The sequence below is a fragment of the Anomalospiza imberbis genome, chromosome Z (assembly GCF_031753505.1).
Source record: "Anomalospiza imberbis isolate Cuckoo-Finch-1a 21T00152 chromosome Z, ASM3175350v1, whole genome shotgun sequence".
In the NCBI taxonomy this organism is placed as follows: Eukaryota; Metazoa; Chordata; class Aves; order Passeriformes; family Viduidae; genus Anomalospiza; species Anomalospiza imberbis.
The window spans coordinates 15,710,340-16,287,055 of record NC_089721.1 but is presented as its reverse complement, the minus strand read 5'-3'; the positions used below and the strand labels follow the sequence as shown (position 1 = coordinate 16,287,055).

At 38.2% G+C, this 576,716-nt stretch overlaps 5 protein-coding genes, 2 long non-coding RNA genes and 1 pseudogene across 22 annotated transcripts in view; 3 read left to right on the top strand and 5 right to left on the bottom strand.

The window, feature by feature from the left end:
• The first annotated feature begins 7,529 nt into the window (after window positions 1-7,529).
• Window positions 7,530-37,029, top strand: LOC137465520 (chondroitin sulfate proteoglycan 4-like; annotated as a pseudogene).
• A 79,735-nt stretch (window positions 37,030-116,764) lies between these two features.
• Window positions 116,765-137,423, bottom strand: SNX18 (sorting nexin 18). The gene is made up of 2 exons (XM_068177285.1): window positions 135,723-137,423; window positions 116,765-119,179 (listed from the first exon to the last, which is right to left on the bottom strand). The coding sequence occupies exons 1-2, from the start codon at window positions 137,266-137,268 to the stop codon at window positions 118,926-118,928; spliced, it is 1,800 nt and encodes a 599-aa protein (XP_068033386.1). The 5' UTR covers window positions 137,269-137,423; the 3' UTR covers window positions 116,765-118,925.
• ARL15 (ADP ribosylation factor like GTPase 15) lies at window positions 136,781-399,298 on the top strand. 15 transcript variants are annotated; one of them, XM_068177299.1, is made up of 8 exons: window positions 173,249-173,380; window positions 182,257-182,272; window positions 184,120-184,209; window positions 184,802-184,858; window positions 254,208-254,352; window positions 257,173-257,232; window positions 268,879-269,087; window positions 395,457-399,298. In XM_068177299.1, exons 4-8 carry the CDS (start codon window positions 184,805-184,807, stop codon window positions 395,607-395,609), a joined length of 621 nt encoding a protein of 206 aa, XP_068033400.1. In that variant the 5' UTR covers window positions 173,249-173,380; window positions 182,257-182,272; window positions 184,120-184,209; window positions 184,802-184,804; the 3' UTR covers window positions 395,610-399,298. The 15 variants fall into 15 exon arrangements, with proteins under 15 accessions (XP_068033409.1, XP_068033398.1, XP_068033408.1 ...); XM_068177300.1 differs by lacking the exon at window positions 173,249-173,380 and adding an exon at window positions 179,624-179,727; XM_068177301.1 differs by lacking the exons at window positions 173,249-173,380; window positions 182,257-182,272 and adding an exon at window positions 136,899-136,917.
• Window positions 148,849-150,556, bottom strand: HSPB3 (heat shock protein family B (small) member 3). Its single transcript, XM_068177312.1, has one exon. It carries the CDS (start codon window positions 150,238-150,240, stop codon window positions 149,791-149,793), a length of 450 nt encoding a protein of 149 aa, XP_068033413.1. The 5' UTR covers window positions 150,241-150,556; the 3' UTR covers window positions 148,849-149,790.
• A 46,451-nt stretch (window positions 399,299-445,749) lies between the features above and the next one.
• On the bottom strand, window positions 445,750-493,597 carry NDUFS4 (NADH:ubiquinone oxidoreductase subunit S4). Its single transcript, XM_068177172.1, has 5 exons — window positions 493,212-493,597; window positions 472,288-472,366; window positions 453,821-453,993; window positions 450,221-450,294; window positions 445,750-445,958 (listed from the first exon to the last, which is right to left on the bottom strand). Exons 1-5 carry the CDS (start codon window positions 493,580-493,582, stop codon window positions 445,855-445,857), a joined length of 801 nt encoding a protein of 266 aa, XP_068033273.1. The 5' UTR covers window positions 493,583-493,597; the 3' UTR covers window positions 445,750-445,854.
• Window positions 493,598-518,273: 24,676 nt separating this feature from the next.
• FST (follistatin) lies at window positions 518,274-524,952 on the bottom strand. The gene is made up of 6 exons (XM_068177584.1): window positions 524,743-524,952; window positions 522,562-522,753; window positions 521,948-522,166; window positions 521,378-521,602; window positions 520,109-520,339; window positions 518,274-519,390 (listed from the first exon to the last, which is right to left on the bottom strand). Exons 1-6 carry the CDS (start codon window positions 524,822-524,824, stop codon window positions 519,308-519,310), a joined length of 1,032 nt encoding a protein of 343 aa, XP_068033685.1. The 5' UTR covers window positions 524,825-524,952; the 3' UTR covers window positions 518,274-519,307.
• A 44,012-nt stretch (window positions 524,953-568,964) lies between these two features.
• On the bottom strand, window positions 568,965-569,288 carry LOC137464877 (uncharacterized). Its single transcript, XR_010994459.1, has 2 exons — window positions 569,102-569,288; window positions 568,965-569,028 (listed from the first exon to the last, which is right to left on the bottom strand). It is a non-coding gene; the product is annotated as an uncharacterized lncRNA (long non-coding RNA).
• Window positions 569,289-569,330: 42 nt separating this feature from the next.
• LOC137464876 (uncharacterized) overlaps window positions 569,331-576,716 on the top strand; it is an 11,387-nt gene continuing 4,001 nt past the window's right edge. The window contains exon 1 of one of the 2 annotated variants that reach the window (XR_010994457.1): window positions 569,331-569,711. This is a non-coding gene — a long non-coding RNA (uncharacterized lncRNA). Of the gene's footprint in view, window positions 569,712-573,443; window positions 573,532-576,716 lie in introns of those variants that run through there. The other variant, XR_010994458.1, reaches the window with a different exon arrangement.

Below are 576,716 nucleotides of genomic sequence, written 5' to 3'. Positions count from 1 at the left end.
ATTGATAAAATAATTGATTAGATTCCCCTGAACCTCTCCTCTTCTCTGGGCTGAACAATTTGAGCTGTCAGCCCCTTCAATTGGCCTCAGAGTCAATTGCCTTTCTTTGGACAAAAGGCGAATTTTAAATGAGCATATATATATACATATATATAAAAATTTGTTCTGCATCTTATTCCCAAAGTTCATCCTATACCATGAATCATGAGGTATTTTTAAAAATATGAGTCGTTCATATTTTTTTATATTCACAAAGTTTTTGTAGCTCTGTATCCAGTGTGATACCTCCAGTGACACTGCTTATTTATTTTCCCTTCTCTGAACTCAGACCTCCAGTGGTGCTCTGGTCCAGCACAGATGTGCTCTCTGTTTGCACAGTGTCCTCCTGCATGTGCCTCACCGGGTTTGCACCAGGGCCTTCATGCTCCCTATCTCGCTGTCTTTGCATTTGGCCCCAAAACCCCTCTCATGTATGGGATACTCCTTTACCTACCTTGTGCCCCTCATTTGAGCACCTTGCTGCAGTATTTTTTGACTACTACTTCTCAAGGCCCACAGAGCAAGTGATGAGGTACCCTTCTGAGGTATAATCCAATGACTTTCCCTGCAATTTTCTCTGCACAGGGTAGGGATAAGTTAAGTGAGACCTGTGTAACTCAGGTGAAGCAAAGGCAAAACTTTTCCCCAGGATTCCTTGCTGCAGCACAGGGGTTTGTTGATACACATCTGGAGACCTGCTTTTCCAGTATTAGTCATGCTATAAATTGTTATCCCACATTAAATCCTCTTTTTTACCTTCTTGTTCACATTTTAAATAGATGCTTTTCTCAGTACCTTCTCCAGGTTTTCACAAATCTTCTTTGAGTGCCAGTCTGAAGTGAATGAAGTTTATCAGGCCTCTGCCTTTAAGAACTTTAATAAAGTTTTTAAGTGATATTTAAGGGAAGATCCCTCTCCATGATTTCCATCTGGGCACAGATTCTCCCTGCTGTCACATACATTATTCTAAAACTTTAAAGATAGCAAAGCCTGCCAAAAATTTCTAAGGAAAATATAGACTAAATGCTGATTGCAAACCTCAAAGGAAGAGAAGAACCAGACAGCTGACCCAGAAAAGATATTCATGCCATCACAAAATTTTCTTCTTTTTTTTTCAGTTTTGGTATCTCAGTTACTTACTCTGCTTGCTTAGTGTCATATTTCAGGTCACAGATTCCAGTCCTATGTGTAAGGGAGTAACAAGTTAAAAAAACAACCGACCTGTTGAGACACATTGCAACGCACCCAGCTAGCTGATAAAATCACAGAAAATTTTATGACTGCAAGGCGGTTCCTGGCACGGATTATTTATGTATCTCAAGGCATGTCTGCATATTTGAATTAAGTGTGATAAAGGGTTATAAATGACTGGCTGAAATGTGCTCTTTAAAAACATTTTCTAAGCTGACACTTTGTGCTTTTAATTATAGGACTGCAGTGAGGAGGTGTGAACTGCATATTTTTTTCCAATTTAGGACCTGTATGTTTTATAATCAGACCTTACCACTACAATGAGCTTGGAGGATGTTGTAGACAGTTGGTGATTAGCCTCTTCTACCAGGAAACAGGATGAGAAGACATGGTCTTAAGCTGGGCCAGGGGGGATACAGGATGGACATTAGGAGGAATTTCTTCACAGAAAGGGTGGTTAGACACAGGAATGGGGTGCCCAGAGAGATAGTGGAGTCACCTTCACTTGAAGGTGTTGAAGGAAAGGCCAGATGTGGCTCTCAGTAGCATGGTAGAGCTGAAATGGTGGTGTTCAGTCATAGGTTGGCCTAATTGATTCTGTGATCGTCTCAAATTCTGAAACCATTGTTTGGTCTACGTGTAACATGTTTCTTCACTAAAGCAGTGTGGTGTGTTTCTTTATGGACAGCATGCAAACACTCTGAGGGATGGAGATGCTCCAGCCAGGAAAGGGGAAGGTTTCGGGCTCCTCAGAGCAGCCTCCACTGCGACGGGCAGGCAATGGAGACAGAGAGTGTGCAGTGGGTGAACCACTGACAACAGCTGTGATCCACATGTGGGCAAGTCCCACCCGAAGCACGCACTAACCCACAGCCGTGGAGGGCGCTGGAGGCTATGCGTCCCAGGCCGGCACTCCTGGAGCGGGAGCCAGCGGGCGCAGAGGCTGCGCTGTGAGTAGGGCGGGAAAGAGGAGAGGAGGGCGGAGGCCGTCCCGGGCGACGGGCGGGGAGCACGGGACGGGGCGGTGACACTCCCCGCCGCTGCCCTGCGGTGCTCCGCTGCCCTGCGGTGCTCCGCAGCCCCACGGCCACCCGAGCTGGGGGAAACCGGGCGGGCCTCGGCTCCGGCATGGCCGGCGCTGCTGGTGCTGCTGGTGCTGCTGCTGGCCTCCGGCCGGCCCGCTTTCGCAGGTAGGGCCGCGGCGGGGGCCGGAAGGCACCTGCGTCCGCGGGGAAGGGGCGGCCTGGTTGCAGCCCGGGCGCCGGGACTGCTCGGAGCGCTGGAGCGACTTGCCGCCGGTGTTCTCGCGAAAGCAGCAGTCCGATGGGGAGTGCCTCTGCCCCGGCCCGGTGGGGGCCGCGTGGGCCCCTTGCTCGGGCCAGCTGCCGCCGCAGCCCCTTGGCCGAGAGCGGGGCAGGGCGGGCGGCGCAGGCGGCCGCACAGGTGGTGGGACGGCGGGCATTTTGTGAAGGCTTGGTGCCCTCTTGCCTTAGCGTGAAGGCCGAGCTATCCGCTGGCGTGCGAGCCCGTGTTGTGCCTGCTTCCCCTCCTGCTGCAGAGACGCCGAGACTTGACATAGCTAGACTTCCTAATAAAAGCATGGATGCTTTACAAGCAGCGTAGATGTAAACCTTTTTCCTCCACCTCTTACCATAATTGTAGTATGTCAAGAGGAAAAGTGCTGAGGTAGAAACAGGAATATTCCCTGCAATTCCTCCCTTGCTCCATGCGTGTGAACTGGTAGTCCCGATGGTAAGTATCAGCCAGCAACTGCAGGTGTCTGGGTTTTAGCATACAGGTTCAGCTGTCTTGTGCCTGGCTTTTCAAGACAGGCCAGTTACCACACCAGTAGTGATGCGAATTAAGGTGCAGGTCTTGGGCAGTCATCAAAACCATTGAAACAGCCAAAAACTTAATCTGCAAATTCTGTTTCTTGAGATGTAACTTGAAGTACATTGCAATTTGAGCTAAAAAGACTGGTAATAAAGTTTATTACTTACATGTATTAAAAAAACTATTGGATGAGCATGCACTTGAAGAAGTGTGGTTTTTCATCTACCTTCTCCCACCTCCTGTTCGTCACTGCAATCCCATGTCAGACAAACCAATCACGATAACATTCTTTAGAAATGTCTAGTGGTCAATTTCTGTGGTTTTGTGGCATCTGTTTCACTAGCTGAGAAGACTGGTTAGAAATGAACTTAAATTTAATTGTAACTTTAAAAAATAGTTTTTACCTCAGAAGTTAATGAAGAGATTAATGAAAAGATTAAATTCACATACTATAAATGAAATACACCAATCTTTTCTTTTCATGAGAGAATTTGAGTGCATGGAGCTCTAAGTGATGTTTTCATCAGTTTTATGAGTGAAGACCCTGCAGCCATAGTGGTTGGAGGAATTTTTTTAGTCCTCATAGAGATGTCTTGGACACATCAAGGATGTCAGAAGATCTGAGAGCCACTGAAATGGCAATCTTTAGTAATAGTAGCATTGTCTTAAATGACATGGCAAAGGGTTTTGTGGATATTAGGTGTGATAGTGGTGTAAGGCCAACCAGTGCTTTATGGCTTGCTGTTAGTGTCCGCTGTCCCTGGCACTGCAGGCAGTGCAAGGCAAAGCCAGATAATACATTTCCAAATCACCTGGTTGGGACACTAGCCTGCTGTTTCTACGTGTACCAATCTGTGATGCTCTGCTTGAGCTGCCTTCAAGCTGAGATTTGCTAGGCCTTGTGGACTGACTTCACCACCAGAAGAGCTTGTTAAAATCCAGCTCTCTTCATTTACTCCAGGTGCTGTTACAGCTATAACCTCACCCAGAGGTAATTTAGCAAGAGGGAAGAAAACAGTTGAAAGCTGGGAAGGAAAAAAACCCATAAGCTTCTTATAGGCAGTGCACTGAAATTAGGTTTTAAGTGGCTTTCTCAACTCCAGTTTTCAGTGAGTTTCTGTAATTGAACCAGAAAATAACATCAGCACTGTTCATTTCACATTCAGTGCTTTAACTACAGGACTGTCTTTTATTTGGAAGTCATAGAATGCTTTGGTTTGGAAGGGACCTTTAATCATTGTTTCTGGTGTGTAAAGCATATGTAGATGCAGCATGGGGATATTCTTAATTGTGTATGTTTTAGGTGAGTGTAAGAGCCTTACAGACTCTGGTAGTGTTTGATTTACTGTCAAAATCTCACTAAATTTTACACTGAGAAAGTGGGAATCAACCCTGAGAATTCCCTTTTGAATAGTTGTTATATTTAGCCTTAAAGGGCATTCCCGATGAATCTGGCAGCTTCCTTTTCCACTTTCATTTTTCATCTGCTACCAGCTTAGATAAGCTGACAAAAGTGGAGGAATGTTTTTCATTATGAAGTGTCCTATTTTGATTCTTTGGAAGTTTTTTTCACCTCTCATTTTGCGGCATTGCTTTTCCTATTTGTCCTTGTAATAAAGATCATTAACCCAACTTCTGTTTTTGAAATAGCAGCACCGTGTTTTGGAGAGCGTAAGATTTGTAAGCAAACCATATTATGTATTGTGTGGTAGTGGTGATGTTTTTCAATCTCAACAGTGGAATTTGATCTTATCTGTGATAAAGCAAGTAACGTGTCAAAAAAAAAAGAAAAATATGGTTCTGCTAGCGGTAAATGAAATCATGCCAAGGCAGTATAGGTGGTTCAAAATATCGTTTACTGGTAGATCAGTGCGTACCTGCCCCACCTTCAGTGACAGATTTTGACTCTGAAGAGTTTTATGGAAGGCAGAACGTTTAACTTATGTTTATTTTTTTCTTTCCAGAAAATTAATATATAGTATGAATGTATATATATTGTGTATTATGTATATATATTTATATTCATATAAATATCAAACTGTAACCTAGTGGTACTCTGCAAAATACTGACTTTACAGCTTCGTTCTTGTTATTCTGAATTGGACTGAGTAATCCATAATCTCTGCTTAATTTCTTTCCCCAAAATCTAATGTATGAATTTAGAATAATATAAAAAATTATAATTATTTAACCTATTTCCTATCTTAATAGTTAGTCCTTGCTTATACAGGGGATTTGTCTCTAGTTCTGTTATACTAATACTTGCTTTAAAGAGGAGGTCTTTCTTTATTTACCCCACAGAAAAACATTTTTAAGTACAGCAAAGGGCATAGGTCCTCTCAGTGTATAAATTTAATCTAAAACTTGCAAGGTCTATTTGAGCTATTTCATGAAAACTTCTTTTGAACTAGAAGCAAACTGCTGGGGAAGAGCTCCTTTTTGTTCCACTTGGAATAAATTTTTCTAGGCACAGTAGTGACTCTTTGTTTGGAAGAAATATGTGTATTTCAGTAATGTAAAGGTCTTTCCTGTGTTTCTCTAGGTACTTAATATAACTTGATATTACATTGTTGTTGGCTGTGGGTTTTGCTGAAATCTTACTCTTGGGAAAGCTACCTAGAATTCTTATACATCCTATAGCAAATTTTTAGATACTATTATTGATTGTTTTTCCTGAATGAGTTACTAAATTAGGTCTTTGATTTAGTACTCTGCACAGAATCCAGTTCAGAGTCAAAGTCACACTTTGTAGGAGTTGTCAGAGTGTATTAGATTATGCAAGGGGACAGTTAATGTAGGAGCTGTAACATTTAAACCTCAAAAGTCCTCTGCAGTTGTGCTTGATTTTAAAATGAGAAAATTTGTTCAGAATGAAGCTAAAAACTGCAAAATAAATATTTAACTGGTGGGGTTCTTACAAGCTGTATCCAAACACAGCTGAAAGCATCATAAACTTTGGCAGATGGAATTTGAAAATAGACACGTCTGGGAAAAAAAAAAAAAGGTCAAGGATCAGCATGAAGGAATCAAAGCTTTTACTAAATCCTCCTTAAGTACATCAAGAACAAAAACCCTGCAGAGGGTCTGTGCAGCCAGTTGATTAAGTTACTAGTATAAAAGAAGCACTCAGAAAGGGCATGGCTGCTGCAGAGAGGCTGAGCTAAATAGCATTTACTGCTAATTGGGACGATTCCCAAATTGAAATTCCTTTTTTGGGGTGGTGGAAGGGGAGGAGAGCGTTTGACCTAAAAAAAAACTTGGTGATGAAATACCTTCCTTGCTAAGGGTAATATCTGATCTCATGCTTAAACTCCCTTGTACCTGAAGCCTGGATGGTGGCAGATTTTATGCCAGTATTTAAAACAAAAATTACCAGGGGACTGTAAGCCTGACATCCTCAAATTTGTAGGTACTGTAACAAAGGATAAAAGATGCACAAGTGAGAAGGAATGTATAAGATTTCTTTAAATTTTGAAGGAGTCTATAAGATTTCTTTAAAGACTTCTTTACAAACCCCTTGGAGTTTTCTTGCTGGGGGTGGGCAGGGTGTCTAGGATTTGGAATTTCAGAAGACTTCTTAAAAAGTTTGCTACCAAAGGCTTTTTAGCATTCATTGGAGTGCAGGGCTTTGTATATTAAGTAATTGATTAAATAGGAGGTGTGGTAGATGATTGATACCTTTTTTTTATGTGTCAGAGGGAAGTTACCAGCAGAATTTTGGAGGATTTGGTCTTAGGATCTGTGCTGTTCAAAATAGTAATAATGGGTATGGTAAAGACAGCGAGCAGTCAAATGAAAACTCTTACTGGTGTTACTGTTCCTCAGAGCAGAGAAGAGAGGAGAAGACAAAGAAGGAAGGCTTGTACAGATCTGAGTGACTGGCCAGCAGGATGGCGGGGTGGTTGGAGGTTGTATACAGGAGACAAGAGGGCAGTTATGCCTGGAAGAGAGGGATGAAAACTTCTGAAAATGACGCTAATGGCAGGAGACTAGGTAGGTCTTCATTGCAGAGATGACATAGATTGTCTCTGATGGAGATGTAAGAGCATGTTGTAGATGAAAATGTTTCCAAAGAGAAACTAGAGGAATACTTCAGAGAGAAAATCAAATGGCAACTATGAAATAGACAGGGTGTGACAAGCTGAGGAAAACACCTGAAACAAACAAACAAAAATGAAGGAGTATTTGAAATAAATTATTCAATATAAGTGCATGGTTCTTGCCATTCCACTCATCACTGTTGGAGATAAGAAAACTGGACTGTATTCATCCCTTATCCATTCTGGTATGGCCATTGGGCTCCTATTAAATTGCTTGGACTGGTGAAGTTGATATCTGAGATTTATTTTCATTTGTATGTGAAGAAGCATATAGAAAAGAATATAAATTGTTTACATATATATAGCTATGAATAAGAAAGATAAATTTTTTTTTGTATGTGTGTAATTGAATTTCCTATTTATTTCCCTTTATTTCTTTCAGTATCATTTTATGGTGGTAGCTTTGTGGAGCTGAACATGGCAGAAGCATCCCCTCAGACATCCTTACAGCTGCAGTTTCGAGCAAGCAAACCACAGGGACTGCTTTTTCTTGCAGCTGGGAAGACCGATTATTGTTTAATGGAGCTGTGCTCAGGATATGTACAGGTATGCTTTATAACTGTAGCTAAAAAATATGTGTAGCCTGTATTTATCAAAGTTTTTCTTAAGGCTGTTGTCTATAACAAGATATCTAAACAAGTTGCTGTTTGGAGAAGTTGAAAAGTCACTTAATATAATTGATAATTTCAAAGTATGGCTTTTATTTTTTACAATTATATCTCTATAGCCTTTGAGATCTCTAGATCTTAAGATCATTGTGTTCAATCCATGAGATTCAGCAAAGACAAAATTTCAGATTTGATGATGTTAGCATTACAGAAAATGCTTGGATCTGAGTAATTGTTTTTCTGCAAGGTAAGTCAATGAGAGATCACTTTCAGTTGGGCTCTCAGGAGTTGTTGTTTCTAGCAGAACTGCATAGGAGTCCATTCCTGCTTCTGCAGTTAATCAAACATCTGTGATGACGAGTAAACCTACACAGAATTTTATTAGGATTTTATTTTTTCAAATCTATTTTGTAAATTATATGATTAGTGTGAAAAGATATGAAAATTAATGTAATAACTATATATTAATGTATGATTGTGAAAAAGATAATTTTGGATTTTATAGTTAAAATTCTATCTCTTGCAGTTGAGAATTAACTTTGGTGTGGGAGAACGAGTACTGTATTCTCAGCAAAGATCTCAGCTGAATGATTTGGCTTGGCACCTGGTTGAACTACACCATGAACAAGATAATGTCACATTGGTGATTGATAAACATGATAGAAGTAGTGCAAAAATGCCTGGAATTCTTTATGAATTAAACATTGATTATGGATTCTTCATAGGTTGTACTGGTAAACTTGATGTCCCCTACCTTGCTGGAGCACTACCTAGTTTCCAAGGATGTATTGATGGTGTGTCATTCAATCAGTTAGACATTCTGATGCCTCTGAGACCTTCTCCTGGCTTCAAAAACATCCATAAAGTTTCAGTGGGGTGCAGTGATAAATTTTTTGCAGGTGAAGAAGAACCCATTAGTTTCTTCAGTTCCAGGTCCTATATTTCTTTCTCATCATGGAATGTGGACGACATTCATGTGAAGGGAATCTTTGAGTATGTTTTACAAACCTCAGCTGTACGTGGCTTGCTGCTTTACCAGCCTGGGCAAGCAGGAGATTTCATTGCAATGGAAATGGAAGAGGGTTTAATTAAAGCTTATGTAGGAAAACGTGAAAGTAGAACCCATCTTTCTTCTCGTAGGTCAGTCAATGATAGTCGTTGGCACTACATCAGAGTGAAATTTACTGCAGAATATTTGCAGCTAACATTGGATGAAGAAACTGTGAAAAAGTCGTTACCTCCCCAGAGTAAGTTGCCCCTTCTGAAGGGATCTTTCTTTGTAGGTGGTGTAGATGATAGCATACGATCAGAAGTGATGAAGTTAATCTCAGTATCTGGGAAGTATGCCAGAGGAGGATCCTTCAAAGGCTGCTTAAGGAACCTGAAAACCAACTCAGAAAAGAAATCACTGAAGAATGTTCTAGTCACTAAGGACATTTCAGCTGGATGTGAAATGCCAAGTTCTTCTAAAACAAATCTTTCTGTAGAGATGGCTGAAAAGAACCGTCCTGCGAAAGCAGCTCCTGTATTTGCCATTTCCCATGAAAGCTCGATTTCTCTGGGCAAGGAAGACAGAAGCCACCTTTTAGTTCTGAGTAGCTTGATTGTGCTAGAGGGTGAACAAACTTCACTTGAATCTAAGCATATTAAAGTTAACTTGGACTTTCAGAAATTAGGAATTAATCAGTCACAAATTCTTTTTGATATAAAGAAACCACCCTCTCATGGACACTTGAAACTGAATGTTGAACCGTTACAGGAGGTAAATACATTTACTATGCAGGATGTGTGGCAAGGGAAGATTCTGTATGTCCATGATGGCTCTGAGGACACTTAAGATTATTTTAATTTCTCCATTTCTACCAGCAGTGAGAAGATTGTGTCTCCATATTTGCAAGGAAATGAGCAGCATGTGTTTAGCATTACTGTTACTCCAGTAAATGATGCACCTGAGATCATACTTCCTGAGGGAAAATTGCTTCTTCTCTTAGAGAACTCAAAGAAATGTTTGACTAATGACCTGATAAAAGTTCTAGACGAAGATACAGATTCTGTGGGTCTCAGACTTTCAGTGCTTGGAAATCTGAATGCAGATGCAGGAGTTTTGGAAAATTCAAGGCATCCTGGAAAAGCTATCACTACTTTTTCTAATGAGGATTTAAACAAAGGCACTGGTTTCTTTGTCCACACAGGTGTCAGGAAGTCAAGGATTGTTCTCAGGGCAAGTGATGGTGAGAAGGTGAGCAACACTGTTGTGTTACGTGTCATGGCAGTTCCTTTGGATTACAGAGTTGTCAACAACTCAGGAATAAATCTCCTCCAAGGTGTTACAGCTCTTATAAGACCTAGGCATCTGGCAGTTGAAACAAATGCTGTCCTCCAGGAACTGGAGATATGGTATGAGATCACAGAGCCACCTCACTTTGGTCAGGTTCAAAGGCAGCATTCAAGGGGGGTATGGAAGCAAGTCAGCTCTTTTTCTCAACACTCTCTTCAGCAGAACTGGGTGCACTTTTAAAGGCATTCAGCTGGAAAACATTTCTGACCAATTTAAGTTCAAAGTTAGCATAGGAAACAGAATCAGTGAAGAGCACTGGTTTCCAATCAGAGTGAAATGGTTAAGGTACAGTTTTTTGAAACATGCTCCTCTAGAAATTGAAAAGACAAGAAAGTACTTGAATTCTGATAATCAGTTGGCTGTGATTGCAGATCTAGAAATACTTGAGCGTGAGCTTCATTTCAAACTTCTGTCCCTACCAAAGAATGGAGAGATACTGCTTAATGACCAGCCTTTGAAAAAAGATTCAGTCTTTAGCCAAAAAGATATTACTGATCGAAAAGTGGCATATGAATTAATCAGCCAGTACTATGAAGACTATGATTCATTTAGATTTCTAATTTCTACAAAGTATCTGGATTCAAATTTCTATGACTTTGAAGTCTGCATAAAATCAGATTTCAGAAACTATATTTTGACTAACAATGGCTTTAGTGTTATTGAAGGGGAAAGAGAATTAATAACAAGCACAAAACTATTTGTGCAAACACCAGGTAATAAAACCTTCCAATATGAAGTTAGAGAGTTTCCCAAGCATGGGAAATTAAAACTTACTAATTTTTCTGGTTCATTTGAGAATAATGACAATCTTACAACTTTCACTAAGAAAGATATAATGGATAAGTGCCTTCTGTATGTGCATGATGATTCTGAGACCATGTTTGACAAATTTCTTGTCAGAGCTTCCAGCAAAGAGTCAGGAAAGGGGAGTAACTTTGATTCAGAAGCAGGACCTTTGTCAGTGGAAATCAGATTCTGTATTGCTGTCCAGTTGAAGAATGATGAGAAGCCAATTCGCGTAATTGATAAGATATTTGACATTGTGAGAAACGGGCAGCGATTATTAACTTTGGCAGATCTTTGCTATCATGATCCTGATTCTGATTTTGCTATATACAGTTGCTATATACTAGACGTGGTATTTCCAATGGGGACTTAGTACTTAAAAATGATACTTTGCATAGACTCTACCAATTCAAACATGTGGACCTGGAGCAAAAGCAAGTCCTGTTTATACACCATGGTGCAGATTTTGGGCGTTTTGTACTTTTTGTGACAGATGGCAAGCACTATACTACCTTGCTTCTGGAAGTTAATGCCCCTGATCCTTTTATTAAGGTGGCAAATAATACAGGATTGTTGGTTCTAAAAGGGAAAGAAGAAACTGTTTCAACAGCTAACCTAAGTGCTACTACAAACCAAGACATAAGAAATGATAATGAGCTTACATACAAGATACTCTCTTTCCCAAAATATGGAAGAATATATGTGAATAATGGATTATTCACATATATTATTAATATGGAGTATTAATGGATTCCTTTACTCAGCTTGATCTGATAAAGGCACATGTGACCTACAGACATGATGACAGCAACAACCTTACTGACACATTTAACTTTACAGTCCGTGCTGGAAATGTCCATCTGGATGCTGGACTACAGGTTCGTGTGTATTTGGAAAGTCATCAGCAGCCACCAAGGATTGTGAACAAAAACAATCTCTTGGTTGAAGAAGGAAAACCAGTTAAAATCAGTAAAGGAAAACTGTAAGTAGGTTAACCATGTTGTCCATTCCTCCAATCTTGTAGTAAGTTGTCCTCAGTTTTTTTAGCCATTGCAGTGTCTTTAGTTTGTGTCTTCTCTTCTTTAACTTCTTTTGATTACCACTAATATGACTGCATTCTGGTGCTTAGTTCAGGAGAGGTGCTTAGTTTCCTTCCATTTTTAGGAAGGAAAACTGATCATGTTCAAGAAAATACTGCCCATAGTCATTGACTCTTACTACATATTGGTGCATAAGAAAATTATCATTTGGAGATTCTGCATGTATATATTTGTTTTAGGTATAACAATTATTTGTACTCCATGTAATGATCTTAATTGTGCTGGTGGGAAATGCCAAGGAAGAAGGGGTTTTGTTTGGTTTAATTTGGAGCTAGCCGGTTGAAATTGTTTGAGAGTTACATCCAAAATTAAAAAAAAAAGTCACAAACCTGAGGCCATTTCTTGATTAATTCTTCCCTGCCCAGTTTTTGTGTGTAGTCTTCCAGTAACCACCTGGAAGGTGGTTAAATTAAACCATTTGGTTTAATTTTGGAGCTAGCCGGTTGAAATTGTTTGAGAGTTACATCCAAAATTAAAAAAAAATAAGTCACAAACCTGAGGCCATTTCTTGATTAATTCTTCCCTGCCCAGTTTTTGTGTGTAGCCTTCCAGTAACCACCTTAAGAGGGCTCCGGCTGCACATTGCTGAAATCCTGAATTCCTTTTTTCAGGCAGAGATCTGTAGCTGTGAGGCCAGTAGTTAATTATGCAGTAGGTTTCTTTTAAAACCTTTTAAAACATATCTGGGGTTACGAAATTACTCCCATGCCATTTATTTAACCATTATGCCATTTATTTATTTAACATATGTCTGCTTAAAGTATTGTATTGTTTTAGGAACTGTGTAACCCAACTAAGAAGTGCTAGTTTAGTTAGGTAGACAATCCCAAAATTAAAAGTGAAAAATTCAGAAGAGAATTACAGAATTTCTCCCACTTAATTTGAATAATTTTGGGATATGTTCTTAAATTTAAGGTTGTTCATGAAAATAGTCCTCTGTCTGAGATTGTTTTCATAGTGAGACAGCTTCCAGTATACGGATACATTCGGAAGTTTTCCTCAGAAGAAAGTTATCTCAGTTCTGACCAAAGCCCAGCTTTGAGCTTCACACAGCAAGATGTCGATGAGGGCAAAGTTCAGTATGTGCAGACAGTTTCTGACCAACTAGATGACCATTTTTTTCTGGATGTGATCAATGGTGTCAGAACAGTGAGTGGAATAGAGATCTCTGTAGACATCATCCCCAGAATGATTCCGCTGGAAGTACAGAATTTTACAGTATTTGAAGGGGGCTCAAAAGCTCAGGTGGAAGACTATCTAAAAATTTCTAGTAGACATTTTGCAGGACTCAGCTGTGAATTCATTTTAACTGAGCAGCCAAAATATGGGTATGTTGAAAACTCTCGTGTTCCTGGAATAAAGTTAGCTACGTTTACCAGAAAACAGGTAATGCCTTTAGATCTTCTTAGATGAAGTCTTGATTAATTATTTGCTTTGCTGAAAGCTGTGGGATTTTGTGAGAGGTAGTGAGATACAGGAGTTTGAGCTTTATTCTGGCCTTGAGTTAAAGATCTTTCTGTTTTTTCTAGCTGGTCATTTGGAGTGGGGAGGGAGGCTGACTTGTTGTGGTGGACCACATCACTTTCTTGATGACACTGTTGAAACAGACTTAATGTACTACAGCCACAGTAGACTGAAGAGCCACTCACATTCAGTCAGAGTTGTAGATACTCTGGAAATGTGAGACTGTGGGTGCATTTTTAAAAGACCAGAGGAAGTGCTATGTAGATTGAACAAGTAGAAAAGTGGAAAAAGAAGTACATTTTTAGGTAATTTCTTTGCTCACAGATAGCCACTATATGCACAATGTGCTAATTTTCAGTCATTTAGCTCCAAGAATCAAGATGGTGTCACAGGTCACCATCTACTACGAGTGCTCTGTTCAGTTTATAGATTCCAGGAAACATTTTTAAATATAGTGGGGTTGGATTTCCATTTTTCCTTCAGGAGGAAGGAAAGAATGCCAAGACTGGCAAGTTATTCTGACTAGAGGAATGGACAGATGAGCCATAAAATTTACTGTTGTGAATGGAGCAAAGATAGAGGTACAATCTGATATTACATCATAAATAAAATGTTCCTACAATAAATGAACAGAGAGCCGTGACTAGGATATTTTTCAATGTGACGTTTATTTTCTTCTAGCCTCTTTAGTTTTTCAGCTTGTTATATTTTTCAGGTGGAACAAGAATTAATCTACTATGTTCATGATGACAGTGAAGAACTGATGGACAGTTTTACTGTGATAGCAAATAACACAGAGTTGTGGAAATAAAGTTTACCCCAAACTGTGTTTGTAACTGTTTCTGCAGTAAATGATGAAGCTCCTGTTACAAAAGTAAACAGAATACTTCAGATATGTTTGTCAACATTTTGAAGTGTTAAAATTAATTCATTAATTCTGATGCCATTTAATGTACCTTCATTAACAGACTATAAGGTTTGTATCTGGTAGGATAGTCGGTATAATATGTAGTAGTGCTTGGGTTTAGAGAATTTAATGCTAATTAACATAGGCAGTACATAGATTATTTGTATTTTGGAAAATTTTGGACATGGAGAACTCTTTTGGCTGTTGTAAAGTTTATCTAGAAGGCTGAATGAGCATTCTTTTAATCTTAAAGTTACACAAAGTCTCTTGGACTGATGTAGGGCTTGTGAGGGTGGATGGTTTGCACCTGGATGTTTGTTATGTTTTCATGTTGTTTACTGTGGTATCTTGAGGGCTGTTAATGAACATGCAACTTAGAAAAGCACCAAGAATAGTGATGATAAGAATGCCAACTTTTCACTCTTGTATTTGCGCAGACTTGCACAAGTCTATGCTTCTTACCATGAAGTGCACTAAAGGATTAGACCTGCTGAAGTACATTCTACTGCCTGCTCTTGTCCAGATATGTCAGTAGGATGGGACACGAGAGAATTTATTATGTGTTGGGTATTTCTTGCACAAAACAGGAGTGTTTCCCTTTTAAAAAGTTGCCAATAGTATAATGCAATCTGTGAAAATCTAGGGTCATCAAAATACTAGTGCAATCACTGAAGCTATTACTTCACAGTATCACAGCATGACACTGTGAGCTAAGAAAACACATTAACTTTTCCTAACTGCCTTCCTCCCAGAAAATCCTGAAGAAGATTATAAAGTTACCGTTAGCTAAACCTATCTTTAGCTCTTAATAGCCATACCTGACTTTTTAATCTACAGATCTTTGAAAAGTTATCTACCACTGCAGAAGTGACTACTGTCACTTCAGTTTCAGTGCATTTTCAGATAGATTAATTAATTAATTTTATTTATAGTATTTAAACAAGAATGTATTTTTATAATATTTCTTTGTGTTACAATAGCAGTCAATAATGAGAACCATTTTAGTAAAGACACTGTGCCCAAAAATTTCCCATGTATAAAGACTTTCAATCTGAGATCTGATGAGTAAAAACAAATTAAGTGACTCCAAAAATCAGGATGAAATGAACATGGGTCAGCTAAGTGGTCACAGTAAGCCAGCTGGAAGACATAAGGCAGAGAAGGTATTTGGGAATAGGCTTGAAAGAAGCTAAGCAGGATATTTTGAAGCTGCAGTCATTTCCAGTACTCTATGTTGCAGTTTATAAATGGGTGGTACCAAAACATGCATTTAATTTTATGTAGTTAGTTGTGTGTTGGAGAGGGAGAGTATATTTGCTGTAAAGATGATGGTAACTTAGTGTTGTGTATTTCATGTATTTTCATATGAGAAAATACTTAATTTTTTAACTAGCTGTAGTGGTAGTATTATGCAGCTTCTCAGTAACAACAGGTAATATGCAGATGCCCACAACAAAAGATAGCCTGGCCTGTGCAGAGACTGCTGGCAGAAGGGCAGACTGCCTTCACAACATTTGGGTGGCACAGAGCAAAATCTTCCCTGGTTGAAGTAATTACAGTAGTACTCTACAGACATCAGCACAGCACACAGTGATCTTTGCCTAGCCACAGAGAAGAGAGCACCGTGTTCAGTCAGGTTTTTCCGTGTCTCTGTTCTGGTGCATTGCTGGCATTAAGCTGTTGGCATTGAGCTGCTGGAATTGCAGGCTATTAACAGACCCGAGGCTGTGTAGTGCACTGCAATGCAGCTTTTGGATTTTTCTAAAAATATCTGTCAATATAGGCTTCCCAATAGCAGAGATAGCAAAGCTTCACCTACCCAGAGTTGGTCCTCTCTACTGGGGAGGCAGTCTGTGTACTAGAACCAGGATGTTGCCTTTGTGCCTATGGTTTTGCTAATCCTGCACAAGTTATTGGTTAAAAATCAAGTTTGTATCTGTTGTGAGTGGCTACCAATATGTACACATATGGTGGATGCACATGCAGTCTAAAACAAATCTGGCAGTCTAGTTATATGCTGGGAGGAATACACTGAGATGATTCTTCCTCAAATCAAACTTGCATATCTTCAGTGACTGGAAGAAAATGGGTTTTTCTTAGTCCTGCTAAATATTGAGATGAGATAGGCATTCCTGTGTAGGGTGATTGTGGCTGGTCCCATGTTCAGCCAAATAGTCTGTGATCCTCAAGAACATTGCTAGTGGTAGATACTGAATAACAGACAATGTTGCATTTTAAAACTCAGTAGCTCTTTTTATCTATTTGGTAAGGTTGGAAATGTACAAAAGTATAACATGACTGACCAGTACTATGAAAACAGTAGTCCAGTAAAACTGTTGGAATTGACTGAAGTTTAGGATCTCAGAAATTTTGCAGATCACGATATAAAGAGTCAGAAAGAAATGCTGAATTATTAAAAATATAGGCTAGGATATGGCATCTGCTGCTGAGAAATAGGTTATGTGAAGAGGTGCATTATGTAGCTAGTGATGTTGGTGTGGGCATATATGGAAGTTAATTTAGGCCTTTGTCATGGGATTCTGTCCAAATGCAAGAAACTATTAGGTGTGTGCACACATGCTGAATGAGTCTTAACTCTAGCTTCCTCCCTTCAGACAGCCATAACATCCCTTCTTCAGACAGCCTTGTCTGTTCCTATCAATGTTATGAGCACCATAGGGAGAGTTGCAGAATGACAGACACCCAACCATTTTGGGAATTTTTCTCTGTTTTCTCTGTTTTTCTCTATGAAGTGGAAGTAAATGAGGTTTTTTTTTTCCCCCGGCTCAGAATTTATGACATAACATCTGAGATGCAGAAAGTTTTACTGTCCTAAGAACTTCTGTAATGCATTTAATTTAAATCCTTTCAATTGCAACAAATTTGTGAGATGTGTTCTTATTTAGAAACTTAAATTATCATCATTTTAGGTATAATTTCTGAAAATTTCCACAGGTTCTATGGACATTTTTCTTTCTGGAATGGGTAAAGGAAATAGGATGTTTTGAAGAAAATCACTATCCTGGCAATATATGCTGCAATTATTTGTGTTTATATATATGGGCGGCGATGCTATGAAATGACTGTATCCTCCTGTGGCCACAAGAGGGCTATATTTTCCTAGAATTAGTTTTTTTTAAAAATGCACAAATTTAAACTGATTGTTTTTTTGTTTTCTCTAAATTGCTCTCTAGAGTGTTAAAATGTGAATATAGAGTATCTGGTAGAATATGTGGCATGCAAGGAGGTACTGATAAGCTGAATCTTGTATGTAGAGCAGAATAATATTTTACATCAGCAAAGTCATGAAACTTTTTTGGACTGTGCTTGTGGAATATGTTAGACACATGAAAAACCAGTGTCATGCTATGTCGTGGAAGTTTAGATTCAGTTTTCATGGTGCTCTTCAAGGAGATTTTGATCTCAGATATGAAAAATAATATGCTTGTACAATTCTTGCTGTGTTCTCAGTGTTTGCTTCCCTATGGTTCTTTTCAGCTCTTAGATCTCCTTTCATTCCTCAAGGATCATGTTGCAGGCCATGTATAGTACTTAAAAAGCATTAAGAGGTAGTGTACTGGGACAACAGAATTAAATACTGACATTACAGAAAATACAGTTTTCTGTAACGAGAAATTTTCTTTTTTCCTTTAGTAAGGAAAATAATTTGAAACTTAGTGAATAATTTGTAATATGTGTCCATTATAATTAGTTATATTCTTGCGTATTCTGTATATGACCTTTTATTTTCTTCATAGAATAATCTATGCAAGTGCTTCTGAGACTAATTAAAAGGTCTCAGTATAAAACCTGTGACACTGATGTGCTAATTTGGTGTCACTCACTAAGTCATCTTATGCCGTTAGTTGTCGTTCTGTGCTATAAGTGTCATTCTTTATCAAAATTTAATATTAATAATTATATTACAGCAAAATACATATTTCAGGGGAGAAAATAATTATTTGCTAGTTGAAAGGTATTTTCTATTATAAATTTACTTTTCAACTTTAGATTAGAAAAAAAAATCAAACTTAATTTTAGTATCTCTTTTTCCATGGCACATATTTTGTGACACAGTGTAGAATGAAATCTTTCCTCTGTTGAAGTGTGGTGGCACAAATTTCAGTCTCTTAAAAGGTTTTCTATCATAGTTCATGTTAAAAAGTAGAATTAATACTTAGTGAATTCTGATTGCTGATTTTTGGCTTTGGCAGAGGTAAAATGCTCTTTGTTAATGATTATTTGTCCCCTTCAAACATTTGGTGTGATGTTACTACCAGATATTTATTAAGTGTACTAAGACCCTAGGAAGACAGGAAGGAATGATGCAGTGTCTGTTTTGAAGCTCAAGCTGAGGTATTTAAAGGTTTAGACTTTTAAGATTTTATGCTATGTTATAAATTGTGTGTGGAAATGATTGATATTGATGTACCGAATATTTTAGAAATTTCACTTCCTGTTGAGATAAATATGTATTGTTCTTTGTTAGCACTTCTGTCTGTACTTCCAGATGTATACAGCAGAGATGAAGAACAAAGTGGGCCATTGCTTATCCTTTCCACACAAGAAATTATCCAGTCAGATAGGAATGAAACCCTGAGAGCAGTCCTTTCTGCTTGAAATAAAGGACCTTAAAGATCATCTAGTCCCAACTCCCCCTGCCATGGGCAGGAACACCTCCCACTGGACCAGGCTGCTTGAAGCCTTGTCCAGCCTGGCTTTGAACACTGCCAGAATTGAGGAATCCACAACCTCCTTGGGCAACCCGTTCCAGTATCTCACCACCCCCACAGTAAAGAATTTCGTCCTAATACCTAACTAAATTTCCCCTCTTTTAGTGTGTACCCATTCCTCCTTGCCCTGTCACTCCAGTTCCTGTCAGAGAATCCTTCTCCAGCTTCCCTTGTAGGCCCCTTCAGATACTGGAAGGTGTCTGTGAGGTCCCCACACAATCCCCTCTTCTCCAGGCTGAACAGCCCATATTTTCTCAGCCTGACTACATAGAAGACATCCTCCAGTCCTTTAAACAATCTCCTGGCTCTCCTCTGGAATTAGACTTAGAATGTGCTCCAGGTTTAGATTTACCAGAAGTAAAGAATGGTTTTTATACCATCTTTCTAAAAACTAGTTAACTGTTTTTCTGCAGTTGTAACCTTGCAAAATGTTAGGCAGCTGTTGGAGGTTTGGTTGTTTTATCTCCCTGAGTGCTCTGACTGAGCGTCTCTGGGTTTTTTAGTGCACTGAAAAAGGGCCTCTAGTGCATTTTGCTAGAAGAAAATGCAGCTACAAGAAATGTTCCATTTGTATTAGAGTTTGTGCTATCCCCAGGCTGTTTTTCTTTCATCTTTTCTGCTGGTGAAAGTAGAACATATTCAGTGCCTTACCTGCTGTGAAATACATGACACTAATATTCATGTGTATGTGTTGGAAAGCAGCTCCTTGACTCAGTTATCATAATACAATTTTTGTTATGTTTCTAAGAGTTTGTATAATGCTTGACAAATAGAGCACTTGTGCTCCAACTGTCTGAAACTCTTAACTGGTGTAGGGTATGTTTGCTTGTATTATTTCAAGATCTTGTGTTTTGCAAACTGTTGGCCAGGATGAGCTATGCCACTCTGTGATCAGAGATTTGGGTGGACAGTTAAGAAACACATTATAGCTGCTAGTGTTGCACAGCACAAATCTTTATTATTCCTTTTTCTTTGAGTCATGTGTCATCCATCCCTGTACCTCGTCTCCTATTGTCACAATTTTCTTTTGTATGCATTTTCTTTCTTTATTTATTTTTAAAATTATTTTTGCTTTTCTAGGTCTGGGTGGGTTCAGTCAAAGAAATAACTGTTGATGACCTCTGTGCATGTCGTGGTTTGACATGGAAGTGAATTCTTTCAGGAAGTTGGGTCAAACCAATCAGTAGTCAAGTTTGGATATTGGCACCTGGAGTGACCACTGAAGATAGGGATACGCCTCTGAGACCACAGGGGGTTAAAAGCAAGAACTCCCAAGAGCTCGCTCTCTTTGGTTCCGGTCAGGGTGCTGTGCAGATCTCCCCTGCCCAGCCATGGGGCTGGGTGGGGGAGGGGAAGCCATGAGGCCTGGTCGAGGTGAGCCGAGGGGTAGAAGGACTGGAACCGAGCCAGCTCCTGTGGACGGAAGGGTGGAGAGAAGCAGAGATGCCTTTGTCGTCCCCCCCCCAAGAGGGAAGAGACAGATAGTCCGGATGGCACCTGTAACTTTGCCAGCATGGAGGAGAAGGAGGTGGGGGGAAGGCGCCCAGCCTTGGCCTTGGGAATCGGCTGCTGGGCAGAAATATCAGTTGTCCAGGGAGTCTGAGCTTTTAACCCTTTCCTGGGAAATGAAGACTGTATAAAATATTACTCCTCCTTGATTTGAAGTAGAAGAGAGACGGTCTGGGATCCGAGACGATGGAAGAGGAAATTGTTGAGTTGGAAGGAGATGATGGAGTGGCTTGTGGCTGGACTTTTCTTGTTAGCCATAGACTGAACCAAATTCTCCTGACAGAAGCTGCACTTAGGGGGGTGCGTTGGTGAGCCAAGAGACCTGTTTCAGTGATTACCACAGAGGAATGGAGAGAACAGAGGAAAGTTGAAGAAGGTGTGGAGAAGCCCTCTGTCTTTGAGGAAGAAGAAGAGGAGAAGAAGACCTCTGTTCTTGGACCCTCAGCCCCAGGGGAAAATGGGGGGGACTGTAGTCCCAAAATGAGAAACTGAACTGTTGTCTCTTTTGGTCCATGGCAAAGCATCCTTAAAGGAGCCCTATGAGCAGTCTGTCCATGCACGGTGGTGAGAGCACTGGGACATGGAAAGGAGAGTGTCACCATGGCAGATTTTCTCCGGGTGGTTGCCATGTGTGACATGGAAACACAGGGGTGGCAATTGTGTTTCCTGGGGGGTCTGTGGCACAGGAGAGACTCCTGTCTTCCTTGAAAGATTGAGTATTTGAATATCTGAAGGGTGGCAACTTGATCAGGATCCCGGGTGGTGTCTCACTATTGGGTTTGTTTGGAAATTAGGTGGGAGGGGGAGGGGTGTTATGGAAGGTCTTCATCCAGGATTTAGTGTTTGTAGTTTTTATAGTAGTAGTAGTTTAATAAAGTTCTTTTCTTTGTTACTAAGCTTGGGCCTGTTCTGCTCTGTTCCTGATCACATCTCACAGCAATTATTTAGAAAAGTGCATTTTCATGGGGGCGCTGGCATTGTGCCAGTGTCAAACCATGACAGTGCAGAAGACGAGGACTCCTCACCATCAGAACTGGTGTATTCTATTTCTCCACGTAGCAATGGACACTTGGCTCTGAAGTCTTCTCCAAACAAGAGCATCCTTACTTTTACCCAGACTCATATAATTAAAGGGCAGCTGGTATTTGTACACAATGGTATGTGATTTCAAAAATACCACATCTAATACCAAAATAGTGCTCCTATTCAGTATATTTGTAACGTCACAAAGATCTTGGAACATTGGTTATGGTGAAGTGTTATACACTGGTTATACATTATCTCAAAAACTAAACAAGATGTCTGATGTCTAATTAAGTACTGGGATACCTTGGTGTTCTTGTGGTTCATTAGATAGCAGCCTTCTTTCTGAAAGCAATTTTGCAGTAGGGGAACATTTCCATGCACCTTTCAGAGATAGGAAATCCATTTTTTTGACTAGTGTGATCAAAAATTTCCTGAAGCTTTTCTGTCTTGCTACAGTGCAGAGCTGTTCATGGACCAGCAGTCTCACAGATACCTGACGTAGATGGATGATGAAGTTATAGTTCATCTGTGTGATATTTTTTTCCCTTTCAGATTCTGAAAGAATTAAGCTTTAAACATTAACTCTTTCTCCTATTGTCCAGAGCTAGATATTGGAGTTTTTTTGCATTTGGGAGGATGTGTGGGGAATAAAAAAAGTCAGGGCAGCTTCGTGCATCCTTGAGTGGCAGTGGTAGGAAGCTGCAGGAAAGAACTTCCCAGTGGTGTTCCAGCCAGAAGAGGTAGAGCTTTCACAGGGTGGTAGCTACCTGTTTCCTGCTCCAGCTGTATTACTACTTACCTCAGTTGAAAGAAGAAAGGAGTTGCTACAGAAGGAATAAATCATTGCTTTGGGATGGAGATAGAAAAGACACACTGCTCTCCTGCCACCCCTGAGGCAGGCTGGACTTCCAGTGCTCCCTTGGGTGCAGCAGTCACTCCAGATCTGTGCTGTGTTTTCATGAGGTTGAAGTACTCTGCCTTATGATGTACTGTCTTGCAAAGTGCATATGTGTTGCTGAAATTGCTTTTACAATCAGCTGCTGGTGAGCTGTAAGTATCCTGCTCAAATAATTTGGTCAGGAAATAAAAGGTCAAGCGCATGATAAAAGTGAGCCAAGCTATTTAAATTGTTCCAAGGGAGACTTTGACATGTAAAAAGTCCTGTGATGGTAGGACAGTATGAGGAAATTAATCCACTCTGTGTTCCAGAAAGGGCAAATGCACATCTGTAGTCTTAGAGAGTGAATCTTGATTAATAAAAGTGAAAAGAATAGAAAATATTGTGTCAGGTTTTGCAGCCGCTCTGGCTATGCTGTCTGCACAACCTTATGGTCTCCAGTGCTTCACAAAGTACTCTGGTCATTTTGCTTCTTTGCATTTCTTGGTCAGCAATTTTCTTCCCTCCTTCATCTTGACCTGTTGCTGGAAATGTAATTGTTATTCCTATCTTATTGCCTCCGGCCTTGACCTGGGGCCTTTCCTTACGTTGTTGCTGTCATTCAGCTTTTTATCCCTTTTCTCTATGTTTCCTCTTTTCCGTGTCATCAGTCTTACAGTGTGTGCTGGCTTCTTTGTCTCCTCTCCATCTACTCTTCCTACTCACTTGAGCCCTTTCCAAAGGTAAGAGCAGGTTCTTCTTGGTTGAGGCAGTTCTTCCATCCTCTGGCTACTCCTTATAGCACTATACATTTTTTACACCTGTACATGGCAATGACTCCTCACCCTCAATGTCTTTTTTACTGCCAATGAAAGTACTACCATACTTTGCTTTTATGCCTCTAAATTAGACCTCAGAATTTTCCCTTCACATTGCTCAGGCTTATGAGTTACATTATGCTGCTTATTCTGTGGTGTGAGTTGCAAATCTTCCTCTTTGCTCTCATGTTTTCCCCTGGATTTTTTATTTCTTTCCTCCATAATTCCTGATTGTTCTATCACCAGTGTAAATGCAAAACTAGAACACGCTTTTCCTTTTCTGTACCCCTCTTTCAGCATAAGAATCCCTTCTCTTTTTCACTCTTGCTTCAGTCTAGGGTGCTCCCCTCTCACTTCTGCAGTATGGGCCCTGCCCTTAAATGCTAACAGTGTTTTAATTAGAGCAGTAATAAATGGAACTGTTGTTGGTTCTGAAGTCTTTTGCTTCTCAGTGCAGCTTTTACAAACGCTCTTTCTGGTGTCCTTTTAATCACCTCTGATCAGTCACATCTTTAAAAATTAATTGTGATAAAATTATAAATGCTCTGCCCAAGCAGAACTTCAAGATGCAGTTCTGTTCCTGACTGCTGATGACAAAACGTCTATGTCAAGGAAGCAGTTGACTGCCTTAGCCAAAAAAGCGAGTGAGGCTGCGTAGGCAGATTTGTTTGGGTTTTTTTCAACTTACCACAAATAGTAGACTCCCAGATGCTTTTTTGAATAAGCAACTGGCTCTTTTTTGTTAGAATACATCAGAAAATAAAAGCTTTTAAATTAAAAACAATATGTTCAGGTCTTCCCGAGCTGCTTCAGCTGCCTCGCTAATATAAGAGCATTTCTTAGGTGCATTTTTAACTGTAATCTCAGAACACACATTTGATTCTTCTGATATGTTAATTTATAATTAGGCAAAATATGATAATTTTTACATGAAAGTATGTGGTACTCTCTGGCTTTCAGTATCTATATTCTTGTAGCAATATCTTATGGCTAAATTGGGCAAAGCAAATACAAAGCATGGTAGTTCTTTGCAACAGTTAATGTTTCACTCTTTTTTTTGTCTTTTTACCTAATTGAACAACATGGGGAACCTCTGCTTTAAAGCAGCCTCTCAGTTCTGAGACATGTATTTTTACAGGAATCCACTCAGACTCCTGGAGGTATTTTGCTGTTGCTTGTGCCAAAGTACATACAGGTCCTAAGATTAAAGGGAAAAATGTGCATTTGTTATGAGTACACATAACCTCTGAAATAGTTTAAGCTGTGACAACATACCTTCTTCAGTAAAGCTAAAGTGCAGCGAAGAGGCTAAGGAAACAACCCGAGAGTTTATTCAGACCTTTAAATATAAAACAAAATGAAAGAATATTCAAGTTACTTTTCTCCCCAAATTCCTTCTTTGCCAAAATGTGACTGCCTAAGTGCCTTGGACCCTCCTAAGACATAAATGGAATTGGAAATTTTGGAGTAATTTTCTCCCCAAGTTTAACTAGATTTCAGCTCCACTGAGTCAGTGGAGAAAGAGAAGAAGGGGGCACTCTTGCTGATTTACATCTAAGGAGTGTCTGGCTTTCACTGAAGACAACAGCCAATGGTTCTTCCTGGGGAATGTGTTAATTACATTATCAATTTATTTAATTCTAGTTAAGATACAAGGGCTCTGATCAAAAGTTGCTTTCAGGATGATCTTTGATGTATTGCTAAGGAAATACTTTCCTGTCTGCTCATTCAGGAGTCACTTTGGCGGTCACACTGACACCACCCAAGACTTTGTTGAGACAGAACCCCCTTCTCATCTGGTGGCTCCAGTGAACCCTGCTTGACATACCCAACACTTACACAGTGAAACAAGGTGTCCTCACTGACTTCACCTCAGGTTTCCCTTAGCAGAATCTCAGCTGCCTGTATCCCTAAAATAATTTAATTATTGTGCAACAACAGAATAATAGCTGGGAGCCCCTGACAGGGGAGCCTGACCAAAAGACTTTGCAGTCTAAGCCATGAAAGTCTGAAGTCGTAAGTTCTTGCCGTGTCTCTGAGTGTTGGTCCCCTGGCAGCAGGTCCCCGTGCCATTTGTTAAGCAAAGGCTCAGCAGTTCAGGGCTTCTTGCCTCAGGCTTCTGTCACCCAGAACTCAACCTGCAGCTCCACTGCAGCTGCACCCAGAGCTACCTGCCCTGAATATATTCCTAGACAATATTGCACTGTAGCCAAGGGTGAAAGGTGTCCAGTGTATGTTTGTATTTTGTGTGACAGAGTAATACAGAATAAATTTATTGTTTTGATTTCCACAGGAGCAATGTCTGGAGGCTTCAACTTTCAGGTGACAGATGGTTTGAACTTTGCACCCTGACAGATTTTTAGCATCACAGCTCAGATGCTGGTCATTAGTCTTGAAGTGAACAAAGGGCTTGGAGTCTTTCCAGGTTTGTTTTTTGAGATGATCATGATTTTGTTCACTTGAAAATATTGCCTAATATAGAGTTATTTGTCAGATAATTAACTAACTAAACTGTGGAAAACTGTAGCTGGGAACATTTATGTGTGTTTTTACAGAAAATGTATGCTGCAAAAAGGGTATATTTTTTCTTTACAAAAAGCAGTATGCTGTCTGTTTTCTCAGCATACTGCTTTTTTGCTTTGTATTCTTTAACCTTTTGATATGTGCATGCTTGGAGTCATAGAAACTGTTAGTGAAATGTTCAACTACAATGTGATAATAACACTGTCTGCCTAAGCTCTGGAGATTTCCTATTCAGGTTTGTTTAAAATCTCTGTAGTCCATTCAGATATTTAGAGATGTCTTAGGTAGTTGTGATAACACCTTGCAAAAGCAATGGAGGAGTGAAGCTTGCGGGCATGAGAATCTGAATAGCACATGTAAGTTTTCCAGATTACTAGTTCACTTTTCTTTTGTTGAAAATGAGTTACAGACAGCAGCACAGACTCACTGAGGAATCAGAAGGAGTGAAAACCTTGATTCATATTTGTGCATTAGTAGATAGTTGGTTCAGCAGCTGAGTATTTTTTTAATGAAATCATACAATTGAAGGAGTTGATGTGCTAAGAGGTCTCACCAGAGCCATTTATTTCTTTGCACTGGCAAGAGTAATCCCTCATTGAGTTAGGAATCTAACATTTATTGCAGGATTAAAGGAGAAATAAAGATTAGTTTTCTCTCTGTAGTATCTTGAATCACACTTTGTGATGCCTTCTTTTTTCTATTTCTCTGAATGTGATCTGTAGAATCAGAGAGATACTAAGAATTGGCAAAGTTCTAGAGATTGTGATCTGTACCTTTTATTAATTAATTGGATAAGGAAGAGGAGCACTGTATCATCTTACACTTCCTGAATATAAGTTGCATGAACAAAGGTTTGCAGCAGAAGCCACTTAAACACAGGCAACAAAAATGAGATTGTAACAGCATGATCTTCTAATTCAGTCAATATAAATAGGATTCACATAAATCCACTTAGAAAGCTTATTAACCTGCAATTTTTGTGTGTAAGGTTGCCTTGGGCTACGGGATTTACTGGAATTCTATCTTAAGCCAATGATAATTGTAAGAAAAGTATGCCTATACTTGCATAGAAGGCAAAGTCTCTAGGCTGTCAATCAGTTCTTCCATTTACAAAATACAGTATTTCTTTCAGCACTGCAAACTGTATTAATCTAAGATTGCAGTTTTTTCCCTGAATTCTCACTTTGGGTTAGCAAAATTTCTTTTAGATGTTATAAAGTGTTGCTAGCTTTTTTACTTGTTCTCTTTATGGTATTTTTTAGAGACATTCTGGAGCTGTATGGCTTTCAGCTCTACTTTGCCTTCATGAAATGACTATTACAACAGTGAGGATGCCAAATGGTAACTATATATAAAAACAACAGCCAGTGTCCTGTTAAATTTTATAGCCCTACTAAAAAGAGATATTTTTGAGCCAGCTTGAGAAATCTTCTCTCTGGGGTAGTAAAAATTGAATTTATTGTGAAGAATTTACCATGAATTTGCCAGTCTTCATGACTGGGTGTAAACTATTCTCTAAAGCATATTGTTCTGCAATTGTATAAGAGCATGAACTGCTGTCTGTTTTTTTTTGTATAAGAGCATGAACTGCTGTTTATATAATTCATAGATTTTTTTTCTGTTTTAACAGAAGCTTGTTTTATTCAGCACACTTAGGAAATTGATTGCTAGATATATTAGCTTGTTCTACTGTATGCTAGCTATGTGCAATGGAAGGATTTGCTTCTTCAAGAGGGCAATTGCTCAAACAAGAAATGGGCTGAGTTTCTCTGAGGAGAGTAAGCCTGACTTGTAGTTAATTGGAAGCAGAGCTGTCAAATCAGTCTGTAGATGAGATGATTTATAACTGTTCAGCAGTGGTAGGGAGAATGCTCATGCCAAAGCCTTTTTCCTCTCCCTGTTGAGGTGTCAGACCAGAGAACTACTGTGAGTGCCAGAGAAGTTCTCAACTCTCAGGTGAGAAGTGGGCGAAGGAGCGGGTTATGTTTGTGGGAGAATGCTAATTTACAGAAGAGCATGATAGACTATGTTGTCTTTGTCTCTAGACTGTATTTCAGCTTGCGGTGTTCCGTGAGTGAGGTCAGATCTACTAGGAATCAAGGCGGTTTTTTGACAGATGCTCTTGCTCCCCATGGCCATGCTCTGTGATGGCAGTAGTGTGGTACCCGGGTATGGTCAAGAAAAATTGGAGCAATAACTTCCATCACTACAGTGTGGCCATGTTCTAGAGTTACTCTGTTAAGGCAATAAGGCCTTATTTGCATAACTAGCAGGTTATGCAAATAACTGCATTTGCAGCTTTATGTGATCTGATTAACTGTTGTGCTAAATTGTACATTCTTGACCACATCAGCTGTATGCACAAGGTCATTGTTCCCTCCCTTCCTGTCACAGAAAAAAAAGGAAAAGAAGGGAGATGTAGAGGAGGGAGACTTCTTGAATTAGATATTGTCTAGCAGAATTTTTCTCAACCTGAGAGACTCCTTCACTTTTCAAAACAGTATGGACTCAGAGACACATGGGCAGGTAAAAATGGAAAAACAGGAAGAGACAGAAGATCTTATAACAACTCTGTTTCAAAGCAGTTGTTGTTTGAACCAGAGCACAAGCAGATGTGAACAAGCAGATTCCTGGTATTAATAATGGCTTTCAAAGCATCCCTATTCTTCACTGTCCTTACTATGTTTTTCTCTTCTGAATATTTTGGCATGCGTATATATGTATGTGTGTGTGTGTGTGTTATTCTTGTATGAGATGGATTGATAATTCAGACTTCAAGTATATTTAATACCATATAGTCTTTGAAATTTTGCATTGAAACCTATAAAGCTTGTTGCTCAAGGAGAAGAGAAAATCTGAAAATGGAGGCAGAAGTGGGGATACAGGGGGAATAGGATGATGGGAATCTTGCTCCTCTAAAATTATCATTGAACTTAAATTTTAGTTTGCTGATTGTGTACCTTGAAACTTCATCAAAAGGAAGCCAGATAAATATTTTTTCTTTTAGGAAATTACTAGCTAGGAAATTACTGCCCCAGCTGTGTCAAAAATTGTATTGGTTTGACTAATGCCAGAAAGCTCTTTATAGTCTTTAAGACAGAAGGTAGTAACCTTAGTAAGGCTAGTGTCGTGCTATGTATTAAAATAATTTTGTTACCACTCAGTCTCCATCTATCTTAATAAATAATACGTTATTTCAGTTTGGGCTGTTATTTCTGTTACATTTCTGTCTTCCTAGTTTGTTTAATTCAGTACTTATATTTTAATTTTATTTAATGAAAATCCTATTTCATATTGATAAAGTGTACTTTTGTTAATGATTAATTTTGGTTTATGTGTTCACTTGAAACTTTGCTGTTTTGAGTCTTCTCTCAGGTGAATAACCTATGTCTTCTGTGGCAACTGGAAATACCAAAAACATTGGAGTTTGACTTCAGTTCTAGACATGTGATGTAGAAACAGAACTTCTTATACATGCTCTGTTCTATACTTCAGGTAGTTTCTGCAGAAGCCAGTATTTAGCAATTGCATGTGCTGAAGAGAACTGCATTTTTTTTTGTTTTTAAAACATGGGTACATCCTACTAATGAGCTTTTTAATTGAAAAAGCTGTCAAAGGATTGTAACTAGAAAAAGAGTAACCCTACTGATCTTATAAAATGTTATTAAAATGCTAAGTAGAATACTTAGGTGAGAGTGTGAGTTGTGGATACAAAACTTAAGACTTCTGGAAAAAATTCTGTTGTAAATCTTCTTCCTATACTTGACATTTTTTAGGTTCCAGGAAACCTATTTCACAACATGATATGAAAGCTGTAACCAATGATGTGACCAGTGCAGGAAACAGAGCTATAACTTTTGTGATTGTAACTTCCCCAAAACTTGGAAGGCTTATCAGAGTAGATTCTGATGATACCACTCAGGAAATCTTCAGTTTTACAGAGTCTGTGGTAAGCATTTACTTTATAACTAGTTGAGGGGTAGATTGTTACTTCAGAGGGCATCTCAGTTGCTCATTCTTCATGTGATCCATTTATATCTGTTAAGTAACCAGGCATATGTGACCCATCAGTGCAATCACCAAGATTTGCTATGTCATTAAATATCTGGCATCTAGTAATGAGCACAAGAGGAACCTTTGTTCCCTTCTGCTTGGATACTAGCAGGGTCTTGGCAATTCCCACTGTTTTGCTTGTAAGACTATTTGTCAAGAAGAGCTGTTCTGGTGCCATTAATGAGCAGTCAGAGATTGGAAGCTTTTAGTTTTTGGCAGAAGGAGCAGCCTTTTTCTCAATGAAAAGTCCAAGTATCAGATCCATTTCAGCTGTACAAAGTCCTCATGGCTGTCCCCAAGATGACTTTTATTGACTGGACTAGCTGTGGTACTAAGTGTGTGAAGTATCTTAACTGTGATACAGGCTCTCTTGCTGAATGACTAAAACGTGGCAGCTTATGTAACTTGATGGAAAAATTCTTCTGCAAAAGGAATGACTTGTCTGTGTACAGAATTTGAATATGACTATCTTCAGCATACATTAAGCTATTCTCAGAAAATTAGAGTGAGATAAAAGGGGGTCAATCTTCTGACTTTGCTAATGGGAAAACTTACATTTAAATGTTACATTTTAAATGTATCTATTTGATTGAGTATATGAAGGAATAAGAAACTATTGGCCAGAATTTGAAACTTGGGCAGTAAAACCTGGAAATGGGACAACATTTTTATTTGTTCTCATCAGGCTTTGAAACAACCTGACTAAGGATGGTTGTAGAATGGGTCTCCACCTGGAGTTTATCAATCAAGATGAACACAGAATGGTTCTCATAAAAAAAATGTTGTAATCCCATTATGTCATTGGTCTTGTTTGAAAAGTTGCTGAGTTTTGTTCTTACTTTATGAAAAGTGATGAACTGTATAATGACACTTGACCCTTCTGATCCCAAAATATATGATTTTTATGAGTATTAGATGAAACAATTGAGCAGGTTAGACAGAAGATATTTGAGCTAAAGTTTTGAAGTGTCACTCTTTTTGCCTATGGATATGACCATTATGTGTGTTTATCAAACAGTACCATGTGACTTATTCTCTGTAGCTTAGTTTTTAGTAATGTATAGCTAACTTTCCTTTTAACTTTGTAGACTGGGAAAGGTTTTGGGTGAAAGAATATGTATGCTTTTCTTGTCTGTTGGAGATATTTCTATTGGCCATTTTAATTTCAAACAAGTAGAGCTAAATGACTTCTTGCAGGTGGAATTCAAGTATCCAAAGAAGATTGCTATTTATTCTGGTAGAGGGTGAGATTTAAGAGGGAGAAAAGTGATCCTAAATAAACTTTCAGTCCAGTCTGTTGTAATCACAGGGACTTAAATATGAGTGAAGAAAATTGCAAACATTGTACATTTTCCATGTAACTGAGATTAAAGCATTTAGTTTCTGTTTAGCAATAAGCTTGTAAAACTGATTTGAATTGAAAAACATTTTGCATTGGTGTAGGTCTGTGGGTATTCATTGACTTAATTCTGTGTTGAGGAACTTGGAATTTCACTTTGGAAAAGTAGTTACTGCTTTTGCTGGGGTGGTGAACTCTTCTGTATGCACTGTGGTTTATTGCTTTGTTGCCAAAGGGGGAAAAAAAAACTAGCAAAAAGAAACAGAAATTACTATTGCATTCCAAGACATTTTTCTTAAACAGATCAGCTAATAGAAGAAAATTATTTGCACTTTAAACACTCTTGAGTAACAGAAGAGCTTTTCAGCATAATATTTGATTTTTGTTTTTCTCTGCAGTACTTTCTGTGATATCTTAGAAGTATTTTCATCTCACAGCCAGCTGCAACTTCATTATATAGGGTCATTGCAGAGGTAAACACAGAAATCCTCACTAATTCCATTCTGTTCTTAGCCCAGACATTAGAATGGATTTGCAGTCAAAAAACCCCAAAACAACCAACCAGTTAAGATGGATACTAAACACTGCTAAATTTAAAGGATGTGTATTGTGCCTGCATTTGTTACAAAAATTTACTGTCCTCAGCTAGAAGTCCTACAGAGGAAAGTTACCCTGAACTAACATATCCTTTTGCTATTATTTTTTTTGTCTGTCCTATAATAGCCATTAATAATTGAATTACTACAGGGAAAGCAGAAACCTGGAGATGTGAATAAAGGATTTTGTCACATCAGTCTAAACTTTTCACAGAAAAATTGGGATTTTTTTGAGGCTGCTGAGAAAACTGACTTTGAAAGCCCAGTTTGCCTAGTGATCTCAGTGGGGGCTGTTGCAGTAATTTTGGGATTCAGTCTCTCTATATTTACACCTCAGATTCAATACTTCTAAACTGCTTCATCTGTGATAACACCAGGGGGGTTTTGTTTTCCTGTTTCACATCTTTCAAGCATATATGATAGAAATGTGTACTAATGAGCCCCTTCAAGGTGTTTGCAGGGTGTGAGGAGTGTGTTAAAATAGTAAATTTCCAGCACCATGCCAGCAAGGGATGTCTCTGGCAGTTACAAACTAACATGTGCAGGTCTGGTCAGTGGTTGCCTGGGAACTTGCCAAGGATTTAATGGGTGTAAGTGTCATCTCTCCAGGCCAGTGAATGAATTATCAAGCAGACCAGATGCTGAATCTACTGGATAAGATTCAGTAAGTGGTCTAGTCTTGCTATTGTTAGGAATTCTATTGTAGTTCCAATGTATTACAGTATTGATCATAAAATTCAGGTGTAGTTCCAGCTGGTGAGAAATAATCTGAAAATACTACCTTTTCCTTTGGGGTCTAAAGAGATAAATGATTTTATCCTGTATGTGCATTTGTTTCTCTGGATATTTACTGCAGTATTTTGCAATACTTTGAAGCTTGATTTCTCATGGTGGGCTGATTAGATTCCTTGAGTGTGATGATCTGCAAGGTCAGTGCAGGCAGCAGAGGACAAACCAGATTCCTTTGTGTCTTTTAGGATTCTTTAGGAATCCCCATTTTGCTGTGATGTAGAAATTTTCCACTCCGTAGTTCCATCAACTTTTTGCTTGTAAGTGAGAGTAAATATCAGTGGTCATTACACTTCCTTCAGGTTTGCTTAGTCTCTTACCAAGTATCTTTTGCTATTTGAAGGAAATCAAAGTCCTTCTCCAGCCTTGAGCCTTTCATATGCCTTTTCAGGACAAATGATCCAGCCCTGCGAGTGTCCTTACAAAGAAAACCCTAGACACTAATACTTTGATTTATTAAAAATACAGTACATCTGAGCACGTAATCACCATTACTAGTTTGAGACAGTTTCCCAAAGTTATATATCTCTCTGCTCTTCATGTAAGGCTTTTACTAAGCATTCATGGCCAGTAACATTTCACTGACTTTCACATGTTTATCTGGCAACACAGAGTCCATCTTAAGAGAAAGAGAAATGCAGGATAATCTCAGTGTACATACAAGCCTGCATCGATGGGCTGAGGCCGATGGTGTGAGGTTCAACAAGGCCCCGTGCTGGGTCCTGCGTTGGGTCACAACAACCCTAGGCAGCTCCACAGGCTGGGACAGAGTGGCTGGAAAGGACCTGGGGGTGCTGGTGACAGCAGCTGAGCATGAGCCAGGGTGTGCCCAGGTGGCCAAGAAGGCCAATGGCATCCTGGCCTGGATCAGCAATGGTGTGGCCAGCAGGAGCAGGGCAGGGATTGTCCCCCTGTGCTGGGCACTGGTGAGGCCACACCTCCAGTGCTGTGTCCAGCTCTGGCCCCTCACTGCAAGAAAGACACTGAGGAGCTGGAGTGAGTCCAGAGAAGGGCAATGGAGGTGGGGAAGGGTCTGGAGCACAATTCCTGTGAGGAGCAGCTGAGGGAGCTGGGGGTGTTTATCCTGGAGAAAAGGAGGTTCAGGGGAGACCTTATCACTCTCTACAACTGCCTGAAAGGAGGCTGTACCCAGGTGAGTGTTGGCCTCTTTGCCCAAGTAACAAGTAGTAGGATGAAAGGACATGGCCTCAGTCTGTGCCAGGGGAGGTTTAAATGGAATAGTAGGACACCTTTCTTCATGTGGAATATAGCCGAGTATTAAAACAGACTGCCCAGAAAAAGTGTTTGAATCACCAACCTGGATATTTTAAAAGATGTGCAGATGTGGCACTTGGGACATCATTTAGTGGTGGATTTGGCAGCTCTGGGTTAACAGTTGGGCTTGATTTTACAGGTCTTTTGTAACCTAAACAGTTCTATGATTCTGCATACACTGTGTGTGGACTAAGGTACAAAGCCTTTTTGAACAATGTTCTCAAGATACTTTTTCTGTCTTTAACACGCCTCTTTTTATAATCACCTTGCTCTTACACATATGTCTTCTTTTTACCTAAACAGGTTGATGAAGGTGTGATCATGTATGAACACTTACATGCTGAGTCAGCTGACTGGAGTGCAGAAGATTTCTTTACATTTACTGTATCCTCTCCACCATCAGCTCTGGATATCCAGATGTTCCATGTTGTCATTTCATATGAAATTGACAGGCATGATCAGAATAGTTGACTTCTAGCTAATACAGGTAAAAATGCTTCACTGTTTTGGCTCAAAATTATTTTGGATCTGTCAGAGCTCCATTGAAGAATGGAGAAAAAACAAAAATATCTTGTCTTCGGTAAGCAGTGACCAGAGTATTTCTGACACAGGGAGTACTGTAGGGTAGTAGCTTGGAAAGCTGTGTTCACTGCACCCTTGGAAATGAGATAGCTACATATGTTTGATGCTTCCTGCTGCTGTAGAAGATATTTTGTTCTTTGTAATGGTAGGTGAAAAACACTATAAGAAGCTTTGAGATACTGGTAATTCTTTAATCTTAGTGTATTCATCAGTCAAAAATTTTGTCTCTTATATCTGATTGTATTTTAAAAATAGTGGTAATATGTTTTTAGCCATGACATGTGGAAATCAAGGATACCACAACAGAGAAAATTTTTTTGAGCATCATCAGTGTTTGATGTGTAGTTTCTGAAACAGTGCAACTATAAAATGTTCAGTTTTTAAGATTCTCTTTTCTTTTCTGCCAGGTGCCGTAGTCAAGGAAGGAGGTAGGGTATTAATCAACAAAACAAATGTAGATGCTTCAAACCTGTTGATTAAGCTACCTGATGTACAGCGCTCCGTGTACGAAGTCTGGTATAAGGTTCTGTCTTTACCCCAACATGGCATGATTGTTGTTGGAGAACAAAACGTTACCAAAGAAAAGCCTAACTTCTCCCAGTATGTACTGGTCAAATTTAGAATTATGTACATACATGATAATTCTGAATCTCTAAGTGACAGTTTCACTTTTGCTGTTTGGTTGAACCTAAAGAGCCGACCTGCTACAAAGCCCCATAGGGAAGTTTTAGAGGAGATGTTTAGTATCACTGTTTTCCCAGTGAATGACCAATCTCCAGAGCTGAAGACTAAAAGACTGCACTTGAAAGTCCTGCAGGGAGATGTGTCAATGCTGGGGGCAGAGAATCTGAAAGTTGAAGACTTAGATAATGCTCCAGCTGAGCTGAAATACACTATTGTTAGTAACCCTAATAATGGTTACTTAGCAATGAAAAGCAATCTCAATGTCTCTATAGAAGATTTCACACGAGCTGATGTTGACAGTGGTAAAGTCTGGTTTGTACAGGATGGAAGTTCATCTTCTGGGGTGTTTGATTTCAGTGTGACTGATGGTAAACATCGCCCTTTATACAAACTGTTGTTTGTATAAACAACAATCTTGAAGTCTTGAAGTCGTACCAATTGCTCTTGTCCTCGTCATCCTTACCAGTGTTGCGCTGCCACAGGGCCAGACATCTGTCACTATTACTGACGTTCAGCTTTCAGCCATCAAAATGGAAAAAGCACTAATATTATGTATGAAATAACTCAGCCACTCAAATATGGGCACCTCATGATTGGAAATGAGCAGGTTACTAAATTTGAGCAGGCAGATTTGTACTCGGGAAGGCTCTCTTACCACCTGACAAATCTTACTGCTTCCAGTGATGTTCTGGAGTTTATGCTTTTTACTGCTGAAGGCAATCTAACAGGGCAAGTGCTGAACATGACAGCGATGCCTTTAGTACAAATTGTATCTGACCTGCAGATTTCAAATCAAGCAGCTTATAAATTTGGAAGCAGTGACCTGGATGCTTCTGAGCTAGCCAATTTGACAAACAGTAATCCTAGATTTGAAGTGATAGTGGTCCCCTCTCATGGAAGGATTGTAAACAAAAGGTTTGTGAATGATGCAGTGTTTGAAGATACTCAGATGTTCACCCAGGCTGACATTGATAGTGGTGTTTTGCTTTTAGACATAAACACAAATATGACAGGCATTGATCTTTTGAATGACTCATTTACATTTATGCTCAGGGCAGATGCTGTGCAGCCTGCTATTGGCTATTTTCAGTATTCCATTGTGCCACACACTCCTCCACTTGTGCAGGGTTTTACAACAGAAGTGCTTTTTGTAACCAGTATGACCACTTTCAAGGCTCACTCTACCTCAAAGGATGAGGCACCAGTCTCTTCACAGAATGAAGAGGCTGCAGTAGGACCGCAGAAGACTGAACCAACTATGTGGCCAGGGCAGAATCACTGGAGAAATCTACATAAGGAAGATCCATTGCTAAATCAGGCCATGGGAACAAGTGTATCTGTGGAGTTGAAGATGACAAACCAGGTTTATGCCAGGACTCCCAGAGAACAGGCAGGTGAAAGCAACCCTTGGTACCGTATTATCCCCCTGGTCCTGGTGTCTGTTTTATTCATTGTTGCTGTTACCTCTGTGTGCATTTTGTCAATATGTCAGAAGAAAGAAAAGACAAAATCTTTAGTCAAAAGTCAAACAGATGCAATCCTCAGTAGTGCAGATCGATGTCTGGAACGGAGCTTGACTGTGCCCTCTGTCACAGTAACTCCTCTCCTGAAGGGGGCTGAGACAAGTACAGCCTCAACATTTGTAGCAGTAAAAAAAACAAGAGCAGCTGCTTCCTGCAGTGGTTCCTCCAACTACAGAAAGGTATCTGAAAAACAGCTTTTTAAATCTTGATCCTGAAATGATCCAATATTGTCATAAAACAAACCCAACTTTGAAGCACAATCAGTACTGGGTATAGTTACACCAGTTTTGGTCATGCTAATTGATGTAGCATGGAAAGTGAATATATATTGTTGACCTAAAATTTGTTCTTTATTACCCTCATTTATTATAGGTCAAATGATACACTCTGTGTTAGATGAAATCTGAATACCTGTGAAATAATAATAACAAAAGTCCTACTGATTACAGTGGCCATAATAGAAGATTTGCAGTTGGTGTGTCAGCAAAATTCTCACTTAATTCACTGGGGAATTTGGCCGTATGGATTTTGAGTGCACCCCATGTATGCTATATTTTTTATTTCCCATGAAAGGTAAAATAGAATGTTCTGTCATGGATTATATATTTTTAATGGAATTGTTTTTGGTTTTTGGGGTTTTTTAAACTGATTTTGCTATAAAGGTCTTTTATTCCTTCTGAATCACTACTTCTCTTTAAAGAACTAAAGATTGTTTCAATAAGTAACTTTTCCATGGTGCTAATTTCAATAATGTACTTTGACCTGAAGGCTGTTCAGAGGCCAATACTAAAGAAACAAAACTGGATATTTTGACAGGTGACTAAACTGGATATCCAGAATTCTATTCAGCAACAATAATACAGCAGTGAATAAGGATTCTGGTGGAATACTGTGAGATGTTGTATGCTCTTTTGGATTCTTTTTTCCTGATTTGATGCTGTACTCTAGCCTTTAGTGTCTGAAAGCTGCTAAAATCTATCCTTTACCTCTACTCCACATGGCAAAAGTTATTTGTCAGTCAGCCTGTCTGCTTAATTATCTTTAGGATTAGATTATGTCTGGATGTGCATAAAATTTCCTGCTCCTGAAAAAGGGGTAAATTCTGCTTTCATTGAAGCAAACACAACTTTCTCTGGAGTCTATGTGCTCAAGCAGATGGCAGTAGAATCAAGGCCTGTGCTGCATACTGTAATGGGTCCTGAAGCTACTGACAGAAGCAATCCTGCAAGGTAGTTTGTATCCTCTTCTGAAGTTTCACAGTTGACCCTTCATCTTCCAGAACACTGAACAAATATGCCTTATGCACTGCTTCCAAGTACTATGTACTCCAACTTTGCTCTGGGGATGAAGTGTGGAGTAATTTCTGTACAAAGGGAATATTTCACTATTTTTGGAAATTGAAGGTCAGTAGTGATGTGCAGTCTCCAGTTAAGGCCCAATTTTATTTCCATTGAGAACAAATAATATATTTCCTGTTGACTACAAAGAATGAACTGACTTCAAGGAAATGGTGCTGTGATTATAACCAGTCTCTTATTAACAGTGGACTTCTCATCTGTTTTTCGCCTTTAAATTGCTACAGCTTCTGTCCAGCCTCTTTGTAAAAACTCTGTTCTCAGCAGTCTCAGCTCTGCACCCACTCAATAAACACTGAAATACCATTTTTATTTAGGCCTAATTTTATTTAGGTACTGCCATTTTTGCTTTTATAGAATGGATTTGCTGACCTCAAGATCCTTGGTGCTATTCATCTCACACTACTTTGTTTTGGATGATTTTTTAAATTTTTGATGATTAAGTGTGTTTCTGTCATTTATAGATTGTAGTTACGGGAAATTTTCACCCACAAGGAGGGCCAGATGTAAACTGTGCTTACTGCTGTGTTCTGGGAGCTGATTACAGGAGCAGTGGGGGTAGTCCTCATCTTTACCACCTCTACTACCATGGGTAGACATGATTGTGGTGCATTTTTTAGAGGCCACTTGTAACAAGAGTAGTCCATGTCAGTGGGAAATACACAAGCCACGTCTTCAGATGGTCAACTTATTAGAGCACTAGAGACTGAAGATATGAACCCTTCATACACTCAGACTAAAATGTATTAGAACACCTCATCACACAATTTTTATGTTTGTCATTCCCTGATGCCAGTGCATGAGTTCAAAGGGCTCTGGGTGTTTGGGTGTCTCAGGTGGATCTCACTGCAGATCTGTGTGGTGGACCTTTTCTGCTTTCCCAGAGGAGGTCTCTGGGACTGTTCTGAGTGAGTCTCAGCCAGAGGTAGTGTTGCCAGCCACCACAGGGTGGTGCACCCTTTGTGGAGGTATAGCTGTATGTCTCTTGCCATTTCCTGGGACCCCTTCTAGCAACAGCAAGCAGGCACCAGCTTCCTCCAGATCCTAGCTGTCAGATACAGCCTGCCTCCAATGCCTTCTAGGCAGTAGCAGCAACCTGATCCCTTTACACGTTCTCCAGGCCACATTCCAACGAGGAGTAAAGAATTTTAATCTCAGCACTTTCCTGACACATGAAGGAGCCTGCTTCGCATTTTTCTAGTTCTGAGACCTTCCTGTCAAGAGCAAACGACACTGTCATGCTCCAAATCCTTCCAAGCAGTGCACCTACAGTTTGATACCAAAATAGTGCACTGCTGAAAACTCCTGGAGCCTGGTGACAAAATCCACACTGTCAGCTTGTGACAGGGTGAACAAATGTACAGAAATGAAATGTGTTCTTTATGAAATTTTGCTGAGTGTGTCAGTGTAATGACAGGTGTGCCTAAATTTGTGGTGTTTTGTGTGCGGTGAACATGGAGCATAGGGCTGATGTAGTGCTGGTGATGTAAAAATTGAGACCATGACATAATAGTCAAAAAACCTGCCATTCAGTTGCAACTCCACAATTGAATGCGCATTCTTGAGTTTGAGCATTTGCATGGTAGGAGAAAAAAACACTACATAAGAACATCAACAAAGGTGATAGAATTTGTGCTGGCTCTTTTAGCTTTAGCATAAGGGGCTGAAATCTTGTTCTATTTCCAAAATGGTTTTGGTTGACAACAGATGTACATTTCCAGTAGATAAATCAATATGGGGTTATAGCTTGTGCATTTTGCTCAATTTTTAAAGCATTGAGCGGGTTTTTTCAGTTTTGTTTCTGTTTTTATAGTTAAAATCAGCCTTAACACCTAATTAATCAGGGACGTGTGCCAGCATTCAGTTTTCTTCCTCAGTTTTGGCTGCTGTGAGACAGTTGTGCCAAAGTGCCTACCATATTTTTTTTTGATGAAAACTTTGTGTGAATGTAAGTTTATTGTTAATCAGTGATTACTTGGTTTAATGCAAAATGCAGAGGCAATATTGTAACTGATCACTACATAAGAATTTAGCTTTAAAATACCATCCTGAATCCCTAGTAAAAAAAACCCAAAATTAAAAACTCTGATTATGTTAAACTTACCCTGTGGACAGTGGAGGATAGTCTTTGGGAGAGGACGGTTTATCTTGTTCATACATAGATATTTAATATAAATAAGTCTGCTCTGGCTTAACTAGTCCAGGTTTGAGATGATAAAAACTAGCTGGGACTGGATTTCCCAAATTACATTTAGTCTATAAAATGAAAAAAAACCTATTCCATTTCGTGGTTATGGATTCTTTTGAGATTTTAGGAACACAAATATTTTAGGGTCAGAATCTGGCTTGAATATTTTGGTTGTTTCCCTTGGCCTTGAAATTGTGTGTTTTATTTAGTGAAGATGGGGTTTCTGAAGGATTCCCCATTTTACCAAATGGAGTTATAAACTGCAACATGAAAGTGCCTTGAAAACATATGTTAAATCAATAAACTTTTTGTTTCTAATCCATGCACTAAATGTTTTTGTGCTTTCTTTAAAGACCTGTGAAGTGCAGAGACAAAGAAAAATCCTATTGCCCATAACAGCATTCTTCTGAGTTTTCTAATGTTGTATTTTTTAAATTGCACGTGTGCTGGGGTGGATGCTGTGCTGTGCCCAGTGCTACTCAGTGTGTGTGGCTGGAAAAGGAGAGACTTCTCACTGTGCACCTAACCTGGTCATGTCTAGCACTTGCAGGAATGTAACATCAAAATAAATGCAGTGATTTGAACTTGCTGAAACAGGACTGCACTGGGTTTATTTCAGAAAGCTTTTCTGCTGTTTAACTGCATCTGATTTTAAAATATCAAGTTCTTAAATACACTAATGTTAATACATTAGTTCTGTTTCTTCTTTGATTTTCATTTTGATCGAAAGTACCCCTTCACTCCAGCCTCACACCAAATGCACTTTTCAACCTGATTGTTTTTCTCAATCAGAACTTAGCTGGCTTGCAGTTGTTTCTGTAAACTGAGGTAAGGAACTTCCTCTTGAGACATCAGAAATGCTGGTGGCCCTGGGGGGCAGCTTCCTGTATGCCATGAATCAGTGCCCTGTGCACAGAAATATTTCAGCAGTAATGAGTTGTGTACCCCTCCTACACCTCAGAAAGTGCTGGTTTGGAAAGAAGAGAAAATAGGACAGAAATGGTCATAAACCCTTTACATTCTTCTTTTAGTTAAGTATAGATGAGGGCCAGCTACAACTTTTGCTGCCTTCTACAATTCCAAATTCAGCAGAGAGTCTACTTAAGTAGCCTCCACTCTGCTTGCACCACTTTTGTCAAGTCAGTCCTTGTGATGCTGTGTTGAAGTACATTCTGTGAATATTTTTAAACAGGCTGAAAATAATTGTCCTGGCATATTCAATGGAAAATGTATTAATTTATCTTCACTCATTTCAAGCTAAGTAATTCCTGCCAGAGCTTGCATATCCCAAATGCAGTCCCAGAACAAAATGTTCTTTCATTGCATCTGGTGAAATCTATATTTTCCCATCTGTTTGTAGAGAGATTCTGCATGGTGAAGTGCTTGCTTTGCATGATCATTTCCTCATTTCCAGTCTTGCTGCTTGGTTGTTTCTGTGGGAATACTTTATACAAGCTGGTAGGCACTGCTAGACATGAAGTTATTTGCAGTTTGAAGTTTTAGCTGCAAAGCATTTTTATGGCTTCACAGTGAGAGGGGCATTACTTCACATAAATTTGTTGGGGAAAAACAAAGGAGGAACAGATTGAGCATTGGGATGAGAGTGTCAGAACTCCTTGCCAGAACACAGGCAATAGATCAGAATAAATTTATGCAATGTAAAACGTGTGACTGATCACAGTGCTCCAGCTCATACACTTCATCTTGCATAGGTACAAGATGTGGTGCATGAAAGCACATTAGTGAGAAAATTCTCAGGAGTATAAAAAAGTAATCAAGAGCTTGTTTTTCCTATACAAGTATAGACATTCAAGTACATACCAATGAAATTGAATCTCCTAGGGAGAGGCATGTAGGAAGTTGTTTTGAGACATGCAAAGCCCCCAGGAAGCTGCTTTGCTGGCAGTGAGTGCTAAGGAAGGAGTTGGTTAGAGAGGCAGGGAGAGGTAGGAGAATTACGGAGACAAGCTTTCTGGGATTAGATGAAGTTTCTAAAAATGGGAAGGTCATTTGGAAGCAGACCCATGGGTTTGTTTGAAAGGCAGAGTTGTTGTGCTGGGCTGTGCCTTAGGCAAGCAGGCTAAGATCGATGACACTGCCTGTGAAGAGAAAGTGCCAAGGTGAGTTTTGCTCCTACTAGAAGGGAGAGTCCTGCTTAGAGATAGGTGTCAAGTCCTAGAAGCTCAGTTTGCCTTTTCTTTTGTTTCTCTCTGCAGCTGGCAAGAGCTATTATTTCTATTAGAAATAAATAATCTATGGCATGAACTTTTTGAATTTTGACTTAGGAAGGTTCTTTCAAGAAGTCCAGTTGTGGAGTTCATCAGATCAGATCACTAAAATTGTTCTTTATATAACCACCACCCAGAGTGGCTGAGTTAAGTTGCCTAGGGTGTAATTCAGATGTTAGGTCTGTTGGCATTAATGTTACCTTAAAAATAGAGTTGCAGTGTTCCTAGTGTCTTGGTCAGAGTGCAGAAAGGAACAGAATGAACTTGCTTTGGATTTTGACTGATTGTATTAATTGGAAGCAATTAATGATTAATGGTAAAACTGGCAATCTGCAGATATGAAAGGTATTTATAAGTAAAGCAACAGACGTCTTGATTTTTGAGCTAAATACATAGATGAAAATGGACCTGAGTTTAATCCTTGAAGAAATGAATGTATCTGGAGAGCTGATCTCATTTACACATGGTTGCAGAAAATACTGTTGAAAAGCAGTACTAGGGTAAGATTACATCAGGTGTAGAAGTTAGCAGAAGTGGCATGAATCAACTAGAACAAACAAGTGCCTTCTTCATTAACTGAGTGAGACATTGACTGTCTCACTCAATCTGTATTAGCCATTTAAAGTCCTGTACTCTTCTAGGAGTGCTGCAGTATAATCATCAGTGAGTGCCTGTTTTCCTTCCTGACATCACCTTGTTCCTGGTTGCAGCACTTAGGTTCATTTAGTCTTCTCTATGGTGCTGATTTCTGGGATTCAGGGACATCTCCTTGGTTCTCAGCATAGAATCTGCCCTCAGAAGACAAATACTTCTGTGTGTGCCATTCAGGAGCAAGGAGGGAGGTAATGGTTGGTCACCACTGATCTCTGTAATGGCCTACTCTAATCTGAACCCACAATTTAAACTTAAAGGTGCTTTAAACCCATTTCTGTTTTATTGGTTCCCCAGAAAGCCTGAAAAGTTGTAAAATGGTGCGTTCGTGGTGCCTCTGTGTGACTCCACAGCTCAGGAAGCAGCAGCTTATTCCCTCAACACCAAGCTCAGCTTATACTGTGCTTGGCAGACATTGGACATTTAGCAGCCTATTTCATGTCCCATTGGGCTGCTGCACAGACAGAGGGCAAGAGCCTTCACTGCCTGGCCTCTTTGCACTCCTCCTGCTGTCAGAGAGAGGCTGTCTCCTGCATCTTCGGTGCAGCTGCAGAGGAAGGAGTTGCTCTCAGGGGCTGTCAGGCAGTGGAGGTCGGGTCTAGTTTCTCAGATGTCCTACTGCCACCCTGATGGGGAGTTCTCAGACTGGCAGCTGTAAGCAGTAGGCAGTTCTTTACTAAGAAATGCCTGAGTACATGTTCTGCTTTAGAGTTTTATCTTCTTTAAAAAAAACCCCAAACAACAAACCAATCTCCTTTTTGAGAAACACAAACACAGGAGAGGAATATATAAACACAGATATATAAGAATAAATAAATATATATAAAAATCAGACCCTCTGTCAGATATTAGAATAGTTGTAAACAGTGCATCTCCTCCCAGCCACTAGAGCTACAGTCTAGTATAGGATGGATGTACATACTGAATGCAGTTTTGCCCATTACCTCAGTGATAGTTTAAGTCATTCTCCTTTGTTGATGTTGCCATTTTCTTTAAGTCTGACTGCCTAAGAATTCACTTGTCTTTGTTAAGTAACTGTTATTTGGTTTAATTGCTCATTGGCCATAAGTCACCAATACGTGTTTATTTTATAAGAAAGTTTGATGAGAAGATGTTCCTGTGCATAGATTTTGGAACAGAAAGTTTCTAGTACTTCAAATATTTGAAAGTCTTTGTAACTCCAGACCTCTTGGAGCTGATAAGTGCATTTCTAGGAATAACATGGCTGCTGTTGACAACTTGTCGAACTTTTACTACTTAGGAAAAAAACACACCAACCCTGTTACATGTGGGTAACTGTAGAATAATTTGAAATAAATAACAAAATTTATTTTGTCTTCACACTCTTTTCTGGTATGCAAGACATGGTCCTGTTAATTTCTTAGCTATTGATATAATAAACAAAATAAAGCAAAAATTATGAAGCCAGTTGTTTGTACAGCCAATGCAGACTCCACTGAAACTGAGTGCCTTTCTTTAGCAAGTGCAGAGCAGCTGTAACTGGAAATATGTTTGAATGCTGTGTGGGTAAATCATCCAACTAGTTATACTGACAGCATAGGCTTAAGAAATACCAAAGCAAGCATCCAGCAAGTATCTCAAAAAGGTGTTTTATTTTCTTGTTTACAATTTCCATAGAGGAATGGAAGTTGTGGTTTTCCTATTAGGAGATCTTATATTTACAAAGTATTTGACTGAGCTCAACTTTTTTTTCCATGCTAGAATAGATGACACAAATGACTAATAGCTTCTGCACAAGCATGTGATATGGAAAGAAGGAGATGACTGACTCAAAGTTTCTGCAAACTGCCTTTGAAGATTCCACAGACACAGGAAATGGCATAGCCGCTCTTGCTTTTAGGGCAGACAAACAGGACTCCTACATTCTTTGAAAATAAAATGGATGCTGGAAACTTGGATAGTTACACAGCAAATCTGTAGCCTCTTTGATTGGAAGTGACTCCTCTGTGTCAATTTGCTCCTTCAAACCTGACTCAGAGGGATCTCACATGGGGATGTAATGGGTGCAAGCACTGTTGGCATTAGGGTGTTGATCAGCCTGTGAAATCTCCTGGGTTGGCCATAGCCACTGATAAAAAGGAAGAACATCAAGTGAGCTCTTTCACTCTGAGGTTAAAGAACAAGAACCAGGAATCACCATACTTGCATATTGATGCCATACACCTGCATTCACTAAACCTTCAACATCCCAGCAGGAGCCTGACAGTGCCTGGTTTCACTGGAAGACGCTGAAATCAGAATGGCCTTTCTTAGGGCTTGCCTTGGATTTACACTCTGCTGACTGATGGAGTAGAGAGCCTGGCCTAGCAGTTCAGGGTCTCAAGTGATCCAGCTCTAGCCTACACCTTGCCACTAGGTTTGCAAATCCCATATACACTGGGAAAGTCTTGGTAGGTTAGGTAAGGATCGTGATTGCACCGTTCATGTAATATTGGGTAAATGTAGATTTAGACCTTCTGTCTCTGACTGAGAAAGTATCCCCTTCCACTCCCAGAAGAGAGTCCAAACTTGTGAGCCATACAGGCTCTTTGCAAAAATACTGAAGGACCAAGAGGACACTAAATCATGCAGGGAACACCGTCCAGAGAACCAGGGTCAAGACTTCAGTAAGCCAGGTGATTGTTCTTTTTCCATTACTATGTGCAAAAAACAAGGGAAAATATGTTTTCCTGTGGAGGATCCTCCAGGGCTTTCTGGGGAGAACTGCTGAGCTGGCTTAGTTGTTACCTGACTGGTGAATGCTGGCAGTCCAGGGTGAATGGAGACTAACCCTGTCCTGCAGCCCACATCTGGAAACCAACCTCTCTTTCATGACACAGACCTTGTTTATTTTTTTTTGGCACAGGCAGCTCCAGGTCTGTATCAGTAGCTACGTAGCTACTATGAAAAGTTTTTCCTGATATCTAATGCTCTGTATATAACACACTACCTTGGTGGTTTTTTTTTGGGTTTTTTTTGTTTTTTTTTTTTTTTTTTGATGTAAAAGCCACTGACTCCCAGCATGTTTCTGTCTAAATATTCAGGTATTCTTCAACAACAGCATTGCATACATTTTCTTCTCCAGACAACCACCTGTAGATGTTAATAACAAGGGGTTTTGTTTTCCAATTGTTTTATGACTTCTTTTTTGTTATTTTTGTTATTTTCAGTTCTCATATAAATGGTCCCACAGAAATCATATCATCGCACTTTCCTGCAGCCCCAGGCAAAGCAAATTTTCTGACGTTTTACTGACACACAGCAGTTACCCAACAGACACATTTTTGCATTGCTTTTGCAACAATGCTTACTTGGTTTTCAAGTTTTGATGGGTTATATTCGACTATGTCTTCTTTGTCTTGACAGATTGTTTTCCAATTGCTGCTCCATCTTCTACTATTTTCTCTAACATCCAATAAATGGGCCCAGCTGGCAGCAAATGTGATTTCACCATGGTAGAGTCTCTTTCTCAGATGAGTACAACACAAAATAACACTCATAGACCCCTGCCGTTTTGGAACCACTTTGCAAGAGGTTATTTTGACTTGCTTTTAAAAATGCAGGAGCCTTCACAGAAGACTGCCCAAACTTGCTGCTAAATGAACTTTTATTAAATGCTGCTTTTTGAGAGTGGGAATAATAACATAAGGGTGCAGAATCCCTTGCGACATCTTGCATGGTTTCTCAGGTGAGTGCATTTCAAAACCTGGTTCTGTACTTATTTGAAAGCAATAAAAAGAGGTACACACATCTAAGCTACAAATAGGTTGGGGCCAATATTGGCACAAAGAAAGGGCCCTCATCAAGTGTAAATAAAAATGATTTTTATTGGAAGCTGATAAAAAATTTAATAAGCTGAAATATTTCATTTGGCACAGTGATCTTTTACAAATAGTAAGGATGGTCTGAGGTAATGACTATGCATTGGGAAAAGCTGGCATAACAGGTGTGTTTGTATAATGCTATCGTCTCTTCATTGAGTTTTCTGGATTTAATGGAATTTCCCAGTGTCTTGTCTGTGCTGATACTCCTTATTATAGTGAAATAACTAACTAAAGCCACTGATCATCTGGTACTGAGTCCAGAATTTATCAATGATTCTTTCCTTTTTCTCATTAACAACGTGGTCATTTCTTTAATATTAATTGGTGGAAGATAAAGAGCAGCAAGATTAATAGCTTCCTGTGGTTGTGTGTTTTATAGGCCCTGGTTCTGCCCTTGCTCAGGTTCACCTTCAGCTCCTTCCCTACAGTCTTACATAGAAAATGTTTAGTGTTTCCTGTTGCTGATCAAGAGCTACATGTGTAGGGTCTGCCGAGGGATCTGGACAGGCTGCATCGATGGGCTGAGGCCGATGGTGTGAGGTTCAACAAGGCCAAGTGCTGGGTCCTGCCCTTGGGTCACAGCAGCCCCAGGCAGCTCCACAGGCTGGGACAGAGTGGCTGGAAAAGGACCTGGGGGTGCTGGTGACAGCAGCTGAGCATGAGCCAGGGTGTGCCCAGGTGGCCAAGAAGGCCAATGGCATCCTGGCCTGGATCAGCAATGGTGTGGCCAGCAGGAGCAGGGCAGGGATTGTCCCCCTGTGCTGGGTACTGGTGAGGTCACACCTCCAGTGCTGTGTCCAGCTCTGGCCCCTCACTGCAAGAAAGACACTGAGGAGCTGGAGTGAGTCCAGAGAAGGGCAATGGAGGTAGAGAAGGGTCTGGAGCCCAAGTCCTGTGAGGAGCAGCTGAGGGAGCTGGGGGTGTTTATCCTGGAGAAAAGGAGGTTCAGGAGAGACCTTATCACTCAGGAAAATTTCTTCATGGAAATTGTTGTTAAACGTTGGAATGGGCTGTCCAGGATCGTGGTGGAATTGAATTCAACAAATGACTAGATGTAGCACTTAGTACCACTGTCTAGTTGCCAAGATGTGATCAAAGGTATGCTTGGAGATTTTTTCCAGCCTTAATAATTCTGTTATTTTGTGCATCTGTGATTCTGTGTCTTGACAAACCAGCCAAAATGTGCCTACACACTGGCCAGATGGCTGCTGCCTCTTCAGATAGAGACATTGAGTTATATCTGTCTTTTGACTCACCATGAGATACTAAATTGGGCTTCTTTCCACTTTTAGGCTGCTAATTTTCCAATGAACTTGTAATAACTTATCATCTTTGAGAATGTTGCAGCTCTCTCAAACTTGGCTCAAGGTGGATGTTGCACTAAAGTTGGAGCTGGGAGGCAGACAGGCAGATGGCATGGTTGTACAGGGGTGGTTCCTATGGAAAACAAGCTAGAAAGGAAGAAATACAATTCAAGAGTTCAGTAATTTTATGGTGTTTCATATATTGAAAGACTGAAATGTAAAACAGCTACACTGAAGGTACCTAGTAACATGGTATTTTTTTGATAATTGAAGAGTGAGGAATTGTGTTTTAAGACGTGTGCCGTGATTGTCAAAGATAGATATTATTAACACACTGCTACAGTTTTCCCTCTCTTTCTTCTTCCTGTGGTACTCTTAGTTGTTTTTTTTTTTTCTTCCTCCCTCTTCTGACTTCATTTTTTCTTTTCTGTACTTTGGTTGCAAGAGGAGAGTGGACTTTGGAAAAATCTCCAACTGCATTCACACGTAACCATATCTGAGGAAAAAGACAAAAAAAGACAAAATGGAGTTTCTGCTCTTCCTCTAAATCAGTGACTGAAAAGGACCTGCACATGAATGCAGATGACAGTAGACAACCTGATCAGTTTAACCTGATCTGCAGCCCAGTGTTTTAGATCAAAGAGGATAATCCTAGGCTCTAGTGGCATAAGAAAGAAGTATTATCTCCATGCAGCATTGATGGGAGCAAAATGAAATGGATTTTTTGATGCTGATGTCCATGTTTGTAAAGGTAGTTGAAATAGTAAAGGAACCTAAACCAGAGTGTTATAGTGAGGAAAGATATTTGAGGATATCAAATTTCTCTCTCTTGTGAGATTAATAAGTCACAAATATTTTGCATTTTGAGAAAATGACCAAGATCGTTCTTGATGATGGCCTGTGGTAGGTTAACAAGTAACCAAGGTAACAAAAAAAGGCAGAGTGAATAGAAAACATTTCTGGTGCACAGCTTAAGTATTGCAAAAACATACATGGGAACATCATTTTACAATTGTTTATTTGGAAGTCTTCAAATTAAGCCTTTAAATTAAGCCTTTCTTACCTGAAGACGTTCAAAGGCTTAACCAGACTTAAAGTCTGAAAAATTATGAACTCATGGACAGAGTAAAGTGTTGTCAAGCTGAAGTGCTGTGCTGAAAGAACGAAGTAAAAACAAATGCCAACAGCCAAGCAAAGAGATCTACTCACCTCATCTCCTTGAGGAAGGGGGAAATGAATGGCTGGCCTATTCTGATGCCTGAGTACATCCTCATGGGCACAGCACATGAATTCTCCCCTTCCTTGCCTCTACCTTCTCCCATTCCAACAGTCTCCAGTTTCTGGGTCCAGTGAGGGTATGTACTGCCTGCCTGAACATGTGGACTTCCGCAGTGGTGGGATGATCCTTCGGTTCTTGACTGTATCACACTTTGCTCTGACAAACAGGCTGGTGGCGAAGGTTCTCCTAAAATAATAGAGCCATTGTATGCTCTGTATATCTTGGAATCAAACTGTGGTGTAAGTATTCTGCCAGGCATTTTGGAGTCTAATCACAGCCACCTTAGATTTTAATGTTAGCACCAGTGCATTCAGTCTCTGTCATAGCAGATGTTTTTCTCAAAGACTAGTGAAGTTTTGGTTTGGGAAGGAAGTTAAAGGCATGGAAGGAAAAAGCAAATCTGGAAGGGTTGCCCTGTACTTCCTTAGGCTTTTGTTAACTAATACTCTTTTTTGGAAGAGTCAAGTAACCGTCTGGCTGCAGCTGGGTGCCTGTGCAAAGCCCAGCAAAGACAGTCCTCACAGTGCTGTGCTCCCTGAGCACAGCAGCTCTCCTGCTGACCAATGCAGAGACCTTTAGGTCATTCCCTGTGTTTAAACAGAAGAAATCACTATTCCTTTTCAAAATGAATGACATTAGCATGAAAGTGTACCTGTCTACCTCAATGAGTAAGGCAGGGAAGTGCCTACGATACCGAAGAAAAATATTCTACATGTTTTGTCCTGCATTTTCCCACTATGTATACAGCTCACATTATTGGAAAAATGAAGAAAAGATGTTTCACACTCTGTTTTTAAATTCCTAAAAGGCATTTTTATTGTATAACACCTAGCTGCTGTTTAGTCCTCAATGAATAAGGACAATAGTCCGAACAGGCATCCAAAGAAAAGGTATCTGTATCAGTGGAAATTACCAAAGTAATTGATAAAGAAGCCAGAATCTCTGGGGATATGCAGGGTAATAATTATTTCCTTAATGAACTTTTTTAGACTGTTAAACTGTGTAATGTTTTTGGTTGAGGTTGAGGTTTTTTGGCTTTGTTTTTTCTTGGACAAAAATGTTGTGAAACACTCTGATGCTGTTTTTGGTATTGCTGTATTTCTAATTGTAGAATGGCTTAGGCTGAAAGGGGCCTTAAAGTTTCATAATTCCACTGCCTCTGCCATGGGCTGTGACACCTTTCACTAGACCCAGCTGCTCAGAGCCCCACATGGTGGGTCCTGTATGCCTGTCCTGAGCATCTTAATCAGGAAATAAATGTTTGTATTAAATTAAATGATGGAAAATACCAACAAAACCAAGATGATTTATTTTTAGAAAGCTCATTATTCTTATTTGTCTTTTGACACTACTATTTTGAATCATAATAGCTAAACTGTTAGGGTGAAAACAATGAAAATTATTGCAATACAAAAAAATAACAGGTATACCATTAATTGCAACTCAAGAAGTAAATGACATGAGCCTCTCCCATTATAAAAATATGCAATATCTTATAAACATGATATATCAGCAAAATATATAAAATCAGGTTCCAGAAAATTCATTAAACATTTAAATCACAAATTAACAAAAAATTATTTTGAGCAAGAACAGATTTGTTGTGGTTTTTCTGCCTCAGAGTGGAATTTAAATTTGATTCAATTATTCAGTAGTTTTATGCTTTTTAAGGCCATTAGATGATAATACGATCCCAGGAGAAACCTGTTTGCCAGTCAATTAGAAAGACTCCTAATGGGTTGTTTTAGAATGTACCCAATTATTTGAGTAATGGAAAGAATAATAAGTAATGGAAAGAATTATATATTTGATATACATATTCAAAGCAGAGTATTTATATATTTGGGGAATTATAACAGGTGTAAGGACCTTAATTTTATTAATAACTTGAAAATATTTTGAGTGTGACTTTTAGCTTGCAAATGTTAAAGGCAGACTAACTTTCCCCTCTCAACTTCACGATAAATAGAGAATGGCACGTACTTGTGATTGATTCTGCCTGAGATCTCTCTGTCATGAAACAAACCCCTTTCATTGCCCAGAATTTACTGCTGGAAATTTTGCAGGAAAACATAAGCTTTTGCTTCATTTCTGCTTACTTCAGTCAAAGTTGATATACTAGTGACTTCCTAAACAAAAGGCATATTTTGTATTCCTGTATTGATTAGAAGAGCATTCAAGGATTCAAGGATTGAAGAGAATTTAAGGATTAAAACTACGCAGCAGGCAGGAACATTAAGAAAAGCAATTAAAATTCTGTCTATATGCTTCTCATATTTCAGTTCAATTATCTCCACAATTTTTACATCATGTACAAAATGTGTAGATCTGTGATTTATCTGTGATCACTTGCTGTGAATAGGAGGAAGTAGAATAAGAGGTAGCTAAATATGCCTATTTTAGAAATCTGGCTTCTCATGGTTACTCACATTGATTTAGTCAATGTCTTTAGCTGAAGTTCATTTATATGGAGACCATTTGCACACATCTTCAGTGCCTAAATATGATGATCATCAGAAAACAATGGCTAAATAAACACCTACACCTTATCGTTTGTTTGTCCCCAAAAAAAATCTTGACTGTGAATGATGATCATCATCTTTGCCAATTTGACACAAAGATTTACATATTAATGTTTTTAAAATAATTTTTTGATGCTTATTTCGGTTAAATCTATGTAATTCAGCCATATTACAGTCTCAGAAAAGGAGGAGAGCATGGAAAGTGAATTGCTGCTATTAGGAGAACATAGGAGATCTGAAAGTGGTCCCTGCGAGGACTTAGCAGCAGTCTGGGGTGCCAAGACAGGGGCACAGGCTCAACTCATGTTTTTCAACTCATCTTCTCACTTCCTCTCATGCAAATCGCCCCAGTGGGCATTGGGCAGACGGTCAGTGCCCTGCAGTGGCATCTGCCCCCTCCTTTCCCACCACAGTGGGAGTAACCCACCTGTAATATAACAAGGGCATGAGGTTCCACACCTGCTCATTGTGGTCTATCCCTCTCCTTGCCTTGCTCATCCTGCTCAAATCACACAGCTAACTCTGCCTTTCTCCTGCTTGCTTTATGCCATAGAGCCCTTGCCTACAATTTTGACTCCCTTTAGTTGAATTTAACTGTCTTATCTTCTGTATATCCAGCTGTGGCTAGTTCCACTAGTGACTCTTTCAGTGTGTGGTGGAGTAGTGCTGTAGTCTGATAGGCTGCTCATTGTCCAGAATTTTGAATACTGAGAGAATTCCTGAATACAAGATTAATGTTTCCTCAAGGGCATTAAAAGTGCAATAAAGATAGCAGCTGGAGGCAGAGATACCCACATGTGTCTGAATCTGTCCTAGTGGCAGTTCCCAGCAGTTCTTCCTTGCAATGAATCTGTTCACAGGATACAACCATGTTACAGGCTCAACATTTTCTTTTTCATGTGTTTGTGGAAAACACTATTTTATGTTGTGTGTTGACAACAAAAACATTTTGTCTGACTATCATAAGGCCTTTCAAGGCAAAACAAAAAATGTGGTGGTACTAATGTGCATAAAACTTGTGTGACCTTGCTTGCAATGTGTCTAAGATGGAGAATTACTAAGATTCAGGTTTTCTTAGTAACTTCATTATGTCAACATTTCCTGGTTACATTAGTCATGGGTTTCTCATTCACTGAAACATGACAGGTTGAGCAATTAGCCTCTTGCTGGGCTGTCTGTAAAGGTGATGCTACGAACTACACTAAATCCACTATTGCAGATCCCCTCTGTCCTCAATCCCACAGTGCTTGGTTTTCCCTTTGTTCCATGGGCACCTATGCTTTCCAATTTTATTTTTCACTGGTCTGATGAAGAAACAAAAAAATGAAAGAGAAATACAGGGGGAAAAATATAGTGGGAAAAGTAATTGTCCCAGTGCTTAAATAACAAGGCAACCTCAAAGTGCACAAAGAATAAGGTAGTTGTTATCTATTATTATTTTAAAGTTATTTATTTCTGTAGGACTCTTGCTGACTTAAGAGGGATGATACACTGATTAAAGATGACCATCTGCCTGATATTCACTATTTCTGAAACTTGTACTCTTTTGCTTTATTCTGACATTACAAGTTGATAACATGACAGTTTGCAGAGCTGTTGCTGCAACTGTATCTGAAGACCAAAACTGAGGAAAAAAGCAGCCAGATTTTATGAGTGGTAATTTCATATGTGGTTTGTTCATAAAAATGCCAACAATAAAACTTCTGTTGGCTTCTTTGGACTGAACTCCTGTTGCTGGTATTTGTTCTGTCTTCCCATCCAGGAAAAATTACTTTTAAATTTCTTTCCAAAAGCACAAGAACTTGTCAGTACTTTTTTATTTTATTATTTTTTTTCCAAAGACAAGTTCCATTTTCCTGTGCTAGCTGTCCAGAAGGATGTGTACTTGGGGTACCAAGTCCTGCCTGTGCAGTTATCAGTTCCACTGAAAGGTAATAATGGAACAAGGTCTCACGTCATTTGTGTCAGAAGGAAGATGGAAATGTTTGATTTAACACAAGGTCAAGTCAGGAGTCTGGCAGACTGTGAAGCATTGCTGTTGAGGGTTTTACCCTGCATTGCTGTGCATGCTCTGGGGCAGATTTAGGGGCCACAGTATGATTTGTAGATACCAGCTATTGTAATAATAAAATCCAAAGATCACTGTTAGTAAATCATTGAAGTAAGAGTTCCATTTGTTGATTACCTCTATGCTTGTATATCAATCATAACAGATTTTTAATGGCACAGAGGCCAATCCTCTTAGAATTCTGAGTTCATGGCTTGTTAACCCCACTTATATTTCTAAGCATGATGGCCAAAACTGGAAATTACCACATCTAGGAGGTTTTGGGAGTCTGCTTGTTTTGTGAGACCAAAACCACACTGAGGGTGATCCTAATTATCTAACACCACTGAGTGTCACTGCCTAGGCAAATCCTACAGCACTGTTCAATTCCTTAGCACTGGCCTACTTAGCATGACTGTTTTCCCTGAGCTTCAGTGCAGTGCTAACCCCCAGTACACAGTGGTGCAGCTTGTGGCAGCACCATGTTACATCACTTTTTTGGGCAATGTTTCTGTTCCTGAACCATATGTTGAAAGAAGTGCATAAGCCCCAAAATATTAAGCCTCTTTCAAAGAGGGATTCTTCCCCTGAACACTGGAAGGCTCCACTGGAGGAGATGACAGCAGAGGTACAGCAGTGCCCTGTGGCTTGCAGCTGTATATTCCACTGTTCTGGCTTTGCTGTGTGAAAAAACAGCATCACCTTCTGTGGGACTGCAAAGTCCCCAGAAAGATTTCCACATAAAAAATCAATCTGGGACACAATTCATCATCAAAAAGTGTAAAGACTGTTTACACCAGCAAAGAAAGTGTCCAAATGCTTAAACTGATAGGGGATGATAAGAGAATATAGAATCTCAGTGACTTCACTGTCATATATAGCTTCCATCAATGAGTTGTGTTAGCCAATCTTTAAATAATATATATGTTCATATGTATGGTTTGGATTCCTGATTCTTTTTGCACTGAATTATTCTGCAGAATATGAAGGGGATGGCTTTTGTACTGGTTATGTTTATGAAACAAGCCATTAACAGGCAGATCTGCTCTAGAGGATGTTGCATGTGAAGGAAACAGGAGAGAAATGAGTGGTCAGAGTGATTTTCATGACCTCAGCATTGAGGAAGACAAGAAGTGGCTTACACCCTGTTTTTGAAAAGTATGACATCTGGGGAAACTGAGTCCTGTGAAACTACTTGTTTTTATGGAAAAAACAGCTGACTGAAAACAAACAGGAATTTAAGATTATGACCGCAGACATTCAGCATCTGACACGAAGTGCTGAGTAAGTGAAAAGATTTCTTTGCCAGCAAACAGGAACTGTTAACTAATCTACTGGCTTAGCTCTGATACATTTTTTAAAGAAATGTCAAAATTCTTGGGGTTTGTCTCCTGAAAGAAAGGTCTGATCCTACAATCACCACCCATCCTAATTGCTGTTGAGGCTACCTACCCTAAATTCAGTTTCTTAGCAAGGTGTACTTTAACCTGGCAAACTGAGTACTAAAAACTGGGGTTTTTTTAGAGTAATTTTGCTCAGCTGGAAGAGAATAGACAGGGTAACTCCTGGAAGAAACAAGGGAAGGATGATCTTTTAGTTGCAGACAACTGAACTGAATGATCAAGTACATATGTACTATGATCTCACAGTCCTGCTCATACAAATGAGGACCCACGTTTAAAAATTAAGAACCGAAGACAGTCCTTCACTTCCTAGGGAATTCAGAATATTTCACCTCAGTGGAAGGACCCTAATTTATACACATTCAGCTCCTGATTCCACACTGGCTACTCTCTCCTTAATTGTGATTTAATTTCAAAAGAATTAAAAAAGTATGTCTTAAATATACAGAACTAGTATTGCAGATGATCACATCCTTTTAGTGTGACTGGGAGCCTAGGAGAGGTATCTGGACAGCCTGATTCAATGATTTAAAGTTATTTAATGGAGATGGATGAATTATTAATAATGAATAATTAAGCTGACCAACATGGAAATTTCTCTGCATAGAAATAGTACATTAAAAATGTTATTGTTAGTTATTATGAATGTTAATGTTATTATTCATCCTGCCTTCACTTTTAAAAAGGCTTAAAATTTGGCCGTACACACATTAAGCATTTCAAAAAGTGTGAAAAAAAACATCTTTTGTATCAGATTTACTGCCTAAATTGATTTTTCTTCCTTCTTCATGATATTTTAAGGTAGCTTGAACAAAAAACCCTCTGTGACTCTCAGTGTGAAAGAAAGAAGTGAGAGAACACAAAAGTGTCCTCATGCAGACATTAGGTCATGAGAGTTTGCACTGGTTTATGCATTAACAGTTAAAACATAGGGAAGGCATCACTTTCGGTGTGCAGTTGCATATATTGAGCAATGTTTAACAAAAGCACAGTGCACACTTTTCTGCTTCTCTGCAGAGAAGTATGGTAGTATTACGTTACCTGATAAATCAGTTCCTTGTTGCCTTTTATAAAACTGGAACTGCTTTTGGAAAAAAAAACTAGGTGTTTAAAAAGTTTTATCTGAAATGGCACAAGTTGATTTTATTTTATTCTTTCATCTGCAGATGTCACCGGTCTTTTCCACTGTATGGAAAAATACAGCTCATTTAGAGGAAATTTAAGCAAGCTGACAGTTCGCTTGGCTTTCTGTTGCTGCTTGTGAACCTCATATTAATAGTCTACAGATCATAAATTAAAAGTGGTAAACCAGGAGAGAGCATTGTAAAATGCTTTTAAATTACTTCTGTCATTTCATCATTAGGATATAATGTCTGAGTTACTTAAAATGAGGAAAAGAGTGCTCACTGTGACATGCTTGTCACCAGTAAAGCTATGGTGCTAATCCAGGAAGACTGCAATATTCACGCTGAATGATGATGGGAGAGTTATGTATCTGCCTTGACATTGCAGAGAATAGCCACCAATGGTGATTATTTCTCCAAGACTCTACTGTAAACTATATGCTGGATCACTAAACTTAAAAGTCAGGTCATGATCTGCATGTCTAAAATAAAAGTAATTTCATCTGTTGCTGGTAGTCCACAATCTTGCTCGTGTTTCTTTACATCTGTGCTCTCCTGGGACTATTTTCATTACACCAAATAATTCAATTAATCCATTACCTGCACTTAACCTTTATCAAGACAAAGTGACATATTGACTTATGAGCATTACACAAATGGACAAAGCAGAAGGTGCCATTTGAACATTATAATTCCTCAGAAGTCCGGTTAGTTCAAAAAATCACAAGGCCTTTCTTAGTGTTTCCTTCTTAATAAACAGATTCATTTATAGAAAATATGTGTTGTATATGACAGAGACATAGTATGTTTTAAAATTTCTCACTTGAGAAATTTTAAGATGTATGGAGGTGTAGTTCCCACAGATAGTTTAAAAAATAGTGCTGTTTCTTCCATGTTATCATCAGTTTATCAATATATCCTGTGCACATTAAATCCATATATGATTTACAAACCTATGAATACTGGGATAATTCCAGTAGCAATTTTAGAATGTAGATATGTAACAAGTGCCATACTGGTGTAAAGGTGCATCTATCCCATTATCCTGTGTCCACCAGTGGCTAATACTGGATACCTATCCAAAGTGTAAATCAAGAGAGGATGCATACATAATATTTGCTCATGTGATCCTAATATCTATGGTGGCTTTCTCTACTGCTATTTTGTTTGGTTTCTTCCTAAACAGATGTGATTTTTTTTTGCATAAGTAAGTTCCTGTGCTGCATGACTAAATAACTAGCACTTTGTTGAGATATTAAAAAAGAAAAGAGTGTTATCCTAAATTTCTTCATGGTATTAATGAGCTTATCTATGTCTTTAATATCTCTTCTGATTCGCCACTTTCCAGTCCCAGTCTATATGGTCCTTCTGTATTTTCAGTCATCTGAGTCCAGTCAGGATCTTATTTACAGGATAGCACTATTTGTCTAAATGCATATTGAATGCACCCTCAAAGCAGGTAATCCTGGTCATGGCTAGAAAATGAAGACACATCACAAACATATAAATTCAAGTGGTTTATCCCTTGGGGAATGACTGTAAAAAAATGGGTTTGCTGATAGAGATGCCTTACTGGCTAATCCCAATTATCTAACTTGCTCTGCAAAAAAATCCCTCTGCTCCCCAGATGAAGTATCTGTAAAGAATGCTTTGCTTAATTGCTGAGCTCATATTAAAATTGGCAGAAAACATGCTTTGCTGTCACTTTTCAGCTGAGCTTGAATACTAAACTGAGTTCCAGTGACACCACTGTTCAGCACAAGGCCACTGCCAGCAATAACCTTGTATTAAGAATGATAGCTGAAATGTTTATTCACAAATACAATTACAGACTACACAAGATTGCTCTCTGCACATGCATTTTCAGTGGCATGGAAATTACTTGTTTCCTGCTTGGTGTTATTTCTGCTTCAGCTGCTTGGCTCTTGCTCACACTCCTACAGCCAGGCTGCCAGGGGCACAAAGACCAACTCCAGACCTCAGAGACAGATGTGCTCTTGTCAGTGTAATCAATAAGCAAGGTGGAAGGCAGAGCCTCTGTCTTGTGCTGTGGCTCATGGGGCTGTCATTTACTCTGCTACCTCTGAAAGACCTCTGAAAGGTCTTGAGTGGAAGTGAATTTTCTAATTTAATTATCCGATGTCCCAGATGGGAAAGACCTTAAAAGCTCAGAGCATGCAAAGAAGATGTAATCTGAAAGGAAATCTGGTTCACACGACATATTAACCTGTGCATCTTTCTTAATTTTGCCCAATGCATGCAGTATCTGCTATTTTTGATGTCCAAGATAAAGATTTATCTCTATTTCTGGGACAGAGTGAATAATATAGGAATCCCTTGTGTTGGAACAAGAAAGGGCTATAGCTGTCACCTAAGTTATTGGCAGCTCTCAAGCAGTTCACTTGGGATTCCCACCCAGGACTCAGTTAACACCTGTTTGTGAGGCTATGCTGATCTCCTCAGCACTGGGAAGAAGCAAACCCAAGGATGCAGTGAGCCTGGGAATGCTGTGAGGTTGGAGATGTGGTGAGGCTGGGGATGTGGTGTGTGTCCAGTGCCAAACCCTGCACAATGCAACAGAGTCTGGCTATGTCCTGGCTGCAATCCAGTCACCTGAGCAGCTCTAAACCCTGCATTTTGCTTTGAGAACATCTCCAGGTTCTCCTCTTCAGTAATGTCTTCAGTAACCACTTGCCATCTTGCACCTCTGATTCTGTGTCTCTTACTGACATGAGAAATTCTGTAGGGTCAAGATGGTAGGATGAATCCTTTGCAAAGTTTGTGGCCCTGTCCTACAGAGCAAGTATCAGTGGCTGTCCTTATGGCTGCATGCTGACATCAAGGCAGAGGCTGCCCGTGTGCCATCCCACTCAGGAGCTCGGAAGATCTAGTTGGTCCTATAGGATGTGAAAGTAGATAACGAGTATTCCTGTCTTACTGCAAGGAAATTGAGTCAGGGAACTGTCAGGACACATCATTTCATTTGATTGTATCACTGTTCCTGACAATTTCCTCCAGATATTTACCATCCGGAATGCTAAAAAAACCACCAGATTTCCTCATTTATCATGCATATTTGTTGGTTCCAGCTTCTTGACATGGAGACTTTTGCTGTCTGAATTTGCTTAGGTAAAAATATTATACACACTTTCTGCATAGCTTTTTTTTGGTTAATATTTTGTTAATATTACTTGTTGTGCATTCATCCTTCACTTCCAGTGACACCAATAACAAACACAAATGTAATAACCCTTATAAAATAATGTAAATAACATTTCTAATTTTTGTGTGTTGTCAAACATTTGAATTTTTCAAGTTGAAAGAAGAATAGAAAAATACAAAAAATGTATCAGACAACAGCCAGACAGGGGAAGGAGGATTCTCCTGAGTTTGTAATTGGACACTGCAAAGTAGGTGACGAAGGTCTCAAGTGAAAAGGAGAAATCTTAACCTAAAAAGGTAAACATTCTTTCTAGCTGGTGACTCAAAAGGTCTCTATAATCTGATAGTTAATTTAATTTTAATTTCTTTTTTTTTCCAGAGATGTAGGAAAAGGGGAAAAAAATTGTTTTCCCACTTAAAAAAAATTTGAAATGGCGTGTTTTGGATGACTTTTGTTTATAAAAAATTAAATGCTATTTATTCAAAAATACTGCTGTTGCATGCAGGAACCAGCTAAGAGCGGATGTATTGCAATACTTCAAATGGGCTGTTTTCCTTGAAAAAAATTGGCACTACACTATAAAAATTGTTTTCACACTCAACTTCTAAGGCAAACAGTAAGCCTATATAGTTTTTGTACAATCTGTGGGACTTAGTGCAGCTTTCTCATTTTTTGCAGGGCCACTGAAATGGGGCAGCAGGAATAAAACATTTAAATTCTGAAATACAGAAGCAAATTACAGAAAAAGATAATAATTTATCCTAAATTTAGGTGGACCTTTTTCATGTGGTGTGATTTAACTTGCTGTGTAGAGTACAAGAAAGCTTGGTAGAATGGTTACTAATGTTGTGATTCGCTTTATGTGCACTCTGCATTCTTTAGTTTATTTCACTCTGTTACATATGACGTTTTGATATTTATAGTGAGGAAGCAGGTAAATATAGAAAATAGGTGCAAGATTATGTAGAAAGACAGAGGGAAAATGCACTGATGTGGAGAAAGTAATGCATGCACTCTATTAAGAGTCTACTTATAGAAAAGTCACTCTAAGTTTGACTTGGTTTGAAAGCTCCTTTCTCTAACTCCAGGCAGGTACAGCTTTGAATGGGACAAAAGTGGAAACAAAGTATTTAATATTCAAGCTTTTAATTGAGAAGTTAGAGTCCTGAGCTTGAGCTGAGTTTTGTCATGTATCTCCTGACAATGACAAGGCACAAAAAGGTCACCTTCAGCAGAGCACTGGTTTCATCATCAGTTTAGGTTGGCCTCAGATGTCCCTGCTGGCTTAGACCTGATCAGAGAGGCACTGCCACCACTTTCCTCTTGCCTCACTTCTTCCCATGTGCTGCACCAAGTCAGGGAACTGATTTTCTGTTTCAGGTAAACTATATGGTTGAAGTAGGGGCAAATGTTGTGGTTGTCATAATCAAATAAGAACACTGTTTATGAGGCTGAAAATTTTCTTGTTTGTGAATGTTTTCAATGAATCACATTCACATCACAATGTTCAAATACAAGAGGTTTCTGAGGAGGCAACTCCCTGAAGTGTGGGAAAAAAAGCAAGGAATACATAGATGTACATAGGAAGTTGGTAGAAAAAGTAAGAGGAAGGAAAAAACAGCTAAAATAAGCATGGCGTGAATAAGGAGGAAATAATATGAAGTTGTGTGTAGATAACCTAATGCCTCAAGAGAAAACAGGAAGAATAATACCAGAGAAAAAATTGCAAGCACCAAAAAAGTAATAGAAAAAGGTCACTGTTGAGTGTCTGTAAGAAAAACCACAAAAACATGATATTTGGAGATAGTGGTAGAAGCATGTAATGATGTAATGGTTGATGTCTGACAAACTGATTTCTTTTGTATCCATATTTTCACAATGCAGGGAAATGGATACTATTCTACCAGTAGCATCTACATACTACAATTTTTTAAAATTCTATTTCCTTTGTGAATTTCAGAGAATTATAATCAGCTTTTGGCAGGATCATCATCTCTCAGACTGCAACATAATTTGAGCAACAAAACCACTTCATAATTAAGCATGAAGTCTGGAAGTTTCAGGCCAAAGGAAAATGAGCTGTGGGTAAGAGACAGGCACATGTAGACTGGCAGCTTGACACATGGGTGGAAACTGTAATGACATCAACCTTTTTTCCCAAAAAGTCAATAGGTGACAGATGTTGCATATAAATGTCATTTCCCCAGGGAGGAAAAAGAAAGGGTGAAGTAAACTGAGTTCACAGCAAAGAAATTAAAATTATGAGGCGGTACCTCAACACTTCAGATTAAAATACATGTAGAAAGTAGTTGTTTCCATAGGGGAGATGTGAGCTGGATGGAGTCTGGCAGTGAAGCAAGAATCTAAGAGAATGTCCTTAATATAGAATAGGCTCCAAAGAACCTTGGTTGTGCATGTCATCCTCATGATGATATGCTCAGTGCTCTTTAAAAAGTAAATTTTCAGCACAGACACTACATGTAATCACTTAGTCATATGTCGTCCTGAAAATAGACCCTGTGCATGTTAATTTTTGAATGTTGGTTAGAAAAGTCCACGTCAGGGCTCAAATATAGTACCTATGCTAGAAAATATGGAGAATAAAAGACTTACTCTAATTAATTTCTATTATATAAACATGCAGAAGTTGACTCAGCTCTGTCTATTTGCACAGCTCAGTATCTGGTTTGCTCTGCACCTTTTGATAGCATGTTTATTACCCAAGAGTAAAGGTGATTGCTGACTGAAGATGAGATATTTCACAATAGGATATTTTACAACAGGCATTACTGCCCTGTTCCTCCATTCCTAAATTGAGTTTTTGTGGACATTGCAGTGCATATTCAACAGAACTATTGCATTTTCCACATTAGAGATATTCTCCAATCTTTCCCATAATTTGTTAATCTTCTGTCATTTCCATTGGCAGAGTGTTACTGCATAGCAGGATACTGACTGGGGTAACAGCGAAACTTTCTGAAAAAGTTTATGTTAAACAGCTCAAGCTTTTAGGAAAATTCACAAGTCTCCAGACTACACAGACATTCAAAGATTTTTCATAGCTTATGATATGCTAAAGTTTGGTTCACAGTGTTTCGTTGGTTTTTTTTAGACTTGAGATTAAAATTAAAGTAGCTGGTGATTCCCAGTAACTATACAAACTGCCTGCAAGTTTAAAGATAGCCTCACAGAATCTGGGGGAACTCATGTGTGAGAGAGGGGGCAAGAGTGAAAGGAATGTATAAATAAACTCTGGAGTGCTTTTGACAGCTCAGAAATTTGAAGAATGCTGACCGTCACAGCAGTAGAAATTAAACCTGCAGTTGGATTCCTACTTGTGAGTTTTAAAAACCCAAATGGGATTAATAATTTTCCTACCCTATTCTAGCTGAAGACCACAAAAAAAAACAAACAAAAAAAACAAAAAAAAACCAAAAAAAAACCAAAAAAAACCAAAACAAAACAAGAGAAAAAAACCACAAAACAATAACACATCCATCTCCTTCCACTGTGACAGTTGTTGTTCAATGCTCCTACAGTACATACATGGAGCACTTTGTGATGACTCTGTGCACAGAGCAGCAGCAGCTGGGCTACAGTCCTTGGGATGCTTTCATCATTAAGGCAGCATGATATTGCCTAAGCCAGCACCTGGGAGAGAAACAGGATGCTGCTGAATACAGCTCTTGCTGGTTCAAAGGCATAAGAAGAGACAAACAGACATTATTGCATCTACAGCCCTGTGACTATGGGTAGGTGATTAATGCACACTGGTACAGTTGGATGATTTATCACCCCAAAACAACATTAATTATTGCTTTTCCTATAGCTGGTACCAGGGCTGCAAACATAATTAATGATGGTGTACATGGTGTTCTCAATTCTGGTCAGTCAAATGGATCCTGTGCAGGACAACCCATTATATCCCCTCTTACAAAAGGGTGGCCTTTTGTGCCACCCTCTGCCTCACCAAAGATATTGGAGCCATCTGATTTTCAACCCTAGGCAAATACAAGGGAGTAAATGAAAGTAACTTGGATTTGCTGGTTCCTTACTCCTTATTCTACTTTGTACTTGTAACATTACATTTGCTTACTAATCAAAATAAAGATTTTTAAAAGGAAAATGCAGCATTGTCAAAGTGACTTCTGAAGTTCCTTTGTAAAGGATTCTGGGAAACGCAATTACAAAAGCCTCTAGTCAAAAAGCTTTATAGTCAAGTGCTGACCACAAAGTCTGCCATCCAAAGTCTTCTCTCAGTGTAACATAAATCTAGTTTAATACCCATGGTTTGGTGGAGCTACTGTAGTTTTACATAGCAGTAACTGGGAATTGAACCTATATCTTTACCTTTAATTTTGTCCAAAAATGGGAAAATAGAAAAAAATATGCTTTTGACAGGGAGTCTCGCAGGAATTCAGAGGGTCATCACATTGAATAATTTTTCCAATTGCTCCCCATGACTTCCCACAAAACAAACAAATAAACAAATAAACAAACAAAACCAACAAAAAACCACCCCAAACAGCAGCAGCTCTGTTGCTCAGTGTTAAGTCAGCTCAGCTGTCAAGAGAAAAATAATGCAGGTTTTCCTGATGTACACATGAACATAGGTGTGAAACATTTGCAGTATGAGACATTTTGATAACTTGCTGTACAGTAATACTGTGGAGAAGAATTAATTTTCAAAGGCTTTTAAAGTGTGTAGGTGAATTATGACAGCCACCACATTTGTAATCATTGTAAAAAGTCTTAATTAAGAAGTTAATAACAGAACTTTGATCTTTGCAAAGACTGAAGGCTCAGGTATAGATTGCAGCGCAAAGGCACAGTGCTGAGGGATTCTGTGATCAACATTTAGAACCCAGGATGTGGTTAGAAGCCTCAGCATCCTCCAGAGTGGTGTGTTAAGTATAAGGACTTGTCTGTAAAGGGACTTACCCATGATTAACTCCATGTGTGGACACTCCCATTCCAAAATAGTGGGTGGAGAACAAGTTCTTAAGCTGGAGAAGCATTGTCTCCCTCTCTGTATTATCCTTGGCCATGACCCCAGTGATGGTTCTGGGACATCTGCTGAGGAAGCTGAGGACAAACTGGCAAATGAAACAAGGATTGCCTCCCCAGACAACACAGAGGGCCCATAGTTTGGGGTGCTCTCTGAAAAAAAAGCCCTGGAATGATTGCTTTTACATACAGCAGTATGGCAGGCTTCCCCTGGAAGGAAAATTGGAATCAGCTGTGCCAACATATGCCATAAATAGAATACTTTTCTAAGGAAAATAGCCAGCAAAAACAGATCACAGTAATCTTCAGCCCAATATTTGCATATTGCTAATGCCAGAAAAAAAAAAAAAACATTAAAAGGGCCAATGGAAGAGGATTATTCTACTTAGAAGAACAAAGCATTAAGAAGGATGTTGACCCTGGTATTAGAGTTCTACAAACCTGTGCAAAGAAAAAAGTATTAATGACAATAGGTGAAAATTCAAGACCAGCATTATGGTTATTTGGAATAGCTTGAATCATTACAATCCTGAAGAGTCTAGCTGGGAATCCACCCACTGTGTCAATTTGCCAAGATGAGTGTATATATCTCAAAATGCTTCAAGGAGGCAGTTTATAAAACTGATTGAGAAAGAGACTGAAGTGTTTTATTAGTATCTCTTTCTTCTCCTAAGACTGTGGAATGTAACTGGTGGATTTCCAAAGGAAAGACACAGCTCAGCCCAGTACATTGGCATTGGCAGGACTATATGGCTGTAACTTTCCTGAGTTTAGTGCTTGCAGTATGCATTATTGGCTGTTTTAATCACCATTTCTAGAGTGACACTTGGTCAAGCAGCTGAGCACACCTTACAGCAGCTGTGCCGTGTTATTATGGGAATGCTTGCTGCAGTGGAGGGAAGTGAAGGGCAAGGTCACATCATTTTTGAGAGGCTCTTTGTCTGATTGCAATACTGAGGTCTGCACAACCATAAATTTTTCCTTTCCTGTGTTGCAGGGTGAGACATACAGAAAACAAATAGGCTGTTTTATTGAAATATTTTCATAGGGAATAAGCTTTCCCTTTCCCCCATGTGCTGTAGAGAAACAGGTGCTACTTAAAAAAATAAGGCAAGCAGATTACTGAGCTTGTCTTAATCTTCTTTCTCGAGTAGTTTTATCAGTTCTCTGCATGCATATATCAAAAGGGGTTGTTACTCTTTGTAAATAGATTGTTTTTATTGTTGTGCTGAGCAGCAGAAGAGGAATGTGGATTTGCAGGGAAGGCAGGGAAAGGGCAATCAGCCTACCAGTGGTGCTGATGCTGACTGATGTCAAGGGCCAATTTCTTACAGCTCTTGTGGCAGGCTTCAAAAGCTTATTCATTTGGTAAAGCAGCCACAGTATTACCTAGTTGTAAAGATAATATAGCCTGTGTTGAAATAAGTAGGCTGTGATTAAGTATAGTCAAATCATCATTCATTTTAAATAACTCACCTTTTTATGCATCTAACACTCCATCTGCTTGGCAATTAAACACATAAAAAAGGCAATTCCAGCCACCTGTTCCTCACTTGTAGTGTTTTACTAATACAGTGCATTTAGATATTTTAGTGTTTAGATTTGAACAGTCCACAAAAAGTTTTGCTATTTGTGAGCGCTTTAGCACCATCAGAGGCACACAGTGCCATTTCAATTTACTCTGTGTATGTGTGTGAATGGGGAATGAGCAGCTGGAGTCAGACCCCTGGTCCCTGGGCTTGTGTGTCCATGGGGCCAGCAACTGGGGCAGGTGAGTTTGTGCAAGTGAGTTTGGGATCACTAGCAGGCGTCAGGTGGGACCCCCTGGTGAGTAGATTAAGTGGTCTGGGGGCCACTCTGGGGCAAGTTTCTCCATCTTGTTACTGGAGCAGGTGCTAAGACTTTCACCTGATATTACCAGATTTAGTTTGTATTTATAATGCTGTACTCATGAAGGTGGCTTATTTCTAATTTTTTTCCATGGAGGGACTTTTGATATATTGTTAACAGGAAATTTATAGAAAAGGAGCAACAGCTTTAAACAGAAAGAAGAAAAATTCTGATTATTTTTAGGAAGAAATTCTTTAATGTGAGGGTGGTGAGACACTGGAATAGGTTGCCCAGAGAATTTGTGGATGTCTCACTCCTGGGAGTGTTCAAGGCCCCATTGGGTGGGGCTTTGAGCAACATGGTTTAGTAGGAAGGAAGTGTCCCTGCCCATGGAAGGGGAGTTGGAATGAGAAGATTTTCACAACCCCTTACAACTCAAACAATTCTATCATTCTATGATCTAGTGGCTGTTATTCCTACGTGTCAAAGCTAGCAGAAAAAAAAAAAGCACCTGCTGAAATCAGGTGAAGAGACCTAAGGAATATTTTCTAGAAAATAGGAAGAGAAGGTAAATCCATGAGTGAATGCATTTTGTTTTAAATTTTTTTTTTTTTTTTTTTGAAGGCTTGGTGTAATTCTTTTGAACCTCCAGTGACAGAATCACAGAACAGACTGAGCTGGAAGGATCATCAAGTCTAACTCAAAAGTGAATGAGTTGGGACTGTGAATACAGGGATCAGACCTACAACTTTTGCACTGTTAGCACCATCGTCTAACTTATTGAATTAGTCCCAGTGTAGCTGATGGAAATTATCTCATTTTTGCATGGTTTGAGCTAATGACCCTGTATTGAGAGCAATAAATGACAGAGTAGAAAGAGACAAGTTTTGGATTTATTTCACTTCCTAAGGTAGCCAAGGTGGATTATGTCTAAAATGTGTTTCTCTTCACTAGTGCTATAAAGGAGCCCAGGATTCTTTGTTCATCTGAAGACTTACTTACTCATTGTAGGCATTGAATGTTCAGCTTGCCTTGGAGGAAGAAGTTTACACTTCATGCCATGTTTTTAGTGAAGCTTAAGAGGTAACACATACAGAATTTGATGACAACCAAGGAAGATATAATAATGGAAGTCAGATTTCTTGGTTTTATTAAGATCTGAAAAAAGTATATGAATCCTGAATTATACTAGAATTTCTAAACTCTACGAATATGTTTGACCTCTTTTTTTTTTCTTTTTGCATATAATACAATTTCTTTAAGTGTCTTTACTAGGCTCATTAGGAGTTCTAAATATTTTTATTTAAAAAAAAAATTAGAGCTTGCAATGAAGCTGTATTTTAAATTGACATTCACAATTTTTCCTTGGGAAAAAAGCCTTTTTAGCCTAATTATCCTTTATTTTCTGGAAGGCATTTTCTGTTGTGACCCTAGCTACTAGAAATTTTTCTGGCTAGATATTGAGTTTGCATAATATTAATTGGTCCATCTGTATTTGATTGATAACACAATGGAGCCCTTTAGAGTAGCTATTATTTCAGCCTGACTGTATTTAATATTTTACTGTGGCAATTCCCAGTGTGAAACAATGAATATGCTTATGAAACACTTGGCTTATATTCTGTGCTTTAGAGAATGCACAGAGAAACATCTTGCTCATAACAAGAAGCCACATTGAGAGAGGTTCATGTTAATCATAGTCAGAATATATTTACAATGTAATAGCAAAGATAATCCTAGGTAGAGGAGTGGATATCATCCAATGCTCTTGGAAAGCTCTTACCTTGTGATGCAGTTGGTATTGTAGTGTTTCACACAGTTAGCAGCAGTTTACAGCACAGCATGGAAGCCTCACAAGAATGAGATATCTCAAACCTGGCAATTCACCAGCTGGCAATATGCAGCACTCTCTCCTTTACAGTTAATTTGTCCCTGCATCTGAACGCGCTGATTTCTTGTCATCTTCACAATAGTGTCTCTAAGGTGCTGGGGTAATCTTAGATTTTATGAAATCTATTACACTGGGGATACTTGGCTAAGCGTGTCTGCAAAACTTCCACGAGAGATCAGAGAATCATAGAATGGTTTCAGCTGGAAGGGACGTAAATATCACCCATTTCTTGTTTTGCCACCACAGACAAGGATGCTACACACTAGGTCAGGTTTCCCAGGGACCCATCCAACCTGGCCTTGAACATTTCCAGGGATGGGTCATCCACAATGTCTCTGGGAAACATGTTCCATTGCCTCACCATCTTTTAAGTAAAGAATTTCTTCCTAATATCTAATCCAAATCTCTCTTCTTTTGATTTTAAATATCTGTCTTTAGATTTTATCACTATCTGCCTATGTAAAAAGTTCCTCTCCCCTTTTTCATAAGCCCCCTTTAAATACTGAAAAACCTCAACAAGGTGCCCCCAGGGCCTTCTCTCTTCCAGGATGAACAACCTCAACTCTCTCAGCCTGCCTTCAGAGGAGAAATGTTCCAGCCCTCTGATCATCTTGGTGGCCTTGTCTATGCCCTTCTTGTATTGGCAGACCCAGAGCTGGATACAACACTCTGGGTAGGGTCTCACAGGGGCAGAACAGAGGGCAGAATCCCCTCCCTTGACCTGCTGCTCATGGATGCTGGTGCTTTGGAGACAGCCCAGGACACATTTGTCCATCTGGACTATGGGTGGTCAACGCTGGGTCATGTCCAGCCTCTCTCACCCACCAGCACCCCCAAGTCCTCCTCAGCAGGGCTGTTTTCAGTGACTTCTCCAGTCTGTGCCCATATCTGGGATTGCCCCAACCCAGGTGCAGCTCTTTGCACTTGGCCTGGTAAAACTTAATGAGGTTCATGTTAGCCCATTTCTTAAGCTTGTCCAGGTCCTTCTGGATTGTGTCCTGTTCTTCTGTTGTCAGCTGCACATGTCAGTTTGGTGTCATCTGCAAACTTGATGAGGGTGCTCTCGATCCCACTTTCTGTGTCGTTGATAAAAATACTAAAAGGCATCAGTCCCAAGACAGAGCCCTGAGGGACAGCACTCATCACAAGCCCCCACCTGGACATACAGCCATTGACCACAACTCTCTGGCTGTGTCCATCCAGCCAGTTCCTTATCCACCGAATAGTTCACCTTTCAAACCCATGTGTCTCCATTTTAGAGATAAGGATGTCCCTTGGGACCACATCAAAAGCCTTGCCGAAGTCCAGGTAGATGGTGTTGGTTGGTCGATTTATGGTTGCTTTTTCTACTCACAAAAGCAGGGTTACTATTTTTCATGTGTGTAAGCAATTATCTTAAAAAACTGCAGTTAATTCTGTATTGCCCAAAATATACACAACAGTAGAGAGTAAGATAACCTCTCCTTGTTTCCTTCTACACTTACAAGGGCTTGTGACATAAGCTGGTTTTATTTAAGTTGGCCCAAAGATTTGTTCACCAAGAGGTTGGTTAATTCCGTTTTATGTTCACAAGAATGCCACAGTACTAGTCTCTGTGACCCAGGAAGGCAGGACTGGAGCTGTCATGCTCCAAGACCTCTTTCATTCAAGCTTTTGCAAGTTTTTAACTAAAACATGTCACTCTCCTACATATTTTGTTCCTGGCAAATGTGTATTTCTTGGTGGAGTATTGAAAGCTGCAGAGTTTTCCTTTTAGAAATGTAACTGTAGCAATTTCCAAGGAAAACTTTTGCTCATAAAACTCATCAGAAAAAAGACAGTAGTACCTAATGTGTTTACACATCTTTCAGCTGGTGTCTGTATTAGCAATTTGTTTTGAGGAGATTTTTTTTATTTCTCTGTTTACCATGTGCTCTGTTTTTCCTCCAAGATGTTCATGTGTTTATCAGATTTCCTCCAAAGGGAACTAAGGGAACTAAGTCAGAGGCCCCAGTCCCCTGCCTGCTGGCATCATTAGGTTCCATACCCATATATGATCCTTATCCCCAAGAAAGTACACAAAGGAGACACTTCCATGTCATCATCATAAATAATTTAACTTTTTATTTTTTTTTTTTTTCACTTGTGTTGCATATATATAATTGTTAAAACACAAGCTTAGGCTTTCCTATTTTAAAGACCAGGTTTAGCCATGTATTTAAAGACTGGTGCTGGATCTGAATTTGTGTACAGCTCAGAACACTCTTGTGGTTCAGAAATAGCTTTGGATAAAATCAGTTTTTGGAAGCTCAACTGCTTTACAATGACGTAGAATTAGTCCTGCAGTTTCTGGCATAGAAATGGAAGATTCATGTCCTTTCCTTTCTTGTTTTGTTCCTTTCCAACATTACTGCAACACCTGAGTTTCCCAGAAACATCGTGACTGCTTCCAAGCTCTGGCAGTGTGTGGTAGGGAAGTGTGTCAATTTTTGGTTTGTATGTAGAGGATAAGGAAGGCTCCATGACTCCATCAAACAGTTAGCATGACACACAGAAAGTTTGTTAGGGAGTTCTGAAACTAAAACTTTGTCTGCATGACTAACTTATGCTAACTTTTTTTTTTTTTCATAGAATCACAGATTTATCGGTGCTGAAAAAGACCTTCAAGATCATCTATCCCACCATAATCACCCTACACCCATGTGCCACATCCAGGGGCTTCTTGAAACACTTCTACAAGTGGTGACTCCTCCACTTCTGCACTAGTAGCCCAGGACAGATTTGTCATCCTTCAGATGGCTTCCTAACTGGTGTCAAAGGTACAGACAGGCTGTGGACAGCAGTCTATGTTTAGTGATCAAGCCACGTCACTTCTTGCCTACTTCAAGTATTGAATGTAGAACAGGCCCTGAAAAAAGCCCGCATCCCTTGGCAAAAAAATATGAGCCAAGATGACAAAGAAGAAAAATCTTCTCTAGCTATCAAAATGAAAAAACAAGGGTTTTAAAAACTTTAACTGGTGCTGAGGAATTTTCAGTATTACAAGAGCATTTCAGCTCACCCTATGTGTTTCAGATAAATGTGAGAGGCAGAGGGAAAAACAAGTGAAATAAATCAATATTCCAAAAGTAATTTTTTTTTAATAAAGAATACTCAAGGAAACTTTATACAAGAAACTTTTCAATTAATTAAAAAATGGGGTTAATAATGAAACAGAAACAATTTTATTCTTTGATGTTTGAAGAATATTAGTGTATAAAATGTACATATTGAAGAGAATTATTTTCAGTGCTCATCCTGAAGAAAACAAAGCTCTAATATAATCCTAAAGAAAGTGAAATTATAGAAAAAGCAGAGTTTAGACCTTCTCAGAAGTGCACAGCCAGAGCACAATGGGCAAAAAGCAAATATCTGAATGGTGGTTGGATTTAAAGGAACAAGAAATCCTTGTGATGAGAGTGATTAAGCACTGGAACGCATTCCCAGAAAAGCCATGAAATTTCTCTCCTTGGAGATTGTTAATACTCAGCTGAACACCCTATACTTTCAGAGATTTCCTTGCACCTGCATTAGGCTAGCTAGCACATTTTTACTTTTTTAGACCTAAATGTGACTTCTTTGGTTACCCATCATAAGCCAATAGATGGAGGCAAGGATCCAGGCAGAAGCTTGGGTATAACCCTATGTTTACTGGATCTCTGTCTTTGAAGACCAGGGTTTGCCATCAAGCAAAGCCTCCTCTGCTGTCAGGAGCTTGTGAGTTACAGTGAACAGCAGAGCAATATCTTTTTTCTCTGTGAATGTCTTATTTCTTATTTTCTTTAAACTTCTGCAACTATTGTAATTTGTCATGAGAAAATCAATTATATTTTAACAGTATCTTATTGTTAGTCTTTTGAGAAGAAAAAGCTGCTTTGATTTGAAATAGTTTTTTTTTCCTTTGAGGCACAAAAAAGTAAAAAATGAAGGTAAACTACATGGCAGAACAGTTATTTTTTTTGTCAGCTTCAATTCAGAGACTGCTTTGTGTGCTTTTTTACCTTCAGTAATAAGCAGTCAAGATGTTGCATATTTTAAACGCGTTTTCTAGCAGGAATAGGGAGGAAATGGAACTGGAAATAGAGAAAGAGAAAAAAAAAGAGATTAAGAATAAAACCAAGATATTAGACTTTTTTTCCAAATCCTTAAGAATTTGTTTTTGCTAGGATACTTACACAATATATCCTTTTGAAGAATTACATTGTTTGTGAATATTTTATGAAAGGGGATCTTAGATTAAACCCTGTTGAAATATTAATTGGAAAGATTTCAACCAGCTCTGACAAATAGCCTTTAGCTGCATCATGTTCATTAGAGTCTGTTTTGTTATCTAATCAGCAAAAGCAGTGAAACAGATTCCATTAACATGCCAGGAAGGCAAAGGGGGAATTATTCAGTTCTGGGATGCTAAACACAAGTGCTGCCTGGAAACACATCTACAAAAGTAACTGGCTAAATTCATGGTAATGGTCTGTATTTAAAAAAAAAGGGGGGTTATCTCCTGTTGCAAGCAACATTAATTTTCCCTGTAGAGGTCACTTATCAAAGTATTTGGCCATGTTCCCCTGCTGTTCAGCAGCAAATTTCTGGAAGAACGCTTCAGCAGGCCTAGGAATACATGGTGTCTATATCCCCTGCTTCCTGCTTTTGTTAGGCTTAAAGCTAAATTGTTGCCAGACTCTTTCCAATCACAACCTACTGTAGTGTACTGGCAGCACTCTAAGAATGTGGTTTAAAAGCCAGAAAAACTGGAAAGGATGACAAGCACCTGTTTAGGGGCAGATCTGACATCTGAACAAACTGGTACCACAACCTTTTCAGAGAAAAAATTTCAGGTCTTAGTCAATCACAGTTAAACACAATTTAACAAAATCTTTCCCCTGCGTGTTTACTTGAGTGCCTTGCTGGGTAGCAAACACTTCAATGAGTGCTTGGAATTTGTGATAAAGTACATTTTAGACAGATTCACATTCAGATAAAGGTAGATATATTCAAATAGAATATTCTTCCTTATTATCTGTGTGATTAATGATGCAGGGATAGAATACACTATGTCTTGAATGATCCCCGAAGGAACTAAAAGACTTGCAGGAAACAAGCAAGGGAAATGTGCATCAACTCTAAGCTATGCATGACGTTTCCCTCTGAATCAAATAGCTGAAAGTGTACTTAAAAGGGATTTCCTTGGGGAATTTTATGAATAAGAATGAAGATCCTAGGCAGCTTATCTTAGAAGCAAAATACGCTGTCCTGGACAGGAAGAAATAATATTTACTTTTACTTCTTTAGACTTGACACTCTGGTTCTTATGACTTATTTCACTGGGAAATTTATTCAGCTTTTAACTGCAGGAAAACAATTTCGCAGTTAGCACTAAACATACACAGAATTTTAGAAAGGAAGGGTAATGGTTATCTCCTACCTCTGTACAAAATCTTTTTGAAGTCAGTCCTTCTCTCTGTTATAATCTTAAAGCTTTTCCTCTGAGATCATAAGCATTTTCTTGAAGGGACAGGCCTACAGTTCTTCAGAGAGAATAAGAATATTAATTCTGTAACTGAAATGTATCCAAATTTGAAGCCATGTTCTTGAATGCCATTAAAAGAAAATTTAGGATGCAAACATCAGCTATGCATTAGGTTAGTAATCACTATTTCTGCACCGTTGATTTCATTCTGCTAATAGCTGACACAGTTAAATCAACTCATCACTTCATTCTTATGCTGTCAGTGTGAAAACTCAGTAAAACAAAAAAAAGTTTCAGCAGAAAGATGGTCAATGTGCCATCATATGAAGTGTGAGGGTAGATCTCTTTTTACTGACTGAAAGAAATCTCTTTTTCTAGAGGCAAAAGAGATGTACAGCTAAATACAGTAAGTTGAATTATAATCATCATTCCCTCTTTATAATGTACATTTTAGTAATGCTCCAAAATACACAGCAGCTGTAAAGTTCACTGGGGAGGAAACTAAACACTCACCACATAAGTTTACTGCAGCTTGTTTCCCAACACTCCATCATTGCAGAACGGCTTTTGGAAAGCACAAGATTTTATAACAGTGTCCTATATTAATTTTTGCAGTGGTGGAAATTAAATCCCAAAGAAATGTGCTTGAAAGCATTCAGTGTTTTTTGCTTCACATAGAAACATCAACAAGAGGAGAAAAATATGAGCATCTGCTGTTGTACTGCAGAAAGGAACAATCAGTGCATGAACCTTGGTGGAAAAGCAACAGTCATGGCAATGAAGTGGTGGAAGACAGAATTAAATCAGGCTCAAATAGCTTGGATCTGTGGACAAAATGTCAAGGTGGTTGGTTTGCTGGAGTTGATGTTCCAGACTGATCCCCAAATCACACTGCTATACTGTGACAAATGTTTCCATTGCCAATCTAGAAACAGTCTTATAATTTCCCCATGTAACACGTTATAAATACAGTGTTAATGCATTTGTAGGAATTGTGAAAATGATGGACTGTAAGTCATTGAACAAAATTTAATGAGAATTCTAAATGGAGGGAAAAGTAACTGGTCTTTACAAATGATGCAGTTCCTGCTTTTAAAATGAGTCAATAAAAGGCTGTGGGCACAGCAGTTATCATATGCAGTCACTGGTGTTTGTTTCTGAACCTGGTAAGTGTGGATATTCTCAGTTCAGTCAGAGAAAAAAATAGAAGGTTTTCTAACCAGGCGAGAGCCTGGGAGACAGTTGGGAAGGAATGTAAATAAATCTCCAATCTATCTTGTTGTTCACATTGTTTATAGATAGATTCTGCCACCGTGCATCATTCACTGCACACCAATGGTGTGAGATGTTTTTACTCTAAGACCAATGAAACTAGTCCGCATGATGTTCTCTATATATAGAGCGGTGCATTTGAAATAAATCAGAGTTCATTCTTTTTGCCTTGTAACTTGGAGTCGTTCTCGTTACCATCCTGCTCTACAGCGACAGGTAAGAGCCTATGCAGCAAATTGTACAGTGAGATTTCTGGACATCTGTGGAAGAGATGCAGACACTTGTGCTTATTGTGAACATATTGCCTGAAGACAGAACAAAAAGACGTACGAAGGACTCAGTGATTTCCAGGTGAACTGCTAAACAAATGTTAAAATGAAGGTCAGAATTTTTCACGGGCTGTGCTGCTGTGGGTGTTTCACACAGTGGGTCTCTCTATAAAATTAAGCCACTAGAAAACACCACTGTATTTCCACTTGTTCTTAAGAGGCATAAATTTAATGTCACAATGGATGTAAAATGGTATTTTCTGAAGCTGGCTGGTTTGCTGTTTACAAAAATAAGTTTTCAATTTAACAGCTAGAATTTTGTATCACATCAAAGCAAGCAGTATTTGACTACTATTTGCCAGCAATTCTCAAATAGATATGTATTTCTAGAACTCCGAAGCCTCTAGAATCTCTGAAATGAAACTATGTACAGGTACTCAATACTGAAATGGAAAAGTATGTACATTCCTAAGATTTCTATTATTCTTCTTATTATTTCAGATCTCCAGAAGTTTTCTGCTGGCAATGACAGAAGTTCCCTTCCCTCAGCATTGAGTCAGGCTGCAATTTTCCATAGTACTTAACATGCTGCTACATATTCTCATTTTCCTACAAGTACATGCTCTGTGTTTCAAGTGCTTGTTAAACACAGCCACAGTAACTTTGTGGGGAAGCATCCCAGGAGGACCTCTGGAAGCTTGAAACAAAGAGTTCAGTATACAATAGGCATCTCTCAGAGTTTCCCAGAATAATGAGCAGTACACATGACACAAAGGATTTCTGTGGTTTGAATGCTGCCTTTTTACCAGGAAGTGAGTTGGAAAAGGCTTGTCTTTTTTATAAATAAAACATAAATGTTTGGATGCTTATGTGATCAACAGCATGACTTGCTCAAAGTACAAGACTGTAAAGGTCAGTTCTAATTCTCCTTTCCCTCACATCATAGAACAACACTTATAATGTCAGAATTTGTAACATTTTTAAAGTTTTGAAAGAAAGCTGGGATCAATATCATGGCTGCCTTCTTATGCAGTGTCTTTCAAGATAGGATATTGCTTAATGGTAATCTCCTGCCCTGGCTTCTGCTATCCCTTATATAATGTTGACAATAGTGGCTTTGTTTTTTTGAAGTACCCCAAATTTTTCTGGCATTAACATATCCAGCCAAAAGGAAAAGATCCACAAAAAAATGTGGGCCTGGTTCTTCTCTCCCTTCTCACTTTTTTACTGACCCTGGAAGAACTGATCTCACTGACTTCCTCTGGAGCTAGCCCTGACTCAGCCAAGCCCTACAATACTTAACTTCCATTACACAGGAGATCCTGTTCACAAATTCAACTATAAGCCCTTAATCAAGTCCCACTACAGGCCCAGGCAGGTAGGAACAAGATGTTACTAGGGTGCCAGAAATCAAGAGCAATCCAGGGAAGGATGAGCAGAGCACTGCTACGCACCAACTCCCCAATAAAGTGGGTTTATTGGGAGTCATAAACCCACTTACTTGATCTACAAATAATCAGAGGGATGCTTTTTGCCATGAAACAGATTGGACACGGGAAAAGACATATTCCCTTCTCCTCCTATTAGCATTCTTGATTTTCAGGAAAACTGAAGTGTCCAAGGCCCTGATGTCTGCTCCTGAAGGCTTAAAGGACCATACTTGAGGCAGTGGGGTGGTTTACTGAGAGGGGAGCATGTCCAACCATCACATGCTTGGCCACAGGACAGCAATGCAGGGAGGCAGATGGATGTTTCACCTCATCAGACCCACAGTGCTTTGTGTTTGGTGTGCTCTGTAATCCTGACTGGAAACACCTGGCACTATTTCCTTTCTCCATCTCGAGTCTCTGTCCAGGTTTTAGCCAGTTACCAGTCACTGTCTACTTCCAGTGGAGAGAAGTTACCTATGGATTAACTTCCGCTGCTTCCCCAAAGTCCTTCACCTTGCTGTAGCCCTGCTCTTCACTGAAAGCTAAACTCTATGCCACGGTTTATAGTGCAATTGCCTAAAAACCTTTCTGGGTTTCAGCCAAGTATATTGCAGACTGAACTGGTTTTACCCCAACCAGCATGGGAAGCACTCATTCTGATTGTGCTGCAGTTTGAACATTTTGTAGTTAGATCAGCATGAAACACCAGGTAAAATAAAGCTGGGAGAGGCCTTTGGCAGAATTTTATCTGTGGTGTGTCAGGTACTTTAATTGTAAGTGGGCAAGCGCTGATGTAATCCAGAACAAGAAGATTATGTACAAACCAAACAGTTATTATTTTACCAGTGTATGCTAGACTGACCTCTATAAATACAGTAACAAACTTTAAGGCACTATTTCTCAACCTTGTTTACAGTGGATTCTTTTTTTAGTTATATCCAATTCATTAAACAGAAAATCTAACATTTAACTCAAGCTGAACTACCAATTAAAGGGCCAGGAAGAGGAGGAGGCATGGGCTCTACGGGAAAATATTTCAGAACAGACAGAGTGATACATACAGAAGCCACTTCCTTCTGTAGTCAGAAAACATTTTGGCCAGCAAGAACTTAGGTCCATACAGCAAACCCTGCAGTCTTTATCCTTGCTGGAGTCCCCATGGGTTCACCTGAGAGACCACAGCATAATTCCCTTCTGGGGTAAGAGGGAGGACACACCTTCATCTTGCCTGGGTACAGTCTTGGGATGCAGCTGGGTCACATCTCTAAGAAATACAGGCACTCTCCTTGCCCCAGCATAGGCCTAAAAGGAAACAGAGGATGGAAGAAAAGGAAAGATCCATGAAAATGATAGGAAAACATATAGCCTGGGAGAGAGAGAAGTAGCAAATAAACATGCAGTATGCAAACACAGAGTCCGAACTGAACAAGATCTGTTCACATGTCTTTTTCAGGTTGAAACCACAGCTGGCCTCAGGAAAGAAACAGTCTTGAGAGAAACAAACTATTTTAAACTGCCCTCGTGCTCCTGCCCTTTCACAATGAGTCACACTGTTCTGCCTGCTGCCAGCTTCAAGGCTCAATCCACTGCTTGGACTTCGGTTGAAAATATCTGGAGGCCCGTACATACCTACTGACAGTGTGCCCACCTTGGCTCCTAGAGAAATTGGGGGTTTGGAGGGATTGGAGTATCCCAAACTATTGAAAAAAAAAAAAAAAAGGAAAAAGAAAAAAATAAAACTGAAATCACAAGGCTGCTAGGAAGTGCAACGTGCAGTGTCAGCACTGTGCTTGCCTGTTGGGCTAGCAGAGGTAGGGGATGCAAATGTCTCTGAGCCACAGTGGGAGTTTTTATTGGAACTGTGAATGGTATAGTTAGAGCTGGACCCTAAAAAGTAGCCAAAGCAGTACCACCCAGAGAAAAACAAAGACAAGACCTTAATTGTAGAAGTCTTTTCATGGTATGTATCTGGATAGAGGACAATTTGAAGTCAGATTTCACATCACCCCTTACAGTAGAAAGTATTTTTCAGTTAAGTCCTGAATGGGGCAGGATCAGTCACATGGTAAGTTCCAGTCAGACCACTTGTTCTGAAATAATCTCCTGTAGAAATGGTGGTACATAAAGAGCTGAAGCATGGGTATGCCAAAGAGCAAGAAAATGAATGCCCTGACTCCTATGGTACAGCTGCCTTTGCATGCAGTCAGTCCCCATCAGTGGTTATACAGTTGCCACTGTTAAATCATCTTTTAAACTCTGTCAGTTTTTGTTACTGTACAAATCTGACCTCATCCTGGTCCCCTGCCAGTGCCAAAGAGCTGCTCTATTTACCCACTGCTGATGCAATATCTAAATTCAAAAGGTTTACAGAAAGATATTTAAGATGTAGGGAGAATAAAAATCAGTGCTAGTACAGCAACTTATGTCTGAAACATAGTTTAAGGTAGTGTGCCACATTAAAATAGAAACAAAACCCCTTTGGATGGTTTAATCAACTTATGGAAAGGTCCAAGGAGTGCCAGAGCCCTGGGTTAGGATTAGGGAGGGTGCAACAAGCCCTTCCCTAACCATCAACCTGCAACACTAGTCCTGCTGCTCACAGGCCCATAGCCTCAAACAGCCAGGAGGCACAAGGAAAGGCTTTTGAGCTCTATGTAAAAACAGACTAAATGCAGGCACTGCAACACTGCTCTTACATGTGTTCAATTAGATTGAGTAGATAAATGTGCAGTTGCACCCTGTGGAGTACAGGGACGGACCCTGTACAGAAGGGACAGAACATCAGAGAGGTCATAATGGGTCTAATGTCTTTATGAAGTCCTTAATTTTTCCAAAATTATTTAGTTCTCAGGATGCTTGTGTAAATATCCTCCTTTGAAAATTATGACCAAGTACTCAGTATGATGTGACCATTTCTTTCAGAAATATTCTCAGAGTAGTAAGTGGGTGGCTGTTTTGTTTTGTTTTGTTTTGTTTTGTTTTGTTTTGTTTATTGATGTTGCTGTTGTTAATTTCATTTTTTCTTGGTTTGAGCTTGCTGTCAGGGTTGCTTGGTTCCAGCCCTATCATTTTCTTTGGGACTTAGCATACTGGAAATACACAACACTTCAGAATAAGCAGAATAAATGAAATATCTTAACTGGTTTTATGTGTGTGTATATGTGGTAGCTTTCATTAAGAGGGTGCAGCTGAGCAGCAGGGCATCTGGCTGCTCTCTTTGCCCAGTTTTAGCTCTACTTCATAGACTCTGATAAAATCATGACGAGGAAGCAAAGCATGCTTTGAGACCTGGGCATGCTCAGCTGGGGTAACCCAGGATCCACTGCAGCAGTGGTAAAGGCCTTTTTGGGTCACAGCAAGGCAGTGCCAAGCCTGAGAGATATCCATGGAACAAGCAGGTCTCCTCAAATCCCAGGAGAGGCTTTTTTATTAGAAAGCCAGCACACTGCTGGAGGTCGTTAGAGCAAGAGCAGGAAGAAAAAGGATGGGCATTGCACTGTCACCATGTGTGGGAAGAAGTGGTAGGGATACTTGTTTTCAACTGCTCATGCCGGATTTAAAAGCCTCCTATTTTAATATACTTTTGTTTAGTATATAGTATTGTTAGTGCTTTTGGAGACAAGTTGTCTCTATATTGGTGGTGTTACTGTAATTATATTTGCACATTGGGTTTACAATTACAATGTAACATTAGGAATATTCTAATGCATTTAAATTAACTTGTAATACTTGAAAGTATGAGAAAAACCTCTTTTTGAGGTTGCTGTGCTTCTAAGAGCTAGGAAGAAGATCGTGATGAGAGACGAACAATGCTCCAAAGTGCCTATCCCTGTCCCAAACTGGGTCCAGTGTGCATTTTTCAGACATTTTGTTTAACTTTCACTTAATCCAAACCCTTAGCTCCTGCATCACACAGACTGTCATTCTGCAGCCCCTCCCACCCCAGAAGTAAGGCTTCACCACTAAGTTCTCTTTCCCCCCATGCCTTCTTTCGAACTCAGTTCCCATTAAGTCTGTCCCAAGTCCTAGCTGGCTGTAGCTTTTGGGTTACCCCACTGCTGCCTACCAAGACACGTCTGGTGGGCTGCTCTGACAAAGTCTGCATAGAGGAGGCTCCAAGAACAAAAGGTAGAGTACAGGCAGAAAAGGGAAAATGCTATTTTTAGTCATGCGCGATGTCGGAAGGTTTATAGCCGGTTGTTTATAAAGCTCTGAGATTTCCTGAAACTCTTAAAATTTCTTCTTTGAGCTACACCTTTCACAGAAGGAGCAATCTTTCTTCCTCAATTTATGCATAGATCATATGCCAGCCACTTATCTTACCTTGGCAAACTTTTCCTTCAGTGCAACTTCCAGTAAAACTTCATGTTAAACAGAAAGGAAAATGTTTTATAGATGTCATAAGCCCCCCACTTTTTTACTTTAAGCCAAACCACAGTAACTTCAAAATTTTCCATAATGCATCAGGTATACTGTGATCAGTAGACTAGAAAATAATCTGTTGTAAAATTCTGACATGAGAATTACAAAAATAATCAGAGTACATGTAATCTGTCTGATAAGTAGCACAAGATTTGTTATGTGTCATAACATTTTTAAAGTAAAAAATTACACCACAAACAATATGTGAATCTAACAAAATCCATAATGTGTATGGCTGGTAAATAATTTATATTATTATAGAGAAGTTTTTCTGCTGTTGCTGTTATTTTTATTATTATCTTCTTATTATATCAGTGTAATACTTTGAACATTTTTTTTTCCTGATCAGATCTTCCTATTGCTGAAACATGTTTCTCACTGGCATCTTGTTGTAAGTCATTGACCTTTTTACTTGTTTTGACTCTTTTTAGGAGTGTAGGAATATTATGAATGATTAACTTCCTTCTGATGTTATCTTACTCCACACAGTTCAAACAGATTATTAGATTTTTCTTTTCTCCTCCCTAACAATAAAGACAAGGAAAGTAAAGGAAGAAATACTTTCAAAATGTTTTCAAAATCCTTGCTGGCTGACTTGCAAATAGTGAAAAATCCTCATCTCTTTTCTGAGAAATAACAAAATAAAGGTCAAATATTCAGAAGAAATCATCACACTGAAAGAAGATATATAAAATGCTCACATGAGAAACTTTTCAAGTTTGCCATGTTACCCAGGCTTTCCAGTGATTTTGTTTGATTTTTGTTGTTGTTCGTAAACCTGTGAAAGATATTTATTACTCAGTATAAAATCCTCCTGAAATTTCTCTCCTTCCTCTGCAGATTGGTGGCTGCACAAAAATGTGCCAGTGCTCTTCACCATCCATAAATCAAGTGCATTAGCCACAGCTGTTCATGACACTCCAGCCCTTCACCAGTGCCAGTGGTGTTACTCCCAGTGACACACATCAATTTTACCCTTGGTCTAATCCCGCAGTTTACCCCTTTGTAACCACCAACCTGCTCTTCATAAATATACAAATCACAGCCTTTCCCTTCATTCTAGGCTAACACACAGTGGTTAGGTGCTGTTCCCAGGAAAACAAAAGGCTACAGGGATCTTTTTTCTCAGCTCCTTCTAGTGTGTCCACAGATTATAGAGATGAAGTCAGTAAGAGTTTTTTATATTCTTAGTCCTAAAAACCTCAGCACAGCTGAACTTTGCTCTGTCTTAAAATACTTTTTCTCTCCTTAGGGCTTTTAACACACTAAGTCTTTCAGTTTTACATCAAGCCTTGCCTGGACTCCTAACAGTGCTTCTTCAATGAACTCCTTGGCTCAGCTGGAGTCAATGACCTAAGTCCTCTGGCCTGCAGGAAAGGCAGGATTTCAGCTCTCATTCTTGCAAACTCTCTTCATTTTCACTGTACCCCTTCATCTTTATTTTTCATTTCCTATTGCTATTTCCTAAACCTCCTTCATTACTGGTTCATAGAAATTTGTCTCAAACTCTCTATTTCCTTGGCATCTGTTGCTCTTCAGATGCTCCGGTTATAAATTTTGTGTATGTGCTTGTTGTGAGTGTCTGTGTCCTGTTTCAAATGAAATCATCAGAGCCTTTTTACTGGCTGGGTACATCTAATGCAAAGTTTCACTGCAAATGTATGTGTTTGCCATACACATACATTTGAGCCAGCTGACTGTTCATATTTAACACCATGTGATGAGTGTTGTCTTGGGATTTAGGTCATTTGAGGATAGAACATGGAGAAATGGACACAAACTGAAAGTGGAGAAATTTAGGCTAAGTACAGGAATATTCTTTACTGTGAGGGTAGTGAGACACTGGAATGAGTTACCCACAGAAGTTGTGGATGCCCCATCCCTTGCAGTGACAAGGCCCAGTTGGATGAGGAGTTGAGCAATGTGGTCTAATGGGAGGCATGGGTCCCCCATGACAGGGGGAGTTGGAGCTAGATGATATTTACAGTCCCTTCCAACTCCTAATATTCTATGATTCTATGTTTTCTAAAATAATGTTGCTTATGATTGCAAACAATTCAGGGAACTTTCCTTCTGAATGAAAACTGAACTTCTGATAGCTGGACCCACTCACATTTTTGGTCCTTGCTGACCAAGTGATGCAACAGGCACAGTCTCACACAGTGACCTTTTTCTTTGTTGGAAGGATGCCCATGCCTCCTCCTCTTCATGGCCCTTGAATTGGAGATGAATAAGATGCCATGATTTTGAGAGGACTGACTGACGTGTGAATTGTTTTGGCTGGCTATCCACAGGATGATATCGATGTATTCTTAGTGATTGCTGCTTGGATGGAATGTATTTAAAGCAGGAGCTTGCAGTTGTGTTCTGGAATGCAAACAAGTGAAAAACAGAAGGGAAATACGGCCAGCCTGAATGGTGCCCTGCTGTCTCCTCTGAAAGGCTAGAGGTACAATACAGAAAGAAAGATTGATTCAATCAATCTACTGGCTGCTGGGCTAGGCCGAGCTGTAAGCAGTTGCTTCTCTAGATGTAGAAAAGATGTTTATTCATGGCAATCTCCACTTAGAACATACTTGTTATCTTGAAAACTGCCAAGCTGGGAAGCACTGCCCTTCCTGTTTTTTCTACATGCATTTACAACATAGTGAGGTCCTAAACTGTCTTTGAAATGCCACTAAAAAGTTTCTCTGTGTTGAATCTGTGTTCTGAGTCTTTGAAGATTCAAAATCACAGCTCCTTTGGATAAGGAGCTTGCTAACAGTGGTACTCTTTGAAACTTGAGCCTTCAAATTGTTGACTCATACAGCAGTTGGCTTAAAAGAAATGGCAGTTCTGTAAACCGTGGGTTTTAGTCGCAAAAATATCCCCTCCCTCCCAGCAGGGATCAGGAAGAAGGTTTCTCACTTCCCTTCCTCACCAACATTCATATTTAATTCAGTTCATACCTGCTGTTTTTTTCAGAGTCCTGATGCCATTAACGTTTCTTCCAGCCTTTCTAAATGCAATGGTAGAAAGCAATGGCTTTCTTTGGGGCATGGGATGGACCAGAACTCAGCTACTATCTGAAAGCATAGTCATAAGATATTGCAAATATTGTATCTTGTGGATGGAGTTACAACAGCATTATTTTGATTCCAGCCTTTCAATATCAATTAACATCCTGAAAAACCAAGAGCTGGCTGAAGGATCTTTTAGAAGCTATATGCCGTGCCTGTCATACATTCTTAAGACACGTTGTTCTAAAAATATCTCAGGTCTAGATGATTTTATCCTAAACATGTGAGTAAGTGCACATGCATACAAAAAGGAATAATGATAAATCTAATTTTATTTTTCCTTTGAGAATAAATATTATCAGTTATAAACCAGTCACTAGCAATTAGCAATTCATTAAAATTTAATCTCCTTGAGTAGATGGTAAGATCCTAGATGTGAGTTATGATAACCATGTCTAGACTAAGAAGCGTAATCTTCTTTACTCCTTCCCTCTCAGGTGTGTTTGATAGCTCATAACAGATTTTGTAACATCACTTTGGCTGTTTTTAAGCTTCCTCTCTACTTCCAAATTGAAACTGGCAGAGACTGGATATGAACAAATATTCCAGCAGTGCTATGAATTGTAATGCCAGTGGTTCTTGAACAATAGAATTCCCTGCTGAAGAGCTAACACAGTTGTTTGGTGTCTCTCAAACCCTGCTTTACTTGTCTTTTGGGAGTGGTCCTTTCGGTCAGCCACCTCCCTGCTCACGTCCAAGCGCTGCTGTGGAGGGAGCTGGCAGGAGGAGCCTGTGCAGAGCTGTGAGCCAGGGGCTAATCAGCACAGTCAATCATGCCAGCAGCCTCAGACTGACGCCTGGCCCTCCTGCATTTGGCAGATAGGCATAGCCTTTGACTCATCTTGTAACAACGTCCAAGGGCTTATGTGGTTTGTTTTTGCAGCTCTGATACTTAAAATCAGTTTAATAACAAAGTCCTTCCATTCAGACTGACCACTTCAAGAGAACTGGAACTGTGTTTGAAGAACACAGATCTTGCTGTAGACCAGAGTTTGGTAAGAGGTCATGTCTGGAGTGCTGTGTGCACCCTAGGGCTCCTGAGTATGAGAAAGGCATGAACCTACCTGCAGGAGGGAGTCCAGCAAAGGGCCATGAAGGTGATTAAAGAACTAGAATGTCTGTTGAACAAGGCAAGGCTAACAGAGCTGGGGCTGTTCAGCTTGGAGAAGAGAATACTCAAGAGGGATTTTATGAATGTGGATAAAAAAACTGATGGGGGAATCAAGGAGCTGGATTCCTGGCTCTTCTCAGTGAAGCTCAGAGAAAGACAAGAAGCAACAGGCTGCAACTAAAATGCATGAATTTCAATTTAAATACAAGAAAATACTCTTTTAACCTGAAGGTGGTCAAACCCTATAACAAGTTACTGAGAGATGTTGTGGAGTCTCCACCTTTGGGGGTACTCAAAGCCTGTCGGAACAGGGTCCTGGACAGCCTGTGGCCTTGCCTAGAGCAAGGGGTTGGTCAGGACAATTGCCAGAGATGCCTTCTAGTCTTAGGTGTTGCTTACAGAACACATTATCAACAAAGTAAATCCACAATATTTTTAACCTATTGCACAGACAAGGATATTTGCTGTCATATATAAACCTGGTAGAGGCCTAAGTGGAAAAACACCCAATTTAGTTGCACTTATGAAAATTACATATGAACAAAACACATTGTATATGTTTTATTCTTTAAAATCAGTGTTAGCCATAAATTCTGATGGGCTTTCTCTCTCTCCCTCTCTGTCCTTGTGACAGAATTGCTCACTGTGACTAACATTTCCAATCTCAGTGTAGAAGAAGCCACATCTCCCCTGCTGTGACAGGTGGTGCCAACCACTCTATGGGGCTTCCTTGCCCCAGCTCGAGCTCTGCTTCCATGGCCAGCAGCAAAAATTCCTGTACAAAAGTGAAAAGGGCAACTTTTGAAATGGGTAGCCCTTGTATCTTGAAACAGCAGCTGGTTTTACCACTATTAGCCATATTTTCTCCAGTAAAATATCCAGAAGATTTTGAAGGCTTTAACCTGTGAGCACATGTTTTAGTAAATTAATAGCTGGGGGACTGAAGCTGACTTGAGGCTGCCTCTCAGCCTTCATAACTGAAGGTCATAAACTGAAGAACTGCAGTTGTTATAATGTTTGACATTGGAATGATTGACACAAAAGATCAGGAGTGTGCGGAGAGATGGTCACAAGGGAAATCATAAATGATATTCAGGAAAAAATACAAGCTATAGGACCTAAGAAGACTTGTCCTGATGCTAAAAACATTGTAGTCTTGTGTAGGAAAAGGGCAGGGATAGAAAATATTTTAAATAAAAATCATGTGCTTTTTCTGTGTTTTCCCTAGGGGTGGTGGAGTATTTTCATAAATCTATGACTAATTTTCTAGATCTCAAGCCAACTCTGCAATTACCTAAACCTTTTAGTATTTTCAGTGATATTACTATATGGATGTTTTCAGCCAAGTTAGTCACATGAAGTCTTATTTTTTGCTTAACATCTATTATTCATGAAGGTTTAGTAAGCATGGTTGAGGAGGCAAACAAGGGGTTAATAGTTCCTTCAATAATGAAAAGGCCATATAATTGATGTGATAGGTCAAACCTTACCCAGAACTAGAACAGAAAATAAAATTGTTTTTTTTTTAAATGGCTATCTTTAGATATATAAAAATAGGAAAGTCTATATTTAAACTTGGCTTCTTCTATAAAACATTATGAAATATGGGAGTTAATGTAATTAACTAGTGCAGAGAGTAATGAGGCTGTTACTAAAGGGAAGTGACATAGCATGCTGATATTGCCTGGCTGAATGTGAACCTACTGAGTATGCCAGTTCTTTTCTTAATTATGAACTAGTAATATGACTTTGATATTAGCTATGTTGCATTTTAGATTGATATTTTAATTTTTTTGTAAGGTCATTTTTACAAATGATAGAATTCTTATAGCTAATAATATATTCAAATTTTCACATTTTTTCTTTCCTTTCTTATTTCTTGAACTCGAAATATTCTTTTGAAGTCTTTTAAATCTGTGAAGCTCTGTAAGTAACTTTTTCTCATATTCATATTGAAGAAACTCAGTTATGTTGAATCTTGAAAAGTTATACCGAGTATTGTAATAAATTAAAGTCTTGTCAGATGCACACAAATGTTTTCCATAACTCTAAGAATTGTTATGGTATGCAATAAATAACTTTGTGAGTAAATAGCACAATTCTCACTCTGTGGGCATTAGAAACATATTACTGGATAAAACAGTAATATCTTAGAGTGGACTATATCTTGGCACAGCTAGTGTATGGATTTAGTTGCTATATAGCAGACATTTGTTAATTTCAGGCTTCTTGGGTCCCTGATTTTCATTCTTTTTCGTATTTAATATTATTTCTAGCAAACCTATTCCCAGTTAAAAGGAATAGTTACAAGGGAAGTTTCCAGTTCAGAGTCTTTATAGGTACCTATTTCATTGCTTCTTGTATAAAAAACTATGCTTGAGGGCTGAAAATTTTGAATGTCAAACTCATTTTATATGTATTGTAGTAAAATATGATATTTATTTTTGATTGTATTCACAGCTTATATATTTACTATTAGGATATCCTGTATTCTCTTGCTAGAATTCTTAGTGGGGAACTTCTTGAACAACATGGGAATTCAGAAAACAGAAAAGATGTGGTAAATGTAAAGTCTAATGATGCTGGTTGTGCTGTTACAGTTTTTCTCAACTAACTTCTGGAGACTATGGATCTTGGAACAATTCTCTCAGCTGTATTTGGTTCTCCTGCCATCTCTCCTTAAAATACAGACCATAAAGGAGAGTGATGGGACCACTGAAGACCTCTGCCTCCCTCACTCCCACATGGTTAAGTTGAAAGGGCAGCCTTCTCAGCTTGCCTGTCAAGGGGAAGCATTTTGTATTATGAATTCAAAATCCTGGTATTTTTGAGATGTGTATAAATGCCTCACAGCAGGAAAAGTTTTATCTTGATTATTTGTGTTTTTTCCTTGTGGACAGTGTTTCCAAAATCACACTGCTGTTTTGTTCACGGCCATATTCTGAGCCCATTAATTAATCCCTCTTTGTTCATAGTGCAGCAGTACTGAGATGCTCAGTACATGACTCCATACAAGCCCATAATAAAGAGCTGAAGGTCTTTTTTCCTGCTCTGAAATTATGTGAAGTGAATAGGCCCGAAAGTCGGAAGGGCACAAGGCAGAGTAGATTAGATTATATGATTACGCGATTATACGATTAGATAGATACGATTATGGCCTGTTCAAGTTTGAGCCCATTTCTGTGGGTAACCAAGGCAGTGGAGGTGTGGTGACATGCTTTGACACCTGTCCGAAGGAAACCCACCCCTTCAGCCCCAGGTGCACATGCTGCTAACAGGAGATAAAGCACATGTCACTGTGATATTGTTGTGGCTAGGTGGAGGAAATGTTGGTTTAGCATATATCATGGTTCTATCTTCATTTTGGTCCTGTAGACATACAAAATCAGACTGCAAAATAAATTGGATGGATTATGCATGCCAGCTGTCTAACACTGGCCAATATTTTGTCATCTTTGGTGCAGAGACAATTTAAGGAGGAAAGTGAGGCAGGATGAGGAGAGTGATGGCTTGATTTTAATCACAGCTGTTTTCTCTCCACTGCCAGGTGTGTTTGGCAGGTTAAATCTAGGGTGTTGAGCTGGCAGTGGTGCTGCAGTTGTGTAATTTGCTCTGCACAGAGCTGTAGGGCTGTGCCAGGAGCTGTGATGGAGGGAAGGTGGTTTCAGAGGGGCTGAGCCAGTAACAGCAGGGGTAGGAGGTATACTAGTCCCAGATGACCATCTGTCTCTTCTTTCCCCCAGCCAGTTCAGCCAGGTTTCCTGATAAAGGGTGCATGAAGTGTCAGCAAGTCCAGATGGAGACCTGCATAACAGTATCAGGCTCACATGCTTATATTTTGCTTCTGATGACAGTATCAGCAGGAGAGGGACTGTAGGATTCTGGTTTTGGAAGACAGCAGGAGAAGTGCCTGAGTAGGGACTGTGGCTACTTGGTTGAAGACATGCATCAGTTCTCAACTAGGTGTAACAAGGGACTGTGCTGTCATTATTTCTCATCAGCTGAAATGTCCTAAAATTATAGAGTATGCTGAGTTGGAAGGAACCCTCAAAGATCATTGCATCCTGGCGCTACACAAAGCATCCCAAGAGTCACACCTGTGCCTGAGAGCACTGTCCAAAGGCTTCTTGAACTCTGTCTGGCTTGGTGCTGTGACCACTTCCTTGGGAAGCCTGTTCCAGTGCCCAGTGGGTGAAGAACCTTTTCCTGATATCCAACGTAAACCTCCCCCAACTCAGCTTCAGGCCATTCCCTTGGCTTCTGTCACCAGTCACACAGAGATCAGTGTCTGCCTGTCCTCTTCCCCTTCCAAGGAACTTGTAACTGCAATGAGGTCTCCCCTCAGTCTCCTCTTCTTCAGGCTGAACAGACCAAGTGACCTCACCTGCTCCTCCTCTGGCTTCCCCTCAAGGCCCTTCTCCATATTTGTTGCCCTCCTTTGGGCTCTCTGTAGTAGTTAAAATATCTTTTTTACATTGTGGCACCCAGAACTGCCCCCAGCACTCAAGGTGAGGCTGCCCCAGAGCAGAGCAGAGCAGAGCAGAGCAGAGCAGAGCAGAGCAGAGCAGAGCAGAGCAGAGCAGAGGACAATCCCGTCCCTTGCCCGCCTGGCAATGCTGTCCCTGATGCCCCCAGGACACCCTTGGCCCTCCTGGCTGCCAGGGCACTGCTGGCTCATGTTCAGCTTGCCATGGACCAGAACCGCAGGGCCCTTTCCATGGCACTGCTGTCCAGCCTCTCATTGCCTAGTCTGTCTGTACATCCAGTGTTTCCACATCCCAAGTGCAGAATCTGGCACTTTTCCCTATTGAACTTCAGTTGGTTGGTAATGGCCATTTCCTCTAATTGTTGAGATCTCTCTGCAGGGCCTCTTTGCCTTCCAATTATGTGTCATTTTCAAACTTACAATTCCTTTGAGTCCTGTGTCCAATGTGTAACATACTGGTATATATTTAATTTGATTTTTAAATTAGCTTATTTTCAAAGGGAAAATATTGAATAAGCTCAAGAATAAGAATGCCAGAACAATTTATTTTATCTCCTACTGAATTAATTGTTGGAGGGGCAAACTTTTCAAAGGCAAGGTCTGGTTGTCAACCCATATGCTGCTTTGGAGCAAATCTCTCCACATAAAAAATTAGTTCTGCATTAAACTCTATACCTCTGAAGTGTTCTTGTTTCTTTAGCAGCTGCAGCATTACAAATGAATCTTGGACCAAACACCTAAGCCCTGGGGAGTGCTGGAATTTCAGGTACATTGTTATTCTCAGTGATTTCAGTGCAGTAATTTCAGGCAGCTTCCATCTATGCATGACATATTGTGGAATTATTTGAGGTAGGGAACCTAGGTTTGAAAAGGTGTGGGCTTGCAAACCAAAGCTTGACACTGTTTTTGAAAATTTGTTTCTTCTCAGCATAGCCCTTTCTTCAGGACAAATGATGATGTGAAAGAACTCTTACTTTTGATTTGGAGCATAATGGGGGAAATAGGAAATTATTCAGGGTCAAACAACAGCATGGTGTGTTGCAGACATGGTGCAACACACCTATGTGACCTGCTAGGGGTGGGCGAACCTGACTGCACAGAGTGAAAATGGAACTGGCCCCTGGGCTTCCTGTCAGCCAGTGTAGCCTGGCTGCTCTCTGGGAGCAAACAATAGAAACTGACTAATTTTGTCCCATTTACAAGATGGTGCCCTTTCCTGCCAAAGTCCAAGTTCTCAGGAAAAATATTTATTTATTGCTTAGGCAATTTTATAAAAGCAAGTGAGTTCTACAAACAGAATAAAACCTGTCAGTGAGCGAGTGTTATTTAGCTAGTTCTGTTATCACTGGTATTGAATCCCATTTTTCCCTTGTTTTTTTTTTGTTTTGTTTTGTTTTGTTTTTCCCTAGCATTACTCCATCTCACCTTATTCGTTTTACATATTAACTGAATTAATTAGTAGAGAAGGATTTGAGCCAGCTGGATTTTACTCCAACTGGATTACCTCACAGGAACGTGCAATCCATCAGACAGGCTAAAGTAAACACTTAGCTGGGTCACATGTTTCCTACAGCCCAGCCCATCTAAAATCCTGTATGAGATCACTGAAATCTCTAAGTAGATTACATGCTTATCGCTGTAATGTGGGGAGATGTTCTGGTAACAAAATGTTTGCATCCAGCAATCAGCCACTCTTGCCTCAGCCAGCCATGCTGCTGGGAACAGGAGGTGGTATGGACTTGTGCTCTTTAGTAATTTAGAGCATTCCTTTCATAAAGGCAAGGCACATTTTGATTAGAAATGGGATACACCCACTTTGGTTTTATGGACAGCTGTTTTATTGTTCTGAAATACTTTTAGGGATGAACATATTTTCTATTCTTCCGTCAATGCAAGCCAAATGTCAAAAGTGTGAATGATGAAACACCCACAGATCTAACCACACTGGCAAATGGAAATCTGTCAGCATTGTACTAGCAACAGGTATTATCATCATGGGTGCCAGTCCTGTCAAACCTGCCTGTTCAAGTCTCTTTGCTTGCCCCTGTGAGCCCTCTGACGGGAGCCCTTTGTAAAGCACCATCCCATTTTAGCTTGCTGCTGGTCTGGGATTCCCACTCCAGTGGGGAAAACCCTGTTCTGGCCCTCCAGCTATACCAACCACTGTGAGTGAATTCATGTGAATCATTAGTCTAATTTACTAAATTGTCCTTAAATAATTCCTACCAGCTGTACACTGCTCAGCATCACACCTCAGTGTCTGTGGAACTGCTGTCTGCTGTGGCATGGAGAGGGTCCAAATCCTCTGCACCACATGGGGCTCTTGCAGATACAGTGGGGATTTGCTCCTTTATTTCTGGTTGGAGACTGGATGTGCTGAGCCCAACTGGCAGCATTCAATGGCTGTTCTCATCTTCCTGCCTCCAGGGCTGTCAAGGCAGCAGCTTCATTGTGTGGCAGAAATACAAATTTCTAGTTCAGCCATCCAGAATATTCAAATATACTATAATGAGATTTACTTCAAAAATATTAAAATAACTCTATGAATTAATATTTTCTCCCCCCTCCCCCCACCCACCCCTTAAAAGCAGAGAACTACATTTTGGGGTAATCTGGAGCAATGAGAAGAGAGGTAAAATATCTGCTTATAGCTTGCTGGAGAGACTTCATGGAATAACATCACTCTGAAATGTACAATTGCAACAAAATTGTTTATACAGAGAACAGAGGAAACAGGATCTGTTTAAAAATGGAAAAAATGTAACTTCTTCAACTTTGGAACAGCTTTCAAGAAAGCATATAATATTGAAGCCATCCTGGAAAATACTTTGGAATTTTATTCAGAAGAAAACGGAATTTTTTGGCTTTTATCCAGCTTAAAATAAAGTCATGCTACAAAATATGAAACGCTTTTCTGAACTGGAATTTCCATACTTTGTATGGCTGTGGTTGTATTATCCATGCCCTACTTACGTTGCAGAAATGGGATGTGAAGACTATTGCAAGGTCAGTTTTTGTTACCAGGTACAGGGAGAGTCTATTCTTCCATACATTCAAATTTTCTAGTACTCTTCTTCTAATATTTTTTCCAGCTGCTGAGAGGTTTTCTGCTGATTTCATGTTGGAAGTGAATTTCCACTTAAATGTGGAAAGAAGGGAAATTAGGATGGAAAGCCAATGCCAGATTAAAGCATAGGTATCTTGTCAGTATTACATATGTGGCAGGGAAGGAGTAAAATTCTTCATAAGCAGCTGCTCAATTGGAGACACAGTGTGAAGCTCTATTCTTCCAAAATAATGACAGTTTCCATGTGGGGCTTCAACACAGTGTGACTTATCTTTCTTCTGCATGAAATCCTTTGGATTCATCCACTGTAGAATCTCAGCCTTGTGATACAATCTCAATAAAATTTTAACAGGCAAAGAAGTGTAATAAAGCCTTATCCTATTTTCTCTCCTTCTGAAACAGTCTTTGTGAAGGATGCCATGTTTGAACCACAGCTGGTAACTCAGCTCCACAAGTAGGGTGGGTGGCAGGACAGAAAGAGTAAAACTGAATGAACTCATGGGTTAAGATACAGACAGTTTAACAGGGAAAGCAAAAGCTGCACAATTAATTCCCTGCTTCCCATGGGCAGGAATGTGTCCAGTCACCCCCAGGACAGCAAGGCTCCAACATACACAGTGGTGAATTAGGAAAACAAACACCACCACACTGAACTTCCCACGCCTTTTCTGCTTCTGCCTCCAGCTTTATAGGCTGAGCATGCCACCCTATGGAATGGGACACCCCTGTGGTCATTCGTGGGCAGCTGCCTTGGCTTTGTCCCCTCCCAACTCCTTGTGACCCCTCCCAGCCTCCGCGCTGGTGGGACACAGAGGAGCAGAAAAGGCCTCAATACTGTGCAAGCACTGCTCAGCAATAACTACAACATCTCTGTGTTATCATCACCCTTTTCAGCACAAATCCAAAGCAGAGCTCCATACAAGCTACTGTGAAGAGAACAAACTCCACCCCAGTAACCAAAATCAATTAAGATTTCTCTGACTCTCTTATCAGATTGTACTTACGAGGTGTGATTCAAAGCACACTCATTCTTGCATCTGTGTTACCTCACTTGGCAGCCTATTGCTATGGACATTGGTCATTGCATTTAACACGTAATTCTAAGTGAAGATATGCAATATCCTAATTCCTTACATTAATTGAGACAAATTCCTTGGAGATGCCCCAATTCCTTCTGTCTTTCATTTGGTGCTCAAGCACTGTGTCACCTTTTTATGCCCACGTTTCCAACTTTGGTTTCAGGTAGCCATGCATCACCCCACTGCGTCTATGGAGATGCTGCAGTGGCAGTGGTGTAACACACACAAGAACCCTCCTCTGCCCTGCTCTCCCTCCTCACACAGCATCCCTCTCCACAGTGGAGGATGCCTGAGTGTGTAGATTCTACAGGGGCCTCTACTACAGCAGCCTTCCTGGGCATTTTTGGCAGCTGCTGTACCTTGGAGTAGCCGCAAAGAGCAATCAGCTCTTCAGAGATACTCAGGTGTGCAGCAGTGGATTATCCAAGATGAACAGTGCTGCCTTGGAAAAGGTACCACTGCACTGCACATCTGGGTTTATGTAATGGGGTATTGTTTCTGAAGTTACACACTAAATGTGCTTGCAGACCTTTTGTATGATAAGGGTGGCTCCAGGGAAACAAATCTGTGTTCTACATCTTTTAAAATCTCCCTCTCAGCTGAGAGAGCACTCTCAATGGATAGAGCACAAACACTTTTAATCTGCTCTGAAATGGAAAGCTTAGATTCCTCATCAGATTGATTTTTTGTTTATGCTCTTTGCTGGTCCTGTTTCTCTTCGGTATTTTCTCCAATACCAATTCAATACATATTCTAAATTACATGGAAACTCTTCCCTCCCAGGACACCTCAAACATTCAACAAACAGTACACATAATCAACAACATATCATACAATTGCCAAAAGCTAACTATTATTCTGCATGATCAAATCACTAAATCCCCTGTGTCTGTCTCCTATCTGGGGCATATATTTAAAAGGCAGTTGTATTCTGACTTCTATTCATTTGTTTGGAGTGTTGCACAAGCCATGCTAACAATTACATAAATCAGCCTTTGTTTAATGTTAACTGATAGTATTTATTGATCACTGGCCAAACTTATTTTTGAATAATCTTTATTTAGTTCTGTATTTAATAACTCTTCTGGGTGCTATTATAAAAACCTGACCAATAAAGTCCTTTAAAAGGGTCATTTTACAATATCCCTCCTCAAAATTCAGCTCATTGCATTAATTCCAAAACCACACAGAAACATTCTTTAAATGAGTAGGAATTAGATGGAACATCAGAGCTTTGCTTGATCTTTGACTAATTTGGTATACTGTGGGAGCAGTGTCATTACCCACTGACTCTGCCCATCCCTGGGATAGCCTCAGTGCACACTGGTGCCCTTGCCAAGCCAATTGCATGTCTGTGACCCTGCTCTCCCATTAGGTTCTTTCTCCTGGAACAGGATGGATTGATGGCTCATCATTTTTACTATGGTTATTTATTGCTGCCTTGCTGTGTGGGCAAAACAGATGCAAACCAGAGAGATTTAGAATACAAACACCAGCTAAGCCATGCAAAGCTGCTTGTGGATCCCTGAGTCAGCAGCATCCTCCTCTGTGTGTGGATGTAGGGGGAGAGAGCAGCCCTGCAGTCTACTGACACATTGCTCCACAGCTCTGCAAGCTGGACCTGCCCTTCCTCCTTAGAGTGGTCCTGCTGCAACTTCACCTGATGAGTTTGCAGCAGGGATGGAGTGGGAGACTGCTGCTAGGTCGCCATTTATCTCGTCTGATGCACTGTCAGTTAAGTGATCTCAATCAAATGTTGTTGAAAAAGGGCTTTCACAGTCTGTGGGGAAATGGATTCCATCTGTCTCTGAGCAGTGACATGCCTCATCTTTGCTTATGTGATGGATTCTTTCTCATACCAGATGTTATGTTAGCTAGGCTTGCCAGCCAGAAACATTTTAGTAGTTTCAGAGGGACTGTGATAGCTCTTTGCTCAGCTGAGTTGGTATGTCTACCATAGGCAAGATTTAATTAGGTTGAAGACATTAAAGAAGAGCCAAGGAATTACTACCTTTATTCTTGCTCTATAGGAACAATCTGATACACACTGGGTCTGCTGAGCTGTTCTAATGAGATTGCACTTGCATGTGAAATTTGATGCTTGGGCACTCTTGACCCATCAGCTTTAAACCGGCTGCCAACAGCCAGTTACTCATAAAGATGAAAAGCTCCAGTTTATTCCAAGCCTGAAAATAAATGAACTCCCTCCAATTTACTGGGCTTCCTCATTTCTTCCATCACTCATCTCTGGCAGAAGTGTTAGTGTCAAGACTCCATTGACTTTTCCATGTCTCTGGCTGCAGATGTTCTCAGCACATTAGAGCTGGTTTTAGACAGTTGTGGTGAAAACAATTAGAACAGCATAGAATAATTTACTTTGGGAAGCATCTTTAAGATCACTGAGTCCAACCACTAATATAGAACTGCCAAGTGCATCAGTAAACCATGTCCCTGGACTTATAGTTCTGTTCTTCCAATATACATTTGTAAGAGTATTGATTTCCAGTATATTCTCTGTTCTAGATCAATATTTTCAAGGAATTGAATGTTTCTGAATCACTGGGGAATTCTGTTTTTTTAAAGGAATTCCACATATGCCCCATTTAGGCAAGGGTATGTTGTTCTTGGCATTCAGGTAGGATAGACTTGGTTAAGTCCTGTCTGTACCTCATTTATATTGATGTCACTTGGATAAACTTATTGATTGACCAAGTTTACCACTTAGCATTTCATAGTTTTCTATTGTGCAAGGCATTGGGGATAACATTGAGATGTATAAAAAAATTAATTTAGCTTTTATTTCTTTGGGACATAACCTGGGATCCAAATACATCCCTTTGTATCAGGCTTTTATGGCTTATTGGAGTGTGTTTTGGAGATAGAAAACTGTGGCTTGTCTTATACTGCAGGTCCATTTCCCTTATTGATTGCTAAAACTAAGAAACTGAGGAAATAAACTATTTTTTCTTCCTATTTATACTTTTATGCTAAATCGACAAGCAACTGTGCTAGCATTATTTATTCAGGACATGCAGTCTCATCCTGCTTCTCTTTAAACAGCTCAGACCAACTCTGTGAATGATTTGTAAGCACTCCTGGCAGCTGGGTTATGTGAGCAGATGTGTGGAAGGCACCCTCCAGCCACCTCTGCAGGACTGTACTGCCCCCAAACCTGGCTGTCCCATCCTGTGTCCCATTCCAGCTGCTGCTCCTCATGTGGAGAAGAATGCTGATGTCATCAGGGAAAAATTGCCTGTCCCGTTTTGACCAGCAGTTCCCGTAAACTGGGCAGACTCCATTCTGACCTGCAGATCTGCTTGACTCCAACTAGCCTGCTTTGGAACCAGATTGTCACTGACCTACTTTTCTGTCCGTGGCCCAGCTTGGCTGCTTTTTTCACGGCTGCATGCCCTGGCACCTCACAGCTTCCTTTCCATCTGCATGGTAACACACCTTATCCCACAACAACACATTCAGTTCCTAACACTTACCAGCTCATTCACTTTGTGGAAAGATCACTGTAATTCGAAGTGCTCCCTCCGACATTTGGCAGCTTTGCCTGGGGAAAGGAGCAGGGAAAGTAGAATTAGGAGAGCATCTCTGACTGCAAGGGCAGGTATTTTTGCCTTTTGCAAATAGTTTTCATTTCCCCCAGCTAATGCTGGAACCAGCCAAAAGAATTCTTCCTTATGCCAACTTGAGTACATCAAGAAGTCATTTAATGCAGTGTCCAAGTTTGGCCAGACCTGTTTTGATTTAGTAATGTCTCTTGCAAATACATGCCAAAGTATCTAGTTTTCTAGTAATAACTTTATCCTTGGCAGTATGACTTTCAGAACAAATACCAGATTTTGAAATCTATCATGAATGTGTTTGCAATTAGTTCACTTTTTATCTTTAAGATATAAGAGGAGGATTTACTTAAAGGTGGACAGGCAATAATTTGATCTTTATATCAAAATAGGGCTTTGCTAATGAGGGAGAAAACAAGCAATTGTTAATGTAAGATGTACAGAAATTTATCTATCTTTATAGAAAATTATTCCCTCTAGCACTTTTTAAAACTCACAATATAGCTGAGCACTGTGATCTTTCTGCACATCTAATTTGAAGTGATTCTTTAACACATTATTAGAGATTTAAAGTGTGAAAAATTCAAGAACCATTGAGATTGGGGTTTTGGTTAGGGAACTTTAATCTGAAAAATTCAGGTTCCTGAGAATTTAACATTTAGGGATTGAAGATATTGCCAGCTACCTCAACAAGGGAAGGTTCCTGCTTCTTTCTTTTCATTTCTTCTTATTTCAGTGATTATAAAGTAAGGAAAAAGTTTCAGGAAAACATTCTTTGTGGGAAGTAAGTAACTTCTGGCAAGAATAAAATGTGATTTCTAAACAGGCATTTTGGAGCAATGAAGTTATCCAGCAGCCTATTAATATCTAACCTACTATTGCTGTTTCTTTGACTGTGGTTTTGAATAATGTCTGCCTCTGAAATTCTTTTTGTCCTTTTTCTTTTCTTGCTTTCCTCCTCCACCTCTGTGCAGTCCCTTTCCAAATCATGCAATAAATTCTCAGTCAAGGATACAAAGTCAAATCCGTGTTTCAGAAACAACACAACTCTTCCAGGTTTTTCCTTTATCAGGGAAAAAGTTAGAGCCCTCTTAGTAGCCAACACAAAAAATATAAATTCCTACTGAAATAACTATACATTAAGGAAGCCAGTTTAGTTATTGCTGATGTCTGTGAATGTCATTTTCCCTCATACACTCTTAACTGCTATTGTAACATGAACATTGCAAGGATTTGGGAGGGTGTTTCTTGACTACACTGTTTATTTAATTATTAGAACTGAATTATTAAAAATTAAGAATTTGCTGAGTAATCTCCTTAAAGCAGTGTCTATTTTCACAGAGGAGCCTCAGTTTGGACAGCAGCCAGTTTACTAATGCAGGAAACTTGTATAGAACATTTGTATAGAATAGCTTGTATAGAATATTTTCTAATCCCTGCAAGATTCAAGTTCCACTAAAATGTTTCCAGTACTTTGACTGCAATACTAGTGAAGACCTCACATTTTCCTTTTTTTATTTAGTCACAAAAAAAGTACACATTTTAGTTTTCAGTAAAGTTTACAGTAAAAACATCTCAGACTCTGCCTTAGTCTGCTATATCTGGTGTATTTGTCTATTTACAGCAACCACAGATATTTCCAAGAAACACTTATATTGACAGGAAAAATATTGCAAGTATATGTTCTTGGTTGAAGTATCAAAAATAACACATTTCACTTAGTAAATCAGCAATTAAATGTGGCTGGAAGTTTTCATACACTGCTAAGGAGGTAGAGAGCACTGCGGTTCAGCCTGCATCAGTGACCTCCCATTCTTGCTCCAGACACCAACCTCCACTTTGTACATCAAGAAATCACTAATAGGCCCTAAATAAAGGTAAGTTTGAAGGGTTGTTGTTTCAGTAAGGAATAAAAAATACACTCACATCAGCCTTAACAGAAAAGATTTTATGGTGGTCAATGGAAATAAATCCAGTTGGAAGCCAGGCATTGGAGGTGTTGCCCAGGGGTTCAGTACTGGGACCAGTTCTGTTTATTACTGCCATCGATGATCTGGACAAGGGGATTGAGTGTACCCTCAATCAGTTTGCAGATGACACCCAGCTGGCTTAGAGTGTTGATCTGCTGCAGATCTTCTGTAGAGGGATCTGGAAAGGCTGCATTGATGGGCTGAGGCCAGTGGTGTGAGGTTCAACAAGGCCAAGTGCCAGGTCCTGCCCTTGGGTCACAACAGCCCCAGGCAGTGCCACAGGCTGGGACAGAGTGGCTGGAAAGGACCTGGGGGTGCTGGTGACAGCAGCTGAGCATGAGCCAGGGTGTGCCCAGGTGGCCAAGAAGGCCAATGGCATCCTGGCCTGGATCAGCAATGGTGTGGCCAGCAGGAGCAGGGCAGGGATTGTCCCCCTGTACTGGGCACTGGTGAGGCCACAACTCAAATCCTGTGTCTAGTTTAGGGCCCCTCAGTTTAGGAAGGATATTGAGGTGCTGGAGTGAGGGCAATGGACAAGAAGAGCAATGGAGCTGGGGAAGGGTATAGAAAGTAAGTCTTATAAGGAGCTGCAAAGGTAGATTTGATTCTTTAGTGTGGAGAAAAGGAGGCTCAGGGGAGACCTTATCACTCTCTACAACTCCCTGAAAGGAGGTTATAACCAGGTGGGGGTCATTCTCCTCTGCCATGTCTCAAGTGAAAGGATGAGAGTAAATGTCTTTAAATTGCATGAGGGGAGGTGTGGGAAAATGACTGGGGCTAAAATCAGAGAAAACATGGAAGTCATATTCACATTCTAATAGAAGTAATAACAGTACAGAAATGACAGGGTGAAATGCAGACGATACTCCCTGAATGGGGTTACCCACTTCCCAAGTGCAACCGCTTCACAGTGGACATGATGCCTGATGAGTCACTCAAGCTTTCCTTAAATGTAAAACCAGTATAAAAGTAAGTTAAAAATGGGGAGAAGTAAAAGAAAACTCCATCATAATTTCTGAGATTAGTCAAAGGGTGAACATGTCTTCTTTCCCATAGGGATACCTACTGGGTAAGAACTGCACTTCATACATTCTGAATTATTATCTGGACCTAATTTTTACTGGTGATTAGAGCTTGTCTGTGTATCGCTTTGAATATATTTTTGCAGCCAAATACTATCACTATCAGTCTTTGAACTTTAACATGTCACAATTTTCTATTGTATTAAAAAGAATGTATTCTGTAAACTGTGTGCAGGAGTCCTTCACAGGCTCCAGCAGTTGCTGGCAGCAGGTAACACACACGACTGTGGAGACCCAGGAGGGGGTCTGTTGTTGTGTGTCCCTGAACAAGTAGAACTGCCCTCCAATCCAGGTGGGGTTACAATCTCTGGAAGTGTTCAAGAGGTGCCGGAATGTGGCACCTGAAATTCAGAGAGGGAATCTTTCTAAAGTTAATATAGATGCAGACTACAAGCTTCAGGCTAGATGGTGTGTATTCTAGCCTTTTGCATCAAAACCCGAGGCAAATGGATTTTTTTTTTTTTTTTTGAGAAATACATCAAAACCTACTACACTCAGAGCAGACTCTGAAGATACTGCTGTTAATTCTGGTACTTTCTCAAAGCACTGTGCATACAAGATATGGCAACATATAGGTTGGTGTAATTAACTTCTGAATCTAGGAAACTGTAAATCAATACAAGATTTAAACTCTGTGTACTTGAAGGGAAACAAATAGAAAATTCATACAGTGAATATGCTGCAGAACATTTCATTGTAAGCAGTCATTAATCAGAATAGTGCATGCACATCCTCTGGTGACAATTATTATGCACAAGAGTTTATTTTGCATGAGTAGCTATTTTCAAAGTACAGAGAATGAATATGAATGTATGGATGCATGTATAACTACACAGGTATTCATAACTTGAAATTATGGTCCTGGTATTTCAGACAACACAAAAAGCAATACAAAATAACGGCTTATTCCATTGCCTTGTTCTGTGCCTGCTAACATCTGTGCGTGCTCGTTTCCACGTACCTTCAGCAACCCGAGCTTACCCATTTGAGTAAAGCCCTCACTTCTGCACGGTAGCACAGTTCCTCCTTTATGGCAAGTTGCTCAGTGTATGGGACTCTCAGGCACAGCAACTTTCAGCAGACAGCAATAGTAGTATTATAGTTATTTCTTGGTAAAACTACCATCAGATGGTATCTGTAATAAGAACCTTTCTTCCCACATCCATCTCCTTTTGCCAAAACTGTAAGGATTTTTCTACTGTTCCCTGACATTTCAAGCTGTTCCCTGGTCCTCTGATGCTTATGGCTGCACAGTAGTGTTTTTCACAGTTAATCTCAGTTTAGTATAAAAACACATCATTTCCAGAAATGGAGGTTCAAGTCTTTCAGACATGGTCAAAATTTCCTTTTGGAGACCCTAGCATGACTTCAGCATGGTGCCTTTAATTGTGAGAAAGTAGTATTTTCACCTTGAGATACTGTTGTGTGTAACAGCTCTTAAGACAGAGCCAGGGAAAACACAAAACACATTGCCCTCTGAGATCAAGGCCAGGTGTCTCCCATGGCTGTTAAATCTCTGCCCTCTCATTCCCACAGACAGGGACTGACATGGTTATTATTATGCCTGCTTTCCTCCCAAGATGACTGACGTTAAATTTGTCCTTTTGTCCCGTGACTTTTGCTCTGATATGGGCCAGGGTGGATGGTCAGCATTAGGGATGACCCAGACAGACCAGAGACACAGACCTAGGCCAGAAAGGGGACAGGCAGGACTCAGCAAGATGTAGGGGCTCACCCAAACCAAGCAACAGCCATGTTCCTTTCCTCTGCTTTCCAGGGACGCTCTTGACTGGAAACATCTTGTTTCTTCAGGAAACAGTGTCTGCAAAAGAATTTACAAATTGAAAATATGACCTGGCAAATAATTTTTAAAGGGTGCTAGCTCCAGTGCAGCCATGCAGTCAGTGTCAGTACTGGGCAACGAGCTCAAAGTGCTGGCCTACCTTGTCTTAGGCACCCCCAAGTTGACAATAAACATTTCTTTGCCTTCTGGGTGGGAAATAATACACCATTATGCTCAAAATCTTCTTTGTGAACTAAGAGAAAGCATGACACATACATAAACAAAGCCAAGAATATATTGTTACTGCAACAAAAATCTTAATGGTCTACTTCAAGAATCATTAAATAATCTACAATTCAGGAATGTAGATGTTATTATTGCAGGAGAAGGGAGACCAGGAATACAGTTAGAGCACTTCTATACAGTAAAAGTCTCAATCATAGCAACAATAAAATTGTCATGCATATATTTAATATTTTCTACCCCTCTCCTTGGACATGTGTTCACCCTTCCACATTCCTCTAGACCTTCAGGAACTTCGGACCAACTGGAGAGGTTAACAGCATAGCCCCTACAGTCACTCACCATGAGGAATGTGATGATCATGGCATTGTATTCTTCTTCCTTCCCTGAGATAAGGGTTTTTTTTAATGTTTTCCAAAGCAGTTTTTAACCCTTCTTTTGCTTTCCTGGTCCATGGCTTCATTTTACAAATGTACTTACTACATATAGTACTATTTATGTATGTTAGATATTATTTCCTTGTTTCCTTTGTTAGCTGTCAAATTAGATTAGTCCAGATCACGATCCTTATTTCTAAAATGGACAACTGGTGAGTTTCAAGTGCCAAGCCTGTGGCCCATCTCTTACTGTTCCATCCCCATAAGCCTCTGTGAGACATTCTGTATCTCCACTTCTCAAGTCCTCTGCTGATATACCACACCTCTATTTCTTTGCCCTATATTGTGTGTCAAAGTATTAAACATCTAATTTAACACAGCAAGCGCCACCACTTGCTACTACCAGCTATATAAAACCATGATTGTACCACACAAGGATAAACACAAGTAGAGGGAATGAACCATAGGCATCTGGTTAACTGGAGGTTAAACAAAGCAAAACAGCTGCAGGCAAGTCAAGAGGTATTCAGACAGAGCAAACCTGAGGAGTCTCAGTCCTGAGGCCTTGGAAAGCCCCTGCAGAGCTCATGGGTTCTTGCTGGAAGGCAGTACTGCATTGCAGGGCTACAGGGTTACACAGCAGAGAGGTGTTGTCTCTGGAGATATTTAGGTTTCCATAATAACTCTCTAATAACAACATATTCACAAAGAACTCAAAACATTTCACAGTCATTTTCCACAATGTATGTGCAGGAACTGAGAAAGCTTGGGTTTTCTTTTAAAGCTGCTGGGTTGTAGGAGCAGCTGAGGTCACTTGGTCTATTCAGCTGGAGAAGAGGAGACTGAGGGGAGAGACCTCACTGCAGTTACAACTTCCTTGGGAGGGGAAGAGGAGGGGCAGACACTAATCTCATCTCTGAGTGAACAGTGACAGAACCCGAGGCAATGGCCTAGAGTTGTGTCAGGGGAGGTTTAGGATGGATATTAGGAAAAGGTTCTTCCCCTAGAGGGTGTTTGGGCACTGGAGCAGGCTCCCCAAAGAAGTGGTCACAGAATCAGCCTGACAGAGCTCACTTGGACAATACTCTCAGGCACAGGGTGTGATTCTTGGGGATGGTGCTGTACAGGGCCAGGAGTTGGACTTGATGATCCTTGTGGGTTCCACCCAACTCAAGATATTCTGTCATTCTGTGAAAACCCATGTGGTGAATTTCAGTGTTATCTATAAGAGGTTAAGCACAGCTCCAGAAGTTACTGTGGGTTAAGATGATTCCTGCCACTGTGGTGTTCTCATGGTCTGGGATATTTGTGTGGCTGAAATGCCTGGTGTCCTAAGTTTACTTCTTTAGATGTTTTTTGTATTTATCAGTCACACTACTTGCACATATTTTTGGTCATTGCTTTTTGATAAGTATTTTATTGTGGCTAAATATAAATATTTTCAAAAGTTCTTTCATGTTATTTCATCCTTAGCAAGGACAAATTCAGAAGTTTCTATTTCCAGTAATTTAGCATATGAAAGAAAATTCTATTACTTATTCAGAAATTATTAAGACTTTGTTTTTTCCCAGACTGTCTGATCAGTTTGATTGATCCAGCATGTTTAGGACACTACATATGAACAGAGTTTAAGAACTAGAGCTGGCCTTCCCCTGGGATGGCAATCCTGTACTCAGAGAGTCATGCTGTCCTCTACTTAAGGTCAACCCTGCTGCCAGTGAGTAGCCAGTTCTGGGCCTGCACAACAGTATGGCTCATTTGCAGACTCCTACAAGAGTTTCCCAAGCAGGACTCTGCCTCCCAGTCCAGTCTGTGGCACTGCCTGGCTCTGGGAACTGCTGAGACCAGCAGCCAGGCAAGGAGAGAGCAGTGTCTGTGCCCTGGGATGCCCATCACTGACTTCATGGGCAGACAGCCAAAATACCCATTCTGTGTGTCTGGCTGATTCTCTTCACCTCTTCCGTTCCTGTTTTAGTTTGAGGGATAGGATAGGGCATGAAAAAGCACTTTGGAAGGGCATTGGCATGACCTGTCCTGGCTCTACAAAAACACTAAATAAAGAGGAACAGCAGTGCTTTCCAAAATTATCCCCACCTATATTCCTCTGCATCTCTGTGAAATGCAGAACCCAAGTTTTCAGACAGTCTTTTAAATGTCTTGGTAATATTTCGAAAACGTTTAAACAATTCCAACTCCAGCTGTACTTACAGTTGGCTTAAATTTTTCTTTCATACCAAACATACTCAACAGAGGCTGTATTATTTTACAGCACATTGGAATTTCAAATTAGCTTGATATGCTGTCATATTATTTCATTGCTTTTGATATAGCTTATACATAAGTAATTCAGACATGCTGAACATTGCAAAGTGTTATAGAAAAGTAACATAAAGGAAAAAAAAACGTATAAAGTATTCAAAGACTGCAGTTTTTTAATTGCAACACAATAAATGAAAAGACCTCTAAAAAACTCACATTGTAACAGATTTGTATGTATTTAAACATCAGATAATTTAAAAAAATCTATTATAATCTCTTTATTCTACCTCAGGAGACTTTAAAAGGTTTCTCACATCCTACAGTTGCCCTATAATTACACTTCCAAAAAATTAATTCAAGACTGAAAATATAATTTATTACCCTAGAGTAATATATAATGTGGTGATTCATCTCATCTAAAAGCCGGTGCTTTATTTGTCACCTTTGTAAGTAGCATTCATTTCCCTGCAATGAGCACAATTTACAAATTCATCTCAGGGCTCAGACAGCATCATTAGCATATATTTAGCAGTAACAGACAGTGAGCAGCAGATACAAATGGCTGGCTGATGAGCTAATATGCTTTGGGCACTCTTCTAGCTTGTATGATAAGAGAGAAAATACACTACTTCAAAGTCTGCGAGTCACAAATCAATTAGCAAAAGAGAATGACAAAATGACCTAAATACTCAGCACTGAACATGGAGTATAGGTATACTGACATTATGTTTATAATTCTAGTTAACACAAGAAATTATAACCTGAGTGAAGAGATGCATCAGTGTGTTACAGACTCATTTAAATATCTGTTTGTTTCTTTGTGTGTTGTGTGGTTTTTATCTGTTTCGCTTCTTCTTATTTTTCTTTTTTAAGGGAGGTGCCAGTACTGAAAAAGCAGGCATCTGCTGCCTACCATCAGTGTGGGCAATAAATATCCAACAAGTCATAGCTGAAAGATATTGCTCTCAACAGGATTTTAATATTTTCATTTTATTGAAGGATGCCAGTTTCCTTATATATGTTGATAAATAAATGTGCAAGAACTGAGCAAGTTCTTGTTAAAATTTGAATAATATATGTTATATAATATAATTTAAACAAACACTGAGCAAGTGTTTGTTATAATTTGTATTCTTCCAATCTGAAAGTAGATACCTGCTACTGTTACTCAGTGACACCTGTATCAGCAAGCCCTGACACAGGTATAGAGTGTACTTCAAAATACACTGATAATTAACCTTCTATTATGTTAAAAACACATAACTTGAAGAAAGCGAGAAAGACTGTGTTGCAGTTTGTGGCTTACCCTAATTCAGCCTTGTTTCCTAGTAATTGTGACAGTTGAAACCTTGTCACTGGTTTCAGAAGTGCTTATTGCCTGAGCTGGCACCATGTAGGATCACCACGATTCATACGTGAAATATTGGCTGTTTTATCATACAGGACCATTCAGTAGGACCTGGACAGGCTGGAGAGTTAGGTGGAGAGAACCCTAATGAAGTTCAACAAGGGCAAGTGCAGGATACTGCACCTGGGGAGGAATAACCCCAAATATCAGCTCAGGCTGGGGCTGCCCTACTAAAGAGCAGCTCTGCGGAGAAGGACCTGGGAATCCTGGTGAGTGACAAGTTGACAATGATCCAGCTGTGTGTCCTGGTGGCCAGGAGGCCCAGTGGGATCCTGGGGTGCATCAGGATGTGTGTGGCCAGCAGGTCAAGGGAGGTGATCCTGCCCCTCTACTTGGGCCTGTGAGGCCACATCTGGAGTGTCCATTTCCAGGTTTCTCAGTTCCAGACAGACAAGGAGCTACTGGCAAAGGGTCAGAAAGGTGATCAGGGGTCTGGAGCATCTCCTTATGAGACTGAGGGAGATGGGACTATTTGGAAAAGAGAAGACTGAGATGCACATAAATCTGTCTAAGACTATAAATGCACATAAACATCTCAAAGGCAAGTGCCAAGAGGATGGTGCCAGACTCTTTTTGAAGGTGCCCAGTGACAGGACAAGGAGCAATGGCCATGAACTAAAACACAAGAAATGCCACCTTAACATGAAGAAAGACTCTTTACACTGAGGGTGACACCGGAGCAGGCTGCCCAGAGAAGTCATGGAGTCTCCCTCACGGGAGACGTTCAAAACCCACCTGGACATGTTCTTCTTGGTGACCCCCTGCCTTGGCAAGGGGTTGCACTGGATGATCTCCTGAGGTCTCTTCCAACCCTAATAAATCTGTGATTCTGTGAAAGACAGTTTAAAGCAAAAAAAAAGTAATAGCCAGCATTTCCAGATGAGTATAAGTTCAAGTGCGCCTGGCACTCTGAAATTCCTAAAGAGAGGCTCTCATCTCAGCTGGAAAGTGTTGGTCTCACCCTTGGCATGTAAGTGTTGGGACTCAACCCTCTGAAACCATGAATTCTCCTACCAGAGAAATTGCCTGCAGGATCAATCAGAAGCAACTGAACACAGTTTAAGGTTTCAGGTTTTCAAATATTCTTGTTTTGCAGCTCATGGCAGCAGCTCATATGTTGGCTTCACTACACTTTGGGACACACCTCTGCTTTGGGCTCCTTAGTATTGTTCATCAGGACTCTGAGGTAGGAAAAGCCCACTTACATTATGTCCCCACTGATAAAGATTAGGTTCTGCTCACTGTTAGACTATGAAATTACAAACATTTGAGCAGGAATTAAAAATGAGCCAAAAAGAGTTCAAATTAACCACTGAAACAGTGTTTCAGTGACAGCTATTCACAAGAGAAAAGAAGTATCTGACAGGTAAAATCTTGACAATCAACTTTTAATGAATTTTTAATATAAGTTCTAAGAATGCAGCCAGCCCAAATGGAGTAATGTAATCAATGTAGAAAGGATACATGTATAGTAAGTTTATACAAAAATAGAGTTGTTTCAGACAGAACATGCCTGATGCATCAATAATAAGAAAAACACTGAGTCACCCCTATGCATAAACATATAGATAACATTGCCAATTTTTACAGATCACAGACCCTGCTGGACAGATTAATTTTATCAATCTGTTTGTGCCTGTTTTCCTTTGTTATGCTTGTTCCTCCCTCCAGCAGAGGGAACAGTGACTGGTCTGTGGGAATACAGTTCAGCAGAGGGTTGTGAGCAGAAGGATAGCATAGTATGGTGTGAAGGGCAGAAGGCATTTCATGCCTTGCACATGTGGTGGTATATTGCAGCAACGCTGAGAACAATGTAGGCTCAAAAATCCTTTTCTCACCCTGCCTTTTCTGGTTTTGGGATTCCTGTGGATAGGCAGCTGTAGCTCCTGCTGGGAATCTGACCTGTACTAGAGCAGTGTTAGCCTCTAATCCCAGTTTAGAAAAGATGCTAGGAGTGAGAAAAATTGTTCAGATTTTGTATAAATTCTAGAATATACAGGAAATTATTTGGCCTCTTTTCTGTGCAAAAATTTTCAAACTCGTTCGCATGTGTCAGCTACATATGGGAATTTAGGTATTAGAGCTGCATAACTCCCTATGCAAACACTGGGCATTCTTGTTCAGTATTAAGCTTAATTTGATTTACTTTATTCCCGTATATGAACAAATAAGGCTAAATGGGAATAGCATGAATCCTGAATGAGCACATGGACATAAGGTTTTAATGTGGTTTAGCTACTCTACTTTAGGTCTATTTTGAATGAAATTTCCTCATTATCCAAGTAGATAACAGTTTAAGGCCCATAAGGAATGCAGATCCTGTAAACCTAGCTTAAAGTGCCTGGCTTATGGAGAGGATCTCTGCATTGGGTGACTTGACTCCCTGAAAAATTTGCATGCACATTTCCCAGAGGGAGAAGCAAAAGAACATATAGAAGTAGTCAGTGGATGGAATGAGCACTGGGATCATGAACACACAGCCCCTTGAGAGCTTATGTCCTTTCTGTACAGTTTCAGATGAAAGCTTTTATAGCCTGGGCACTAACATCCCAGACTACTCTTTGGGAGGTGGGCACATACAGTGTGTCCTGCTAAGGAACAAGGTAATGCTGAGCCCTGACTGACACCAGTGTGAATGTCACTGCCACCTGCACAATGTCCTGGATAGCACTGAAATAGTTTCACCCATGTGTAGGGGAATCCCAGCTCCTTTGGCCTCATAGATCCAGGAACATACGTCTCAGGAACAAGCATGTAAGTGTGAGCTAAGGCTTGTCCTTTCCTTGCTGTCTCCAACTGCAGAAGAATGCAAGGGAAGTTGTGAGATGACCCTGAAGCCATCTGAGCATTTACTGCCAGAGGTTCCTCCTGGCAGGGCTGCTCCTGTATTTTAGACCAAGCAATAATGATTCTAAAGAGAAAATAGCCACAACTGCCTTCTGCAGGATACTTCACCTGTTGGGCATTCACAATTCAGAATGATCCAAAGGGAAAGCATCTTTCAGCTTCTCTCTTTGGTTGTCAACAAACAGCTCCACAGTCTGCACTTGGGCTATGAAGAAAGAGACAATTATTTCCCCCTTCCTTCTCATCTTCCTGCCCTAACAAGTTCCAGACAGGCTTTCCTTACCACACTGATACACTGAACAATGTTGCAAGGTGCAGAGGCTGCCCTTTATCTGGTTACTACTGTGAGAGTTAAAATTCTTTCCTCCTCACTCCCAAGCACAGGGATTCATATTGCTCAACTTCTTCAACCAAATACACTCCTTGACTGTGGTTCAAAGTGTGAACAACCGGTTCTTGAACTGAGACACACTTCCTTGTCACTGCATGTGCTGCAGGGTTATGGACAGCAGAGCCCAGAAACTTACCTATTTGAGACACTGAGAGACTGAAGTGTTGTTGCTGACAACCACCTGGGGGAATACACTGGCAGAATAGGACAAGCTCATCACTGAGCTGCTCACCACTGCAGGATGATGCATTGGCCACATCCTTATGCAGCATTTAATGTGTATCATCACAACTTCATTTTTACATCTGACTTTCACGTCACTCAAAACAGAGCTTAAAGGCACCTTGCCACACTATTTACTCGAAAGCAGACATGCAGCTGCCTTTCAGCTACAGCTTCTGAATGGATACTGCTTATGGAACAGTCCGAGCTGTCTGGGACCAACTGCCTATGCAGTCACAAGTGACTCCCACAGAGACAGTGGCAAGGAAAAGAAAAGAAACTGAATACACTACATGTTTGAAATCAAACACTCTGCCAGAGAAGGTAATTGAGCTTGAGAAGGCATGCTTTTCTTACCTGTTGCATCCCAAGTTTTGGGTTCAGATTAGGGGTTTTGATATGTATTACTTAGCCGGTTCTGGGTATCCCTTTGTACACCCCTGTTCCCCCTGCGGTGTCCAGCTCCAGATCAATTCCAGCAACCACCCCCTGCTCCTTCCTGAGACTTCCCTGTCAGTTACCCCCTCCCTGCAACCCCATTCGCCCCGGAGCCCTGTGTCTGCCGCTGTTGCATCCCTGTTGGTCACCCTGGTCCATGTCACACCCTCGTAACCTGCCCCTAGTGGGCGAGGGGGGCTTGCGCCTCCCTCGGCCCGCCCCCTATAAAATCCCATTCCGTTCTATGCTCGCCACCATTTTGTCCACGCGGTGCTGGAGAGCAACAGCGCTTCTCCATCACAGCTCCACGCGCCACTAAAAAGTCTCCAGCCAACCTTGCAGACAGAGTGGACGATTCCTTCCTTCTTTGTCTCGTCCCTTGTGCCCCGCAGCAGAACGCGGCCAGCATACCCCGGTGCGCCGAACACAGAAGCGCCCGGAAGCAAGGCCCCGAGTCCCGCCGAGAAGCAGCACCATTCCAAGCTCTCTGGAGCTGTGCGGGGCTGGAGAAAAGAACGCAACGTCTCACTTACCAACTCGCAATTCTTCATTAGCACATTCAGTCAGGTTTGCATTAAGCTCTTGGACAGACTGTTTCTACACAGCAACTACCCATGGGCACAAAGCAAACCTGGTACCACACTCTGACAGCAGCGATCTTACCTCTGACAAGCTTGCTTCACAGAACCTGAACAATGATGCAAACAAGCAAGGTTTTCCCAATGCTTACTAAAGTACTGAAAAACTCTTTCTATATTTCTTACAATTATGTTAAATGAAATCTACCCTTGATAGTTAAACACTGGCACAGATTTGACACAGCAATCAAATCAGCAGCATGGTCCTAAATTCCTTTGATATAAAAATTGGGGTAGTCATCTTGCCTGAAACATTTCTCTAAGCAAAGCAAAATGAAAAACACTGAATGTGGCAGCACCCTGCCAGGATGGCACTTGGGGACTCTGACAATTATAATTTTGCAAGTGCTGTTTTGCAACATTGTTCACGTGTTTGCAACCAGAAATTGCCTCTGAAACTGAACTGCTGTTTGTAACTCTTTCCCAGTCACCTAAGGAAGGAAGCACTGGGGTGGAGGTGATGGGTATGGCAGCCTCCTGAGGGACAGGGAGCTAGCTAAGTGCCCCTCAAGGACAGCGAAGGAATTAAATGCCTCGTGCAGCTCTTACCTGAGGGCTAGTGACTAGAAATAGAAGAGAGGATACTCTTACAACATTATTTCACCATCTTCACTTTTAATTAAAGATCTGACTCTAGTTTTTTTTTCCAAAGAGAAGATCTTAAAAAATAGCATGAAGTATACCAACGGAAATACAGTCACCTTAACTCATTGCAAATAAAACTTTGTACTGCCTCACCTAGCTCTAAATTTTTTGTGTATTTATGTGATGTTCCTCTTGTGCAGCAGTATTTTCTCCATAAAAAATAGTTGTTAATGCCAGTTAAAACAGTCAAGAGAGAAAAGATGAAATTCAAAATTCCTGATTTTATATTCTCACAGAAGTTTTTTGTGCTCCTTGGAAATGTCTTTTAAAACCAAAAGTAGTACCATTCTTCACTTCAAATAATAATGTCATATTCCCCAAAACAGGATGGTTTTGACTGAAATTGCAGGATGGAGCTTTTTGACAGGCAACTTCAAAATTCTGTATGTTAGATTCAGTTGTAAATGAGCACAGAAGGGGAATACTCTGGGCTGAACACTTCTGAGTTGATGGAGGAATGTAATTTCAATTCACTGAGCCCGATACTCTTCCCAGTGGAGTAAAGCAAAAAAAAATCCCATTGATTTCAAAGTGAGACCAAATTAAGAGGCAAGTCCATCAGTCAGTACAGGAGATACCTTTTAACTTTAGAAAATTAAGAGTTTTACTGAATCTAATACTAATTTGTATTAAAATTAACTCAGGGCATGCCTGAGCTTTGCTGCCAACTGCATGAGTCTGAAGTATATAGAAATTACATTACTTACATATATTACACAATTTACTTTTCTAGATGCAACACATACTATACTGCACTGTGTTACATTGAGAAATTACTGAATAACAAAGCAGCCTCTCAAGCCTTAGGAAACGCCAGAAGTAAGTTAGCCCATGTAGCTAATTCTGCTTTCCTGTGAATATGCACCCAAAATGTGCTCCAGTGACATGATCACTCTATGATTCATCTCAGAAGGCCTTTATCATTCCATTCATGGAATGAACAGTACCTGAGTGAGAATCCTTGCTACTCAACATGTGGCTCCATCCCTTATTTCCCAAATAATACACTTCATTCTGAAGGTTAAATATTAACTTTCTCAGGAGGGATTTTTTTAATAAATCAATGCCTGTAAACTAATTTCAAGGAGTTTATACTTATATTTGCAACATTCCAACAATATGATCTGGGTTTACTATTCCTCTTCTGCTGCTAATGGATTACAAATGTTCTCCAACTTGTGCTGGTCTACCAAAAGAAATGAATACCTGATTATTTTTTTCCAGACAACTTTGCATTTGAAGTATTTCTTTTATCCAAAGCAGAATGTGCATAATCTTCAGTGAAAATTGGAATTCTCAGCACCTTATTCAGTGTAACTCCTGCATTTAAACTCAAGTCTACACAAAATGGAGAGTATATCAATGATTTATCTCACATGGCTTATATTGCATAGAGCCTGGGTAGAGACAGGGAATCGAGTTCTCTGAACACCATTCTGCAGGCTGACAGCCACCCGTACCTGATCTTCACTCTGCCAGTCTTTCTCACTGCAGAGAGTACAAATGATGCTGCAAAAGAAGTAAGGATTAGCCAGACAACAACTTCTCTGAAAGACCTTAAGCTGATTAGGACAATGCTTTATATCGTGTGCACTTAATCAGGCAGGGAAACAGTACAAAAAGTTCTTTGATCATGTCTCACGAGGTGTCTTAATATACTAGTTACCACAGGCAACTTTAATTCCGAAATATTTTTTTTCTTTTTTTTACTGAATGATTTATCTTAGTATTCCTTAATACAGGAGTTTTTATGTGCACAATTTCCTAAACTGATCTCCTCTTCCCAAGAAAAAAGAGATATGCCAGAACACATGAGGCCACACCAACACCCACTGTGCTGCCTGACTGGGCCTGAATTATGGCATCTCATTCAGCCCTGAAACCTATAGTTCTTCAACAGTTTTCAACTGCCCATGAGACCATTGAGCAAAGAAAGTAACTTCTAATGATGGAAACCAAACATTGCTGTCCTCACAATAAGCAGAACTAAAGTTGCCCATTTTTTGGCTGCTCATGATGGCTATTTAGAAACAGCAAAAGGCCTTGGATGCTTTGGAAGCCCAAGGTATTAATTAGGCAGTGGAGGAACAGGCTTTTGTAGCCACAGGGCTTTCTCTCCTCACCATTTTCTTATCTTCCTGTTCCTCTTCAGCTATCTCTGACATTCACCTTCTTGTAGCTGCCAGGCACAACATCAAACCTGTGTTCCAGGCTGCTCCTCTTCTCCCATAGCCAGGCCTAAAAAGTTGGCAGCACCTATTGACAGCTTCTTTGCTCAGCTTGAGGTCTGAGAGGTTCAGCCCCCTCTGAATGGAGGGGGAAAAGAATTACAGTCAAAGCCTCACTTAGCTGCTGCTGACTAAGGTTAGAATCAAGATTGCCTGGAGCAAAGGGGAGTTACAGAAAATATATCTGTCAAAATTGAGCACAGCAGGGCCCAGAGAAACTTTAGTATAACTTAGAAATAGATGAACACATTTTCACAGGTTCTGCAGAAAGCACATCTAAAGTTGTAAAAGTTAATGAGTGTGCCAAATATCAAGTCCTTTCTCCAAAGTATGAAAGAACTAAAGATTTAAATTTACAGAATTTAAAAAGAAAACACCCTTTAAATTTTTTTATGAACTCCTTTTGAGAAATAGCTAAGCAATTCTCACTTAAGCTTCCCAGAAGGATTTGGTTGCAGCAGACAAGCAGCACAGAAGATGCTAGCTGGAATTGTGAAGGTCTGGCAAAATAATCAGGTACTGCCAACCAGATCTTGGAATTCACCAAAAAGATACCTGTGCCTCACCAAGTAATGTAGGTATTTTCAGTGCAGGCAGCCGATTAAAGTTTTCTAAAACCAAGCCAATTTTATTTGCAACAAAACTGTAGAGAACATTCACAAATCATAGGGGCAATTCTCTTCTGCAAATATCACAGAAGGGATAGGAATCAAACATCTAATATTTTTAGTATGCTGCTAATTTCTAACTATAAACCCTACAATTTGAACAGAAATATTATTCACACTTCACTTGCTGGTGATTTTAAATAGATATATTACCCTGATGGGCTCATTCCAGTGTTCATAGGACTCAGCACTTTAACAAAAATCAGTACCTCACTGGATCTCCTTGAAGATATCAAACCTCAACAAGCATACTAGATTCTTACTACTTATCAACAAAAAAAACTGTGATGCATTGAAAACAAATTACATGAATCAGATGAAACAAGTGTTTACGATACAGAGCAAATTTGCTTTCTTTCACATTTATTTATTTAAATTGTTAGATTTCCTTTGGTGCTTCCATAGTCCCACACAATATACACTCACATTACTGTAGAGTACACTTGGATCCCAGACCACACCACTCAGAAGTCAGTCAGACATAAATGGTCAAATACTTGGTCCAAATATAATTAATACTGTAGTTCTTATATAGTGCAGCAAGCATTAATGGAGTTCAGGCACTCTACATCAGAAACTCATAGAATATGCTGAGCTGGAAGGCACTTGTCAGGATTATTAAGACCAACTCCTGACCCTGAGGAAACTGACTCCAGACAGGAATCCCCAAGTAACACCATATGCTGGAGCATTGTCCAAACACTTCTTGAACTCTGTCAGACTTTGTGCTTGGACCACTTCCCTGGGGAGCCTGTTCCAGTGCCCTAACACCGTCTGGGTGAAGAAGTCTTTCCTGATATCCAACCCAAACCTCACCTGACACAACTTCAGGCCATTTCCTTGAGTCCTGTCACTGGTCACCACAGAGATGAAATCAGTGCCTGCCCCTCCTCTTCCCCTCATGAAGATGTTGAAGAGGAGAGCAAAGTCTCCTCTCAGTTCTCCTCCAGGCTGAACAGACCAAGTGACGTCAGCTGTTCCTCATCAGGCTTCCCCTCCAGAACCTTCAACATCCTCATGGCCCTCCTCTGGATCTTCTCTAGTAGTTTAATGTCTTCTATTGTGGCACCCAAAAGTGCCTCAGCACTTGAGGTGAGGCTGCCCCAGAGCAGAGCAGAGCAGGACAATCCCCTCCCTTGCCCACCTGCCAATGCTGTCCCTGATGCCCCCAGGACACCCTTGGCCCTCTTGGCTGCCAGGGCACTGCTGGCTCATGTTCAGCTTGCCATGGACCAGAACCCCAGGGCCCTTTCCATGGCACTGCTGTCCAGCCTCATTCCCCAGTCTGTCTGTACATCCAGGGCTGCCCCATCCCAGGTGCAGAATCTGGCACCAGCCCTTGTTGAAGTTCATATGGTTGGTGATTGCCTGGCCCTCTGATTTGGCCATCTCTCCTTGAGGTTTCTCTGCTTTCAAGGGAGTCAACAGTCACTCCCAACTTAGCCTCATCATCAAACTTAGTGGTACCCCTTTGAGTTCTGCGTCCAAGTGATTTATGAAGACAGTGAAGAGCATAGCGCGTGAGATTGAGCTCTGTGGAATCCCACTGGCGACAAATCACCAGCCTGATGCAACACCCTTTACTGTAACTCCTTGTGCTCTACTCATCAGCCAGTTCAACTTCAAATCTATAATGACTGAGGAGAAGAAGAAAATGCTAATATAGATGCAGATTTGAACCTTACTGTACTCTGCAACAATTTAAACCAGGATTCCAGCCATGATTTTCTGGTATGTCAACTTTAACCAGTTATTACACCCACTTTTCCTGTGCCCAAATAAATTCACAAATGAGAAAGTAAGGTGAAGGCCATGACAGTTTATTAGGAAAACTGTACCTGTCTGATAACATTGTATGAATACATATCACAGCTTAATTTCCCCTGGACATGAACATGTCATTAATACTAACCTCCTAAAACACTTCTACTGAACCAAGATCAATTTCTGAACAGGTCTTAATACCTCCATGTAGAATCAGCTCAATTATAGTCTGATCTAATTACTGCAAAGACATTTACTAAAACAGTATCTGGCTTAAGCAAACATTAACCATGGAACTCAGCTCAAATCTGGCTCATAACTCTTTAAATGGCATATGGGAAAGCAGGAGTACTGCTGATAAGAGCTGTTAGGGGAAGTGGTAAGTTTTGAATGTAGAATGAGACACCATGAGGAAGCTAAAGAGCTAATCAGCCCTAAGACTGTGGTCCTTATTTTATGGTCAATCTTGTTTTCAGAACTGTTTCAACAGGCTGGAAATGGAGTCTTTCCTCACTGATTGTCCTTTCTTTGACAAACACTTGCTTTCCCCTCTTCATTATTCTGTATTTTACTGCTTTATGTGTGTACTAGAAGCACTGCCAAACACAGCTTGTGCAAAACAGCCATCTCCAAACATTTGGGGATGAATCTTAGAACCAAAACTACATTCTTACATGTTATTCCTCTGAAACAGAGGTGTGGAGTTAAACCACAAAAACTCACGATTGTGTGAAAGAACTGCATGTTTCTGCTGCATAGGTGAGGAATGATTTGTACTTAACTGTAACGGTTGCTCAACTTCCTTTTCCAGGCTTTCATTTGTTTAAGCTATTTTTGATTAACTCAATTAAACAAAAAAATAAACATTTTCCTTCCTCACAAAGTTTTGTTATTTTTGTTCAGGAGAAAAATGATAGGATAAACAAAAACCCTCTTTCACACTGACTGGTGAGAAGGAAATCAATAGGTAAGAAATACAGACTAATTCAAAGGAAATAAGCCATAAACCTCTTTGAAAGATAGTGTTTACATATCTATAAATGCACCCTTCTTGTCAAAAATATTTATACAAAAATTAAGACAACTGTTAATTCTTGAGTGTTACAAACATAAAAATGCCACCTGTTTTCCAAGTCAGTTCAGCCAAGCCTTCAGATTATTTATTTACTGATAATCCCCAAAAACTTTTAACTTAGTAAAGTAATGAATCACAGTGGAGTTATACTCAGACAACTGGCAGTGCAGATCCAAGTCTGAAGTTAAACTGAATCAGCAACTGACAAAAAGCAAACAATTTGAAACTTAAAAAATGTTGCAGCCACATAGCTTGCATTAATATCCCCTTAATATATGCAACTTTTATTATGCTAGCTCTTCAAATTTCCACTTATAGTAATGCTGTATACAAAAAAAAAAAAAAAAAAAAACAAAAAAATCAAACCAAAACCCACCCCTCACTGTATTATTTATTTCAGAAAGGGAATTAAGTGGTCTATTTTTGTACATGTGCTTAACATCCTAGTAGATTTAACAAGTAGTCTTGATTTCCAGGGAAAGTGTGAATAAATTTAACTTTTCCCTTTTGAGCCAACATTTGTCATAAGAAAGTACTTGCTATGCAAACTGGATGGCAGCTGATTTTTTTCCAGTCAATGTGAGGTTTCATCATCAGTTCCCATCATAGGCACCATCCCTTCATTCATTTAAACATAAAAATGTGACTTACTAGAAAAGGAAAAATAGAGTCTAAAGGCACAGAATCACATAGCTGCTCTAGTAGGAGTCTGTAAACAGAGAATTGTTTGAATTTAGGAAATCCAAATCTAGGAAAGTAAAAAGGCATCTGAAGCAGGCATTTATCTAGCCAACTTCCTTAAATACCCAAAGGGCTTTGAGGTCTATGAAGTATGCACTAAATACCGTATTTCAAAAAGCAATAAGGCAAATAGTATACTCATTATTTCAGAAAAGTTACAATGGTGTAGGCATACACAGTATAACTTAGTTACAATGCGTGGTATTGTTTCTACTACACAGCCCTATAACTGTTTCCTTCCTACATAATCAGAGATTAAACCTGGCTTCCAGGTGAACACAAACCCATCCTTGTACCGCCATCTACCACTGGCAACAGCTCTTCAATAGTATTTGCTCTGCTGCCTGGGTCACATTCGTGCTGAGCAAAGTCCACAAATCAGAGACTAAACACTGTCATACTTGTGAAGAGCTTCTTCTAGCTTTTGTGTCACTTTTTGAAAAAAGAGTATTTGCTGTTGCAAGAAATGCTGCATCTGTGATTTAAAGTCCCTCACACGAATTTTGTGGAAATGATTAATTTCTGCGAGGGTTGCAAAGGAAATAATGTTACAACGTTCTTGAATGCCCTCAGCTTTTTGGAGCTCCATCTTCCCCTCTTCCACGTGGCGCTTACTCTCCTTTACTTTGGTAAGGGCTCCTGTGTAAAGAACAAAATGAAACAGTTGAACTGTGAGGACTATGTAGATGTGACTACTGAACTTTAACAAGTGATTTAATAACAACAAGGATTTGTATAAGACTTATTCTCAGTGTTTTTATAGGTCTGTATATACAAATGTCTGAACAAAAGACAATAAAACAAAAGCTTTTTAATGTAAGAAAAATCACAGACCAGTGGATCCTGTGTAAAAAATAAACTCAACACTTTTTTAAGGCTTAAGCATGCTAAAGTTACTAGAACATCTATTTTACAACATTAAAAATCAGATGGTATCCTTCAGAGAATAAATATGTTATCATTATACCAGTAGAAGAGTAAGTAAAAGCACGAGAAAACTAGTCAGATCAATTTAAGGCTACATGAATACCAGAAAAATAACCTTTTTAAGAACTGGACTATGTGAAATATCCCTTCTCCCAATCCTTATGAAATGTCAAAAAGTGTATCTTAATACACAAAATCTTGTCAATACATGTTTTTACTTTTACACCAGAGATACTCCGAACCTAATTACTGATTACCAAAGAATCTAAAAGTTTATTTCAAAGTCACAGATGCCTAAGCAGACCTTACAGAGTGTTGTAAAACACAGTAGAAAAGCAGTTACAGAACTGACAATCCTCCCTCTCCTAAAATAGCTAATTAAGGCACACACATCCTACAAAAGCAAAGTACAATCCAAAACAGACCTACCCAAATTAGAGCCATCTTAAGACATTCATACTGAACTCAATTTCCCACAGAGCAACTTCTTTGCCTTACTTATTTTATTCATACAACTAAACTAAATCAGACTAGTACAACTTTTATCATCTCACTAGATTTTTGTTCCTTTAAATATTTGTAATGTCGTAACTCTCCCTTCAGATTACACTTCTTACATGTGACTACAGCGTGCTGCCGAAGGCCAAGGGCAGTGTCTGTCTCTGGGGGCTTCAAGGCAGAGGCAGCATTGCACACCTTCCTGGCTCCCATGGCATGACAGTGGGATGGCTAAGAGCTTGGCACTGGCTGCTTCTGCTGATCAACCTCATCATCTAGAGCCTGGCTCCAAAAACATCACTGAAAAACCTTTTCCACATGCAGTAGAGCCGGCAGTGACACTGTGCCAGAAGATCTGTATGTTGCCCTCTAAGGAGTAAGGAATCTGTGAGGTAGGATATGATCTGAAAAACACTTAATCCCTTCTCCTACAAAAAGAACACTTCTTTCAACAAATTTAGGTTTAGCAAAAATTCTTCTGCGCTCTGTGGGCACGACAGGAATTTACGTACAGCTGTGAAAAACTGTAATATGGGACTTACTGGAAGCCAGATGTAGCTGGTTAAATAAACATGACAACTCTTCAGTTGTGATGTGGAAAACAGCTTTAGACTGTTTATTTCTAAAATGACCAAACTGGAAAAGAAATACTGAAATTCACAACATCAGCAGCTGAAAACATAAGCTCTGGAGCATGTATAATCTTCAGATTATTTTACATCAATAACACACATTACCACACAAGACTGCCCTCCACATTAGATATATTATGCAATTTTTTGCTATTAAAAAAAAAACCCAAACAAACAAAAAAATAAAAAAACCCAAGGATTTATAATTAGTGAAGGAATTCAGTAGGAAAAGTACAGTACAATCATTAACACTGCTCTATTAATGCATATGGCTCATACTGGTCCTGTAGGGGAATTTCCTTTAAAACCTGGATAGACTATAACCAGATGTGAGCAATAGATGACAAAGCTCATACATATGCTTAAATATAAAGCTATACTTCTTTACTGCTTGGTGTTTTTTTTTTCTTTTTAATGCCTTTAAATGAAGCTTTTAATTTTTAGTAATAAAATTAAACCTAAAATAACTCAATAGAGGGATAATTTTATCTCATTTTAGGACAAACAAAGAATTCTCCCTAAACACAGAGAAAAATCCCCCAAACCCATGTGCTTTACTCTAAGAAGAGATTAATTATTTGTACCAAAATGTAATTTTTAAGCTCTTCAACATCTACTGAAATTTGCAAGACTTAGTTTACCAAATCCATGTTATTAGTTTTCATGGCTTTTGAAAGCAGCTTAAGTAACAAAAAACTCCCAAATTTCTTCCAAACACCTTTCTATAATCTATACCTCTTGTACTTTAATCTATGTGAGCAAAACCCCAAGCTGGAACAGAGATTTATTAATATGGAAGGTTCAATGATTCAACCTATAGTGAACAGGAGAAGACAGAAAATTGGGAACTGGAGAGCAGCCCCTTGTGTATATCCCTCATGAAGACAAGGGTCTTGTTACCATCAGAGGTAACAGAGATGCCTCAGTAGGTGATGTAACCTTTAATGACTCCAGCTCACAACTCTGGACCTGCTGCACCCCAGGCTGTACCCCATGAACTCCCCAGCTCCACCCTCACTAATTGATCCATCACAGCACCTAATCTGGCACCTCACAGCTCCTGCTGCCACCCTTGGGTGGGATGCTGGTGTGAGCAGAGCCCACTGGTCTAGAAGTATACCTGCAGACATTTCTCCTGGTTTCTGATTTTAATTACGTGAATACCTAGTATTGGTTTGGACAATAAAAAAAAAAAAAAAAAAAAAAAAAAAAAAGAAGATGCATTTAAAAGAAAAGAAGGCTGAATCACAGCAGTCCAAGAAAAGGCTAAAACATATTTTAGGAAAAAGAAACAAAAGGAGCTACCTCCCAGTGAATACTAGCTCCAGAAATTCTCCTGCAGAGTACATGCCTGGGATAAATATACACCTGTGCACTGTTCCCAGAGGAATGGAATACATAAAAATAAATTCTTGGGCTTTTTTTAGATCCAGATGTACAAATTCTGTTCAACCTTGCTCATGCATTTAAAGACCTTCTGTCAGGAGTCACTTCCCAGTGATCAGGACAACAAAAGAAGAGGGCCTAGATTAAAAATTATGCAAAAAACTGTGCCACATCTATTTCTGTTCTTAAAGGTGTGGAAAAGCTTACATGAACGCTGTTTGTCATTGCCCAAATCCTTACAGTAAACAGACTCCTATGCTCACTGCAGCTAAGGGTTTAAAAAAGACTAAAATCTTAGTTCTTGTTTTGAAATATGAAATTAGACAACACAACATGATATAAACACATTCAACGAGGGACATTCATGCTAGCAAAATTTGTGCTAGTGTATTGTGCTAGAAGCCAAGAAAACAGGGACAATGCAGAGTTTCTCAATAGAAATAAGTAATTTCAAGCCATAAAAAAGTGTACTAATAGCAACTTTAATGAGTGCTGAGGAGTTATGAGGAAGGAAGAGTTCTATACATTCAGGAAAATAAAAAAAGTCCTGATTTGGGTCAAACAATATATTTTCACATCATCTGCATTTTTATTCCAGTAACAAATGTTTTGAGACTGTGTGAAGTGTCAAATAAGGATGGGTTTGGATCCATACACTCAATCTCCCTCCACATAGGAAGTACATGTGTACTCCTTTGAACCCATGTTCAAAGTGGAGTGTTTCCAAGTCCAAGCTGCAGCCTGCAGTGTGGCCAGAAGGCAGAAGTTTTGGGGTTCCTCTCTTGCAGACTACAATCCAGACTGCTTTTAACTCAACTTCTTAGTCTCTCTAGGAAGGCAGGCTTGCCCTATGCCTACCAGCACATGCAACCAGAAGCCAAAGAGCAGTGATACCTTCTAAGGATGTACCATCTTTCCCTTTCCATCTCTTCTCAAAACACCGTAACATCAGCTCTCAAGTGCTGCTTGCAACAGATAGTGTGAAAAATCAGCTGTGTCCAAAGCTACTAATCCACACAAAGAATTCTTCAGGGCAGAAGCCTTTTTTTGCTCTCTATTTGCACAGTGTTTACTACAATGACATCTGTTTCATGGCAGGGCTTGCTCCATTCTTAAAAAACACAAACAGTACATTGCTGTAGCAGCAACAATTTAACTGCGTACAGTAATGCATATGGATGAAACACAAAGAAGCATCAGTTCAACACTGCTGAATACAGCACCTGAAGCAGTGGTAAGCACCAGCTGAAATCACTGGGGTCTGAAATTCACTGTCAGTCTCAAGAATCCATTAAGCCACCAATATATTGAAGTCTTCAGTATCTCACTTCAAAATATTCAACTTGAAAACTCACCCAGCTTGTAAGAGCCAGCAGGTTAATTTTTTTTATATCCTATGATTGTAATGCCTTTATCACTGCAGTCATAAAAGTATCTCTTTCACTTCAGTGATAAATTATACTAAAACAGAGCAAACACATTTTTTTTTACAATCGCTCAGCAGCTGTACCTCAGAAGACTTGTGCAAATAAAATTATCTATGCAATAAATATTTCATCTACTACCAGCAAGCTACAAAATAACATTTAGTGCACTACTTACTAGAAAGTAAACCAACACACATTTCCATACTATTCATCTGTCCAGCATATTAAATACTCTAATAGGATGCATGATGTGTCCTTCAAAGCACCTTAATGAAGAGAGAGCTTTGAATTTGCTTTACTTTTCTTACAAGAAGTCTAAGAAACCATCTCTAATGGAAAAGGAAAAAAAAACATATTAATGATGCTGCTTTCATAAAAAGATGTAGAAGCAGATAATGTAACTAGAAATATTTTCTTTTTCCTTACTTAATGATGCGATTATTTAACCAGAGATCTTTGCTTAAAGATTTGAAAAAGCAAACCATAGGTAGCTCATGTGCATAGAAACAACATTATTTCTAATCCAGCAGAGTGCTGCCAGAGCAAGTTGGTCTACATGGTTGTCCCTCTTACTCAATCTAGCAAAGATGTTGTTACAAGATGTCTCAAATGACTAATCCAATAAAAGAATGCAAGTGGCCTGGGGAGAGAGATGATGCCTTAGCTTTATCATTGGCTTAAGTCAGGTCGGCCCTGGGTTACACAATCACTCCAACACAAGGGAAATTGCAGAAGCATTTCATGACTCTCCTGTTTTCAGCTAGAGTAGAGTTAATTTCTTCTCAGTACTGTTACCGTGCTGTGTTTTAGATTCAGAATGAGAATGGTATTAATAACACACTCGGGTTTTTGGGTTTTTGCTATGGCATGTTTATTCCAATTCAAGGATTTCTTTTCCTCACTCCTAGTCTCATGTACTGCCAGAGAGGAGGTGCACAAAAGAAAACTGGACATAGGTCGGCAGATGATTGGAACTGACCAAAGGAACATTCCACAACACAGAAGCCATGCCCAGGATATAAACTGGGTGTTACCCAGAAGCATGGCAGATCTTGGTTCAGAAGGGGGGTCTGGCATCAGTCAGTGGGTGGTGAGCAATTGCATTGTGCATCACCTGTATGTTTCCTTTTTATTATCATTATTATTATTTACCATTATTATTGCATTTTACTGTAGTATCAATTATTAAACTGTTCTTACCGCAATATACAAATTTTACTTCAAGTCTCCTCCCCATTCCACTGGGGTTGGGGTGGGGGGGGAGAGAGGAAAGGGTTGAGCAAGTGATTGCATGGTGCCTAATTTCCAGCTGTGCTCAAACCATGACAATGAGATAACACATAAGGTGAAATCCAACTCTGAAAAAAATAGCCAAACTTCTCCTTCTCAACTGAAAGTGAAATAGTTTGTAACAGAACAGAGATTTTGCTACACTGATAGATTATTTTCTTAAGAATGCTCTGAGCACTGATTAACAAAAGAAGCCCACATTGAGATTCTGCAAATTCTTTACATTTTCTGGCCAAGTTTATAACGGTAAGCAGCATAATAGGAATTTGCCTGAAATTAAAACCAGAAGACTTTTTCAGTAGAGACATAACTAAAAGAAATGTCACAGGGAAAAAGTACAATTACAGTTATTAATATTGGAGTAAGTTGCTTTTTAAAAATCTAGTGTTACAGTTTTACACCAAAAAAAAGCTAGTGATTTTCAAAACCAAAGGCAAAATTCTGCCACTTGCTTTTGCTAAGTGCCAACACAATAGTTTAAAAACCCAGTTTTGGCATTTAAAAGATGACATTCTTCTCCTTTAGGGCACAAAACCGCTTTAAAAACATTCCTTTTTCCATAGCAAAATGTCAGAAATATAAAATTCAAATACATCAAACTGCAATTACTGTAATATTACAGAGGTTTTTGTAGATACATGAAAATGGCTATAATGCTTTTAGAACCTGCAGCCTAGCAATAGTTAAAGTGAGCTTTGTTTTTAGTTGTTTTGTTGCCCATTGCTCACAAAAAGCCCAGAATAACATAGTAGTATTCTGTAAATTTAGGTTTATAAATTACAGCACTTTGCTGACACCTAGATCAATGCTGACTGACTACAGAGTTATTAAAATCAGACATAATTATTTGCTCTTTCAGTTACCCCGCTGCAAAGCTTATTGAAAGCTAACACTAAAAAATATATTCTTCAGTTCAAAATGAAGTCACTTTTTAATCTACACAACTCAAAATACACACAAACACTCTTTGCTAGATATTTCAGAACATTAATTAGCTGTAACCTCATCTGATGGTCTTAACTTATAAACTGATTTAATTAACATAAACCAAATTAATAATGTTGCCAGAATGAACAGTGTAAAAAGTCAATTTTTCAAAACTACCAGGGTTACTGGTAGTTTAACTAATGTCTAACTAATATCTTTTTAAATTTTAAATAATCTGATTAGACCCATTGAGCATACATATGTCAGCTGGTGTACGCAGAAGAAGAGCATACAGAGCTGATTTATTTATCCAAATCTACAAGGATTGTAGTTGTACCTGTGCATGTTCAGAGAGTGTAAAATGATCACACTACTGAAAAAATATTTAAATTTCCACACTGTCAATGTGCATTTCAGTCCAGAGTACCCTAGAGGAATCTATGAGCCTTGGTGTTTAGTACCAATGTTTTGCTGGGCCATGCTACAACCACACTGCTATGTGAGCAGACGCCAGAGCTTGCCTTTGGAGGAGTTGATAACACAAAACAAGAGCAACATGGTCCAGTAAATGAAAGAAACATCATAGAATTATCATTTTAATGCATCTACCACCCCACATAATGCCATTAACAAAATTTTTTAAAACCCCAACCAAACATAATGCTTGGTAGCCACATAGAAAAAGTGTGTAAAACGAGATTAATATTTTTCCATTCAAATTTTGAATGCAGAGATGTTTAAAACTTATCTTTTGATGCATTGTACACTAGCGGTCTTATAAGCAAACACATGACCTTATTTTAGGCACTAAAGCATGCTTAATCCATGTTCGTGAATAGTTTTGTCTTTACAAGCACCTACGGTGAAGTCTGAAAGGAGGCCCATCAGGAACCATTTGACTGTAAAATCCAGTTAAACTATGTGTACAGCTGTCTGTTATCACAAACATAACATTTTGCACCACAGCCTGAGAGGCAAATGCTAACTAATGCTGGGTTTGACCAGTTCTAAGGCACTCAGTACTTTCTGGCACTCACATGTACCATTTAAAAGAGCTTTTCTTTGGTGTGGTTTCAACTGGCAGGGCAGACTAGGGGGACCAAAAGAGTGAAACATAAACTAGGCTGGTCGCCAGAAACATAGTACATTTGCCCATCAGAAAATTAGTCATGTTTTTCACGACCACACTTGAAAATTTAGGCAACTGGAATTTGCAGAAGTACCAAGATGAAACTTTTCAGTCATAATTAGTACTTCCCATTAGTTTACATCTAACTGGGGCATCAAACAAGCTTTCTAACTCTGCTTTTCCAGAACTGGAGTTGGTCTACTACAGTTCAGTTGTCACAGGTTTTGAACACTAATTTTTCCTAGTTAGGATGCTAGGAACAAGCACTTTATGTTAGAAAGATGCTCTAGACTTTTAACAGCTTTTGTAAAGGCCCTGTTCATACTACTGACTTCAAGATGAGAACCATCAGAAATTATGCTGTCTATGGATGAAATAAATTAACTTCAGTAGAAATGGTTAATTACAAATGAGCAGAAATTACTCCTCCTTCTCCTCCTCTCCAAAATGGATTTAAGCACTATTACATTAAATGCTGACTTCTTTCAAAATTTTTATAAGATTCATGGGATGTGGAGGGACAGGGGAACACAGGTAACACTGTGTATCAACATCCAACTATTACTGAGAGAAGTAAGTATAAATGCAAGTTCCACTGACACTTACATCACTGCTTTTTTGGGGCACAGTGAACCACCTGATTTTGGATGTTGTTTTTTGTTAAGGCTAAAAGAGAAGCCAAGAACAACAAATACAGCTTACAGTGTTTGCTTGTCCATTATCACCTGTTTAGCTCCACTCCTGTCCTAAGATGAGCAAATAAAACATGTATGGGCAGATAAACATAAATTCATATAAAAGAGTCAAGGTGCAAATGAAATGCAGATGCTGGTTTATGTTATCCTAGTACCTTTTAATTGCCCTCTCCTAGATTTCTGAATGTTGCAGTTTCTATGTAAGAACAAAAAGAGTTAGAATTCCTGTTGCAGAAAAAAATATTCAAGGTAAGGCATCATTAATGCAACCAATTAAAATATGTTATATAATACAAAAGCAGAACATGTGAAAATTATAATATAATGCTATACTCACATTATTTAACAGAAAAGCTTCTTTAGTATACTGCTAACTAGGCAGCATAGCTATTCATACATATAAAGATTCAAAATCACAAACATTCTAAAAAAAAATCAGAGTAAGTTGCTTTTACCATGGGACAACAAAGTAACGTAAACTCCGAATCACAAGATGAACCTACTTTCACATTTTTAATGAATGAACTCCATGTAGGCATAAAAAGCATGATTACATTATGATTACAGAAGCTGTCCACCCATGATGTGTACCTACTTGAAACTAAGGCTGAAAACATCACACTTTTTCCTGTACTGCTACAATAACAAACCAAAGTCACTGGCAAGAACTGAACAGATTGTTTAAATGTTGGTGGCTTGTTTGGTTTTTTTTCCATTTTATTTAAGTCCCCATGGCTTTTATGAAAGGTACAAACAAGACTGCATAAGAAAGTATGTGCCATTTGTTTGCTCTAGTCTGCTGATGAGGCTCATGTCTGGGGACTCAGCCAAATGTAATTTCCTATTTTTTCAATTAAAATTTTCAAATTCTGTGTTATTTGAACCAGGAAATTTAAAATACATAAGGTGCCAACTGAGTAAGTTTACACAGTCTACACTTACTGACTTTGCATTTTAACTGTTCAAACAAAGCCTAACAATGAAGTCATGGAAAGATGCTGGAAAGGCTGAAACATGTCCTTGTTCTAAAGGTGACTTACAAACTAAAAAAGTTAGTCAGCATGTTTGTTTACGATAATGTGCTAACAAAGAACTGGAAGAGCTCAGGGAGCTTCTTTCCATTTTCAGTATACCAATTCTTTGTCTTCTGTGTTTGGATAGAAGCCCTACCAGCCAGACTAGAAGCACCCAGAGCTTCCGTAGAACCATCCCCCTATATAGATTCTTCATATGTCTCTCAAAAGGCATTACTTCCTTTTTGAAATAGAATTACTTCCTCCTTCTACAACATAATTTTTAATTATTCAATGTCTACACTGTTTTACTACTTCCTAGTTGCTCACAGAGCCTTCCCAGTAGATAAGGCCTTACTGCTTGTGGTGAGTAGCATTAGGGCATTTTTTATGATCTGACTAAAAATCTGATGAAGATTTGTATTTATTTAAATATGCACTGCCTGTAGTCAAACCTACAAGGTGAGCTCCAATCAAAACTTCTCCTGTCAGGACTAAGAGGGTAGACTGGACAGACTTTCTGGTGTGCAGTAATGCATGTAGTCTCTCCCACAGAAGGAACAGCTATAGTCTTCCTCTGATACCAGCAGGTTTTGAAAAAAAACAAGCCACTTGTGTGTTAGTAGCCATGAAATGCCTCTCTGCTACTGAAGGTGTATGATACCAGACTAGTTCAAAAGATAATAGGAAAAAGACCCATCACAACAGCATGAATGTTGCTCCCTTAGAAAGCCACAGAGATTGTGGGAAGTGGAAAAGAAAAAAGAATAATACATTAAGAAGACCTATGTATCTTTCATACAGACAGAGCACAGAAGTCCTCTTTTTTTCTCTTACTGTTTAATTTTCTTCAAGTTAAGCCATTGCTCAATTTTAAGTCGTTTACTCCTGTCCTCTGACTTCACACAAACTAAGGCAGCTATTTTATACACTTTCTAAATGTGAAGATTCTTTCACATTTTAGTTCCATTTCCTTCAGGTTACCTTCAAATATTGAGACAATATTGGGTAATGCGGCAGCAAGCAGACAGTGTTACATCATCACTGTGACAGCTATGGGGAGGCTGACATGGCAAAAAATAGAAGACATCCTGGAGCAGTACATCCTTTCTCCCCAAAGCTCTTATACAGATGAAGTGCCCATCTCCTTTTACTGCTGCAAGGGTCATCTGGCTAGGATTGCATGCCTAGCTCTTACCCAGCAGCTACCTGAGTTGAAACCCATGCAAAGTGTATGCACTTGAGGCACAGAGGAGGGAAAAACCCCTACAAGGTGGATAGTGGGAAAAACAGTGATGAGAAAAACCCTGCCTGCACAACAAATTTAAGAAGGAAGTAAGCATGAGAGAAAAGCACTGCTTTTATACTGTGATATAAAGTTTTAGGTGCCAATATTAACAAGGCTGATTTATTCATTAATTCAAACACCACTTCTCCCTGGGGGAAGGAGGGAGAAGGAAGCTGAAAATGTTAGAGAGTTCTAGGTTTCAGCACTGTTTGGGTTTTCTGGTGCTTTCAATTTTGATGCATTTGCATCTGGATAGATTTTTCATCTACAGTTTTGTAAATAATATAAAAATATATTTGTCATATTTGTAAATATTCTAAAAACACAGCAAATGTATTCTTTGAAGACTGTGTCTAGATTTAAGTTTGCCTCAGGTAAATAAGACTATTTGCTTTACTTTACTTTTCACAGTGACCAAAAACCAGTAAGTCATTCAGGTATTTTTAAAAATAACTCTCATAAATCCTGGCATGCAAAGGAAATGGAATTGCCTGTATCTCAGGAAATATTTAGACCACTTTTACAGGTGTCTTTTGTAAAAACCATAACCAGAAGTTTATCAAACATTACCATCATAATGTTAAGAGAGAAGAAATCTGGAAAGCAGAGATGAAACAGCATGTTAGTCAGTACTTCCTCCACTTTCAAGAATCACAAGAGGCCAATTATAGTAATTCCTAACACAAAACTCAAAAGGATATCCAAAACTCCCCCAACTTCTCTACTCTCACTAAACAAACACGAAGACAAGAGAACCAGACAAGAATGAGCTAGGATACTAGTATATACTATCTCCAATTCCCACAAGTGCATGAATTTTCTCAACTTGCATGGGCCTGCAGTGAGAATTCGTGTTGAAGATTACAGAAGTAGGAAGATTGCATCAAGTTGAGCAAAGCTTTAGCAATTAATACATAGAAATTATTTCACCAAGAATGTCTAGGGAATTTCCCCAAGCAGACTTCAAATGCATAAAAGAGAAGGTATTATCCATAACAAATGGCAAGCTGATTTGCTTCTCAAAATTAAAAAAACTGAACCAGTATTTCTTGAATGATACACCAGTTCTGCAACAGAAAATGATAAAATGCAGCTTAGTGTTTTGAGCCTCCGGAACTTAACATCCCTCTTCTGCAAATGTTTTGCCAGAGGCTGAAGAAAACTGCGTACAAGTGTATCTGTCTAATATGTACCTTCCATTCAAAGAACCCACATATATGCACAAGAATACTTTCATCCATGTGCATCAGAAGCATTTACCTACACGGAGTTGAGGGCTAGATGCATGAAAAAATTGGGATATGTAGAAGCTGGAGACACCACTCTGCCATTGTCTACCCTATTCAGGCACTGGTTCTCCCTAATCACTTAGTTTTCCAAACAAGACCTATAGAACAACAAGTCATTGTAAGGGATGTATGCCTTGGTACTGATATGTTCTATGCCAGCCTCAGTTGGACTCTCAAACCAAGTATTTCCAGATGGAAATGTGGGGTTTCCAACTGGGCACATTCTATGCTGTAGGGCTCAATCAAATGAATCATCAGACCTGGACTAGGGTGCATATAAAACCAAGAAAGGTCTCAAAGCACTGACCTGTTGGTCCTCGACTGGCATGTGGTACAGAATGTTCAAATACTTTGTCTGTCTCTTCTGTAGCAGGAACTTTAACTCTTCCTGCAGAAAATTCCTTACACACTAGGAACTCAAGATGAAAGAAAAGGCATCTTGAAGCTATTGCCATTTAATAAAATATCAATTAACAATATTAATAAGACAATGAACAGTTTGAAAATATTTCCACAGTCTGTTGGTATACGTGTTTTACACAAATTACACAATCGGATCACTTATGATGTCCTCAGCATAGAAGGCTGAAAGACCTGAATCCCAAAACAATTAAAAGCACAACAGTTAACACATTTTACTGGTAAGATGCAGACAAAGCAACAGCAAGGCTTACGTGGCTTTGGTTCCTAATTCTAGAGAAAAAGTCCACACAGAGGGGAACTTTTATCTCTGTGGCTCTTTTTGCATAAGTTGCAGAAAGTTTTTAAACAAAACCTCAGACATGCAGAGTTCTCAGTCCATAGCACAAATCACACTTAGACATCACATTCAGCAGCTCTTCAGCTAACTGCAGTACAGCAAAAGCATAACAGTACAAGACAGTTAAGATTACAGAATCACAGAATATGCTGAGTAGGAAGAGACCCACAGGTATGACTGAGTTCAACTCTTAGCCCTACAAGGGACATGCCAAGAATCACACCAGGTGCCTGAGGGTATTGTCTAAATGCTTCTTGAAATCCATCTGGCTTGGTGTTTGGACCATTTCCCTCAGAAGCCTGTTCTAGTGCCCCAAAACCATCTGGGTGAAGAACCTTTTCCTAATATCCAGCCCAAACCTCACCTGACACAACTTCAGGCCATTTCCTTGAGTCCTGTCACTGGTCACCACAGAGATCAGTGCCTGCCCCTTCTCTTCCCCTCACGAGGAAGTTGCAGGCTGCAATGAGGTCTCCTCTCAGTCTCCTCCAGGCAGCACAGACCAAGTACCAAGTGACGTCAGCTGTTCCTCATCAGGCCTCCCCTGCAGAACCTTCAACATCCTCATGGCCCTCCTCTGGATCTTCTCTAGCAGTTTAATGTCTTCTATTGTGGCACCCAAAAGTGCCTCAGCACTTGAGGTGAGGCTGCCCCAGAGCAGAGCAGGACAATCCCGTCCCTTGCCCGCCTGATGCCCCCAGGACACCCTTGGCCCTCCTGGCTGCCAGGGCACTGCTGGCTCATGTTCAGCTTGCCATGGACCAGAACCCCAGGGCCCTTTCCATGGCACTGCTCTCCAGCCTCTCATTGCCCAGTCTGTCTGTACATCCAGGGCTGCCCCATCCCAGATGCAGAATCTGGCACCAGCCCTTGTTGAAGTTCATATTGTTGGTGATTGCCCATCTCTCTAATCTGTCAGGGTCTCTCTGCAGGGCCTCCCCCCCTTTGCGGGAGTCAACAGCTCCTCCTAGATTTGTATCACCTGGGAACATGCTTAATGTCCCTTCCAGTCCTGAGTCCAAGTCATGTATGAACATATCAAAGAGCACAGGCCTGATGACGGAGCCCTGTGGAATCCCCGTAGTGACAGGTCCCCAGTCTGATGTCACCCCTTTGTGCCCAGCCCGTGAGCCAGTTCTCACCCATCCCATGATGTATTAGTCCAGGTGTGAGCTGGATGTTTTTTCCAGAAGGATGCAGTGAGAGAGAGCAACGGAAGCTTTACGGAAATCCAAAAAGATCACATCAATTGGCTTCCCTTGATCAACTGTATGGATTACCTTGTCATAAAAGGAAGACTCAATAAGCAGGACTTTCCTCTCATGAAGCTGTGCTGGATGTGACCAAGGACTGCATTGTCCTTCAGGTGTTTTTCAACACCTCCCAGAATAAGCTTCTTCATAACTTCACCAGGCACTGACATGAGACTGACAGGCCTGTGGAAGGAGTCCTCCTTCTTGCCCTTCTTGGGACAACGTTTGCCAGCTTCCAGTCAGCTGTGACCTCTTAGCATTTCCAAGACTGCTCAAAAATCAATGAGAGGAGCTTTGTAATGATGTCATCCCACTCTGAGTATTCTTGGATGAATCCTACCAGGCCCCATAGATTTGCAAGGATCCAGCTTGAGCTGGGAGTTAATCATTCTCACATTCATGGTCCTCCAGCTCTATGCACAGACACAGGCATGTTTTGGTACAACTGCCTTTGTTCTTCCATCCTGCTTAGGTCCAAGGGAATATGATCTTTGGTTTTATCAGAAGTAACCAATATACTTGCATTTTGTAAGAAAAAAAAAAAAAAAAGGCACTGCTCCTAATTTTAGGGTTCCTAATTTTAAAGGCATGGCCATTTAAACCATGTATCAGTCAGGCTGCTGCTTCTGCCACTTATAAGGACACTTTGGTGTCATTTTACTGCTTAATGAGCTTGTACACTAGAAAATAAAACCCCTGAACAAAGACATATCAGCTCTATTTTTCATATTATTTCTTATCACAAACACAGTTTCATAGCTGTTGACTATACAAACAGATATTTGTATAGTCTATAGGGAAATACTATTTCTCAGAACTGGCAACTATCCCAGACAGTAAATTTAAAACAAAGCCTTTATCTTGCAAGAACACCAAACAGTTCATATTTTCATGTGAAGTTTACAGATTGGCATTGAAAATCTGTACCTTCTTAAAAGTACCCCTTACGAGTAATAAACCAGCAATATGGAGCACAAAACACGACTCGTCTAGTTTGCTGTCTTGTAACAGAAACAACAACAAACACACAATCCACATAAGTCAGTTCCTGTCATGGCCATGTACACTCAAGAGACCACCCTCTCAAGCCCCTGTCATATTCCTATGATTTGTATGTACCATGGATGATACTGAGAACACACTGCGAGGCTCAAAGGTGCTGGAGCATTAATAGCTGCATGCAGGAGAGCTTTCTCCAGTCTGCTCCAGGATAGTGCTCTAGCCCAAAATCAACTCTACATACTTCATGCTTATGCACTGCTCTAGTTATTTACATGAACCTTCAGCAGTTCAGCAAGGTGCACTTTACCAATAAGTGTAAATTCAAATAGAACCACAAAAGAAATAAGGATGGTTTCAGCACATATCTTATTATTCCAAATCCTCTCTTCAAATGCTTGTTTCCAAAAAAACTTCAGTGAAGACGTCCATATAACCTTAAAGCTTGAGGATATATTATTTAAATAGTATATACAGTCTGCTGGATTTTCCTGTCTAATGCAAGTATCTGTGTCCCTTTATTTTTTCCAGAAGCTTACAGATAATCCTATTAGATGACAACTCACTTTAACATGCTGTGCTCCCAAACATGAGGCATTGCCAAGGCCGCTCATCTCCCCAAATCTAAAATATCTCCAAAATAATTTTCTACAAAGCTCATGCATTTTCTCGGATAACTTATGGATACCCATTTCTGCAGAGCATATGTGATGCTCTCCTGGTCTGTTTTACAGCTCAAATGCCCACACTCTCCTGAACTTTGAGTTGAAAACTACAGGTAAGAAAGATAATAAAAAAATTATGGACTTACCTACTTGCAGTGGTAAAGAATGCATGACTATCAATAATTTAACAGCAGCATCTCCTCATATACAGTACTACAAACTTCTGTTTTTCTGAACACGTGTCATTAGTTATACAGCAGATTTTTTTCATTTCTGAGTTTCTTCCTTTCTGACAAATCACAAAGTACCTTACAACTAGCAATCTGAACCTGGATAGCATGTTTCAGCTAGAAAGGTGCTGAAAGGTTAACAGGCAACCAGCATCTGTTCATGACAACAAGGGCAAAGGCTGAACAACTAAGAACACTGTAGCTGGCCATTACTCTTTCACAGACACCACAAGACACTTCGCTGAACAAAGATGCCCCAGCAGCCTTGCCTTAAACATCTCATCAGAATGATGCTGCAAAACACGCACCTCCACGTGCACCTTGAAGAGAGTGGTCAATCTGAGGAGCACCTGCATCATCATATTACTGCATATACATTACCTAATAGACAAAAGGTTTAAGATACCTCACGTACATCAGAGTAATAGATGTTTGCATACCACTTGATTTCCAGGGTTTGTAAACAAGCCAAATAATCTTTAATGTATAGGCAGTTTAATTAGACGTGGCTGCTTTCAGAGATATGCAGCCAAACACAGCAACCTCTGATCAGCAAAACTCCCAACTATGTTTAGGCCTTTGGCACAAAACAAAAACTGTCACTGATGTGGCTTTTGTATTTCTAGTGAGAGTTTACCTGAGAAAACACAGGAAGATTGAACACAAGGCCAGCAAGCCAGACACAGGGCAAATTCAGGCACTGGTTCCTATATCGGTTGCATACCAATGCTACATAGAAGTTAATTTTTTTCAGAAAACACAGATGGGTCTTACCTTTCTGGACATGGATTATGTCTGGAAAGTTGGCCAAATGCCCCTGATATAACGCTAACAAATCCATCACAGGATCTAGGTCCTGCCGGGGCTGATCTGCAAAGAGGTCCCCGATGGCATCATAGGCTTCTGCAGTGAAGGCTATGGCTTGGTTGAGGCCAGCTGAAAAGGCCTGCTGGTCCAGCTCAAATGCCTGACCGAGGCACTTGAAGGAGTGCCCCACCTTCTGGTATTCTTTCTTGAAACCAGTGACTTGTTTGCGGGCAAACTCATTGGCTGTGTGATTAAGTTGCAGGGCACTCTCATCCATCTTCTTCGTGAAGGCTTTGAAGCCATCTACCTGACTTTCCACCTCCTGCAAGTCCAGGCTGGCCCCAGGGCCTGTGGGGACACTGATGGCCAGAAAAAAGTTGGCACCCACCATCTCATCCTTTTCAGCCTTGCGCTTGCCCTGTTTCCAGGCCTTCTCATCTGTGCTGGGACAGGTGAGGAAGTGCTGGAAGGCATCACACTGAGCGAGCACAGGGTGGCTGCACATATGGTCCATCCACCATGCCAAGCCTTTGCGACGTTTAGAGATGAAGTCCTCCTCAAAGCGGCCAGTGGCCTGCTTCTCTGGCAAGTGGGGCACGGAGATGACAGGGAACTTCTCAGCTAGTCGCCCGTAGAGCCAGTCAAAGTGCTTGTAGCGGCGGTGCACCTGCTGCCCAGTGTGACTGGGCACCAGCTTGTAGGTGATGTAGCTCTTCATGCCCTTGAATTTGGTCTGTTTTGTGGGGTCCTCGATGGAGCACTGGAAAGGGTAGGGATTTTCTTGCCACTCGGGGCCCCTGGGGCCCAGCACCACGCACAGCTTGTCCCCGTCCTTAACGAAGCCCGACGCCTCGCCCAGCACGAAGGCCTCTCCACCAGACTTGACGAAGGTGGAGAATCGATTGAGATTGCGGCTCACCGTGGCCGAGCTCTTGGCGGCGCCGCCGCCGCCGGGCGGGTGCGGGTGTCCCGGTAAGTGCCCCGCGCCGCGGGCGCCCAGGGACGGCTCGGAGCGGGTGGACAGGCGGTACCGGCCCGAGGCGCCGCCGCCCGCCGCCTCGTAGTCGGGGTAGGAGCTACCCAGGGCGCCCGGCTCGTCGGCCACCGTGGAGCTGTCGTCCCAGTCGTCGTCCCAGTCGTCATCGCTGCCCTGGCTGGGCTGGTAGGAGCCGCTGTAGGGCGGAAAGGGATACCCGGCGGGGGGCGGCGGGAAGGGCTCGGGCGGGGGCTGCTGCGCCGCCGGTTTGAAGGCGGCGGGGGGCGGCAGCGGCTGGAATCCGCCGACGGGGACGTTTGCGTAGCGGGCGGGCGGCGGAGGCTCGGCGGCGGGGGCGCGGATCACCTGCACGTAAGAAGCCGGGAAAAGCCCGCGGTCCCCGCGGCTGTTGACGCCCTCCAGCCACCCCTCGATGTCCTGCTCGCTGCACAGGCTCAGCACCTCGTGCTCCCGCAGCGAGATCTCACCCGGGTTCTCCGACCTGAAGTCGTACAGCGCCCGCGCCCGCAGCGCCATCGCCGCCCCCCGGGGCTCTCCCTGCGCCGCCGCCCCTCACTGCGTCGCGCTGGCGGAGCTGCCGCACCAGAGTGCCGACGCCCTGGGGCTCCTCGTCCCGTCGGCGGCCTGCCCGGTACAGCTCCCGGTGCCGCTCCCGACGCCGCTCCCGACGCCGCTCCCGGTGCCGGCGGCGGGCGCGGGGCCGGGCCGGACCGTCCCACGTCGCCAGTTGCGCTAATCCAGAGCCGAGCGGCAGGGCGGAGCAGCCGAGCGCAGAGCGGCCGCCCCCATCGATAGTTCCCCCCCCTCCCTACGCCCCCTGCCGGCCGGGGGTCGCGCTGGGCGCGTCCGCGGTCCCTGCGCCCCGGGCCCGGTGTCTGCCGGCCCCGCCGGGCCTCCGCCGCTCGATCGCCACCGGCGCCTCCCGATCCCTCGAAGGGCGCGTCTGTCTTCCCCACATCCGGCCGGGAAGGTTCTCGAGCCCTCGGGTCTTCTCCCCGCGCTCCGGTGCCGCCGCCGCGGGAGCCGCGCCAGGCGGGTGCTGCGGCCGCGCTGCACCTCCGGCTGCCTGCAGCGTCCAGAGAAAAAGAATGTCAGGGTGCGTTTTGCTTGTGGATAACGCGCATTTTAGCCTTCGAGAAAAATGTCGTCATGCCACTGGTGTTGGTTTTCTATGGAACAGCCTCAGTCCGGTCGAGGTGCTTTTTTGCCTGCCTGGTTATTCACCCACTTGTTTCTTCTGGTCCTGTGTTGTCTAGTCATATGGATCCCGTCCCGTTAATCATCTTCTACCTCTCTTTGGATCCCTAGGTACAAGTTTCTCTCAAAATTTATACCTGTTCACGAGCAATTGGAAGGAAGTGTTTCAGAGGAGATGTTCCAAGTTTCTGGTTCCCAGTTCTTCATGTTTTCCTATAAGCATCTGGATATCTGGCTTATTTCTCTGCCATAGTTTAGAGAGTATGTTACTTCATAGATTTTTGTCAAATAATTTGTCTTCGCCTGGAAGCAATTCACTGGAATGCTACAAGACCCACTGTTTCCTTTCATTGCTAGTTTTAGTGTTTGATACCTGGGGTTTACTTCTTACACTTCTTTGGACCTTCATTTTCTCCACAATTAGTTCACGTATTGTCACAGTAGTTTTCTGTTATTGTTGCTCAATAGTAGTTTATCTACTCAATCTTTCTTTAATTTGTCAGCTCACCCCAGTCCAGCATGTTAGCCTCAAATTCCTTTAATGCTTAAATCTGGAAGTCTGTTTTAATTAGTGAGTATGGTGACCAAACAAAAACATAATTCACCACACAACCAGCTCCTCAGTGGCAAACCCTGTGGAACACATTTGTGTTGCAGCAAGTTTACAGAGAGCAATTCTGAGTGTCTACAGCAGTGCTAAGGTGAGGATCATCAGCTGTCTCCTGAGAGAGAGCTGGCAGCTGGTAGAAACACCCTGACCTAGCCTGGTTATCATCACTTACCGCTGACCAGCAGGCCCTGAGGGGATCCTCAAACCCTGCATCAGCACCTCTTAGTGCTCTTAGAACCACCACAGCTCTCTTTCCATCAGTCAGTGCTCTGCCCCTGCAGCTGATGCACCGTCAGTGTCTGCCTTTCACACAGGTCTGGTTCTCTTCTGCAAAACACAAGAGGTAGCCGTGGCAGCTGGCCCACAGCCCACCATGCTGCTGTCTACCCACTTGGCCAACTTAGAGTAAGGACTAAAACCCCAACATGAGGCAGATGTGGATGAGTTTGACCTTGGTTTTAGATTTCATCCCAAATTCTGACTGCTGCAGATCAAGATAAGTGATTGGGACTTTGTATTCCTTCCAAAGTTACTGCTAACGTTGATCTGGGAAATCTTGTGCATTCATGTGAATCCTCATTGGTTAAACTACAGAAGAATAGTCCTTGACCTGCCTTCTCTATACTACTTCATGCATTATATATATTTGACTGCCTCTGATCCAGCTCCTTTCCTAAACTTTTCACTTCTATTCATCTAAATTTCAATGTTCTTAATGATTAATGTTGTTTTCTCTGAATAGACAAAATTCTTTTTTGTCACTTGAAGTGAATGGTACTAGACATGATGCTGACTCCCTTGATTTGTTTTAAATAGATATTTAAGATTTGCTCTCATTGGACAGCCTGGAGTGACAAACAGATGCCTTGCACAGGTGCAAAGCTGGTTCAGGAATGGGATTTTCCTGCTCCAAGTGGTCATGCTGACAGTGCGACAGTGCCTATCAGGCTATGGCTGTCACAGCCAGGGCAGGACAAAGGGAAAACTTCGAGCTGGGCATCTCTCTTAATTCCTTAGGTCTGGTGGAAGTGGCAGCTGTCCTACTTCCTCCTGCTCCCCTCAGTGCTTTTGGCCTGGTTTTTCTCTAGTAAGTGTTGGCTTGATGTTTGCATCTCGAACAGAAGCAAAGGTGTCAAGTCCAACAGGGACAAAAACTGCTACCAGGAGAATTTGATGGTGTAAGATCTACAAAGTTAATGAAAATATTTCTTAATTACATCAGTGTAATTTTAAAAGTAGTTATTCTCTAATATCTTTCAGTTTTATCTGAAGACTTTAACAAAAAAATAAGTTATGTGACATTGAGTCATGATTTTTCCAGCATTAATACTTTCAATAAGGCAAAAATATGAAAGGAAAATGTGTGCTATGTTATTTTCCTAGTGATCAAAACTGCAAAGAGAATTTGGAACAATAAAAAGGTTGCAAATGACGTTTTCCATCCTTTCCCACCCGTGAGCCAACTCTGATTACCACAGTGCTGAGGCACTCTGTTGTGGATATTATAAATAACATCTTAAAACCAGAAATTATTATTTTCAAGAAAACTAACTTGCAAAATTAGAAGCCATTCTTACAAACATTTTTAAAATTTTTGAAAAAAAACCAGCTTCCAAAGTCCTCAATGACCATCTGCAGTGCCAAGCAGAAGAGCTGGATTTATTGAGCTTTGTTTCTTGCTGTTTGGGCTAGGATAGAAAATGGTTTCAAAGTAAGAATGGTACATAGTGACTTAGAGCATGTTAACTGCACAAAGTGTGTTTCGCAAGGCTTTGCTTGGTCGGGAATTTCTACCATCTTTATTGGGAATTGAATTTTCAGAGGCAAAGTGAATGTTATTATAAAGACTAATAACCTGTAATTCAGTGAAAATGTCTATTATTTACTGTGTTCCTAGGGACCTGTAATTTGAGGGAGTAAAGCTGAAAGCCAGACTAAAACCAAATGCCTACCAAAGACTATACATGGAATATCTCATTGTATGTGAGTTAGTTGTCTCAAGACACCATTAATATGTGCTAAAAGAGATGTTTGAAAGCAGCATTTTTTTTTTTTGCTGATCAGGTGCAGAAAATTAGAGTAAAAATTTGGAAACATTTAAACATTTCTTAAAAAAATGTATGGTTTTAATCTATCTCGAATAAGAAAAAGTGAATTGAAGAGAAGCTCTGAACTCAAATGTAATGGAAGCTTATATTTCCCCTTTTCATTGAAAGTGTCAGATCTTCCCATCTTCATTTTGTTACTGGTCCTTTATGCTATTACTTTGCTGTTTTAGTAAGAAAAGCAAAATGAATTTTCATGAGAGAAGATGAAACTTTGGTGGCAGTAAGTCTTTTCTTTATGATGATGCTCCTCTGTGGACACTGGAAAAACCATGTGTCTGGACATTGAAAAATGCTCTAATAGGAAATACACTTAATAGTCATTTGTGCAAGGAAATGGCTACAAATAGCTTGGTTTTCTGCAATAGAATTTCTTAGAGCAAAATTGATTATATGCTTCCACAGTATGTGTGATTTTTTGGGGGGTTTTGCTATTTGTGGTAAATCTGTAGCTGGTGTTACTACCTCATCATAACTAGAGCTGAGTGTAATTTTTTGAAACCATACATATTAATAATAAATTTCACTTAGTAGGGGAATAAACTGTTTTGCTTCCATTTTTATGTAATCTCTTGACAGGAAAAGCACAGTTCGGGTGCCTGGCAGGGCTGCCACTAGAGGGCACAAAATGATTTTAAACACAAAATGTTTTAAACATTTCACGTTCTAAAACTAAGAAGCTAACGGCAAGTAAAGACTTTGAACTATCAAATCAGTAAAGAAAACGCAATAAATTTGACAAACATGTTATTCTAGTGGTATTTTTTTCAGTTTCTGAAAAATGGAATATAATTTTATTTGAAATGTTTTGTAAAATCTTACTTGAAAACATAAACCAAAGAGAAATGGAGACACTTTATAGTATTCTATGAGCAGAAATTTAGGAAAAAATTTAGTGAGATATAGAAGAAAACAAAATATTTTTCAGTCACAAGTGTGAATTAAGTGAAAGTTGCATTGCTTTTTCCAAACTAGGTTGTGTAAAGTTAGAGATAATTGATCAGAAACACTGAGGTTTTTTGCTTGGCCTTTGCAATATGTATTAGCTATCTCAGCCCCAGTCTGTGTAATAGATGGCTGTTACTCAGTTATTCTCTACTCTCCATTTAATATTACTTGGAATGTGTGTCTGTCTCCATTTCCTGTCTGAAGGGATAATGTTTCAAACCATCTATGGATGCTGTCAGGATAAATCCTTTATGTATGCAGCTCTTCCATGCTGTGGCAGGGGTGATAAGAGCTAGACTGACATTCTGATGGTGCTGAGTTTCTCATGGTTATGGACAAATGGGCCCATGCCAACTGCCAGTCCCTGGGCATGCGCACAGGCAGAATTTACCTGCTGAATAAAGACTGAGACAGCAAAAGAGGATGAATGAGCCTGCTGTACTTTGTCCTGAGCTACCTAAGTCCTTGAGGGATAATCTCAATCTTATGTTTATCAGTCCAATACCTTTAGTAATAACAAATACTTGATAAAAAGCAAAATTGAGAGCTAAGTGGGTAGCTGATGTTGAGGTCAGCATTATATCCATGTACCATGTAAATGTGGCATGAAAGTAAAGTTATCCCAGCAATAAACCCATTGTATTGGATTAATAAGTCATAGTATAGTGAGAATAAAGAATTGAACATTCATTTATTTCTTTCATGAATATTTCCCTGTCTTCACCCAGGACAGAGAAATTGCAGAGAAAACCTTCTTAGCAGGGTCTGTGCTTGTGTTAATGATGAGGTTTACCATGGGAAAATAAATACTGATAGGTTCTAAAAATCCACAGGACTTGGGCTGAAGTTGTTCTGGTCAGTGCAGAAAGGTGCCTGGCAGAGGCTGGTTGCAGAGCGAAGCAACAGCTCCTCAGTTATACATGTCAATGGATCAGGATGGATAAGCCTTGACACTACTTAATGAGTTTTTACTGTCCATTGTTGCATTTTATGAGTGATTTCTCAGTCTCAGGCTGGAAACTAGGACAAGTGCCCACTAACTTAGGCAACAGACCAGTTTTGGTGGAATTTTGACCATCAAAATATCTTTTATTTTCTCAGAGTTTGTGTTTAAGCTGGTACAGTGCATTCTGTATCAGGAGACAGTGGCATTTATATTAAGGTTAATTAATAAATATTAATTAATATTAAATAAATATTAATTGGGTGACATTGTTTTATCTTCAGGTAGAAGAATTTTGTTCATGTTGTTGCCTGCGGACATGGACTACTCAAACGATGGCCAAGGAGTTACTCATTTGTCTGTGTCAGCTCAAGACATGGAGAGTTCTGAGAAGCTGAGTGACTGGAAATGACACTATATTACTCTGTTTTAGCTTCTGTGTTTTGCTTGTCTTTTGAAGAACATGGAGGCCTGCAAATATTGAGGTGGTGAATAAGGTTCTTGCTGTGCTTGCTTAGAGCCATATATTTGTGAGAAAGTGAATGACATTAATTCCCTATGACAGGTGGTGTAGCCTGGTGCTTCCTTGTTTTGAACATTTGTTTTAGGACGGCATTCAATGCAGAGACGTATTGGGCCTCCATACCATTGGTAAAATCTTATGAGATTATAATTTCCTAAGAGAAACAGTGACAGAACCTGGCTCTGGTTCTTCTGTATGCATTTAGAGTGTTTATTGTTACCCATAAATATGAACTGTGCTCATGTAAACAGAATTATCCAATTTTAAAATACATTGTTATAAAAGGGCAAGTGAGAGTAGAAATGCAAAAAATAAGGAGTTGGTAGCAAGCAATATGAATTGATACAAGAGAAAGCTCGGAGTATATTAAAAATTTTATGGTCAGTGGGAAGTCAGGACTTATTCAACAAGCAGCAGAATCCTAGAAATAATTTAAAGAATAGGCAAAATAATTTAAAGAGATGGCAAAATTGCCAATGATGATACAGGTATCCATAAGGTACAAAGATATTAAATATATGCAAAGTTTTTCAATAAGTATTTCTGCTCTATGTGGAAAAATTATGCTTGCAGTTTTTCATGTTGGTAAATTCCTTTGTGTTCTATTAGTAGCTAATAAGACTGTTTAATAGAAAGCATTATGCTTTTATATCTTTGTAACTCATAAAAACAGGGAAGTAGAAATACTGTCTCAAGAGCTGTCCAGAGTATTACTTTTAGTTTTAGGATAAAATTATCACTGAACAAATCTCAGGGGACTAGAGAAAACCTGCTCTTTTTAGGCCATGATGATTATTAACACTTGAATAACTGATGGAAAGATGTGATGAGTTTTCCATCAACTGAAGTCTTGAAATAAAGATTTGATCTCTTACTTAAAAACATGTTCTTTTTCAAACATATTATGGGCTGGCTTCATGAGGAAATAATCAAGTGAGATAATGTGCATTCTGTTCAGGATGTCACACTAGGGATCATCACTGATCCTTCTGACCTTTAAATCTGGAATAAAATAAATATGGAAACCTTACCTGTCTTGACACTAGTCATTTCAGACTGAGGTTTCTACAAGGTTTAAGTTAAATATTGCTATAGCTATTATGATAGGATCTAGAGATCTAGAGTTCATATTTCTTCACTTAGTTGTCTCATAGTCTCCTAATCTGTATTGAGTCTCTCAGTTTCATGCTGGGATCAAGTCCTGAGGCTCCATATATACATTAAGGCAGAGACTGTATTTATGGTGTGTCTTGTACAGTACATACTAATCATGCCACCAGTGCTTGGGTAATTTTGCAAAATATAATAGTAAAGTTGCAAAATATAATTCAACTGCTATTAAAATGCATACAGCTGTCACCAGACCAGGTAGCTTATGAGCTTCTGTCTGCCTTGTAAGACAGAGTACAAGAGTTATGTTTTTATTAGTCATACTCTGCTCTGAAAATCATTCCCCTTCATTAATTTTTCATTATAGCTATGATCAATGGAATAACTTTTAGTTAAGAGTTGGACTTATTTAAACCCAACATCCAAATTCAAAATTAGCTTATTCACAGACAGAAGCCATGCCTGCTCTTCTTGCTTACTCCAGAGTGCTACTGTGATGTCTGTGGGACAGATGACTCCTGTGCCGAGGCTGAGAGGAGAATGGCATATCCTGGAAAATGAGGAGTGGAACTAAAAATAAAGGAGTTACTGCCACTGGAACAGAAAACATTCTCAGACCCCATCTTACCTCTTGTGTGAAGTCAGACACAAACAGAGAACTACTCATATGGTCCCTCTGGATGTCTGAATCAGCTGCAGAAGCCACCAGCTTCTACTCCTGGTACTGTGGTGGTAGAGATAAATGTTCCAGCCAGCCCTGGAGGCTGCACATTGGCACCTGAGTGAGGAAGTCTTGTTGGATCAAACCAGCTCCATGCATAGCCAGTGAGAGGGACAGCTGCACAAGTTAACTATACTGATTCAGTAAACCAGTTTGAGCTGATGAAGACTTGACTAGGAATTTTGGTGTGGCTAGTTCAGGTCGGGCATTTCCACTTTTATCCCCATGTCATCCAACTCTGCTAAGAACAAATGAAACTTTTGGAGATTCTGACATGTGATATATCTGCTTACATGATGAAATGTATAATTAATAAGATAATTGAAGAGATGTGCAATTGTAAAGAAACATACCTGAAAATAGTAGCTGGAGATACTCTTTCAGCCTAGGATACCAAGGGTTCAGTCCATTTACGTGTTCCTTTTCTGTTAACAGTCAAAATTTTTTGAAGTAATTTTGAAATGTCTTTCTCAGCCCCTAAAAATGCTTATTTTACAAAAAAGTCAAATATTTATTGTAGAAGGTTTAAATATTGTGTCTTCAAATATCTTTTTATATATCTACTGGTTTTGACTTGGGATTGAGTGTATTTTCTTGCGAGCTGTGGTGTGGATTTGCTGGAAACAGTGTTCGTAACACAGGAATGTTTTAGCTCTCCCTGAGAGAGCTGTGTGCCAAGACTTACCTACTCTGGTTCTACAATTTTCTGTCTCTTCATGCACAGACCTGCCTGCTGCAGCTTCTGTGCCATGTAGCAGAGCTCAGCAGTGGCATGCTTCATCACCAGTGCTTACTGGGGTCAGGGTCAACCCAAAGCACTGTAAACACACCAAGGAGCATGAGAGGAGCTGTAAATTATTCTCTATTTGCACCAGTTCTATTTGTGCAAGCTGCTGCTAGACATTCTTCTCCTTGAAAAGGCTGGCATCAGCAGTATTACCATGTGACTAAAGAGAGTTACATTTAAAGTAGATTGATGGGATTTCTGGTGAAAATGCAGTCCACCATGGCACAGACAGCAGAAATCTCCACTCTAGCACTAACCTGAATGGGGAGTCCTGAGCTGGAGTGCCATGTTTCTCATATCTTTCTTAATATCCAAGTGTTTTTTTTTTTTTAATAAGGGATGACTTTTCAGCCTGAGCACAGCAGTAGAGAGTCTGAGTTTTCTGAACCTGAGCTGGCACAGAGTTAACACAAGTGGGGCCAGCTCACTACTCCAATGTAGTGTACAGGTGTACCTCTTTAGACTTAATTTCTGTGTTCACAATGTAGGGCTACTGAGCTGCTGTCCTCTGGGTGAGAAGGGCCAGCCACTGTCTCTGGTAGTTGGTAAGACAGAGGTTTGCATCTCTTTCAAACAACAGAAGGTGTATATAATATTTTCAGAAATACTTGTACTCACTTTAAAAACCAGTCTTGTACTGTTACTCAGATTTAAAAGGGACGTTTTGATTCCTGGATATGAAGTAAGAAGTGAGACCTTCCCCTGACATGAAGTGAGACCTTCCCCTCTGAGTGGAAATGTTGTCACCATGATATACCAGAGATTTCCTTTTCTGTTTTCCAGTGCTGCAGCAAAGTTGTTATTGAGTGACTGGTGGGTATCATGTCAGCCTTGGTTAACTGTATTACCAGTACTGAACTCTGTAGAGAGATCTCAAATGCCCTGGGTGCAGCAGAAACTATAAAAAGGCAGCAAGGCAATGAAAGGCATTTTTGGGCTTTTGGCCCACAAGAACCTTATGGAATTATTTTTACCTTCTTTTTGGAGACTAGTGCCATATTGATACATTTTCTTCTGTATGAAGGCATTTTACAGAGTGTTTACATTCATGTATTAAATAATCTTTATCCATTTGGAGGAGCAGCTTGATCAATTACAAAGGTAATCCCTCACTGTTGGGTAGTGAGGAGGCTTGGTAACACTTGGTCTGCAAAGTTTGCACAAGCTTATCACTTATTCTGGGCCAGAATTTTATAGACATCCAATTTCACAGTTCCTAATTTAACCACACCAGCATGTCTTCAACCTGTTTTAAGCTGTAGCTGTTCTGAAATCCTTTGCTGTTGATTAATATCTCAGTCTGCTACCCATGAGCAATATTAGCAGCTTTCTATGTGACATTCACATTCAGTTCTAATCAGATTATAAAAGTAAAATATCATAAAATATGTGAGAACAGATCTTTCCAGATTATTCAGAAACTGTCTGCCAAGTACTTTGAGATTGTTCTGGTAAACACATAAAAATCATCCATCCAAGATCTTTTGATAAATCACCACTTAAAAAAAGGAGGGAAACATTTTCCTATGCTCTTCATGGTGCTAAAATGCAGGAATCCACTGTCAGGTCCATACTCCAGTTTGGTCCCTGTTACGTCAACACTCAGGTGCCAGGTCAGGGGAAGTTATCATTTACCAAGGAGCATGGATATAGGCTTTTGTAAAGACCTGTCCACAACAGAAGGTAAAGTTTGGCTGGATAAATCTGTGCTATGTCTGGGTCAAGGTGTTCCAGTGATTTCTGACTGATGACATTATGAGCAAGTACAGACTTGGCAGAGAGTGATGCAGAGAGACCTGCAATACAGAACAATCAGATGTCACATTCTCCACCCAGTTTTGTGAGGCAGGCCTGTGTACATAAGCAGGCCTGTGTGTAACTGTGGTATTAACATATATAGAGCAGATGATATGATTTTGGCTGTATGGTCTAATTCCTTGCCAAGTTTCCAGTAGCTTAACCATGATCTAATTTGAAATAATTAAATCAGTTATGTTTTTTTTAGAACGCCTTTCTCATCTATAGGGCTATGAATATCATCACTGCAATCATAGCTAGAATAGTTTCTATAATAACTTGTAAGATCAAGTGATAAAATTTACAAAACTGTCTGTAAACAAAAATCACTAAATCAGATTGCTTACTTGTGATCCTGAACACTATCCCAATAGTTGTGCCATAAGGTGGTGTAGAAACCATGGGTTTAAGCTTGTACAGCTTTTATAAAGCTGGCCTGTAAAGTTTAAATCCAGACCTGTATCTAGAATTCAGTTTCTTAAATCCATGTTACATCTTCTACCAGATTGCTGTCTGATGAAGCTCCTAGATGTTGAAATATAGATCTGATTTGCTGTATGATCTTAAACCAATATGCAAACTGAACACAGGCAATGTGAGGGAAAAGTGTGGGGTTGAGTAGAAATGCAGGGACATGTGTTTTATATTTGATTTCATTTGTTAGAACACATTACACTCTTGACTTCTGGTATATTAAAAATATGCATGTGATGGAAATATAAAATTCAGACTTTATTCTGCTTTTCTTGTACAAATTTCTTGTGAATTTTAGCACAATTAATAGGTAAAATACAAGAATTGTACTACCCACTTTTCTAAAACCAATGGTTTCAAATATCTTTAAGTCTAAACAACAAAAATGTAAATCTTTCTCATAAATGAACATGTGCAGACATACAAGGTAGGATTTTAATTTGAACTGAAAGGCACGCTCTAGCTTCAGCCAGAGAGAGCCCAGGTTTTGTTCATCATAGTTTTCTTGTATTCCTAAAATTGTATTTGTATTCAGTTTCATTTGAATATGTTTTTGATTTGTCCAAACAGCAGATGGCTGTGATAAAGAGTCTGTTTTTAACTTGGCACTTTCCATTCCACATTCCTTTGCTATTCATAGCACACCAGTCATAGTAGTCTCCAGTACACACAAAAGGAGGCAGTATGACTTGCAGATGCAGTTACCCTCAAATATGTGAGTATTTACAAACCCATAGCATTATTTCTTTTTAATATTGAGAAGACCACATACTAGATATAGAAGGTGGATCTTTTTTCATCTCCGCCACTCTCATGAAATGTGAGACACTGGAACAGAAACTAAAGCTGTATTTAAAATTAGATTCATGTAGAGTCTGTGTTCCTATGGGGAGAGGGGGATTATCATTGGCAGAAAAATTTGCTCTTGAAGACAGTGTTGTGGGATTTCAGCCTAAATTGTCAAGGAACATGGACAATTAAATACTCATCTGATTAAATAACAAGATTACCTAAAATATGTAAGAAAAAAGGCATTTGTACAAGAGCAATGTCTTTTTATTACTGAGGTTTCACAAACAAGAATTTGGTGCTTTTGTAAGCAAATATTTTTTCTTCAGTTGTTATGTTAAACACAACCAATTTTCTAAAATGTCTTTAAAGGTTTCCTTTCAAATAATTTGACAGAAAGTATAATTTATATTTATTGTGTTTTCAAACAAATAACATCAAGCAAATAAATTCTTTTTTCTTGTAATTTGAAACATGCAACACACTTCTAAAAGGTAGTCTCTTGAGAGTTTTTTTTGTATAGAAGCTTGAACTGTGGAAATAGGGATTTTTCTCTTGATGGTATCTTTCAGTTCGTGTGCTTCTCCAGAGAGAATAATTTAATCTCAAAAATTAGAAAACAAATTTTTTGGTACGTAAATTTCCATAAGATTGACAACTTGTCCATTATTTCATTAATGTTTATGACTATGTATGACAAATGCTTATTCCTTAGAAATATAATTCCTGCTGTTTAACTCAAAACTGTGCTCCATTTTCAATATGTTATCAAATAGATTTTTTCTTTTCTCCTGCTGAGACTAGCCTGAGTTTGCTATTGTTTGAACAGCCTGTGTTTTCAACCTATGTGTAGCTGGAGGCAAGCAGTATAACAGTTCACATCAAACAGTAAACTCAGCATACAGAAAAATATATACAAATAATTTTCTTTAATAAATACATGCTACATGCTTACTACACCCTACAGCAATGCATGATTATAATTTTGTTACATTAAGAATGATTTTATCTCACCGATAACTATAGACATGGTTCTAATTCTTTTCCACTGAGTTCTTCATTTCAACAACCAAAATGCCATCATGGCAGAAAAGTGCAGACAAGTCTTTGTTCTCCACTCCGTCAGGTAATTTGTATTGTCTGGTGAAGCTTCTGGATACGAAACCATGTTCGTCCATCCTGGGTCCATGCTGAGCTTTAATCAGGAGCCAGCCTTCGAAAGTCTGGATAATGATATCTTCGGGGCGGAACTGCACGACATCCAGCAAGACCCGAAAGCGCGTGTTTTCCTCCTCCTGGCCGCCCTTCCTGGCCCCAGCCGTGCTTTCTGTGGTGCACCTTCGGTCGCTCGGTGCAGTGGTGGCAGGGCCCGGCAAAGCATATAAAAGGTGGTTCAGTTTGTGTGCTTCCAGCTCTTGGTCAACAAACTGCTCCTGGTAGCGTACAGGAGTTTCCACCCAATGTCTTATGACAGCTTCTGCCATTGCTGAGGCAGAAAGATCAGCTGCTACTCCTGCTGTGTTGGAAACTGCAGAGTCAGACTGAGCTTTTCCCAGCCGTGTGTCTTACCCACAGACCAGTATATCAGTTGATGTCGCCTTTCACTTTTAGAACAGGCAGAGCTCAACATTTAATACGGTGTCCTGTGTTCCAGTGCTGTGAGACTTGTTTCATCTTTTATCCACTAACAATAGAGCACTATTTATAGTGCTGCAGTCTTGAGTGGCTTCAACACATGCATGTCTTTCATGCAGGAGTAGTAAAAGAAAAATTTTAATGCATGTCTTCTTATTGCAATATTGTGCTGTTTATAATTAAGAATAATGATTACACAAATAACGTGAAAGATTTTTTTATTTAAATGGAAGTTCAATGCTTTTGTTTTTTCAAGGGATACGTGGCAATAAGTACAAAATCTGTATTTCTAATTGAATTGTATAGTCTAATTGAAACGTGTAGCTGGTAAGGGAAGAGGTTTAATAACTTGGCAGCAGGAACGCAGCAGAATTCAGGTTAGCTAAACTGTAAAATTAGCAAGTGCATTGGACTTTTTGCAGAAGCTGTGCATAGGTGAAATTTGGGCATGGTCACCGCAGGACACCATGTTATTGGTGGGAGGAGGGAGCCATCTCAGCTCAAAAAGGGGAAGCCTGAAGGGCTGAATTTGCAATCTTAGTGACCTACAAACACAGCAGAGACGTCTCCAGCATGCAGGGAGTTAGACACAAGAGTGCAGACAAACTACAATGAAAGCTCATGTTTCAGAGCTTACAGAAGAGGGTAGAGTTATTTTCCCTCAAGAGCGTAGTAAAGACAATTGTAAATCCTTAATGCTATCACATTGTCCCAGTAACCTTCATCTTCTGTTGCTTAACAGCTTGAACCTGTGATCTCATCTACTGCATGTGTCTGCAAAGCAGGACTGATGACATCCAAGGCTCTCTGAGGTGTAATTATGGAATCACAAAATGTTTGGGAATGGAAGTGACCTCTGGAGATCATCTATACCAACCCCCCTGCTAAATCACATGCACCTAGAACAGGTTGCACAGGATGACATCCAGGTGGCTTTCAAGTATCTCCAGAGAAGGAGCTTCTACAAAACGTTCTTGCTATTCTGTGCTTGCAGGGCAGATAATGCCTACAAAGGTCAATAGTGTGTTTAACAGGAGCTAAGAGAAAAGTACAATAAAGAAGGAAAGTAATTTCTAAATTTCAGTATGTTTGCTAGATACCACTCTAGCTGAGCTTGGTAATGTGAAGCAGAATGTGTTATGGTAATTGATGGTGAAGATTTTCTTATTTGATTTGTTAATGCAGTAAGAGTTGCCCTAGAGCTAGAAATAATTAAATAAGATACTTTTATTCCTTCTTGTTTGGCTATTGTTTTTCAGAGTTCTGTCTCTCCCTTGTCCTTACATGTTCCATTACCATAGTTATTATAGGATCTTTGGTTGCTAATGGAGTACTGAAGAAAGAGGCAACTAAACTTTGATATTTACCAGATATTGACTTCTTTATTGCATTAATAGCAGGGCAGGATTACCAGATGTATGTGTAATTAAAGCTTTAAAGCTGCCAGTTTATTTTAAACTTAGAAAGGCTGCATTGGAAGATAAGGAAATTTTCAAAAGTTCAAGATGATTTACATTAATGGCCAACTGTTTGAGTGTTGTGAGAGGAAAGTATTGTGTGTAAGGAGAGTTAGGCTACTTTATTTAACTATTTGCTCTTCTCCTGTTAGTGTCCTCCAGAAATAATTTAAAAATGCAATTCTGAATGTATGACTGACTAAAATAGTTATAAAACCAGCCTGGAGCATTGCCTGTTACCTGTTCAGCTGTTTTCTCTTTTGCTAGCAAATGATTCACTTGATGAGGAAACTTTAACCCTGAAGTGAAGCAGTATACCTGGCTGGTTGTAATATTATGCTTATACAGATTCGTGAAAGCTATTGCTGTCCCTAATTAATTCTGTGATGATAGCCTGACTCATTTTACTTCAATTTTGCACTTCATTAATAAATGTACTGTACCGGAATATAACTTTTAAATTTTGTTTTATTTATTCCCATTATCTCTGGAAAAAGATACACTTGTCCATAGTTACACTTCAAATGAAAACAGAAGTCACCATCTCACTGCAAGTCACTGTGGGACAGCTGTATCTATTCCCAGAAACAGCTGTGTTAGTCTTTCAAATGTCTGTGTTAAGCATACTTGAAGCTGTCTGGTCAAATTAGCCAAAAAGATGCTTTGAATACCCTTTAAATTCATGTTGTATGCAAAATGCTGCAGAAGGTTATAGGATACCTTTCTACTCTATATGACAAGAAATCAGAAAGATTTTTTGATCATGAAGCTATGGAGCTTGTTTCTGCTTTCCCATCCTGCCCTCTCCTCTGTTCAGTCCCTTCTCAGTTTGTCACCTGTGGGCTCATGAATTAGCACAATGCTTTTTATGTCTTTGTTACTAACGTGGGGAATATGCCAAGTGCAACACGCAAACACCCTTGATTTTCGGCTTTCAAATTTAAACATGGGCGCGGCGCTGCAACACTGAGGCACTTCTGATGCCCTATGGTGCCGTACTCTTCAAATACCTAGACCAGGATTCGGTCCAGCAATACGTTTTAATAACAGTTGATTACCGTGGTCTTTTTAAACCTTCAGAGCAGATCCAACAGGAGCAGGATCGATGTCCTAAATCATCAGTTCGGTGCCTCGAGTTTTGTTTCCCGATTTTACCGTGCCTGCGAAGGCCTCTCTCCGCGCTGCCCAGCGGTAGGAGCCCGCCGGCTGCCCAGGGACAGCTCAGCACAGCTGCTCTTCCGAAGCAGCAGCCGGGCAGCTCGGCCCCCCGCGCCGTCCCTCGCTGCCCTCCCGTGTCCCTGGTGTCCGCCCGCCCCGCGCGGGCTCCAGGACGGCGCCGGCGTGCGCGGGCACGGCCGGCCGGGAGCGCGCGGCGCCGGCTCCGCGGGGCACAGCGACACCTCCTGGCGAGGCCGGGCTGCGGCAGGAAACGCCGCGGAAAAGCTCTACGCTCTTTCACGCGGATATAAACTACTTTCTCAGTATTTTGGAAGGGGGTGGCGGAAAAATATTTCATTCACGTCCAGGGCTACATCCAAAGCAACGTGGCCTGCAGGTCGAGGGAGGGGATTCTGCCCCTCTGCCTGCAGCGCTGCATCCAGCTCTGAGGTCCTCAGCGTGAAAAGGGCATAGAGCTGTTGGAGTGGATCCAGACGAGAGTCAGCAAGAGGATCACAGGGCTGGAGAATCTCTGCTGTAAAGACGGGGTGAAAGAGTTGGGGTTTTTCGTCCTGTAGAATAGAAGCCTCAAGACACACCTTACTGTGGCCTTCTAGTATGTAAAGAGGGCTTACAAGAGAACTGGTGAGGGATTTTTGACGAGGACGCGTAGTGGTAGGACAAGAGAGAGCGGCTTTAAACTGAAAGAGAGTAGGCTTAGATTAGATATTCGAAAGGAATTCATTACTATGCAGGTTGTGAAACACCGGAACAGGTTGAACGCAGAAGTTGTGGATCCCTGGAAGTATTCAAGGCAGGTTGAATGGAGGTTTGAGCAATCTGATCTAGTGGGTGACATCCCTGCCCATGGCAGGGAGCTTAGAACTTGATGATTATTAATGTTTCTTTCAACCCAAACCTTTCTATGATTCTGTGATGCTATTAAATATGTAAAGTAGGCATCCTGGTAAAGCTGTATTTTAAACTGCAAAAAATCTAAGGTGCAAAAAATAATGAGAGAAGCACATTTTTAATGCATTTATTAAATAAATACAGGTTCATCTTGCTTGATTCAACTTTGAAATAGTAGCTTACCCTGTCACAATCTTCTGTGTGCTTGATTCCCCAAAGATAAATTTGTATTTCAACTACCATTGAAATTCAGTAACTGCTGAAAGGGGAAAAATGTGAAAAGGCTGGCAGGCTGAATTGAACAAGAACTCTTATAGAAGAAGCTAACAGGCTAAATTCACATCAGGGCCATGTAATTATCCAAATGAATCTAGATGAAGCACTGCAGTTACTTTTATGAAAGCACCCAGGGATGCCACTCATTATCTACTTCACATATAATTCAAAAGAGATATTGTCACTTAAGACTTTTTAATACATATGAAATGAAAGAAAAAATAGTTCCTTCCTTTTGTTTTACCCATGCTCTGTTATGCCCAGTTGGGAAATATAAGCTTTGTATTTGGTACCAAAGAGCTAGATAGTAAAATAAGATGTATGTGATAATGTAAATGGGGTGATACATATGAAAACTCCATGGTAAAAAGTTATTTTTCACATGGCATTTAACATATTTGTTTAGAGTGAGAAAATTACCATATCACTTCCATTACTTTGAATCCATTGCTCTTTAGAGCTAAGAGCTGTCTTTTTAGCTGGATTGTTAGATCTGGATCTGTGTAAGCGCTGAAGAAATAAGCAGCGTAACCACAAGTCCGGCAAGTGCCTAATCAGCAGATACTAAGTGTTCTGTTTTCAATAAATATTGAGGGTTTTTTTTTTTTTTTTTAGTAATGTCTCATTCCAATCACATGGTGTTTATATTGGTCGGTGAATCACAACATAACTCTTTCTGCAGCAAGACTTCACGCTGTGTTATAAAAATTCTTGCAAGTAGTAAAGACTGTGTTGTTACATAGCCAGATTTACTGAAGGGAGACTTCTTTTTGTGGGTCATGTCCTTCAAAACCTGGAAAAGGCTGGATCTGCTCAACCTCTTGGAAAATCTCTCCAGGGCACTGATGCTCTCTTGTAACTTATAGGCCTCTTAAGAAATGGAAAAGTAATCCCAGCTTTTGCACTAAGAAAGAAGTGTTTGCTTATTTGTTAGGAAGTGTTGTAAGAAATATAAGTAATCATGGAATGGACTATCATTTTGACACTTTGCAACCACTATTACAAGACTGGTTTTTCTTGACATGTTGAGATAATAGAAGAGAAGATGAAGGATGAGGATGTAGCAGATGAAGGTTGACAGGACCACAGCAGCTGCTGTTGGAACAACAACTTTACAGAACAGTGAAGGAATGAAATACAACATATATAACAATGATTTTTAATTTTCACATTACTGTAAAAGCTAAAGTGATGTCATGCAACTCTTTACACAAATCTACTTTGTTGTTCACATGGCTTGTTTTTAAATATTTATATGTATGCTAGAGGAAAATGCATCTGTGCCTCACAAATTCTTGAGAAATTCCTACAGAAAGCAAACTCTTTAGAATGATGATAATCTGTTCAATTCTTGCAGACAAAACAGTAGAGAATAAATGAACAATTAAAAGATAATAATGTGCCTTAGGAGGTCAAAAGCTCTGTTTTGCTATTGAAAGTCAGGATCCAAAGCACTCTTGCTGTGGAAACAGTCTTACTTTTCACCAGTTAAAAATCAACTAGTGTTCCAAGAAGAATGCCAATTTTCAGGTTTCCTCCTCCTCTGTGTCACTGAAGGTTTTACTTGAGATTTGGTAGGAATAGCTCAAGGCAATGAAGTGCAGTAAGACTTGTGTATTTATTTTGGGCCTGTTAAAATTTCATAGCTTGTGCTGCCATGTACACTTAAGATGTGAAACCCTTATCCATGGGGACATCTTTAGCTGTGCATGTTTTCATGTGGACCACTTTAGTAAAAATAATACAAGTACTGAAAATCTCACCTATGAAGTTCTGGAAGTAGCAAAATTTATGCTCCTTAAAATTATGTACTGTGTAGGTCCTACATTACACATAAAACATGCTAGTATATAATTAGCACAAAACACCCAGTATCTTCTTTTGGTTTTTCATGTTTGTTTCTTTCTTTTTCCTAAGAACAAAATGAAGATACGTGGTGTACTGATCCTCTGGATATATTTGTCAAAGTAAGTGCTTACTAAAAAATAATTGAACTTACTAAATGAAGTTTGATATTTAAGAAGTTCTGTGTTCAAAGAATCCCTGAAAACTCAGCCGAGAACTCATTGGGGCTGAATGTCAGCGTGTTGGTCTGGAAGGTGACCAGCTGCTGATCCTAGGGTAGAAGTACTTCATCCAGAAAGTATTTAAAAAGAAACTGCTGGGATTTGTGAAGGATTTACAGGAAGAGTTTGTTGTGGTTAGTGAACAATTTCTCTCTGGAATGACAAAAATATGCTGTTTAATATCAATGTATCCTGGGAATTAACTACTGTGTCAAGCATCTTAAGCTGACAAGGGGCAGCTGGAGCCTGACTGGGCAAGTAATGAGAGTGGAAGGCTTACCCCAAAATCCCAAATTTAGAGTGACTGAGAGGAAATTGATGGTGTCTCAATGCTGTTGTCTTCATATGGTGCCTTAGTGGATAATATGAAATTCCAGTCATAGAAGGAAAGCAAATAATTCATTGGCAAAAATACTGCCTCACCTTGCCCCTCCACATGGTGAAAGCCAATCAAAATCTGGCTCCTTTGTCAGAACTGTTATTTCCTTTAGTGTTGGAATTAAAACAAAAGTCTCATATTGCCCTAATTTCCTGACTTTGGCAATGCCAGAAAGGCTGCAGAGGTGGTAAAAACTGCTGCTAGAAATCCTCTTCTGTTGAAAGCTTTCAGTTAAGTATGAGGAACAAATTCTGATATATAAACTACATAATCCTTTATCTTTATTGGACTTGCACTTAAGTGTGTATCAGTACAGAATTTATGTCCTTAATGTTAACACTATCATCCTTACTACTTCTGAAATTACATTTTCTTGCATGGTGTGCATTCATCTCAGAAGACAGAACTTGACCAGACTTTTTTTTAACATTACCAATTAATTTACTGTGAACCTTAATTTACAGGACATGGATAAGTAGGTTATTTCACATACATGAGTCATGAATACTTTAAAAGTGTTAGGTCTGAAATTTAGAATTTTTTTTCTCCTCTCTCTTATTCGACCTTCTGTTTATACATGTTAGAATTTGAAAAGTCTAAAAATGTTTTCTGGCCTGCTTTGGACACTTGCCTATTTGCAAAGACCTCATGCCACATATGTTGGAAAAAATGGAGATTTGTTTTTCTTCATAAAAAAGCCTTTGTATCATATAAAATTCTGTCAGAATCGAACTCAGTCTTTGCCATACCCTTTAAACAAAGATCTCTGTACATGTAAACATTTATTTAACATGACAAGAAACCTGGTTAGTAGGTAAGGCAGCCCTTTATTTTCATTACTACAATACTTTCATCCCAACACATATTTGTCAATACAGCTATTTTTATAAAACAGATCAGAACTGCTGTGAAAATCTGTTGCTTGTATGTTGTTCTACTGAAGGTCAGAAGATCCTTAATTAAACTTTATTTTGCTAATGTTTATGTTTACATAGCATGCTCTGCAAGAAATAAAGTGTTTGTAGTGAGATCATGAGGGAAAAATAATATTTATAAAGGCAGATTTAACTCACATGTTATAGAAACCATTTTATTTTCACAGTAGAAGCTCTTTCGTCCATATTAATCTTTACTGTACCAAGGAGGTAAATTAAGTCTGTGCAGGCAAATGGGGTAGTTCTGTAGTCAAAGATTAGTAATTAGTAATTAGTACAACTGAACTAGAATGTGATTACTTATTCTTTGAGAGGCGATTTAAAAAATAATCCATGTATTCACTGGGCATGTTTACTTAGCTATTCCATATAGGTTGTAGCTTTCTTTGGGGCCAGTTAAAGCTACTTACAGATAGCAGACTAAGTACTCCTTTGCTGATAAAGTGAAGAGGGGCTTCTTTGTGCACGGATGAACAAAGCCACAGGAAAATAATTTGGAAGAGTTAATCATAAGCAAAACCACAGAGGGGGCTTTGACATACAGTCAAAGGACTTAGCATTGTTGACATTTTGTTATCAATTTAAAACATACTCAGTTTTACAAAGAGAATGACTGATGGATGGATAAAGAAGATTGAAGTAGAATGAAAGGCAAAATGTTCTAAACAAAAGGAAATTTGGTTATTAGTGTACAAGCAAGCTGTTATTGAGCAAACTGTACTGAGTGATAGTGGCTAAAGGCAGCTGGATGTTGAATAATTCGTGGTTATCTGTCCATCTTGTCAACTCCCTACTCTCATTGCTGTTCCCAGAGCATTCACTGAGGATATCAGCAAAGTAAAGGCTACAGGATTAAATCTTATTCTAGCAAAAATACAGGACAGAAAGAACCACCAGACAGTTTCAGATAGACTCCAAACTGTCTCACCACTATTCATTTTCTACCACTGCTGGAATTTTGCTGTGGAAACAAATAGCAAAGAAAACAATAACAGGATTAAGAACAATGAAAGATTATTAAATCACATACCAGTGGTTCACAGCCGATGGCATTTTTTCCCACTGGTGCAATGTTAGATTTTTTTTGGCAATGGATTTTTTTTTTTTTTTTAATGTACAACATTTTAGAGTTAAGAGCATGACCTAGACGAAGAAGGGATGCTTTCTAGTTCCTCCCTACTTTGATATAGTTTTATGTTGTTTTTCATTTAGTTCTCCAACCTCAATCTGTGTAGTTTGGAGACAGGACCTTTTTCTGCTCAGGAACAAGAGTCAGGGCCAAATAAGATGCCAAATCATGCTTCATTCTTCCTTTGTATAGCAGGCCATAGAAAGCAGTTAGCCATCAGTGAGCAAACAATAGTAATGAGTTCTTCTATGAACTATAATTGTGGGAGGGCTAACATGCACAGTTTGCAGCGCAATGGAGATTTGGGACCAATACACAAACAACTAGTAATTCTGTAATCTAAGGTCTAGTCTAGAAACATGGGAAACCAGCATCCTAAGTTTAGGTACTTAAATAGTGCAAGAGGCCTCTGCTATTTTGAGAAATCAAATACAGTTTCCTGTTCCTATTGTTCCCAGAGTAAAAAATGCATCCTGTTGATACCATAAAAAGACACCAAACTATTCTGCAATCTGGAAAAGTGTGTTTTAGTTATTCTACTGTTGCAGTTCTACACTCTGATTATGTAGAATCATGATGTTAATATTTTTTTCTCAGTAGTTCAATTTCTTTAGTCTTTAAAGCCACTTTACATACTCTGATAATAATTTTAATTTCCTGGTTTCAAATGTCACACATTGATTTCACATATGTATTTTTTTTAATCCATGTCCAAGTGTGAAGCAAGCATTTTGACAACTAGGTAATGTTGTTACAAGACATGCTTGCTACATACCAATTACATGTCAGGTGCATGACTACTTGCAAAATTCAGTCCCATTTGAGAAGACGAAAAGCCATTAGGACTTTCCAAAATGTAGTTGCTGCACTTGCTTCCAACATCTTGTTACCCTTTATGTTCCCATCTCCTGTGTGGGTGAGTTCATTAGGAGTTACATTTGCAACTCCAAGCTGGCTGGCATACGAGGCTGACACATGCCACTCTGCCTTTTGTACCAACTAATATGGAGTTTATTGGCTGCATGTTTGAAACAATTGGACTGATGCCTTCTGTTACTCGATACAAACCCCTGCAGTTATTACCTCCAGATGTGGGCAGAAAGGCTAGCAGAAAAAGCCATAAGCCCATGGTTTGTTCCACTACAGCATGTCTGGGCTGGAATGTCAAGACCTACAGCAGTGCTAGGCACTGAGAGCTGTACTTCCAGGAAATATTAAAAGTGGTCTGGCCAATAGCTACTTGGTATTAAATATTACAGAATCTTTTCTGGTTTATATTAGGTGCCCAAAATCAATAAATACTTTGACCTTTAACTTTCTGTACCTCATTCCTGCTTCTGCAAGAAAGCAATAATAATCTCTCATCTTAGTGGATTGTTGTAAAAATGAACTGACTAGTATCATAGAATCATAAATTCTTAGAAACATAGTATCTGTGAAGGAGTTAGTGTCAGATTATGTGACCAAAAAGAAAAGATTTCTATCCTCAGACAGAATTTGTCAAGTGGTGAGTAAAAAACATGAGAAAAACATGAAGCCACATGCATCAATAATTCTTTACTAAAAAGTAAAGAAGAAGGAAAATTTAATTCTGACTGATAGAGTAGTCAAGTGGAAAATATACAGTAGAGTTATATAATTGGACAGCACATTATAATATACAGGCATGTGCAGGCTGAAATAAATGTGCACAGGAAATCTGAAATCTAGCATTTTCTTCCTAAGTGTTTTTAAAATTTACTGCACTACAGCCACAATTGTTAGGTTTCTGTTCCTCTTCTTTGTTTTTCCAAGAAACAGTTTGCTATAAGGATGTGTGATACGCAGAAAGGTGGAATCACATTTGGGAATTAATTCAGATAGTAATGTACAGTTTTCAAAAGTGAAGTTAGATCAGAGTACACTGTGACTTCTGTCTGCTCCTCTCCCTTGAGAATTACGAGTCAGCAGATGCAGTAAAATGAAACCTCTTGGCACTTCACTGTCTAGAGACTGAATCTATTGGGTGTTTTCTGCACTCTGTTCCAGCAAAGATACACCAGTACTTCCCCACCTGCAGCAGAATGATATTAGGAAATGTAGGCAGGATTTGGTAGGACCCAGGTTAAAATGTTTAGATTGGAAGTCTATTTATATACCACAGAATTTTTTGGGACTTTTACCAATACCTGTTTGTGTGCAGTAATATGTCTTAATCTTCTGAAAGCGAGCCATTAAAACAGTGAGTGTGTGAAAAACATTACTTTTGCCTACGGCTCAGTTCTAAGACAATGTATTAATATGCATGCTGAACTGCTGAGCAAGGTGAAAATGAAGGATTAGTGATCAACACTAATAAGAATAATTTGCTCTAAGCACAAATGGACAGTGCTTTTTGCTCGCAATATAAACAGCTGTACTTGAAAGAATCTCCTAGTATCTGGATAATTTAGTACCATTATTTATGTATTTTTATGTGTTTAGAATAACAACAATATTTAGCTTTAATTCTCTGAATAAGTATTAACAGAATTACATGTTAATGAATTAGCAAATCCACCTCCATTTTATTCTTAAAGCCTCCACATAGAAGCAAGAGATCAAATTTCACATTAGTTACACAGAAAAGTAATTTGTTGTTTTGCCAGGACTGTAAAAATCATATTTGATCCAGATCTACCCATATCCTTCATGCTGAAGTAAACCAGAAATAAAATACAAAGGTATTCCTTCTCACATATTCTGCAGATGGGTTAAAGGCAAGGAACCTATAGTCTGGCTCCTGGCCTCTCCCTCAATGGAAAAATCTAAAATGGGTTAATGAGAATAAAACAGCCCTGTAAATCATGCTTTGGACTTGCTTCAAGATATGAAATCTATAGTTACCACATAAAATACTTAGCCTTTAAAGAGCTTTTACACAACCTTACCATATTTCAGTCTGTTTTCCTGATTTAAGATACAGTTTGACTGAGAGCACCATCAGCATCTTTGACACTGCGATTCATAGGATTTTTCTGCATGGGAAATGACCCACAAGAATCATTAAGTCCAATTCTTAATTAAGTAGTCTATAACAGGGATTTAACCTACAACCCTAGTGTAAATAGCACATACTCTAAACAACTAACCCAATCTCAGGGCCATTACTTGCATTTCTTCATGGTACAGCTTCTTACCAGGTTTTTGCATCCTCAAGACTATGTGGAGGATGTTCAAAAGACAAACAAAGTTTATTCCTAAGCAAGAATTCTTCAAGATGGACTCAGAATATTCACAACCTTGTCTTATTTTCCGTCTCCTTTGGAGTTGTAATTGCATAAAGGATAGATGAAAGAATTGCACTGAAGTGGCTGAATTCACATGCTATATTTTGACCCTCATTCTGGAAACACTTAAGAACAGTGAGAAAAAATGGGCAGTATTATTGTAAAGTTCCCACTCACACAGTAAATTGCCTGAGTGGAAATGCATTTCCAAGAGTATATGCTCTGTGTTGTATTTATGCTAATACTCTTGTCTCTAATGCAGCTAAGATTCTTCAAGAAGCCAAGAACAAGACTGCTCCTTAGCATATCTGTAGCATTGTTTGTGCTGCTCAGATAATTATCGCTAACTGGTTTTGTTACTGACAAGATAGGTTTATAATCCAGCTGCCAAGACATTAGCAAGAAAGAATGGCTGGACTTTGTTTAGAGGAACTGCCTAACTGCAGGTTTTTCTCTTTGGCTTCTGGAAAATCAGACTCTTTATTCCACTTTCAAAGAGTGCAGGAAGAAGTATCAGCATAATAGCTCTGTTTAGATTATTATTATATTTAGGAGAAACAGTATCTTCTAAGACACATATGCAAAAACTTCACAAAATATCATATGAAACTTTCAGAGGAAAAAGAGCAAACAAGGAGGATCATGAAAATTTTAAGTATGAAAATGTACCACTAGTGACAAAGAAGAAATTGAGTTTAATGTGAACATACCTTTAACATTCCTGATGAAACCAAAAACAGCTTGCTGACTCAGGTATCAGAGGTAGACAGTAGAAGGGGAAAGCCTTCCCAGCTGCCCTACTATGGCACCAAGTATGTCACTTGCTAGTGGGTGGCTGCTTGGCCATCATTATAGTGCATCTGATATTACAGGAATACAGCAAGTGGAGAGTGGGTATTCAGAAAATAAGAAAACACGTTGTAATTAAAGTTTGTCAAAGGGTTCCATTTCAATAAAAATTAAGACATTTTCAGCAGATTTACCATTTGTTGCTGTTGGTAAAGTAAATATAACTGTATTGTCCTCTGCAAGGCTATTGCTTTTATTTTACTCACCAATAGAACATTAGGTTGCAAAGAAAACACAAAAAGTGCATATTCATAGACTTACCATACTATAGCACTATTAATAGATTTTGTCTGCAAGAAAAGCTTTTTTAGGATAAATTGCTTCAATTCAATTTAAAATTAACAACTGTACACTCAACTTTCAGCCCTCTCTTGGGCAAAGTTCATATTGAAATTGAATTTTGCATTTCTTTGGACTGAAAAGGAGCAAAGGGGCAAAAGAATTAAATATTTATTTTTATAATGCCTATAGTGTAGAAAAAGTAAAAAAAAATAAGCCTCAGCCACTAGTTGGACATTATTAGGAAAAAGTCTTGAAGTGAAAGTAAGAGAGGGAAGTCACTGTATATGCTAATGTGTAAAACTGCATATGTGAAAAACGTACAACAAAGAATTGTGATTTACCCAGGATTGCCATTTGCATAGTTGCTATAACCCTGTGATTATCTCTCTTAACTATATACTTGCAGTTTCCTGTAAATAATAACATGGAATTTTAGTAAGTAATTTAGAGTTTGTATAAAATAAGGAGACTATAAAATGAGCATTCTGCCTATGCTTAGTCTGCAATTACATTTTACTATAAGGTCTATGGAATTAGTTTCATTGTTGAGTCTCTTCAAAACTTAATGCATATTTAACAATACAGACCTTTGCACAAAGTCTGTCAGCAGGGAGCCTTATCCTGACAGAAATCTAGTCACACATTGCCGTATCCTAAATCCCAAAGCAGGTTAGTAGAGCCTGAAAAGTGAGTCGCAGTGATGAGGAATGCTGAGAGATACCCTGATTCACAGCAACTTGCTTCTGCCTGTGAACAGGGTAGATCTTTCAGAGTTCCTTACCAATATTTAAAATGAAATATTTGGCACCTCCTTTTAATTCCATTATTTGGAAAATACTAACTGAATTTTATAATGCACTAATTCTGTGGTTTTAAATACGGTATCTAATTGTGGTCATCTCAGAAAAAAACAGTTAATGCAGACCTAATCTTGCCTGTAGTAAGAGCAAGTTCACATTTACTGTAATTGTCATTAACATTTCTATCCATTTGGTACCTCTTCCCAGGAAAAAAAGCAAGACAGCTGAGCACATAATCTCTGGACTGAATCCTTCCCTGTCAGTGACCATCCTTCTGTTCTCCAGGGCACAGAAGCACTTGGTCCATTGTTAAATGGCAATAACCCTTACTCCATGCTTTTTATGGACAAATGGTTAGATAGCTTTCACACCCTTAAAAACATTAAATTTCTTAGTTAATATACTAGAGAGTTACAACAGACTTTGCCTTTAGCTCTTTTCTACACCTAATTTTACACAGCCCAATGAGCAGAATTAAAATGTTTAAATAGCTTATTTCTGTCCAGCTAGTTCAGTCGATAATGTCTTTTATTCTTGCCAACCCATATTTTTCTTGAAAGGATTCTATGCATTTTACTTTATTATTTTTCATATGTTTGTTTGGGAGGGAAAGAAACATTTCTCAGAAGTTTTATTCTACAAGGAGGAATAAAGAAAAACCTAAACAATTTATGTATTGTTGTAAGTTCTAGCAATTGAATAATCTTAAAGGTACAACTGTACAACTACCACCAGGATCCAAAAAGCTCTATAAAAAGTAGTGATGGGTATTAGAGACTTCCTTGACCGTCCTCCAGATACCCAAGGGAAAACAGGGCTTGCTAACAAACCATTCAGGCTTTTTTTCATGGAAATCATCTGAAATCTGTGGAGGCTTTTCTCACCAATACCAACGGCAATGGGCAAGTTTGACTTTCAGGCACCACCAAAGTGAACAATAGTATATTTGGGACCTGTTTTGCAAGATCTGCTGGGGGTTCATTTCCCTGTAATCCCACCCCTTTCTGCAAACCTGACTTTTTCCAGTCGTCCTTCCCACTGAAACATCCTAAAGCCAATTCCATTTCTTCTTTCTCTGCTTTCAGTCAGTTCCAAGGAGTGAAACTCTCAAATAAACTTGTTGAGCATTTCCTCTTCTCCACCACACCAGAACACAATACTGATTTTTTCCCATTTATTGCAAATCAATCTTGACCTTTTGAGACGTCATAAAATCCTCTCTCTTACTCCTTCCAGGTCTATATTCTGATTCTCAGGGGCCAGCTTTTATTTTTATTCCTCCTATGGAGTTCTGTAAGACAAAGGATTTAAACAAGCAGAATCCCACTATTATATCACTTTATCTCAATTCTTGTTGCCACTTCCCTGTGCTTAAAGTATTCAGAAGCCACCCAGTGTTCTGTTATAATCTTAGATGGTAACCTCCAGTAATTCAGGAACAGTATTACTGGAAGTATCTTCTGGGCTGGGAACAAGACAGAGCGGAGAGAGCTGTGAGAGCAATGGCATTTCAGGGTCAGCTGCCCATGTCCAAACAGATGGCGTCTTGTTTTCTCTCATTAAAAAAATCTTCCATGCAGAAAGTAACAGTGTCAGATCTTGTCATGCTGATTTAGCCTAAGTTCAAAGATAAAATATGTACTCCAAAACCACACAGGCTACATGGTCAAAGTTGAAATACATCTTTTGATCAATGTGCTAGTTATGAGACAAGTAATTATATCACCAAATTTCCTTTTAGAGTTTAGTTTTGATTGGATAAACACATCTAAGCTACTTCACTTGTTTGCTTTACATTTCCCTCTTGGCCATGGATAAGGTATGCTGGGTAGCCAGAATTCCAGAGCTATATTTTCCTTTCAAGTCTGCCTAGCTGTAGAAGTAAGTGCATAAGACCTATGAAAAACCAGTTCAATTACCAAGAAAACTTCTGAACAAAATAGCCGTTACATGAAAGTCAGGTAGCTGGTGTCTTGCTTCTATGGAAAAGAGTGATTTTAGTAGAAACATTAATTAGGTCTTCAAATCGAGCATAGCATCTTTGTAAAGATGAGTATAGGCTTTTCTACTTTTTCTGAGACAAAGGGTCCCATCTTCCAGAGAGATCATGTTCTCACTATTGCTATAATTGTAAAGGTTATGCTGAAGATGCAAATTTTATTTATGTTTTTAAAAGCAGATTTCTGCATGTGACTTCAGAATAGGCAACCATTCTCATTATGAAGATCATCTGTTTTGCAGAGGGTTCCTTTCATATTTCCACTCACACTAATAGAACAGTTTCTTTAAAATCTGTGATACAAAACAAATAGTGAAAACTTGACATTATTTCCAAGGTAACGCTGAGATAAGAAAAAAAAAATAGGAAAGATCTATTTAATATCTACTTCTATAAACATTATCAGTAGGCCTTTAGGATGTGCTTTAAAGAGAAAAAGAGCTCCTAAGGATATGTTGCATAGAAAAATGCAGGTTTAATTATAACTTGTTTTCACATGCCTGCATAGTTTAAATTGCCTAATATGAATAAAAGAATTACATTTGGGTGAACTGGTAGGTGGCATTCAGACTCTAAGGCATGTATTACTACTTTGCTCTTTCTCTTCTTAATGTACTACTTAGATGAGACTAAAACCTGACACAAAGGTTTGTCTATACCAAGACATTATTTTTTATTAATTTTTAGCATTTATTTTATTATTTTTGCTGGAAAGCATTTTTATTTTCATTTGGTACTCAGAAACAAAGTAAGTTAAAGTGTAGAAAAACATTGAACCACAGAGGCTTTGTATCTGATGTTCATTATATCTAACAAGAGATGAAATGGTCATCTACATATATTGCTGCAATGCTTTGCCAAGCATATTCCTAATATATGCTATAATTACACTACAAGCAAAGTTTAGCTTTATGAGTTTGTAGTCACACTGACTTCTTGGGAAGACATGACTATTAAGGAAGACACAGTGTAAGTATATAAGATGGGACAACACATTCAGTATAAATATGAAACACAAGGTCATATGGAAATTGCAATTTCTTTTGTTTCAGAATCATCTCTACCTTCATTTGTATTGAGACTTTATAATTCCTCTCACCGATTCATAATGTGCCATTATTGAATCTTCCTACTTTGGAGTGAAGAGAAAGAGTAATGCAGACAACAGTCACACATGTTCCAGGTTCCTGCAGAGCTTTATCTGTGTAATGACCTTCCTCTCCTTTGGACAGGCAGACCTGTGGGATGGGCATTGTAAATCTTCAAACACAACAGGTGTATTATGTACCTCATAAGATATATTTTCTTCTAGTAAAGCAATGTCATTTTTTTCCACACCTTAGTAAGACTATGATTTGAAAACTTATGAATGTAAGAACAATTTTCTAAGCCTGAATAAGAATGTGGAAGGCTGTAAGAACTGGATCAGAACCCAGCCCATTTTATAATTTGAAAGAGACTGAGTATTGTGTCTCTTATTTTTTAGGGGTTAATTTGGAGCACAAGTATAATTCTAGCCTAACAGAGCTCTCATCATGGAAACACAAGAAAAAGCTACAAAGGGAGACATGTACTTGCATGTTAACACTAGAGCAAAGACCACAGAGTCTAACTGTACTGCTTCTATTTACATATCCATTCAGTAAAAAGGCAAAACAATCTGAGCATGAGCAATAAATATTTGAATACCTTGTAAACAATATTAGAAATGAATGTACTACAAACTTTGAGCAAAATTGTAGTCCTCATAAAATGTACCACACTTAAGTCACAAAAATTGAAAGGTTCAGTTCATCCCAGAAAACCAGACATTATGAAAAACAGGACTATATTTTTTAGGGTTTACCTCCCATGTTAGCAGGGACATGAAGGTAAGATACAACTTCTAATCTATCTCTTGAAGCTTTCCACAGTGCCACAAGCAATAGAGAATTAAACCTCATCAGAACTGTGAATTTATTTTTTTTTAAATCTTCATGAGACCACTATTTTCTACATTTCACAAAAAAGAAATCAAGCAAAGACGCAAATGCTATCTTAAGTGTTTATGAGAAGTAACTCTAAAGCTCTAAGTCTAAGGCTTCCAAATTCCTAAGTCTCTTAAACACAGAAACCCTGCTACCAAGGCAGATATGTGTGGCTGTTTAGTCTTCAAATTCTGCTAATAATTCAAACAAGGTTACCAGTTTAGGACTAGGACTGTTAGTAACATTATTTACTGCTGAAGGACTGTTTAAAAACCTAACATAGAATGGCCATGAAATTAAAGATGAGTCTACAGCACTACCAACTTGAGCTGGGGAGACATAGAAATGAAAAAATATCATATGTAAATTCCAGCCTACTTGGCAATATAATCTATTCAAATTTTCTCATACAATTTTTTTTACATCATTTTATCAACATGATAAAATGCACAGAAAGGAGTAAATAACCTACATAAAATCAACTGTAATATTATAATCACTTTATTCATAACCCATAGGTTTAAATTAATTATTAATTATAATTATACTAATTTATATCAATGTAACTACAGAGGGAAACTGGTTTCTACCTTTGACCTTGTTCCATTATTAACCTTTGCTTTTAGACTGCCTGTTGTTATTTTGCCAGTGAGGTTACCTGAAGGTCAGCCTAATATTTCAGGAAACAGGAGGGAGAACAGGTGAAAAATCCTTTTCAAAATCTCTTTTCTTGTTTTCATATCCATGTGTTCTTTTACAGACAAATATATATATATATATATATATATATATATATATATATATATATAAAAATATATATATATATATATAAATAACCATAGCACACAGGGTGACCAAAATGCCAGAAGGTACCAAAGCATTAGAGCAAAGAGAAAGAAATTTTTGACTGAGAGGTTTTGCTTCTCTCATAGCGTTCATTCACCTTTGGCTGTAGTATCTCTGCATGTTGACATTTGTCAATATATCAGATAAAGAGCTGCAAATTGCTTCAAACATTATTTACTCAGAGCACCTTCTCCCTTTCCCTGTAAGTTACATGAGTTTGATTAACAGCATGCTCCAAGTCACTTACTGAAATTTGAGCTGCAACTAAAACTGCTGACTGCTCTTGGAATCTATTTAATATTCAAACTCTCCTAATGAAAACCTCATTCTTTCATTTCTCTGTCCAGCTCTTTTTACATTTTTATGCCCTTCTGGATATTTCTAGGAAATACTTTTGGTCACAATTGGCCACATGCATTTATTGTTAAAATGTATACTTAGAAATCTATTACCATTAGACCATTCAAATATTTTTTCCTATCAGTTTTCCAGCTGCTGAACAACAGAACTGTTGTAACTAATCTTAACTTCCTATTTGGTCCAAATTCTTTTCTATTCTGCCAGTGAAGTCAGAGACTGTTTTATCACATTGTTTGTATTCTTGAACTAAGCACAGTTTGTACCTTCTAGGGCATCCGATTCTAAATTTCTAGCCATAACAAATAAAGGTTTTTTTGTAGTATTTGGGAGCCTTTATATTACTGTACAAGCATCCTAAATCAAAGAAGTCCACATTTTTTGTGAGAGTTTTTTCTACCGATTTTATTTTTCCAGAGTAAGTATATGGTATTAACATGAAGGTAAAAATTATGTTTTGCTTTCCTGCTAACTATCCTATGAGTTGCCAAGATGGGAGTTTGTGCATGTCTGCTGTAACAACCTGTACCATGGAAAACTAATGTTGAAAAGTATGAGTAAGGTAGCCTCTTTCAGTACTTTCAAAAATAATAAATGCTTTTCTTCTCAACTTTAATTAGAAGGGTAAAATAATGTGCCCCAGTAATTAATGTTCTTAAACAGCGCTATCAGGGCTCCTTATATCAGCAAAACCTAGTGATTGAAACAACCACCCGCTTGCTAATAATAAAAAATACTCACTTGCCTTTCCCATATTAAAAATTGGGTGGGATGTAGAGAACAAGGGGAGAACAAACATACCATGTAATTTGTCTTTTTAAAGAATGACATTATTCTCATGCGGCAAAGTGGTTTAGATTGTCTCAGTCACTGATGTGCTACTGGGTGTTTTTGTTTTAGGGAACCTGAACCTTTTGTAAAATACCCAGTTTTCACGTCATTCAAACCATGATGTGCCAGCACTATACCTATGTACATCTACTGGATGAATAACAGCACTGCTTTCTGCAGGACTTCTACACAAGCATTATTTTGACAGAATCTATTTAACTAATGAGACCGGAAATTAAAGCAATATGACTAAAAGATGTACTACAATATGCCTGTCATTCAAGTTGTTTTCCAAGATAATGCTCACTAGACAATTTGTCATATATACAGCTGGCTATGCAATTCCAAAGACTATACTAATTCCATTCAAATATGTTTGGAAATAGGCATATTCATTAGTATTTACATTTTAAATTCCCATTTTGCTGATATCTATTAAGTAACAAAGACACCTTTATGTCAAATCCACCACCAGAGTTTGCTAACTGCTAGTGCTACAAATGCTTGAATTTGTTAGGTGCTACTCTTAGGTTAAAATGTTCAAACTCATTAAATTGCACTGACAGAAGCAGTGGCTGATAGAATGTTGTACTCAGCATTCTCAGGGTCAAAGTCTGAGTCCCAGATAGATTATTTTTCATACAAGTTTACAGAAAATTATTCTTGTGACAGGATTTCACTGAAGATAAAGTTGTGCTTCTGTGCATAAGCTCTCTTCCATTTTTGGAACCAGACTAATTACCTCACAGCCAACACATGACATTTGCTCCAATTAAATACTTTGATCTCTTCCTTCCTATCTTGATGTACGAGTTCCTGCTGACAAGCTTTTTAATGAAGATAACTAACACTGCATTAGGTATATATTCCAATATGAAACTGAACTTCATTTTAGATGAAAGAAATCTTACAGGACTTAATAGAAAAATCTCAGCAGCATCATGACTGCTATGTAGGCTGGAAGGCATGTATTATAGGACTTGTATTCTGCTTACATTCTGCTATTTTCAATGTTAATCTCTACTTTATGTAATAAAATTAATGTGTCATAAGTCTATGCAATGGCCAAAGGAATAATGTGTTTATAGTGAACAGAAGGCCTAATACATAAATTTAAGCTTGGCTTCTCTTTTGATCAAATTTGTGGGATTTTCAGCATATACATGAGAAGTTTCTTGATTTTTTAAATCTGATTTTGTGTTCAGATCATGAGGTCTTGTTTATAAACTAGAAAGAAAATCACATTTATAAAACAGAATAAACATTTTTCTTTGGATATATAAACACACTGCATCTTCATAATCAGATCTATCAGCTTCGTTTAAAACAGAGGGGTCTTCTAGCTCTTTTTCTCCAGATGTACATCCATGCTAAGTAACTAAACTAAACTACATCTGAGAAATGTTATTATAACTCATGGCTACTTTCAGAAATTCTACTAGCTTTGATCATGATGTCTGTCCAGGTTCAAATACCCTTCCCATTATTTTCCAGTAGCTGAACTGAATCTTCCTTCTTGCAATGAAAGCCAGTTACTTCTTTTCCTATCAGAGCAGCATCTCTGCAGCAACTCTCTAGATTCATAGATTCTACTTTCTTCTCAGAAGAAGAAATAATTCCCAGTCCTTTCCTATTTGTCTCACAGGAAACAGTTCTGAAATATCTGCTTGTTCTTCATGTTCTCATTTCAGTCACCCTTCATTTAGAGAAGCACGAAAGGGCAGCATGTATCAAGAATAAAAAAGAAGAAATGAAGGGTTTTAATTGTTAAGGGGAAAGCAGTGCAAAATGTTAAAAATCACATATGATGACAGAAGTATGATGAAATTAGTTTCTTGCAGCTCCTGTGTTACATTATTGAGAGGCCTACTTTATCCACCCCTGTAGTGGTTAAAGTAGTCTTTACACAGTAGTTCCCCCTGTCAAAAGGACATTTCAGGACCAAGAGACAGTTGCCAGAAATGTCTGTGACTACATGAAAAAACAGCCAAAATGCTGAATAGCAGGAAGGGCCAGGCCTGTATCCCCCCCTCCACCCATTACCTATTAAAGTACTAAAATTTGTGAACTTCTAAATGATTAAAAATAATAAAAAAATGTACCTAATTCAGTTGCTATGCAGATGTATTTGATATTGAATCCCAAAGTAAAGTAAGGACTGCCAAAGGAATAAATTTTTTTCTAGACTAGATGTATGAGGAAAATGAATTATCCTTAGGCAAGGTGTGTTTTGGGCACAAGGGGAACATCTTACCAACACTCTCTGGATATAGTAACTGAGACTGTCCACAACAACTGAAACTGTCCACAATTAGTTACAAAATTCAGAGCAGTAATTGTAATTTTCGTTCTCCCACCCCAGTTTACTAGATGTAAGTGAATTGCTCACCAATATCCTTAGAAATATTGATTTCTTGTTGCTCCTGGCTCCTCATTTACGCCTGTTTTCTTCTAGCTTCTTACCAATTCTCCTAGTTAAACTACACTCTGTTTTTTCCCTTATTCTTTCACTTGATGCATCATTTTTATATTTCCTATCCCACTATCACAGACATGGAGAAGTTTCCTTCCATTTCTCCAGGAGTAAGGCATTCCTAATAACATCTTAAATTTGTGGAAAAGCATCCAGGTTAGGATGTCAGGTTGCAGTACGAGACATGGGCCTTGCTTTCACGGGTGCTTAGGGGAACCATCACAGAATCAATGAGATTGGGAAAGAAACCTCTGAGATCCAATCTGTGACTAAACACCACGACCTCAACTAGGCCATGACACTAATTGCCGTGTCCAGTCTTTCCTCAAACACTCCCAGCAATGGTGACTCAGCCTCTCTGGGCAGCCCATTCTGGTGTCTAAGCACCCCTTCTGTGAAAAAAATCTTCCTGATGTCCAACCGAAACCCCGCCCTGGGGCTGCTTAGGACCATCTCCTCTCGTCCTGTCACTGGTAGCCTGGGAGGAGAGGCCAACCTCCACCTGGCCACAGCCTCCTTTCAGGCAGCTGTCGAGAGTGATCAGGTCTCCCGTGAGCCTTCTTTTCTCCAGGCTAAACACCCCCCTCTGCCTCTGCTACTCCTCCCGGGACTTGTGCTGCAGTCCGTTGCCCTTCTCTGGGATCTCTTAGGCTGTGGGACAACAGAGCCCCGAGAGCCGCGGCTGCAGCGCTCCTACGCCTTTAAGGGCGGCCCGGCCGCGCCCCCACGTGTGCGATCAGCTGACGGCGCGTCCCGCCCCGGCCCCGCTCCCTCCGCCGCGAGGTGCGGGCGGCAGCGCGGCTCTGACAGCGCCGCCGGGGCAGCGCCCGCGCCCCCCGCCCGCCCCCGGCGCGCCCGCCCGGCCCCTCCGCGCCGAGCGCCCCGCGCCGCCGGCCCCGCCGCTTCCCCGCGCCGCCGCAGCCCCCGCTGGCCCAGCGCCGCTGTCAGCCGGGCGGGCGACCGCGGCCCCTCCGGAGAGCTCGGCAGCACGGCGCTCGGCGCCACCCCGGTACATGGATTACCTGGTAGGTTCCCGGCGGCAGCGGACCGTCGGACATTTTACTGAGCGGCTGGGGCGGCGTCCGCGGCGCGACGGGCTGTGGGGGGCAGCCCGGGGCCGGGGGCAGCCGGGTCCGGCTGCGCTGCCGCGCCCGGCCCGGCGGGCTGTTAACGGGCGATAAAGCGGCCGAGCCCCGCTCATTTGGCCGCTATTAGGTTGCTAAAGCCGTGACCCGGGTCGCTGTTTTTTTTCCTAAATGCTGGAGCTTAGGGCATGCTTCAGTGAACTAAATTGCTACCGCGGACGGGATCAGCCGGGAGCGCCCGGGCAGCTGGTATTCGGGGGTAGTGTTTATGGCTCTTTAATGAATATTGGCTTCATTCGTCTGTGAAAGATCGTTTCGCGGGCGTGCACCTCAGCTGGGATCGTGGCTGGTGTTTGCACTCGCCCGCGCACCCTCGGCGGGCAAAAACCCTGTGGCACGGCTGGCTAGTGAGCAGGTGGCTTTGTTTTAGTATGGTACCCGCTTACCTGGTCTTTTCAGCCTAGCAGGGAGGGGGGCGTAACGAGCACATCCCATCGCTCTAGTCCTGTTGGCATCCCATTGCTCCAGTCTTGTTGCTTCGAGCCCAGTGCTGTGAACTGGTGCCCGCTCCTTCACCGTGAAGTGCTGCGAAGCGTCAGCTGGGGCAGTGAAGAGCAGGCATCTTCTGGCCATCCCTGCTCGTTGTTGGTGTCAAGTGCGACCAGGAAGTATTTGGAGTCAGAATCTTGATTCTGTCATTTATACTTTTTCACTCGGGATGCTCACGGGTGTAGACTTTCAAGAGAGGCTCATCAAATGCAACAGAATCTCAGTGGATGCTCTTTATAATGAACAGAATATTTGCCTTGCTGAGATGAAAGCTGCATATAGTGTCTGGCTTTTCCATTTCTGGCAGCTAACTAAACCAGAAATAACGTTAAATTAATACTTCACTGATCTTGTGTCTATGGAGCTAAGATTTATTTTGGTTTATTGAGCCTTGCAACTCCCAAAAATGTTTTAGGCTTGCCCTTCTGAATTTGAATACTACAGAGAGACACTAGAAAATGAGTCCTGTGTGGCAGAAATGGTAGGCAGACTTCTCTTTAACAACCTAGTTAATGAAATACTGATAATAAACTTGCTGGGTATCAAGTGCAGCCTCATAGCTCCTTGAGAGCCTAGAGCTGTTTCTGAGTTTGGTTTTTTTTTTTTTTTTTTTTCCTTTATAAACTTATGGCCAGATGAAACTGGCCATTCTGTACTTTTTCAAATGCTTGCATTAACCTTTGTGATTGCTACAGGCTGTTGTGTGGAAGGCCAACCACTCTGAGAACAATAAATTTAATAAGCCTTGCAAACTAAGAGCATGTTTTGCTAAAGGGGGGAGGGGATTAAATAGCTCAATTTTTTTTTTTTTTCTTCCCTGACTCTTATTCTCCAGCTGATCCTTTTCCTCCTTTTTGTTGTGTGGCCTTCTTTGGTGTCAGTTCTAGAAAACCTCATAGATCATGCAGTTCAGGCACCTCAGAAATTCTGCTGTAACAAAAAAAAAAAAAATGATGGTGAGTTAGGCAACTAGTTGTGAACACCTGTTTTTGGCTTGTTGTCACAGTCTGCCCTGGTGTAAAGATGGGCCTACTCTTTTTCTATGCAAGATTTGAAGTTACAGTGTGAACGTTATGCTATGGCTGTAGAACAATTGTCTCATTATTTCCATAGCAAAAAGAGCTGTACATTTTAAGGAATTTTGTGTTTTGTGCATTTGTGTTGGGTTCTTGCATGTACATGGGCATGAAAACACAAACAGAAGGTCCCTTTGCTGGATCCTCATGTTGGGTACCTGTGTTGCAGCCTGCAGCCAGTGAGGTTTTCTCCTGTGCTTGCAGTGTGAGGCAGAGAGCAAAGGATGAGTTGTTTCCTCTTGCAGTAGTGCTGAGACAGAATATTTGACAGAGTTTTGGTTATCAGTGGGGCTGAGTGAGGGAGTGTAGTGGAAGGAGGTGAGGACAGATGAGGTCAGGTTTGTTGCTGCATGAACTTGGGGGGTCAGTGCATCTCCACAAGGAGTTTACCCTCAGCCAGCTCTTCCCAAACTTGCATAGAAAGGTTCTTTTCCTGATTTTGACTGGATAGGACCTACATTGATGGAAATGTCTTTTTTCCTTTAAGAAGCAGATAATAAGAGGTACTGAACATCTGAAACACCTTGCAATGCAATCAGGTTATTGAAAGCATTCGAAACCTTCTCAGAGTAAAGTCAGTTGGAGCCAGCTTAGCCTATGGCCTGAAACTTTTATGGGCAGATACCCAGAACCTGAGTAGTGCCTTCCCTACTTAGAATGTGATCCTTAATTTATGGCTAATGCCATTTGATAATAATTTGGTACTACAAGAGTATCTTCTGTGATGCTCTGGAATCTTTCTGCAGTTTTACATTGTAACAAAAAAGTATCACTGGCCTCTGTATCTTTGATAGCTAGAAAAGACTCTTCAGCCTGGTGCCTTTTTTATTTCTGTGTTGATACAATTATGACCTTAGGAGTGGAGTGTTTTTTTTTTTTTTTTCTTTTTAATCAGCACAGCTAAGCCAAGTCTAACCTCTAAAAAAGAATACATCTTTTCTCAGAGGCACTTTTTACTTACATGTGTTGTTCTCCTTGCATTTAGTTAACTCTTTTAAAACATACTATGTGAACACAGGTAGATTTGTAGGTTTTTGTGACTGCATAATCTAGGATACTGTCTGCAACCTTCTTCAGCTTCATTCTTGCTACATTATGTGTGGAAGGATTTTAGTGTATTCAGAGACTTGTGTTGGTTGGCCTTTGTTCAGCAGACTATGCTTAATTTAAGAAGTTATGCCATGATGCATCTTGTGAAAAGCATGGCATGTGACCAGTCTTACAGTTCTTGCTTGGAGAACTTGTGGAGAAACAATAACAATGCTTCAGTTTTTCTTATGTGCTGCAATTACAATGCAGATTTTAAGCTCCTGAGTAGACTTTCACAATACACTTCTTCAGTGGCATCCTCTGCACTAGATTAAGTTCTTACATGCTTCTGTTCAATGTATCAGCCTGATCTGTGTAGAATTTTTAAAAACCGCTTGAGAAAGTGGTGTAGAAATTTGAATCTGTCTCTTCACAAAAAAAGGTGTTATATTTGCTTAAGAGGTTTATAATAAAAATTGATAACCTGTTTAATTTTGTATTGTTAGCATTTTTATTATGATAACTTATCCATAAATTATATCCCAAGATACTATGTATTATCTTAGTTGTAGATAAAAATATTTCTTAGGCAGGTATTGAAGAGCATATTCTGACCTGAAATGGAAGATAACTCTTCTTGAATGATAACTGCATCAGCTTTAGTAATTTTTTTTCCTTTTTTTTTGGTCCTTTTTCTGAGGAGTTAAACAGGAGCATGGGTTCTGCAATGTCAAGAAAGTGCACACTCCTAGTGTGCTAGAATTTTTGTTGCTTTGTTGGAGATTGGTTTCTTTTAACTTTAACAAGTTTGGGTGGGTTCTTGTTGTTCTTTGTACACTTGTTAGCGGACACAAACTATTCTGCTCCAGTATGCATGCACATGAAATCTAAAATTTGGTAAGTTTTTCAGTAAATTCAACTACATTTTCAAATTTTAGATGAATAGGTGAATAGGCCTTGAAGTGACTTAAGAGGTTCTGCTTTGTTTCTGAACAGTCTTGACCTCACATTCTAGATAGTTAGTGTTCAAAGTCTTAGTTGGGGAAAGCTGCATAATCCAAACTGGTGTTCTTACAGTCTTAGGTGATACTAAAAAAAATTAAATGTTTTTGAGCAACCTTTCTTTCTTGGGCTGCTTACTTTTAAGAGCTTTAAGTAGTTAGAGTCTTTAATTTAATTGGACAGATTATATTCAGAAAGTGGCAATATGGGATAGATCAAGATCACTTAGTGATTCTGGTATACTTCAGATCCTGTCTTTCTGTAAGAGTTTTACTTCACCAAATCTTTGTAAACCTGTACATGCTTTCCTTTGAAGAAGGAAAAATGGGTTAAGGTCCATACTAGCAACTCTGTATTTTTCTTCTGAGGCTCATGTGTGATTTGGATACATTGCCTGCAACATGAGCAGTCCTCTTGCTGTTTGCTGAACACCCCTCTCATAGGAATTCTGTCTTTTGTCACATAACAATAAGGATTGTTTGGGCTCTATGTTGACTGTGTTATCAGCTATAACAGCCTTGAAAATTTACACCTTTTGTAGAGCACAAGGGCTTCTATTTTATTATCCTCCCTTCAGTTTGGGAAGTTGATTAGACACAAGTCTAAGAGTTCTGACAGTTGTTTCAAAATAAAGATATAGCTGAATGCAGGGAAGAAAACAACAGCTGTAAGGTGCATGTAACTGTATTAGTGTTTGGACCAGATGCAAATCTTTTAATTGAAGGAGGTAATGCTTATGGTTGTAGGTTTGCATTGCAGAGTGATCACAGATGACTTGAATTTAATATTTTTCAAATGAAACCAGATGGAAAGGTTTACTTCACTAACGGGTTTTTACACCACAGGCCTGGATCAGAACTAGTGTCTGAAGTATGTAGTAAGAGTACTTGGTCTTCAATTCCAGCTCTTGCTATGTACTACCACACCACGTTGCTCTGCAGTGTGCTGCTTCTGAATTCTTCAGTCAGACATCCAAGCTTTAAGGCAACATGGCGATGAATTTCACAAAAGGTTAGAAATGCAAGCTTTTAGTAAGTGAGAATATCTGCATTTAGTAAGGACAAAATATTCCTTCTAATACCACATGCCGATTAACATTTTTGGCTTGTTGTCAGTATCATCATCTCATGTTTTTTAATTCTGCCAGCTTGTAATGTTTATTTTTTTAAACAGAGTTCTGAAGTTTTGTGATTGTGTGAGGATATTAGCTCTCCATTAATAAAAGAAGCATTTTTAGTTTAGTTTAAAACCACAAATGTGGGCCCAAAGAGCTGTAAAGCCCTAGGAAAAAAAGCCACAACAGTATTTAAAATCTTGTGCTTCTTTGTGTTTTGGCTTGTGCTGCTCTGCAGTATGTTGGTTTTGCTGTTTTTCGCTGTGTGTGCAGGATAACTTTCTGAAGTGCAAACTGTCTGACTGTGACTATATAAAAGTCCTTGTGGACATAAGTAGGGTATTTGCAATCTATTAAAAGATGGCTCATCTCATGTCAGAGCTCTTCAGCGTACAGAATTTATTTTTTCTCTCTGACAACCTGGTAAGGTGACTAAATTAATTGCCAGTGAGTGTGTAAGTTCCTTCTATCTGAGGAAGAGACACAAAGCAGGAAATGTAGCTGACAAGTGCTCTTATGCTAGATGCAGCCCTGTCCTAGAGCTTTGTTGCTTAGAAGAACAAACAGTAGGAAGAGCATGAATCTTTGATGCTCTGCTATATGTTTTGGTGGAGCAACAGAAGAAAAATTTGTTCACAGGACCCACATTAGTTTTTGGCATTGGAGAGTCTGAGTAAGCAAGATGGCATCCAAGATCCACTAGGAGCTGTTGATATGGGGGAAGTAAGTTTGCAGATTTCTTTTTTTTATTATGACTTGGAGCTTTTGTATGGAAGAAACATCTGTTTACCATATTTTATTAGCTTTTACAATAACTACTGCTTAGTCTTCCTTTATATGATTTTTGACTCTAATAGAGGTGAAAAACTTAAAAACAATTAAAAATGAAGCAATAATTTTGTAATCTGTAATAAAAATTTCATGATAAATACAAATTAGCATTGAGAGCACAGCTCTGGCAGTGGATAAGAGGAAAAAGTGAATGCAGAGATGACAAGGGAATTTCATGTTTGTGTTTAGTTGCAAATGCTTTTGATGGGCTGATGCAGAGACAACTATTAAGAATGTGTATTGAACCCAGGTAAAAATCTAGTACCTCTTTTGATACTCGTAATAAAATGGCAGATGAAATTCAGTGTTGATATATGCAAAGTTGCGTATATTTTTAGAAGAAGTCACATGGCAGTACAGATGCATGGATAGGCCCTAAAATACCATCAGTACTCAGGAAAGGGAATGAGGATCCTTCTTTAAAATGTCATCTCAACCCAGACATCTGTCAACAAATTTAGAATATTAAGAAAGAAAAAGAGGGAAAGATCTCATTTTTACACTGCTTAAATATAAGCATTCTGCATTTCTGGTTGCATGATCTCAGGAAGAGTATTGAAAAACCAAAGAAAAGTACAGAGAAGGATGATGTGGTAATTGAAGAAAAGCAATTTCTTCCAAACAAAGAGAGATAAGTAGTTACAGCTCTTCAGTCTGAAGAAAAGACAGGTGACTGGTATGAGGAGGTAATATTCTAGATGTCTTTGAAATCAGAAAGAGATTAGGCAATAGGCAATTTTTCCCATATAGAAGAACTCAAAATTATAATCTAGGAACTCTGTTTTCATGTGAGTGTAGTTGAATTCTCGCTTGTGCAGTAATGTTAGGAATGTGAAAATGAGTAGACCAGGAATTTGTACAGTGTCTTCAAAGACAAGTCCATTGTGGGTGAGTATTAAACATGATGTTCAGATATGATGGTAGGAAATCCTGAAGTTGTGATTACTGGAACATAAGGATAGGTCCATGAGGTATGATTCCCTGGATATCCTGATTCTTTGCTGTGGACTAAAGATAACCATTATTCCTCCTCATTGAGGAGGAATCTAGAGTCAGTTCTGGAATGGGAAATTGCAGTTAGAAAATTGAGATATTCTGAGGGGTGTCCAGGAGTGCTGTCCGGTGTAATCAGAATTTCATTGACTGCACAGGAGGTGAGACATTTTAATTCAGAGGTATTTATGAAGATACTTAATCTGCTCCAGGGACACGTAGCTAACAGATTCCTTCTGCTTGAAAGTACTGCCTTGATGTATGAGGAAAGGCTATTGGCTTTCTGACATCTGTGTTTTAACAAATATGTAACTTTTTATGTAAGGCTCACAATACTGAGTGAACCCGAAACTGTATAGACAACCTGTGTAAAGAGATGATGCACTCTACAATGAGTGATGTCTTTTCTCAGTGCTTTCTTCTTGCCTGGAAACTTGCATAATTTCATGTTTCAGCAAGACTGGAGAAAAGATCCAGAATTCTTGAGAAATGTCTATGCTTTTCTTGCAGCTATTAATTTTCTGCTGGCTAATTCGCATCTGTCACTGCCTGAGCCACTGCAGTCCTGGAAACAGTCATGGAAAACTGTTCTACTGAGAATATTGCCTAAAAGAGAGGAGAGCATTGTTCTCTGGTGCATCCACTTGATTACTTTTTATGATGACAAGAGAGTTCTTGGATCTACTCCTATTTCCTGTTCACATATCAGTGCTTTTCCATCAACATCAGGTTTCTTCTAGACTCTAAATTGAGATTTATTTTTCTAATGATTAGGTACAAGAAGATTGGTATTTTAGAAATCTAATTATTCAGCATTAAAGGAGAATATGAAAATATTTTCTGTGTCTTTTATCCCTGAGAACAGTATTAAAAAGAATTCAGGGATTTTAAATTAGCAATGTTATTAATAGAATGTGCTAGAGGGCTGTGACATCTTGTGCGGAAAGAGGAGCCTTGGAGTTGGAGTTCAGTACACAAGGTTAGCAAACAGCAGTTCTGGTCAAAGTTCCTGCTACCTTTACTGTAGTGTCGTTGTGTGTGCTTTTGGGTACCCACATGTTCCTTACAACACATAAGCACTGAGTATTTGATTCAGGGTTCATACTTAAAGGTACCTTAAAACCTGCATATTTTATACACTTGTATTGCTAATTTTTTGCAATTTTATACACTGAAAAATATGCAGATAAGAAAAGAGGTGGAAAAACTTCTGCCTGGAAGATCCAGCAATTCCAAGTGATTACTGGATTGTATAATTTCATTATAAATGAGCAGAAGTGTGCCTTGATCTTAAGTGTATTAAAGAAACATATCACCAGAAAAAAACCTTCTAACATCTTCCTTTTCTTGTTTTGCTTTCTGTTTTTGTGGTCTTGGAGCTGTATTCAGTGCTGTGATTTATTTAGGTTTATGTCACAGCAAGTTGAGGTTGAGGTGAGTATTTCTGCGGGGTGGCAGAATTGGCTGGCTCCTGCAGTTCTGTCAGGTGTTGAGCCTTTTGGTTCTTTCCTGAGAACTTGATTAGGATCACCCTCCCCTTTTGCCCATCAAGGTTCTTGAGGCTAGTGCTTGCAACTCAGTGCTTGAAGTCATCAGTTGCAGAACATGCTCTAATTAATCTTTTCAAAATCTGGTCTCTTGTAAATATTATGAGTAAGGATTTAATATTGTATTTGCTGACAAAATAGATATTTAAAACAATGGCTTTGTGAGTTGCAGAATGTGTGCCTGTGTCAGAGCTGAATGAGATTTTTTTTAAACACCAAATACTGAAATTGCTTTGTACTGATAGCGGAATACTTGAAAAAATGGACAGAGCAGATGCTGGTTGTGAATTGATTGTTGCGCGGCTGCAGGGCAGGCATCTTTCTAAGCCATTATAAACAGCCACATTTTTACAAGGTATGATTAAAATAACAAAGTCTTGGGTGAATAGGAAAGTTAGCCATGAGTTTGCTTTCCAGTAGGAGAAATTATTTAATGTTTTTGAGATGACCCTTTGCATAGGCAGAAAAGTGCTTTTTGGCAGAGATGCATGCATATATTGTTTGACATATTTGATCTGATGACTCCATTTTTTGCTTCAGACGTGAAATCACATCTGTGAAGAATTAGTCTTTGTAGAATTGTGTCAAACAAGGTATCTTTCATAGTATTTGTAGGTATATTTTTACTTTTTTTTTTCCTTTTATTTTCATGCTTGCCGTGTAAAATCCTTTCAGAAAGCAACAATAAACTGTAAGTAAATTACTGTGTAAATTTTCAAACAATTGTTTTGTTGCCCAGTTGTATGGTCCCAAGTGAGTTGCACAACCGGAGTAATGAAAGATTACAAGTATCAAGAATAAACTCCCCATTGCAGCAACAGATTATCAACTGTATCTTAATTCGAAGTGGTCGGACTAATAGTCTGAAGGATAGTGTCACTAAACTTTTAATTATTTAAATCAATTCTTGTCACTTTTTCAAGGATTAAACTGAAATACTTCTGGGGAGGGAATGTAAATTTTCAGAAGAAAGGAGAGGTGAATATAAAAGCTATTAATAGTAGTGTTGAATTTAATGACCCTTTTTACCACAATAGAATATAGTTTATAAGCATTATCTTGGAGGCTTGAGGAAGGGATTATCTGAATATTTCACTGGGAAATGCATAAGGGAAACATTAATCAGTACTGTATGTGACAGAATTCATGCTTTGTAATAATTAAAACAGCCAGTGGTTTCAGACTGTTAACAGTAGCAAATCCAACAACGGGTAAGTTAAAGTAACATGGGATGTAGGTTGTTTTATACTGCTGAAGCAGGGATCTGCAGGACTTGCTGGAGAATTTGAACTGCAGCTTAGTTCTCCCAGTAATGCATAGCCTGGAAGTTGTGAACAAAAAATAAGAAAAAGAAAACAATTTATAATGCTGTACTTGTCTAGAATAAAAGCAAACTGTATACATGGAGAAGCTATAATGGTTTGCTGCTGCTGCATGTTTACTTCTCTTGCAAGCTGAAATAATAATTTACTTTGTACATAAAGTTGTGTCTGCCAGCAACATAGATTCTGCCAGGATACTGAAAATGCAAATCATACAATGTATCATCCGGTGTTTAAGTATGGGCTTAAATTGCCACAGACCAAGGTTAAACATTAGGAAACTTTCTAGTAGAGAGGGTAATGAAGCACTGGACTAAATTGCTTGGGGAAGTCATCCATCCCTGGAACCTTTGGAACAAGGTCTGCAAATACTGTCAAGAGGGGTATGGTTTATGACCCCGCCCCACCACTTTGTGTAACTGTAGAATTTCTTGAAGTCGGTTCCTATTTCTCTGTCAATTTTTTCTTTCTAGGAGAAGCTCAGATCACAAGAGATTGACTTGGATGTTTGGTCTTAAAGCTGAAAAAAAAAGCTCCTTAAACTGAAGTGGTGTTTCAAGTCAGCATCTCCTTATCATTAATAGCATGCTAGATTACTTCCAGTAAGAAATGAAAATCAGTTGTGCTATTGAAGCTTGTTTTCAAGCTGTTTGAAAACAGCTTGAAAGCTGTTTTTGTGCTGTGCTTTTTGACTTTCAGACAGTTCAGTGAAATACTGTTTGTTTAAAATTTAGATATAACAGTTAACAGCAAAAGAAAAATGTTGCTACACATATTTTTTATTACTTGTAATTAATAAGATCTGTTGTTCTAGTTTTTTTTTTTTAAATCCCAATTCCAATTAAATGGGTATTTCAATTCAATTTTTTTTGAAGGGAGGGAGAAATTAGAAAGCAGATGCTGAAAAGATATTTTGACTGGTATGTTTGAAATCTGTATCATCCAACACTTTATCTTAGATAATGTGTGAACTTTTTAAACATGTAATGAAAATGTTCTGCCTGGAGGCTTTAAGTTTTGTCTTTCAAATACCTTATATAAAGTAATTCCTTAATTACTCTTCTGAATAAATAATTGTAAGCTTAGTTTATTTTACATATTTGTATAGGAAATATGGCAAACATACAGTAGTTTTTATTTTGGTGTTGGAAAGCTGCATTTATTTCCTGGCTTTGTTGTGCTAATTAAAGAAGGTGTTTTTCATCTGTTTCATCAGAAATTCGTAGTCCATCCTCAGCCTCTCTGGTGACTGCAGAAGACATAGAATTGTGGCATCACAGGAGATTGGAAGTTGAGCAAGTTGAGGGTAAAAACTTTTAATATAATTTTTCCCAGCTTAAGAGCAGATTAAATAAAATGTTCAATTTTCATGTTCTACTTCAGAAAACTAAAGCAATAAGGCTCCAGAAATGTGCACACGTTAAATTATATGCATTACTCTGGTATATAGAGGAAGACAGTTTCAGTGATGGTGAAGGGAGAGAAAAATATAAACACAGAAGCTCTTTACAGTCCACTAAGAGGCCAAAAAGCACTCCATTAAAATGATTCTTGCATATTGTTTTTAAATCAGCATAGATAAAAATAAATGAGACTGAAAGCTTACATGCAAATCGTTAATGTTGTGTGCAGGTATTTTTGGGATCATTAGATAATTTGAGACCTATAATAATATACTGAACTAGTGAGTGTGAAGGTGTTGACGCCTCTACACTTATCTGCTTCTGTATGAAAGGTAGTATGCATCTGTATAACCTGAATTTATATAGCATTTTTCTAAGATTGTTTAATACAGCCTTGAAGAAGGTGTTTTTTTCAGGGGAGAGGGGAGAGATGGGAAGAAAAGTAGTTCTTAATAAATAGCATTCTTTATAATATCTTTATTTTAATTCCTTTAGACTATGTCTGAATGTATCCAGCTCTCATTTGCTGTTTGTAGAATTGGCATTTACACGGTAAGGCAATGTTCTAACTAAGTATTTTTTGTTAGTGTTAATGCCATTTGAGTGAAAAGAAGTTACTTAATTTTTTTAGGATTGGATTGAAGTAATGCAGATAGCAAAAGGGATTTGTCAAGCTAGTTTGCATAAAAAAAGTACAGTAGGTTTTTGTTCTTTCAAGGATTTACTAAAACCAGAAGAGAAGAAGTATCTTCCACTTCAGTTAAAAAAAGGTAAAGAAAAATTCAGCCAGCCTCTTGAGATGTAAGAAAATTTAGAATTCATGGGCATCAGCTGCTGAAAATTCTTGCGTAATGTAATTGCGTGAGGGTTTATGCACATTTGCCATTAAATATCGATGATGTTTGAGTAATGTCACATATTAAAACATGTTAGCTAAATGCACATATTTTAAAATTTGTCAGGAGACCCTTAGCATTTTGGAAATGCTTTTAAGTTAAACTTAGCAAACCTTATATAAAATAAATTAGAAGTTTACTTCAATTATGTATCCCAAATACGGTAGCAATTTTTTTTCTGCTCCCAGTTGTTCTAATTAATGATGAGAACAGTTAGATGAATGGTTTTGTAGAAATTAACTTTAATTAATACAATAATGTAGTGTAAACAGAGCTTACACAATGTATAAGACTCAATTGCTCAAATCATACTTCATATCCTGGAGCTTTTGGAGTGGGAATGCTGCTCCTAATGTTAACACTTTTCAGGAAGAAGCCTGGAACATACCACTTCATACAGTCAAAAGTGTAGGTGAGTTTTGAACAACAGTGATGAGGGCTGTGTGCCATCAGTAAGTCTTACTTGAGGACAGAATCTCAAAGCTTAACATATGCTTAACATGTGTTCACAGAATTTGGTTCCAGGTAGTATTTAATATCTGCTTGAGGTTTTTTTTCTCATGACATTTGCCTGCTTTCTGTTTTCAACATCTAAAAGTCTTTTAAATGGTAGAAAAAGAAGAGTCAAAGGCATATTTCCTTATGGTATTTAAATTTCTTAGGACAACTTTCTGTATAAAAATTACTGTGTGATAAGAGTATACTATCTTAAGGATCAGAGAGGGTTACAGTCTGAGGTTTCAATGGCTGCAAGGTACTCAAATGGTCTGCTAGTTCTTTAGAAGGCTAGAGTAAGCTGCTCAAATTTATTTGAGGGAATGTCCAAGTATAAATATGTATTACAGACCTGGGTATGAGAAGGTAAAATGTAGTACATCCTCTGACAGTAATCAGTTCTGTTTTAGTTTAAAATAGGTCAAGTGTTGTCTGTATACTAGAGTGCTCTGCGAAGTTGCGGTAGCTGCAGTTATAGTGACAGTTGAGTAACTGGTATCTCACTCTGACCTTTTGGGCAGCAAAATACTTAATTTTATCAAATGTTTTAAATTGCAAAATTAAACCAGCTTGCTTTATTAAAATGCTGAAAGGAATTGATTTCATTGACTGCTGGTACTTAAGGGAGGATAGTGACGAGGATGATGACTAGGCTTCAGAGCATCTGGAGATGCAGTGTTATGGCCACAGTGTACCGAGAAGGACATGCCTTGTAAAGTGCATTTGAAGGCTAAAATAGTTCCTTTAGGAAAATGCTAGCTGCAGAGGGTACTTGCTTACATAAAATGCCTGTCGCTGTAAAGGTGAGTTTCAGATGATCTGACTGGAGGGTAGGTTTGTACAATTTTGGTATCATAGTAAACAGAGAGGCCTGCTAAAGTGAGAGCTGTGCAGAAACACAGTGTGATGGTTTCTGCCTGTGCACCATAACCTGATTGTGCTTGTAACTGTCACTGGATTTGTTGCTTAGGTGTGTCAGAAGTCTGGCAGCTGTCAGGTATTGAGTGCTCCATACTGATGTCAAGAAGCAAACCTCCACAAAACTCCAGTTCATATTTCCCTTCTAACTAATTCCTTGGGTCTTGTGCTTTCTGCTGTGTGCTATTTTGCAGATTCAATTGATTTTGTTTATTAGCTGATTGATTTTTATCCAAATCTAAGCAGTTTCTCAGATGCCAGTCCTTAGCAGCACCATGTGTTCAGCTTGTACCGAGGTACTTGGACACTTCCTGTTCTGCATGTCCTCGTGGTACAGTGCTGCAAGTAAGGCTCTTAGTCCTTTGGACTACAGACATCTCAACTGTTAGTCTGTTATCAAGCTGCTTATCAGTAACACTATAAAGCACTCATTACATCAACTGTACTACACCATTAAATAGGCTTCCTGTTTTTATGGAATGTACAGATTATGGGAGAAGAGTTTATATGGTGATCTATGCCTTTAGTGAGGAGAAAACCTGTATCTTTGCAAGAATACAGGAGGAGATGTAATGCCTATTTCAGGTGAATTAACTAGATGAGATTACTTTTAAAGTGTATACCCTTGAAGAGAGGAAGAACAGAGCAGAGGTGGTTAATATGAAAACTGCATAGATATTTGTAGGGGTCTGAAACTGATAGATATTTCCATCTGAAAGGAAAACATTATCATAAACTCAAATTAAAACTTTTGGGATTAAGAAATCAACCAGACAATGAAAATAAAACTCAACTTGTTTCACATGGCTTATCTCAGAAGTACCAGTTTTTCACGTGCAAGTTTTTGCCTCTTCCACCATACTAGTGTCTGCATCAGATGTGTCAATTGGATGTGTGGGAGCAGGCAGATAAATTTGTGAATCTGCATGAAGACTGTAAGCATATGACAGCTTGTAACAAAGGCTATAATTTATTTCCTTTCTGTTTCTGATTTAATTTTCTTAGCCAGGTAAAGTTCCTGTTAAAATAATGATGGAGAATTCTACTTACATGAATCTCAGAGGGAAAGTAGTCCACATTTTTTTGTCTTGTAAAACAGATTTTATGATAGAACACTTGTCACCTTTATACTCCATCTTGGAAACAGTGTGTGTGATTGTGTGCATATATTCTGGAAGGTTCTGTGATACTCTGTAGTAGCCCTTGAGACTTTTTTCTTTTCATCCATTTGCATATAATTTTAAGCTTTTTTCAACAGGGCATTCTTTCTGTCCCTAACCTTTAAATGTGACTGCAGGAACATGCAAAATGTAATTTTCACATAACTTGTTGTTTTAGATAGAAAAACAAGGACAAAAGCCTCTACAGGGGTGAGAACCATGCAAAAATACCTGAGGAGGCCTAGTGGAAGCATGGTCTTTTACTGGTGTATATTAGAAGGAAAAATACTGGAAATGCATTTTTCTGTTTGAGGAAATTAGAAAGTAAGTTTTTCTTGGTTTCAAAATATGGCATCAGTAGATAAATAATTTTGTTTCAAAGCAACGCAAGGATAACAAAAAGCTCCCTGTAGCACTTTCTGCTTTCAAATGCGAGGTATGGCAAAAGGGATGCACTGTGGCAACATTGCATCAATGCTGGCATCTTCTTCCTGGAAATTATGAGTAACCAGTATCTTAGTTTTAGAAGCCTCTTAACTTGAATTTGAATGCAATGAGAAGTGGAAATAAATTTTGCATTACAGCTTTGCTTGCTATAGTTTGTATATGGTCGGTACAGTAAACGATGCAAATGTGCTTTTAGTTTTCAGGTTTACTTTGGACTTACTTACATTTGTCTTTGTTTATAATGATAAATTCATGTCTTGAAATGGTTTGGCTGGAATCAGCTGTTGTGCTAAGGAATATGTTGATGTTAGAACAAAACAGAAATAGCATTTACTTATGAAGTGGTGGAGAGGAAGCTCTTAAAAGAAGAGAAATCAACTAAGCCAACAACTAAAGGCAGCCATGAAATAGGAGGTAATCATGGGAACATGCCTGGGAGGTGCCTGGAGCCGGCCTGTGACTTAGAGTGTGGAAAGCTTCCTATGAGACTCTTCCCCTCCCTGACATGGTTTCTCATTGGAAAATACTAAGTTAAAGTAATAACAGTGTTCATATAGCATATCCTGTCTACTCCTCCCTTTCCCATGTCGTGTCATTGACATAAGTAGCAAAACAAAAGCACAAAAGTGCAGCAGGAAAAAGTCCTTTAATGTGCTACCCTTGGGGAAATGTAGATAATTCCATTCAAAGTCACCGCTGATATTCTGTGGATAGCCTATTGGAAAGGAAAGGTCTAAATGTTTTTAACTTCCAGCCTTAAATGAAAGGTACTTGCTATCACCCCAGTCTTGGCAGCGACTTGTGTTGGGTGGGACTGCGCCTGCTTTGTTGTTGCAAACTTGTAGTCAAGCTGCTTGAGCCATGCTAGTTGTGATTTTTGTTGCTACCAACCTAAACGGGAGAAAGAGGGGCAGACTGTCCTGATGCGTGTGTCACTCCCTGCATGTGAATGTTAGATACATTGTAGGTTTTGTACTATGAGCTGAGACTTTCTTTTCTACTTTTCCTGAAATAAAGGAACAGTTGTAACATTTTTTCGAATGAGGAAAGTAAAGACAGGTGAAGGGGGAGAGCATCAAGACTGGGCCAGGAGTGTGGATCAGAAGACAATTCTCTTCCCCTTTCTTTCCACTTAGTTCCTTGGTTAAAGTGAACTGTGCTGACATTGCTGAGAGTCTGTCCTTGTGGCCAGAGCTCATGTTACCTGCTCAAAGAGCTCAGCGACTTGGTGCAGCCAGTGCTGTTGCGACAGCATTGCTTCCCTGGGCTACTCAGTGACATACACTGGGTTTCCAGCTCTTTGAGAGCCTCTGACAATTAGTAATTGATTTCACTGGGAAAGGTATGGTTTGCCAAATTAGCCTGTTAATTTTTGTCAGAATCTCTGTTGGACAAACTTGCAAGTTGGAATAGAGCTTTGTCCTAGGTTAGGTACTTTATGAATACAGGTTTTGTTCCATCTGATTTGTCTCTACTGTCCATGGTTCCTCCCTGCTCTAGAGAACAGCAGTGTTGTTCCACAGGCCATTAGCTTTAGGGAGAACAAGAGGAAAAGCTCAGATCATCATTACAGAAGTCTCCAATCTTTTCTGTTCAGACAGGATGCTGTTCAATTTGCATTTATCAAAGCTTTGGGATTAGCTATCCTGTACATAAGTGCTGTTTTGCTTCTTCCCTTTTGGAAGTCAGGATTCCTAATCCTCATTCTTGCTGCCTGTCCAGAGAACAGTTGTGTAATGTGTTGTCAAAATGTTGTATTTTGCCTTCATGATGCTCCACGTGGAAAATAAACTATATTTCTTAGGCTCAAGTGATGCAGGAGGTGATGGTATGAGCATGGAATTTCTTTGATGGCCTCTGCTGAGCATCCTTTTTTGGTGTAGTTTGCAAAGTAGCCTCTTTAATTACAAAAAGAAAAGAAATATTTTAATTTAATACAGTAGGTTTAAAAGGTAATTTGTAAGTACATTGCAAAGTAAAAATATTCAAAATTTGGACAGTCTCCTATGAAAAAATTACCTGTTTGAAATCAGAGGTGCCCTCAGATTGTGGACTTTGAAAGACAGCAGGGGATTCAACTAATGTTGAATTAGTGGCAAATTGCAAATCTATTAGTTCACTGTATCATTTGAATTATTGAGCAGGTGAAAAAACTGCAAGTCGCTCTTCAGTGAAAGTGAATTTTTTCTTTCACGTTCTATAATCCTGTGGCTGGGACCATGCATAGCAATGAAATGTGCCAAAGAGCAAATTGATTTGCAAGGATTCCTGACTGAGCAATTCTAAGTTGTGATGAAAAGCAAGCTCCCTGTGATTATGGTCAAAGTTGCATGTCTTGCTTCTGTGCACATGCAGTCATATCCTCTGCCTTCTACAGCTGGATAAGTGAGAATCTAATAGGTGATCTGCAAGTGGAAATAGGGAGCAACAGTATTGTGTATCACTCATAGTATTTTGCATGTAGCTGCAGGGTTTTTTTATCGTTCTGGGTTTTTTAGTCATAATCTTGCCAAAAACTGTGTTGCTTTTGCATATGAGTTACAAAGTATTTGTTGTTAGTCTGTATTTACCTATAGCAGCAATTGGACAACCACAGAGCACTAGAACTTATGCTTGCAGGATAATTGCATCTTTTACAAGACTCCATATTACAGCAGATGTGGGAAAGGTTTGTTCTGCAGCTCCCAAACTTTTGTTCTGTGAGCTTGAAAATTGTATCTTAGAGTGAGAGAAGATTGCTTCTTCCTGTGAACATGCATGCACTGTATCCTGAGGCCATCAATGATAAGTTACTATTATGATTGCTACTGTAAATAGTTCAACTCTGTTTTCTGAAGACATCCTGTGTTTGTTCAAGAATAGGTATCTGCTAAGGGAAGAAGTCATACAAGTGGATAGTAAATTAAAAAAAAAAAAGGAAGTGTATCAAATGCCACAAAATTGAATCTGCTCTCAACTGTTTTTTTGGTGGAAAAACACTTCTATTTCTTACTATCACTACACGTATATCCATAGTGTTTTTAGTTTTTCTTCTCTCTCTAAAGTTGAAGATATTTGCCTAGGTGTTGAAGTTAGTTTTCAAAGTAGTTTGTTGAATATCTGTTGCTACAGCTTCTTTATAATTATAGTCTTCTGTCTTCAAAGAAGTTTAAGATTGTATTAGTGTGTAATTAAATCCATAAATGCTAATGGAAAGGCTGTTCTACAGCATCCTTTAGAGCCTTCTGGAGTAATTAATGCTTTTAGATCTGCCTTCTATTACAGTATTTGTATTTTGATAAATTTGATTATATTGCATACAAATCATAAAGCTAGTTATATTTTGTCATAAGAAAACTTTTGAGTGCCATTTCATTTTATGGCAAGGATTTATATAGTACAAAACTATACTGAACTTTTACTGTGTTTATATTGCTGGGTATTATATTGTTTAAGAATAGAAAACAACAGTGTTTAATAGATGTCATAAATTCATAGTATGATTCCACTCCTATGACTATATATACCTACATTTCAAAAGGAAGCTTTTAAGTAAGTAAGTGTTACTAGGATCTCAAATGCCATTTTGGCATAGACCTTTAGGAAATGGTAAAAATGTGAGAAGTGGTGTAAGAATATCTTTTGTCAGGGAAAGCAAAGCTACATACAGCTATGACATGATATGTTGTAACCAAGATTTTAAAATTCTGTTTCTGGTATTGTCACAATTGCCTGTGTCAATGCAGGCAAAAATATAGTACCTCTGCAGCAGTGTTTGTGCCAGGGCTCCCCAAACTTACAACTTGATTTTTTTAAGCTTTTTTAATGCTACCAGTGAATGTTCTAGATCTACCTTGTTTCACTCAATCCTTCTGGTGCCTTCAAGACCTCACTGACACAAATTATTTGTCAGGCAGTTATTTTATCATGGAATGTCCTGTGTTGGAAGGGACCTGCAAGGAACAGTGAGTCAAACTTCTGGTCCTGCACAGGACAACCCAAAAAATTCCAGCATGTGCATTTTCAAAATCCTTCTTCATTCACATACTGGGACCTTTACACATTTCAGAAAAATAACATTGGTGTATCTCCAGATACAATCCTGCAGAACTTCTCATCTGTAAGAGGCTTTTTTTAAAATTAGAGTAGGGAAAGCAGCAACAGCCAATGGAATGAAATGTCCCACTTTCTCCTCCTCTTCTCCAAATCAAATTGTAATTTAAGAGAGGGATACACAAGTCTGCTGTATGTTTCCTGGGCTTCCAGCTGGATGCTGATGACACAACTGAGAGTAACTGCTCAGTAGCATTTTCAAAACTTCATTTTAGCTTTGGACACATGCCGGCACCATGTTGAACAGATCCGTAATCTTCCAGTGATTTCTTTTTCAAAACAACATGTTTCTTCTTTTTCAAAGGCAATATGTTTCTGTGTTGTAGCTGGGACTTTTACAAGGGCGTGTTGTGATATAGGAAAAGGGGGAATGGCTTTGGACTGAAAGAGGACAAATTTAGGTTAGATATTAGTGAGAAATTATTTGCTGTGAAGATGGTGAGGTGCTGGTACAGGTTGCCGTGAGAAGCTGTGGATGCCCCATCCCTGGAAGTATTCAAGGATTGGTTGGATGGGGCTTTGAGCAACCTGGTTTAGTGAAACATGTCCTCAACATTAATAAATGTTGCATCTCAGGCAAAAAACCACGACCCATCTTTCTTATGTACCTTTGCCTCAAATTGCATTAATCATGGATTTTTTTAACCATTCTTTACACTGTAATGTAGCCAGACAACATACATTTCACCCTAATGGAAGATAATTATTTGTTCCCCAATTCAGAAAGTACACACACTTCCAAAACATGTGAGATTTTGTTTCTTAACCAGGTCCATGTTGTGTTATTGCTGTCTTGGGGATCTGCTTACTTAATTTAGTTGTCATCTTAGATTTTGTGGAAGACATTCCAGTGCAATTCTCTGGAATACATGTGTGTAAGTAATAACCCTTCTGTATAGAGTCATACCTAGAGGCCTGACAGGAGGTTGCTACTTTGTTCCATACTGATGCTGGTCTCTGCTGTGACAAGCAAGCTACAGGCAGGCAGGGATTACCACAAACACATCAGTGTATTGGGAAACCATGCAAGATCTTGCCACATGCGCTTCTTGTTTATGTGTGGAAAAAGAGGTGGGATTTGTTGTGAAGTTAAATCTTTATAGGCAGAAGATCTGGAACCATGGGGGGAAAGTGTAGCAAATGTATTGACTAAGACTTGACAAAGACTTCTGGTTATTGACATCAGGGTTTGTGTTTCAGATACTTTTGCCTTGCTCTTCATAAGAGTTGTGTGTGTTTTTTTTCTCTGCTTGAATTTATTGGCCATGGAAGAGAATGAGTCTACTAAGAGAGAGGCTTATGAGCAGATTGGATCATATTGTGGCATGTGTTGTGGTTTGACATGGAAGTGATTTTTTCAGGAAGTTGGGTCAAACCAGTCAGTGGTCAAGTTTGGATATTGGCACCTGGAGTGACCACTGAAGATAGGGATATGCCTCTGAGAACACAGGGGGTTAAAAGCAAGAACTCCCAAGAGCTCGCTCTCTTTGGTTCCGGTCAAGGTGCTGTGCAGATCTCCCCTGCCCAGCCATGGGGCTGGGTGGGGGAGGGGAAGCCATGAGGCCTGGTCGAGGTGAGCCGAGGGGTAGAAGGACTGGAACCGAGCCAGCTCCTGTGGACGGAAGGGTGGAGAGAAGCAGAGATGTCTTTGTCGTCCCCCCTCCAAGAGGGAAGAGACGGAGAGTCCGGACGGCACCTGTAACTTTGCTGGCATGGAGGAGAAGGAGGGGGGGGAAGGTGCCCAGCCTTGGCCTTGGGAATCGGCTGCTGGGCAGAAATATCAGTTGTCCAGGGAGTCTGAGCTTTTAACCCTTTCCTGGGAAATGAAGACTTTGTAAAATATTACTCCTCCTTGATTTGAAGTAGAAGAGAGACAGTCTGGGATCCGAGACGATGGAAGAGGAAATTGTTGAGTTGGAAGGAGATGATGGAGTGGCTTGTGGCTGGACTTTTCTTGTTAGCCATAGACTGAACCAAATTCTCCTGACAGAGGCTGCACTTAGGGTGATGCGGTAGTGGGCCAAGAGACTTGTTTCAGTGATTACCAACAGAGGAGTGGAGAGAACAGAGGAGAGATGAAGAAGGTGTGGAGAGGCCCTCTGTCTTCGAGGAAGAAGAAGAGGAGAAGAAGATCTCTGTTTTTGGACCCTCGGCCCCAGGGGAAAATGAAGGGGGACTGTAGTCCCAAGATGAGATGCTGAACTGTTGTCTCTTTTGGTCCATGGCAAAGCATCCTTAAAGGAGCCCTATGAGCAGTCTGTCCATGCCCGGTGGTGAGAGCACTGTGACATGGAAAGGAGAGTGTCACCATGGCAGATTTTCTCCGGGTGGTTGCCATGTGTGACATGGAAACACAAGGGTGGCAATTGTGTTTCCTGGGGGGTCTGTGGCACAGGAGAGACTCCTGTCTCCCTTATAGACTGAGTATTGATTATCTGAAGGGTGGCAATTTGATCAGGGATCCTGGGTGTTGTCTCACTGTGGTTTCATTTGGAAATTAGGTGGGAGGAGGAGGAGTGTTTTGGAAGGTCTTCATGCAGGATTTAGTGTCTGTGTTTTTACAGTAGTAGTAGTTTAATAAAGTTTTCCTCTTTGTTATTAAGCTTGGGTCTGCTCTGCTCTGTTCCTGATCACATCTCACAGCAATTATTTAGGAAGTTGTATTTTCATGGGGGCGCTGGCATTGCGCCAGTGTCAAACCATGACACATGTTAGGAGGAAGTAACTCTTAGTTTCAGTGGTTCTAATATGTTTTTCACCATGCCATCTCACTTGACTTTGAACAAGAAGATGACTCTGAAAAGGATCAAATGTGGAAATACACGCCTTTTCATACCAGATTAAAAAGCAATGGCCATGGTAGGTGAGAACCACCCAAATACTGGACCTCAGCCTTGCGGGAAAGATTAATATAGGGATCATAAAAGAGTTTTAAATCCAAATAACCCATCAATAAAAAGGTCAAAATGTATATTTAAAAAGAAAAGAAGAAGAAAACCAACCAACCAAAAACCTAACCCCAAACAACTAGAAAACCCAAAAAACAACTACTGTAGAGTAAACTAAGCTGAACTGAGGCTCTAGGACTATTGGATAATAAACAAGAAAACCACAATAAAAGAAATTGTTGTTTTAGGTGTGTTTTGTGCTGAGCCTGTAATTAATTAATCTTTTACAAGCTATCACTCTCCGATAATAATTTAGTGGTTGATAAATTAGCTCTAAATGGTGAATATGAATAAAGCTGTAAATAAGTACAAAATCTGAATGTATTTGAAATGCCTATGGAACTCTTCCTCATGAGGTTTTTATTATTCCATATGCTTATACTCCCAAATATCACAGATAGTGGCTCAACTTTCCCAATGAGACACAAGCTATTTTGTTTTTCAGCAGCCTAAACTGAGGTGTAAAATGTAAAGAATTTACTGATATTCCACAGCAAGTTGTATGCAAGATCTTGTGGTTCCGAATCGCAGTTCATGCCTTGGGTGATAGGTGTCTGGGCATTTGAATACTTATATAAGCCTTCTGCTCTTTTTATCATTGAAATTAGAACATAATTAGGAAGAATTTGTTGGGATTGCACATTTGTTTGTGAATTCTAGCATGGAATTCAGAAAAGAGGTTTTGTGGCTTCTTTTGTGGGAGTTAAGGACTTTCTCTTTTAAAATTCTGTAGTGTGGGAAGCTCTTTCCTGAGGAAGGAAGATGTTAGTAATCTGCTCAAGTTTTTGAATAATATTGCAAAGAATGCCACTTAATTTCATGTTGTCACTTCTGTGTTCTCCTCTGACTTCTTTCAAGCTTTCTTTACAAGGCTGCTTTATAAGATACGTGCACCAGGTAAGCTGGAATAATTTTTTCTCCTAGCATTGGATTCAAATGAAGTAACCATTTTTCCCCCATATATGTTAACTGTGATATTGTGTGTGACCAGGGTTCAAGATTTTCTGGTTTTGATTCTCTGTTCCCCTCATTGCTGGAATATTTTTAAGAAAAGCTGCTTGTGTTATATTGCAGCATGTGTATTGCCTGCTTACTCTAGCAACTGCCACAAGGAAGGACTTCTTTTCTTAAGGAAAAGTGGAGGACTGAAAAGAAATTATAGAAATTGTATATAAATTTTTACTATTATATGCTCAGTATGTTGAACTATTGCAGATCTCTGTGTTGCTGTTTAGGCACTGGACACTACTGTATTCCTTAGCTCTTAAACTGACATAGGTAACTTTCTGTTGGCTTTGTCTGTGTTTTGTACTGAAAACAGACTCTTTATTTGAAGAATAGGCTTTGAGTCTTGGTGGGGTTTTCCAAGATTAATTTGGGATATCAAAAAAAGTCTTTCTGTAAAGGTCTTTTTTAATAGCTCTTTTGGGTTTGACAAGGTTGAAATACATTTTGGAATAAAGGCTTAATAGAGAAAAGTGTTTTATAGACAAATGACTTAAAGGATTTATATATTGCTGATGCAAGACTTCATGGCACAGATTGGTGAAGTATAAGAAGCCTAAGAAACAGGGAGTCTCCCTTAATGCACAAATGTTTCTGTTTTTCGTGTTCACATAACATCATAACAAATAGAGCTGAAAGGAGTGAGAGTCATCTAATTAATTTCTGGCTCAGAAGCAGGATGAACTATGACCAAACCAGTTCTGACCAGACAGCTTTTCTAAAAAAACCACATCAGGTTCCATAATCTCTTCTGACAAACTCTTCCTGAGCTCAACTAGCCCTACTTTCTATGCACTGTTTTTCTAAGATCTAGTCTAAATTTCCTGTTAATCTTTCTTGCTTTACTTTAAACTTTTTAGCTCAAGGTGAAATGGGGCTTAGAGCAACCTGGTCTAGTGGAAGCTGTCCCTGCCCTTGGGAGGGAGATTGGAACTAGATGATCTTAATGGTCCCTTCCAACCCAAACCATTCTATCATTCTTTGTCTTACAGACAGCAAAAAGGTGCACTCTTTGCTGGATTAAAAACTGCCTGGATGGCTGGGCCCAGAGAGTGGTGGTGAATAGAGTTCCATCCAGCTGCTGGCCGGTCATGAGTGGGGTTCCCCAGGGCTCAGCACTGGGGGAACTTTGTTTAATATCTTTATCAGTGATCTGTATGAGGGGGTCAAGTGCACCCTCACTCATTTTGCAGATGACACCAAGTGGGAGTGTTGATCTGCTGGAGGGCAGGAAGGCTCTGCCGAGGGATCTGGACAGGCTGCATCGATGGGCTGAGGCCAGTGGTGTGAGGTTCAACAAGGCCAAGTGCCAGGTCCTGCCCTTGGGTCACAGCAGCCCCAGGCAGCTCCACAGGCTGGGACAGAGTGGCTGGAAAGGACCTGGGGGTGCTGGTGACAGCAGCTGAGCATGAGCCAGGGTGTGCCCAGGTGGCCAAGAAGGCCAATGGCATCCTGGCCTGGATCAGCAATGGTGTGGCCAGCAGGAGCAGGGCAGGGATTGTCCCCCTGTGCTGGGCACTGGTGAGGCCACACCTCCAGTGCTGTGTCCAGCTCTGGCCCCTCACTGCAAGAAAGACACTGAGGAGCTGGAGTGAGTCCAGAGAAGGGCAATGGATGTGGGGAAGGGTCTGGAGCACAATTCCTGTGAGGAGTGGCTGAGGGAGCTGGGGGTGTTTATCCTGGAGAAAAGGAGTGGCTCAGGGGTGACCTTATCACTCTCTGCAACCGCCAGAGAGGAGTCTGTGTCTGGGGGCAGTCAGCCTCTTTTCTGTTAACAATCACCGTGATAAGAAGAAATGACCTCAAGCTGTGCCAGGCGAAGTTTAAAGTGGATATTAGGAAAATGTGTTCCTAATTTCCACTATTTGTACTTAATATTCCACTAATACCTTCCATCAAAATTCTGCCATGGAAAGGGTGGTCATGCTTTGGAACAGGCTTCCCAGGCAAGTGGCTGATTCATCCTTGGGGTATTTAAAAGATGTGTAGATGTCACAGTAAGGGATCTGTATTAGTGGTGGACTTGGCTGTGCTGGGTTAATGCTTGGACTTAAAGATCATAAAATAGTTCTAAGAGTCTTTCCTATGTATAATAGTAAACTTTGAACTAAAAAACAAATTTCAAAATGCGCCATCATTGGATGGTATTTGGTTTACAGGGAGTATGACTTGCTATGTAATTAGATTTCAGTCCTTAGTTACCTGCATTTCACAGAGCTGTAAAAAAGCTTGTGTTGGTGTCACTGAAACTGCAGGGAAAACAAAAACTCTCCAAAGTTTTTAGTGTTACAGAATTAAAGCATTACTTTATTCTGGCCAGGATGTGCAACAGAAACAATTTCATCTCCACATGGCCTGGGTTGTGCAGAGAAAATCATTCAATCACACATAATTTTTACTGGATTTTTCACATATCTATACAGTCAACAGCCAAAGAAATTAACTGGGTCAATGTTCATTGGTCCCAAGTTACACAGCTCTTTGTATTTGGTTTCCTATTGGTTATTGATCTTTTTGCCTTCGATGGTTCTTATTCTTTGTTTTCTTACCTATGTTTTCCTAGACCAGGAGTCACCAGCCATGCCAGGGGTGATTTTGGAGCTGATGGTCGTTAATGGTCCTTATCTTTTGTGTATCTTCTGTGTTACTCCAAATCTGCTGAGGTTTTAAGGTCATCAGGCCTCGAATGCTGAAACAGTCCTTTGAAATGAAACCTAAAGTCCTTTACCCCAGGCAAAGGTGAACAAAACCCTTGACTAAAATGATATTAAAAAAATTAAACTTTTATAATTTTCAACAGGATGTGGAAGGAACCTTAAAGATGATCCAGTTCCAACCATCCTTCCATGGGCAGGGACACCTTCCAGTATCCCAGGTTACTGAGAGCCTTCCAACCTGGCCTTGAACGCTGCCAGGGATGGGGCATCCACAGTTTCTCTGGGGAACCTGTGCCAGTGCTTAACCACCCTCACAGTAAAGAATTTCTTCCTAATAGCTAACTAAACTTCTTCTCTTTTAGTTTAAAGCCATTACCCCTCATCACTCTCCCTCATATTTCTTTATGTATTTATATTATTCATTTAATTTTTATTCATTTAGTTATTTTTTATTTATTATTGAGTTTTATTATTGTTTTATTATTACAGACCAAGTAAATCCAGTGAAGGTGTTTACTATAATCTTTTACAGAGAGAATTCATTCTATTGTGATTTAACACTCAGAAAGTTGCTAAAAGTTGGAAATGTGTCTATAGGGCTAAGCCAACATATGTGATTTTTATGAAATGTAATGTTCTTTCTTTTTTTCTCTTTCTTTTTTACTGCTAAATATTTGAACAAATTGTAAGTTTGTTTCACATTCTGGTTGCATGTCACCAAAGGCCAATGATTGGCTGTCACTACCAGGACTCTCTTCAACTTTATCTTCAGACAGTTCTTGCTATTTTTTGTAATCTAATGTTTTGGTAACAAAACATTAGATTACAAAATTATCAGTTTTATATGTTTTCTCCTTATTTGTACTTTAATTATATGGTCCTACTTACTTGAATTAGAAGTTTAAAAATCCATTAGAAGGGTTGTAATTTTTTATGGAGGAGAGTTTCTTGTTTTCTGGCACCAGTTTCGGATTGCCTCAATGTGAGCTGAAGAGGCAAACAGCAGTCCTTACCAAGTAATGTGATTTTTTTTTCAGTGGTGTCACTATCAAAATGGCACCGTTGAGCTATGTCAGATCGAGCTGGTTCAGTATATTTACAAGATAAGATACTGTGCAGCTGGTTTTAGACTCTTATGTATTTGAAATACCCTTATACAGTTTCTGATCAGCAGGTCCTAACTGTCTTATGAGGTGAAATTAATGTTAAACTTCTCCATTCTGTACAAAACCTAATGGGAATTCCCCTGTTTAAAACTGAAGAGGAATGAAGTTCAAGAACAAGAAGAAGAAGCTGTATAGGGAGAAGTAATAATTTTTTTCTTTTTTAATTACATGGTGGAAGTGTGGAATAAGTCCTCAAATGGAGTAAAAGCAAACTCAGAAAAATGAAAACCACAGGAATGAAAACTAATTTTCAAGCAATACATTTCTGTTGGCATATTTTTGAGCAACATTTGTAAACAATTTGGTTTTGGACTAATTCCTATTGTGTAAAATTAAAACAGAAGTAGATTGTATTGTTAGATATTATTATAATACTGATTTTTGAATGGCATATTTATTTAAAATTAAACTCAAATATACAAGTCAGCTTGTTTTCAATGAAGTGACTGGAGACAATTATCTAATAATTTGAGCAGAAGGCTATATACAATTTCTGTCTTAGAAGTACCTTTGCAATTGTGAAAGAAAACATATTTGTAGAACTCAGCATCACACATAGTTCTTTTCTAAAAGCTTGAAAGCAGAGTGCTTTCATAATGGTGGGTAATAGTATGAAATATATTTTACAGTGATTGTGACATTAAGATAATTTAAAGAAACAATCTCTGTATGTTGCGGACTTACCCATAATTCAATATTTTAGAGGGTTGATTTGGCTTGCTGTGTTTTTGTGGAACTTGTTGGGTTTTTCTCTTCCCCTGTGCCCTAGCAGATAAGGCTTCTCTTGGTCTTCTTTTACAGAAATACAGTATATTGCTTGAACATAAAATTGTATTTTTGTGCTGAAATATAGGATTATTCTAGTATATGATGTTCTACTTGATGCCAACAATAGTAATAAGTAAAAACAGTTATGTATGGGTCCAGAGGTGTCCTGTGCTAGCTTGTGTCAGATGAGTGTATGTATGGAGTACCTTTTGTCCTGTAGAAAAAATCTGAAGATGAGGAGTAAGCTGTAACTTTTTCAGGTAACCTTTCACTTTAAGTAGGCAAGTGTCCAAGTGCAATTAAGCCTCAATTACATTTCACTGCAGTGCTGCTATAATTAAGCCAGGAAAGGGTCCTTAGGCAGTGCCTAATTTTGCCTTTTTCAAGGGTTATGAGTCTTGGGAACGTCCAGAAAGATGTAGAAAAACATCTGTAGCTTGGCAAACAATAGCCTTTTCTGGCAAAATTTAGGTTTGTTTCAGTCAAGTATTTTGATTAAGCTACATAGACCTATAAACAATAACATGAGTATTTTTTTCTATAGTTCAATATCCCCTTTATATTTCTTTGCTTAAAGCTTAAAACCAACTGCTTCATGAGGAAATGATAAGGATGACTTTATTTTTGTTGGGGAAATCCAGGTTGAAAGTTTTGAGTTGCCACAGAGTGTGAATTGGAGGATATAAGTAGGGGGGCCCTCCCTGTTTTAGCAGAAGCCTTTTTAAAGCTTTACACAAAGGGATCTATGGAACATGAACTAAACGTTTTTTCTAAATGGATAAACAGGATGTAGATATAAATAATAATTCAATACAAACTTATTTTGGTGGAGCTTTCTCACACACAGCTTCTTGTATATTGAGAAATGCAGTTTCCTTTCAGAAACAGTTTTTTCACTAGTTTCCGGATGGTGCTTAAGAAGAATTCATACCATTTGAAAAGTATTTTAAACCTCTTTTTCCAAGGTGTTGTAATTTCTTTTTGCTAACAGTATTTTTTTTTCTTAATCAAAAACAATTCTGACTTTTCTCAACTCTGCAAAATATTCATAGTTGAGCAAGAAAGTGGTCAGGTACTGGAGTAGAGACTTCTCATACATACTCTGTTAATAAATGTTAAGATTCTGTCTTTTTAGAGCGATCCTATTCTTGAATACAAGGTGAATACTAGTTTAATGAAACTTTACTCAAAAATTGCATGCTGGTTTATTTTAACAATAATCACTCTATCACTTTAAGCCCCCCTTTTTTTGTTTTGTTTAAGTGTGCCTGCTCAGTAGCTTATCTGTGGTTTATTCCATACAGTCAAATCACTGTTGCTGACATGCACTTTCTACATAGCAACAGGGAAATCCTTTGTGAAGTTACCACAGACAGAGATTTAACAGAGAGGCAGTAGCAGAATGTGAAACCACTTCTAATTCTGGCAGTATGCTTGACTGTTTAATCTTCATCTTGAAGATACTGTCCTACCTTAAGGGCAGATATCATGGTTGATGTAACCTGAAGAAAATAGGAAAATCTTCTATTGGCTATGATAGGAGAGTTGGGAAATACCTTTGTATGAAAGCAGGAAAGAAATGCTTGTCAGTCTTGTTGACATTTTATAATATCTTGTTCAGACAGGCTAGTTTTGAATCACTGGGGTGTCTTCAGGTTTAAAACACAGTGGGAGTGAATTTAGGTACTGTTAGGTTTGGTTGCTTGGTTTTTTTGGCAGCATAGTTTGTATAAAGTTGTTTCTTGCTTTGAGTGGTGTTGCCACACAACAGGCTTTGTATATTTTTATTCCTTTGTATTCTCTTATATTATCTTATTCTGTAAAGTCAACTAGCTAAAATGTTTATTTTTCCTCCAATTTGTCTTTCATAATTAAATTTGAGATAATTCTCAGAGCAATACTACTCCTGGCTAACCTTCTAGATTTGCTAATTTCTTGTATAATTTCTTGCAAGATGGACCATCTTATCTCAGCAGAAGTGGTTTCTCCTTCTAGTCAGGACTAGTTTATAATGCCTAATTCTTTCTTATGAGTATCTAAATTGTTGAGGGGAGCTAGGATCACCTTCTCTATCAGTGCTGGTAAGGGCTTTGTGCTTTGCCTTCTACATTTGCCTTACCTGGTGTTAGGTATTTATATGCTTATTTTTGCATTTCTGTGGCTCAACTTCTGCTTTGCTCTGTCACCTGCTTTGATGAGATAATATGTTAGCCTTCTACTTGAACTATGTCTGAATGGAAGGTCACTTGTGACACTCAAGCTAACCCGTTTTGTCTGTGGATCAAAATCATTCTGGATTACTGCTTCTCTGTTTTGTATAGACAGAAGATTTTGGGGAGGATTCTGAGACCCAAGAGGTGTATGCATGCAATGTGCACTCATCCTTTCTTTGCCTTTTCCATGGTGGTTTCTTCTAATTGTTACAAATTTAATGCTTACTGCCTCAAGTGCTTGGTCTGCAAGATGTTAGTAGGGATGTCTATAAAGTTTTTTTCTGTTTTCTTTCTGTTCTAACCTTCCTTCTTTTCTTTTTAATTATCTTTTTTTTTTCTTTTTTTTTTATGGTTCTCCTTTTAAGCCAGTTCTTTGTCTAAGCCCTGACTTGTTAGGCGGTGTCTTCTGTGAGCTACTGACTGCTAAAAGTTCTCTGTGACTCTTTAGTTATTATCTGTTATTTGATTTATTTCCTAAAACATTTTCTGACTGCAAAATTATTCCTCAAAAGACTTTTTTGGTGTTGGCAAGCTCAAAACATTGGCAATTCATCTTTTTTATTTTCTGGAGAAGTGCTAGTTTTCTGACTTTGGAATTTCTTTTCGGTAATCTTTAATCTGCTACGAGATGCTGAGAGATGACTTGAAGCTCAAAACATGTCCAGGGATTAGAAGAACAGAGCAAAGTGACTCTTTAAGATCGAGATTGTCCATCTCCTTATATGTGTAAATCTTTATATGAATAAATCTTTGTTTGGATACCTGTGCTTGTGGAAGATGGAAATTAGTGACTCAACAATGATCCTATCTAGTCCTGTGTTCCCACTGAAAGTAGGAAGAGTCAGCACAATGCTGAATCTTGAGTTTACCAAAAGTGGGTTTTACTTTCTTTGTAGTTTGTGCTGAATACCTCTCATGCCTCTCTGAAGCTGCTGTGAGTTCTTACTCCCAGCTTTTTGAATACACACTGCTGATTGGTTTTCTTCAGTCTACAGTAAAAACTTTCATAAATTAAGGGCTGTGGTTCTCAAAATCTGGTAATATGTGTTATCAGAGAATTTTTTAATGAAATCTGACAATGATTCTAGCTCAAAACAAAAACTACTCCACCCACCTTTCCCAAATAAAAAATTAAGACGGAGATGAGAAGCAGAGAGGAAAAATATTTGTGTTTCAGCCTTTTATGTGTCATCTGTGGGATTTGAGGAAGATGCATATTCTTGTGCCGAGCAATTTGTTAGTTTTGTGAAAGGCTTTTCTAAGGCATTGAAAGGAATGTGGAGAATGAAGGACAGTGGTATCAGGGTTCTTTGTTGCCTGGTCTTCGCTTCACATGACTGAATTAAATTTGATTGTTGGATCTGAGATCAAGAATATGTTTTTTTCTGAAATTAGACTGTCTGGCCTGTGTTGCTTCCTTCCTTTCCACTATGCTGGTAGGTGGTTTGCCTACGAGCTGGTAATTTTACCTGCTCTGCACCCTAAATGTGGAGCTCAGGTGTTGATAATAGCCTCCTACTGTCAATTCTTTGACTGAGGCACCCGGTGGCTAAAGTAATTTAGCACAACTGATGTCTCGGGGTCTGTCGTATAGTAATATTTGAATAAAATTAATGGCATACATGTTAATGATTTGAAAACTCTGGTGATCATTTCCATCTTTAAACTAATTGCATTTTTTTTTGAAAATTAGTACCAGAAGCAGTGACAATACTTGTTGTGAGCAAATTACTCATGTAGACATGGTCTGTTCTTCTTCCTGAGTCCCAAGCATTATTTTGGCTTATGCCTTTGCATTGCTAATTTGACTGTCTCATAACACATTCTGTAAAATTTCTGTCTGCTTCAGTTGTCTTGCTGCATGACTGATCATAAGAAACATGTCCTGCAGAGCTATTTCATAAAGCTTGCGTGCTTCTATACCATGTGGGTATTGCCTGAGGGCTTAACACACAGTGATTCCAAAGCAGTGTTTGCTTATTAAAACTCAAGAGTTTATCACTTACAGTATATATGGTTTAATGTAAAATTATTGAGAAAAATCCTGCTATGCTTTAGAGAGTGGTTATAACCCATTCAATTTCTATTTGACAAATAGTGATTGCCCCCTCTCTTCCAGGACTGTGGGTTTAGATACTGTGAGACTGTGTGGTCCTTCTCCGCCCTTATTTTCAAGTGGACATTCAGTTGTTAAACATGATGTTGGTTTATTTTTCCTAATGTCTCCAATCATTTTGCAGAAAATCATGGAGAATTTAAAATAAGCAAATACTCCTTAAATTTTACTGGCATTTCTTAAAAAAAATCTTGCAGACTAGTCTTCTCCATTCCCCAGCACTGTCTTCCAAGAGTCTACATTACCAATGGTTATTCATCTTAACTTTAGCTGCTACTAGTAACTTGTTTCTTCCAGGTCAGGAGAATGAGAAACAGCTGCAGTTCCTGGATGTAGGTGTCAAAATTCACACCTTGCCCTGAAGTGGCTGAGCTGTGGCCTGCTAAAGGTAGATAATATCTGGGTAGATATTACTCCCTGGTTAATATAAGTGCTTCAGGAGCTACTGTGAATTGTGTGGTTCAAATCTTAATTGGTATTATTGAATCTGCAGACTCTGGGCATAAAAATTAATATTAAAATACTATTTTGTCTTTTGTCAGATGTCAAATGAGTTGGCGCACAGAAATTGAATAGACTGTATCATAAGTTTGTGATACTAATATATTATTTGAAAACTCATTCAGACAGCAAGTGGACTCTCAGTAAATGACATTGAATCGAACGTTTTAAAAATACAGTCTGACACAAACTTGGTGTGTAAACCAATTTAATTGTAAATCAGTGTAGTTGTCTAAACTGCACATGAAGAGATTTCCTAGGTACCAGTTCAAAGGAGGAAGATAATGAAACCCAGAAACTGGGTATAGTGCAATTAAAAAGAGAACAGATTAGCTGGGTTGCAAAGGGGAGGTCTGTACCCACTTAACAATTAAGTGTTCCATATTTTATTGAATTTGAAATAAATGAGAAGTGCAGCATGAATGCATGTTGAATGAAATAGCTACTTGTGAAGACTAGAACAGAGGGATTGTATGTAACTCAGCAAAATAGTTTGTGTGTGTTAGCTTGACATTCAAACTGAGAAGTGACAAAGCTATGACAATTAGTGAAGTGGAGTGCTATGACTGGATAAAACTTTATTTTCTTTGGATAAAACTTTTATTTTCTTTGGAAAAGAAACAAACATGGATGGTAGAAACAGGATAGTGATGCAGTTTGATAAATAACTTGTTCCTTTACCTAAAGCATGACAGAGGTCATTTTCTGTCACTCTGCTAAAATTGTATGGAAATAAAATACCTCCAGCTCTGTTTAAAACAAAAAAAAAATGGACAGTTTTTAAATACTTCCCATTCTGATTTCAGAAGCCACTGCAGAATTTGGGACTCTTAGAATAATTACATTAAAGCAGAAAATTAATTTATGTAGAGGGATGTACATTTTTTGTAGTATGTAGAGGAGCTTGATGCTGTAAGATCATGTTGGAGTTTAACAGCATTTGAAGGGCTTTATATTTATATGAGTATTTAATTATATTTGCCCTGAACAGCAAACAGTCTTAAAAGTATGAAACCTCAGGTTTTCATAATCTACAAACAATATTTCAGAGTCTTACACATGCATACTTCAATGCTCTGTTGTCCATTTTGTCTTAGCAGCCACTGGCAGACATAGAATCACAGAATCAATTAGGCTGGAAGAGATCTCCTTTGAGATGATAGTCAACTAGACCATGGCACTAAGTGCCACATCCAGTCTTTTCTTAAACACTTCCAGAGATGGTGACTCTGCCACCTCCTTGGGCAGGCTGTTTCAATGCTTGACAACCCTTTTGTGAAGTAATTCCTCCAGATGTCCAACCTGAACTTTCCCTGGTGCAGCTGGAGACTATGCCCTCTTTTCTGGAAAATTTGCATGGAAATCTGTGTTTTACTCTCCTTACTAAAACACAATCTGTAAATGTCTGTTCCTAAAAAAAAATCAACTTTTGTGAAATTGCAATCTGTTTATATTTAGCCCTGTTGGCATTTTCTACTCACTGCTGAGAGTTCTGTCCTAGGGTTAAAAAAAAATTCATCTTGTCTCCCCTTTGACAGATGTACCTATTAGTAGACTCAGCCCACTTTTAACACATAATCAGCCATAACCTTCTGGTTATGATCCTATGCTGAAGATACAGAAGGACTTCTACAGCAGTATCTTTGGGACTGGCAGACACGTGTGGAATGTTCTGATACCGATGACAAAAACCACTTCCCTGTCAGTGTTCTGGCATATGATTTCTTCTTCTTCATTAACATCTAAAGCTATGGTCAAATGTACCCTTGATCTGCCTGGAATGGATGGAGAAAAGTATGGTTGTCTGTCTTACCTGATAGATCATAGTTAAGAGTGCTCCCATATCTGCTCAAGTCACCAAGTTTAGTTTAAAGCATCGTCTTTAATAATTTATGCATTGTCTCTTTCCAGGAAAGCAAGTGGAGATTCTGCAAGTATTCCTTTAAATCTGACATGTGAGTGACATTTTCCCTCAGAAGACCCATATATCAAATTCTTCCAGACCATTCAAAATTTAGGAGACATTAGAATTGTCTGATTGCAAATCCAGGCTGTCACAGATTGGGAAATATACAAGCAAGATAATCCTGCCTAAATTACCTTCTGTGTTTCATGTGTGTTTTGGTATAGGCTTTAATTACCTAACATTGCTTTGTTTTCTTTCTTCCTTTCCCCATTGAACCCATGAGTCATTAACTGCACAGGATGGGTGGTGGTAATTTAATTAGCTACTGCTAACAATTGTGGAGAAAAACTGAGTTAGATGGTTTTGCCTTAAATTCTTTTTTGCTGTTTGTTCTGAAGGTAGAATTAGAACACAAAGATGGCAGTATTAGGTGAGTCCAAATACATTTCTTGACCAGCAACGTATTTTACAATAGCCATAAACAAATTCCTATAAAGTTGTAAGAACAGGAAATGTGTTTGCATTAATGTTACCTGATACATTACAAGTTTGCAACTGTTTTAAGCCCAAGAGATTTTGGAGTTTGTTGTGGCTTATGTTCTTTGATCATCAGTAGATTTGCGTCTCTGACTATGTCCAGCTTCTTCAAAAAGTCAGGAAGAATACATGGCATCTTTTGCAAATGAGCTGGTGGTTCTTTGGGTGGACTACCAGTTCCATAAGGAACCACTCATGTCCTTCTGAAGCTGTGTCTGATGAGCTGGACTGAATGGCTGTTAATCCTTGTGTGAGAAGAGATGTCTGCAGTTACCTTTACTACCACCCTCTAGAACTTACCTAAACCTTCATATGTGTGTCAGACCTCTCTAAAATTCTCTTTTCCCAAATAAAGAAGCTAAGATTGCTTAGGTTTAAGATTGCTTGAAGCAAATGTTATCCCATATTTTGATCACCCTTTTTTGTCCTTTTAGGAGCTTTTTCTGCATCTGTTCACATTTTTGATATAAAGGGAATAAAAATTGTTATATCTTAGGTATAAATATGTTTACATTAAAACACAGATTTACACAATGGCTTAATGATGTTCCTGTCCTTAATTCTATTTTTTTAAAATCAGGGACTAAACTCCTGTTTTAAAGATATTGTCATAACCCCAGATCTCTTTTCGAAGCAATAGACCATATCAACTTATTAGGACTGCTGTTTTTTTTCCCTACATGTAGATCACTTTATTTGTTGAATGTCACCTTCCATTCTGGTGTCTGTTCAGTTTCACATTGTCTCTCCATGAAGCTTTACCCTGTACTGTTTTGAGTAGCTGGATGTTTCTTGCTGCTTACTTTTGCCACAGCAGATCCATCACAGTTCCTTGAGAAATTCTGCAAGTGGCCTCCCTGCACTGCAGAATTGACCCTCTGTTTCCTGACAGTTAACCAATTACTCATCCATACAAGGCTTTTCTTTTTTTGTCATGATGACTTGGGTTTCTTCAGCTTTTGAAGAATTTTGTAGAAAGCTTACTGAAAATATACCTTGACTATGCTTTTATGGATCTTTCTGTGGCAGTTGTGGCTACTGTCAGGGTTCCTCACAAATGCTGAATTTTATGTATTCATGTTGTAAAATGTCTTCAGTTATGGAACAAAACATAAAGTAACTGAAGTCTAAACTGTGTAATAACTTACTCCCCAGTTTCAGACTCTCTCAATTTTTCCCCCAGAATTCTCATCCTCCTGGAACATGCCATCATTTCTGCTACATATCCATAATGCTGACTGTAGCAATGACTAGTTCTTCTCTAAGTCACACTCCAGCTAAGTCATACTCCTGTTGGGTATCTAAAATAGTATGTATCTTTGAAATGTGTAAGTATTCTAACAGAGTCACTCCATGGCAGAAACGATGGAATTACATTTACCAAGCTGGCGGTCTTCTGCTTGTAATGAGAAAATCTTTTGCCTTGTTCAAATTTCTACAATAAACAATGTTGTATAGTCTATAGATTTGTAAAACAGATTAAATTTGCTGTAATTTGTCCTGTATAGGTCCAGGATTGTTGCAGTACCTTTGTCTTCACTGTCAAAAGACTTAAGAAGGACAAATAAACATCATTACCAGAGACATTTCTTTGTCACCTCAAATCTGAGATTGGTGTGTATGACACCAGTTGGTCCTGTGGCACCATCCAGCATTATATAGTGTACAGAGAGTACAGCAAAGGCCAGCAATGCACCACATAATGATATGTGGCAGCAATGTGATAGCAACTTACTTTTCAATTTTATTCACTGTACTCATATAATTTTCCCAGGATTTGTGTGCAAATGCTATGTAAATTATTTGTTTTCTTGCATTTTGAATGGCACATCTCCATTTTCTGAGACAATTAAAGAAACCCCAAAAACCAAACAAGTTTCTGTAGAACAGAACATAGATTCATAGCAGGAAGCAACATGGAAAATTCCCATTATCCCACTGTTTTACTGTAGTGGAAAAGTTGGGCTTGGAAAGAGGTGGTTTATGCACATAGATTTTTATTTCTGTCTGGCACAGAATTGGATTTGATCACTGTGTCCTGATATTGTGAAAGGAGGTCTTCTGTTCCCCAATGTTTTTTGGTAGTCAACACATGCTGGGGTGTGCCCTAAAGGTACGTGGAAGGCCAACCAGTAAAAAGGTTTCTCTCTGCTGCAATCTTGCAGCTGCAGGGGAGTGATAAATTAAGTGTGAACGTGAGAGTATATATTTGTCAGTAAGTAATAAAATTTGTCAGTAGATAGTTGTCTGATCTACTGTTGTTGTCATGCAGGAGGTAGGAGGCAGAGGGTAAGGGAACAAGTAGGAGAAAGGAAGTAGGAAGATGGGGATTTCCTTCAGTCACCATCCCCTCAGGCTTCTGCATTTCCCCGGGTGAAATCTGAAAATATTTTAGGAGTTTTATTAACACTGTAGAGTTTTAAGATTTCTACTGTTCCAGTATTGCCATCTGTAAAGCTGTTTTTCCACATACACATGTAGTTCTTAATTGGTGTATTTTGAGTACCTGAAACACTTACCGGAGCTAGCAAAGAAAACAGGAAAGGAAAGAACACAGATGGAAAAGCAGATCAGTAGCTATCGAGAGAATATGTGGTAGATTGATTAGTAGGAGTGATGTATATATTTGTACACTTCTTTTTTTTTTTTTTTCTGCAGTTGTTTGCATATCTTGGACATTTTTTCCATTGGCAAAACAGAACATTCTACAGAAAGGTGGCTTTTAGGATCTTTCAGTATAGGCCACATGGTTACAGCAGCAAAACCAGGCAATTGCCTAGTCTTTGTGCAACTATGGAAGAAGACAGGCTTTCTTCTCAGTCTTAATGTGTTGACTTCTTGCAATATTGTGTATGTAATTACTAATTGTAATTGGAATATTAAGTTCATGTATAGATAGAGTCTAAGTGAAGAACAGGAAGGTTTATTTCTCTTTGCCTTCCCTAGTAAATCTCATTTTCTAGTGACGCCTTTTCTAGCCCAGAGCATGATGGATGTAGATTACGTAGTGCACCTAGTGTGGATGGAGCTCAAGATGATGATGCACAAGAGGGGCTGATCAGTTTCTATAGCTCTGCTTCTGGATGTTGGACCTGCAGAGTCTTGAGGTTAACAACCAGATGAGATGATGATTATTCCAAGCTTTGGCAATCTGTGTAACCATATCTAGTGTGGGTTGATAATATAATGCCCAATAGTTGGTAAACCTGAGTTATCAGTAACTCAACTGGTTATGTGGTAGCTATTCCTCTTTATGAGCCTTCGTCGAACTGTTGAGGATTTGTCCATTGTGGAAATGATAGGTTGGCATTTTCAAAGCTGTTCTTAATAATGGTTGGTATTTATACAGTCCCTTTCACTTGTTTTTCAAAATATGAGATTCCTGTAATTTATAGCCATCTCGGAAACTTCTGACTGACTGCTCTACAGCATGCTTGTTAGCTAAATACTGTTCCCTCTCAAAGCTTTCCCACCTTCCTGTGGAGACTGGAGGGGTAACACCAATTTCATACACCACTTTTCATGTGAAGAACTTAGTACCATGTACAAAGTTTGAATCAGTTTACTTATATAAGAATCAAATCCTCTGTTCAGTAATCTCTGTCATGAGGACTATACACAGCAGAGCTTTTTAAAAGCAGACATCAGGGTTTTGCTAATGACTGGGGAAACTCACATATTCTGTGTTTTTTTTAAGAATTATGATGTATCTCTTGCTTCAGCATTGGAAATTTTGTTTGCTAACACAGGGACTCTGTCATCACTCTGCATGCCAGCAGCACATCTGCTTCCTGTTTTCTCTGGTACAGGTGAATGCAGGTCTTTTTGTTTCTACTCTGCCTGTGAAAAGTTCTGGAACTGATTTTTTTTTCTCCCCATTTTAAAGAGGGAATTTAGATTTGGTTCCAAAAAAACTGTATGTTTTGTGTCCAGTACCGATTTTCTTAAATGTGTTTTTTACACTGGCTGCAGGTAGAGAGCAGCACTGAGCTTTTTCTTACGACTTTGTTTTGTTACTGTATTACCTGCTTGAAGAGTCATGCAGTTCTTTCCATACTTCTGATGACCAAATGTAATGGGCAGTGTAATGTTTCTTATGAAAGCCCATCCTTCCTGATCTCCAAAAGCGTGGAAGATGATACCGTGCAGGCTTGGGGATTCATATTAGTACAATTTTCACTTTTCTGTGTCTTTCTTCCATGAAAGTAGGTTTGAAAACATGCTGTCAGATTATAGATTGAATTTTTAGGAATCTGGTCACCCACTAAATTGACAAGATTAATGTAGATGAAAAGTTAAGGAGCTCACTAGACATTTTGTTTTGCGTTGCAGCTGGCCAGCACTGAAGAGGACACTACAGCTAAGGATGGAAAAATCTTGGGTGTCTCTTGTCTGACTTTCTGCTCAAAGCAGGGTCAGCAAAGATGCCAGACCACATGGCTCAGGGTTTTTTGCTGTCTGTCTTTAAATAACTTCCAAGAGCAGGGACCACACAGCACTTCCATGCAAACTGCACCACTGCTGCACTGTTCCTGTAGGAAAAAGGTTTCCCTTTATCTCCAGTTTGAACTTGCTGTCTTTCAGCTTGTGCCTGATGTCATTCAGCCACCATGACACAGCCTGACTTTTTATTGTCAGTAATCTGTCTGTAGGCAGAAGAGGGCTGCTCTGAGGTGCTCTTGAAGCCTTCCCTTCTTCAGGCTGAGGCAGCCCTGTACCTCAGGGTCACCTCACTGTGCAGGTGCTCCAGTCCCTGAGCATCCAGGTGGGCCTGTGTTGGGCTCACACCAGTTTGGCAAGTGGGAGTCCTGCAGTAGGGAGCCCAAACCAAGGACTCAGTATTTTATCTTGGTGTTGTCTAAAAACTACTGAATCAAAGGGAAACCATCACTTTCCTCCATCTCCTGGTTGTGTCTGTACTACTGTAGTCATGGATGCTGTTGCCCTGGGTTGCTGCCAGCCCCCAGGCCTTTTTAGCAGAGCTGCTGCCCAGGCAGGCCATGGCAGTCTAGCCTGTGCTGCTGCCTGAGGCTCTGACTTCCTTGGGGCAGGGCTTTTCTCCATGCTGAACTGCACAAGGCCCTCCCCATCTTCCTTCAACCTGCCTTACCCAGGTCCCTCTGCATGCCAGCCCTTCTCTCCAGTGCATTGGCTTTTCCTCCTAGTTTGATGTCATCTGCAAACTTGACAAGCATGACTTCTGCCATGCAACTGGTGGAGAACCGGTCACTGATTTTGCTTCTGTAGTTCTCTATTTTGTTACTGCAGTCCTGGTAGAGTACAGGACATTAACTGCTGCCTCTAAGCCTATCATTCAATCAGTTTTTACCCATCCTAAGTTGTCTGCTTAAGACTGTAATCCCTTTCCTCTTGTACAGGTCTTGCTCTGTGACTTTCCCAGAGACCAAATCTAGACTGATAACCCTGTAGGTCCTTGGACAGTTCTTCTGGGGCCTTTTGAAGATGGCATGCCATTGGCATTGCTTGGGACCTATCCCCCTGCCCCCATCTCAGTCACCATTGAGATCATCCTTGAGTAGAGCCTTTCTGTGGGCCACAGTCTCTCACAGAACCCCTTACTGTCCTCTCACGCTGCTGGAAATTCTCCTTGTAAACAGTCTATGGGTGATCTTTTTGGCACAGTACTGAGGATGACAGTTTTTCTGAAAGGGAAGGGAATGTGTCTGAGACTGGTAGAGTAGCAAAAGTAGCTAAGCACAGCAAAGAGGCAAGCTTCAAGTAAGGTCCTCTAAAACGTTGATTTTTAGTCTATTTTCTAACCACTTCTTATATTCCCTCAGCATTGTTATAATCTTTAAAGAATGTACCTTGAACATGACTTAGATGTGTAGCTGGTTCAGATACACACAATACCTTGTTGCTGGTTGTAAGTGAAAGTCAAGGTCCTTACTGGACTTTTCAGACTTACTGTGTGAACAAATCTTTGTATCTTTACTTCTGTGGTTTTCTGATTCTGACAGGAAAAACCCAGGAGGCTGAGTTGTATTTTTAGGAGATGTTAATAAAACTTGCCCACTTTCTTTCTGAGGTAAGTAAATGGTAAAAGTGTTTCTTCTAGTATATACAGTGTGACTGTCTTGAATTTTCTCATCTTATTGAACTGAATTTCTGTAGTAGGTTTTAGAATTCCCTGTTTAATGGATACAGCTTTGAGTTGCAGATTTGTTTTGTTCGGAAGAGCTAGGAGACAATAGAATCAAAAAAATTACTTAAGAACTTGTTCAGCAAACGAAATTTTTCAGATTAAAAAGCTGTTCGCTGACAAATGCACCCCAGCAAAAGTATATAGGGAATTCAGCAAGTGCAGCTCTTAGGCTGCCTTTGTCTCAGTATGAGCTCTGTCTTTCAGAAAAGTTGTCTGCAGTCTGGCAACAGGCCACTGAAAGTGCAGTTCACAAGTGTTATCAATTAAATATATTTTTATAGATGTTTGTTTAAAGTCTGTTATACACCAACACACCCACCTCCCCCGCCAAACAACAACAACAAGAACAACAAACCAAAGCAAACCCACAAAAAAAACCAAATTAGGACACCAAAGTATTTTTATTTTAAACCTCAATTCCAGTCGCGTGTGTTGCCCCCAACCCTCGCGCCCGGTTCCCTCCGATCTCTACGGGATCTATCGTTTTCCTTATGAATAACCAGACTGCTGGCTTCTTTTGGAAGCTTGGCCCGATCTGGCAGCATGCGTGGTAAACTAGGGGTGTGAAAGCCGCAGCAGCAGGACACCGCCTGCGCGCCGGCCGTGGCCGTGTCCGTCGGTGGCGGTGGCCGTGTCCGGCCGTGGCCGTGGCCGTGGCCGTGTCCGTCGGTGGCGGTGGCCGTGTCCGTCGGTGGCGGTGGCCGTGTCCGGCCGTGGCCGTGGCCGTGTCCGTCGGTGGCGGTGGCCGTGTCCGGCCGTGGCCGTGGCCGTCGGTGGCGGTGCCCGTGGCCGTGGCCGTGGCCGTGTCCTCAGGGGCGGCGCGGGGCTGGCGGGGCGCGGTTCCCCCGGCCTCCACCGGGGGACGCCCTGCGCGGCGGCGAGCGGCGGGCAGCGCCCCCTGGCGGCCGGCGCGGTGACACGGCGCCCCCGTTGTCAGCGAGCGCCTGCCGCCGCGCCCCGCCGGTTCTCGCCCTGCCTCCGCCCGCCTTTTTACACCCACCAGACGCGGGGCTGGGTGAACGCAGCCCGCTGCGGCTGGAAAACGTTCAGTGTTGCAGTTAAGAGCAGGATTCGTGTTCCAGCGAAGAGCTGGCCTGCCGCGTTGTTGTGAAAACACTACTTGCAGTCTTAATTTTAAGCTGTAGTTTAAGACACGGAGCCCTCATTCCTACTGGGGATGAATAAGTTTTAGGTCCCTGCCAAAAAGGAGGGTGTGACCTAGGGTTCTATGTGAGGAGAAGGCTGAGAAGAGACTGGGACCAGTGCAGGAATCTTCCTGAAGTCAAGCAGATGGGGGAAAGTGAGTGAGCTGTGCGTGTGTGTGGTGTGAGGCAAGGTGAGAGAGCTGATTTTACTTGGGTTTTGTCTCCACTGTTTTCCCTACTATTATCATGCCTTCAGTACAATACAGGAAAATCCTTGAACTAGGATTTGCAAGTATCTAAAGCAATTACTGTGAGACTTTTGGTCTGAGGCACAGGACACTGGATGGAGTGATGAATAAACCTTGGAGTAAGTGTACCTGCTCGTTAAGGAGAGCAAGGATGGCATGACCCTGTGAATCCAAGACTACAGAGAGACTACAAGGCTGGCAATAACAGTCAAGACTGCAGAAAGGGAGAGTATGAGAGCTAAACTGGAGACACTTCCTGCACAGTGGAAGTTTTGGGTGGGTGGGTGCCTGAGCCTGACGCCTGAGAGACATGGAGATAGCAGGAAATTAGCAGTGTACTGGTGTCAGGGCAGAGGGATGTAAAATGTAGGAACAGAAAGGCAACATTCCTACCTTCAGCCCCCAGCATTTCTGGGGTTTTGTCCTGTGGGAAGCCAAGAGACAACCACCTTCTGCAATGCTGCTGCTCTGCAGGAACAGTGATGATCCACAGCAATCTTCCTCCTTGGCTAAACAGAGGAGAAAAGGGAGGAAGGAGGATACTAGAGAGATCCACAGTGATCTGTTTTGTTTGCAGTTGTCCTGCAAATCTGCACATCTGTTAGGCTCTGTGTGATTTGCCTTAGGTTTTTTGTGTTTGGGTCTTTTAAATTTGATTTTTATAGAAACAAAGCACTTGTGGGCATGTGAGTAATGCATAGTAGAGTGGTTACTCCCTGTAGCATTTGTGTGGGAGATAAAAACATAAAAACTGTCCTACTTCGTATCTGCAGTCTGTTTGGTGTCTCCGGCATTTAGTAAAAAACACAAAAAATGGAAGTGGAAGTTTATGAGGCTTTTTTACAGTGCCTAATGATAAATATGGGTTTTAAACACTTTGTTTTCCTTACTATCTGTCTGTCTTTTTCCTAGCATTGCAGGTTTCTAAATGTGTTTGCTGGTGGGTGAATGCATAGGACCTATTTGGTTCTTGTCAATTATGGTATTCTGTAGTATCTTGTAACAGTAGGGTTTTACTGTGTTGTACATTTCAGGAGGGGCGAATCTTGTTTGTCTGTTCATTGTTTGTTTGCTTGGAAGTAGCTACTCATTTAGCATAGTTACTGTTTTTACAAGTGCATCATCTTCAGATCATTGTGCAGTTTTTTCCAGAGAAGGTACTTTATCCATCTTCTTTTTCAAGTTATGGAGTTTTTGCAGAAGAGAAAGAGCAAAACTGTCACTGTGACTTTTCAAGGCAGGGTTGTTTTTTACATAGCTAATTATTTGAAATAGGTGCAAGATTCTTGAGGCAAGCAGAAGTTTTCTGTGACCTTTACTCCTCTGTTTGCCATTCTGGCATTTCTATTATCTTGACTAAGCTATTGGTCACTCTGAAAAAAAGACATGCCAGGAAGATAGATTTGTCTGGTGTGCAAGGAGAACCAGTGTAAATCCCTTCCGGTTAGACAGTTTGTTGTTGGCGGAGGCAGGTTCTGAACTGTCTCACCTTAGGTCTTGTGTTGCAAAGCTCATGAAGAAAGCTGATGAGTGCCAAGAACTACAGAGGAGAGAGATTCCAGATACATTTGAGAGCAAGCAAAGCCTAGGAGAAAACCTCGATACAAACAAACAAGCCGGCACTGAAATTCAGCAGTGGCTCCAAATGTGAAAGAGCATGGTGTTTATCTGGGGGAAGGGGGTGGAGGGGGGAAGGCAAATGAAGAGTTCTTAACTCTTTAGTTAAGATTTCGTTGTTCAACCAGGAATAAGTTTTCAGACTCAAGTGAGTGAGAATTAGCACAAGTGTCAAGGCAGTTGTGAGCTAGAGATCTTTTTTTGTAGAAACACCTACCTTGTTCATAATGTTATGGACTACTGTTGTGATATTTTTGAAATTATTTTCTAGATAAATGTTCAAACCTGTAAAATGAGGGAATGGTTAAAATGAGACTTTGGGGGACAGCTGAGCTGCCAGGACCAGTGTGCTGCTGAAAAGGGAATTTTGCTCTGATATTTATGTTCCCCCCCCCCCCCCCCCCCCCCCCGCTTTCTACTTGGTTTGACATTGAAGATTAACATGTGTCTGTAGTGCTTGTATTATACTGTTTAATTTTTTGCCAGGTTTGCAAGCCGGTTTGTGCTTTTCACCCATATGGGGGATTTCTGACAGTTCACTGTACATGAATGGTCTAAATGAGGGACCAAATTAGCCCCAAGGGTTGATGGCATGTGAGAGGCAGGAATGTGCAACGCAGAACGGACACAGAAAAGGGTGAGCCTACCCTTTTGACATCTCTGAGTGCTAGATGTCTCCCGACATCTTTTGCTGCACCTCTTTGAGTTAATACAGACTAAAAAGTGTCTACTCCATGTATGCTCTTGTTTCATACTATGGAGGAAAAGGTCATCAGCCTTTATGTTGACTGTAAATGCTCTGTGTAGCACCTCTTAGATAATTTCAAAAGCCAATACTGTGTACTTGTTTATAGCAGCATTGTAAGCATCTTATTTGCAGCAGGGTAATGAAGTGTGTATTGGTGTTGTTCTCAAGATTTCAAGAAAGTTTTGTATGAAAAGGTTAGTTTTAAAAGTTTTGAAGAAAACAGTGAAAGGATAGCTAATACAAAGGAAAGTGACCAAGGGTGTTCTGTTCATATTATCCTGTTGCTAATGAACAATGTATTGAGAAAGATGTTTCTTAATTCAAATTCTTTATTTTTTGCAAGAGAATAGTGAAGTGTTGGGACTTATTTTGAGAGATTATAACATTATCTACAGTGGAGACCTCAGAGAATTTGTTCAGCTGCTGAGTGAGAAGTTGATTTGCCAACATCAAGTTTCCACAAGCCTTCTTCCTTTGTACTTTCTAGGCCTTCTGGGTTTTCCCCACCTGTTGCTTTATGGTCTGTTTCTCTTAGCTCCTTTAAATGGCTGGTTGTTGGAGAGACAGGGGAAAAGTACGTTGAAGATGCAGTACTGTAACGCAGAGAAATTTTAATGCTAGAGTTAAACTCTTCTAGAAATTTAAATGCAGAAAACTGATCACTTTTTAAAATGGAGGGTTTTTTTTCTGCTTATATATAATTTATGTAAGCTGCAGTGTTAGCAAGAGGAAAGCGTTTGTCTATCTGCTCTTACAGGTTTGCGATGTTTCAGGCCTTGCAGTTTTTTCATACCTTGTTGGATGACTCAGTAATCTCTTCTGAATCCATCTTTGCCCTGTGTTTTTCCAATAACCTTTATTTTACTGTTCTAACTCCTAACAAAAGCCTTTTCTCATCAGATTATATTAAGTACTCTTGAAATTATGTTCTTAGTTTTGAGTGAGAGTCGGTCAGTCTTCATGAGGCGTTCGTGAATGCTCTTGCACTTTTGGCATTTACCAAGTAAATCTTGCCTGCATGTTAAAAACATTTTGCTTGTTCATGTGAAGTTGATAGTCTATTCATATTAGTCATAGGAGTGTCTGGTCCACATTAGGATGTTCACCAAGACAGCATTCCAGTGCCCACTTTGCATCACCTGATTCAATCTAAGTTGCTGAAAAATTCTCGTAAACTGTGTTTTCAGTTTGGCTTCATGCTTAAAGGAGAAGTGTTGGCTTGAAATCTGTTGTTATGTCTAAAAGACCTATATCATCAGTCATCAAGACACAAATTTTGTTCACAGATGTCCTCCTTTATACTTCTGGGCATTAGTATTTGTGGTTTTTTGGATCATTAATTAGTCTTAGTCTTTTCATCTTAGACAAAAGCCATACTCTAGATTTTGCTACATGTGGGATCTGAAAGACATTCTGTGGCACTAACGTGTGCTAAATAATTCCTAAATAGTAATATAAAACTGTGCAAGGTAGGAACATACGTCTTCTATCTGCAAAGTGTTACCTGAAAGAGAAAGAATTTATCATTAGTGGAAGAAATTTATCATATTTAAGGCTTGCCATGGAAAAAGTGTGCCTTATATAATTTTTATATCAAGTTATTAAATGTAAACAGAATTTCCAGGGGAGCTTTCTTTGAATGCTGCATTGTCTATTTAGTCACATCTGTTTAATTTTGCAGTTCTTTGGAGAGGGCTGACATTTGTGTTGTGGCTTACTGAGAGTTTCAGGTCAGGTAGAAAATTTGTTTTATTTTCTTTTTATCCATGTTGGCTCAATTTAAATTTAAATTTATCTCATATTTAACATCTCCAAGACTCCTACAGGCCGTATGTAGTTCAGAATCATTCCAGAATTTTCTGACTAGTATGTTCTGAATTTGACCTGAAAACATTACAAATTACTTTCCGCATTTTTTTTCAGTCTTTTTTTTTAATTCCCACACTGTGCTTCGCACAGGCTTGATATTAAATAACATAACAAACTACAAGACTGTTGATATCTTATGTTTTCATTGCTAGCAAGTATTGTTTGCCTAAGATTTATCTCCTGAGAGGAGAAGGGATTGCTTTAGAGAAATATGCTTGCCTTCACTAGCCTAACAATTGGTAATCTGTTCCAGTGTGGGTGTGTATGCACACTCTTCTCTGAAATGTTTTCTCAGTTGTTAGGTTCCCTATAGTAAGTTCCCATATGGGAAAAGGAAGTGTGGTTTCAGCAGAAACTGATCTTTTTCTGAAAGACAATTTTGTTGTCTTTCTTTCAAGCTCACCACACTTAGGATGAATTTCCTCTACTGCACTGGTTTGAATAAAAGCTGTCTAAATTAAAACATGGTCATCTACAAGGAACCATTTAAATTTTTGAGTCAGTGCAGACTTTACAAATCTGTTTATATGGACACATAGACTATTTTTGGATTAAATAGAAAAAGGGACAGTTTGCTACTTCTCAAAATGGAGTAAATAAAAGCTGTTTAAGTCAAACTGCTCTCAGTGTTATGGTGTTGCTTGCTTCACTGATTAAATTGCTGCATGTGTTCAGTTCACTGACCTCTAGTTAGAGTTGGGCACATCTATTAAAATCATAGGCATTGCATACATGTGACCAGCAGGATAAGTTAGCTTGGAGAACCTTTTACTAGATGTGAGAGGTGAACAGCATTTCTCAAGTTCTCTGAAGTTCTCTGGAGTGATGCTTGCAAGCGAAACAGAATTTTTTGCATCTGCAAAACAGGTGCATTTTCTATAGAATTTAGTGAAATGCAACAAACATGGAACAAAATTTTAAAGTTTACAAAAAGCTTTCTGAAGCAGACAGCCAGATGAAATACACTGAAGTCAGTATGTTCCATCTTTTGGCTCTGTCCTCTAAGACTTACTCCATTTCACACGTGGGAGTGGATGAGCAAAGTTCTTCCTCATTTGTGTCCAGCTGCAAAGGATCTTGCTGTGTCCTCTCAGTTGTAGCAGGAGTAGTGACCATCTCCCTTTCAACATCTGCAGGTCTCCTTCCTTTCCTTACAGTGCCTGTGGCTGGCTTCATATCTATAGCAGGGAGAGAAAGTGAAAATTACAAAAGGGTGATGTTGTTCCCCCTGCCTACTTTCATTTTTCTTCTTGCAGAAGTGATTTCTGATTCCACATATTTCAAAGTCCCTGTGACAGGCTAGGCAAGCAGGAAACCTTTTCTTCTGTTCTGTCCCACAGGACATCCTAAGGAAAAGTTTGCTTTTCTTCTTGGGTCTGACATGCACCAGAGTCCTCCTGAAAGAGGTATTTTTCTCAGCATTGGAAATATTGTGCTATTTTGTTTTAAATGGGGACTTATACTGGTTTTGTACTTTATTCTGTTTGTTCTCTCTGGATTCCTTAAGATTAATAAACTGAAATCAGCCTATAGTGGTTGTAACTTAGTGAACTCTGTGTTGTCATTGTCAGCTACTTCTCTGAATGTGAGCTATCTCTGTGTCTGAGATGTTTCAGCATAATATGGGCTTCTGTCAGCTCTGTGAAATATTGAACAGCCCACAGTGGCACTGGTGGAACCAAGCATGGAACTACTCATCTCAAGGATGTGCATTGTCTTCTCTCTCTTTCAGTAAAGCCATGGTTGCTGGTTGTCCAGACAATATATGTTGGATATCCAAATCAACAGATGTAAATCCAGAAGGGTTTGTTCTGATCATGTTTATTACCAGATTATGATGATTATAATAAATCTCCAGATATCCTGTAAACTACAACACTGTTTTGGGGTGAAGGTCAAACAATCTAATTATGATTTGAGTATTTTCAGTAGTAAAAAACTCACTATACTCTGGGCAATAAGTTCTAATATTTAATTGCCTCTCCTTTAATGAATGCCTGTGGCATTTTTTATCCTCTTCTGTATGTCTTGAGGAAGATTGCTCTTACTCTTTATCTTGTAAGGTGAATTTATGGGTTCCTCAATCCTTGAATTATCTGAGGGTTTTTTTTTTTCTGCTCTTTCACCATTCCATTTTGTTGACTCCTCCCTGACCTATTTGATTCTGTTTTTCTCCAGATTGAACACTCTGCTTTGCAGACATCAGGACAAACAACAGCAATACCGTGGGATTGTTCTTGTGTCAACTGCAGACATCATAGTTTCTTACTTTTCCATTTTAGTAATTTCCTAATCTCCAAAGCAGACATTGGTCCTTTGAGGCTATGATTGATCCTTATAGATGCCATGTGCAAATTTAGTTACCATGCCTGAAAACATTTTCAGAGGCTTTATTTCCCAAGGCAGAAAGTACTATCACCTTTTTAATGTCTAGATGGAAATATGCACAACTTTGTTTCTTGTTAGACCTGCCATTCATTCGTTGCCTGTGCTCAGAACAGTCAGTGTGGCCTGTCATTTGCTTTCTACAGTCTTCTCTCTAAGAAACCCACTGCACATTCAGTCACTTTAAACAGAATTACCTTCCACAGATTCCTTCAAGCAATGTCTCTTTCAAGTATTGCTGTGTTCGTGGACACATAGTAATATATTGAAAAACTGTGTTTTTAATTTTTTTCAGTGTTTTTTCATTGTTTCTGATGATCTTGTGCTTCTTTGGGATGGGTGCTCTTAAATATCAGACAGTATGGGCTAGGTCCTGTGTAATCACAGTAGAAATGCATCACTCCATGACAGTGCCTTGTTTAAAGGTATAGCCAGGAGCCCATCAATCAAATAAATGTACATAGTTTTGAAAGTGTTTTGTTGTTAGTGGATTTTTCTAGTGGGTTAAGGAAAATACACTCAGTTTGGTAAAGACTTACTTTTTTACACCCAGTTTAAGAACAGTAAGTCTATTGTCTGTAGACATGTTGATTGGCATTCATTGTATAATTTATCTTAATTGTTCATAATCAAATCTTTCATCAGCTATTTCACTACATAAAAATTATTTTTCTTTACAAAATCTGCTTTAGGCTGACAGGCATAATTATTTAGTGCATCCAATTTGTCTTTTGTAAATATTGACATAGCAGTTCTGTTCTTGCTGTTCTTGTGAACTTTTCCAATTCCAGTTTTTCAAACCTTAATGACGGTAAGCACTACCAGTGTAGCCAGTACCTATGCCATCTCTCAGCATGCTTGAATCCAAACTATCCAACTTTGCTGATGTAAAAGTGTCCAATTAATAGCTGCTGTTTAACATCATTGTGAGCTACTATTGGAATGGAAACTATTGAATCCTCGTCATAAGAATGTTGTTTGCTTTTTCTCAGACAGTTGTGTGTACTGAACTTACGCTTTTTTATGTTATTTTCAGGAATGGTACAATTTTCATCGAATAATGCATTTTTTTTCCCCCAGAAGTAGAGGACACCTTAAAGACTGTTTGTCTAACAATTCTAGCTATTCTCTTCTCTCTCTGTTCTTTTTCGGCTTACATAATTTTCTTTCAGTATTAGTCCCCAGAAATCATCTCGTGATGAGGGAACAGCTGATACCCTGTTAATGAAGTGAGATTTTAATTAGGCTGCCAAAGATGAATTAGTATCTTTTGTGTTAGAATAATGAAATAGCTGAAGTAATTTTCAGTATGAGCATAACCATTCAGTAACCATTTCTTTCCTATAGGCTGGGTTCACTTCTAAATTAAAACATAGGAATATAACTGTGACCTTAGATATTCACTTTGGAAAGAGAAGAGCTTTGCTTGTGGAGGAACCTGCTTCCTTTTACCGGGTATAAAGAACAGTAAAGAATTTAAGTCATTATTAGGCTTCAGATTTATACATGACTTATGGTACATGTAAAGCTGATCATCTTTTTTAAGATACAAAAAGGGGTAACTACCAAAAGAAGCATCTAGATTTCAGTTAGAATTCTTTCCTTTTCTATTACCAAGATTTTAAGTGTCTTTACTGGTAGGGTTTACCTTTATCCCTTTGTCATGGTTTGACCCCAGCCAGCAGCCAAGCCCAGGCAGGTGCTTGCTCACTGCTCCACCAGCAGGATCAGGAAGAGCATCAGAAGTGTAAAAGCTGGAGAACTCCGGGGTTGAGGTAAAGACAGTTTAATAGGGAAAGCAAAACACACACACCCTGGCAAAGCAAACAAGGCATGAATTCAATGCTTCCCATGGGCAGGCAAGTTTTCATCCATCTCTGGGAGAACAGGACCCCATCACGCAACAGTGTCTTGAGAAGACAAAACACCATTATTCCAAATGTCCCCCCATTCCTCCTTCTTCCCCCTCTTTATATATGAGCGTGACGTCTTTTCTGTTACCAAGGTATGAAGTGTCTCTTTACAGGTAGTGTTTACCTTTATCCCTTTGTTGTGGTTTCACCCCAGCCATGGTCTGGAGTATCCCTTTGCTCAGCTGGGGTCACCTGTCCTGGCTGTATGTCCTCCCAGCCTCCCAGTCACTCCCAGCCCCCTCACCAATATGGCAGTAGGAGAAGCAGAAAGGATGGATCTGTGTGAGCCCTGCTCTGCAATAACAAAAACATGTCTATATATTATCAGCCCTGTGTTCAGCACAAATCCAAAACAGAACCCCATACCAGTGACTGGCAAGAAAATTAACTCTACCGTAGGTAAAACCAGCAAACCCTTGTTCACAGGTGACTTCAAGTAAAAACTAGCTTGTAAGAAAAAGGTAATAATTTGCGTACATAAAATCTAGAAGTTATTTTCTGTGTGTTCCAAATAAATTCTTCAGGTTCAATTTTACAGTCTACCAGCCTGTATCTCAAAATCTGTGTCCAGATCTGTTGGAGAGATAGAATGAGTAATGTGGTCAGCACTTCCTGATGGGAACTGTATGAAAATTGAGTCTCTTTAGCTTTCCAATTTATATTACCATAGGGTGGTTTTGGTTGGAAGGGACCAATAAGATCATTTACTTCAATCCCCTTGTCATGGGCCAGTGCACTTCCATGAACAGGTTGCTCAAAGCCCCACCTAGCCTTCTTGTGAACACTTCTAGGTTTGTGTTGTCCCAGGTTCTCTGAGCAACCTGTTCCAGTGCCTCACCAGCCTCACAGTAAAGCATTTCCTACTAATACGTAGCATGAATCTATCCTCTTTCAGTTGGAAGCCATTCCCCCTTGCCCTATCACTACATGCCCTTGTCAAAAGTCCCTCTCCATATTTTCTGTAGGCCCCTTAAGGTACTGGAAGGTGCTATAAGGCCTCTCCAGAGCCTTCTCTCTGGACAGAACAAGCCCACCTCTCTCGACCTACCTCTCTGAGCATTTTTGTGACCGTTCCTGGGTCTGCTTTGGAGGTCTGTGTCCTTCTTTTGTTGGGTGCCCCAAAGCTGCATGCAGTGTTCCAGGTAGGGTCTCATGAGGGCACAACAGAGGAGCAGAATCCTCTCCTTTGCCCTGCTGGCCACTCCACTGTATGCAGTCCAGGACATTACTGGATTTTTGAGCTGTGAATGTATGTTGCTGGGTCATATTGAGCTTTTTGGTTATCAGATGTCCCAAGCTGCTCTCAATCTATTCTGTGCTCAGCTTGTATTTGTGCTTGGGATTGCCCCAACCCAGATGCAGCACTTTGTACTTGGCTTTGTTAAACTTCATGTGGTTTACACAGGTCCTCTTCTGAAGCCTGTCAAGACCATTCTGGATGGTGTCCCTTCCCTCCTGCGTGTCACCTGCACCACACTGTCTGGTGTTGTTGACAAACTTGCTGAAGGTACACTCGATCCCACCATCCATGTTGCCAATAAGGATTTTCAGCCAAGCTGGTCCCCATATCACCTGTGAGGAATGGCACTTGTTACACTCCACTTGGACACTGAGTCATTGACCATGCTGCTTTGCATGTGGCCATCCAGGCAATTCCTTACTCACTGAATGTTCCACCTATCAAATGCATTCTCTCCAGTTTAGGGACAATGTTGTCATGTAGGACAGTGTCAAATGCTTTGCACAAGTTCAGGTGGATTATTTAAGTTGCTGTTCCTTCATCCACCACCCATCCCTAATCCTGTCAGAGAAGGCCACCAGATTTGTCATGATTTATGCTTTAGAAAACTATACTGGATATTACCATTCACTTCCTTATTTTCCTTGTGCATTAGCACAGTTTTTAGGAGAATCTGCTCCAATGATCTTGCTGGGAACTGAGGTGGCACTCTCAGCCCTGTAGTTTCCCATGTCTTCCTTATTTCTCTTTAAAAATGGGGACTGTATTTCCCCTTTTTTAGTTTGTGGGAACTTTACTGAACTGCCATGACCTCTCAAATATGATTCACACCAGCTTAGCCACTTCCTTGGCCAACTCCCTCAGGACCTGTAGATGTACAATACCTGGTTCCATGGGCTTGTGTACTTTCAGGTTCCTCAGATGGTGTTGAACCTGATCTTCTTATGTGGTGAGTAAGTGATTCTACATTCTCCCAGTCCCTGCCTTTTCCTTCTGCTACTTGGGCAGTATGGCTGGAACATTTTTTCAGTGAAGACTGAAAGCAACAAAATCATTGAGTAATTCAGCCTTCTCCTTGTTCTTGTCCATTTCTTTCTGAACAGGTACTATATTTTCCCTAATCTTTCTTTTATCAGCTGCACAAATATGCCCTTGATATCCCTGACCAGATTTAGTTATATGAGGTTTTTAGCTTTCCTAACATGATTCTTGGTTGTTTGGTGTTCCTCCCAGGCTACCTGTCACTTGGAGAAAGAAGTTACCACCAACACATTCCAAGAACCTCTTGGATTGCATATGCTCTGCTGTGTTGTTCCTCCAAAAGATATTGGGGAGGTTGAAGTTCCCCATGAGGGCCAGGACATGTGAATGTGTGGCTGCTCCTGTCTGTCTCTAGTCGACCTCATCAGCTTGGTCTTCCTGTTTGAGTGGCCTGTAGCAAATCCCCAGTATAATGTCACCTGTGAAGAAATTAATCTGTATTTCTTTTTGTATACTGTGACAAAAATGCTGTAACAAACTTTTGTGACTTGCTTTTTCTGCAGAGCAAGTATATTTTCACATTCTCTGAAGAATTGTTTTAAGAAGAAAGAGGGGTAGAGTGTTTTAAGATCTTAAAGATTCTTGAAGTTTCTGAAAGATTATTCACATATTGATAGACTCTGCCATATAGAAACAAAATCCCCAAACACCACAAAACAACAGCAAATGAAAACTGTCTGTGTAACTTCACAATATTCTAATTACAGATTTTGCAATTGTTCTCAGCTTTTTATTCCTCCCTCAGTTGTTTTCCACCTCTACCACTTGTCACCGTCAAGTTTCAAATTGCCACAGGTAACCTTTTATTGTTGTGGAATCTGGGAGACTTGAGTAACTATGTACTGTAATTATATGACACTTGCCTTGTGATTGAAGTGATTGCATGGCTATTTTGTATCCTACAAAACAGTAATAACTTTTTTGTTTTTCATAATGAGGTGGTTCAATTTGTCTTCAATGTATTTACAGATGTAAGATGTAAATGTACTACTTTTAGTAGTTTCATCATCATTATTACCATGTGAGATGTGTGTGCTCCATTAACAAAATCCATAGTCTCTTTTCTTCAAATTTTGTGCATCAGTTTCAAGTGGATCAAAATTTGTTGTTAGTGGGAATAGCACTCTTGAGGATGGATTCCTCAAAACCTGTCAAGCTTACCGGTTAAACTTAATTTCTTTCAGTTAGAAAGGCAGTGGCACAACTATGTCCTTGTGCTTATATTCTGCTAAATTCTTTGTCATATTAAGATAGCGATTGAAGTGGTTTGAATATGTCAGTAATTTCCTAGCAACTCTTTTAAGCAGCTGAATGAAAAACCTTTTTATTCGTTAGTCCATGGATTATCCACAAGCTTTATTTTAAAACGACTTGAGTCTTTAAAATTTGGTAGAAATAAATTTGTTGTGCTAAAATTGGAAAAAACAATTATTGCTTTGCTTACAACACTGGGTATTGTAATTCATGTAGCCTTGTAATGTTTGTGCATGTGTGAAAATGGATAGCTTCTCAGGATACAAACAGATTTATGTCTGTACTCTAAAAAGGACTGGAAAACGGAAAAAGGACTCCATGTTCAGGAAATGTTACCGCTGCGTTGGTGGGAAAGCAGGAGAGGGCACTGCACAGCTACCTGGTGACTCCCCCTGGGGAGCAGCTGCAGCTCTCTTCCCTCTGTGCTCCAGTTAATTCTGTGCTCTGCAAGACATTTGAGTAAAGAAACACAGCCTTTTGTTTTGTAGTATGTGGAATTCTTGAATCGCTGGAGGAGTTACTGGTGCAGCTGTTTTCCCTGGGACTAGCTTCTCAAGGTTCTGTCTCTGATTCTGCTTGTGAGAGGTGTTGTCTCTAAGCTGATGGAGACTTTTTGGAGGTGTGTGGAAGGGTTGTGCTGCCGAAGTGAGCAGTAGATGGCAGTGCTGTCCTGTTGCACAGCTCGAAGGGGAGTCATTGGAAGTTTGAAGTCCTGCGAAACATGCCCTTCACTGTGTGTCTGCTGCTGAAACACTGACAGTTGGGACATATATTGTTCTGCCTAAACTTAGGTTATTTCTCTTAAGACAATGCTCCTCGTAGAAATTTGGAGGAGACAGGAGATTGTGTATTTCTAAACAAATACTAAGTGCATGTGTATTCTTCAGTTATCTGTTTTGTACATGATTCAGACATGAAAGAGCCTAATGCTAGTATGATGCCATTTAATCCCGTTGCAAACGTAATGAAGAATTGCTGTGATATGTACACATTTTCACTGTCTTTTCTCAAGAGGAAATGCTTGATTTCTGCAGAAACAAGTGTTAGTTTGTGATGCACAGTTAATTCCTGTAAATCTTCTACTTCCCCATATTGAAATATCTCTACAAGTCTGAAAACTTGATGACTCATAGTGTATCAGTCTTTTGAGTCATAAGTCAGGGCCAATCTCTTGGCTTTTCTAGTACCGGAAATCTTAGTGGAGATTTTTTCTGTTTATCCATGAACACACTTTGAACGGAAAGACTACTTGATCACTCTTTTTTTTTTCTCTTAAAGTAATCTGATTGCAACAAAAATTTTTTTCAGTCCCCCACCCTTTTTTTTAAAAATTTTATTTTATTAAGATTTTTTGTTCATTTGTTTTATTGAAATGCTAATCTTTTAATCTAAGTTACAAAAAAAAGGTTATTATAACTGATTATCTCATGGCATGGTAGCAGAAATTTCCTCAGACTATTTTATCTCGATAACAGTCTGAACTTGTTTCTCTTCTAAAGTTGTTATTGAAAACTGTATATAGAACTCAGATATTTAAATGTTAAGACAATTGTAGTGTCCACAGTAGTACTGAATTAAAACATCTTGACGACTGTAGTGTACTTTTTGTATAGTTTTATTTCAGTGATGGACCACAATATAGCTGTTGTGACTTCATACCTACTTTTACAAATACATATTTTTTCAAGTTAGATGGAAAGTTAAATTGTGTTTGGAAGTTTAGTTTGAGTGATTTTTGTGTGTTTTTGTGCATATATATAGGATTTTTACAGGTTCTTTATGTATGGGATTTATTTTTTGCAGTTATTTTATGACACTTTTAGGGATGCACTATTTTATGAAAAGTAATTCATGCTAACATGCTAGTTCTGTTTTTTGGCAATAAGGAAATTACTAAGATCAGCTTATAAATGGTTAAAATGCAGTTTTAATAGTTATTTTACTTCCATTGAGCTGCTCATAGTGACTTGTCCTTTTTTTTTTTTTTTCATTTACAAAGAAAAGTATTTAAAGAGCTAAGATTGTAATCTTGCAATGTTTTCAATATGAAACACCACCATAACAGTATAGCGCCACAGAATATCTTGAGTTGAAAGGGACCCACAAGAATCATTGAAGTCCAACAGTGTTCAGATTGCATTCAAAAGATTAGAGAAAAAGACTTAAATGATAGTATGTCAGCTTTTAAAGATGGGACCTGTATCGAAATGATTGTTAAAACCTGCCTTTGCTTCCTGACTTCATACATCTTCAGGATCAGCAAACCAGCTTTGTAGATAGTTTTTCCAGAAAGACTGAAGACTGTTAGTGGTAAACTTATACATCATAAAAAGAAAACAGAGTTAACTCAGAAATACAGTTTCCGTGGTCAAAAAGCTGGGAACAATATAATTGCTGGAAGCCTAGAATTAATGGATACTTAACAGAAAGAAATGGTGGATTTGATGACAAAGCCAAATGTTTTGTGCAGATTATTGATTTGGTTACTTAATGCATTATATTTTAAAAAATTACAAGACTCTTTTGAAGGGCAGTATTAAAAAAGCACCCCAGAAACTGAAGTGAGCTTTGCAGGAAAAAAGCCCCCAGTAATCTTTTTTTTTTTTTTTTTTTTTTTTTTTTTTTTTTTTTTGGTAGTAGGTGAAGCTTTGACAATTTAAAGTTTCTGGTGTACTATGTAGTATGTTTACCTATTTAAGCTGTATCTTGGAAAACCATGGGGGTTTTTTTTATGAAAGCAGGAAAAAATTTGCTTTATTTTTAGTTTTTGCATAGCCAGACTTGCTCTTAGGTTTGTAATATTTAGAGAAGTTCAATAGGGGGCCCTTGGTGCTTTGATCTAATGCCATGCTGCAGTTTAATGAGAGAGGGGTTTTCAATATTGTCTGCAATATTGCAAATTCTGCCAGCTCTGTCTTAAATAAGAAAATGCAAGATTTACACCTCAGAAACCTTCTCCTTTTTCTGGGCACTCTTTCTGTTTGAAACAGGTAATTACAAAAACCTCCGGATCAATTTTTGTAAAGGGGCACCCTGATGGGTGCCATGACTGAAGTGTGACATGAGCCTTTTCCAATACAATGGGTGGCCTAACATTCCTCGGGAAGGCCAAGCTCATTAAATATTCTCTTCTTTTTTTCCACCCTCTCCCCCTCTTCATGCACTTAGCTTGAGTTGTGCTAAGTCTGAGGTTTCTTCACTGAGGACTTAGGAAAATTGCATAGAGTTCTCAGATTGAATTTTTTATGTGTATGACTTCATGATGGCATTAGCATGTGCTTTGATCCATGTGTGAATGGCACTGGGTCGGCTCTTATTGCCATATCCAGATGGTGTTACAGGGAACAAACAGTTGTGTTTTAGGATTTCTCAATAGACTGTCTAGACTGGTCTTGCAGCAGACAGATACAGCCACCCATCAAATTAGCGTTTGTCAGATTTATGGTAATGGTTCACCAAAGCCTTCCTGTCATTGACATTAAGATTTACGCCTCCAAAGTTATTTTGTCTTCTGCAGTGTGTAAAGTCTGATCATATGTATGTGTGTGATTATCTATATGTAGATGTATATTTGCATATATAAATTTTTAACTAAAGGGAAGGAAAGCAACTGAAGAGAGGTAATTGCTATGGTAAGAGGCAGAATTTTTAAAGTATTTTTTAAGAGGCTGATTCCTACAGCTGTATTGATTAGGGAAGCTTTCCCTCGTCAGTCCATCCCCTCCCTTCAAATGATAATACGGATGTTCTGTTCTAGCCAGTGTCTCCCATATGCCCTTTTTAGAAAGAAAAACATGTATGTGGATTACTATGGCCAGATTTTGCACTTTCATGTTACACTGCAGTAATATGAGCTGCTCCCGGTACGCAGTGGGAATAACCTTTTGACAGGCAGTATGTCCATTCTCAGTGGAAATGTTTTTCCAAGTCTGGCCAGCGCTCCTTTGATCATGCCACCTCAAACGTAGGGGTCATAGCTACTATGCAATGTAAGAACCACTGATGGTTGACCAGGGGAGGGATGATTTTGAGAGAGCATGTTTAAAATAAGCCAAATGTTTTGAAGTATCTTTTTGTTTCTATTTTTTTTTTTAATTATGCTGAGACATGCTGGTACATTTGATGGTGGAAACAAGAGGTAGTGTAAATTTAAAATAATTGAATTGCAGTGGCAAGCTCTGGGCTTTAACATGCCAGAGCATGTTTTGAAAGTGTTTTCCTGTTACAAGGATATTTCAAGAATAGCAAAGGTAGTAATGGGATGATGAAAGCATACAGATGTTATAATAAACTATATATTTGAGAAGCACTACCACTTAATGAAGAAACAATTTTACACAATACTTGAATTAATTTGCAAGTCTCTCCATGGTATGTGCTTTGGAAAGTCTATCCCCTCTTTGCAAGGAATAATTATTACTGATGATGAATCAGAACAAGAATTCAATTAAAGCCATTTTACAGATAGTTTTATCCTCTGCTATTGCTATTTTTCTTGCTTTAAGGAGATTTGTGACATTGGAAAAATGTAAATATATCTGGTAAATATGCAAATAAAATTAAATATTTAAATACTAATTGCCATGAATCAGCTCCAGGGAAACAATGTTCCCTGTGCACTGTTTTGGGGACCGATAACCTCCCTGCTACACAGCAGCAGTGTATTGCTGAATCTTGGAAAAAGCAGATACTTTATATTGTGCAAATCTGTGATCAGAGACTTTGATGGTATAATACTTGTTTGTGTTTTTTGGTAGATTTCTGTGATTTATGTGTTCTGAGCATGTTTGACTGTTACACAGCTTTCTTAAGTTCTTTAGTGAAAAGAATATTACATATCAAAGAAACGAATATAACAGGAGAATAGAAATTCTTTTTATGCGGAGAAGGCATAGGGCTGTTCTTTCTTTTATTTTTTCTCTTTTATTTTCATATTTCTTAGGGATATTATCTATGGCTCTTGGGTCTAATAGTTTGTCAAACTTTGTCTCTCTGTTTTGCCTTCTCATGTCTCAGTGGCAGCATATTTTTCACTCTGCCTTTTAAGCAGAGTAAGAGAAACATTCTTGGTTCTGATTTTCCTTCCTGTGCTCCAGATTTATCAAAACAAGCATATGTTGTATTCAGATATTTTAATTAACCTGCTAATTTTCCACATTAACTTAAAATTAACTAGTATTTATGCAGCATTTAAATAATTGAATGAGCATTGTAACTTGACTATAGTTTTATTCTGATTTTAACTGGATGTTTTGAACATGTGTCTACAAAAATAAATACAGTTTTCTTTTTATTTAATTTTTTTTTTCAAGATCAGTAAATTATACTTGGTTACTTTTTTTACTCCTTGCTTATGGTGTGCTGGAAAACTATATAAACCTGAGATGCTTTAGATGTAAAATTTTTCTTAGAAGTTGAAGAATTTAGATTTTTCTTTCAGCATACTTCTGGTTTTGTTTTGATATATTGAAAACTCGGAATGAAATATTACTCCGAGCTGCCTTAACTTGTATCAATTAGCTTAAAAATTTTACGTAGTTTAAATTTTCAAGAATTGTTATTTTTACAGCTACTTTTACTTACTTGTACACAAGATAATGAGAGTATTTATATAAGCATTGCTCACCTTAATTAATGCAGTTTAACATAACTTTGTTGTTCATTGCAAATGAATTTGTCAGAGGTGGGCTAAAAGGTTCACAGTTTTTTGTCTGCTTGTGTTTTGGTTTCCCTCAAGCCCCTAAGTCTCACTTTCAGGGCAGTCTAAACTTACAAAAAGTAACAGAAGGACTGATAAAAGAGTGGTCCTGGCCAGGTTCCTGGCAGGATGGTGTGTTGTGCTGCCTTAGGTTGCTGTGCTACAGACTGTTGTCAGTTCTGAGAAGCAAAGACCCCTGATACCACAGCGAAGGATGGTTTGCTCTGTGAGCATGTGGCTGGAGTGGAGAAGGAAAGCTTAAGAGTTGCTGGGTGGTGGTGCTGGGTATTGCTATCACAATGGCCAGAGGTGCTCCCTTGCAATATGTTCTAGAAAGAGGTGGGCCACCCATGGTGCCTAACTCAGGAGATGTGCAAAGCAGCAAGATTTAGAACTTTTTGTTGGCTTTGTGCTTGGATGAGTCATTGGTTTTGGTTTTATTTTTTAAGAAATTTTTTTGACAGGTGATGAACTGGGAAAGAAGGTACTTCCATCTCCCCTCTCTTCTGACAATGTGAAGAGAGAAGTGGGAGTGGGGAGGAAACAAACTATGGCAACTGGTGTGTGAGACATGGGGGCAGAGGAGTGGAGTAAGTGTTGAAAAGCAAGTGAGCAGCTGAGAGTGGCCTGATTTTTTAAATAAATTGAGACCAGCCTGTCCCTGGCAGCCCAAAGGTAGAAGCTTACTGCAGCTTCCCTGCCTGAACAGCAGAATGAGGGCACTGTACTGCTGGACTTTGCCTGGGCTGCCGCTCTGAATCCCAGGTCCATCCCCTGCACCCCAGAGGCAGGGCAGTCTCCAGTTCTGCCCTCAGTCCTCCATCTGTGCAGAAAATTGGGTGAGGGGGAGAGCAGAGCTGCTTGAGCTAATCTTGCATCAGAAGAGAAATCCTGTAGAGCCATGGCCTAATTCCCTTGTCAACACACACCGCCCTCACACCCAAACTTGCAAGTGTTTTAAATCCTAGCTATCTGGCCTAGGTGGGAATATAAATTAGACCTCAGGTATTGTTTAACTGAGTCTGGCAACCTGCCTGCCGTGCAAATGAGGATACTGAGTAAGTAGATCTGGCAGTTCTTCAGAGCTGTCCCAGAGCTCTCCCAGAAGCACAGACAGATGCTTGATGATTCTAGTTAATGTGTGAGAGGGTTCTCTTTTCCCCTGATTGTAAAAACAAAGCAAAAAACACCCTGGTCATTGTGATACACCTCTAGAGATGTTTTCACTGGTAAAGAAACAATAAATTGGGTACTGATTACTCATCCTGTGACTAAGCTGGTGTGCGTGCTTTGGTCTGAGCACCTGGGCAAAAGTGGCAGTGAATCAGCATGCCTACATTGGATCAAGCAGTCTGTGGAAGTCTATTCAAATTAATAAACTGTTCAGGTTTTTTTAAGGGCCCTCCCTATGATGGTAGATTTTTAAGAGCACTATTGACTTACATAATGTGTTTCTTGGAAAATGTTGTCACTTAAGACTTTTATTGATGAAATAGGCCCTACAGAAGGGCTCTGTAGGATTTGTGTTGCTTTCACAGGACAATTGAGGTGGGATCTTGGAAGGGATCTTGGAAGGTCTGTAGTCTAACCTTGTGGTCAAAGAAGGGTCAGCTTAAGGTCTGACTAGGTTGCTCAAGGCTTTGTTCAGCTTAGTTCTGGTCTTGAAACCAAGTGGAAGAAACCATCAAAGATAAGGGCTGTGGAGCCTGTCTGGGCAGTGCTGGACTGTTCCCGTGGGCAAAAAGCGTTTTCTTCAATTCCGTCTGAACCTCTTGGGCTTCAATTTGTCCATTGTTTCTTGTCCTCACTCCATTTACAGCTGCATGCATCCCTTCAGAAAGTTCCCAGGACATTTATCTGGATATTTCAATTGCTTTAGATTGTCTCGAAGATTATTATGTGTTTATACTGCTGTGGCTTTCTTAGATTTTGTAAGTGAGATTTCTTTCAGCAGAGGGTGCAGCTCAAGACTGCACTGTGATTTTTGAGAGCTGGCACATTCAGTATGCCACATGTAGTATGACTACAAAATAAATTTGAACAAATAGAGATTTGTATTTTTGGCAATATTGTCATCTGAAACATAAGGAAAAAATGTGATGCTTTGATGCATTTGCATTAACAAATGCCTGTTCTGAAACAGGGAAATTAGTGTCTCTGCAAGTAACAAAGGGAAATGGGTTTATTTTATATATGCTGCTACATTTAAGGCTCAGAGTTGAGAGACTGATTCTAATTTCATGCAGGAAACCTAGGGCATCCTCAGAGACACTAAAAAGTCAACAGAACCAAAAGATAGCAACATGTTAGTATGCTACTGTTTTTACATAGCAGGGCAACCTGAAATTGATGTTAAAATATCCAGCTCTGTGAAAACAGATGTCTTTATTCTCTCTGCTCCACAGATAGATTTTTGTTTAATGGCTATCAAGTAGGTAAGTACTTCATGTATTTCTCTTTGTTTCCTTATGATTTTTGATAGTCATAAGGAAATATGAGTTGAGCTACATGCTACATGAATACATGCTGAGCTGCAGTCTAGTCTGTGCACAATTTGCAGTGTAATTAAATTTAATTTGAAAACACTTTAGGTACGTAAGCACTAAGTGTGAGAGTTCACTGAGTTAAGCTAACTTGCATGAAATATGTATGTAATATATGGAAGTACTAAGAATCCACTTCTTAATTAATGTTTGCCTTCTTTTTGTGCATTACCTGAAAAGGCTTAAGTATCACTTGTTTGTGTGTAGCTCCACACAGTCGTTTGAGCTGTCTAGGGCCTGTGTAGAGCACATTACTTGTTTTATTTTTAAATCAGTGAATCCCCAGTTTAAAAAGGGACTGTGTCATGTTCTCTTCCTCTGCCTGATCTGGATGCACTGGAGCTTTTGCTGTCTTGCAATGATTGCTTTCTAAAGCCTGTGCCTTAGGTAGTTAGTTTTCTGCAGCAGTACAATAGCATTTTTGATGTGCAGAGCTGCATGTGAATAGCCAGTATTAAAAATCTAGCATCAAGGCCAGAAACTATTTTGTAATACAAGGCTTGACTAACAAAAAGTACTGTTTACTGAAGTGAGTAGCTTGTTTATTAGAGCAGATAACTAGGAGTTGCTGAAACTGGGAAGACATGGGAAATTGGAACTACAGAATGGTCTCTGCCTTGATTGATCTACTTATTTATGTTACCTCTGTTCCAGCTGAAAACCAACAGAACTGAATAAAAGAAATCTGTTGTAGATTTTTTGGTCCTGCCCTATTCTTACTTATATATAAATCAGCATTTTTTTTTTCATTTTTTAAAAGCTTTCTGTGCAACTTCTTAAATCTTATTTTTTGTTAAGACAAAAATGTTGCTCAAATGTTCTGTTCAAAGTGCATGGCAATGTGATATGAGTGCCTAGGGAAATTCAATATGGTACTCTGAGATGGTACTTTGCTTTTTCTCGTTGTGGGCACTGAACCCATTCCTATAATCACACTGCTATCGCAGAGGAAATTTTGCTGAACTAATAATTGTCTTGCGGTTGAGACACCACCACAAGCATTTCACTGCTGAAGTCAGCTGCGGTGGAAATGAGCCTCCCTCCCCTGATTTGGCCCATAGCAATGATCTCTCAACTGCCTTCATCACAGAAATTAATGGAGAAACGGATCCCCTCCCACGCATTAGCATGAAATCAAGCACCCGATCTTGGAAAGAATCTGCTAGCAGACCAGCGGGCCGCCTGGCGCGGGTGAGCAATCCCCACGTGCCACTTCCCAGGGCAGGGTGTCTGTTGATTCAGTTGGAACGCCTCATCCCTGGGGTGTAGCACTCAGTGATATTCAGCCTAGGGGTGATGAATACACGGATAGCTATGCTTGAATCCACATTCTTGGAGAAGGGGTGCAGTCTCCTGGACAGCCAAAGATGGTAAGAGTTTTTAGCTACTGTTACTATGTAAGCATCTAGGAGTACTACAAATAGTTACCAATAAAAAAGCCTAATCAAATTCCTCCTACATTCTTTGGGATATGTCAGTCCTTTCAGTAGTCGGGTTTTGAAGCCCTAGCCTCCTAGGGTTTAAAATTGGCAATTGCAAAAGGAAAAAACATTCCCCCCACAAACAACAAATGAACAAATCCCCCTGAAGGAATGAGGCTACACCATCTGGGAGATTCTCTTTTTCTTCATGTGTTCATTTTGGTGGGCCCTACGTACACATAGTATATGTTGATACTGAAAATAAAAACTTGACCTTTACCATGCAGTACATCTTAACCTAGGATGATGTGACTGAATAAGCGCAACTGGGGAATAACATCACTTCAGTATTGAAGCAGTTTCCTTTGGTTATTTGGATGGAAGCATTGACCAAAGTGAGTTAAGCACTGATATTGTCAGGCTATAGAACTCTACAGAAAAAAACTAATTGGAACTTGATGCCATATTCCAAACTCTCTTCCTACAGACTCATGAATATAAATGATATTTAAAAGAAATTATTTGAATGCTGGCTCAGCTGGTAAAGAGAAAACTGTATTTACTAGGTGGGGTATAAAAATCCAGTGAAATAATTCAGGAATCTTCACCTTCATGATATTGAATGCCTTTAGAACTTTTAGATCCTCAGGTTTCTGAATGAAACTATCCAGCCTGTTGCAAGTGTTGGGGATGAACAAAGTATGCCCATTCATTTACAACGTGGAGAACACCCAAGCTAATGAGCAGGAAATGCTGAAGGGTATGGCTGACAGTTCTGCCACATGATCTGCAGTGTAAAGTGTTTGAAAACTGCAGGATCATTATGTCAGTATTTTTTTGAGGGGAAAGCGTGGTTGTGAAATTGTAATTGAAATTTCTCCCTTTGATAGAATAGAAAATCCAAGGTTTTGTTCGTTCATTTTTAAAATTATGTCTGTATTGGAAGAGGAGTGTTTTGTAGTGTTGGAGAAGTATTTTTCCCTATGTGTGGTCAGTAGAGAAATCCAGAAAGTTGAGGATGTTTGCTTTCTTTGCCAATATTTGTTTTCAGTATCAATTTATAATGGCAAAAATGATGAAATCAAATTCTTTAAATACAAATCCATACAATCTGTTTTTTGTTTTCACTGTCCTAAGATATCAGTGATGAAGTCTGTTTCTAATAACTAGCTAATGAGCCACTGAAATATCTCTTGTTGCTGACATTCTTTCTGGGAAGATTGATTAAATTCTCCAATATACTACAGTAAAAGAGTAGATCTTGTGTGCAACCAACACAGGAAACGTTATGAGCATATTGCTCTTGCACTCATGGTGGTTCTTACACTGAGACTGATGAATATTGCAGGAATTTGGAATGCAGAATAGGACTAGTATGACTTTTCAAATATATTTGGAATTTGTGGAATGGCAAGCATGAGCAATCTCGCTTAATTTTTAACCCTAAGGTAACTGGAAAAGTATTTCTTTGAAATTTTTCTTGAGTTCTGGCTCTGCTGACCAGAGATACAAAGTACGTAGTGCAAGTATATGGAGATGGTCTTATTCTGTTTTAGAAGGATTAATAGTTTCAAATCAAGATCAAAAGAATGTCCAATATATGTAGCATGTCATGCATCCTAATCTACCTTAAGCATATAACACATATATAACACTGACCTTCATTTGGCAAGTTAGTGATGCAGAGGAGTTAAGAGTTTAGATTTTGTTTGAGCCTCAAGGTAGTGTTAATTCTTGCTAAAATAAGTCATCCACAATATGCACTTAAGGGAAATTCAAAGCTATTACAGCAGATGGCCTGCCAAAAATCATAAGTCATCTATGACAGTCTAATAATGTTAAATTCTTTGAATATATGTAAAAATGGGGAAACTTGCAGGTCTAATTCTTGAAAATGTGGGAAGCACAGAATTGTATGAGAACACTAATGATAGAGTTGCACTGCCAATTCACACAGTTCTTTGTTATATGTAGTTTATTTTAATGGGCTGTTTAATTGTTGATAGAAGTTCAGCAATTTCTACAGGAAATTTGTTTTTGTTTACCCTCAATTAGATCCTGTGTGGCAAGGTAACCTTTTTTTGTCACTGTTTTTGTCTAGCCAGGTAGCACCAAATTATTTTTAACCAGAAAATTATGAAGAGGACTTTGCTATCCTAAAATGCCACGTATGAGCTGCTTTTGTTTCCCAATTAAAAGATTCATTATAGCGCAATAATGCAATACCATCATGCTGCTTCTTGTATATAGAATTTTTCAGTTTGTTTTTTTTTTTGCTGTTGGTCTTTCTCACTGCATGACTTTTCTGATAGTTCTAAACCCACATAGCTTTAAAATTATGTAATGAAGTCCAAGTCACATGCTTGATATAGTAAAATTTTGCTAAAATATGTACTTCTACCACATTTTCTGTGCTGATAGGTTTGCTAAGTAAATTCTTAATTTCTTGGTTCAGTATTATTTCAACTGGCATCTGTGGTATATCAAGCTGTCCCTGAAGGATTTTCTTCTGTGTTTATCTGACACACAAGAAAAATTTTTCTAGGAAATGCCACTGAATAGTATGGTTGATTGGAGGAGAAAATATATTGCTATTAAGCTGGAATGTAAGGTTTAACAGAAGAGAAAAGCAGGAGACAGCAGGAAGAAGAATCATGATACATTTGTCATTAAAATACTTCAGTGTGCCTGGAAGGCCAAGAAAGTTTGAATGTTTTTACAACGGAGTTCATATGTATGCTTAGTACAAAAATATTTACCTGGTTTCATATTGTTGAATTGTGTGCTTATTGCTATCAATGTGATTTTTGTAATGTGAACATTTCCAAATGAATTTATGGTCTGTTGGAACTTCATCTTATTTGTAGAAGATTATTTTTCCAAGCATTTTTATTGGGAGAGGACATAACTGGTTTTACCATTTAAGGCAGTATAATGTCCCCAGCTGAAAACATCTTCAAACATTAAGACTACAGCTTAATAGTTCATTTTGATTCCTGTTTTTGGACTCAAGTCAAATATGAGACTTCTCAGATCAGTTGTGTCCTCTTACAATAAACTACTTTAAATTGCTCTAGTTCCCTTGTGCTCAATGGACATCACAAACATGTCCACATATTTTTTGATGTCTTTAAAAGCAAAACTAGCACTGAAATTTGCATTTTGTTGTTGCTTTAGACTATGTTTCCATGCAGAATGGTTTTCTTTTGAAGTACATATAGGTTGAATCAGTGCCATAACTAAATTCCAAATCTGAACAAAATAAAAAAAAAAAGCAATGTAATTATTGCTTTTCTTCTAGTGTATGGAACTTAGACTCTTGGCTGCTTTACACACATTACACTGTGGCTTGGATTATGTTGAACTTCAGTGGTATTTTACTAGAAGTAATACATTAATAGCAACATGTTCTTCCCCCTTCCTGCTAATTTTCTTAGGTTTTTTTTCCCCTGCTTTTTCTCTAAATTTTACATTAGCCTCAACTTAGTGAAGTTAGGCACATTTAAAAATAGGTTTAATAAAATTTATTTCTAAGAATGAACTTAAAAATAACCTAATTCACTGCTAGTGTCAGTTTGAAAATTTAGGCAAAGGTGGATTAGTTTTGGAAATCACAGTTGACCTCCTAATATCCAAGACCTTTGAGAGATTTTTTTTTAGGAAAATGACTCAAGACAGCATATATTCTCTAGAATTTCTCATTATTTACCTAATTTTGAACCCTAGGCCTAGATATTTTGTTCTTTTCCATCAAATTATTTCTGACTTTGAAGAGAGAACACTTAATGCTTTAAAAAAAGTCTGAGATAAAGCCTGAGATATTTTAGTTTCCTGTGGTAAGGAACTTAGAAAATTCAATAGGAAAACTAGTAGCTGTTAGCAAATTTTCAGATTTGATCAGTGTGATTAATAGTAACAGGATAACTTCTGCTTCATCATTCTGCCTAACTGGTGAGTCTTGAGGAATGATCAGTCTTATGCTTTTTTTAATATGTTGCTCCATATTGTTTAATTTGGTTTTCTTGGTACACATCAGTTGAGGATAGTGACCTGACACAATTTGCCTCTACTCTGTTCCAGGAGATCTAGGGGCTTGCACTATCTTTTGGGCACCAGAAATTTGGACTTGTTGGAGAATGCAAACAGCATTTTTTTCTCATTTATATAGGTTTTATAAAATGCTTGTATACAAATGACTAGAAGACATTTTTTTGCAATAAATACTTCAAAATGTGATCTTTCTGCTCTTGACCTGCAGAACTGGAAGTGACTGCAGTATTGGAGGATTTCCTCTTTTAATTCATTTTGTTCAATATCTATCCAGAAGGTCCTTGATACTTCCTGCTCAACTAGATAAGTCCAAGCTAAATTGTCCAAGGTTGTATGTAGAGTTGATGCCTCACTACCAGCTCTTACTCTGTTGGGCTGTGGGGTTTGGAGCAGAGTTTTTGCTTCCTACTAGTCTATAGAGTTAGTGTTTCTAATATAGAAGTACTTCAACACCCTGTTCATCTCTCTGTTCTGCAAACTTCTCATGTAAAAGTTCATCTGTGTGCATTATGACTCTACCTCTGGGTGTCAGATAAGGTCTGTGTGCAGTGCACTAGGAAACCAAGGTGTAATGTCTCTTTCCCTGCTTTTATAGATTGCCATTTCTTCATGATTAAGCATTGATCTCTTTAAGACAGAATTTGTGATTGTATGCTTTTCTGGCAATAATCTTGACAGCATAATCTTAAGAATTTCTTGTGAGGATGAGGAAACCTGATCAATTATACATTTCTTCAAATAAAGAAGCCTATATTATAATTACTTAAGAAAGTAAAATTCTACCAGTGCTTTTTCAGTGCTTTGCCAGGGATTTTTGATGTTTTAGAGCATTTACTTTTTTCTGACATCCTACACTTTATAACTTTATTCCCAATAACATAATCAAACTATGCTACACTTCTTAGTCCTTGTATAAAATGGTATGATATATTCCATGCCTTGTTGTGTCTTTTCATTGTAATAAATTGCTTTGAAGAATTACTTGTGAGCTGTGAAAGCATCCTTTTCAGTGAAAAATCTCTGTGGCATGAATAGAACTGTGTGCATCTTTTCTCATGTTGTGTATGTTCCCTGTGTTTCAAAAATACTGATTTAATGATATGTAGCTGATTGGCAGTTGCTGAAGTGTCACTGTTTCAAGTTTATTATGCCTTTATATTACAAAATCACAGCTTCCAGTTCTTTATTACAGTTCTTTAGTAATCTGCTTTAGTAATCTTTAGGAAAGTGAATGTAAAAATTTAAGATACTTAAAACAAAAAGTTGAGTTAAAGCCAATGTACTGCTTTTACAACTAATCCTATGTCTTAGTCTCTAAAAGACAACTGTCTTCCATTTCTTAAGCCTGTTTTTATTCATTGTCTCCTTCTGAATTATGCTACCAGCTACAGATTGCTTATGTTTCTCTGATAGACTCTTATCATTATGGTAATTCTCCTTGGTCCTCAGTGATTTTTTCTCTCTAGCCAGCAAATAGGAGTTTCCCAGCTTGGCAAGATTTATGCTGATCTAGAATAAAAGATAAAATTTTAGTTCCCGTAAGAAGCAGTGAGTCAGTTCTTACTGAAGTGTCTGCAGCCTCCTTAGAACATTTATTAAATCTCCCACAGCTAAGCATTAAATCAGCTGAGGAACCAAGCATCCCAGAGCTGTGCTCATTTATCTGAACAACATGTTTAGTGTATTTCTACTTGGATTTGTGATTGTATTCATCGACATCAAGTGTATTCTTAAGTAGCAATCTGTTGCTTTTTTAAATGACACAAATTTTTATGGAACTGTTGCATAATAATTATCTGAAAAAAACCAAGACACTCATCACACTTTCAATGAAAGCAGTATCATTGGGAAACAGATTGCACAGGAAGGGCTCAGGTGGAGGGCTTATTTTAAAAGTGTTAGTTTCCTAGAGCTGACTGGAGGCTGCACCTACTCAAAGGAGAAAAATTTAATTCCCCTTAAAAGGCTTTCAACAGTTCTGAGACTTAAAAAAAAAAAAAAAAAAAAAAAAAAAAAACCCAAAAAAAAAAACTGGCATAGTGATACACTCTTGTGGATTGAAGTGTTTCATGCCTCTTAATTGATAAAAAGTGGTGGTTGTTTCACCAGAAGAAATTTCTTGACTTGGGCTGTCAACACCACAAAGCAGGCACACTGACATACCCATGAGTCTGCATAGCTGTATGGCAGGCTGTTTTGTGAGCAAAGCCACAATAATGGGTGTTTTTACAAAAAAATAAAGCTGGTTCTTGCCAACTTCCAGTTTCGCCTAAAAATGTTAAAATTCAGCCATGGCTTTTCAAAGGTACTATAATCTGTGTGTCCGGAATTTGTCTACAGAATATTTTTTGCCATTTATTTGGGGTTTCTTTTCCCATCTAACTCAAGAAGATGAATTGCATTGGTCAAGACTTACTAAAAAAAAAAAAAATCCTGTTGGTGTGGTTGTTGTGTGAGTTTTTGTGGGGTTTTTTGAATTTGGTTTTGTTTACTTTTTAACAGTGCAAACTCATGAAAACAACTATTTTCTGTAGTTGACACATTTCTCTGTAGGATGTGTTCTCTTCCCCATGAGCTGAAAATCCCCATCTCAAACTGAGTTGTATTTCCCAAACTTTCAGACACTAGAAATAGAGCATCTCTTGGCATTCTCTTTAAAATGGTTTAAAGGCTGTTATTCCTTGATTTATGCATGCTTAGGAATAATAAATTTCAGTTCTGATTTTTCAGTTCTAAGTGAACAAAATAGCCAGTGGAGTTTTCATCAGCAGGATGGCAGCTGAGAAGCTCCATGTAGGTAGACGTGCCATATGTAGGCAGAAAAAATATCCAAACTTGCAACTGGAGACAGGAGAAATGTGAAATGCCTGTGTTGGAGCATGAGATGTTTTCAATGGCTGAAGTTTCTCAAACCTAACTCATTAAGAGTTTGATTGAGGCTAAACCTGTTCTGCATTCCAAGAGGCTCTCATTGATTAAAATTTGAAGAATTTTTAATGGTACTTGAGATTCATATGCCTTCCTCTAATTGTATATTTTGGAATAATGTTTTTGTGTGGGTTGGTCTGTTTCCTCCCATGGTAGTAATGTGCTGTGCTAGCCAAGTAAAACTGTTATACTGTGTAAGGGGGTGGTAAGAGAGGTTGCTGTGTATATTCCCTAGGGTCTTTTGGTCAAAATAGGTATTCTCTTGAAGTTTCTCATTTTTTTGTAAATATATTGTACTGGGAAAGTAAGAGGAAAAGGCCGTGGAAGATTGAAATAATTCATAGGGAACCTAATGCATAAGAGATATTTATAGCCTGCAATATATCTAATATTTCAAATTCAAGACTGGAGACTGGTAACACCATGAACTGGTAATAGTCTATTGGATCTCCCATTTGTGACTGCACTAATATTACTATAATATTAGTAATACTATAATTCTTATAGTATTATAGTAATACTATAATTCTTACTCCATTTTCTGGAGTTGAAAAGCTGTCTTGTCTTTAGTGTTCCAAGCAGAGGAATTCTTTGGCCAGAAGACTTGCACAGTCTGCAAAATCAGGCTGTCCTTGTTCTGTCCACCTCCTTCTCTTACCTAAATCCTCCGATTACTTCTTGTTGGATTGTGTATACTGGTAATGCTATTTGGATGTTAAGTGCATACACTGTTTCTATTTTAGTAACTTTTGTTGCATCAGTTTCTACTCATGTTTTCTTCCCTTATCCCCTGATAATTTTATGGCAATCAAACATTTGTTGGTTTTTTCACTTCTTGGTTTGGTATGCATGAGCAGACAGCAGCAGGGATTCCTAAGGAGGTTTAAAAGTCACAGTTGAAATTGTATTTTGCCTCTTAATGTATTGTCACACTGTCATCATTGTGTTTAATTTTGCTTTATGGTGTTTTGCAAATTAATTCTAAAACTTTCCTGTTTGTGGCTTCCCCCTGCCCCAAAAATGTCAATGGGACATTTCTTCCCTCTGTTTTTTTTTGTTTGGTTTTTTTTTTTTCTTTTCTTTTTTTTTTTCTTTTTTCTTTTTTCTTTTTTCTTTTTTGTTTGTTTGTGTGTGTTTGGTTGGTTGTTAGGTGGTGGTTTTTGGTTGGTTGGTTGGTTTAGTTTGGGTTATTTTTGGACAGTTTTTTTTTGCTTTGACTGATACTTACAATCTTGTTGTACTTACTATTCTGTCTTAGCTATGAACTTGTTCAGTAAGACCAGACTTTACAGAAAACAGTCTGAAATGCTGTCCTCAGAGATTTCTCCTCTTTTCTCTCAGATTTGATGTCAAATGTTAGTTTTGAAATCTTTCATAAGAAGGATCAAGACCTATCTTGGGGCTTAATCTCTGAGGAAACTTTGCCTCAAGTAAACATTAGTTATTTCTTCTTCTTCCGTCAAAACATTTAGAGTTTCTCTAGGTTACTTTGCTTTTGATACTCAAGAGAAACACACAGCCCAGGAATTATTTTTATTTTATTTATGATTATGGTGTCAAACAACTCTGAAAGCTTTGGATGAAACTGGTTGGGAAAAATACAATGGAATTTGCCTCTTTCTGTAATGTTACTGATACAATGGATGGAAGAATTCAGATCTTGTTACTTTTTTCAGGGGTTTATTCACTGGTATCACCTGAATCCCCCTTGAGATTTTCTGGCTGTTAGTGCATGAGGACGCACTTCTCTTGTTTGCACTTGGCTGTTCCCATGCTTTTTTCAGCTATGTTTCAAATTAATTTGTGTTTATTTTAACTTAATGATCCTTTTGTAAAATACAGAAGTTTCACTTCACGGGGCATGATGGGTCTTGCTCTCTTAGTGTACTTCGAATTTTTCTGCAAATTTTAAGAGTAGGACAGCAGCAGTAAGTTCCCTTGTTCTTTACCTTTTAAATTAATGGAATACAATGCAAGTTTTCGTTTACCTCCATCTAGTGTACAGCTAGATTCCTCTTTGCACCAGATATATCTCTAATTTTTGCCCTTGAGCCATTCTGGCATGGGGCTTAAAGATGTCACTCTACTGTTTCAATAAGTCCTCTTTTTGATATTGTTACCAAAGTAGCCCTATGTGTGCCATGTACGTTGAATACTAATGTCCAGGGTCTTGTGTACTTGTGAATGGTTTTTGAGGAGAAAAAAGAAACAAAGCATGCTGTTGCATGTAGATGGCATGTAGTCGAGTAGACAGCTCAGAAAAAAAATCAAAGAGCACCAACAGCTCAGAAAAAAATCAAAGAACACCAAGTGGTCTATATGCTTCTTTCTGCTTCTGTGATCCCATGTGAACAAAACAGAATTATTCATTCTATGCTGAAAAAAATTGTTTGGTAACCCACCTTGTAGCACACATAAATAATGGAAAAGCTTTTTATATTTTGGCTCAGAAACTGTACAGGGATGACTTTTAGCAAGCCTGGATGCTCAAAGGTGTGATTTTGTTTTAGTTGTTGTTATTTGTATGTTTTTTTTTTTGAGGGGGAGTATTAAGAAAAAAATGTATACATCTTTTATCCTCACCAGAAATTAGAAGTGACAGGAAGTGCCACATCCTTAACTTTTGCACATTTGGGTAGTGCTGCTACTGCCTTTTTTTGCTGGTATTTTTGATGATTCTTCAGGCTTTTTTTAGTGTGATTGTGTGTCCTTAAGTTGTGAAACAAACTGTTTACAAAAGCTTTCATTCATCTTTTTTGTTGCCTTTGTCTCTTGCTGTTAAATGTGAATGGATGGGTGGATTGAATGAGTTACTCTTGTGCAATAAAACAAGTGGAAAGCAAACTGTCAGAGAAGAAACAACTTGAGCAATAATTCTACACTTGTTGGAACTTAGAAGTGTCCAAAAGCCCCCTTGGAGTTTGATTTGACACTGCAGTGAAGCAATTGATTGTATTCTGCTCAGAGTACCACCTGTGCATGTGCTTATAACTGTTTGCTGACTCAGCTTTGGTTTATCATAGCTGTCTGCCATATAATTTTATGTAGGCTTTTAAATCATACTACTTCACTGAATATCTGAGTACATCTAGAACTTGATATCTATTACTTCATTCTTTCTTCTAGTGTGAATGTAAGGGAGAATCATAATTTGGTTTTGATTTTATAGGGAGTGGGCAAGAGATTAAGGTCAGAGAGGCTCATTTTCCATTTTGGATGTGAGGTCTGTGGTTTATTTTGGCTGATGGTAGGGAAAGGACTCCTGTTGCCTTACAGCTTCTTCCAGGGAAGTTATGTCTTTGGCTGCATTTATTGAATTTTTATGATTCCTGAACTTTGGGTCATGCCTTCATCTAAGAGCCGTTCATCTGATATCAGATAAAACAAATTATCTCCTGCAATTTGACCCACTGTAACTGTATTATCATGACCATGAAATCCTTTGAAATTATAGCTCTGAATGGCAGCATCATATTTGGCCTGTCAGAAGTCATCCAGTTCTTTCTTCTTAACTGTATTTCCTCTAAGCCTTCTCTGTTGTTAGCAGAGTTATCAAATATGTTAAAACATGAATATGTCTCTGTCATTTGTCTGGTTTTAGTGCTTGAGCCTGTGTCTTATGTCTTGTTCATCTGTGACTACAAGGGATGTTAAAAGTTTTTTTAAGGCTATTGCTTCTTTTGAGGTTCCAGAATCTGGCTACTCTGGAATACCAAGAAGCTTTTGACAGGGGGTGGTAAACAATTACAACCAATGAATCCAAATGTATTTCTTCATGGTCAGAAGGCAGAATTTGAGATTCCTAGCCTAGACCATATGTTGTTGCTTCATCCCTGTAATAGAGGAAGATCTATATAAACCACCTGAAATTCAACAAGGTCATGTGCAAGGCTCTACACCTGAGGCAAGACAATCCCAGGCACCTGAGGCTGGGCAGAGAACAGATTGTGAGCAGCTCTGCTGAGAAAAAACTTGAGGGTTCTGGTGGATGAGAGGCTGAACATGACCCAGCCATGGGCGCTCACAGCCCAGAGAGCCTAAGGTGTCCTGGGCTCTATCCAAAGGGATGTGGCCAGCAGGGCAGGGGAAGGGGTTTGTGTCCTTCTCCTCTGCTGTGGTGAGACACCACTTGCAGCATCCAGCCCTGGGGTCCCCAGCACAGGAAGATAATGGAGCTTTTGGAGTGGGTCCAGAGGAGGCCTGGGTATCTCTCCTATGAAGACAGGCTGAGAGAGCTGGGCTCACTCAGTGTGAAGAAGAAGATGCTTCAAGAGATCTTATAGCACCTTCCAGCACCTGAAATGAGCAGCCAAGAAAGCTGGTGAGGGACTTTTGACAAGGGCATGTAGTGATAGGACAAGGGGGAATGGTTTTAAACTAAAAGAGAATAGGTTTGTATAAGGTGTTAGGAAGAAATTCTTTACTGTGAGGTTGGTGAGACCCTGAAGCAGATTGTCCAGAGTGCTGTGATTCATCCTAGGAAGTGTTAGGTGGGACTTTGAGCAACTTTGTCTGGTGAAAGGTGTCTTGGCCCCCTGGTAGGGCAGCAGGACCTAGATGATTCTTATGGTCCCTTCCAACCCAACCAATTCTATGATTCTATGATTTCTGTGAGGTAGGATATCACCAGGACTGTTGCTCTTTAAAACTGCCTTGAGCCTTCCACTGGAGTTTGGATCATTATTGGGGTGGAGGATCTTGACTATAGTGGTCACTGCTTGATGAGGTTATGGACAGTCAGGGAAGGTGTCTAGTCATGATGCTGGGTTTTATATCTGTGCCAAACATCATTCAGGCTGGCAGTGGTTACATGCATCTACTTTCGTCTCTTTCAGTAGCCATGAAATGGACAGCAATCTTAGGTTTTTTCCTTATTACTGAAGTCATATAGATGAAGATGAATCCTATTTTTTTTTTTTTTTTTTTTTTTTTTTTTTTTTTTTTTTTTTAGAGGTACAACTACCTGTACAGCAGTATGGAAATTGAGGAGCCTGCAACTTTAGCTCACACAGTGAAATGCATGGAATTTTGTTGTACTAATTTAAAGTTAAGGTATTCATACAGGTAAAATTTAGTTTATTTAGATATCCTTCAAACCACCCCCCCCCTCCCCAACCCCACACAGTGTATAATTTCATTCTGGTGCCTTGTGTGTTTTATTACTTGCATTCAATTATTCCACTGCTGTTCCCAGTTGTTTCCTATCGTTAACATTATGACTGTCTTGTGTCATTGTGCCCCCCCTTCACATTATCTCTTCAAGGTTTGAGGTTTTTTTTGTGCTTGCTTGATCTCAGACAACATCAGAGCTATGAAATCTACTATGTGCAATTTTTTCCTTTTTAAAATTAACTCTTTGAGTTTTATCAACAGCTTCAGATGATTAACTAGTCCTCTAGATGTGTGTGCAAGTACTAGAAGTCTGTTTGTTCAAAGATACCTTAAATGAAAAATAAATTGTAAAACGAGACCATATCCATAAGTAAAAGGAGCAGAGTTAGAGTTGAGCTTTCAGCCTTAATTCTGTATTTCAAGAGTTCTGAATGCTTGGTTTGTTAGCATCAGTGCTGCACTAACTTAAAGTATTTTTCCATGAGAGCGTGTGTGTTTAACCAACTAAGCATGAAATCCCTTGCTTCTGTTTGTCCCTATTAAATAGTGGCAACAAAAGAAACAGACAGGAGATGGGTCCAGAACAAAGCAGAAATAATGGAGTATTTCACCCCAAAAAGGAGAGTGAAACGAGAAGTACAATGAGTAGGCAAAGACAGACTCAACAGCTGAAGGCATTTTAATATGTTGTAGAGAGTACTAATTCAGGGACATTTGCTGCCCAGATCTTCAGTCCGTGATCTCTGAGTGGCACATATATCAGAAGTGTTTGGCATCCCTGTTATAAACACAATACGCTTTTCCCAGAAGAAATCTCCATAGGACTTTAAAGGGACACTGTCTAGGATTGTCAGCATAAATACTGATCTGCCTAAAACCCAGAATCATCTCGTTGGGTTGGAAATCTGTGAGGAGGAGTAAAACTGGCTAGCTTCTTCCCTTAACTCTTAAAAAATGATTATACATGCACAGGCAGCATTCATGCACACTGACAAGTAAAATGAAAGTAACAGTGCTGCTGCATATTGCAAAGATTTTTGCAGCCTGCAGCACCTATTACTCCCAGTCTCCTGGAATCCACCCTTTTTTACAAAAACTGATTCAGTGCATGCATTTTTTAAACGTACCTTATTGTTTTATTTTCAGTACTTAAAAATATGTTTGTTCATTAAAAAAATGAACTCCTAACTCTCCCTGCCTGCCTCTCTTTTCATGCCAATTTCCCCCATCCAGTGGCTATAGCTTTAAGTGTGATAGTCTCAAAAATTATAAAAGCTGACAATTTGATATGTCATTTCCTTTATACTAAGTCAGGTCTTACCCTAATAAGATGAGAAGGCTCAAAAAAATGTTCCATTTTTGTTGCTAGCAGTGGGGTCTGAATACATGACCATATCCCAAACAACCTTTCAGTGACTGTGGCAACTAGCTCTGCTTGATCCTGTATTTGCAGTAGTCCAATGTTTTATTTTCTGTCTGCTCCAACACTTCCTCTAAGTGTCACTGTTTGGGTTTAGAGTTTGTTTTGTAATACCTAAAAGGCACAATTTTATTGCCCATTGAGCAAATCAAGTTTGGGAATCAATGGAGGAGGCTTCCAGGTCTATATCTGGCAAGTTAATTTGAACTCCTTTTATGCCTTTTGGGTTGACTAAATGGAGTGGAAAGTATGCTGTTTTGGGACAGAACTGACCACTAGTTGTGAATTAAGCAACTCGCTCAATGTTTTTGATATATTTGTGTTTTGGAATTCTGGAATGACTTTTTCAGTTACTGGTACACTTTTCTTGCAGTTTTGTGGTTTTTAGAGTGCATTGTAATATGTGACAACATCTTAAATAATGTGTAGCTGTAGTCCACAATTACAAAATATTTCAGGATGTATTTCCTGTCTATAATGAAATACAGAATATTAGATGCAAATTTATTTGCGTGGTCTGTGACTTCTGAATTTTTTGCTCCCCACAGATACTGGGTAGCTACTAGATGCAGCTGCCACAGTTGTGACAATAAAGGTTTAGTCTCTATAAGGGATGCTTAAATGGCCGTAACTTTGTTAGGGAGCAGGTAACTTTAGGCTGCTGAGAGAACAGGAAGAGAGAGACCAGACTGTATAGTAATGAACTTGTATGTTCATTGAACTTAAGTAAGGAGGGTTGTGAAACAAGTTTATAAAATCTAAATCTGTTATTACAAGCGTGCTCTACAATGTGCTCTAGAATTTCTTATCTCAGCTGCTGCTAAGTGCTATACACAATAGCTTAAGTTTCAGTAGCTTTTTGAAGCTAGAATATTAAAAAAAATATTTCCATTGCAACTAAACAAAGTTACTGAAGGAAATTAGCCTAGCAGAAGGACAAAGTCATGAATATACCAAAGATAAGGGAATCATACCAAATAAAATACAGGAGTGGTCTGGGGGAGTCATGTTCCTGTCTTCTAGAGATCTGTCTGAAATTTTCATGCCTAACTGTGCTTAGTAGTGAAGGATACGTGAGAGGGTGATGAGTCTACATATGCTACTTTGGAGATGCAATCTGACCTGGATTTTTGATCATGTGTTTCATCCGCAGCAGATAAAGATTCTCCAGTCTAAGTTGGACTTAAGGAGTTTGCAGTAGAGAGACCCTGAATTTCACAAACCTGCCTGTCACCCACAGGGCCTCCATATATGTTTTACAAAGAGCAGAAATTGTCTTTCACAGAACTATATGCTATTAGATGTTGTCAGGGCTTGAGTGTCATGTTTGGTTGCATAAGAACCAGCACAGTGGCTAGACAGAGAAGCACAGAATTCCATCAGCTCGTCCATTCCTTTATGTTTTTCAATATCACATCAAGAGTGTTGCAAAGATGCCATGATGACAGGGACAAATGGAATCCTTTTAGAGACTGGCTATAGAGGGTCTGACACACAGCCTCAGGAACTCTGGCAAGCTCTGAAGGATTTTATGTAGCCTTCAGCTTGATATCCATTAAGTAGAAGCTCTGTTTAAAGGAGTTTATCTTTTTCAATGAACTCAGTTGGCCTTTCTCACTTAAGTACCGCAGTACAATGTTTGCTGTGACATTGCAGAACCTGTAAGGTGAGTATAAACTAGTAAATGAATAGAACATCTGTAAATAAATCTATTAGGTGAGTTTATTCCTTTGAGCTGTGGACACATACAAGAGCAAACCTTCTTAAAGAAAATAATTTTTGAATCAAATCTTCATAGAGGCACAGTTATTATTTTTAAAATCTGCTGCTTTTATTCAGCTTAAATATTTTTGTACATATTATTCTTCTAAAGTGTTGCCTTTCACTCTTTTAAAAGATGCTGAAGTAGTTTTGCAGCTTTCACTGAATTTATCTTTTGCTTCTTCAAAGCAATGAAAACTGTTTTGGCAGCATGTGTAATAGCTTACCATCTATACTGAAAGAATCCAATTAAAGTTCTGTGTTGAGTGAGCCGTCCTTTTATAATCACATTCTCACTGGACGACTTGCTCACAGGGTCAGACTCCACTGTTTGCATTAGAGCCTTACTGACACCAGTTCAGTTTCTCTGCTCCTCCAGTAGCCCTCAGTGAGAAAACATGGGCAGTTGTCAAGACAAACTAGGTTAAGGTTGTAAAGACTGGATTTCTTTTCCTACAATTGGTGCAGTGCAGACTTGTGGTTAAGATGGAAATAAAGAGCTGGGGCTATGTAAAAACAGTATGTGTGAGAAAGGGCTGATTGCACAGACATGTTTTCCCTTCCCTATTAGAGCAGATGTCGTCCTTTGGTATAAAGGTGGCAGATACTGAGGAAAAAGTTATTTATATCTATGTATATTGAGGTGACGGAAGTCTACCTTGGAAATTAGTGGGTAATTATGCTCTATACATAAAATATAAATTTCCTAGCTTTCCTGGAATTGTATGCTTTTAGATTTTTACATAAAAATTTTCTAAATTGCATATAAACAAAGAACTGAAGAACATAATGAAGGCCTAAGGAACCTTTTGGAAACTTGGCCTACTTTGGCAAAATTGGTTAAGAGAAGTGAGCAAAAATCTGAAGTACGCTTTGTATAAGAGATTTTTATTTGTTTACATTGTGATTAATTTATACTTCTCCAGGGAAAGTGAGAAATCTATCTGGTTTTTTACTAGATCTATGTAGAGAAAGATTTATTTGTTTATTTATTTATTTATTTATAAGCTGTTGTTCTGAGCTGAAATGCATAACAAAGCAAGCCCAGAAAGGTTATTAGTGGAGCAAAGGTCTCTGATTCTTTTCTGTGACAACAGGTAGAGCCTGGTCAGCAGCTGCTCAGGATTGGCTCTGATATTCACACCAGGCATTGCATGAAATTGGCACAGGAAGTAAACTCATGCATAATCAACTGCAGAGCTGTACAGGGCACGAGCCTGTCTTGTGGTGTGAGCAATTTGTGCTACTTGGGAAATGGACACACAGCTTTTTAATGTTTAGGTGAAAAGTTAACATATATACTTGCTTTCTTATAAAGTTGTTCTAGATTTTAGTTGAGGTGGTCTTAGTCTATTAATTACTGACTTAGTCAAAGTAATAAGTTGGAATAATAATTTGCTTCTCTCCAATGCCTTCAAGTTTATAAACTTCCTTCTTAGAAGGTTAAAGGAATAAAAATTTGCCAAAAAAGAAAACTAACCTCTTTCTTTTGTTTTTGTTTTGCCCTACCCTGGCAGTGTTTTAGAGCACTTTGCTGCAAGGGACCACCACCACCACGACCTGAGTATGACTTGGTTTGCATAGGCCTCTCTGGTTCTGGCAAGACAAGTCTTCTGTCTCAGCTCTGCAGTGAAAGCCCGGAGAATATCGTGTCTACCACAGGTAGGATGCTGCCTTTATTCCATGGTGTACTTGAATATTGCCCAAAGATGACTCCTGAAACACATAGCAAAGGCTGTAGAGAACGTCAGCTTACTTATCTTGCTGTTGAAGGTACCTAATGGATCACTTTGCAGCTACCTCTACTTTCTTTCAGTATTTGTTCACATGCTGGGGAATATCCATGAGAACATACAATTTGGAAAATGTTAAAAGTTGAAACTGTCTGGTATAGTGAAGCAGAACCATAACATACAATAGTACTGTACTGTAGAGACACATTAAAATGTTTCTTTCTTCTCATTTTTACTTTTGATTTTTAAACAGTCTCACTATGTATTGGAGGGAAAGGAGGAGAATATGCTTTAAAATAGAATAGAACAGTGATGCTCTGAAACTTTAATTGGGATTTATTTCTCTATGTACTTGGTCCATGCTGCCTTGTGATATATACTAGCAACCAAAAAAAATAAATGTAATGGAAATATGATTTTTTGGTAATAATCCCAGCTTTTTAGATGAGCAACAGGCTTGTTTATGTATTAAGGGCAGATTGTGATCAAAGAATCAATTTACAGAACGTTTCAGTGGTACTGAGGAGATGCATAAAAACAGTACAACCACAGATAAGCAATATCTTAAGTCAAAAAAATTTGAATAGACACCTTGATAATGGTGAACCAGAATGCCTAATACTGAAAAGCATGTTTTGATTGAAAAAAACCCCAAAACAAAACCAAGTAACCAACAAAAAACAAACCAAGAACAAAACAGCATCAGAAAAAAGCAGAAACAAACATATGAAGTAAGAAGAGGGAATGCCTGGCTGGAAAGTTCAGAAAGAGGACAGATTAGGTCATGGAGGTTAAAGAAATCAGGTTCAGTGGCTGCAGCAATTATTAAGGTTGATTTGCTGATCGAACTGATACTAAGTGTTGTGCAAGTACCTTGTGTTTACAGTAACATGGCTTCATTACTATAGCTGTGGTTCATGGGCTTGAATTTCATGATTGTGCCTTAGCAACCCTGTTTTTCAGTGAATGTTTTCTTAATTTACCAGAATCTAAGATTATTTAATACAAATATAAGTAAAATGTAAAACAGGTACAAGTAAAGAATGTTTTTTATTAACCTGTGAATAGTTAACCTGTGGCCTCTCTAGTGGTGTTACTGGCAATGTTAGAGAAATCTGACAGTTAGCTGTGAGAAGGTGGCTAACTCAAAAAGTTAGAAGGAAATTATAGAGTAATGAGCCTTTTTAAAATTTTATTTTATCCCTCTCTTAAGCTTTATCTCTGGGATTAAAACTGATTATACTTAAACAGTTTAGACCCTGAAATAAATAGTAAGTAACAGCAATATAAATAGAAGTGTACAGCTATCAGAGACAGTAATGAAAATACCACTAAATAAAATTTAAATTGATTTTGTTTTTCAAGAGAGATGCAATGAAATACCATTATACAATTAGGTAACTTGCGGAATAAAAACCAACTCTGGAGAATACTAGGCAGGCAAACCAAAATGATGCACATCTGGGGTATTCAACTTATAATAAATCTTCTTAAATGTGGCATATCAGACAATATTGTAGAGAATCCAAGAATACAATTTGACAACTTCTCCACTCAGGTTTCAAGCTATGATGTATATTTTTGCTTTTTTCACCAATGCCACTCACGTCCATTCCATTTTTTCCCCTTTTCTAGGAAGAGTTTAGGATTTCTTTTAAGATTACAATCCCCAAAATATTTCATAATAATTCCCTTCAGATTTTCTTGTACTTTCCTCTATTGTATCTAGCAATTTCCTCTATTGTATCTGCCATAGTACTGTAATATCTTATTGGTCTAACCAAGGAGAAAAAACATCTTGTTTCTCTTAAATGATAGCTAATAAATGTGAAGTGAAACACATTTTCTCAAAACCTCTTTACTCAGTTCACAGGTATGTAATCATGTTCAAACTACTTGTGCTAGATGGAAATAAATTTAATGTCTGTCTGGATATTTTTTGCTGAAAGAGCACACATAATTTTTCCTTTATAAAGTATTATATACACTTATATATAGGTGTACACTGAACATGCAAAATTAATGTATAATGCATTGATATGGCTGGGAGCCTTTCACATTCCCTTTCTCTTGTCTGTCTGAATTTTCAATTAAGGGTAAAGATCACATTTTGGTGGTGTTTTTTTTTTTTTCTGTTTGGTTGGATTTTCAATTTTATTTCAGTTTTAAGCAAAAATCAGGCTAATAGATGACTCATATATTTCCAGTGTGCCTATGACCATTTTAATGCATCCAACTAAGGTCTGTAGAAGGATCTTTCAGTTAATAACTAAAAGAATTAATAATCCCCGTGCAACCAAAACCTATGAAGTTTAAATGGAAGAATATAGTGATTTGAACTGCACATTCTTTTCAACGTCTCCTAAAATTTGCAGAATGATTACCACATATTAGTGGTAGTCTGGATTGTCCACTTTAGCTCTAGATGCAGTAAAAGATGATTTTATAGAAATATAGTCTGATAGAAGGTCTGGATGGAAGTTTTGTGCTAAATTTTGGGTGCCAGGTACTTATAATTGAAAATTGCAGTGCTTACCCTGATTTATTCTTATTCCACTCTATGGCACTCCTCCACCTCTTACCCCCTTCCCACCCCTTATGACTGACTTTTTAAACCCATTGAAACAGACTTTCTCAAGCAAAATCCTGGTTCTTGATGAAAAAAGTTGTTTTTTCTGAAAAAATGCAATTGATTCCAAATGTCCCCTTTAGCAAATAGTGTACTAATGTTCTGTATTTCTCTTCTTAGGTTTTAGTATAAAAGCAGTGCCATTCCAGAATGCAATTTTGAACGTAAAAGAACTTGGAGGTATGGCATTTTTTGCTTTGTTTATAAAACATGCATGTCTATATCTCATCATAATTGTCAGTTGTTTTAAATTTTTAGTTATTTTAAATTTTAAAATGATAGATCAGTACAGCTGGAGTTAAAAATGTCAGCAGATAAAGTTGAGAAAAGCTGTACAAATCCTGACCTCAAAGAACAAAGGCTAAAAAGCAGGAGGAGTGGAAGGTGTGTGGTGTATCTCTTTAATGTAATTTCTTGGATTGCAGTGGTTAAGTTACACAGATATACAAACTGGACTGTAATTTTAGTATGGCTCATGTGGCAGCTCAAGGAAGTGTATGTTCCTGGTGTTTATTGTATGTATAAACTTTCACTTTTGAGAACTGGCTCAGGTAACTATCTGAACATTTTTCAAAACCAATATATTTATTGCAACACTGAAAGTGTTGCAAAGGCAACCAACTCATAATGAGTTATAGTCTTTGAAAACTTTTCTCTTGTTGGATTTATTGGGTTTTGGAGCAATGGTTGTTTTATGGTTATAGGATTTTTTTAAACTTTTCTGTATACAGGCAACCTGTTTGGCTCCCAGTTCTGACTCTTGAGTCTCAAGTGAGGTTGGTTGTTAGAAGCAAGAGAACAGTCTCCTGATGAGAGTTCCCATGGAGTCTAATGTTGTTCTAATTTAAAACCCACTTAGAACTTCTTTATATTCTAGAATTTCTGTATATCTTCTTTATTATTTGTGTAAGTATAGTAGACTTAATATTTAGGATATTTATTAGATTTTTCAATGAGCTTGTAACCTCTCTTGAGTGATTTGCGGTAGAATTTGACTTGGTTCTTGAGGAAAGCTTCAGATCTAGTTGCATAGTAGTTGTCTTACCTGAACTTGTTCCAAGAAGGCTTTGAGATAAGCACATGTGGAAGACATAGCATTTCCTCTTTACTACTACTGGACCATGGATTTAAACATACATGTTCCTGTTTGAGCAAGTATTCTTAAAAAAAAAAAACAAACCAGTAACTTTTCATCCATTAAGGGACCACTCCTCAGGGATAGTGTACATACTGCTTCAGTGTGTTATATGCATTATGTGCCCTTAGTCATAATGTCACTTTTTGGATTTTTTTTTAAATAGGGTGAATCAATTGCGGTCTAATTTATATGTTCTGCTACCTAAGCTGTAGGAAATATATTATTAATGTAGGCAAATACAATTTTTAAATCAATAATTGAATCTGTGTCTTCTGTAGCAGTTCGTTGTTAAAGTCGGTTAACCTTTTCTGATCATATAGGTATGTGTGTTTTGAGAAATCTTATCTTAGTTGAGAGTTTTGGCTCATGATGAGAATACTTGATTTGTTTTTATACATTTCTGTCTTCTCAAAGACAGAAGGAATGTCAGAATTTTTTACTGCACTCTTTACTTCCTTTTTCCTTTGACTTATGCGTGTTTGCATGTTTGTATTTAAAAATTATGTAATCTGATTTCTTATATGAAATATTGAAGAAAAATGCTAGTTCCATTACCTTTTCATTGTCTGGTAAGAGAGCAAAAGCAAGCTTCCAAAAGTTTGTTTTGTTCCAAAAGTTGGTGGTCACTAGTGGTGTTCCCCAGGACTCATTCTGGGTCTCAGTTTTGTTTAATACCTTTATTGATGGTCTGGACAAGGGGATCAAGTACATTCTTGGTTTGCAGATGATGCCCAATTGGGTGGAAGGGTTGATCTGCTGAAGAGTAGGAAGTCCCTGCAGAGGGATCTGGACAGGCTGCATCAATGGTGACTGAGGCCAATGGTGTGAGGTTCAACAAGGCCAAGTGCCAGGTCCTGCCCTTGGGTCACAGCAGCCCAGGCAGTGCCACAGGCTGGGACAGAGTGGCTGGAAAGGACCTGGGGGTGCTGGTGACAGCAGCTGAGCATGAGCCAGGGTGTGCCCAGGTGGCCAAGAAGGCCAATGGCATCCTGGCCTGGATCAGCAATGGTGTGGCCAGCAGGACCAGGGCAGGGATTGTCCCCCTGTGCTGGGCACTGGTGAGGCCACACCTCCAGTGCTGTGTCCAGCTCTGGGCCCCTCACTGCAGGAAAGATACTGAGGAGCTGGAGTGAGTCCAGAGAAGGAGCTGGGGCAGGGGAAGGGTCTGGAGCACAAGTCCTGTGAGGAGTGGCTGAGGAAAGTCCTCAGCTGAGGGAGTAGTTAGTCTGGAGAAAAGGAAGTTCAAAGGTGACTTTATCACTCTCTACAACTGCCTGAAAGGAGATTGTGGCCAGGTAGGGGTCGCTCTCTTCTTCCTATCAACCAACGACAGGATGAGAGGGCATGGCCTCAAGCTGCACCAGCGGAGGTTCAAGCTGGACATCAGGAAGAATTTCTTCATGAAAACAGTTGTTAAACATTGGAATGACCGCCGAGGGAGTCACCATCCCTGGAGGTGTTCAAGAAATAACTGGACATGGCCCTTAGTGCCGTCATCTAGTTTACAAGGTGGTGATAGGTCAAAGGTTGTACTCGATGATCTTAGAGGTCTTTTCCAACCTAAATCATTCTGTGATTCTCTAGTCAGCATTTAACCTTTTAGCTGAGAAATGTGTTCCTGTTTGATGAAGGTAAAACCTGAGCTTTCTGGAGTGGGCATGGTTTTTCTCTTACTCCTATATGAAAATAAACCAAAATATTTTTCATTTGTCACCCCAAGACATCACTGTTAAATTTTGTTTTAGAATTTCTGCTTCTGATGTTGGAGAGAAACCCATGTTTTGCCTGATTGCTGGGGATTTTTTGGTTTATTCTTGTTTTTTTGCCTTCAATCGTTATGCTATTGTAATATAATTTCTCTTTACTGTAGTGTGGAGGTCTTGTCCAGACATTTGGCAAATTGAAGGGAGGCATCTTTCCATAACAACCACTGCCTGTTGTTACATGTTATTTACAGAGTGACGTTCTATATAGTTTTAATTTTTTGTTGTTTTGTCTTTTTGATTTAGGTAACAGAAATCTTCATATATCATCATACAGTAACATATTAACAGCCAGAATTTAAAACACAGCAGAAGTTATACGGCTTAAGGTTCTTCTATTCAGCAGCCAAGCATTTATGTGAAACAGATGCTGACTGTGTAGTATGCTTTCTTTTTTGTTGAAGCAGTATTCTTCCTTGAGGTCAAAGATGGTGCTAGTGTTTTACTGTATTGGTTGTCTCCAAAGCTGATAATGAAGCCTGGTTTTATTTCTTTGTTTCTACAGGGATTGTAAATTTTCAGGCAAAATATACAGAACATTGTCTCCCTTCTTTAATCTATTCAAGGACTGATTATCTCTTCATCCTCCTTCAAGATTTAAGGACAGGGAACAAAATTTGTTGTGCTCTCTTTGCAGAAGTTTTTCTTTGAAGTACGCGATTCTAGAATATTAAAAATTCAACACAAATTCTGTTTTTTTAAATGTTTTTGTTTCCTAAGAACTTGCAGTCCTAAAAGAAAATAAAGGGTTTATCCAATTTGATAAATGGTAAATCTTTTGTTTAAAAACCCAGAATTTGATCCTGAAAAAGTAAGAATATACAGAAAGCTTTCAAATCTAACATTAGGCTTTCTTGAATTACTTGAAAAGAAAGTCTTGCTTTATTGCCTGTTCTTTAAGTTGCTATTTTGCTATACCAATAATCCCTTCCTTGTTCCCAAGAAGCTAAAAAAATTACCATTTTCCCCCCCAAAAAATTGGTTTAAAAGATAATATTTATAATTTAAATTATTGTGGAGGTGTGCCATGCCCTACTTCACATTCTTTCAGAACGTACTATTACCAGGACAATTGGAAATATCTGTCTTTATTATGCAACTCAGCTGAGTAATGGTATGGAAACTACAGTTGTAATGATTTCCTCTTACAGGGCAGTAATTTGTTGTGGGAACAAAGGGTGACATTGTGTGTGATGAGCACAGAGAGGAGTGGGAGAAGACTGAAAAATAAGGCAGATGATAACATTTGTTGTTCAGAAGATTCTAATAGTGTTTTGCTGAAAAATGTTTCGGATGCTGAATGCTGAGGTTGGTTCTCAAGATAGATAATGGAGGTACAAAGGCAATAGGAAGCTTTTTCTCTGGTTCTAACAAATTCCAGCCTGTAGACACAGTGGCTGAAAGCACCACTTATTTCCTGGGTTTTTTTTAAGTCATTTGCACTTGTAATGCTTTCAAAACAGAATATAAAGTTGTGGTTTAGATATTTATTCAGGTCTATATCAAGATTTAAAGTCCATCTTAGTCAACTAAGAATTTCCAGTTGTCTTTTTAGAATAAGTTGTTTAATAATTTAGTTTGGTATCTTGTAAGTGGAGGCTTAGAAACTACAAGTGAGTTGCCAAATAATGAGCCACATCAAATTTAAAAAAATGATTCTGGATGTGAGCAGCTCTTCTTACGAAGTTTAAAAATACTAACAACATGCTATAGGATGTAATAATGTTCCCTCTTTTATTTATTTAAATAGATTGTCATATGTTTATATTAGGTTTTGTGATACACTCTAAAGCTATTTTCTCAAACATGGAGAGTACATGTTGTATAGTCATATTGGAAAATTAATTTAAGACAAAAATCTGTTAAGTGCTTAGAAAGAGTGGAGTGGTTAATATCAGGAATGCTCTTGTCTCCAGTTGGTTGAGCATGCCCAGGAAAAGAGATGAGAACTTGCCTCCCCACTGCTGTTACTTCTTAAGCTTGATTACCAAAGTCATAAATTCTTAGGCCAGTGAAATTAATTGTCTAGGTGACAGCTTGAGAAAAAAATTGCTTTAAATAGGTTTGGTTAAACAAAGCATGCGTATTTTGCCTTAATTTGGAAGTAAAGAGCAGCAGAAAAAAAAGTAGGAGGAGAAGCCACACTGTTGTGCAGTCCAAGCTGAATGGAAAATATGAAATTCTGGAGAAGACAGCAACATTTGTCAGGTAGCATCTACCTGGTGAAAAAAATTATGGACATGGGAGAAAATAATGTTGCTTTATAAATTAGTTTAAAATTCAAATATTTTTGGGAAATTTCTCTCCCTTTGCTCTATGGAAGTAGGATACAGAGCACCCTTCTAGCAACATAGAACAGTTAGCATTTCATCAAGTTAGTCATCAGAAAACTGATCCCGCAAGTAAATGCCAGCCTAAGTCATCTACAGAGGGATGAATTAACACAAAGCAATAAAATATCCATACTGTACTTGACTAAAAGGCACTTGACACCTCTACAAAATCTGGTTGTGGAGTACATGCAATGCCATCTGCGACATAGCTGCATCAAACAGTTTACAGAATGTCTTAGCAGATGAAATTTTTAGATGACCCTGTTGAGCTGTCCACGCTGTGAGTCGCACGGATACATTCTGCTTCCAAAAGCATTAAAGTTAGATCTGTTTGCTATCAATCATGCTCAGCCTGCTGTTCAAATGGTGCCTAAACCCAGGCTCTGTCACATAGTTTCCTCATTTCATAGATAAGAAAGATCATTTACACCTGCTTATGGACCTCTTTAATGGGAGTCTGAGGAAGCTCTTATTCAGCATAGTGATCTTTGTTCTTTGGAAATACTGTGCTTTTGCTACAATTGGGTTTTTTTACAGTGTGAAAAGACAACATGCAGTTAATCTCTCTGCAAGTAGGAACCATGCAAGCAATGTCTATCAAAACTGTGTAAATAGGATAAGTAAAAAAAAAAAAATTCCTAGTAAAGCTTTTGGTGGGTGTGGGCTGGTTGTTTTTGTTTGTGAGATATTTCGTGGAGAGAAAAGCAGAACATTTGGTTTGCTTAAAAATTTCTGCCTTCTGTTGGGCTTGCAATGCCATTTTCTTCAGGCAGAATCAAAGGCTAGAGTGTAGCAGCTTAGTTAAGCATCAGAAATTATACAAATATTTTAGGAACATCCCCGAAAGTTTTATGTTTGATTCTAGACAGCTAAAGCTTTGAAGTTCTGTGGGCCAATTTGCAAAACGGCTAAACAGAAATACACAGCTATGGTAGACTTGCCACTTCTTTTTTATGACTATTACTTTGAAGTGCCATAGAGAGAGATGTGTTTTGAACTTTATTTGAGGTTAGCTGCACTGTTATCAAAGCTGTGACTGCAGCTCAGGGGAGGGTACATTTCAACCTTGCTGGGTGCTGGCAGCAGTCTTACTCTTGAGTTGTGCCTCTGCTCTGGCTGTCTCAGAGTTCTCTAGCAGATGTGGGAGAAGGATACAGATGCAGGTTACCTTGATGCCAACTAGCCTTTGCTAGCCCTAAAGGGCATACTGTGTGTTTGTGAATTTAAAAAGCAAACAACCCCAAACTCATTAAAAAAAAGAAAAAGAAGGTGTGAAGAGTGGCAGGTGTGCCACCTGCTGCAAACTATTAAATCTTCAGATACTGGGCTTAAATAAATGTTAAGGCATATTGCAGGCCACACATATCCTTCTCTTTCTTTTAAATCGATTTGTAAAATTTTTAATGAACTTTATAATGAATTTTATGTTCTTGACTAGAACAGGAGATATTTGTTTCAAATTGCAAGTTTTTTTAACATGGTAGTATAATACACACAACCAAGTAGATCAAACTGACTTTCTGCAGGCAGGTATAAGTATAATGTTTTTAAAACTTCCAAGTGCTTGAAACCTGAATGTTGTTCCACCAGATTTAAATATCAGAGTAATGTGAAGATTCAAATTTGGAAACAGCACTTAAGTTAGCTAAAAAGGAAAATACTGAAGGCTTGACTTTCAGATTAATCTTACTGGGAAAGCCTGGAAGGCAGATAAGATGTTACAGAGATGGTTTTCATAAACTTTGGTTTGATAAGAAAAATAAAATTAAGTACCATAAACATATGCATTTCTGATTTTGTATGTTTTGAATGCAAAGGCAGAAAATTTTTTCCTCAACAATTTCTCTTTTTTTTTTTCCTTCTACGCTGTTTTTTCATACCATATTTGAATTGCTGCAGTGAATATAGCTGATTTGGCAATCTCAAAATATTCCTCTTTCTGGGGAAAAAGTGCCAATTTCCCGCTGCCATATTTTGTGCATTGCAGGAGTACACTGCCTGAAAGCCTAGAGAAAGTAGGCTGTGGTCACATGGTCTTAGACCCTAGGAAGCAAAAGTCCTGGGACTTTTGAAAATGGAGAAGGTTTTGGTTTAACATCTGTGTTGTTGCAGTAGCCAAAGTAGCCATAGAATGGTGACTGACATTACACCAGGGAAAACGTTTGTATCTCTGTGTGGATGTCTCTGTCAAGTGGGACAAATTCAATGCAGATTCATAGCAGGTATCTTAAACAGGATTTATAAATTTGTGTGTCATAAAAAGGAGCCAGCACATTAGAAAAAACCAAAAACCCAACAAACAACCAACAAAAAAAACCCTACTGTATACAGGATTTATGCAAGTGTGGAATACTGGGAAACCTGCCCAAGACAGACAAGGAGTGGCCACATCTCTTGAACGTATAAAGATTTCTAAGGTTTCAGGCATGTTCTTGACCACGCAGGAAAATACATCACTTTTACTTGTGAGGATATGATGTGTACTGAAGGTATAAACCCTACATAGATTTAGAAACATGTATCTTCCAAAGGTTTTCTTGGGAAAACTTTCTTTTGCAAGAATGGATAAGAGATTTGTTTTTCCCTTCCCTTCTTTCTTACTCCCCCACCCATGGCCAGTGTTGCACACAAAAAGATTTTGTGACAGAGTCCTTGGCATTTTTTCACTTTTATGCTCATTAGAAATGTTCTGTTTAATATTAGTAGAAGAGTGATCTATATAATATTTTAATTAACTATAAAACCTTCAGAGTATGTAGGTGAGTGGATGATATATTTGAAGTGGTAGAAAAGCTGTTTGCAGCCTATGTTCTTTCATGTACCCTAGTTAACTGTTTTTGATGGGAAGGGAAAAAATTTTTTCCCTCTATTTGAGACTATAACTTCTCCAGACCTGTGATGTATTTTGAGGTTAACAAGAGCTTTAATTTGCAGACTAGACTGTGTTGAAGCAAGGACTCTGTGACATTCATTGTGCTCTTGATGCCGAGTTGCTGCAAGTCTGACAAGTAACAAATTTGAGACATGCAAATTTCTTACAGTGAATTTTTTCTGTAACGCTATGTTCTGTTCTCCTGAAAGTACTGAAAAGGAGGGAATTGAAGGTAGCCTCAAACCACCACTGAGTGAAGATGTAAATAGAGGTATTCATAGCTGAAAGGTAGATTTGCAGCTCTGTGTTTTGCATAATATTTAGAGGAGTGTGTACTTCTACTTGTGTGTACTGGTTCAGATGCATGTTAAACTGCACATAACTCAAAATCTTCCTCCAAGCTCCCAAGGGGTATTGTTAACACTGATAAAAATAATTAACAGTGTTAATATAGGCACACTATTCTTTTGACTGATGATAAAGAAAAAATATTTATTTGATATTTAAAAATATTAAAATGGAGGTCTTTAAAATTACAATTAGTTGAGTAAACCTGTCCTGTAGTAATGCTAAATGGTTGGGGTTTTTAATTACAGCATCCTGTCATTTTTGTGTAAAGAGAGGTTTGTTTTTTTACCTGTTACAAATTAATTCAAGCCTACGTTTGATTGAATAGCATTTTTTCTTTTAGAATAAAGTGGCATGGTTTGTGTTGTAGTTTGAATTTTGGTGGGTTTTTCCCCCTAGTTTATTTGTAAATTGCATATTTCAGTCACATCACAGGACTCAACCCATTCCTGTAAGTTCCTTCATTGCTGAGGGAAACAAATCATATATTATATGTTCTGGATTTCCAAACACCTCAGACTTTGAATCTTCCTGTCTTTGAAACCTTTGGAATAGATGAAAAAATTAATTAATAAGATAATTTTGCTGAACGGCACTAAAAAGAACTGCTTGCTTTCTGAGGCTGAATTTGTCATGCCACAAAGTGTGAATGGCTGAAACACTATTCGTAGGCAAGTATTTCCTTTCCAGGATAACTCCACTCCACTGCATTAAGGAAAGAAGCAGAGAGCAGATGCTGTTCTCTGGATATGAAGAGTTGATGCAAAAGAATATCAGGTTATTTGTCTTGTAGAAATTGTGACTTCCAGCTGCTGATAGCTTATTGATGCCAATAATTATTTTTCTAGCGCATTTGCCAGAAAAATGGTTTAAAATGGCACCCTGAGGTACATGCTTTATCAGTTTTTTCCTTGTCTGCTTAGTGCAAATTATTTTTATTCTTAAACCTCAAGTGATTTCCTCAGAATTGAAGTATAAGCAATTTGAGGGCATGTCATTAGAGTAATGGAAGATCCCAAAGAAAATACCAAGTTTCATGGGACATTGTTCTTACGGGAAGTTGGTCCCTATGACTATGCCATGGTGACTGTCCAGGGCAGGAGAGAAAAGGACTGCTATACTTTGGTGGTGGTTCTTTTGGGACAGCTGATGTGGAGGAACAAAGTTGAGCTGCTAATGAATCTGAACCAAGAAGACAGGACTGTAAGGTCAACAAATCAGCATACTCCTTTTCTGGCTTCAGTGTCCCATGTAGGGATCCATGAGCTGCTTTCTTCCAAGCGCCTGGATACAAGAGGTCAAATGCTCTGCAGTTCACCACAGTTTTTCTTTTTAGAGTGAGTATGGTTACAAAGGTAAGACTCAGATTCTAGCAGTGACATGTGATTGAAAAGTAGCTGACTGATGCTTAGAGCAACTAAGACAGATGTTATGTTGCTAGGGAAAAAAATATGTTCAAAGAACTGATCATGGTCTTGGTCTTTAAGTTCATTGAAAATGATTCTCTACTAGTTTTTAAAGTAATGTGATACTTCAGATGCCTGCGACACTGCTGTGTGTGGCTATGTAAATAGTGTCCCTCTGGCAGCTTGCTCTACTTGGTTCTGAAGTAGACAGCTGTTTGGAAAGACTGGGCATCTAACAGATGCTATAAAATTCTTTACAAGTACAGTTGGCAGATATTAGTGTGCTACAGAAACATAGAATTAGCTTTCAATGCAGTCCCTCTTCTGCATATATATATTATTAATCTTCAGATCCTGATGATAAAATAAATAAAACATCCATCCTGTTTGGCATTTTTATTTTGAGTCTGATTAAATTAACAGAGAGATTAAGCAAGGTCTTGACTAAGTCCCACGACCATTCACCTTTAAGTAGTCAGCACTGTAGGTCTTTTGCAGAAAAAAAATTATTAGGTATGACTTCAGTATTCTCTGTAGGGAAAAGTGTGTGTGTGTTTGTGTGTTGACAGCTTGTGCTGGGTGCAGATACAGAAACAAAGTGTTCAGAATTCCAGTGTGACTAGTAAAAAGACAAGAGTAACTCCATTAGGTGAGATTTGAATACTCTTGAGTTGCATACCTAAATTTGATGGAACAAATGTTTATTTTTTCCTTTGCTTGTTTTTAGTGACTGTCTTTTTTGTGGCACAATGTGTAAATTAAGTTAATATTTTAGGTATTGTATTAAAGTTATGGTCATTATGTTGCATTAAAATTTCATTATGTTTCTCAGAAATTTTGTGTCATTTTGTTTCACTGAAAAGTGGAATTTTATTATTTTAAGCTCTTGGTTCTTCTGTATATATGGAAGTTCACTTCTCCCTGTCTCAAAATAAGAAAAGTGTGTATAAAAGGTACCTTCTGCACATTTCTGCAAGTCATTGTCTGGCAGACATGTCAAGTTTTCTACTAGACGATTGCTGCCTCTCTTCACTGTTTAGTGTTTGTCCCTATGAGTGTAGTGCCAGATCCAGACATACAAAGAATAGCCCATATCCAAATCATAGTTTAGATAGTTTGACAGCTGTCAAATACAATTTTTTTTTTCCTACCTCATTGCTACAACATATGCTGCTCTCCAGGGGAGACAAAAGCTTTCTGTTGATAACCTTAGTGCTTGGCTTCTGTTGAGATGGCTGAGTGCTGCTGAACTGTGTCCTAAAAATTATTGTGGCATATAAGCCTATACAGTCAATCATGTGTCTGCTATTGGGCTCATCCAGAATCTTTAGTGTGGTTGACAGAGCAAAAGTAGTTGAACTGAATGCCTTTGCATGTAGTCACCCTAGCTCCTCATTCACTGTTCAAGTCACTATTGTATCATCATTCTCCTCATTAAGTATCTAATTACTTTAATAGGCTTTCCTGACACTTTTTTTCCCCAATTATCAAGTGGTTGCCTGATGGTTTGGAGATGAACTGGAAGACCTTATCAGAAATGAGCAACTGCCGTGACAGAACCTGCAGGTTTATGACAAGGAGCTGCAGGGCAAAGTGAAAAAGAATGGATAAAGGTTTAGGTATTAGTGCCAAGATATTCCAGTGAGAAGGTAAAAGATTAGGCTCTGTGGTACTGTCAGCATGGTAGTTCTGCCAGTACTCATTTACAGAGCAGAAGCTTTAATGGAACAAAGCTGCATTGAGTCAACTTCCTTCCTTATTTAAACAATGTTGATTTGACATTGGGGTGTGTGTGTGTGTATGTTAGATTTTTTTATTGCATTTTTTCTTTTTATTCTTTTAATGATGGTTAAGAGAGAAAATTAATTATTTTGATCTTTCTATGTAGATGGTTTATTTTCACTTACAAGCGTTATATTTGTTAAACTGTTCTTGTTTTAATTAGTTCTCATTATTGTCTTGAAAGGAGCTGACAATATCAGGAAATACTGGAGTCGTTACTACCAAGGATCCCAAGGGGTAATATTTGTACTAGACAGCGCCTCCTCTGAAGATGATCTAGAAACTGCTAGGAATGAGCTGCATTCTGCTCTTCAGCATCCACAGTTATGTACTTTGCCGTTTTTAATACTGGCCAATCACCAAGACAAGCCAGCAGCTCGCTCAGTACAAGAGGTATGTTAATGTGTCAGCTTCATGCCTGTTTGTATTTACTTTCTGTACACCACCAATCCACTATCACTCATTACCCTGACATCCTGGTTAAGGACTGGCCTCAGTTTCTTCTTTACAGTAAGTACGCAGACCAGGAACAGTCCCAATCCCTAAAAACTTAGTCCACTGCACTCTATGCAGACTTAGTTGTTCTGGAAAACAGACAAGTAATACTTGGATACAAACAGATCTTCAGCTTTCACCAAATTTTGCTTAAGGGAGGAAAGATGTTTTTAAAACTACTCTTATGAAAAGCTGCTGGGACAGTGATTTTTTTTGCTTAACTTGGCTTTTTTTTTGCTATTACTTTTAATTTTGCACTGTTCCATTACTCCATTCTTTTCCACCGCTTAAAGCAATACGTTGCAGCTATATGTTGTCTTTTTACGTAAAAGCTTTTTTCTGAACTGCTGTGTACTGATGTCGGGTCAGAGTTGCAATTCCTGTTCTGAAGTCCTGAACTGGTTCTCATCTTCCTGTTCCAAGGAGTAATGTTTTTGTCTAATTTCTAGCTATCTCACAGTAAATTATGTAATTGTTCTATTCAGTGTACCTTTTGCTCTTCAGTTTCTGAGAAATTTGTCTTGTCTACATTCCTATCATGTCAGATACATTTGAGGAAATGCTGAAAATTACTTCTGAAATTATAGGAAGAAGTTAAAATCGGGTTGTGTCATTCTGTTCATAAATGTCATTTAAAGGACTCCTCCTCTTAAAGATTATATGAGAAATCCGTTTGTTCTGTGAGTGCAGCAGAGTAAAAACTGTTTCGGCACCTTATTGTGTTGTTACTTTGTATTTAAACTGATTCTTTCTTAGATTTTTCTTTTTCTGAAATATGAAGTTTTAGACTTTCAGCTCAGAACAAACTGATGTGTAGAATGGCTGCTCTTAGTATAGTACAGTTGAACATACAGCCTTTCTTTCTTTATTGCTACTTATGTCTCCTTTCTGAGTCAAAAGAAATTAAGCTTTTTATATGTTAGGAAATGGTGTAAATGTGACTGGAGTATAGCAGTGTTTTTAAGAAGAGATTGTGACAGTTTTGTAAACTACACTGCAAAGTGTTTTATAAAATTGTTGGTTCTTTTCTCTGAAAATTCATTCTTAGGAAAAGGAAAAAAATGGAATTTGGATTGAAAATATCAAGTTACATAAAAAAGTAAACAAAAGTTATACAGAGATAGAAGCTACAAGTTCTAGTCTTGTTCATATAAAAAAACAGAAAAAAAGTGATGAATATTAAAGGAAATGTAGTATGGATTTTGATATGCAAGTTTAATTCTTTGGCCTAGTTTATTATACAGCATAAAAGCAAAAACCTCCTGCTTAAAAAATGACAATATCCTGAGACAAAACTGATTGGTTTTTATCATCGAAATATAGTTTGTATGCCTTGGCTTTAACTTTTTCATAGAGCAATACAGATCATATTTTTCATCATCAGAAGGGCTGTTTCTTATATGATTTAAGTATTTCTTATTTTACTATATTTTCCATTTTTAAAGAGGCCAAATTTGGTTCAATATTAAGTGAAGTTTTTGATAGCAAATAAAATTTAAGAAATGTTCTTTGTCCAATATCGTATTAATAATGAATGCAATGCCAGTTGGTTTGCTTTACAGCAAATTATACTTGTAACTCTCTCATTTTGCAGGTGAGCCCATGTGGGTAGACTTTTTGGTCTGGGCTGAATTCTTTGTGTATTTAGAGTTAACATTTCTTTTCTTTTATTGGCAGTACCCTCATTTTCACCTCATTCTTCATTACCAGTTCCTTGAAATCTCAGTAGGGTAATAGATCTCTATATGCTTACAATAGCATTTAAATGGGTTTCTACTGCATGCTTTAAAAAAAATCTTACAGTTTATTATGGTAGCAGACAATGTATGAGTACAACAGAATACTACAGTTTTGTTAAATGTGCACAGTACATGCATATTCTCAGGGAAAAAACTCACACTCTACCAAGAGCTCAGTGATTCTGAAGTTCTTTAATTACGAGTAGCAGAAAGTGAAATTAAAAGAAAAAGAAAAAAAGAAAAAAAAAGGAGAGAGAAAATGTCACAAAGTTGTTACATTGTCCCTGAAAAAAATGATGATCTGTGTTTGCTGCGTATACAAAGTAGAAGCCTTCCTCAGTCATTTTTGCCTATGTTAAAATGGTAATTTCTTGCTTTCCTAAAGGCTTTGCCGTGCTATTTTCCTCATTATTGAGATGTGGAATAGAAGTAAAATGATTAATTGCAAGACCATTGCTTATATAAAACCAACATATTAAAATATGTAACAAATGTAATATGTTGAGCATTGAGAGTTTTAATAGAATTTTTTGCAGAACTAAGTCCATTAATTATAGGTATTTTCTTGATTTTTTTCATATGTCAGAAGACAGATGCATCACAGTTGAAATTTAAAAACATGTATGCATTCTTTTAGTCAACAAATAGCCTTTCTTTAATGGATATGAAAGGACTCCTTGGAGTATAATTAAGGAAAATGTCTGAGTTGAGTGGTGCATAATAGGAAATGTAGAAAAATATTTATCTACAAAAAAATTCTTAACAAAACTGTGCAAGTGCCAAGCAGTTTCTGCAACAGATGTTAGTTATATTTTTTGTTGGGAAGTGCAGTTGCTTCAGTTTTTCACAATGTTGTACTTTATTTAATGTGTTTTTTTCCATACATTTCTTAGGTAGAAATGATACTGTAGAATCTATGTGCTGTAAGTAATAAACAATGTTATGAATAGTTCAATTCACAGCTAGAATAGATACTTGCAAAAATATCCAAATAACTTATTAATTTATGAAATGCAATTTAACCTAATTAATTTTGTAGAATATACTTCATATTACTGAAGTGACCAGGGAAAATTACAGGAGAAGCCAAGATGAAATACTAATCAGTAAATGTAAACCCTTTTTTCCCTGAGTTCTGTTGCTGGTTAGCTGTTTTCTAGTTATATTTTGATTTTTAAATGAACTCAAGAAAGTAAACTTGGCATGGCATTTCTTTTTAGAAACTATAAAAAAAGGTGTCCCTCCAATTTCTCTTATATAGACTTCTATGGTGGTTATTCTATCTTCCCATGTCAAAGATATTTTTAAGTTGTTTTGTTTTTCCTGTGACAATAGCACTTATTTAGACATTTTAAAATATCTGCTATGTGATTTCTATTGAGCAATGCTGAAGTAAAGACTGTGTATATTAACCAAGCTCTAAAACTGATATAATTGTTTTTGTTTCAATAGGTTTGCTCCAGAATAACTTTATTTTAGATTAAAATTACAGTAATGAAGAATTGTAGCGGCGCGTTTTGGGGGGGGGGCCCCTAGGCTGTGAATTCTCTGGCGGCAGCAGGCAGGCAAGGAGACTCCACACGGCTTCTGAGGGTGCTCATTAGATGAGGGGTTATGGGGGTCCTACCCCCGGGAGGCAGCATGGTTTCTGAGGGAGAGGGGAAAGGGGAGTGAGGGGGAAAGGGGAGGGGGAGAGAGGGGCTGAGGGAGCACAGCCAGGAGAGCCGGCAAAGAGAGAGAGAGAACCGTCCCCCCGGCACACTGAACAGAGAGATTCAGAGTGGGCGCGGAACAGATCGGGCAATGGGATTACAGACACAGGATACTGCAGGGGAGGAGCACAGGCTTGCAATAAACCATACATTTTCCAGGGGTGACACAGAGCATACCATTTAACTAAAATATAACACCACAAAGAATTAATCATATATAAGTCAGTTCTGACTGTAGTTTTGGAAAACTTATGAAATAGTAAATAAAAACTTTTACAAATGGAAAATAAATTTAGTTACTCAGCATATGAGGGAAGGTGGTGGCATATCAGTTCGGCCATGGTTTCCAAAATACAGGCTGCAGTTCCCAAACAGTTTATCTAATTATATATTTATTTAAATAAGTATCTTCTTGACAGAATGTGCTTTTACTTTTCCACACAAAAGTACTTTTGATTGCCGAAACTGGTTTTGATTAGTCAGATTTCTCTTAGAGGTTTAAAATATTGCAGTAGAGGAATACTGGATATTGAAGTGGATTCTTGTGAGTTGAACCAGTGTGCACTTTTCTCCTGGGTCAGAGCAATATTTAGGAGCTGCATGTGCTGGAAGTTGTCTGTAGCCACTATATTTTAGAAACAGTCTATTCTGGATACTTGTCTGAATCTGCTTGGGTCTCCTGAAAGCTGTATAGGACTGGCCAAAGGAGGAATCAAATTGAGGAATCAAATTGAACTAGCTTTTCCAGTTCACTGGTGAAGCAGCTTCTTGTCTGGAAGTGTGTTGACTTTGGGATGTTTCTATTTTTATATTTAAGGCTCTTTTTAAGATTGTAGGTGCATTAGATGATCAGTGTAGATCCACTCCATTTGAACTATTCTGTTCTAGGACCATAAGTGTGAAGACATTCATACAGTATAACCTGTTGGTGCGTTTTTGTTCAGTTATCCAAAAATTAAGGCAAATAATAAATTTCTTTCATATATTTAAATTGGTGACCACTAGTAACAGGAGAAATCACTGAAGACCTGTTCTAAATTTCCATTTTTAAAAATGCTAGAACTATTTAATATAGATGTACTGTTTAACAGTAAATCAACCTATTCTCAGCCTATTTTAAGATTATACCATTGTTTTAAATATACTTGTTGGGAAAGGAATAGTGTGGAAAGCTTACTCTGATGACAAGTGCTGTTTTTTTCCTTGCATACAAGACTTTACTTTAAATTTTACTTGATGGGGGTGTGAAACTCCATAGGAGAATAATTTTCATTGTCCTTTTTTCTTTGATAGACTAAGATTTTAAAAAAATCTTTTAAGTGCAAACAGTATTTTCAAAAGTGAGTGTGCAAGGTTTGTTACGTATTTACATAGATTGTGATGTATTGATCTTTTCAAGCTTATATGGATTTTGAACCACTGACAGTATGTAATTAAATTTTCTCTTAGCAAAATAGTGGAAGGTCACTCTCCTTATGAAAACAGCCATCTTAGAGCTGTGAGGGCTGTTATCTATTACTCTGCCAGTTTCTTCTCTGTTGTTTATGTCTAGAAATAATTTTGTAGATAAACAGTGTCTTCTTGAAGCCTTAAATATCTTAAAGCTCAATAACCATTGCAGGAGAATGCTCAGGTTTGCCCGTATCTGTGGAAGCTCTTACTGGTGGTGGGGATCTGGAGCATGCTGCAAACTGGACTTTCTGGGCCTGCCAATGGTCTAAGATGGCTGCTTAATATGACAGGCTCAATTCCAGGATGTAATCACTTCTTTATATTCCAGTGTCTTTGTACTGTTTTTCCATAATTCATGCTGTTTGTGGTTTCTGCTAGTTAGGGGAAAAGGGTTTCTCCTTGGAAACCCTTTCAGTGTATGAGTAATAGATGTCATTACTAGCAATCTGAAAAACTGCATTGAACCGTGACCACCAAAGAGGTTTAGCTTCATAGAGTATGTAGTATCTTAGCTCACAGTTTTGAGCAAATGTTTTCTCCTGGAGCAGGTTCTGCAAAGACTTAGCCTACAAGCAAGAGTGAAAATGAAAGTTTTCTCCACAGTCTGTCCCATCCTCACTGTGGGCAAGCCTCTCAAATCTTTCAAATACCAGATGTTGCAAATCTGTGTACTTTGTGACAGGGACATCCAGAGCAAAATTAAATTGGGGACAGATTTTTGGTTCCTCAAGGAACTGTTTCTGAGATGATTTATCTTCAGATTACTGCAGTAAATAGCCAAAATATAGATTCCTGCCCTGTTTTTGAGATCATAGTGACCTTAGTGACCTTAATATTTGCAATCCCCTTACTGCAAATACTTCTTTTCGTCCAAGGTGTATCCCCTGATATTTGAAGATTGTTTTGGAGCTGGACTCTGCTATTTTGAGTATTGGCTGCTTCGTTCACAACTGTGGCCTTTGAGGGAACAGAAGAGTTATTTGTCAGACTTCAGTTATGAACACATTTGCAGGAAAGAATATTATTAAGCTAGAGTTTAGACAATATTAGTTTTGCCCTGTTTAGAACAATGAAGAAGTAATTCCTATTTGCAATTCTCATATGAACTTCCATTCTGATTAAAAATTTCTTCATACCTATTAGGAAAATGATTTAGATAGAAAAGGATCCTATAATAAAAATAATATATAAAAAATGCAATCTAAAAAGATAACCAATTTTAATAAATGTGAGTTATCCTAGATAAATGTGAACAGCAAGGAATTTCATAGTTGCAAGGCTGAATCCAAACAGTAACCACACCTTTTCCTTACATGAATTTGTGTTTCAATCATGTTTTAAAACAAGCAAAGCCATAACAGATAAAACTGTCAATATATTCATTAGTTAAAAAGATGAATTGGTATACTTGATAATGTTTTGGTGAATAATATCACTTAGTAAAGCTTAATATTGTTGTCCCAGTGTATGTGGGAACAAAGAAACAAAAACTTAACAAAGAAAAGTATCTCTCTGAATAGTAAATTCCTAGTTGTGCTCTTGACAAACATGTAAGTCTGCAAGGCTGCAAGGAAATGTGTTCAAAGACTACCCCTAGAAACTCTGATTTGGAATGGTGTTCCTGAAGATACCAAACCAAATACTTGAGCACATCTGCAAATGTGCACATATTACACAATGTGCAAGAAGATAAAGAGTAGGAGTAGCTAGGACACAGGAGTAGAAGTACTGTCCACATACACCCATTTCGCAACATGAAACTGTATTTAGAGAAACAAATCTCTTGAATGGCCCTTTGTACCGAACGGTGGCAGGTACATGTCAGCAAAAAAAGCAGCTGCATGTCTTTAAGTAGATTTTGAAGAGTATTGCTGTATATAGTTTCGAATATCAGACATGGATTTTTACACCACTATTTGGGTCTTCAAATGGTTGTTTTATATGTATATAGATGGTGTGTACTTCTAGTATTTATTTCATCAGCAGTACTGGTTTGCTTGCTGGCCTCTTTGCCTCCCCCATCTTTCAGGTGTGACAGTCTGTCTGTACAACCATGTGATGAACTGGTTTGGACCTAAAAATTACTTAACTACTATCCTTCCCCAATGTCTTATTTTTAAATAAACTCAGATGAGAAGACAATTGGATAATTGGTGTACAGGCACAAACAGGAGGTGAGAGGAAGGTGTAAAACTAGCACTGGTGTGGAAAGTTGGAAGTGTGGACCTCTAAAATCCAGTGAGAGTTGGACCCTTCTACCTACCACTTTACTTCTCATGCTTTTTTGGCTTATCCCCCTACAGTGAACCATAGTAAAGGAAGATTATACAGGAAATACTGGAAAATAATGTTTCCCTCTTATTTAAAAATGAATGTTCTAGAGTAGGTGTGCAATTACTTTTACTGGACTTGAGAGAGAGATAGGAAAGAAGTATATATTTTCACTATGTGCTTTGAAAATTTAGTGTCTTTGTTGACTTCCAAGCAAAGAAAGAAGGAAAATGTCGTTCAAAGAGAAGGAGTTGGCTGCACTTGCAGAACTAAACACAATGACTGTAAAGATAGAGCATAGTCTCTAAAAATAAAAAGTAAATTTATGAGAAAAAGTTTAAAATGCTTTAAGATACAAATCTATATGCATAGTTTAGTAAATGTTTTTCATAAATATTTGTATACTTACAAATGCTTATATGGTATTCAGTAAGGACTGTTAGAGAAGAACACAGCTTTTTACAGCTCCTTCTGAAACCTTTTTGGCTTGGTAAAAATTTGGTGTGCTTTAGTAGAGAGTTAAATGAAATTCTGAAGCCTGTTGGATACAAATCTGACCACACAATCATTATGACTCTTTTGAGCCTCTATGTCTGTGATATTGCTGTTCTGGGGAATTCTTGAATGCTCAAAAATTTAATTACTGTTAGTGACATCTTACATGAACATGAGAAGTCGTATTTCTCTTAGAATTAATAACTATTACAAATGGAACAAAATAGTGGCTATATAACTACTTTCCAAATATAACTCTACCATTTTATCAAAAACGGTCTCAGGATCAGTTGAAAAATAATGGAAAAGTAATTAGTAATGCATTGGATCAAGTTTGTGAAAACTCTTCTATTGTAAAAGTGATTTAGTATGTGTTTTTCTTTCAAACACCCATCCTTGGGTGTTTGAAAGAAAAACATGGATATGTATGTATATGTACTAGAATGAAATATTGAGTTCAATAATACAAGCTGCTGCTTCTTAAAAGATGAGGACTTATTCTTCTATTTTTCTTTTTAGTGCTAAAATAAGTTTGCTGATTAAAGGCAAGTTAAATATACTGTGAACCTTGTATTTACCAAGGAAAAGGTATTTTTTTGTAGTTGAAGTACCTAATTTATATTTGGTACTCAATGTTACAAAGTAAATTTTAAAAGAAATGTTTTTCACATAATTTTCATTCCATTAGAGTAGGTATGCAGCGTGTGAAATTAATTTCTGGCCACAGTCCATTCTGCAGGAATTACACACTCACACACATGGGAGATTATGGTGAGCATCTTAATTGGTCATGTCAGGGAAGTCCAACAATAACCACAGCAGAAGAAAATCTATTCATTTTATATCTCTTTAGGTATTTCAAGTTGGATTTTAATTATGTGCCACAAAAGTAGAAAGTTTTCAGCTGCATCAATACTACTTATGCTGTGACACAGCATTGGTTATTATTGTCTGTAATTACCAACACCTGAAGACCTTGCTGGAAATATGTGTATGCAGAGTTTCTTAAAACCTGTGTCAAATAGAAGGTGCTCAGAGCTCAGCCTGAGCATGGGAGGCTTTCTGTTCTTTATGAAACTCAACATTTCTGAAGATGCTTGAGGCAAATTTCTCTTGAATATGGTCTGCTGTGTGAGGAAAAACAAACCTGAAAATTGAGGTGTCATTGGCCTGTCAGAGGCTGGTTCTTTAGATTTTTGAGCGTAAAATTCCTATGAGTAAAAACAAACCATAAACCTCTGGAGATGGAGATATTGGCATGTATGTGAGAATTCATGAAACAATGATGTTTTCCCAAGTGACAGGATGGGGAAAGGATCATCTTTGCATCAGTGGTCTGGATGTTACTGAAACAATGCTACAGTTGTCAAAGGCCAGGAAGGAAACACATACTACTGTAAGGTGAGATTAAATTCCTTCCTATCCATTCTCAGTTTTGAATTCATTTTTTTACCCTGGCATTCTTTCAAGCCATTATGCTCCTGGAAAAAGCTTGGATGCTCTCTGGGTGTGGTGGAAGACAAAAATCAAAGATTACTGTGAGCTTGATTGCTGGACAGGACACTGCTGTTTTTGCAAAAAGAATGAACCAGAAAGGAGTAACAGGAAAAAGGGAAGAAGTCTGCTGACAAGTCTCATGCACCTCTTTCCCTGTTACTTCCCAAGACTTCACTGGCAGTAAAACAGAAGAGATGAGTAGAGAGCATTCTGGGGTTCAAACAAAAACAAAGAATGGAATGGAGTTCTGCAAATTCAAAAGTAGTGAAGGGCCCCACAGTTCAGGGACGATGAGGATGCAGTATTATGAGTTTTTACTTAAAGAAAATTGGAGCTATTGAAGGCCTTCTTCTATAGTGATATAGGCTGAACAGTGCCCATTATTTCATTAGAAACCACTTCTGTTCAGTGCCTAATGACTTTTGGTTCAAAAAGAGGAAACCATTTTCCCATCCACTTCTTGCAGTGATTCAGCAGCAGATGCAGACATGCTTCTGAAGAAACATGAGTTATCCACTCTAGCATCTGGGAACAATTGTCTTCATAAGACTAGAAGCAGAGTTTTGAATATAACAACATTATTCTAATGATGATTTGTTGATACTGCAGCATATCATTAGTCATGCTGGAATCTTTATAAGCATAAATGTTTTCTTAAAATAGTTTAAATGTTTACAAAATCTATTACAGCAGTCTGACATGAAATAGTAACTTCTGTTAGAATCTGAACAGCCTGAAGTTTTGAGTTAGACTAGAAAAGAACTTTTTGAAGGATCATACAAATTAATAAGGTAACATTTAAAAAAAGGCAAAGTTAAGCAAATTTTTAGTTGAAAATGTGTTCATTTATTATTCAGATTTACACACATCATCCTTATATTTTTTCTACTGTTTTCAAAAACAGAGTATTGACAGTGTATTGAATAATCCATAGCTATGACTACATATTTCTCAATATCTTTGCTTTTTCTGATCTTTTCTGTTATATTTAGTTGTTCAGATTCTGATTAGATATGAAGTTGCAAGGGTCAGAAAGCCTATGCTATATTAATACTGTCTTAAAAGTAAAGACTCAATATGAATGTGTGGGCATCTTTAAAATTAATGCATGCTGGAGTTCCATTTCAAGTATTAATAGGCATGTATTGCCTATTAAAAGATGTGTGAGGCATCTAGCAAACTGATTTAAAAAAACAACAAAAACAAAAAACAACAACAAAAAACCAACAAAAATCCCGACCTGCTTTAGTGAATGAGCTTTGCTTAAAAGACTTTTCATTTCATCTACACATATCTCCAGAGGTGGATAATTTGGATTACTGCGAATATTGTTATATGCTTGCTACAATTGCATTATTTATTTAAAAATAAGTTGTTTCATCTGTCTCTCTCTTAATACAAGCTTATTCTATATTTTTTTTTAATATTTTTTCATAATGTACTATCATAGCATTTATTGTCTCATTTTGGTTTTTTACTCTGGTAATAAATACCAGGAAATAGTTTACTACATTATATGAAACATTTAAGTACTCTAAAGATTTATTTCCTTTGATTTCCTGTAGCTTTGTTCTATTGCAGTAATGCTTTTACAATAGACCATATATTAAGTACAAATCTACTACAGATATTCTGTTCCAATTTGTTTACTTGTTGCTAATTTTGCCTTTACTCATGGTTGAGGATAAAGGGAGTAAGAGAGTGAAATCTGAGTCACCCTTTAGGGCAGGAGAAGAAATCTTATTAGAGCTGTAAACAAAAAGATGCTCTGCCACCAATATTCCAGGAAACAATCAGGTCCCTTTAGCTGCAACAGCATCTTCATTAGTGGCACAGTGTATATTTGTTGTTTTAGAAATACATAATACTCATTTTGAATAAGTAGTATTAATGCATGTGATGTCTGTAACCTGTGTCTGCACAGACCCTTATTAAACAGTCAGTGCTCTTCATTGAGTAATTTGATCTGTTCTGTGAATCAAAATTTATTACTTAAAATTATTACTGTATTTTAATTATTTTATTCAGTTCAGGGTTTTTTGTTCTTGTGATTGTTACTAAAAAATTGCCCTACGTATGTAAAAGACAAACAGAGGCCACAGTCATGGTACTGTACATTCTTGAAGTATTGCACATGCCTGCACATCTGTCATGTAGCAATAGAGTTCAGGCTATATAGTTTTTGCTTGTCTACTTTTTTTTGTGGTCATGCTACCCGTATCAGTTCTCATGAAGTTCAGAATGTATGATTTGTTTAAATTAAAGTAATAATTGAATGAAAATTGATGTTGACTCCTTTTGGAATGGCTAAGTATTTATGTGATGGAGAGAAAATCTCCATTATCTTCCATTATTATTCCTCTTGCTAATAAGTTTGAGTTTTATTGAAACCTCAATCTTAACACTTTAAAAATGCTCTTATAAAATCTTCTGAAAAACAAGAAAAACATTTTAAAGCCAAAATGGACTGTTGTTAAAGTGGGGAAAAAAGCTTAGTATTTTTCTGTTCTGATTTATTATACAGAAGGCTGGTTTTTTTTACAAAAAAGGGCTTCTTTTTTTTTTCTTTTTTTTTTTTTTTTTTTCTTTTCTTTTTTTCCCTCCACTATTCTCAGTCTCTTTTGATCATTGATCTGGGTGACCCCACGCTCAGGGGTTTTTTCTTCATTTGACATGGACAGATTTTTGAAGTATAGCTCTCCTTTGGGAACCTCGGGCAGTTCCACTTGACTAACCTGTGATCTAATGAGCAGTAATGCAGGGTTACAGTGACCATTTTGTTTGCTTTGAGGGAGGATGGCTAGACAGAGAGTGGGAGAGAGGCGGTGTCTGCTGAGAAAAAAAGATGCAGGGTGATCGAACAGTGTGAAAAAGACTTGTTAGCCCACATTAGTGTGCCTGATTTACTTCACAACAGGTCAGGAAAGGCCAAAGGCAGGGTTGTCATTAAATTGCAAAGTTGAAAATCCTGGTATTCAAAAGCAGTCAAATTTCTGAAAGTTGTAAATTAGAAAGTTTGTGGTTCATGTTGAATTTGGCAGAAAGATATACAGAACTACCAGCTTCTATAAAACATGAATGGTACATTATAAAATCATGCTGTAAATAAAAAGAAAACCAGCTTTTTAAAGTACTTTCATGGTTGACTGTTTTACAATGAGACTGGGTGCGAAAGAAAGGCCAAACACTAACAAGGTCGTTGCACTTTCTTTATGAGCCCTGGGGACCCCTTAATTATGTGCCCGTGCTGCTTATTTTGAGATCTGTAGAGTGTATGTGTACACGTGTTTGTATAATATATAATTTTTTTTGTATTTATTAAATCCATACATGTATGTATATACACATATGAATATTTATGTAAAAATAAGATTTTAGCTCTACTTGCCCGGGAATGTAGATTTTGAATCTTCTGCAGCATGTTATGATACTTTTTTGCCCTCATATCCTTGATTGTTTGTCTTGGAGTAAACAGTGGTCTTCACGCCTTTGGTCTTGAAATAGGCATAGATTTATCTGAAATTTACATTTAACAGTGCAGACACACACAAAAATTGTCTTTATGTACTAAAAAGTTATTTTTCTAATAGTAAAATTTGCTTTTGGACACTTGAATTGGACTTGACAGCCTGCTGCTTTGCAATTGCAAAAATGAAAATTTGAAACTACCTATTCCTGAAATTAGATTTACTCTTCTGTTTCATTCACTTACTTGGCAGTGGTCTGAATCTCCATGAGTTGAAGAGTACAAGCAGTTGCATTGATAGCCTTTAACTCATGGCAAACTCTTGTCATTGCTATTTCTGATGTGGCTGGCTTTAGTGAAAATCAAAGTGCAGCCTTTTAGCTATATTATCATTCTGCATTGTAGCAGTAGGTAATAAAACAAATGGGTGGTCTTTGGGCTAAGGTACTTCTTTCTCTCTGCTACCAGAAGTTTCTCTAATTGATTCTTACTTCTGTTGGCTGTCAAAAGTCAGGTTTTCACTGTTGTCATACAGCTGTGTTAACTTTTAGATTGTACTGCATAGACAGGTGATTGTCTTGATCCTTGTGTGTTTTTGCAATTAGAAATACATGAAATTAAACAGCTGAGAAAAGCTGATCCATAACTAAGACTATATTTCTTACCTGGCTTCACGGGGCAGTGCTCCCACTGATCATTCAAATAATTTCACTGACAATCAAGGGAGTATCTCTTCTTGGTTGAAGTGAAGAGAAGACAACAGGACGTCAGGCTTCAGTGTTCACATTGAACATTAACTTTCAGTTTTAACTTGTATTGGATTATATATTAATATGTGGTGCCAGATTATTTTTGGTTTATCTTGCTCATCTTTTGTTTACAGTGGATATAAGGTATAGTTTTACCTCTTGGTAACCTGAGGTTTAACTGACAGTTGAATGTGAGTAACAAAGTACATTTTTTATATTCAGTGCTGCATTTCTCAGCTAATTTCACAGTATGTCATTCCTGTTTTTAACACATTGTAAAATTCACTTATTATTAGAATTTGAAATAGGATTAGTGTATTTTGAAACAGCATGGTGTTCAAAGTGACTTGGTTGTTATTATACCCAAACATTAGTCTCAAAAAGAATTTGCTATGATATGTATGCTTCCATTTTCTTGATTATTTTAACTGATATTTAGTTGCCGCAGCTTGGTGGAGATACATTCTAGGAAACTCTACACTGAGCTAGCTTTCTCTGTAGCTTTAGGTCATATTAGTCAATGGAAACTTATTAGGGCATAAAATGATGGGGAAATCATTTACAAATCAGAATACTGAATCAAGGCACATTTAAGCTTTACTAGTATTCTATTTCCATTTACTTTCTCCATTCTCTAAATAATGTTGTCTGTGCAGTCTCTATGCACTCTTTATTAGCTCTTCTATTTGATTTAATTATTCAGTTACTCAGTGTGTCTGAATTAAGTCATCTCCGCCAATCTGCTTATTACAAAGCATTTGGTCAGTGAGAAGAGACTAATGTCATCTTGCTAGACTAATTTTTCTGGGTGTGTGTTTAGGAATCAAGACACTAGAGCAGTATTTCAAAATTGGTTTATAAAAAAAGTCAGTCCAAGAGTATATTATCAATACTGCCAGTTACAGGCTCTGGAAGAGTAAATATTACTTACTCATGTGAAGAAAAGGGAAATTTTCATATGTTCTTCTTAGCTTTCCTTAAGATGTGAATAGCTTTTGCTGGTTGGTGCTTTAAAAACCACAAAAGGTTTGCTGCAACATAAACAAAAACTGTTTTCACATAAACTTGCCAGGTATTATATGAAATGATTAAGTTCTTTTTTGATGGTAATATTGTTGTTTGCTTCAGAAAGACAGCTGACAAAAGAAGAGGGGATATAGCCAAATGCAGGCTTCGGGATTTTTTTTCCCCAGTTCATAGGTGCATTTTTAGAAAGCATTTGTTTTAAGAAAGAGATTTTAACTTTTGATATAGGCACTAGAATGCAACATGCAAAGTTTTTCCTTTTTATCTGGATGTCATAATATAAAACCTGCAGCAAAACCTTCCTGTAGGTTCAGTTCCCATGGTTTATCCACTCTATGATCCTAAATAGTGTGAAGTAGTTATGATTTAATCCACATAATGGATAAACTTTGTTAAAACACAAAGTTTAGCGAAACAAAAGAAGCAAAATATAGAAGTAGTTACAGGTGCTCTTTTTCTAAAGAAAATGGGTGTAACTTCTTACATTGCTCTGAAGCCTTTGTTTGCATCTCAGGGCTATATTTGAGAAGTATAATTCTCAAACTGTTCTAAACTGGGAATGCAGTAGCTAATATGTTGCATAAAAGTGAAGTGTTATTTTCTGCCAATGGACTCTGACAATTCAGTTTTTAGTACCTGTAAAATGGGCTTAAAATGTTCCCCAGATGTATTTGGCTACCTCTCCTTTTGGAAATCATTCCTTCTGTGCAATAGGAAAAAAATTTGCTTAACTAAGAAAACAAATTCAATAATGCCACCCTTTCCCTGCATAAATAAGAAGGTGGGGGTGGTAATACTATGTCTGGGAAAGGAAGCAAAAATGCATGCTTGGATATCCATTGCTGGCTGTTGTAGGGAGTGTGCTTGCCAGCAGTTTCTGGCAAGCTTATTCCTTCCAAACGCTCTCCAAACTTGCCAGACATTTAAAAAGTCTTTTGCCTGTTAGTCACCTTTCACTTACTTGTAGCATTAGAATAAATGTTTATTGACTGAAGAACTGCCTGTTTTGAAATCAGGAACACTGAATTAAGTTTTTTGTTTTGTTACATGTTGGTTTGTTGATGTTTACTTGACAGCAGGGTTTAGTTAGGAATATACTTATAGGCTGTTAGTAACCCAACTGTGTCAAAGCTCAAAGGGTCTGCTCTTGTGGGTAGTAAACTCAGGGTTTGGCTGATGTTTTTTGTGCATGTAAAAGGCATCAGATCATCAATCCCTGACCCCTGTGCAGAGGGATGGATGCTGTAGAAGTGGATTGCATTTAAACAATGGCAAAGCACTTTCTCCACTTTTGGTAGAACCTAGCTGACAGAGAATTAAAAAATCTCCTGTGTCTGGCAGTGAGACATGTAGGGCCTCTTTGTGTTAGTTTGGTTCAGTTGTGGTCTGGTGTTTAAATCCACTTCTGTATAATATTGATCAGGATGTGCATGGATCTGAATCTCCCTGAGGCATTTGAGGACAAAACAAGTAGCATATGTATCTGAGCCTTAAAATAGAGACCGTTCAGAGAGAGAGAGGGGTTGGAGGGAGGAATCAGATACAATGAAAGAGGAGAAACTTGACTTGTCCTAGGTAGAAGCATGCCAGTGGGGAGACTAGAAACCTAGCTTATTAGATACAAAATATTTTGCAAAACTGCCCTTTTCAGGAAGGGTCAGGATCATAATTGTGGTTCTGTTCCTTCTACTCAATTTTCTTCTCACAGTTGCAAAATCTGAATTAAAGAGACACCTCAGTTATAAGTCCTTATACCAGAGAAGGCTGGAGTTATCTCTGTGACTACACTGCACCTTCCTTCAGGGTTTTTAGATGGGAGGATGTCTGGGTCTTTTTCATGCATTCTGCTCCCTGCATTTACACATTAACTGAAGTAGTAGTGTAGTATTGGAGCATGTCAGTCTCTTAATGTAATTGCTTGTCATCTCCGAGGTACGGAAGCAGTCTGCCATTATTTTACAGTAATTTAAGCACTGGTAGACTTATCAGGTACAACCACAAAGCTAATGGCCTTTTAATTATTAGTGATTCCAAGGAGTGTTTGTATCTTAAGCAGGAATTAAGAGCTTAATGCAAAAGTTTGGACAAAGGAAAACAAGACTACTAGCACCAACCGGTGCTATCATTCTAATAATTGAATACTTCTAATTTTCTCCATTTCTAACATGATTCAGGTTGCTTCACAGTGCTTTTATATGCATGGAATCTGATATACACAAATTAAAGGAACTTGATATCATTTGTAAGAACTGTGGTCACAGAGACTCCCACACCACACTTATATTGTTGCTGTGGTCACGGTATTGTTTTCTCTCACTGGGTCTAATGCAAATAACTTGAACAATAAACCAGTAGGATGGTCTTCTCATCCTGGCTTTGCAATTATTTCAACTTATGTTTTCTGAAAAGCACAGTTTCAAGTATTCTGAGAACCTTCAATGGGTAACTGGAAGTGCTTGAGAATACAGTGTGTATTGCCAGGGTATTGTGATTAGGCAATGAAAGAAGAGTTGACTTGCCCTGCTCAGGATTATCCACCAGACACTCACAGTGTTAATTGACTAAAATAGATCAAATGTTGGAAAACTCTGCCAAAACTTGTTAGGTTATTTTATGCATCTGAAAATTGATTTTGTTTTTTGAATTAAAATTTGGTTTAAATTTTGTATTTATATAAAAAATATGGGTTTTTGTGTACTTATATAGCTATATGTTGTTTTATAACCTGCTGGAGAGCAATAGCTGCAAATTAATCAAAAGAGGTAGTGATGTTCTCTGGTACTTCAACATTGTTATTCAAAACCTTTCTTGACACTTCGAAAAATATTTTGATTTCTTTGATATTTTGATTTCTTTGCATTGTCTTTTATAGTAATAATTGGAAATAAATATAGCACTTTCAAGTTCTGAAATGGCATTCTTGAGTTTCCTGAGACATAGGAAATATATAGCATCTTCTAATTAGTTATCTGTTGTAAAAAAATTGCTCTGCATGCTTCATTCATTTCAGTATGTATTAGTATTTTCCTGTGAAGGAGGTCTGTCCTAGAATCAGTTGAGTCATCCTCTGAGTTCAGTGCTTTTTGAGAACTATGTTGATGTAATATTCTCTTTTTGTGTGGTCACTTTCCTCCTTGTCAATTCAGCTGTGGTATTAGAGAATGCAGAAATAGTCCATGGTCTTTTTGCTAACATGTAAGTCAAAGGCTGTAATTCTCCTTACCGTAGAGATTTTAAATTTCTTGTTACCATTTACATTATTTGAGTTGTTTCCATTTCTTATGCTTGACGTCATGTTCTTAATAGAGTATCAATTAATCTTGTGTGCAAAAAGAAATTATTTATATTTGGTAATATTTCAGAATTCCTAAGCCAGACTTTTGGGGCAATTATTCAGACTATTGGTATGAATATACAGAATGTAATTGCTAATAGGTAACAACTCTTTAATTTTGATTAATATGCCAAAAGTAGTACCAGCTAGCTTTTTCAGTGAAGTTGTTTGCAAGCTTTGATAAAATTCTGAATTTTTCTACCCATGAAAAGAAAGATGTAAATCTGAATCCCAGGTCTCTTCTATGGAACTTAAATGTTCCTTTATCAGTTACTTAGTTCTTAATTTAGACCAATGACGCATTTCAGAAGGCAGTGTGAGTTTCTTAAAGACTGCTATAAAGTATTACTATGTGAAACTTGTGGCAACCTTGTACCTGTTAAAGGAATTTGCTATTTGAGCTCCACAAAAGACTCACCAGGAAACTGATGTAGTTCTATCAAAATACAGGAAAAATCTGTCAGAAATCCTGCAAACCACCACAGGATTCCACAATTACAGCGTTTTTCAGCTGACTGCATTCTGTACAACTACCATCTCTCTACAACGGTGATAGGACTGATCAGGACCATCAGTCTAACAACCTCTATTACAGTTGTCTCTTGCATCTTCAGACTTCATTAGATGCTTTTCATTGGATGCTTTGTGCAGTGTTCAGAAATAGTGAAATGTTTTCTTATCTGAAGCTTTTTTTTGCTGGGACAGATGTGATTATTCAATACCAGCATGTTTATAACTATCTCACTCAAAACCACTCTGAAAATCTAAATTTCTGCTTATAAGAGGAAAATTGAAATCTATTCTTGTTGAGCAAATATTTACTTCTTGGCTATTGAAAGACTTCCAAAAAGAGTTTGGTTCTGTCACCTTATTATTTAAAACCTCTCTGATTTTAGTTTCAATTTCTAGGTAACATAGAATGGCCTGGGTTGGAGGGACCATAAAGGTCACCCAGTTCCAACCCTTCTGATGTGGGCAGCAGTGCCCCAGCCACTAGCCAAGGTTGCTCAGGGCACCATCCAGCCTGGCCCTTTCTACCCCTTTAGTGGAATACTTGCTGTTCCTGCAAAGGGAGAGTTGTGGCTACTACCATGATAAGCTTTCTGTTTATAAGCTTTTAGGCACTGAGGAAAATTTCCAAAATTAAACTTTATCATCATAGTTTTCTATGGCAAGCATGTATTAATACAACCTTGCTAATCACCCAATTGTACTTCTTTAAATTGTGTGCTTGTTACTAGATTCTGTAGGATTTTCCTGTACTGTGGTACTATATTTTAGGGCCATATCAGCTTTTTTGTTTTTTATAACACTAGGAGAATATTATTTACACATAGTATCCAAAGTTTTAAAAGAGCCAATCTACATGACTCTTGTAGTCTGTTTGTGAGGCTGGCAGGCTATTGTTAGAAAATACAAGAGGTTTGGGATTTTTTTTTTGTTTTTTTTTTTTTTTTTTTTTTTTTTTTTTTTTTTTTTGTCATGCAGTAGTAAGCTCCTGCTTGTCTTTGCAGACCTGAGGTTTTCACCTTAAGAGGCAAATACAGGGGAGAAGAGATGAAGAGGAGAAAAGCAAACTACGGGCCTAGAAAATTTCTTTTTCTTTCTTTTTTTCCCCCCATGAAACTACTTCTGCAGAAAAAAAAAATATTGACAGACAGAGTGTGCCAGCTAATGTCACCAAGCATTGAGTGGAAAGAAGAATACTAAAAAGCAGAAAATTAGAGCTGTGCTTGCCTGTTCACCTCCCCAAAAGAATTGAAATTGCCAGCATTTGGGACTCCTTGTCAGAGGCTGAGATCCTCACCTGTCTGGTGCTCTGCAAATCGGCTCTGGTGACCATCATCCCTCAGAAATGTGTGTCGGAGAGCAATTAGAATATTACCAAAGAATACTGAAAAAAAAATTAAGTACATGTATGTCATGTAGTTTCTGAATTCTTTAAAGATAGAAACAAAGGCCACCACAGAAGCAAATTAAAGCCCCTGGGAGCTGACATGGTTATTGAAAGCTTTAACAGAGCTGCCCTGCCATAGAAACCTGCTTTCCTATTGTCATTCATTTTGGTCTCTGAAAAGAAATTTATGATCAAAGTTTTGTTTGAGCACAATGTAAGCACTGAGATTATAATTTGGCAAAGTTAGACAGGGATTTAGATATTTTATTTTAATTTTTTTCCTTTTTTTGGCACTTGTCTTCTCGTGAGAAAAATGTTTTGCACTTAAAATGTTTTGCCTTATAAAAAGAGTATCTGTTTACAATATTTTCTTGAATTACATTAGATCTGTGTTTCTTGTTTTATATCTCCAACTACTGTTTCATGATAACTCCAATCTAGAGCATCTTTCATGGGTGATGTAAATGAAAATACATAAATGAAATAAAACCTGTGTACACTTAAAATATTTTTATTCTTAAGTTGCTTCTATATATAAAGCTTCTACCTTGAGGATTCTCCAGCAAATGCCCACTTTACAATTTTTCAGTTCTTATTGGCAGATAGATGTTTTACTTTTAACAGAATACCATAATATAATGCTTTCTGAGCATAAGAGCTAGCAATCCATTGTTTTGTTGGATAAGTAATACAGTTTGCTTTAATCTACGGGAGTCTTTTGAGGGGAGGAAATTAAGGTGAGAATTAACCATAGTAGGAGAAGTCATTACAATCACTGAGATGTATGAAATACAGGTTCATTTCTTTGTATTTTCTGTGGACTTGCTGCATAAGACTTTGTGGGAATAGGTTATTTCTGTTCTCCAGCTTATGTCCATATAGAAGAGTCTCTAAATTATAATGAAGCTATGAAATTTTGACTGTCTTGGAAATTCAAGTACAAGGAGAAGGAACATTGATTTCTGTGAAAGACGGAGTTTCTTCTCTACCAAAAAAAGCTCTAAAAGATTGTGACAGTGAAATGAGTTATTCATATTGATAAGAGGCAATTTAAAACAAGGATCAAGAAAAATTCTGAGTGTATATATTTCCCTTAACATACAGTCCTGCTGGTGTAGGCTAAAATTACGTAGTAGGTTTAGAAATGTTGTCTCATGATATGATCAAAGCAACAAGCACAGTCAGCCTATTTAAGTCTTCTGTCTTGAATGCCCATGGGAAGTAGGAGTGTTAACTTAGTCCTGCAGGTGAGGTTTGTAAAAAGAATGCACTAGAAGCTAAACAACAGATTTAGAAGTCTGCCTTTAAGATTGTGTTGAAAGAAAGAAATCACAATAGAGGTTCCCCCTCTGCTGGTAGAGAGTTCAACATTCAAGACATTTCAGTGTGTCTAGACACAGGTAAATTTGTTTGCGTCTGAACATATGTATGCAAAGAAAGAGCCGTTGTTACATAGTGTAAACTATTGCCAATCTGCTAAAAGAATTTTAAAGCAAAATATAGTACAACTGAAGTTATCAAGTTCCATGTCCATTTATTTTAACTGGCATGTAAGTAATTCATGTAAGGTACCCAATAGGGAGTGTAAGCTATTGTGTTGTCAGTACCTAACCAGTGACTGTTCAGCTTGGTATTTACCCATTTCAGTGCTGTTCAAGATTTTTATCCTAGTAAACAAACCCTTTTCACTTATCATTTTTAAGAGATTTTCAATTTGATTTAATTAATCATCTGCTTAAAATATTACCCTATGCATACTTGTCAGGAGAATTTCTCAACTCCTTCTGTGGTGGGAAGTGCCTGTGCCAAATTTTGCATATTTCCTTTGAGTAGTTGTGAAGAAGAGTGAAAATTTTAGAGGTACTGGAGACAAGAGAAATAGATTATGTATGGTGGGAAGCAGGTCCTGTAATCCACGAGAAGGTGAATTAGCAGCAAAGTACAAATGAAAAGACAAACAAAAATCCATCTAATTTAAACTCTCAAAGACCTAGGTGAATTCATGCTTTCCAGTGTGTTTGTCCCGAGGTTGGTATGAAAACTGTTGTCTCAGTTACCCCAACAATGCAGTGTCTTTTCCTCTGCCACAGGAGCGGTTGTTTATCAGGAAGGCAGGTAATTCTACTGTCTCTTTACTGTTTTTTTCCAGCTTCTTTCTTATGTTTGACTAGGTGAACACTCACTCAAAGGTGCAGATACAGTGTTCAGTAAGGTGGTGAATCAGTTAGTTCTTTAAAATTTTAAATATTGTAGCTACTTGTTTACCTCTGTGTGTGTGTGAAATAAAATGTAAATGGTTACTACTTCTGTAAAAAATATGCCAAAGTTTCTGGTTTTGAAATAAATAATGAAATGTTTGTATTTTGGTATAACAGATATTAATACAACTTTGAGTAGGTATTTGGAATAAATGTTATGACCTATCTCAAGTAATTTCAATTTCTTGTGAATGTAATTAAGGCTCTATATTACAACTGTAAATCAAAACCTTTCTATTTTTCATGTATTCATATATTATATGACTATACAAGTTAAATTTATTTACACAGGCTTAATGTTGTCTCTCCGTATATCTAGACAGTGTAAGTGAGACAGAATGAGGTTTTATTCCCTTCAGAGATAAAAATCATAAGAGGACCATGGATGATGACCATACTATGAGTTGATTTGAGCTAAACCTGAGTGGAATTTCTAATACCAAAGAAACAGCACCATCAGGTTAAGGGGTGTTCACCTCCTTTGAAGCAATGAGTAGTCTTGAAATTCTTACAACATGTATTTGTAGCTTTTTACATTAAAAATGATAGACCGTGGTAATACTTCTTTCCCTTCTCCCTTTGTTTAGTATAAGCTGAATGATTTTAATGTGTAAGAAAGAAACTAGGCTTTCTGCCACAAAATTTGATTTTTATTTTCATATTTTTAAGATACTTCTGGATTTATGATAATTCTCTCTGTTTTTTTGAGAAAAACTTGCTCTGGCTTTTTGATAATATTTTTTGTATGCAAGTATTGCTTTCTGTGGCAAATGTTAATCCATATCAATTGTACTTTCTTTTTTTGGTTACTTATCTTCGATTTGAATTAAGAACAAGCATGACTTCTCAACCTTTAGTTTTATGTTTGCCTTTCAGTATGGTGCAAGTTCTCCCTACTGTCAAATCTATTACTTAGTTTCGGGCAATATAGTTAGTTAGATAGATATGAGTATCTATAGTTAGTTAGTTAGATATGAGTAAATTTTCTCATTACACTATCACAAAAAATAATCAGTTACTGTACAAACAATGTCATAATTGAAACTTTTCAGGTAGTTTCATATTATTTCATTTTCTTTGAACTTAGCAAAATTTCATCTAACTTTTGAGGCTGGGTATTCAGAACTTGATTATATACCTACTTTATGTATTAAATACTAATATAAACTGGTGAAGGATAGAGTTGATTTGAAAATTTGGCTGCTCCTGTAAGCATGGTAAGTTAAAAATTTTCCCTGTTTATACAGCCTTTGGCAATTTATGCAATGTGTTTTGTCACCTGTTTTGCTGTCTCGTGAAGAGCTGGAACTTTTATGAAGAAATAGAAAATATGACTTTGAATCCTTGACGTCTTTAAATAAATGCACATATTGATAGTGACAGATTGCTAAACTTGGCGTTAGACACTTAGTTGTGTTTCTTGCCAAAAGTAATCCAGATGTGCATAATTTATCCGCCTGCCATATGTGCACTGACATGTCTTTCTGTAATCAACTGTCTGTTGAGTATTGTTAAACAGTTAAATGTTCTTTATCAACTATCTTTTTGAATAATGCTAATAACTCCTTTAAGGAGATAAGGAGCAGCAAGACCATAAAAACAGCTTTCTTAAACTGAAGAAGGCAACTTCAGTTTTTTGATTGTCCAAAAAAGCATGCAGTTTAAGGAAAAAACTGTTGGTAAAAGAAACTTATTTAAAGCCCATCTTAGATGGTGTTATACAACTGAGGTGGATGCATATTTTACATAATCTCATTATGATGGGACAGAGCTTTGTTGTGACTGTGCAAAGGAAGTTGCTATGGAATAACAACATTAATTAATAAGAATATTTTTTGTATGAGGTGCTTGTTGAAAGGAGAAAATGAACTTAACTTGATAAACAGTAACCAAACATGTCCTGGCATTAGGTTCAGAAAGATTTGTAGGAGGACATTTGTGTCATTTGGACTATTTTATCGTATCTGCGGAAGAAGCAGCTCCCATTTTATGGCATGTTTTGCAATGTGTGTTTGTACTTCATCTGTCTTCAGAAAGTTACTTATTGATTAGTAGAGGGGCATGACCCAAGTGCAAAAATTCCTGTGTAAAAAGTTTCTGTCCAATGCGTTTCCTACCCCAAAATTCTGTTTGCCAACAGAATTCTGTTTGAACCATAGAAATAATCCTCCTTTGTTTCCTATAAACTTATCCTTTCACCTCATTGACATAATGTTATCAGAATATTAACTTGGATAATCTCAGATTCATCAATCTCTGCGTCAGATCCCAGTGCTCACCTCAGAGGTATATAGGAAGGTATATGGTGGTCATGTAGAGCAGAATTCAGTGTCTCATGGTTCTGAGTTTTCCCTGAGGAGAAGGGTGTCTGGCGATGTCTGATGTTCCTGTGCATACAGGTATTTATCCCTACAGTTATATAGATATCTATCTATTGTGCATAGGCCTGTCTTTGTAGCTATCTGCTTTGGTTTCTTGAACTCCCCCCCAGCAGTTGCATAACTTGTGGCATGATTAGCTGCTCTTCTTCATCATCCTGGGAGGTCTCAGTCATGACCTTTCTAACTGCTGATCTCTGTCATTAAGATGAGCATAGGTGTACATAAGCTGTTGAGAGCACCAACTGTGTGATTCTTATTTCCATAAGGTCATCTACATTTGAGCATCTCATCTTGGTTTGTACTAAGAAGAAGTAGAATGCCTACATAATGTCCTGAAATTGGGTTGTTATGCTAGGCAAGGTAATAATACAGCTGTATAAGACCATCCTTTTAGAAGGCATCTTTGCTGAAATGGTCTGAAGACACTCCCTAGTTTGTAGAAGCATGCTTCTTGTTTGTAAACTTTGCTGTTTAAGATTTCAGCTTAACTCTGACCAATTCACATGGTCTAAATTGAAATACTGATTCAGTGCATCACTCCGAGGTGTTATACTGCTGAAGTTCTCAAAGATACAGGCCTGTGGATATGTTGTGGAAGAGTACTGCCATGCAAATGCCAGCAGTAAGCAGTAAGGTTGGGAAGCTTCTTCAGCCAAGTTTGTTGGGTGTTGGTTAATATTTCAAAATCATCTGAAATTGCTAGGGTCTTACATAAGTTGATCATAGATTAACATTGATCCATTGTTGCTTGAAACCCTGTGCTCATTATACTGTGCTATAGCTACTCTGTTAGAAACTGTCCTTTCAAAAAAACAAGTCAAACACTGAAATCAAAACTGCATGGTGTGTTCTTAGCTGCTTCTGAGAATTTTTCATCATATTGAACTGTTTTCTAGAGAATGCAATTTGTGACCAATTTTTAAAGTTATATAATGTTTTTTAAGTTAATGTAATGTCTGATGGAAGACTAATAGCATGAAAAATACAGGGAAGCACATTTTCTGAAGGTACTATCATTGTTTCTTATGAAGGCACAGCTTCTTGCACTTGAGAAGTACTGTGGAATCTATGTATCCTATAGCAAACCAGCAGTTTGCACCTGAAAGGAAACCTAACTTATTTCAACAGTTATTCCTTGCAATGTGAACTTCAAAAGTGTAAATGACGTGTTTTGAAATTTATATACTTTGGGATTGAGAAACTATTGTTGCTTCATTCTCTCATTTATTCTTGGTATTTTGTCCTTTGTTATAATATGTAGCAAAATGCTGTGAAATTCATGCACGCATACACATACCCATTAAAAAAAAAAAACAAAAAACAAAACCCAAAACATCATATATTACCAAAAATTTTTTAATTTTTGATATTCCTTCAGGTAACGTATATCAGGGATTAATTCACTCCTTTATTAATGTGCATTCAGTGTAGTACTTTACCTCAGTTTTATAGTTATTTCCTAAAAATATGTTCTTTGTTATTTGATCATTTCAGATTGAAGAGAATTGCTTTTTATAAAGAGTTCCACATGAGAAAATGCTATTGTGAATTCTCAGATATGTATTGACACTTGCACTTGATGAAATACTATGATATTTTTTACTGTTTGTATCTTAGCTAGTTTTCTCAACCTCTGAGAACCCTTTAGCCTCCACAAGCTACAGACATATGTCTTATATGAAAAAATCTCTTCTCTTCTGATTAGTTACATCCTGAATATGATAGATCTGTCATTGTTGTCCAAAGAATTATGCTCTGGAATTTTAATTTCTAATTTTCTTTCTTAAGCTCATTCTGTCTTAATTCTGTGAGCCAGAAACTCTTTTGAAAAAAAGCAATTTATAAATGCTATGACAGGTATTACTTTACATGACCATCTGAAAATTAATAATTGCGGTATTTTGAAATGCTTATCACCTATCATTTGGTAAATATTGGTGACATCCTAGCCACTTTTAATGTGATGGTTTTGTCAGTTGTGATGTTTTCGGGGAGTCCTTGGTGTAAAGGGGAAATATGGAGGAGAGGAAAGATAATTCAAAATTAATCTGTATGTATGCGTGTGTTTACATACATCTTCTAGACAGTGCTACAGTGAATATTTTCTGAAATAGTGTAGATCTGTGCAGTGTATCCCAGCAGCATTTAGTCAGTTTGGTTTGTCTTCAGTTACATTTACTCAAAGACTAATTAAAAGTATTAGAAATGTGGTTTTGGCCCATGAAGAGCTAGCCTGACAACTGAACTCTCTCATTACATTTCCACCTATCTGTCTTGCTAAAGTAGGCAAGATTCTGGATTGACTGTAGTTGGAAAGGTTAGTTGAAAAGATTAAAGGTGACTTGTAAATGGAAAATGGCAACTTTGCACTTTTGAATTCTAAACACATCTGGTCTAATGTTCTTCTTGCTGAGTGGTAGGTCTGCCAAGACTTGTTGCAGACTTTGTAGAGCAGTAATAATAAACCTGTTCAGAGGTTTAAAAGAACTTGGCATGCCATATGACAGGTTCTCGAGTAGTTTGTCAGGAGCCAAGTGTACTGTAATAGACCCTTTTTAAATTGTTGGCTTACACGAAAACTAGAGATGTCTGCATTTTCTCCTTCTTTCCCCCTGTTCCCCAAACTACAAAAGGCAGATTAATTTATTAAAACACTTCTTTAGTGCATGCTGTTGAGCTGTGAAAGAGACCAATAGATAAACATTATTGTAAGTTTGCAGATGCACTCTCATTTATGCCTTTAGGCAAGATAAGTTTATCTACTTATGTTAGAGGAGTTTTAATCAGATAATTTGTTATTGCAAGCAGTTTAGATCATGAAGTGAATAGTTTTTCAACTGGCCTTTACAGTGTGTGTAGACTTTGCTGGTCCTGTTCTTCATCTTGAGAAATATAAGGTAGAGTCAGGTGTAAGGAAAATAAGTAGTATACTTTTTACTCTTGCCTTCAGTAAAATATATATAACTGCAGACATATACAGTACTTCTAGAGGAATATACAGCCCATAAAATATTGTTCATTATATTACAGAGAAAACAACAGATGTTTGGATAACAACATTCTTCTAAAGAAGTAGGAAAATGGCAGAAGGACGGAAATCTGTACGAATAACATCACATAAAGAATTTTGACCCTTTTTCCTAGAAGTAAAGGAGATTGAGATTATAATAGAGGCCTAAGCCTGTAACATCCAGCATGAGTTTTCCAGTGCTGAAAAGATGTGTGCTTTTATGAAGAATGAGTTGTCTTACTGTGATGTACAAGTCTGTGCTGGTCTTTATTTCTGTTTTTTTTTGCTAAACTTACAGAACTTCCACTTTACTCAAGAAAATCTCTGGTTTAGTATATGGAAACCTTAATCCCTTTGACATCCTCTACTGATATTCTAGAAAGGTTAAGCTTCTCTGAGAGCATCTTCATCTTATTGAAGATGAAGCCAGAAGTGATTGCCACACATAGACGCATTAAGTGGTTGGATGAAAATTTTCTCTGAGAAGAAATCCTATGTTCATGCTTCTTTCTTGCATACAGATCAAGCATTTAACTGGTTATTGAATTCCTGGTGCAGGAATGTGTAGTTGAGCAAAAAACCTCAGGCAGAATCACTTCAGTCTATCTGTGTCATTCATCTTGATTTTAGCCTTTCCTCTCTGTGTGATGGAGAGGTCCCTAAAGAGGGGATAGCTTAGAAGAAATCAGGGAAATCCCAGACTTTATTTATCTCTTGGAGTCAGTCTATTTTAAATTGTATTTTATTTTTCAGGTTTTTGTTTGCAAATTATTTATGTGTTGTGTACAGTAGATTTAGCATTCTTAATTTTCCCAATATTTTTAAATCATGTTGCTTTCAACATAGCAGTATCTCCTCAAAAGAACCAAAAACGTTTTTTGCAAATGTTTGCTATTGTTGTTTCAGTTGTTCAGGGGATTTCGGTGTTGAGAGGTTAATTGTTGGGTTGATTGTTGTTTTCAATTCTTTTAAGCCACCAAAACTCCACTCGTGACAGGAAAAATCACATTATCATGCCAGTACTGACTGTTTAACATTATAGCATCCTGAAGAAAGCTCCTTTCCAGCTTAATATAAATGGGGGACAAGACAGTGAGGAAAGGAGAGAGGAACTTGAGAAGCATCGGAGATTTTAGAGGATCAAGAGAAAACTTGAGGACTGATCACCTAATCTGCTCCATGCAGATAGTATGAAAAGGAAAACAGGAGAACTCCCAGCAGGAGTACTAATCTATAGTAATTGCAATTAAGGGCAAAACTATTCATGTGTCTCCTCTCAGAGATTTCTAATAATTTGGTAATTTATAGTAATATTTTTTAAATACAAGAAAAAAATACCACTACCCATTTTCCTTTGATCACCTAGAAAAATATTCAGGAATATAAAAAATACCAAAATACTCTGGATAATAAAGACCGGTTAACAGGCCTCTATTCTTCCATCTCTTTATCCCCATACCTCCTGAATTTTCCTCCTCTCAGTAAAATGTAGACTACTGTAAACTTTGAGCAAATTGAGCAAGATTTTGCATTCAGGCAAAAATGGCAGGCACGAATGGTGGAAACTGAAATAAGAGTTTGACTTGTGAATGTAATCTGATTAATTAAAAAAGTTTTTAGAATAAGGTTAAATATATCTTTCAGTATGAATTTCACTTGAATTTTAATAGTATTAGCTTCTCTTAAAATCACTTATAATGGAAATCTGCTCTTCTAAGAAAGATTTTCGTGAGCATACTTAAGGATTCTGAAAGTGAAGTAGAATGCACAAGACTTTGGCTTAGGTTTTAGAACATAATAGGGGGAAAAGTTTTCTGAAGGGATCAGTCAATTGCATTTATTGCAGTTGTCCAGCTGCTTGGCTGCTTTTCCTGTCTCTGCCCAGTTCTGACATATGGAAAAGAAGCAGCATCTCACTGGGTGTGAAAAAGCATCTCTTCTTAGGTTCCTTTAGCTTCCTTTCAATTCCATAAGGATGGAATACAGAAATGTACTCAGATTTCTGAGTCCAGTGACCAAAGCCCAGAGTAAATGCTCCAACGAACTATAGTTAATTTAATTGCTGTGTTACCTGAACGAAGAGGCCGGGGTGGGGGCGGGGGGAGGAGGGGGGGTGGTGTTTGAGAAATAAACAATCACCAAGCCCCAATTTTTGTTCATTATATAATCTTAGAATGTCCTGAGTTGAAAGACACCCACAGTAGTCATTGAAGTCCAGTTCCTGGCCCTGCACAGGGCAGCCCCAAGAAACACTCCATGTGCCTGAGAACACTGTCTAAACACTTCTTGAACTCTGGCAGGCTTTGTGTTTTTAAAATAGTTTGGCTCTTGGCTCTGCTCTAGGAAGAATTCACAGAAAGGGTGATTAGATGCTGGAATGGGCTGCCTAAGGGGGTGGTGGAGTCACTGTTCCTGGAAGTGTTTAAGGAAAGAATGGACATGGCACTTAATGCTGTGGTCTAGTTGACATGGTAGTGTTTGGTCTTAAGCTGGACGCGATGATCTCAGAGGGCTTTTCCAGCCTAATTGATTCTGTGATTCAGGCTTTAATTGGGTTTTATATGTATGATGGTAAATAGACAGGACGCAGGATTTTTATTATAGTGTTTCTGACATGGTTGTTCTTTCCCTGGGTTCCTATATCCCTTCTTTACCTCCTAAGCATTCCTAGCATACTCCTGTCTCATTGATTTTTACTGTATTTTCTTTATTTGCATAAAGAGTATTTTGCAGTCAGTATCAACACCAAAGTGGTTGTCTCCTTTTTTTAGAACCTGCTAGAGTGCTTTGGTAGATTTTGTGGAGATGCAGTGTGTTAAGACTGGGTTAGCAAAGCAAATATCAAAATGTTTGCATATAAATGTTTCCCAAGGGTTTTGATGTAATAAACCTACAATCATAACCAAGGTCAATCATAATCTCAGGTCAACAGATCAAACTACTTTTAAAGATGTAGTTTCATCAGTTTTCTGAGTGGGAACAGGGATTGTGATTACTTGCAGGAGAGAAGGAATGCAGTGGTTGTCCTGGCTGGCTCCACACAGTCTTCAACTCTTGCCTTAGTTGAGAAGCTGGTGGGCAGTTTAGAGCTCAGTAAAATATATGTGTATTTGATCTTACTCCTTTCAGAAGCCATTGATGTGCATGTATTGTAACTGGAGGCATCTTACCTTATGTAGCCCTTCATTTGCTTTGGCTAGATCTCTTTGATCCCTTTTTCAGTCTGAATAATGATCAATATTGTTTAATTTTTAATTTATATATATATAGAAATATATAAAGCATATTAATATTTATCATTGTTATTGAAATATGCATGTACATTAATATCAGCAGAAAAATATTCTTGAGTTTGTTGTTATCTATTTATTAAAAACTTACACAAGTCATTTTCATACCCCTGTCACGTTGCATAATAGTTCTCTAAACTCAGCCTCATTACTTAAAGCAGTGGCTTTGTGGCATCTCAGTGGTTTACTGATGTATGAGAATTTCACTGGGCCCCACTTACAAGAGAACTTGATATGGCATTTATTACGCAGAATATGAACCAATGATGTAAAGCTAAAAAAATAAAAAGTGCTCAGAAGTTTCCTGCAACAACCAGTTTTCAGTGTTTCACCAAAAAAATCCAATATAACTTACAAACTTTAAGATCAAATACGAAATAATGTGTAAAATCATCCAAAGATGAAGAGCTTATCTGCAAAGTGTTTTCCAGTTGCAGGAGGACTATGAGCAGACCAGGTGTCATGTAGCCATGTTATTGTGGCACTGGGCTCAGGATGCCCTGGCACATACCACACCACTGTAGGCATTCCATTCTTGGTCTCACATCATGATTTGGCTATACATGGTTAAAGCTCAGACAAAGGAAGCTCAGGACAGCCTTCAAGATAGACTTTGGATACTTAAATAATGGTCATTTTGTACTAATACGAAATATGTATAACAATTTAGGATTATATTTCTGTGCATATTCTAATGGAGCAAAATTAATATCACGGTTATTTAGGCATGTCTTGGCTCAGCTGAAAGTTGGAGCCACTGTTTTAATTCATGTCATTACTTGATACATACTGTGAATAGACTTTTCTACTACTGGTTTCTGAGCCTGTAATTAATAGAGAACAGAAGGTTACACTGCATTCAAAGAAATGTTTTGCAAAGCTCAGGACTGGCAGAAGAGTGTCTGCGCTCCCTCAGCACCACAGCCCCGTTAGGGGAAACTTCCATGGTCTGAATGCAGGGCTTGGTGCTGTGCATGCTGTTGCTGTCCAGCACAGCTGCAGGGCAAAGTTGCATTTTACAGAGAGATTGAAGGGTGTCTGCAGTGTGGAAACTTTATTATTTTATTATTTACTTTCCCAGAATGTCTTCTGAAGTTAAAAATGTAGCTGCGCAGGAAGCTTAATCTTTCATATTGGAATGTTAAAAGGGCACTGGTAGGTTGGGGGTTTTATTACTGTTTTTCTTGGTGTTTTTTTGGAAATTCTTGTTACAGCTAAAACCCCCAATAATTCCTATTTATAAAGAGCTTTAATGTTACTTAGCTTTTTTTGGGTTTAGCAGCCTTGACAACTTTTGCACAGAGACATCCAAAATTTGGAGATGCACATTTGGGGAAGAAAACAAGTGTTGTGTTACATTAATTGATCTAGTTTCCTGTCATGCAGCATCACTGCAAACATAGGTGCTTTGTGATGTGATGTGCAGACTGCAAATAGCTAATTGACTCTGATCTCTGTTAATTTGTGCAATTAAATCTTATAATGAAGCTTTGAAGAGGTCATCTGAATTAGATGAAAGCTGAGGCTTTACTCAGTGTCAGAGCCTTGATGTTAATTGTTGAGTCCTGTGACCCAGCAAAAGGAAGACTTACTGATAATGTGGTCTTAATACAGGAATTTCTGTTGTTGTAGTATTTTAAAAATTGTGTGTTTGCGTCACCACCTCTGTTTCACTATAGCAGTACTTCAGCACATGATGTTAAATAATTAGACCAAAACCTGAGAGCACCCCTGTATTATGCTCAAGACATAGCTTAAATTATGAAATTAGCTATTCTATTATAAAGAAAAAATGAAAACTTAGAATAGTGTATTTATAATAAAATAGCAGTTTTGGGACACAGAAATGAATCTTCTATGACTGAAAAAGCACTCGACTTTCTTTTTTCCTACCTGAAATTGGAGATTAAACTCTTAAAATATCACACACTAGACTGGTCATATTTCTGTTAAACCAACCTAACCTTCTAGGTGTAGGGAGTAATACTTTGTAAGCTGTAGTCTCATATAGTTGTTATTTTTGATGCTGCATGATTTGTTCATTCTACAAAAATGCATTTGCCTAGTTTTATAAATTAGCTACATGATGTTAAAGAATTGCTAGTTCAAGAGTCAGATTTCAATAATTAGAAAGGCTGAAATGAGAAAAAAAAATCAAAACAAACCCCAGATCAGCCCTGGTGGGGCCTCAGCTGGAGTGCTGTGTCCAGTTCTGGACTCCTCAGGATGTGAGAGACACAGAGGTCCTGGAGTGGGTCCAGCTCAGGACAATTAAGGCACTGGAATGTTTCTGTTGTGGGGAAAGGCTAGAGCTGGGCCTCTTCAGCCTCAAGAAAAGATGATTGAGAGGGCACCTTATCAATGTCTGTCAGTGCCTGCAGGCAGAAGTCAGAGGAGGGACCAGGATCTGCTTGGTGGTGGTGAGCAATGGGGCAAGAGGCAACGGGCAGAAACTGATGAACAGAAAATTCCACCTGAACATGAGGAAGAAATGCTTTACTTCGTGGGTAACCAGGCACTGTAACAGATTGTCCAGAGAGGTTGTGGAGTCTCCCTCCCTGGAGATATTCCAGAACCAAGTGGATGCAATCCTGTGCTGTGTGCTCCAGGATGACCCTGCTTGTTCAGGGAGGTTGGACCAGACCACTGTGGGCCCATCCAACCTTACCCATTCTGTGAGAACGGAAACTTTCAATCCCAAATAGATGTTTTGATGAGAGATATTTATAGACTTTGATATATTTAAAAGATTTAGGTATTTTCCAGAGTACAACCTAATAAAAACTGAGTGTTATATAACAGAAGATTACAGGTCATCCTTTCTGGAAATTCCTGATTATAGTGTTTGCTCTCTGACACCTAGTAAGTTGAAATTTAGATTTGTTATGAATCTAGTTGTGCCTTCTTTATATAGGGACTTAACTAGTGCATGCTAAACAGCAAAAGATTAGGCTTATAGTTCTGAGTTAAACACTTTTTGGTAGTGTCTGTCTGATCAAGCTTGTTATGTTCTTTCACTCAGATAGGCTGACTTTGTTAAATTAGAGATAGCCACATGAGATGCTCCTGTAATTTCAGGATTCTTTCTCCAGGATTTTATACTCTCCGCAGAAAAGTCAAATAGAAAAGTTATATCAGAAGATAATTAAGCGCAATTTTATTAGACTGATTTTTAGACAACATTTATATTTAAAAAGGTTTAGAGAATTACCACAATTTAGTTTATGAAGTTGCTTTAGAGTGTAAAAATTATCTTTCAGCCTAAGTTCCCAACATATTAATAGTGGCTTAAAGGACCAATTGCTAGCTGTGGAAGTTATCTTAATGTCCATGTATAATAAAAGATGTTTGCACATCCTCTTTGTTTGGGCATTGGAGTTGTTAAAATCAGTGCTTATTTCAAGGACACTTGAATACATAGACATTGTTTTGTTTGTCTTACACAGAAGATGTGGGGTTTATTTTCAACATAACAGTATAAAATTAGTCTTTATAGCAATAGCTAAAGTATATATATATTTATTTTGATTAGTACTAGGAGGCAGTGCTCATTAAGGTGGCTAGCTAGCAAAACACTTGTGTGGAATAATTTTAGTTGATTAAATTTTTTTTTGTACATGTATAATTTCTGTCTATTATTACAGATAAAGAATTTTAGTTGTTAAAAAAAGCCAGAGATTTTTGGCTTCTAAGCCTGCAAAATTTGCTAGAGAAAACTAAGTTGATATAAGTTAATTAAGCTACTTTGTGTAAAATAGAATATAACCTGCCAAAGGACAGTGGTGGAGTTTCCTGATGTAGGGGAGAATGTTGTACCGTGCAGATATGTGGAAACTCCTGCTTTAATCTGCTGTGCCATAAAATGCATTTTAATATAAATACCATAGCCTTAAGGAATTTCATAGAATATGGCCCAAGTTGCATACCTGAACTGTTTATAGAAGGACAGAGAAACATGCCCAACAAAAATGCAGTTTTGTGAAATGCATTCTTTAAGTGACTCAGCCACAGCTCTGAGGGTTTCCTTTTGTACCATGATGTGAGATGCATCCTTCACTGAGCCTGTGGCTTCATCAGATCTTTAGAATGGGCAGTATGAAGGTCATGATTATTTCCTAATTGTTCCTGGATGGTAATTCAGTTATCATTGGTCCCCATCTTGTTCCTAAGACCTGATTGCCAGACTGAGGAAACAAGGTGGGATAGGACAAGTACCTCAAGTAGCATAACCATGTTATCTGATGTGGGAGTGTAAAGTAACCCTGGTAAGTCTGGTAGCTGTGTAGTTTATAAATACAGGGATAGAGTTGTTTCTTTGCCTGTCTGCATTGTGTGTATGGAACTTTTTAATGAGATGCCATCCTCAGAGATAAAAACAACTGCCTTCTCACTGCAGTAACAAAGTAGTATCTGTTTCCTCTGATTTGGGCTCCAATTTTGCCTGTTTTTAATTAAAATTATATTGAACTATTTCCCCTTTTCCAGCTGAAGATGGGTTGCAGTTTTTCTCCGTAGCTGCAGACTGGACTGGGGACATTTTGAATTTCTTTGGCTATGTCCATAGTAAAAGTTTTACAGAAAAATGTTCTGATTAACTTAAAGCCAAAACCACTGAGCTAATTTCTGGACACTGTTTGGTAGTCAGTGTTCCAAGGATCATTCCCTGAAGACTGTTTCTGTGAGGCCGCTCTGTTTTGCAGACTAAGTGAGTATACCACCCTAGACACATGTCATTTTGTACCAGTTGGCCTCAGTTCCCTGGAAGCTACTCATGGATGTGTTTAATTTACAGTTACAAATGTTTCTGAAAGGTTTGTTGTATATGAACCATTTTGGCTAAATATGTTGTGTGGTACCATTCTGTGCTGGGTGACAATGAACAGGTAGTGAGTAGTGACTTTCTTTGGTTATGCAATAAACACCTTCATGGGCAACAGGGGGAACTGCTCACATATGCTGAATTATGTAGCCAGCAATATATATAAAGTGCTGTGCTTCTAACCTGCATGACTTTTTCATGAATGCTGTTGCCCTCTCAACTCTCTGCTAATATCTTGCAGATGTGTGTAAAATATGTGAAGCTAATAATTTTAATTTTTTTGCTCTTTAGGAGGTCACAGTTTTTATTGGTGCATTTTCATTTGCTCATTTTAGTTAAAGATTTCTCCCTTTGATTCTCATGTGATTATCAGAATCACGCATCCCAATTCAGAAGAGCATACCTATTTCCAAGACCCTGTCATATAAGCATTGGGTTTTAATTAAACTGTGAATGATCTGTTTCAAATACATTTAAGTATAAAAACTGTTTTTAAAACTCTTGAATATAATTTATTTTAAAATATTGAACATGTTAACATTCTAAACAGCATCAAAACCTAAAAGAGTAAATGTGTGTAGACATTGCTTTCTTGTTCCTTATGTATAGGAAAACAAGTGGCAGTAGGGCTTGAGGTCCTCTGTTCTTTTGCTTGAGAACCAGGGTTCTCTCCAACGACTCTCACTGCCTTGGCTGTGAAATATATGGCTAGCTTGGACTCTAAAAGCTAAATAGAACCATTGTGAGTAAATTGTTCTTTCTGCAAGTCTTATGTAAGCAAGAGTTAATTCTTCGGTGTAATATACATCAGTTAGAAGTAAACCGGCTTTGATTTCAATGCTAGACACTGCCTTAAGGCAGAAGAAATTACCCTGTCATGCAGAGGATATGTAGCTGTTGCTATTTTGGTATTTGATTTCTTCATTGTCGCATAGTTGAAAGTTGTCCAGGAGACGAAGAAGTGTAAGCTGACAAGAGAAGAAAATGACCAGCTTATGGAGAATATAGGAGTGAGGAGTAGTGTATATATGTAAGAGTCATTTGTACTACTGGCAGCTTTTCTTCTGTGTATCTGTTCATTCTTAGGGAAAGTATTGGCTCCCAAGGATAAAATGCTTCAAAAATTGCCAAGTAGCAAAGACTTAAAAGGGTTAAATTCTGATTAAATAGTTTAGTAATCATTCATTAAGTTGGTTATCACCTGACTGATGGTAGTGCACTTTGCTGTGATAAAAAGATGTATTTTAATAACAGATACGACTTTTAATACACAACAGTGGCTGTCTTGAGTTTTGAAGAAAATTCCTGGAAGTATCCAGTGCTGGAAAAAGACTTGTCTGTAACAGCTTGTGAAAATATGTAGTTATCGTGCTTGTCATTGTGTATTTCTTCAAAAGATTCGAGGTATTTCAGATCCAAGTTTATAAGTTGGAGATAGACAATTTATTAACAGATTCTTTTAAATACATATATGCTACTGCTAATGAATGAGCAAATGGCTAATGAGCTTAGGAAAATGTGACCATAACAACTTCTAAAAACAATGGTAGGAATAAACACGAGGCATATGTAATTGAAGCCATCAGCAAATATTAAGAAATCCAGGTAGCTGCCAGTAAATCTCACTCAGGAAGTGAAACATATCTGACCTACCCAAGAATGAAGTATGTGACAGTATTCAAAATCACCTTGCATCTCTCAACCAGATCAAAACAAACATGAGCAGTTTGATGCTTTCAAACATCTCAGCAGCAGGGCAATAACTGCCTGCATTCTTGCACACAAATTGACCCCACATTAAAGAGGGTGCTGGGACTGGTTTGTGAGGGATGAGTAACAGGGCTTAATATGTACAGCCTGGTGAGATACATGTAGGCTATAAAAACAACTGTTTATGAGTTATTGAAGACTAATAAGGAAGGGAGGGTTTGTTCTGATTTGTGTAGTAATTGAAATTAGTATTGATGACATTAAAAGATGTCTCATTTTGTGGGATTCTTTTCTCAAATTATACTAAAGGTGTTGGAGAAGAAATTATATGAAGCACAAGAATTACAGTCTTTAAAACCAGTGCAGGACAAATTCCAGAATCTTATTGTAAGAAGTTAGCTTGTATTGGGACTGTTAAGCAAAATACATATCCTTAAAGATACTTTGCTCTAGCTGTTTTGACACACTTTTATTGCATTTTCCAAAATACAGTGAAAAATTACTCCCAGTAGTTCTGCAAGAGAACTGAACATACTTCCTTTCAAACTGGGGTGAAGAGCCAAGTAGTAGGCTGGGGTAAGGGAAAGAAGAGCTGTAATGACAAACTTGTAGACTTGCCTAAAGAAATGTTGTTTAGGATCTCTCTTAAGTGCTGGCTGAAGTGCCACACTGGCTGAAGCTCCCTGTTCCCTTGTAACTGTGGTAAAATCACACCAGCAACACCTCTGCTGCTTTCATTAAGAGCAATATGGGGAAGTAAATTCTTAAATTTACTTAAATTACTACAGTTTATTCCATCAGCCTGAAGTCCTTATTTTTTATGTTACCAGAAAACCTTACTTACAACAATGATAATATTTTCTTAAAAAGTAGATTTTGGGCTCTGAATTCCTCAGGCAGATAGATTAAAAAAAAAAAACAGTGTTTTGTTAATTTCAAGGTAACTGACCAAATTCATTCTGTTTGGGGAACTGATGCTAGAATGAGAGCAAGAGGAAAATCTGAAGAAAATATTCTTTGTACAAAGACAGCTGAATAGATAAATAACCTACCAATATCTCTGCCAACTACTTTTTAGTTGTAATTGTAATATCATATAAAATGACGTCTTTTATAATGAGGGAAATCATAGGGTATTCATTTTGAAGTCTTTGAAAATTATGAGAAAGAGCAAAACTTAATGGCAAAGGGATATGCTGAGTACATAGAATATCACTTTTTTTCTTTTTAATGTGAATTAACAAATCCCTGTACTTAATCCCTGTACTATAGTTTTGGAATGCATTTGCTGGTTGTCTTAGTGTATACTCAAGTTTCCATCAGTGAAAATATTTAAGGAAAAAAGGCAGTTGGAGCAATCTTTTGTGTGGAGGCTTAAATTCTTTCCTTAGTTGCTGGGAACAATTAATTGCAGGAAACATTAAGAGATATCCCTGTCCTCTAATTCTCTCTCACGAATTGTTGCCAGTAATTAGTTTTTAAAGAAACAAATAAACAAACAAGCCCCAAACCAAACAAAAAAAAAATCTCAATAACCCTAACAGTTTTCTATTATATAAGTTGGTCATCACTTTTTTGTCCCAATTTCTTTCTTAAGTACAATATCCAGGTAACACACATAAACCAAAAGTGTTTAGTCAGTGTGAATGAGTCCTGTCCCATTGTTTTCCCCCCCAGACATTGTACATCTTGAATTTATCCAAGTCAAAGTTCTATATTTTTACTTTAAATCTCATAGTAATTTGACATGTAGTGAAGATTTCACTGCCTGCCATTCTCTGTTTTGTTAATGGCAGACACATGCTGCATCATTCTGATAGTTTTACAAGTGTTAAGATCTTTCACTTCAGATAAGAAGATATTTTGCAGCAGACTCACGTGGCTCCTATCTGCTATTATATGATTATTGTTTTCAAGCCATAAATAGAAAGAGTTCTATCTTCCAATCATGTGAATGTTTTCTTTGACACCTCAGGTCTCTGGAAGAAGGAAAAACAGAGAACAACTTTCTTACCCTATCAGATTTGGACCATCCTTGTTTTTCCTCACTTTTGCATCTCATGCTGTCTGATGAACTGTGAAAATACTTTCATCTACAGATTGACCACAATTTAGTAAAAAAGTAAACACTTCACTGGATAACAGTTTGTTTTCCAGTGTCTGAGAATACTAGTTTGCTTGTATACTCTTAGAAATTACTATTTTCTGTGTAGTTGTTATTTCTATTTAGCTAAATTGTCTAATGAGCTTGTAGATTTCTGTTGTAGAAAATTAAGTCTTAAATATTCATTGCCTCAGCTGGAAAAATGTTTGTGTACATATTATATATACATAAATAAAATTTATGTTATTTATATTTTTTTAATTTATAGTTTTAAGGCCATCAGCCTTAGTATGCAATGAAATTGCTTCTGTCCATCTGCCTTATTAGCCCTGTCAAGCAGTGTCCTTCATAATCATTTAACACATTTTCAAGATGCTGCTGATGTGTCCAAGCCAATTCCTTTTACGTATTTTCCATAATTACTCCATCATTTAAATGAGATCATTATCCAATATTTAACTAAGTGCTAAGAAATCCAGACTTCAAGCTTTATCTTGAAGCAAAGACTAATTAAATACTTTAGTATCAAATTATGTTTCTTACTAAATATTATCAAAGTATCACTAAACTGCATTCAATTCTGCTTAAAAAAAAAAGCAGAGAACATAGCAGACAGGTTTTGTAATGGCAAAATAAAGAGGCACATCATGTTATGATATATTTATGTCAAGCTCTATGAAGTAGATTGGGTAGTCTGATGTCTTTCCAAAACCAGGAAAATGCATCTAAAAATTTTATGGATACTCATTTTAATAAGTTTGTGTGTTCACAAATGGTGATACCCTCTTCTAAGTGCACCTAAGTTTGTTCCAGTAGCTGTATTAGAAAAAGAGTTGCTAAGATAAAGTCTTAGTTACTGACCTTCCAATGTGTTTAGTGTTTTAGATTGTCATATAAGTAATAAAATCAGTTCCAGTGCTACTGCTTTTCATACTAGTTCTTGCTATGTAATAGTATGCAATAACATTTTGGAAATTCTTCAGTTTATACAGAACCTATTACAAAATCTCACACCTTCCCCCTTCCTCATTTTGAAGGCAACTTGAAAGTGTTTTTCACTTGGCTTAATTGAGAGGGTGGAGTCCTTTTAAAATCACGTTGAAATACATTCAGCAGTTTTTTGTGGGAATCTGGGAATTTGATCAGTCCTTAGCATCCAGAAACAGAACTATCTTTATAGTGACTGAAATTATTTCTTCTGTGGCATTGATGTAAGGTCACAGTTCTCAATTTAAATTATTAATATGTATTTGTATACATTACAAAAACTGTGAAGTGTATTCAAAAAATGTTAAATGTAAAATGAAAAGTGCTGCGTGCTTCAGAAAAATAGTCAGTAGAACAAAATACCTCAAAAGTTCTTTTAATAAGAGCATGTTGATTTAAATAAATTCCAGGACAAGTTGAACTGGAATAGTTCATGTTTAGGACTCAGTCGTTCTGAGAATGGAGCATTACAGTTTAAAAGTCCACACAGGTATTCTTCTAGAGAGCTCTTTTGTAAAATGCTGCAGTTCATAGATTTCAAGGTCCTAGGATGGGAAGTATATTTAATCCAGAATATGTGTTTTACAGTGATTGCACTTAGGGAGAATTCTAGGTCTTATTAAAATAAAAGTTCCTGCATAGTATTCAAGGATCACAGTTATTATTTCACTATTTTTCATTACTGGTTTAATGGATTTCAAGTCTTTCCTGTTGTGTTCTAGAGCGGTATGAGGTTTTTTATGTTGCAGAACCAAATGTGTGGTGGTTTGGCTGGAGCACCACAACTTACAGCTCTGCCCTGCCCCACACATGTACATTGGGAGCAAGGCCTTTCTGAACATGCAGATGAACAGTAATTTTTAAAGAAGTATAGCTGTGATGACATTTAGGTTTTCAAGTCTTCCATAGAAATGCCCAGCAGCAGTATTCTAGGATCATGCCTGCAGTTTCTAGAAGGAACTACCACTGTTCTCCATAATTTTCAGTTATTCTTACAGGAAAAAGTACTGGAAGAACATGCAGCCCCCCTGCCTCCCCTTTTTTCATTTTCTTTTGTAAAAGGTACGCTAGATGACAGCTAGCATCTTTATGGCCAAGAATTGTGTCTATCATAAGATAATGTCAAAGTGACAAGAAAAGGAAAAACTGTAGAAAATCTGAGATAACAGATCTTAGATTTTTTTGCCTTCCTTTGTTCTGAGTAGGATTTCGTCTGCAGGATATTTTTGTGAGAAGACTATGTGGAGTCAGGATACAGATAAAGCTAGTACAATGGTGTCGCTATCCAGGTAGAACAAATGAATGAACAAGAGTTCATTCATTGGGCATTCATTGGGCAGTCTGTGCCCAGACTACTGTTGCCTTGGAGCATGACATGGCATCCCTTTTGTGCATCCCTTTTACCTGTGGTTAGAAACTGGACTTCTAATATTATTTGGCTGGTTTAGGCTAAAGATCCTGATGTCAGTATCTCAGAGAAAACTAAGTTCTGCACATGTTGAGACAGGCAGCTGGGTGAATAAGAGTCAGTCCCACTGGTGTCCTTTGCAGTGAGAGGGCTGCAGCATCAGATGCTGTTGGTCAGAGCTGTATGTAAAGCTTCGATATGTGAATATGGGAAATTCACATGTAATTAAAGGAGCTTGGATTGGGTTGGTTGGTTGGTTGACTGTTAGTTGTTTGTTTGGGTTTTTTTACTAACTTAACAAAGATATCCTATTAACATGTTTGTTTAGGGAGGAAACACTTCTTTTCTACCTAGTCTTGCCTTTAAAAGTAGCTTGCTCCAGTTTGTTTTCCTGCCTTTATTTTCCCATCAAACATACTGGGATTGTGGTTAAAATATAAAAACCAGGGTAGTATCTTTTAAAGACTTGAGTATTGCTCTTATTGACCTTGGCAAAAAGAAGATCCTTTGAAACTCAGTATGAGAATGAGTTTTTTTGTCAGCCTTTTATTGCTCACTACATGTGAGCAGCCAGAAGGAAATTCCCAGGGAGGTAGGAAAGAAGGCAAGGTCACAATCTCCCTAACAGGAGGAGGAGGCCACATTCCCTAGATGCCCCATTTGGGCAAAGGGAAGGTAGATCATCTCTAGTTCTCATTTTTGGGCTTGCCTGCATTTTTAAAAAGTCTGCTTGTTTATTTCTTTACAGTTTTTATAAACTATGGCATGCTTCAGGAATTCATCTGGAATACTCCTTGTTTACTGCTGTACAGGAGTGCATCACAAACACCTTATGAAAATCCAAGCTTACTCATGGCAAATGTGGGTAGATTTCTTCAGCAAAACATCCTAAAGAAATGAAAACTTAAATACTTTAATTAAAGTCAACTAGTTAAAGGATGCAGTCTATAAAAACCTCCTAGTCTTGCACTGTAAAGAGTAATAAAATACATTATTCTTTTAAAAAAATAAGAGATAATAATATTAAGGGAGTACTATTGTTACTCTTTTAGTCTTTGTATAAGACTCTGTTTACAATCTTTCTTCTTTTGCAGGTTACTTTTAGAAGTTTGAAGACCATCCAGTGAAAACTAGTTGGTTTTGGATTTAACACATTACATTATTTTGTAATTACTTTTACTGGCTGTGCTGCTTGAACTGGGTTGCTTAGATGGTGTCTATTGCTTCCATTTCTTTTTGCCATGATGTTTGTTAGATTTTTTACAACAAGCTGGGACATACTGTAGCTGTCAGAGTAAGAACAAATTCAAAATTAAAGGGTATTTGATAAAATAATTGGGTGACAGAACCTTCCTGTGTGTGTAGATAAAAATCAAAAATGGCATGTTCTAATATTCTTTTGACAATTTGATTAATTACCAGTTTATGAGTTCTAAAAGGGTTTGTCAATTAGAATAATGTGTAAATGTTATGTCAGCCTGAAGAATTTGACATTCAGACATGTACATAAATTAGGTTAGCTATTCTTGGACCTTAAGTTTCAGAAGAACAAAGATGGGATCTTTTTCTTCACTGGTCATTTCCTTGGTCATCAGGAGTATATCTCTCTGTGATTATTGTGCTTAAGAAGAGCAGTCTGCCCCTTCTAATCACCCTTGCAGTTTCCTTTTCAGTTTGGAATGGCTCCTTTTTTAGCGAACAGGATCTTTCTTTTTGATCTGTTTTAAGCTTCTCCTCCTAGAAGTTGACAAGCTATAACCTTAACACATGAACTGGGCAAAACACTTCTCTTAACACAGTTTACTTATTCATGTATAAATGAGAGGCAAGAGAACTCCATAGGTAATAGCTACTACTGCTTTTTTCTTGTTTTCCTGCTGACTTCTTATCTATTTGCTTTTCTGTGGTTTTGTACTACAAGGTGCGGGAATACATTATCCTGCTATGAAAAAAACCTGAATTGCTTTATTATTCTTGCTTTTAAAATCAAATTCAATTCTCAGTGATCTGCTGTTCCATTATACACAAAAATCATTATTATCACAGATCACTCTGAGTCTTCACAAAGGTCTATAGGAAAGAAAGTGTTATGGTGTGAGATCAGCTATTAAAACTGAAAAATCAGGTGGGCCAGGAATATAAAGACTCTTCTCAAGGTTAACAATACTGAAAATGTTAAAGTACATCAATTACCTCTTCAGTCAGATTTACCTGCCTTCGTAGCCTGTGGAATAGAAAATGTTCAAAATATGGACTTGTAATACAACTATAAATGTAGATGCAACATAAAAACTTGCAGCTTAGCTTTTTGAAGGATTTGTGTCCAAAGCTTGTTTAAATTACATTTCAATGTTAAATTAACTTTCCTATGTCTAGACAAGTATTTGTACTGCAGTATTCTTTTGAGGTTTTTTCTGCTCTATTAGTTTAAGAGAACCCTCCCCACAGCCACACCATTCATGAGGGTGCATCAATACAGTCAGGTAAGAGGATAGAGTCTGAAGTGTTTAGAGAAGAAAAATAAATACACTATGGTGATGAAAGAAGTGAAGATATTGTTTCATTTTGTCAGTAAATAAAGGGTTTAATAATTAATAGTTTAGGCTAAGCTAATCAAGGACTGTCAGCATTGATTCTTCCGTGGTTTTGTCTTCTCCTATGATTTTAAACTGTTTAAAATCTGGACACAGGGGTACGGCATGGGACTACATTTAGTGTATCATTGCTTATTGGGTTTAGACACTTGCATTAGCTAATGTAGTGCCTGTGTAGGTAAACAGAAAATGATTTAGTGACTGAAGAAAAGCTCTGAAATATCTGGTATTTCTAGATTTCTTTTTTTTTTCTCACACCAAGTTTCCATGCAAAAGCACATAAATTAACTGGCTCTATAAATGCCTCATTTGCCCTTTTGGTCAGTGGGTTGATGGCTTTCTTTCTACAGAATGACTGTTTTGTTCAATATCTGCTTATTTTCAGGATTTTGGAAATCGGAAGTTGAGGTATCGACTGGTTTTGAGGATATTTTTATAAAATGTACAGCACAATCTAAACATCACATCCCTTATCTTCCTGATTCAAAAGAAGGGAAGGTCTGTAGTTTAGTATGATGTCCATTTGCAGTTTTACATTTAGAAATATTCACCTGTTTTCCTCTAGGCAATATTTTTTCTTTTCTTGTTCATGTGCTCTGTCTGGCAACAAAAAGCAGTCTCACACCCTGTGGACTACTGGAATGCTCTGAGTACATTATGGTCCCAGGTTGAGAGAGGGTAGATTGACAGCTGAAAGTATTAATAGAATAATAATAATTAAAAAAATCTGAAGGCTGAAGCTTCTGGAAAGTATGTTTGCTCAGAAGAGGTGCAGGGCTTGGCTCTTATTCTGCTCCTAATCTAGACTGCATAAGAACTATTGAAGAAACATAAAACTTTACCAAAATAGTATTGATGGATAAAGCTTTCTCTTTAGGAAAAGCATGAGAGGAAACAAATTAAAAGGCACATATTTTTGGACCCCTTAGTGTGCTGGTGGAAAACCTCTGTGAATTATTAACAATTGCATTGTGGTAATCTGGGAATAGAATTGAACATTTTCCTCCCCATAAGTATTTTCTGTGGCTAGAGAGGGAGTTCATATTGTGACTGACTTTATTAGAATTAAAACAAATGAAAACAAAGTCTTTATAGACTGGATTTCCCAGTGTATTTTATAAACTGCTTATATTTTGTTCACTACTGAATTTTAAGAGTGTATTTTAAAGAATCTATTTTCAATGAATTTTGAAATGTATTTTAAAGAGGCTCTAGACTTGTTGGTATTCATAGTAGACACATCTAAACATAATTAATCTCCTTCTGGCAAATACTGTATTCTGTAGTTGAGTTAAAGATACTCTTTGCTATAGACCCTTAGGGATTACACCTGAATTTCATTAAGGAAGTCTAAATAATATCCAGAGGAATCTCCCTATGTAGAATTGCCCTGGACTGGTTAGGACAAGATGAGATGCAGCTCTCCCCCCAGCCCCCAAACCAGTTGTATTGTTTGCTTTTTGTAAGAATAAAATTGTATTGAGATGAACAGGATATTGTCTGTGAATAATTCAGAGAGTGAAGACAGATCTATTGTGCTGGAGTTTCATTTTCAAGGCACAGTATGTTTCATAAGCATGTTTTAAAAATAAAATTGTCAGATTTTAACTGAATACAAAGAGTTGATGTACAATACAAGATGTTGGGAAATAAATTAGTTATAAGAACACCACTTAAAGCCTAGCCTGCCTAGGTGACTGAAAATTCATGGGCATTATTCACTATTCATATTATGTCCGTTTTTCTTCTGGAGAAGAACTTTGGTACCATAGATTCATCCACACAGATTATTTGTTTATGAATAGGGTAAAGACTGGAAAATGCTTAAGTCTTCTATTCCATACTAGTTTTGGATTTTGTTTTCTTTTTATTTAGGGGCAAAGAGTCATGATCCTCTTAGTTTTTTCTTTTTCTCCTAAACCTACTGCTGTGCCTATCAGAGCCCTCTCTAAGAACTGAGTTATGTATGACAGGTGGTAAGAGTATTACCTGTGCTTTATGTACTACTGAATAGGGAACATTAAGGGGAAATTTTTTTCTTATCTGAAAAAAAATGAGTTATTTGTAATCAATATTAAGTCTTGCATTTTTGCTTTGTGCCGTATATGATGGCTGTCCTGGCATTTTATGTTTTGAATTTAGAGAGTTGTCAAAGTTCAGTAGATTAGTCTATTGGACCCTGTTGACAATCAGTCCAATGCTTGAGTTATCTTAATGTTTTATTTCTCACAATCCATTTCTGCACAGTAAAGAACAACTTTTGCCTTTGTCAGTTTCCTCCTGAGAATTGAGTAATGAAACTGCTCATACTCACTCACCAGGCTTTAAAGTAGCTGGATTTGAAACTTCTAAACAAATTTCTTTTCTGGGAACACTTATGGTGTTTGTCAAATTGTTAAAGTTTGGACTAGACACAACTCCAGGATGATGTGCAAATGTATTCCTGCAGGCGAGACCTTTAAAAGTTTACAGAATAATTCTGGTTCTGTTTAAGGTTCTAACTAGGTCAGTTCAAGGCTTCTATAGAGAAAACATTTCTTAAAAATGACATCTTTCTGATGGCTTGGCCAACTGTTCCAGACTCTCGTGCTGTAATGTATTTCCTATCATTAAACTGATTGCTTCTGTAACTAAATGGAATTCTTTTCTCCCTCTGAATTAAAATGCCTTGCAAAAGTATGACACATAGTGAAAGTTTGTGATTAAGGACTCTGTATATAAAGTGAGATCGTGATAGTCTTCTGAAGATTCAGGTGAACCCTGTTTATGTCTTGTACTGTGCATGATGTTTCAGAGTTATGAGGATCTCTATACAATTAGTTATTCTAAGTAGTAATTTTGATAGATTTATTACCAGTAGAACAGGTTCATGTTAGGAGGTCCTCACATTTAAAACATCTTTTGGCATTTTTAAAAATGTCTTCTTAGAGCTGTAGAACTGGGATTTTACAAGATGAAGTCTCATAAGAGTTTTGCAGGCTGATAACTGACTATTATAAGGGAGTTTTGCTCCTCTTTTGTCATGCAGACGGTGTCTGAATTTTTCAGGGGAAGTGCAAATTTGTTGTTCTCTTGGTACTGCTTTCAATATTAATGCTTCCTGGTTTGAAAGGATTCTTTTTTTCACTTGCAGCTACTTCCTTTCCTGAAAAATAAAGGTAGAAAGTGGGGAAGTCTTTTGCTAGCTCCTTGAAAAGGTTTGGAGAGTTGAGCAAGTCAGAAACCGTTGAAAATTGTCATAATCTATCTAGCTTTTCCTTTGTACAGGGTGTTCCTGGATTCCTGCCAAAATCACTAAGCATTATTAGCACAACACTTGAACCATCTTAGTGTCTTGCGTCAGTATGACACACATAATTTAAACTCCAGACAGGACGCAGATAAAATAGTGGTGGCTACGGCTGCAGCTGCTTTCCTCCATCTAAATACCCTTTGGCCCAGACAAAGGTGTCCTGGGGCAGGTAATCAGAAAAGCATGAGATCAGGTGTCATGTCTGCTGACTGATGTTAATAATCTGTGTTTTCCTAATCACTCTTTACCGAGGAAAGAATTCTGACCTACCCAAGGCTACTTGCTGTGAATCCTCACCAGCATCCTTCTTCTTCTGAAGGTGCCTAAACACACTGGCCCTAAAACCAGGAATAAAACCCCAAAACAGGGGGTTCTCATTCTGTTTTGAACTCCACTGTAATTAACTGCCTTATGGTAATGGTGAGTTCCAGTGCAAAAAAATTAAACTAAAATTGAGACCTTCTCTCTTTCTAATTGGAAGATACAAAAGCAGATCTCTGCTTTTGTCACATAGTGTCATGCAAATTGCATGGGTTATGCATTCTTCATTAGATCTAACCTGCACAAAGAGATGGAGAACTCATTCTTCAGAGGCTGCCTGGAATCAAGGAAACATCTTTACAGAAAATAGGGCCCTACTGATGAATGTAATTATTTTTGCATTTTAATGGCAGTTGAGAGGACAAAATTCAGTTTGGAGGACAAAATTCAGTCAGTATAAGCAGGTCTACCCCTTATTTTACTTGCTTCTGAGTACTTGCTTTTATAACACTATTGAAATTTCAGGAGCAGAGGATGGTAATTGGTGTGGAATTGCCTTGTTAATATGTGAAGTGACTTCACTTCTAAGACTTGGCTTTTAGAGGAAGAGCTCTAATCTTGTTTTAAATAGTGAGGCAGAGACAGTATTCTGGCAACTTATTTGATGCACAATCTGTAGATATGGACTGCAGAGGGGTAATGTTCAAGCCAGCTTGGACCCAGCAATGGACTCTTGGAACAATTTGTTTGGATTAGAGGAAGAATAAGCCAGGTGGTGTCACTGCTGACTAATAAGAGTGTGTTCTTTAACAGGGGACACGCTAGCTGTCTAGATTGGGTTTCCATTCTTACACTTGGTGTATGTTTGTCTCACCTACAAATACATTAAAATCCTATAGGCCAGATGAAAAGCTTTAGTGTCTGGAAGGCTTGGTGCAAGAAGAGAAAGCTTCAGTTATTAGATTTGAGAGTTAGAACTGCTGGGGTAGTCTTCTGCACTTTAGCAACCAGGTTAACAATGTAGAGAAAAAGCTGCTAGAAAAATCTAGAAGCCTTTAAGAGTTTGGGTGGGAAAGAGGGAAGCAAGAGAACAAAGCTGGACTGTAAAACAGCTAGACATGAAATGTGTCTATTTCTAACAAAATGTAAATGAGTGGATGAGGGTGAAGAGAACGAATAAATAGCAGATGGAAATCATGCAGACTGTAGAGTCCAAAAAAATAATCACTTTGTCATGGTGTATGACTGCATGCATCTTTTTTCAAGGCTTCCCACGTCATGGCTTTGAGCATCTTCTCTAACCAGGTCATGAACAGTCTTTTGATGATGTCCAGAAGAGTTTTGTTTTCTTCAGTGCCCCATTTGTTGTCATGTTGAGAACATTTTTTAATAAATGTTTTTACATTTTTTGGCCTTACCATCTTCTGAGACTGAGCAATTGATTTCCGGCAGACCTGCTTTTTGTGTGCTCAAACTTCGTTTAGCATGTCCCAAAACAACAGGGATTTGCCAATGTCTCTTAAAGTTGTTTATGGAGATAGGAAAACAATTATTGTGTTGTATCTTTAATGTATGTTGAAATATATTCAATGATATATGTGAAACACAAGTAATTATTGCAATTCCATATTAAAGGATTCAAACTTTCAAGTGAAATAAAATAATCTTTTAAAGCAGTGTTGATAATGCTAGCAGATAAGGATAGGACAGGGTTATTACATGGGAAATGAAGGCTACCTAGTTATATATTCTATTACTTTGGCCGGAGTGAACTGGCTGGCAAAGTTGGCTTCTTTTGAAAAGAAAGAGACATCTTACTTACCTATTTTGTAGTTTCTCATTTGACAAAGTGTGAAATTACATTTTACTTCTTTTGTTTTCCCTTTGGGGTCTAGAGTTCGCTGTTTTCTGTCTTAAAGTTACTGGAAACCTTTCTCTTGATGGATGTATCTGCACAGTTGCACATTTTCTATCATCACAGAACAGGTTTAATGCACCATGTTACATTTTGAATTAGCAGTGCAACTGCTATATCAGTATAGGTACTTTTCTGTTATAAACGTGAGGAAAAAGAACAATTTCAAGTTGAGTTCTAAAGATTAGGTGCTTCTGGAGATCTAAATGCATAATTTCCTAGATTGAAACAGCCTGTTTCAATGTTTGTTGTTCAAAAATAACACAGCTAGGGAACTTTCTTTTTTATTTGAATGGAAAATTTCCTTGTACAATGGAAAAATATTAGTGACAACTTTCAGGGTATGACAAAGGAATGTTCAGAGTTCACATTTTCAATACAAATGCTTGATGAAAAACTGTTTATATTCACAAAGCCTTCTATGGATGAGAAGTATATTGGAGTTTAGAGAACTTGGGATAAAGAATACCTGTGTTTACCCACAAAATTGTTTACAAAAGACTGAAGCCTTGTGGTGGATGATGTAACATTAGGAACTATGCCAAGAAAGGTATCACATAAGGCTTGTCTACATGAAGAACTAGCCCAAAATATCTGTCAAGGAATAACTCTTCTACAGTACCTCTCTAAAAGGATGTTAAGAATGTCTTTTTTTAGTCCACTTTGAAAGTGAATTTAGCTAAACCACAGGAAAGTTTTTAATAAAAGTCTGTGGGGGACTTGAACAGAATAGGTGTAGTAATTCTATGTTTTCAGAATGCCCTCCTCACAGATTTGTCTTTGCAGCAGTTTTGACCATTTCTAGGAGACTTTTCCTTTTGGGTTCATGACAGCATACAATTTCAGAAAACCTTTAAAGTATATTTATGAAATAATAAGCATACAAATGAAGGCTCTTAAAAACTGATATGAATATAACAATGCTGGTCATGAGCAGTTAAATATGCTATATAAACATTGATTATAAATTTCTGCTTCACACTTGATAGCAGAAATCAATTCAACCTGTACAGCTTTCAAGATCATAAAACTCCTGTACTTTTGGCACAGAGAAGACCAGAACTTTTCCAAACAAGCCAGATGGAAATTCAGGTTCTGGAATCCTTCAGCTTTTAAGGCTGGATGTGAATAACAAAGCAAAACACATATCATGGACGTGGTCAGAAAGTCTAATATATTTTAGCAACAGCCTAGGAATAAAATTTTGTTACATGTTTAATGCTCAAAAAGGTGGTGCTTAGCAATGTTTCACCAGAAGAACTGAGACAGAACAGCATGCAATTCAAATTATCATCTTTGTCACAATGATCTCAACAGATTCTTCTAATATTAAAAGATGTAATTTTGTAAGTGCTTCCAAAGTAATGTTTGTCACTCTCATCAGAGGCATTATTAGGAAGATATATTATTCTAATGTATAATTTTGCATTTTAACAACAAGAATAAATAACTTTATAGTAAAATCCCCATGTTTAAATCTTACAGCTGTATATACTATATGAAAGTTTAATATATAATTCACAAACAGAAGATGGCATAATTTGTTATGAATCCTTTTAGAGAAGATGGGTTAAATGTATTCTCTGTGTGAAGGAACTTTCTTTGTAATCCACTGAGTCATTCACACTCTGTTCTCATGCTTTGCTCTGCTTCAAATGGGGTATTGCTGCCTCTTCCACCAGAGACAACACTTGTGCTGTAAGAGTTCAGCACAGAGTACTGTGGAGCTTCTCAATGGAATGATGTACCTTTCTAATGTTGTTTAGGTGCTCACCTCCTTGGGAAAGATACAGCCCCTTGCCTGTATGTGTGTACTGTATTAAAAGTATTGTTGTATCAGAAATGGGGAAAACTTGGCAGGTTTTGGTGTTTGCAGTGTGCGACCTGCCCTGGCTGAAGCACACAGCGGCTCCTAAGAGGGCCCTGCAGCTGTTTGTGGCACAGGCGGCTGGGTCTGTCAAGCTTCATCTATGTGGAAACCCCTCAGCTGCAGAGAGCCAACCATTGGTGTTGCCTGCCTTTTACATGGTAAAATATTTAGCCTCTGGTTTTGTTTGCGAAGTTGTTTTGGTAAATGTATCACTTGTATCTAAGAGCAAGTCTTAGCAGTAGGACAGGAATAGCTATTCATGACTGGGAAATTGTCAAAGAACAAAGCTTAGTAAGAGCCAAAATAATACAGAAATTGATCACACTCCTCCACCAGTTCAGTCTGCACATATTATCTGAATGTGGTGTCAAAACAGCATGGACAGCTATAATAGATTAAAACCGCTTTTTGTCTTTTTTTTTCTTAAAAGACCAAACTTTTCTGTTACTGTGTTTCTGACTTTGCTTCAAGGACATAGGGCTAGACTTTACGGTTTGTTTAGCTATGAAGGGATGACAGACTAGGGGGGTGGTAAGGGGAGCTTAGTTTTGGAATGTAAATACATGTAGAGCTCTTCTCCTTTTGTTTAGCATCTCTTTAAACTAAGACAAAAAAAATCAGTGAATGAATGAATAGCAGCATGGTGAAATACCTAAATGTTTGAGTTAAAATTTTTGGATGTTTGAAATCCTATTTGGATCCTTTTCCCAGATCGCTGTGCATTCATATGCACTCAGCAGGAAACTTCATGGAGATGCACATTTGGGCAGAAGGTCTTTGGCGGTGCCTTTTTCTTAACTTGCGTCTTTTCTTCTTTTGAAGAAAGTAATGGCTTAAGTCTGACTGAAGAACAATCTTTTTTGTATGTTCCTTATAAGAATTTACTTATGGTTCACAGATTTTACCCACCATCTATGTCTGCAGTCCTTTGGATTTAAAACAGCATATATCCCTCTGCAGACAACAGGAAACGCCAAATTAAAGACTTAATGACATACTGCTGAAAGAAGACAAAAGGTGACAAATTATAAAACAGCCAGCTAAACTTTTAAAGAAAACGCTGGAAAAAATCCCACATTCAAACAGCTTGAAAAGGATATGGATATTGTTACACTTGCAGACATGTTAATAGAAATTAGACTGAATCATGCTGAATATTAACTTAAACATTTAAAAACAACAGGTTTCAAAAGATAGTATTTTCCTAGAACAATGAAAACAGCTTCTGGGTTATTTTTAAAAAGTGAATAATACGTTTTAACCTTGTTATTGGATGTCTAAACCATGGACACCATTTTTGTAATTGTGGAACCAGTGAATATGTGACTTCTATCCTTTAAAAATTATTAACCTCTGTTGCTGATGTAAGTGCAGTTGTGTTAATTTCCCCTGCAATTGTGGCTTGGCTGTGTTCTCCAGACTGGCAGCCTCTAGCTTGATTTACTATGGGTGGAACGTCCTTTGATCTCCTGTTGAGTTCTGGAGAGATGGTGGAAAAGGAGCAAGATAAGTGAAAAAGAGAAGGGAGGGAGAAATATACAGATAAAAAAGCAATGTTACAGACCTTTCCTCTCTGATCCTGGGGACCTTAATCTTCTAATTTATTTAATAATTTTAATATTAACATTCTTTGATGGTAAACATTTTATGTTTTAGTACCCTTGATGCCATGAACTTAATTTTGGAGTGTAGCACTTTGTAAATTAACAGGAGGTGCTACTTTTGGTCAGGAAATGACAAAAATGTGAATAATTTTCAACTGATAGTTTTGAGAACAATTGTGTTGTATTTACATTAACTACTGGTCCCAGTTTACGCTAAAGATTTGTACTTAAAGGATTACCAACTCAGTAGCTTACTCATACAAACCTGAAGTCAGATCAGAGGGAATCTGTCAGTAACTTCACAGTAAACAATCACCATGATAAGACTCTTGTGAATCTTTTTATTCATATGCTCTTATAATTATGTTTTTATAGTCCTGTCACTGCCTTTGTAATATTTAGAAATACACAGGACCCATACATGATACCCATTTGACTGATAAATGCTGTTGATGCATTGAGGGGTTTTGTTCAGTGGGGGGTTGGTTTTGGTTTTTGTTGGTTTTTGTGGGGGCGCGGGGATGGGGAGGCATTTGGTTGGTTTGGTTGCAGGGGGTTTTTGTTGAGGTTTTTTAAGAGGTTAAAAAAAAGAGACTGGTTGGGGATTCCTCATGGAATCCAATTGCATATTAAGAGAGAGAGCTCTTTATTCATTACTTCAGTTCTTATGAAAATAAATGTTTAAATAGGAGTGTTTGCAGGCCTATGTGAAGTGTTCTAACTCTGTTTATGATGATAAATTCAATTGCTCACCTAACACTTAAGCATCTTCACCCTCTGTGTATGTCTCCAAAGAAGTTTGCCATATATATTTTATATGTAGAGAGATATATAAGATCCAGTTACCTGCCACTGTGCTGAGAATATTCTGACCAGCTTTATCTTGTTTTTGGAATTTGTCTGCATCCATCTGCTCTTTTTGTTGTCACACATGCATTCTGAGCACTGAGGGTGAGCCTCTGTTCTGTATGTGCAGTATCTATTGCAATGGGTGCAAGTCAACAGCTGTGCATCACGCATTGCAGTAAATCTGAGTAATTAACAAGAATGTGTGTGTGTGAGACGAGCTGTTGTCATTGTCAATGTGCAACACTAAAAAACACTGTGAGATGGGTGAAAGAGAGAAGGTGCACGAAGTTATTTTTTATTCTTGATAGTGTGAGAGGCTGTTTTAATTTCCTTGGCTTAAGGCTAAACTAAAACATTTACCCCACCTCTTTCCATACAAAAAAAAAATGCCATTGCAAAAGCACTCCTTTTTTGACTGCTTCGGCAGTTAAAAACTTGATTAATTTTTAGTTGGGCTTGCTTTTATAAAAGTGGTATAAGTCCATTTGATGTTTGTCTTTTAATACACTGCTTCTCAAAATGTTTTCAAGCTGAAGTGCTACTTAGCCTTTAAAAAATATGAATAGTCAAAGTCAAATCATAGTACTTTCTTGATAGTCTGTGCTCTCGAGGGTTTTATTCAGGCTAGTTTTGAAGAACTGAACAGCCACACTGTATTTATGTGCATCATAGGAGAAATACACATTTGTAAACTCTCTTGGGCTGTAACTGAGTTCTAATAGATGTCTGTACAGCACATCATGCAGTGGGGCCCCAGTTTCTACTGGGGTTTGTAGATTCTACCATGATAAAAAATAATAAAAGATAATCTCACAAACTCAGCTATTCAGTTATTAGCAGTTCAGCCAAAATGTTTGGTTTAATACCTATGAAACCATTAGTTTCTCATTTGAAATAAAGGAATGTTAAACTTTATAAAAAAATATTCCAAATCTAATTTACAAAAAAGGAAAAGTAAAGATGAGTGTAGAAACTATTTTTTAAATAATTATTTGTTTCTCTTATTCATATGATGGAAAATATTACTTCAGATATTCCCTAGTGATTTTAAGTATCTGGTAGAATTGGAGCAGTACTTGAAGTATGGTAATCTTGCAGAATGAATGAGTAATCATGAACATTATTTAGCAAGTGAATTTTAAGTTTTAAAATGTAGCCACTCTTATAAAGTCCTGCCAGAAAGCAAAAACAAATACAAGAAAAATCAGTCATCTCAGATAAATCTGACACTAGCTAGAGCAAAGGAAGTTTCCTGATGGGAGTACTACCTTCTGACAGCAACAAGGAAAGGGCCATTAATCCCACAAGAGGGAGACAGTGAATGTGACTGCTGTTGAGGTGCTTGGCTGGCATGACATGGAAGCAGCAAAAGAGTAATAGGATTAGAGTTGCTCCTTCTTTAGGACTTTCCACCTTTCCATTTGTGGTTAGAGGAATATGAGAGCTAGCTCTTAGCTCACCTGGGTCTTTCAGAAGCCTCTGGCTCCTAAAATTATACTTAATGGGTGTGGAGGACATCTTTTTGTTACATTTAGGTGCAAGCAAACAAAAGTAGTTTGTAGGTTCTGCTAAAAAACAAATAATAGTTACACCCAAAGCTAATTTTGTGTTAAAGGAAAGTACATACTTTCTGAGCAAGTTCAGGTATAATATTCCAACCATACAAGCACAAAATTAGCTCTCTTTACAGCTATAGTTTCTCTTGATGCAAATATTATTTTAATCTTGGTTTAGGCTCTGTGGAGAGAGCATAGTGGTTAGTCCTAAAAACTGTCCTTTGTTTATACCCAGAAGCTGCCTGCCCAGTGTGTTACAGCCATGACTTCAAAAGTCAGTTTGCAGGAACGGGAAGCAGTGGTTTTTCTCCTGTGCCACTACAGCCTTGGGTCTGAACTGCAGAGCTGCCAAAACTGCTAGTCATCATGGTAGTGTGAATCAAGGGGTTTGTTTATTACTGAGAATGCAAACAATTCTAGAAATAAAGCAAGACAGTCGACCAGATTTGCACAGGCTATCAAACTATCAACTTGATGCCATCAAAGGGCATCAACTTTTAGTAAGATATGGTCAAAATTATCTTCTGCAGAAAATCCCCAGCGGCACTGAAAGAATGATGCTGTGAAGAACAGACCTGCCACTGGCAATGCTCCAGCCCTGCAGATGTGAGGCGGAGGAGGTTCTGCACGATTAGGGGAGTGGAGAATATGCTGCATTCAGCCTGAAAACTCTGCCCTTGTTTACAATCCTAGGTTGCTTAATATGGGTAGAAGGTGGGAGAAACTAAGAATATTTCATAAAATTGTTTAGGCAAAAAGTGAAAGCAAAATATGAAAACAACAAAAGTTGAACTGTGCTTGCAGCAATTTAGAAAGTGATCATAGTTCAACCTATGTACAAAAGGGCTTGTCATTTCACAAAAATGTTTAAATAAATAAAAATCCATAATCTTAAATTGGCCCCATGAAAATTGTCAAACTGTGTTTTGAATGAATGGTTTTAATGGTTGGTTTGCCATGTATTTTTGATGTCGTTGAAACACAGCTCTCTTGTGGTGCACCGGACATTTTAAAGTGGTTTATCACTGTTATCTTGGCTACCACCACTATTCTGTATTGAGCCAATGGGACTCTTCACCACCCCAGTGAAGTTTTCTAACCACTGAAATGCAACATAACAAAAACCACCATAGCTTACCTTATGTACTTCTTTAAATGGATGACCCAGTTCCTTACTGCCTTGTCTCATTTCTTGAGGGAGATGGGGTGGCTTTGTGTAGTTTTTGTTGGGTTTTTACCTCTTGATGTTGGTCTCCCTCCATAAAAAGCCCTTGGACTCATATTTCCTAATTAGAAAAAAAAATGTTTTAAATGTAACAGTATTGTTTTAATAAGTAGAATGCACTTATCTAGCTTTTCACCAGTTTTCTTGCTCTCCAGAATGAGCCATTTTGACTCTCCTTATAGTACGTTTTCCTTGTGATGGCCTGCTTATAGGGATGCTCCATTTAGCTGCCCTTCTTGTAGTTCATACCCTGCTCCCAGGCTCCTTCTTGAAATTTGCCAATTACACAGCTTGAGACATGAAGTAGCCATTTGTTACTTGGCTGGTGTCTCCTTCTCTTCTTTCCTCCCAGATAATATGTGTTCCTCTTGTGTTTTCACTCTTGCTGTGTTTGTGTAGCACTTATCAAAACAGACCTAAACAATGTAATGGATGTATGTGTCAATGATAATCAAAGCCACAGTGTTTAAACTTCTTTGTGAAGGTTTGGGTTTCCTCAGTGTTTTGAGGTGTGTTTGGAAACAATTAGGTCTGGTTTTTGGAAAGAGATCCTTCAGAGTAGCAACAGTTTTTCTTAGTCCATGCTGAAAAATTCCAAAGACAGGGTTTCTGTTGAGTGGTTTAAATGGTTCTGGGAAATGACAATCTAGATTAATTTTTCTGTAATCCAACTTTGCATCTGAAAGATACTATTACTGAAATACAAATTAAATAGCTAGTGTAATAGCCCTCAGACAAATGCTGAGTTTAACAGACAGGTCTGTATTATACTTGCATCTCTACCGGGACACAGGTTTCAATCAGGATTTGTCATATGTAGTATGTATGTTTTGCTAAAACCATATGCAAATAACTGCATCTGTTAGCTATTGGTGTCCTTGCTTAATTGGCAAGTTTAAAATAACTGCTTATACTTATGTGCTTCTGATTCTTTTGCAAAACAGATGAACCTCTGTATTCCAAGAATTGTTCCAAATCACATTTTCTGGCAGTGCTCCTACCTTTAGCCATTGTATGAATTAAAATGTGCTTTCCAGCCCTTGCCTAAGTTGTCAGAAAAGTCTCTTTAGAATTAACATGCAAACAGTTTTTGCAATATTTTTTTTTAAAAGCAATGTTAAATTTTCTTGAGCAACATCTCTTGTTTTGACTAGTGGAAGATCTAAAAATACACTACTGTATTGACTGAACTAATTACATTTCAGATCTAGCCACTACCATCTGGATCTCTCTCTTTCTGGTTACATTTTCATTGCACAGATTGCACATGAGTGATTAGTACCATGAATGAGTTGTCCAATTTTGTTCTGGGTGGTAGCAGCAGCTCCGCAGAGCTGCACACAAGTCGCCGTGCCCTTTCTCTTCCTCTGTGGATACTGTGTTTCAGTCGGGGAGTCCTCAAGTCAGTAGTGATGTGAGGAAAGTGAGGACAGTCCAGTGGCAATCTGCCAGGGTAACCAGGACCCACCTTCAAAGCAAGAGAGACTGCAAGGAAGCTGGGCTTCTCTTGTCTGGCAAATAGAAGGCTGAAATACAGTAAGAATACTTGACAAACAGTTAGAAAGATAATGAAATCAAACTCTTCTTGGTAAAGCCAGGTGACATAAACAGTAATAGCCAGAAGCTGTGTGTTGGGTGGCTCAATATGGACACTGGGAGATGATCTTCCTCAGGAGAACATGGTTGCTCTCAAAGAGAGGAGTTATGGAGTCTCCCTTCAGGGATTTTCAAGACTCACAGAGATAAAACCACAACTAACCTGCCAGGTGATGGTGTTATTCCAGGCTTGTGCCTGAAGTCACACTGAGGGCCTGTTACCCTTTGCTGGGGCTTCCTGATACTCATGAACAGAGCTGAGTGAGATCTTGATTCTTACCAGTGAATCAGGGACAAAACTTTCTGCTCAAGGCAAATGTTCTGCCAGGCCACAGGTTTCAGCCTTGGTAAGTAGCTATTATGTAACTGAAACTTCCTCAAGGTTTTCAACCCACTCGTCACTTAAACTGGGAATTTTTCATTCCTGGCTGTAGTGTATAGCATGTACCTGAGGAGTACAGTTAATTTTGATAGATTGCAGGGTAATGGGCATGCTGCCTGAAGGAAGCCTAGCTGAAGTTGTCAAGTTGAGTTCAGGCTAAAGGCTCTCCTGCACTTGAGTGAAATGTTCTGTACCACACATATATACTAGGCAGCAATGCTTACATGAAGTCCTAAACTAACTCTTGACAATACTGTGCACTTCTCTGTTCTTTCTGCTTTTTCTAAGATCATTTTAACATAGTCTTTTCCCTGTCATACTTGTAACATATTTGCTGTTAGCAGAATGTCACGGGTGATAGCTTGTGGATAAAGCACTGAAACTAGAGAGAAAAGTGGATGGCACGACTGGCCCCATCCATGAAAAGCAAAGATCTTTTATTTATGTACCGAATAAAGAGTGAGCTTCTGAAAGATCTATGTTAAGTTTTCAAAACATAGGAGGGTTTAAATTTTGCCACTCCCAAGTCACATGATTTGTTGTAGAAAGTGTTCAAAAAGCAGCAGTCCAAAGTCATGCAGTTCACCAGCATTAGCAAAAATGGTGACTTTTTTTTTATTTTACTTGAACCAGCCAATAATTTGAGAAGAAACAGATTTTAGGGGAGGTTGTCAACAACAAATAAGGTACGAGGAAGTGATAATCAGCTAGGAGATATGTACTGTAGAGAGGTATGAAAAATTCTCAAGCAGATCCAGTGATGAATGGGTTGAAAAGATGGAGAAAGTTTAAGTTAGATACTGAATTTAACAAACTATCTTGATTGTTTTTTTCCTTATTTTTTTTCTGCCAGCTATGTCCTTGTCCAGTTTCTTCTCCAAGCTGCAAGATTTTGTTCCCGGTGGTGGTAATAACACTGTTGTTGGAGCAGGAGGATAGACATTTCTTTGCTGTAAACAGAATCAGTGAAATTCTGCATCTCTCAATGTAATTTCCTTTCTTTTCAGAGAGAGATATTTGTTCTAGGATGTCTCCATGGTTCATTTTACAGTGCAGCCACACTGTAACATGGGAAGGTTAAAAATTTCTTCCAGTCATTCTGTTGCAGAATGAGACAAATGGTATACTTCCCAAGAAGTGAAAACTTGCACTAGTTTTGCTTCTACACTGCTAGCAGTTTTCTGTCCCATTATACTGTTTGTCAGTCAATGCTACATTAACATCTAATACCATTTTCTTCTCCAGTTATTTTCCTTGTGTTTACAAAGCAAGTCTGAAACATTTTTTTTTTATTTTTTGTATAGGTCTGTTTTTTGTGTTTAGTCATTGGGCCAAAGCAGCTTCTCTTCAAGGGGGATCAAAAACAGTTTGTCAGTGATAGCATGAGGTTTATGACCTGCTCCATGGGGCATAATTAAATGTGGAATTCAGCCCCTTCTTGCAGAATAACTTTGACACATCTGGTTTAAACAGTTTAGTGCAGTGAGGAGATAAGTAGAAGTTTCTTTGCATAGTAGATTAGTTTCAGATGAGGAATAGGAGCCTCTGAAATTCAGGTTCACAGAAGAAGTACACCAATGGGATAGCCACCCAAGCAAAGTACAAAGTCACCCATTGAATATGTTAAAATAAATGGTAGGCCTGCAGTGCAGTAAAATAGAAAAGAAAAAAAAAAATAAATGTCTTGTCACAGTCCCAAAAGGAAATGTAGGGCAATTGCCCAGAAAAGGAGAACCAGTGCTGAATTCTTTTACAAAATCCCTATTCTTTCCCTGCTTTCTTTGCCAGAGCACCTCTGATCCAGCTTTATTCCATGTTCCCCTTCAGTATGTTCATGTTTTTACAGATATAGCACGTTTTTATGGCACCCACTAAAGTTATCTGCTGTGAAATTAAATTATTTAAATACTTTGTCCTTTTGTTACCCTTTTCTAATGGATTGCCAATACATATTGCTTTCTCATCAGATACTGATAGTCCCTTTAGTAGACTTTACTATCCTGTAAAATGGTGATGAACACACAATATGGCTTATAGGTAGTGAAGTACAAAGTAATTGTTTCAGCACTTTGCTCTCAAATAGAAAAATACAGTTTGTGTCTGCTTAACATTCACTAGGCTATCCAGTGTTTAAGGCATGTTTCTGGTAGGTGACTATGAACATTCAGACATATCATTGCTGCATACATTTTATGAATATACTTTTCCTCATTTTGAGGAAAATTAAGATATGAAGGAGTGTTTTAGTAATATATGTGTGCATTAAGGCAGTATTTGTGAAGGCCTTATGAAGACTTAATATGAAGTGTGTGTTTATTTGTGTTAAAAAGTAGAATACCTAGTATGAATTTCTGACTGCTGGAAGTTAGCAGACTGGCATAAATAAAGCATGGTACATCATCATGTAGATTATTTTTATGTAAATTATTTCTAGTTCACATTTTATTGCTTAAGCAATCTTTAGTTTTGTGTTTTGTCAAAGAAGACTTGTTAAGAATCTGAGAAATATGGTATTTAGATGGTCGATTGTAAAATCTATGAAGTAGCTCAAGAAATATCTCACTTTTGCACAGACAGCAGAAATACAGTAGTTCTTGACCAAAAGTTGAAGTGATATAAAACATGTTGAATGAATGCAAGTGTGCTTGCTAGCAAAGTACTTTTGTCTCCTGTCTCAGGGGAGGTAGAGGATGGAGATCTATGTGTCAGCAAAGGCACTAGGGTTATTGATGTGTTAGAAACCATGGAAGTACCTTAGGAATGGCCACAAAATGCTTAGGGTTTCTTTCCCCCAAAAGGTAGTGGGATCAATAGTCTAAGTATGTGTACACCAATGCCTGCAGCATGGGAAACAAACAGGAGGAGCTGGAATCCTTTGCACAGCACAAAAATCATGACATAGTTGCCATCATGGAAACATGGTGGGAAGACATGCACAAGTAGAGGGTTGTAGTAGAGGGCTAGAAATTCTTCGGAACAGATTGGCAAGGAAAGAGAGGCAGTGAGTTTTCATTGTCTAGATCTTAACAATAGTGACAAGAGGATTGACTGTTTATGGGTAAGGATGAGGAGAAGGATGACAAGGCAGATATCCTGCTGGGAATCTGTTAGAGACTGCCCAACCATGCTAGGGAAGCAGATGAAATATTCTGTAAACAGCTTGCAGAAGTCTCACAATCACTGACCCTTGTTCTTGTGGGGGGCTTCAACTTAGCACATGTCTGCTGGAAATTCAATACGGTGGAGAGGAAACAGCCAAGTAAATTTCTGGAGTGTGTGGAAGACAATTTCCTCACACAGCTGGTGTGTAAACCAGTGAGGGAAGATGCCCTGCTGGACCTGCTGTTTGTTAGCAGAGAAGGAATGGTGGGTGATGTGGTGGTCAGAGGCCATCTTAGGCACAGCTATCATGAAATTAAAGAGTTTTCAGTTCTTGAACAGGTAAGGAGGAGGTTCAGCAGAACTGTCATCCTGGACTTGCAGAGGGCAGACTTTGGCCTGTCAAGGAACCTGGTTAACAGAGTCCTTGGGAGGCAGCCCTGAGGGGCAAAGGAGTCCAGGATGACTGTTCAAAGAGGAAATCCTGAAGGTGCAGGAGCAGGCCCTCCAGTGTGCTGAAACACAAAAACTATCAAAGAAAAGACAAAAACTGACTGAACAAAACTAACTGAACAGAGGGCTTTGGCTGGAACTCAGGGAAAAAAAGGGAGAGTTTGACCTTTGGAAGAAGGGGCAGGCAACTGAGGGGGCCTACAAGGATGTTGTGAGGTTATGCAGGGAGAAAATCAGAAGGCCCAAAGCCCAACTAGAACTTAATCTGGCTACTGACATGAAAGGCACTTAGAATGTTTGTATAAACATGTTAGCAACAAAACTCCGACTAAGAAGAATCTCCATTCTTTATTGACTGCAGGGGGAAACATAGTAACAAAGGATGAAGAAGAGGCTGTGGTACTTAAGGCCTGTTTTTCCTCAGTCTTTAATAGTAACATCAGTTGTTCACGCAAGACTATGAAGCCAGATGGGAACCACCAAAGGTACTGAGGGAACTGGCAGAAGTGGTCATCAATCCACTTTGTCATTTACAAGCAATCTTGGCAAAGTGTTTGGGTCCCAGACAGCCTTCCTAGAGGCTAGCAAGTAAAATGACAATCTATAAGAAGGGCTGGAAGGAGGATCTGGGGAACTACAGGCCTATCATCCTGACCTCAGTGCTGGAAAGGTCATGGAGCAGATCATTTGACTGCCATCACACAACATGTACAGGATATGCCAGGTATTGGGCCCAGACAGAAAGGCAGATCTCTACTTAGCCAGAGATCCTTGCTGATCTCCTTGTGTACCAGACTACCTGCCTGGTAGATGAGGGAAAGGCTGTGGATATTTTCTATCTGAACTTTGGTAAAGCCTTTGACACCATTTCCCACTTCACTGTCCTGGAAAAGCTGTCTTCTCATGGCTTGGACAGGTGCATTCTTCACTGTCTGAAAAACTGTATGGATGGCCAGGCCCAGAGGGTGGTGATAAATGGGGTTACTAGTGGAGTTCACCAGGGCTCAGTGTCAAGACCAGTCCTGTTTATCTCTTTATCAATGACCTGGATGAGGGGATGAAGTGCATCCTCAGTCACTTTGTAACAGGCACCAAGTTGGGTGAGAGTGTTGATCTGCTGGAGAGCAGGAAGGCCTTGCAGAGGGATCTGAACAGGCTGGACTAAAGGGCTGAGCTTGAGGTTCACCAAGACCAAGTACCACATCCTGCACTTCAGCCACAAGACCTCAGGTAGCACTACAGTCTTGGGAAAGTGTGGCTGGAAAGACACTGGAGGTGTCAGCCAGGGTGTGCTCAGGTGGCATCCTGGCCTGGATCAGCAATGGTGTGGCCAGCAGGAGCAGGGCAGGGATTGTCCCCCTGTGCTGGGCACTGGTGAGGTCACACCTCCAGTGCTGTGTCCAGCTCTGGGCCCCTCACTGCAAGAAAGACACTGAGGAGCTGGAGTGAGTCCAGAGAAGGGCAATGGAGGTGGGGAAGGGTCTGGAGCACAAGTCCTGTGAGGAGCAGCTGAGGGAGCTGGGGGTGTTTTTCCTGGAGAAAAGGAGGCTCAGGGGTGACCTTATCACTCTCTACAACTGCCTGAGAAGAGGTTGAAGTGATATGGTGACTGGCCTCTTCTCCCAGATAACAAGTGACAGGATGAGAGGAAATGCCCTCAAAGTTGTGCCAGAGGAGATTTAGATTGGATGCTAAGAAAAATTTCTTTGCCTAAGTGTTTGTCAGGCACTGGAGAAGTGGTCCCTAAGTGGTGGACTTGACAGTGCTAGGTTAGTGGTTGGACTCAATGATCTTAAAGATCTTTTCCAACCTAAACAAGTCTATGATTCTATGATTTTTAAATTTATTTGAGAGTGCGCATGGTTTAAGTCAGCATAGGTGGTCTAAGAAAGGCCATTTCAGATGCGGAAAAGGGGTAGTGTTTTCATTCCCTTGTGCTGTATGTACAGTATAATTGTTCAAGCTAAACTATTTCCAAAGTAATTGGAACACGAGGAAGTTGGTTACTAGCAAACTAATTTGACCCGCCTCCTGTTGTAAATCTTTTACTCTCTGGAGAGGATGCATTTTGTTAAAAAAAAGAATTAAAAAAATGTAAAATAGAGAAGTAAAGTAGAAATGTGTCATTCTATTATGTAATTAAGTATCTGACTTCTTTTTATGATAATACATTTGGGTGGTCTGTTCTTGAAACACTTGATTTGTTAGGAAACATTACCATTTCCGCAAGTAATCTCTAAGTCCTAAATATTTTGAAAAAAAATTTGCATTGCGGTATTTCATCAGTGCATTACTCACCAGTTAAACACTCTAAACTGCTGTCGCTTGGCATTGGAGAGGGCTTCCAGGTTTTTTTCTATCAGCAAAAACTGCTGTAAATTATAATATTGCTTGGCAGAGTGTAAAGAATAAATACTAGAAAACCAGATGATTTAAGAAAAAAAAAATGGGAAGGCTTGAATCTCATTTTACTTTTCCTTGGAAAAAAAAGTCTCTCTAGTTTACAAACCATATAAAGTTTGAAATTGCCTTCAGCCACAGTTTTTGTTTAGGTGTGGTGACCCTTTTCTATCCTTGTTGTAGATTCCTCTCAATCAGCACAAATCTGATTGTCCCCACTGGACACTGAGGAGATTTAGTGGCTTGCTTGCTGCAATGAACCTCAATGATTTTGAGGTTAGGCATGCTGCCACTGAGACTAGCATAATTTTAACTGACAGTGACAGTAAACTGCTGACTTTTTTGGATTAAAAAAAAGCAGTTCAAATATACTAAATATTATACTAATTTTCATAAAAACGAATCGGTTTTAATATCATTACTACAACCAAAGCAATCTACTCCCAGCTAATTTTTGTAGTCAGATGACTGTCAAGTTCTCATTCTGTGCACAAATGTTTAAATTTTAGGTACCAGCAGGAAACAGCTAATGCACTAGATACTTCCTATAGTTTATAGTTGTTGAAGGGTCAGAATTAAAGTGTTTCTGTGTTGCAGTTGATGAAAGCAGTCTGTGATGATTTTTCCCAAGCCTGATTTGCAACACTCTTGCTGTACTTTTCTAAATTCATAAACATCTGTAGAATCAATTTTTGCAAAAGAAATATACTCATGGAAACCAAACTGGCTTTTTTAAAAATTACAAAGGAAAAGAGAAACAAAAATAAAACCCGAATCAAATTATACTTATTTGCTTATAGTTTTTTAACTATCAGCATTCTTCTCAGTTTATTTTCCATGTGGTTCCACTGCTATTAAGTTACAGGTTTGGTTATAAAATAGAAATGGTGATTACAGTTGAAGTAATCTGATGCTTGAGTTATTAGGAAATTTAGGACACTGTTACATTTCCTTCTTTAAGACATTCGGGAATCATTATGCTATCATCCCTTTCTTCCAAACAAGAGTGAAGGCGGGATGTGAAATGAGAGCCCTTTGCTTCCCTCACTTTTACTCTGTGCACACTGCTATAGCAGCAACCAAGCTGCATGGTGTGAGTAGTTAAAAACTGTATCTGTGTCCTCAAAATAGGGATTTGGTCTCTTGCTCATGTGGCCTGAGCTCACACAGTAGAAGTGGCCTGACAAGCATTTAGAAACCTATGAAGAGATTACACATTTTGTTCATAGGTAGGAACTGTGCTCAAGAGAAAAGTCTCTCTAGGGAAAGAGCAAAATCCTCCCTTGTCATGGCTCAGAGACATGCTGATGCTGCCTGCTAATGCTCTAGTTTCTGCTGACCGTCTAGACGGTTTTCCTTCGGTATCTCTGCTTTTGTTTCTTATGATGCACTGTGTCTGCAAAGACTGTGCTGATCACCTACAAGAACATTCTCTGTGGCTTGATTAAGTCAAAGTGATCAAAAACTATAGAGGCAGGTTTTCCCTATAAAGTTTGTCTTATACCTTCAACAAGGTCATCATCCTTGAAGTTAAGAATAAAGGTTTTGATTTAAATAGGAAGATTTTACAGGGCACAGCTCCTACTGTTCACAATAATTTCACCTGTTTTGAGGGGAAAAAATGCCAATGCTAGGATCTTGGTAACTCTTTAACTGTATTATTTCTCAAGCCAGTACAACTTGAGTGTGTACACTGTGCATTTACTGTTGTAGATCCTTGTATAAGTGAACTATTTTTTAAAAAAACAGAAACCCCCACAGTAAAACATCCACCCCCATTCAAAAAACCCAATCAGACCATGAATGACTCTTGACCAAAATCTGGGAGCTGGTAATAAAGCAGATACAACAGTTCAAGAAAATGCAAGCCTGTATTGGAGATATGAGAAAAGGCAGAAATATTGATGCCCCATGAAAAAAAGGTTTTACTTTAGCTGCTGCACTCTTAACTTCATTTTTCTAAAATCCTGGACTCATAGGTCACCTGATATAGACACTTATTATAACTTCCTTTGGGAATGATACTATTAATTTTTCTTCAAAAATTAATTTTTTTTTTACAATAACAGATGCGTCTTCATAGCTTTGTTCCCTGGTACCAAGAGAAGATAGTGAATTTTGTGGCAAAAAAAAAAAAATCTATCTTACTGTCTTCGACTTGAAAGTATACTTGCAACAATCAAAATGAAAAAGCAGCCAAGTCAGGTTTTGTGAGGAGCAGCCGTAAGCTGTTTGAGAAGTTACCCCACAAAACACTGATTACTGGCCCTGAACTGCAATGACATATCCAGCACTGCAAATGCTCCTCTTTATTTTTGGAGCTAAGTAAAATGTGCTGGTGTAATCTGCTGATGAAGACAGTTTAAGATAACCTTTTCTTTAAGCTAACATATACTAAAGCATATATAATTAACTATTTTATCTTGCTCAAATGAGAGTATGTAATGACAGTAGAAACATCTGCAGCACAGTAACTATCTACATATAAAACTGTTAAGCGAGAAGGTATCTCATTTCCCTTGGTTCCATTTATATCTGAGGTGTGAAAAAGAAAAGCGCTTTGTACCTAAATCAAGTGTTATTGCAAGAGTTGGGATATGTCATGTTCAAGCATTACAAACCATCATCCTTGAGTATTTTGTTAGTCTTCCTATGATATCTTGGACCTAGATAAAATAATAACTCTTAACACAAATCCCCGGTCCTGTTTTGGATCATTCATAATAATTTTCATTTTTTAATACTAAAATATATGTTATTAGTATCTTTAGCCTGTTTTAATTCCTTCATTTGTTTTAATCATAATCCATTTAATTGCACATGAAATGCTCCAAATATATGTATCCTTTTTCTTTGAGTTTGCCATCATTATATAATTAAGACAATTTTAGAAAATTAATCTGTCTCCTCTTCGGGTCACTTGCATTAGTACTGCATAGAAATATTTATATTTGGATCGGATAATTTTTATATTGCCATAGAAATGTCTAAATGCAAATAGATGCGGAACAGCGCTGTGCCCTATGTCTTTAAACTGTGTGGGCAATAGTGCTTCATAAACCAGTTAGTGACAAGGTTTTATGACATGCTGAGCTGAAGCAGTGGCCACTTTGGTGACCTGAACATGTGAAATAATGCACATCAGAGACTTGCAGGAGTGCTGCATGAAGCTCGATCTCTCATTTTCACTTGGTGCCTCTGTGGCTCTATCAAAGTCACTTCAATTGCTTGAGCTAGGACACCAGGAGCTCTGCTCAGCCTTGGGTGTGTGAGTACTGTGAGTGTGTCTGTTAGATGGAGAGTCTGTAGAGATGCACCTGGGGAGAGAGGGTTCACTGGTGAGTAGAAATATATTGCAGCTGCAATGCCACACTCTCCCTCTCTTACCACCTTTTGAATTCATATACTGAGCATGAAAGAGTAAACTGAGCTTCTTGTGTCTTTAAACCAGAATGGCTTCATGCCTATGAGCTCACTGGCATGCTGCTCAGAAATTAGTTTGAGCTGTGCAATGTGCAGCACCTGCAAGAAGGCAAATGTGTTGAATGGATGAGTAGCAATGGGTTTCCCCAATGCAGTAAAATGAAACATGACTTCAGACAAAACTTGTTAACTTAGTTGGATCTCTGCTGTTGGCAGTAAGCACTGTTCTGTTATCTGCTTCTCTTTTTCACAGACAGACTGTTATTAAAGCTTTGTCAGGTAGTTCAGTGGATGGTTGTCTTTGTTGTTCAACAAATTGTGGAGAAATTAGTTTTATTTGGGGAAAATATGTTCTGATCAATTATAAAACTCCAGCTACAGACTGGTGCCTGGATACTGTTAAACTCCCTAGATGAAACAGCATTGTACCTCTCTAAAGGATCATTTGTATACCCAGGCATGCAGCAAAGCATTAAGCAGACATGCAAGTAAATCTCTCCCATAAAAAAGATATTGTGTTATATTGTATATGACCTGCAGCCCAAGACATTTTTATGAACTGCTTATCCACTGCCATCCCAACCCTACTCCCCTGTCTGGTACCAGCACTCATTATAAATCATCAGTGTTTCTCTCTCTTAATATTTTCTCGCTCTAGTTATATTCTATTTTTTAAATAGTACTTAATTTAATATTAAGAAAAATATTTTAAAGAAGACTTTTTTGTTTTTAACTGGATGATTTCCCTGATTTTTAAGAGAGTTAGGGTAAGAGAACCACTGCAAACTGTCTGTCTGGAGTTAGTAAATGGCCAAGAGGGTGTCTGTCTGGGTGATCTGTATTCAAATTGTGTCATCTTATCCTCATTATCTTTTTGTGTAATTGTCTGGCAATTTTTCTGATGGATTCCTTTAGCACAAATCATAATATATGATTCCTGATATTTCATTTTTGTCTGTGTGTCTTAAACCAGAAATATATTAAATTTGGTCCTTGAAGTCCTCTTGGGTCATTCTTTTTTGTACCATTATGAATTAAGTTTTCTCCATCTTCTTTTTTTTTCATCCCTGGATTATTTATTTGCTGGAAAGAGCTGATGCCTGAATCTTAGTGGGGGGGGTGTTTTCCCCAGGCTTTCAAAGTGTATTTGTGTTAAATCACAATATCCAAATTTTAATATGAATTTTTTTTTTCTCACATAATCTAATGATGGTGGCATTTTTAATCAGTTTTGAAGGACCATTCTGAAACAGCCTGTGAAATTTGAAAACTATTCCAAATGGAGCCGTCTGACTAGGTCTGAGATACTCATTAACAAACATCCATAAATTCATAATTGCATACTGGCTTCCTTGTTTACCGTTTTTCTTTCATAAGGACAATGAGACATGACAGCTAGTCCCACAGGATTACTGTACTTCTCGGCTGGTTGATGTCACTATGCCTTTAGACCTGCATCTTGCAGAGCAACCAAGGGAATCACTGATCTCCCACAAATGTACTACCTGTCACGTCTTATTGTCTTAAAACAGACCCATCTGATTACTGAAACGGAGAAATATTTGTGCATGAGTGTTTAAGCACATCTTAAAAAGACTGCCTCTCCTTCTGTAACAGATCCAACATTGAGATACAGTTTAAATTAAATACACAGGAAAAAAATTTTCTTTTTAAACACTTCATTTGTCAATTTACATTTCTTTATTTGGGTGCTGGAAAAAGCCACCAAACTGTGATTTGTAAGTAAATACAGGTCTTCCACTCTAGCAGGACTCTTCTCATTACATGTTTTTTACTTGATATCTACTGAAAATTAAAATTCTGCTGCTTGATTGGTAATTTTTTCAAGTTGAAGTGAAAACCCATTTTCAGACTTTCTCAAATGTAATGGGTTTGAAGTAGAATTTGGTTAGAATTTTGTATCTGGGTAAACACAATTACTTTTTTGGCTTTTATATTAATGTGTTTTGGTACATTTATTATGATTATTAAATAAATACTGGGTTTCTGTTATAAATTCTTTGGTCTGATCAGGATGTCCCCAGATGCTTCTCAGTTGGCTGCTATGTTTTGGATTCTGGATTGAATTTTAAACTGGTGTTTGGATCTGCTCAAGTGTGCCGCTTAAAATCTAATTGTCATTTTTGGACTAAAAGAGCAAGCAGAATTTTTCCCTGAAGGTTTGGATGTGTTCATCATTCAGCCTTAAAATTTTTAAGCTTGCAAACAATTTGAACTTGATTATTCTTCTGCAGAGCTGTGTCCTCCAAACAAAAATTAATGGCTGAAACACTTTTGAATTTTTCTGGGAACACAATTGGGCTCCTTACAAACTCCTTCCATGTGCTCAACTTTTTGAATTTTACTCAGGATAGGTATTGCTCATTTATTTGCAATGATGCTTAGGTCTTCAGGCCATATGTCTGGTTAGTCCACAAGTATGACTCTACCAATGAGGAACAGGTATAGCCACCTACACATGTGAATCCCTCCTGTGCCAGGAACCCCCAGTGCAGAACCACCAACACGGACCACAACCCAGCAGCCCATCTCAGGAGGCGCAGCTGAAGACTTCCCATAGTAGAAGGGGATCAACATTTCTTGTGTTCAAAGCTGGCTTCAGTTTGATCAGTAATTTAATGAACATTTTACTTGCCTGACTCAGAAATAATTTTGATCTTGCTCTGGCACACTGAGATTCATCAAGTTTCTTGTGCTGAGAATCGTGAAATTGCATATTAATCACTCCAAATGCATTCTTGGTGCTGCTTTCTATTTCCACGTCACAGTCTCATTTGCTCTCTGTAGCTTCCATCAGCTGGGACACAGTTGTTTGGGAAATTATGTATTTTAATTGTCAGTTCTTTGATGTGTAAGGCTTTGATACCTGTGCAACTCAAGCAGGTGTGTGTCACCCCCCCAGGGCTCTGTATTTGGGGACCCTGCTCTGACATGGTGTCCCATTCCAAGCTCTGAGAGCCCATCACATCTCTCCCCACCTGTCATTGATCAGCTGCTCTATACATACCCTTTTACACCCTTTTGTCTGTCACTGGCCCCTGTCAATTGAATTCTTTTGCAAGATTTGCAAATCCTGCATTATTCTTCCACAAGCACCTAGTACCCCTCCCAAATGTTTAATGCTGGGTCACTAAAGTAGAAATAAAAACCCCTAAACCTTTTAATTGAGACAAGAAGCAGTTACTTGGACTAGTTTATGAATATTTACTTTTATTACTGATAATAAATAATAAATAATTAGTAAATTATTAGTAATTAGTAAGATGACACACCCTAGTTATTCGGGTTTGATGGATTTCAGGGAAGATAGCAACCTTTGTCTGGAAAAGTGGCATTGTAAGCCATTCCAGCTCCATCTTTAAGTACATTAAACTGACTTCTAACATGAGAAGATGTAATCATGCAAAGACACGAAATATCTCCATAATTACCAGTTTTATGAAGTACTTGAAAATGGTGAGAGGAAGCATATTGCAAATTTCTAAAAATAAATAGTTTGTAAAGTCATAATCATTATAAAACAGATTTACTCGAGGAGACAGTATTACACATGTTAAGGGTAGTCTGTCACTTACAGAGTGTAGTACATATGTGACTTGAAAAAGCAAGCCAGTAAGAGTTGTATTAATGATGAATTTTATTTTTGTTCTGTCATTTTAAGTGATGAAAAAATTGCAAAAATTAGAAAGGAATTTATAGTATTTTAAAAAACTTAATCCTGAGAACATGTTTTTTAAAGAAAGCTTAGTTTTTGGAAACATTAACTGATTTTATTTAGTGAAAACAAAGCAGATGAATCCACTTCATCTATAGGTAATCTCTCATTTTGACCACCTCACAATTGTTTTACTTTTTCTTTCAGAACTTTTAAACTTTAATTTCTATTGCTGGCTATGTTGGAAAACTACTAAAATACTATCATTTTCCAGATAATGTTTGTAACTTTTTGGCATGTGCTCCTTCTTTCAAACCCCTTAGGATAATCCACAGTTCCACAAAAACATGAGTCAAATACATTACAAATTTCCCTCAGAGAATCTACATCTTTTCCAGCTGTTTGGATAGTCTGTCTAAAACCTGACCAGACCTCTCATCTCCCAGTATTGTTTTGTGCTTTTATTTTTTTGACTTTGATTTGTTCAATGTCATAATTACTGAACTGAGCCAATAATTTCAGTCTCTTTGGTTTTCTTTAAAATATTTGCACTGGACAATAGAATGATCTTTTATCCAAAGAAAATTGCATTGTTTTCAACTATTTCTATTTACAAGTGCAAAATTTCTTACCTATGTCAATGAACCCCCTTTTAAAAACTCCCTAGGCAATTTCATATATTATTTATGGATTAAAATATATCTCACCATATTCCTAAATAGACTTCTACTTGTTCTGATTGGTTTCAGATAGGTGAATAGAAATTATGAGGGCCATACAAAGCTCTTGGTAGATGTTCCATTCTAAATATGGTTCTGGCAACTGGGTAACTTAGGTTTTTTTTAAACAAAAAAGAGAAAAAAATATCCATTTGTAATCATGTCAGTTAATTCTTTGTGTATTTTGTCTGGCAAGGTAGTATAAATATAATTGTAATAGTGTTAAGCTCATAGTAAGCAGCCTAAGGTGGGAATTGGACCTCAGAAGTTTTCCATCTCAATTAGCAAAAATAAGCTTGTCCCCCAGTCTAGGTACCCATGATCATTTGTTTTCTTCAAACCTTTAATAAACCTTCATTGATGATGGAGAAAGAGAATTATGTTAAGACAATGCAGAGTTGTACCAGCTAATATCTGTGAATAATAATATTTCCTGCTCTACTTTTAATTTGTTGCCTTCCCCATGCAAGGGGAAGAAAGCAAAGGAGGTTATAACCATAGTAACCCTATGTCCCAAATCTCACAATATATTAGATCATACTTGTAAAGTGTTGTATTAAATACAATAGCCAGCAAGCAGGAAAGCATTTGTCACTTGAGTTACCCAGGTCTTTCTCAATGGAAGCACTAATTGTGTGTTTTTGTGCCCCATGATGCACATCAGCTGCTGGTTCCTCATGAGCATGGGAACTAACACAATAATGACTCTTTGATGTTATCAGCCAAAAACTACTCTGGCGTTCAGCAAGCTGAGTGGCTTATAGTTGTAGTACATGGTGCTGCTCTGCTGGCAGCCCTTCTGAGGATCCCAGCTCTTGTACCTGGACCAACTCTGAAGGCCTTGAGATGTCCTATCAGTGCTGGGTTGCTACTGGTACATGCCAATGGTATTCAGCTTTTGCCTTCCCCTTCCCCTTCCTCTTCTCTGTCACTGGCTGCTGACCCTCTTCTACAGCTGAGTGGAGAGAGTTTGTCCAGTTACCCCATCTCTGCTCAACCTGTTTGCCTCTCTGCTCCAGGATTCCCTGACACTGTTCCTGCTGTAAGTTAGCATCCATCACATAACCCATGTGGTTGCTCATTATTCCCATATCATCTCTAGGCTTATATTTTTGCCAAAAAATAGTTTATACTACTGATAAAAAGCTAGCCTAAGTAATTAGAACTGAACTATTTAAGCAAATAATTGCTCAAGCAGTTATGCTTGCATATTGTAGGGAGAGAAAAGCTCTGACATGCCAGGGAAGGAGCTGGCAGGTGGAAGTGACAGCCAAGTTAATGAATCAGTCTTCTCACAGAGCTCAGCTACAGGCACCACCATCAACACAGGCACTGACCAGCACATGGCACTGGGCTGCTTTCTGCAGGCCCAAACCCCACAGTGTGCTCTGTAGCCGTGTGCTGCTATGTTCAACCACATTCTGCTATGCTTGAGAGGTCAGCAGTTTCTGTTTTTTGTCCATTGTCTTTTAGAGATGTTTAAAGAGTTAGCACCTGTGGACTTGCCTCCAAAAACAACAAACCTACAAAAAACAAAAACCCAAAACTTCTGTGGAAAAAGGTCTGGCAAACTGTAATGAATCCTTTCCCTTAACTCTCTCATCAATACATAACACACTTGCTTTTGCATCATCTGTAGGTAACTCAGCAAAACTTGGGAGTGAGTTTAAGAGCTGCCTAGGTGACCCTGTAGTACCCATATTCTCTGAGCTTCCCTATATACAATAATTTAAATGTGCTGTGCATTGAACTCTGTGTGTGTGTGTAGTTTGAGTTGGAGACACGAAAAAAAAGGTAATTTTTTAAAAGAAAAGCTGTTTTGAAGAGACCTTTATTGCACTGCTATGGAACCTGAGATAGCTATGGTCAGCAAGCCTGGACACAGTGCACAGTGAACATTACTACTTCTGCTAAAAAACATTGCATGCAGATAATCCTCATAATACTCTTTGTATGTGTATAGAATTATGTGTAGATCTTATATAATGGATATTCTGTTTCTAAGCTGAAATGTAGAATGAGTTTTGCATGCAGTGAAAATTTGAACATACCTGTTAACCCCCAAATTATGCTAGTGACTGTGCTGTGAACAGAGGATGTGTAATAAAATTTTATTTAGTGCTATTCCTGAGGAAGATGTCAGAGTATGGACATCTTACCACTTTTAAGAAAGTGAGTGCTTACTATTTGGTAAGACTTTGAACTCAAAATAAGTACTGTGTTGACGGTTTCACAGAATAGGTGTTCTCTGGCTTTTTGAACTGTGAGAGGCTATTTGCTAGAGTCTTCAGCATTTTCATTGCTGCTGGTGAAAACATTCTTGTTTTGTGAATTTAACTGATTTACTGGGACATAAGTTATTATTAATCTTTCTCACTATAAAGACTGCATTTAGCTTCTGGCAGTATGCAGAAGTCATTATTGTCACATGTTTCTAATTTCTGAAAATTAATGTTTTTAAGATAAACATGGAAAAAAAAACCACTCTGGACACTTCATTAACAGGAAAGTAGTTGAAGTTCTGCCATAAACACTTATGAAAAACTGTATAATACCGTTTGGCCCCACATAATTTCCTAGGGAATTCAGATCCTTGAATAAGTAATAGTAGTTTTATAATATTCTGTGACAGAGAATGCTTGTTATGTAAACATAGTTACTAAAGATACTAGAACAGATGTGTTTAATACTATGAATTGATCTTACTTGAGCATAAAAGTGTCTGAAGTCCCTTTGAATACTTTTTAATACACCTAATGCTTATGCCAAAAGGCAGAATTTATCTGAACCTTTGACCTTTATTAAGCCTTTTTGTCTTGCATATGCATTTCTGAGCTTTGTCTCTAGTTGCAAGCTGCTTGCTTTAGAAAATCAGCCCATAAGCTTTTCTTCACATAAAATTGAATCTTGTTTCCAGTCAGAAGAACAATAACGTTAGGTGAGCAAGATACTGAGCACTTGAGGTGGTATGTTTCTTATGACATCTAGAAAGAAACACGTATTCTCATATTTTCAATGTGCCATGCTCTGTTCTGCAAAGCACATTCTTAAATTTCTGATGTTGTGGCACTTGCCATGAGGAGCAGGAAAAATTGTTAGTGTTACTTTTGTTAATGTGTGATTGCCTCCCCTCCTGTTAGAAGAATGATGATGCTGTCTAAGGATCAGTACAGGACTTTGTTCTCCCCTGCGCCCACAAGGTCTTCAGATTGTAACTACTGGATAGTTCCTTATCTTTGCTTCTGTATTTTGGAGGGACTGTTATTTCTACTGTAGGATTTTGGGCTTGCCTGTGTTTACATGGCCACATCCTCTTAATGGCTGTTATGTTTGACAACAGCATCTGACTGATTTTAAGGATGACATATAAATCTATGTTTGTAGCAGAAACTTATTTTGGTTTCTATGATGTAGAAAGAAATGGATTAGGGCTTAAACAATATCAAACACATTTTGGAATATTAAATATTTAAAGCAACAGCAGTCTACCAGTCTTAATATTTTACCAGTCTTAATAATTTTACCAGTCTTAATATTTTTATAAGTATTATAGGACAGTACTGTCAACTATTTTGTTTATAGACTTTTTTAATAGATTAATTAGGCAACTAGGAAACCTTTTCTAGCTCTGCCAGTGTGTACGCTAACAATGGCGTGTTTGCAGCTTCCGGGTTAATAGTAACTGTAAATGTGCTAGTGGCAGATGTCTTTTTGGATGGGTCATGGCATCTGCTGAATACTTGTTCTTCATCCAGCTTGACTGCTGTATTTGGGTATGGTGGTCAGGAAACTTGAGTGGCTTTGAAAAAAATTGAGAAAGTCCACCATTATTTAGTTGACAAGTTTTTGTTTACAATAGGAAAAAATCATTTGTTGAAACTGAAATATGTTGTGTGAACTTGTGAGTTTAATGATACAGCTCTAAAAAAGCCAGTACTTTGCTTTATTTTATGTTGAAAAGATTGTTCTCTGCAGTAAAGTAATACAGAATATGAAACAGAAGTATTCAAAATGAAATGTTGTTCTTCAAAACAACAAAAAAAATTAAATCTAGCAACTTTCTCCAGCCAGTAGGGAATGATTTTCTTTTGTAGCCAAGACTCCCACAATCTCAGTTTTTGAAATAATTGCTGTAGAATTTCCAAATATTGTAACTAAATAAAAAGCTTCTGACAATACTATTGTAAGTTTTTGTGTTTTCCTCCTCTTTTATGCTAAATAAGATATGATCTTTATAGACTAAAATCTGTTGAGTGATAGATACAATTTTATTTTCTTCTCTGAACTCAAATGTGACTGAAGATTTAATACGGGAGGTATGATAATGAAGTTCTCAGGTTCTGCACATGAGCTCATGGCAATCAGTTACTAACAGCTGAGGTCATGGAAGAACCACTTATTTTTTGAGCACTTTTTTTTTTTTTTCTGTACAATCTTCTTTAACATACTACTGGGAGAACAATTTGAGTTTCAGATTAATTAATTTAAGAGAGTTGGGTTCTGGGATACCAAACCAGTCATGGATCTCAGTGCTCCCTCTATTACCAGTATTTAATTCTGAATTATAAATCAATTCAGCCTTAGAAATGCCTCAATGCCTTAGAAAATTGCAGCAAGATGGCTTTTTTCCTTTGAATTTTCTATTCCCTGGAACAGGATTTTAGATTTTTGTCCCAGGAATGTGGTGTGAACTCTCATTATTAAAATATGTGATTCTTTATTATTGTCATGTCACAAGTGAGGTTTTGCTTTAAAATAAATATCCTTTAAGTAATTGTTTTTGAATATTGTTTTCCCAAGAAAACAAAACTCATCTCAGAGCAGTCTTCTGAAAAACAAGTTCACCTCGATAACAAAGAATCAGTGCAGGACACAGAAAACCAAATTTTACTCTTTCAGCTGCTTATGGAAATGCTTGATTCATATGTAACATATGGGTTTAATTTGTTTCTTTTCCAAGTCGGGAAAGGTTCTTTTAAAACTCAGGCCTGCATGATTTCGTCTTGGTCCAGACTGGTTTGTTTTGATGGGGAGTTGTGAGATGACAGATTTAGTTGTCATACAGGTGAGCAAGCCAGGAGATCTGGCCCTGTTTGACATAGACTGTATGGATGTTGTTTCCAGTTTCCTTGTATGATGTGGCTTGAAAATGTAGATCTTTGTCTGATACTAGTGACCGTATCAACTATTCTTTCAGTCTTTTTATTTCAAATAGATATTTTAGATTTTCTGTAATTTACTTGAAGATGTGTTAAATGGTATTGTGAGCATGAGTGTCTGCTGTCCAGCATGACTAGTAAACCGTGGATGTTTCCATCCTTGCCAGCCCAGTTATCCATAGAATCATAGAATTACAGAATGAGCTGAGTTACAGGGGACCCATCAGGATTATCTAGTCCAGCTCCTAGCCCTGCATAGGACCATCTCCAAGAATGGTGCCTTATGCCTGAGAGCATTGTCCAAATGCCTTTTGAACTCTGTCAGGCTTGGTGCTGTGACCACTGCTGTGGGGAGCCTGTTTCAGTACCCAATCAAACCCTGGGTAAAGAACCCTTTCCTGATATCCAATCCAAACTTCACCTGACACAACTTCAGGCCATTTCCTTGAGTCCTATTGCTGGTCACAGAGAGGAGGGAACAGTGCGGGCCCCTCCTTTTCCCCTCCCAAGGAAGTTGCAACTGTAGTGAGGTCTCCCCTCAGTCTCCTCTTCTCCAGGTTGAACAGACCAAGTGACCTCATTTACTTCTCATACGGCTTTCCCTCAAGGCTCTTCACCATCTTTGTTGCCCTCCATTGGACACTGTCTATAGCTTAATGTATTTTTTATGTCTTTTTCTTGTGGTGCCCAAACTACACACAGGACTTGAGGTAAGGCTGCACCAGCTTAGAGCGGAGCAGGCCATGCCTGCCTCCAAGCTTTAACTAGATGCTGAACAGAGAGGTGCATTTCTCATTTGAACTATGGATACCTTCTGCTTTCAGTTCAGTGTATCCCCTGCATTGGTCCTACAGAAGCTTGGGGAGCTCTTCTGCTCCTACATAATTGTTATTTGCTGGTTTTTTTCTTGGTTTTATAACAATTTTATCCCACACATCCTGGTCTTTCGCCTTGGCAAGTTTAGTATTTCCCATGTGCCTCTGCCCTCCCCAGGGGCAAGTGCAGAGCTCCCAGGGGTCTCTCTAGTGGCAGCCAGGCAGTTACAATGCACTTCCTCTCCTGTGCTCCTCTTGACCTGTATTTTCTCATTCACCTTTGCCTCAGGCCATGGACTTGCCTTAAAAAGGAGCCACTTGTATCATTATATGGATGCTATTGTAATCTGCTACTTAAAACTAAAGGAATGATCATTCTGAGTTAGGTTTTTAGCCTTCCCAAAAAAAAAATTGTCTGTCTTTGAAAATCAAAGTACATTCCTTTTATTAGAAATATATAGCTTTGCTAAACTGTCAGCAAAAATAGGAGTAGGACTTTTAGACTTACTAATATCCTGTAACTTCTATTTGCTAAGCTATCAAATAATACTTGTTCAGTCATTTATTTTGATTTTTTACATTTTAGTAGTATACAGTCATTACTATTAGTATCTGTGGGGAGAGTTTAGGGAAAATCTCTTCCCTATTATTCAAATCTGCAGTTCAGCAAAAAGGTTGATCAGGTCCTGGTGTCCCCAGGCACACCATCTTTTTTTCTGTTCCTTTCATTTGTAACTACTTGACATGAATGATAAGGAGGTTGGTAAAAGCTTTCTGATAAAATTTTGTTGTTTGACTCTTACTTTGAGGATGTGTTTTCAAGATACTGCTGTTCAGCATAAAGCAGTCTTTTTCTTTTAAATATATGCTGCAGGACAGAGACTGAATTCAGCTTGCACCTAGCACCTTGATGTCAGGCTTGTTCTGTTTGGTTCAGTTTTGTTAATTTTCCACCACAGCTAAAACACCAATGTTTTGTCTAGTAAGAAATGTGCTATGAGCTTCTGCAGGAAAAAGTATGTCTTGTTTTGTTTATGCAGATAGGTTTTATGGATTATTTCCTCCTTTATCTACCATCTGTTGTTGACTCCTGTTCTCTTGGTAGGTTCTTCTCACCCAACTCTCCCAAATATTTCCTTTTTTAGCAAATACATCACGTAGCTCTTTTTTTTGTGTGACCCTGAAGAATTCAGTCAGTTGTTCAGTGTATTTGCCACTTGGATTAAAAAAATGCCTGAAATTCAGTGATTAGAGTTTGTAAAATTAATTATATTACTTTAGACCCCCAACCAATACCCTCTGGGTGCCTAATATCTTTTCCTGGAACTGAAAGTGATTTTTGTTTTTCAAGAATCAAAATAAAATATCCACAGAATAAAGAGGGAAGAGTATGTTCATTAACAAAAGGAAAGTTGCTAATATCTGAACCAACTTCTGAGTTAGAAAGAACTAAATGAGAAGTAATATATCTGGCTTTGCTCATTTAAATTAGAACATGGGCTATGTATTTTGAAAGGAGACATATACATTCAAAAAAATAAGTGCTTGTACATGGCATAAAATAATTGAGAATTTTATTTCCCTCCTTTTTGCATTCTATAATTTAAAAAGGTCAATTTTTATATAACATAGTAATAAACATAGATTGACATGTATGTCACACTACTGGAAAGACAAAAAAATTGAGAAATCTGTAGTTGCAATACGTAAACTGACCATTTCTATGTAATTTCATTCATTCCAGTTCCTTGTACTAAACCACAGGAAAAAAAAGTTTATTTTGATTGACATCTTCACATATTGATAGCTTGGATAGCTCTGACATAAATTTAACTCTGGCATTAACAGGAGTGAAAAATATATGAAACCTTCCACCCTGTTATTCAAATGTGCTTTTTGATTCTAACATCTGGGTTATACTTTTTTCATTACAGCTGTATCCTTTACAGAAATGCTGGTGAAATAGTCATATCTAAGTATTGGTTTGGACAAGGAATAGATACAGATTTTGAGAGAAATGCTTTAGGAACTGCATGAGATGTTGTATTTCAATAGCATGGAGGTTGAGCATAGCTTCATTTACTCTTAGCACAGGTGAGTGATTACGTTCTTGTCAAAGAAACATAATTATGAGAAGAATAAGTTTAATTGGAATGGTGAAGTATTTTTGATCTAATTGCAAAGAAGTAGCGTAAAGGAGGATTATTTTGTGAAATGACAGTGGTATCCTCTAATATACATGTCAGTACTACATCTTACTCAACTAAAACCATTTTAGTTAATCTGCTGTACTTACTAGAAGAGAGTGGTTTAAATTTAAATTTTAGAAAGTACAACTGTGATGACAAAGTTCTTTGAATGGTTTTACATCAGATGGTTATGTCCCCCTGCCTTCTGGAATGATACAGAAAGCATTCTGCTCAAGATACTGAGATTCAAGTAGTCAAATTGGCATGAAAATTTTGAATATTTAGCAAAAGTCAGGGTGAGATTTAGCTACCATTACAGTAAAAGCTGAACTTGTAGGTCTGGTTTTGTTCCATGGTTAATAGACACCTGCAAATCCCTCTCTGTGGAGTGGGCTGGTGGGCTGGTGCCTCATGAGTTGGTTGCTCTTGCAGTTGGTACAAGATCTGCCATGTCAAAGCAGGGAGTTGTGCATTCATAGTCATCAAATACAGATGAAGTTTACCAAAGGCATATAAACAGACTGGTAAAAGATCAACCCAGTGTTGATAAAGACAAAATGTCAAAGAATGCATGCAATCTGAATAGGTATATAATATTGCAGGAATTACTCTTATTTTTAAGCTATACTATGAATTTTTGAGTATTCAGGTGTTTAAAAATAACAGCCCATAGAGCCTTACAACTTTAACAGATGAGCATAGACAACTTTTTATGACTAACACTTCATTTGTTAGCAAATTATCTTTCCAACTTGCTAGGTCAGCGTCTGTAATCGCTGAGGACTGTTTGAGGGAACTTTCTATTTTTTACAAGAAGGAATGTATGTAAACACAAAGGGCCAATCTGGGCCAACTACTAGTTGGTTTACATCTCCTGAGACCTTCCTATGAACTCCATGTGATAGGAACTTCTGCTGAAGTAGTCCATGAGTAAAATCTCAAGTTACTACATTTTGGATCCACTATTGGGTGAATGACAGCAAAAGGCAAATAATGCCAGGAAGAGTAAAGTTAAAAAAAAATTCCGCTGACTACCATTTTCTTTTGTCCATGCATCTTCAATCAGGTTTAGACAAGCTTAAGCGTCATTTTTTCCTCGCAAACTCTCTTGTAGTGAGGCAGGTAGAGGCAAGCAGAATTACTGAGTTGAGAGGACTCTTAAAATGTCTTTGATACCAGACACCTTCTACTTACCAAGAGGGTTTGATTTAAGCAAATTAATTCCCCTCACATAATGGAAAAAAATCAAGCTATGATTAAAAAAGCAGGACCCTACTGCTCTTCCCACCTTCACAAAATCATTAAGCAGTTCAAGCAGGTGAAATCAGTGGCGACAGTCCAAAAGTCAAGACCAGACCAGGCAGGTGATGTGGGTGGCTTTTTTTGTTCACTTTTCTTGTGAAAACTACCACAGTATGCTTAATGGAAAAAAAAAAAAAAAGGATTCTTTGAGACAGCTGGTATAGATGAAAAATGGAGAAAAAATGGAGAATTCAGAGGCATTAGAGATGACAAGCATCTGACCATGCTTCAGAGATAGTGAAAATACTCAGATGACAAGACAGAGACCTGGAAGAGATGTTTTTTCTGAATGTTTCTTTTTATATGAAGATGAAAAAATCTCTTGGTGTATTTCCACTTCCTTTAGGAAACAAGCTTGTTCTCCACTAGCAGAACAGAAGTACCTAAGTACATCTAAGCACAAGGCAGGACTTGCACAAATAGCTGCTCTTTATCAAAATGATGCTGATCATCCAAGTATCTTGAAGTGACTGTTAGAGCTGTAAAATCTTACAAGTTTTCCCCAAAACCTCCCATTAACTCTACTGTCTCTCTTCCAATATGAATAAGAAGAATCTGACATTTTATCTGTTGTCAAAAATGAATCCAATTAGTATTAAGGATTTCAGAAGCAACACCTTTTGATATAGTGGAAAGTGTTCCTGCCTATGGCAGTGGGTTGGAGTGACATGATCTTTAAGGTCCCTTCTGATCCAAGCCTTTCTATTATTCTGTGATTTATTGTTTGTTTTATCAAAACAGTACAAAATAGTTCATATCATAAGTATGAAGACTTAATGGTATTTATCAGGGTTAGGTGGCCATGTGGACTGTTGGGAGCTTGTCTCTCTGACTAAGTTTATGCGTCTATTCTCATCCTATAGTTTTTTTCAGTCACAAACGTAAAGGTCAGACAATGCAACTGAAATTTCCTAAGGGATTTCTAATTGCTGCTTATGAATTGGAGATCTGAGCCTGAAACAGGCAATCTTTTTTGCCTCAAGCTGACTTAATAAGGAAATCTTAATGCTTTTCCAGATCAGGATGCAGCTTTGATTTCATTATTAGTATATCCCCATCTGACATCCTGGTTCAATTGTTTTGCTTGATTACCCTCATGTCATCAGCATTTTATTCAATAATTTTTCTGGAAAGAGCATCTCTTCAGTGCACAATCCAATATATATAATCATCAAATATATTGCATTGCATAACTTTATTACATATTATGATATTTGAGAGTGAAACATTTTGCAAATCTAACTCCTTCCATTAAATAATAGCACAGCCTGTGATATTCCATTAGGTTTACAGTTCAACCATATAAACCACAGCTGTATTAAATGAACATAGCACTTCCACAGCACTTTCTATGCAAGTTAGGTGGTTGTTTTTGTAAGGTATTGTGATATATGAAGAGGTGTCTGCTTCAGTATTTGGCCTTTGCGCTTAATTTTTTTACTTTTATAGGCTTAAACCAGACCCTTTATATTGCTTTAATGTATTTTTACATGCATTATAAGCACACTCACACATGCATCAGTTCAACATTCCAGCAAGGCAGCTGATTTAAAAAAAATGTTGTTAAACAAGTTGAACTGGTTGGCACATATCTGAAGAAAGAAATCAAATAAAACAGGGAACTAAAGAGAAAGGGAAGTTGATATTGGCACATCATCACAGAGGTCTCTAGGTAAAACATATGCAAAAGCCCTTAAAATGCAGCTCTACTTTGAAAAGTGGCTATGTAAAATGTCACCTTACTCAACAGATCTATTCCTTCTATGTACTTAATGTTGCATCCTCTTGCCTTATAATAAAATACATTTTTTTAAATTTCAATTTCTTTTCTTATTAACTCCACAGTATCAGTGCAAGTCTAGCTTGCATTTTAACATTTGTGCTACCAAAGGTAAGTCCCCAGACACAGTCTGCAAAGGACTCTTCAAAGTACAAGTTGTCTCTTGGATGAGCAGCAATAATAGATCACACTTAAGCTGTCAAATTCTAGGCTGAGTTTGAATTAGTGGTACCTTAAACTTCATGTATACCAGTCTCTTTGATAGAAATGCTCAGACTGAAATTTCAGTTTCATTGGGCTGGTGTTTTATGAAAGAGCATAGAAAATGAATTTTTGAAATTTAAGCTCATAATTGCAAATGGAGTCAATCTGGTCTGAAGAGAATGGCATTGGAAGAAGGAGCCATTCAGCTCTTTCTGGAATTACTTTCTACATCAGAAAAATATTTTCAGCTACAACTGTTAGAAGTGCTGTCCATATTATAGCCTTGCTGTTCTTATTTTTTTAAAGGTTTAATTTTGTAGTATTGAAAGTAAGTTTTCAATCTTGTCCTTTTCCCTTAAGTGTAGAGTTGCTTAGAAGATATTTTTTCTCTAATTATCATTTTGCAAGATTCATTTTGTCAAGGCAAGGGGCTTTTTTCTATCCTTTTATCATGACAGACACTTCATTAGGCATGCTAAAAATAGAATTATGCTTGATCACATACTTTTTGAACCCCTGAACATAGTGCAGATACTCATTTTTGTATCTGCTTGTCTGTGTGCTTACTTAAGTTTCTTGCCCTTACTAGATGTAAAGTAGCATTGAAATATGCAAATAAATGAGAGGTATCTAACTATGTGTTAGTTAGAACTCTTAAAATCTGATTATCAGTGTTATTTGTAAATATGATTACCTGTCCTCTAGTCAACCTGAGTTTCTTTTGCAACTTCCATTTCTTTTATCTGGCCTTGTATGGTAATGCTTTCCTTTTAAACTATATGAAAGAAGAGAAAAACATATCCAGAACTGACAGAGACATGAAGAATTTCAAATTGGACAACAAAAAGTGTTATTACACTGACAAAAGTGTTATTACAGCAGTTTGATAGGCCCAGAGCTTAAAACTTGAAGGTACAATACTGCCTGAATATCAACATCACTATTTTCTATCCTGATCAGGAAATGGGATGTTGCAAGAATTTTGAGTTGCTTGATGTGAATAACAAAGGTTTTGGTATTTTATCACAAAGAAATTTTTCTGAACAGTCTTACAGTATGTGGGCATTGACACTTTGTCTGGCACAATGCAAATGCACTTAGCTGATGTCACATCCTCTGATAGGATCACAAAGGTGTTCAAAATTGTGTGGAGAGTGTTAGAAAGGCTGCAGAACTTATTTTGTGATATTCTGAAAAAAGCTAAAACTTAACCAGGATTGCTGGGGGTTTTTTTCTTGGTTTTGTAAATCTGTATGTTGTGGTGGTATGACAAACACTGTTCTTCATTTATTTCTGGTTTTTATTGTTGGGACCCTGGAAGCAGACTTCATATTTGACTCCAGGGGTGATTGTGTGAACAGATGAATTAAAAGCCATGTCCTTCCATCAAGCCTGAGATACGTTGCAGTGAACCAATTGTGTGCTCAGCAGAGGACATCACCTGAGCTCACAGCCAGCAGTTTGCTGGTGATCCAAGACTGCATTTCAGCAATGGAAGGAGCCACCTGCATACAGAACACTATTCTCAGATATGCCTTTTATCCTAGTCAGCTTTCCTTTGCGGTTCAAAGGTCTTCTAGTCTGTGTGTGTGCCGAAAGAGGCCTCCACATGTTCATCTCTCCCTTTCCTGCTCTAGTGATACAATAGCAGTTTGGGAAATCATATGGATCAGACTAAGTACTTTGGGATAAAGCTATGGGTTATTCATATACACAGCACATATTTTAAATGTGTTTTCTGACATGGCTTTCTGCATATGTAGAGAATACCCCAGGTGATTCATGGCAGTCATGGGGTTTTTCTCCTCCTTTGAAACAAAAACATAAATCTGGTGAAAATTTTGTAATCTGGTTGTTGTTACCACGGCAACTTGAAATATGGTTTTCTGTGTTTGTACTATAAGCTGACTTGAGATGCTAACATTAGCTAAAGTACTTTGCTTCCATTTCCTTTTCAGTTTTTCTTCCAGCATTCCCATGCCTAATACTTCTGGATGGTATCTCTTTGTACCTCTGAGAAACTGGAGTGCAGCACATTGCCTTTATCTCCTATGGTTTGAATAGTCAGGAAGGGGGTCCATGAGTTATAAGTCATACAAGTCATGGTAGTTATAACATGACTTGTATGGTATTTCATGTAGTGATTACATGAAATACCACCTGAAATACTTGTGTGTTACACAGATTGTAAAATTGAGTGATCTGGTGGTCCCTCTGAACCTTAAATCCATGGACTGCAGTCTTATTCTGAACATCAACACTTTAGGAGTTTTATATATTCAGTTGAATAATATTGAAAGCCTGACATGTCATATTTTGATAATGCTGGACTTTCATTGATCTCAAAGAGAAAATGTCGCACACGGTTTTGGGGGGAATTTTTTTTTCATTGTAATGTGGGATCTGTCACGGCTGTGCCAAAAATCTGTTGATGTAATTTCTGTTGCCAGTGCTTTGAATCAGGGATGAGGGAAAAACTCAAAATAAAAACATATGTCATAGAATTTAGGATTTAAATCTAAATGCCAGTTTCTCATGTTGGCCATAGGCATTATTTGTCTGTAAAAAAAAATTTCCACCCACTACCTTGAGTTACTGTGACATGTGTATTTTTCAATCAAGATATCCTCTGAGGAGCTAAAGGTCTATTCTTTATTTTCATGTCCATTTTAGAGGTCTAGAAAGTGATTTGGCAAAACACTCCCCTGTAAAGATTATGAGATATGATTATGTTCTTTCTGTTCATTATAAATGGATCATACTGATTTTCTAGCTACTTCCATCTCTTCCCTAAAAAAATAACCAAAACTGATAGCAGTAAATTATTTTGAGCTACACTAAAGTAAGTAGTTCTATTAATAAATACTGCAGATTTTTCCAAACTAGTATTTGGAAACTTTTGCTTTGAATAGAAAATGGCTTCAGTAGAAAGAGAGAAGGGTGCTGTGTTGGGTCCAAGTATGTAGTATCTTAAGTAAAGCTTACAAAAGTCTAAAGTAATTGCCAGGTATTTAAATTGGAAAATACCCATTGAATGAAAAATTTTTAAAAAGTTAAAATTTAAAAAATAGTAGTCTTCAGCTCATGAGAATATGCACAATTCTAAGATTTCTGTTAGTGCTACACATGATGATATAATTTTTAGCTCTTTTTGATTTAATTCTGTCTGTTCCATGCAGCATCGTAATCAGGAATAGCTAGTTACCATCCAGGATTGACTCGAAAATTGTCTGAAGAAAGTCAGCTCTCTGTTTAGATTTGATCTGTATTTCCATATGGTAAAGAGCCCAGATTATGTTCTTAATACTAAACTTGGCAATTTTTCCAACAGGAATGAGGGATGCCTTATTATCATTATCATTACAAAATAAAGCTTTGAATCTTATAAAGCAGCTGCTGTGAGACAGCCCCTAATTTGAAGGAAATTCAAAGTGTGGTAGTAATATTCAGAGCTATAAGTCCTTTCATGTCAGCCATGTTTTATGTCCTGAAACTGCTTTTGCTTTGATATTACAGGCAGACAAGCTCTTTCTATATGTACGTACTCTTGTGTATATTAACTTTAACTTCTGCAGCTTCTTTCACTCTATTCTCCCTTGAGTCCCTTGACACTTTGGGAGGTTCCTATCTCATTTCCAGCTGCATTATTTAAATGCAGGTCTCCTTTCTCCATTCTTGCTTAAGTGCCTGAGGAGGTCTGGAGACTACTGATTTTACTTCCTGCCCACTTAAGTAATCTCCAGATAAATCTGTTCCACCACTATTTTTAATTCTATGGAATCAAGCAACAAATTTTAAATCTGTTATGTATTAAATGACTTAAGGTTTAGATGTTGATTATAGTTTCAAATTGTAGTTTCAAATTGAAACTGCAGCCTCTTCCTTTGTAAGATACAATACTTGAGAAGGATTATGCCATTAGAGTTATATTTAATGAGCACACTAGTACTGTGGATAGAATCACAATTGAATACAGGCAATTTTTATTAATGATGAAGTGGTATATCTTTCTGATAATGTTTTAATTGAAATGATAATTCATAGTCTGAGGTAAACACTGTGGCTGATGTCTACTTTCACTTGTATTTCAGCGTTCCTGATTGTCACAAATAGTAGCAATTTACATGGAGTTTTATAGTCTGTATTTTATCGACTGTTTTGCCATGACATGTTCAGACTTTGAACTTTTTACCGGTTTTATTTCTTATGGGATTCTTTAGTCTTCAAAAATGGTTCAATTTTTTTTAAAACCTACTGTTTTTATATGAAGGTGAAGACTTATATTTTTAGATATTGCTACTTTGTCCCCTGCCATCTTTGCATTGACTAGAGGCATTGTATGTTTTTCAGTCTGTTTTCAACTTTTTTTTTTAACTGATTAAACCTTAAGACTGACACTCTAAAAGTTAGTAGTAAACATCTGGAAATTTTCGTAGAGATGTTCAGATGTTATTAATGATCAAATCTGGGTTTTCTTATGCATTTTAGCTGATCTTCTTCAGAATTGTGCTTAGATTTGCATCTTTATCTTCACTATTTGGGCGATGTTTGGAGTCACTTTCTTTTTAAAATAGTTTCTCCACCCTATTCACCTTGCTACAGTAATTTATACAGAGACACAGTATTGGATTAAAGTTGAACTTTTTTTCTTGAGCAGACTTGAGATATGTTGTGTTAGTTTTATTTATCGAGTGTCTGAATTTTGTTGCTGAAAAATTTAATCAGGAGAACATGTAAAATGTGAAGAAGAAATAACTCTATGGAGAGGCCTAAGGGAAAAAAAAAAGACATGAAGAAAATTGAAGGGAGGGAGGATTGCACCACTGATATGTGGTAAGCTTGTAATTTTAAGTAAGTACAAATGACAATATGAAAGTGAGTAATCCCTTTACAGGCTTTGCAAAAGATATTGACAGTGTATGGAGATAATGGAAGAGTAAGAAGGATCAAATATAAAGAATAATCTGGAAGAAAATAGGATGGGCTTTCTGGGACACATAAAGATAGGTTTTAAATCTGGTAAATATAATTGAGAATTATTAAAATATAGATAAACCAGAAATCCTAACCTGTGGAGAGTTGTGGTGAAAGAGGATATAAAGAGATTTGGCAGATACCATCAAAAGGAATGAAAACAAGCTGAAGGAAAATTTATTGAAAACTTCATTGAGGTTTTACTGCTTAATAATGGAGGGAGAATAATACAGAAGGGTGACTCTCTTCATTGGTATAGAAATCCAAGAAAATAAACTTTCAAATTATTAAACAGTTTAGATAAGCAGACAAAAAAGTTGGAAAAAAGAAAGGAGACACACAATCTGCAGATGCTAAATTAAAAATGTGAAGATGATAAAAACCTTGGAAGGAATCTAAGGTACAGACTTCTAATGGATTTGAGTCTTAAAATTTTTATGAGGATTATCTCTTGCTTTTCTGTAGTTAAAATACGTATGCTATTACATCCCTCTGTGGCTTCTTCAGTTTCTAATGAGGTTTGGATCTGGGCTTCATTCTTTAAGAGAGTGGGTTAGTTCATGTGATTACAGTGCTTTTCAACTTGTTGATCTTCATGAGACTTGGAGGTTTAATAGACTGGTGGCATACCTCATCTGCCAAATTACTGGGTGGATAGGGTCAGTCGAGTAAGTCTCTTAGTGTATTAAGTCTCTTTTCTGCTGGAAAGTGAGAGAGGGAGACAACTAATTTGACTTAGATACTTATCAAAGAACATTTTTAAAGTGTTCAGAGATTGGCATTTCAAAGGGACAATTGGTTGATGTAAATGGTGAAATTTACTGTGAAGAACCCATGAGAGTGTTGGTGTATCACCCCAAGACAGAGGTACACAGTCCAAATGTATCTTCTATGTCAGAAAGTAGAAAAATGAATGAAACTCTTTAGGAGCTATGGTAAGTTGTGTGTTGGTTGAAAAAAATCAAAGTATATAACTGTGGATGTTTTAACATCATCTTGTTCTTAGATATGAAATTTAAATAACTATTTACTGAAGTGCTACACAGAACTGACTCTAAAAAAGTAAATGTAACACATAACATTTCCAGCAGAACTAGTTTATGGGAAAGTTAGGATTAAACATGGTGAAATCTTCTACTCTTAAGCCATAGGGTCATACACCCATAATAAAAAAAATTATAATGTGGGAGAGTAGGAGAGAAAAAAAGAGAAAGATGCTTCATTGTACTGAAGCAAATATACACAATAATGCAATTAACATCATGGAAGGACATAAAATATACCTTGTAAGTGAATGAAAGGGCAGAATGATGGAAGATCCACACCAAGAAAAACTGTAATTGTTTGCGAAACAAATGTATATTTATGGTAAATACACTGGAAGTCAGGTAATGCTTTGGTAGAATGACAGGTAGGCAATTAAAACAAGTAGAACAGGAAGTACCTTGCAAAGACAAACTAGAAAGCAGTGTGCATAACTGCTCATGTAAATTTCCAGGAGCAAAACTTGATGCACTGAACTTTGAGCTAGTGCAGGGTTGCATTCTTAGTTCAATGGTCTAGACAGCTGGAGGCCATTCTAGAATTCAGCCAATTAAACAAATTAAAAATGAGACATAGGATGCAGAGATTAAAGTCAATTATGAAAAGAAATGGATGAAGCAGATTGTATAGACAGAATTTCTTCATTGCATCTCATCTGTTGAGCCTCATAGTGTGGTTGTTACTTCCAGCAAGCTATTCTATGGTTATTTTGCTTAAATGGCACATCTAGTTTGATCTGCTGTCTGAAAGATAACAGGCTGCCCTTCTCAAGTGTCTGGAAAGCAGCTACTACATTGAGGATTTGAAGCAAATGCGTGAATATTAGAAGTGTGAAAAGTAGAATCCAACCTTGCATGGGTACTTTGAGTGTTATTCTACAAAAGGATAGGTTTGTTCTCCTTCATAAGAATTCTGAAAAAATTTGCAAGGTATCTTTTTAGGAGTTTTGTTAATTACATAGGTAAGGAACCTATGGCAGAAGCCGAGAGATTAAATTAACTTCTTCTTCTAAGCAGTACAGGATACTGAGATGGAGACTAATTTAAGAAAGAAGGATTACAAATTAATATCCTAAAGCAATTCCTCTACATATTCTAAAATTGTACATATTAACTTTCTTGATCAGATGTGGTAGTGTTTTAAGATCTGATTCTATAATACAGTACCTTGTATATAGACTTGTGTAAAAGGTATCTTCATTTTCCCATCATATTTTGCCACATCAATGACTTTTGTTGTAAGTCTGAACAGTCTGTTTTAATTGACAGTTTAATTTAAAATATAATATGGGATTGTTATTTAAATGAAATGCAACAATTGGGGATTAATGTTAGATGAAAGGGAGTTAAATAGAAATAATCTAACTGGATGTAATTCAAACATTTTAAAAAGGAAAAAAGTTAATTAGGGACAACCAACATGAATTTGTGAGAAGGCCAACCGGCTTAGGATGTTGAGATGGCAAACAAAGAAAACTGAGTGGATGTTTATTTTGACTTCCAGAAAGAATGTTAGAAATTAATCACATGCAATACTGTTGGCTAAGGTCAGAAATCTTGTTGCCAATGTAATGCGGTTTGTGAAATAGAAAACTCACCTTATAATGTTAAGTAAACCATAGCAATAGAATATAACAATTATTTTAATAGTCAGAAATTACTAGTGCTTACTGTAGGGAATGATTGTGGGTCATCTAACTTATAAACATACAAAAGTTTCCATTATTGCATCACTGTGGTTATGAATTCAGGAAATGAAAATGATATGATTTATAAAGTAAAGTTACTTGGCTGTGCTATACTTCATGTGTTTGTTTTAGCATTTGAACAGATTTTTAGTGCTGTTCATTCAGTGGACAAATCAAATTTCAAGTGCTCCTTTCCTGCAAAACGTTCCCCCAGGGAGTTTGAAGAACTTCTTGTCTCTTAGGGGAACTCTCCTGGCATCAAAATCCAACAGGAATAGAGAGCTACAGGCTTGTTGCTGTCATAATCCTATCAACATGAGCTTTTTTCTTTTAAGATGGTCTCAGCAGTCTGTCACTGTATTTTGGAGGATTGGTTGATGCACAAAAGCATGTTGGTTGGCAGAAGCTCAATCAAAGAAAGAAAATACTGGTTCTAGTTTAAGGGAAACTACCAGAAAATTTGGTGGAAGTATTCATGAGCTACAAATCCTGCTAGATTTCTAGCTGTTGGCAATGATCAAGTAGATCAATGGCCAAAAAAAACATTTTTCCATCTGTATTTTTATAGAAGACTGAGCGTGGAGCACTGTAGTGCAGACTTCTGTCTGCTTGTGATTAGATGTTTGCAACATGAATTTTATTGAACTGCATTTTAACCCACCTTCTTAACCCAAAGCTGGTAAGGAACATGGCAGGCTGCTTATTTAAGTGTATTTACTTCCACCAACTCTTTTCATTTAATTCAGCAAGTGGGGTTTTCTTGTCACTGTGTGGCTCTGGAAACTGGGATGTGGAAAAAAAATCAACAAATATCCTGAGACTCATGATAAAATTGTAAGTTAATAATGCTGGTGGTGTTCTTGGAGTGGTATTTAAAATATTGACTTTGGCCTATGGAACACCTGAAGGCATAGAACTTGTCTAGGCAGTTTGTTCTAGCAGTGAGTAATGGGTGAGCTCAAACAAAAGATCCCCATTTAAATGAGAGCAGCAACTGGCAATGCTCCCTCAATATTGCAATGCAGTTTTCTCATTGCCCTTATTTTTATCTTACTAAGTTTATTGCAGGGATTAGAAGAGCTTGTAGAGATTTTGTGGACTTTGGATTTATTTTCCTACAACCACACTGAGACATGTATGCCATTAGCAATGCTGAATCTGCCTTCATTCTGGATATGCAGGAAATTTCTACAGATTGAAAACTTTTGATAACCCATTTGCTCATAATCTTTTTTTTTCATATATTTAATTAAAAAACTAAAGTACATGAAGTTTTTAAACCAGCTTTTATTTAATGTATTATTGTGATCTGTAGAGCATGCACCGTGGTTGAATGGAACGTCAGCTCAGGAAGTTTATTCTTCTTACCAAAATGAACATTTAGTATGAAATAGATACCTAACGAAAACTGTTTGAACATTCAAATGAATGTCACTTGTGTTCAAATAAAAAATAATCTGCATTACCTGATAAAACTTTTGGAAAACATGAAAAAAATAACTGTCTAAAAATGTAATCTTTTGCTTATGACTTTGAAAGAAAATATAGAACAATAATTAATTTTAACTGTAAATCCTCTTAGTTTATGAAGATAGTTGACATTGCTCTTCCCTCACATATTGAAAGAGATACAGAACAATGAGTAAGTCCCTTGAAAATCCATAATATGTGTCCTTTCAGTCCTGTTACAATGTATCTGGGTAATGTTCTGCAAGTCTTTGTAGACCTGGAAGGTCTCTTCGCCTTTCTATTTGAGATTCAGACTGCAGGCCCCAAAAATATGTGCTAGAGAAAAGCGTGCATGTGTGATGCCTTGCATAGCCTCGGTCACAGTGTGACACCAAATTTGCTAATAATTAAAAGAATTGCAGAACAGTTCAATTGCATTATGTCAGGAGGCTAGATATCCAGGACAGTATAGAGACACTCCAGCTTCATTAGACGTTCATTATGTAAAGACTTACTGCATAAAGGAGAAGAGCTGTAAGGTGTGGTTGAGTTATACTAAAAGGATACAGGCTTGTTTGTGGTGGTATTTAGTTTGCTGACTGCTTGTAGTCAAACAGATTTTTGCTTATTGCTTCTAGTCTTGGCAACAAATTAAATATTGAAATCAACAACTTGTTACTACTTATATCTCTCATGAGCAGCTATCTAAGGGACATGCAGACATTTTTTGTGGGTGAGAGTGGGAGGACAGAAAATAGCTCACTCTTACAGTATGTGGAAAAGGAATCCAAAAGAGATTTAAAGGTCTACTATATGCTAGCCACAGCTTTTTTTTTTTTTTTTTTTTTTTTTTGTAAATCAGAGAGGTTAGTTAGAAAATGAACAATACCACATAAGAATATTATTTAATTTCATGTGCAGTCATGATAAGATGAAACATTGCACAGACAAAATGATATGCAGTTTGCAACATCGGCATTTCTGTGTTCTCTCTGATGCTTCAACTTTGCCTTAAGACAGCAGGACTTTCTTGAGCAACAGTAACAGCAAAGTTGTCTTTGAATACCAAAGACTGAAACTACCATTCCTCATTCAGCTAAAGAAGGCATTGTTATTATAGGTCCAAATACTTTCTAATGGTTTTTGCCCACATTTCTAACAGATCTGGAGCCTGTTTTTTAGAGTCAAGTGTTTAGAATATCTGATTTCAGATACAGAAAAATCACTTACTATTAATTAAAATAAGAAGCTGTCTCTCTTATGTAAACAAGTAAATAAACCAGAAATTACTGTAATCCGTAAGTGAACGCATAGAAGATTTTGAGTAGAAGGGTATCTTAAATATGAGGGAGTTAAATACAGAAATAATTTTCCATGCTCCAGGAAGTGCTCAGTGGTGGTGGGAGGAAAGACAATTGCAATGGGATATGAACTTGCTACAGGTCAGCTCATTCACAGTCCTAGTACATGCCCACTTAGCCTTCAGCAAGCACAAAATAATCTAAATGAGGTTAGTTTGCAGAGGATGTAAACTGTCTTGAATTTGTCTTGGGCCAAGGTAAACTGTCAGCATGGTGCTTGGAAACATAATTCTTTGTTCCACAGTGACTTGTTCCTATGTCAAAGCTTCTGCAATTTTTAAAACTAGACCAGAGATCTTGCTTTAAAGTTTGGTTCTAGTTCAAACAGTAATAGCTGTGATTTGTACAGATACTCTGTGGATTGTCTGTAAGACCAGAAATTGTCATAACCGATGTAACTGTCAGTCTGTCAAATCAGTGATTGACATAACAGTTCTTTCTAGCTCAGTTACTTTTCCTGCAAAAAGAATTTTAAGGCCAAGTCTAGTTAACATTCTACACTGAAATTTTAAACATTATTTTACTGTTGACTATGCAAGACTTAGTTTTACAGCACATATGTTTACATTATAAAACCTCTTTCTCAGAGTATTAATGAGTAAATGTGACCCTTCTCAAACATAGAGCTAGATACCAGAAAAAGCAACCAATTTGCTTGTAAGAAATAGATTTCTGCATGATTACGTGTCCTAGTATTTTTAACCCTGAAGCAATGCAAAATGTTAAGTTGAAATTGAAGTAGTAAATCTTTCCTTAGAAAGATGCACACTGTACTGTCTGCATCATTACTAAAACCATTTTACTTTGAAGCACAGAAGGAACACTTAATTTTTATTTTCTATTATGAAGGAAACTCTTTCATTACAAGGGAAAAGAGGCTGACAAATATGAAAATATGACTGTGATTTGGGCATAGTTCCAGAGATGGGAGAGAGTGATGCTTTTATCTTCAGAGGGTCTTTGCTGCATTTATTCCATTAATAACTCCAGTATGGCTAATGTCATACTTTGTGCATTTTTCTCTGTGTCTGGCCTTTGTATAAACTGCAAGGGAAGGTATTTTGATGTTTAACTCTGCTGGGAAAAATGGTGCAGTAATCTGTGTCTCATTTCCATGGATTGCATGGGACACCATGCTGATGTTCTGTTTTGATAGATGTGTTTTTTTCATACTTTTATTCTTCCCAATTTGAATTTTAAACCCACTGTATTAAAAATCTAATTGAATAAAAATCATTGCTAGTTATGTATACTTATGAATAGCTTCTTCTGTAGTTTCAGATGAAGGCTGCAGTAAAATTATTTGACCAGACAAACTTAAAACTGCTGGGTAGTCTGTAGGAAAGGTCAGATCCTACCAATGTATAAAAGAAACTGAGTAATGAAAGCACTTACTGTGACCTTCAGTAAAACTTTCGTGCTTTGTGATCGAATTTATCATCTACACACATGCACTCATTCTATGCTTATTCAGTAAGATTATTAGATGTAGGTTTACCTGTTGAATGCAGGGATATAATATTCAAATGCACTGTAGGACTTATTTAGTTTTGTCTTAATTTCTGCCAAATGGATGAATGGGGGATGTCTGTGGATATACATATATGCTGAAAAAAATCATAATGACTTGTAAAATAATTTAGAAAAAAACAGGTGAAGAAAAAAATCTGTCAGTGAAAATTATTTTGCATTATCTGCTTTAGTTGAAGTGAAAGGATTCCATCTACACACACCTCCTCCATCTTATGTATGGAGGAGAATAAACCATAGGACCTGAAGCTTCCATGTCATTGGCCATGCCAGGATTTTTGGAGTGCTCTGCAATTGTTAATGTGAAAATTCAGCCTACCTAACTCTGCCTTCCAAAAACAAAGATAAATGAGATCTTTATGTAACTCAATGAACAGTCTGATCTCATTGCATTGATCCTTAGCCATATGCTTTGTGGTGATACTAAGCCTTTAGAAAGGAGATTGTTGAAACATGCCACTATCTGCTTCTAATACATGAAAAGCTGTTCGGGTCAGCTGAAGACTGTACATTTAGGGGTTTATTATATCATACCACCATTCTTCATATGTTTTAATAGAAAGTTTCTTTGTAAGACTTTGGGTTTTCAAATAATTTGATGAATGTAAATAATTTCACCTTCTGAAAGGTCCATCAAAGTGTTACAGACTTGTCTGTACAGTGGTACAGACAAGGAAATACAGTTTCTAGTTGTCTCTGCTGAAAATAGGATAACCATACAAAATTTACTTATCCAAAACATTTGACAGTGATACAGCAGTGGTTAGATCTACAGAGCTAATAGCAAGTATTTTAACATATGGAGTACTCAGTAATTCCATACCCTAAAGAGTGCTCTTGAAAAACTGAGGTGGTCATTTCTAATAGTTTGTAACTGAACTTTTTATTTCAAAAGTATATTTTCTGATGTAATAAGATCCTATTTTGTGTAGGTATCTCTATACAGTGAGATTTGGAAAAGTCCTTCTGCAGGGAAAAATGCTTGTAAATCACAAAATCTGTGATTTGAAGCTGCGCTGGAAAAGCCACATGAAAATTCTGGGAACAGTTTTGAGGGCATGGAGATAAGTGAGGGAAAATGTATGACTTCTTAACATCATTTTAAGACTGTATAATAACAGGAATTTTGCTCAAGCACTTATTTTAATGAGACTTTTTAGTTTGTTCTATAGCTGCATAAAATTAGTGTGCAAAAAATTCAGTAATGTCAGAGATCCATTAATCCATCAGTATACTTGCCCTCATGCCACTGAACATCTCTGTAGGTCAGAGATTTTCACTCCTCTAAAGATTTTATACCCATACACCCAACAAAGCTAGAAAGAACTACAATCCAGGGGACATGGTTAAGGATCGTGGTGAGCAGTCCTGTGCCTCAGTCTTGCAATTATGCCTTCTGCAAAGTGAGCCTCTTGGCTCCACTGACTCACTACAGAGATCCTATGTAAAAATCCCATGGCTTTACTTTTTTTTTTAAAATGCTTAATATTTATAATCTGTTTAATTTTCAAGCGTGTTGTTGGTGAAAACAAGATAAGATTTAATCTAGATTCTCACATAATGCTTTTCATAAATTCAGTTTATTTCTGTTATCCATCATGTGAAAAGAATCTTCCCAAAACTGACCCAGGGCTGACTGCTAAGAAACCTAATAGCAGTCTGTAAATTTTAAAAGGTTGTGTTTTCCTCTTTTTTTATATACCCAAAGCAAGAGGTAAAACAACCAGGAAGTTTGGGAGGTCTAAGCTTTGCTGACTGCCAAGGTTGTATTGTCTGCATGAGTTCCTCCACTTTAGTTTGTAGCTCATCTGTGGATATCTTTTGGTAGTTTTGAGTGATGTTAAAACTATTTATGGCCTTCCACACTATGTCAAATATCCTGCACTCAAAAAGCCTCTGAAAGTCAAGTCCAACAGGCAACTATCCAGAACACCAGGTTACAGCAAGTATTGCTATTGGTTTTTATAAAGTAATGTTAATAATATAAAGCAGAATGCTATGTGATAGAAACTTAAAAGCTGCCATGCACATAATATATTGGCCTAATTACTAATGGTTTATACTTGAGGAATGTTCCCTCCTTCTCTTCTGAAGTATTGAACTGCACCCTATCAGCTCAAGCTTGCAATCCTTCCCCCGAAGTGCAAGGAGTTTTACACTTATGCTAGTTCAGCCTCACACTTCTTTTGAAATATTTATAGCTATTTTATGTTAGTGGAAATCTGCAATTGATGTCCAAGAGTTAGTAATGATATTCTATCTCTTTTTAACTTCCATTTCATTACATTCAGTTTACCAACTCCCTTGTTTAAAAAAACTAGACCTTTAATACCATTCAATTCTTTCATGTTTTACTTTATTTTTCCTCATCAAATTTGGAAAACCAAAGTCACAAACTCTGATTTCCAGCTCTTTTCTTATACTGATATTTTTCCTTATTTACATTGGATCATGAGAGGTGTGTAGCCCCACAAGAACATTTGCTATATGGTGTTGCTTTGGCATTGCTTTGGCTAAGTTTTTTCTCTTTAAAATGAATTCTGTTTTATTTTTAATCAAAACTGTGCTCCCCTTCTATCATCTGAATATAATCTTTTGCTCAAAAATAATTGGGGTTTTGAATCTGATTTCATAAGGGCTGCTTTTCATTTGCATTCAAGTATTACATAGGGAATTTTGTTGTATTTTCTTGGTTAAGGAAACTGATGTATGGTGCCATTGAGTAAGATAAATTTTCCATACTCTGGGGTCTTTTGTTCCTGGAATTTGTGTTTTTATGTGATATCATGCCCAAAAACTTCTGTAACTGTCTTAGATACTTTAGCATAATTTTGTGTGTTCAGAAAGTATGGAGCATTCTTTTTTTTAATACAAACATCTCATCTTGGACTTAAATTATGGCAAAGATGCCTTATGATAATCAAAATTAAATTTTAAATGATTCTAAATAATTTCTTGTTTTAAAAAATTAATAACACTTTCCTTAATAGGGGTTCAATATGGGTATTTTGATTGGCAAGACAATGTAAAGACAGGTGTACCAAGTTGTTCTTAGTGAACTATGAATATACAGACTGCATGAATAATAGGTTCATGTGGTTCTCTGTGCATTGGCTTCACTAGACAATTCATCACTCTGATGTTTGTTTCAGTTTATATATAAAAGATCTATGTATGATATACAGAATGGAAGTAGATTGTGTTTCAAATAAAAACTTTGGTATGGAACTGCAAGACACCAACTGCTGCACTGAGTCACACCAAAAGATCATTTTTCCCAGTGCCCCTTTCTGACCATGGTTGGCTTGCAGTGCCATTATACCAGTGTAGGTACACAGTGATGCTTCACCCATCATCCTATCCTAGTTTTGAGTGATCTTTGGGTACTTCCTAATCATGCAGTGTTACATTCATACCTTTCCATCTAAATGAATGCTTCTTCCATGAATTTCTCAAATTAATTGTTGAATGTATTTACACTTCTGGCATCCATAGCATTCTGTGGCAGCAAGTTTCACAGTTTTGTTGTATTTTGTGTATGGGAAATCCTTTTAAAGGACCCGTGTTCATGAGTAGGTAGATCATTGCATTGATGGAAATTTAGACACCAAAAATACTAGCTTGGGAGACAAAATTTGCAACATGCATTCTTGTTTAACTAGATCAGTCTGATGTGGTTGTATTTGGTTTAGATGTCTAATTTTCCTTCATTGAGTTGAGCTTTATCCATTTGTTACATGTTGTGTATGGCTTGTGTAAGAGGAAACAGATATAGTGAAAACACTGAAGTTGCTTCTCCATAAGTTATGTTTTAAAGTGTATTTTCTCCTAATAAAATGTTTTGTAATTCCAGATACAAATAAGAATCAAAAAATAGTTCTAAGCACCAAACACTCATCCTATTACATATTTTGGCAGATGAAAGTGAAGCAAATGCTCAAGTATGTGGGCTATCCTAAAAATGGCATTTTATTACGACTACTACAAACAGTCCATGTGTCTTCTGATACAACAGTGCATGAAGTCATCTATTACTCTATACACATGTCTAACTAACTTGCTATTATGTATAATATGACATTTGGGGGTGAAAAAGCAAATTGTAGGAGGCAGAGAATTTTCCCTCTCAGCTCTGTGAGAATTTGTTTTTATGTAGATAGATGAGCATTTGCATATGAAGGAGAAAAACATTCTTATTCCTAAAGTAAAGTGAAAGAGTTTGGGTTTTCTAATATATAGATAAATTTTAAAAAAATGTCTGAGAACATGCCTACTGCAGCTGCATTATTATTGTTGTTTTTAAGGGGGAAATATTGCCGCCTCTTTATCTTCTTCCATCCTGCTTCAATTTTATTTGATTACAGAATCATACTTTGTCAGGCATAGATGATTACTGGTGGGTGATTATAGTGGCCAGTGATGGCGCATTGAACAGAATTTCTCTCTTTCATAGAAATTATTTCTCTCTCTTCTATTGTTCAATTACTTATTTTGAGAAACAGTTAATTTGCTTTTTTGGAACCTGTACTAAGGTTCTGCCCTGTGTGCTTGGCTTCCAGTAAGTACATGAGATAGGATCTTGTTGGTATGTGGGAGAGAGGGCTTATGCTTCAGGCACATTTCCTTCTGTAAGTTTCTGTTTCTCTGCTAACCTTTGTCATCAACAATAAAGGACAGTGACCAGATTAACTGAAGTCTGTGTGGAACCATGCCACACAGTGCACAAAGGTGACTTCTGTGTAATAATTTTTTAAAGATGTAATTGATTTTACATTTTCAGTTGGTTGCATGTAGGTTAGTTGGTCTTCTTTCTGAGCATGCTATGGTTTATGTTCAATGTGAGCTGCATTCTTTTTGCACTTTGTAATAGATAACACATTAGTTTGATGCATAATTCTGTTTTATTTTTAGTTTTTGTGTGGATGCATTTCAGCTGTGGCCATCTATGGAAATGTTTTCTTTGCCCAGATGATTTACAATCATCTTCCCAAAAAAATGATTCAAAATTGGGTACAACAAAGAACATCAGTGCTATTTCTTTCTGTTTCCAGGTTGAAAATTAGCTTTAGAAAATACTTTTGAAAGTGGCTTTCTAGCTAGCTTGATTTGGTTTCATGTAGCTACAGTGCTGTGGTTCCATACTGCTCTGAAACCACAGTCACTACATGATTTTGGATGCTTCTGTTGGTTGTTTCATTGGAATAAAGTAGTGACTAATTTTAATTTTCTCATCAACAAAATTTTGAAGCAATTCAGCCTAACCTCCAATTATGTTACATATAATTTATATTTAGGTATTCAACAAATGGTGTGATGTTCAAGGTCTGAAACCCTGAACTTTGCAAGTTCTCAGCACCTCTGAAAACTGAGTCAGCATTCACAGTCACATTCAAATTGGCATTCCTGGGTTAGGAATCTAACTGTAAGCATCTCATTTGACAAATTGAGCCTAAGTTAATTCCTGATTATTTTTGGCATTCTGTATTGGTGAAATGTTAATGTCAATCGTGATATTGTGCTCTTGACATTGTTGGCTGTTAAATGTCCTTCTACATATTCTTCTGCAGTGTCTTTGTGAAAGATGTGCTTCACAGAGCTTAGTACCAAGTATGGAGAGCCAAAAATGGGCCATCAGACAGTCTGAAGCACATGCAGATACTTTGGTGGTAAGGCAAAAGAGTAAGATTCAGCAAGGGCTCTTTTAGGAATCAACCATTAAGAATATTTATTAGTGTTTAAACCTTGATTCTACAAAACTCTTAAACAAGGACTTACTTTTAAAGATAAGGGTCCTATTTCTGGTCCTTCAATGTCTTCAATTCTTTTTATGTATTAATGGTATATTTTAAATATTTGAAGTTCAGCATGTGCTTAAAATTTTACTTAGCATTCTCTTTAATCCTGGTTCTATTTAATTTGTTGGCAATCCTTTAAGAGAGGAATAGGATCCAGTTGGGAGGATGAGCAAGGCAACGCATGAAGAACTATGTGGTTGTAGTAATTGAAGGCTTCTCTATCTGACTGCCTTTATCATAGATTTTGCTTGTCAAGTGCCAAATAGGTCATTGAAACCTAGTGGTTTTTAGTGGTTCCTTTTTGTGTTTTCTCTCAGTTCTCTTCTCTTGATACCCAGCTTGAGAGAACCCAGCTTGGTAAATATTTACCATGAAAGACTTAATGGGAACTTTGACTGTGGATAGTGCTGTAAAATGCTACGAACTTTGACAAATCAAACTATGAATGTCTGGATCATAAAATTAATAAAAATGCTGGTCTTTATTTTTGTAGATCAGTTTTGTGCAATAGTTGACTTGTTCATTCACAGCAGGTATTCTTTTAATGAACTTTCTACGTATGTTCATTTGTGTGTTTTTTTCTTTTTTTCTCTGCAGATAATTTAAATGAGCCTCCTGAGCTCTTAGTTAAAAACAGTGTGGTCTTGCATATTAGATTTGGAGGAATATCCATGGGGATATTCCCACTAGAAAAAAGCCCGGTCTCTTCAGGTAACATATCTCTCTTTTTATTTAAGAGCTCTTTATTCTCAGTTGGGAGGTTTTGCACTCAGTCATACTGCTGTTGCATTAGCAGTCTGTAAGCAAGCATAACCTGGCAGAGCTTCACATATGAACGGTTGCAGTTGAGCTTGTAGTTGCTCTCACAGGGAGCAGGAGAGGACACAGTGTTTATGAATAGTTCTTCCTTCATTATCACAGCATTGGTGGTAGTTACTGAGACTCAGCAGTCTTTTTCACAATATCTCTTTTGGAGCATTAGGGCTTTTAAAACAGAGAATGAGCTTCTTTGGGCTTGAGATGCCTGCCTGGAGATACAGAAAGTCAGTATCCAGAAATAATTGCTTGGGTAGCACAATAGGTGTCTGTTTTCACTCTCTGGCTGAGTTGTGCTTTACCTTTCTGCATGCCTTAATAGTCCTGTCATGGACAAAGTATCATCCTGATTGTCCAGTAGGAGAAGCAAACAGAGGCACCAGCTGCAGCAAACAGATTAGTAGTGCTTCCTTCTGGCTTTCAGCCCATTGCCTACAGGTTCCTTGCTTTGTGACCTGTGCTATCTAGTTGGTTTCTAAGGACGATACACTTTTTTCATTAGAACCAGATTATTTTTACCTTTGACAGGAGAAGGCTGCTGTCAGTAAAGAGCCATGTGACTTGTAGTGTTTAAGATGTCTGTGCGGGAAAAAGAACATCATTTTCTGAAGGTACAACTTCCACTGTGCTGTTCTCCTCAGAGAGGAGCAGTTGTCCCAGATGAAAAGCTTTTCCCACCTTTCCCGAAATTTGTGTACAGAGCACCTAGGAAAGTGTCAAGTCTTCATCTTTCCTACAAATCATCTTTGCTATAGCTATTAAGGAAACATCTGTCAACAGCAAAAGACTTAGACAAGCAGCCAGCAAAGTTGTGACTGGTTTTTTAAGTACTTTTGTGTTTGAAACTGCTGGAACACCTTTCAGGAGTAAAAAAGCATTACTGAAAGTAATTTGCAATTTGCAGTGGAGCTGTACAGAGCAAGGTGCCTTCACAGACTGTTTAGATTTATTACTTGTCTTGATGCTACCAATCACTTTCATTCTGTCCTTTTGCAGACATCACAATTGCTTGGGAAAATAATTTCCTTTAGGTTTTTTTCTTGCCTTCTTTTACTGGTTCTTAAGCTATCATTATTGCTGTACTGTATTGAGATTAGTCTTCCTGTGATGTTCCAGAATTTTATATCGACTTTTAAAATATTTTTCAAAGTAGGGAAACAAGGCATTTCACTGTTCCTGTACTTTAATTCATGTATCTCAAACTTGGTTTAATGTAATACAAAAGTGTTATGGAACTAATGTTTATATTTTTAATTGGAAAAATATGTAATATTTATGGTACTAATTAGGTAGTCACAATGTTGCTTTATATCAGAGGCTCTCAATGCATTTTTCATTCTGCTGTCAGTGGATTATCAGAGTGTATAAGGCTGTAGTGAGCAGTGAAGAATAATAGCAAGGAAAGACAATGCTATTTGTCTTGCTTAATATAGCTGTCTTTCTGTATGAAGATTTCATGTCTCAGTTGTTTCCATATAAGGTACCAATAGAAAAGTTCCTCTGTTGACTTCAGGTGGTACCTGAATCTTTTTCAAGCAAATGGTTTTGAGACTATTTTAGGAGTTGTTTGGACTTTTTACAGTTTGGTTAATTTCTGTATCGTCTTAGTTTGTGTGTTTAGGGAGAGGATGAGGAGAATGTAAGGGAAGCTCAGTACATAAACATATATCTTACTATGATTTAATTGCCAATATAAGTTCTACGACATAGTAAGCAGGAAACGAAAAAGAAGCATACATTATAATTCCATCTGAATTCTTCTGCTGTGGAGTTTATTAATTTTTATTATTTAAAGTTCTTCTGTCTCTGGCAGTAACCCCTCCCCTTCTCTGTATCATTTTTATAGTCAAATTGTGAAGTCAAATAACTGTAATGTGTGCAAGCTTTACTGACCTAGAATGGATTAATCAAATCACTGAAATAAACTCTGTTTTTGCACAGCAAGGTGTTAGTTCTAAGAGGTCCTCAAGAAATGCAGAGATGTGATACCATTAAAACACTTGCTGTAGTTTGGTGAAGCATCATTTTAGAAAAAAGCATGTTAAGAGAATCAAGTTGTCCAGTGTTAAACTGAATTATATATCTGTTTTCATTGAATGTCCCAAAACTTCATTTCAGTCTGCTGCTAGAAGGCATTTACCTGTCATAGCTGTCTGCCAGAACACATTTAAATGATTGGAAAATAGACTTGGTGGAGTGGCTGTAAGAGGGTGAATGAGTTCTGTGTACGGCAGCAGCAGGTTGGCCCAGCGGACTTGTGACCCAGTAGGATCCTGAGTCACTGCAATCTGTTCTGTGGGAGATGGAAGGCAGTATGACCTGGCTGTTGGACATGTTTTCAGCAGTCGTGAGAAAACAGCCTGTGGGCTAAGTGATGCTATGGTTCTCCGTGCTATTCCTGGCCTTGTGGGCTGTGGTACTGCAGCAGATGGTTCTTGTCCAGTTGGGTGGATTTGAAAGATCAGAACAAGGTAAGCACAGGAAAGGCACTTGACTGGGGGGGAGAGGGGAAAGAATGAAGATGGATAAACAAGCCATGTTTATTTTCTCTTTTTTTCTTTGAAGTTTTTGCTATCTTTAAATTCTATATAAATATCTTAACAAGTAAACAGTAAGACCATTTTAGTGGGCAAGGAGGACAACAAAAACCTACCGTTAATGTTTCCATAATCAGCTAAAATTCTGACTTTCTGTTTGTATTTACTTGGAGAATCTTCAGGTGTGTTCATTAACTCAACATCCACAAACTTCTCAAAAGCGTTGGTAACTAAAATGAATTAATATTAGGTTTGTAGTGTCACTAAACTTAAATGGGAAAGCCAAAAAAAGATCCTGGAACTTCTTAAACATCCTTGGTTTTCTAAATACAGTCCTTTTGGTATTTAAACACAGGACTTTGCAACCAAAAAATCTGGCTTCTCAGGACTTGAGTGTTTTAGGAAACATAAAATCTAACTTAAATATTACTCTATATTAATTTTATATTTTGTTACGAAGAAAGTAGTATTTTATTCCTGAGACTTGCCATGAAATTCTTGACTAATGGGCCAGCTGTACTTCAGAATATTACTTCTGCAGCCACTGACAGAGAGGTAGTTCTACCTTGAAGCATTCATCTTCTGGACTGTGCAAATTTGCTATGCATCGACCAGCTATTTTTACCTTATTTAAACAGAATTTGGTGGGGTAGTTATGTTTTGAGTGTTTTAGATTGGGATTTTAATGTGGGAATTCTAGTTTCCTGGCAGTGCTTGCTATGTAATTATTGACACTGATAGTGTGGAAACATTTGGTTTTGATTCCTTTAGAAAATCCCATGTTCCAGAGAATATCGACTTGATAAATACAGATAAGAGCTGTGGGAGGTCTTGTCAGGTTTTGGGGGCTTGGGATTTGGTTTGGGTTTTTTTTTTTTTTTTTTTTTTTTTTTTTTTTTGTTGTTGTTGTTGTTTTTTAGTTGGTTGGTTGGTTGGGTTTTTAAAATTATTATTACTCTACTGTCTAGAGTATGAATACTCTACTGTCTGCAAACTTTTTGAGCACTGTGCTTCTGACACAATATAGTTATATTGCTGTGCACGTTTAAATGGTCTATTACTAGTCTGCTGCCAGGCACTAATAAAAATATATAAACCCTCTGATCAAATTTTATTATTTTTCTCATTTTCTTTCTAGACAGTTTATGGTTCTACAAGATTCTTTAATTCCCAGTCACGATACACTGTTAATGGGCTTCAGAGTCTCGTCTCCTTGGCTTCACGCCAAGCGGAAGTCTCAGCTATATTTTGAACAACTGTATGTGTGACATATATGTAGTACTAGATTTCCTAATGTAGCTGTTAATGTGAGGAAATGGCAAAAATTTGTTCAACCTACTGCAATTCTTTGTGCATAAATTTCCCCATAAAAAATAAGAGATAGATTTGCTAACAAAATATTATTTGTATAAACTTAGTTTTACTCTATTTTAAACCCATTGAACTTGTGGATTCAAACTTACCTGAAAGGGAAAAAAATTAACACTTAATATGGACATATCATAATTATGAAAAAAAGTTGAGACACATAGATGAGAAAGATTACTGTGTTTACAATGCAAAATTCATTTTATTAGTAAATACTGGGAAATAACTTGATTAAAAAATCCTAATTTTTTCGTAATTCTAAATTACTGTAATTTTCTGCTTCTGCTTTGACCAGATCAACATTTGATCTGGACAAGCACAAGAAGTTGGCCCATGGAAATATGATGAGATTTTACAAGACCAAGTGCTGGTGCTGCACCTGGGTCAGGACAGTCCCAGGTATCAGCACAGGCTGGGGATGAACAAAATGAGAGCAGCCCTGCCCAGAAGGACTTGGGGGTGCTGTGGGTGAGAGGCTGCACATGCCCCAGCCATGGCACTCACAGCCCAGAGAGCCAAATGTGTCCAGGGCTGCATCCAGAGCCCCGTGGGCAGCAGGGGAGGGAGGGGATTCTGTCCCTCTGCCCTCGGGAGAGTCGACCTGGAGTGCTGGATCCAGCTCTGGGATCCTCAACATAAGAAGGACACCAGCTTGTTAGAGAAGATCCAGAGGAGGCCACCAAGGTGATTGGAGGGCTGGAACATATCTGTTATGTGGGAAGTTAAAAGAATTGGGATTTTTCAGTCTGGAAATGAGAAGTCTCTGAGGTCACCAAATTGTGTCCTTTTAGTCTCTGAATAGAGCCTAGAAAAAGATGGAGGGGGACATTTTAAAAGGTCATGTAGTGACAGGACAAGAGGGAATAACTTTAAACTGAGAAAAGAGTAGGTTTAGAATAGGTATTAGGAAGAAATTCCTTACTGTGAGGACAGTGAAGCACTGGAACAGGTTGATCAGACAAGTTGTGAATGATCCACAAATGTTCAAGGCCAGGTTGGATGGAGCTCTGAGCACACTGGGCTAGTGGGTGCCATCCATCCCCATGGCAAGGTGGCTGTAAGTACATGATCTTTAAGGTGCCTTCCAGCCCAGGCCATTCTGTGCATCTAAAGAGAGATAGATCCTCCTTTGTCCTCCAAGGAAACCAGCCCTCTACACCTTTTTCTATTATTCCTCCCTGGCAGTCTAACTTTCATCTAGCTAATTGAGTGAGAATTTGGATGTATTCACTCCTCTGTAAGGAATTGATTAAAAAGCTATGTGATAAGCACTAGCACTAATAATTCCTCATGATTTCCCAAAAGACAAGGGGTTCTAAGGAAAACCCAAAAAGATGTCACGGCTCCTCACCAACTCACCTGTGTCATTCCTCTTCTGGGGTCATAAGATGTGCCAGATTCATGTGCTGCCAGAGCCTGTTTGTAAGTAAGTCTATTTTAGGAGGCAGTTACTGTGTAGAAATGACAAGTTTCCTGAACTTCTCCAAGGCAGAGACTCAGAAAAGAACAAGTCTGAGCTGGTGTGAGTTCCTAAAAAGAAATGTTGTTTTTCTTCTGGCTAGCCATTACCTGGCTGAGCTTATTCCAACATACTTGGGACGGGGGTGGCTGGGAAAAATTGGAAAAAATTGCTTGCAAGTTAGAAGTGAAATATTTACCCATCTGAATGGGACTGCTCAAAACTGGTAATCAAACACTTGGTGAAGTAACTTGCCATTTCAGGATTGTAATCTTTCCTTTCCGCTTTCCATCTGCAAAACTGGGAAAACAGTACTTATTTAGCTCATGGGGCTAGATGACATTTCCTTCATTAATATCTTGGGCATGAGATAGTATTCTTGCACAAAAGTCTTCAAGAATTCAACAGTATTTTTAAGAAAGAGAGCTGGTATCCCTATTGTAATTTGTGTTAATTCTAAAGCTTGTTTATGCCTCCTTAAGTGATGCCCAAAGTAGTGGGCATCATTTAGATGTGGTCCCCCTTAGAATGAAACCAAGTGATACAGAAGTAGAGAAACCAAATTTGCTGAACTCACAGTGCTCAACAGTTATGTTTATGTTAAAAAATATTCCAGGATCTGAATTTTAATTTATTGAAGACATGGTTAAAATCTTTAACCTCCTCTCTATAAATAATATATATTATTATCTATAGCACTCTAGGTGTTCCTTTAGAATTATATATAGAATTATTCATCCTGAATATTAGATACTGTAACTGGGTATAAGGATGGTGAATGTCATCATATTGTTTTATTAGCCATGCTTTCAAGGTATATCATGGTGATGATTTGCATTTGGCAGTGGTGTTGTTGAACTAGGGTGGATAGTAAAGTGGTTTGCAGTTGGTATTTGCATTAATAAGTAAGCATGAATTATAAAAACACCACTCACATTGAAACTTTTCTAGATTCAGGTTGGTCTGAAAGACAGGGAGTAGTGTGATTTTCCTTCAATATCTCAGTACTATTTAAAAATATATATTTTTTAAACCCAGGTTTATGACCCAAAATACGGACTTCAGCTGAAATGAATGGGAAACACTGGAGAGAAATGAGTAGCTGTAATGAAGATGGAGTTTTTATGCAGTAATGGTTCATACTGACCTCTTGCAATTTCTTGTAAACAAAATTAATCTGAAACTAATCATGATCTGAACTTTCTGATTTGAGTTTGGTGTCTTTTTCTCTGTTTCTAATGGAATATATCTTTCTTTTGCTATATACCTTCTTCACCATTTCTTCTTCTATTCCTGCCTTCCTGGGTTCTCTCTTGAGCTGAATTATGGAAACAAGAAAATGAAAAAAAAGTTCAACCAACCAACCAACCAAAAAACCCAACCAAATAAAAAGAAAAAAAATCCTCCAAATAAACAACCCACCTGCATTTAAAAATCCCCAACAAAAAGTCCTGAAAGAAACAACCCTCCCCAAAAAATCAAACAAAAAACCCAAAAAGAAACAAACAAACAAACAAAAAACAGCAACAACAACAAAAAATCCCACAACTGTGTAGACCCCTTAGCTCTCTTTCAATTCTGTTGGGCATACTTGATTGTAATGTAAGCCCACAACTGGCGCTCTAGTCACCCTTTGTGACTCCAGCATTTGTATAGGGCTTCAGTCCTGCAGCATTCACCTTCGTCCCTGACTAATGTGGACCTTTCTACTGCTACAGTTAAATTTGAATAGGAATTGAAGCAGACTTTGCTCATGGCTGGTGAATGCTGAGAAACCTTGCCTCCCTTACTCCAGGTGGCCAAAGCTAAAATGGTGATCATTTATCTATGGAGTCTGGGAGTAAAGTTTTTCCTATTTGACTGCTGTTGATATGCCAAATTCTCATCCTTCAACCTAGCAGCAGCTTGATATTTGGTTGTCACTGGTAGCCAAAGGTGGGCTGGCAGCTCTCCAAGTGAAAGCTCTGCTTTGCCACATGTATTTTAGCAAAGTTCAGTCAAAAGTTTGCTATGTCTTTTATTTTGAACTTAAATGAGGAAGGAAGTTAGAGGGCTTTCTGGGAAAGCCTCTTCAAGAAGCTGGGCATAACTTAGCTTCTTTAAGGGTTACACAGCATCACTCTGTATGCAATTTTTAATTATCATAATATAACAATCTTTAGGTTAGTGCTTTTTCTTTGTTTGAAAGCTAATGTCAATAAATAAATTTCTCAGTCACCAGAAAAGAACAAAACAGACTTTCCAAGACAGAGAATATATGGAAAATAATGAAAATTGTTGCACTATTATACATGGGGTACTTTTGCAGTACAGACAGCTTTGAAAAGTGGAAAACTCCTAAAGGTGAAGAAAAGCAGTCACACTTAGGCTGTCAAATATCTCAGCCACCTGTATGTGGCTGTAGGAAGCTTTGAAAGCACAGGTGTGTTGCTGCGTCCAGATGCAGGTTGGCAGTAATTAGCAACTGGCTTAACTACTTACTTGCCATTAAAATTTATGCCTTTGTTGTTAATTATAAGTAGGGTCAATAAATTGTTTTGGTTTGTCAGACCAAGCTCTGCTCTTAGCCATGATATTGATGAACTGCAGCTTTGTAAATGTAATGGGAGAGTGCTGTTGTCCAAACTCCTGCCCCTCTGCTAATTCATAGGTCAGTCCACTGCCAGTTTTTCAAAAGAGACTGGTTTTTTGTCCACAGTTCTGTAGTTCCAAAAATTGTATCTGTACTTGTCTAATGGATTTGTTAAAGTGTCTCCTTTTCGTGGAGTTGTAATAGCAAATGGTGTCTAATACATTTTTAATTAGTTGATTAAAATTAAATTATTAATTAGAGATTATCTTCCGTGAAGCAGAAGAAATTATGACAGGAGTAATCAAACATTAATTACCAAAGATTTTGCCGATCAACTGTCTGCTCAACATGCTATACTGTAGGTGTATGATAGGAATGATGCCTTTTCAGGCTTACCTAAAAACAGAGGCCAGACAAAATTAAGAGAATAAAAAGCAGTAATACTTATTGAAGGGCCTTCAGGTACATTTAGGGTAGACAGAGCCCACCCATGGACTACACCCAAAAATGGATGATGGGTCACAGGTTTTCAGACTTTTGTAAGTTTGGTCCATTTGCATATTGGGAGTTAATCTCCAATTACAATTTCAGGTAATGAAGTCATTTACTCCAAGTTTGCTCGCCCCCCAGCTCACTTTTGTTTACATTTTTTGGGGCCTGAGACAGTGAGGTGTCCTTGATTCCCAGACCTAGAGAGGAATTGTTTTGTCTGACCAAAATGTGAAGACACTAGTTAACACTGAATATGGAGTTTAGAGTTACAGACTAAAGAATTACAGGATTACAAATATATGAAAAATATAAAAGCTAAAATCCTAAAGCATCAGAAAAAGTAAAACTTTTCCATAACTTGAACTCCAAAATAGGTAAACTGTACCTCAATCTGTGAGAGATGGAAAATACTATTTTCACATATGTTTTTTAGTCATACTGTTTTAAGGAGCATATTAACCTTTAATTGCCTTCCATGTGTAATGCGCATAATAGTTCAAGATTTATTTAATATTCATCTGGTATTATAGCACTATAAAACTGAGTAGTTTATAGAGGGTCATATTATCTTTCATGGTACCTGACTGGTGGCAAATCTCCTTTTATGACAAACAAAAACAATAGATTTTACTTTCAGGGTTAGTACCTTGTTGATTCCCTTTGCTTTCACCTCAGCTTTCCTGGTTTTGGTAGTTGGCTGCCAGTGCAGCTCCACATCATTGGTTTTTAAAAATCATCTGGGGAAAGAGAGTGTGTTTTGCTTGTTTTGTGCATGAGGAATCATAAAACACATACATTAGCAAAGGATACAAGAAGTTAGAGTTTAAATTTAAGCTATGAAGATTTTCTTTTTGAGCAAAAATCACCTGCAGTCCAGTAGGACAGCCACATGAAAAGCATTCAAGTATGAGCAGTCTGACTATACCAGTGACAAATAATTTGAAGTATTTTCTCAACTAAGAACTGTTGTCCTGGATAACCAGAGAGCTGAGCCATTCCCAGGTGGACTTAGAAGCATCCAACCCAAATATGAACAGGAGAGTTAGGTTCCAATATAAATTATTAGGAGTAGACATTTGTAGTAGACAAAGCCAAATATGTTTTTCCTCTTCTGCTTTTATATCAACAGATGATGGAAGTTATTTAGTTTATACTGAAAATGTTGGAATGTGATAGTCAAGCAGAGTTGTCACACCTGTGTTATGCTTTCCTGGTTGTCTAGACATTCCAGCCTCCGTTCATTCCTGTGGATCTGAATCTATCACCTGTGCTTAATACTTATGTCTGTTGAAAAAAACTAAATACTCCTCCAAATGGTATGTCAAGAACATGCTCTTCTAACTTCAAACAGGCCTTTAATTCTCTTGGGTTATGTGAAGTATATTGGTGTCAAGATAGAAAGATTACTTTAAAGAAACCAGGTGTTCATTCTCCGAGATTTTTTTATAGACTTACCCATATATCTCCTGCTGTTTTCAGCTACGTCAACATGAGGAAGAATGTATTTTTGACTGTGGTGCTGCAAGCTTTTCAAACATATCTATGAAAGATGCCATCCAATTTGCTGTAGTGGTTGTATGTCCTCCTTTGTTGCAATATGTCTTGCATTACCTAACTCAATTTCCTTCTCTTGAAAAAGAATCTTATTCCATCTTCAAAAAGTTAAATTTATTCTTTGATTTTGAGACACTGATGCCACAGTTCACTCCTCTTTTCCTTACCTCAGTCATCTGTCATCTTTCCAAAGCGTCAAAAATCTCAAGAGAATACAATGAATGTCAAATGTGCGAAGAGTGCTGTCTCAGTAAGTTTGACCTGATCAGGAAAATTTTCTTTTTTTCTTCTCTTTCATTTTCACCCGAAATGACTTCTTCAGGAAACATCCAATCTTTCTGTAACTCAGTGGATCAAAGTGCTTTATTGTTGGATCTTAATCATATATGAGTGTCTCCAGAAGGGATCAGAGCTCTCTTTGTTCATTAGAGGCTTCTAGGCCAAAACCAGTGCCAGCAGCCTTAAGGAAAATATGTAGACCTCTGTTTGGTCATTCAGTGAACCATGTCACTCTAGGTTTGACCCCCACTTCTTTGCACTAGCTTCCTTCTGCAGGAAGGTGGCCTAGATCATGGCTGTAAAATATATTAATGCTAGCAATCGTAGGCAAAGGGATTATTTTGGCTCTGTCTTTTTAATGTCTCTGCTAATTTTTCTCCATGCTGTTTCCTTCTTAATGTTATCAGCTTTAAGCACAAACTATGTTCAAAATGTTCCAGAATTGTCTGTATCAGACAGAGTGTGGTCTACATCATTGTGGTGTCACAGTGTCTTGCAAAGTGTAAGTGCTAAGTATGTGCTAATATCAAAGTGTAAGACCATAAATGTTAGGGGTTTTTTCCCATAAAATATGTTTCTGTTGTGCTGGGTGTTTTGCATATTGGTACTGGTTATAGGTAGATGGACTGCTCTATTAGTAAAACATTTTTACCAAGTGATTTTACTTCTTTATAGCCCATCAAGACATTGGAAGAGCTGAACAAGACATAACAGTATTGGATAGGACATTAACAAGACATCGTATTTCTCCTTTTGCTTCAGCTGTGCATTTTTGGGGAGCCATTTTAATGACAATGTCACTTTATGCTTTTATATGATACAAGCTGTGACGTTCTTGCTTGTAGACTAAGGTGTAATTGATATCTAAAGTGCAATCCAGTACCTTTCTTACACTGCTATATCAAGCATGAATTAACTGCATAACTGATAATAAACTTAATATCTCTGAATGTTTGTAGTGAAAAGAAAATAGAGAATGAGAAGTTGCACATTATTCAGGGTATTTATGCACAAACATAAATGTTGTTGTTTATTGGATTATCTGTCTTGTTAATGACATGCTTTAAAATGTTATCTAATGAAGAAGCCAAACTAAACAACTTAGCTCATCAATCATATACTCTAGATACTGAATAGAAAATAATTGAACTGTTCGTGTTTGCCCTTTAGGTTAGAAAATTCATTGGGCAAAGTAAGTGACAGAGTGTTCACAGAAATAAGGATTGGTTCATATATATATATATATATATATATATATATATATATATATATATATATATATATATATATATATATATATATGCCTTGTGAGTGTCCGGGCTATATAACTAGAACAGTATAAATTCAAATGTAGTTTCATTGGCTTTTTGTCTTCATATACTGTATCCATAAAAACAGACAAGGCTAAAAGGGAAAGAACTTCTTGTTTTGTCTAACAGTTCTGGTAAAATTCAGAAAAGTCAGATATGTCAACTTTTAATTAAAAATGGAGCAGTCAAATCCTACTAGAAGCATTTTGTTCTTGCATATGTTTTGTATGAAATGAGCTCTCTTATTGAGAATTCAATGAGAATTCTCTCTCAATAATAATTGCTGTTCCCTCCCACAAGAACAGATGAAGATCTAATCAGATCACAGGACAGTGGATTTTTTTATAGGATCCAGTTGTATTTCTTTGTCCATGCTTGTCTTTAATGTAAACCCAGGTGATTTAATTTCTACCTTCTTTTTACTGATAAATACTGTTAGTACATTTAAACTCTTGTGAAGGAAACAAAGGAAACATTTTTTTTTCTGTTACAGAAGTCACTGTTCAGTCTTGATTTTTCTAAGCATTGTTCACTTTTCAGGATACTCTTCAAATGTTTAAGGAGATTTTGCAGATTCATGCTTTCTAGCTGGCAAACATCAAGCTGATGTACTACTAGCTGGACTGGATTTTTTTAAATATTAAGTAATATTTGCTGTCATGGATTAGACATCTTTAGAAGCAGGATGTTTTATTGCTTGTAAGTCATCTAAAGCCATTTTAAATGGCTGATCTCTACTTACCCTCTCCAATTCCTGCTGCACTGCCTGTGGTCTGACTGACATGATGATGACACTGTCATTTCTATTCATCTGTCTGCAACCGGTCTTATAAAACAGTATGGCTGGTGGCACTCTTCACTGCATGTTGAGTAAATTGCTGTACAATGTGCAAATACTTATTTATTTGAAGTCTCAAAAATTTGATCCATCTCCAAAACAGTATAGCAGTAGGAAGCATTGCATCTTCTCCTGCTTTTCTGGAGCAATGTATAAAACACTTTCTAATGTTAATTTTTTAAAAAATTGTTGTTAATGCTTCATCTTATAAGGAGGTGGTTTCATTAGTGAGAAGACAGTTGGTAATATTACATCATTAGTATTTAAAATTCTAGCTCTTTACCAAGTAGACCTTTTTGTTATAAGTCACTGAAGTATCTGAATTATTAGCAGCATACCATTAGTACACTGATTCACTATAAAACAATTAAACCATTTTTCAGTTATGGAAGCAAACATAAAACATTAGTTTGCAATTTCTAGTCTTTCAAGTAACTAAAAGGTAACAAAACTAGCATGATCTGTCTGTCTGTTTATATAGGACTGTGCAAAAAATTCAAATCTAAAATGTTATTTAAGAACATATTTTTAATGGTATTTTTTAATATATATATATATATACTTAAATTCATTATCTCCTTGCAATAGTTTCTTTTTCTTTGAAATGAAATGTAAAGCTGAAAATTGTGTCTCTGAGCTGGAGATAGAAGAATATTCAGTAACTTGTTGCTGATTATCCCCTTATGCCACTCACTGAATAATAGGCATAACAGGAGAGTAGTACTAAATCTAACTGGAAGTGCCAAGAAAAAAGCTATTATATAGTGCTACTTTCAGACTCAGATCACAACTCAGATTTATTTTTGGTGTTAATGGTTGAAAGATGTTCTATTTGTTGTTTTATTGCCTTTGTAATACTTTGGAGTTGCACAGGCAGTGATGATATAACAGTAGATAATATACTATACATCTTGGCATAGAAATAGCAGAATAGTTTAATCATATTAAACCTTTCAATTACTGCCTCACAAATGGCTATTTATTTTTGATGGGTTTCTCATTCAAGTAACCCTTGACCTCATAAAATACTAAACTCATACTGCAACTTACGCTTTATAATGCCAGATTTTTCCCATTTTCAGTTTATGCAGTTAACTTGTATCAAGTTTAAAAATAATGCTTTAAAAGAATCAATTTCATGGTGAATGCATCTAGTCAAACAACTCATTTAAACAACATCTTACTCGTGTGTAGCAGACCATTTTACAAGTAACTGAGAGTTTTACAAGGCTGTGTTTCAGACAGGATAATTGGTTGTTTCTCATATGTGAGCTTGAAATTTAAACTTGTTAGCTTCAATATACAGAACCTTTCCTGGTTTGGTAAGGAGTATTTAGTTATGGTCTTTTTAGCTGTAGACATATATAATAATTCATTATCAGGAAGTGGTAAAATGGTACCAATTTTGAATATGGTCTGTAAAAGCTAGTGGTTATAACCTTTTAGTTTGTCACTAGTAGTCAGCAAACTTAGCCTATGATTTCTAATGTAAAGTAAACTCAATTAGGAATTGCAAATGTGCAGATTTCTGACTTATGTTGAGCACCAGAACCTCAGAATTTAAAGAGGTGATTTTACTTCTATTATACCACAGTTTTCAATAGACAGGTTACTTTCTAAGGTAAGCGGAAAAATCTTAGAAAAATCCATTGTATTAAGTTATTTTAGTCAAATGATATTAAACTTCTCATCCTCATAAAAAGTTAGTGTCAGCTATACATTTTCTATATTTGATTTCATTTTCAGTGCAGTGCTTACCCCAGGTGTAATGCTAGGGCCTGTTGGTAAAACAGCAAGCCACATCCAAAGGTGGAGGGAAGGAGCTGTCTGTCAGCTTGCAAAAGCCAGGTTTCCCTTTCTGCTAAAATCACTTGACAAGTATCTGCTTTTGTTTTTCATTGGTACAGTCATGATAATTGGGGCATTACTAGGCCATAACACCTGCCTCCAGATGCTTTTCTTCAGAAATAATCTGGCTTTTCATGACTTTAAAGGTATTCCGTAGTTGGCGTGTACAAAGGAAAGCCTTAATTCACTTAAAGTAATGATAGCTTTATTACAAAACCTGTTTTACACTGCTTCAATATTATTTTCAGTAGCTCTCCTTTAAGAAGACCATAAATTTTACAAATGCTGTCAGGTGCTTTCCAGCACCACTGCAGCAAATCTCAATGCAAATTAGTTTGTTAATATTACTTCCCATTTACTTGACTTAACACATTCTGTCTTGCTGTAAAGTGCTCACTTTTTTTCCATATCTATGCTCATGCATTTCTTATCATTTTAGTGGCAGGTTTGGTTTGCACATGGATGTTCTCCTGTGTACAGGACTATGTCTGAATTGAGCTGTGTAATTTTTCTCTTGGTATCCTTGTGTGTTATGAAGAAATCTGAAAGCAGGGAGGAGGCCTTACTCAAGCAAGCCCTGGTCAGAAAACCTGGAGGGATTCTGCCGTAATTCTAGGTGGAGAGTTAAAGAGTATCAAGAAATAGATGAGTATGGAGCTGCCTGGAATAGTAGTTTTAAATGGTGGCTTGCTGTGAGTTTGGAGGCATTAATTTTCTCAGAGGCATGGATCTAGAAAACACAAAGTAGAGACTTGCATCCCCTAACCACAGGGCAGAAAGAAATCCTCAGAAAGAGGTTCCACAGAAGTTCCTGGTGCTGGAGCAGCTGGGAGGGTCACAGAGCCTGTGGCATTCTGACAGCCAGGAACTGAACCTGTGGCATGGTCTCTGGGAACAATTTTTACTTAACAAGTACTTTTGGTTAATTTTTTCAAATGGATTTATTACACAGTTTCTGCTTTTGAACAAGGAATGGTTAATTGCAGTTAGTTCAGGGCTTCCACTGCCTCTATGCAGACTTTGTATAACAAATAGTTCTCCCATTGGCAAAAGACCTGAAGGGAGGTTGGAACCATCCTATACTAACATGCTGTGCTCTGTACCTGGAAAGAAGCAAGGGAAGTAGGCACTACTGCTGTATGTGTCTGCTTGTGGGAGCACACCCCTCACAAAACCACAGCTGCTGCTGAGTGACTTTTCTTTTGTGCTCAATCTGACTGTTAACTTGGAACAGTATCAGCAGTGTGAATGTGAGGAGCCAACCACAAAGCCCTTAGAAATCCTGCTCTTTGCTGCTGATACAAGGGTACATGTCCATACAGTGTTTTGGTGCTTTGCAGATGTGGGCACAGTATACAGATGTTATTTGTTCAAGTGCTAGATTTATGTACATGTTCAGGCAAATGCAGATGAATCATCACACATGCACTTCTCCAGAAAATACTACTTATCTGCTATTGGAACAGAAAACATGCTATTTACAGAAAGGATGGCATAATAAGGATTGATCTTTGGACTTCTCACTACTCTAAAGGTTATTTTGACATTCAACATCACAGGTAAACTTTATTGGGATGGGGGGGAAAATCTCAGCACTTGTGTACTTGTGTCTCAATGTTGTTACTAGTTCAAACCACAATCTGTAGATAAAACTAGCATATTTTGCTGCTTAAATCAGCATATTCTGTCAGTAGTTTTATATTCGGAAGTAAACCATGAGTACCTGCAGTCTATTTAAGAAAAAATGATGCTACAAAAACTCTGAGTCTCTGAAAGATGTTTCCTAAAGGTCTTGAGTGTTGAGTCTCTACTAGTTATTTGAATTCCTTAAGCTATTTAACTGAAGTTATAACATAAACAAACCTGAGTCAGACATTGTAGAGAGGAGATGACTGGTGGTATAGTAAACTCTTCAGTAGATTTCCTGTAAAATTATCTTTGGATATGTTCCATTCTATACTTTTTGTTAACAGATTAGGGCAACAATAGTAACTTAAATTAGATATCCTAAGTTTAAATTTATCTTATATTCAATCAATCATTTTCAGTACAGCTTAGAATATACTAGGATGTGCTAAGAATACACTAAAATAGAAAATTGTCCTTATATACAGTAAATTGGCAATTTTTATATTTGTGCTCTATGTGCAGGAAAAAAAGATATGTGAATTTTAGATGTCCTCCGAATAGCTATCTTTAACCAGAGCTAATTTTCAGCATTACTCTTTAGGATTTTATATTCTAACACTTTATGTGTAAGTACGTAACTGTCAGACAGTTATCTGTGGCAGCCCACAGTACTTAATAAAACACAGTGAGTAAGAGAGAAAGTAAAAGGAGCAGTAACTTAAAGTGATGTTTCATTTTCACTTCTGAGTAATTCTTTGAAGTAAAATAAAGAATTAAAGTGGCATTAAAGGAAAAAAAAATTTACTATGCTTTCATTGCATGCATATTTGTACAGTATCCTCTTCTTTGTTCTTGTTTCCCTTATCACTCAAGATGCTCTTTCACTCACTCTAGGGTTGGATAATTGTGAGCCCTTATCTTGTTTTTCTGGTTATATGGTTATATGAATCTTCATCTGGAAGTCAGCTTTTCCCTATATAGGTATGCTGCTGCTCTTCTCGTGTTATTTCTATTTCTTCCAGTTGTAAGAAAAGCACATACTTATATGAAAGGAATATCCTGGGTCAATAAGACATGGAAGGGAAAGTATAGGTGTATGTTTTTGGCAGCTACACAATTTACTATTTCTTTTGTACAAAACAACAGAATCTAACAAAAAAATCTAATGCACTGTAGTACACTGTTGTGTGGTAACACAAAGAGTGTGTGCAAAGAGTTCATGGATCCTAGTGGCTTCTCAAAGCCTATCTTTGCTTCCATCCACATACAATTCTCAGTGGTACTTCTGCAACCTCTGCAATTTTCTGTCCTCACTCTCATCCATCTTATTTTTCCAGACCCATTGTAACACGACTCTGTCTATCTGTAAAAAAAACACCCCAACTTGTCTGTTTTAAAAACCTTCCAGCTCTTTAGCTCACTCCCCCTTTTCTTGTCTCCTGCTTGTATTTGCCAATAATCTGTGCTCTCTGGAATAGTGTGGCTCTGTGGATTTGTCAGGCATCCTATTTCTTCATTCTGAATAGTTAGTTATCTTCTTTAAAATACATTTCTTTCAACTATCACTTGTAATCTGAAAAGTGTTGTGACTTGTGGCCACTGGAGATAACAAGGATGGAAACATGCACAAAGCACTGTGTACATTACTTTAAGTGACTGTATTCCCCTTTGTAAAGACTTAGAAGCCAAAAATATCATCCAGCTCTCTTACAAAGTTGAGTTGGATATGTTTCAGGTAGTCTTTTATAAAAGGCAAAAATCTTAAAAAAAATTGTAAAACTGTACAAACTAGAAATACCAATTTGTAAAGCAGTCACCACTACTTGTGAGATGTTCTAAAAAGCCTCTGATTGTTTTGTAATCTTGTCTACAGAATTTGTTTACCCTGCTATGACACAGAAATGCTGAAGAAGACAGACTTGTTTTTTCTTTTTATTTTACTTCAGCAGGTTATATTTTAAAGTTAAAAAAAAGGCAGCTCAATTACATAAATCTGATTATCATATGTACTTAATGGACTCATTGCAAAGTTTTAACATTGTGCATACAGACTTTGGATTCCTTAGCACACTGAAGTTGGTGAGCAGTGAAATACATATCCTCAAAGAGCTAGAATATAAAAGCATTTCTGTTGCTGACAGTGTTGTTGGACCTCCGCTGGCATTCCTGGGAGTAGACCTGTGCATAGATTTCTCCAGACCACAGCACATCACCATCCCTTCTCATCAGCTGAGGCACTTTCATTCTCCTCCCTGTTGTGTAAGAGATATTGCATATGGAATCAATAAACATGAGGTACAGGTGCTTTAGGAGGAGTGCTTATGATGCATAGGTGCATTACAAGGATCCCTCTAGACAAGGATGAGATCACTGTTAAGAAGAAGCATACGAGCAGGCATACGTGAAGTATCTTTTTAGGAGAAGTGAAGTGTCTCTGTAGGATGAATAAATATTACAAAACTTTGGCTGAGAGTTGTGCATGTTACAGCTGCTCTGGTCAGACAGGAGGTCCTTTTTAGCCAAGTGGACTGTCAGATAGGAAGCTTTCTAGCAGATTTTTCAGGAAAAGCATGGACATATAAACTCCTGTATAACAGTGGATTGAACTAGTTGATTTAAGATTAAGTGGTTATCAGTCCACTCCACACAATCCTACAAATCACTGTACTCAGAAAAGAACCAGCAGAAAAGTTAATGTAGCAGCTCAGGAGGCAGTGCAGTTTGTAGTCAAGCACACCAACATAAGCTAGAGTGGATTTCAATTTACTTTTTAGCATCAGTGGTGATTTAAGTAATGAGTTCTGCTCTATGGTTAGTAGGTCAACATTAGTGGTTTCTATTTAATTTGCCAGAATTTTCTTTCTTTTGTTTTCTCTTTTCTTTTTTTAGACTTGACTTCTTTTACCTCTAATGCCATCCTTTTCGTTACTGCAACTGGTGAAAGCTTTTTTTGTTTATTTTAAAGTCTTCTGAAGCAGTATAAATATACTCTGAGCCTCTAATTATGGTATTTTTCTGTGCCACCTGCAAGCATTTTACTTTTTTAGCTGCAGGGTTAATTTTCTTTAAGTTACAAATTTTATGTAGTTTCCCTTTTTAAAACTTAATGCTATGTAAAGTAAAGTACTCTTGGCTTTTTCTCTTCTCCAAATATATTGAATTTGCACAGAAATTGTTATAGACAGCTTGTCTGTTTCTTGTAGAGACAGCAAGCAAAATTCCCTCTCTCTGCTGTGTCTTCTAAATGGTTGCTCCAAAAAGCAGATTTTTATGATGTCTGAAAAGATATTATCAGCATCAGAGCTCAGTGAAACTTTCACAGTGTTAATATGGGCTACTCCAGTCTCCCATTATTACTTTGTTTCTTGGCCATGCAGATTTGGAATGGATGAATGAACCATGTCTTATGGTTAATATATGCATTCAGCAAATTAGATTATTTTAGTTCAATTCATACCTTCATCAGTCACCCTTTTGCAGTAATAATTGGTAAGTCCTGTGAAAGTCTTTCAAAAATTTAGTCTAGTGGGGACACTGACAAGACTAGGCAGCCTTTGATCGGATATAATATACATGTTTTGTTACAATTTTTTTGTCCCAATGAAATTTTTCAATAAAACAGCAATGAATGAAAAAATATTTTATTCATTAAGTTCTCCATTTACCAGCCTGGTAATGTAAGTGACTTTCTGAATTCTGTATTTGTTTACAACAGATTAGTCACAGTGGCCTGGAAGCTCTTCTATGTTGATGAGATTTGGTAGTATAATTTTGAATTTGAATGAAAAATAATGCTTCCAATCAGCTTTTTTTCATGTTGAATAATAGAGATAACTCTTCTCATATATTAGAACATCTAAGTTTTCCTATAGATCTTATGTTCACATGGGTGGTGAACTGGCTAGATGATGAAGTTCAGTAATAGAACATAGAAAAGCTTTCAGCAGGGCCTGGTTACTCAGCTTACGTATATCAATTTAGTAACATCAGTTCCACACTGCTATGATAATTTACACCAGCTGAGGTTCTGGGCACTGATCCTTTTTATTGTGTCTTGACTTTTCTAGCACGTAGGTTAAGCAACATTTGATAACCATATGTTTAGTGTATTGTGCCAGTAGAATAGGACTTAGAAGGTGGAGTGTGAGAAGAGTGGGAATTGCAAATGTATTGTTAGATTTTATTGACTTCAGAATGTGGCGTAAATACAATGTCAGGTTCTCTATAAAACAAGGCCCCCATGTGGAGTCAAGACATACAGTAATATCCTTTAAAAATTAGTAAAGAAGTCTTAAAGTTAGATTTAATTGGTTGTATTTTCTTCCAAGATTATATCTTTAAAAATTTAGTAATCTCAAAGTAAACTCTTTAAAATGCAAAGCCAGTATGTAAATGTGCACCTAATGCAGCAGACTTCTGAAAAATGTTTGAGTCTTTATATTTCACTTCAGCATCCATGAGCAGGCTGAAAGCTTTTCACTGTTTGTGCAGAGGGGAAGAGAAGAACTTCTCTTAGGAACTCACCCCTTTGTGCTAGTGTGATTGAAGGGAGCTGTTAAATAGTAACTGCTGATTATGGAAGAACTACCTAGGTGTGTGAGTATTCAGTGAATTTCAGCTTTCTTTGGACACTTTGGTGATCAGTGTACATCTTCTTAGGAAATCTGCAGGGAATGAGTGTGGATGATGGTCAGCGGGGCAGAAAGGAACTACAAAAACAAATATGGATGGAAAGCTGAGTGCATTCCAGTGGAAAACTCAACTGTATAAAATGAGTTGGGCATCTGATTGTGTCAGTCTTTTCACATTTCATCTGTTGCATGTAAAAAATGATTCTTTTTTCAAGTCTAGAAAAAGTACTTGCTTTTAGAACATAATGACTTCTCCTGAGTTGAAGGCAGAAGAAGTTACAGTAAATTGGAAAATATTTTGGTCTGCAAACTTCTTTCTGGAAGTTTCAAAGTCCAGAAAGCCTGCTTGCAAAACCTTGAGGTTTAGCAAAATCCGTTGTGGTATGAAGTTTAAATGAGGAAGTATAGTAACACACCACAAAGTGTCCCTTGGGTTATGAAAAATCACTTCTGTGCCACTTCTGGTTTAGTTAGTTATTATTTGTAAGCCAATTAGTGTTTTTTTTCTAGATTAGTATTAGACACGAGTCATCTAGCAAATCTTTTTTTTTTCCTGCAGAAGGCATGAATGAAATAACTCTTGTGAACATAAGCGGTTGTGTTTTCATGCCAGTATCAAACCCTCACATTTTAAAAAAAGCCACCTAACAAACACTTTCATTTCAGCATTCATCTAGGATCTATTACTGCAGATACTCTGAACTGTTCCTTAGTGTGAAAAATGATGACAGCGCATCACTGATTTAGTAACATTTTGATTATACAGATAGAAGCAGAAAAAAAATGCATTTTGATCAACTTTGGGTATCCAAATAATTTATCTGCAAAATTTGTTTTACTAAATTTGTTGGCATCTGCAGTCACTGAAATATAGCTTAAAGGCATTGTATTTTTCTTGGCTAGAACTTGGTAACTTGTGTTGTATTTGCCCACAAATGCTCAATGCTAGTTACTGCCATCATTTCCTTGAGCATGTGTTTCTACTTTAAAACCCAAGTGCTGTCCTTAAAATGTAATGACCTTCCTTCATATGGCAGAGCTTTAATCCAAGAGGCTGTGTAAAGAAGATTGTGAACTGACTTCAGTGAGCTCCAGGGTCTGATGGCAATAGTCTTCCAGTAGAGGGGGTGTAGTGGACATCCTCTGGGTTATGGGTCTGAAACATCTTAGATTACTCAGCCATATTTGTCAGCTTAACACCAGCGGGCAGCTCTATCCACTAGCTGCACTGACACCTTGCTTTGTTATCTTCCCGTGCAGCTTTTACTTCCTCCCCTCGTGTGACAGTCAGGGAGGCTGCTGCTGGAACAGGCAAAAGAGCTTCCTTGCCTTGTTTTTCCAATACTATGATCAGTGCCATTAACTCAGTGTAGTAATGGGAGTAAATTCAAGTTGCTGGAAAAGTTGCAATATATCCCTTGTAGATATTAGTATTTTGGTTTTTATGACATATAAGTGTACTAACATATCAGATACTAGTGTGGCACTGAGATAGCAATGCTAAAAAGTTGGTATGTTGCTATTAAAATACTGGTTTGTTGAAGCCCCATATATTTCAGCTGGTATAATTTCTAAATTTGTTTGAGGAGAAGTGAATATCAAGTACCACACTTCGTTTTCAAATGTGATTGGTACAATTCTACTTTGATGAAAAGAGATTTAATTTTTTTCACAGTGTTGTTTCTGGGTTAGCAGAAGTTCTTTTCTCAAAACCACCATTTTTTTCCCTAATATTTGTCACTAAACATTCTGGTTGAAATTCCTTTCTAAAAAAATAAGAAAGCCTGCCTGATCATGGTTGAATTCTGAATTATGTGAGTTGATACAACTCAACTTGTTTTTTTCTATTAGAATACATTAATGGATAAACAAAACTGTTGTTTATCAGTAGACACTATAAGAGCTACACAGAGATTTTGCAGTTTGTATGGGCTTTGAAAGCCTTTTTTTTCCTTTCCTCTTTTCATTCCTTCTGTACACAGAGCCTTACGCAGTGTGGCTCCAGTTGCCTGTCTAGGGCCTCTACTGCCTACCATGTTGTGAGTAACCTTTCCTGTAACTGTGCTGTGTATTTATGGCACAGTCTGTGCTAAAAGAAAATTAAGAGTATTTTGCAATAATTACAATTAACAATAATGTGCAAACTAAGTCGGGACTAAGTATTTCTGTTGATATGGACAGTAGCAGGAACTGAGTGATGAAGTTTTGTATGTAAAAACTAAAATTCTATTGGACAAGTCAAACATGAGTAGACTCTTGGGTCAAATACCTTCAAAGACTAAAATTTTAATGAAAACAGTAAACTGTGGGCCAGTATAATCTGTGGGCTGCTGTTCTCTTCTAAGAGACATCAAAAACTTGTTTTGATATTGTAGCTTCTCTTTTGAAAAGTGATTGGAGTATACTACCAAATTAAAATCTTTCCTTTCTCAGTCTTTCTGGGTCTGTGTTTGTGTCTTGACAGTGGTTGCAATGTCAGTAATGATTGGTGTTTCCAAGAAACTGTATCGTGTTTCATGTATAATGCTACTATCCTACTAACATTAGTGTGTTAGTCTTCTACATTTAATTTTAGAAAAACTAAGTAATTTTGGAAGAATTTTAATTTTCATTGGATTTTCTTGGTCACAAAGAGATGCTGTGCTATAGCTCATGTTTGACTGGAATGTTTAGGATCTGTACATTTTTTATGTTTAATTTGTGAAGTTACAGTAGTATGGTGACAAATTCTATATCTTAAGTGTTTACCAATAAGAGTATAATGAAACATATATTTTTAACATTGAAATAAAAGCACCATTTCTTATTTATATTTGCTGGTTTGGATATGTTTTTGAGCACATGCTTCATGTGCTTTGCTGTTTGACTCAAGTCAATTCTTCCTCAGACCTCCCATGCTGTTAAATGTATGGGTAGAATGGTAGCTTCCAAGCACCCCCTAAAGAAAACACTTTCAGGTCATGTCATATAACCTGTGTTATAAGAACAGCTGTGGCTAAGATTCTGAAAATGAATATCTTGATTTTCTACATGTTTTTGTTTGGTTTAGTTTGGTTTGGTTTTTAAGATGTGAGACAGAGAGTTGTCATAATATAATGCATTGATCTCTCTTTTTTTTCTTAATAGATAAAAAAATATTTTGAACTTGAGCCACTTGCACGTGGAAAGCGCTGGATTCTTAAGCCCTGCTCCTTGGATGATATGGAGGCAGTAAAAGACAGCTTCTCCCTTCTAATAAACTTGCTAGAAGAGAGAGACTTCGAACCTTCAAGAATGTGAAAGCCAAGAGAAAGAAGAGGTTCCCACGCATCGCTGTACCTGCTCACTCTGTCACAGCTTAATTACAGTGTAGTATCAAGGCTGAGCTGTGATGTGTTGTTCATACAGAGTTAATGCAGAATGTCCTTTGGTTAAAATAAATGTTCTGTGAATCGGGTACACAGCTATTTCCAGTAAAGTGGTCTACACTACTGAAGTAGAAAGTTCCTCTTTGTTTACCACTATTTCTGCACACTGCATGTTGCTTTCATGCATCGTGATCATCCTTGGTAGAAAAATTTACACGCACAAAAATAACATAGTCCGTAAAGGAGGAAGTCCACGTGTTACCTTGAATTTTAAAAAATAAGTAATTTCTAAAGAATTTATGAGTCTAATTTAGCTTGTTTATTGACCTCGCATTATGGAAAAGCACAGCCACTGAGAACCTTAATAAGATACCTAAAAGGCAAGGAGTTTCATGTTAATGCAAAGGTTATTCCTGAGGTTTTACTAAGTGAAAACACAGTTGAGATGGTGGACTCCACAAGGTAGTTGAGTCTCTTCTAAAATCACTGCAAAACCCTGCCAGAGGCAGTATGGTATTTTGCTGGAAGTTTGCTGGAAAGTAAATTAACAATCAGATGTGCACAGATAACAGTACTTGGGAAATCAGCTGACAGTTGATATAAGTAGAAAGATTTTTAGAAGTATATGAAATATTTTAGAAATATACAGAAGTTGAATAAAGTAATAATTTTCATTGAAAGTAGTTTTCCATAAGAAAAGCAGAGCAAATATCTCTAAGTTCATCTGTGGAGGCTTTATTACTAGTTAAAAGTATAAGTGGTTTTAAATACTTCCTTTATCACTCATTTTAGACTACTACTGTTATTGTAACATTGCCAAGGCATCTTTCCCGTAATTAAGGGTCTTCCAGTGTTTGTACTATACGCTTCTCTTTTCAAGGGGATTATATCTTGTTCTTTCAAGCTTCCTCTGGGCTAAATGTTACTTAGAAGATGAAAAAGTAGTCATTGGAATCAACATTTGTAATACATTTAGAAAACGTCGATTTGGGTCACATATAACACAGTCCACTTTTCTTCTTTCTGTGTTTTCCCCATTGTAGATTTGCAGTGTTTTGTCTGCCTTTTGTTGATTTTTAAAAAACTCATAAACTGATTCTGTCCATTGAAGAAACATACCGGGCCACTGGTTCACAGTGACAACAGGGTATGCGCAGATCAGTCAGTGGACTGGTGCACGCCTTGAATGCTGTGCCTTGTGCATTCAGCTACCCTTGTGCATAAGTGTCTGCAAACACAAACTCGAGTGAGGTGTCATTAGTTCCTCATCAACTCTGCTTCTGTCTTGAAACACACAATGCCTTGTTTTCAGGGCTTTAAGCAACATATCTTTCCACTCTGAGCATTTATCTTCTGTTTTACATTTATTGTAGTTTCTTACTAGTTTATTTGGGGATAAGAAAATAGTAAACATCAGCTTTTGAAGGCTCATAAAAGCCATTTCTCTATTAATTGTAATTTTGCTCTTTGTTAAACAAAATGTTTCTAATAGGTATTCTAGTTTACTTTTCAATTTCCAAGAATTTCTTGCACTGCTTCCACTATTGTGACTGCTTCCTATTATCAAAAAGAAGCTGGGAAAACTGGTAAACTTCTTTTTTAATTTTGAGATGGAATAGGCAGGAAGCCTGAAGGGCTTCCTTGCTTTGTTTTCTCTTCTCTTTCCTGTCAGGTCAATCGTCTCACTGCTAATACTCTTAGAAACAACCAAGAACTGGAATTGTTCATTTTAAAGCACAGAGGAGCCCTGCTTTGATTCAGTTCTCTCTGCACACTTTAGTCAGGACCCAGCTGCCCATCAGTTTCTCTTGTGACGGCTAAGGAGGTTCCTTTCCCTGGATTTAAACAGGAACTGGATCTAATTTACATTTCCAAACTCTCATGTTGCTGACATGAGCTTAAAGGCTACAGTGTCCCCAGATTTCACCAAAGTCCCCAAATTTCTGTATTATTTAGGGACAATGAAAAATAAGCAGGGAGGAGGAGTAGGAGCATTATTTCCCAGAGAAGGCAGGCAGTTTGGGGAAGCAAAATGAGGGATTCCAAGCTTTTACTGCTTTTTCATTGGCCATAAGTTAGAAGATGTGAAATGACATTTTTTTACCATCTCCCCTGCTTTTGTTTAGTTATGGACCAAAAGGTACAGGAAATGAAAATAAGCCCAACTCTTCCATTCTTGAAGCTGTACTTATTTTTACCATCAATGAGTTTGTCTGGTCCAAAAACTTTAGTGGCTCCAAGTTACCTTTTGGCTGTGAGCTCCCGGCTATGCACTGTTTGAAGGTGCTACATAACTAATATGGAAAGGCCCAAGAAGTCCGGGATAATGTGGTTTTGAAGTATGCCAGTGGCCATTTAGACTAGGACCTTTTGATACTTCAGTGTTTTTTCTTTAGGCAAATGTCAACTGCACAGAAGCAGTGATTTTAATTTTCAGAATTATTTTGAGTATGCTTTTTCTTACTAATATAATGATCATTCCTCATCACAGGTTGAAACAATACCTCATAACTGCTGAAGGCTAAGACCAACACTTAACTTTACTTTGAATGTAGTACTTCTGTGGTTTTGTGTTGTAGATGGACTTAATGGATGTGTACCTTTTAAATGTCTATAAACAACTTCACCTTTTTATGAGGGGATAACAATGTTCAGAGCAGCTCATGTCACGCTTTCTTGTCTATAGCGTTGTTGAATGCTCTGACTATGGTAGAATATGTAAGCACCAAGCAGTTTTCATTCAGATAACCAATCTTAACTGCTTTGGGTTTTGTTTGTTTGTTTTAATCTTTTCACATGTGTTTGCATTTAGGTGGAATAAACTTGGGCACTAGGCTCTACTTTCCATGCAAGTTCATTAAGGAGTGAACACTGTCTTTAAAAAAAAAAGATATTGTGCTTTAATGTTCTTTAGCCATCTGTTAAATTACTTTGTGTGTATATGTGTGTGCGCCCACACTGGGCTTCTTCTCAGACCTGTGGCTGTCTGCAGTGTCTCAGCCGTCAGAATGAAAACATTATCAATCAGTATCCAACAACAGCTGGTTTTGACAACCTTCTGTCTGCTGCCTAATGCTTTACAACTCATCAGTAAGGCTTCTTTGTCTGCCCACTCTGAGCTGGTAATTTTAACTGCTTCATGTTGTGTCCTGTACTTGTACTTTTAGCATTTGTATGGCTTAAAAGTTCAGTCTTAGTGGGTTTTGATATTCTTTCTTGCTGTATAATGCTCCATGTGTATCTTAGCTTGCCTATTCAAATGTGCTATACAAAAATCTGTGATGTATTATTTCGTTTAACTTCCTGCATTTCATTATATTTATAGAAGTTGCAGATTTTTGTACCGTATTACTTAATACACTTGCCTTTTTGTAATGGCAATTAATTTATATTACAAAAGTTTGTATCTTTACTGTAGTCAAAAGTATTAGTTAACTGCCATATTATCTTGACTTTATACTAAAAATACAGTATCAACAGAAGCTGACCCAGTCAAGTGGTCAGCTGCTGACATGGGGAACTTGTACTGTTTGTGATTTATACATGATTTCCACTATCAAAAAAAAAAAAAAAAAAAAAAAGAAAGAAAAAGAAAATAAAATAAACACTGTGTAGAATTGACTTGATAAGTTTTTGTTTCTTGAGTAAGTAGCCAGTTTATGACTATGGCATATTACCTTGATTTGGATTCTTCAATGTAAATTATTACTCATAAGTGAAAACAAATACTACTGTGTAATTATTGGTACATCATATGTAGCTGCAAATTCACCTACATATATATGAAACAGAAGCTTCCAAAATCAGCTGATTTCTTCCACAGCAAGATGTTTTTACTCTGGAAGTATTTCTGAAAGATATTGCAGGTTTATTGATGAAACAGAGATTGGAATAATCCCTGCACAATTATTCCATAATATTAAACTGAGGGACATGTTTATGTGACTAGAAATTCTTTTTAAATAAATGACATGCCAAAGTACATATGCAAAACAGAAGTTACAGAAGCTGAGCAGGAATATATTCTGGGAAAAATAGAAGCTTGCTGAAATGGCTCAATGTTATCCTGTCAAACACTGTTTGAGTAGAAGGTGCTCTCAACAATGCAAGTTGTAACAGCTGAGGGAAGAACACCACTGCTAAACTAGACTGGAGTTGGTAATGCAGTTACTGAGGTATGCTTTTCTCATGTCACTGTTTTTTAAATCTGCCTCTTAACTGAGACCAGGAATGAAATTAAAGATTTTTAAACTGAGAATTCTTTTTAATTCTTTTGTTTCATACAAATAGGAACTGAAAACCAGCTAATCATGCCTCATTTGATAGCTCTTAAAAGAATTTTCATTAGCTCATTAGCCCTTTGACCTAATAGTTTAAACAAATAAAAACATCTGTTTGTGTCAGCTGTAGGGTTAGTCATCTAGGGCCCAGGTTAACATGAGGATAAGAGAGAGTCCCATAGCCAATATAAAAACAAAACCCATACCATTTTCAGCATTTGTAGTTGAAAAGGACACCTGAAATCAAGTAGGCTGTACTGAATTCTGTTAGGTGAAGAAACTGAAGAAGATCATTACCCTTTTCAATCCTCTGCCCTCATGAGTGAACTAATTTCATTGTGTGGGTTTGACTGAAGTTTCATTTAAATAGTTCTGAGACATTTATTCTTAATTCTAGTGGTGTATAATGTATTTTAGCTATGTTTAGAGAAGCCAAAATAGGCTATATATAGTGATTGTTCATTATAGATTAATTTTATAGGAAAAGGTAATATGTGGTATTCTGGTGGGTTTTAATGGGATATATTCAGGACAGCCTTGCTTGTGGAGGGTGTGTTTGTGCATCAAACATGTTCAGCACTTCCATTTATAATGTCTTAAATATACCTTAATTTTTTAATCACCAAGTCTCTCTAGGAAAAGCAGATATGCAAATGTCAGTATTGGTACCAGCATCAGTCTGTGGAGCTCCAGTTACCTGTGGCAATAAACTGGGAGAGAACAGAAGTATTCTAATCTTGTCAGGTTTACAGAAAACCCAACTGAAATAATCAGCAAAAGGCCCAGTAAATGTCTGGGATGATTATGGCAAAAGAGACACTCTTCACCTGAAAATAGCCTGATCTGCATAATATTCTGAGTTGGAAGGAACCCACAAGGATCATTGAGTCCAAGTCTTGACCCTGCAAAGCACCTTCCCCAAGAATTGGTACCATGTGCCTGAGAGCTTTGTCTAGAGGCTTCCTGTACTCTGTCTCGCTTGGTTCTGTGACCACTTCTTTGGGGAGCCTGCTCCAGTGCTCAAACACCCTCTGGGGGAAGAACCTTTTCCTGATATCCAGCCTAAACCTCCCCTGACACAACTCCAGGCCATTCCCTCATGTCCTGTCACTGGTTACCACAGAGATCAGGGCCTGCCCCTCTGCTTCCCCTCATGAGGAAGTTGACTGGGATGCAATCTCCCCTCAGTCTCCAGGCTGGTTTTGGTAAACAGCTTATTTGTAATAAAAAGCTGTTGCAATTAATTTTTAAGCTCAGAAACATATTCTTATACATGAAAAAGCTATATCTGTAACTATATTTATGTATTTGAAAACTGGCCACTTGCTAAGAAGCAAGAGTCATGAATTGTACCTAAAAATAACAACAAATAAAACCAGCCACCACAGTACTTCTTTTTTCACCTATCACCTTGCAAAAGTGAAATGCTGTTGTTTATTTTATTACCATGCAATGTAACTATAATTTATTGCATTTCAGTGTGCACTGGAAAGCATTTGTATGTAATAAGAAAAAGGAGACAAAAAATCCTTTTGTGGTTTTGCAACTTCCACGTATGAAGAGCTGCCATCTTTCTAAGGAAGCATTGGACACTGAAGGACAGGAACTTTGTAACTTCATTATAAAACAGTGCCAGCTGAAATGCTAAATCATGGAAATCCAAAACAAAAGGTCTGGTCAAATGTTGTTCAAATGCATAATCCCAGAGATGGTAGGCAGGAGAGAGGAAATCATGACTTGCATACGAATGTTGGAAAACTAAAACATGTTTAATGGTTAATCACACAGCAAAGTATTTGGTGTTTTCACAATATGACAGTCTTGGATTAGGAAGGTTGATAGATATTTCAGGATCAAAAAGGCATCCTGTAAAAAATGTAAAGAGTCTAATTTTATAGTAGGTTGCATTTTGGGCTTGTCAATTTTGACATAGTCCCTTGAAAGCAATAATTCCTGCTGTGCATTAAAGCTGGCACTTTAAAAATCTCACATATAGAAATGCATCCATTTTGTGTTCTGTTAACATACACTAAAATAGCATTTTCTGTCTTTTGTCACCTTCTCATTTATTTGAAAGCACATATCCTAACATTTCCTCAGAGAAACTTATATTCAGATTGCTGTATTATTGCAACTATCAAAGACCCCATTTCTGACAGTATCAAATTTTAATGCTTGTGAAAACAAATACCTGTTTACAAAACTACATAAGAACTATTTTATTATAGCATTGCCATGTATGGTATTTTTGTAGGACCTGGAGATTCAAGATGTGAATGGGATTGGCACCATTTAAAATTAACACTGATTAACTGCAGTATCTGGAAAATATTTTTTTCTTTTTTTTTTAACAGTGGAATGAAAAATGCAATATCATCCTTTTCTCAATATCTATCTTGCTGCAGAGAAGAAATTAGCGCTCGTTTTCAGTAACATGAGTTATAACAGTATTAGTCCACTTTTAATAAATTACTTTGCCAACTAGGTAGCTGTAATCCTCTCTGGTTTACATGGGTGTCAGGAGTGAAAGAATTGAATTGAACTTCCTTCAATTATTTGAAACTAAGGTTGATTTTTAAAAATGCTAATTGCCTTGTCTAAAATATTTTTTGCATGGTTTGCAGGAGTGTGACTGATGCAGGAAAGTTCACTTTTGCCTTTAAGATATAGAGCATGACCTTTTGGTTACAGTAAATACAGTACTGCAAGTCTGTGAAAGTCATCACATATACTAAAGGTATTGAGACCATTTACCTCACATTCCTTTCTATTAGCTTCCACAATTAACATGATCCACAGCTGAAAAAATAATTCTGGATGTCAGTGATAAATGGGGTAAAATCGTCAATCACTGAAGTTGACAGTATTATTTTTAAAAGATATTGTAAACAAATGTTTACCCAAAGATAGCAGTATGTTGCTGAGGCTTTTTTTTTTTGGAGTTCTCTCATTTCATTTACATGACATGCTGACTTCAGGGCTCATTCTCAGACTAAAGAGAGCTTCTTTTCCTTTTCTTGATTTTTTTTTAAGTTTCTGGAGAACACCAAACATCTATGCACCAAAGTCTTTTACCTCTTACCAGGAACATTCCTGGTAAACTTCTGAGATCTGAGACAGAATATCAGCTTAAAAATGCGGGAGATGGATGCTACATCAGTTCTTTGTTTATTTGTTTTCTTTTCTTGGTATGGTTTATTTATTTTCTTTTCTTGGTGCAGACCTGAGATTTCAGTTCAGGCCTGTCTCCACTGAGAGGTGCCTTTAATATAGGATTATACTATTATGGGCTATATAAATATCTTGCCTATTTTTAGCACTTGCTTTTGATCTCTGAAGAATTTTAATATCAAGGTCAAATATGGTGGTTTCATATGTAAATGTATTGGTGACATAGACATTTAAGAAAATGTATGCAGTGTTTGTAGATTAGAAATATCTTGTCTTCTAGGTTCTCAATAATGACGACAAATCCTCTATTACCGCTGTGAGATGGTGAATCTTGTTCTGTCTGCTTATGAGAGATTCAGAAGGCAGTTTTGCTTTTAGGTTTTGGTTCAAAGCAAATTATACTGAAACTGTTTTTTCTTTCAAGTGTGGTATTTTATACTATGTAGATACCAGTGATTAGCATGTTCTCAAGCACTTGGTCTGTGAGAGCCATTTTGCATCTAAACTGATTAAGGCCTGAGGAGGTGTTCACTAGAAGTCAATGTTTCCAGTTAGCGACTGGATCCTTTTAATTTCTGCCTGCTATAACATTGTTAAACCCCTTGATGTTCACACCTGTTTGCACATCTCTCTCCCATGTCACACAAGTGTGCCCTTGGAGCGGTTGTTAACACAGATCTGGAATTCCCCTGGCACCCAAGAACCAGTTCATTCATGGTTGTCATGAGATACAGTATTGTGTTCTTTCTTCATCAGAGTATGCATGAAGGCTCATTTTCTCATATCCGCTTATTTTGGGTGGGAACTCTTGTTCATGAAATAATTGATCTTTGATGCTGGGTTTATCTTTCATCAAAGCAGGGACTATTACAGGAGGATAGTTCTGAGACTCTCTTTTATGATCAAAATTACAGGTTACAATACAAATAGCTAGAAAATGTAACTGTTAGTAGATGGCATTGAGTATAATTAAAAGCCAAGATCAAATGTGCCTTGCTCCAGCTAACTATGCTGAAAGTTGATTCTCATTAGAAAAAGTTGCCAAAATTAGATAATGTCTGGTTCAGCATAAGGAATGCATAAGGTGAGCCTGGTGAGGTGTGGGCCACCATTCTGAATGGCACTGAGGCCTCCTTAGGGATGGCCATCTGCCTCAGCCTGTGACCCATCAGCTGTAAGATACTTGTTTGCCACAGAGCTGAGGGGAAACACCAGTTTGAGGAGGCTTTGGTAGCAGTTCTGCCTCACCAGGTAATGCCAACCCACGTCCTCCAGAGCCGGGTGCTGATGACCTGCAGTGGCTGCTGCAGTGGAGCCACTGCTTGCTAGTGGTGCCTCTGCCATGGGAACCCCGGCTGGCTTGTCAGGAACGGTGTGGAGTTTACAGCCAGGGACCAGCCATGCCTGGCTTACCGAGACAAGCACTTTCCAAGGTGACGGAAGAAATACTGAAATGGGAAAATCACTGCTGGTGGCATGCCTTCACACCTGTCATGCTGTATTACAGTCTCAGTCTTTGATTATTGGTCCCATAAAGGTGTCATTTTCTTCATGTTATTAAAGCAATTACAGTTATTATACTTAATTTGTCCTTTCCGAAGGGAGCAAGAATAAATGAGGGAGGATTTGCATACAAATTGAGCCTTATGTGGGGGGAAATTGCAGCAGGTGGTGCGGCTGTGAGGAGATGTCATACAAGGAGCATGGCCAGAGCTGCCCTCCTCCGCAGCCCTGTGCTGGTGACCCTTTGAGGAATGTCTCACAACTGTCTGGTGGATTCATTTGAATGAGGGACAGTTTGGCTCACTGTCATCCTGGGCAGATCAAAGCCTGTGCCTTGGCTGGCTGCACGGACAGAGGAGGCATGTGAAAGATCTCCCCACCCCCAGGCGAGTCCTTTTCCCTGGCACTACTCAACCCTCCCCACTGTTTCTTGCAGGGACATGCCCCATTCCCATGCATCCTGTCACAGGCTACCATGAATCGCTACCATAAATAACAAAGATGCTAATTTTTGGAGTGCAACTCTATGAACTTCTTCAAAAAGCATTTTTGACTGTAATCTGTTCCATCAGAATCCTGTTTTATCTCTACATCTTCATTTGTTACTCAGTACTAATCCTCATTTAATGCCCTCTCAAGCATTCCCCTTGCGTACAAGGTTTTCAAAAGCACTTTCCAATATGTTTCTGCATTCTTAGTGAAAACAAACAAACTTACAAATAAACCTAGATGTCAGGATGTTCAGATAACATACAATGTGTTTTTATTTAATGCAAAGAGATACAAGAAAAAAGACATGTTGACCTCCCTCCAGTAAATTTTCTCAAGAACATTGCAAAATACATGTAAACTCCCTTGGCCTTTTCAACCTTTCCAGATGCATCACTCTCCTGGGTAGTTAGACAGATGTAGAATCAAGTGGGAGTGCAGATAAGCATGTTGGATACCACCACTGTGCTGAAATATGTAGACCTCCATATGGTAAGGTAAATGCCATCATTTATTTCCCCATTTTAAAGTTTCCTATGAGGAAACTTAAGCCGTATCTGTGGTTACAGAACAAAGAAAAAATCTTGTCTACATGCATTTTATAAAATATCTCTTTTATGTAATCATTTATGGGCTGTGATAGCTGGAGCACATAAATTGTTTCAGTATTTATTTCTCGTTCAGAATTGTTTGGATTTTTCTTCACCTGTCAAAATGACTTGCTTCTATCGAGGAGTGTCTATATTCTGCATGTCTATATTCTGTGGTTACTTTAAGGCTGCTACAGTATATCAGATTCAGTTTCTTGAACTAAAAGTTATAGAAAATTCAGAGAGAAAAATATTACCAAAGTAACTCAAGAGTCCTGTAGGAAAGATCATTGTATATGAGAAAATATGTTGAAAACCAATACAATATATTACACTGATGTTTCAAAGGAGGCAAATATGAAATTCTGTTACCGGAACTGTTTTAGTGTCAGATATGCATATCTGTTATTAACTTTATTTTGAAATTTTGCCATCTATCCTCATTTCTCTGTATGTCTTTGTTACACACCTTTCCAAACCGCACATGGTCTGGTTTAGATGCCCAGTAAAATTCCCTGTCCTCCTGCAGTTATCCCAAATGTCAAAATTAGGTCATGACTGGCCTACCTTCATGCTAAAGCAGTTTATCAACCTTTTGATGGGGACTTACAGCTCCCTGTGGTGCTGATGGTCTCACAAACCATTGGGGTTACACTTTTTCCCCTCCATCTGTGAATTTGCTGCATATCTGCAGCATTTACACAGCATGGAATGAGTGTCCAGTGGATGAAAAGTCTTCAATGAATGAAAAGACAGGACAAAAATATTTGGAGCAAGAGAGTATTTCCTTAGCTGAGAATGAGTGCAGGGTGAATTTAGGAGATCTATATTACCTGTCTAGAGAGGATGATGAGTATCACCTTCCCTTACATAGGACAAATGTAGTTCAGAAACAGAGGCTTAGTTTATTGGTCCATTACCTTCAAAACAATCCCCTAATCCTTGGTCATGGTATCATGGATGTGGGTCTTGAGGATCAGGCAGAAGAGGCAAATTTTTTCTCTCTGGCTGGCCTTGTCACTCTCTATGTCTTTTTTCGCTAGGTCAGGCAGGTTTAGTTTTTTTTTTTTCATCTCAAGGCCATTGGGCAGTTTCCTGAATTGTTAGGTCTGGCACCTGTCCAGAAACTGCCTAGTTCAGAATACTGGTCCTCATCTTACCTATTGAGCTAAAAGCATAGAACCAACTAAACTTTTCTAGATTTGCTGCTTCATTTCTTGTCTTCAAGATCCTGAATAAGGCCCCAACATGCAAAGGATGTGATACCTTCTATTTATACAGCCACAAGTAACTATGAGGTCTGGGAATGCCTTGAGCAGTGACTTGGCTGCAGACAACATCTTCTCCATGGAAGGTGGTGTCTGTGGCACAGTTCAGCACAGAGGCTGCCTAACAGCACAACTTAGCCCCCTTAATAACATGGCACAACACCATGGCACATCTGCTCAGACCACTGCCAGATAACATCTAAAAATAATTCTGGGAAATATTTTCTTAATTGACTGTTTATCTCAGATTCTCTTCTCCTCCTCTCAAGCAATTGAAACCTTGCTGTGAGAAAGGGCAGTTTTTACAATTTTACATACAACGTAGTGTGGAGAGTGGTAAGGATGTAGTGTTCTCCTTCAAGGATGCCAAGTTTTGTCTGGAGCCTCCCACAGAATCTCCAATGTCTATTGGATATGAGCTGAGACCCGTTGTGCTGCTGTTTTCAGACCATCATCTCATGAAGAGCTGTTTACAGGTGTAGGTAATAGATTGAAGCATGCATATTTTCAGACAGCAACTGCTGCATGACCTGTAGCTATCTTGCAATCCAGACAGAACAACAGTTAAAACAGATGAATTTGTGTCAATATTTCCCTGTTTTTATCTAGGTTTCATGGAGTGCCTTTGAATGTCTGTCTGGGCAGTACTAGCTCTTAGCTCTCTAGGGAAGATGTTTTGTCTGATATAGTGATCTGTTTCTACCAATTCTCTTTCAGACACCAATATTTAATCAGTGCCATAGTTTTGTGTTGTTGGAACATCCTGACTTAGCATCATTATTCTAACTATAGTGTCCTTTGTTATTCAAATAACTTTACAAGCCCACAGCATTAAGTCTCACTCCATTCTTTACAAAAGCGAGGCCTTTTTTTTCTTCCATTTGGCAGAGAGAGAGATCAAATGCAGAATAATTTTGACCTAAAGATCATCTGAACTCTGAAGCAGTGCTGGTGCTTGAGCATAGGCTCTCACTGCAGTGCTTTCCCTATGCAACTAAGGCCTCCCACAGATGAAACCAGCAAAGCAAGTTTGTAATCCTTTCATATTAAGCTTCCCAAGGCACTTTCACTTTGGTAACTCAATGAAATTGTCTGGTAACAAGGGGCTCCATTTCACTAATCACAACTAGCATGCAGTCCACTTGCACCTTGCAAACAATTATGACTCTCTCTTCTGCAGCTGTTCTGCAGGGGAGACAAGATTGTAACCCTAGCATGGCCTGAGTTTTAGTTTTGTCAGAGGGTCCTTTGGTGTTTTGCATTGCAGTACTAAGGTTTTAGGTAGGCAATGTGTACAGTGGTGTAATTTCACCTGGTACAGACATTGTATATTTATATCACACTAAGGAGATGATTGAATGATGGTTTTCATGAAAGACTAATTTTAAAGAGTCTTGTGTCTAAACATTTCATAGATTTATCTTTTTTATGTAGTCTTTACAAGAAAGGATCTGTTGGGTGTAGTTAATTTCTTTCAGCTGTAGCTAGACATTCACATTTATCTTTTAACCATGTGAAGTCAAACCCAGTTAGCCATAAAGAAAGGATATCTGTTCACAGTTTGGAATCTATTCTATTGCCTATTTCAAACCCTTGCTATTGAAATGATGGACAGTTATTTAAATATGTCATTTGCTTTTTGCTATAACTGAAATCAACTATTTTCTAATTTTGAGGCAAAGTTCAAAATTATTCTATTTAATCTGAATTGTGCTATGTGGCTACTTCAGCCTCAAATATTTTGAACTATGCAAAATAGTTTAAAATTTAATTGGAAAAATAGGGAAAGAAATTAAATTTTTCTTTAAATTGAAGTTATTTATGATTAAGAAACTTATTTTCAAATGAAAATATACTTGTAAATTTGATGTGCCATGATCTTACATCTCTTCTGAACATGATATATCCATCTGTACAGTTATCCCTGACTCACCAGAGCTGAATGGCAATTGAACACTGCTCAACAGTGAGTCACCAGTGCCACTTCTTGCAACCCATACTTGGTTTTTCAATAGGTCTGTTCCTACCTACTGCTCTTCATGATCTGAAAGGACTGCATGCAGATATATTGCAGCAGATGCTTGTTTTAGGTACATGTGGAGAGAGTATATGCCTTATTTCTTTCTGGTTTCCCTCTGGAGTTGTTTTCTCCATACTACTTCATACAAGATTAAGTTCCATCCACTTTATTTTCACTAATGCTTTCCAGTGAAATGCTTTGGGATGACTAACAACCAGGTGAACCTGCAGTCTCCATATGGTTTCTTTGGTGGTGAATTTGTGAGACATTTATTTCTGCCCTTACTCCTCATCTTCAGCCCCTGGTGTTAGCACCAGTGCCACAGCCTCAGTTTCCACTATGGCAATGTACAGCAGTAGCACTGGTAACCAAAAGTTCGCACTGACTAGTGTATCCCTTTCTCAGAAAAAAAACAACAGTCTAAATAATCTACCACACTCTGAAGTGGTATAAACTTTCATCTTATTTCACAGTTTTTGAGATAAAATAAACTAGTTTCCTGCTTAACTTCAGCTTTCTTGTAAATCTTCTAACAGTCATCAATCTTCTACAGCTTGCACACGCCAGGTCAGCAAGCACAGTAACAGAGGCTCACCAAAATGAGATAAGTTTACTGCAGATTCTAAGCATGTGGCACAGTTTTTGTGCTGTATAATTTCAATTTTGTGATGTTATCTTTTCAGTTAAGAGGTTGCTGTTTCTTTTGTTCATGGAGACAAAAGCAAGAAAGCAAACACATAACAGGCAGTCCCTGGTTTGCAGTATTGAAATAGATGAAATAGATGAAACGTTTCACTATCTTGACTGCGCACTCACAGTACACTCAAGCTGGATAAATTAAGAGTCCTGTGACCCTAAATAAAGGTATATGAAATGCCTTCTTCAATTATATTGAGTATGAACCAACTCTATTTTTAAGAGGTTGTCTCTAGTGTGTCTGTATTCAGTCCTGTTTCTTCCCCCACATCCCCCTGCTGCCTTTCCTTGTTAATTCATTTAAACAGGGTTTCTTTCTGCTCGATTTGCATTCAAATGGCTGTCAGGAGAATTTATGGAAATATTATAAGTGCTTTTATCATTGTGTATTTAGTCACATGTGCTAATTTTCAAAAGATGAACTTGTCTAGCATCTTAGCAAAAGAAAGAGTAAGAGTCAAGCACCAGCCTTTACAAGGCTACAAAGCCATGAACTCCCAGACCAGCATCCCAATTAATGATTTTTTGGTTCAGCTGATATATCTTTGTCTGTTTTTCTAGATGGCCCATCTTATCCTATTCCTGGCAGCTATTTTCTGCTTCTTCTTCCTCTTTTGCAGTGGAGGTAGCACAAGCTACCCATCTCGAGATCCAGCACACACTGGAATCTCTTTCTTCTTTGTCTTTAGCAGTAAAACACATGTTTACTGAGTTTCAGAAATTTCACTTTGTGTGCTGTTTCTTTTCCTTAACTGGTGTTAGAGCAATAGTGAGGCACATCTAACAGTTAGTAGTAGCTCTGCAAAGGCCACCATGAAACACCAGTGGGTACCTCTGTGGACTGATTCTCTGAAAGCTGTCTGCTCCCTCCTTTTCTCAAAGCCGCAGTCAACAGATTCCCCAATCTTCAGTGTATTTGGTAATAGCTTCAGCAAATTCACAGCCAAGACAAACTTAATTTTGACCAAATCTGACATCACTGGCTTATAAAATTGAGCATGTAGTTATACCTTTTGATAAGATACTTTTTGGTCTGGCTCATTTAAGACCCAAGTAACTTGTTCTTTTTGGCCCTTGATGACAAATGCTTCCTCCTCTGGCTTCTTGAAAATTGGAGCAATCAGTACAGAAAAATACTTCCATAAAGCATGTAAGTTGTTTATGAAAATAGTTGGTGACAGAAGTATGGTAGCTTTTCAGACAAAATGGTAGACGTTTATATTTTAGATCTACCATTAAGCTGTCTCAGTGGCAGATTATCCACTTTACTTTCACATATTTTCTAGAAGAAAGGGAGGAATTGTGTAAACATGAAAATTATTTATTTCAAGCCTTTCAATCTAGTGAGTTTTAGATAATTTTTGTTACTCTGCCCTTTTTATTTGAAAAGTATATAATTTATATAATGCCAAAAAAACAGGCCCCATTCATTAGATGAGTGTGAGTTACTGATTTAATTATGAAATTCCTGAAATGGTGGAGGGTCAAAGGGAGAGTCACAGAAGTTTTCAAATCTGTAGCTCAAGAAAAGTAATGTCATGTCCAAGTATATTTAGTGAATGGTAATGCAAACCACAGACAAATACAGAAGAGAGGAGAAAATAAATTTCCTGGCTCAAGCTGGGAATGTATTGAATGCTTAGAGCCAGAGAAACAATAATTTAGAGGGGAGTATTTCCCTGGATTCTGCACTACTAATAAATCATTGCTGGTCATGCAATTTTTAGTGGTCCCAACAAAGATTACATGGTCACACTTCGAGCCTACATACTGTCATTTGTTCTGCTCTCTGCTCTCTGCATTACTAATGCTCCAGGTGCTCTCAGGTGCTGAGGAACAACATTTTTGTATAAAAAGGAAGAGGTATGAATCTGTCTTTATGCAACACACTCACACATATACATATGCCACACCTCAGGTCCAAGGAAAATATTATTTATTATACAAGTTTTTTTCAGAATTGCCATTAGGAATTAGAAAAAAAAAATAGTAAAATAGGTAGAAATCTTAAAATTTAAATTAAATTCTTTTTCTGTCTTATAAATTACTTAAATTCTTTGAAGAAAAGCAGTACTAAGGGGAAAGTATCATCTATCTGACTTGCAGTATATGATATCTTCTTCTTAAGGCATTGTGACTCCTTGGGGTGTGAACGGAGGTACTGAATATGCTGCAGTAAACTGGGGGAACAGACTCTAGAGGTGGGTGCTGAGCCATAAATAGCACAAAGCCTGCTAAATTATGGAGGAAGGAATGAGTACAGCTCACTCTTTTTTTTTTTTTTTTCCTAGGAAAAGAGCATATATGCATACTCCAAGCCACTGGACGAGCATTCACTAATGCATGTATAAAAGTTTGAAAGGACGGTTGGATCTGAAAACCCTTCTTCCAGAAAGGACAAAAAGTCAAAATACCCAATGCCTATCAGACCAAGAAGTTACCCAAGATTAATTGGTGGGGAGTTTCAAAAAGATCCCTATGAACATCTGTGAAGGACACAGAGTGCTTTCTGGAAGGCAGAGTTGTTCCTCCATCCCTGCGGAACTGGTGGAAGGACAGCCCAGAGATTGCAGATGAAAATCCTGGCACCAAACAGTAAGAGCCTGCTGAGAGGAACAGTGAACCAGCCGCCAAACCCCAGCAGTGGCGGAGAAAACTTTCTGCAGACTACAGAAGACTCTACCAGGTGTGCTGCTACTAGGGAAGCCACTGGGTTGACTGGAACAAAGCCTGGAAGCAAGGTTTAATCTCTGTTTGAAAATCCACCAAAATAAAATGTCAAGGCACACCTATCACAGAGCTGTGCTTACTTAGGTGTTGTCACTGTATTGAAGAACTATTACTAATTAAAGCATTAGAAGAGCAAATCACGAATCAAAGCTGGGATTTGTCTTTTAAGCAACTCACTAATGTGAGCAACAGAAAGAGCAACAGGGCTACTGAAAGTGGAAAACAAAAGATGGTGATAGTAAAATGCAGAACAATGTTTCCAAGCTGAATTGGCTAGGTACAAATCTATAAGGAACTGGGAGGAGGACAGGAAGTGACTTTCTAAGTTAGAAATGTGTGAGTATAGAGCAATTTCTGTGCCTTTGAGTGAAATGTCCAGCCTCTGGGTTTCCGCAATACAGATAAAACTGGACTGAAGATTATACACCAGCCCACAATCATGCTGCTTGTATCGATCCCCTGGTCACATGCAGCAGCAACCTGGTCCTACACTAAGATCCAATTTTGTTACAACTTCCAGCCTGATGTGTTTAGTTGAAAATAAACTAAAAAAGAATTGCTTAGATGAAGTTCAAAATACTTTTTTTATAGAAGAAAACCTCAGATACACCAACTAATAAAGCCAAGTGGAAGATATAACCTATTTGGGCATCTCAGTGTTAACTTTCTCCCTTGACAACACCCATTTCAGAAACATTGAACTATTTACTGTCTCTGAAACATCTGGACTTTCTACTTGTTTCATAAGTCTCTAACAAAAAATATCTACACATCATCCATCAATCCACAGCCACATTCTTTTCTCACCCTATCATGATTAGATTCTTTGGGAGGTTTTAGGGTTTTTTTTCCTAATGCTTTTCTCCCAGTTTTTCTTGGACATCCTTGAAGTAATTATTAATAGGCTCGATATATGCTCACTTTTAGCCATCAGAAACTAAATTAGTTTGTTATATAAGCTAGAGAAATGGGGACTTTTGGGGACCTGGCCTCTTTTCTTAGCCACAACTTTCCCATTCTGGCAAAACTGAGACAGACCTTGATCACCATTTGGAGAAAGTCCACCTCCTGTTAAGATGTCGAGAGCAGTGGTGCAGTGTTTTGTCCAAGACAGTTTTTTGGTAGGAACACCCAGGTCAGTGCTCTAAGTGAATGGAAACACCCAAATCACAATCTGTAAAGAAGGATGGAGGTGCTTGCTCCACACTAAACTGTTACTTTGTGGAAGAAGAGCTGTGTGGGAGTCCCCTTCAAAGAACTGTGCCAGCAGTTGCTTACCTGAGCTACATCTATAGTGATATTAAAGAGAATTGCATATCCTATTATGGAAGTACCATTTTCCTTCCACTTTAAAAGTCATGGGTGGGGAATTTGCCACACATGGGCTGGCACTGGAGGAAGGTTTCTTGCAGAAGGATGAGGACAACATACCATCAGTGACTTTAAGCAGAGGCTAAGCCCCCCTGGCCAGCACATGTTCCTCCACAGTTTACACTGCTGAGTGCTTTGCCTTTCTCCTTCTCTTTTGCACCAGTGTCCTTTTTCCACATTACTCTTCAGCCAGATAAGTCCCCTGACCCAACTCAGTGTGAAATTGCATATGTGCAATCAATGCAAGACACTTGTAAAATTAGTTAGCTGTGAAAGTGCTGAGCTGAGGCCAGCAGGGAAGTCAGGAATCTGGCTGAGCCCATCTGGGGCTGCCACGGCGGAGTTTCTGGTAGGCGAGCAGCCTCTCAGGGCAGCGAGTTTGCTGCCAGGTAATGAGAGGAGCCGGCTGATAGCGCAGCCTTGTGTGGGGATTGTTTCATCTGTCAGGCTGCCAGGGGATACACAACAATTGCAATCTCCACTTCTCCTCCCTGCCTCAAAGATTAGGGGAGTTAGTCATGTGGAGCTATGAGACTGATAGGAGAGATGATAACAATGCACAAACATTAGACTGGTGTAACTATTAAAGAAAAAAAGGATGGTTCAAGGATGTGTGTAATTAAGAATAATGGCATGAAGAAAAAACATCTTTTTATATGTGTTACTATTTTTATATGACCTCTGTCTGGAACTCAGAAAATAAAACTGAGGAGGAATCACAATCTTCTCAAGCAATATTACAAAGTTAGACCTTGCTCTTGAAAATAAATCAGCATGTCGGTTTTAAATTTATTAATTTAATTTGTCTGAATACCAGATTAACAAAGAAAGAACAGTTCAAAGAACAGACCCTTCTTTTGTATCAGCCTGTGAAATAGTCCTGTAATGGGAGATTGAGATTTTTTTAGGGTCAACAATAGTAGAAATCCTGCTGTGATTATCAGATAATTCATCCACTATCGGTAATAATCTTGTTAATAAAAGTGGTTGTCATAAAAATGAAAGTCATAAAAATGAAACAGAATATGCCTGAAAGAAGGAGTGAAGAAAGTATGTAAGATGATTTTATTTTCTCTTCTAATCAATTTTTCTATTAGGCATTAAAAAAATCAGAAAAACACTGGCAAAAATACCTGGGCAAAATAGCTTTTTATCAAACAATTAATCAAAGGTGCCCTCTAAAATCCCCCATGGGGGAAGGGAAGATGGCAGCTCCTCTGTCCCTGGCTTGAAGGTAAAAGAACTGTGCCCTGTCCACATGACATGAGTAGTGAAGAGGGGAGGCATGGTGAGCTGGGGTGGGCAGAGGTGTCCTAGGTGCTGCTGCCAAGCCCCAGTCAAACTCCCAGCAGTTCCTAGCCCATCATGTAGCACTCACCAGCCCAAAGCCAGGCCAGCATTTTAACCAGACATTTGCTTTGGCACCGACACTTGGCATGAGGGACTGCGCATGAAATCCAAGTACTGGCTGCTCCTCACACAGGGTAATGCTAGAAGAGGCAGAAAAAGGACAGAGAGGATACAGGTGGGGGAAGAGGGTGAGGAAAAGAGCAGAAGAAAGTGGTGAGGAGAGGAGGAAGAAAGGAAAAATAGGTGGGCATCAAGAGCAGAGGAAACAAATCAACATGACAAGTGGACAAAGTAAGGAATACTTTATACCAAAGGTAGACTTCATGCATATATGAAACTCCATCTATTTTATCCCAGTGCTCATCTGAGCTTTCTGTACTGTGCTGCTGCTCCTCTGTGCCTTTGCCCAGCAAATTCTGTCGAACAGCCAGCTGGGTATGCACCGTGCTTCTAACACACCAAGGCAGAGCCAGCTGCCCTTCCAGGCTGTGCTGGAAACTTGGGAAAAAGAGAAAGAAAAGAAATTCTGTTCTGCAAGGCCTGGTGGTATTCCAAGTACTTGAGAGAGAATGTAGGTTAATGTAATGGGGATTTAACATCTCACCATTACTAATCAAAGTTATGAGTTTGCCAGCAAAGCCATCACAGACCACCTTTTCAGGCACTGAGAACTTTGCTGTGATCATATGTTCTGGGCGTAACATATTTTCTATGTTTGTAAAATAAAAAGCCATTGTGTGGCTGGTTAAACAGTGGAAGCTGGGATACACAAAATGTGAGCATCAGTGAGGAATGGTTCAAATTTATGAGAGCAGGAATAGTGTTTTCTCACACCACCTTTAATATATTGAACAGCAATGGGAACAGAGATTAACACAGGACTCTAACTTAGGCAACTACCTTAAATTAGTGAACTCTAGCGGTTGCTGTAAATTTAATTAAAGGCTGATATAAACAGCCATGATTTTCACTGTCTTCTGAAACTGGATAACCACAAGCTTTGGCAGATGACCAGAAGAACCAGACTCATCAGTGTGTATCTCAGAGGTGCCTTACTTCTGCTCCTGGGCGATAAAACACCGTGAATCATGAAGAAAAGTGAATGAAACTGATTGTGAAAACTCTGAAATGAGATAAAGGGAAAGAGGCACTTCATCGGGTAGGCAGGTACCTCTAAGATTACTCAGGGACTGAGAAAAGAATAACCAACACATTTCCTAAAACTGCAAAACTAACAGAAACCTGTTCAGAAATGGGCTTCTCCCTGCCCCAGATTAAGCACTTTCCAACTACGGTTTACAAGTGAAAACAAGGAAATGATCCTTCCAGTGTGTTAAATATCGGGTTTAAGCACAAATCCCATAAATTTTATTGTCTTTTATGTCCCCTCAAGTGTGGCTGCAGATCACATGCTTTCACAGTGCACAGTAAGAAAAAAGCTTCATTATAAAACCTGATGTTGATGTCCAGTCTCTGACATGACACTACTTCCTACTTGGGGAAGGTACCCTTGAGCAGTAGGAAGCTCTTTTTCCCTCTGGATAAGACAGATAAATGACTTTTCACAAACCATCTTAAGAACAGAAGCACTTGCAGCAATCTGTTTTAGTAGTCTCTGAAGTAAGAACGAGATCACCCCTGGCTCATTCACCTCATTTGATGTGCACCAGAACATTTCTGTCACACTGATCACAACATACAGTGTGAAATACATGCTGGCTTCACACTAGCTGCAGAAGGGACAAGGCCTGTGGTCACAGCATTACCCAGCAATACTTCAGAAAACTAGACCCAGCACTGAGAGTTTTCACTGCATCATAGCTTTGCAGTGTGAGGGGTTTTTGAACCAGCATGCATTGAACCAGCATTGCAGATGGCTCCCGCTGGACCATGGGCTGATGTATCAGTAAAATTAATCTAATGTGAAAAAGATATAAAAAAGTAAAAGTAAAAAAGTGAAAGTAAACACACACACACATATATATATATATAACACATGCAAAGTAAGAGAGGAGAGGAGATGAGAGGAGAGGAGAAGGAGGTTAATGAGTTAAGGATTTTAAAATTTGACAATATATGATTCACTGACAGTTGGTTTCAGTAAAGTGGCCAGCCTAATTAAAATATCATCAATAATCCATTAGATGACTGGCAATAGTTTATATTCAGCAATGATTTGTTAAAATAGCTCCATGTGTTTCATAGCAATGGAATTTACAATTTTGTTCAGAGGGGAAAATAAACAAACAACCCTTTTAGTTTTGAAGAAGAACTTAAAAATATATGGTGTAATCCATTGCAATGTCATGTGCATGACTCCAATGAGAATCTGAAACAATGCCTCTAACTTGTGTGAATTGATCCAATTTATCTGAGTCCTGTTCCCTGTGGCTCAGGGCCCCTGTGCTCAGCAAGGCAATGGCCACCCAATTTGGCATTTCATCAGGGTGCCACCAAATTCAGCATTCCCTCGTGGAATTCCCTATTTTGCTGCAGGCAGTTGCTCAACCTTTTGTTTTCTGTGTTCTGACTTGCCTCTTACCTCCTCTCCTTTCCCCATGGGGAGGACGTAATTGAATTCCAAGGCGTGCTCCCTCTAATCCTCCACGGAGTCAGGCAGCAGGGGGTTGGAAAGTGACCATCTGAGTGCAGCCTATGGCCAGGAGCAGGGTAAAGCATTTTGGATCACATGCTGGGCCTCAAAAGGAGCACAGAAGCTATGGGATCTGGGCAAGGGCTCCTGAAACTGGCTGCAAGGGCCCTGCTTCCCTGGCAGTCATGAGAAAGGAGGTTTAATTTCTATTTCCAAACCAACACTATGGGAGCCCAGACTGTGGGTATAGGCTGGGGCCCTATGAAAGGATGATAGAAAAAAATCCCAGCCTTAGAAGTTATGGGGGCAGGAGGGTGGTTTTGCAAAATTCAAGTGTTGCCTAGTCCTGGTCATCATCCCACTTTGTCCAAATCTTGACAAAAAATATTATATCTTACGACAATTATATATAGTTTATTTAGTTTTTAAAATATCTACATAAATGCTTGTGAATAGAAACCTGTTAATTGTGTCAGTACTCTCTCACATAAATGGAACTAAATGATATTGTGGCTTGTGTTGCAAAAACTAAAGGGTTGTTTGGTGATGCACAGCCTTTCTGCTCAAGCCCATTTCCTATCCTTCCTAAGTTTTTACTCTTTCCTCTGACAGACCCACACATACCCTTCCTCCATTTTAGCAACTGCACAAATGGGCCACAGCAACTGTTTCCCCCCAAACCCAGCACCTTCATGCTGTCCCACTCCAGCAGGCTGGATGTCCCACAAGGACTGTCAGTCCCCAGCTTGGAAGATGAGAGATGTTGCCTTAGTGCTGCTTTCTCTCCTGCTGAATGAGGCTCAAATGTGCCCACGCCTTTCCCTCAGCCCTGGTTCCCTTCCAGTGTTTGTGATGTGCTGCCTTCTGTCACACGGGGAGCATAAGGAGGCCTAGAGGGCACCACTTGGGGTTTTCTCAGCTCCAGGTCTTGTCTGGGACCCTGCAGCCCATCTGTGCTTATGTGATGCTGTGTCTTGGGTGTAACATGCATTTTCAGCCAGGATTGCATATTCCTCCTAGACTTGTAATGATACCTTTCATTTTTTTTAAATATTAGGGAAAAATATTGCCTTGGAACTCCTGGAAAAAGCTAACACATTTTAAACTGTTTAGTTGAAATAAATATTAACAAGTTTTTTGAGGATGAAGCACAGGAAAAATAATATTTTGGGGACAAGAAAAAGTCTAGAAAATGGTAAAATGGAATTTTGGCCTGTTTTGCAACGGGAAAGTTTTCTTGTGGAATTCTTGCAATGAAGCAGTTTTGAGAAAAACATTTATTGACTACAATACAGTCCTATCTTTGTAAAGCACCATGCTACGAGTATGCCCTTTGTCTTCATAACTGCACAATCCTAATAGGAAAAAGAGAAAGTAGTTCCGGCTTCATGATCACTTTGTCTCCTTCTCATCTCACTATGACATAATGAAATTGGAATTGGAGGGACAGGACAAGATCCTGAAAGTCATCCCATTCTGACAGCTTCCAGGTCAGAATAACAGCCAAAAATGTTTGCAACAGTACAAGTTCTACCTTTAGATTTATCAACCTTCAGGAGTCTGAAATCAGCTTTTAAAACATGGGTTTTAGAGTGGTGGGGCTAAAAAAAAAATGTGTTGTTTTTTCTTTACAGGAAACAACAATTGCCAGGATGTCATATGTGTGCTGGGCAGTGGAATGTGGCTGCAGAGAGGCAGTGAGGTGCATGTGGGGGCCTCCTTCCATTTGACAGTACAATTCCAGACAACATCTCTGTTGCCCTTGGCTGTGTCACTGTGAAGCCTAACTCAGCCTTGGAAGCCTCTAGTTTTTCTGTAGTAGTATAAAAGTCTAAACAGATCAGACTTTATTTTGTCTGCCATTTAACCTTACCACCAGTGTTGTTCATCCAGGCATTCTTGGTTTGTGGTTGCATCTTCATGTGGAATAGCAGCAGAAGGAAAACAAAGCTCTTTCTGGATTTTGTTTTATGCACCTCTGTGTGTGTATCTGCACACATCAGTGGCTCACCAGACACTGCGCCTGGATCCTGCTAGGAAGTAGGAACAAACACTGCACCAAAATAGCAGCGAAGAGGACTCAAAGGGAGTGCAGCGGTGTATTGTGTTAGTGACCCATGATTTCAAGTAGCTTGAACTAGGCTGCAAATCAAAGCATAGCTGCAACATGTTGCACTAAGAATCATTAGATAAGAAATTCCATTTTGTGGTCAAATGTGACAACAAACTGTAAGGACGTTTTGTATGAATTACCTTAAGTTTGTCTGCATCCCCTACTCTTACTTTGTTAAAACATTGGTATAATGTTAATAAGTGATAAATTTTACAGATAAAGACTATGCACATAATTAACAGAGATTCTCTTGCCTTAATCCTTAAAAAGAATAGAATAGCTTGTTTCAGGTTGTTTTACTTATAAGATCTGGGTCCCGTAAGCAGTTGTGCACAGGCTTACCTTAATTTCTGCCAGGTCTCATGAACTTAACTGGTGAAGTTAAATGTGTGTGTAGAATTTGATCAGTGCTCTTAAAAATCTTAACATTTAGTAAACAAGGCCAAATATAGAAAGATTAAGATTTTTTCTGACAAATAGCATACAAATTTGGCTGGACTACATTTACAGAAAGAATTTTGTTTAAGAGCCTTCAATGAAATTCAGTAAATATCTTCACACTCCTGTGTATGTTTTAACAATGCAAATGTCATCCTTCTGGGGAAGGGGGAAGGGAAATGATGTGAAGACCCTGTAGTTTCTAGGATGTCATGCTGCTTATTTTTCACAATATTGCCAAAAGGTTCTAATAACCTCTTTTTCATAAGTGTTTCTTTGTTCACTCCTGAATCTTAATAAAGTGAACATATACCTGATATGGGATCCATTTTCTATAAATTACCATAACTAAGTTTGGTTGCTCTTTTTACCTTTTTCCAAAGTTTGTTAGAGGTTTAAGGCTGAGAAATGTATGCAACAAACGTAAAGCAGAGAATTAATCTGTTAATTAATCAACTAATTAATTAATTCCCATATTGAGATGTAAATATGGGAAAACAGATACTGATTTGATTTTTACTCTAAATGTGTAATTATGCTTCATTTATTAAAACACAATCATTAGCCCAACATTAAAAAAATCAACAGTCGGACTTAATGAAGTTTTTACTAATTTAAATTTCTTAAACCATTTTTAAAATTTTTAAAGATTGTTTAAATTATATGTTATACTGTTGGTAGTCCCATGCAGCTGAAACAGAAACAATTCAGAAAATAATAGCTGCTCATTTAAAAACAGTAAAGTATCTGCTAATCCCCCTATTAAAAAATCATAGTAAATAAATATAATACAGAGCTTAGTGATGCTTTCCCTTTAGTGATTCATTATTCAGTTTATGTCTTCTATATTCCTAAGAAAGGCATAGAAATTAGATAGATGAAAAAAACCCCACTGAACTGGCTGCTATTCCTCCACATTGTTATAAGTGTATGTATAAAATCACATTTTCTTTCTATAAAGGGCCACTTTAGGTCTGAGGAAAAATATTGTAAAAACTGCACAGAACAGAGGTATTTCCCTCCCACTGCCAACTGCACAGGTCTGTGTAATTGCTGAAGGCACTGTAATCTCCTATTAACTGTTTTTAGGTGCCAGTTGAAATACAGTGGTGGTGCTGATGTTTAATCTGGGATACTTTTCCTTACTTAGAAGGTGGTGTGACGCAATCCACAGTTTTAAGACTAAACTGTGATTATTTCTGTTGTTTGAAAAGGAAAAAATAGAATTTTATGACAGATACATCCTGTGTCAAATTGGCCCAGTGCATCTATTTCAGACAATTGTCTATCAAAGGGCAGAAGGTAATTTGGCAACAAAGCACTCCTAAATATTTAGATGCCTAAAAAGTTAAAATGTTAACTTTCAGTTCACTCAGTGCCAGAGTTTTGCCTATGTTGTGGACTGCAGACTTGAAGAGTAATGTCAGCTTTTTGCTATACCACTAGTATAGCTCCAAATGAAGTTTTAGTAACAAATAGGGACAAACTCAGATTTATAACATGAATCAGTTTGGGACATGAAGCAAATTTTACAGACTATCAGAGGCTGCTTTTAAAAATTTTGTTACTATTTCTAGGTTGCAGTAAATGGTATGACATGGGTGAAAGACATGGAAGAACTTGACTTGATATTCAGGGATTAAAAAAAGAATCAAATGTCCTTTGCAAGACAGTCACCATCTGATTTCATCGCAGATGGAGGAAAAAAACCCTTACGTTTTAGTCTCCCATGCCCTCTTTTATGTACGACAAGAGAAAATGTATCATGTTCACTGAGTGGGAGATGTATTAAATTTTTAAAGAGTACTTAAGGGTTTTCTGCTCTGCAGTGAGAGAATGTAACACATAAATTGTTAACTCTGCAGTGATAATGTGCAAACAGAAATAATCATCCAGAAAAAAAAAAAATCAATGCAAGCATCCCACAGACAGTGAGGTGATATTAAATGACAGTATTAACTACAGATGTTTTCATTTGAGTATAAACATGTCTTGCTTTGATGGTAGCTCTAGGAAGGAGCTGGAAGAGAGTAAGCAATACTTTCTCCTCCTCACTTCTGGTGTTTAACGAGCACCCTAGCCACGATGGGTTTTGTTGGATGAGGCTACTAATTATTTTGTAGTCAGAAAGTGCTCTATAAAAGGCATAAGAGAGTAATTCAATGCAGTTTCCTTTTATCTGCCTTGCCAATTGATGTCTATACAGAGCAAGCAGGGCTCCCCAAACACATCAGTCTGTTTCAGATACACAAGATTAAGTAGCAAGTGACATTCAAGAGCAATCGGCCCACCCAGGAGGAGTGAAACCAGCGGAAAAGCTGTCAGATTCCGCCTTTTCTCCATTAATCTTGAAGCTTTTCAATGCTGCCAGGTCGCATCTCCATCAAACAAGCTGGGAAGAGTGTCGGGCTATTTTCTTTAGTCTCACCCTCCCCTCCCCATCACCCCATTAACCCCTGCCATGCCAAGTTCCTCTGGTTTGGGAGCAGCTCTTATGTTAACACCAGTAGGTGGGGCAACACAAAGAGCTGGATGCAGGCCAGTGTGGACCATTTTAGGTGCAGGCCAACATTTAGGTGGTTGGGAAAGAATGTGGCAGGAGTTTCCTCTGTGATGGAACTTAAGAATGCTTATGCAAGAAAGTTGGAAATAGCAGGTGTGTTTGTCTTCCGTAGCCAGAGTACTTAATATAATGAAGTACTCTCTTCCAGGTTGGTCTGGTTTGGAGTGAGCTGTATTTTCCTTAGTGTAGATTGGAAGTATAGATTAGATATGTATATTCATGCTTTCCTTCATTTGCAGGTGATTTTTTGCCAAATTGAAATTAGTTGGCTGAGTTATCCAAGATCCCAGAGTTGTCCATGGCATAGATATGAACCTTACTCTTCCCTGGGTAGTTCCTACAGTGGGTTGGACACACTGTGTAGCTGTCATGGAGGAGGCGTTCAGACTGGCGGCAACCTTCAGAAGTTGAATCATAGAAGCAGAGGGTGGCTGAGTGGCCGGAAAGTGGCACAGATTGTGAAGCGTTCATGTCAGGAATAAGTGATAATATATGTTGGAACTGGAGCCAAGTGACTGTGTTCCTCTGATACAAGGGGATGGGCCTGGCTGGAAGGAAAGAGGCCTCTTTACTTGAGTTCCTAGGGATTGCATCCTGAGGATCATATTGAGGAGGGTGTGGTTCTCAGAGGGAGGTAACTATTGTGTAGGTAAAATCCAGGTCTGAGAAAATCTGTGAGTATAAAGAATAGATGTAGCATGTGAAGGTAACAGTGCATCTCAACTCTTTCTGATAGCAAATGTCTTGGGAAGATTATATGAAACATATAAGCATAATATAGTGATAGCTCCTTATATAATCTTCTAGTTTGCAGTATCTTGTAGGTAAGGATTTTCCCTGAAATGAGCTGGTATCTCTCTCCCACCACCTCCCCTTTTTGCTATAATAATATAATTGTAGTGCTTACTTCTCTATGTTCTATAGATCTCTTACATTCCTTTTCTACAAGTGATATTTGAGTATCTGACAATCACAGACATAGGGACAGTGGATTTGTTTCTACCATAAATCAGAGAGTGGGAATCATGGAAGATGTGTGCCCCTACCCAAATCACAATCACATACCACTGTCCCCTTTCTCACTTTCAAGCAGAATCTAAGCCAAGCAGAAATGGTCAGGAAGGAGCTGCAAAGTAAAATGATTTCAAGTCTTAAACATGTGAGATGACTGTTCCTAGGAGGAAGGAGTACCAGGAGGAGGTGGCCATGGGCAGTCTGCACGAAATGTTTACTTGTATCCTAACCTGGTAGATGCACCCTGGAAATATCTACCAGATATTTCACCTTTAATGATAGAGAGGGGAACATACTTCCTCTAAGCTATCCACTCCCGAACACCATTTGTAATTCTCTCTCTGTGCTGTTACAACAAAAAGAAGTGATGTGATTTAGTTTGTAGGGTTTTTCTTTTAAAGGAATTTAAGAGGATTTTTTTTACTAATGCAATCTAGGTTACTTCTTGTTTCTCCCTACTAGCTACTGTTAAACCAGATGTATTTTACTTAAACATGCAGAAACTGCATTAGAAAATATAACAGCTTTTCAGTTACTGCTGTAAGTATGCTGTTAGTGAGCATGTTTCAATATGTTTGGGTACTTAAGCTATGTTTGTAGATAATAGGCCTTCATATTTTTTATAGAATTCTGCCCTTAATGGCTAGCTGTGTGTAGTTCATTCTCCAACTGCTCTTTATCAATCTCCAGTCTGAGTAGAGCAGTTGTTTCTACTGGTAATTTTGCACATAAGGCAAAACTCATGGTAACCTTTGTAAACTGAATTCTGTATTAAGGCAGTGCAATGTGCAGCAAATGGGGTATTAATACATTTAATGGTTATGACAGAAGAATCATGTTCCTGGAAAAGTGGCTGTGTCATTCCCAAACATGCAAGCAGAAGGACAAATAGTGTGTGATATAAAGAATAATGTGAGGGGGAAACAGCCAAAGATGAGAACAGGCTGAAAATGGTACTTGGAAAGTAACAGCTGTATGGCACAGACATAGAGGGAGAAACATCTCCACTATGATTTTTTCCAGACTGCTGGCAAGTAAATGTTCATATATATGCAAAAATAATGCATTTTAGGTGAAGAAAATTTTGTATGTCAGAAGAGATGAAGACTTTAATACTTATTCAGTTGTAATCTCAGAATGAGGCTGGCTAGCATGTTGTGCATTGTGACCCAGTGAAGTGTCATATCATGTTGTTAGCAGGTGTGATTATAGAGGCCTTTATGAACAATCTCCACATTAAAGGTGAGTCATTTCCCCTCTGCCATTGCACTGAACATGCAAGCAGAAACATATGGACGTGCTGAGATAGTCACTAAGGCACTTAGTGTTTACTATTCTTTGGTTTGTACTCAGCAGACAGAGCATTAAAAAAAATAATGACATTGCAGTGCTGGTGTAAGAACTGAATAGACCACTTGAATAAGACACTCTTTCCCAATGCTCACGACTCACCCATGCACCTGGCATTTACCAAGCCCACACAGCCAGAATGTCCCCCTCCTAATTTTACACAATGGCTAGACATGAAGTTTTCCATTATGTTAATTTGTAATTCAATGACATTTATCTTTACTAACAACTACAGTAGCTGTCTGTTCTCCACAATGGATTACTGCCAATATACAGAAACAAATGACCTTCAAATATCTCCCCTAAATATCTCTCTACAGTTCCTTTTCCCATGCACACTCTTCACCATACTCCCCAACTTTCAAACTGCCTCCCCACCCCAGACTGAAAAATAAACGGTTATCAGTTATCTTCTTGTAAAACAAGATTTCTCTCCTACCTTTCTTTTTCTCTTAATTTTCTACCTTTATCGCCCATGTCCTTTTCCTACTCTATTTTCCTGCCTGTTCTATTTTTCTTTTTGTTTGTTTTCCTGTCTGGTTTGTGTTCCCAGTTAAGGATAAGTGATCTGTTTATAACCCTTATGGCATCTATACTCACATTATGTCACACCTTTCCATAGTTGTAACTACTTTAGTACTGCAAATTGCTCTAATCTCTCATCTCCATTTCCATTCAAGCCTTTCATAATCTACCAAGGGGTTTAAGCTACAGTGCTTTTCCTTTCAGTTATTGTAGTTGTATTTCTTCACAACCTAATCTTTCTTTATAGGCATAAGTCAAACATGAGGACTGGGACATGTTGTTTATGCCTGCTAGACTACACTAATTAAGGCCACAAGATGCACAACCTTAAGTAGTACTTCTGTGAAATCCTATGGGATCACAGTACAGAACTAATTTTGGAAACAATAGTCTTGCTAAATTTTCATGTAAATTCCTGCCTTAAAAAACCAGGTGGGGACACCCCACCCCACCCCCGACATCATCTTCACATAGTGGTTACGAGTGCAACTGTTAGCCCAGCATGGCCAAGTCTAACACCAAACCATGTTCCCAAGTGCCATATCTACATGCCTGTCAAGTACCTCCAGGTAGAGTAACTCCACCACTTCCCTAAGCAACTTGGCCCAATGCTTGAAATTTCCCTCAATGAAGAAGTTTTTCCAAAATTTCTGTTTAAACCTCTCCTGGCACAACTTGAGGCCACTTCCTCTCATCCTATCACCTATAACTTGTGAGAGGAAGCCAACCCCCACCTGGCCACAGCCTCCTCTCAGGCAGTTGTAGAGAGTGATAAGGTCACCCCTGAGCCTCCTTTTCTCCAGGATAAACACCCCCAGCTCCCTCAGCTGCTCCTCACAGGAATTGTGCTCCAGACCCTTCCCCATCTCCATTGCCCTTCTCTGGACTCACTCCAGCTCCTCAGTGTCTTTCTTGCAGTGAGGGCCCAGAGCTGGACACAGCACTGGAGGTGTGACCTCACCAGTGCCCAGCACAGGGGGACAATCCCTGCCCTGCTCCTGCTGGCCACACCATTGCTGATCCAGGCCAGGATGCCAGTGGCCTTCTTGGCCACCTGGGCACACCCTGGCTCATGCTCAGCTGCTGTCACCAGCACCCCCAGGTCCTTTTTCACTGGCAATATTCCAGCAACTCTTCAGAATTCTTCTGGGTTTGTTGTGACCATTATGATCCATTTCCACCAGTTTATCCTTCCTGGATCTGTGCTGCATTAATAAAAACCAACTAGAAATTCCAAGGTTGAGAAAAAAAAGTTCATTACATTCCTGCCTCTTTCTTCAATTCCTTTTTATCTAGTATTTCTACATATGCAGAGTTCAGACACATGTGTCTTAAAAAAAGTAAAATTATTTAATCTAAAGCTGTAACCAGTGACTAAAAGGATCTTGCTTTAACCAAAATGATCTGTTGAAACCCACACTATTTTTCCAGAAGCACAAAAATAGCTTGGAAAGAGCTAAATTACCACTTTATTCTCAGTCTCCTACTAGTGTTTCCTAAAAAAAAATTCCAATTATCATCCTTCAGTGGATCAAGAGATTCAGAAATGTGTTTTCCTGATAAGGTGAAGTTACTATCTAATGTATAATACTAGAATAATTGATGTATTAAACAATTGCCAGCAATCATTCCTTGGAACAGACCAGCTCAGGGATGAGTAAGTGAAAATGATGGTAAATTTAACATCTAATCTAGGTATTTATTAAATTCAACAATGTTTTCCATGTAAGTAAACTTTTGGCAGAAGAAAATATTTAGAAACACTGCAAGACCATTAATACTCATTTCTATTGGGGATCATCATGTTCTTGCAATGATTCTTAGGGCAGTATGTTCCAATAACATTTCATTCTTTGTTGAAAAGCTCAAAGGAAGTTTGATCCCTGACATTCATATACACACAGTATAAAGAAAGGGAAACTGAATTTTTCTTACAAACTCAGAGTCCAACAGAAAAATGAAAGTCATGAGTCTGCCAATGAAAATAATAAAATTATTCATGTGCTGTCTATTTCTCTGAAAATCTTGCTTGTAATGCTTGAAGGTTGAAAAAAATTTAGGGTACCTATTCATCTGTGTTGCATGAAGTTACATAATGAATAACTGATCTAGAGGACCTCTTACCTGCTTTTTTACCCAAGCAGAGACTTGTGTATAAAAGAACTCTGGGAAAACGAGTGTAATTTTGCTTGAAAAATCTAGATCAACTTACAAACAGATTTGGCATTTTGAAAGTTAGTATTAAACCATTTTGATCTGCTGTGAAGCATTTTAGGGAGTGTAGAATAGAGTTGGGTAGCTTATTTTATCTTTATGAACCTTAAGGGCTTTGTGTGATTCACAGAGATGTATATAGTCAAATAAGACTGTTGTTTCAAAGCCAGCAAGACAAGCACCCAAAAGAGGCAAGAAGGTGTTACATAGAATATCTAATAGAGATCTAATTTTCTACAATCATATACTCAGCTGGATTTTAACATCCTTTTACTATCAGATTTTTAAAAATACTTGTTTTTCATAAACTGTTTTACTTTATGGGCTCTTTGGAATTCTTAGCTCCAATCCAATTTTGCTGGTAATACTTTTATTTATTTATTTGTATTGTAAATGCTCTTTTAGAGGTCTTAAACAGTCTTTCTTAGCCAATATACAAGAAGTTACATTTTCTGCTATTCCACTGCAACAGTGGTACAAAGAGGAGCTGTGGACCACAGAATGCACAAAAATCAGCAGAGACTGAGAATCAAAACTGAAGCCTGGACTTGAAAATGGATGTATCTGTACAGGTATCCTTGACCACTTCATTTTTTGTTTACATTTCTAACCCCTCCTCTCCTCACAGTTCTAGAAGAGAGCTTGTGCAAAGTAATAAAAGAAAGACAACTCAGAGTTACAATCACTGGGGTTTCAGAGCAACTGCTGTATATTGCATTACAGGAGCCAGGAGCTACAACAAAACTTCAATTTTCACGTTGGACGTATTTTCTAATAGAAGAGTAAGTTGTCATTATTCTCTTGGTAAAGTGGAATTCTCTGTGTCTCTGTAGTGGAGACATGTGATGTGTTCAAGTATCCACACAGGATTCATATTCTACATACAGGTTTCAATTACTGCCTTATTTAGAAATCACAACTTATCTGCAGTACAGCAATAATATAGTAGTATAGCAGCATAAAATGATAGACCTGCATTATATGTCACCTTTTTTTAGAGTATGTCAAAGAAATATGTCTCTCCCTGCCCAAAGGTACTTTATTTTGTGAGCATTGTACAACTTCCTACTGAGTAATCATGCCTGCTTTAATTGTTACTCACATATTGCCAGTCCAAAGACTAAGAGCATTTGTTGAGACTTCTTTAGCAGCACTTTGATTTATTTCTGAGGAAGTGGATTTTAATTCCAGAAATCATGACAAGCTCTTCCTTGTAATGGTGCTGTACAGTGGCAGGGCATTCAACAGGAAGTTTTGTAGTAGACTTGTGAGTGGAAGTATGTCAGGCAATGGAGCCTTTAAAAAACAGTATTAAGAAAAACAAGAAGGGAACAGACTATTCATTATACAGATAATATTATCAGGATGAGGATAATTTGTTGTTATACATTGGAGTGTAGAAAATACCCATTACCTTCTGACTCCCTAACGTGAAGTGCATGTTGGTTAATGCTCCTCTGTGCAAGTTCTGGGACAGCCACTGAAATCTCTGGAGATGGCTATTGCACAATTCACAGCAACTGCTTGAAACATTTATGCCTTAAAAGACCCCAAGTCTATGGAAATGTGTTACATGTTGCCTCATTTCTTGCAGACCCTTACGAGGTTACAGACTCCATTTGAGGCACGACAAAGACTGAACAGGTTTATAAAGTTCTGCTGGGAACAGTCTCCAGGGTAAGAGGCACCCCGTGTTCTGAGTTTCCTCAGCCTACAGGAATTTTGCTCAGCCTATAGCTATCGATGAATTCCTCCTTTTATGGGCATGATCTTTGGCATGGACCTTTTCTTAATCATGTGCACCTGACAAGTATTTTACAACAATAATGCTGATTGGCATGTAGATTCTTTCACATTAAGAATTAAATACATTTAGACTGATCCTTGCTTGGTTAATTTAGGTCACTTTATCTTGCCATAAGCTTCTGCCATGCCTCATGACAAAGGCATCAGATACATCCAACAATAAAAAACACCAGGTGGAAAAGAACACAAGTGACAGGCAGTGCTCAGCTGAGTTAACACTGCTTTTTGTATTCACTGGTTTACCATGATGGATTGAAAGCATGGGTCTTGCTCCCTGCCATGGAGAAGGCACTCACAGGGTCTGTTTTTTCACTACAGCATCATTCTATCTTTTTCTCGCATAGGGCTTGCTGAGAAGTTATCATGGCCCATAGTACCAACAACTCAGTTTTAATCACACACGAAATGCATAAAGAAAAGAATGCTTGCTGGGGTTTTGAAAGGCAAGGCTGTCTTGATGGCTTAGGCCAGATGCTATCTTGGCAGATGGTGTAAAGGCAACAAGATGAATACACTTTCTCCTAGTCTACCAGCTCTGAATGCTCTTTAAGATATCATGTTCAAAAACACAGCAGCAACTTCATCATTCAACAATGAACAGCCAGTCATGCCCTCTTTTGAGGATTTCATCTGAACAGCTTTGTTTCACTTCTGGAATCCTTCAGCTTGCCCTTAATGACAATGGGGACTTTGGCAGAGCACTGAGGATTGGTTAGCTAAAACACTGCATTTTATTCTTATCTTTTTATTTCCACTCTTTGTATGCTGCTATTTCATATGATAGTCAAAGGTTGTTATTTCTGACAACTCAGATAATTAATCTTCCTCCAACAGCTCTTCCTGTGCAAGGAGCAATAGTTTCCTCTTCACTGAAACACTCTAACCCAGCATTTTATGGCAAAAAAAAAGCCCCTGCTATAGCCCTTAAAAAAGAGAAATTGTTTTGCTGTGCATTCCTACTTCATCACACATTTCTTTCTCATTGTCTTCCAAATTTGCCAGTGTCAGTGCCATGAAACTTTGAAAACATGCAGGTTTAATACCTTACATCTATGATAAATAACCATTTGATTTCTTGATACAATTTTGAAAACATGGACACACAAAGCAAAAGTGTTGCAAATGCCATCTGATTGAGAGGTAGCTTCCAAACCCACTTCAATGCCAGAACAGAATGGAATGTCTTGTGGACATAGCCAAGTCTCAGCAATTCACAGAATTGTTTAGGTTGGAAAAGACTTTCAAGATTATTGCAAGACTCTTTCAAGAGTCTAATCATTCACCCATGTTCCTCTTCCCTTCCCTTATCCAAACTAGAATACATACCTACGTGTATCTCACCTGGAATCTCCTTCTGTAAAAAAGATACCTCAAGAAATTATATGGCAATGCATTTAAAGTTCCTAGAAACTGTAAAGTAAAGCAGCTAATTAAAATAGCTATGTAGTACATAGTAACCTGTTCAGGATATTACTGTTAGTTTTTGAAAAATAACAAGTTCAAAGGATAAATTTTCTCACAGAACTTTGCAATTTCAAGCTAAAGCTCACATACTGTTTGGCAGTCTGACAAAAACTGAACTTTGCCTGGATTTGGATGAAAATTTGATGAAAATTTACTTTGTTTACATACTTGGCTTCATTTAGAAGAAAGTTGTTGCTACTGTGTGGAGGAAAGTAAAGCCTTTTATCCACTGGAAACAGGCAGCCTGGTGCTTTAACTGAGTTGTTAATATTAATTTCACTGAAACCTACATATTTAGTTATGGTGGTGTTCTTAGCTCTAAGGTTAAGTTGCAGTTAAGTGATTAAGGAAGTATGCTTTCAAGTAAAGTTTATACTTTTTATAATGCATATTTCTTTCTTCGGCCCTTAAAAAAGGACCAAAACAGTAAAGCTATCAAAGGAATATCTTAACACTTTGCCTTTCCTAAACAATTTGGGCTTAGCAAATCAGCATTTGTTTCAACAGTTGCAATCTTGATATACATTGACTGATGTCACATTGCAGTTTGCACTCCTGATGAATAATTTCCCTTTCTCCTTCATCTATCTTATTTGTGACTACACACAAATAATCATCAGATTGGCAAACTGTGTTGCAAATGGAAGGTAAATACTAGTAGACCAATCACCACCACTGGCACTGTTCTAGTAGGAAAACAACTCCCATTTGTTATTTATTGACTATATTCAGCTGACTCTACTTGTTGTTTTGAAGTTTATAAGACAAAGTTTGTAGAGAGAGGTGACAACACTTTCAGGCCAATTGATGATAGAATTTTATTGGAAAATAATACCAACTCAATAAACAAAGGGAAAATGGAGACCTACCCTCAGTACTTTCAATGCTCTAAATGGCTACCTGTTCTATTTATGTATGTATTTATTTGTTCTAGCCTCTGGACATGTATCAAACATTGAAATAAAACTGCTAAACCCAAAGTACTTCAGTGCCATCAGAAGGAACTTAGAAACTACTTCATCAATTCCATGTTTGATTGCAACTTGTTAATGAGTTACAAATTACTTCCTTAAGAAGTAAAAAGAAAACAATAATAAAAATCAGAGCAGCAGTTTATTTTTCCCAGTTTTTAGTTGAAAATTTTCAGTGTCTCCATTTAGTAGATTGACCAGACTGGTATTCCAGACTCTCCACGTCAGAATTGGATTTGCAAGTCACTGCCAAATTTACGACATCTTCTACTGCTGAGAAAATCCTTAGGCTGTGATCTTTCATACTCAATCAAATGCTAGTTAGGGTTAACTGCACTTTGTGGCAGAAACACGTTTCATCAGCTCAATGACAACAACCAATTACAATTCCCATTCTGAGTAATGTTTTGACTTTGCATTAGGCATGATTTATGCATAAAAGAAATTAAAGCAATGGCTACCAAAAGGATTTTGCAAATGACAAGCCATTGGCCTGAGAAGAGATTAAAGAAAGAGTTTGATGTGCTTAGTTTGTAATCAAATCTTAGAAAGGAATCTGATTAGGTATTTTAATTCAGAAAGCCCTTACCAGAGAGGGAATATTGGTTAAAGCACCTAAGTGGAAAGTTGTATAAACTGGTTATAAATAAAACTAGTCTGTAAATAAAACTAGAGTTTGAAGATAAGCCACTCTGGAGTAGCGTTTGAAATAATGACCACAAAGAATAAAATATTTTATGCTAGCAACTCACAAGTGTGTAAGTGGGACTTGATGACAGGATATAAGTGATCCTGTTGTTCAAAGTTAAAACATGTGATTTGTATCTTTGAGTGGTTAACTTCTTATATCTGTAACAGAGCCTTGAAAGGAGACTGCATTTCCATATATCTTTTTTGCACCAGGTTTTAAATACTTTAATGCTGCCAGCTGTTTACCTGCAGGGGCCAGATTTACATTTGCCTTCAGTATATAATTTGGCTTTTGGGGAATGAAGGTAGACAGGGTTACTTTCTTTTGAAGCATCAGAAAATGGCCACAGAAAGTGATGGAATATTGAGGCAGAATTTACTACTATTTTAATGATATTGGGGAAAAAAAAAACCTTGCCTGTTTCTGTTCAAAGAGGTCCAAAGAGGGTCTTGATTGCCAGATCTGTAGTCACAGAGGTTCCTATCCTGTTTTCATAATGGAGTTAACAGTCCTGTCTGTTTTCTGCCTTTATATATGGGGTTAGGCAGTGCTTACTTTCTAGATCCACTAGGCAGTTTATCTTAAAAAATATCCTATTGCTAAGGCCATGGTTGGGGCTCTGGTGGCATGTTTAATTTCTCCAATTTTACTCTCACATATTATCCTCCAGGGTGGTTGGTGTGTTTGTTTGTTTCTTTTTGTTTTTCTTTTATACTGAAGGAAAAACATAAACTTTATCTGCATTTACAGCATGTATTTTTGTAGAAAACAGCAGAATATATATCCACAGTTGACTGTGATTGGTTCCAGGTCCCTCAAGTCTTGTGTTTCTTATTATTTAAGTTCACCGAAAGTTGTTAAATCTCTGCGAGTGTGACAAGCTGGAAAATGTTTGATGCCCTAAGGAACATTAAGCATTGTTAACTGCTCCATATGTCCTTTGCCTGAACATTCTGAGAATGTGGAGTTTGCAGATGAGATAGGTTTTTTGTAATGTAGGCACTCCTAATTCTCTTGTAATCTCCTAAACTCTATTGCACCAGTTGATCAGCTAGAAGAATAAGTTCTAGTTTCTGGGGATGCAGGTTTGTAATAATCACTTAATCTAGGTTTCCATTCTAAATTCAGCACGTAGGCATGTTGGCAATACATCCAGATTTGGTCTTTGGAGATTGATTCTGAAGATGTAAGGTCAGAGTCATAGCCTTCTATACCAGATGGCATAAAAAACATCTCAGCAACTTACTTATTATTGATATTTTCTGGTACCATTCTGAAAGCAATGTAAAAGATTGGACAATGTGCAGTAGGGTCTCTGCTCAGCTTTCTAAGATGTCATTTACCACCTCCTATCCTTTGTCTTGACACTTGGAGAGTATAGGCCACTTCTTTTATTGCTTCCAGATGTATAGTTCTACAATTAGATTTATGATGAGTGAGACTTTTTTTGGAGGAAGAACAGTCACTTCTACTAACCCAGCTCATTCTACGTATTCATCAGCACCTTGATGATGCTGCCACACACACAGCAAAAGGAAATCCTATTTTCCCTTGAACATAAGAAATTCCAGAGCTAAAAATGCTTTGCAATATACTACAAATTTTCTGTTGAACATACTAACCAGAACAGTTATTCAAGAAAGGACCAGTCTTGGGAAACCACTCTGAACCACCCTGCTGGAGCTAATATGATGTCCATTCACTGAGCAGAACTATGAAGATCCCAGAAAGGAAGAATAATTTATGTATCCTTAGTTATTATTGAGTTAGTAGCATCTACTTGGAATAACAGGCCAGCTGTGGATAAAATGGGATAGGATGTAGAGAGAATAGCAAGAGCTGGGTAACAGTATGCAGACATCAAACCAGTTGGACACCTTTAGGGAAACATTTGAATATAAGCTTATTTGATTAAGCAGCATTTCAATCTTTATTTAGCTGGATGGCAAACATCACTTCCTATCACTGGATTAGCATCTGCCAGGTACCAACAGTGAAACACATAAACACTCACTCAAAGGAGACTCCACTGTTGTTCTGATGATCACTGTTTTATAACACCAGTTTGTGCAGTGACTCTTCACTTGTTGCACACATACCACAAATACACAGTCAGAATACTTTGTCTTGAGTTATTAGATGATCTTCAGTGGAGTCCCAGATATCTCCTTCATTTATAATTCTGTTAAAAGCTTTGAAATAGTAGAATACTGCCTACATGTATACAATACTATGAGCAGTTAATTTGGGGAAATTGAAATGAGAGAGAAAGGGTATAATATATTTTACTTCTGGACATAACTTCATTGGCAGGAGGTAGTTACTTAGTGTCTGAAGATTAAAGTAGTGTTTTATCAAAATAAGCATACAACCCAGACTTGTCCCCCAGGGAGCAGCGTTTCATAAATACATAAAGAGGTGGCATAGTGCATACTCCAAAGATGGGAATATTTCCAAAAGAAGTTGCAGAAGCTTTTATGAAGTAAATCTTTATCTGACTGGGGAGAAGGTTCTCATTTAGCTATCTGTTAACACAGAGTATTTGAGTTAGCAATCCATATGGGTTCATTTTGGGAGAAAATCTGCAGTACTGCTTGCAAAATGGTTTATTCTTTCTCTCTTTCAACAAAGCCAGTCACCTCAGTCAGGGCTGGAAATGTTTTAATAAGATCCAAATACCTGTAAAGTGTTCTAACCATAGAATGGTTTGATTAAAGATCATCTAGTTCCAACCCTGCCAGTACACCTTTCACTAGACCAGGTTGCTAGAAGTCCCATCCAGTCTGGTATTTAACACCTCCAGGAATGGGTCATCCACAACCTCTCTGGTCAATCCTCACATTAAAGAATTTCTTCCAAATATTCTATCTAAGCCTACTCTTTGTCTGTTTGAGGTCATTCCCCTTTGTCCTATCATTACACACCCATGTGAAAAGTCCCTCACCAGCTTTCCTGTAGGATCCCTTTAGGTATTGAAAGGTTGTACTAAGGTATCCCCAAAGTCTTGTCCAGACTGTGCAGCCCTGACTCTTTCAGCTTTCTTTGGAGATTTTCTTAATAGTAACAAAGTCATTGAGACAGAAAGCTACAAGTACTTTAAAGAGAAATTTTGCTTTGGAATTAAGGTAAGGTGGACTTATATTGGTTTTCAAGAAGTAGAATCAAAATGCTTATGAAGAATCCTATACTCACACAAAGATTTAAGAAATAAAAAGAGTTAAAAAACAGTCCTTGTACATTTCATCTGTAATGCTAAGAATGAAGGGCTCAATAACTGCAGAGTATACACACAGTAATGCTTTTGAGGCTATAAGGAGCTGGACTAATAGCTGCTAAATTAAGCACAAAGAAACCTTGAAACTTTCTCAGACTACCCAGGTCTCAGGGAAACAGCAGGAGAGCTTATTTGGATGAATGTAAGATTGCAAATCTTTTTATCAGCATCACTGCAGGTGAAGGTTGTGAGAACAGCCTTATATATACTGCAAGAGGATTGTTCCACCTGATATGCTAGAATGCTTTTGTCTCTGAACCAGGATGCCAGGCCAGAAACACTTGCAGATAACAAAGACAAAATTTGGCTTCAAGAGAAACAAATGCGCCCAATGTCACATGACTAAGTATTCTCAGATTCAGGTTATTATTGCCCAGGGACTTCTTTAAAATTGAAGCAAGTTTTACCGATTGCTATTGATGCTCTGAAAGCCAAAGTTTGCAAATTTGCTTCGGTAATATGGCATTAGAAATTGGATTTCTTTTTCTTTCTAAGCCAAGATTTTGGCAGAGAATTGTGAGGCAGCATATTCTATCTGTGATCTGGCAAAGAAGATACACTAAATTAATTAGAAGTGGGTGGGGAAATATTATCCCTGAGGACCTTGCCTGGAAATAAAACCTGGAGCTTTTGAAGTTCCTTGCAAATAAAATTGTAAGATAGAAATAAATCACAGCAATTAACAGTCACAGCAGCTTTCTAAGAGATATAAGATCCAGAACTGAAGTTCTGGCTTCAAATCAGACCTGGGTCATTCCTACACAAGATGAGTGAGTATCCCATCAGTATCTATTGTCCTTGCTTCAGTCACTTCTCTAGAACAGTCCTATTTCCTGTAAATAGCTGGGTATTAGTTGTGTCAGCAAAGAAGAGGAATTCATTAGCCTAACAGTTAGGGAATTCACCTGGGTTGTAGCAGCAGCATGTGCCACACCCTTAAATGCACCTTCCCAGATACTGTATTTTCCTGCTACTGGCTACTCCCATGCAAGTTTAGTGGTTTTCATCTGAAATCATTCCCAGGCTGCAAAATATTTCAAAACTAATGTCACTTCAGCCAGAGTTTTTCCCCAAATCACAATGATTTCAACCAATCAACGTTTCCCAATATTAACTAATTTTTTACAGAATATTTCCAAGCTGCCAAGACTCAGAGAACTTTTTACATTGTGACAACTCCAACAACCGGGATTATAATAGGTAAGAAAAAAAATCAAAATGATGCCTAAAAAATAAACTTTTTAAATTTAGCCTGCTACTAGATTAGCAATACTATACAAAGAATTAAGCACCTAGACACAACTAGCAATTCTAATCACAGATGAGGCAGTTGGCTACACTGCCATTTTATGTCCTCAGGAGATGGTGAAGGTTGTTTAAGTGCACCGATGTGGGACGCAAGCCTACTGGCCAAAAAAGAAATTCCAAACTCCCGAAAACATAGCAGCAGAATAGGGCACACACAACCACATCACTCAAAGACTGACTATGAATCTTTAAGGCAATGCCTATGGAAAAGAATAAAAGGCCCAGGAGGCGCCAGTAAGAACTGGATTTTTGTTTCTGTGACACCATTTGTTTTCTGTTACGGGTATTTGCGTCTTAGGTTAACATTCCTCTAAGATATGGCCTCCTACCTGGTAACACTCATCCTCAGGCCAGGCCACTGATCTATGTCCCTGGCACGACACAACTGTTTCTGTCTGGAACCCAAAATATTTCCAAGAACCACATCCCTTTGAGTAGTTTTTCGTACAGAGAACTGGTCAGAAAAATGGTCCAGTGAGAGAAATCACAATCCTGGAAAGAGACCCTGAGCACGTATGAAAGACCATATGGTAATGATCAAAGCTGAGGAAAACCAAAAAGCTGCTTTCCACCTGCAAAACAGAATTGTCTGAAGATAGTGAAATGGGAATGCTTTGAAGATAAGCCATCATATAGTGTGGGAAAAGGAGGCAAGAAGTGAAACCTGGTATTGAGACAATTTCCTAAGGTGTATTCTGTGATTGGTGGGTGGTGGAACCAGGTGCTGATTATTTTCTACCCTGTTCTAACATGTAAAAATCAGCAAAAGAAGTGGTAATTGTATTTGTTTCCCGCTTTTCCTCATAACCTGCTTTCCAGTGTATAAAAAGCAGGCATGGGTGGATCTAAAAATCATCTTGCCTCCTTCTTTCAAATAATTTCAGGTTGTAAAGTAAATCATCTGCCCTTCCTGAAATGAAATTCCTATATTATCTTCCTTTTGGTCTTCTGGATCTCTTCAGGAAAATAAAGGCTTGATTTCAAACATGGGCCTGCAATTTCTCTCTCCTGTTCTTCTTAATCAGCCTGAAATCTGAAGATAGGCACTGATGTGAAGATGCTATTTTTGAGGGTACATCAAGAGAAATGACTACACCCAACTTTTTCCACGCCTCTGTTGCACTGACTGGTAGCATCTATGCCTCATTCAAAAAGCATATGGAATTTTGAGACATAGGCAGGACTTTGACACCAAACTAAACTACTAGTCTGGAGGAAAAAATTGACACCAAACTAAACTAGTAGTCTGGAGGAAAGAAAAAAGAAAAAAAAAAAAATTTCTTAGCCATTCTTAGTAACAGCGGAGGATGCTTAAGCCATCATTTTTAAAGCAGGCAGGATGAAAACCTGAACGAACTTGAGATAATACAACAAAATAAAAATATGTATGTAATTCAATCATAAGCTGTGCAAAACAAGGAATTTCAGATATAGAGATATAAATCCAACAGTTTAATCATCACTCAGATGATATTTAATTCAACAGACATTAATTATCTCTCAGACATGAAGAGTGGTATTGATGACTGAACTTCAGGTGTTTACACCTGAGATGGCAGTAATTTAACTGGTCTCTTTTTACAGTCATGTAAGAACAAAAGGTGGTTATGGTGGATCTGTCTAGCCCAGGTCCTGTTTCTTAAGGGGAGCAAATGTAGACAGCTGTCTAGCTTTGCAGGGATGCCTGCTGAGTCGTGTTCCTTTGCTTATTCTGACAGCCTTCAGCCATTTGTGCTTTAGGGAATTCTATGCTGAAGGTGGCTGCTATGTGTTTAAAAACCCTTCAGGGTGTTTTTTCCCCCCAAACAACTTGTTTAGTCTCTCTTTTGAGACATGCACTTTTAACATTCATTCACATCACACCCACGGCAATAGACAAGAAGGTATTTCTGTAACTCCATGCATCTCACCTCTTCAGATTTCTGCACTAGCTAAATTAATCTAAATCCACCAGCTACTAAAGGAACCCAGTAAGTTCCTCATAGAGTGAATATGTGCAAATATCCTCATATTGTGAATAGGTGGGCAATTCTCACTTCATTTTAAAACAGATACTGTAAGATTGTGGATTTGCAATTTTACTCTAAGTTAGAGTGATGGGCTACAGCAAAATTGTTTACAATTTACTGTTATTTTTAAGATTTGGGTTACATTACAGTAGCAAGTTTTGCTTTTTTATAGCCTAGTTATTTTAAGTAATTTTTAAAAAATCGTTTTACTTAGGTAGTTATTACACCTGTGCAAGTACAGCCTGTGGAATTCAGCTAACTGTGCTTTCTCAGTGCTGTGGTTCTGTATTCTGGGTTGTGGCAAACGCATCTTTTGCTCCAAAGTTTTGTTTTACACATAACTGCAAACAGCAGTTGCAAACTAAGAATAATGAGAAATCAGAAATTACCCTCCCCTCTTCCCCTTCCCACCCCCCCACCCCCCCTTTATTTAGTAGTTTATTTTGTAATGTCTCTGTGAAGCTCCTTAGACTGTGATGGGATTTTATGTCTGTTCTAGAAACTGGGTATTTTACATGTCTGAAGGCTGTACTTTGGGGTGTTGACTGGTAAAGGAACTTTCCTATCATATCCCAATAATAAACTGGAAAGGGAGAAAATGCACCATCAAAAACCTGAATGTTCCATGCAACAGAGCAATGAACAAGACATTCTGAAATGTAAAGGGCACTGTAACTAGCATTTCTTCAGTCATACTCAAAAATATTTTCTCAAGCACTGTGCAGACATTCCAGGTGAAGCAATAAAAGAGGTCAGGTGGGGGAAAGGGTAAGAAAGCAAAAATAAATTTCATTTATAAGCAGACTGTAATTTAGACAAAACTACTTGGCAGCAATACTGGATCATGCAAACAAAAATAGTGAAGCATCCAAGAACTGATCAAGAAAAGGTGCTGGAATAAGCACAGAATTTATTAGGGACTGTTTGTAATAAGTCTGTCCTGGTTTTAAATTTACAGTACTTCTCAGTTTGATGTTTGACTTCCCTTAGCTTGTTAAGGAAGAAGGCAGCAATGAGAAGCTTGCATTCAATTACAGAAATCATCTCAGTAGACTGGCTACAACTTTGCATACATATTCCTGTAACAGACAATCAAGGCATGCCACAAGACAAATGCTTTACTTGATAGACATAAGAATTTTCTCATTTTCTCTACTTAATAACAGAGAAATTAAAATATCTTCCAGTATTTATAGGCACAGTACCAGAATAAACAGTTATCTTCCCTTCTTCTTAGTGACATGTTTTTAACAATAATTGTAGTTATTTATCAAGACTAGCCACTGTTTTACCAGAATGTTTTAGGAGGAAAACTGTACATGTATCTTCATTTAAGTAATTCTGAAGTCCTAGAGAATACTCTTGAATCAGTGGAATTTGATCACATGTAAGTACCTGAGTATGATAACCCATTTTAAGAAACCTGATGATCACTAAAGATCATTATGGTCAACAGTGAATGTTTTTCAGCTTCAAAGTGGGAACAGTTTGTGGCCACTTCTTCACTATAAAGGATGTATTTAATTATCACAAAACACTGACAAAACACAATAGCATACAATGTTGGATCACTATACAGGCAAACAGTACAAAGAATAGCCATTCTGAGCCAGATCAGGATAGACACCTGAACAAACCCAGCTTTGGCAGTGGCTGATAAAAACAGGGATACTCCTCTGGGATACTTCCCTAGCTGCAGCAGCATTTAGTTTAGGGATTGTACTAGAGAGGATACTATTTTATATTTAATGCAGATTTTTATAATATGCAGTTCTTGTATTGAATCTAGTGTAAAGCTAGTTTTGGTAGTCAAAAAACTACCAATGAATTTCAAAATCTCCTACGTGAAAACATAGTTATTTTCATGAGACTGTTGATGTGCCTGTTTAAAAGCCAGTGAATTATACAGTTTTCCCTAGATTACTTGTGATTTTAGAGGCCACCTATACTAATCCTCAATCCTCTCTCCTCCATGTTAGAGATTTTCTCCTCAATCAAAAGATACATCTTCAGGTGTGTTGTTTCCCTGTGACTTTGCAAGAGACCTTTTTGAAAGCCCTTCGTAAATCCAAATGAACTACTCAAATCACCCTGCCCCATAATCAACAACTACAATGAAGAATGTGAAAATAATTATTTATAGAGTTTTTCAAGGTGTAGGGAGGAATGAAAGAAAACCCAAAAAACAAAAGACCCCAAAACGTGTCACCTGTTATTCAGATGAGAGTTTTAAGAAAAAAAGTTTAGACCACAAGTTATAGCTATGCAGTTTCAAATTTCAGTTACTTCAAGACTATGGTCTTATTCTAATCAACTTATTTGTATTTATTCTAATCAACTTCTCCTAAAAGGTGTTAAATTCACTTTTTCTGTGCAGGAGGCATTCATGACAGGAACCTTTTTACCTTCCCTCATTATGAACATGGATGTGAAGAATCAGTATTTTACATCCACTGAAATCAACATTTTAATACCAATTCAAAACTATTTTGCACCCCTTTTTTAAAAGTTGCTGTAAGCACAATCTTGTGAAGTTGGTGACATACTCCAGCATTAAGCAAGTAGCAACTAAATGCAAATACCTCTCAGAACGCAGGAATGAGAAAAAGGAATTATTAAAGCAAGTTGCGTTACCAGACAGGCCATAACTTACTACACAACTGTCTAAAATGATTTTCTTGGGTTATTTCGTGTTTATTTTTTTTTTTCTTTTTGGAATAACAAAATATATTGACCTCCCCAGTAACTAGACACAGTCAGATAGCTATATCTGGCAAAACCAAACTATTCAACTGTGAAAATACAGGCAAAAGTTACTAACTGTCCGTATTAGCTTCTCCTTTTCTATCAAATGACAAAACTTTGCATATATGGGTAAATAATTTTTCCATTTCACAGTATCCATTAATAGTCTGATTAGTTTTAAATTATCCATCAAACTGCACAATTAAGGATTACTCTGCTAGAAATCTGAAACTGTGCTTTTAGTTTCCTGACATTCTTTATATTCCCTTATAACATCATGATTTTGAGAATTGCAAGGCCTTTATTATTAACTAAAAAAAAGAAGTTAATTGGAATTATGAATGATGCTAATATTCCTGGTACCTGCAGGATGCACACTTTGTATCAGCTGAAAGGAACGTGGAAACACAAATGTGTGGTAAAATAAAGAAACTGTAGTTTATGAATGAAGGTAAAATTTCACCAAAACATTCTTGGTTTTACATAGTAATTACAGTACTGGAGTGGCCAACCTTTCAAAACTCATGTATGAAAATTTCAAGTGGAAAAGAGACACTAAAAATCCCCCAAACCTATATACCACCTACCTTGTAGAGTTGATGGGAGTAAAAAGTAGTAGCATATGCGAAGAAAGATATTATGATGCTGCTTGTTTCTTTGAAGAAGGTACTTTCACGAAGACTTGACAGGAATAATCCAAACTCATTATGATATGCTGGATGAGACAGCAATCACAGATAATAACCTTTTTCAGAAAACTGGTGTCTCTGTGGAACAATTTGCTAGAAATGGGAAAGGACTTTGTCTCTAGCAGCAGCATGCTGCCTCCAGTACTTCACACAACGTAACTACCCAAGCCAAAGCATAAAATACTTCAGATCAGCCCATTCTTCGCAGAAGGCTTTCCAAAATAATGGAAGCTAAAACACTGGAAAGAAAACACCTCAACTCTAAAAGAGCTTGGTGAAAGAATGTAAATGTAACATCTGTGGTACATTATTCTGCAATACTGCAACTGTCTGGTAATTCTTTAATATTCTTTTGCTATTGCCATGTAAGGTGGCAAGACACATGACCTGCAAACAAATCCCACTTGGTAAAGAACATATTCAGTTTACTTGTGAGCTTTACACTTTTTCTTTACCCAATAATGATTTTGTTTTTTTCACAGGTTTCAAATATTCCTCCCATTAAAAGCTTATATTAGGTGGATGCAGCACAGCTAAATCTACCACAAAAATGAATTTGTAGTCTCATTCAATGTTGCAATTCTCCTTCAGATGAATTGCTAATCTTATTCATCATAAATGACCATTTATGGTAGTTTACTTGTTCTGCCTTTTGACATATTCAAGGTTCAGGAGCAATTTTACTTATCCCAACACATTGTGGAGTATATAGAAGCTGGAGTTCACCTATCAAACATTCACTTCTGAGGGCACTTAACTAAAGACAGCCAGATCATCTTGTACAATTTCAGCCTAGAGCTGTAATAATTTCATCAATTAATGAAAGAGTTACGAAGTTTAGTATCTAATAGAACTTATGATCTCTAAAATATATTCTTGCTGCAAATGATCCTTTCCAAGTTCATGCCCTCAGTACTACTTCTAAGGTTTGAAGACCACAGTGACCACAATCAATTCTATTCTCACTGTCACCATGGTCATTCTTAAACCATGCAATAGGATCAAAAAATCCAAGTCCTAGGAAAATGATCAAAGGAAAAGAAGATCAGGGCTCAAACACAACTTAAAGACTTCAAGGTGGCATTAATTAAACACAATCATAAACAAAGAAACAAACAAAAAGATTTCTTCCTTAGAAACAGAACGGGATTTATCAAATTCTCCTTTTAAGTATTTACATTATCTTTCTAGGAGAAACAAAGAAATAAGAAACTGTGCTTTATGTGAAACTGGTTATGAGAAGTATAAATTAACAGACAGTTATTTCATGAATTAGGTGTCCAAAGATAATGTTAGGTATCTAACACTAATCAGTCAATTGCATGGACCATGTCATTTCAAAAACCAAGCTCTGTCTATGCTGCATTAGATACCTGTGGATTTCTCATTTTGATAATCTGATAAAGCTTGAAGATTATTAAATACTGAACTTGCTGTTCTTTACTTGGAAAAAACAGAAGAAAAAAACTCCAATGAATGGCTTTTTTTTTACTGTCTTGTTAGTAAGATAAGCATATTAAGCTGAACTGGAATACAAAGAGATGCAGTAGATTCTGGCTAAGATTCCAGTTTGCTGCACTTTGGCGTTCCTGGAGGACTTCAGGCTCCACTGCAAAATGCAGCATTCAAAATTCAACAGAAGATTAATTGGAATAACAGTTTTTGTCTGTGATAGGAAAATAGCAACTTCATCCAGCTGGTTGATTATGATAAAACTGGGTCAGAACCAATGTGTTACATGAATGTTAGCCAGCATATAGGGAGCTGGTTAAAACTGAAACAAGGATATACACCATATAATAATAAAACCTGGGCAATACAAGACAGTTTTATGCCTTCTTTTTGTTAAAATCTAACACAGCACTCACACCATTACTTAGATCTATGTGGAAAGAGCTGTTTCAACTGTATATTTTGTGACAGCTGGGATAAAACTTTCAGTTGCATAGGAAAAAGGTGTACAACCCCCTCATTTGTAATACGTTTTACTGATCATGTGCCAATGCCATAACTTGTTAAGTTAAAGCACATAAAGCAACAGCCAATGATATATAAACAAAGATTTCAAATATAACATTATGCATTTTTAAAACTAAAAATTCAGTAACATTTAAGACAAATTGAGCTCAGAATATATACTTGCTGTTAAGGCTGAGATGCTATCGCCACATCTCCTGTTAAGCAACAGGAAACCTCAATTCAGATAAACATGTAACCAGCAATAAAATACCCAGAACTGTAATTATGCAATTAGTATATGCTGATACTGTGTGAGGCACTCAAGTATTCTGATTTCATTTGTGCATGTTTAACTGGCTTAGTTTCACTTTTCAAGAACATCACAGAGAAACAACTACAATCTTAATCTTTCAGACGAAACCTGCTTCATAAGCAAAACAAAACCCAGTGCTTTCTATTCCAGTCATGAATGCTTCTGGAATAATGACAGTATTAATTTCAGCAGAAAAGAGTTATATAATACAGATTTATACAGAAGAGTCTTGAGTTATATCTACCCTTTGCTCTTCAACTGCCAACACTGTCTTGTATAGAAGGAAAAAACCCAGCTTTTATTGAAAGACTTTGTCTATGCAAAGCTTACTGAACTTATTAAACATCAGAAGTTTAAACAGGATAGTAGATATAAAATTACCATCAAAGATCAATCATAACCTCTAAAGTTGCAGCTGATTTCAAACATTCCTTTTGATAGATTCCTAGTACAGCAAGTTTTTAGAAGTATGAACACTTCAAATCTCCTCTATTTATAGGGAAGTTTGTAACAGGTTCAATTGGAGACATGAAAACCATTTTAAATAGACATCACAAGATGCATCTGTAGTTTAAAGGTCAAATTTATTAGGAGATTAAGAGATGTATTATACATGGACTATAAATACAGCACAGCTGACTTTATTCACAGTCACACCCCCAGTGCCAACCTATTTTGTAGATACTCTTGTTCTTTTGTTCCAAGAAAAATTTGCACCATAAGACTTGGATTTAGGTTTTGGCATCTTCTTCTCTTCAACATCATAACTCCAGCCTAGAGGTTATGGGGTAATGGCAGGGTGAGACAAGAAACAAGAATTATATTCTCAGCATACAAAATATACAGCAAATCCAACTTAAAGGTTTTAACTTTAATATGTTTTTTCAATGTAGGCACCCACTAATTGTTCCTTTCTAGCTGGCAATGGAGAATAATGAAATGCCATAAATGTGGCAAATGACCATTCTGTGAGATGGGAATACCTGACCGTACTACAGACCTCCATGCAAAAAACTTGACAGTCATCAATGAAAAGCTCAACAGGGAAGACTGACTGTCCTGTAAGTTCATGGCTCCACAATTCCATAGCATAAAGAAGCACTAAGGAGCTCTGTACGTTGGCACAGGAAATGAAGAAGGTAAGAAAACACATGCCATAAAATAACATACAAAAGATCAATCTCAAAGGCTGGTAGACAATGGAGACCTTGGAAAGCTAGTAAGAAAGAAAAGTAGGAGGACCAAAAAAACCAAAAAGTAAAGAAAAAACTTCAACATTAGAAAGGACTTTAATACTTAACATTTTTTATAAGGACATAAAAAATTAGGAGTAAAAAGAAAAGGGAATGAAGTGATAGAAGACAAGTAAATTATGTGATAGTTAAGCAAGAGAAATGCTTAAAAATGTCAGAAAAGAGGAGGTGGAGACATTAGTGTTTATGTAAATCAAAATGCAAATTGATTGCAGCCTCCAGGTGCCTGGAAAGTTGCCAGGGCAGCACTCAGTACTCCAAAGTTTGGTCTCTTTAGCTGCAATATTTCACTCAAAGTTGAGATACTTCTGTTGAAGCCAGAAGTGGTTAAATATGCAGTTTTAAGTGATACTCATAAGACAGTACTTTTCTTCCTTAGTTTTAAAACTGAAAGTTGCAAGCCCTAAAATGCTTAACATCTGAATTTTTGTACTTAAGGTGCTCACAGCAAACAGTCAAGAAACAGCCACACATCAAAATATTCTCTAAGATACACAAGTTGTCATGTCACTGCATCAATTTTGCGTATTCACAAATGTCACACAAACATTTTCTTCATGTTTATTAGTCTCAACCAGTGTTAATTTCCATGTTAACTATTCTCTGTAAGAAACACTGAACAGAGATTTTAAAAACATATTCTTTCCATCTGTGAAAACACTGGCTTTTGCTTCCTGTTCTGATTAAAAAATATAAGCTTGAGTAAACAGCCAGAACTAGATCCAGAGACAGACTTCAGTATTGCAACATTCAGCATTGTAACACCTAACATTGAGACACTTGGCTGCTGGAATGGAATCTACAGCCCCAAGGTATTGCTTCATCTTTTTATACACCAGATGGAGAGGGGCCGAGTGCCTCTAAAAGAGATTTGCAACTGCCAGCACAATGACTTGCACTGCCACAGATAGCCAAAATGCATAAAGTCAGTTACATCTAACTAATGATTGCAAGAGGCCACCATACGTGATTAGGTTCCACACTTTGGAACAGACTCCTTCAGACCAGCACTTTGAGGTGTTCAGGACAGAGAGCAGAGGTCACTTTTATAAAAATACCAGAATGCTGGGGGAAGTTACTCTTGCCCAGAGCCCTGCCATACAAGCCATGTAGACAGAAAGCAGATTTCACCTTCTCTGGAAGAACACCCTCACCACCTGACTAAAGGTTACTGTGGAGTAGAAAAACTCTCCATTCTTGTTACTTAATCTGTATGTTTTTAAACAACTGCTTCAGTGATTCAGACAGGACAAAAAAAAATAGGTCAACAGTCATAACTTTTCATTTCTTCCAGTTAAAAATGTTACCTCCTTGCCTAGAACTCAGACCATCCTCAGCTGTAATAATTTGGACAGCAATGTCTCCTGTTACTGTATCCAGTGCTGCTACTCCGACATTAGAAAACACATCAGATGGGGCAGGCAGAAAGACATTTCCTTATCTCCTTAATTTCTTAGGTGAGAAAGAACTCTTAAGTTTACTAACTGTACCAAAATAACATGCAATATCTAGAATTTTCAGAAATTACATTCCAGGTTCTTAAGGAATTCTGTCATGGAAAATTTGTGTGGTACACACAGGAGGAACAGAGAGAGGTAGTTATTTGTGTTCCTAGACTTAGGTATGTCTCAATACTGTCTTTGTTGTGAAGCTAACTTCCAGTGTAAACATGTGCCTAAATTTCTAATGTCTTTTAAAAGGCAGAACTAAATAACGTAAAATTTGTATTTCTAGCTACACATGTTATTGAAGCTATTACTACAGAAAATATTATGCACATATCATATACATAAATAAAAAATGAAATTAAAAGTTAGGCAAGCCAGTATCTACAGAAAAGTTTGGTGCATCTCAATTATGGTAAAATTAAGAGTACAAGCTAAGTGAATACTGAACTACTAATATTAATACCAAGTCATAGCCTTAGTTTAGCTGTTTTCATGCACAATGGAGTAATTTCTAAGTCACTGAAGGCATAAACTTTCTACACTGAACAAATGCATTTTACTTGAGTCTGCATTTTGAAAAGACAAAATATAACATCTACAAAGAGATGACATAAGCAGGTCATTACATTAATTTTTTTCTCCTGTATGCTGAATTGTTCAAGAAATAACATGAACAATACAGAAGCATAAATGCCAAACTCTCCCAAAATTCATTTGTTCATAAAACAGCAAAATACACTAATAAAATTGCATAGATTGTCCAGTGCAAATGTGATCTTATTAATTTCTTAGATAATAGAACCTATTTTTCAATAAAATTAGTACTATTAAGCCAAAAAATTTTCCATTTAAAGAGAAACAGACAAATTAGATTCTAGCTTTTACTATTAAAAAGTGAAAATAAATTGAACATTAAATGGTTTAGTTTCTTAGATGTACATGTTAATGGACTTACCAGCTTTGTGGTGCACAATATCAACCATCTAACAACTTTGCATAATTTGGTCTGATCAAGGAACCTTACTATTTATCCCAGACTAAATATAGTTGAAAGCTGCACACCAGAGGGAAGACTTCTGAAGAACCTTACACTTCATGTGTATTATTCCTGGCTTTATATCATGTAATTAATCATCTTCACATCCATAGGGACTAAACATCAAGCTTAACTTTTTAAGGAAAATGGAGATGGTTTAAAAGAAGAAAAAAAGAAAAAGAAAAGAAAGCAGCAAAAAATTCATGCTAACATTTCAGAAAAAAGGACTGCTGAATATTCAAAAGGCTGATATTATGGGTACTGTTTGTGGTACCATCATTCTGCCAGGAAATACAAGCCTAACTAACCCAGTTTACAGATACATTCCCTCTGATATAACATAGGCTTAGTAATTATTAAATCATTATACTGGCTTTTGTACTGTCTTTTTCACAATTAAGAATCAAGTGTATGTGTTTAGACTCTAATGCTGGGCAGAGTTAGGCATAACATCCTAAATATACAGGTTCCTCATGGGGAGCAGTGAGGGGATGTGCTGATCTCCCCTCTGGTGACCAGTGACAGGACACAAAGAACAGAATTAAACTGCTTCTAGGGAAGTCCAAACTCAACAATAGGAAAAGCTTATTCACTGAGAGTGTGGCCATGGGAACAGGCACCCCAGGGAAGTGACCAGAACATCAAGCTTCTCAGAGCTCAGCATCAGGGTGATGCTTTTAGTCACATGGTTTGCTTTTAGGTAGTCATGTGAGGAGCAGTGAGTTGGATTTGATGATCCTCTTGGGTTTCTTTTACAATAAATCTACGCTGCAATATAGCCAAAAATGAAGTCCAACATGCTTACTTGATAGTCATTTAATTTTGGTTTTTTGATTATCAAACATTTACATGAACGCTGACAGTTTTCCTTAGTAAGAACTGAGATGCTCTTGTTAAGCCTTCAGGCAAAGATCACACCACATGCAGCTGGGACACCAAGCCTGGAATACATCTGAAGTATAAACTTTCCTTTTTAGACCTAAGCAAGGTCTGATTCAGCTCTCATGTAAAACAGAGACAGTTTCAAAAGAATTTTAACATTAATATTACATTCTATCAATAATATTAATGGCCGAAACACCTTTCTAGAGAGTGGAAAGTCTAAATTCAATGCCTTCAGCACCCCTGGAAATATCCCCACTTCCCATTTTCCTCCTCCCCATGTAGAACACTAGTCTACCAACTCTGCAGAACAGAGGGAAGATACTTTATCCTGTACTTATTCTGTTGTTAATACTTTGAGATCAAGATAGCCTATGGAAGGATTAACCTCTCATAGCTCATATATTCAATACGTACCATTTTTTTCAGCAAAAGCAATGGCATCTTCTTTAGTAGAGAAAGTAAGAACCATGTTGGATAAAGGATCAGCTCTGTAAGTAATCAGATGACAATTTTTAGGCATACTGGAAATAGAAAAAAAATTGTATCTGTATCTCAAATGTTAAATCAAATGCTGTATTATACAAGCTCACTGTAGTATGCCAACTCACAAACGATTCAACAGACTTCTAAAAATTATTTTCAGGGTCAACACTTACTTTCTGCAAAGTACTGTTTTACTCTTTCAGTGTGTTAGACTTCCCTCACAACTACTTGCAAAAATTAATTGGGTTGTTAGACACACATGTCTAACCACTTGCTGAGGTTATAGTAAGTGCTCTGCAAGACTCTTTAATTTAAATCTGTAAAATCCCTTTCTTTTTGTAAGATCAGGAGGTCTAAGGTAATTCTGAACATTTCAAGGAGACCAAGTGTCTGTAGAATAGCTAGGCAAAGAATAATCTCGGACAGAAAAGAACAGAATACTGAAGTGAGGAGAGAAGGAACTAACCAGAAACTGAAAAGTACATTAAAAAATACTGAGAGTTCTGCTTTGGCTGAGGTTCCATGACCCTCACAATTGATTCCTACACAGCAAGCAGATCACAGGCCACAACTGAAAATGAAGCTCCAAAATGCAAACTGCTAGCTAACTAATTACCTAGTGGTTAGTTTTAGATGACCAGCTATTCCTCAACCGCATGAATGAAATACCATGAAGGTTTTTGAAACAAATTAAATTCTTCGTAAAAACATAAAACTGCCTTATTTGTTGATATAAAAACTCAATTTAAGAACAATGACAAAGGATGAAAAAAAAAAAAGAGTTCTAACTCTTAAAGAAATTAGATGCTGGCTGTAGCAACACAAAGATAGATAAAACCTCCCTGTGACAACACTGCCTATGAGCCTGGGAGACAACTGGAAAGACAAGACCAAATTGCAACAAACTATTGAAGGAGCCGCCTCTCAACTGTTCTCTCTTTGAAGCTAGAAGGATAAATGAAGAGAAAAGACTGAAGATACACTGAACTCTCTACAATAAAGGGCAAAGCCTGTGACTGGAGAAGGGGGAGGGGAAAAGGGGGAATCTTGCTTCCAGCAAAGACAACAATGTAATTTTATCTGATGTACACATGGAAAAATGAGTTTACTATATATCCAATATATTCCCCAATAAAAAATCAGAAACAAACAAAGAAAAAATACACAACAAACAAACAAACAAACAAACAAACCCAGGATAAAGATAGAAATTACACTTTTGCAAGCCACTGTAATATGCTCTCTTAAAGATATTTAAAGATTTCTCTTCTAACAGCAGGTAAGTGAATTAAGAACTAAGAATTATTTGATGACATGACCAGTGGAGAATCAAGTGGCCCCAGTATACTGCAATATTGTGACAACTTCTACTTATCATTATTCTCTTCCATAACTGGGGTTGGAAAAGTCTTTTGAACACTGCTAAAAAGGATCAAAGAAGCTTCAGGTCTGAAGTGTGGTGAGGGACCAGTGCCTGTTCAGTACTGCAAATATAGCAAAAGCCTTCCAGGACAGAGGCAGTTGGAAAATGAGAATTGTGCAGAAATTATTAGTTCTGTTTAATGTGGAATCATCTTTCATTCAATCTAAATAGATTTCTGATTTATTTCCATAAATGAACTATCTGCATGAGAAATCTGGGTTTCAGGATGTCCAAAACAGGATGAAAAATACAGGATGTCCAGCATGACATCCCGATAGTGTCAGCAGTACCAGTGTTGCAGAATTTCCTATGCCTACCCCCAATTGTTCTATCAATTACTGAAAATTAGGATTCCACATTTGTTCTCCTATGAGATCTCATACAATCAGAACTTCGCACTTCCGTGTATTTCTTTGTTTACAGCTTTATATTACAAGGTGTACCCAAGAAATGTATTTAGGCATTTTTGTAATGAAACCTCCCAATTACCAAAAAAAAAAAAAAAAAAACCATGCCATGGGCCCATTTTACTTTGATCTGTAACTGGAAAATTTTCACTGAAAAAAAGCCGAAATAGTCAAGAAACAGCAAATGCAAAAAAACTCTAGCCCCAAATAAGACTGAAATATAGGAAAGAAATTACAGAAATATAGGAAAGACCTACAGGTCTTTCCAATATACTCAAGTATATTAAGTTCAGAGAAAAAAAGGGCTTTAATTTGTAGGCACTAGACAGCTCTTACCCACTAATCCCATTACATTATTCAAAAGTAAATGGAAAACTGTCTAAGAAATGTTCTTTGCAGAAATTAAATCTCAAGAAAAGAAACTCTTCTTAGGTATTTTTGGGTGCTGAATGGTAACACCAGAGTGTATACTAAAAGTTTTTACAAGAATGCCTTAAAAATTAATGGATACAAACTAATTTACAAAACCTTTCACCTACTAGCACTGACTCTCAACAGAGCACTTTTTATTTTATCCTACCTGGAGCTTGCTAACCCATGAGAAATTCCTTTCCCTACCCCAAAATAAAAACATATGTAAAGCTTTCTCAAATTTTTATGAGAAATCAATACAACAGGAAGACTTAATTTCAGAGTTACTTTGAAATAAATTTAATAGTTACTTTGAACTAAATTTCTGGATACATTTATGTTATATATATATATATATACATATATATATATATAAAAAAATAATTTCTGTGACTGGATTTAAAATGTTAGTACATCTCAAAAAATGCATCCTGAAATTATTTCACGCTTAAGGTTTTACACTTTTTTTCATAAAATTTTGTATTCTCTGATGATATGTGCTAATATGATTGTAGCCAGGTATTTTCAGTACACATTGTATTCTTTCTGAAGTTTGAAAAATAATCTCTAGTGGTTGAATTTAGTTTATGTCTAATAATTAGCTATTCTGAATATGCCTCAAAGAAGACAGCTCCAAATCAAAATTACAATATTGTCTTAGGAATTACTGGTATAGTTCTCAGAATCTACAGGAATTCTAACCACACTGTGAAATGTAGGTACTGAATTCATATGAGGAAAAAAAATTAGATGCATACAAGTTGTAATTACATCTCCATATTATAGTATATTAAGCTAAGACTAGTACCTCTCTGGATTTTTAGTGTATTTAAAAGATTTTAATGCTAATATTGACAATACTTGGGCTTCTTGTGGCTTTTTTTATTAGTTATGACACCTCATTTTAGGTCCTCAGGATAAAAAACAGTCTGGAAGTATTGTTTTTGTTTAAAAGATGCAACTGAGAGCTGAGAATGATTTACTACTTTATGTAACTAATGACCTTCTGGTCCTGATGCTGCCACACAGTAACACCACCACAGTGTAATCATTGAAATGTGTGGTTGTTAACATCTTTTTCGAACTCTTCCAGATGATGTCATGAGCTTTAAAAATCTGCTTTTAAACTTAAAAGATATAAATCATACCATAAACAAAGCCAACCACTTACTGTAGGTACTGTTATAATATAATCAGATTTACAGGTAGAAATGTTTAATATTTCAAATTTAATTACTAGTGAGAGCCAAATATAGAAGAAAAGTATTTTCAAATTCAGTAAGTACTCACGTAGATGCCCAGCCCATTAAAGGGTTCTCCCAGCGCTCCCTGTTATCAAATTCCATCTTCCATTTCTTTGTATTGTTAGCTCCTGACTGCATTGCATTACGTGCTGGAACAAAAATGTGAACTTTTCTGGTTTTGATGTGCTCATCTGGAACACCAGTTAAAGTAGTGATATCCTAAAAAAAACCCATAATGTGACTTGTTAAAATAGAGTTTATACGAGACTTGTAAAATAATACTACTTATACACATAATTTCATGCTTTATTTTTAAAGTTACAAAAGCTGAAAAAAAATTGGAAAAATACATTACAATTTCAGCTGAACACAAATGAAGGTGATACATGTTAGAGCTGCTATTATTCTGCTTCCCCTGGCTGAGTTAGGTTTTGCTTGGATCAGTTACCTAAACTTGCCCATCTCCCATCTACAAAACTAGAGCCAGAGGAGGGACAGGATATTCCCCCCATCCTTCTCTGTCCACAGCTGCAAAGTCAGGACTGCTTCAACTTGCACCAGCTAAAGCAAATGTAGAAAAGTGCAAACAGTTTCTTCCTTCAGGAAAATATTAGAGTGCTGACTGAAACATTGACAAATTCCAAAATATGAACAGGACTATTCACCAAAATATTTGCTAGCCAAGTATGTGCTGCAGTGTAAGTACTTTCCCTTGGACTTAACTCTGTATACTGTTAAGACACACCAACACCTATGGTGACTCAAGAAGCTATCCTTAGCATGAAGGAAGAGGCAGAAGGTATCTTTTCCACAATATGCTACTGATTATGCAGAGAAGGTGCTAGAATTTAGCTCTTATCTCTCTAGCCATTCAGCCTCATGATGTTTCAAGTTATGACTCAGCATTTGACAGTTATTCTGTTGATGTTCAAGATCAAGAGAGGGACATTTGATGCTGTTAACATTCTTCAGTATATTTGTGAAGGACAAAATGATTTAGGAGAGTCCAACCTTCAAAGAAATAAAATATTTGTAACATTGTATATAATCAACAGTAGGATACCCTCCTCTACTAGGGAGGGATAAGCCCTCAAAATAAACCTAACAAAGATAAATCCTTCAAACCAGCCTAAAAATATTAACTGACTTTAATAAAGCATAAGATAGGGAAAAACCTCACAAGAATTGCTGTGAAAAATTACCCTCAGCAACACCTGATATAATTAAAGTGAACATTTTTGCTAAAAACTAAACAGTAATTATGCAAAATTAACCTGTCAGTTCACCCTAGTAAAGACTGAAATCAAACATCAAATCAATCTCTAAGGAGGTTAAACTACTCCTGTTCCTTACATACTTAAAAGGCCAGCGGGAGCTCCTCAGTCTCCCTTCTCCCCTCCCCTCCCCTCCCTCCAATAACAAGTAATAGTAAACTGGTCAAAATCAGAAAACTGCAGCAAAACTTTGGGCATATTGAACTCATCTTGACAGTATTGCCATGACTTGAACGAAATGAGAACTTTAAATAGAACACTGTCATTTTACATAAATGTATGTACTAACTTTATGGGATTTTCCATTGTGGCAAACTTGAAACTTCCTGATGCAGTCACCAGACCATCCTTTGAAAAGTAGCAGTTCCCATTTCCAATTTTATTTTACAAAATTTGGAAGATCAGTTCCTTAAAACTGTGAAAGGGAAGAAGTTTAAAGCATTTGACTTGCAGGTACAATTAGGACAGCAGGGGCAACAAACAGGCACCCACACTAGCTTTTCAACTTCTGACATTTTTACCCAAACTACCACAAAAAACTGTTGAACTATCTTTACAATTCTGTTATAAATGCTTTCATTAGGACCAAGTCATGCTTATTTTTAATATGAGTGTAGCAGTGATATGAAAGAGAAGCAGTACCAGCTCCTGGAATATTGCAACACCTATGTAAAAATACCTTCTGCAAGACTGGCACTTCTCACTGCTGAAGCTTCAACTGCAGTTTAGGAAGGAATTTGCTTAAATTTTTCTGATTTGAATTGGCAAAGTGCTTTGTTTAACAAAAAGGAGTTTTCACATGCAGTAAAGTCTGGCAGGGATTCAATGTTTCAGCTTGCTTATTTATATGAATAGGTTGAAATATTAACCTTTATTTCTGTATTTAACAAACATGAAAAAATGTAGTAATAGTCACAAAAAATTTCTTTTTCTGCTCTTTAACAATATGGTATGTGCAAAAATGCTGGGGTAGTTATCATCAAATACTTTCAGAAATGTAAACTTTAAAATAGCTCAGAATTTTTTTTTTGCTATTATTACTCTCAGCAGCTTGTAAGTCCATTATGAATTTTATGCTTCAGATTTAGAAGTTTTTTAATTCTTCCAGAATAATCTGGAACTACTAAAATAAAGATACTACAGGATATAACATTATGGACATATTCTATTTTCTATTTTGAAGACTTAACACATGGAAATCATAAAAATGTTACACAGTGCACACAGAACACAATCTAAAAAGAGGGTTAAAATCAGTAAATGCTGTATCTATGAGATTACCATAGTAAAGAAATGCCTAGGCTTGTTTATCTGGATGAAAGTAAAACGAAAACCCTTCAAGCCATGTTTTTCGGGCACTCAGTTGGCTCTAAATCAAGGTTATTTCACTAATAATATCGGATTAATCCCATAAAAATCTCTTCAAACTGAAAATTAAAACCTGCCTGCTTTCCAAAATTGAAACATCTACATGGTGTTGCTAGCTTTCCATACTAACATTCATTATAGCTAGAGTTTCCATGCCTTCTAGCAATCATTTATTGATATCTTCCCCATTTTAAAAGCTGGCAATTGAACAGACAGTTGTTAGGACAATGAGTTTCTGGCTGCTGAAGCTCCAGTAGTCCTGACATAAAATCACTGATTTTTGCTTGCTGTAGACATGTAAGGTACTGTAGCATAGCTGAGCTGTTGCCAAAGATATGGAATAAAAAGGCTTGGCATCTATCACATACTTGACACCTAAAGAGCACAGAAGCTCTAAGATTCCTATTCCCTGTAGGCGCACTCTTAGTCTAGACAAACTGATTTCTCACAGTTTTAAAATGCATTACAACACTCTATTGTGATCATTTCATCCACACAGCTCCAGCTAGTGACAGAAGAACCTGTCCTTTAAGCGACATTTCAATGGGCTAAAGCTCCCGCTCCAAGATGCCATTAAAACAATATAATACTTGAAAAGAGCTATGCTGCATTGGGTTGAACTCTTTGCTGGGTCTTCAGTGCTTTGTTCTGAGTTTAAGTTCTCATTGAAACTACCTGTGAACCAACTTTCCAAAAACAAAGATATTTTTGACAGCTGGTTTCACATTAGTATCTTTTTTTAGTGTTCCTTAATTTTGCTATATTAGCAATTTAAGATACTAGTGAGGTGTTCAGCATTCAAAATCTTAAAGATAGTAGATGACAATATAAAAGACTTGAGAATTGAACTGTATAGGTTTACTAAAAATTAATAATCCTGTTTCACATTTTTAAAACAGGCTGCCACCTAAAAGGTATTCTGACATTCTGTTTTCTTTAATATATATGTTATTTGAATAGTAAACTCAGATTTTTAATTTTTTTTGTAACTCAAGAAAATTTTAATACTAATTTGGAGGCATTTTGTCTCTTTTTGTAATAAGCTCAAAGGGACAAAACCCCTTTTTTTAGAACACTGGAAATCACATAAAATTTCTTAAAAACATAAGGGTTTTTCTTTATTAGAACTTATATTACTTAAGAATGTTTTTCATGGTGGAAAGCCTGCTAAAGTTGTTCTGGAAAGGGTAGTAACAAATGAAATGTGCTCTGCAGCAATAAGAAAAACTGATTCACAGCGGCAGTGTCAATGAAAGCACTATTCAGCACGAAGATAACTTTTTAAGGAAACGAGAATTTCCTTCTTTTAAGTACTCCACTAATAGCAGAAATTCCAATGGGACAAGAAATGGAACTCTCTAATTAAAGGAGAGAGACAAAATGATTGAAAGTAGCTCTGAAAACAAATGGTTTTGAATAGATGGGTCAGGTGTACATAAAGGTGTTATGTTTCTTCTATGGCATTTCCTTCACCATGAAGACAGAAACTGTACATAACTACTATTAACTACCTACTGTTTAGCACTCCTCCTTTTTTTTCTTTTTTTTTTTTTTTTTAATAAAGGAAACAGGGAACAAGCAATGGGAAGTTGATGTCAAAACAGAGAAAAACCTCCCAGCAAGCTTCCAGCAACCACCCAGGATTTAGAGTCTTGCTAGCCGCTCTCCTTTCAATACCAGAATTTCACACATTTCAATGACCATTATGACTTCAAAGAATCAAATTTTCATCATTGTCCGTCATCTGCCGGTTGACTTGTATAAAGCAGTTCTTCTGCATGCATTCCAGACAAAGGGCTCCTTACTTTCGTGGCTATATATCAAGTTTAAAAGTTCTATTTGTGACAGTTGTGTCTGTGGTAAATTAGGGTAACACTGAAGAAGTGCAGCTGCTCCGCAGGAACCTCCTTTTTGGCATCATTTCACTTAAATAAAAACTGAATAATTAGCTTCTGCCTTTATTAAACCACAAAAATGCCACTGGCCTTAGCAATTACTTCCGGTTGCCCCACCTACTTAACCTCAATAGTTTTGCACTTGTTAGAAAGGAAAGTAGAAGTTTTCTGTACTTTATAAGAGTTTACAACAGCTTGCTCTCTTCCCCACCTCCAACATGTTTTACCAGACTAACTACGTAAAGTTTTGCTATAAATCCATGTTGCAATTCACTTTATTTAGAAGTTGTTATATCAAAGCACAGAACATCTTGCATAATACCCACAAAGTAGCTGCTTTGAAAAGTTTTTTATTTAATGTGCTCAGCTGCTTAACTGTAAGTCAGGATCAGAACATTTATGTTTCTACATTTCAATGCAATATTTTTGAAGGAAACGCAAGAGAACAGAATCTGCTATGTAAACTGCAAATGGAAAAATGGAGTAGAATTAACTAAACATGGGCAGACAACATTTATCTAACAGCTACAAACAAAACAAGGGGAAAAAGCATATTTGCCCTTAGGAAACTTTGTATCACACAAGATACAGTTTGCTTTCAGACTTCACAATCATTTTGCATTATCACAGTAAATGATGAACAACATGGAATTACTCATAACATATTCTCCCATGTAGCCATCCTGCAGAATGATTAATAAAGAAGCTGAAAAAAGAACTCAAAGAACTGTATTTTTAAAAAGAAAAGCAAACACTGTAAATAAGAAACAGAATTTGATAATAAAAAAGATTTCATGAAAGCTTCCATTTAAAGAAAATCTCTTTTCACAAACAGTTTTGTAAAAAACTAAAGAGAAACTCAAAATGCAGAAAAGTAGGTCTAACTGAAGCAGAAACTGTCACATTACTGGAATCAAGCTAAGTCCACTATAATACTTTTTAGATTGCTGACTGCCATTATGCAAAGGAAGTGTCAGCATCCAAAACAAGCACTGTAGCTTCAGCATTTCTATTCATCAGCTTGTATTTCACAGCTGAGGCAATACTATAGCAACCATGATGTCTGAGCATTCACTGCAGTTGCAAAAACTCCTTGAGAACTTCCCTGCTGTCCTGCTCCAATGGCTCACTAAACTTTCCCAATATTTTACATGCTTAATATTATTCTAGACTTGCTTGTATGAGATACTACAAATAAAATGGCATAACACATTCCAGACATCATTAAACCATAAAACTCTTTGAGTCTGTGATTTGAGAAAAACACTAGGAAAGAGCAAATGGAATAAAGACTGGAACATGACTTCACAAAAATAAGTAGAAAACATCCTTCTAATGCATCCCCAAATCTTCTAGTCACACCTCCTCCAAAAGTCACAGAAAATTGGTATTTATAAAAGTGATTACTGGCAAGTTATGGGAAAAGCTGCTGAGTAGTCTTTTGTTAGTTTAAACTACAACACTGAAAAGAAAAACAAAAATCTATGATTTGCACATCTCAATACCCTGACAAGACTCAAAACAGGGAGGCATTTTTCTTGACACACTTGCAAAAAATACCAACCATTTAGTCTGCATTCTGATAGACAAGTAAACAACATTTTACAAACTTAAAAATTAAACACTTGGAACACCTAAGTCCCTCTTTCAGCATAGACAGATTATTTCTTGTTCAGTATCACTTTTCTGCCAAGAAACAACTGCAAGACACAAAAATGTATTTTTTATTAATACTGTATTTTTTTCCTGTAACAGTATGTCTTAGCTGGTAGATGCTGTCTAGGTAAATAAAAAGATGTTAAAAAGAAAGGAAATCAAATAGCTGGGTTTACACTTTTGTATTAAGAAAATCATTATTAAATAGAGGTAAAGTGGGGGCAGTCAGGGGCAAAGAATACATTTCATAAAAACAGACTGATGTTGCTACAAGTACTCATAAGAGAATTCAGTGTAGATGCAATGTTCTTCAAACTGACAAAATGACAAACAGCATGATTATCTTGAACAAGATGGAAAAACGGCCGAATTACAGAAGATCTTGCAAATTACTTTTTATTCTAACCCAACAATATTTAGAGAAAGTATACTATCTAGAACTCACCCAAACCATATGTGAGCTAATCTTTTGCTTGCACACACAGACAAGTGGCTAGGTCTTTTTGTGAGGCCTTTTAAAAATACAGTTTTCTACAGTGCACAGATTTCAAGCACTCTACTAGAAAGTCACAATGCTCAGATTAAAAAACATGCAAGAAAATCAATTAGTAAAGAATAAAACTACAGCCACATTTTTAGATTTTTAGATGATGGACTTTCAAATCAAAGAAGAGGCAGTCTTTGTTTACCTGCATTTAGAAAATGAAAGTGGGTAACCAAACAATTGAAATAATCTGACTTGTCTTAGAATAATTTACATTATGGTAACACTTCCCTGCTGTACTACCATAAGCAACTGCTCTTACAGACACTATCACTTAGTGGAAAACAAGAGAACAGGCAGGAAAAGTTTTGAAAGAAAGCACAGAGAAGTACTAGAAGACAGACACTACCTAGGATAAAGAATTTTGTACCTATTCCCCCAGTTAGTTCAATTTTGTATATTCTATTAAATAAATAGCATATTGCAGTTTACTTGTAGTTCAGTGATGGCATGTTTTTGAAACATAATTTATTCACTCTGAAGTATTTATAATACAATCCTAGCATAAGTCACAATAAAGCAGATTGTCTCACAAAGTTAAACACAGTATTTCAATAGTATCTTGGTGAATTATTCATTATCGATGATTTACAGTCTATAAAATGCAATTTTCATCATGGACACCAAGAGCCTTAACAAGCAGTTCGGGATGAGGTCCTCGTATCTGAGGTGAAAGCCAAAATTCAGGCTACTCTTGTGCACTGGAAATAATTTCTGTATTTTCTGTGTGTTTCTGATGCCATTTTAATAAAGTACTAACTTTAATAAAGTACTAAAAAGTTAAGTATATTTACAAAATAAACCATAAGCATATGACTTAAATGAATATTTTAAGGTTACTGTTCTTCAGGAATAAGAAAATTAAAAATTATGATCTACTTTATGCCCATCTGAAAACCTTACAAAGCTTCCTTTGAAGTACCAATTAAGAAAATTTCCAAATAAGGCCTCAGAAGAGTTCCCAAATTCAGGTACCACTTGTTGCATAATCTTCAGCTTGCAGAAAGGCTTTCAACTGATGTTAAATATGTGGTTCTTTCTCAAAGCTCCCTTATCCATTGAAGCTACAAAAGACCCAAGGGAGCAAAACATTCAGAGCCTGTAGGGAACTAGGAAACTACTTAACACACAAATAGTGGAATAGCTACTGTGAAGCAGGAACACCTTGGTCAATTCCTAACCTAACCTGGACAGCAAATATTCTAAGGTCTCAGTTGCTGAGTACCCATTTGGATGTACAGCAACATCTTAGGAACTGGTAACTCTGGTAAGATATTTTTATGATGAAATCATAAGAAAGATTGTAACTACAGTGTATGAAACATTAATTGTGAATTCAGTTTTAACTAACCAACAATGTCCTAGGGGTGGAAGCTAGAGTGAAGAATACTAAAATTTAAATCTCATTATCGTGCATTTGCTAGTGTTCTTTTCCTTTCACCTCAAAACTACCAATTAATTAATTCCCTACTGAATGGTAGGTATGGAGCAGCATTTAACTTTAAGCCTTAAAAATAAGCAAACTACTTAGGCTTCTGTTTATTAAGATAAAGGTACTCATCAAAGATGAGGGTTAAAAAAAGGCAAAAAGTAGTTTTTAAAGTTTAGCTTGACAGTTCTATCACACTACTTTATCATCTGCTGCTAAGAAGAGTATCAAGAAATTCAGCCAATGCCTGCCTTAATTGTGATGCACGTTCTCTATTCTTCACATCTCCTTTATAGAGAAAATTATTTCTGTAATAGATCTTTGCCCATGCAGTTATAAGTGGTGTGAGACATAAGAGAGAAAAACAAGCAAATCCCCAATCAAGAAATGCAAATTTAGAGCAAAATCCCTGTTAGTGCATGCTTTTTAGAAAAAGAAAAGTTGCACTTCAGAAACTACAAGGAAATCAGACCTGTTAAAAGCTGTCCCTTACCCTAATGCAGGATGTAATGCTTCTGTGTAATATGCATGCACTTTAGAAGTTGAAAGGAAGTGCTAAATAGTGTACATAATTTCCATACACAGCAGGTAGTGAAGCAAGAAAAGAACTGACACAGTTACCCTCATTAAAGAGATGCACAATAGAGAACTGCTATGCAGTGTTAGCATATTAAAGGTCTATGCATCAGGGATGTTGCGGCTATTAACAGCTTAAATGTTCACTGCATTTTGTTAATTAGTGCATATAGCTTTTAAACCTTAACTGTCTTTTAGAAGGTTCTCTTCTAACAGTAGCACACTCATTACTTCCTGGTGGGGACAGAAAGAGTTGATGGGGCTTCAACTGTTTCAATGTTATCAATAAAATACACCTTAATACAATTGGACAAAATAGGTTTCTTTACATTTATCTATATAGCTAGTTAAAATCGATGGTTTCAAAAATCTCTCTCTAAAAAAGCTGAACATATTAGTATTACTTCACAACTGGTTTTAGCTAGTTACCTTTAGAAGTCCATTCCTGCAATTAGTGCTTTGGCCTTCATATGCTTGGCCTTTACTTACAGGACAGAAATCATGGTCTTATACTTTCTAATAAAGTAGAGAGAAATCCATCATCAAATAAAATCAACTTGATACACTAATGTTTCCTCCCACTTTTGTATTGCTGTGGGGGAAGAAAATCAAAGGAGAACACAATGTAAAACTGTGTTTATTTAGTGGTGATAAAAGTAAGAATTTGTATCGGAACCAGACATTAGAGAGAAGATATTCAACTTCTGACTCAACAGATGCAGAATGAGTTGACGCAAGAATGCGTTCAAATAGAGTCAAAAACAAAACAACAAAATGTGGTCCTAAGAAAAAATACAAACCAAAAGAATAAAAAATAAAATATTAGTGCAAGCTACAATACTTATCTTAAACCTGCTTCTGCCTGGTTAATATGATACTCAGTAGGAACTTCAAATACATGATTTATACAGATTATGTTTGCCTATGTAGGAGAACAGTTACTTATTTTCATATGTGAATTTATTTGCACATCCAGAAAATGAACTGGTAAGTAAAATCAACAACTTCTGCAGAAATTTTAATCTAAATTACTATCAATCATAATTTTTCAGAAATATCTGGAACACAATTAAAACATTTTTTAAAAATACTTACTGCCTTTGGTATGTCTTACCAGCATTTTGTAGAAAATCCTTATAGCTCAGCTTCTTATTACCTGTTAACCAAGTTTTCAGGATAACAAGTAATAGGATAAAAGTTATTTTCCCATCAGCAAAGACTTTCTCTTGTTTTAAACTTAGAGTGAGTAGAACTGAGAATGCCAAAAAAGATATGTAAGAGACTAAGCAATTTCCCTACAGTGCATGTTTCACAGCACAAGAACTAAATGACATACTAAAATGCTGGTTTGGAACATCAGACGCTCTCTCCATGGTCCATGTCTCCACCTAATACAGGTTAACTTTGCCAGTTTGAGAAAAGAGACATGAAAGTACTTAAAGATACCTCATAAACATGCCATCAAGAATTTGAAAAACATCTGATTCCATCTTTGATGATATGAGTAGAGTCAGAAAGCACTGAAGAAACCCCAGGCTCTCTTGCACCATGACCAAGATGTTCAAGGATTCCCATGAAATTACCAGGCTTTCCAGACAAAGAAAGCTTTTCCCTTCTGACTTGATAAAATGATTCAGCTAGAACTCCATGACTAGAAGCAGCTTTCATGTCTGTACAAGGAATTTAGGATTTGTGGTTTTCTAACCTTTCTTAGACTAGGATTTGTGGTTTAAGTATATAACTTAGTACTACAGAAATGCAGAAAGACCCATTTGAATGCACAGAAAAACTAGCAATGTACAGGACGTTTATTCACTATTCCTGACAACACAAAAAGAATTCATGCCATCTATGAAATATACAGTATTTCATAACATGGGATACTAACTTGGGTGTTTTAGAAAAGGTTCAGATAATGGAACTGTTTTAGGAGAACACAGACATACCCTCCTTTAAAAAGAAAAACTGTGGAACAAAACAGCTCCAAAAACTGAAGTTACTTCTTACTCCTGTTGATTACTTGGTTGTAGCAATGACTAACTTTTATTCTTTCTAGCAGATTAGAAACATGGTTTGGATATTTACACTTCCAAAACCAAGTAGGTGTTTAGATGTTGAATAACCCTTTGGAATCCAAGCTAAACACAACACAATGATGTCCCTTTAATTTGCTCTGAGCAGCCATCACAGCAAACTCTTCAAAAGCATTTTTCTTTCACAGAAAATTAAATACTATGTAATGAAAAGAAAAAATAAAAAACAACCTACATACTTTTCAAAAAAACATACTTTGACCAAGTGTTCTAGATTGGAGCCTTGAAATTTTTGCACAGTATGCTGTATGAAGGAAGCCCAGACAAAACAGACACTCAGAAGGGTTGTGTAACCTCAGTTGCAAACACTCCTCCTTCCAACAACCAACAGAGAGAGCACTACTATGTACCAAAAGAAAAGACCCTCAGACCAAAGAAATACAATTCTTTTACCCCAGCCTAAACCCAAAATAAACCTACATAGGGATGATACTGAAATTGCCCTCATGGATACAAGGATCCTATCACTTTATACAGGGTTCTGAACTACCTGTAAAATGTAGTTTTCTAAAATAACACCAGAAGTATCTTCAACTGAATTTTAGTAATATAGCAATATTTATTGCTCTTAGAAGACAAAGGTGATGGCAATTTCTACTTGGACTGTTAGAGTTCTAGAAAGCTTCTTTATCACGGGAAGTATCACTTGCTGCCTACAGATATTCTTACAGAAAGCACTTTATCATGCTTCATCAAGGGTTTCCTAAACCACTGCAAGCTCCATCGGACTACAGCTGCTTACAAAAACAAGTTGTAGCAACTAATACAGACTGAATTGAGCTAGGATATTCCAACTGAGAAGGAATTTAATTGCCAAAGAGCAAAATATAGTAAATATGCAGTATTGGATGTATGTAGGTAATTAGACAAACTGGTAACTACACCTGAGCTTGTACTGTTATTAAGCCCAAATGCAACTACCAACCATAACCATAAAGAAGAGTATGTTTAATTATTTCAATTAGAAACAAACAAAAAAATAATGTTTAGAAACAAATATATACTCTGGCAGACCAGAATGGTGTACATGAAGTAAGAAAGGTAAACACCATCTCCAGATATTACATTTCACTTAATCTGCTTCTTTAAGTTAAACAAGGTTTTTTCCTCCCCAAAGTAGTATTTCTTAGTCTTCACTGGGTGAGTGAAGAGCAGGAAATGGGGGAGTGTGGGAAGGGTATAACAGAGAAATAGAAAAAAACCTTTTTAATCTAGCAAAGAAAGTACTTCTCCAAATCACAGGTTTCATATGCAAAGCCCCTCTGTGCAAAACTAGAAACTGTTTCTCAAAACATATTTGCAAAGTAAAGGACAGAAAAAAAATCTTTATTAGCTTAATTTTACGTAACAGCTTTATTTTTTAAAATTCATTTTCCACTATTCTAAAGCAAAATGCAAGCTGCTGATCTAATTTAGAGAAAAAAAAAATAAACAGAAGGAAGACCAGCCACAAGAGGAAAATGTGAGGCTAGGGGAAGGGAATGAGTAAGTCTAAACCACCAAAGAAATTACCATCCTGGTCCTGTGTATGCTTTGAATATGACAAGTCCTTATCAGAGCTATACAAATGAAGTACAGAAAAACTTGTTAGATTCCTCATCTGCAGAGCAACACTGTCCTGAATTGAATCCTTTATGGTAGCCACTTGAATAAATACTGCAGCTAGAGTGGATTAAATGAAAGATTATTGCAAATTCTTTTATCCTATTAAGGTAATTTAGGAACAGCTTCAACTCAACCTTAAGGTATTAACCCACAATGGGTTAACAGCATTTTGAAAACCAAAACATAGAACATCCACTATATTCTTATTGTTTAACACAGTGGTAATGCTTGGAGAATTCTTGGCTGAAATAGTAGTTTCAATAAAAGAAAATCTAGTAAGCCTGTCCTTAATAAATGCATACTTTGCCAAGTGTTTCTCTTCACTGAGTTGCAAAAACAGCTCCTACACACAGTCTTCAATGCAATTCACACTGTCTCACACATAATTCTATGACACATTACAGCTTTGGCTTTCAGAGTAGTATATTATATACTCTCAGTTCTTGGGAAAGCAACAATTACACTTTAAAATGCATGTTAAAGTGTGATTTGCTATGTCCTTTGTTTCATACCACAGTAGACTATCAGACTGAGTATAGAAGAAGTTTCATCATTCCAGACTATTTTTCACTTGTTTGTATATTTTACATGAGCCTCAGTATTATCACTGTTTATTATAGTAAAGTCTAGGGATCTTTAATCAAACAAAGATTATACAATTTCACTAATTTTTAATCCTAGCCAAAATTGGGATTTGGATGGTGAACAAACTATGACTCAATCCTGAAAACACCATGTGATGTTTGCTAATAATACAGTCTTCTAGAAAAAATGGACTGAAGTGTTTTCACAACTTTTTTGTGGAAAAGGTTCATATTCTGAGAATCCTATTAATACACTGTTACTCCTGGATTATCTAGCAGTAAAGGTTTAAAACAGACACTAAATGATGCCTCTACACAGCCAAAAGGAAGCTGCTAAGATTTTTGACACAGATATCACAATAGTTATTAGAATCACAGAAATCACTGCAAAGGCCTGTAAGATAATTGAATCAAATTGTCAACTCAGCCCATCACTAAACTATGTTCGGAAGTCCCACATCTACACATCGTTTATACATCTCCAAGAATGGTGACTCAACCACATCCCAAGGCAGCCTGTTCCAATGCTTTACACCCTTTCCTGTGAAGAAATTTTTCCTAATATCCAACCTGTTGCCTCTTCTATCAACTCCTGCTTAGGAGAGGAGACCAATCCTACCTATGTCCTCTTTTCAAGTAATTGCAGGGAACAGTGATGTGTGCTCTGAGCTTACTTTTCTCCAAGCTAAACACCCTCAGCTCCCTCAGTAAATATCATCATTTCTCCAACTCTGCTGCCCTTCTCTGGAGTCACTCCTCAATGTCCTTCTTGGAGTCTTTCTGGAAGGGCCCAGAGCTGGACACAGCACTGGAGGTGTGGCCTCACCAGTGCCCAGTACAGGGGGACAATCCCTGCCCTGGCCCTGCTGGCCACGCCATTGCTGATCGAGGCCAGGATGCCATTGGCACCCTTGGCCACCTGGGCACACCCTGGCTCATGTTCACCAGCACCCCCAGGTCCTTTTTCAGTCACTCTTCTCCAGCTTGTGGCACTGCTTGGCATTGTCGTGACACAAGAGCAGGACTTAGGTCTCGTTGAACTTCACACCATTGGCCTCAGCCCACCAATCAGCCTGTCCAGATGCCTCTACAGAGCTGTCCTACCTTCCAGCAGATGAACACTCCTATTCAAGTTCATGGTGTCTACAAACTAACTGAGGGTACACTCAATCCCCTTGACCAGATCATCAATACAGATATCAAACAGGACTAGCTCTGATATTGAGCCCTGGAGAATACCATTTATGATCAGTACCAACTGGATTTAACTTAATCTACCACCACTCTCTGGACTTGGCCTTTCAGTATTTAACACTTGACCAACCAGGCTTCCCCTGAGTGAAAAGTACACCCATCTAGGCCATGAGCAGATTTTTTTTTTCAGGAGGAAGATGTGGGAAAGGATTTACTAAAATTCATGTAGATGACATGATGACCTTCCCTTCATCCACAGTGACTTAGATCACTGGCCTAGGCTGCTGAGCAGTATTGCTGCAGCATTTTGAGTGACCTTTCAAAAGTATGCTCACCCTCAAATAAAGGGTCAGATTTTCTGTGCCCAGTTTGGTTTATACAAGTTATCTTCAGTGAGTTTCACAGTCTGTCTACAGTCTGATGGAAAATGGTCCTTTACTGAGGTTCAGTACTAAGACTTTTGAACCATTATTTAGAAAATCTTAACTTCAGGACACACGATGAAATGTTAATAGCATCATTTTGTTTAGCCTTTCATGCTTGTAATAGCCTGCCCCTAGATGTTCTCACCATGCTGAAAAAACTATTTTAGTACCATTTAAACTACAATGTGTAGCTCTGCCTGGAATGCTTAACCCTGTGCAGCAACTAATTTTATCTTGGCCTGATACAGACTAAAAACATCTGTGAGGTAACTACAACTCCCCAGTGACCAAGCCCTAACTGCTCTTGCAATAATTTTTGCACTGAGCTACAGAATATATATTCTTAGTTGAATATTCTCCTTTAGCAATGCAACGGATAATTTCTGACAGTAGTTCTAATCTTGAAACATTCTTGAAATATCATAATTTAACCAATAAAAAAGTCCCTTTATTGACAAGTATTTGTGGGAACCTTTCAGCTGCAAACAGCTGTACCTCCATCAGAGTGCCTAACTCCAGGCTAAACATCCACAATGCAGCCTTACCAGCACTGACTGGGAAGTCTGCTTAAAGCACACATGCTGAACTGGATGACTTTTAGCTATGCACAGTATTGGTGCATTCTACTCACAACAACTGAAACAAATCACAGGAATTAGAACAGCTCAATTTCCCATTTTCAGGCAAAACCACTTCAACTTTTTATAATTATGATGCAATGATGTATGTTATACCATACACACAAACAGTAAAATACATCTGGAACATTACCTGAGTGAGATTTGCTGCTGACAGCCTTTGCCCTCTATAGCCCAAATTTCCTAATGCAAGGAGGGTCTTGAGAGACTACTTTTCACACAGCTATTTGTCCAGACTCTTGGAATATGACCTAATTGGTAGCCAGAGAATCAAAATGTGATGCAAGAACTGTATTTCTGTTGAGCTTTGCTCAGTTTGTATGTTATTTTCTTCAGATTTTACTGTTCATTAAAATTAATTTATTCAGTATTCACTGAAAACAGCTAATAACTGAGACAAAGATATAATTTCTTGGATATGTTCTACATAAGCTCAGCATTTAACTCCTTTTACATTAAAGAGACACATCTTTTTTCTAGTGCGATAAATGAATGTGGTTTAAACTACTGGTTTTCCTACTATTTCATTAGTACTCATTTTTCTGTTGTATGCAACAGAGTAGAGTCTAGGCTGCAGTAAGGAAGCGACTGACTACTGCCTAATTATTCAATCTCAGGATGCTCATACATCTATTTAATTTGCGTTTCTTAATACAAGGAATATTTTAGCACTGCTAGAACCAAATGATTCTGTTGAACAAGTTCTAGTATACGGATGTACACATACAAATACAAGGTCTACAAGAGCACTGGAAATATACATTAATTCCACTACAACATGCAGTTAAAGTTTTCAACAACCTTAGCATTACTCTCCCAGCCTTGTAAATATCAAGTCACAGAAGAGTACAGTTTCAAAGTAAGTTACAAGATGAGAATGGCTCACAAGGATAACCATATCCCCTCTTCCACCTGTTCTTACTCCTTCTGAAATGCAAGTAAAAGGTGAAAAGGTGATGTCCAGCTTTAAAAAAAAAATTAAAATATGTCAAAGATGACAAATCCATCAAAATATGATTTAATGATGTCTAACAATCTGTAACAGAAAATATGTCTTTTTCAATTAAATGTAATGCATCAATTTCCAGAATACAGTTTAAATACAGCTTGCATTGAAATAGTAGTTTTATGCTTTGTAACATTAATTAATAGAAGACACCTGTAATATGCTAAATTAGTCTCAATCGGTTGTAATTAACCATACTTAAAATTAGGAAATATATTGCAGCAACCTAAAATAAGGTAAGATAGTACTCTACTTTAAAATGAAATTTAACAGGTGTCTAGAGAACTTCTTCTAATGGTGAAAGAGTTGAAAACCACATCAAACCCCCAAGACAATTTTCCTTGCTAACGGAAAATAATTTTTGCCTATTAAAAGAACCTGAATTTAAAACATTATGGAAACTATTCCCAAAATCTAATGAAATCTACAAATGAAGTTTCTAATTTTCTGTCATTTTGTTTCAGGCCCTATAATAATCTAAAAGGGAAGAAAAAAGATTTTTGCATTTAGAATGTGGACCTATGTGCACAACACTGCAAGAAAACACTATTCAGTCTGACATTTAACCTAACACTAAAGAAATAAAGAAAATAATTTAGATACATTATATGAATCAAAGTAAAAAAAACTTAATGGCTGCTAATAGGAGATCTCAAAAAACTTCAGCAAATATGATATGAGAGTTTTCAACTTGATGACAACATATAATGACATCAGAAATATGCTCTCCATGTACAGTGTATTTACAACACTAAGGGAACGGAATAGCTGTATTTCAAACTAGTTTCACTTTAACTCAACTGGAAGTATAAACTCTCATAGCTAGACAGGGTATATGTACAACACTAACTCTGGATAATGTACATTTGAATTCAATATGGAAGATGGCAGAGTATTTCTTTTTCTGGGTCTGTCTTTCTATAGTAGTCTTTTCAGACATAGGTATCCATCACCCAAGGCCCCAGTAGGGAAACGTGATACTTTTCAGGCATTATAAAAGCTGTATTTAAATATATATGTGTATGTGTGTATTTTAACATTAAAGAACAGTGCATTTACAAGTCATTTAGGAAAATGTACATCTACTGACTTGTTCAATCTTACACAGTGACTCACGATCTCTACAAATTTCCTGATCCCAAGTTATGCAACTAGACTAGCAAGATAATCACATTTGTGATAATAAAGTACTATTTTTTCCTTAATTTTTAAATCTAAGATTATACTGTTACTTCTTAAATTCAGAAAGAAGTTTATGAAGTAACTGATTATTTTTTTAACTCATACGTAATTATTATCACTACATCTATATGCAAAGCATGAGAGAAAAAAGCCCTAAAGAGCTGTTAAAGTGTGGGTTTTTTTCAACAGCCTGTTCAACTTCTGGTGTTTCAACTTGTACATATCATTACAAACATACAATTTATAAATATAAATTCCAAAGATTTCTTAGGTAGTTCATATAGCTTCAGGGATACAAAAAAGATACATACAATGTGAACTGCCTGGTACATATGATAGGAACATTGTTTTCCTGGAGATTCAAAGGTGATATGAAAACCAATGAAAGGCATGCTTCTGCTGTGATGCATTCCCCCCCAGAAGTCTTACAAAAATTATACTATTGAATAATGTAAACATAAGTGTCAGGTTGCATCTAGAGTAACAGACCACACATTATGGAAAAAGTTACAAGAAAAGATTGCCAAATTTCTGATCTGCTACTGATTAGCAGAAGAATGTTATGCATTTGTTTCCAGTTGTAATCTAACCCTCATGCATATTCAAAAGCTAGAGTGTATGTGCATAGTAACAATAATCTTTCATGATGTATCTTTACATACTATCTTTAGTAATATTGGTACCAATGAAGAATATTTCAGGAAGCTGGCAAATTACATGTAATTTCACTACACAGAAAATATACATAAATTTCAAAAAGAACAAACTTGTTATTAATTACAGCTCACACTGGTCTTTGACCAAAATGTAACAATAATAAATAAGGTACTCATCATCTTACATTGCTTAACACTTTGAATGCCATATTCCTTCACATACTTATGTTTTACTGATGTTCCACTTTTAGAAGTGTATAAAGGACTGTTGCTTTGTAGTTCACATTTATACAGCTTTCCTAGAAGAACGCAGAATACCATACTGAATGCCTATTGTGCAGAAATAACCCTGAAGGCTGTATCATAGTATTCAGTAGAAAACCCTTACCAATTTTTCATCAACTGTGATGAGTTGCGTGTCTCGAGTTTGGTTCTGTGCCAGCCGCCATGTGGAAGTGCTCAGTGACCTGCAGTGCAAGACTTGAAGTTAAAAAATGATTCATGCAATGAGAAAATAGAGGCAGACAAATCTTACATAAACAAGTTACTTTAACAATATCCGTCTTGTAAAAAAAAATGAAGAGGGAGAGATGAGGGCACAAAAATCCTTTTTCTCCCCAATTAGTTCTGTCTGCTGAGTTTTTGGCAGACTCCCACTTAGCAGTTCACAACAGGCTGCACTTTATGTCAGCCTACAGGCTCTCTGTCACAGAGAGACTGCCAGTGGCAAGGACTGTACTGCTCTATATGAATGTACAGTAGCTGGTTTGTCACGAACAGACAGAAAAATACAAGGCTGCTGCAAGCATTCTGGAACTCTGATCCTTAAACTGATGGCATCAGAGGAAAAAAATCCTAAATCTATTTGTAACGGTAAAGCTCCAATTCTACACTTCAATAACAGGACATTAACAAATCCAAAAAACCCACACAAATCCAGAAAAATGACTAAACAAACTCTTAAGCTGACACTGAAAATACAGTTTTCAGGTTGTGAGTGTGCAAAACAACTATTTTGCTTAATTTCTAAATCATTTTCGGTCAGCTTATTCATTTCCAAGAAATAGAATTTATCTTCTTGCATAATTGCTAAACTTGTAAGATACATATAGAAAGTGAGAACACAATTCCACATCACTGAATTAACTAGATTTGCCCTTAGCTTACATTATGTCACTAATGACAGGATTAGGCCGTTTGAGTATAAATCAACTTTTGGTGAAATAATGCAACAGCAGGTGAAACAAGCCAAGAAACCTAATTCTCTGACCTCATGACAGAATACCAGGTTGGAAGAGAACCTCGAAGACCATCTGTTTCAACCTTTCTTGGCAAAAGCATGGTCTAGACAAGATGGCCCAACACCCAGTCCAGCTGAATCTTTGAATTGTCCAACACTGTGGAACCCACCACTTTCCTGGGAAGATTGTTCCAATAGTTGACTGACTCAACTACATTGTGAAAAATTTTCCCTGTGTCTAACCAAAATCTTAACAGGAGTAACTTGTACCATTAGCTCCTTTTGCATGTGACTCACTGTAAAAAAGGAGCGTCCACCTTCTGTGTAACCAAACCAATCCAGTTCTTTCAGCCTTTCCTCACACAGCAGGCTTCCCTGTCCTTTGATGATCTTTGTGGCCTTTCTTTGCACCCTCTCCAGCCTGTCCATGTAGTACTGCAGGTATGGCCTGAGAAGTGCTGACAAAAGTGGGATCATAACTTCTTCATGTCTTCTGGTTATACTTTTGTTCATTCAACCCAGCAATCTGTTGCCTCTCTGCTCAGAAGCAACTGTCCACACAGACTAAGACTGTTTTCCTCCAGGACCCCCAGGTCCCTTACCCCAGTCCCAAGACTATACTGCAGTTCTGGATTATAACTTCCCAGGTTGAACAACAGCAACTTGCTCTTGCTGAACTTCTTAAGTACCTTGTTAGCCCACTCCTCCAGCCTGTTTAGGTCTTCCTGCTGGATGAATTTCCTTCCCAAAGTGTCCACTTCCCCACTCAGTTTGGTATCATCAGCAAACTTTTATCAGGATCCCACCATGGATCATTTATGAAGAAATCAAACGGTGCTGTGCCCAAACCTGATCCTTGGGGACCTCACTTGTAATATCCTGCTAATGTGAAAAGGAGCGAGGCACCACCACCCTCTAAGTGCTGCCTGTCAGCCAGTTCCCCACCCACTGCATGGACCACCTCACTAGACTGTAACACACCAGCTTTTCTGGGAGAAGCGTTGAAAAAGCATATCAAAACCCCTGGAGAAATCCAGGTACACAATAATGTGCTCCATATTTGATTAAGACCATTTTAAAGAAATGAGGAACAAAAATGCAGGAATTCAGTTTTCTCTACAAGAACCTTCTGAAACTAAGAAACTACAACAAAGTTCAGTTAAGAAATATTTAATAGATTTATATTAGATACTTTCAACACAGATTACATTCTACTAAATCAACTTCCCTCTGCCATTAACAACTTCAAAACATCTCCAAAGCACAAAGTTTATAGACTCACCTATCTCTGTGGCATGGACAGACATATCTATTCCTATTTAAAGTGAGAAAATCTGTCAGGAAAGTTACTTTGTTTTAAAACATGGAAGTTTTCAAGTGCAAGGAAGCACAATAATTTCATAAAAATTCAAGGTAACTACTTTGTTAGCTCAAAATCTCTGTACCAGAGAGTTTTTGGCTCAACACAGCCAGTACTTTTTAACTTGCACATGTAAAATAATACATCATAAAAACAGAAAAGAGAGATACTGGAGCACTAGGAGAACAGGCTGTTACTTAGTCCTTATTCAAATACACACCAAGAGAGATGTTATCCTAAGAGCATCCTGAACCACAGCATTACACTTGTGTTCCAGACTTAAGAAGCTAAAGGCAGAAAATATTCAACCTTAAATAAGGAAAAAAACATTGTAAAAGGAAAATTAGTTTCTACCCCACTACAGCAGCTTTACTATTGAAGTACTATTCGGCAGGTATTCTGGAACTTCATGTGATACAGTGTTCACCACATTACTTAACATCTGTCCAAAGAAAGACATTGGATTATACAATTTAATTATTTTGTTCTCTGAAGAAAACTAATCTATACTATGAATCAAGAAGTTCTCTGAAGCTTGTTCTGTGGAAAGGTCTGATCAATATGTAAAGATTCAGGTATGCAAGGGTTGTAAAAAGGCTGATCAGGATGATACTTTTTCTTGTAACATAAATTCAATTATGAACAAAATTTAGCACAATTTAGTTTGAACATGGTTGAGAGTGGGTGTTTTGTTTTAAACTGGAAAAACATTAATCCAGTTTAAAAAGTACAAATGCCATGCCCTTGAAAATTATTTCCACTCAGCATTACATCAATAGACATTGCTCTTACTAATACCATGATAAAAAACCCCAGGGTAAAAACCCCACCAGATTAAAGGTGGGCAAAATCTCTTTCTGAGATGACTCCACATTTTACACAGAGGGAGCTGGATTTTTTGCATGAGATGACACTGTCAACTGGGATAACTTCCAAGGCATCATACCTTATAGCTCTCCATGATATTTTAGCTATTCTTCAAAAGCAGATGGACAGCTTACTAACCTAAGTCAACTTCTCCTCTTCATAATTTTTCAAAGACATTTCTGTTGACTACACAATTCTGGAAAACACACAACTGTTACTGGAATTTGCAACCTTGTAAACTTCTTAAATAAGCTGTGTTCTGTCCATCCCTGGACTGCAATGAGTTGGACAGAACATACATTCTCTAAGAACTTCCTAATTGAAGAGTGGTTGAAAACTGGCTTTTGGACTAGGAAAGTGAATCTCAAGTCAGTGGAGGAAAGACCTCCTGGTGAAAATACACAAAACACCACATAAAACATAAAGTTGTGCTTGAAAGTTGATAGGCTGACAATATTTCCATTTGTTGCATCTCTCATAGGAAAGTAATCTGAAATTTGGAAAAATTAGCAGCTCTGAACTGTCATGTGAACTGAAATACTGCTATTTGAAAATTAATAGAAAGTGTAGCTTGATTCCCAGAATGCCTGTTTAATTTTCAACAGGCTTCACTGCAAGTGTGTAGCTAATGTCTGGCACTAACCTGAGGACAGAACTAGGAAATGCACCGCTTTCACACAACACTCTCTTCTCAAACTCCCACAATGGCAAGTATCATTTCATCACTCAAGCTGCACCTTAGAAATTATATAACCTTTATAATATCTATTATACCTTGAAGTTAAATGAATTTGCAATCTAAATAATTTAAGTGAACACTTGAGTTAAGCCTTTTATTTCATCCTCAACAGTACAGTAATTCATAAAAATTATCTATTAATATTTGCCCACATCCATCTTGACTTTTAGGTAGCTTTTCTGATTGATAATCTTGCAGAAGTATAGAACACACATTTTACACACAGAATCACACAATCACTGGGAGAGACCTTCAAGACCATTGAGTCCAACCCAGCCCTAAAACCTCAACTAAAACTACAATTCCATTCTCACAAGATCCTACTGCTTTCTCCTATTACTAACCTCTGGAAAGGTAATCTGCTTTCTTCCTTTCTCTCTGTAAGCAATATGGGTATACATTACCCCATTTTGCTTCTTTTTGACTGCTTATGCTTTTTTTTTTTTCCTGTTGAAGTATCTTGGGATGAGACCTTATGAGCAGGAAGTTCTACTTCTACCCTGTTCCAAGTCTAATCAAACTCTGATTTAGAATTTCTGTACACAGAATACTTAGAATAATCACAAATAGACTGCTAAAATAATTCAGAAATTCAGAAACTATACAGAAAGCTTTACACACAGCTAGCAACAATAAACCTTGCTATCTTCTAGGCTCATTAATGACCTATTCAGAACATGTACCAAATGAACTTTCTTCATGGTTACTATCTTATAAACAAAATGTGACAAGGCTCCAAGCTGGCCACAGCTCTGTTGTGACAACAACCAAACGCTTTCCCTATACTAAGCTTGTTAGTGATGAACAAACAGGCGTTCAAATGTAAAAAATTAGGTTTATTGTAAAAGCCCGCCTTTTAAAACAAAATCTTTTCAAAATTACATAAAACAAAAATTAAGGTTTACTAAAAAGGTCACCTCTCTCCTTTATGATTGTCCATATACTTTCCCACAGTATAACAGCTCCTTTATCTTCTGTGTCCACCGTTTAAATGTCATTTAAGTTATATTCGCAAAATTATTTTCTTCCTGCCCCATGCCATTGTGGTGGGAATCTCAATTAATTAATCTTGATCTATATGATCTTATACCATTACTTTAAACTACTTTAAGTTAAGATTTTCTGTAGTTTATGATAATTTCATTACACTAATTTCTACAGTTCATTTAAACTGTAGCACTGTTTACCAAAATTTTGTCTTTACCACCAATGTGATTACTTCAGCATAAATTTTGTTATATATATGCTACAAAACAATATACTTTAATGATATTTCTGGGTCTCAGTGTTAGGAATTTTAAAAAGGTTAAAGTAACTTTTTCTTCCACTGTGCATAGTTTTTAGAGAGGCATTATAAAACTGGACATTGCATCTAGCAATAATTAGGGCTACCATTTGTTATGTTGGAGTCTCACAATAAATCTAGATATGTAAAGTATCTTTTACACTGTATAGAGAAGACAGGAATAGATATTTGGCAAAGACTAAACTACACGGTCCTCTTATTAAATACTTGTAATTCTTACATCAGCTCAGTAACTCAGAATACATTATTGAGGACTACTAGCAAAAATATGTCTTTGTAGAATTCAAAACTTTTTGCAGGTACCATTGTCCTGAAGAAACAAATGCTGTGATCATCTAACCACATCTTCCATAAGTGTGTATTCCCATTCCACCATCACCTGTAGTAACAGCAAAGTCAAAAATGGTTTCCATGTATCTGCTACACAAATGAAGGAGTCCAGTGAGAAGCCACTGAAATTCTTCAGTCTACTGGGAAACTACAATATTCATAACAGTATCAGGTCTCTCAATCATATTTACCACTGTGGGATAGGGACTTAGCAGTTTCTTGTTGCAGGGAAGATTCTTAGGTCTTCACTTCCCTTCTTAAGTTATAGGCCCCAGCTCTGCTGAAGCCATTAACTTCTGCTGAACAGTAGAAACCAAACAGTAAAAAAATGGTCAGTGGATGTCTTTTGTGGTATCTGAATTAAGGCATCTGACTTCAAGAACAACCAAGATACCTTGGTTGTTCTGGGTATCTGTATTCAACCGCTGAAACTCAACAAATTTGACCACTGTAAATATCTGCTAAGTAACCTACACTTAACCCCTACACAGTAAGAAGCTGCCATATTTACACAGCATGAATTTGCCTTCCTCGGAGAGCAGTGCTGTGATTGGAATGTTACACAACATCCAGATGTGAAAACTTGTATTTACCTGACACAACTCAGTAGCTGGGACTTAAATCCATTGCACAAAAACTTTTCCTTAACCTCTTTATGCAACACATCTGACAGTTTGATCTATTAGCACCCCCTTTTGGTCAACTGTTGGAGATATGGTTAATAAAATCCAGGTATCACCAAACACGTAATCAGATCATAATGTATAGGTAAAACAAAGTCTTGAAGAAAGCCCCATGTACCACATGGAAAATGAAGACAGTCAGCAAGAAGTAAATCTAAAGGATGTTTTAAAGAAAGATCTGAAAGACCAGGGCGCCTGTGGATGCGAATATATGTTTATGCAGAAGCCATGATGAACAACGCAATAGATTGAATATTCTTAATTATTAGAAGACCAACCTTTTTAATATTATTGTATTTAATATTATTGTACTTTAATAATATAAGCTTCAGCATGTACAGCCATCATAAAAACATTAAATTCTGAACAAAAAGAACGAAGTATTACCCACTAACAACTTCCACAGCATCCAACCCAGTCATACACTGTGATTAAACAGACTAAATCGAAATCAGTATGAGGTTCTGGCACATAAAACACAGGCAATAATGATGCAACATCAAATACAATACAGATCACAGTATTCAATATAATATATTTTTATTTAGCCCCAATATAATGCATTTTTAAAAAGACAGCTTGCAAAGTTAAACTTGTGAGAGATGATTTTAAACATAGCAGGATAATGTTTCCTTGGTATTAAAGTCACTACTGTAGTTGAAGTGATAATCACTTAACAGAGTCAATGGTATTTTATTTTTACTCCATTTCACTAACTAGTTTTACTATCTTACAACAGAAGTAAAATATGGAATATAGTGCCAAACACTGCCTATGGCAACATGTAGTTCTATTTTCTAGTATGAACTGCAGGAGTAACTTTCGTGTTCAGAGGAAAACAAAGTTCCTGAATTAATAAATAATATTTTCATACTGTGATGAAGCTAGCTGATCACACTTTTTCCTTTGCCTACAAAATGATGTTTAACTGAGTAAATTAGGTTTCTAAATGGATGAATGCAGTATTAATTAACTTATCTAAACTACTGAAATTTCTGTAGTAAGTTGCTGAAATGATAGAAATTGAAATATAAATACAAATACACTGCTTTTACTTGCTAATAAGTTAATATGCATTTTTTTTTCCTAGTTGTGTGTTTGGAAAACAGGCAAAGACTATGCTTTTCTGTCAGGCAGAACTTATGGAAAGAAGAAATGGCTATATAAATGTACTAAATTAACATGGAAATAAGCATTTGACTTGTGGTTTTGAACTTTGAAGCTAAATGTTAAGTTAACCTGCCTTTACAAATATTAAACTACAGGCTTGTCAGTCTCACTTCAGTGCCTGGTAAAGTTTTGGAGAAGACTATTCTGAGAATTACTGAAAAACTGAAGGACAATGCAGCCATTAGTCACAGCCAGCACAGCTTAATGAACGAACAGTCCTGCTTGTCAATTTTCTTTTATGACAAGGTAACACACCTAGTTGCTCAAGAGAAGCCAGCTGATGTGATCTTTCTGGATTTCAGCAAAGCTTTCAACACTGTCTCTCACAGGATCCTTCTGGACAAAACATCCAGCTCACAGGTGGACAAACACATCATGGGATGGGTGAGAACTGGCTCATGGGCTGGGCACAAAGGGTTACAGTGAAAGGGGTGACATCAGACTGGGGACCTGTCACTAGCGGGGTTCCACAAAACTTCATCTTAGGTCCTAAGACTTTTAACATCTTCATTAACAACCTGGATGCAGGACTGGAAGGGATACTAAGCAAGTTTGACAATGATACTAATTTGGGAGGAGCTGTTGAAAGCAGAGAAGCTGCACAGAGAGATCTTGACAACTGACAATTACAAACCAGATGAAATTCCACATGGGCAAGTCCTGGATTCTGCACCTGGGATGGGGCAGCCCTGGATGTACAGACAGACTGGGCAATGAGAGGCTGGACAGCAGTGCCATGGAAAGGGCCCTGGGGTTCTGATCCATGGCAAGCTGAACATGAGCCAGCAGTGCCCTGACAGCCAAGAGGGCCAAAGGTGTCCTGGGGGCATCAAGGACAGCATTGCCAGGCGGGCAAGGGAGGGGATTGTCCTGCTCTGCTCTGCTCTGGGGCAGCCTCATCTCAAGTGCTGGGGGCACTTTTGGGCATAAAAAGAGAAGGTCATAAAGCTATTAAGAGAATGCCCACAGGAGGGCCAAGGAGGTGTTGAAGGGTCTTGAAGAGAAGCCACATGAGAAGCAGCTTGGTCTGTTCAGCCTGGGGGAGAATGAAGAGAGACCCCGTTGCAATCTGCAAATTCTTTGTGAGGGGACACGGAGGGCAGGCACTGATCTCTTCTCTGTGGTGATAGCACTTGAGGAAAGAACATGAAGCTGTGTTAGGGAAGGTTTAGGTTGGGTATCAGGAAAAGGTTCTTCACACAGAGGGTGGCTGGGCACTGGAACAGGCTCCTCATGGAAGTGGTCACAGAACCAAGCGAGACAGAGCTCAAGAAGTGTTTGGACAAGGCACACAAGCACGTGGTGTGACTCCTCCTGTGCAGGGCCAGGAGCTGGACTCACTGATACTTGTGAATCCCTTCCAACCCAGAATATTCTATAATTCTTTTAAATTAGTTACATTTTCAAGTAGTGAATACATCATCACATAAAAAATAATAAAATTTTAGTTATTTTAGATTCTACTTTAATTATCTTACATGTGAGAAAATGCTGTTGAACTACTATATTCAAACAAGTATCAGCTGAACCACTGCACAATGTAAAGACATAGTCCCTCCAGAACTACCACAGGACCTGAGCACTATATCCACCCCTGCACCCCAGTGAATTTCTCAGGAAACAAGTCAGTTCTGTGATGACATGAGTTGCCCACCACGAGTCTTCTTCATTTAATCAGCTTTCTTGCACTCAAGACACAATAAAGAAGGTTAACTCTGACCTAGTACCAAGCCTGCACTTTCCCTGACTCAGACAGGGCCTATTTGAGCAGCCAGCTAACTGAGGTGACATTAACTGAGAGCACAAAAAAGACCAGTCCTTCAGAAGGCTCCACATGAGGCAGACAGTATGCCCAGGCTGGCTCAACCTACTCCTGCAGAGTTGGTGTCTTTTGAGATTTTGAGTATCAGCATATGAGCAACGCAAAGAGCTTGAGCTGAGGAAAAGTTCAGCCAAAAATCCACAGAACTAGCCTGAAGGTTCAAATCAGCACACTCACAAGCAACAGCTGCACATCCTGAAACAGTTCTCTGCAAGTCCTGGGCTGGTATCAAAACATTTCTCGAAGTGCTTAGATGCAAACTGAGTCATTACTTGCAACTACACTTCTAAAAAAAGTCATGTCAGTGCTCCTTGACCCTCACCTGCACATGACTCAGAGCATACCAGTAGTGTCTTGACAGAATACAGAAAACAGATTAGAAACACTTTTGAGAGAGGGGCTTAACATGTTAAGAACAAAATTACTCAAAATTATTTAAACATTTTTATTGTAGAAATAAAAGAACTCATTATGAAAGGAAACCAGGTATATTACATTTAGAGCAATATAATACATAATTTGTAAGATGTCCAACTGCTATCAGGTCACAGGAACTCTGAATTACTGCCACCTGTACAGTTACTAAAAAAGCATCTCATTACACACTACTCTCCTAACTGGAACACCTAATCTTAGGAATTAACCTCCGTTCCCAATCTGAAGGCTGCTGAGAACCAAAAACTTCTTACAGGCAAGTTAGTTGGAAGACAAATAATACTAGAAATGTTGCACAGCCCATAACAGCTATCAACTAAATTTACATTCTCTAGTTAGAAAGCCTAATAAAGTTAAATAAGAAGAGAGTTAAATAAAGTTAATAAAGAAGAGCTATATTAAAAGTTAATAAAGAAGAGAAAATAAAGTTTAAAAAATAAAGTTAAAAATAAGAGAGTTAAATAAAGTTAATAAAAAGAGTTAAAAGTTAAATAAAGTTTAAAAATAAGTCAAAAATAAATAAAGTTACAAAAGAAGAGAGAAAAGTTGTGTAGGGTGTAAAGATAAAATACCCAGGTGACACATTTACTTTGTTTGTGCTTTCTAAATGTCAAACTCCCCACACATACACATTCAGGCATTCATACAACTTGACAAAACTAAAAACTGTGCTCTCTTTATAGAAGAAACAACAAAAGTCAAAGGGTTTCATTTCAAAACTGTGAGGAATGAAACTAATGTTCCACATCCCACCTCTGTCTTATTTTGTGCATTTTGAAAAAAAAGCCTTTGAATCATGTTAACATTAAACAGAAAAACAGAGTAAAGATTCTTCTGTGTTTGCAAACTGGTTTATGGCATAACATGGTCCTGAATTTCACCCCTATCCACTCCTATTGATTTAGCCCTTCAATCTGACTGCATTTACCAGCTTAAGTAATTCTTATTCTAATAATGTAAGACCTGTAAAACAGCATATATATTGGCATATATACATGTATATATATATGTATATATATATATGTATATATACATATATATATATATAAAAGGCAACTTCTTTCTTATTTAATGCTTTCAAACACTTGAGCTGTAAACTACAACACAAAAAAGAATCCTTTAAAATGTTGCTGGAAAACTACATCTTGATTTATAATGGTTCATGAAAGTCAAACAAGCTATTTGGTAAGTAAGCCTTTGCTGTTGGGCAGCTATGACAAACTGTATTTAAGAGCTATATATTAATGTTTGTAGTGCAAGCCAGGTAGAGAAAGCCAAATCTCTACAAATGGATCATGACATACAGGTTTCTTTTCAAAACTGTATGCTCGTAGGAGTTATTCTAGATGAGAATGGGATAATCTAGGTAATATTATTTTGCATGATTTAATTTCACACTTGCTTTGTGAACTTCACCTTGTCTCAGCTACCTTTCTCTTCAATTTCCTTTCTGACACTAAGCTTTTGTCCTCAATTCCCCTTTGAACTGTTACTATTCCTCAGTTATCATGTACCTTAGCTACACTCCATGTCACATGCCTTAGTCACACCATTTGATCTGTCAGCCCACATGGTTCTTATACAGCTCTTAGGCGAAAAAGCTCCATGATACTTCAATAAATTTTTGACTACTGAGATACACACAGAGAAGATACACCAAGGGTGCCACCTTACGTGCAAGAATATAGTCTGAGTTTTCAAGTGTTCTAACACTGACAGTCTGAAGACAAACTCTCTTGGACCACGCATCAGGAACTAAGGCACCAGCAGGTCTTAACGGCCATGACCAGCTTCATATGGGGCCTCCATGAACATCCCCTGCCTGTGGTTCTGGAGTTCCATTTTAAAGCTTTGCTCTGGGTCTTCAGCCCTTGCTGAAGTGGCATCATTAGGTGTACCCACCTTCAGCCCTGGTTCTGGCTCTTGCCCTGGTCAGTAAGGGCACTGTCCCTGCTGGCGTCACCCTCACTTTCCAGCTTGCCTTATCTTCCGGAGTAGACAGCCTTTGATGCTCCTTGACATTTTGCTTGTCATTAATTCCTATCAGATAAAATACAATACTGTTTTTTTCCAGTCTATGCAATTTATCTGCACTTGGCTTTTAGCCTCATATTGCAATCAAAGCAAAGGACTTAATTTTTATGCAGTCTCTCTATAATGACTGATTTTAAACCTCATCTTGTTTTAAAACAATACTAACCACACAAGCTTTTAGTTGTGGGTACCAGCATGATTAAACATCTTCTACAATACACATCTGTCTTGAGATGAAAACAAATGGTTGGCTGCAGTGTAAGCAACCTATGTGTCTCCCATAGGAGTTTTGAAAAAAAATTACCAAACCAAAACTTTAACTCCTATTCTACACACAAGTGCAAGCAACAATTACATGGCACTAGCTAGGAAAAAACCTCCTTCCTTTCTTTTGCATACTGAATCAGCATCTGCAATCTCGGAACAACAATTCTTTAAATTGACGAAGGACAAATATTTGTGCGCTTCAAGAGAAGTATTATGAAATTACCAAGCTACATAAATGAAATCTACATTCAAAGAGAGCCTGAATGCTCTGTTTTTCCATAATTATCTGATTTAATTTTATTTCCATCTGTCATTATTTATTAATGTAAATACACCTCAGAAGCATTTTTGAGAACTCACCTTTGAGAATAAAAATAACCTCATCAGCTACCCTAAATGTGTGTTCGCTTCTACACTGATCCTCATACACTGATCCCCTCCTCCTCCATTAGTACTATTCTTTCTTACTTCTCATATTCTTACTATCTAATCAGCTATCAGCTCTCTCTCTATAAGAAGACTGCAAGTATTGATATTACTCATACTTTTCTAAAGCCTTAAGGCAACACTGGTGCTTTAAAAGCAAACCTTATTCTTGAATTTCAGTTCAGACAACATGCAAATTATTTGTCTCTTTCTCTGGTAGGCACAAACACTGGTGTATGAAAAAACATCACTCTTGCAGAATTTTCCTTCCAACAACTTACGTAGCAGATGCAAATACTCCTTGAATACGTGACAGAATAGTCAAAGCTATATGAAGAGCTTTCTGCGTTACATGGTAACTTCTGAAAATGCAATATCCGTAGAAATCTTACCTTAAAACTACTGAAATGTATAAAAAAATATGAAAAACTCAACAGCTATAATCTGCAATAAAATTTTAGTTTGGACTTCAATATAAATGGCATCACTAACACTTAGCGGATTACTTCACTAACATTTAGCAGATTACTTCAACAGACTGATCACAAATGACAATGTCAGAGGTGTTCACATATAAAATAAGCATTCATAAAAGGTCTATATTTGTATCAAATACATAAAGTCTGACTATAAAAGAAGGAATTGGACTTGTTTATGAACTCTTTCATGTTAAGACCCCAGTAATAAGCAGCTGCAAGAACTGTTTGCCCACACACATTCTGGAGCTGCCTACAGACTCTCTTGTTGAGTCAAAAGTTACTTTACTTCTTCAACATCAGTCATGGGTCAAGGGAAGATTCAGATAGAAACTACTGCACCAGAAAGAGCTAAGTAAATAGTACCTAAACATACTATTACAATGCCAGGAGAGAACAACTGTCCTTTGAAACTCAGGTAGAAAAAATGCCACTAATTTCTTAGGAAATTTGAAAACAGACATTGATAAAGAAGGTAATGTGAACTGTTTGGCTTGCCTACTGCTAGCTTACAGATTTCTTTTACTAGAAACAAAAAAGGATGTGATCTTGAGACAGTTCAGAGGTATATTTTTTAACACACTCAGAATCAAATGCTTACAAAAGAATTTTAAAAATGTAGCAAAATCCATTGTATTATCATAAGAATGAAAACCTGCACAAAACCTGATGTTTTTGTATGTAAAACATACAAAACATTTAGCTATTAAGGATCATACAAATTTACTGAAATTATTAGTATAAAATAGGAGTTGTTAAACTTGGGAATTTTTTAAACTAGTTGTGAGGAGGTTCACGCTTCCCTGCTAACTTCAAAACTCTCAGCATTTCAGTCTCTTAAAACAGCCAATTTCATCTAAGACAGATAATAATAAGGTCAATTGAGTCAAAATGCTCAAACCTATACTAAGGCAAAATCAAGGTCATTTTCAAAATCCAAACAGCAGTATTTTTCCACTGTAAGTTAAATCTGTTGAACATGTTATACTAAACCTACATCAATAAAGCAAATTTTATCATTATGCTAACACAGATTCGAAACACTGTCCATTGACAGTCGGCGTAATTATTCCCGTTCCCCATGTATCCATCTGGTATTTCATAATCTTACTATTGACTATTTATTTGACAAAAAATATGGTTCAACTTAGTGCAAAAAATTCTACAAATATATTTCTCAAACTTTGAGATATCAAATATTTGGTATTAGGATATATCAATATGGAAGTCTTTTCCATAAGAATTTTTGAGGGATTTTCTTGAAAACAAAGGGTCATTTTTCAAATGCAGTGTTAGATTCTATTTTAAATTGTCTAGAAGATTCTATTTTAAATTCCCTGGAGGGAAGTATCATGTCCTTCTATTTTAAGATACTACTGCCAACAAATTTCACCTCTACCCTCCAAAGCTTTACTGAGGGGCTGTTTGTTTGTTGTTTTGGTCCAGTTTTGGGGGTTTAATTCTATCTCCACTCTACTTCAAATCACCTAAGTAGAGAGAAGATAACTAGGTTCTCCAATCAGTAAATTTTTGAAAAAAGTTATTATCACATATAACAATGCTTTTTTAAAAGTATGCCAGACTTTATGCAAGCAAGCTACAGTTCTGAGCTGCCACAAAACTGGTTAGAAGAGCATCCAGCTGTTTTTCAACAAAATATACCTTACACATCTGTCTGCTTTTCTCTGTTTAACCTTTACTTTCTGAAAAGTGCTATTCTTCCCCTCTGGGTTTCCAATTCCAAAAGTGAAGGAACTGAATGTCATTAAAATAAATCACCCCAAATTATATGACCAGTAAGAAAGAACAATCTAAGAAGCTTTATCAGGAACATTTTGCTGTCATGATGCCTGCTCTGCTTCTCCATAAGTACATTACAAAAACAGCCATTTACAGAACAACACATCTCCTTCTTGACCCCTTCTCAAACTTTGGCTCTCCCAAACTTTTTTTTCTTGTCTGCCCCTCTTACTTGCATATCTTTCTATCCATCCTCTTCCTCCTCTAGACGAATACTGATAATACGTAAACTTTCACAAACATGACAGGAATCTCATACACTTTAAGAACTCAAATGAGATTAATCTGAACTCACCACTCAACTACACGATACATGGTATTTTTCACTTTTTCATTGTGATGGAATTGTTCGCATTGATAGCAACATCCTACTGCTCCCATGTTTCATTAAATCTAACATCTTCATTACTCCATGGGGACTTTCCAAAGCTTACTCTTTACACTCCAAAAGAAACAAGGAGCACTCCTACACTCTACTCCAATAAAGCCAAACAGAGAAGGCAAAACCAGGAAATCTAAGACACCATTCTGGTTCACCATAGTCACTCTGATATCTTAATAATGGTACATACCCATGAACACAACAGACATGAGTAAATTATCCTGTTGCAACTACTCAAGTAATGATGGATTAGCAGCTTTGAGATACCACATAAAATACTGCAAAGGGACTGAATACATCCTATTTATCAGAAATTTCCCCTTCTCTTCCTCAAAGCATGCAAAATTGTTGTGGAAAGAGGGCTGTCCTTCACAAGAGCCAGACACAAGCTGTTGTCAAATGACCTGTGACTACAAAAAATAACCACTGCTATTGCTTTCAGTCACAGTGAAAGACTGGCAAGACTCAGCTCCTAGACCCTCTCTTAACCACACAATCACTATTTGAACAGTGTGGACAAGAGTAAAAAGGAGTTGTTTTTAAAGGAATTATGCACTTCAGATAAATGAAATACCTACTCCCAAACTATGGCTTCAGAGTGTCTACAAGACAAGACAAACACTCACTGATGCCTGGACTTTTGTTTTTAAACTCATGCCCATTAAGTGTATGAACTGTAGTGGATTTCATCTTTTTCTCCCCTTATCTATGTCCATTTGTCTCTCCATATCTTTCACCTTGAGTCTTCTCCAATGCTCCATGTCATCACAGTCTCACAAGCAAAAAAAACTGCTTGAATTTTATTCCAAATTTCATTTTATTCCAGAGCTTTTATGTTGTAAGATACTTTGTCTCACTGTACTTGCTCTGATACACATTATAACCAAAATACATACTTAAGATAAAACGGCAAAATTCCAGCCAAATAGGTATTTTAAAAGCCAAATACATCTTTTTTTCCTGGTGGCTAACCAAAATGAAATTATCTATAAACATCTCTTATACAGCTAAGGCAAGACTGCAAAAAGACTACTTTTTCTCATGGTCTTTAAATTTTATTCCAGGTTCTCTATGCAGATTATATCACTCACAGGAAATAATTTTAACAAAGATAAATTATATAGAACCATATTTTTTATTAATGAAAACCAAAGCTTCTGATATGTCTGAGCCTGACAACACCACACATACTTTTATATATTGTCTGGTATAAAAGAAGCAGCAGACATGTATTACAGATGGATGAAATAAAAAAATAATACAATTTCTGCAACATGCTACCAATTCCAGACTTGACAAAAACCTCACACTGGCTAGCACTAACCCTGGCAAAATAAGTGTTTCTATTAGCTAGATTCAGTCAGGGCTTTGTGCATCTTTAAACAGCTCTCTGGACTACCCAGACCTAGCTCCATGAAGTCTACTAAGCCATATTTTAACACATGCCTTGGTACTGACATGCAACAAAGATGTCAATATTATTTCATGAAAGAAGAAAAACCAAACCCAACCAAACAGTAACATAAAAGAGTAAGCTATTATCTTCCAGAATTATTGTTTTTAAAGTTAGTAAGCACTTTCTCTATTCTTTATGGAAGGACAGGATAAAAAATTAAGACAGGAGTTTTTTCTATTTTAGAAGTCCTTTATTTTGCCACAAAAACGGCTTCTCCCTCATTTTCCTGAGGGGGAAGCCTGCTTATAAAGACAGTAACTGGAAATTGAGACATAAATGGCATCCTAGATTTCCTCAATTTTTTGAGAATGAATTGGATAACAGGCTTCATACTACACAAGTGTGCACAATTCTTTACTTTCATAACCTCATATATCCATTTATGATTGTGTCAGGGACAGAAGACCTGCCATATTTAGTCCGCTGTTGTATAGGTGGACAGGATAATGTAAAAGCCATTATGGTTAGTTGGTAAGATTAACCTTCAGTAATGAAACTATGTATCAGTCACTTGGTGGGCTTCATCCTGTGAAAGGAGAATAACACACAATAAAACCGTTGCTGGCATGGTGGTGTGATCATGGGCTGTTATGATCTTATCTCATGCACTGGCCCTGTGTGAGATGATGCTGAAACTGGCCACTCCCGAGGAGGTGATATAAAGGGTGGTTCTGGGGTGGACCGGATGGGAGGACATGATGCATGCAGTTTTCATCCAGGGAATGCCCTGAAGGTGCGCAGCTACCTACCCCTCCTGCCTGAGCACCATGCTCCATCTCCTCCTGCCTGGCAGCTTCTCAAACATCCAGGGGTTGGTATGTATTTATGCAAAAGTGACTAATAAAATTTACTTGATTTGCAATTCTTACTGTGTCCTGAGTTTTTTGTGCATGGGCATCCTCCTAAACCCCTAACAATGATGAACCACAAAACATTTGCTGTTATACTCAGAGTCTTTACAACGGCATTACAAGAGGAAAATAACACATTTTGAAAAACCACTAAAAAGTGACATGAAAAATTCATTATCATGAAATGTAGAGAGCGTGTGGCCATACTACACCTACACACAAAACATTCTGCTACAGCAACAGAAATTAATTCTGACTCTAATATATTGTGATAGGAAGGGCTTCTCAGAAACACTCTGAAGTGGCTTGGAGACAAATATCTGATTCCCAGTTCAGCAGGAATTTGAGGTTTTCTTTTCCAGCTTCAACTGTCCATATTTCTAACGGAAGGAAACACTTTTAGCAATCTTTTAGGTCAAACTAGTGAGAGCATGTTCAACATAATTTCAAGCCTCCTGAAAGCTTCACAGATCTTACAGTATGAAAGCTTCAAAATATTATTTATATTGGTAAAGAAGACACTTACTTTCACAATCAGCTCAAATATCTGCTGATAGCTTTTAGGCTAAAATAATGAGGGATGCAGTAACCACTGCTTAAGTGATTTAAAACAAGCATTCGGAATTTCATAAAGATATGAGGAATGCTGCATGTTCTCTTAATTTCAGACGGAACACTTATGTCCATACTGTGGAAAAAAACAGTACCAGTTTAGAATCATCGGGCAGCTTGGGCATGTGTATATTAAAGTGTCTAAATATGTCCCAGTAAAAAGCTAGATGATGTCATAAAATTTCTAAGAACCAAATATCACTAACAGAAATCAGAACAGAATCTCTCTTGTAACTCTTGGAAAGTGATCACATTATTATTTAATTGAACTTCTGAAAACCAGAGCAGTATAAGAAGTTTCACACACAAAAATCTACATAAAAATGCACGGCAAATAAAACTACATCTTCAATGCTTAAAATTTAATCCTACAGTGTCCAAACAATTAGCTATATTACTCTCATAATCTAATTTAAGCAAGTAACATGAAACTTCCATTAAGCTTTACCAAAAGGCCAAACTTTACTCTGAATCTAAGTAAACAAAAGCATAAGGCTTGAGATATAAGAGTGAGTGATATAAGTGACTCTTTTAAGTGATTTAAGAGTCATTCAAATGCCCTCACAGTTGACAGTTCCAGAATCTTCTTAATTCATCTCCTAAGAACACCAATAATTTTTATTGTTAGTAATTTTAATACCTCTATTTACTTAAAGATACACATCTAGCATACTGGTATAACACACTCTTCCTACAGTTTAACAATGACAGAGATTATTCCACTAATAAATTAGACAGACGAATACTTCAAAACAAAGAGACTACTTGTACCAAACTGCATCTTTCAAAATACTTTTCTGAAAGGGAACCAGTATTGCAGGATTTATACATCCAATTGTAAGATATGCAGCACACTACTGGCTTCTCAAAGAAGTACTCGTTTGGATAGTTACTGATCACTTCAACTGGAAAACAAGTCTTTGGTAAACGTTCAGTTCTCTGAGGTCAGGAGATGTGAGACACTGAAGCTAAAAATGGGACTCATACACTGTCAAATTTTGAGGCATCTATCTGTATACTGAAATTTATCTAGGTTTCTGATGAAATACAAAGGATTACATGCTCTGCATGAAAGATTATACTGTATGTATAAAAGGAAAACAAACAGTTGCATACAAGAAGCAATACAAAGTGAAAAAGAAAGAGATACACTTTCTCCTGTCTACTTCTATCTGATTTATCACCTCACAATGAGCTGTAGGAAGACATTTTGAATTTATAACATAGGACCCTAAACCCTTTTCTGTAATCATGTATGTTGATTCTTACTCCCAAGTAGGGAGACTACAGAGGCTGGTTAAGAATAAAATTTCATATAAATATTTTTCATATAAAGATATTTTTATATAAAACAGTAACTGAGAAAAGATTTAAGTTTCAGTGCCTACCTAACCAGGAAATAATTTGCAAAACTTATGCAATAAATGACAGTCCTAAGCATTCCCTCATACTGCCAAAACCATTTTAATCTGAAGCATCTTTTCCTTATTCCATGGAAAAATTCTCATTCTAACAACAAGGAGTGATTACAAAGCTGCGTACAAAACTTTAAGAGAAAATCATAATGCTCTCCCTCTTCTCCAAGAAACCTGCTGACCTATGATCAGGTCACTGTCCTACAGAATGTGAAGCAAAAGTTTCAGTCCCACTCAGGCCAATATCCTCAACATCCCTCTTACTGAAAACACTAAGGGACACTAATTTTTCCTCAGTCTCTGTGGCAAGCAAGGAATCTAACAAACTGTTTCAAAAAAGAAATACCAACTGACGTGTACCTACCTCATATTTCCATGCTTCTCATACCCAGCCCTGCTACATCTACTATTTTTTTCTGAAATAATTACTTGAAATGTAGAATGGTAAGACTTTAAAACAAACAAACAAAATTATTTTTAGCCTGAATCACTGACTGAGCAATTTACAACAATGGACAGGCAACAGTTCTGTCAACACCAGAGGAATGGAAAGGCAGAAAGAAACAGCTGAACATGAACAGTGAGTTCCTGGATTAGTGTAGAGGAACTCCTAAATTCATACTCACAAATTTCAAAGCATTTTTAGGTGACTGACAGTTAACCTTCAACACCATAAAACAGGTGCCATTTTAGGAGGAAGAAAGCAGCAGTAGCCAATGGGACAATGAGAGAATAAAAATGTGAAAAAATAGTACAGCTATAGTTCTTTCTCTGCATATAGATATAGTTTTCTTTGTGTGTTTCTATATGCACACACACATATTTATATACACATACATATTTAAAAACCCCCAGAGTTTAAAAAAAAACTTACTAGAACTAACCTGTATTTGTTAATATCTAAAGACTTAAGAAGCACAAAAAGCAAACCCTCCAAATCACAACTAAAGGCATGGAGCTACATTATTTGTCCTAACTAGACTGGGGTCTTACACAAGCCTTGGGCCTGTGAGATGCACAAAAGTAAACACATGCACCCACCATCTTCATCTCGGGGTTGGGTCATGTACTGGACTTCATTAAAGGAACCACCTAAGATTATAAAACTATTTCCAATATTATTTTTAGTAAATTGGCGAAAAAACAGATATTCATCCTCTGAAAAAGTTAACGTGTTCCGAAGAAGGGACAGAGAGGAAAGGCAACAAGACAGAAAATAATGTGGGGTACAAATATCTGGGGAGACTGCTGGCGAAGTTACGCTCCCAGGCAGCGAAGCCGCGACGACCAGAACCCGACCTTCAGGCACCGCAAGGACATCGGGCGGGCGGTCACCGCGAAGCAGACAGCAAGGACGGGCAAGGACATGCCCCGACAAACAGAACAGGCGAGGACTCGCATGGACACACGGGGAAGGGCAAGGACACTCACGGACTGACACGGAGGAAGCCTCCGCCCGGAGCATGCTGCCAGTCTGGCCGCCCCCCACCCGCGTCGGGTCCCTACGCGGCCCCCCCGGCCCAGCTCCCTGGGCGGCCGCGGCGGAGGTCCAGGCCCGGAAAGGCCTCCTCGGGTCCCCGCGGGCACCGGGGTGCGGCGGTGCCCCCCGGGCGGCCGGCGGGGAGCCCGCGGTGCCGTTACCTGGGCGGCGGCGGGCGGACCGCGGCCGCACCGCTCCTGGCGACGAGGCCCCTCAGCACCGCTGACATTGAGAGAGACGCCGCCATGATGCTCAACGCAGCCGCTGCGAGACGGCGGCGCCGCGGGGCCAAACCTTCTCCGCCCGGACAGGAAACGCGAAGGCGAGGGCGAGAGAGGCGGCAGGAAGAGCGGGCGGGGAGGCGACTGGGAGCGGGAGCGGTGGGTAAAGGGCTCGGCGGAGGCAGGAGCGAAGGGCGCTGCTGGCACGGAGGGAAGGCAGAGGTGATATCCGGAGCTCCGTGGCGGAGACATTCACGTGTTTGGGGTGCAGACGCTCCTTTTCCCCAGCTACATGTTTGGCCCAGAAACATTTTCTGGCAGCGTTGGTTGTGACACCATCTTCTTTATGGGCACAAGCTGAAAGAGAGGAAATTTAGTTTAGCTATTAGAAGGAAATTCATTACCGTGAGGGTGGTGAGACACTGGAACAGGTTGCCCAGGGAAGTTGTGCATTCCCTAATCCTTGCAGCGTTCAAAGCCAGGTTGGATATAATGCCTTCAGAAACCTGGATTATGGAACCAGAAATGTGTCCCTGCCCCATGGCAGGGGGATTGGGACTAGATGATCTTTAAGATCTGTTTCAGCCCTTAACTTGCTGATTCTGTGACTCTCGATGGCAGGGGACAAGCCCCAGGGAGGGCAGGTGTCTGGGCTGGCTGGTCCCTCTGTGTCTGGAGACTTCTGTCCTGGGCACAGGTATTTTTGGCCCCATTATTTCCCATTATGTTTTGCGGACAAAGTGGTGCACTCTGTACAAAGACATGAAAGTGTTGGTACATCTTCTTGCACCTGTTTTTTTAGCATACTTCCTAGTTTTGCTGTCTGTAATGGATTCATATTCTTAGTTCGCTGAGATAAGGAAGCCTCTAACATACGGTGGCACTTTCAGGAGTTCTGTTCTATTTTTAAACCAGTTCCAGCCTTACCTCCTATATTAAAGCAAGGAAGACTGACACAACCACTAGTCTCTTGGAGTCATATTTATAATATATTAACTGTAAACCAGAAGTAAATAACAGTACTCACACCCTGCAATAATTAGGGTTCTGTGTACACGGCTGAAGAAGACAGATTGCTATAAATCAGAAGTCAAGTATGATTCTGTTCGGTGCCAAAAGCTCAAATGACATAAAGTTTCCAAAAACACATGGTGCAAAAGCAGTGTTAGAGTAGGATCTGTAACATTGTGAAGAACTGAAAAGTTTCTGGTTCTGATGGTGAAAATAGATTGTATTCTTGAAATTACTGTAATTATTTTTATAACAAAAATCTGATGACATTTTATAAAAAAATGCTTAAATGAAGTTTCAGCTTTAATTTTACGTAAAAAATAGAAAATATTTAGAAGATTATAAAAAAAAAAAAAAACTAATAAATTCCTACAGGAGGAGATGTTGGTTTTTGACTAATTGTTTCTGCTTTGCTCCAGGAGAATCAAGTCTTGTGCTTGATTTTGACAGCAGAGTTTGACAGGGTCAGATAAAAAAATTCTGCACAAGCAAGTAAATTCAACATTTTCTTGTCCTAAATGAAGGAGGACTGAAAATTATTTCTAATAAAAAACAAAACAAACTTTCAGCAAATGTCTTCTGCAGTATCAAATCAACAGATTGTTAATTTTCAAAGCAACACACATACACTATATAGTCTAATGAAACTTCAGACCTAAAGCCATTATTTCCTACTCTTTGTATTAGGCGGTATTCTTTCTTCCCATCAAATATTTCTGATTTACAGGGAAATGAAAGTGGATGCTGTTTTTCCCTTTCAAAACAGAAACAATGCTTCAGAAAAAGGAGAAAAGTGAAAAACCTGTCTGGGCAGCACAATAGAGCAACACAGTAACAACAGCAATTTATAGATTTGGTGGGTTTACAAATGTGAGTATTTAAAATTTAATTTTTCAATTGTTAGTGAATATGTACAAAGTCAGATGTAGTAAGACAGATAGCAGGAGTCATTTTGTAGCAATGATGAATTGGAACAGTTTATATGGGGTTGTGGTGTCCTTTGTTTAATGCAGGTGGGAAAACACCCCAGACCCTTGAACCTAGCAGTTTTTGTCCAGTGATTGTGAGGGAAAGACTTGAAAAACTGCTTCCCACATTTATTTGGGTTATTTTTTTCACATCTGTACTAGTTATCAGCCTAATAATGCATGTCTCTCACATCAAAGCTTCAGTCACCTGCAGAGAAGACATGGCAAGAATATCTGTGTCTCACAAAATTTAGTAGTTTTTCTCTCTTCCAAAGTCTTTGTCCAGTGCATGAATGATGACAGCATTCACACCAACTCAGATTTACTTCATCTAATCCAAACTTTTCTCTTTTATGGTGCTTCAGCTAGGAAGAGTATTCTGTCATTTATGTAAGCAGGGGATGATTTTATAGCCATTCAAAGGCACCAGTGGTTTGGTGAAGCCAGTTGCCTTTGAGGGCTCCATTGTGAACTGAGGTAAATTGTCTGAGTCTGTCTATCAGCTGACAGATTATCATAGCTCAGCTGAAGATCTTTTGGGCAGATCCAGCTTTGTGTTTTCTCTCCCTGCCAGAGAGGAAGCCAATGGTTTGGGCAGCGTGTGAAGGCTCCTGTGCTTCATGTAATCCAGTTCTTCAGACTCCTGCCCTCCCTGCTGCCTCTTCTCTGAATGGGGAAAGGACAGAGGTAGCACATGGCAGCTGGAATTTGAAGTTGCCACGTTATAAACTGAATCTGCCAAAGGAGGATGCCAAATTCAGGAGCTGCTTTTGGCAGCTGCAGGGACAGGATGGTCTTGTGTTAGATCACGGCTGATGGGCCTGAGCATGTGTGCAAGTGAACGTGCTGCTAATTGCTTGCACAGCCCCTGGAACCGTTTTGACCCTGACTAATTAGCACCATCCCAAACAATGTCTGAGCACAGTCTGGGAATGAGCATGGGCCTGGGACTGTTCCTAATAAGCCGTGTGGATGAGGCCTTTCTGGGTTTTGGGTTGTTTTTTTTGAGCAGGGGAGAAGAGGAGAAAGAGTTTAGCTCCACAGATGCAAGCTGTGCCATGTAAGCTGAGCTGCATCTGGGATACAAAAGGATCCTTAGACTGTTTATTTACTAATTTAAATGTAACCATAGCATTTGTTGATGAAGTATTTTTGTATAGTAGTCACAAAATGGTGAGAGACTATTTCAAAACAAATAACCATAGCTCTCAAGAAACAGCATTTGTGGCAATTCCAAGCACACAGTTTACCATGAAATTAATATGCACCAACAGTCCCTTGCAGTCTGGTGCCTGAGAAAGAGAGAGACATGAATTTTTCTGTCTCCCACTACTAGCCCAGGTTTATAAGTACAGCTGTAAGATACTCCTACACAGGTTAAATGTTTATCTGATTGGCTTAAATTTGTGTAAATGTATTCACACACACATATAATACAACACCTTTTTTAATCATCATGTCTTAGGTTAAACTAGTGAATTTTTGTGCATAGCAGTCTTAGAAAATGGAATGTTAAATGCCATATTCCTCAAAATAGTTCAGTGCATCAATTTTTGAGGTGACTGCAGAAATATAATTTGAAGTCAATACTTTCACAAAGGCTTAAACTTTTCATTCATAATTCTGGCTTCAGGCTGATCTTCTGTCACTGATACACTGTGAAGCACTGTCCCTCAAGACTGAAACAGTTCATGTGCCAACACTTAATGTGCTGTACAGTATGCTCACAGTTCCTATTGTCTCACTCTATGAGAAAGCTTATTAGCTTAACTGTGAGAGTTAGAGTCATGTTTTCTCCTCACAAATGTGAACTGCACACATTGTGAAAATTGGAGAGCAAAATTTAACTTTTTACTTTTTTTTCTGCTAGGCTGAGTTTGCACAGCCTTACTTCATGCCCAAACAAACCAGTTCTGGTAGAAATAATTTCATAGTCTCAAGTAAACTACAGTTAGCAGTGACCAGCAGAACTCTTGAGCTATTCCTTAATGTATTGTTGCTTTGGATTAGTTTGTTTTCTTCTGGGTGGCAGAGAGGAGCTATGTAGGAAACAATAGCATCACTCTTGATCTCAACAGTCTAATGGAGCAAAGAACTGGTGGAAAAGGGATACAAAATACAAGAAAGCTGATTGTATTGTCTAGAGCTGCATGAATTCTCAGTTTTATTTTATTTGTTGGTTGCATTGATTTTACATACAGAAACTATGATTTCAGTGTTGGATATCTGTCAGATTCTGACCCTTCAGAAAACTAAGCATGACAGTTTAACACAGACTAAATAACTCATTTGCTTTCATAGAACTAGGGTTTAGTTTTTAAAATACTACATTTTAGTTTATTTAGTTTTATTTTGAAAAGTTTGTCTTTGTAAAGAGCTTTCTCTGTAAGTAGTGACTATTTTGGCTTCATTCTGTCCCAGATAATTTACTTTGCTGATGAAATATCAGCTGCATTTATGCTTGTGGGGCTTTGTAAGTATTTGCAGTGGGACAGAGGCTATTCCTATGTATTCTTTGCAAACCTTACAACACTTTAGGTGTCAGGGTAAATTTAACGTGAGAATTTGTCCCAAATGTCAGTTTCTGCATTGCAAGATGAGTTAGCATAAGAACATGATGTTTTGGGATTTTAGTATTTATTTACATTCTCTATATGGCAGGCAGGTTGGTAAAAAAGCTGATATTATTCTTGAAGTCTGTTTGATTGCATATGAGATGTTAAGTGCAGTTGGAGCTGTCTGGATTTAATTTTTCTCCCCCTTTGGTATGGGGGAATAAAATATCTCAGCTCATACAGGAGAAAAAAATTAAAACCAGGCAGAGCCAGCCCCATTGTAAGCTTCACATGCAATCAGACGTCCTTGCAGAGTAACTCCCCTTCCTGGCTGCACTGCTGCCACTAGTGTAACACAATTTAAAAAAAAAAATCACTTTTTATACTCACTGCTTTCAAGCTAGACATTGACATGTGAACCAAAATCTTCTTTTTAACTATTGCCCGGGAGGCCACCAAAGAATCCCAGCTGACCCCCTGCCATCAGAGTGAGTGATGGTCGGCTGCTGGTGTTGCAGCTCACTTCCCCCAGGCTGCCACCCTGAGAGATCCCACCATCCACCGTCGGTATGAGTGACATTAGCCCACTGGGCTTTGAAAACACTTTTCAGGTCGGTCATTGCGGAGAGATAGCTTCCTTCACACACACCATCAGGGTGAGTGACGTCAGGCCACTGGGGTTTAAAATACAGACCCTCAGGCTTGCTAAGCTGACACTGCTGAGAAAACTGCTTTTATTGTTGTACATCAGCAGGGACCTCTTTGTCTTTTTTTGCATTGTTTACTTAGAAGCCAGCCTTCCCATTCCCCGACACCCACCCCAGACAATTATTAACATCTGTAGGGTAATTTCTATGTCTTCTTTCTTTCTTTTTTGTTTTGTTGTTTTTTTGTTTGTTTTTTTTTCTTTAACTGGAGGTAAAACAGATTTCAGTCTTTGAATTTTTGTAGCCATCTGCCTTCTCATAAGATTTTTGAAAGATCCTAGGTATGGTGGTATTTGTTAGTGGAAGAGTCTTAGAATAATAAAAGTAAAACAATTGTTAGAGATCCTAGTCCTTTTAGTTGTCCAGATCAGACACTCCTTCTCTGATAATGATAGTCATTCTTCCTTCTTAGCTTTTTGTGAGGTTCCTGGAAAATTTAGTCTTCAGGAAATTATTCCCTCCAGTCTTGACATAGTATCACTTCCCTTCTCCTTATAGTTCATGCTGCAAAAAAGATTTCTCTGTTGCCAAGTATTATAGAAGCCTTTACCTGACATTTTACATAGTTTTTGAATCCTGAGTTCAGATGATGAGATTTTAGAGCCTTTCTGAAATACTGCATGGTATTAGTATAAAAAAAACTGGCCTAAACTGGTTAATGTGGAATAAAAGAATTTAAAATTACTGTTCTGTAATATTGCCGAAAACACTATCTTATATAATAATATGTAGAGTGCAGCAGAAGTCCCATTTTCTGAACTCTGTTTCTCTTCATGAAAAATTAGGAAATGTTTCTTGATATATTAGTGAAAAGTAGTGATTTATTTATATCTACGAGATATATATTCTATTGATATCTACTATAGAGCTACATTATTTCTAGTTTTGTATCCTTTGATATATATTCTATATTCTGTATATCCCATATATCTATAAAATTTATATTTATATGTAAAGAATTTGAATTCTTTATGAAAACAGGACTCATAAGTAAACTAAATAAATATCTGCAATTGAAAACTTAGGAAAATAAATTATAAGAAATATTACTTTATTAATTATTAATTTATTTAAAGGTACAGAATTGTATTGAAACAATCATTTTTTATCTAATTTGTGACTTCATTTCCTTTCCTTTACTCTGTGCTTTGCAATTTAAAGCTCTTCTCTTACTGATCTGATCTTCATTTGGATGCATAAACTCATTTTATACTCAGTTTTTCACATGAGTAGTAGTCCACTGCTCTGTGAGAAATTTGATCACTGCAAATAGTCTCTCACTTCAACTTGCCTATTTGTTGGATGGCATCAGCTACAGGTAGATACCGAATAACTCCAGCTCCTTTGAAGAAAGAGGCTTTTGAATGTTTTCACCAAAAGTGGTTGTATTTAACACAAGGAAAACCCACAGAAATAAAGTCAGGTTTCATCTGAAACAGAGACTATTATACACAGATTGGTCTTTTCCACTTAGTTCAGTGTTCCTATTGAGTTTAGCTTTAAGTAATTTGGATGGCAAAGTCAGTCATACTTGTGCCTTTTGAGTCAGATATTAACATGTCAAGATTTAATTGGAGAGATCAAACTCATCCATTTGTTGTTAAAGCAAGGCTCTTTCATGCAAACAGTATGATCATTACTTTTTCTCTTCTTGCTCTCCAATGACACACTTAAGCATTTAGTAGATTAACTGGCTTGTGAAATTGCCTCTTACTAGTTCTTTTCTAATTGTATCAATTTATTTATTATCACTTTCCTTACCTTTCTTCCCTTGCTTTTTCTGGCCTTTAAGTCTTACACTAGCAATTTTCTTTCTTTGAGTAATTATTTTTTTTAAAAATTCGTTTTGGATAAATTATCCTATTCCATGAGGAAAGCAGAAACAAGTTTAAATAAGAGACAGTTAATCAAAAAGACTCATAATCCCTGTCAGACTACTTTTCTCATGTATTTTCTATTTTATATCAATGAAGTGCTGTGAAAAGAAGGCAGAAAAGTGTAATTTTGAATATTTTAAAATTATAATTTAAGTTAAATTTTCTCTCCATCTGATAAACAACAGGCTAAATACTACTGTATCTCTCATATTTCTTTCTTTTTACTTTATTTATCATGTCACACAGTGGAGACTCTTTCTCATTTTCTATTTTCCTCATAAAAAGATAAGGGATAGTAGTATTACAGGAGTGTAATAAATTCCCTGTTCACATGTACATGTCAGTGATCACAGAAATTGTGACTTAAATGACAGATACAATAAGTGTTCTTCAGGGTCTTTTGTTAGTTTAGATTTAGGTCACAAAGTGTATTTCCCAGGCTGTCCTTCTATGAGGAGCCATCTCACAACATAAACATAGTTTTACTTTTTCAGAACACTGGCTTTGTAGCAGCATTGAATTGAGAGTTTTCAGAACTTTTGCAATGTTCCTAACAATCCCTCTTAAGACATAAAGATTAATTTTTAAATGGTACTTTTCCTGCTCAAATCCTCTGCCCATGTTTCCATATGGTTTCATTTTAATGCCTGTTAATCCATACTATTATTGCTTGCCTCCTTTTACTGGAATTCACTGGAGGAAAGTGCTATTAGGGTTTTCCTTTTTGAAGAGGATGTAGTTGTTCTGAAAAGAGAGCACAAGATGAAATAAAAGAGTACATTTATGAACAAAATGGACATAATAATGAAGGTTTTCCATTGAATCTCTGTGGTCTAGAGAGGACCACTGGCATTCTGAATGAGAACAAAGGCTCCCAGAAAAAAATTAAGACATTAGAAAAATTTTCAAATTTCATCTTATGTTTCATATCTCTAATTCACATGAAACTTAGAAATGGCAAAAAAAATGTCAGTTCACAAAGATTATTTTAATTAATATGTGTAACAACTGTTTAAGTAGTATCTGACAGTATCAGACAATTTCAAGAAAATCCTTTAGCCTCATATTTGGTTATTCAATGTATTCCTAATTTATATTACCTTTTTAATAGTACCATATTCAAAACCAAATACATTTTAACAGTTATTAATGTAAAATACTGTGTAATATTGCCTCATATATATTTAAAACCCAGGTCTATTTTTGACATTGATATTATATAGAGTCCTTCATGCATTCAATTGAGCTATTCATAGCCCTAAAGAAACTTGGAATGTGCTAATATACTTCACTGAATTGAGGCCTCTAATTCCAATGACCTAAATATCCCCTTCAAAAAACAAGGAAACAACTGCAAAAAAAAATTACAACTTTCAGAAGAAGATTGAAATATAACTTGCTATATTTTATGCCTTGGAAAAAACAAATGCAAACTTTTGCAGCCTCTTGGATATCCCCTTTATGGACAAAGTTGCAATTTGCACTTCAGAAAACTAGATTCTTAAAGTACAGTGAACATAGAGAAGGAATTTTCCCTTTTCTTAGTTTTCTGTCTTTAAGAACACTGAAAACAATGTTGAAACATGTTTCTACATGTTTCTGAATTTCAGTTTTTAGGTATATTCTTGAAAAAATTCCAACTTATGAAGTCCATGCGCCACATGCACAATTTCTGTAGTTTTATAATGAGCAATGCTTGATTTGCCAGCAGGAAAATTATATATATGGTAAACTCCTAGAACTTTCTGTATTGGCACTAACCTTTGTTTAATTGTTACTGATTTACTACAAAATGCTGGGGGGGTGGGGGCGGGGCAGAGGGCAGAGTGGATTTCAGGAATGTTTATATAAATTATTTTGAATTTTGCATTGATTAATTATCTTTATGACCTTCATAACCACACCTTTCAATCTTTAAGGTCTCTTCACAAATGCAAAGTCCATGCTTTCTTTCACATACTTACTCTGTTTTGGCTGTTGTCTCATCAGGTTTAAACTTTCTATCACTGCTTGGATTTCTGTGTTCAAATTCTTTCCTGGAATGCTTTAAATGTTTTGCAGTGATAGCTTCTCAACATGAAAAACTGGAAAGAAAACAAGAAAATAAATTTTAATATAAAGTTGTTGAATGCAGGTTATCATCCTTATAAATCATACTTCTGGAAAGAGTGTCAAAGTGTTTTGGTCTTTTTAACCAAGAATATATAGGATTAAAAAGAATATTTTGGCACACCCAATCTCCTCCTACTTTAGGCAACTATATCACATAATCTTTTTTGATAAAGTTCTGTCTTAAGATGATCTGGACTAATTTTGCCACTTTGCTCCTTACAGAAGTCTGTTCGAGAGCTTCATTGCTCTTTGTATGTCCTGGGATTGTGTTTGTCTTGAAGTTTGTTCATATCGCACTATTGTCTTGTATCATTTTTAGTTGTTCCTCACCTGCAGTCTCTTATTTTTGTCTGCTTTCACTAGCCAATTAATCATGGTCATATAATTCTTTCTGGGTTGTATCTGTGTCTTTATCTGTGCTACTACCGTGTATCCTAATGTTTGCTGTCAACATCTGTTTACTTGGATTTTGTATCAAAGTAAAGTCGACAAATATTTAAACAAGATGGTTAAGAAGCACTCAGGTGAAATATTTTATTTCTTGGGACCACTTGTGATTATCTCATTTTTCCTCCTTTTGTCTTTTTTTTTTTTTTCTTTTTTTTAACCTGCCTTATCATCTTTCTGGTAGTCTCCACCTTCTTCTAGAAAACCAAGAATTTCCCTTATGGTGTCATGGTATGATTTTTGCAGATGCCCAAGTGGATTATTTCTGTTTCATTTCCTTTGTGTGAAAATATGTTGTTTATTTTTAAATGTGTGCAATGCTATGTCTGATCAGAGATTGTCATTACAAATAATAATCTTATCTACAGGGGAGCTTCATGGAACCTGAAGCTTTTCCCCCCAGGTCTTAAAGACCAAGAATTACGAGGTAGAGATTTTACAGAATGTTATTCACTTCTTTTTGCTATGTAAACCAGCTGAAAGCTGCAAGTCAGAAACTAAAATTTGCTTATTAATGGAAAAAGACAACATTGGGATTTCTAAAACTGTAAGTATCAGTGAAAGTTTAAATACTTCGATGTGAAAAAAAGCTCCAAACTCAGACTTTCTTGGGAATGTTTTTATTGGAAGTTGGGTCTATCTTAATCCAGTTTCTTGGGTTTGTATTACTCATTCCCTTTTTCACAATTCATCAAGTCATGTTTTTTTCTGGCATAGATCATCCTCCTTTTTATAGCAAAAGTAGACGGAGAGGAGTCAGTAGAAAGGAATCACAAAAGATCCTTTTATTTCCATATCATCCCATGTAAATATTTGGATGAAAATTGTATTTCTTTGTAGTATCCTAGGTACTTGATGTCCCTTTCACCAGTTCTTGATGATAAGTTTCCCGCATTAGAGTACAATTATCATGTAACCTGTCCAAAAAGGACTTGAAGACCTCTTGCAATCTTACAGCAGCTGAAACCCTACAGAATTATGAATTTGGAGTGCAAACTACAACGAAGAAAGTGTCCTTGTTAACTATCAGGATAGTTATAATAAGCTTTCAGAATTCCATCTATTTAGTCTTCATTTTTATATTTTTAAAATATGTGTGACTTTTTTTAATGTAAAGGTCATAATTGCTAGGGATGTATGTAATTTCCATGATAAAGCACTTCTTGACAGTACCTTTAAAGGTGTACAAGCAGTCTAGATACCTTGATGGAAATAACAGTGATGTAAAAAAAAAGGCAACTGGCCCACAAATCCTCGTATCTACAGGAAAACAGAACAGTCTTCTCTTCCTCCATGCATGGACCAAGTAAGTTAGATCAAAACTTAATTTTAAGGTAAGATATTTTCTTGCCTGGTGAGATAATTTCTTGACATATTTCTTCAGTTGCAAACAGGTCTGCTGGATTAATTAATGAATATTTGCAAACTGCCCTCCTAAAATTAGCCTCAGAAATGCAACTATTTTGCAAGTCACTATTTTGTAGTTTTCTTGTGCCTTTCTAACTGGTTAACTTTATCTTTCTAAAGATGGGATTTCACCTTTGCTGAGGCTGATTGCCAACTTCCTTTGTAGTGCAAATCTGAAGTTTAAGTCATCAAAGAGGTGGTGGCTGTCTGAGACTCTCAAACAGTTCTACCCAAGACAGAATGTTCTTCCAATAGAAAAATTCAGAGCTTTTCTTATTGCAAGAGAATGGATTTTCAATAGAACACCAGGCTTTGTGCACACAAAGGGACTACAGCTTTCACAAGTGGAGGACTAATACTGCAAGGAGCTCCTGGGCTGACCTGGATGCTCAAATCAGGTGCAGATTTCTCCAGCTGGCATTGATGTGAAGGCTCAGAAGCTGTAACTTCACTAATTTCTCTTTTGTTTGGGTTCTTTTTACCTCAGTGAATCAACTAGTTCCTGCTAACTAAGCCTGCAAAATCCTAATGGAGACAATGCAATTATCATACTGCTCTGAAGTTGTAAGGCAGTAACCTTGACTCTGCTTAGTTACTTCTGGAAAACTTGAGTGCTTTTTTCCCACATGGATACTCTAAGCAAGTAGCTTTTAATCAAATCTGTGCTGGAAAGACACCTTTCTGGTATTTAAAAAAAAAAAAAAAAAGGTGCATAAACATCTGTGATTTAGCTCCTCTTATTTGCTTCTTGGGACTAGTAGTCCATCTGGCTATTTTAATATGCTTTGTTATGCATTCTTCCTTTTTTTTTTTTCCCTTTCTTTTTCTATTTTGATATTTGCTTTAACCTTGACAAAATTTCTGTAATCTTTTCTAAAACAGAGCTTCATGATTATTTTTGTTCAGAAAGTTAGATAACCTGTTCTCATGCAGACAGATCAGTGACATACAAGAAAGGAAATGTGAATTATCTGCCCACATCCCATAGTGTAGATAACATCTCAGACTGAGCTATGCACCTGGAATATTCCTGGAATATCAAGAACCCATTAAGGGTGTCCAATAGCACTTCATTCCTTCTCATTCATTCCTTGCTTCAGTCTGCCTAGCTATGTTTGTGCAGACAACAGCTCTTTAATTTAAGGATGAAAGAAAATATTCTAAGTAATTTTTTACTGAAAGTGCTTTGCTCTTGAAGTAACATGTTGATTCCATGTACCATTGAGACTGTTATGCAGTTCATTACTCAGAATATCAAGACAGAATTGCCTAATAAGAGGAGCATAAGACAAGATGATTTACATAGCTCAGTTGAACTTCAGAGTTTGCATTTCTGAGCAGGAGAAAACGCCAAGATTCCATAAGGCAACTACTTATTCCAAATCTGGCATTTCTCTTATTCAGAAACACAGATTGTGAAGTTCACTGAAGTTACTGAAATCAATCAATTTTTTACTGAGTATTTTAATAACAAGTACATTTTCTGTTTATTAGTGTTTTCCTTGTATACTGTTGCATATTAAGATATTGAGTATATTCACTTAACTGCTGTCTCTTTCCTGATTCTCCAGGAAAAATCCCTGTGGTACACTTAAACCTGTAAGGAACATATTCAGGTTGGTACATGCTTGCCTTTGCTGGAAAATTAAGATGAATATCATGCACAGCTCATTTGTGGCTTTGTCTTATGTCATTCCATCAGTTGAAAGTTATTCCAAGTAATTTCTAGAGCCATATAAATAAGGTGTTTCACGCAGACAGTGTGTAAACCTGGCCTGAAAGTTGTGTCTGTGTGAATGAATAAAATGGGCTCTTCTTTGAAGCCAAAGTCTGTTTGGCTTTTCCTCCTGACTATATTAACTGTATTCTTATTTGGGACAACCCTTGGCTTATGCAGATCCTGGAAATGCAATTTTGAATTGTGGAAGAGAAGTAGATGGCCTGAGCCAAAAGTATGCCAGGATCCTTGATAACAAATTCATGGTACACTCTCACATCTATGCTGTGATCCTGCTGAGTTTATCAACAGTATTACCACATTTTGTTGTATCCCTGCCTACCTTAGGATATCCAGGGTCCCTTTCTGGCTCTTAAGCCCCAGCACAGCTCTCTGTACTGAACTCAGTGGCTTAGGGATATGTGCCTTCACATAAGTGGTGGAAGGGCAAAACCCATCTCCTTCCTCAGCCTAGATTTTACTTAGCAGCAGCAGTGCTGCTTTTTAACGTGGGGAGAGGAAAAAATAAATGTAATGGTGGATCTGTCAGACCTTCCTCATGATCAACAGTTGTTACATGCCCTCTACTTTGTTGAGCCACTTGTTCCCCCATTGGAGGCTTTAAACAAAGATCTCAGCTGTGATTTACAGGTTTTGTGAAACCCAAGGAACCTTTGAGGATTCAGTGCACATTCTACCTGAGACAAGACAGCACAGCAAGTGATTGTATGTGCAAATATTGACATTCATTTGGTTTCAATATCCAAAAAGTTTGTGCAAGCATTCTTCATGAGTTGCTGAAGAACTGATTTTAAATATTTTAATTTCATTAGAAAAGATGAAGATTTCACAGTGACAGACATATTCAACTCTCCTTCTGGGGATCACATATGTCAAAATATTATGTTGTTTGTTTGTTTGTTTGTCTGTTTGTTTTGTTATTAGCATAATGAGAATAAAGAGTGAGAACATAGGTTCTGGGCTTGATACATGCTGTTGAATATTTTACAAGACTATAATAAAAGATTATTTGGTATGTTCTTATATGATTTGCTTCTGCAGTGAAAAACAGCTATTAAAACTGTTTATAAGCAGCTGTGGCTACTTGCCCCTGTGAAAAATCAAATTCTAAATAATAATTTGGTTTCTATGGTACTTCCAAAAATGGTGTATTCCAGTCTGGTCTGTACAGATAGATTGATTTTACTGACATGATTATGTTTGCTAGCAATGGGATTTAATTTTTTTTTTTTTTTTTGGTCATGAAGACTGTCCTTTATACTACTTTTCCAAAGATGTAGGGATGCTGACATTCTTTATGAAGATATGATCCTTCACTGCCAAAACCAGGATATATGTTTAAAACATGTTTAAGCTATAATTACCATTTCTAGAGGAGGATAATGATTTGCCCTATGTGGGACTAATTAAAAGAGGTGTTTTTAAATGGAGATAAGGCTTCAATTTCATAGGACAGAGTTCTGAATAAATAAAATACTCTGTGCTTGGCAGCAGCCTTACTGACTCTTAATGACTTTATCATGTTTTTCAATGTTTGTTTTTGTTTTGTTTCTTAAAATCCCCAAGTTCTTGCATAACATGATTGCTTCATAGAAGCCTATATTTCTAGTATCCGTAGTTGTGGAGAAAAAGCTTGAAAATATAATATTATTATACAATCCCCACTTCCAGCAGAGGAAATGGAGGATCTGAAATGTGCAGGTTTTTTTAAAATATGGTAAACTTTAAATGAAGTTCCTTTTTTTTGAAACCTACCATTTTTATTTTTAATTATAATGGCTTCTATACATTTTATTTGCCTCAGTTAATTTCAAATGTTTGGATCTCAGTTGCCAAAATGTTCAGGCAAAAATTAAAAATGTAATTTTTAATAGGGTTGCAAACATTAGAAGAGCATGTTTTTCAGATTTGGAGACTTCTGATCAATATTGTAGCTGTTTTCTCTTTGGAAACTATTTTCAATAAGTATACTTGTCTTTTTAAATGTGCTCTGGGAACTAAAACTTGGGAGTTGAACTCTATGCAGATACTGGTTATTAACATTTCAAGATGTGAAGATTTGGAATAAATTTCACAAGCACAAGATACCCCACCATTTTGTGAAAATAAACCGTGTCCATGAGCCTCCTCAGATGTTGTATCAAGAAGGGGCTTTCTGCCTGTGTGTGTCTGTACACATCTGTTAATTCAGAGATTTAAATGTGAAATCCAGCACTCAGGGACACCAGGTGGATATCTGATAGTCTCTGAGGAATTTGTGCTTCATAAACCATTCTATGGATTATTCACAGCCATGCCTTTTTCCCTGCTTATGACATAAAAAATATGGATGAAATATTTGTATCAATAATTAATCCTGGTATAAGTAACTAATGAATAAGAAACAGAGATATGTTGCTGCCAAAAATCAGCTGTTAATGCCTCTTCACTTACTGAAATAGCATGCTGCATATCACAATTGTTCTGTTACTGACTACAAAATACTTCTGTAGGTGAAAGTCAAAAATATTATCCAGCTCCACAGTGAAAGCTGCAGTCATGCCACAGTATAATTTTAGATTGAAATAAATGTGCATAGAGCATGAGAAGTAAGAAGTTGCAACTCTTTATGTCTACTTTCCATGACTCTTCAAAAATACTTACATGACTTAAGAGCCTAAGGGCTCAATGCACTTGTCCACAAATAGGGATCTTTTTCTATTCAAAACTCATTGGCATATCAAAGCTCCCTTGTGGGGTGTCAGAAATTACACTTGGAGCTATGAAGAAACTCTCTCATTTGGGTACAGCAGCTGAAGACCAACAAGGATATTCTACAATGCCTGAAGTGGCACTAGATTAATGTGTCCTGGCAACTAAACCTTCAAACCTTCACCAGTTTGGGCTGATTTCAATCGTAGGATCTGTTCTTGAAGAGGGTATCTGTGCCACTTCTTCTAAAAAATGTCAAGACTTCAGAGTGGTTTTCCCTTTCTATTGAGTATTTTTCTTAACTCTTTTCTCAGACAACATACTTGTTCCTTGCCCAAAGATTATGTAAGTGGTGAGGGACAACCCCCATGTTCCCCAGTAACAAAGCAGAGTTCAACAAAACCCAAAGACTTTGTTGCATGCCACAATGATGACCTGGTGGTGTGATCATCCTTCTGAAAAATGGCAAAAGTGGGAATGATTTCTTCTGGCCAAGGATTGTGAGAGAAGGGCTCTAATCTGTAAATTGTGGCTACTAACGGATATTTTAAAGAAAATGGTGGATGTGTCTTTACTGTGTCATGGGCCTTATCTTTTCAAGATATAATACTCAAAATTCTGAATGTAATTCTAAATCTCCCTTCATGTACCTGAGACATTTACTTGAATCTGGCAATAAATCAGTCAGAAATGAGATTTAACTCTGAGAAATATAGGCACTGGTAAAAACTTTGTCCCTCAGCAGTGATTAAACATACCATCCACGTAGGGGTCTCACCTAGTAGCACAATATCAGTGCTTCCCAAAGTTTTCCCTTGGCAACCCTACTTCCAGGGTCACAACCCCACTTTCATTTTCACTTCCAGGCTTGTGGGCCCCAAGTGGGATCATGACCCTAACTTGGGAACTGCTCTATAACACATTGAAAAAATTAACATACCAGCCAGTAAATACATCAGCAAAACAAGCCCATCCAGTCTGCCCAAGACCCTGCCTGTCTGCCATCCCTAGGGTCCTTACCTATTAAACCTGGGGTTTCAAAACCATGTATCGACTTGAGAGCTCGCATACTGCTTTGTGTATGTGTTACCATTGTCTTGTAGTCTTCCTTTGTGCTATTTAGCTAAGTGTGGTGTTGACAAATATGTGCTAACACTTCTGAAAATATGACCTCCTTTTTCTTGCTTATTCATATGTTGTAGGTGCTGCTTAGATTTATTATTTGCACATAATAGAGTTCACAGTTATTGTGTGTCAGAAACAAGATCTGGAGAGTCTACTGTTCCCACAGCTGGAGCAACACATACACATCTGGTAAAATTGCAACTTAAATTGTATTGTCTTTAGCAATTAATCACACTGTATTCTATTGATTCTCCTCCTCCTTAACTCCTACTGGTCTTTACCTTCTTCTCTTTTCTTTTTCCTCATTTGTCTTCTGCTCTCCTTTTCTTATGAGTCTCACATTTCATTTTTTAGCATCTTGTCCAGAAGTGCTGGGTTTGGATGTGGACATACAAAATTTTCTACTTACCTTGCAGAACATTCAACCATTACATTTCAAAGAGCTTTGCACTGGTTGTGAAAGCACACATGTTCATTGAAATCTCAATATCTGCCTTTTACAGTGATTATAACACAAGGCCCATTACCCACAGTCACCAAAAAGTCAGTGGTAGAGAAAAACATGGATCTCCCATTCCATGTGGAATCCCATGGTGGACTCCAAGCAACATGGTTAGCACCACAAGACATACCAGTAGATGGCACTTCAGCGTTCATAGCGTTGCTCATGCATCTGAGGGTCTGCTACAACTGGACTTCACATGCAACTTTTAGCACAATTTTATTTATTTTTGTTCTTGTAGTCTTTTTCCTTGTAGCTTTACTCTGCCATTGTCTTTTTTTTTTTTTTTACCTTGCTGTGACACTTTCCTGTTACTTCTTAATTTCTCTCAATTTTTTTATATTTGCTATGTCTGATTTGAAAAAGAATAAAAAACCCACTCCCACCAAAAAAAAAAAAAAAAACCCAAGAAAACAAAACAAACAAAAAAAAAAAACCACACACGAACAAATTAAAAATCACCACTAAAAAAACCCCAAAAATCCCACCAAAATACCCAAAGAAAGAAAAATCTAATAAAGGGAATATGACTCACTGATTTTTTTTTTTCCAGAAAAGAGTTATCTAGATCCTGACTAGTTCATTACTAAGGATAATTAGGTGGTGGTGAGTGGAAGCAGTAAGGTTAACTCTCAGATGTTCTGAAGACTCACCATGTATATTTTGCTGTGTGAGGTGAAGAGCTCTCTGCTAACTTGCAGTGTGTCTGCAAAACACACTACATGTACTCAACTCTGTATGTTGGACTACCCTTGCTGCACACAGCCTGTGCCTACACACTTCAGGTTCTGGCTTTTTTTCCAGATAGGAAATGAGGATTTTGTTTGGGCTTCTGCTGTGGGCTGTGGCTGGGTTTTGCCCCATCAGCTCATGTGGTGCAGCTTGCCATGTTGCTGACAGTGCAAGTGCCTTTCAATTAAGGCTGAAGTTCCATCACAGCCTGTAAGTGGAGAATGCTGGGGAGATGAATAAATGAATTGTCACAGCTTCCAGGCATGCTGGATTGAAAAGTACACAAACTCTAGAGTTTGTGCACTGTGTAAATTTGGAGCTCAGGCTCTGCATATTTATAGGGATGAGCTCAATCCCTTTTTCTTTCTTGTAAAAAGAATGAAAATTAGTTTCTTTAACGTTGAAGTCCACATGTGGAAATACTCATTATTTGTATATCTTTAATGTCATGCATTTTAGGCTTTTTGCAGTTTGGGTGGGGTCACCATTTGAAACAAGGATTTTAATTGATCTGACTAAACCACTGTAGGTGGGAAAAGATTATGGAAAACATCCCTGAAGAGCTTTATTTACTTGCTCCAGCTGGTATTATCTATTATATTTCCAAGTGTCTTGTCTTGGGCTTGGTTTTTTTTTTTTTTGGCTTCCCTTGCTGTCTTGACCAATCTAGCTGGTACTAGTTATTGTCTCTTTGAGAATTATTGTCACTACTAAAAAAAAAATTGTAAATCTGAACAATAGCATTATTTTAAACTGCATTTTAATTGTTTCTCTCATTTAATTTATTTGGTTTCACTTAAAAATGTAGACATTTTATGCATTTTCTTGCATTTTATCTACTACACATCCTATGCAGCACAGAGTAAATATTCTAGGGATAGGTGCCACTTTCCTTGAACTCACTAAACTTGGTGGGAAAATAGCATTTATGGGAAATTTTAGGATCACTTAAAGATCATATAATGGAAAGATGCATTAGAGGAGGAACATCCTGTATTCGTACTGACAACTGCATCCTAGATATGTGGCGATATGTTTGCTCCTTCAAGGTTTCTTGAGGAAATTATTTCTTTTCAACTGGATATTCCTTTCTGATTTTGGAGTCTGCATGACTTGGAAGTAGGTAGGCATGCCTTTTCATAGAATCATAGGATAATCCAACTTGGAAGGGTTGTCAGGAGATCATCTGCTGGATTGTACTAATGTGGAAAAATGTTTTTCATTTAACCCTGTGTGAACTTCTCTTGTTTCAGGTTATGCACACCTTGTTCTGCTACATGTGCTGCTACACAAAGCCTGGCTCTGTCCACAACATGATCTGTCTGTAGGTGGAAAAGGCGGATCTGAGGTGCTTCTTTTCTCCAGGCAGAAGCAGCTCCATCACTCAAACTCCTCTAGCAGGGCCAGTGCCCCACCCCTTGGGACACTGCAGAGCTCACTTCTCATCAGTGCAACCTCTATCTCCATTATCCAGTGAGTTGCATAATTACCCATCTCTCTTATCTCTCATACCTCTGCTTTTGCTGTGGATCTATAAAATGCTATTAAATATACCAATTAATTGCTGATTCATTTTTAAATAGTTCAGAATTTTTAAATACTCAATTTTCTATTTTTAATAGTTCAAAAATCTTTCAAAACTGATGGCTAAAAATTTGGATCTGGAATATGCATGCTGTGATTTCATTTTGAGAAGTTCTGAGTATCTGTAGAACTCACTTATACAGTAAGAAGTTCAGATGCTATTACTGAGTGGCACTGAGGGAAATTCGGGAGCCTTTTTGCACTCAAATCTTTACTTCAGCACCATGGGAGACTCATTTTCCTGTAGCATCTAGGACATATAATTAGCTCTTATCAAAGTCCATACTTCCTTCTCAGTTTTCTGACATAGTAGCCTTGTTCAATTCCATGGTGAAGTTGACCAAGTCCATTTAGAGATTATGAAATTAAAAGAATGTAGTTGTAAATTACAGAAAATGAACCAAACCTGTGGGTTCAACACTAAATCAGTCTCTGAGCCAAACACTATGGCTTGCACCTATTGTTTTTCTCCACAGTGTGATAATTTCATAAGCCAGACTGTTTAGAAATAACATATGAATGTGAATTATACAGATGATCCCAAATGATTGTGACCAAAATCCAGCCAGTAGTTTCTATTATGTATTTATATCTAGGAGGACAAAAAAAAATGAAAGTGTTAACCTCTGCAAATTATTTTTCATATAATACCTGCAGGCTGCCATAGAGGGTAAGATAGGCCTTGGAATTACAGGAACATCAAACAAAAAATGCAATGGTTTTATCTTCAGGGAGTTATGAATCTGATACCTTGTGAATGCCTTGGTCTATATACAAATGCTATTATATGCTTTCACCAGAAAGCATGGAATCCTATTTCTTTAAAGGGATAAGATACAGATGTTTCTGTGCTGGTGATTCATGGTGTAGTAAAATGCCACTTCCTGGAGAACAGCATGGCATAATGAAAATTTAATTTCACCCGATTCACATTTGGAGGGAAAGAAGAAAACATTTTGAGAAAGGAAAGGGAAAGGGAAAGGGAAAGGGAAAGGGAAAGGGAAAGGGAAAGGGAAAGGGAAAGGGAAAGGGAAAGGGAAAGGGAAAGGGAAAGGGAGGGGAGGGCAGGAGAGGGGAGGGGAGGGGAGGGGAGGGGAGGGGAGGGGAGGGGAGGGGAGGGGAGGGGAGGGGAGGGGAGGGGAGGGGAGGGGAGGGGAGGGGAGGGGAGGGGAGGGGAGGGAAGGAAGGAGGGAGGGAAGGAGGGAGGGAAGGAGGGAGGGAAGGAGGGAGGAAGGGAAGGAAGGGAAGGGAGGGAAGGGAAGGGAGGGAAGGGAAGGGAGGGAAGGGAAGGGAGGAAGGGAAGGAAGGAAGGGAAGGAAGGAAGGGAAGGAAGGGAAGGAAGGGAAGGGAGGAAGGGAGGGAGGGAGGGAGGGAGGGAGGGAGGGAGGAAGGAAGGAAGGAAGGAAGGAAGGAAGGAAGGAAGGAAGGAAGGAAGGAAGGAAGGAAGGAAGGAAGGAAGGAAGGAAGGAAGGAAGGAAGGAAGGAAGGAAGGAAGGAAGGAAGGAAGGAAGGAAGGAAGGAAGGAAGGAAGGAAGGAAGGAAGGAAGGAAGGAAGGAAGGAAGGAAGGAAGGAAGGAAGGAAGGAAGGAAGGAAGGAAGGAAGGAAGGAAGGAAGGAAGGAAGGAAGGAAGGAAGAAGAAAAAGCAGCTGTTTAAAATTTGTAGAGAGGCTTGGAATGTAGCCTTATTTTATGTGTATTGCAGGGAGAAGGAAACAAAGAGGTAAAGGTGCAAAAGAGATCTATGATACTGTTCTTAAGTCTGTCAGAAGAATGCAGCTATCAGAAATGCATTCGAGTCTGACCAAAATTGAGTATACTCTTTTGCCTGTGTTGCACAGACAAATACATTTGGGAAGCAGGGCTTTAGAGGCAATACTCATATTGTTCAAATGCTTCAAGCTGAGTCTCTTAGAATTAAGGTGATTTTATTTTGGTGCCAGAATGTGGGGTTTTGTTTTCAAACACATGCACTCTGCTCCAAGTTACTTCATCTGCATTTGTGAATGGAGTTCACAGACCTGGGATTTAGTACAAAAGTATACTCCATGGTGATCCAGGAGTTTCAGAAATGTGATTTACAGCAAGGGGAATATGTATGCCAGACAATAAAAAACACTGAAGAGAAAGATGTTTCTGAAAATTTACTTCTCTTCTGGTTTTAGGAGCTCATGACTTCAGATCTTCTTACACCTTTCTGTACTTAAACATCCAGAGATCTTTTTTCTTCTTTTAAACAACAGCCAGCGTAGTCTGTGCATTAAGAGAAGAAGCAAAACAAAACATAACAAGACAAATATACACACGTGCATGCACACACACAGCCCGCCCTTCATTAGACTGAGGAAATAAAAATCACATTTCCATTTCCCAAAAACTTCCCCATGTACAAGCTTTGAAGAGAGGAAGAAAAAAGTAAAGCCTCTCACTCTTGTTGTAACTATGACTCAATGTTGAAAAATATTTGAGATTTGTAATCTTGATTTGAGATTTTTAATCTTTAAGCAAAGAGTTAAACATGATTTCATAGCTCAAGGATGGAGCCACTTACCTGCTGGGGGAAGGAGGAAGGGAAGTAACCTGGATTCTGGCTCCTGCTTCAAGCACTATTTATGCATGTTACTCAATTTCAAATGCAAAATGTGTAGGCAGCCCCTGAGGCAATAACCCAGGACTTCCTCTTTAAAAGGAGAACTATTAGGGTTGCAAATTATGCTCTCTTCATGAATCTTGCTTCCTGTCCAATACAGAAGTATGACTTCAGCAGGCATGACAGACAGTTCTCCAGCTTGAGCTTCACCTTGAGTTAGTGCTGGATGCACTCTTGGGAGATGTGGGAAAGATCTCCTCAGAAAGAGACTGGCAGTGAACCTGCATTTCCCAATTAAAGAACAAGTGCCTTATCTACAAGTACGATATTATGTAAAATGTTGGCTATTGTGCTCCCACAACCTCTGGACATGTTTCTGAGAGAAAGTCTCTGGGGCTGTTGTGATTCATGACAAGGCTGGTCTATGGTAGGCATGCTCAGAAGATGCTTACTTCAGATGCCTCTCAGAATATGCCACACCTGTACATCACAATCAGGCTTTGATGCAAGGTAGGTTTCAAGATTTTCAGCTGTATAGAAATAGCAGTAGCAATGAGAGATGCAGTTTCAGAACTTTTAATTAATTTTATCAGCAAAAACCTGATGTAGTTTTTTATGGCCATTTAGCATACATGTACTTGTGTAAATATATTTCAGAATTTTTGTTTCTTTTTTGAATTTGTCCGTTGGTGGTGTTCTCAAAGTTATTTTGTGAACCAGCAGCAGGACATAAAACTAGAACCCAGAAATCCTGCTCTGCTACAGTCTCTCTATAAGACATGTAAATATATTTACAATTAAAACCAATATTTTAATGTTGTTTTGTTGGAAATGAAGTAGCTGGCACCTAACTGAATATAGGAAAAATCTTCTCTCACAGTCACTCTATCTATTAAACAGGTTGTTTCTCTGTCGTTTACATGTATTTATTAGTTCCTTGAGTGGCTTTCCAATAGATTCTTTTTCCATATCTTTGTTCTCCTGGCCCCTGTTCTCTTTTATTTTGGGTTCTATTCCCTCAGGAGACCAAAATCCTGCTCCCTTTACTCTACCCACCATATGCTTCCTTCCAAAGAGACTATTTGTCTAAATGAGGTAACAGGAGGTAACATGAGGTAACAGACGGACAAATATTTTTGCTATTACTGTGAATACAATAGTATAAATTCATGCTTGTAGTTTTTATATATTCAGAGATGAATAAATTATGTTTGCTTTGGGTAATGCTAAACAATCAATTACAAAGTAGAATTTTATATATAGTAGAAAATATACAGAAGACTATAACAGGAAATTCTTCAAATATTTGTATTTAAACTAAAAGGGTAAATAACTTCAGTCAAACAGTTCAGAAAAGTACTTAAAATATCATTGAGTAAGATGCATAAGTAAATTGTTATGTTCTAAATTTTTGTAAGTAGGGCCTTACTTGTGATAACAACATGACCAGGTAGCACTGAACGGGATTTTGGTTCCTGCTGTGCTTATGCAGGTTACCTTTCCTCAATTCACTGTTGTAGTAGCCAGTCTCAGACAGTGTCCAGTCTTAATATAGGTTGACCAAAAAGAACTTCTGAATTAAACTTCCTCTTGGGAGAAGAATAATTTCCAAGTGATAGTGTGTTCTCAGATTTGTTCAATTTATTTTTTCTTTGCTATTTATTACACATCTTGAATATGAGCAAGTAGATCCTGCTTTGCTTTTTTCCTATTGGTCATCTAAATGGATAGATGACCAATAGATAAAAATGGCAGATGAGCAATGGACAAAAATCCAAATGCATATTCAAAATCTCCTAGAAATATGAAAGTAAATGATGTCTAAAAAAGCGAGGCAGCAAAGGGAAGAGATGCCATCCAAAGGGATCTGTACAGGCTTGAGTGGTAGGACCATGCAAACCTCAGGGAGTTCAGCAAGGCCAAGTGCAAGGTCCTACACCTGCATTGGGGCAGTCCCAGACACACCCACAGGCTGGGCAGAGAAGTGACTGAGAGCAGCCCCGTGAGAAAGACTTGGGGGTGGTGGCTGATTAAAAACTCACCATGAGCTCTCAGTGAGTGCTCCCAGCCCAGAAAGCCATGGGAATCCTTGGTTGCATCTAAAGCAGCTTTGGCCAGCAGACTGAGAGAGGGGTTCTACCTCTCTGCTCTGCTGAAACCCCACTGGAGCACTGCATCCAGCTCTGGGGTCCCCAATACAAGAGGGACATGGAACTGCTAGAGCAAGTCCCGTGGAGGGTCATGAGGTTTATAAGATGACTGGAGCATATCTCCTATGAAAACAGACTGAAAAAGTGGAGGTTTTTCAGCCTACAGAAGAGAAGGTTGTGAGGCCTGAGAAGGTTGTGGGGCCTCTTCTTCAGGTCTGTCAGGCCTGAAGAAGAGAGACCTCACAGACACCTTCCAGTATCTGAAGGGGCCTACAAGGGAGCTGGGGAGGGATTCTCTGACAGGAACTGGAGTGACAGGGCAAGGAGGAACGGGTACACACTGAAAGAGGGGAAATTAAGACTAGGTGTTAGGAAGAAATTCTATACTGTGAGGGTGGTGGAATATTGGAACAGTTGCCCAAAGAAGCCATGGATGTCAAATCCCTGGCAGTGTTCAAGGCCAGGTTGGATGGGGCACTGAGTGACCTGGTCTAGTGAAAGATGTCCCTGCCCATGGTAGGGAAGTTGAAACTAGACAGTCTTAAGGTCTGTTCTAACCCAAAACATTTTGTGGTACTATGAAATTACAGACTTCTTGTTGAGAGGATTGAGAGTGGAAAAAAATGACCAATCTTTTCTCCTCTATCACTGCACTTCAACAGTAATGAACTGGAGACATTGTCCATATCTGAAAAGACAGTTTCTTTTATCAATGTGAGCTGAGAGCTTTGGCCTTAAGTGTTGTCACATGATGCAAAAGAATCCAGAGGACCAAAACCATTCAGAATGAAGGACTGAGGACTGCCTCTAGGGAAAATTCCACTTTTTATTTTTTTTTCACTCATCATTTATTTACAAATACACATTATAACTTTTATATACATTGCACATTTACATGGTAGAAAAGTACAAAACTATATATTTAAATGAATTTATATTTAACTCGCCATGTTTGAAAATATAAAATTGCATCAGAAAAAAAGTATTATGAAAAGCAAGAAACTTGAACTGATAAAGCTTTGATATAACTTTTAGCCACACACCGATTAGGAAAGAAAATTTTGAAAGCGGTACTGCAAGACCATCTTAAAGGAAACACCTGATAAAACACTTATGCATATGACAAAAAATTAAAACAATAAAAATAAAATAAAACCTTTATTCTTATTACAGTTAGGCTTGTAGATGTTATCGAACTTCACAATCCCAATTTCTTTGGGTTCAAAATTTGTATAGTACAGTATGAACTCTCGATACAGAAATCATTTCAGTACACAATGTGATGAGAAGTAGAGAAAATGAAGTGTAAGAAGTTTCCTTAAAGATTGCCTCACTGTACCATGACAGTATACTTTAGTCAGTTACAATGCCTTTTGGTCAGTCAAGATTCCTTGTAAACAAAAACACAGGGATCTTTTGTGTACAGAACTGGCAAAAAGAAAATCCAATAAATAAACATAACAGAAACTGACATGCAAGTTTGTTAAAGTGGAAAAGAGTTAACATCAGTGGAACGAAGAGATGAGATCATGTGGGTAGGCTCTAAGGAATGGACTTTTATAGTTTACAAGAAAAAAGAAAAGCTTTACTTTACAAGCAAGAGACCTCACAATAAATAACACTGCTCTTCCCGTAACGAATAAATTTCTTCAAAAAACAAGGTGTACGGTCAACCAGACATTTTATGTATAAATTATAAAACATGACACAGTATAAATAAATGTCTACGAGACTCAACTATATGTATACTTTTTTTTCTCCCCAAAATAAATAAGCATACACTTATTTACAGTACGGACATTGATTTTGTGCCCAATGGCTGTTTCAATAGTAATGGAGGTTTTACCACTCTAGAATGGAAGATATAGGAAAGCTGTAGTCCTGGTCTTCATCTTCCTCTTCATCCTCTGGGTCTTCATTAATTGCTAGATGGGGGAATACAGGGGAGCTGTTGTTTAAATTAGGACAACAACAGCGCAGAAGCAGCTCAGTGCATGTTTTGAAAGCCCTCTGAACAGCCATAATACAGCGTTGCATTTTATGCGACTTGTAGTGAGATGCTCTTTGGCATCTGCTGTTATGCAATAAGGTTTTTTACACATAATCTATGAAGTCATAACTGCAGAAAGTTCTGAAGAATCAATGGCTCAGGTTTTATTGGCAGATTCCTGAAATCAAATAAAAAGCGCTCTGGTGTTTTAGTTTAATTGCTTTGTGTCCTTCATTCAGAGTTAGTAGAGGCAACTGTGCTAAACCAGGTGCCACATACTACCTTTAAGCTTGTTCTTTTGGACCGAGTTAAGAGTTTATCCAGGTGTTAATAAAGCAATCAGCAAAGCACACGAGAGCAGACAAAGTACAAAAAAAGTCACTAGAATTACACTCCTCGGGCAACCCCTTTCTGATAGAATGGCTTGTCCTTGGAACATCCCCAAAAACTCCAACTTGAAGGCCAGCTCGTTGTTGGAGATCTATTGCATTTTATCAGCAACCAAAGTGTGTGCGTGAAAGATAGATACTTATATTCTACTGTACCTTGAATCAATAAATCAATCTTTCTTATGTTTAAAGGTGTAAGTCTTCATTACCTAGGTATCGCCTTCAGAAGCCTTAAGTGTCTGCAGAGTTAAAAATCTCACTTACAGTTGCAAGATCCAGAGTGCTTAACTTCTAGAAGCACACCCATGGAGCAAGCTGCCTCTTTCATGGCACACTCGCTTGGGTAAGTTGTGTTATCGCTGGCACACACTGCTTCTTCTGACTTGCTTTCAGGGCATAGCTCATCACAGAGGGCGCACCGACCTCTGCCAACCTTAAAATCCCACAAGCATTTCTTCCCAGCACTGCATTGAATGTCTTCACAGGATTTGGCTTCTAAAAACATACACAGAATACTAGAGGTAAGTGAGAAGACAAAGCAAAAAGCAAAGCAAAGACAAGCAACCCCCAAAACCTCCCTTTCCCCTGTGAACTGTGAAGAGAGAAAGCTCAGATACAGTAGATGTGATGATACTTGCTGATTTTGCTCAAGCAAGCATTCCCTTGGACAACAGTGCCTGTCTATATGTGGGGGAGGAAAGACAGCTGTGCCAGCAAAGCTTGGCCCTGGGAATACAGGATTACATTTGCCTATTGTACATGACTTTCCTGCTCCATTTCATGTCAGTGGAAATTTGGCTCCCCAAATTAGTGGTAAATGCGGGATTTGTCAACAGGTCCAGCATTTCTAAATCTATTATTTTTAAACTAACCCACAGACAGCAGTTGTCTACAAGATTTGAAAGGGAATTCACCTCAACTTATGCCAACTAAAAGCAACCTGAGACTCCCCCAAATTCCCCCAGCAGTTCTGGGGAGCAGAGGCTGCCCTGCAGGTGCTTCTTCATAATACACTGCACTATCAATCCTTTCTGGAATCACTTCCAACACGGAATGTCAGGTTGCACAGAAATTATTTGCCTATCTTCACCCACCCACTGTCTCCAAAGCCCACAATTATTTCTAAAGAGGAAGAAGTGATTAGATGTTTTCAATTAAGTTAACGTAGTCTTTGCCAAGACCACTTGAAGACAATTGTTTCCAGGAATACAGACCCACTGAATATGGTGACCTTATTAAATAGTAACCATCTCATCATCTATTTCAGGGAGGCTATTTCTCCATTGGATACTAATGTCAGCACCCACAGCCATAGCAGGATCAGGCCCTCTTCTCCCTCATGCCTACTGCAATCTTTTCCAGGACTAAGTTCACCCTGGCTCTCCTTTTCTGGGAGGGAAGCACTAACCCAAGCTGCTGAAGTCTCTCTTCCTCCCCAGCACTAACCACATCTGTCCAGTTACACACACTGGGTACTTTGAAACAGGTGACTGAGGAAGCCCCCCGCACTCAGTCTCCTCCAAAGATACTTACTGACGCATTTTCCTTCGTAGGCTAATCCAATAGATCTTCCCAGGAGGCAGGTAGCTTTCCTCAGGTGGCAGGCACTGGCGTAAGTTATGCCGTCATTCCCGCAGACATACTGTTCGGGGGAGGTAGGCTCTGGACAAATTCGGTTACATGTCACGCAGTAGGCATTGTTAGTTTGGTCAACCACACATGTGGAGCTGCCTGGGCATAAGACATCCCTGCAGGTTTCTGGAATACAGACAGAAACACAGTGATTACTAGAAGATACTAGGATCACAGTGATGAGTGTATAGGTGACAACAGGAACAAATAACCATATAAAAGCCTTCAGCAGCTCTCCTCCTTTAAGGGCTACTGGAGGATGCCTTCACATCTCAGGGTAGCTGTGTGAACCCAAGTGCTGCCAGACTATGGGGAGGTCTTAGTTCAGCTACATCCTTGTCTGCTGGGCATGGTCTAGTTACTCTCTCCCAACCTGGTTCCTATGAGGAAGTACACCCAACATCTCCTCCCTACTCTTAGACAGACACCCTTTGGCATTTGAGGGAGATTGGATTAGATTTGCAAACCTACTTTTGCATTTGCCCTGATACTGGACTTCAAGTTCAGGCTGTTCTTTACATCTGGCTTTGAGAAGGGCGCACTCGTTCCTGTAGGTTTTCCCATCTAAGCCACACACGGGGCCCTTCCAAGTGATATTAGAGCAATCCGGAGCACAAACACACCGAGGTTTGTTCTTCTTGTTCATTTTACATTTCTTCCCAGGTCCACAGTCCACATTCTCGCATGTTTCTGATGGAAGGAAAGAGGCACCACTTTAATACCAAGTGTGCAGAAGAGACCTGGTGTCAAAACTGCTTAAAGAAAAAAAGATACCATGAACCCAGAGCACAGAGCAAAAACACCGTTCCCTCCCGTTCTAGGACACGCCGCTCGAGGTAAATTCCCTCCGCTAGTGAAGGCAGGAGGGAGAGAGGGTCTCACCCCTCCTCCTTGTGATGTGCAAGGCGGCGGGCAGAAATGGGGGTCCCCCCCGCGATCCCGGGGCTGGTACGAGACGTCCCTCAAAACCCCGATGAGGAAGGAAGCAAGAGGACAGGGCTGCCCCACTCCAACTCCCTCCCCGCTCCTCCTCCCCCTGCCGGAGCCGCTCCTCAGCAGGCAGCAGCTCGCCAGCACCCCCTCACCTTTGCACGGGATGCAGTTTGGGGCTCCCCCATTAAAAATCATCCACTTAAAAAGCGTGTTGTCGTTGACGTCCTCCGCCGTCCACGACGTGGTCAGGCGGCCGCTCTTGCAGCACTCCTCCTTGCTGAGGTCGGTTTTGTAGAGGACCTGGCAGCGCCCGTTCCGCGCCTGCCGGAGCCAGCAGTTCCCAGCTGTGGGGCGGGGGGGACACCCAGACGGATCAGTGGCGGCCACCAGTGACCCAGACACAGCACGTGCGCCTTGCCGTGACTTTTACTAGACTGCTTCCTTTTATTTGTCCCGTTTCATAACCCGCAGCTACTACGGCCCGTTTGGAAGCGTAGTTTAAAAAACAAACAAACCCTCCCCCCCACCAAAAACCTAACCAAACAAAAAAATCCTCCCCAAAACCACAAAAGAACTAAAAAACCCAAAGCAAGAAAACAAAACAAAATCCAAACCAAACCAAAACAAAACAAAATGAAAGAAAGAGAAGACCCAACCAAAACAGAGCGAGAGTTTTTGGAGGTATTTATTCCATATGTAGAGCAGAAGGAGCACTGCCGACACGTGACAGAGGCTTGAAAAGGATGTGCATTTAAAAGGGAATAAAAAGAAAATAGCGCTTGCAAATTCCTTCCTCCTCCCCCTGCCCTCTCCTCCTCACCGCGGCTGCACAGCAGCATTGTTTTAGTGCCGCACAGTTTCAATCCCAGCCCATTTTGCAATCTGCACGAATTGGGAACATTTGCTGTTAGCGAAGTCTTTCGAAATCGCCACATTTTGCTGTTTCTATTAACAAATGTCTCCTTCACTAAAACAATTCAGCAGAGTTCCAAAAAAAGTGAGCAAAGTACATAAAATACAAGGACACTTATAGTAGGAGGTCCCTATAGAGTTTTAAAAATCGATCAAGCTGGAAAAGTTATAGGTGCCATCTCTCCTGCAAACATTTCAGAGGAAAGTACACTGTCCTTGCACAGGAGAGAGTAGGTTTTCTTGGGGTTATTTTTTGCCCTTTTTTTCCCCTCTAGTATCCCTGTTATTTGTGGAGTCAAGCCAAGAACATTAGTCCAAGCAACTCCCCCTTTTTTAGCTGAAGCATTTTAGTTGAGATGAGTCTCTCGTGAATAACCAATGTGACTTCTCCAGCAATTCAATACCAATTGATTCTCCTGGTAATCCAGCCAGGGCTCGATCCTTCCTCCTTACTCCGATGGGAATGTACCGCAGCGAGGGGTCAGGATCGGCCAGCGGAGATATTGCTGGGCGCGGGGGAAGACCCTCCCCCCCCCGCTAAAAATCACTGAACAAACAATGCCCTTATTTAAAAAAAAAAGTTTTGCGTCTTACAGTTGCCTACGTTAGATTAATTATCGGTACTGGGGAAGGGGAAAAATAAAATAAATAATTATAAAAGAAGCAATGGCAAGACGTCCAGGTTGTGGCTGGAACATGGTCAAGAATAGGGGAAAAGCCCCCAAACTAAAGATCAATATTCCCTTGTGTCGAAAGAGGGCTCGTAAGAGTTGTCAATATCAGGTTCGGGTTTGTTTTGTTCGCACGAGGAAAAAAAAAAAAACAAAAACACCAACTTATTTAAGCATACTCTTCAGTGCAGGAGAATTTACAACGCTAATATTTACTCAGACACACACTCAAAAAAAAAAAAAAAAAAAAAAAAAAAAAAAAAAAAAAAAAAAAAAAAGGAGTAGGGAGAAGAAAACCCCAATATTAAAGTCAGTAAAATGACCACTTATTGGTTTCTAAAAATGTCAGCTGTAATCGTGGGGTTCTCCATCACCACCTCTCCTTCAGTCAGTCAGGAGAGATAAAAATCTGAACTAAATTACCAACAAACTTTCTGCATTCATTCGGGAGCCGAGACTGGGAAAGTTCCCTCACGATGCTGCTCTTCATTCACGCTGCATAATAACAATAAAAAAACAAGAAACATCCTATCTGTCCTCTGTGCCTTTGCAGAGCAGTGCGAAGATCCGATCAAAAAGGCATCTAAATGACACCTCTGCACCTCGCTACAAAGCCCACAGTTAACTTCTGTTCTGTTGGACCTTGGAGAGAGGCGTTTAACACCGCAAGCAAACTAAACCGTGCCCGAAAGACAGAAAACCTTAGCAATAATAAAGAAACGTATCTGTGAATAAACAGTCTGGTCTTACCCTGCACTGTGTGATCTTCCATGAAGTGGCACAGAAACATCAGGATTAAGAGCATGCCCGGGTGGATTCTCTGATTTAACATCCTCAGTATAGCAGGGAGTGAGAGAGACGCAGAGACAGCGTGAGGGGGAGTAGGGAGAGGGAGCGAGCGCTAGCCAGCCTGCTTATGATCGCTCTATTGAATGAACGTCAGGCTCTGAATGCAGTCTCTCTTTAAATCTATACGGGGGTCCTAGCTGTCTGCGGTGGGCGGTCTCCTAATGTGTGTGTGTCTGCTCGGGGGTGGGGAGATTTAAAAAGTTCAGTGTGAATCAGGTGACATTTTCCACCTTCTGGAAACCCTCTCCAATTATCCGCTCTAGGTGCACGCACACACAGGCGCGCACCCGCGCAGCCCTGAGCGGCGGAGCCGCCGGCGGGGGCAGCGGCGGGAGCAGCCCCGGCCCCGGCCCCGGCCCCGGCTCCAGCCCCCGCCGCGGAGCCGCCGCGGCCGCGCAAGCGCCACGGGGGAGCTGGAGACCCGTGGGGGGTCGCGGCCGCCCTAGGGGCGCCCTGGCCCCTTCGGCGGGCTGGGGGTGCTGCCGGGGCGCGGAGCGGAGCCCGCCCGCCCGGAGTCGGCTCCGCGGGCGTGGTCCCCGCGCGAGGTGGCTGCGGGGGATGCATCCCACTCCCCGCACCTCCGGCGGGCGGGCGGACAGATCGCTCGGCCCAAAGAAACCCCAAACCCCGATCGACCAGCCCCAAACCTGAAAAAACCCCAAACCCTCAAAAGACAGAACCGGCTAAAAGTTTAATACCTAGGGCCGTTCCCGGGTGATAGGCTTTTCACTGGGAGAGCCCGGGAGGACGAGACGGGAACGGGGGCGACGTAGGCGGTCTCCTTTCAGAAACAGAAAGATTGCAACATCGATAATGAACTTCTAGGGCACTAGTTTATTAAGCACAGTCTGGCATTATTCTCCCCTTAGAAAAGTTGGCGGTCTCTCATTTATAACATTTTTTGGCACCGCTGAATGAAACTGAGTAGGCGATATTTCCTTTTGTACAAAACGATTACTTAACGGAAAATGGTATTGTTTATTCAAAAGCTGCCTTTTAAATTTCGATTCTTTCGCTTTTCTGAGCCACCAAAGCACAACAGACTGCGAAGTATGCAGACAGGAATGCCCGGACAGTGCCGGGTCAGGGGCCGGTGCGCCGCGGCCGCCCGCGCCCTCCGCCCGGCCCTCCCCACACCCCTCCTCGCCGCTCCCGCCCCCCGCCACCCCCTCCCGACTGCCCCCTCCCCACAACTGCAAATAACTCAGTGATAACAGATTTTTTTCCACCAACTGCAGGAGATAGTGCTAATCTTTTAATAAAAGATCCCATTACAATGGGATCTGTCTGGACAGACTATAATAGATCCAGAAATACAGCCGTGCTAATATTAGAAGACAGTTGTTTGGGTGCCTCAGGCCGGGCCCTGGTCCCGCTTTGAAAGTGGGCATGAATCACAATGTCCCTCGGTACCACCTGCGGTCACACGCATTAAGGAACAGACTGGTAAATGATTGACCTCGCTGCGTTTTTCTGGTTGTTGTTGTTGGTTTTTTTTTTTTTTTTTTTTTTAATTATTATTATGATCCTCGTCCTGAGCATCGCCCGGGCATTTTGAGCACTTCAGAAGCTCCGGGACTCCACATCGTTTTTAATCTTTTCCCAGATTGGTGCCACTCTCCCCCTGCCCCCCGCCCCTGCCGCCGGCTGCCGGAGCCGCGCTCATGCGGGGTTGCGTAGTGCCCTCTAACGGCGGCGGCGCGCAGCGGCAGCGCCCGAGCGCCCCGGCCCCCGAGCCGCCCCTGCCCGCGCCGGGGACGCGTCCTGGGCAGCGCCGGAGCCCGGCCGCAAGGTGCTCCGGGGGCCGTTCCGTGGGCCGCTGGCCCCGCGGGGCTCCGGACACATCCGCTGCACAGGTCGGGGAGCAGCACGGCTCCCGCCGGGGCAGCACTGGTTCCGGGGCTGGTCCGGGAGGAGACTCGGGGGAGGCTTGGGGGGATCCCGGCGGTAGCGCGGGGCGCGCAGGCGGCTGCTCCCGAGCTCGGCGGCCGGGCTCGGCTCGGCTCTGCTCGGCCCGGCCCAGCACGGTCCGGCACTGCACCGCCCGGCTCGGCCCGGCACTGCACGGCTGCCTGGAGGGGTGCGGGGTCAGGCTCACCTTCCCGTGTTCCGTTTGTGTATGTTTTTTAGTAATTGGCCAATACGGTGTTTATCCTGAAAATGTTTTCAGTTATAGAGGGGCGTTTTCAGGCCGTGTTCCTGGAAATGAAATGCAGAATGGGTCGATAAGGTTTACACATGTGCTTCGTGCATGCATCATCGGGAGATCAATATGATTGCGCTGGTATGGAGATTTGTATCACACCTGTTCTCTGACATCACTTAGAAACAGCTGCTGTTTCTTTCATTGTTTTCCCCCCTTTTCTTTTTTTAATTTTTCTTTTTTTAAATGCTAGATACTTCATTTGTGAGTAAGAACATGTCAGGGACATATTATGTAATCAGAAATGCTTTCTTCTTTCTCACTGTGTGTGCCACTCTTTATGACTCCCCCACCCCTTTCTGCTTTGCCAACAATCATATTTAAATTACCAAAAAAAACAATAGCGTCGATCTGTAACTGAACTGTCAGGCAGCACAAGAAAAGAGTTGTTTTCAGTCTGACAGGTTTCACAACTTCTTTCTACCAAGAAATGTATGCATTTTAATATAGGCTTTTGGATGCGAATCCAATCTTTGCAGCTGGCCCTGATCTTCGAATAATAGAGCTTTTAAAAAAAACCCTGATATACTTACATCTCAGACTTTCAGAAAGTTCAGATTTGGTTCCCAATTTACATATTTATGTGTTCTACTTCTAATATAGCAATAGCCATAGCTACAGCTACAGCAAAATCCATAATGCAAAATATTAAGTGGCTGGCCTCTGAATAAAATAGCAGCAAAATATGGAGAAGGAGGAAAAATAATCAGCAAGTTACCTTGTCAACATGTGCTATTAACATACACACACACACACAGATGCAGACACACATACATACATACATGTATGTGGAATATTGACTTTGTGATGTCAGTATTCACTGTACTAGTATAACATTACCTTTTATGCCCTTCCCCTCACTCTGTTGCCTAACAGAAGAGTGGTTGCTGGTATCAGAAGTGGACCAGCTTGGAACCCCCTCTTTGATAAGGAACATGTTTGCAATAACATTAAGGTTGTGGATGGGACTCTGGGCCCAAACTGGTTATTTGGAAGGGATCTGGATTTTGATCAAGTGCAAATGGGAAGGCCTATCCTGGCAATCTAACATTCAAGGGAGCAGAAAAAGAATCAGACACCCTCCTGTTGTCCTGGATGTATGTATGCATCATCCCATGCAGTTTCTCACAGAAATGGCCTCTCCCGCTGAGCGAGTACTCAAATAAATGTAGAACGTCCTCTTCTGGTAGGAGAGAAGACTTCTTACCTTGCTTTGTTCCCATCTAATTGCTCTGATTATCACAAAAAGAAGGACCTGTTTCTGAAAAACTGCAATTTTATGTAGGCTCCCCTCATTTGCATCTCAGATACTAGATTTAAAGACTTTTCTGAGTACCATTTCATTGTACCATTTGAAAAGCTTTCCCTCCACTTTTTCTTTTTAAGTATAGAAGAATTACAGACCTTAAACAACTTTTCTGTAGAAATTTCATATGCTGTTTCTCAGCAAAAATTAGCATAAAAGATTGTATTACAAAATTTGATTTCTTGACTTAACCAAGACCTTTTGTGAAAAACAAGCAAACTAGTTCCTGATAAAACTAAGCTCTAAAATATGGGGGCTGAATTCTAGTATCCAGTATTGGCTATATGTGCTATTCCACTGAAATTATTCCTGCACATCAGTGAGACTATTAAACATAGAACTTGGGCTACATGCTCTTGGGGAGTGTTGTGCTTATTGGATGAATAAAGGGATGTTGAACAGTTGTTTTTTCTTTTTTTGTTAAATTGACCTAAGAGGTTATGTCTGTTGTCAGGTGGTGGGCAATGGACTAGATAAAGAGGTAGTAGGGATCTTACCTAATAAATAACACTGGTAAAAGTGTTCATTCTGGTTCATACTGCAGAAGGGTCATGTAGACAGGTGTCATTCATGTTTTAGGTCAAATAAAATTGACATATATGTGATATGAGCCAAACTGACCCCTTCCTTACCTTCTTTTGGTGGTTCAGGAAGTAATAACAGAAATGTGCATCCCCCTACAGTTCGAAGGATACCTACCTCTTACTGGAAGTCCAAACAGGGCAAGCTGTCTTAGACACTCCAAAGACATTCTCTTGTCTTTTGCTGGCAGTACCATGGACCACCACTGAGGAACTGCAGCAAGTCTTATTATTCAGTACCCATTGCAAACGGGATGTGGTGTGGCAAGATGAAGTTTAATGTGCGAGTGGAATGAAAACAGGTTATTAAACAAGTTGCAAAATCTTTCCGGATTATTGAAAACTTGGACAAAAGTGTGAATTTCCAGTAGAAAATGGTATTGGAAAAAACTGTGAGGAAACTCTTAAAAACATTAACCATCTAAGGAAGCAAAATAAAAAATTATAAAGGAGTCTATTGATGTGTTGCTTTCCTGATTTGTTGAAGAGGTGCTCCTCTGTATATTTTCAGACAATATTAAACAACTAGAAATGTGCAACAGACCATGGAATTTCTGGGGCAAGTCTCTCACCTTGTTGGGATTGTAGTGTTTTCAACAGCAACAGGAATTCTGATGTAGATTTTAAATTAATTTTTTAAAACTTAAAAAAATATAAAAAAGGAAAGAAAATATAATTATTGTGGGAAACTTGCTCTTCACAGTTTTTTTTGATGCTGCTACTGTAAATAAATGCCAGAAGGACAGCACCACTAGCTGTAGACAGCCCATTTCCACAGAAAGGCTTAGGAAGAGGCGTGGTAGGAGGGAGCATGGAGATGGTAAAACTGTCAGGCAGAACAGCCCCTGGAAGGCCATTTCAACCTCTGCCTGTCTGAAGTCATGTGTTAAGTGAAGAATGGCTCTTGCCCAGCTTCCTGACAGGCATATTGCCTTTTCTGCTTCCACAACTATTCCAAGTAAAGCTTGGTGACAAATCTTAAAATTTTTAAGTTGTAATTATAGATGAGGAGCACAGTGCTTTCGGAATGGCTTAATGGGGTTATGTGTGGGTATTGTGCTTTTGAGGTCTGCAACATTTTGTAAGGCAGACTTCAAGAGACATGTCAGTTGCCAATCAGTTGCAGCTGAACCAGGACTGGAGACTAAACCAAAGATAAAATGAGGACAGACATAGTTTGTAAACAACTACTGTGAAAATTAAGTCAATTTTTGCCATTATTTTATATTTATTTTTGTTAGTTTGTTGTCTACTTATTAGAGTTAATGTGAAGGGCATATCTGATTATTTGGAAATGTGGAGTCACATAACTCTCTAATCCCAAAAAAATCTGTGTTTGACTGTAGGTCCTGGATTGGAGCTTAATGGAAAAAAAATCACTATTAAGCATGATAGTCAACTTTCACAAGCTGAATGTAGCAAGGTAAAAAGGGTAATAAATGGAGAATTTCCACTCAATGCATATATCTGGTGATATATGTACTGGATCTTGTTTCTAGACTAAGAGACTAAGAGAGTAAGTACTTGACTGTGTCAAAGTTACAGCCTTGCTAAGGACAGATCATTAACTTCTTGTAGTGAGGTTTATATTTAATTTATTGCCTATCTAGGAAGAGGATCAATTTTAATGGTTTACTTACAGATATTAATGGAACCAAATGGATTTTAGACTGCTGTTTAGTCAGTGCCAGCTTACTGGGATGTTATCAAAATTGTCCTACATGGTACCTGTTGGTAAACTCCAAATGCTCCAAATGTCAACTTCTAGTACTGCCATAAATATGCTGGTCAGAAGAGAAATTAACTAGATATCAGCAAAAATTAATATCTAAATGTGAAAAACTCTGACAAAGAATTTTAGAGAAGATCAAGTCATATCTATGATGGAAGCAAAGAAAAGCTTTTATCCCAGTTGTGGTGAGCTGCTTTATTTTTGAGAGAAGAAAAGGAGTGTATTTCAGGATCTGTAGCATCATCACATATGTATCATGTCCCTTTGCAGGTAGTCAATTTCCAAAATTATTTTTTAAATACAAATTTAAACTATTGTACAATATTAAGTACATGGCTCTGCATGTGCTTCTGTAGACTTGTCCTATGGCAGTGCTAGATAGTGGTATTTGTAGACTATCTAAAGTCTTATTTTGAAGTAAGACTTTTATGTAATAAATACAAATATTAGTTAGCAGTATGGGAAGGATGAAGACCCCAGGGTAATTTATGCTTTGTTTTGGGACTTATTGCATAAATTTCTTTGCAATGGATGCCCTGCATGGATCACTTTGAGTTTGTTGGCTTCACAGTATGTACTGTGGGAATTGTCTCCCTGCAGTAGCCTAAAATTGTCTTATGTCCTTTTAAAACGCCCCTGAGAAGGGCATCTAGTGATCCCTGTGGCTCCTGTTCTGTCCACTAATGTGGTTCATTTGCATACACTTTCTTATACGCTTGATCAGGAGGTGACTTGAGTAGCCACAAGTTATGGATAGAAAGATATATCTCTAGACTGCCAGTCATTGCAGTACCCTTTCTCCCTGGATGTCTTGGAGAAGAGGTGCATCTTCTGTACACCAGGTAGCAAGTTTAGTTACAGGTTAGCAAGGCAGTCCAGATTGCATGGGTTTGAGCTTTTGCTTTCTTGCCTGTTCTCGTGATCAACCTAAACAACTCTGATTTCCACTGGTCATCAGTGGGAGGGGTATCTGAGGGGCCTCAGACTCTGAGAACGTGCTCATCCTTTACAGGTCTTGTTATTGTACAAGACTATTGTGGGAGCAGGAAGAGTTAAACATGGAGATCATCTACATCTCAGATGAGAAGGTTTGAGAGGTAAAGGCAGGAAAAAAGGCTTTAGCCATTTTTCCATATTATATTCTGTGTAATTCCAGCTGCTGCTCCAGAAATGTATGGTAACATACCTGGTAGCTTTGTACAAATAACCTGGGTACGCTTGGACTTGACAAATGACATTAAATATCTTTGATCAGGTACAAAACAACATCCCAAAGGCAAAGGGATAGCCTGTGGAACAGCAGGGATAAGCCCCAAATCTTAACTAAATATGTCTCTACTGGCCATTGTTTCGTGCTGCTATGTTACCTTATCTCATTTATGCATGTAGAAATCCTTGGATTGGCCCCATATTTTAAAATGTGAAATAATGATGAAAAGCTGATTATTAAAAGTTGTTTCATTAATGCTTCATAACATTCAGACTTTGAGGATTTGTTCTGTATTAGGTGTCTTCTTTTTATTTATGACCATTACATTTATCATTGATTCTTTTTTTTTTTTTTTTTGAAGATAAAAGAATTAATGAGGTTTAGTCATGAAGTTTGTCCTACTTTCTTTCATTACAGGCAGCAGAAGGTGACAGTAATGTGGCTCAGAGTCCACGTATTCCTTGTTCCTAGCATCTTAGTTCCTCCCAACTGTACAATCTTGAAAGTCCCATTTCCAAGACAGAACTTAGTCTGTTTCTAGTCCTTCACTCACTGACCATGTGCTGCAGAGCTCATGGAGCTTTCTGAGCATCCTTCATGGTATCCAAATGAAAGATGAAATTCTGTGGTGTTGATGGTGAGAAGGCAGTATGCTTTCCAGCTTTATATGTGAATGCTATGTCTGCAAATGGAAAAAGTCACAAAATTGTTCTGTCAGAGCACCCAAATGCCTTCTAACCTGAATGCTAAAATAGTTTTATTCACTCTGTAGGGTCATAACCAGCATATCTGGGAGGCTTGGCAGGTCTCTGCTTCTCTCTAACTAAGACTGTAATGGTTAAATAGAAGATGCTTTAGGTCCCACACCTCTGACCAGAGGTTCTCATGAGTCTTTGTTTTTCATGGTTGCTTACTCTGTGAGCTGCAGTATTGCCAAGGTCAAGTTCTGAATGTACATGTGTCACAAGACTTGACTCAAACAAATCAGTAAGTAGTTTTAAATCCAGTTATGTTTCTTTCGTATTTTCTGTTTTCTGAGATGGCAATCACTTTAAGTCTTCCTGCAGAACAATGACATTTCCTAGTAACTTTTTAAAAATTAAAGCAGAGACTCTAATATGTGTCCAGAATTCCAGTATCTAGCATTTAAAGAACATCTTTGACAGAAATGCTAGGTTTTCCAACCAGGACATTTAGGCCTGCAAGGTGTGGGGCTACACTGCCCCTAAAAGGCATGAAAACACAATAGTAAAAGCAGACTACTTTGTGGAAATATAATTATCAGAGAAAGACACTTTTCTTAATTTCCATTTACAAAACCCACAGCTTTTGGTGGAGGAGCAGGGGAGAGTGAAGCGAAGGGATAGCATGTGGTAAATAATGAAATAATTAGTCTCTAGAGAGGACTGAAAAGTAAAGAATCAAATCAAACTCATGCTATTAGATTTCATTTGGTGTTCATGGAATTTTAGCAGAGAAAAAAGAAATTTAAGAATTCTTAGCAGCAAACACATATAAGGGAGGTTTTGAACAACGATTGAAATTCTGAAAGTATAGTATTTTAAAACAGTGTTCACTACTCCAAACTGACTTATAGCTACAAAGAATTCACAAAATAAGAGAGACCTCTTGAGGACTTAAAATGAATTCCAATAGCTTGGCTCTTAGATGTCTTTGAGGCATGTGTAGTTTACCTATTGATAAAAGGAAAAGAGAATAAAGGAAAGCATTCCTGAGAAGACCTAAGTAAAAACTGATTTTGCATCCATTAGGTGGAAAGAAAGTCTATACCCCAGTTAGTGTTTTACCCACAAAATTTTGAAGCATGCTTTAGTAGCCTGCTACTAGTAAAACACAAATCCTTAAAAGAATTCATTCTGAAATATTTCAAAGATGAAGACAACAAATCTAGACAGTGAGAGAGTAATTTAAGCATCAAACTCTGTATGCTATTTGGCTCAAACCGCAATATCCCAAAATTCAATAGTGCAAGTGAAGTAACTGAGTCTTTTGAGGAAAATAACAGCATACCAACAGTGTAACTTGCTGTGTCTGGAACCACTTAAAATGAAATAAATATACTAGTTTTATCCTGTATTGTTTAAAGATACACGTAATTTTTAAGATCTTTTTTAAGTCTCCTACAAACTTTCTTTCATCCTGCAGCAGGACATTAGCAGATAATTCTTGTCTTATTCTAGGTTATTATAAGAGTAGAGTATGAGAGTGCTGATTCAGTTGAACTTGTATTAAAAAAAAAAACAAACAAAAAAAAACCCACACAGAGAAAATCTCCAAAATGTACTTGGAGCTTCTCAGAACTAAAATCATATTATTTTCACAGAAAAATGAGATTAAATTCTGGACAAGTTTCAACCCCAAATTAAAAAAAAGCAACAGCTTGACATATTGATGAATGATAACAGATAAATTATGCCTGAATGTAGGGAGAGAAAATAGATAGGGATTTATTTGCCATTACTTTTCTGACTTTATAGTTTTAATATTTTATTTAAAATGATAAAACACTTGTGATTTAATTACAGCAATGTTCTTTCGGATGCAGAAATGAGATTATCTTCAAATCTGATCTCTCTTTTTGGAGCATTCCTGCTCAGACAAGATGCACATGTAGAGGTGATGTGTGTTACTAGATCAGGACCCATCACTTTCTCAGTTACATGGTTATATTTAAGTCATGTTTTCTACATAGTTTCTTTTGTATGATGTAAATACATTTTCTCGTGTATGTCTTTTTTATTTGTCAGAGGAGAAGAGATATCATTCAGCAGTTTCTTTTGTTTTAATATTATAGAATCAGTCAAGTTTTCATGTTCCATAGGCAGCAAATTCAGGCTAAGATTTTTAGGAGGAGATTTGAAGACTCAGAGACACAGACAGAGAAAAGGATAACATATAGGGGTTTTATGCTTCTTAAATTACTCCTGCAAGAAAAAATAGTGGTGTAAACGGGAGGCTGTACCCCTGTATTTGGAGAAGGACAATTAGCACTGCAATGAGACAAAGCACAACGAGGCTGCCTCTTTCTGCCGCTGCTCAGGCTGGTCCTTTCGGCATAACCCTCTAGTGGAACTGGTTGGGATTTCAGTCTGTTCTGGAAATGCCTCCAGTGTTCCCTGAGCGGCATTCCACCGGGGATGCTGTTCCCTGAGACCACTCAGGTAGCATTTGAGCTCTGGCACCCTGAAAGGCTTTCCAGAAAGAAGATGCTCAACATGCAGCAGTCCAGTTCTGCTGTGTCCCTTGAGGAGTGTTCCTGGGAAGTACCTGGGAACTCCAGGTCTATCACGTGTGCTGCCCTCTCCCACGTCCTGCCTCAGCCTAGCTAGCTCATGTCACCCTACAGGTGGCTGGTCTCTATTCCCTAATGAAGCCTGCTTTGTTGTTGGTTTCTGAGATTTGATGGCCATTTTGCTTTTGTAGAGACAGCAGAAAATAGCAAATGTTCATTCACCTGATTTCCTTGTAAAAAATCACCTGCAGAGATCCTAAGAAAAATGAAAATTCTAGAGGATTTCTTTCGGGAGATGTGTGGCAGGGCATTTTCCTGACAATTCAGATTGTCAGTAGGTATTAATTTTGATTCCTTTCTCCATGAATTTTACTGAATCACATTTTCACACTATGATGACATCTTGTACTGTTCACAGAGTGCCGTCCTCTCCCCAGGTATCTGCTCCAAGGAAAGCTGGAATTTGATGTACACAGATCGGTTGCTTTTCAGGAAATAATTGTTATCTCTGGCTGGACATGTTAGCTACTACTGGAGTTAAAGGGTTTATTCATCCCATTAGAAATAGTTGGGAAACAAGGAAAGGGGTGTTATTTCTCCTGGGCCTCAGGCAGCTAAGTATTTTGCAAGAAAACCTTCAGGAATCCACTGCTAAGCAATAGTGTGTTGGATATAAATGAACTAACATTGTATACATAATGTCAATTTGCAAAGAAGACAGATGGATTTGGTGTTAAAATCGAATATAACAGTTGGAAAATCCCTAGTGGTCTTTCTTGTGTAATTCTAAGAAAGTAGTTTAATTTGTATTGTTCTAGGTCACTGTAAATTTATGGTAATGATAATATACCTTCATGTCATAATTAGAGTGTAATTATGAATTAAATATTTGGTCCTGGGCTATTTTGAAGCACTCTTGTCTAATACAGAATGTGCACCAGGTAGCTGCAGGGAAAATGCAATCACTGACACTGGGACTGTCTGTGTGATGACCCAGATGAGGGAGGAGGTGCTTGTGTGCTGTGCTGGTGGTGGAAAGGGAGCCTGCTGCTGTGGAGAGGAGGAACATGCTGTCATATTCCAGTACCATCCAGTCCTAGCAGCACATGCTCAAGGACTGCAAAAACAACTTTTGCCTTCTGACTGTTTTCCTAAGCTACTCGTCAACAGTGGGACAGAAGGGAATAGGAGAAGTATGAGTTTCTATGTAGTTGAGGGTCCAAACCAAGTAGGTGGGGGTATGGAGTAGCTTTTCTTTTCAGCCCTGAAGTCAAGATAGACTGTGGCTGTAGAAGTAGCTGCACCTCTGCTGTTGATGCTTTTACTTATGGGCACATCAGTGCTAGGTTGTCCTAAAAACACTGGTTGTTTTCTATCCCAAGCTGCTGATACCCTCTTTTCCCTCTCCCAGTGAGATACTCATTCCAAGGTTGTTCAGGATTTTGCTTCTCAGTCTAACTTAAGTAAGGATTTTTAGGTTTCAAGGAATCCTTGTAAGGTAGCTATACAATTTCTTCTTATCATTCAGGGATGTAGAATGACAGGCTTAGAGTGCCTATGCTGTCATCTGTAGAGGTATAACAATGAAGGTCTGGCATATGTCACCCATTTTACAGGTGGGTCAGCAATTAAGAAAATGCGAGAAAATTGGTCAATGGACTTCACAGATGCAATGCACTGCCAGGCATGACAGTTATAATTAACATTTCAGTGTGACCTAGCTACCTATATATTTCTTTACACAGAACTTGTAAAGGGCCTTGTGGAAGCACCATCTGTTGATTCCCAATAAAACTACAAATGCTGTGGAAACATTCTGCTGCTGGTTCTGTGTTGAAATGGATTGAGTGCTACATACTAACCTTCCAGCTTGGATCCAGATTTGAATTGAAATGAGTTGTTTATGTTGCTCTGTATTTCATGGAGTACTTTTCTTTCCTATAAAAACTAGTGGAGAAAAACTACTACAATCTGAAGTTCTCTGTGCTTTCCAGACTATCCCGTAAAATCTATCTGATAATTTTAATAATGACTCTTTGTGATATTTATAAACATCCTAGGATGCTCCACTTCCTGATTACTTACATGATAATTATCCAAAACCAAACCACCTAGGTCTAGTGCAGGGCCAATATGCAATATGCCAGCTGACTACACTAGAGTCAAAAAGCAGTGACTCCTTTGCAGACCTGATATGTTGTCCATAATCATTAATAAAACAAAGATAAAAAATATTGTCAAGGACATAGTGGTTGAATGGATTTTCATAATCCTTCCTATAAAGAGTGACATGGAATACATTAAACCCAGAAATAGTGAAGGGGACATGATATTTTCCTGTACTGAATCATATTTGAGAAGAACCAGGGCATCTTGACTGCATTATCAGACTTCTTTTTATGTATGAACAACTCTGCTTTGTCTTACAGGATTTCATCTGAAGAGCTCAGGAGAGGAACATGCATTGTGCTTCAAAGTTAATGAGAATACCCTTAAGTAGTGGTGAGAGCCACTTCAAAACACTGCAGAATAATTTTACGGGATAGGTAAAACATGACTGTCTTCCTCAGGCTAGTTGTATAAATAAAGTTTGTGGGGCTATTCATGGGAGTAGAGTGAGAAATATTTGACCCATGATCTTACATATCAAATATCTTTATGTATTATTAACAATCTGTAAAGCTGGACATAAAAATGTGACTTGTTAATGCCAAACTTATGTCTTGTGGAACAGGAAGAGAAAGAACAGAGTCCTTCCTATATGGTTTGACAAGACCTTTTTCAATAAACTTGTAAGAATCCCATGGCCATAGGTGCAGATTATAAATTAACTTGGAGGCAGGTGTTTCCGTGGCTGCAGGGAAACTTGTGCCAACATGTATTAAAGACAGTGTCCACAGTATCCACACTAGAACTATGTGCCAGTGCTTGCAATAGACTGCAAATGGAAGCAAACTTGTGATGCTAGAATAAATTTTCTATCCACTGAAACTAAAACTGGAACCATAAATACTATAGCTAGAAGATTATATTTGATCTTTGCCACCATTAAGATTCCTATCTCAGATGTTCTGGTTCTAATAGTCCTGTTTCAATATGTAAAAGCATAAAAGGTAGCATATTTTCTCCCCTGCCATTTTGTTCTTCTCTCTGTCTTTCATACACATGAAGATAAATGTTAAAATAAGGTAAAAAAAATCCAGTTCTTTGACTCGGACACAGAAATTATGACTCTGACTCATCTGGTGCCTGCAGAAGAATATGTCTGACAGAGATCAACTCTACCAGAAGTTTCTAAAGGGAACAAGAGGCCCCAGAGAAGACAAATATGGAATAATGTGACCACAGAGAAGATTGTCCATGGGGGTAGTCAGTCAGTGATGAGTCTTGTGTCAACTATGCCTCAGTGCTCTGGCTCTTACAGAGAATGTGGTCTGTCTGCCTCATGTAACTGTGGTGGCTTTGACTTGTCATAGAGTCTAAGCCTTTTGAATCCTCCTAAATTCTTTACTTAATTTTTTACCTTGCAGTAATGAATTTAACACTTAAATAAGGAGGTCTTTTCACCACTCCTAAAAATAACTCCTAATTTTGATGGAAATGTGAACTAGAAACATGTAATCTGGAACCATTGCCATTTAGATTCTTATCTCTGATCATTTACAGCATTTAATTCTCCAGAAAGGAGAAAGTTATGATGTATGGCACAAAATGTTTGGAGTATTAGTTGGAAACATTTGGAGCTCTGTGCTTCAGTTACGCTTGTTTGTCACTGTGAACTGCTTAGAGTGGTTGGGTGCCAAGGCAGGGTGCTGGTGATGGAGGGGGAAAACGGGGATCTTCAGTTCCACTTTCTGCACTGTGAAACAGGGACTGCAGTGTCCAAAGTGCTCCAGTGACAAGGGAAAAAGTCCTTTCCAAAGCCAGTAGTGTTGTCCTCCTTGCCCACCCATGTTTGTGTCAGAGTGGTGTATGAAGCTGTCAGGAGGCTGGGCTGCAGCAGAGTTGGGTGAGCCACCTGTGGGAGGGCAACTTGCTCACAGATCTCTTGACTTCCTGAGCGAGCAGGGGCTGCTTCCCAGAGATGCATGAGCCCCTGAAAATCTGCACCTATGGTTATGTTATAGGAGTGTTTCCTTTTGAAATGGATTGCCTTTTAAATGTAATAGTCTCCTTGTTGTTTTATGAGGACAAATGATAAATAAGATTATTTTTGTTTGTTATGGAATTGCCTAGTGACCATCTGTGAGCCTCATTATGGCAGCCATGGTTCAAATTTAGAGTAATAGATATCTTCTAATGCTCATATCACAGCATCTAAATAGACCAGACAGATGAAGGGTAAGAAAAGTGGCAGAAAATGCAAGCAAACCAGAGTATTCAATTTACACTCTTAATAACATTTAATTTATGGTGTATGCTTTCACTGTGACTGCTAGTTTTATTTATTTCCAGGCTAAATAATCCTAACATATTAAGGCTTCTTGTGACTGTAACGTTCTTATCAGTTGTCTCCAGTAACTTTCTGTTTCTGTTAAATGTTTCATCAGGTGGAGTAATCAGAACAAAACATAATATGCAACATGAAGACCTACCACTTATTTGCATAAAAGCATTCAGATATTTTCAGTAATATTCCTTATTACTTGCTGACCAAGGCAGTTGGAACAGATGTTTCCCCTGAGCTGTACACATTGACATCTAGCTGTTTTTCTTGAGTGTATGAACAATGCAGAAGTGGTTCAAATTATGCTTGCCATTGTGTATTGCTTCCTGAATTATTGTAGTAATTTTATTTATTGTCTGCTCATGCTCTGTAAAAAACCTCATGTTTTCCACAATGCGCCATGTTAATGGGGATGGTGGAAGTCTTCCCCTCTCTAAGACTGCAAAAATGGTGCCTTTTTAATGAATATTTTATTACTCTAATAGACATTTTTTATTATAAAACATATTTATTATTAAATTATTATTAAAACTTTGCTGCATTTTTTGGACATGGAGAAGTTTCCACTAGCTAGGAACAGCTGTAGAGAGCCAAGACTTGGGAGGTTGTGTAATTATTACATACTCCACATCTTTCAAAAGACAAGCTTATCTACAGACTGCCATTGTGCATAAAAAAGAACACTTGGGCTTGGTAATTGACTTCTGCTTCCCTTTCCCTCTTCTGGATCTTTGCCTGGGGAATCATCAGCCACACTTGCCATGGTGATTGTTAAGGATGACTTTCTTCCCGCCCTTTTTAAACAGACATTTTGGGCAGTATAAATGTAAATAATTTAATAGGCTCCAGCCAGCAGTTCCTAAAGCTAATACAACCATAGCACAGTGTTTGTAAAATAACAAGCCAAATGCATTCAGTCCTGAAACTTTAGTCACTATGTACAGATGTGATTCAAGCCTACCCTCACCAACCCCCAAATGATGCATCAAATCAATAGCTCACTTGTACTTGTGGGATAGTTGATCTGCAGAGATCAAGAATACAGTATAGCACATATATCATTTGTTGTCACAATATCTGCACTTCTAATTTCTTGAAAAGAATTTCACTTATGGAAATTATTTATTGAGAAAATCAGTATTATTGTGGTGTGTCTTATGTCTTTTTGTCAAGTAACAGAATCACAAGTTGACTTCTGCACCTGCACATACCCTTTATTTTACATTTTGAGGCACAATGAAAAGAAACAATGCTGCAGTGTGCTATACTGAGATGCATGGAGCTGGCGTCAAGGCAGTACAGACCTGTATGAAATGAGAAAGTTTGAGGGCTTTGTGAACTTTTATAGAGGATCAGAAGAAAGCTGTTTGGCACAGGTGTTTCTGTAATTGTGATACATTGGAAAATTTCAACATGTTCAAGGGCACTTATGCTGTGGCTACAGCTGTTCTAACTCACACTGCAAGGACAATGTGGTGTTTTAGTGCTAGCACACTTGATTGTGTAATATAAAACAAGTAGGAAAGGAAATACTGGTTAGACCAAGGTGGTACTCCTTTATTCCCTTTTTTTCCCTTTTTCTGTTCTTTTTTTCTTCTTTTTTTTTCCTCTCCTTTTTGTTTTATGAATTTTTATCCCTTCACATAGAAAAGCCACAGGCAGAAACAGTGTCATGGCAAAGAGACTGGGGTGGAGAATAGTCAGACATCTTCTAACATCTCTACTTCCTACTGCTGTTCATATTCATGTGTGCTTAGTTTCCCTGAGCTAGGAAGGATAAAGCACAAATGCAGATAGACCAAGGTGGGGATGTTATGAATCTCTTCCACAACATTGGAATATGGCAGTATAAGTTAGTCTTCTGCTCCCTGGTTTGCAGTTTGTTTGTGGGCTTTTGAAGGATGTCATGAATTGCAAGGTGATTAGGTTGCAGAGAACTAGTTTGGAATCTTTTGAGGTTGTACTTTGTTTGTCTGGTGATCTCAATTAATTTAAAAACAGGCCACAACATTAACTTTGCTGTTATCCAACCGTTCTATATATAGAGCAACAGATTTATTTTACATGGAAAATGAAGATATGGTCCTTGCCTACATGGCAGTCTGGCAGTCCAGTCTGTGCTGGAAAAGATATTTATGCAGACTGTGCTCTGAGCTTTCAGTCTGCTGGTGTGGGTGCTGGCTGAAGGAGACCTCTCTGAGTGGTCAGTCTGATCCACCATCTAGCTGACTTCTCAGAAGATAGTAGGTTATTCTGCAGTGTGTTAATTCTAAATGAGGTTGTGCTTCTGTAGTCACTTAGGCATTTCCACAGCAGTTCAAGAGACATTTAACAGCAGGTAATAGACTTTATTCCTAGTAAGGCAATGAACAGTGAAGCTACTGAAATATACTTTCTTACTGAACAGTGTTTTGTGGTTAGATTCTCAAGTGTCTAATAAGTTAGAAACTCATGCCACAACCTTTCCGGGGACACTGATAGAAGCTATTTCCTCATTCTGGCTATCTGTTTCGATGAAGCTCATAAACACTTAACATCTCTGAAAGTAACTCTGCTCTGCCATGTGACTTAATTAAGCAGGATAATGGCTTCAAAAGCTCTGAAAGATGGCCAGAGTTGGTGAGAGATAAATACACAAATGCATAAGCACTTGTGCACACACACCTACACAAAATGGTGTGTATGTAATACACACCACAGACAGGCTAGTAAGCCTAAAACAAAGGAGGCAAAATATAAAAAAGGGAATGAGGAACAAAGCTGCTGAAACTACTGGAGTAAAGTCTGTAACATAAGCAAAAACTTTAGTCTGATTTAGTCCGATTATGTTTTGGGTTTGTTTGTTTAATTAATTTTGACGTGTCTACAATAATTTCAGTGTCATTCATTGTCTTATTCACAGTAGTATTAGTGAACAGTCAGTCAAACCCAGCAGGATCAACAGAATGAGAATCTTGGTAAGGGATTCTGCTGTAACTATCAGTGGTGTGACAAGGGTACATTTATGGACAGTTTTATTATAAAATCCACAATAATTTTGGAAGCCAAACGTTTTGCAGGAACTTCAGTGGAATGATGATCGTTTATGCCAGACACCAAGAAAAAGAAGAACATTAACTTCCTGATTTTAACTTTCATACTACTTGCTTATACTTTTCATTATTCCTAGAGTGACCCTTGACAGACTTCATATAATGTTTGGAATTAGTATCACTGGCTTCTAGTTCAAAAAGTCAAGCTTTTATTATGCATTAATTAGCTAGCCTCCTGAGGGGGAGAAAAATGAAGTGGGTAGTCATTTTAGTGGCTATTTCAGCATATAACAAATTGCACTTTGGAGGTACCTTTGTAGTTAACCTAGACTAGTAGCTAAAGCAAGATATGCTGAATTTGAATTGCTGATACGAGGAAAGATCAATATCACCTACAGCCTGAACAGCTATGTCAAAAAGATCTTTCCCAGAGATTGTTATGTTTCATTTGGCTTAAAAATTCATACTGCTTACAAAGTACTTACCAGTTATCATGTGCTTGGAGATTTTATTCCTTTTCAGAGATTTGCAAAGTGTTGCTGATGGAAGAATTCCTGTTGTTGGTTGGTTTCACTAGGAAAAGGTTCATGCTGCTAGCATGTTCTGCTTGTTGTGTAGCTACATGGTGCCTTTAGTGGGCACACATCACAAGATATTCATGATACCCCGTTTTTCTAGAGTTCTATTATATGTTCTTATAGGTACGAATGGCTGGATAATACTTTCCCCAGAGAAGAGTTCTGTAGTGAGGAAACTCTGAGAGACTGGTTTTTGTCACAGTATTGTCTGTCCTTTAAACAGTGTTTCACATTAGATGTTTCCATAAATCTTACAGGAGGGTGATAATATCTTTACACAACACACAGAAGCTAACATCCATCTTACATTTCTGTCTTATGATTCATACCATTTGTATGTGCAGTTTCAGTGTGGTTAGAGGATAACAAACATAAAATTGAACTTTGTCTAAAAAGTTAGTGAGATTTATTAGTTGTTAAAATAGGCAAAATAATAGTGTGTTTATTTAATAGGCATTTATTTTATCAAATCTTCTGTATTTTCTTTTAAAGGATAATCACAAGTAAAATTGAAACACCACTTAACACATAACTTACAATAACTTAACTAAAGTTAATAACAATAGCATATCAGTTATTAAGCCTGTAAAAACCTCAGCAGACTGGTAATCTTACCACTGATGATAAATTGAATTTTTCCATTTCTACTGCTATACTAATAAAGAAGAAGAGTTAAAGACCAGCCGTTCCATATGGGTTGAATATTCTAGCCTTTCCTGGATGGGAAAGATGTTATTTTCTATTCTTATTCCTTTAGCAGACATGTATGTAAAAAGGCTACATCTTATTTTATGATGGTTGGTGCACACATCTGTTCATTTAACTGTACTGTACTGTTGTCCTGCTGTTGTCTTCAGGGCATTACATTAAAGCAAAATCAGTCCTGTAAAATCAACTTACTCCATTTGCTTGTTGCCTCTCCCTGAGTTTTCTTCACTCCTCTGTCTTCTAGACTTATTGGTTTATTTAGGTTCACTCAAAGTTGAACTTTATTGTCAGATATTTTTGGGCACTTCATGACAAAAGTTCCCTGGTGTATTTTACATCCAGGTGAATATAGAAAATTAGCATTTCATTTAGTCCTGTGAAGTTATGTAGCACCTTGACTATAATAACCATTTCCTAAAAAGAAAAATAAAGAAAAAAAGTCAGAAATGGAACTTAATATCTTATCATACAGTAAAATCAATGCTAACTGGTCTGTAAGTGGGTTCATGACAATTCAGAGATCTAGGTTGCAAGATTACAATCTAGTAAACAGTTACAATAGTACTAAGATATTTGCCCATGGGCCTTTAAAAGAGATGCAAATGTAGTTGACCTTCTTGTCTCCTCTTGTATCACCTGACATACAAGGAATATTCTGGAAGAATCAATGAACATTAGTAAAACCAGAGAGCAGAAATCTGACCTCAGAGATGATAAGCATGTTGTGAATGTTTTGATAGAAAGACAGAGAGGCAGATAGAGTTAACATATAAAGAGTTTCATGGGAGGAAAGATGCAGGGAAAATTGAAAAGAGAATTCAGAAATGGTAATTAGGAAGAAATTTTAGCATTCACACTGAAGCAGAAGAGAAAGGAGAAGGGGAATGGAAGGCACACGAAATCCTGATGTTATGTGTGCAGTGTTCAAATGAGACTGAACCATGAGTTGAGCATAAATCAGAGCTAAGATTTTCTGGAGTCCTGGCAATACAGCAGAGGTAGGAGATGCTGGCTGGTGTTTTGCCAATGGTGTGTAAACAAACAGGATGAAATGAAGAAAGACAGAAATGAGGGACTTCTGCTATTGGTGTAATTTTATAATGAGGAAAGGGTGATTATTTTTTTTTTTTTTTGCTTCAGGTGATCTATTGGTAAAACACAAGGCAAAAAAAAAAACAAACAGTGACTGTTTGGAGACAGCTGGCAAAGAGGAGATGAAGATGATGGAGATGATCTTTAAAAAGCCAGATGGGAGGGCAAGTGATGCAATATTACAAACCTCTTACTTATCCATGAAAGAGCAAAGGTGAAGGGGCATCCGGAAGGAAAAAGGCATGGCTGAAATCAGTGTTTCTAAAATAACAGTGAAGAGACAAATGACTTTGATGCTTTGCCCTTATAAGAGAACATGCTGCAATAAATGGTGTGAACTGAGGTCTGAAGAGGAGCACTGTCTGAGAGGCTGCAAATTTCCTTTCATACATGGATTTATCTCAAGCTGCTGGATCTCAAGTTGTACTGAGACATCCAGGTTCATCTTAACTAACCTAACAGGTAGGGAGTATCTGTAACAATGCCAAACATGAGCTCTAAGTCAGGGATCTTGCATTCCCTTTTCAGTCAAACTAATTGAGAGATTACAGCTAATGTCAATGGTTTAGGTACAGAGTCTCAAGTCTACATGGAAGGGGCATGGACAAATCTTGAGATTGTTCATCTGCCTGTCATGCTTTAAGGCAGATCTTGAAGTTTGGAGGTAACTTGTAGTATAATTTTGCAGTAATAATTAAGTTACATGCTTTGCTCTAACAAATTTTGAATCTATAATTGATTAGAAGTGTGTCACTTCTCAAGTTGCAAAAGGCTTTTCCTGTTTCCAATGGGAAAATATTTTAAGTTGAAATTAGCAAAAAAGTGAGAGACAAAGCCGGGAGAAAATATGCAGAAATAAGTCACAAAGGGGTACTAGTCATACAGCCACAAAAAGAAATTTGTCCATAGCAGATTACCAGGGTTCTGCCTTATTTTTGAAGGCAAAGAAGAATAATATTACACAACATATTTGTTTTCATATTTTTAATACAGTTTTGTAGAAATGGAAAAATAATTTGTTTTTATGGAACTATCAGTCTGTAACCCAAAACTTCTTTCAATATTTAAATGTATTAACATAAACCATTCATTCTGAACTAAGTAAGAAAATATGTCCAAAATGGAAATAATCCAGATAATATGGTCTGCTTTCTTTTACAAGCCTCAAATAGCTTCCATTTTGCTAACAGTTTTGTATCTGCATAAATGTAGGTAGGAAATGTTTGTAACATAAAGATGTATGGTCACTTTTTACGTTACTGAATGAATTGTATGCCAGCAGTGTGTTAAGCATATTATACCTCAGTTTGACTGACTGTGGTGTTTATTTCTTTGTAGAGTCATCAGAGTGTTACAAAAAACCATCTTCTGAAAGCCATTGAGGACTACTTTGTCATCAGGCCAGTTGGATCTCATTTGGACTGCTTGTCATCAGCTCTCTGCAATAGTTTATTTTGTTGTCACAAGCCCAGGCAACCTTTTCTGAGGTTTGGCCTTTAGCTGATTGTGTAGGATTCTCTGTTAATCCAGTAGAGGATTGTGAGAGTGCTGATCTGAATGGGTAAGCAAATAAAGATTTGTATTGAGGGGAACATCAAAAGTTAAGGACATGCTAGACACAATTTTGCAAAACTTTGAAATGCCATTATTTGGAACACCTCAAATCTCAAGTCAGCATTAAAAAAAAATCACCCCACACAAAATTTTCTTATTCTGAATTTAGTTCCACTGAAACATATGATACTGTTTGTACAGCAAATTGAAAGTGCTGTAGATCTGGCTGGTGGCAACTGTGCAATCATCTATATATCATCTTGTAAGGTCTTTAAATTGGCTCTCACAGCTCTTGTGGGTGACACAACTGTAACTAAATCCATGTGTATTCGCATTGAAAAACATGCCTGGAGTTCTGAATATATTGTTTCCTGTTTCAGAAAGAGGACTTCCTTCTCTGAGCACAAACAGTATTTCTGTATTTTAAATCAAGTACCTGACTTTCTGATCAGACATGGTGAACCTACCAAATGAATAGTTGAAATAGGCACTTATTATTTAAGAGAGCAGCTATTGTCTACTTGTCATCCATTTCCTGGGCACTTGCAAGGCTTGACAGTGCTCAGCATTGTCACAAAATATTATTTTCTTGTTTGTCTGGATTGTCTTGATTGTCAATGCATCCCTACACTGAATACTAAGATCATCTTCAAAAAAATTAATTGTTCAGAGATTGTAGGAATCAGTGATTCTCCATAGTGCAAAATTTCGCACTACATAAGGATTCTACATAAAAAACCACACATTGTTAGGTAGGAGAAGGCAAAGAAAGTGTTTGTGTGCATGAGAAGAAAAAGATGTTTAAAAAACTGTCCACAGAAAGAGCACTCTGATTGCAGCCTTGTCTGACTCTGGTGTCTCAGACAGTGATCATCACCAGGCAGGATCTCCACCAAGTGTGCCTTGGCCTAAGAAGACTACTGTAGTCAATACAAGTTGCAACACCAGGAATAGGAGGGCCATCTAAACCCAGATCAAGGGATGCGATAAATGATTTTTAGTGATGCTAAATAGATCTGAGACCTGGATGAGTTCAGCTATTAGTACTGTCTTCCATCTTTTTGCCTTGCTTTTCAAACATTTTATTTTCCACAAAACCCCAAGGCATCCAATCACAAATGTTAAACTACCTCTTTGTGGTCTATTCCCAACCTACTTTAAAGGTGAGGAAAGGGTAACTTCCTCATTTATCTGGTTGGAATGGAATGTGTGGGAGCAACAGGCAAGCTGGGTGGATACAAGTTATTTTCTATCCAACACCTTTGTTAAAATCAGTTTAGAGACACAACTCCTCAACAGGGAACAATTTTCTAGTGTTTAACCTACAGTTGCAAAATCTCCTGAAAACTCTAGCAAAAACCTCTATTATAAATAATTTAACATGTAAATCATAATATTATGAAATTCCTGTGTTTGAAATACACCAGTTGTTTAGGGACATCTATTTAGAAACACCTTTTGTCTTTAAATTTCAATGATTTTGTCAAACATGTGTCTTCAACTGCTGTATTATCTTCAGAAGTTTTTGTTTTTTCTTGTCTATGTTTTCAGTGAGGGAGGGCAGGAAGTCAGAAATGATTCATACCATTTTGGGATGTGCTGCTTTTCCTGACAACATTGATTACAAAGCTGAGCCCACTTGTTAGCAAGAGCAATACAGAGGATGTTTTCAGATCCTTCCTCTTATTAATCACTTCTTAGTTCTTGTAAATAATCTGCGCAAGTACATCCTTAATACGTCATTTGCACTTAAATGAATAGAGTGCAGCAGGGGCAGCTCAGCTTTGAGAAATGTAGCCCAGAAATTTTTATGTGTGTTTTCTCACCATTGTGGCCCTTTTTATTTCCATTCTATTTAGTTTGTCTGAGGCAATAGTTTTGAATTTTAGAGCCTCGATTCCAAACACTTATTTTTTGCAGCTATATTAAAATATATTTCCACCCCCCCAAGAAGGGCTTATTCAGAGAAGCAGGCTTTTAAAAATCAGGAAACATGTATAAAAAGAAAACTATTAAACAATGTCTGTCTGGGTTTCCACTGATATTTTTACTCCAATTATAGAAAACATTGGTATTTTAATGAGTTTTTTTCCATTCATTTGCTTCTTCAGCTTGATTTTTTCAGTGAAGATATAAATCCTGCATTTATGACATCAGATTTTTTGCCATGGAATGTAATGTACTATCACAAACACACTGTTATGATTACATGACAATTTCAAATCAGATGATAAAATACATTCCAAGTGGGAAAACACGTCTTTAAATCAAGAATACATGAATAGGAGAAGTAAATTATTCTTCTCAAGTGCTGAGCAACAGTGTTATGTTACACAGACATAGAATGAGGCATTTTGTATACTTTACAGAGCTCACTACCTGATGCAGACAAAGGCATCATAAAGGCCACTTGTAATATGCCTGTCAGGGATACAGACTGGAACTGGTGGTGAGGCTGACAGTTGTTGTGGGTGTGTTGGAAGAAAGGGTGGTGAAAAATAGACAGAAGAGATTTTTGAGAGCCACTGGACTTAGAGGTACTCTTATGCACTTGAGAAGCGAGATGGGCTAAGATAAAACTGGGTGAGTTTGTATTTACAAAGCTTCTCCTTCAACATGAGCAGGCGACTGGACTATGGAATTACTTCAAGGGAGTTAGGGAGTGCAGCAAAGCAATTGGAGGAGTCTGGGCAGGGCAGAAAGCACAGAGGGAGAATCAGTGGATATTAGTGTAGGGGTGTAACCACAGCTCTATTCTGCAAATTTTGAAGGGCTGACTGTGCCCTGGCACAAAAGGGATAGTGAGGAATTCAAAGGGATGAGCACTGTTTTCTTGAATAGGAGCTGAGTCTGAGAAAATGAGAACAAAGAGAAAGAGGCTAAGGTAAAATATTATGGAAGCAGGTATAATGAGTAACTAAGGCACAAGTAAGGCTTTTTGTGGCAGAAATGAGAAACAAAGGATAAGTGCTGGGAGAATACAAAAGAAAAACCACAGGATTTCCCAGGAGTTTGATTACAAAGAGGTTTCAGGTAGAGACACAGAGAACATGAAAACTCTCATTCAGATACAAAGAGAGCTACAAATGTATAAGCTTATTGAAGGCTTGGAATCCTGTCTGGGAATGCAAAAGAGAGGAAAAGTACTGAGATGTGTGAGAATAGTGGATGGAAAACGAAGACAGGCTGCATTTAAATGGTAACCAGGAAATAATCAGGGAAGTATCAGTGTGGCAATAGAGAAAAATGGAAATGCTGGAAAACCATAGGAGATACCTGAACTTCAGGAACAGGAGCTGTGGATCCAGCCAGCCTCTCACAGATAGATCCTGATGTCTGTACTGTTTTCAGTGTTCTGCTTTTTCTATTCTAGCGAGTCCTGCAGCTCCCTTGGGGAACAGATTTCTGAACTAACAATTTAAAAATTTGCTGAGGACTGACATAACTGAAAATAGAAAGTGTCAGGACAGTGCTGTACATATACATTGCACACACATTACACACACATACTCATGCCAGGGAATTGATTCTTTCTTCCATTCTTTTCCTAACTAGGTTTTTTCCATGGCAGACATTTTCCACCTTGGTGCCAGGCAACTTTCATTAGTACCTAATGATGAAAATATTAGCCAATAGTTTTTAAGCAGACAACTCAAAAATGTGTAGCCATTTAGCAGGAATAAACCAGGCTATTCCTGATTAAAACCTCTGACTTGGCTCAAAGCATACAGCCGACTTTATAGTGTCAGCCTTTCCCTAGATTGACATGGCTGTGGCACTGCCATGGACATATAGGGACAGCTTCTTGCTGCCATGAGCTATTGATTCACCAACTTTGGCTGAAGCTGTGCTAAGTCAAAAAAAGAAAGATTCAGATGTGCTCTAACTATCCATTTATGGATTTCTCTGGTGAGACACTGTGTATGCTGCCTCCTGCTTGGAGTTATTGCTGTGGGTTCAGCATAGACAGTGTTCAGTTCTTGTAATGCAGCCTCAAAGAGTTAGCCTAAAAACTTACTGCAAAAGATGCACAAAATTAATTTGCTTGTCCTTTTCCCCAAGGATGGTAATACATGAAAAAGAGTTACGTGCTTTATCAATTAAAAAATGCAGACAAAATTTTGTAGGGCTATTGAGACACCTCTGTAATAACTTCTTTATTTTTTTAAAAGCATTCATTGTACTTGATCTCATTTTAGCAACACATTCAAATACTGGCAGAAAATATTATTAATTCCTTTGGTGTTTTTGTAACAATGTAAACCATGATGAATTAATTTGGTACCAATATGGATGTCATAAGTACTTTATCAGATTTCCAACTCAATTAATGACTGACTATCTTACCATTATTTTAAGGAGTTACCCAGATGTGCTTATGATAGAATTAAGGTAAACAATGACTGATGCTCAGTCGTTATGATTAGAGCAGCTTTACACAGTTTGACAAAACCTCATGTGCCTTTCAATATAAAGCACCTGCCAAGCCACATGTGCATCAGATTTCTCAAATTCCTTGTCACTCATTAATACAGATGTAGACCATATTTTAAAAGTCAATGTATAGAATGGAGACTTTTTTCAAAAGGCAGGCAGGTTTTCTCTTCAAAACCCACAAATTCTGTAATTGAAATTTTTAGTGACCAACTTGTCTGCTAGTTAAAATACTATTGTCATGTGGTCTACAGCTTTTTAACACAGAATTCAGTATACTATATCAACATAGTAATAGCATGCCTAAAAATGTATTTTCACAAAATGGTACAATTTAGGTTTGAGAAAGACTTTTTAACCTCAAACTTTTCAACTTCTTACCCTTGTCAGGTTGTTTCCTACTTCAAGTTAAGTAGGTTTTAGTAGTGTTATTTCACTATTTCTGAAAACTTCCAAGGAACCTAACTTCTTCTCCAGGGGAACTATTGTAAAATCTAATATGTCAAAATGTCAGTATATAATTCATCCTAATTACTGCATATTTGGTGTTTGCATCTTTGGATATTTATTCCGCTTCTTATTTCTGCAGACAAGTGGGTCGGAATTGCAATAAATTATTTAATAAAGAGCGGACAACTTGGTTTGCAAATTATCTGGGGAGTATCCAATGACTTTTGCTAACTTTTGAGTTCTGTGATCGAAGAATGTCAGGGCAGTAAGGGAAGACTACAAGGGGGGTGGAATGGCTGATTTGCTACATTTAAAAGAGTGTATCCCGTTAATTTAAGATTGAAGAGGACAAAAAGCTTTGGTGTTTACTTGACCTTTGGTCTTGGATTTCAAAGGTGCAGAAGTGTACATATTGCAGACTGTCTAACTTGAAAAGACTGAACACAGCCATATAGTAACCTGGCCATTGTTTTCATTTTGAGCTGTACTGCAACTTCTATTATGAGTTAGAGATGAGGAATTAAGCAATGAATTTAAGAAATAAAAGTGAGATAAGAAAAAGTTCCTCTTACTAATAGAGACCATGGTATTGATCAATAGTCTGTGGGAGCTTGTGGTGATCCAGAAAGCATTCATATTTCAACATGTACTATTTTTGCTTGCAAAGTTAAGAGTTATATAATTGCTTGTTCCTAAGGTCTTTAGGTGCATCTATGCTCATAATACCTGTAAGTCACTTTTCCTCCTTGACTACATCTTCTGCAGAACCACAGAACTACACAATTGTTTGGCATAGTGTTGACTGAGTGTGTAGAGTTGAGTATTGGGTGAGAGTACTACAAATGAAGTTGATACTAGCTTCAGTGCTCTGTTTTATTCTTTTAGTAATATCTAGGACTTATGTGGCACTCATACCAGAATTTCAGTTGGCTTGTGTACTTTGATGCTTTGAAAACCCTTTGCACTTTTAAAGGCCTAAAAAATTTAGAAAAACAAGTCACAATTTAATTAAAGTTAATAGTATTTTTTACATATTAATATGTTTTTTATTTCTTTCACAGACAGTTTTTTTTTTCTCTTTCTCAGTTTTTACACAGGCAAAGGAAAACTGAAGTAAGCATATCTGACTGGATTCAAGATTGTTCAGGCATCCTTGCTTCATATGTCCTTTCCTGTTAAAGTGCTGGTGCAGCATCTAACTTTATTGAATGAAGCAGGTGAATATTTATGTAGACCTAAACGATCCATAAGTTAATTCTCCATATTTTAGCTTTTTAATGGAACAATTTAGTTTATTAGATGTAAAAATGCTATTAATACTTTGAAAATGCAGCAATTTTCAAATTATTGTGTTACTATACCATGGGAAGGCAATTGTAATTCAATGTTGCTACACCATTTTCATGAACTGTGAGTCTGCCACCAAAATTATTTCTAAACAATGACCCTTTCAGCAAATTGTCCCACAAAGCAGACTTCTTTAGGCAGATTGGAAAGAGGAATATAAAACCAACAATATTGTATGATTCCATGAAACTGGACTCTATTTTGTAAGGAGTTTGTGACCTATAAAGAACTTTACTCTAAAAAATACAACCAAATATCCTGAAAAACAAAATCCTTCTTTACTGTGAGTGCTGGCAGTAAGGAATTGATACTTTATTTTTTATTTATTAGGTCTTTAATTCAACCACTAAATGTTAAAAGATAAGAAAATTCTGTAATGGAAGTTATGTCAATGCTGTTCCTTCAGGACTTAATGCTCCTCTCACAGCCTTGCATATTTTACTTCTGTGTAGCCACTCTTGGGACTTTTACCTGAGTAAGCATGAAGAGAACTGTTTGCTTTTAGTAATTTTGTAAACATAGAACATTGAATTTTGCCTCTTGCATTTGTCTCTGGTGTTTGGCTGTGGTCTTGGCAAGTTGTTTTCTCCTTGCTCCTTTCTCACACCTTTCTCAGGATAATTTTAGAGTCTGTCCTTGGACTGAATTGTTGAAATGTCTTTTGAGGTCTAGAATGGTGCCTGCTTGTGATTGTCCACATGTACTCCCTGATCTCCTCATGATCCTGATGCCACTTGGCCTATGGACTTTTGTGCAATTGTGGTGCCTGGATATGCAATACTTGAAGGACCACTGGGATCTGGATATATGCTTACTACTGCTCTTCTGAGCAGGATTCCACAAACCTAATACCCTGGGTTTTTCCACTGCCTCAGTTGCCTCAGGGGAACAGGCCAGGTGGCCAGGTTTTATAGTTCTTTTACATGATATTGTATCTCTCTTCTCAGTAATTTTCTTAGTCTGTCCCTACTTTTTAATAAGTAAATTCTGTAAACTTCTTTAAAATTGGAGATTGTACATTTCTTCATAATACAAATGGTCGTAATGCCATTTTTCCATTCCAGCAGTTCCCACTGCAGCTGTTCTTCAGCTTGTAATGAAAGTTTGGAAGGGTTAGAGTATATTCTGTGCCCTGATGGAATGTGGTGCTAATAAACCACCAAGGAATGGGATGTGATGGTACTTGCCCCACTTTTGATGCTTTAAATGCTACCCAGCTTTTGAGGGCCATTCACTGTCCCTTGAAAATCCTGATTAGTTGGAATCAAGAAAAAAAGAATCCTGTCTGGGTTTCTGGGTAATACTTCAAAAAACATAGATCTGGTCACTTGTTAGGAATTCTAGTACTATTATATCATACTGCTTTCTCATCAGGCACCTTTCAAACCAGTCCAAGAGGAAGACCATCATGATGTCCTCAAAGGTCAGCACTAGAGTTTGTGATGAGGTGTGGAAAGTTAAGGCAAATAGAAGCATCTGACAATCCAAATTCTCCCCTCTGAGGGTTACAGATGTACTAGAAAAATAGGGATTACTCTGTCTTACTACAGTCCGCTGCCTGGATCAATGCCATTTGAGGTGGCTGTCTGCCAATGAGGTCTGTGATCTTTTGATTTTCTTCTCAGTGTGTACCATCTGCTCTTTGAGTCCTTGCTACAACTCAAAATTTTTAGCAAGTTTGAAGTTGGCTACACTTTTCTCAGCCTCCCTTATTTTCCAGGAAACTCTCTAATACACAGAACCCAGATTGCTGATTACCTCTTGATTTCTCTTTACTACTGAATGATGGGACCATTTGTTACTGATTTTCCTAATGAACACAGACAATTTGTCACTGATGAACCGAGGTATTTTTCCTGCCTCTTTTAAGTTTTTCTCCAAGGTCTTCCTGGGAAATTTCCAGATGCTGCTATAATTCCTTATGTGAAGTTTCAGCCTCTGACTTGAAAGCAGCTTTGGCTGTCTTCGTCTTTAGCATGCCTGATAGGAATCTCAATTCACAATTTCTTCCCCTGGGAAAATCCTTGATTTCCTCTTCAAAAACAATTTCACTACTAACACAATTGTTACTGTTTTCACAGAGTAGGTAGCCATCATTTGTAGTTGTTCAGACTGATTCTGTTTTAAGAGCAGATACATAATATAGCCATGTACTTTTTTAATGTGATGCTCTTTATTTACAAGGTGTACAAAAAACCCTTTCAGATTCCAGGAAAGGTCATGCAAGATAAAGCATTTCCAATGTTCACAGATACAAGCGTTTTCTTAAGCCAGTGCTCTGTCCCCCAGATTCCATGAGTTGGCTTTCTTTCAAAGCCTCAAGTACTTGTCTTGATGTCTCTTTGGCTTCTTTGCTTGCATCTGGCTATTCCTGTCCATGAACCTCCAAGCTTTAACTAAACAGTAAGTATATTAACTGAATTTATAGACATTTTCCAGCAAAAAGTTTTCACCAACTCAGTTTCTTATTCAACTTGCAAATGGCTAGAGCATGGTTTGAGCAGCAACTCACAAGTTTCAGCTGTTTTATAGGCATTACACTACGAAGGACAATGATGGCTTCTTCTGTATCCTGTATATGAGGGATATATCACCAGTGTTGTCTCACTCAGCCTTCACCATAACAATAAGTTTATGTCTAAGGAGGGCTGCAATAGATCACAGCTGTATAGTCTGCCATAGAACTGCAACACAGTTTAGTTTATGCCTTAATGCATTTTCATCCTAGTGGTTTTCTCAAGAGCAGTCCTCAGAAAAGAAGTTCTGTGGCATCTAGTGAGTTAAAGTTCACCTTTTTCTTGTTCTGCAAGACATAGGTTAATGGATACAACTGTTCCCTGTTCAGCCAGTTCTTTGATCAGTCAATGAAACATGAGATTGCCAATAAATGCAGCTTCACACTGTGTTTTCATCACTTCCTGAGCCAGTAAGGTATTGTGTTGGCTGTAGCTGGCAGACTTGAGAGAAATAGACTTCAGGGTGTCCTCTGTGGCAGGAAACCGGGGGCTGCCCTGTGCCCAGCTGGTTCCAATGGACCCATGGCAGGATGGGGCTGAGCCCACCAGCTCTGGGAAACAGAACCAGGATATGAGCAGAGGAGGAGCAAACAAAAGATTGACAAACAGTAGGTGCAGAAAACACTTTTCTCCTGTATATGAAGACAAATAATTTCTGTAGGAGGGTCCTGGCCAGGACACAGGATCTAACTGCTGTCTGTCAGTGGAAATATAAACATACAGACATCTTTATCCTCTTCTAACTTTTCTTGTAGTTACAATCAGTAAAAATGAATTCAGAATGTTACAAGCCAAAGGTTTAGATATAACAGAATAGCCTGAATTTAACACATACTTAATTTTGAAATAAATTCTAGAATAAAAATGCTATTTATTGATCAATAGTCATGCAAAATTACCCCTTACAAATAAGATTACATTTTTCTTGAGTTTTAGAAAAAAGTTGTATTATTAAGTGTTAGTTACTAAGTGCATGAAAATGCATTAAGGCATAAACACACATAAAAGTATGAAAACATTCATATTCTTTTTCAAAGAAGCTTTATGGGCCCTCTTTGAAGCTTTAGTGAAGCTGCCTTCCTGCTTTCTTTTCCTGAAAACACACACGGACACAGAGACACACACACTTATTTGTGATGTTTACCTCCAATCCCAATATGACTTGGCTCTCACTATGAAAAATTAAATTGCACAAGTTGAGTGGAAACCTAAGTGAACTCTCCCTGCAGATGGAATAGTTCTGAGAATGTCTTCATCCTTGAGTTGGGACACCATGTATTTTTTTTTTTTTTAATTTAAATCTGTTTACTTTTGCCTTAACTATTCTGGAACTTTTGTTCTGGCCAAAAGCAAATCAACACCATTCAGTACTTTTTATTTTTTATTTCATTGTCTGATGGACTTGTGATAATACAGAAAAAGCTTTTCAAAAATCTGTTTGTTATTATAACTTCACTCTAATTCCTCCCATACAGGAGATGTATCTTAGTGTCTCAAAACACAAAAAGTTCCTAAAAATCTCAGGGATTTAAAGGAATTAACACTGCTTTTGAAAATACCTAGCCAGCCTTTCTATACAAAGAAAAAAAAATAAACAAAGTGCTTTAGGAAGCCTATAATAATAAAAAACTTGTCATTTATTTGTTCTTTCTTTATACAGACTTTAGCCTATTTCTTCTTTCTAAAAAAATGCTGAAAGAATAACATGGAAAATATCTTTTTTTACCTTAGCAAACTCCAAACTTCTACAGAGCATAACACAATGTAAGGCATAGGAGAGCAGTTCATTTCTGCTGCCCCTTTTGTTGCTGCTAGGCTGCATCCTGACTCTATTTTCCCGAACTCACCTTTCATGTTCTGGACACTAAAATAGTGTTTTATGTAAATTCAAGAGACATACCAAATAAATGTTCAGAAATTCTAGTATCACTGGGTATCTGTGGTACCACAATTTCATGATTGCCCATGTAGTACACCTATCCACATCAAGTGTGGTTCAGTCTTCACATGTAAGACAAACACAACCAAATGATGACAGGCAATTTAGACAGTCTCTTTAGTGATGAGACAGAAATCTTTCATCATCAAGGCTTGTGGTTAGGACAATGATAAATCTGCTGGTTTTTCAGTTTCATGATGGATTGAGCTAAATATTTTCATTTGTATTATACAATTTTTGAGTTAAAGAAGAATCCTAAAATGAAATAAATTTTAGTTGAATTTTACTAATATATCTTAATTAAAATCCTCATGACCAATTCATGTAATGATAGCTTCTAGGTAAAAGTTAAGAACACTTATAGGATGAGCAGATTTAAAAGACTTTCTAATTTTTGTGTTAGAGGTCCTCTGAATTCTGTGCATGTAGTGCAGAAACATATATCCTTTTAGCCTGTGGTTTTGTGAGCATTTTACAGATTTTGCAGGTTTTGACAAGGAAATTACAACTGCACCACTTGATTTGGTGGGATAATTTTAAATATAGTTTCAATATAGGTTACACCAGGAGGTGTCAAGGTCTTTGAATATTAATGATCTGATCTATTATTGCTTAATACTGTTGTATAGTCCTAAGGCAATTTCACAGCAACTGTGTGATTTTTTTTTAATTTAAAAATTTTAGGGCATAATTTTTATATTTCTCATATTTAGATGTACATTACTCCTAAAGCATCTCTAATGGTCATGGAGTAAGGTGATTTTCAGCATGGGAAGTGACAACGCAATCAGCCCTCAGCATTGAAAACAGTAATGCAATACAGACCTAATTAATGGAATGCTAGAGATACATTAACACAATGTTAAATACCATTTTATTCAAGAGAAAGTAAGTAGATAATGCCAGTGTATCCCAGTTAAGCAGCTTATGCTGAAGATGTTATTTGTAAAAAATAATAAGTGAAATCTTCAACATTTGAAAAGACTTTGAGAATAATTCACCTTAAAATTAAATGAAAAGCTTACCCAAATGCTATTTGTTCAGAGTTTACCAAGGCAGTGTCTTCATCTGTGATGTGGTTGGAAATGCAATTGATTAATAGCAAAATATAAATGAACTAAATTAGTTTTATTTTACATATACATAAAAAAACCCAAGCAGGTAGTACACAAAATCCTGTTATAACAGGGGCATACATAAAAAATCTGACTACGTTGCAGATAATATAACAGCAGTTTTTCCATCACTGTTGAGGGGCATTAATATAGTCCCTAACAGATCTGCAAATTTCCCAGGTGTCTGACTGCATTTGCCCACATCTGCTCACAGACAGGTTAAGAACCTAGGTGCCCATGGCTTAGTCTAACACCACTACTGTGTTGGTTCCAATGGAGGAGGCTGCCTACAGTTTTCTTCAGTAACTGAAGAAGTCTGGTAAGTTTGCATTACTTTGATTTCTAAAAGTGTCTTTATAAAGTTACTGTGAGAAACAGAAGTTTTAAGGGATAAAGACTCAAAACTTTTCCCTGATTTATGGAGACACCAGGAATCTTTGCTGAGGTGCAGGAGGTGAGCTTTTGGGTGTGCAGTGGCTAAACCTCCAATCTGAAAAGACAGAGGGTGACGGATGGGCTAGGAGTGAGACAGGAAAGGCTCCTGTGGAGTCGGGCAGGTGCCTCTGGCCATGCTCAATTGTCCTGCCTTACACAAAACACTGCATATGGGGCTCCCTCTCCTCCCCACCCCAGGGAAGTAGTGAGACATTGGCTGTGACCTGAGTGTTCATCTCTGTTAATGGCCATAATGGGCCATAATTGACCCAATTGTGCTGGTGGGGATGGGCAGCTCTGCTGTCTTAGAAGGTGTCAGGGACTCTCAAAGTGTCACCATGCCAGGGGAGGTACCTGGGCATTCCCACCTGAACCAGAGTGGATATACACCCAGCAGATTTTGTGTTTCATGGATTTTCCTGTGGATTTCTCCCCACCACTTCTTCGGGACTTCACCCATGACCCAATGGATTCAGTTTTGACCAAGATTGTGAAGCAACCATGTCTTGTTGTAGAGCCTACAAGTGGTGAGATCTTCACAGTCTTGTCCTTCCTCTCTCATTATTTTCCCTTGTGCATGTTCTCGGGTGGTGTTGTTGCTCTTTCATTTTGCAATGCTTTCATGTTTTTATAGTACTATAGATAATAATAAATGAAACAGCTACATACCTGCTTTCCTTTGCTACCAAAATTTTCTCTAATAAACTTACATGTGCATATTTACATATGCATAACACTTAGGCTCGTTCACACTAATCCACCCCAAGGGATCTATTAACAAGAACCTGACTTGCCCTTGCCTTTGGTGGCTTGTAACATTTTATTGATGTTGTGGTACAGGATCTCCCTGGATGCTGTGGAGTGACTAGTGTGGTCCAAAGATACTTTAGGATTTTCTCCTGGTAAATATTCTAACTAACCCCCAGGGGATGGTGGGGAATGGACATTGACCCTCTGGTGGGTTGCTGAAAGATATTCTTGCCAAGGATGAGTCTGCTGGTGGCTGTTACCTCATTGTGAAGTTATAGTAATCATTTTTCTCCTCTTGCTGTTACCTAGGCACATGAAGCCTATTGAAAGGTTTTCTGTAAGAACTTGGACCTTGAAAGGTTCTCCCCAGGAGAGAGTCAAGCTGACCCTCAGAGGGTTAACAGGGAGTAAGACTTAGATCTAGGTGGGTAGTGACTGATTCAAAAGGAGTAATTGCCCAGGGTGAGTCAAATGGGCATTTCCCCCTCCAGATATCTGTCCTTGGTTCAGAATTACTTGTACATACTGTTTTGTTGGTTGCCTTTAAATCAGTGTGGAAAGAGAGACTGGCTGTTCAGAAATCCACATATGATATGATAAGAACTTCATGAGAGTCAGAGAAAGCACTGCAGATAAGGAATGTTCACAGTTAGTTGTGGAGCATGAAGGAGTTTGTGTAGAAAAGAAAATTAATCTGTTCCTTCATCTGGCTTTCCAGGAGGCAGAAAAGCTAGAAGCAAAAAACTGTGAACTACAGGACATCAATTTAAGGTGCCCTGGACTAGCGGGCATTAATAAATCCTTGTACTCTGCTGGCAAATTGGAAGAGTTTAGGCAAAGATATCAGGAGGACAAGGTAATACATATGTGTCCCTTCATTAAAACTGAAACTACTAATGATGGCTGGGGGAAGCTCAGCAAACTACCACATGGACTAACCTGCACATGGGAGAAGCTCTGGCTGAATTTCAGAAAACATACAGCTGAAGGGCTGATGAATCAGACTCAATATGTGTGAAGGGTCTCCCTAACTGTAGATCAGATTCTCTTGAGTGAGTCTGAAGCGAGAGGTTACTGGGGACCAAGGGCCTCTCTGGCTATGAATTGTAACCAAGCACAGACCCTATAGAAAGGGGAGATCCTCGCACAATTAAAACCCTTGTGAATGACACCTTCCAGAAAATGTACAAAAGACAATTGATACAATTGTTCAATTAATGCACACACAGTTATTGGCCCTGCAATATCTGTAGACTATGGAGTTTGAGGCAGATCCACAGAGGTTTCCTGTCTTGATCTGAGGCTTACCTGATGCACTAAGAGTCCATGCCAAACAGTTACCAGAGTGTATTATGGCAGTCCCAAGGCCTAGAAGGGGTGCACCACTAGGAATAACCTGGTTACTGGTAGGCCAGGAATTAGTGACTACTGTTCAACAACTGTGGGTCTCTGGTACAGGTGGTCCTAAGTCAAAGATGAATATGAGGAGGCTAGAGCAGGTCCAAAAACCTCCCTTGACAGGTAATTGCAGACCAAATGTGTCAACTAATGGGCAGAGATACAGTTCATAGATGGAGGGTGTTGCAAAAGGAATTCTTCAAAAAGTAATGGACAAAGAACCCACCACTATTCTGTAAGGCTTGATAAACAACTGGGATAAGATCAAAAAATCTCCTATGGGTAATGCCCCTCAGGAGTCCAATACTGTGGTCCTCTCAGCTCCTCCAGAAATTGAACTAACCAATTTAACCAGCACTGAGCCAGTGAACAGGACTCTTAGGTTTCAGTGCATGCGCTGAGGAATGTTTGGTGGATTTATATGAGAAGGCTCACTGAAAGCAGCCAGGGGCATATGGTAATCATGTTTTCCCTAGGTCCTTTTAAATCCTTGGCTACTTTGGTAGTAGATACTGGAGCACAAATGTCAGCACCTCAAACTGAAGTTGCCACTGATTGTGGCATTAAGACAGACTAGAAAAATATATGGGTAACTAATGCTTCTGGTAAATCCCAACACCAGTGAACAGCTCAGGTGCAATGCTGGTTACTCAGCCACAGAAGTTGTCATGATTATGGAGTGACTACTGGCTAACATCTTGGAGCTGGATCTATTAAAAGGACATGTCTGGACAGATGTCAGAGGTAGAGAATGGGTGTTTGGCCTCCCATCTCCCTCTGTTCCTCTATTGGAGAGTGCTGCAGGTCTGCCTCCTTCCATAATAACTAATGTGAAACCTGCCTCACTCCTTTTAGGAGCATGTGAAGAAATTGCTCCAGTGTTAGCAGAATTGCAGAAGGAAGGGGTAGTTGTCCCCATACACTCACCATGTAACTCCCCTGTATGGCCTGTCCATAAACCTAACAGGAAGTTGTGGCTGAAGGTGGATTAGCAACAACTCAATGTTAACACTGGTGCTTTAACAGCTGCTGTGCCTAACATAGTCAAATTGATTGCCACAGTTCAAGAATGAGCTTGTTCAATCCTTGAGACTATTGATGTCAAAGACATGTTTTTTATGGTTACTTTGCCTGAGGCAGACAGGGATTGTTTTGCTTTTACCTAAGAGGGGAATCAGTATCCCTTTACTCAGTTTCCTCAACGATACCAACATTCCCCTACTTTGTGCCCATCACGCACTAACATAGGAGTTGGCATAGACTGTCCATGAAGGAGGAACTAAAGTATACCAATACATTGATGATATGCTGGTGGGTGGCTCTGATGTCACCACAGAGGGCCAGATTTGGACAAATATTATCACCCACATGGAGAGCCTATGACTTTGGATTTGCAGAGAAAAGGTACAGCTTCATTCCTCTGGGGTTAAATTCATAGTTATATGATGAAAAGGAGGAGCAGTGTGGTATTGCCCCTGAAAACTTGGCCACCCTAGAGCAAGTTAGGATTACTATGAATAAAAAAGAATTCTAGCATGTTTTGGGTTCGTTTGCTTTTTGGAGAAAACATGTTCCAGATTTCTCCATTATTGCTTGCCCCCTGTATGATCTAACATGAAAAAGAGCAGTTTGGGCCTGGACCCCCCATGAATAAGGAAGCTCCAAAACTACTAATTTGAAGGCAGCCTACATGAAACCTTTGGGCCAGTACATCTCACAGACCCATTGCAAATTGAATAGGTATTTGCAATCCTTTGTCTACCCATACATATGTGGCAGTGAGGACCTGAAGTTCCCACCCATTGGGTTTTATTCTTTAGCTTTAAAGATGCTGAGAAGCCATATTCTGCGTGGGAAAAGGGCCTGTTTGTGGTTTGCTTAGCCCTGCAGGAAGCAAAAAACCCAATTTGACAGCAGTTGATCATTTTGCGAGGGCCTTTTAAAGTTTTGAAACCAGTGCTGTCTGCAACTCCTTCTCTCTCTCCCCTCCTGAGGGATAACTCAGAGGGACACAGTCTGGAAACTGTATGCATAAATTGATCATTATTGTCACTCTCACAGAGTAACTGAGGGAGCCCCAAAAACGTTGCAAATACAAGAAAAATCTGCTAAACAACCTGACTTGGCCCTTCCTCCTTTCTGATAGGTGCTGTATAAAACCTGCTCCCCCTTTTTAACCTCACCTAAAGGATTTTTGGTTTGCAGGTGCATTCGTCAGACGAGAGGGAAAAGTGTGGAAATACTAAGCAGTGGCTCTACAAGTTGATTTAGGGAATAAGGTGGTGACAGAAGAAGGGAGTGCCTAGGTTGGGCAATTATAGCAGTATAGAGCGTATTTACCAGGGAATCAGACACTGAGGAACACATGCACAGAGTGGGTCCCCTTTTGGGAGCAGAATCATTGTGAAGTAAATATAGTATCATTGTGGCAATGAGAAAAATTGGAATAATCCTAAATATTACCAAATAAAAAGGCTTTTGTGAGGTAGGTTCCTGCACACCAGACATGGAATAATCCTGCATACCTCTTGAGTAATCAGGTAGATTCACTGACATGATTAACTGGGGTAGCAACAGGGGGAGAAAAGGAAAAGTGTGAGCATCTGTTGGAATAATTACATGTAAAAAAAGGCATTCAGGAAACCAAGATCTATTTAAAGAAGCAATCACTAGAGGGTGGCCAGTGACTAGGGAACTATGCAACACAGTGATCTCTGCTTGTAGTCTGTGCCACACTCAGCTGAGAGATCATGATCCACTGAAAAATCCACCACTGCACCTGACACAAAACAAGAGCTTGGTAGGTAGACTATATTGGTTCCTTCCAAAATGCTAATGGAAAACAATACATACTGCTTGGGGTTGAGATAATCAGGACTAATTCTGACTGAAGCTGTGCAACAAGTTATGAAAAAGAAATATTGCTAAACCTCTAAGGCTGAGGTTCTGTTGACTGCCCAAACCAACCTATCCAATCAGATGACAGAAACCATTTCACTGCTGGGGTGCTACAGGAGTTGACCTGAGAAAAAGTAATTCAGTGGCCCTTCCACACTACATTTTATCCACTAGCAAAAGATATTGTGGAAGGCATCAATGTGCCCCTAAAGCAAAATAAAAAGCCTCGTAATTCTGTATGGGCCTTCAGAGTTTCCAATGCAGTAAACAAAATTACTAGGCAATGAATGGTTGCCCCTGAACTACAGCATTCTGCCCTGAATCTCTCACTATTATACTGGGCTAAAAGGAAGATTAGTATCCTGTAAACCCACTCCATTATTCAGGCCAACCTGTATTAGTGAACCTACCCTCTGAGCAACTGGTGCCACACACACTAAACCTCTAAAATTCCTGGCCAACCATTATGCATGGGTAGCATTATTTTGCCATGGAAAGGACAATCATATCAACACTTGACAGATTTTTATTTCTTTTTCATATTTAATTAAGACCCCAGCTTTTCTTAACTGATTTTATGGGAATGTGGGCATTCTTTCTAGAAGGACAGTATCATCCCTTCTGGAACTGAGTGACGAAGATGTAGGCAATTCCTAAGCCAGGCACATATCACTGAATCCCACCCAATTCTAAGAACATTAATAGAACAGGAAGCAAACACTGCTTTTGCGGTATTTCAGTATGACACATTGCATCATTATGCCTGAGTCACAAATGGAAAATGTTTAATTGTGCCTTGCAAAAATCTGCTTTCCAGTTTAGTATTGGTTTAGATGATTTTCCAAATTATTTATTTCATTATTTACTGCTTAATTTTCTGAATGAGGAAAGGAGAGGTGGAAATGCCTCAGCTGATTTCAGCAGTGACATTCAATGAGCTCTGAAACTTAAAATGCACAGTACATGTGCTTCAAATGGTATGTTTTTCCAACCCCTCTCTTGAAGGTAAGGTGGTGACTGGATGATGGGCACAACACCACAAGATGTCTGATGGTGACAGCCCTTCCCTGTGCTGTACAGCACACAATGTGTTGTGTTGTCATACTGTCTGCTGCCTTTGATCTGCCCTGGAACATGAAATTCTTTATGGAGAACAACCAGATGCATCATCCAGCCTCCAGATCTGGATCTGTAAAATTCTTAATTGGGGCAAAATATTCCTTTGTATTCACCCTGTATGATGCATCACTCACTGATATAGATAGGTGCTGCATATTTTAAATGCCTGTATCCAGTGAGTGAGGACTGAAGGCAGAACCCCTTTACCCTGGCCACTTTCTTTAGCAGATGCATAGGCTGCTGTATGACACAAATTGACTGACTTGGCTATTGTTTGACTTTGCATTGACCCTTTAGTTCTTAGTCTGAAGAAAATAGTTAATAATTAAAACATATATGAAGAGTGTTTGCTAATTATTATTTTGCCTAATCTTACAGCACTTAAAAGCCATGAACCATTCTATTTAAAGAGAGGGATACAATTATACTATTTAAACAAATAGTGAAAGGTCCTTCTTTCACAACCTGTATATGCTTTTTCCCTGCTCTTGAGGGAAATTGAAACCAGAATGATAGCCATTGTTTTGCTGCAGCTTTTCTTTAGGTTTCTTATATAAATTTTTGTTATATAAGTTTCTTCCTGTTGAAATTAAGCATGTTGGATGGAGAGACTGACGGCATTAGATGCTAGCTCTTCTGCCTACGCAGGAATTGAGGTGGCAGGTAAGAGCATCCCACACTATCAGACAGCACATGAATGGGAATGGGTGAACTGGTTTTGTCAGACAACTAGACAAAAGTATAATTATCATATGAGGGAAATCATATTTCTTAGCATCAATGAGTGGCACATAACATGATCCATATGTCTCAAAGGGGAAAAAAGATCTTAGCTCTGGAATTATTAGGCCTGTTGAGAGAGCTCGAAACTCGGTTTTAAGGGGGATGGAGACATAACCAGTCTTGACAGAGATAATGTGTGTGAAGTGGAGGACTATTGTGACCACCCTAGTAGCAAAAGGACACCTATAATACCTTGAACAAGCACAAGCAGACAAAGGTGTAGCCACAAGACAGGACTACAGAGCATCTCTTTAGACCCCTACTGAGATACTCACACAATCAAATATCTCTGTGAAGTACTTGTACGACATATGGAGTATGAGAAACAGTCAAGATGTACTGGAGATCTATGCACAGTCACAGGATTTTGATCTCATTGCAGTTACAGAGACATGGTGGGATAGCTCACATGACTGGAATGTTGTCAGGAAGGACTACACCCTGTTTAGCAGAGACAGACCAGGAAGGCGTGGTGGTGGAGTTGCCCATAATGTGAAGCAACACTTGGAATGTCTTGGGGTGGATGATGAGTGCATCAAGAACTTATGGGTTAAGATAAAAGGCCACACTAATGAACTCCCACTGTTGTGGGTGTTTGCTGCAGGCTACCTGATCAGGAGGAGGAAGTGGATGAGGCCTTCTACAGGCAACTAGAAGGAGCCTCCAAATCACAGGCCATGTTTTTTTGTGTGGGATTTTAACTATCCTGACATCATCCTGGTGATTCTTGTTTGTCCCTTCTAACTCAGAATATTCTGTGGTTCTGTGACATCTGCTGGAGAAGCAACACAGTGAAACACAAACAGTCCAGGAGGTTCCTGGAAAGCACTGATGACAACTTCCTGGTGGAGGGTCTCACAAAGAATGGTGTGCTGTTTGACTTTATGCTAACAAACAGGGAAGGCCTTGTTGGAGATGGGAAGATGTAGAGATTGTGGAGGTCACTATTGGGTGAGGAGGGAGCAGGGCAGCAAGTAAGATGATAACTGTGGACTCCTTGGATCAATTCCATGGAAATGGGATCTCCTTGGAACAATTCCATGGAAATGGGAGCCTGCAGGGGAGAAGAGTACAAGAGTGGCAAGTTGCCACTGAGATCAGCTCAGCTGTTTAGAGCACAGTGTTAATGGCAGGGTTGTCAGTTCAATCCCATATGGGTCATTCACTTAAGAGCTGGACTCAATGATCCTCGTGGGTACCTTCCAACACAGAAGATTCTGTGATTCTATGATATTCGAGGATTACTTCCTCCAGGCTCAAGAACAATGCATTCCAGTGAGAAAGAAATTGGGCCAAAGAGGCAGGAAACCTTCATGGATGAATAGAGAACTCCAGTCATTACTCAAGTATAAGCAAGAAATACAAAGGAGATGGAAGCAGGATAAGACAACTTGAATATAGGAGATCATGTCAGAGTAAGTAGAATTGAGACAAGGAGGGCCAAAGCCCATTTGCAATAAATCTGTCCAAGCATGTCAAGGACAACAGGAAGGACTTCAAATACTTCAATAAAAAAAGAAAACCAAATGATAATGTGAGCTTATTACTAAATGGAGGGAGGACCATGGTAACAGAGGATGAAGAGAAGGCAGAGTTACTGAATACCTTCTTTGCATCAGTCATCACTGACAAGACCAGCCCTGGTCATGGATCAGGGAGGGGTCACTGACCCCTGAGTCCAAGGTAAAGGAATATTGTAGTGAAGACTGTCCCTGGGCTCAGGAGGATGGGATTAAAGAACACCTAGACAAACTTGACATAAGTCCATGGGTACTAACCAGATACATCCATGAGTGCTTACAGAGCTGGTAGACATTACAGCAAGGCCACTCATGATCATCTTTAAAAGGCTGTGGCAATCAGGAGAGGTTCTTGAGGGCTGGAAGAAAGCAAACATCACCCAGATCTTCAAAAAGGTTAAGAGGGAGGACCCACGGAGCTATCAGCCCCTCAGCCTCACCTCAACCCCTGGAGAGGGGATGAGCATCTAATTCTGGAGGCCATCTCTATACACATGGGAGACAAGAAGCTGATCAGGAGTAGTCAACACGCATGTACTAAAGGTATGTCATGTTTGACTGGCCATATCACCTTCTACATAGAAACAACTACTTGAATGGATGACAGGAGAGCAGTTGATTTTGTCTGCTTTGATTTCAGTGAGGCTTTTGACACTGTCTTTCACATCCTCATAGGAAAACTCGGGAGGTGTGGAATTAGGTGAGAGGACAGTGCAGTGGATTGAGAACTGCCTCAATGACAGATCCCAGAGGGCTGTAATCAGAGACTCAGACTCTAGTTTGAGGCCTGTCACTAGTGGTGCCCCATAGAGTTTAATGCTGGGCCCAGAATTGTTTAACCTGTCCATCAATGGCTTGGAGGAAGGGGCAGGTGCCTCCCCAACAGGTTAGCTAATGATACAAAGCTGGGAGGATTGGCCAATACCATGCAGTGCTGTGCAGCCCTTTGGAAGGACCTTGATAGATTGAAGACTTGGGCTGAGAAGAAGAACCTGCAATTCTACAAGGGTAAATATAGGGTCCTGCACCTGAGGAGGAATAATCCACTGCACCCATACAGGCCAGGGGCTGACCTGATGGGAAGCAGCTCTGCAGAGAAGGACCTGGGGGTCCTGGTGGACAACAAGCTGTCCATGAACAAGCAGTGTGTCCTTTGGGCCAAGAAGGCCAACAGAATCCTGGAGTACATTAGGTCAAGAGAGCTGACCCTGCCCATCTACTCAGGCCTAGTGAGGCTGCAGTCTGGAAGACTCTGTCCCATTCTGGGCTCCTCAGCACAACAGAGACATGGCACTCTTGGAGTGAGTGCAGATGAGAGCAACAGAGATAATCAAGAGACTGGAGCACTGCTTTCATGAGGAAAGGCTGAGGGTGTTGCATGTTTTCAGCCCCAAGAAGAAGTGGCTGAACAGGGACCTCATCAAGGTCTGTCAGTACCTGAAGGGAAAGTGTCAGGATAATGGAGCCAGGCCTTTTTTGGGGGTGTCAACCAATAGGACAAGAGGAAATGTGCAGAAACAGATGCACAGGACTTTCCACCTGAACATGAGGAGGAGCTGGTTTACAGTGTGGATGACTAAGCACTGGAACAGACTGCCCAGAGAAATTGTGGAGTCTGCCTCACTAGAGTTACTCAAGAACCATCCAGATGCAGTCCTGTGCCATGTGCTGTGGGATGGCCTTGCTTGAGCAGAAAGGTTGGACCAGGTAACTCACTGTGGTCCTTTTCAACCTTATTAATTCTGTGGTTCTGTGAAAACTTCTCCTGAAGCAAGAATTGCCCACACCTTTCGGACTATGGGTTTTCCTTTAGCAAAGACAAAATACACAGTGAAGCTGTTTTTCCCTCAGTAAACTCACCCAAACCAATATCAGCATTTGCATCTTTGAAATCTTTAGCTGACTGACTGTTAAAGGTCTTATGGCAATTGCTCTGGACTCTTGATAAAAAATACATTTTCTGTGTATTAACACACTCACAAACTGTAGGATGCAAATACCTCCATACTTTCCTCACCAGAAGCTTGACTTGAAGGAGCCAGACTTAGGGGTTACTTCATTCAACCTATGCCCTCCATGAGCTTGTGGTGTGATCTCTTCATTGAAACTGTGAACAATAGCACAACTAGGTATGTGAATCATAACAGTGTGACTGAAAACGGTGTATTCTCATTGTATCAGCAAATGCTATGGATTACTTTGTACTGTGGTCATATGTAGGCTTAGATTGCCAATTTATTTCATAAAAAGCAACAATGATTTTTATTCATCATCCAAAATCTGCAGAAGCTTATGTGAATGTGTTGATAGAAATGCAGCTGCCAAGCACCGCTAAGTCCCCATGGCTGCCTTGACTGCTGTACAGGCCACTGCAAACCACTCAATATCAGCTGGAACTCCTCAGTGTGTATGATACAGAGACAGCCTCAGCAGGAAAGGTACAAAGGATCCCATCTCAGGGATAGAAAAGGTAAATTTTTAACCCATATGGGCTTCTACCCTCTTGCCTGAGTACTTGTTCCGCATTAAATTCTGGAGAAATTAGGTGTTTAGGTATCTGTTTGTGTTTTAGCAGCTAAAATATTGAAGAAGAAGGCAAAAGCTTCTCATCCTGAAGTGATGAGCGGGTTGCCTGGCTTCCTGGGAAGGATCCTCAGATAATGGTAACTTCATGTAAATGAAAAGACCTTCGTGCTAAATATGTCTACAAAATCAGGGCCTCTGAGGGGGAAGAGATTCAGGAAAGCACTGGAGGCAGTACAAACAGGGAATCCTACTCTCAGCTGCTAAAATTGCAAATCTGGAAGTATTATTCATGACTCAGAATTGATCATTATCCAGACATTCTTCACATGTGCTGCATATACTCCTAGGGTGGAGGTTTTAAAGTGGGGAGAGGGAAAACTGTACATTTCCTGGAGTTCATTGGAAATAAAAGGTTATTACAGTTTTTGTTTATTTCTCTTGAATAATACATATTTAGCAAAAAGTTAGCCCTGAAAACATGTTAAATGCAAGCAAGATATAAAAAAAAAATAAAGGAGACGGAACAGCTGAAAACATTGTAGGTCATTGCAGCTGTGTTGGAATCAGAATGGTTCTGTCATGGACTAATGAAAGATATGTGAATAATTCATTTCATATTTATCTACTTTAAGGTCATGTACAACATTTATTATAATAACATTTGAGTGTCTCACAGTCTCTGTTGTTATCTTCACATTTTCCTTGTCAGATCCTATTATTTCCATTGTACAGCTGAGCAGTCAAATCAGCCAGCAACCCAGGGAGGATTTACCCTGCTTTTATGCCATTTACAGCACCTAAGTCAGACACTCAGCCCTTGTGAGGAATGCCTGTACTCAGGAGGGAATGTCAGGTCTTGCCAGAAGGTGCCTGAGAAGTACCTGACTCTTACCAACATAGAGGAGGACTCTAAGTTCTATGAGTTGGATGAGATGAAAGTGAATCTCTGGGATTTGCCCACAATCTGACAAGATGCTTGAAGCAGGCCATGAAAACATGCAGTCTCCTAGTTCCATATCACTGACCTAGCTGCTTCTGCTAGCTGTTTTTTGAGAAAAGTTCACATTGTTTTATGAAGCTCAGGACAATCTATGCGTATTACCAACTTGCCCAGATGCCTTTGAGTTCGCAGCTGATATATGGTTAGAAGATAATAAACTATTCTCCACTCAGCAGACTGTATGCTGTAATATGTTATCCAGTACAGTCCAGCATCTCACTACAGCTGGAAGTCTATTACTGGCTTGCTTACAGTGTGTCTTTTTAAAGGCAGATAAACTGTAGGCTGCTCAGATTTTATAAACATGTTTTCTTCTTCCCAGCTGAAATAAAAGCTGGCCAAAATTCAGGCTTACAGAGACACCAATTTAAGTCCAAAATAAGTCTTTAAGTTATGTTATTTAAGATTTGCATGCATGTAGTCAAGAGCAGAATTTAGATTGTTATGTTTAATCTAGCTTGACTCCTTTTAATTCTTTCCTGGTGGGAGGACATTAAGGCTTTCAAGAGTCAGTCTTTGTTCCAGTTTGTTGGTGTACCCATGGCAGGTTTATAATTTTTATGTTTCATCAAAATGGAACGACAACCACATGCTGTAGGAATTTTCCCCTCATTACACAAACCTTCACTATGTACTCTGCTGCGCAAATGTCTAGATAATCTTGTGTCAGGTGAGTAAAACTTCATGACTTTAAGTGTAAGTCCCAGCTTACTTAGATTGATTCAAACCCCACTTTTCCAGTTCATTCATTCTGGCTTCAATATGGCTTGAGACTCCAAACTTCTTATGAGTCTTGAAAGGCTGGACTTCTTCCCCTTACTGCTTGTATTGATGATTTTTGACATATTAAAAACTTTATTTTGAAAATAAAAATACTTTGCAATAATATAGCTCTTAAAATTTTACCATTCTTAGTTTAGGTTTTAAGTGACTTGCCCAAGGCAACAGAAGGAGCTAGAGACAAGACTGGATTAGACACAAAGTCTTTCTGGCTCATTGACTTAAGCTCACACCTTTAGACAAGGCTTTTCTTTCCAGGATAGTAAAATTCCTCTTTCAGAAATTTCTAATACTCTTTCAGTTTTAGAAAATAAGTCCAGCGGGTAATCTTCTAAAAAGTGTGAGTCGAGCTTATTGAGATTTGACTTAGAATTTCCCAGGTGGAGGTAGAGATCAGCATAATTTTTTCCTGTTCAGCACTTGGTTCTAATTTATTTTGTGTCTTTTTATATTGTCATCCTTTTTATGTGATGCAGAAAGATGTGATATTAGTATTTGATTAATTTTGCAAAACTTTTGCCATTTTAATTAGCATAACTGTTAAGACTGCATTACGTATTTCTATTCTGAGTTTCTTCTGTCTCCTAATGCAGCCTTTTAGACTAGTATCTATTTAACTGAGAATCTAATAGTTGATGGTACAGTATGGGTATGATTGGATTGATTCTTAATTTTCTTCTGGTTAAGCCGAACAGTTAAGCAGGACTCCTACACTCCCTCATTTTAAAGTAAATTTCCAAATTACCTATTCATTCTCAAGGTTCTTTCTGCAATCTTATGTGAAGTATCCACCTATTTTCACGATTATGTACAATGGAAAAGACAGAGCAGGTGTGAGGAAACTGACCAAAGGTGAACTACTCACTCAAGATCCCTATATGTCACTGATGAGAGACAGTCACTTTGAGGACAGAATTAATTTTGCAGATTTCAGAAGACTGCCCTAAATGATTCACACCTAAAAAATGCCCATTTCTCACTCATTACTATAAGGAAACCCATGGTGAACAATTCTTTGTGGGTGATCTGATTTAGGTGGTAGTAATCCTACTTTATATTCCAAAAACCAGGCAGACTCTTTTCAGAAGAAATTAAACATTTTCCTGGTGGAAATTGCTTTAGTAGGAAATATAAGGGTTAATTTATTATTCTTTGGTGTGGAGGGGAAACTCAGCCCATGGTTTGTGAGGTGTTTGCAGCCTTGGGGGGTAAGTTCAGCTTGTGGCCCTTCAGGACATTTTCTGGAGCAACTTCAGAATTAATAGCAGGCTAGGGAAGTGGTGCTGGTAGGAGGGCAGCATGCTCCCCAGTGCCACCTTTCTGGGCAGCCCAGAAGCCATGTAGCCCTTTGGCACAAGACATACAGCCACACTTAACCAGGGAGACATAGAAGCTGAATGGTGCCATGTGTGACTGCCTCCCAGCTCTGCTGCATGCACAGTTGCCCAGCACTCCAAATTCTCACGTGTACTTGTCTCAGCCTACTTGCTGTGCACATGCATGCTTGTCCCAGACATTTGGCAGGTAATGCAGCTGTAGTAGTGTTTCTTTTCTGTCACACTCAAAAGGTATGCAGCCTGTCCAGGCAGATAACTTGGATGCTGTTGTCTATCCCAACAGCTGATTTTCTTCCAAGACCACAGAGTATCTTTTCTGAGTTGTTGCTTACCAAACTGAGCCTTCATCCTCTTTAAATATGGCCTTTGTTCTTCTCATACATGCTTGATTTTGTATTTGTATATTTCCAGTTTTCTAGCCCATGAATTTGTATACTTCCATTTTTCTAGCCTTAGAATTTACTTGCATCAGTGATTTCTCTCTTTTCTGTCTTCTATCACTGCTCCAATATTTGCATGGACTGTAAATTTTAATAGTAAGAATTTTATGTTTCACTTCAGGTTGTGGATAGAAGTCCAAATAGAGAGGAACAAAGAACAGGCTGTAGAGCAACTTTAGATGGAAGAGTGATTCTCTGATTACAGCTGTAGGTTAAGGCTTATCAGTCAGGCTATTTTAACCTATAGACCACTCCTACTTGGAATCATAGAGTCATTAAGGCTGGAAAAGACCTCTAAGATTATCGATTCAGCACCGCCTAGTTCACCAGTAAACCATGGCTCTGAGCACCAAAGCCACAAGTTTTTGAACATTGGCTGGGATGGTGATTTTACCACTTCCCTGGGAAACCTGGTTCAGTGTCTTTTTGTGAAGAAATTTTTCCTAATATCCAATCTACACGTCCCCTGGTGCAAGTAAGGCCATTTCCTCTTGTCCTATCTCTCATCACTTGGGAGAAGAGGCCAACCCCCACCTGGCCACAGACTCCTTTCAGGCAGTTGTAGAGAGTGATAAGGTCTCCCCTGAGCCTCCTTTTCTCCAGGATAAACACCCCCAGCTCCCTCAGCTGCTCCTCACAGGACCTGGGCTCCACACTCTTCCCCATCTCCATTGCCCTTCTCTGGACTCACTCCAGCTCCTCAGTGTCTTTCTTGCAGTGAGGGGCCCAGAGCTGGACACAGCACTGGAGGTGTGGCCTCACCAGTGCCCAGCACAGGGGGACAATCCCTGTCCTGCTCCTGCTGGCCACACCATTGCTGATCCAGGCCAGGATGCCATTGGCCTTCTTGGCCACCTGGGCACACCCTGGCTCATGCTCAGCTGCTGTCACCAGCACCCCCAGGTCCTTTCCAGACACTCTGTCCCAGCCTGTGGCACTGCCTGGGGCTGCTGTGACCCAAGGGCAGGACCTGGCACTTGGCCTTGTTGAACCATTGGCCTCAGTGCACCAATGCAGCCTGTCCAGATCCCTCTGCAGAGCCTTCCTGCCCTTGCAGATCATTGCTCCCATACAGTTTGGTTTCAGCTGTGAACTGACTGAGGGTACACTCAATCTGCTCATCCAGTTCATTAATAAAGGTACTAGACAGAACTGTCCTAAATACTGAGCCCCAAAGAATGCCACTGGTGAGTGGCCACCAAGTGGATATAACTCCACTCCCCACCACCCGCTGGGCCTGTCCATCCAGGCAGTTTTTACCCCATGTACAGTGCACCTGTCCAAGCCATGAGAAGCTAGTTTCTCCCAGAAAATATTGTGGGATATTATGTCAAAGGCTTTACTGAAGTACAGATAGACAACATTCACAGCCTTTCCCTCATCCACTTTTCTACATTCCATCCCATTCCACAAGTGATTCAGCTTGTCAGAGAACGAGATTGGGTTGGTTAGGCAGGACTTTTCTTTCCTAAACTCATATTGGCTAGGCCTGATCCCCTGATCGTCCTGACATGCCATGTGATGGCACTCATGGTGATCTGCTCCATAACTTTTCCCTGCACTGAGGCCAGACTGATTGGTTTGAAGTTCCTCAGACCCTCCTTCCAAACTGTCTTCCAGATGTATTTGTTTTCTCATTCACAAGTTTATGTAGCAGCCTATAAAACCTCTTTCAGAATGATCAAGAATGATCACATAGAGCTCTTAAGTTTAAAAAAATTACTTGTGAAAGTAGGCAGAAACAAAAAATATTCACATTTTCTTATAATTACTTTGATTTGGAAGAAAAAAAATGTTCAGTGGCTTTTAGTAGACAAATTAACTTTTCTCTTAACAAAGCACTTAATAATATCCAATTATACAAAATAGCGTAGACTGTAGCACAGACAAAATCCAGGTAATGGATCTGCTGGTTGGATTTCCACAGTCTGGCTGGCACAGTCATCAAAAAGCAAGGAGTAAAATTGTAATGATAAACACAACTTTACTTCATCTGTGATAACTTGAGTCCTATGGTTCACTGAGATTATATATTTGAACCCTTCCATCTGTACTATTTTACCTTCTGGTTACATTAATAGAGCTGCTCAATACAATTAACATCTGAAACTACTTGGCTAGCCAGACATTAAACAAATACTTTTAGTGAGAATCTTAAGTCTTCAGACAAATTTCAGTTCAGACTTGTTTTTCCTAAAATGCAACAAACTGTGTTCCATGACTCTACCACGACTAAATCAAAATCCTCATAGCCTTTCAGATAGTGCTAAAACTTTCCTGAACCAGGAAAGTTGTGTAGTGTCCTGTAGGTCTGTCTTCCATCTGACTTGAAAACTGAGCAGGTGAGTGGGGACTCACAGACATCTTTATTATTCTAGAGGTTAAAATCTTTATAAACATTCTTTCTTATTCTCTTGCCTTCCCTGCTGATGTTGTAGTTGCTCAATTTATAAAGTCTGTGCATCTGGAAAAGTTATATAGTCTACATGTAGAAGCATAGCCCTATCATTCCTAATGATATTGGAAGTAATCAGAGCTATTTCCCAAAAATCTCTGAGCATGATTAAACAGAGCACACTAAGGAATTTTTCATGCAGAATGGGAGACTGTTCAAAGCACTGTCAAAGTAAAGATACAACTTCAAAGAGAACAGATGGGAAATGTATATTTGATTTCCACATGGAATGGAATGAGGAACTGAACAGTCCCTAGACCAGCCCTAAGCTGGAGGCAGGATCGATAGCGCTGCACTTCCAGGTATGTCTGTCTGACCCACTTATGGTTCCCCTATCTTTTCTCCATCTGTAGTCGGAGTGCTAAGGAGTCTGGTATTATTTACAATATGTTTGCTACACCTGTCATAGATTCAATGGAGATTTAATTCTAATACAAGCCAGCACAGGTAGAATGTAAACAGGAGAGAAACATTACAACTGGTTCTTGTTGACATACAGCCTCCAAGTGAATTTGGATAGCTGTCCTAACTAAAGCCTGATCCACTCAGAGGAGAAGCTCAGTAGCGACACATTACCAACATGTTGTCTAAGAAAGAATTAAAAAGAATGAAGAAAATTCTGGCTTTTTTTGGCACTGTGCTCATTACACCAATGAAAATTACTGGGTATAGAATCACAAAATGATTTGGGTTGGAAGGGACCTTAAAGATTATCTAGTTCCAACCCCCTTTCATTAGCTCAGGTTCTTCAAAGCCCCATCCAACTGGGTGTTGAATGCTTCCACAACTTCTCTGGGCAACCTGTTCCAGTGCCTCATCACTCACACAGTAGAGGATTTTTTTGCCAGTTTCTATCCTAAACCCACCCTCTTTCAGTTTAAAGCTATTCCCACTTGAATCAAAAGCTCCCAGTACAGGAGAGGTGGATATAAAGATG

Excerpts from the sequence above, each read along its gene's own strand:
- HSPB3 (XM_068177312.1), bottom strand. The coding sequence starts at position 150,240 with ATGGCAGAAGCTGTCATAAGACATTGGGTGGAAACTCCTGTACGCTAC.
- FST (XM_068177584.1), bottom strand. The coding sequence starts at position 524,824 with ATGTTAAATCAGAGAATCCACCCGGGCATGCTCTTAATCCTGATGTTT. Across the intron at positions 522,754-524,742 it reads GGAAGATCACACAGTGCAGG|CTGGGAACTGCTGGCTCCGG; the intron begins GTAAGACCAGAC and ends CCCGCCCCACAG. Across the intron at positions 520,340-521,377 it reads CTACGAAGGAAAATGCGTCA|AAGCCAAATCCTGTGAAGAC; the intron begins GTAAGTATCTTT and ends GTATGTTTTTAG.
- ARL15 (XM_068177293.1), top strand. The coding sequence starts at position 151,225 with ATGTTTGGGAATGGAAGTGACCTCTGGAGATCATCTATACCAACCCCC. Across the intron at positions 254,353-257,172 it reads GAATATCGTGTCTACCACAG|GTTTTAGTATAAAAGCAGTG; the intron begins GTAGGATGCTGC and ends TTCTCTTCTTAG. Across the intron at positions 257,233-268,878 it reads GAACGTAAAAGAACTTGGAG|GAGCTGACAATATCAGGAAA; the intron begins GTATGGCATTTT and ends TTGTCTTGAAAG.
- SNX18 (XM_068177285.1), bottom strand. The coding sequence starts at position 137,268 with ATGGCGCTGCGGGCGCGGGCGCTGTACGACTTCAGGTCGGAGAACCCG. Across the intron at positions 119,180-135,722 it reads CATAATCCATGTCCAGAAAG|GAGCCCTTACCAAAGTAAAG; the intron begins GTAAGACCCATC and ends TTCTTTACACAG.
- NDUFS4 (XM_068177172.1), bottom strand. The coding sequence starts at position 493,582 with ATGTTTCTGGGCCAAACATGTAGCTGGGGAAAAGGAGCGTCTGCACCC. Across the intron at positions 453,994-472,287 it reads TCACAGTTGATGAAAAATTG|GATATCACTACTTTAACTGG; the intron begins GTAAGGGTTTTC and ends GGTTTTTTTTAG. Across the intron at positions 450,295-453,820 it reads TTAATGGGCTGGGCATCTAC|AGCTGATCCTTTATCCAACA; the intron begins GTGAGTACTTAC and ends GATTACTTACAG.